Genomic DNA, 576716 nt, shown 5'->3' with positions numbered 1-576716 from the left:
TGTGCCACCAGGGAAGTGTTCGCTTACTTTTAAAAAAAATTAGGTGGGGGGAACTTATGTCTGACAAAATAGAATTATTGTTTATTTTTCAAAAAATATAATTTTTTAAAAATTATAGTGCTCTTCTTATTTTCAGAGAAACAATGGTAAGGGTGGCTGATAGGGCCCACATGGGGTCTCATTGATAAGATGGCTCATTATGTCGACCTCACAAACAAAGAATCAAATCACAGTGATCTGTGAAACTGAACAGATTGCCCAAATGGCATCCTGTTATCTCAGTGGCGTCTATCTTCTCAAAGCTGTAAGACCATCAGATTCCAGACCCCCAGCTACATGACCATCCCTTTAGATAATTTTTCATTGGTGGGGTATAAGGACTCCATCAGAAAGGGAGGACAGTTGTTCTCCTTAAAGGCCAGTCACCCTCTCTTTTCCCTCTAATAAATTTCCCTTTTCTTACCTGACTGCCCAGCTCTCTCTTTTTCTCTGCACTCACCTTTCAGGGGCTAAAATGCTTATTCAAATGATTATAGAAAATTTATTTTGGAGAAATACTCTGAAGTAAATACAAAGGATCATATTAAATTAACTAAGAGATTTCTGATGAAAGTAGTTCATTACTGATAACCACACATTCTTGAAGCCCATGTCTAAAGTTATTTTAATGACTCAGGGTGGGAGCAACTGTTAGTTGTCCTCACATAGTCTTGTTTTGTGTGTATATATATGTGTGTGTGTGTTCATTGGTTGAATTATAGGCCATCCCTAATTTTTATGCAAAATGCATTTTAAACATTCCATACTATTGCTGAAATTTAAGAAAGTCAACTTGACTGTGTATGTGTTGGGGGATGAGGCAGAGGATAAGAATTATTGAAGAGGGGCTAAGGATGTTCTATTTGAAAAATGAAAAAGAAATCCTTTATTTTTTTCTATGTTCTTAGATACAATCATCAAGGATATTTTTCCAATATTATATTCATGCTCTTTTAATTATTTTACTGTTTGAAGTCCAATGTTTCTTCAAATGAAGCTAAAGTTTCATCACTTCTAGTATACCTAAATGATTTTCCCATCCTTCTCCCATGTACAAGTTCATGATTTGTAGAGGTTTAATTTCTAGTATCAAATGTTTTATTTTTCCACTCCTTTTTTATTTTATAAACTTATTTTATTAAAGTATATTTATTTGCAATGCTATATTAGTTTCTGTTTATTGACTATGCCAAAGCCTTTGACTGTGTGGATCACAATAAACTGTGGAAAATTCTGAAAGAGATGGCCAGACCACCTGACCTGCCTCTTGAGAAATCTGTATGCAGGTCAGGAAGAAACAGTTAGAATTGGACATGGAACAACAGACTGGTTCCAAATAGGAAAATGAGTATGTCAAGGCTGTATATTGTCACCCTGCTTATTTAACTTATATGCAGAGTACATCATGAGAAACGTTGGACGGGAAGAAACACAAGCTGGAATCAAGATTGCCGGGAGAAATATCAATCACCTCAGATATGCAGATGACACCACCCTTATGGCAGAAAATGAAGACGAACTAAAAAGTCTCTTGATGAAAGTAAAAGTAGAGAGTGAAAAAGTTGGCTTAAAGCTCAACATTCAGAAAACTAAGATCATGGCATCCGGTCCCATCACTTCATGGGAAATAGATGGGGAAACTGTGGAAACAGTGTCAGACTTTATTTTTCTGGGCTCCAAAATCACTGCAGATGGTGATTGCAGCCATGAAATTAAAAGACGCTTACTCCTTGGAAGGAAAGTTATGACCAACCTAGATAGCATATTCAAAAGCAGAGACATTACTTTGCCAACAAAGGTCTGTCTAGTCAAGGCTATGGTTTTTCCTGTGGTCATGTATGGATGTGAGAGTTGGATTGTGAAGAAGGCTGAGCGCAGAAGAATTGATGCTTTTGAACTGTGGTGTTGGAGAAGACTCTTGAGAGTCCCTTGGACTGCAAGGAGATCCAACCAGTCCATTCTGAAGGAGATCAGCCCTGGGATTTCTTTGGAGGGAATGATGCTGAAGCTGAAACTCTGGTACTTTGGCCACCTCATGCGAAGAGCTGACTCATTGGAAAAGACTCTGATGCTGGGAGGGATTGGGGGCAGGAGGAGAAGGGGACGCTGTTGGGGGCCGGTGTGAGGCACTCCACCCATGGCAAAGGTCATGAGGAAGAAGGCTCGACATAGGCAAAGGCGGGATTGAGCCTCAGGAGTCCCCCTGGAAATCCTCGAGCATCTACCCCCATAACCAGAGCCTGCCTACTTTACTACTTTGTGCTCTTCCCTACGCCTCTGACTTTACGGGGGGCTGTCCCCCACCACCTCTTTCGGAGAAGGAGTTAACCTAGAGCTCCAGTTAATAATAATTCCTGGGTGTGATAGAAATGTTTCAACCTACAAACTCCTCTGAAGGTTCTCTAGCCTGCCTGACAGGCTTGTCCGGCCACATGTGATTGCTCACAGCCTCCCAACCGTGAGAGGCACGAGATGCTTTAAACCTTCTAAAAACAGGTTCCTTAGTAAAGTTAGAAAGCTATTAGTATAAGTATAATGGGCTGATTAGAAATTGTATTGGTGAAGGGTTTTTCATTTGTTGAGCCAATGTTTGTTGCTAAGTCTCCATATCCCCTGCCCTTACACACATTAATGAATACATAAAAGAAATAAGTATTAACCTTTGATATAAATCACGTTAGACCTTAGGCTAAGTAAATTCTTTCCTTAACTAAAACCCACTACACCCTCACCCTATAGGAATGTAACTTTATTTGGGTGGCGTCTGTTTTAAGAATAATCACCCCTGGAGAAATAAGTGTCCTGGTTGACTGACTGCTGTCACAAGGAGAGGGTCGTAAATTGTCAGCAGGCCCCCTGGCCAGAAGATGATGTAACACCCCTAAGACCTCTGTATACATTTGTATGAAGCACCTGACTTTGATAAAAGTCAGGACTGCTGACCCCGCGTGACTTTTGCATGACATCTCAGTGTATAAAAGTAGACCATGGAAAATAAAGAATTGGGATCAGTTCCTCGAAAGACTGGTCTCCCCATGTCTCTCTCTCACTCTGGCTGAGTCTCCATCTGGAGTGCAGAACCCACCATGCTTACTAATTATGCCTGGGCTTCTAAGATCCGACCAGGGAGGCCTCAGTGTCTCCTCTCCTTCGGGAGAATGGAAGGACGCCTGTGGCCTACGTAAGTGGTGCAAACTTCTTGTCTTGAAGTTTTATTGGTCCCCTGCGTAAACCAAGCTACTCAGCCTCTTTTCTCCACTGAATTTTCCTACTGAGCTATCCTCATTCTATTACTCTTTATATCCTTAATTAACGTTTAATTAAGCAGTTGTTCCCTGACCCTCGCCTACGCCGTTTCTCCTTCGAATACCCTGGATCAGCTGGGGCTGGACCCTGGCAGGATGCCAGAGGATGAGATGGCTGGATGGCATCACTGACTCGATGGACTTGAGTCTGAGTGAACTCCGGGAGCTTGTGATGGACAGGGAGGCCTGGTGTGCTGCGATTCATGGGGTTGAAAAGAGTCGGACACGACTGAGTGACTGAACTGAACTGATACATACACACACATACACACACACACACATACATATACATGTGCACACACACACACTTTTTTGTGCATTTTCCCATTATGGCTTATTACAAAATATTGAATATAGCTCCCTTGCTATAACAAGCAAGATCTTGTTATTTTTACATTCTATATGTAATAGTTTGTGTCTGCTAATCCCAAACTCCTAATTCACCTTTTGCCCCTTTTTCCCCTTGGCAACTACAAGTCTGTTCTCTATGTCTGTGAGTCTATTTCTGCTTTGTAAATAAGTTCATTTGTATCATTATTTTAGATTCCACATATAAGTGATATCGAAAATATTTGTTTCTGACTTACTTCATTTTGTATGATAATCTCTAGGTTCATCCATGTTGATGCAAATGGCATTATTTCATTCTTTTTATGGCTGTATAGTATTCTATTTGTATATTATATATACCATTTTTTTATCCATTCATCTGCCTTCTACTCCTTTTTAAATTAATAAGATCAATCAGGATAATCAGCAATTTCACAATCACTGCTGAACAAACAAAATGGTCAAGATTCCAAATCTGAACTATTTGGAGGTAGCCGATGCCATCATGGGAAAGCCCCAAAATATCTGTTTCACCAGGGATGGAAAGAGCAAAGATTTGGCATATGAAAGGCCTTTTACAAATATAAGATGCAAAAACACAGGCTACTCAAAAGTTAATTATTTGAATGTTAAAACATGTGTGAAAATGCTACATCATAATCTAGTTAAAAAAAAAACTATATCTCAACATATGCTTTAATTTGCTTTCTTTAGTATTTACATTTTATTGAAGTATGTTAGCCATGTGCTTTAATCTTTTTCTTCAATATTTCTACACTGGAATCCCTGGTAGATGGCATTAAAGACAGTGACTTTGTGTGGGATCATGGGTTCTGTTTTCCTCTTTATTCCCATAACAGTCAAGTAAGTAATGGATCACCTTAACACTGACCACTTGTGGAATATGGTATTTTGCTGTTCAGAGTTTTGGAACTGGGCCTTGCTGTATTGTTCTTTATAAACTCTGCTGCCAATCCTCTCACTCCTTGCCCTCTTTCTTCACTTTTTGCATCTGCATTTTGGACTCAGAACAGCTTTTGTGGGTCATCTTCATGGACTCAGTAGGACTCTGTTCATGCCTGCTTTGGCTGACCTGATTGAGCATAGCTCCTGCTTGGGCCTCAAAACATGCCTGTTCACTTTTCCCTTTGGCTGTCTTGGATGTGACCTCTGACCTTTGTGGCTGGTATAAGTCCCCTATTGTCTGAGTAAACGTCTATCCTCATTTGTTCTGGCCAAAAACTTTTCCCAAAGTGGCACATTTAAGAGCTTCTTCTTTATAAAATAGACTATATGAATTTAAATAAAATAACATTTATCTTTTACAAAATGGATCCTTCTAATTTTGTATGGCAGCCTACACTCCCTAACTAGATTTAGACAAGTGTAGACTTAACCCAAAGTAAGATAGTTTGTAGCAAGAATATCCATGTAACCAACAGAAATCCAGTTATACAAGTAGTTGTTTTGATAAGAGCATTTTCCATAATGATTACATCTGTAAAAACTAAATTCATTCATATTTTCCAGCTATACTGTTCTTAGAACAGAAATGTACAGGCAGGAAGAAGTGAAGCAGTTAAGAAAGCTTGCACAGTGAGGTAAAAGAGTTAAGAGCATGGACTCTGGATTCAAACTACCTATGTCAATGAATGTCTTTTCTTAGACACCATGCTTTAGTAACTTTAGGAAAGTTGCTTTGTCTATTCTTATTTCTTCATCTAAACCTCTAGTGTCTTTGTATTGAATGAGATTAAAAAATGCAAATTGCTTAAATTTATGACCCGAACAAAATTAAGTGCTCCATTAATGTTAAAAAAAAAAAACAACTAACATTTTCTGAACACTTGTTCTGAGTCAGGTACTCTTCTGTGCACTTCTCATATTTTAATTCAGCTAATTCTCACAATGATCCTATAAAATTGGTGTTGTTATTCCTACATTAGAGATGATAACCCTTAGGCACATGTGTGTGCTCAGTAGTGTCCTACTCTTCACAGTCCCCTGGACTACAACCCACCAGGCTCCTTGGTCCATGGGATTTTCCAGGCAAGAATACCAGAATGGGTTGCCATTCTCTCCTCCAGGGGATGTTGCTGACCCAGAGATCGAACTTGGGTCTCCTTCATTGGCAAGTGGATTCTTTATTACTGAGATACCTGGGAAACCCAACCCTTAGGCACAGAGAAGCTAGTTAATTTTGTACACAATAGAAGTCGATATTTAACTTGTGCCTCTGAGGCTTCCTGAATCCATAGTCTTAACTGTTTCACAATACTGACCTGACTATTGACTAATGTTAATTGTCTTTATTATTCCAATTTCTAGATCTCCATTTTTGGAAAAAAATAAATTTCTAAACTCTCTGCAGTCTGTTTTCATTACAGTTTTGGGTCTCTGCAACTTCATCAGAATAGCATTTTCATCATTGACTTTCACTCTTCTCTTGCCTTTATAATTCATTGACTTCCCTGGCTTTGGTATCTACTTGTACTATAGATAATATGCAAATTCAAGTCTTGTTTGGGGAGGGTCAGTGCTACTTAATCAGTGAAACGGTAAGTCCCTTGACAGTCAAGAACATAGGAATCACAAGTGCTGCCCTGAGAACACATCGTGGGCTCCATAATATTTTCAGAGGGATAATTACATAACTAATGACTTCAGTTTATTTTAAATACAATGTAAGAGGTTTGAAGCCTCTTATGAATACAGAAAAGCTATCCCAATGCATTATTTAGTATATCTTCTGATGAGGTTTATAGAGAATCTAGCTTTTCCTAATTTATGCTCTGGTTAAGTAATAAAGAACAAATTGATCTTTACGTAATGGAATGAATATGAATTCAGTCATGTCTAGAATACAATCCCAACCCTGGCTCTGATTCTGCCCCTTCGGTGCCAAAGGAACCCAGAAAGTATAGATACTCCAGGAATTCTGACAATCTAAATTATTCCAATCATCTAGTATGGTCTACTGACACAATGAGGTCATATAAACTCAGGCTATGCACTCTGATGCTTGCTTACTAGGCTGTCTTTAATTCACAAAAAGGTCATTTATGCATGAGGAAAAATTCAGCTGAACCTGGAGCATTTTCACTGATAATAGCACTTGAGGGTCACAAGTCAGAGAGGTTTGTAGTTTTTTAGCACCAGAACTGGGTGTTACAGAACTTTCTCTTATTTATTGATAGCTTAGCTAGACTTTTCTTATTAGTGATAGAGGAACATATCATCATGTGTATTGAACAACCTGAATGTGATCATCTTTAATCACATTAGATGGTTTCTACTTGTGATACCATCTTGACAGTGTGGATAGGACTCAAATCTCATTTTTTTCTTAATGAGGATTTCTACTTTTAGCTTTTTATCAAACCAAGGGACAGAAGAGCAATGGATTTTCTCTGACAGAGATGAGATATTTGTTCTAGAAGAAATTATAAGTAGATGACTATAGTCAATTTTTTCTTTTTTTTAAACTGAAGTACAGCTGATACATAATGTGTTAATTACTGCTTTACAGCTAAATTACTCAGTTATATAGATATATACATTCTTTGTCATATTCTTTTCCATTATGACAGGATATTGAATATAATACTATGCTATACAGTAGGACCTTGTTGTTTAAATATTCTTTACACACCAGTTTGAATCTGATAGTTCCAAACTTCCAATCTATCCTTCCCTTATCCTCCTCCCCCTTGGCAACCATAAGTCTGTTCTCTATTTCTATGAGTCCATTTCTGTTTTGTAGGTAGATTTACTTGTGCAAAAGTTTAGATGCCACATATAAGTGATATTATATGGTATTTGTCTTTCTCTTTCCAACTTACTTCACCTAGTATGACAATCTCTAGTGGCATCCATATTGCTACAAATGGCATTTCATTCCTTATTAGGGCAGAGTAGTGTTACATTGTATATATGTACCAAATCTTCTTTATCCATTCATTTGTTGATGGACATTTGTTTATGTCTTGGCTATTGTGAGTATGGACATAGGGGTGCATGTATTTTTTTTGAATTACAGTTTTGTCTGAATATATGTTCAGGAGTGGGGTTGCTGAATCATATGGTAATTCTATTTTTAGCTTTCTCCATACTCTTTTCCACAATGGCTGCAAAAACTTACATTCTCACCAACAGTGTAGGAGGGATCCCTTTTATCCACACCTATAGGCAATTTTAATTCAAGGTCACTGAAGAAATTGGAAGTGCTCCCTTCTCTACTAAATATCCTATCTCCTAAATATCACTAGTCCTATTTATATGTGGTAAAAGCAATGTTCTGCAATATTCAAGTTCAAGATATATATGAGTAAAATGATTCATTTTAAACCAAATATAGGACACCACTGCCTATTAGAATGTGAATTATAACAAAAGAAAGAGAGAAAGTGGAGTCGCTCAGTTGTGTCTGATTCTTTGTGACCCCATGGACTGTAGCCTACCACGCTATTCCATCCATGGGATTTTCCAGGCAATAGTACTGGAGTGGGCCGCCATTTCTTTCTCCAGGGATCTTCCTTACCCAGGGATCAAACCCGGGTCTCCTGCATTGTAGACAGACACTTTACCATCTGAGCCACCAGGGAAGTCCTATAAATTGTAAGAGTTACTATTAAATAGCCAGTAATGCTGGAGTTTTTATAAAGTAGAAAAATAATTCTCCTGTACTTTATCCCCAAATCAGTAAACATTATATTATTTACTGATAAATGTGTTGTCAAACTTTGTAAAATACAAAGTCATAATCCTAAATCATAATTCCATAATCTAGTCATAATCCCAAGAAAGGAGACATGGGGAAACAATTTTTCTATTGAGTTATTAAATAACAGAAAATAGCAGGGTCATTGCTAATCCTAGTATAAACTTCTTAGAAGTATTATCCATCTGACTGGATACATAGAAGTGGTCAGAAGACTACAAACTCAGACCTAGACATCTACTGTGTGTGTGCTAAGTCACATGTCTGACTCTTTGCAACCCTGTGGACTACAGCCTTGCAGGCTCCTCTGTTCATGGAATTCTCCAGGCAAGAATACTGGAGTGGGTTGCCATGCCCTCCTCCACAGAATGTTCTCAACCCATGGATCAAACCTGTGTCTCTTACATCTTCTGCATTGGAAAGCGGGTTCTTTACCACTAGCGCCACCTTGCATGTGTACAAATAGGGGCTGGTAGGTTTATTAAGTCATATGAAATTTATATTCTATATGAGTTTGACTAGACTGAGGAAAATACTTCTCATTTGGGAAAGAAAGAATTGTAGAGATCATTTGGTGCTAATTGAAACCAAGTTAAATGCCCTGACTCTTATCAAAGCTGTTCTTTCAAGAGAACACATTAAAAGGATCTAAAACATTAAATATGAAGTCACTATTTCCCAGAGTAAGGTCTCTTATAGAGAAAGAATTTAAGAGCCTGGACTTGACTGGTGGCTCAGAAGGTAAAGAATCTGCCTGCAATGCAGGAGACCCAGGTTCAATCCCTGGGTCAGGAAGATCCCCTGGAGAAGGGAATAGCAGCCCACTCCAGTATTTTTGCATGAAAAATTCCATGGACAGAGGAACCCGGTGGCTTACAGTCCATGGGATCGCAAAGAGTCAGATATGACTGAACGACTAGCATTTAAGAGCCAGGAGAATTATAAAATTACCATATTTCAGTTCAGTTCATTCATTCAGTTATGTCCAACTCTTTGCGACCCCATGGACTACAGCACACCAGGTTCCCCTATCCATCACCAACACCTGGAGCTTGCTCAGACTCATGTCCATCGAGATAGTGATGCCATCCAACTATCTCATCCTCTGTTGTCCCCTTCTTCTCCTGCCTTCAATAATCTTTCCCAGCAATAGGGTCTTTTCAAATGGCTCTGTTCTTTCCATCAGGTGGCCAAAGTATTGGAGTTTCAGCTTCAACATCAGTCCTTCCAATGAATATTCAGGACTGGTTTCCTTTAGGACTGACTGATTTGATCTCCTTGCAGTCCAAGGGACTCTCAAGAGTCTTCAACACCACAGTTCAAAAACATCAATTCTTTGGCTCTCAGCTTTCTGTATACGTGACTTTATACACATCCATACATGACTACTGGAAAAACCATAGCCTTGACTATACAGACCTTTGTTGGCAAAGTAATGTCTCTGCTTTTTAATATGCTGTCTAGGTTGGTTATAGCTTTTCTTCCAAGAAGCAAGTATCTTTTAATTTCATGTCTGCAGTCATCATCTGCAGTGATTTTGGAGCCCCCCAAAATAAAGTCTCTCACTGTTTCCATTGTTTCCCCATCTATTTGCCTTGAAGTTATGGGACCAGATGCCATGATCTTAGTTTTCCGAATGTTGAGTTTTAAGCCAGTTTTTTCCCTCTCCTCTTTCACTTTCATCAAGAGGTTTTTCAGTTCGTCTTTACTTTCTGCCATAAGTAAATGAATACATTGGTGTCATCTGTTTATCTGAGGTTATTATATTTCTCCCAGAAATCTTGATTCCAGCTTGTGCTTCATCCAGCCTGGCATATCCCATGATGTACTCTGCATATAAGTTAAACAAACAGGGTGACAATATACAGCCTTGACGTATTCCTTTCCCGATTTGGAACCAGTCTGTTGTTGCAGGTCCAGTTCTAACTCTTACCTCTTGACCTGTATACTGAATTCTCAGGAGGCAGGTAAGGTGGTCTGGTATTCCCATCTCTTTAACCATTTTCTACAGTTTGTTTTGACCCATAGAGTCAAAGGCTTTGTTGTAGTCGATGAAGCAGAAATAGATGTTTTTTCTGGAACTCTCTAGGTTTTTTGATGATCAAACATATGTTGGCATTTTGATCTCTGGTTCCTCTGCCTTTTTGAAATCCAGCTTGAACATCTGGATGTTTATGGTTCATGTACTGTTGAAGCCTGGCTTGGAGAATTTTGAGCACTACTTTGCTAGCATGTGAAATGAGTACAATTGTCCAGTTGTTTGAACATTCTTTGGCATTGCCTTTCTTTGGGATTGGAATGAAAACTGACCTTTTCCAGTCCTGTGGCCACTGCTGAGTTTTCCAAATTTGCTGGCATATTGAATGCAGCACTTTCACAGTATGATCTTTTAGAATTTGAAATAGCTCAACTGGAATTCCATCACCTCCACTAGCTTTGTTCATAATGATACATCCTAAGGTCCAATTGACTTTGCATTCCAGGATGTCTGACTCTCTAGGTGAGTGATCACACCATCGTGGTTATCTGGGTCATGAAGATCTTTTTTGTATAGTTCTTCTGTGTATTCTTGCCACCTCTTCTTAATATCTTCTGCCTCTATTAGGTCCATACCATTTCTGTCCTTTATTGTGCCTATCTTTGCATGATATGTTCTCTTGGTATCTCTAATTTTCTTGAAGGAATCTCTAGTCTTTCCCATTCTATTGTTTTCCTCTATTTCTTTGCATTGATCACTGAGGAAGGCTTTCTTATATCTTCTTGCTATTCTTTAGAACTCTGCATTCAAATAGGTATATCTTTCCTTTTCTCCATTGCCTTGAGCTTCTCTTATTTTCTCAGCTATTTGTAAGGCCTCCTCAGACAACCATTTTGCCTTTGTGCATTTCTTTTTCTTGGGGATAGTCATGATCATTGCCTCCTGTACAATATAATGAACCTCCATCCATAGTTCTTTAGGCCTTGTATCAGACCTAATCCCTTGAATATATTTGTCACTTCCACTGTAAAATCATAAGGGATTTTATTTAGGTCATACCTGAAGAGTCTAGTGTTTTTTCCTACGGTAAGATATTCTAGAACAGAGAAGTTATTCTTTATAAATAAAATGTGATATGAGCCACCCTTAAAACCAGAGAAGACATATCAATTTGCTTTTGTGTCTTGTGCCAATATCAGTTTCATATCTTACTGAGAGTGATCATATCTCAAGAATATATTAGCTCAGGATCAGTAGTCACAGTGAGTTTGGTTTAGTAAGCTTCTGGAAGTAGTACTGGATGTGAGGGAACAGCACAATGTCAACTTTTCTAAAGCTGTTGTGGAGAATAATAAATTGATACTTTCATTTTTATAGGTGCTACCTTTAACAACAGGTTTTTAATAGAAAAAAGATAATTAAGAGGTTGGATTATATGCTTTATTGCAGCTTGGTTACCCCTACTTCTAGAGAAATACACGTGTATATGCTACACAACACAGTCAGAGGGGCATGTAGATTGAGGGCTACAGGACCAGAAGGAGACCAATAAGACATCAGAGCATAATACAATGACCTACTAAAGGTTTGTACTCAAAGGCAAGTCATGGCTCCAAGAGACAGATAAGCAACAAATGACCCAAGTATCATAAGATACATTTTAGCCAATACAAGCAAAAAAGAGTATGATTATTCAAAGTCTGTTTTGAGACTCTATGTTTTTCCCCCTGGGACATTTTGGAAGCTTGAGATGATGAGGGGCCCACAGGGGTGGAGAAATGATGGATGCACATTGAGAAGGAAAAAAAAAGAATGGCCTGGTATCATGAACCCATGAGCTCACAGAACATTGCCTTTTCTTCTCAGTTCTCTAGGTCCTATTTAAATGCAGCATTTGAGCAGTAACCTCAACAAAGTCTATCATCCATAAGGCTAGAAAATTTATTTTAGTACATAATGTTTTCAACATTGAATAATATTCCACTTTATATTGTTTGAGAGTTAGGCTTCTTTTCCTAACTAAATAATAATCTTATGAGGAAACGGACAGTGTTATATGAGCGTGTGTTTATGTACTCCAGAGCCCCCAGCAGTACATGATTTCCATAAGACTTTCTTAAAGAATGCCCACTGATATACACATGTATACCTGTGGCAGATTCATGTTGATGTGTGGCAAAACCAAAACAATATTGTAAAGTAATTAACCTCCAATTAAAATAAATAAATTTATATTAAAAAAATTTTTTTAAGAATGCCCACTGAATTGAATTACACAAACATTGTTAAAGAATTAATACTACTGGGCAGTTTTAAAGAAGTGATACAGATGGTAAAAATATCATAAATATGAACATGTGAGTGTAAATATATTAGAGACTTCAAAAGGAACCCAAGACATGTACTTTTAAATTATTTCTTTTTGGTGAGACATGTTTGCCTAAGCATCTAGGCTATTTACTACGAGTAAGTATCACAATACTAAACATTGATTAATACTATCAGCGTGATTGATCCTTTTTATACAGATCTACATTATTCCTCTAAGGATCACTTTTAGGGAAATGAAATAAGGAAATGACAAACAACACAAATGTTATATTCATTTAAACATTCAGAAAAAGAATGGAAACCAGAACTCTTATTCTCAATTGTGTAACTATTACAATGTTAAATTTTAATGAATTACTATCAAACCTAATATTGATTTAAAGCTCTCATTTATTATGCCACTATTTCTGTTAGGAAGAACTTAACGTACTCAAACATGTCTTATGTTACAATGAAGAATTATATTTGGTAAGATTCCACCAGAATATAAAAAATTTCCAACATTCTCCTTGCTAAAAAAATAAAATGTGTGTACCTCGAAGTGGGAAAAATAAATGAAAACTGAATCAAGAAAGATGTAAAACATGTGAAAGTATATAGCTTAGAAGTATACTAAGCTTTGAACCTCCCTCCTAAAATATGTGGAAAATTGTAATCAGAATATGGGAATCGAGGATGCTATTTTGTTATAATAATTTTATTGATTTGTTTTGTGGGTTTAGGCTTTTCTGGTGCTCAAAGTAAAAAAAAAAAAACTTGAAAAATAATTCTGATGTGCTGCAGTAGAGTTGCATAATTGTGTTGTGTACTGGTATAGTTTCATGGATTTATGGCATCCACATAATGGAAACCATAGCAACAGCTTTCTTGGTAGCACTGAAATTGCAGTCCGTGATGCCATGGCTCCATTTAAACCAATGTAGGGGAATTTATTTTATTTATTTGTAAAGTAAATATACAAATCATTTATAGAACCCACAGAATGAAGGCTGATAATTTCCCTCTTTAGTTTTCATTCAGTGTTAATCCCTGGTATCGGTGTTTTAAAGATTCATCAGATGCAGGCTGTACTGTCTGCTCATTCTACCTCCCCCCTGGTTCTTCACAGCCCACTGCTTCTGTACCTGGACTCTAGGCAAAGTAGCAAGGGTCGGCCACAGTTCACATATGAGATCTTTCTGTCATCATCACCACCACTACTGGTACCCTCATTGCATGTTGAGTTTACAAATATCTCTTGTTTCTCATATTGGCTGTAATCAAAGGAGAATGGTTGCAAGAGCAATGGGAAGAGAGTATTTAAACAAAGGATTCCACTTGAAAATGTTCCAAAGTGTATATTAATCACAATTCTATGCCAAATGCACAGAATTTCATGAATTGTTAACATGAGTTAATTGTTTGATTATAAATGGAAGCTCTCAAGGTCTCCCCTGGGGAAGATGGTTCACTCCCAGATTTAAGGACCTATAAAAACAACATTAAGAATTTTTAATAATGTGGCTTTTATATACCGATCCCTTTGTCTGGAAAATCCACTTCTTAACAATTTTTCCTGGCCCTCCCTTCTCATTCCCCTTTTTATCACATGTTATCTCTTCCACAATGCCATCCTTGACTCTGCCTTACTTTTCCCTGTGCTATGCTTCCATTTGTCATGACCTTTATAAGTGTATAACTTATCCTATACACTTTTTCTCCCAATTAAACTGAAAGATCCTTTAGGGCAACAGTCTTATTGGCTGCTGCTTTATAGCACCCTAATCTGAACTAATCAGATTTCTTAGTGTAAATCGCAGATTTTCTTATTGATGTGGTTTCCAAATACCTGTTCTCAGTTTAGTGCTGGATTGAGAAATTTTTAGAAAGACAGATTTCTGGGCCCTATCTTTAGATATTCTAACTTAGATGATTGAAAGTATGTATAGAATTACACAATTTTTAAAAGATATCTCAGCTTTTAATCTCTGAAATTATACTGGTAGAACAGATGTCCCAAATATTCCTGTCCTGGGTATGCCACATTCAAACTCAAAATCAAATATATATTTAGCCAAAGTTAAGCTGTGAGGGAAGTTGGGTAATGGGAGCTATTCTGGTAGTCCCAAGTCTCTTAATCTCCTAAACATCCTCCTTTTCCCCAGACATAGTTAAGAACAAGATGATCTAGAGAAGATATGCATGTGGTCACCAGAGACTTAACTCTTCCCCAAAGTATTTTCGTGTATGTAGTTCATGCCATTTATAACTATTAAGAGTTGTATTTTTAAAATCTGTAAATCAACTGAGATATTCAAATATTTCATGTCTAAATATGCATTTTTCAATTTTATTTAATCAAATAAAACTTTTGGTTTATAATTTGTCATGTTTATTTCTAACTTTATTATCAGAATTAAGATTTTTATTTATACAAATAAAATTATTGACTATAACAAAGTTTCTATCTGGGATCATTTTCCTTTTGTTTCATAATCACCTTAAGAATTTTCAGTTTGTAAATAAATGCTGGAGAGGGTGTGGAGAAAAAGGAACCGTCTTACACTGTTGGTGGGAATGCAAACTAGTACAGCCACTATGGAGAACAGTGTGGAGATTCCTTAAAAAACTGGAAATAGAACTGCCATATGACCCAGCAATCCCACTGCTGGACATACACACCAAGGAAACCAGAATTGAAAGAGACACGTGTACCCCAATGTTCATCGCAGCACTGTTTACAATAGCCAGGACATGGAAGCAACCTAGATGTCCATCAGCAGATGAGTGGATAAGAAAGCTGTGGTACATATACACAATGGAGTATTACTCAGCCATTAAAAAGAATACATTTGAATCAGTTCTAATGAGGTGGATGAAACTGGAGCCTATTATACAGAGTGAAGTAAGCCAGAAAGGAAAACACCAATACAGTATACTAATGCATATATATGGAATTTGGAAGGATGGTAACAATAACCCTGTGTGCAAGACAGCAAAAGAGACACAAATATATAGAACAGTCTTTTGGACTCTGTGGGAGAGGGAGAGGGTGGGATGATTTGGGAGGATGGCATTGAAACATGTATATTATCATATGTGAAATGGATCACCAGTTCAGGTTTGATGCATGAGATACGGTGCTGAGGGCTGGTGCACTGGGATGACCCAGAGGGATGGGATGGGGAGGGAGGTGGGAAGGAAGTTCAGGATGGGGAACACATGTACACCCATGGTGGATTCATGTCAATGTATGGCAAAACCACTACAATATTGCAATTAGCCTCCAATTAAAATAAATCAATTTATATTAAAAAAAAAAAACTACAAAGAAGTATCACCTCACACCAATCAGAATGGCCATCATCAAAAAAATCTCCAAACAATAAATGCTGGAGAGGATGTGGAGAAAAGGGAACCCTTCCCTACATTGTTGGTGGGAATGTAAATTGGTACAGTCACTGTGGAGGTTCCTCCACAGTGGAGGATGCTCAATGGAGGTTCCTCAAGAAAACTAAACATAGAACTACCATATGACTCAGCAATCCCACTCCTGGGCATATTATCAGAGAAAACCATTATTCAAATAGATACATGCACCCCAGTGTTCATTGCAGCACTATTTACAATAGCCAGGACATGGAAACAACCTAAATATCCATCAACAGAAGAATGGATAAAGAAGATGTGGTATATGTGTATGTGTATACACACACACACACACACACACACACACACACACACACACACACACTGGAATATTACTCAGCCATAAAAAGTAAAATAAAGTAGTGCCATTTGCAGAAACGTGGATGGACCTAGAGACTGTCATACAGAGTGAAGTATGTCAGAAAGAGAAAGACAAATATCATATAATATTGCATATATGTGGAATCTAGAAAAACAGTACAGATGAACTTATCTGCAAAGCAGAAATTGAGACACAGATGTGGAGAACAAACATGGATACCAAGGATGGCAGTGGGGGTGGGATGAACTGGGAGGCTGGGATTAACATACATACACTACTATAGATAAATAATGAGAACCCACTGTATAGCACAGGGAACTCTACTCAATGCTCTATGGTGACCTAAATGAGAAAGAAATCTTAAAAAGGGAGGAGTATATGTATATGGATAACTGATTCACTTTGCTTTACAGCAAAAACTAACAACATTGTAAAGCTATACATTCCAATAAAAATTTTAAAATGAAAAAAAAAAAGAATTTTCAGTTTCTGTTTGCTGATAAGATATTCTCAGTTTTGTTTGCTGTTTGCTTTTTGATCTGAAAATATCTTTGATTTCATTCTTCCAGGGTATAGTCGCTAGGTAGAGAATTTTAGCTCATTAATTACTTTCTATTAGCCTAGAGGTCTTTTTCTATTGTTCTTGTAACTTCCAAAGGTCATAGAAAGAAATTAGCCATCAATCTATCATGCTTTTGAGTGCAACTTAGCTTTTCTTCTACTCGCTTTTAAGATTTTTGTCTAGTTTTCAAAGTTTCCTCTTAGTATACTTTGCGTATGCATGCCTGAACCCACATGTTATGTATTTTAAATATATTCTCCTCAAATCTTTGAATTTATGTATTTATCAGGTACCAGAAGTTCTTAGCCATTATCTCTTCAAATATTATTTCTGCACTATCTCTCTTCTTATTTACTTGGACTCAAGTATGTCTTAGACCTTCATACTATATCAAGTATAGCTCTTACCATTCTGTATTTTTCATCCTTGCTTTTAGTCCTTAATTGTAGATAATTTATTTAACATCTTCAGTTTATCAATCTGTTGTTAAATTCATTCATTCATTTTTAATTTGTTATTAATGCTTATAATTTCTACTCAGGTCTTTTTCAGTGCTTTAATGTTACTTGTATTAGTTTCCAATTTCTTGCTGATGTTTTTAAAGTATGATTTTAATCTCAGAAACAGAGATGTTGTTTTAAGTCTGTATCTGATTACTTTTATTATCTAAAGTCCCTTGGTATTTTCTCTTGTTTCTAGATCATTTTATCTTGTCACCAGGTATGATTTATAGTATTTTCTGAATATATTATTAGAAAAATATTTTCAGTTCAGTTCAGTTCAGTTGCTCAGTCGTGTCCGACTCTGAGATAACTTCAAATTTAGGATGATGAAGCCTTCTTGAGGGAGGATTTTGCCTATTTTTGCAGGGCATCTGAGGGCAGTAACATTCTCAGAACCAAGGACTGAGAATTTCCTTGTTCAACTAGATGACTATCCAGAACATAGTCAAAAAATAGCTCTCCAGAGTCCCAGTCCAGGTTAGCACTATTAACAATGGAGCTTCTGCTGTTGGTGGGCACAAAACTCCAAACCTCATTTCCTCTACCTCACAAAAACACCAAGAATATTCATCCTTTCAGCAACTTCCCAAAAATCGGAAAATGGTCTCAGTGCAAAAACCCTAGATGGCAGGGAGTGTTATGAATAAAAGTTCTTCCCCTTTTGCTTAATCCCTGTAAGCTCAGACTCAGCCCCCTACACCTCACATCTCTTACCCGGTACCAGAAACTGTCTCTGAGCTGCCTTTTCTATATGGGCATTTGCTCCCAAGGCACAAACAGTTCTGGTTCAACTCTGAGGTGTAGTTCTCTTCCTATTTTCAGTCTCACAATTTTTCAGTCTCTTGTTAGGTCTCTGAACTTTTTAGCAGGTGATTTTTTTGTCAAGCCATTTTAGTTGTCATCTCCAGGATTACTGATCCTACTTACCAGGACTGTTATGACTATATGCTTTAATGATGTATCACTATGTATTTATAGTCACTTTTTATTTGATGTTGGTTCATGTTTTTTCTTTTCCACATTTTTTCAGTTTGATCAAATTGTTATCCATATCCTTTTTCATTTCTTAATTTGAGAGTTTCATTAAGCTTTTCATTACATTAACTACTGTGTTCTTTTCTCAATGCTCACTGTCAAACACATATTTCTTTACTATTTTTTAAATTTTTTAAGTTAAAATATAGTTGATTTACAATTCTCTGCCACTGTAAATGGCACACTTTGCCATACAGCAAAGTGACTCAGTTATATACATATATACATTTTTAATATTATTTTCCATTTCTTTACTCTCATATACAATCAAGATTTCCAAAACATTTTCAACTAATATGTTTCTGCCAATAAATTGCAACTTTTAAATATTTTTACCTGCCCATTTTTCTCCTCCATGACATAGATGAGACTTGGGGATTCTTTTACTAGTTTTCTCTTTTCCAAATACCACTCATCCTCTCTTCCATGTGCTAAGTTTTGCTGATATAGCTGAGTAATATTAACAAGTTTTTATTTACAGTTGGCCCCTTATATTTAAAATATCATTAAGTCACTTCTTCCTAGACAGTTTTCTACATATGCACTGCTTTAATTTGTATGCATTGAAATGTTCTTTACTCCACAGTGTCCTTTCTTGCAATTTTTGCACTGATCCATTTATTGTTCTCCAGTATTTCACTCAGATAGGTTATGCTGCTGATAGATTCTTTCAGTGCTTACATTATCTGTGAATATCTTTCTTTCACACTTACATATTCACTCTATCATTTTGGAGGAGGGAGTAAGAATTTCTTAAATCCTAATTAATAAGTACCCACTATAGGTATAGTGCCTTCCCAAGTGGTGCTAGTGGTAAAGAACCCGCCTGCCAATGGCAGGAGACATAAGAGATACAGGTTCAACGCCTGGGTCAGAGAGATCCCCTGGAGAAGGAAACGGCAACCCACTCCAATATTCTTGCCTGGAGAATCCCATGGGCAGATGAGTGTGGGAGGCTGCAGTCCATAAGGTCACAAAGAGTCTGACATGATTTAAAGCAATTTAGCACACATGCATAAGCATCAGATCAGATCAGATCAGTCACTCAGTCGTGTCCGACTCTGTGACCCCATGAATCACAGCACGCGAGGCCTCCCTGTCCATCACCAACTCCAGGAGTTCACTCAGACTCACGTCCATCGAGTCAGTGATGCCATCCAGCCATCTCATCCTCTGTTGTCCCCTTCTCCTCTTGCCCCCAATCTCTCCCAGCATCAGAGTCTTTTCCAATGAGTCAACTCTTCGCATGAGGTGGCCAAAGTACTGGAGTTTCAGCTTTAGCATCATTCCTTCCAAAGAAATCCCAGGGCTGATCTCCTTCAGAATGGACTGGTTGGATCTCCTGCAGTCCAAGTGACTCTCAAGAGTCTTCTCCAACACCACAGTTCAAAAGCATTAATTCTTCGGCACTCAGCCTTCTTCACAATCCAACTCTCACATCCATACATGACCACTGGAAAAACCATAGCCTTGAATAGATGAACCTTTGTTGGCAAAGTAATGTCTCTGCTTTTGAATATGCTATCTAGGTTGGTCATAACTTTCCTTCCAAGGAGTAAGCGTCTTTTAATTTCATGGCTGCAGTCACCATCTGCAGTGATTTTGGAGCCCAGAAAAATAAAGTCTGACACTGTTTCCACTGTTTCCCCATCTATTTCCCATGAAGTGATGGGACCAAATGCCATGATCTTCGTTTTCTGAATGTTGAGCGTTAAGCCAACTTTTTCACTCTCCTCTTTCACTTTCATCAAGAGGCTTTTGAGTTCCTCTTCACTTTCTGCCATAAGGGTGGTGTCATCTGCATATCTGAGGTTATTGATATTTCTCCTGGCAATCTTGATTCCAGCTTGTGTTTCTTCCAGTCCAGCGTTTCTCATGATGTACTCTGCATAGAAGTTAAATAAACAGGGTGACAATATACAGCCTTGACGTACTCCTTTTCCTATTTGGAACCAGTCTGTTGTTCCATGTCCAGTTCTAACTGTTCCTTCCTGACCTGCATACAAATTTCTCAGGAAGAAGATCAGGTGGTCTGGTACTCCCAACTCTTTCAGAATTTTCCACAGTTTATTGTGATCCACACAGTCAAAGGCTTTGGCATAGTCAATAAAGCAGAAATAGATGTTTTTCTGGAACTCTCTTGCTTTTTCCATGATCCAGTGGATGTTGGCAATTTGATCTCTGGTTCCTCTGCCTTTTCTAAAACCAACTTGAACATCAGGAAGTTCACGGTTTACATATTGCTGAAGCCTGGCTTGGAGAATTTTGAGCATCACTTTACCAGCGTGTGAGATGAGTGCAATTGTGCGGTAGTTTGTGCATTCCCCACGTCCGAGGTCAGGGGCAGAAGCCGAGAGGACCCCATGCCGGAAGGGCGGCGGCCAAGAGGAATTACCCCACGTCCGAGGTCAGGGGCAGCGGCGGAGAGTACCAGACTGCGACGGCGCAGGAACGGCCGAGAGGAGCTACCCCGCGTCCGAGGTCAGCAGGGGCGGCCGAGAGGAGATACCCAGTGTCCGAGGTCAGGGCGGCGACGAGAGGAGTTACCCCACATAAGCATAGCAAAGTCATCAGTGCCAAACTATACTGACACAATCTCATTTCTTGAAAATTACCTTTATAGATTTAAGTTTGTTGCAGTGGGGGTGGGACATAGTTGTATAACACTCAAAGAATATAAGTTAAAGTGAGAAATAACCTAATACTAACCAGAAGTCTGAAGTTCTGTGATTACTTTTCCTTTGTAAATAACTTTTTTAAAAAATCTGGAAGTTTGTCAGATTGTGTTTTGTCCTTAGAATTTATGAATTTTATAGGTATATATTCTTGGTCTTTTATTCTCCGGATGTAGTATTCCCTCAGGAGTGTTGTAATTTTTCTTTGTCCACTAATTGTGTCTGGCAGTGGAAGCTTTCTCTGGAATAGAAAAAAGTTTCAGAGGTCTCTGTCAATCTGGATCAGAGGAAAAACTCGCTGGTTTATATCTTTGCTCTTTCTAAGCCTTAACGGTGAAGTCGTCTCAGCTCACATCATCATTTCAGCTCCTTCTCAGCTCCTAAAGACCAAGGGAAATTCATGAGGAGCCCCTCCCTCAAGGGTAGGGGTGTGTACATGCATCTCCAGGATCCACGATCATCTCTTCTTCCCCAGCCCTTGTACACCGCAGAGAGTAGAGATACCACAGTGGTTCTTTTCCTGCACTCATGCTATCTCATCTTGTTTCATCTTATGCAGGCTTCTCAGGCTTGTTTACTCAGAAATATTGACAGATGAGTGGGATTTGGAATTGGGAGTAGAAAAGATGAAAATGACATAAGAATCAACCTCTGCTAAAACCCACATGATGTATTATTTCCATACACTGTTGAATTCTGGTAACTAACATTAGGGCTTTTGCATCTATACACTTAAGTAAAATGGGTATATATTAGACATTTCTACTTCATTTAGTTTGAGGTCAAATTTTATCAGCCTGTACTAATTTTCTATTGCTGTATAAAAATTTACCACAATCTTGGAGGTGTAAAACAAATGTATCACAGTTTTTGTGGGTTAAGAGCCTGGTGTTTTTTAGCTGAGACTTCTGCAGCAGAATTCCCTGGTGGCTCAGATGGTAAAGCATCTGCCTACATAGATGTGGGGGACCCAGGTTCTATCCCTGGGTTGGGAAGATCCTCTGGAGAAGGAAATGGCAACCCACTTCAGTACTCTTGCCTGGAAAATCCCATGGTTGGAGGAGAGTGGTAGGCTACAGTCCATGGGGTCACAAACAGTCGGACGCAACTGAGCGACTTCACTTTCACTGTTTCACTTTCTGCAGCATTACATACATTATAATGAAGGCTCTATGCACCCTCATCTGCAGGTTTGTCTCAGGAAAGATCTACTTCCCATATCCCTCAAACTGATGACTAAATTCAAACTGTTAGCTGCAAGTCAGTGCCTGTTTGTTTGCTTGATGGTTGTTGGCCTGGCAGCTTACCCCTGCAGGGCTTCTAGAGACCATGCCCTAACCACAATAGTGCAGCTTGCTTCTTCAAAACAACAGGGGGATCTCTTTTTTTGAGTGCTTAACTAATTAGGTCAGGTCTACTGGGAACAATCTCCCTTTGAAATGACTCAAAGTCAACTATGGAGCTGGAGAAGCCTCGAGACTCCCTTGGACTGCAAGGAGATTGAAACAGTCAGTGCTAAAGGAAATCAACTGTAAATATTCATTGAAAGGCCTAGTGCTGAAACTCCAACACTTTGGCCACCTGATGTGAAGAGCCAACTTATTGGAAAAGACCCTGATGCTGGGAAAGATTGAGAGCAGGAGGAGAGGGGACAACAGAGGATGACATGGTTGGATGGCATCACCAGTGCATTGGACATGAATTTGAGCAAATTCCAGAAGATAGTGAAGGACAAAGAAGCCTTCTGTGCTGCAGTCCATGGGATCGCAGAGTCAGACACAGCTGAGTGACTGAACAACAACAACAAAGTCAACTGATGAGGGGCTTTAAATTAAATATGCAAAATTCCTTCACCTTTGCTATATAGTATAATCCAATTAAGAGAATGACTGTCTTGTCATATTCACAATCCTACTTACGCTGAGGGGAGGGAATTTTGAGGAGAGATAGGAATTTAGGAGAACTTCTCAGAATTCTTTTTACCAGGTAGTTTCATATATACCTTGATATCTTTTTGTGTATGTGTCTGTTTCTTCTGTAATTCAGAAACAACCTGAAATCTTATCATTGTTATTCTTTTCAGACAATGTTTTACTCAGAGTTTTGTTTCTTTTTTTAGGCTTCTGGACATAGGCCAAAGAATGCTCAAACTACTGCACAATTGCATTCATCTCACACACTAGTAAAGTAACACTCAAAATTCTCCAAGCCAGGTTTCAGCAATATGTGAACTGTGAACTTCCAGATGTTCAAGCTGGTTTTAGAAAAGGCAGAGGAACCAGAGATCAAATGGCCAACATCTGCTGGATCATGGAAAAAGCAAGAGAGTTCCAGAAAAACCTCTATTACTGCTTAATTGACTATGCCAAAACCTTTGACTGTGTGGATCACAATAAACTGTGGAAAATTCTTAAAGGAATGGGAATACCAGACCACCTGACCTGCCTCTTGAGAAATCTATATTCAGATCAGGAAGCAACAGTTAGAACTAGACATGGAACAACAGACTGGTTCCAAATAGGAAAAGGAGTACGTTAAGGCTGTATATTGTCACCCTGCTTATTTAACTTATATGCAGAGCACATCATGAGAAATGCTGGGCTGGAGGAAGCACAAGCTGGAATCAAGATTGCTGGCAGAACTATCAATAACCTCAGATATGCAGATGACACCACCCTTATGGCAGAAAGTGAAGAGGAACTCAAAAGCCTCTTGATGAAAGTGAAAGAGGAGAGTGAAAAAGTTGGCTTAAAGCTCAACATTCAGAAAATGAAGATCATGGCATCTGATCCCATCACTTCATGGCAAATGGATGGGGAAACAGTGGAAACAGTGAGAGACTTTATTTTTTGGGGTGCGGGGGGGGGCTCCAAAATCACTGCAGATGGTGATTGCAGCCATGAAATTAAAAGACGCTTACTCCTTGGAAGGAAAGTTATGACCAACCTAGATAGCATATTCAAAAGCAGAGAAATTACTTTGTCAACAAAGGTCCATCTAGTCAGGCTATGGTTTTTCCAGTGGTCATGTATGGATGTAAGAGTTGGACTATAAAGAAAGCTGAGCACCGAAGAATTGATGCTTTTGAACTGTGATGTTGGAGAAGACTCTTGAGAGTCACTTGGACTGCAAGGAGATACAACCAGTCCATCCTAAAGGAGATCAGTCCTGGGTGTTCATTGGAAGGACTGATGCTGAAGCTGAAACTCCAGTACTTTGGTCACCTCATGCGAAGAGCTGACTCATTTGAAAAGACCCTGATACTGGGAAAGATTGAGGGCAGGAGAAGGGGACAACAGAGGATGAGATGGTTGGATGGCATCACCGACTCAGTGGGTTTGGGTGGACTCCGGGGGTTGGTGATGGACAGGGAGGCCTGGCATACTGTGGTTCATGGGATCGCAAAGAGTTGGACACAACTGAGTGACTGAACTGGACATATGGAAAATTTTTATTATCACTGTTACACTGATTCTAATTTTACTGCATTATAATTTAACAATTCTATGATGTTTACTTTATGTTATTTATTAGAGATTTCTTTGTGGCCTAATTGGTCATTTTAAAACAATATTCCACATGTTCAAAAAGAACAAAGATTTTCTGCTGTGTGGATATTATGTTATATGCACATATGATGTGAAGATAGACTTCTGTTAGATTAAGCCACTGAGTGACCAGGGTTAATTTACTATCTCAGCAGAGCCTGACCAATACTGTATAACATGAGGAGATTTACTTATTTAGGAAACAGTAAAATTCACCGAGTTATTTGTTCAGCATTCTTTAAATACATCTCAGAGTGTGTTCTTGGGTTTACTTCTCCCTTCCTGGAGAACTGCCATTAATAATGTCCTCAAAGACTCTTGTGAAGTAAACTTTTCAGGCCTTATTTGACTGAGAATATTGTCTCTTACATTCAAATTACGGTTTGCATCTATAGCTATAATCTCAAAATTACTTGATGTTAGCACCATAAAAATGTTACTACATGGTCTTCTTGTCATCAATGTTACTGTTGGGTTGTAAAGAGTAAGTTTCCCTATCTTTTTAAAATTTTAAAACAGTGCAATTTAGTTTTGCTTCTAAATTTTATTTTTCAGTTCTATAGTATAGAATATCTGTGTAAAAATGCCTAGTAGGTAAGTTGAAAAGTTGAATCTTTAATTCAGGCACTATATCCAAGTAATATACGTGAAGTTCTATGAGTCTGAAATTTCATAAGGCAAGAAGATAGCTGGAGAAAAAAATGCCAGCTCATGGGGAACTTGTAGGCAAGGAGAAAAGCAAATGGGGGAAAATCAGGTATGACAGTACAATAAGACATAGGAGAATACAGAGCTATTGAAGTTGAGAAAGAAGAATTATAGTGAGGAAGATCAAGTCCACAATCACATATTCTGCACATAGGATTGAGAAATTGAATTTGGTAATTGAAATCATTGTTTACTTATAAGAGAGTGGTTTTAAGGAATAATTGGAATTAGCTTCTAGATTGTAGGCTATTAGAGGAAAACTAGATATGATCATTTAAAGAATCAGCACATCCCACTGATTTTTGTTCTGACATTTATAAATATGAGCACATTAATTTTGCTAGCAAGAGTTTGTCAAGCACCTACTTATAAGCAAAGGACAGCTCTTTTCTTGAAATTTAAATGTATAGATTGGGGGTGACAGTGGTAGAAGAGCATTTTACAATATTTAGATAATATAAGTAATTTAAAAGTGGCAAACACTTTTAAACACTATTCAGTAAAAAATGGATATAAGTAACCTGAGGTCAATCAGAGTCATTTCCTTTTAAGGCATGAGATGTGAACAAGTCATGTGGTAAAGAAAATGAGACATGGGGAGTGAATTATAAATTGGAGAAATATTTTCAGGAAAAGAGTAAACCATATTAAGAATATATATACATATATAAGGACTGATAAATTCAGGAGCTAGCATTGCTCCTGTTTTATGGCTAGTGGGTTTGAAAGCCAAAAACCATTAAGTGGCCAAGAGAGTTTTTATCTTGCTCATATTATCCTTATCTATTTTATGTATTAAGGTTTAATTTCCTACCGTTTTTCTAATACTCATTTTTTGGTCTAATACATTACAAACCAGTTTTGCAATCCTAATTTATGCCCCCCACGGAAAATACCTCAAGTCAAGCCTCTGCTGTCCAGTATGCTAACCAGCAGTCCTAAATGGTAGAAATTTAGCAACACAGAAGGCTGCAGTCCTCTGGCAGGCAGACAGAAGACAGTGAGAATCCCAGTCAAGGGCAGGAGCACACTAGAAGATCAGAAAAAGTTAATTATCATGTATGCATGAACTAGTAGTAAAAATCACTAATACAAGAGAACTTAGAGAAGCTGACTACCCATCTGGGCTAGCACACACTCTGGTGTTCACATGAGGGTGTGGGGAAAGGTAGAACCAAAGGACTGGTAGATGACAATGTCTTAGACGTAGATCAGAATATCCTGACTGTGAAGTACAAGCATCAGGGTCAATGTTGGGAGACATGTTGACAGGCATAAGGGCGGGGTTCTTTCGCCTACTGAGTGAAGAATCTGTCCTGTTTGGGAACTTGAGAAACTTAGACCTGGATAAAAATAATCTTACATAGGAAAATTAGTTAAAGATAGAATCTGCACTTCTTAAGCCCTAGCATGATAGGCCTAGAGCGGAACAAAACATCCCTTCCCAACTTATCGGTGGGAATTCAGGGCCTCCTGGGTCACAAGGACCTGATTCTTTATGCACTGTATTAGAGATTGAATTAAGCTTCCCCCCAAATATGTTAAAGTTCTAGCCTCAGAATACAACCTTTTAGGGGTAGGATTACTGAAAGTGTAATAAACATGAGATCATACTGGAGTATGGTGGGCCCTTAACCCAATGAAACTGTTGTTCTTATAAGAAAACAGCAATGTGAAGCCTTAAGCAAACAGGGAGAGCACCATGTGATGGCAAAGGCAGAGACTGGAATTGTAAAGTTGCAAGCCAAGGGACACCTAAAATTTCCAGAAAATCATTAGAAGCTAGGAGGAGAAAAGGAAGGAGTCCCTGTAAGTTTGCACAGAAAATATGGCTCTGCCAACACCTTGATTTCAGACTTCTTGGCCTTCAGAAATGTCGAAACAATAAATTTCTGCTTTCAGCTATTAAAAGTTTAATATGTCAATTTGTTATTACACATTGGGAAATTATTATACCCTGGGTCCTGAAAGTAAATGGAGGAGATGACAGGAGTAGGGGTTTCTGGTCAGTGGACTGAGTGAAGGCTGAAGAACAAAAAGAATGCGATTTTTCTTCCAAAGACCACAGTTAATAATCAAGATCTTTTCCTTCATCTTGTTTCCCCTTCCCTGCACTAAAACTATGACAAATATTAAACTGTTCTCTGAATGTTTTTCACAGTTATAAACACTTGAATTAAGTCGGAGCTTAAATTCAGATTATGTTCTACTAGCCTAGATGAACCAGAGTCAAATATTTCTTAATAGTTTAGGCACATGTCTCACCAACATCTTTTCCTTGTAAATCTCTTTTAGATTGATGTCCATTTTGAGTTAATTTTTGTACATAGTGCAAGGTTTTAAGTTCAGTTTTTTGCATAATGATGTCCAAATATTACAGCATCATTTATTCAAAAGTCTATCATTTCTTAATGAACTACCTTTTTGGCAATCCAGTGAAATTTATAAGTGGGACTGTTTCTAGCCTATCCTTTCTATTCCATTGATTTAAGTGTCCATTCTCTAGCAAATAACATACTTTCTTGGTTACTATAGCTTTAGATTAAGTCTTAAAATCATATTGTGTGAGATCTCTAACTTTGTTCTTTATCAAAATATGTTTCAACTATTCTAGATCTTTTTCCTTTTCCATTGTCAATTTATACAAAATAATTTCTTGTATCTGAACTGTGTACAATTATTTATAGATGAATTTGGAGAGAATTGACATCATGACCATATTTTGTCTTTTAATCTAATAAATAGGTCATAGGTCTTCATTTGATCTAAGCCTTCCTGATTTCTCTCACCACTGTTTTATAACATTCAGCATGAATATTTCCTGATTATTTCATGTCTTATATTACTAAATTATACTATTTTTTAAATTCAATTTCTACTTCTTCATTGCTGGTGTGTATAAATAAAATTGAAATTTTATATTAATTTTGTACCTGACAAACTTGTGAAAATATTTATTAGATTTAGTAGCTTTTTCATAGATTATTCTGAATTTTTTGGTAGAAAACTATACGGTCCATGGAATTCTCCAGGCCTGAATACTGGAATGAGTAGCTGTTCCCTTCTCCAAGGGATCTTCCCAACCCAGGGATCAAACCCAGATCTACCACATTGCAGGCAGATTCTTTACCAACTGCCATGAGGGAAGCCCAGAAAATTATGCCATTTATTGCTTAAAAAAATTTTAGTTTATCTTTTCCAACCCTTTTTTTTTCTTTTGCTTGCTTTATTGCACTGAACAGAACCCCTAGTATGATGTTGAGGAGGAAGGATGAGAGCAGACATAATACTTGTTTTCTGATATTAACAGAATAGTATTCAGCCTGTTACCATTATTAGCTGTAGGATTTTTCTGTAGATTCCCTTTATTGGAGTGAGAAAGGTTCCTTATATTCCTTGTATAAAAAGAGTTTTCATCATAAATGCGTGTTGGATTTTGCCAAAAATTTTTTCCACATCTATTGAAATGTCATGTGATTTTGTCTTTTAGTTCATTAATATCTACTATCCCATTAATTGTTTTATAAACCAACCTTGTATTCCTGAGATAAGTCTCATGTGATCACTGTATAATAATTTTTGATGTCGCAGGACTATTTAAATAGGAAGATACAGATGGATAAAAAATAAAAGCATAGAAAATACATACCAAAATACTAATACAAAAGAGTCAGAATGCCTATACTAATATCAGCATATTGATATAGTATATCAATATGATAATAGACTTCAGAGCAAATATCACACAATAAATAGGGAGATTACATAATAATGAAAACAGATCAATTTATTAAAACAACTGTGCTAAATATGTATGCATATAACAAGAAACGTTTCAAATACATGAGGCAAAAACTGATATAGCTGAAATGGAAATTAAAAGTTCTACAATTATAGTTGGACTTCAACACTTCTCTTAGCAACTTATAGAACTAGTAGCCTGAACATGATTTTAAAAAAGAAATAATATTAATCTACGAACTTGTCTAAAAATAGAGGATAATATAGTACTTCACAATTTATTAGAAGGGCAATAGTGGTAAAGAACCCACCTGCCAATACAGGAGACATAAGATATGCGGGTTCAATGCCTGGGTCAGGAAGATCCCCTGGAGGAAGGCATGGCAACCCACTCCAATATTCTTGTCTGGAGAATTCCATGGAGAGAGAAGGCTGGCAGGCTACAGTCCATAGAGTTGCAAAGAGTCAGACATGACTGAAGCAACTTAGCATGCAATCGTTCAGTATTAACCTAACATCAAAGCCAGGCAAACACATTATAAGAAAATAATTAGAAACCAATATTTCTTATGAATCAGTTCAGTTCAGTTGCTCAGTCACGTCTGACTCTTTGCAACCCCATGAACCACAGCACGCCAGGCCTCCCTGTCCATCACCAACTCCCAGAGTTCACCCAAACCCATGTCCATTGAGTAGGTGATGCCATCCAACCATCTCATCCTCTGTCATCCCCTTCTCCTCCTGCCCTCAATCTTTCCCAGCTTCATTTGACTCTTTTCAAATGAGTCAGCTCTTCGCATCAGGTGGCCAAAGTATTGGAGTTTCGGCTTCAACATCAGTCCTTCCAATGAACACCCAGGACTGATCTACTTTAGGTGGACTGGTTGGATCTCCTTGCAGTCCAAGGAGTCTTCTCCAACACCACAGTTCAAAAGCATCAATTCTTCGGTGCTCAGCTTTCTTTATAGTCCAACTCTCACACCCATACATGACCACTGGAAAAACCATAGCCTTGACTAGATGGACCTTTGTTGACAAAGTAATGTCTCTGCTTTTGAATATGCTGTCTAAGTTGGTCATAACTTTCCTTCCAAAGACTAAGCATCTTTTAATTTCATGGCTGCAGTCACCATCTGCAGAGATTTAAGAGCCCCAAAAAATAAAGTCAGGCAGTGTTTCCACTGTTTCCCCATCTATTTCCCATGAAGTGATGGGACCAGATGCCATGATCTTCGTTTTCTGAATGTTGAGCTTTAAGCCAACTTTTTCACTCTCCTCTTTCACTTTCATCAAGAGTTCTTCTTCACTTTCTGCCATAAGGGTGGTGTCATCTGCATATCTGAGGTTATTGATATTTCTCCCAGCAATCTTGATTCCAGCTTGTGCTTCCTCCAGCCCAGCCTTTCTTGTGATGTGCTCTGCATATAAGTTAAATAAGCAGGGTGACAATATACAGCCTTGACGTACTCCTTTTCCTATTTGAAACCAATCTATTGTTCCATGTCCAGTTCTAACTGTTACTTCCTGACCTGCACATAGGTTTATCAAGAGGCAGGTCAGGTGGTCTAGTATTCCCATCTCTTTCATGAATATAGTCATCAAAACTCTAAGAAATACTAGCAAACTGAATTCACCAAAACTCTGCCTTCTATCCACCATTGGTCTTACTTGGGAGTTATTTGTCTTTTCCATTGTATCAGGAGACTTCTGAATGATATTTCTTACCTGATTTTAGACCCATAATGGTTTCTTACCTCTTCCAAGAATAAAGGGCTAATTTTCCCCCCCCATATTCAGTTGCAACATGCCTTTTATTGTGTGTTCTGTATATGACTGGCCTTGCTGCCACTCATCCAGCTGCATAAGGCTTTTTCTTCACAGATATGCAAAACAAGACTTTGGCTCTGCTCACCCTTCTCTGTAGCCAATGATCACTACCGGCAATACTATCTAGAGTATTTTTTATTATCTCCTGACTTGACACTGGGCATCCCAGGTGGCCCAGTAGTAAAGAATCCACCTGCCAGTTCAGGAGACACAAAGGCAGTAGTTTCAAACCCTGGGTTGGGAAGATCCCCTGGAGTACGAAATGGCAACCTGCTCCAGTATTCTTGACACTAGTCATTATTCTGAGCACATGTTTTTCTGAGAAGGAGCTTGCATGTGATAGCAGATATACCTTTTGTGAAGTGCCTCCTCCTCTTGTACTTGGTCACAGATGAGGCAGTTTTCAGGTCCAGTTTTCTTCTTGGAAGGGTTTCTCCACTTCAGGACTTCAGGATTGTTGATTATGATGTCAGCTCCTTGATGAACTTAAAGAAACATGATTTTTTAGTTCTTCCAGATTTTCTTCATTATTAGGTTGCTAGCACATTCTTTGCAAGTTTGTACATCCTGAGTGCACAGCAAAGTTTGGTTTACAATTTTGACATCTGTTCAAAATTTTTCTCAGTCGTAAGATCAACAAAAACACACTGATGTTTCCTAAATGTAGAAACTGAATGTCTTCCTCTATCACTCTGGCTCTACTTGTTCTCATTCTATATTCTGGTCAATTTTCCATCATGTATTTTCTTCCCTCTTTTTTGTGCCTGTCCACTGTTCTTTCATGTCTATCCCCTCCCCATTGTCCTTTTGATCTTTCTGTCTCATCTTATATCCAGCATCATTCTAGTGACTTGAACAACTATCCTTCCAGCTTTCTCTTGGTTTAACCCCAAATTTCATCAAAACTCTCTACTCTCTATGTATCCAGCCTGGGAAGAAGCCTTTTCACCACATACTCATCCTCCATCACACGATACTGTATGTACCTCTTTGACATTGCATAACCTAGTAAGCATGAAAATTACTATTATATAAATACTATTTGATACAAGTTTATTTCATTGTAATTTATCTCCTTTTCACAGTGGGTTGATATTGTCCAAATTTATCATAATTTCATTGTTTGGGGGTTCCGTTACATAGATTTATGTTTCAACAACACCAACCTACTTCTGTTATGCTAGCAGAGTTTGAATGTTTCAATTCTCACTGAGAAAAAAAAATAAGCAATTTCCTTTACTATTTACATTTTAAAGCAACCACCAGATTTAATATGATTAATGTATATTACATAAGAGTGATAATGGTCTCATCATGGGAGTTTTATAATTTAGCAACTTGATTTTCCATAACTTAGTCTTCCCTCTCACCTATGACCCACCAGGGAATGATATCCTTATTTTATATACCAGTTTTTTCATATCTCAGCACTTGAATAATTTCTCCTTTTTCCCAATAGGGTTGCTTCACCTTGATCTATTTTATTCTTTCCTAGTTCTCCTTCTTGCTGTTCTTTATTTCCTCTAAGTCTCAAACCCATTATGTTTTCTCTCTTCAGGCTGCTACTTGATATTGTTTCCTACTTATGTTCAACATTCCATGAATATTCAGAGAAGCCCCTGGCCAAATGTTTCCAAAAATTATTTTAAAAATAAATGAATAAAACAAATAAAATAATACCAAGCTTGCTGCTGCTGCTGCTAAGTTGCTTCACTCTCATAATATCTGAGTAAGATCTATTTAAGGAAATGGTAAAACTCTTATATGGCCCATATGCACAAGAAAATCCTGAAATACTAAAAGAAGCAATAATATGGAAAGTTTGATTTTTATGACTCATTCAGCCCAGTTCCTCACTTATAGACAAGAGATGTAACCTCAAATACATTTAAATATCTTTTGATTATATTTTGAACTTAAGAGAAACTTATAAATTATATCATGACAGAAGATGTGATCTGTTTTACTTATATAGTATTTTACAACTTTTGAACTAGTAGTCAACACTTAAAATTTTGGACATTTTACATAAAATTCTGATTTTTGTTTTTCTTTCTTTTTCTATTGAAGTATATTTGATTTATAATATTAGTTTCAAGTGTGCAACATAGTGATACAATATTTTTATATGTTATACTCCATTTAAAGTACTTACAAAATAATGGCTATATTTCACTGCATTGTAAAATATATATTGTTGTTTATCTATTTTAAAAAATAGTAGTTGCTACCACTTAATCACCTACCCCTAGCTTGCCCTTCTCTGCTTCCCTGTCCCCACTAGTAAGTACCAGTTTGTTTTCTATGTGAGTCTTTCTGTTTTGCTGTATACATTCATTTTATTGGTTAATTTGACATGTAAGTGTTGAGCATTTGTTTTTCTCTGATTTATTTCACTATGTATAATGCATTCTATATTCATCCACATTGTTGCACATGGCAGAATTTCATTATTTATTAAGGTTGAGTAATACTCATTACTTTGCCAGCAAAGGTCTGTCTAGTCAAGGCTTTGGTTTATCCAGTAGTCATGTATGGATGTGTGAGCTGGACTATAAAGAAAGCTGAGTGCCGAAGAATTGATGCTTTTGAACTGTGGTGTTGGAGAAGACTCTTGAGAGTCCCTTGGGCTGCAAGGAGATCCAACCAGTACATCCTAAAGGAAATCAGTCCTGAATATTCATTGGAAGGACTGATGCTGAAGCTGAAACTCCAATACTTTGGCCACCTGATGTGAAGAACTGACTCACTGGGAAAGACCCTGATGCTGGGAATGATTGAAGGTAGGAGGAGAAGGGGACGATAGAGGACAAGATGGTTGGATGGCATCACTGACTCAATGGACATGAGTTTGAATAATCTCCAGGAGTTGGTGATGGACAGGGAAGCCTGGCGTGCGGCAGTTCATGGGGTTGCAAACAGTCAGACACAACTGAGTGACTGAACTGAACTGAACTGAATATTCATACTCATACACACACACATATACATACACCTATGCCACATCTTTACCCATTAATCTGTTGATGGACAATTAGATTGCTTCCATATCTGGCTACTGAAAATAATTCTATGAATGTTGGGATGCATGCATCTTTTCAAATTAGTGTTTTTTGTTTTCTTCAGATATATACCCAGCAGTGGAATTACTGGACCATATATGGTAGTACTGTTTTTAGTTTTGAGGAATCTCCACACTATTATCCATAATCCTATCAGCAATGTACTAGGGTTTCCTTTTCACCACATCCTCAGTAATATTTTCTTACTTGTAGACTTTTTGATAATAGTCATTCTGATAGGTGTGAGGTGATAATGTAGTTTTTATTAGCATGTCCCTGATGATTGATAGTGACATTTTTTTCATGTTCCAATTGGCCATTTATATACCATCTTTGGAAAAATGTCTATTCAGGTCATTTGCCCGTTTATTAATCAGGTTGTATATTTTTTTTTATATTGAGACATAATCGATTTATATATTTTGATATTAATCTCTTACAGTTCTATCATTTGCAAATATTTTCCCCTATTCAGTAGGTTGTCTGTCTTTCTGTTTTGTTGATGGTTTCCTTTACTGTGCAAGAGGTTTTAAATTTAATTAGGTCCCATTTGTTTCTTTTTCCTTAGGAAGCAGATCAAAAAATATATATATGTACAATTTATGTCAGAGTTCACTTCTACGAGTTTTATGGTTTGAGGTCTGACATTTGGGTATTTAATTCATTTTGAGTTTATTTTTGAATATGGTGTTAGAGAATGTTATGATTTCATTCATTTACATGTAGCTATCCAGTTTTCCCAGAACCACTTATTGAAGAGACTGTCTTCCCCCACCATTTTTGCCTTCTTTGTCATAGATTAATTGACCACCGTGTGTGTGTGTGTGTTTCTGGGCTCTCTATTCTATTTCACTGATCTTTCTGTGTCAGTACCATATTGTTTTGATTGCTGTGGTTCTGAAGTATAGTCTGAAGTCAGGAAGCTTGATACCTCCAGCTTTATTTTTTTCTCAAGGTTACTTTGGTTATTCAGGGTCTTTTGTGGTTCCATATAGATTTCATGGTTATTTGTTCGAGTTCTGTGAAAAATGTCATGGGTATTTTAATAGGGATTACATTAAGTCAGTAAATTGTTTTGGGCAGTATGCATATTTTAACATTAATTCTTCCAGTCCAAAAGCACGGGATATCTTTCCATGTCTTTGTATCATCTTCAGTTTCCTTCATTAGCATCTTATATTTTTTAGAGTGTAGGTCTTTCAACTCCTTGGCTAAGTTTATTCCTAGATATTTTATTCTTTTTGAGGCAATACTTTCTTATAGAGTCTTATTTCTTGTTATAGCCCTTTATTTTACACTTAGAGAATACTTTTTAACATTTTTTTAGGGTCCATTTAGTATTGATGAACTCTTTACTTTTTACTTGTCTGAGAAATTCTTTAGTTCTCCTTCAGTTCTAAATTACAATCTTGCTGGGTAGAGTATCCTAAATTGTAGGTTTTTCCCATTTAGCGCTTTGAATATATCACACCACTCCCTTCTGGCCTGAAAAGATTTGGCAGAAAAATCAGCTGCTAGTTTTATTGGGGTTTCCTTGTATATGACTGTTTTTCTTTTTTTTTTTTTTTATTTTATTTTATTTTTAAATTTTACATAATTGTATTAGTTTTGCCAAATATCAAAATGAATCCGCCACAGGTATACATGTGTTCCCCATCCTGAATTCTTTTTAACTTTAGAAGTCTCTCTTTCCCTTTTGCCATTTTAACTATGATATGTTTTGTTGTGTGCCTGTTGTATTTTGCTTTGTTTAGTATCCTCTGTATTTCATGTGGCTGCATATCTGTTTCCTTCAGGTTTGTGACATTTTCAACCATAATTTTACCAAATACATTTTCTATTTAATACATACCTACTTCTCTCTGTGTGTTTCTGCTGGGACCCCTATAATATGAATGCTAGTATGCTTGATGTTGTCCCTTAAGCTGTTCTCATTTTTTCCTATTTTTCTTTCTGTTCTTCTGATTGGGCAGTTTCCATTATTCTGTCTTCCAGATCACTTATGCATTCCTCTGTCTCACCTAGTCTGCTGTTAATTCATTCTAGTATGCTTTTCATGCCACCTATTGTAGCCTTCATTTCTGACTCATTTTTAAAATATATTTTTCATTTCCTTTTAAAAATTCTCACTGTGCTCATCAATTCTTATCCCTAGTTAACATTCTTAGTACTAATGTGTTGAATTCTTTAATTGGTAAATTGTTTCTTTTTCATTAGAATTTTTTCCCCCATGGTTTTTTCTTGCTGTTTCAATTGAGACAATTCATCTGTCTTCTTATTTTCCTTAACTTTCTCTGTTTCTAAGAAGTTAGATGAAACACTTACCTTCTGTGGTCTTGAAGGGGTGTCCTTAAGTAGAAGCATCCACATGGTCTGCATATGCCCAGCGGCTTTGGTAGGAGAGCTGTATTTGACACAGACACAAATCATCTCTTTCTCCAGGGCATGCTGGCAGCTATCATCTTCATAAGAGATGTAGTGGCTAGGCAAGGATCCATGTTTGAGCCAGGCTCACTGGCTCAGTGGCCATCATGCCCTTTTAGGAGTGGAGTAATGTACCAAATAGAAGAAGCAAAAGCCCTGAGGATCAAGTTTGAGGTGGCTCCATTCATTTTAAGTGTAATTTTCTCTCCCCTTCCAACACTGGCACCCTTGCCCCAGAGGGTAACAATGCTTGAGCAAAAGGGGCTGGTGTGGAAATTCTGCATGGTTTGGGGAATGAGATGTAGTGGTTCGGCCAGGGTCAAGGATAGATTGCTCCTGATGTGCTGCCTGTGTAAGTAATAGTAATGGTTACCAGTGTCCTGATTAGATGCTGCTTCAGGTCTTCAGGCCTCTTTTGTCCTACAGCTGAACTCTCCACTAGGACTGTGTTCCCCTGCCCTGGTTTGTTGCCTCTCCAAAGGGCATGGGGCACCTCTGTGAGCTCTTGGTTTAGGTCAAGGCAAAGGCTTTGGCAATCCAGATGTAGACACAGATTTGGTCTGCTTCTGATGTGCTGACTATTTAGGTGTCATTGATGGCTGCCCCCACACTGCTCAGAAGCAGATTAGGTCTGAGCCACCTCTGTGTCTCACAGTGAATTCTCTCCTTGGCCATAGCAGCCCTCACACCAGTGTGGACCCATGTCATGAAATAAGTGAGGCGGGAGCATCTGCTCAGCTCAGGCTGGGGTGCACACTGGGACAGTCTTTCAAAACTGAACAAACAGCTGACATCAACCCTCTCTGCCCTGACTCAGGAACAGACAAGCATGTGTAAGCTCCTCAGGAGTGGAGTGCAGGCTTCCCACAGTTCTCCTGTTAGTCCCACTGGCCCTCCAACCAGTCAAGGGAGCTTATCTTCCCTGGGTCTGACCCAGGTCTGGGATGCCCAGTAAGTGTCTCAAACTGTTCGCTCCCCAGGGAGGATCGCCACCCATGTAATCTCTCTTTTCTTCTGAGTCCCATCTCAGAGACACAGGTCCCAACCTGATTGCTTCTCTTCCTAAATTATTCTGTGTGGATCTTTCTTATATCTTGGTTGTATATGAGTCTTCCAGTCTTCAACTGATTGTCAGTGAGAATGTTCCACATGTTGATATATTTTTGAAGTGTTCATGAGAAGTAGTAAATTCAGCATTTCCTCTTATCTTATTCATATTTTAAATAAGACCTTTGTGTCAGATTTGTCTTTTGCAAATGTTTTCCCCAGTCTGATTTTTGTTTAATTCTCTTGACAGTGTATTTTGCAAAAGAGAATTTTTTTATTTTGGTAAAATGTACCTCATCACAATTCTTTCTCTCATGGTTCATACCTTGATGTTGTGTCTAAAAAATCATCACCATATCAAAGGTCATCCAGGTTTTCTCATATGTTGTTTTCTACGAGTTTTTTCTTTTGTGTTTCATATTTGTCTGTAATCCATTTTGAATTCACATATTTGAAGGGTTTACAGTCTGTTTCTGTATTCCTTTTTTTTTTTTTTTTTTTTTTTGCATAATATTCAGTTGTTCCAGCACCATTTGTTGAAAGGACTGTCTTTCCTCAATTGCCTTGCCCTAGCTCCTTTGTCAAAGATCAATTGACTATATTTATGAGAGTCTACTTCTGGGATCTCTACTCTGTTTCATTGATCTGTTTATCTATTCTTTTTAGCAGTATCACAATGTCTTGATTACTGCAGCTTTATAGTAACTCTTGAGGTTGGGTACTGTCAGTCCTTCAACTTTATTTTTCTCTTTTGACATTCTACTGGGTATTCTGAGTCTTTTACTTTACCATATCAACTTCAGAATCAGTCTGTTGATATCTATAAAATAACTTGCTGGAATTTTGATTGGGATTGAATTGAATCTATAGATCAAGTTGAGAAAAACTGACATTTTCACAATAATCAGACTTTAATAATCAGATTTTAGTCATGAACATGGACTCTCCATGTATTTAGTTCTTCTTTGATTTCTTTCAGTTTTGTAGTTTTCCTTACATAAATCTATAAATATTTTGTTAGACTTATACCTAATTATTTAATTTTTGAGGGAGCTAATGTAAATGGTAGTGTTTTCAATTCAAATTGTACTTGTTCATTGCTGATATATAGAAAAGAAACTGATATTTAAACATTGACCTTCTATCTCACAAACTTGCTATAATTTTCTGTTCCAGAGGATTTTTGTCAGTTCTTCCATATTTTCTACATAGAAAGTCATGCCATCTGTGAACAAAGTTTTATTTCTTCCTTCCCAAACAGTATACCTTATTTCCTTTTTTTGTCTTACTGCATCAGCTAACACTTCCAATAGTGGATGTTGAAAAGGGGTACTGAGATATCATTGCTTTGTTCCTAATCTTAGAGGAAAGCTTCCAGTTTCTCACCTTTAAGTATGTCAGCTATAGAATTTTAAAATCTTCTTTATCAAGCATAAGAAGTCTTCCTCTGTTTCTAGTCTACTGAGTGTTCTAACCATGAAAAGGTGTTAGATTTGGTCAAAAATTTTTCTGCATCGACAGATATAATCATGTGCTTTTACTTTTTTAGCTTGTTGATGTAATGGATTATAATAGTTGATTTTCAAATTTGTAACCAGCTTTGTATATGTGGGATAAATCCCACGTGGTCAAGGTATAAAATTCTCTTTTTATATCATTATACTTGATTTTGTTGAAGATTTTCATATCTATGTTCATAAGAGATACTGGGAGAGCAAATGGCCACCCACTCCAATATTTTTGCCTGGAAAATTCCATAGACAGAGGAGCCTGGCAACCTACAGTCCATGGGGTTGCCAAGAGTTAGACATGACCTAATGACTGAGGACACACAAAATATATTGGTTTGTATTTTTATTGTGTTGTCTTTGTCTGTTTTGGGTGTTACGGTGATACGTGCCTTATAGAATGAGTTTGGAAATAGTTATTTTTTGAAAGAGACTGTAGATAATTCCTTAACTATTTGATAGGATTCACCAGTAAACTCATTTGGACCTGTGCTTTCTGTTTTGGAGGGTGATTAATTATTTTTCCATTTAATACATATGGTCATTCAGATTTATCTATTTGTTTTTCTATGAGTTTAACACATTGTGACTTTCAAAGACTTTGCCTATTTAATCGATTATCAAATTTGTGGGCATAGAATTGTTCAGAGTATTATTTTATTATTTTAATATTCATGAAATCTGAAGAGATAGCCTCTCTTTAATTTCTGATATGAGTAATGTATATCCTCTCCCTTCTTTTTTATTTTTCTGGCTCAGTTCCGTTCAGTCACTCAGTTGTGTCCGACTCTTTGAGACCCCATGAATTGCAGTATGCCAGGCCTCCCTGTCCATCACCAACCCACAGAGTTCACTCAAATTCATGTCCATTGAGTCAGTGATGCCATCCAGAGATCTCATCCTCTGTCATCCCCTTCTCTTCCTGCCCCTCATCCCTCCCAGCATCAGAGTCTTTTCCAATGAATCAACTCCGCATGAGGTGGCCCAAGTACTGGAGTTTCAGCCTCAGCATCAGTCCTTCCAATGAACACCTAGGACTGGTCTCCTTTAGAATGGACTGGTTGGATCTCCTTGCAGTCCAAGGGGCTCACAAGAGTTTTCTCCAACACCACAGTTCAAAAGCATCAATTCTTCAGCGCTCAGCTTTCTTCACAATCCAACTCTCACATCCATATATGACCACTGGAAAAACCATAGCCTTGACTAGACAGACCTTTGTTGGCAAAGTACTGTCTCTGCTTTTTAATATGCTATCTAGCTTGGTCATAACTTTCCTTCCAAGGAGCAAGCGTCTTTTAATTTCATGGCTGCAATCACCATCTGCAGTGATTTTGGAGCCCAAAAAAATAAAGTCTGACACTGTTTCCACTGTTTCCCCATCTATTTGTCATGAAGTGATGGGACCAGATGCCATGATCTTTGTTTTCTGAATGTTGAGGTTTAAGCCAACTTTTTCACTCTCCTCTTGCACTTTCATCAAGAGGCTTTTTAGTTCCTCTTCACTTTCTGCCATAAGGGTGGTGTCATATTGAAAGGTTGTTGTTGAATCACACAAAGACACCGGGGTTCTTGGCCCCCGGAGGAGAAGAATTCAATCCGGGGCCAGAGACGAGGCTTGATCGCTCAGAGCTTTTGTGTAATAAAGTCTTATTAAAGTATAAAGGAGATAGAGAAAGCTTCTGACATAGGCATCAGAAGGGGGTAGAAAGAGTACCCGCTTGCTACTGTTAACAATGAAGTTATATAATCCAAAGAATGTCTGGAGGTTGTAAAGACCTCATCAGACCTACACCCATAATTTACATTTTAAGATAACAGAAGGTCTGATCCAAAGACTGTCCTTAGGCAGGATACATTATTGTTATATAATCCTAAGGAATGTGGAGAAAGAAAAAAGTTTGTCCTTTCTTCCTCCTTGAGAATTCCAGACCCCTCTCTCCTTGGGGACCCCTAGACTCCTTATCAACCTGCCTAGGAAATGACTCTCTCAATATTTCTATTAATCTTTTGAAAGAAATGGTTTCTAGTGTCATTGATTTTCTCTACTGATTTCTTATTTTCAATGACATTGATCTCCTGTCTGCTTTTTATTAATTTCTTTTCTTCTGCTTCCATTGAATTTGCTGATCATTCTCTAGAATCCTAAAGTATAAACATATTATTTTAGATTTTTATTCTTTTCTAAAATATACATTCAATGCTATAAACTTCTGTCAAAGAACTGCTTTCATTGTTTCCAAAATTTTGGTGAGTTGTATTTTATTTAGTTCAACATATTTTCTAATATCTCTTGAGATTTCTAGTTTGATCCATATGTTGTTTAGAAGCGTAATGTTTAATTTTCGTATATTTTTCAGGTTTTTCTAATCATCTTTCCATTGCTAATTTTTAGCTATTCCCATGGTAGTCTGAGAGTAGACATTGTATGTACAAGTTTGTTATGGTGTGTTTATGGCCCAGAATGTGGTCTATCTTGGTGAATGATCCATGAAACCTTGAAAAGAATGTTTCTTCTGCTGTTATCAAAATGAAGCAGTTGATAGATACCCATTACATCCAGTTGAAAGTCTTATTGAGCTCAACTATGTCCTTACTGATTTTCTGCCTGCTAGATCTACTTTTAATAAAAAGGTGTTGGATTCATCTAGCCCTCACTTATTCCTGAGTTTTTGCCTCATATATTTTAGTGTTCTGTTGTTAATGCACATATACTTTATGTATTATTATACCTTTTTGGAGAATTTATCCCTTTTCATTCATGTTCCTCTTTATACCTGAACATTTCTTGCTTTAAACTTTTCTCTTTTGAAATTAGCATCTTTCTCCACCCACTTACAAGAAACCCATTTTAAATATAAAAACACATAGATTAAAAGTAGACAACATATACTTTGGTTTTGTTTCCTGATCCATTCCCACAATCCCTGCCTTTTATGTGGTACATTTAGATCATTAACATTTACAGTGGATGCGCATAGCAGCCCTGATGGCCCAGCAACGGCCACTGCTCCTGCTCAGAACAAGATGTAGAATGAACTGTGGGACATCTCCCAGGGAAGCCCAGTCCATCCTAATGAACTTGAGGAAAGCTGTAACCAGCCAGTAAACATGACAGACGTTGTTAAGCAGCTTCAGAAATGGCTCATGCATGGAATTCCAATGAATGCTTCTGAGGGAAGCCGGCATTGAATTCCATTTTAAATGCATGAGGCTGTCACATTATTGAAGTAATTCTCTGAACTTTCCTGACCCAGAGTGCTGTGCTAATAGCCAAAGAACTTCCACAACCCAGAAGAAGAAAACCTGCTGGAGGCTTACAAACATTTTACTTTCTTAATGAGTCTATGTGGCTTAGAAGAAAAGGAGACATTCTTGCATTTCTGTACATCTACCAGTGTTAATTATGGACACAGTTACACCAGGCTGAGTGGCAGCAAACTGGTGCTAAAGCAGCTTGGAGGAGTTCTTTCCCCAGACTAAGCATGAGGTAGTGTGAAGACAGAGAGAGGTCTGATCAGTCCCCAAAGGAGCATTTCCTCTGGTGGATATTTTCATTGATGAATTGTTTTTGCTTAGCTGGCTAAAATAGGGTGATCATGAAGTCAGAAGTCACAGGGGTCAACACCACTGTGATCATATTAGCATTACTGTTGCATAGTTATCGGTTGTAATCTAGCCCTGGCCAACTATTTTGAAAAGAAGTCCTATGGTCATATATCCAATCTGTAGAAACCTACACCAAAAGAAAAAAAGAAAAAACAGCTCTACTTTACAGTCAATCAAAAATTTATATAGAAAACTATTTATATAACAAAGTGTTATACATTATTTTCCCCAATTATCTTATTTTCTTCAATCCTAGATTGACAGAATTCTTACCTAAACCTTACTCTAAAGGTAGTTTGTTTTTTTGTTTGTTTGGTTGGTTTTCTTTTTTTGGCTACACCATGTGGCATGTGGAATCTTAGTTCCCTGACCAGGATTTGAACCTGTGCCCTCTGCACTGGGTGTGCAGAACCTGGACTACTGGACCATCAAGGAAGGCCCTGCAGTGGAAGGTTTAACAATAATATCATTGTAGTGTTAGAATCTGCTGGGAGGCAACAGCAGTAATCTAGGGAAGAGACCATAAAGACAGGAACTAAGGCAGAGATGAGAGAGAAGGGACACACCAGGGAGATATTTAGAGCAAGAACTGTCAGACACTGGCATCCAGGAGTTGTAGTGGCATCACATATTGCATGGACAAGAACTTGGATTTACTGTACCATAATCATGGATGTCAGTTGTCCACTAGAACACAGACTCTGATAAACAAAAGCCCTGATTTTCAGTGCTTACTGACTTCCCTGATATAACCATTTGCACCAATTTCAAGCTCCAAAGGGCTTAACAATCAGCTGGCAAAATTCCTGATGTTTTGAACATTGTTCATGTAGGCTGGAACAAGAGAGTTCTGGCACACCACTGACCTGAATTCAGTGTCAAGCAATCCTATTTTCAGTTTACTTAAATTTTGTCCCTTTTATCCTTCCTTCATTGAACCTATTGACTTTAAGAGCCATTCATAGGGTTTTATGGACATAGAGAAGACAAGCAGAGACACTAGACTGTGCATTGACTATACACTGGTATAATAGACTATACTGGACTGTACATGGGGCTGTACATTGGCTGTGCACTGATGTACAGTGGACTGAACATTAGATGTACACTGGTATATACTGGACTGTACACTGAACTGTACATGGGATGTACACTGGACCATAGCTTGGGTGTACACTGCATTGTACACTGGGACGTGCCCTTGCACTCTACACTGGACTGTACACCAGATGTGCCCCAGATGTGTCCTGGACTATACTCCAGACATGTGGCAGATGTACACCAGACGTGCTCCAGATGTGCTTCCGATATGTCCTAGAGTGTACTCCAGATGTGGGCCAGATCTGCTCCAGATGTGCACTGGATGTGTGCTGGATATGCACCAGATGTGAACTTGGACTGTACACTAGATGTAAACTACACACTGGAATGCACACCTAAATGTGTACTGGATTGTACACTATACACTGGAAGGTACACTGTTACACTAAACTGTACACTGTACTGTACACTGGATGCACATTGAGTATACTGGAATGCACACTATGCTGCACAATGGACTGTACATTACATGGTACATGGGACTGTACACTATGCTGTACTTTAGATTTGCACTGAATACACTGGATGTACAGTATACACTGGACTGTACACTGATGTACACTGAATGTTCAGTGGATTCACAATAGACTGTAAAGAAACTGAAACAAGTGCCAGCCTGTTTTCCAGTACATCATGGACATACATCCTTTGAACATATATGTGCAAAATGCCAAGCTCTAATGATTTAAGTTTCTTTTGATTTTTCCTTGAGTTATAGGTAGACATCAGTCCATTCTGAACTTCAAGATATCAAAAACATTTAAAGGCCAAGTTGCTTACATTTTATAAAAACCAAAGAGTGATTGACTCTAAATTATATAATGTATACCTCAAAACCAAAAAACCCACAACTGAGCTTGATATAGATGTTTATTTTTCCACCCATAAATAATATGTTCGAAGGAAAAAATTTGGGGATAAACATTTGTAAAGAAGTCCTCATAATCAAGTTCAGGGAACATTACTTCTGAATCTCTTGTGTAAAGTAAATTCCCAAAGTAAAGTTACTGGGTATCAGATGAAGTCAAAACTTCAAGCAGAAATACAGAGATACATTCTGTTCATCTCCATAATAAAAAAAGCATTCACAGTGATTAGTATACCGTATTTGTTGCCCTTTGTTCCTATTTTTGTCTTCCACTCTTCTTTAATTGTTTTATATGATTTAATCTCTCATTTTAATTTTTTTTTCACTTCCTTAGGTGGGACAGGATGCCTAGAATGGGTTGAAGTTGGATATTTATTTCCTCCTACCCAGTTATTTAGGTTCTGGTTAGTTTCCCTTAAGGGCAGGCCTTACTAGAAATAACATGGTGCCCTAGCATAATTCAAAATGACTTTTTTTCCCCCAGAATCACAAGAAAATTGTTCTGATATTACTGTGGAGAAATGGTCAAGCTCCTGGAAGTATATCTCACAATACTGTGGCCCCTATAACTGAGCCCCCAGCAATTAACCCATTACAAATCCAGTTTTCCTATTCCAGCACTGGTTCCCATGGCAATTTCAGCTCATAAGTCTCTACTCTCTTAAGCTATGATGACCTGTCTCTCCAATCTTGGGGGAAGCAATTTGCACTATGTCCACCATCTTCTCTTTTAGATACAATAAGAGTTGTTGATTTTCTAGTTGCTAATAAGGTGGAGTGGCGACTTCCAAGTTTCTTGTATGTGGAGCTAGAAACCAAGTCTAACCTTTAATAGTCTTCACTCTACTTTCTCCCTCTTGAAGACTTATTGTTTCAAGGTAGTGTTCCTTGAACAATTGTGTGCTTAGTCACTCAGTCATGTCCAACTCTTTGTGATCCCATGGACTGTAGCCCACCAGGCTCTGTCCATGGGGATTCTCCAGGCAAGAATGCTGGAATAGGCTGCCATATCCTCCTCCAGGGGATCTTCCCAACCCAGGGGTCGAACCCAGGTCTTCCACATTGCAGGTGGATTCTTTACCATCTGAGCCACAAGGGAAGCTCTCTTGAACAACTATATTTTTATAATAACTTGCATGGATTGGATACAGAAATCTCTAAAGCACAAAAATCCAAAGATATTTCATCACTACTGAAGCAAAGAAAACAAGCTTGTCCAAATAATAGTATTTAAAGAAACTTTCTATTTAAAAGTAAGAAGCACAGATTATTTTTACCCCCTTAGTACAACTTGTTGAAATATATTCATAAATATACAAGAGGAGACAATTTATCTTAATTAAAGAGATTGTAAAAGTTATGTTACTGAGTGCAAGCTCATACTGCTAACCAAACAACAGGTCAATAAGTCAACAGATGAAGTATTGGGGCACGGAGTAGTGACTTCCCAACAGATTTCCCAACCTGGGAATCTGGCAAAGGGACTGAGAAACCCCAGGGAATTTGACTTTAAAGGCCAGTGGGATTTGATTACAGAACTTACACAGGACTGGGAAAACAGACTCTTGGAGGACACAAACAAAACCTTGTGCACACCAGGACCCAGGAGAAAGGAGCAGTGACCCCACAAGAGAGTGACCCAGACTTGCCTGTGAGGTCCAGGAGTCTCAGGTGGAGGCATGGGTTGGCAGTGGCCTGCTGCAGAGTCATGGGCACTGAGTGCAGCAGTGCATGCATGGGGCCTTTTGAAGGAGTTCCATTATCTTCATCACCCCTACCGCAGTTTCTTCTCAGGTCAAACAACAGGGGAGCTTCCCTCATAGCTCAGTAAGTAAAGAATCTGCCTGTAGTGCAGCAGACCTGGGTTCAATCCCTGGGTTGAAAAGATCCCCTGGAGAAGGAAATGGCAACCCACTCCAGTATTCTTGCCTAGAAAATCCCATGGATAGAGGAGCCCTGTAGGCTGCAGTTCAAGAGGTCACAAAGAGTTGAGCATGAGTGAACTAACAATTCACTTCAAACAATAGGGAGGGAACACAACATAAAATTGCCCATCAACAGAAAATTGGATTAGAGATTTACTGAGCATGGCCCCACCCATCAGAACAAAACCCAGTTTCCCCCACAGTCAGTCTCTCCCATCAGGAAGCTTCTATAAGCCTATTCTCCTTATCCATCAGAAGTTAGACAGAATGAAAACCACAATCACAGAAAATTAATCAAACTGATCACATTGACCACAGCCTTGTCTAACTCAATGAAACTATGAGCCATGCTGTGTAGGGCCACCCAAGATGGACAGATCATGGTGGAGAGTTCTGACAAAACGTGGTACCCTGGTGAAGGGAACGGCAAACCACTTCAGTATTCTTGCCTTGAGAGCCCCATGAACAGTAGGAAAAGGCAAAACATGACACTGAAGATGAACTCCCCAGGTCGGTAGATGCCCAATATGCTACTGGAGAAATAACTCCAGAAAGAATGAAGAGACAGAGCCAAAGATAAAACAATGCCCAGTTGTGGATGTCACTGGTGATGGAAGTAAAGTCCAACGCTTTAAAGAACAATATTGCATAGGAACCTGGAAAGTTAGGTCCATGAATCAAGGTAAATTGGGAGTGGTCAAACAGGAGATAGTAAGAGTGAACATCAACATTTTAGGAATCAGTGAACTAAAATAGACTGGAATGGTTCAGTTTAATTCAGATGACCCTTATATCTACTACTATGGGCAAAAATCCCTTAGAAGAAATGGAGTAGCCCTCACAGTCAACCAGAGTCCAAAATGCAGTACTTGGATGCAGTCTCAAAACAGAAAGAATGATCTCTGTTTGTTTCCAAGGCAAGCCATTCAATATCACAATAATCCAAGTCTATGCCCTAATGACTGATGCTGAAGAAGCTGAAGTTTAATGATTCTTTGAAGACCTACAAGACCTTCTAGAACTAACACCCAAAAAAGTTGCCCTTTTCATCATAGAGGACTGGAATGCAAAAGTGGGAAGTCAAGAGATACCTGGAGTAACAGGCAAATTTGGCCTTGGAGTACAAAATGAAGCAGGGCAAAGGCTAACAGAGTTTTTCCAAGAGAATGCACTGGTCACAACAAACACCTTCTTTCAACAACACAAGAGACAACTGCACACATAGGCATCACCAGATGGTCAATACCAAAATCAGATTGATTATATTCTTTGTAGCCAAAGATGCAGAAGCTCTATACAGTCAGCAAAAACAAGACTGGGAGTTGACTGTGGCTCAGATCATGAACTCCTTATTGAAAATGCAGACTTAAATTGAAGAAAGTGGGGAACACCAGTAGACCATTCAGGTATGACCTAAATCAAATCCCTTATGATTATACAGTGGAAGTGACAAACAGATTCAAGGGATTAGATCTGGTAGACAGAGTGCCTGAAGAACTATGGACAGAGGTTCATAACATTGTATAGGAGGTGGCAAAAAAAAAAAAAATATATATATATATATATATACACAGAAGGAAAAAATGCAAGAAAGCAATGTAATTGTCTGAGGATGCTTTACAAATAGCTGATAAAGGAAGAGAATTGAAAGGCAAAGCAGAAAGGGAAAGATATAACCAACTGAATGCAGAGTTGCAGAGAATAGCAAGGAGAGATAAGAAAGACTTCTTATGTGAACAATGCAAAGAAATAGAGGAAAACAATAGCACGGGGAAGACTAGAGATCTCTTTAAGAAAATTGGGGATACCAAGGGAATTTTTCATATAGGGATGGGTACAATAAAGGACAGAAACAGTATGGACCTAACAGAAGCAGAAAATATTAAGAAGAGGGGACAAGAATACACAGAACTATACAAAAAAGTCTTAATGACTCAGATAACCACGATGGTGTGGTCACTCACCTAGAGCCAGACATCCTGGTATGTGATGTCAAGTGGGCCTTAGGAAGTATTGCTACAAAGTTAGTGAAGATGATGGAATTCCAGCTGAGCTGTTGCAAATCCTAAGAAATGGTACTGTTAAAGTGGTATACTCAACATGCTAGCAAATTAGGAAAACTCAGCAGTGGTCACAGGACTGGAAAAGATCACTTTTCATTCCAATCCCAAAGAAGGACAGTATCAAAGAATGTTCAAATTACCATAAAGTTGTGCTCATTTCACGTACTAGCAAGATAATGCTCAAAATCCTTCAAGCTAGGCTCCAGCAGTACACGAACCAAGAACTTTCAGTTGTACAAGCTGGGTTTAGAAAAGCTAGAGGAACCAGAGATCAAATTGCCAACATTTGTTGGCTTGGAGAAGCAACGGAATTCCAGAAAAACATCTACTTATGCTTTATTGGCTAAACCTTTCACTGTAGGGATCATAGCAAACTGTGGGAAACTCTTAAAGAGATGGGAATACCATATCACCTTACCTGCCTCCTGAGAAACCTGTATGCAGGTCAAGAAGCAACAGTTAGAACCAGACGTGGAACAATGGACTTGCTCGAATTTGAGAAAGGAGTTCATAAAGACTGCATATTATCACCCTGCTTATTTAACTTACATGCAGAGTACACCATGCAAAACGCCAGCTTAGATAAATTTCAAGCTGCCTGGAGAAATATCAACAACTTCAGATAAGCAGAAAAGCTGAAACAAACCTAGACAGTGTATTAAAAAGCAGAGACATCACTTTGCTGACAAAGGCCCATATAGGCAAAGCTATGGTTTTTCCAGTAGTCATATACGGATATGAGAATTGGACCATAAAGTAAGCTGAACTCCAAATAACTGATGCTTTCAAATTGTGGTTCTGGAGAAGAATCTTTAGTCCCTTGAACAGCAAAGAGATCAAATCAGTCAATGCTAAAGGAAATAAACCCTGGATATTCATTGGAAAGACTGATGCTCAAGCTGAAGCTCCAATACTTTGGCCACCTGATGCAAAGAGCTCACCTATTGGAAAAGACCTTGATGCTGGGAAAGATTGAGGGCAGGACAACAAAGGTGTGACAAATGATTAAAATGGTTGGATGGCATCATCAACATAATGGACATGAGTTTGAATAATCTCCAGGAGATAGTGAAGGACAGGGAATCTTCACATGCTGCAGGCCATGGGGTTGTAAAGAGTCAAATACAATTTAGCAACTGAACAACTACAACAATGAAACAGATGAGAGAAATTATTAAGAGTCACAAGAATGGTTAAGAAAAAGAAACTATTGCTGTTTACATAAAATATAATCATACACTCAGATAGTCAATGAAAATGTTAACTCAAACAATAGAAAAAATTCAGGAAGTTATCAGGCTATATAATTAATGTGACCCTAATAGTTTTCATAAGCAGAAAAAACAATCAGAGAATATAATGACTATAAAATGCCTGACTTATAACAACAATAAGAAAGATACCTAGAAATAAATTTAACCTGATATATACAAAGTTTACATAAAGGAAACAACATAATATTAGACTTTATGACATAATATTAGACTTTATGACATAATATTAGACTTTAACAAATGGAAAGACGTTCTTAGTTCTTAAATTGCATGATTTGACATCATTAAATGTATCAGTTCTCCTTAAGTTATCAATTTAATGTAAACCCCCCAAAAATATTAGCAAGCTTTTTAATGGATCTAGACAAGTTAACACAAGTTTTATGTGGAATACCTAGGAGAATACTTTAAAAGAAAAGATACCAAGAGACCAGCCCTACAAAACATTAAAAATAATACCTCTATAATTAAAATAAGGTGGTCCTGGTGCATGGCTGACAGATTGATCCATAGGAAAGAGCTAAAAGTCTAGCTATAGACCAAAGTGCATATAAAATGTTAGTATATGATGAAGATAACACTTCAATTCACTGGGGAAAGGATAGGCATTTTAAGCAATGGTTCTGAAATAATTGGTATTTAGTAAAAAATAAAATTATATCTATGCCTTATTTCACACAAGAATAAGCTCCACATTGTTCAGGAATCTAAACACACACACACACACACATGAAATTTCAAAAGTACCAGTAGAAAACAGATGAATTCCTATATGAATTTCTGTAATACCTGGGGGTACAAAAATGTTTTCTAGTAGTAACTCAAAATCTAGAGAAAATTAGAAATTTATATATTTGACCACATAAAAATATGAAACTTTAGCACAGCAAAAGAAAAAGTCATAAACAAAGTCATAAGACAACACAGTAGAAGAAAATATTTGTAATATCACAGGTAATACTTACGTTAGTATTAGTTACTAGCTAATAATAGCTAGTATTAGTTACTATCTAATAACATTAACAGGAATTTCCTGGTGGCTCAGGTGGTAAAGAATCCACATGCAATGTGGGAGACCTGGGTTCAATCCCTGGGTTGGAAAGTTCCCCAGGAGGAGGGCATGAAAACTTAATCCAGTATTCTTGCCTGAAAAATCCCCATGGACAGAGAAGCCTGGCAGGCTACAGTCCATGTGGTCGCAAATAGTCTGACATGACTGAGTAACTGAGCACAACACAATAACATTAATATATGGAATGCTTAAAATTCTGGGGGACAAAAAACCAAAATCCTAAGAGTAAAATGACTGAAAGAGAAGTGGGCTGTCCAAAAGGGTTTAAATGTCTTTAGACATGTGAAAATAAATTCAATCTTATCTATAGTAATATAAATGCTAATTAAGACTATTCTGAGATATCATTTCTCATTAAGCAGATTGGTAAAAGTTCAAAAATCTAGTAACACACTATTTGCAAGACTGTGAGGAAGCAGACTGTCATATATTGCTGATAAAAATACAAAATGGTGCAACCCTTATGGATGAGAATGCAGCAGTATTTGATGAAAAATCAGTTCAGTCAAGTCGCTCAGTCATGTCTGACTCTCTGTGACCCCATGGACTGCAGGCAGCACACCAGGTTTCCCTGTACATCACCAACTCCCGGAGCTTGCTCAAAGTCAGGTCCATTGAGTCTGTGTTGCCATCCAAAAATCTCATCCTCTGTTGTCCCCTTTTCCTCCCATCTTCAATCTTTCCCAGCATCAAGGTCTTTTCAAATGAGTCAGCGCTTCACATCAGGTGGCCAAAGTATTAGAGTTTCAGCTTCACCATCAGTCCTTCCAATGAATATTCAAGAATGATTTCCTTTAGGATTGACTGGTTGGATCTCCTTGCAGTCCAAGGGACTCTCAAGAGTCTTCTCCAACACCACAGTTCAAAAGCATCAATTCTTCAGCACTCAGCTTTCTTTACAGTCCAATTCTCACATACATACATGACTACTGGGAAAACCATAGCTTTGATTAGAAGGACCTTTGTCGGCAAAGTAATGTCTCCTTTTTAACATGCTGTCTAGGTTGGTCATAGCTTCTCTTCCAAGGAGCAAGTGTTTTTTAATTTCATGGCTGCAGTTGCCACCTGTAGTGATTTTGGAGCGCCCCAAAATAAATTCTGTCACTGTTTCCATGGTTTCCCCATCTATTTGCCATGAAATGATAGGACCACAATGCCATGATCTTACTGTTTTGGATGCTTTTTAAGCAAGCTTTTTCACTCTCCTCTTTCACTTTCCTCAAGTAGCTCTTTAGTTCTTCTTCGTTTTCTGCCCAAAGGGTGGTGCCATTTGTGTGTATGAGGTTACTGATGTTTCTCCTGGCAATTTTCATTCCAGTTTGGGCTTCATCCAGCCAAACATTTCACATGATGTACTCTGCATATAAGTTAAATAAGCAGGGTGATAATGTACAGTCTTTATGAACTCCTTTCTGAAATTTGAGCAAGTCCATTGTTTCATGTCTGATTCTAACTGTTGCTTCTTAACTTGTATATAGATTTCTCAGAAAGCAGATCAGATGGTCTGGTATTCCCACCTCTTTAAGAATTTTCCAGTTTGTTGTGATCCACACAGTCAAAATCAAATCCACAGTCATTTGCATAGCCAATAAAGCAGAAGTAAATGTTTTTCTGGAACTCTCTTGCTTTTTCTCTGATGCAACAGATGTTGGCAATTTGATCTCTGGTTCCTCTGCCTTTTTTAATGAAAAATAGTGTTTACAGCTTGGGAGTCCGGATGAAGTGTTTAAAGGAATACTTTGTCCTATTTTTACAGCTTTTCTATGAGTCTGAAATTACATCAAAATTAAAAATTAAAGGCAAATATTGTTCTGTATGCTCTTGAAAGTAGACTATAGGAAATAGACAAGAGAAGGGAGAACTTGCCATATTGCAAGGAATAAATGATATTAGTCCCAACCAGGATAGTCACAGCAGAGGTAATGAGAATGAGATGATTTGATTCTGGACATACCTTGAAGACAAAGCTAATATTTCCTGATAGACTAGTTGTAAAGTGGGAGAGATTGAGATGACCAAAGGTGACTCCAGTGGTTTGGCATGAGCAACTGTACAGATGGACTTGGCATCAACTGAGATGGGAAAGACGATGGATGTTACAAGTTTGGAGGATAGCTCCAGAATGAGACTTGTTAATCATGAAATATTTATTAGATATTTAAATGGGGTGGTAAGCACTACACTTAATACTTGGTATAGCTTGTACCCATGCAATATCTCACATATCCTCATGTTTTGCAGCGTAGAAGGACCAGGAAGAAAAGGAGAGTGAGAGACTTTCCCTTCCCAGCTAAGATAGTGAGCCAGCATAATATCCTCTTGATTATCCTTGGCTCTACACTGACTAGCATGTTTCTGTGCACACTCTTAAAACTTCTAGTGACTCCTCCCCATTTCATGTGAACTGAGAGTAGAGAACTGAGGCCACTGTCCATTACTCCACCCTAGCAAACCAGGTTTGACTAGAATAAAGTGATTATATTTTGAAAGTTGCTGTAGTTCTTTTATTGCTAAAATGCTATTCAGACTTTAAAAGTGCTGATTAGGAAAGCTGACATTTTTTGGTGTGGCTTAAGCTCAGACCTAATTATGTCAGTGTAAGTATGAGTTTCATTAATTTAAGTTTTTTAATCACCTTAAATTTTTCACAGTGTCTATTTTAGTGAAAACATCTTTACTATTCAGTGCATTTTGCAGTGTGGGTTACCTAAATAGTATCTATATATACTGTGAGCATACAGTAGGCATTCATTAAATACACAAAACGTATTCCTTAGTTAACAAAGATAACAATGGGCTTTATTTAAATAGGGAAACAAAACAAATATTTTCAATAAATTACCTAGTATGCCTGATACTTTTGTGACCCAAAAGAATGACTTATGCTAGGAATAATCTGGACCTTGACCTATGAATATGAAACATTGTCATTTACCAATAAAATGTTTCCATTTCTTTTTTCTGCTGTCCTTCTTTTATAGTTTTGGAATCTGAATTAGCATTTATGGGAGAAAATGCTCCCAGGGAATCAATGCAGATAACTATTTTAGTTTTGAAGTGAATAACAAAAATTCTTGGGAGATCGAGATGATGGACTAGGAGGATTACTGAGTTCACCTCCCCCAGTGAACACATATCAACAGTGCATCTGCATGTAGAGCAATTCTCACTGAAGACAAACTATAGCTGGCAGAGACTCTTATGCAACAGAGAATTTACAGAAAGAGTTAAGAGGGAAGGGAAGAAAAGTGATTAGGTCAAGACCTGTGCTCCTAGGATGGAACAGAGAAGAGGAGGGTTACTGGACTCAGAGATCTTCCCATGGGAGTGAGCAGTTTGAACCACTTACTGGGCATCTCAGGCCTGGACTCTAATGCCAGGAAGATGAGTCCTCTTAGATGGCTTCAAAAACAGTGAGGATAACAGGAAGGCTGAAAGAAACCTCAATTCCACCTATGAAAAGAAGACACCTGCTTGTTTACTCCCAGAAACAAAGTGGAGGGAGAAGATTGAAAATGCCTGTTACTCTTGCCTTTTCCAGCACCAACCCTGCACATGCCCCAGCTTACACTGAGCACCCACTTCAGCTCTTCTTGCTCTAACATGATCCCTTCTTGGGTGAAGGTGCCATTGCTGTGAGAGGGAGAATATGCACTTAGAGTGAAGAAGAACTCAGACCCAACCCATGGAACTTCTACTCCGGCACCTTGAGACCTGATCCTGACCTAGACCCTACCTCTGCTAGAGTGGTGACAGCCACTGAGAATAGAAGCCCCAGCTCACATCTGGCTCTGCCTCTAGCCCCTCTATCTCCAGACTTACTCCTTCCAACAAGGTAATAGATGCCAGTACAGCCTGGAGCAAGTGGTGACCTATCCTCACATCAGATTCAGCTTTCTGACCAAAACAACTGGGCACACACAGATTGCATAGGGATGCTCCCACACAAGGACACACATGCAAGAGAGGGATGGATAACTGTTCCATCCAAATTCAAAGAAAAATTTAAGCAAATAAGCAAAATGAGAAGACAGAGAAATTTGTCCAAAATGAAAGAATCAGAAAGAACAAGTGAAAAAACAACTAAAAGATTGAAAGTGACGGATGGTAAAAAAATATCTCAATACTCATAGCAGATGAAGTAGACACTGAAACGAAATCTACAAAAAATACAAAGAAAGGCATTATATAATGATAAAAGGATCAATACAAGAAGAGATATTACAATCCTTATCATATATGCACTAATGCAGGAACACCTAAATATATAAAGAAAATATTAGTAGATATAAAAGGAGAAATTCACAACAATACAATAATAGTAGAGGATGTTAACACCACATTTACTTCAATGGACAGATAATCCAAACACATTATCCAAACACATTATCACTGTGTCCAATAAGGACACAGCAATCTTAAATTTGACCAGTTGGACTTAATAGATAAGTAGAGTACATTTAATCCTGAAACAGCAGAATACATTTTTCAAGTGTACATGGAACATTCCCAAAGACAGATAACGTGATAGGTCATAAAACAAGTCTTGGCAAATTTAAGATGAAAGAAATTATGTCAAGCATTTTTCTGACCACAATAGTGTTATTGTTTTTGTTGTTCAGTCACTAAGTCATGTCCGATTCTTTGCAACCCTATGGACTGCAGCATGCCAGGCTTAGTTGTTCCTTGTCTGGTTCCAACTTATTTCTTGACCTGAATACAGGTTTCTCAGGAGGCAGGTAAGGTGGTCAGTATTCCCATCTCTGTCAAAATCAATTACAGGAAGAAAAACAGGAAAACAAAGACATGCAGAGACTAAATAACATCCCACTAAAAACCAGTGGGTGGATCAAGAAATAAAAGAGAGATTCAGAAAATATCTCAAGGAAAATAAAAACACAACTTTACAGAATCCATGAAATGTACCAAAAGCAGTTCTAAGAGGGAAGTTGATAGTGATACAGGCCTACCTCATGAAACAAGAAAAAATAACCTAACCTACCATCTAAAGGAATTAGAAAAAAATTAAACAAAGCACAAAATCAGCAGAAGATGGGGAATAGTATAGATTAGAGAGCAAGTAAATCATATAGAGACCAAAAGAACAATGGAAAAGATCAATGAAACCAAGAGTAGTTTTTTTGTTTGTTTGTTTGTTTTTTAAGATAGCAAAATTAAGAACCTAAACCAGGCTCATCAAGAAAAAAAGAGAGATGACTCAAATAAAGTCAAAAATGAAAGAGGAGAAATAACAATCTGTATCATAAAGATGAAAATAAGAGAACGCTACAAAGTTATAAGCAAACTGGACAACCTATAAGAAATTAATGTATTTCTAGGAAAATGCGATTCCAAGAGTGAATCAGGAAGAACTAGATAATCTGAACAGATCAATCACTATTACTGAAATTGAATTAGTAATCAAAAAACTCTCAGCACAGTCTAGGATCAGACATTTTCACTGTTCATTTCTACAAAACATATAAAGAAAAGCTATTTTTTCTAGAGCTAGTTTGGAATAGTTCTCAGACTATGTCAAAACATTGAGGAGACAGGAACATTCCCAAGTTCATTTTACAAAGCCACCATTACTCTGATATTGAAACCAGACCAAGAACTCCAAAAAGATATTTCAAGCTAATATCTCTGATGAATGTAGATGCAAAATCCTTGAAGTAATTAGCAAATTACTATAAAAAACTATAAAAAAGGGGTCATTCACCATGATCAAGTAGGATTTATTCCAGGAATACAAGGATGGTTCAATATCTGTAAATCAATCAATATGATACACAACTTTAACTGAAGAATAAAAATTACATGATCACCTCAAAAGATGCAGAAAAAATTGATAAAATTCAAAATCCATTCATGATAAAAACTCATCAATTTGGATATAGAGGCAACATGCTAGATATATCGCAACATAAGAAATGCCATTTATAACAAATCCACAGCTAACATCATGATACTTTTCACAGAACTGGAGAAAAAAATCATAAATTTATGTGGAACCACAACAGAACTTGAATAGCCAAAACAATCTTAAGATAAAAGAACAAGGCTGGAGGCATCGTGCTCCCTGACTTCAGGCTATACTTCAAAGTTATAGTAATCAAAACAATGCCATGCTGGCACAAAAAAAGGCATATAAATCAATGGAACAGAATAGAGAGCCCAGAAATAAACTCATGCACTTATGGTCAATTAATCTATGACAAAGAAAGCAAAAATAATCAGTGAAGAAAGACAGTCTTGTCAATAAGTGGTGCTGGGAAGACTGGACAGCTACATATAAAAGAATGAACTCAGAATATTTTCTCACACTATGGAGAAAATGGATTAAAGACCTAAATGTAAGACAGAAAACCATAAAAATCCTATGGAAATCATAAGCATAAAAGTCTTTGACATAATTTGTAGCAATATTTTTGGATATGTTTCCTAAGGCAAAGGAAATAAAAGCAAAAAATGAGCAAATGGGACTGAATTAAACTAAAAAGCTTTTGCAGAACAAAGGAAACCATTGACAAAACAAAAAGACAACCTATCAAAATTTTTCAGGCAAGAGTACTGGAGTGGGTTGCCATTTCCTTCTCCAGAGGATCTTCCTGACCCAGGGATTGAACTCAGGTCTCCCACATTGCGGGTAGACGCTTCACCATCTGAGCCACCAGGGAAGTTCCCCATCAAAATGGGAGAAATATTCACAGGTGGCATGATTGATAAGTACTTTCCAAATTAAAGAATAGATCAATATCACTAATCATCAGAAAAATGAAAACCAGAACCAAAATAATTACCTCAAATTTGTCAGAGTGACTGTCATCAAAAAGATCAGAAATAACAAATGTTGGCAAGGATGTAAAGGGAGTCCTTATACACTGTTGGTGGGAATAAAAATTGGTTCAGCCACTTTGGAAAATAATTTCATGGAGGTTCCTAAAAATACTAAAAATAGAATTACCATCAGTTCAGTTCAGTTGCTCAGCCATGTCCGACTCTTTGCGACCCCATGGACTGCAGCACACCAGGCTTCCCTGTCCATCACCAACTCCTGGGTCTTACTCAAACTCATGTCCATTGAGTCAGTGATGCCGTCCAACCATCTCATTCTCTGCTGTCCCCTTTTCCTCCCCCTTCAATCATTTCCAGAATCAGGGTCTTTTCAAATGAGTCAGTTCTTTGCATCAGGTGGCCAAAGTATTGTGGTTTCAGCTTGAGCATCAGTCCTTCCAATGAATATTCAGGACTGATTTCCTTTAGGATGGACTGGTTGGATCTCCTTGCAGTCTGAGGGACTCTCAAGAGTCTTCTCCAACACCACAGTTCAAAAGCATCAATTCTTTGGCACTCAGCTTTCTTTATAGTCCAACTCTCACATCCATACAGGACTACTGGAAAAACCATAGCCTAGACTAGATGGATATTTATTGGCAAATTTATGTCTCTGCTTTTCAATATGCTGTCTAGGTTGGTCATAACTTTTCTTCCAAGGAGTGTCTTTTAATTTCATGGCTGCAATCACCATCTGCAGTGATTTTGGAGCTCAAAAAAATTAAGTCAGCCACTGTTTCCCTATCTATTTCCCATGAAGTGATGAAACCAGATGCTATGATCTTAGTTTTCTGAAAACTTTAAGCCAACTTTTTCACTCTCCTCTTTCACTTTCATCAAGAGGCTCTTTAGTTCTTCTCCACTTTCTGCCATAAGGTTGGTGTCATCTGCATATCTGAGGTTATTGATATTTCTCCCGGCAATCTTGGTTCCGGCTTGTGCTTCTTCCAGCCCAGCGTTTCTCATGATGTACTCTGCATAGAAGTTAAATAAGCAGGGTGCACTGGGACAACCCAGAGGAATGGTACGGGGAGGGAGGATGGTTCAGGATGGGGAACACATGTATACCTGTGGAGGATTAATGTTGATATTTGGCAAAACCAATACAATACTGTAAAGTTAAAAAATAAAATAAAATAATTAAAAAAAAATAAGCAGGGTGACAATATATAGCCTTGATGTACTGTACTCCTTTTCCTATTTGTAACCAGTCTGTTGTTCCATGTCGAGTTCGAATTATTGGTTCCTGACCTGCATACAGATTTGTCAAGAGGCAGGTCAGGTGGTCTGGTATTCCCATATCTTTAAGAATTTTCCACAGTTTATTGTGATCCACACAGTCAAAGTCTTTGGCATAGTCAATAAAACAGAAATAGATGTTTTTCTGGAACTCTCTTGCTTTTCCAATAATCCAGTGGATGTTGGCAATTTGATCTCTCTGGTTCCTCTGCCTTTTCTAAAACCAGCCTGAATATATGGAAGTTCACAGTTCACATACTGTTGAAGCCTGGTGGCCTGAAGGCTTCCCTGGTGGCTCAGCAGTAAAGAAACTGCCTAGAATGCCGGAGAAGCAAGAGACCACAGGTTCAATCCCTGGGTGGGAAAGATCTGCTGGAAATGGAAATGGCAACTACTCTAGTATTCCTGCCTGGGAAATCCCATGCACAGAGGAATCTGGTGGGCTACAGTCCATGGGTTTGCAAGAGTCAAACATGACTTAGTGACTAAAACACTACTAAAATATTGAATCACTATGATGTGCAATAAAACAAATATAATATTGTAAATCAACTGTACATTAATAAAATTATAAAGAGAAAATTCTTATTATGGTATTGTCCTAAAATATACATATTATAAAGATGCATTTATTAGCCCACCTCTTGCTGCCCTGGTACACTTTTGTTTAAAATGTGTTTAAATATTTGCTCTTTTCTTAAATCTTAAAACTGTACAACTGAGATAGTCAGACTTCCTAGCCCAATTGGAAATTAAGGTATGATTGGCTGAGTGCTACCAATTCTCTGCTTTGTGATGGCTGAAACCTGTGAGATTTCTGTTCACAGATCTAGTATTTGACAAAGCCCATTAGGTGGGGTGGCAGGTAAATTCTACACAATGAATGTGCAAGAAAAAGCATCTGAGGAAGGAAAGAGGTGAGGAAGGAGGAAAGAGGGGAGGAGGGAAAACAGGAAAGAGAAATAAGAAAAGAGGGAAAGAGGAAGAACAATGAAACTAAAGGATCAAGAAAAGGGATATCATGACTATTTGCATGCAGAGTGTGAGAGCTGTGGTATCATGAAAGTGGACAGTGAGCCAATGTCAAATAGGCTCAAGAGGCCCAACAATATGGATTAAGATAGAGAGCCATCTAGACCATCCGAAGAACAGGATTTGTAATCAAAGGAAGTTTTGTATTTATGTAATGAATTTGTAATTAATTCAAATGCTTCACTTAATCATTTAGTAGATGCAATTGCTTGAATTCTCTATTTTCCATCCTGTTTGTTTCAAGAGCCAATAAATACCGCTATCTAGACACTATACGTATCAAAAATTATTCTACCAATCACTAAGCAGAAGCTTAGCAGGAAAAAGCAACCCTGAACCCACATATTAGGCAAAGTGGCAAGGGCAGGCATTTTATAGCATCTGAGTTCTCCATCACTGCTATATTAACATAATGCATATTATGTTATATGCATATATTAAGTGCAATTTTTTTGAATAAAAAAGTCACCACATTGTTCTCTCTCTGGACCACACATAGGAATAACTGCAGCAGAAGTCTGAAATCACATCTCCCCATAGTACCCTGGTTTCTCTGTTGCCATGACAACTACAGAGAGGATGAAATGAGGTTCTAAGATATGATCAAATTCATTGATTTTTTTTAAAAAAATCAGGTTATGTATTTCATGAATAGAAAATCTCAAATACCAAGTTAAAATTAAATTATATTGCTTGAATTATCTTATTATACATATTCAATAAAGGACTTCACAATCTTGAATTCAAATGGACTATATTTCTGGAGTTACTGAAATAAACCTAGGATCCTCTCCATTATGATCTTAGAATGAACATTGAATCATGTGAATGGAAACAATGAAGGGATTCAGCTGTCCGCAAAGACACTGAGTTGTCACTTTCTACCACCAGTTGCATTCTAGAAAACAGGTGTTCAGTAACCCAATATCACAGCTCAGTGTTTTAACACACTATTGGAATGATAAATGGCATTTGAGTATCTGGTGAAAAATACACATTACAAATTAGAACAAATCACAAATATCTAATTTTGGGAAATATCAGCTAATAGATAACAATTAAATAAGTATATTGAAGCATAAAACTGTATAACCATTACTGCCTGATAGGTAAGACCACTTCTGTTAGACTTAGAAGAAGTCTGTGAAAAACAATTTTACTGAAAATTTTATTTTGGATTTAGAAATACATTTTATGTTCTCCATCACCCTGTAGAAGTTTCCATAGAAATAGTAAAAATGTCAGTTACTACCAAAGTTGCCAATATCTGATGTGTCTAATGACAATAGTTTTTTTTTTTTATTAAGAGTATTAAGAAAGAGAAAGAATGATGTACTTTCATTATTTTTTTAGGTAGAAGTAGGTTAATTTCCTCTAAGTCTAGACTGATTTGTTTTCCAGTCTACTTCATAAGTTAGGCATTGTGGGACTTATGACAAATTAAAGGCTTTTAGCGTCCCCATTTCATAGCTGAGAATTTTATGTGAAGTGTGAAATGAGGTCAGTTTGCAAGAAGCACTTATGAAGATTTAAGTGGGACAGTGTGTAAGAGAAAAATATCCCCTGGTTCTTTATAAAATAATAATGAGATTTTATTTATAGCCTATATATTTATAGTTCAGGGTAAATTAAAAATATGTAAAGATTCTATCTATTCTGAGAAACAGAGCAATAGTAAAGAAGTCTCAGAATCTGGAAAAAGTATGGTTTTGATGGTTTACTTCATTATTCATTGTAAATTATGATGAACAAGGGAAACTGTACATAGCCAACAGTTATAAACTTGTATCTCGTACAAAATTCTTATGAGGAAGACTTATCTCCTATCAATATCTTGGAATGCAACTGTATTTGGAGATGGGTCCTATAAAGAGGTCATTAATGTTAAATAAAATCATAAAGATGGGGCCTTATCTAATGCAACTGGTATCCTTAGAAGAGAAAGAGATAAGCACAAAGAAAAGGCCATATGAGTACTTGGAAAACAAAAAGTGATGGCCTTGTAAGAACAGAGTGAGCAGGTCACCATCTGCAAGACAAGGAGAGAGGCCTCAATAGAAACCAAATCTCTGACACCTTGATCTTAGACTTCCAGGCTCCAGAACTATGGGAAAACAAATTTCTGTTGAAGCCACCCAGTCTCTGGCATTTCATTATAGCAACCCGGCTGCTGCTGCTGCCGCCGAGTCGCTTCAGTCGTGTCCGACTCTGTGCGACCCTATAGGCGGCAGCCCTAGCAAACTTATACACCAAATATGAGAAGTTAGAAATTAGAGATGATGAGAAGCAAACCACTTCTCTGGCAGCTGGCAGTTAAAATCTATCCAGATCACTTTATTTTGGGGGACTTTCAATTCAAGCATCTCAACTTAGAGTACACAGGCTTTCCTCTTCACTACTCCTTACCAAGTTAGAGGGAGGAAATTAAAGACAAATGGGTTTCTTTATCTAAAATGGTAAGGACCAAGATCAAGAGGCTCCCTTATGATTCAGACAATAGAGTCCATCTGTAATGCAGGAGACCCAGGTTCATTCCCTAGATCGGTAACATCCCCTGAAGAAGGAAACAGTAACCCGCTCCAGTAAGAGTCGAACAGGACTAAGCAACTAAAACTTTCACTTTTCTTCCTAGAATCTCTTGACTGGTGCCTAGAAAATTGCCATGGCAGAGGGGCAGCTTAAATAACTTGAACCTTGAGAGTCACTTATAAACAATTAGTTAAATTTGTGAGGTTATTCTAAAGTTGATGAAGTCCCTGCAATTTCCAGAAAAAAATGAGGTGGAGTTTAGAGAAGTTGTTCTGTGCTTTGACCTTAAGTGGGGCTTCCCATGTGGAGCAAGTTGTAAAGAACCCACCTGCCAATGCACGCCAGACGTAAAACATGCCAGTTCCATCGCTGGGTCAGGAAGATCCCCTGGAGAAGGGAATGACAATCCACTCCAGTATTCTTGCCTGGAGAAACCCATGGACCAAAGAGCCTGGTAGGCTACAGTTCATAAGGTTGCCTGACTCTGTCAAACACGACTGAATTGACTTAGCACTGCATTGGGTATGATCTTAAGCAGAGTGTCTAAACAACTTAACAACCAAATTTGTTTGTGTCATTCATTGTTATATATGTATTCTAAGGGAAATGAGTGGATAGGATGACCATCATACTTATATGGAGATTTTGACTGAAAAAGCCATGAGATGTCTTTTTAAAAAGGATAGGAATTCAAAGTGAATGGTAAAGGAGATGAAGCCCACTCCTGCCCTAGGAATCATTGTTGTTTAGTCACTAAATCATGTCTGACTCTTTGTGACCCCATGAACTGTTGCCCCAGGCTTCTCTGTCCATGGGATTTCCCAGCCAAGAATACTGGAGTGGGTTGCCATATCCTTCTCCAGGGGAATCCTCCTGACCCAGGGATTGAACTTGCATTTTTCTGCATTGGCAGGTGGATTCCTTACCACTGGACCACCAGGGAAGCCCACCCTGGGAATGCAGGTATATTATTTCTGTGCTGAAAGTCTAGGTGGAGGTAACTTGTGGAGATAAAAGCTTTAAAAGTCACATGCATCATCTCTAATCTGTGCCATTTAATATAGAGGAACTACTCTTCCCCTACAGCATTTTAGTCTTAGGTTATATCAACCTTCCTGTGGCAACACACATGATTGTGTCTGCCAGACTCCTATCAGCCCAATTCCCACAAATATTATTAATAATTCATACTGTTTTTTCTCAATTCCCACTCTCATGTCTTATCTCAAAATAAAGTCAAACAGATCTTTAGGGAATGGGGCACTCTAAACTCAAACTGCCCTCCAAACATGAGAATAGTCATGATGGTCTTGAGAAGTGACCAGTTCCAGATTCATTCTCTCCCACAGATGTTACACATGGCCTTGGTGGAGGTATTTGCACCTCCCACTTGTGCACTAGCCAACTCCAAGCTCACAGAAGCTGGCATCACAACTGCTGTTATCCTCAACTGTTAGTTCTGAGGGACAGGAGGAGATGCAGGAAGCAGGGTGAAAGGAAAGAAATAATTCATGATGTGTGACAGATGCATTGGAATTAAATAGCTTTTTATTTACTAGCACACTTAGTTATGCATGGATTTCATCCTTTTAGAAATCAGGTACATTCTGTATTTTAGCTTTTAGGCTAAAAGATAGAAAATGCTCACCAGCATCCAATTTCTATGGCAACCTTTTTATCCCTCAGTTAGAAATTGGATTTAGGACTTATTGTGCATTACTCCCAGTGCTTAACATGTGTAGCGGGCCTCCTGAGCAAGAACTTTCAATCTTGCTAACCTAATTCACCTATCTCTGATATTACTTTAGTTCAACCAACATCTAATGTGCCTCTTATACATACCTTGGCTATGTTCTAGGATTCAAAGATGACTATAGCATCCTGACAGTCAGCCCAAACATATATCCCTAGAAATACACTGGAAAAGCATCACTCTGTTCTTTTTCAAGAATGTCATAAGCCACTGTCATAAGCCATCTTTTCCCTCTCCTCTACTTCATTAGGGTATGCATTTAAAATATTTCCAATGATACAGTCTATACTTAGTTGTTATATTTTAAATAATTATTATGAAGTACTGAATCACAAGGCCCTCATTAATACTTAGGAACAAGCCTAGCCATGACACAGATATATGGAACATAGCACAAATAGTAAACTTATGTGTGAATGAATGAAGTAAATAAACGAATTAACAGTCTCCTGAATCACTTTTAGGTAGATCAGTTCCTGGACACATGGCTCCTTCTATCTATAATGGTTCTTAGCTTCAATGTCAGAGAATGGTAAATTGGGACTTGTACTTCAATTGTGCAAGGCTAGTGGACAACTGTATCCTCTTGGAGTCAATGAACCTCTTGCACAGACTTCAGACTAACTCAGAGCTGTTGGCAGAAACCAGTAGCTTTAGCTCTTTCTCTCCAGTCCCATTTGTACTGCCCTGCCAAAGAGCAGAGTAAAGCATGCACTACACTAAAACAATGAAAACCATGTGTTGCGTGTGGTACCACAGTCTGGGAAGTACACTATATTGGCATCTTTTGAAACACAAATGAAAAGCTGGAAAGCTAGCTACTATTTTAAGCTTGCTCTTAACAAGAAAACAAATGCTTTTGTTATAAAACCCTGCAGTCACTCACTTGTTCATAACCATCACTCAGACTATCTGGTACTGGTAGAAAAATAAGATAGCACCCCCTGCTTAGGTGTTCAGGGCCCTCTTCATTCTGGCTGTCAACTAGGCTTCACTTTTTCCCTCCTCACCACCACCTCCTCTCTTAGCTAATGTACTAGCCTTGCTCCACTCTGCTGATGCCATTCACTTTACCCAAAAAGCTTCTGCACTCCTCTGGAGTATGCCTACAATAGCTGTTCTCTGAGGATCACAAGAAGTCTCATCTCCCACTGACACTTCACATTGCTATGTCCTGCTCAGCCCTGAGCTGCAGTAGTCTCTCTACTCTCTGGATGACTCTGTTGACAAATATATCATCCTGCCTTGAGATACTTCTTATCTCAAAGCTGCATAGGTTTATTTTTATTCTGAATGACTTAGCCTCTAAAATGTGTAGGACGTGGTCTCCCAAATTAGCCTGATGCTCTTTGAAATCAAAGACTTTATTATCCTCCATACAAATCAAACACAGCACTTCAGGAAAACATATATATATATAAATTCCTGAGAAACCTGAATGCAGGTCAAGAAGCATCAGTTAGAACTGGACATGGAACAATGGACTGCTTCCAAGCTGGGAAAGGAGTATGTCAAGGCTGAATATTACCCTGCTTATTTAACTTATGTGAACAGCACATCATGAAAAGTGCTGGGATGGATTAGAGCTCAATCTGGAATCAAGATTTCCAGGAGAAATATCAGTAACCTCAGATATGCAGATGACACCACCCTAATGGCAGAAAGTAAAGAGGAACTAAAAAGCCTCTTGATGAAGGTGAAAAAGAGAGTGAAAAAGCTAGCTTAAAACTCAAGATTCAAAAAACTAAGATCATGGAATCTGGTCCTATCACTTCATGGCAAATATATGGGGAAACAATGGAAACAGGGATGGACTTTTTTTTCTTGGGTGCCCAAATCACTGCAAATGGTGACTATAGCAAGCACCAAAAGATGCTTTCTCCTTGGAAGAAAAGCTATGACAAATGTAGACAGCATATTAAAAAGCAGAGACATCACTTTGCCGACAAATGTCCATATAGTAAAAGCTATGGTTTGTCCAATAGTCATGTATGGATGTGAGAGTTGGACCATAACGAAGACTGAACACTGAAGAATTGATGCTTTCAAACTGTGATGCTAGAGAAGACTCTTGAGAGTCCCTTGGACAGCAAGGAAATCAAACCAGTCAATCCAAGAGGAAATCAAGCCTGAATGTTCACTGGAAGGACTTATGCTGAAGATGAAACTCCAATAATTTGGCCACCAGGTGCAAAGAGCTGACTCATTGGAAAAGACCCTGATGCTGGGAAAGATTGAGGGCAGGAGGACAAGGGGCCTACAGAAGATAAGATGGTTGGATAGTACGATTGACTCAATGGACATGAATTTGAGCAAACTCCAGGAGATAGTGAAGGACAGGGAAGCCTGTTGTGGGGCAGTCCATGGAATCTCAAAGAGCTGGACATTACTACCCATCCAGTCCATCCTAAAGGACATCAGTCCTGAGTGTTCATTGGAAGGACTGATGCTGAAGCTGAAACTCCAATACTTTGGCCACCTGATGCGAAGAACTGACTCATTTGAAAAGACCCTGATGTTGGGAAAGATTGAAGGTGGGAGGAGAAGGGGATGACAGAGGATGAGATGGTTGGATGGCATCACCGACTCAATGGACATGAGTTTTAGTAAACTCCAGGAATTGGTGATGAACAGGGAGGCCTGGCATGCTGCAGTCCATGGGGTCACAAAGAGTCAGACACAACTGAGTGACTGAATTGAACTGAACTGAAGGAACTGAAGAACAACAAAATATATATTTGTATATAAGATAAAGGTTTTAAAAATAAGATTAATCATATGTATGATTCTGAGGTATAAAGGGTTACATTTTCATATACTGAACATTTCTTGGAGACACCTTAATAATCACATTATTAAGTGTGTGTGTTTGTTGCTCAGTCGTGTCTGACTCTTTGTCACCCCATGGATGGTAGCCTACCAGGCTCCTCTGTCCATGGAACAGGAAAGAATACTGTTTTTTGCCTCTTCTCCAGGCAAGAATACTGGAGCAGGTCACAATTTTCTTCTCAGGGAATCTACCCGACCCAGGGATTGAATCTGAATCTCCTACATTGCAGACAGATTCTTTACCATCTGAGCCACCAGGGAACCCAAAATATAGTTAAGGGCTGAGTGTAAAAGAAATGTAAACATTTAGGGGAGAGGAATACTGTGAACATTTGGAGTAGAGAATACTGTTATTTGGGATGCTTCATATGGTAAACAGGACTGTTCATTTGCAGGTGGGTAGATGTTCGATAAATTATATAAGGTGATGTATTTCATATTTTATGGAATGGCATTTAATGAGGGAAGTACAAAGAAAATCATGAGTGCAGGAACAAATGAATTTTTTAAATTTATTTTTTAACCTTGAAATAATTAAAAACTATCCCCTGAATCCTGAAATAACAAATTAGATATTTTCATGCTCTGATGAATCATCAAAATGAAGGAGTCAGTAAGTCTTTTATATCATATTGCTTTTGTCATATTGCTTTTGCTGCTCTTATCTACCCAACCCTGGATTTCTTTATGGTTGCATTTATGACAGTTTTATGGATTTCCATTAAGATTATAAATCTTCTTAAGATCAATATCTGAAATCTTTTATTTCTTTAGAATATTATCAACATGACACACAGTAAATGCTCAGTAGCTATTGACCCTGGTCAAGTGATTAAACCACGAAATCTGAGTTTCCCTATTTTAAAAACAAATGATCATGTGTATCTCATAGAAACAGCAAGTATTGTCTGAATGATAGTGTTTCTGGCACATAACTGGTACTCAGAAAGTATCTGTGGAAAGTAAGATGGGAGACAAAGTTGAGGAAAGGAGAGACTGTATGACATGCTCTGTAGTCTATGGTACAGAATATAAATTGTACATTACTGCTATTAAAGGCAATATGTTACTAGATATAGATACAAATGGGGTGCATAACATTTCCAGGTCAAGATTAAAAACCCCTACTCTTTACTTTCAGTTTTTATTCAACTAATATTCATCAAAATATATAGTATCAGCCTCCCCCCACCCACCTATTTAGATATCAGCAAAGCTGTTTTCATTTCACCTCTAATAGCAAAGACATTATTCAAAGTAACCATATTTTACTAGCAAAAAGAACACTTAACAAATAACATTTTGCATTAGGGAAACAATCAACAACAAAAATGCCAAATTGCTGAATAGCTGATGTAAAGTATTAGAAGCCAAAAACATGCTGAAAATTTGTAACTGTGCCCAGAGCTACATTTACGCAAAAGAATCATTACTTCTACTTTGAAGAAAAAGCTTCTAAATCAGCAAAGCAAAGAAAGTCAGCTGAATCTTTCTCTGAATTATTTGGCAAATAGCATATTTAGTAATATTTTGTACACAAATAATGCCCACTTTTCTAAGGTGCTCAAAATATTTTGCAAACAACCAGTCAGCTTCAGAACATCATGATTAACCAAATAGCAATGTGTGTACCTTTCTACAGGAATAAACTCCATGCCCACAGTAATCAACCTGTGTAGCAAGTCAGCCAGAATTTTCCCTCATCCCTAACCTCCCCCTCTGCTCTCCTATATGTCACCCATTTCCAGATCCTGGGCTAAAATAGAAGCAGATTTCCCAACCTGGGACTCCTCATGAAAGATATAAACAAACCTAGACATCTCTGGCTGTAACTCAGGAAGAGACCAATTCCAAAGGTGAGTCTAAGGACATTTTCAGCTGGAGCAAGGTACAGCTGGCTTTTTATACAACAATTCAGTTCAGTTCAGTTCAGTCACTCAGTCGTGTCCAACTCTTTGCGACCCCACGAATAGCAGCACACCAGGCCTCCCTGTCCATCACCAACTCCCAGAGTTCACTCAGACTCATGTCCATCGAGTCAGTGATGCCATCCAGCCATCTCATCCTCTGTTGTCCCCTTCTCCTCCTGCCCCCAGTCCCTCCCAGCATCAGAGTCTTTTCCGATGAGTCAACTCTTTGCATGAGGTGGCCAAAGTACTGGAGTTTCAGCTTTAGCATCATTCCTTCCAAAGAAATCCCAGGGCTGATCTCCTTCAGAATGGACTGGTTGGATCTCCCTGCATTTGCAAATAACTACTGCTTCCAGGGATATCCACAATTCCTCAGACTTTCCAGCTCTCAGAGGAAATGGCTGGCAGTCTCTTTTCCATGATGTGGTAAAACAGAGCTCTTAAAACTCACTCATCACTGAACCTGACAGCAAAGGAGCATATGAAAAGATGTCCTACATTGTATGTCATCAGGGAAATGAAAACTTTTAAAATGAGTTACTACTACACACCTATTAGAATGACCAAAATCCAAAATACTGACGCCTCCAGATACTGGTTAGGATGTGGAGCAACAGGAACCCTCACACAATACTGGTGGGAATACAAAATGGTATGACCACATTGGAAGAAAGTTAGCTGGTTTTATATAAAATTATAAAAACTGTCCACATATGCACACACACAAACTTGCACACAGATGTTTATAGTAGCTTTGTTCAAAACTGTCAAAACTTGAAAGCAACCAAGACATCCTTTAGTAAGTGAATGGAAATAATCTATGGTATATCCAGACAATAGATTATTGTTCAGTTACCCAGTTATGTCCAACTCTTCACAACCCCATGGACAGCAGCACAACAGGCCTCCTTATCCCTCATCAACTCCCAAGTTGATGTCCATCACATTAGTGATGCCATCCAACCATCTCATCCTCTGTTACCCTCTTCACCTTCTGCCCTCAATCTTTCCCAGCATCAGGATCTTTTCCAATGAGTCAGGTGTTCACATCAAGTGACCAAAATACTGGAATTTTGGCTTCAGCATCAGTCCTTCTAATGCACCTTCAGAGTTATTTCCTTTAAGATTGACTGGTTGGATCTCCTTGCTGTCCAAGGGACTCTCAGGAGTCTTCTCCAGCACCACAGTTGGAAGGCATCAATTCTTCGGTGCTCTGCTTTCTTTGTGATCCAGCTCTCACAACCATACATGACCAATGGAAAGACCATAGTCTTGACTATATGGACCTTTGCTGGCAAAGTGATGTCTCTGTTTTTCAGCACACTGTCCAGGTTTGTCATAGCTTTCCTGCCAAGAAGCAGTCATCTTCTGATGTCATGACTGCAGTCACCATCAAGAAATGAGCTATCAAGCCATTAAAAGATATGGAGGAAATTGAAATGCATATTACTGATTTAAATAAGCCAATCTTTAAAAGACACATACCAGCTATATGACTTTCTGGAAAAAGTGGAACTATGGAAACTAAAAACATCAGTGACTGCCAAGAGTTAGTGGGGAGAGAAGAGTGAATCGGTAGAGCACACTGGACTCTTAGGGCAGGGAAACTACTCTATATGACATTATAATGGTAGATACTGTCAGTATAAGTTTGCCCCAACTCATAGAATGTGCAACACCAGGAGTGAACCCAAATATAAACAAGGCATTCTAGGTGATAATGATGTGTCAATAGAGGTTTGTTAATTGTAAATTAACACACTTCATGTCAAATAGAGTGGGAGAAGGTGGAAGTATGACAGATTTCCTCTTCTTGGGCTCTAAAATCACTGCATGGGGACAGCAGCCATGAAATCAGAAGACATTTGCTTTTTGGCAGGAAAGCTATGACAAACCTAAACAGTATGTTGAAAAGCAGAGATATTACTCTGCCAACAAAGGTGCGTATAGCCAAGGCTATGGTCTTCCCAGTGGTCATGTATAATTGTGAGAGATGGACTGTAAAGAAGATGGAGTGCTGAAAAATAGATGCCTTGGAACTACAGTGCTAGAGAAGACTCCTGAGAGTCCTTTGGACAGCAAGGAAATCAAACCAGTCAATCTTAAGGGAAATCAACCCTGAATACTCATTAGAAAGACTGATGCTGAAGCTGAAACTCCAATCTGATGTGAACAGCTGACTCACTGGAACAGTCCCTGATGCTGGGAAAGATTGAGGGCAGAAGGAGAAGAGGATGTCAGAGGATGAGATGGCTGGAGGATATCACCAATGCAATGGACATGAACTTGGGCAAACTTCAGGAGATGGTGAGGGACAGAGAGGTCTGGCGTGCTGCAGTCCCTGGGGTCGCATAGTCAGATATTACTAGGTGGCTGAATGTACGAATTGTAACAAATGTACCATTCTAGTGAGTGATGATGATAATGAAGGAGACTACGTTTATGGAGGCAATAAGAGATAAATGGAAAATCTCTGTATCTTCCTCTTAACTGGACTATGAACTTATTTGCCCAAAAAATAAGGTCCATTAAAAATTCCTTACCCATGCCCATCATCTTCATACTAACCGCTGACAACCGTAGCTATGGAAGACAGTGACCCCTTCTACTGCAAACATCCAAAGGGATGCTTGATCCTGGTTATTCCAGCAGTCTCACCTAGGATCCAATAGAAGCCTACTGGAGCTCACTCTTCTGAGTCTTTCCTAGGGCTGCTCTTTCCTACTGCTCCCTGAAAGAAGACACATGATGCTTACCCACCTGACACCCCTTAACCAGATCCCTTCAGTATCCCACCCACCTAAAGCCAATGAATCAAAACTATGTATGTGACAGCAATTCTACTTCTAAGACTACACCAGGACAAAACTATAATTCAAAAAGATACATACACCCTTATGTCCGTAGCAGCACTGTTCACAATAGCCAAAACATGGGAACGAAATAATGCCATTTGCAGCAACATGGTTGCAACTAGAGATTATCATACTAAGCGAAGTAAGTCAGAAAGAGAAAGACAAATACCATATGACATCACTTATATGTGGAATCTAAAATATGGCACAAATGAAACTATCTACAAAATAGAAACAGACTCATAGAAATAGAAAACAGACGTGTGGCTGCCAAGGAGGAGAGGAGAGGAGAGGGGTGGACTGGGAGTTTGGGGTTGGGAGATGCAAACTATACTTTTAAAATGGATAAACAACTAGGTCCTCCTGTATGGCACAGGTAACTATATTCAATATCCTGTGATAAACCAGAATGGAAAAGAATATTTTAAAAAGAATGTATATGTGTGTATAACTAAGTCACTGGTGTACAGCAGAGATTGGCACAACATTGTAAATCACCTCAGTTCAGTTCAGTCGCTCAGTCGTGTCTGACTCTTTGCAACCCCATGAACTGCAGCACGCCAGGCCTCCCTGTCCATCACCAACTCCCGGAGTTCACCCAAACCCATGTCCATCGAGTTGGTGATGCCTTCCAGCCATCTCATCCTCTGTCGTCACCTTCTCCTCCTGCCCTCAATCTTTCCCAGCCTCAGGGTCTTTTCAAATGAGTCAGCTCTTCGCATAAATCAACTATACTTAAATTTAAAAAATTGTGTGTAAGATTCGGCTAATTAGGCATACAACATTCAATGTTGACTTTACTATCACTGTACTTTTGCCATTCCCTACCTCCTGTTGTCCTTAGCATTATTTTAGTATTTTTATTTAGTATTTTAGGTTTCTTTTTTATTTTATAACTTTAGTATTTGATGAATTGACTCAAGATTATAAGATGCTGCTTCTAAAGTTCTGCAACCTGTAAGTTTGAGATGAATTTATAAGTATTTATAAGATCATGCCATTGTAAATGGAAGGGGTTGGGGTCTGTTAATTTGCTAGACATGAAGATTAGCCCAATTTCCAGATAAGCTAAACTTCAGACTTTTATTCTTACAATAAACAAGCTAGTTCTCAAGGTTAAGTCTATTTTAGAATGTTGGTTAAAAAACAAAAAGTGAGGGCTTCCCAGGTGGCTTGGACATAAAGAATCTGCTCGCAATGCACAAGACGCAGATTCAATCCGTGGGTGGGGAAGATTCCCTGGAGAAGGAAATAGCAACCCACTCCAGTATTCTTCCCTGAGAAATCCCATGGATAGAGGAGCCTGGTGGGCTATAGTCCACAGGGTCACAAAAAGTCAGACATGACTCTGCAACTAACACAAAAAGCAAAAAGAGGCGGATGAACTGTAGTTTCCAAAACCTAACCCTTATCTCTCAGCCTCACTGTGCCTAGGGAATTTTCCAATTGCTTTTCTAATATTAGAAATATTTAATTTGCAGTAATATCTGGTGCTTATCTTCCTCATGCACAACTACACTGTTTCAGAATTAAATATCTATGAGTCTCTCTTTCTTTCTCTGGTTCCTTCCTCTCTCTCTCTCGACTCTGAACTCCCAAAGGCAAACAGTATGTGTTATTCTCTCAACGTCCAGGGCAATGCCTAGTACATGGTAAATGCACAGTTGATATCTGTGAACAGACCTACTCAAGGTGTGAGTGAAAACTTTAAAAAATGAATAGCATGTTCTTTAATGCATTCACTAAGCATGCATCACCTCTGTATTTTACTTTTCTCTCTGTGTGTGCTTTTCAATTACTACCAAAACATTTTGAACACATAAAAAGAAACAATGTAGATAATAGTGAATGATGAGGTTTTCTCAGAGTGGGTTTGGCAGGGATCTTAGCAGAACTTCTTGAAATACTCTGAAATCCAAGCTAAGAGGAAGGCAGGGCATGGCTAAATTATGTCCCCCAGCTCCCCCAAAATTAATTTGCTGTGTTGAAGTCCAAACCCCACACCTCAGGATGTGATGGTATTTGGAGATAGGGCCCTTAAAGAGGTAATTAAGCAAAAATAAGGTGATTAGAGTTTCCCTAATTCCACTTGACTGGTATCCTTACAAGAAGGGAAAATTTGGACACAGATAATGGACAGAGGGAAAACTAAGTGAAGAAACAGGGAGAAGACCGTGACATGCGTGCCAGAGAGAGAAGCTTCAGAAGGAGACAATATTTCTGACACCTTGATCTTGGACTTCTAGTCTTTGAAACTTTGAGTAGATTTCTATGGCTTAAGCCACTTACTCTGAGGTACTTGGGCAATCAGCCCAAGCAAACTTAGATAGAAGTGCATGGTTGCTTTCGAAGGCATTAATGCATCATGCAGCAAAGCATGGTTCATATAAAAAAGATGTGAAAGGAACCATCATGACTGCATACCATATGCTTGAGTACAGTGCTAAGTCTTCACAAGAATCACTCTTAGAGCTCCCCTCAACTTTTATAATGTGGCATTATTAACCTCATCTTTAAACAAGTGAGTTTCAGAGATTAAGAAGTTTTCTAAGAATACTTGGCTGATATATTTCAGGAACAGAGTTTCAATACATGTCTATCTGATTTCAAAGTCAATATTCTTTGGGAATTTCCTGGTGGTCCAGAAGTTAAGATGCTATGTCCTCACTGTTGAGGGCTCTGGTTCAATCCTTGGTCAGAGAACTAAGATCCCACAAGCGCTGCAGCCCAGTCAAAAAACAAAACAAACAGAAAAGTCAATGTTCTTTTACAGTGCTGTGAACCCTACAGGCTAGGAGATCTCTGAAGCTGAGGGTTTGGGGAAAAGATACTACTGTGTACTCAGGCAGAAGAGCATCGCCGTGCATGTTCTAGAGGGGGAAAGCACGTAGCTTCTTATTTTTAATCACATGTTTTAAAGTATAGTATTTGTCAGAATACAAAATGCTTTTTTCCACACATACACAAAAAAGAAAAAAAAAAAAGAGAGTGGGGAAGGGAAGGAGGAAATAATCCAAAATCTACCTTTAGGTAGATTGCTACCTTTTGGTAGTTGCAGCTCTGCAGCAACTGAGCTGTTATTTTAAATGGAGGGCAAGCTCTCAAGGCCAGAGATAGAATCAATTAGAAGTATTAATAAAGCCCAAATATCAACACTGTGAAGTTTATGAAACATGCAGTAATTTTCTTAACAACAGCAACGAAAAAGAACAGTGTTCACCATCTGACCTGAGATAGGATTATGCTATACCTGGAACATATCTAAATTTGTTCCTACCATATTCTGTGAGTCAAAAGTAATGGAGGCCCTGCTATATTTCTATACATGAAACTTTTCCTATTATTTGTTATGTATTGGTTATATGCACACACATACACTTGTTAGTTTTTACTGAAATATTTAATATTTTTGCCAGGAGGATTTTGCACCCCCTCAACTCCTGGGAACATTTGGCAATATCTGGAGACACTCTAGTTGCCACACATGAGAATGGTACCACTAGACTCTGGTCAAGAGAAACCAGCGATGCTGCGAAATGCCCTTCAGTGTACTGAATAGCCCCACCCCTACCTGACAACAAAAAATTATCCAGTCCAAAATGTCAATAGCCCTGATGGTTCCTGCATAAGAATTCAGTCAGATTTATTGTCTGTGCCAGCTTTCTTTGTAATCTATTAGTCTTGGTGATATATTAGTTTTGACTCTATGCAATGTATGTGATACAGAGTTCATTTAATGTGTTTACATAAACTGGCTTGCTCTTTTGAATTAACCATATTATTCCTCCAATGCACCACTGCCGGGAGCCGGCATATTGCATATTGAGTGAGGATCTGTAATAGCTCAACTGGAATTCTATCACTGCCGGGAGCCAGCGTGAGGCACTCCGCCCATGACAAAGGTCATGAGGAAGGAGGCTCGGCATACGCAAAGGCGGGATCGAGCCTCAGGAGTCCCCCTGGAAATTCTCGAGCATCTACCCCCAAAACCAGAGTCTGCCTACTTTCTGCTTTGTGCTTTCACCTACACCTCTGACTTTACGGGGGGCTGTCTCCCACTACCTCTCTCTGAAAAAAGAGTTAGCTTACAGCTCCAGTTAATAATTCTTGGATGTGACAGTGTTTCAACCTACAAACTCTTTTGGAAATCCTCTAGCCTGCCTGAATGGGTTTTTCCGGCCACATGTGATTGTTCAGAGCCTCCCAACTGTGAGAGGCAGGAGATGTTCTAAACTGCCTAAACACAGATTCCTTTGAGTAGTTAAAAGATTGATTAGAAATTGTATTGGTGAAGGATTTTTCACTTGTTGGGCCAATGTTTGCTGCTAAGTCTCCATACTCCTTACCTACTGTGTCCTTGGCAGTGTATTGATTGATATAATGGGTGTATAGAAATGTAAAATGCAGCTTTGTCCAGTGCTTTTTGGGAGGCTGGTGCCTGACTTTGGAATAATCACCTTTAGAGAAAAATAAGTTTCTTAAAATGTTAACAGGCCTCCGGGCCAGAAGATGATGTCAATCACCTGAACTTTTGCATATGATAAGTTTGAAAGCCTGGCTTAGATTAGAACCAGGAACTGCTGTCCTTGCATGACTCCACCCCTTCCCCCATTATCCTCTATGCATAACTTAAGGTATAAGAACTACTTTGGAAAATAAAGTGCGGGCCTTGTTCACCAAAACTTGGTCTCCCCATGTCACTCTCTCTCCCAAATTCTAGCTGAGTCTCCATCTGGAGCGCGGAACCCACCATGCTTGCTAATTATGCCTGGGCTTCTAAGATCCGACCGGGGAGGCCTCAGTGTCTCCTCTCCTTCGGGAGAACGGAAGGACGCCTGCGGCCTACGTAAGTGGTGCAAACTTCTTGTCTTGAAGTTTTATTGGTCTCCCGCGTAAACCAAGCTACTCAGCCTCTTTTCTCCACTGAATTTTCCTACTGAGCTATCCTCATTCCATTACTCTTTGTATCCTTAATTAACGTGTAATTAAGCAGTTGTTTCCTGACCCTCGCCTATGCCATCTCTCCTTCGAATACCCTGGATCAGCTGGGGCTGGACCCCGGCACACCACCAGTATTTGTTTTTATAAAACCACACACACGGTATGAAACTTCATTTGTCAGTTAACCTATTATGTTTTGTTACCTGTCATATCTAATATACAGTGACTACATTTCTTTTTAACTATATGAACTTACACCTTTTTCAGAATTAGTAGACTAGTAATATCCAGAAGATCATACTATCATATCCAGAACATATGATTTTGCACCTGGACTACAGTATAAAGTATAACATATAAACAAATAATATATTTCCCATAAAATATATTTATATGGCTGTATCATGAAATTTAATTTTTCAAATATATCTATGTTTGGAAAATTGAGGTGTATCTTTTACAACTTTGTATCATATATAATATGAAAAGTGACAGTAGGGAATTAAAAATGAAAAGTTTAAATTCCCCATCCATTTCATTTGTGCATATTAGATTTGCATAGATTAGTTTCAATTCAGCAAACAGATACTGAGCACTGGAGAAATAATGATGACTTAGATAGAACGGCTAGCTATGAGAAACTCACTTCTGGCCAAAGAGAACCAGGACAGCAAAACATTTCATGTTTTGGTTGGAAATATAACATACAATATATATATAATAAAGCTTCCTTCTTTATATTTATTTTATTCTCCTTTCATAAACTATCTATCAAACAGCTTCCCTGTTTGCACAGTCTTAATGATTACCAATTTTAATAATTTTAACATTACTTGAATTAAGATCCATAATTTGCTAAAGCAAATTTTGAATCATTTGGTACATTTTGATTCTTTCCATTGCCCTTTATATATAACATTAAAATGGAAATTTCAAGTATATGGATTTTGTTTTTCTTTTAGAATATTTCCTAAAAAGAAGTTTCAGACAAGTAGGATTGTTAAGTTGAAATTGTATAAAACATATTTTCCTCTATATTATTTTTTTACTTATAAAACCATTATGCCAACTTCCATTGCACCTAGAGTATAATGGTGAAAAAAAAAGTCATTGCATACATTCCATCACTAAGTTTTATTTTTTGAAATAAAAATAAATAAAAGAATTGAATGAGATTTTAAATGTACCTTAAATTTCATTTACCTTTTAAATCTCTGATTACTGGCATAGACAAACACGCGGCAATAGCACCATCTATAAAGAATTTGCCTGTAGTGCAGGAGAGACCACGGTTCTATCCCTGGGTTGAGAACATCCCCTGGAGAAGGAAATGGCACTCCAGTATTCTTGGCTGGAAACTTTCATGGACAGAGGAGTCTGGAGGGTTATAGTCCATGGGGTCACCAGTGTGGGACATGACTTAGCGACTAAACCACCCCCATTGGCATGGGATATATTTCCCTATATTCTAATTTGTATTTTTTTCTGAAAATGAATGTGTATGTCCTACACTGATTTGTTTGAGTCCACAGTTAATGCCAGTTCAGTTCAATTCAGTCACTCAGTTGTGTCCGACTCTCTGCGACCCCATGAATTGCAGCACGCCAGGGCTCCCTGTCCATCACCAACTCCCAGAGTTCACTCAGACTCATATCCATCGAGTCAGTGATGCCATCCAGCCATCTCATCCTCTGTTGTCCCCTTCTCCTCCTGCCCCCAATCCCTCCCAGCATCAGAGTCTTTTCCAATGAGTCAACTCTTTGCATGAGGTGGCCAAAGTACTGGAGTTTCAGCTTTAGCACATTCCTTCCAAAGAACACCCAGGATTGATTTCCTTTAGAATGGACTCATTGGATCTGCTTGAAGTCCAAGGGACTCTCAAGAGTCTTCTCCAACACCACAGTTCAAAAGCATCAGTTCTTTGGTGCTCAGCTTTCTTCACAGTCCAACTCTCACATCCATACATGACCACAGGAAAAACCATATCCTTGACTAGATGGACCTTTGTTGGCAAAGTAATGTCTCTGCTTTTGAATATGCTATCTAGGTTGGTCATAACTTTACTTCCAAGGAGTAAGCGTCTTTTAATTTCATGGCTGCAATCACCATCTGCAGTGATTTTGGAGCCCCAAAAAATAAAGTCTGACACTGTTTCCACTATTTCCCCATCTATTTCCCATGAAATGATGGGACCAGATGCCATGATCTTCGTTTTCTGAATGTTGAGCTTTAAGCCAACTTTTTCACTCTCCTCTTTCACCTTCATCAAGAGGCTTTTTAGTTCCTCTTCACTTTCTGCCATAAGGGCGGTGTCATCTGCATATCTGAGGTTATTGATATTTCTCCACTTACAAAAGCAGCATGGTTTGTTTTCAAAGTGATTTTAGTAGCCACGCTTAAATAGGGGGAAAAAAAAAAACAAAAGATAACCATCTGTTGAGAAATTTCTTTTTGTCTTTTCTTCCCTTCTACCTTCTCTGGGTGAGCAGTTTAAGGGGATTAATGCAGTGATCTGAACATGCTGTTTTGCACTAAACTCACTTAGTCTTTCTTCTCAAGTCCTTGACCCAGATAAAGAAAGATATGATTTCCAAATTCAACGAAAGCTTAAATTGGAGGGGGGGGGAAATGCTATCTCAGCTCAAAGTCGGATTTCTCTGCTGTCCCACACTTGTAATTGTAAAATAGAGCTTCACTTAAAAATACCTCTTTTTCACCCAGGCCTCATAGAATCTTTGTGTGGGAAGGCACCTTGAGAAGTCATTTGACATTGCAGACCACATATTCCAAATCAAAACTCAAAACAAATAGCCTAACAAGACTTTTTTTGTTTCATTATTTGCCAATGTATTTAAAATCATCTTATAAGCACTTAAAAGGTCATATGAAAAGTGTCTGTCTCACTCATCTCCTCTTGGTCCACATATCAATAGGATTTATATGCTATTCCTTCCTATTTCTGTACTTTAAGCCCTTCTCTCTCTAATTGATTTGGTTTGTTCAAGAGCCTTCCTTATAAGCTTCTCTTCACACATATCCCACTGCTGCAGCTGCTGCTGCTGCTAAGTCGCCTCAGTCGTGTCAAACTCAACACGGCCAAAATTGAAATCATCTTTTCTTCCAAACCAGTTTCTCCACCTCTCATCTTCTCATAATGAACAGTACTGCATAATTCAAAACCCAAGCCAGAAACCTTGGAGTCCACATAGCCCACCCCCTACTCTCTCACCCAATCACTGAATCCACTCAATTCTATCTGAAAAGAATCACAGTCGCTCTTCAGCATTTCCTTCTCTTCATCCTCAACTCTGCTTCCTTAGTGCACAACTTTATGGACAAATTACTGAAATCATCTCCTTGTTGGTCTTTCTGACACCAGTGTTCATCACGATCCCCCTACCCCGCACACCATCCTCCTTATCTCTGTCGGAGATCTTTAAAAAAATACATATCTCATCATGTAACATAGGACCACCACTCTTCCTTTATGATTTTATTTTAAAGATCAGAGTTTTCTGCTATAAATGAGATAGTCAGGAATAAAACTCACAATGGGGTAAAATGAGAAAGCCTAGATTGTTTTAAAAGAAAGTTGCCAAGCTGATTCTTTTTCCTAACATAGGATTTCTAGAATTGAAAATTGCCAAGCAGCTTTGTGATCCTGCATGTATTGACCCCAGCCTGCTCCCCCACAGACTTCATCCTTCAGTTTCACTTCAGAGAGTTTTGAACTCAGAGAGTTCAAAATATAGATTGTGAACCCAGTGTTGGAACAGACAGAAGCAAGGAAAATACATGCAGACTTCAAACAGCTATGAAGTGTAACTAACTGTTCAGTTAAAGAAACTGACAGACCCTTAAGGACAGCCTTCCTAAACCAGTATCAATAATATTCAATAATTCTTTTTCCTTTGAGGTGCTCTGAGCTTTTTGTAAAAATCAACTCTGGATATACAAGCAGAAATCATAGAAAGAGTGAACACGAGAAATATATATATATATATATATATATATATATTTTGTCCCTTTCTCACAAAGACAATTTCTTAGGTATCAAAACCCAGGAGAAGAGGATTAGTTTACTTATATATGCATAAATTCTTTCAATGACATTTTTTAACTCTAATGGGTCAGAAAGTGTGCTATGGAAACCTACTGGTGCCAAAGACAGTGCTCCATTTTTCTAGTGGTTTCTGAACACAGAGACTACATCCATCAGGAGAACCAGCACCAAGGCAGTATTCAATATACTCATATATTGAAAATTAGAGAAAGATAGTTGCAAAATAAGATAATGCTGAAATCAAGGCATTTAACAAGTGCTTTAGAGGAGGAGACCTGATCACATCTGGCCCAGCGGCATGAGCTGGTATCAGTAAAGGATTTTGGACAGAATGTTTTAGACATGGCTCTTTGATTTACAAGACAGCTTGTGCTATTTCCATTTTAGGAAATCTCCTTTGCAATTTCTCTATGTACCTACTGAAATCTCACTCATCATTCAAGATCCAGATTCAGTCTCAACTACTCAGTGAAGCCACTCCCAACCTCAAAATCTTCTTACTCCAGGTTTCCCGAGTGTTTTATTTATACCCATATTTACGTCCACATTCTCACACTATGTCCTTATCACACATTAACGTCCTCTAGTTTCCTTATTTTGTGGAAGCACTAGTATAGCCCTTACTATGTGCCAGTCAGTGTCCTAGTGGCTTTGCAATATTAATTCTCTTAATCCTCACAACAATCCTACGTGTAGTTTTACTATTTTCCCGACTTAACTGAAGCCCAGTTTTCTAAAATGCTGTCTTTTGCACTGTAGGGCAAGGTCCCTTGGAGAAGAAATGCATCATCTTCATCCTAATAATCTCAGTTTATAGACCATGACTTAGCAAATTTTAGACTTTCAGTTTAATAAACAAATGCATATATAATGTTGAATAAAGAATGTTTGACAGACACCAGTTCAGATCAAAGAGACGCTACTCATTTAGGAGATACTTAGTTGAATTCATTTTTATATAACCTCACCTTAACATCTATAATGTTTAGTGAATTTTGTTCTTAGGAGGAAAAGCATAGAAATGATAGCTAGTAACAGCTATTGTTCTGAAGCCCAAGGAAATCTCATTAAGATCTGGTTAACCCACTTACTTCAGAAAGACAAATTGCACATCACTCCAAAAAAATAAAGAAGAAGAAGAAAAAGATAGGAAAAGAAAGATGTAGTATAGTACTTGCAATTTTTTTGGTAAGAAATCTCAGTTCAAAGTTCAGTTTAAATCTCACTGTTTAATGTGTTCCCCAAGAACAAAGGACATCTGCTGTTAAAGCTGCTGAAGATGAGACCAACTCATATCCTCATTGCCAATCACATCCCCACCAGGATGGGGTAAGACCCAGAGCACAAGAGCAGGGGTGACGTGGGCAAACCCTCCTTACCCACCTGCCTCCCACCATTTGGATGGACAAGATCTGCTCAAATGTGAAAAGGATGATAATGCACAGATGGTGGCAGAGACCTCCAAAATGTGGAGAACTATATGAATGGTGGGCACTGTGTCTCAACCACAGTAAAATGTCATTAGGTACAAACAGTCTGGCCTCTGGGTCTCCTGAAACTTCCACCTCACTGTTTATTTTCAAGCACTGAAAATTAAGTCTGGTCTAGAGAACAGAGGAATTTGATTTTGGAAAATGCCACAAGAACACCACCTCACCTTTAGTGATTACAACTTCATTCATTTGGGGGCAAGTCCCATTGTAAAAGGCCAGCACCCCATAAGGAGGTAAATCTTAAGTCCTTATCAGCTAACATGTGGTTTATCCAATAATTCCCTATAAGAGACTAGTCTGTCCACAGGTAAAGATAAGAGAAGAATCCAGATGGTGCCAGAGAAAAGGAGAGCAGTGCTAGGAGAGGAAAAAACACAACCCTGTTAAGAGTCAGGAAGACCCGAAAGACCTGCACTGTGTTCTTCCCAGTTTTCCCAGGCTGGCTGTGTCACCAGCAAAGGGCACTCAACCTGGAATTTCAGCTTCGATCTCACAACAGAGAGGTCACAGGAAGACCAACGGGAAGCCCAGAGATCTAGTTGATGTCCCATGGGCATGGATGAGTTTATTTAAGTAGCTCCAGGGAATCTAGATGAGGATGGAACAGAAAGTACCCATGCAGTATTCCCCAAGGAGCAAGAAAAGAGAAATCAGGGAGCGGAGATGGTATACATACCTTTGGACACATGCTCAGTTGAGAAGTGGGCCAGGGTGGATTTGGTTGGAAAGAGCTAAGTGATGGCACCACCTTGTAGAAGGTCATGTTCTTTTGTCACATGTAAGGAAATGAAAAGTTGAAGGGAAGTTGGAAGAACCTATGTGTTGAGCAATGGGAGTGGAATAAAGTAGTAAAGAACATTTCTGCCCAGTTCTCGGGTTTCCCCACAGTTGGATGCAATCGTCCTATTTGCTTGTGATCTCCAGGTCCACATCTGAGCTCTTTGTCTCCTATCCTTGGGGGTTCTTGGTGAATTCATAGATTCATCTTCTCATGAGCCTGGGGCTACCCTCACCTGGCAGGAGGTGGCCCCATGTGGTTTCTCCTACAGCTGAATACAGCCCCTAATCTCCCAGCTGGCATGGACATGCAGAGGAGATGAACCCTTTAGAGGGTCCTCTCACCTGGGATGAGTCTCATTCTTTGGTCCTGTGCAGCTGGCTCCACTAGGAAGAAGGAGCAATTATGGCATGACGCAGTTAAGGTTCTGGAACAGAAGAACATCCTTTGCCAGCCTCAGGCATCAGCCAGCTCGCCTGTGAATTTTGCATTTTAAGCACCTCAGATCTCAGCTTAATTAAGAGCATCACTGCTCCCAGAGCGATCTGCTGACACAAAAGCGGGCGAGGAAAAAAAAAAAAAAAAAAACCACACAGCTTGGCTCAGCAAGCTGAGTTCCATTCCTTAAGCAAGCACTTAGGAGAACTGCTCCTGCCCAGGAGGGCACAAGTGCTGCTGAGGGAATGGGAGCAGGGCAAAAGAGTCAGGCAGAAGTCCCAAGGCCACAGCCTAAGGAGAGACCAGAGATACAGCCAGGGAGTTGGAGGGTAGCTTTATGACAACCTAGCACCAAGAAAGCAACGTGCAGCCTCTCCGCAAATGCACAGGGTCACAGGTGAAGAGGGCCCAGCAAGGGAGCTGGTCCTAAAAATAAGTGTGGGGTTACTGAGACAATCAAATGTGAGGGTGTCTGGAAAAGTGCTGAGCGGAGACTTGACATGTTCAGTAATTAGTAGCTACTACTGTTATTACAATGCAGCCCTCAGCCTCACCCCACTCAGCTCCAGGGCTACCAACAAGTCCAAGCTAACCCAGCCAGAACTTGCTTTCTTCAGATGGACTCAGCCCCTCCCCTCCTGGAAAAGCTAAGCCCCCAGAGAACTGATAGAAATGGTTAAGCTGAGCCTCAGTCCATGCCTTCCTCTCTGACAGCTGCCTCTTGGGAGCACTTAGAAATGCAAAGAGCCCAACTGAAATCTACCTGGTTAAGAACCACAATACATGAAAAGATGTTCAACATCACTCATTATCAGAGAAATACAAATCAAAACCACTATGAGGTACTATCTCATGCCAGTCAGAATGACTGCTATCAAAAAGTCTCCAAACAATAAATGCTGGAGAGGGTGTGGAGAAAAGGGAACCCTCTTACACTGTTGGTGGGAATGCAAACTAGTACAGCCACTATGGAGAACAGTGTGGAAATTCCTTAAAAAACTGGAAATAGAACTGCCATATGACCCAGCAATCCCACTGCTGGGCATACACACCAAGGAAACCAGAATTGAAAGAGACACATGTACCCCAATGTTCATTGCAGCACTGTTTATAATAGCCAGGACATGGAAGCAACCTAGATGTCCATCAGCAGACGAATGGATAAGAAAGCTGTGGTACATACATACAATGGAATATTACTCAGCTATTAAAAAGAATGTGTTTGAATCAGTTCTAATGAGGTGGATGAAACTGGAGCCTATTATTCAGAGTGAAGTAAGCCAGAAAGAAAAACACCAATACAGTATACTAATGCATATATATGGAATTTAGAAAGGTGGTAACGATGACCCTATATGCAAGACAGCAAAAGAGACACAGATGTAAAGAACAGACTTTTGGACTCTGTGGGAGAAGGCGAGGGTGGGATGATTTGAGAGAATAGCACTGAAACATGTATATTATCATATGTGAAATAGATCGTCAGTTCAGGTTTGATGCATGAGACACGGCGCTCAGGGCCAGTGCACTGGAACGACCCTGAGGGATGGGATAGGGAGGGAGGTAGGAGGGGGTTCAGGATGGGGGACACATGTACACATGGCTGATTCATGTCAATGTATGGCAAAAACCACTACAATATTGTAAAGTAATTACCCTTCAATTAAAATAATTAATTAAAACAAAAAGAACCACAATACATCTTTCTCTCTCCTGCCATGCCTCTCGGACCCATGCAAGGGGATATGCCTTCAGAATACACTTTTCTCAGTTAAAAAGATGACATTTTGTCTTAAAAGGAACTAAGCTGGACTCACCTGGAACTATGAGCTAGGAGAACAGCGGGAAGAGGAGCTGGTGCTTCATTGGAGAGGCTGGATAGCAAGGGAGGTGATGAAGCTGCACACTGGAGTCAGTCCACCTGAAGCTGAGCCCCAACCTTGTCTCTCCTTAACCATGGCTTCCAGCAATCGTTAACCTCATTTTCCCAGTAAGAACAGCATTATAGACCTGATAGGGTTTTGTGAGTATTAAAAGAGCTAATACATTAAACATGCTTTAAAATAGTAGCATAGTTTCTCTCCTTATGTATTAATATCTATTATCATCGAAAATTATGGATCCATGGGGTCGGACACAACTGAGCGACTTCACTTTCACTTTTCACTTTCATGCATTGGAGAAGGAAATGGCAACCCACTCCAGTGTTCTTGCCTGGAGAATCCCAGGGACGGGGGAGCCTGGTGGGCTGCCATCTATGGGGTCGCACAGAGTCAGACACGACTGAAGCGACTTAGCAGCAGCAACAATACTAGAGTTGGACACGACTGAAGCGACTTACCAGCAGCAGCAGCAATACTTGAGTAGAAGCTATGATAACTCTCACTTTGCAGATGAGGAAACTGAGGCATTGAGCCCAAGTAGCACAGTCAGTAAATGGCAGGCCTGGGGACTGAACCCAGAGTCAGTGATGTCCACTAAGCAACAGGGGCTCCTAAACACTAACCTTTACAAATTGGGTGGAGGGGCTCTTGTTCAATATCATGTTAAATAAATGATTATTCCTCAGGTACCAAGATTTTTATACCGGCTTATTTCCTGGTAATAAAATCTACCCATATAAACCAAGCCCTTTTCACAAGCACTTACCCTCTTGGCCATATGCCTGCTATCTCCTTCTGAATCTACAAATTAAAGTGCAATTTCTAGTTCCCCATCCCAAATATAAAGTCAGTCTTTCTGGAGTGGAGCCCAGGAATCTTCATTTTTAACCAAGACCCTGATGTGTACACATCGTTCTCATGACCACCCTTCCCATTACGGTTCTCCTGCACTCCAAAGTTGGAAGCTATAGCTGTAGGTTGTATCTCCCCAGATTTGTTTAGTTTTTCACACATCTTGAATAGGTCCCTGAAATGTTATCCATAGATTTCAGAACATCAGATTTTTTTAAAAAGGGGGGTGGGGTGGGGGGAACTATAGCACTCCTTGATTTGTCTTTTATAAGCAACACACTTAACTGGTGTACAGATGCAGAATTCGTGGAAGGTGCAGGTTGAAAGAAATCCCACAGCTACCATTTATCCAGGCTGTTTCCATTAGGAAAGAAAACATTAACTTCGTAATTATCCCCACAACTCCAGTTCTGCAATGGTTCTTTTAATCACTTGTTGAGGATGGAAAAGTTAACACTTTCCAGGGAAACAAAAGAACGTATTCTTGTCCTAAGAGGTGCTGTGTGGTGATCTGTGATCTGAAGGTCAAAATTCTGTGAACACACCTGCCAGATACAATACTCTCTTCCTCCCTCATTGGAAAATTACCACAAGGAGCTTTTTTATTTTTTATTCCTAGGGCATGCTGTTCCAAACAAAACATGTTTTCTAAATCACTCAAAAAGCATAAAGACTGGGTGATCCATGAACATCCAGTCTCATAACGTCCCACAAAACTCTCAATCCAGCCACGTAACTGAACTCTGTGATAGTAAATAACCATGTGTCAAGGGAAGGTTTGTTCTAATAATGAAGAAAAAAGTAATAATAATGAGCATTCACTAGCACTTAATTCCTAAGCTCCATGCTCACTGTTTTTCATAAATAACTGATACAGTGTAAAGAACCATGAAGAAGGGGGGAGCTGCTCACCTTTGAAAAATTACAAGGAGTTCACAGCAAACTTGTCCTGGTGAAATGTATAATATGCAATTTACCAGTTGTCACGGTCCTTCTCCTGGGTGTCTAGTAAGCTGGCCCCCAACCCCCTTGATTGTGACACCCCTCCAGCTGCCCTGCCAGATGGTCTTTGCTGGTCAACTGCAAGATACATGAACAGATAATTCCTTCAGTCTGCTGGAAGCTCTCTGTAGGATGTTCTTCCAACACAGCACTTACAGGATTTTAGTTGGGGGTTGGGAGGCAGGGAGAGGGTGGTAGAATTACTCCAAGTTGAAAATGAAGAGAAACAGTACATGCATCTGGCCATCTCCAACTAAACACCAGCTCCTGGTATAGGAGTGGTCTGAGCCTGCAGCATTTGAGTTGTTTTTCCCCTGAGCTATTAGGATATTCATTATTTCAAATAAAAATCTACAAGCAAGCTGCATAATAAAGACAGTGAATCTTGCTTCTCTACCAACCCGATTGTGGAATATGTTTGGCTTATTATCTTATTTAATTGTCTAAGGAAACTAATTGTTTTGGCTCATTTGTTGAAATTTATAATACTTGGATCCTTTTCTCTGTTTGCAGAGCAAGGCAGAACATTTTGGCATTGAAGAATGCATATTTGATCTATGAAGTATATAGTCTTTTGAATATGTATCGTCACTATGGTGGAGAATTTATTTATTCAGAGGTTCATTAGTTGAAAGTAGAATGTCCTTTGGATGGGAATCAATAAAATATTTATTCTATAAGAAGAAGTGTCTTTGTACATAGGGACAGAGGGAGAGGAGCCATCCAACTCATTGGATAAGGAGTCTACTCTTCCCCAGAAGCAGATTCTTCATAGACAGTACTGTGGTGGTGGTAATGATAATGATAATAATGGAGAGTGGGGGGAGCAGCAGAAGGGGGGAGAAAAGGGAGGAAGAAGAGAAAAGAGGATTAAAGAAACAAACAAACTGGACTTTTCAGTGCCTCAGACCTAGGTTCAAATTAAATTCTGCTACTACAGCTCTGTACTTCGTTTTTCTTATCTATACAATAGTTACTACTTTACAAGGTTATTGAAAGAATTAAATAGGCTAGTTGTATATAAGGCTTCTGACCCATAACAGCTTACAAAATTAGTTCTTGCTAGAATTAGGGTTGCTAGGTAAAATACAGGATACCAGGTCTGTCGGTTTCCTATTGCAGGGGTAACAAATTACCGCAAGCTTAATGACTTTAAACAACATAAATACATTATCTTGCAATTCTGGAGGTTAGAAGTCTGAAATGGGACTGCATGGTTGTGGCTTCTTCTGGAAATTATGGAGGGTAATTTTCTTGCCTTTTCTGGCTACTAGAGGCCACCTGCATGCCTTGACTTGTAGCTTCTTCCTCCATCTTTAAAGCCAGCCACAAAGCATTTTCTCTACTCTTTGACCCGATTCCATTCTTCAATCTTCACCCTTACAAGTACCCTTGTGATTATCTAGTCCACTCAGACTATTAAAGAAAATCTCACCTCAAGACTCTTATTCATATCTGCTAAGTTCTTCTGCCATATAAGGTAACATGCAAATATTCTGGGACTTCAGACTTGGAAAACTTTGGAGTCCACTGGTCAGCCTAGTACAATCCACTCTCTGGCTCCCAAAGATTCACATCCATCTCTTATGCAAAATACAGTTACCTAATCCTAACATCTCTAAATGTCTCAATGCATTGCAGCACTAAACCAGGTTCAATGCACGATACTGGATGCTTGGGGCTGGTGCACTGGGACGACCCAGAGGGATGGTATGGGGAGGGAGGAGGGAGGAGGGTTCAGGATGGGGAGCACATGTATACCTCTGGTGGATACATTTCGATATATGGCAAAACCAATACAATATTGTAAAGTTAAAAAATAAAATAAAATTTAAAACAAAACAAAACAAAAAGACAAAAAACAACAACAACAACAACAAAATCTCATTTAAATATCATCAACTCAAAAGTCCTAAATCTCATTCCTTAAATTATATTTAGGTCATAAATCTTAGTATAATTCATTTGAGGCAAAATTTTTCTGTCTGTGGATCTGTGAAAATAAAAACAAGTTGTTCAGTAGCTAAGTCATGTCTGACTCTGTGACCACATGGACTGCAGCACACCAGGCTTCCCTGTCCTTGGCTATCTCCCAGAGTTTGCTCAAATTCATGTCCATTGAGTCAATGATGCCATCCAACCAGCTTATCTTCTGTTGTCCCCTTCTCCTCCTGCCTTCAATCCTTCCCAGCATCAGGGTCTTGTCCAATGAGTCAGCCCTTTGCAACATGTGGCCAAAGAATTGGAGCTTCAGCTTCAGCATCAGTTTTTTCAATGAATATTCAGGGTTGATTTCTTTTAGAATTGACTGGTTTGATCTCCTTGCTGTCCAAGGGACTCTCAAGATGTAATTCTAAAATACAGTTGTGGGACAGATATAGGATAAGATTTATAGTCATTTTTGTTCAAAAATAGAGGTGAGGGATAGAACAAAAACAAAAAAAATCACTGGTTGCAAGAAATACTGAGCTCCAACTAGGAAAAAATCATTAGGTTTCAAACCCTGAGAATAATCCTCTGTGGTTCATAGCTCTGCCCTCTGGACCCTCTGTTCCATCCTCTGGGTATGAGGCTCTGCCCTCAGCTTCACTGCATGGCTCATCCTTCCTCTTTCATGAAGGATAGAACATATTTGCAGCTGAGTAATTTTTAAGCCTATTTCCTGCACATAGAAATGTTCAGAGTCTGACTGCTTACTTTCATTCCCTCTTGTAATCCAAGCAGTCAGTATCTCTGATGCTATAAGAATATTGCGAGTCTCCTATATGTTTCTTAAGGATTCACTTCATTAGACAAAAGGCTCCTTCAGAGAGCCTTCGAAGTCATCTCATCTCTATTTTTGACTTCCCCTGAGATGACTGAAGGGATCCATGAGTCACATGCATAATCTCTTCAAAGAGACCTCATCTGATTGAACTTGGACCTGGTGATCTTTCCAAGGAAGGATTAAAAGGTTGGTGAGCCACTCCTTTGTTTTTTCCTCCAGTGCATGCTTTCCTGTCATTAAATCTATTGTAGCATCTTTGCAGTCTGAATAGCCTGAGAATTTCCCAGATCAAGTCTTGGCTCTCTTTTGCTTAGAGTTCTTCCCTCAATCTAGGTCTTTCCTCTCACATTTTGCTGTATGCAGCAAGAAGAAACCAGGCTACACATTCAACACTTTATGCTTAGAGATCACAGCTAAATATTCAAGTTCATCCCTCACAAGTTCTGCCTTTCATATAGCAGGACACAACTGAGCTGAATTTTCTTTCACTAGATGTATAAAAGAATCCCCTTTACTTCAGTTTGTAATAACACCCAGCTGAACTCAAATTTCATATTAACAATAGTATTTGGTACAAGTATGCCCCAAACACTATACACTTAAACAAAAATAATTTTAAATTTTATCTAAAATTCAAACGTACTGGGCATCCTGAATTTTTATTTGCTAAATCTGATTTCAACTAGGTGATCCAGAGGGTTCTGAGAGAATAGCATACAGAATGGGGAAACTCTGGAAGTAGAAAAGAAAATAGAAGAAATGCACAGCTTAAAGCTGTCTGGAAGGGCATGCCTTATTAAGGAGCTATGGCAGGGGGGCCTTGAACAGACAGGGAGATAACTAAGGCTTCAGAAAAGGTGAGATCTGGAGGGAGGGATGGGGATTAATCTGGAAGAACTGGAGCACTGAGAATGAACACATCTCACCTCATTATTTTGCTAAGGATCACACCTGCCAACAGACCCTCATTTTATCAACACTTATATCCAAAGGAGGAAAGGTATTTTTCATCATTCTCTTGGCCCCCTGTGGCTAGACATAGAGAGAGAGAGAGAGAGAGAGAGAGAGAAAGTGGAAGCATGCAAGCTCATCTACATGCATGGTAGCGCCATAATGATTTCAGTCAAACTTATTAATGAAAACATCTTCCTTGATGGGAAGCCAATTCTATGCACCACAGTAAATAATTTTTTTTCAATTAGCTAACTACCATGAATGTAAGTATGGGTCAGGTTGTCTCACGTGAAAAATATATATTGCTAATACCACCCTGTATAGAACAACGGATTGGTTCAGGATTGAGAAAGGAATGCCACGGGACTGTCTGTGGTCACCTTGTTTGTTTAACTTATAGACTGAGCACATCATGAGAAATGCTGGGCTGGATGAGTTACAAGCTACAATCAAGATAGGTGGGAGAAACATCAACAACCTCGGATATGCAGATGATACCACTCTAATGACAGAAAGCAAAGAAGAATTAAAGAACCTCTTGATGAGGGTGAAGGTGGAGAGTGAAAAAGCAGCTTAAAACTAAATATTAAAAAAACTAAAATCATGGCATCCAGCCCCATTACTTCATGGCAAATATTAGGGGAAAAGTGGAAGCAGTGACAGATTTCCTCTTCTTGGGCTCTAAAATCACTGTGGATGGTGACTGCAGCCATGAAATCAGATGGCGATTGCTTCTTGGCAGGAAAGCAGAGACAGTGTTTTGAAAAGCAGAGACATCACTCTGCTGACAAAGGTCAAGACTATGGTCTTCCCAGTGGTCACATACAATTATGAGAGCTGTACTATAAAGAAGTCAGAGCACCAAGAACTGATGCCTTCAAACTGTGGTGCTAGAGAAGACTCCTGAGACAATCCTTGGACAGCGAGGAGGTCAAACCAGTCGATCTTAAAGGAAATCAACCCTGAATACTCATAAGACGGACTGATGCAGAAGCTGAAACTCCAGTATTTTGGTCACCTGATGCAAACAGCCGACTCATTGCAAAAGTCCCTGATGCTGGGTAAGATTGAGGGCAGAAGGAGAAGAGGATGTCAAAGGATGAGATGGCTGATGGCTGATCACTGATGCAATGGACATGAACGGGCAAACTTCAGGAGACAGTGAGAGACAGGGAGGCCTGGCTTGCTGAAGCCCCTGGGGTCACAGTCAGACATGACTGGGTGACTGAACAACAACAATACCACTTTACATGTGACTTTTCCAAAGCAAAAAGGAGTTTCAAGTTTATCAGTGGTGTCCACTACACTTCATGGTTTGCTTCACTGCTTTCCTCACCCCACCACCAAAAGCAGGAAAGCATTTCAATCTGTAATGTTTTAAACTTCCCAATTCTCTTAAGAGGTTAGCAGTATGGCACTTAGCTTCAAGGAACTGTATCGCTATTTCAGCTACAAACCACTTGGCACGATCATCTTCATACTAGAAACTGAACAGGAGTTGGGATAGGAAGACTTGGCTGGTGCCTCTCCTGATTATTTCTTCCAAATGTAGCTTTCAGAGGAAGTTTCATCTTAATAATAACAGCAGCACTTGTATAGTTCTCTGTGTCAGGCATTTTTCTAAGCACTTTACATCTATCAACTCATTTCTCAACACAACCCTATAAGGAAAAGACAAGTTTCAGCATTATGTTATTAATGAGGACTGAGCACAGATATTTAATAATTTGCCCAGGGTCACAAAGTTATAAATGGCAAGCTGGTTCCAACATCTGTGCTCCTTAGTTCTCTGCTCCCTGCCTCTCGCTCACTGTTTGAGATGAATTTCAAAAATATCAGGCACATCTGTAAGCAAACACTAATGAAAAGACTCATCCAGCAGATGTAAGTGGAAAGAATGCTAGTATATGTAAGAACACCTTGTCTCGAACATACTCGCTGATTTAATGTCATGGAAATAGTCCTCAGTTGGTTAAAAACTTGAGTTTTGAAGTGAGACTCACCTGTGTTTCTGTTCTGGTTATCCCCCTGATCATGCAACTTTGGCTAACACTTAATCACTCTAAGCCTTGACTTTCTCATCAATAAAATGGGAACGATACTAGAAAGTATTTGTAGAATTGATGTTAAAATTATAAATTATTATCATTGACACTATTATTTTTCTAACACTCATACAGTGCATTTGTATGAGAGAAGAATACACTTTTGTATTAAATAATACTGGGGGTAGCAATGAAGAATATGTAAAAGACAAGAATGCTTCAGATTCAATGAAAGCATTTCAAGAATCCAAAGGCAAATATGATGGCACTGAAGGAGACATATAGATTGTTAGAGGAAAAATAAGAAAAGAGCTGCAGTGATTTAATCTTCAGAAGGTTAAAAAAAAGATGAACTAGCAGTGCTAGTCAAAGGCATGAAGGACCCTTATTATACAGCTGCCTCTTATCTTCATTAAGCCCAGAAAATTTAATTTGGATATACATTCTTGCTGGAAAAACTTCAGGTCACTGATAAAGCGTAGGAGTGGGTCATCCTGGGAGACTACTTCCTTTCTTGGTGGAAATCTTCTAAAAAAGGAATTTTACATCTACCTGGAATAATATGAGTACAATCTGGCCTAGAGATGAGGAAATAAATGAGCCAGAGGATTCCATTTATTGAAAGAACATTTATATTACAATGTTAAATAATTATCATTATAGAAAAAAGATTTTTTTATATACAGTTAATTTTTCTGGCACTGTATTGAATGGTTGTGAACTGATTTCTTTTTTCTTATTTTAGTTGATAGAAGTACTTTAAAAAAAACTTCTAATCAAAGTATCCATCCCTATTTCTTCTTCAGTAATGTAGCTGTCTCACGGCTATCAGTTTTATTTAGTTGCATATGTTTAACCTTCTTAATTCTTAATTCTGCTCTTAAGTTTGGAGGTTAGATTCTTTTTAAAATATGTTTTCCTTTTTATTATTGGAAAAATATGTATCTCCAATATAAACATTTTTTTTTAATAAAAGCTAAAGTCAAAAGACTCATAATCCCAATAAAAATATTCTGGCTCTTCAATGAATGTACGAATGCTTTTCTTCTTGAACAGTGAGAATGCTTCATGTTGGAGATAGTATGGTAAACTCGGCAAGTTTATCCACTGCTGGTCAAAGTGCTGGTACAGTGGATTCTATCATTTTGGAAGATGCTTTGCCAGAATCACTCAACAGTATTAAAATTTTCATACCATTTTATTCAGTAATTCTAATTCTGGGACTGTCTTAAAAAAACTATCCTAAAGAAAGAATGAGCTTTTTACTTAAAGATGTTCATCAAAGCATTTTTAAGCACAGTGAATAGACAATAAACTAAGTGTACAATTTTTATCCTCCACATTAATTAAAAGTTATGGGCTCTGATAATAATACTTTTAAAATGTGCCTTTTGCTTAATCATCCCTTGGCTTTCTCAATATCACTGAAGGCCAGGACTCATTCCAATAAGATAGTGGAGAACCAGCATCAGGGACTTTGTGTTAAAGAAATTACTTTGTTGTTCTCTTCTTTTAGAAGAGACACATGACAGGAAAATAAGATCGAGTGAGGAAATTTGTTTCCAAAGGAAACTCTTCCACAAAATATCCTGGAGTTACTGGTTTCACCCCAGTCTCGTACTCTGCCTTCATCTTTGTTTTAATACTAGAAAGACTTCGCAGTCAGAGTGCAAGTCTGCAAGGTTCTCCTTCAACAAAGGAGCCTTCCATTCTACACAACAGGCACTACAAGAGGGAAAGCAGAAGAGTCAGCTTTACAAGGATTTCCAATGTGCACTAACAACTTTTAAAAAGGTGTTTCTGGTCAAATCAGAGTTACAAAAATACTCTTTTTCTGAGCTGTTCATATTTCTACTAACTTGGATAAAGGGAACGTATACATGGGAATATCAAATGCTTAGCAATTTTGGGGGAAGAGAAACAACTGAGTTTAGAAGTCCACATTTCAGTTTATTGAAATCTCTAAATTCACATCAACATCACACCCCTCCTGTCAGTGTACATGGACAAAGTAAATATCCAAAGGGGAAGGAGGGGTCTAATTCTCTGTTGGGGATAATATGGTCGGTACTTCAGGAGAGGATTATAGCTTATGCAAACAGTGGACTGGAAGGGACAGTGGTTTCTCTCAGCCCTTCTCTGAGCATCAGAGCACATATCAGTTGATCCATTAAAGTTACTGATCCTGTGTGTATTACCATATGTGAAATAGATGACCAGTCCAAGTTGGATGCATGAAGCAGGGCACTCAAAGCCGGTGCACTGGAACAACCCAGAGGAATTTGGGATGGGGAGGGAGGTTGGAGGAGGGTTCAGGACAGGGGGACACATGTACACCCATGGCTGATTCATGTCAATGTATGGCAAAAACCACAGCATTGTAAAGTAATTAGCCTCCAATTAAAATAATTAATTTAAAAGAAAAAAAGTTAATGATCCTGGAGAGGGTGTCCATACTCCAGGCTTTATAGCAACCAAAACTTTCCAGCAAATGGGTGATTCTTTCCTGTAAAATGTACCACATGCATTTTTCTAAGCTGTGAATTTATTTATTCTTACACATTCACTCATACATAATATAGGGGTAGTTGTGAAATTAGCTTGGGCTCTTCCTTACCAGGTAACTGGTAAAACCCCTGATCAGCTATGATTCTGAGAACTGTCTCTACCTAGACCCCATCTGAATATTCTTTTGTTCCTCACTGCAGTTTTACTTTCATTATCTCTCCCTTCCGCTTCTGCCACTCCAATCTGATCTCAGTTGAAAAGGACTATTCCTTAGACCAAGACTGATCAAGACTTTTTACACCAGTTTACATGAATTCCTCTTTCCTCTGTCTGCACTTTCATGAGTTCAGAGCTTTCATTGACACACTTTTGCAGCTCTAGGTCCTTCCTTCATTCAAGGTCCCTTCTATCCTGGTATATGTTCTGCAAAAGACTTGCTGCTGCCCATTTCCAAAGATTTCTCACCACCACTACCACCATGTCAGGAACTGGCCACATAACCACTATAAGTCCATTTCTCCTTGACTTATATAGTTGTCCTTAATTTTAGTGAAGCACTGGATTTGTTCTGAGTAAAATTTCATGCAGCCTGAGGGTCCCAGGAGAATACAAATAAGATTGCTTCCAAAGTAGGCCCATAAATATATTGTGAACAACAAGAATTTTCTCTACCATAGGGAATATAAAAGGAAAGAAAAGAAAAAGTTGCTAAGTTCCAAAGTTAGAACACTTCTGGAGGACAATTTTTCCTGTATTTACTCCAATAAAGGAAGGATGACACCCCCCACAGATTATTTGGCATTTTCCATGGTGCAGAAAGCAATTAACTAATTTTAGAATCTCAGTTTAGAAGGTTGTTTAACTAATCAGTGGCAGTTATATCTGTATTAATAATTTTTCATTATTTTTAATAATTACCCTCAAACTACATGAAAACATGCTAAACACAAATGTTTTTAGATAATAAAATAATAATTCTATTAAAAATAAATAACACTTTTAAAAATTTATTTTACTATAGATTTCTTTTTAAACAACCATACAAAAGGATGTCATTTATTCATTCATTTATTCAACAAATATACTGGACTTCAACTGTGTGCCAGGCACTGCGCTAGGACCCAAGTTACAAAGGTAACTATGACACAGACCTTGATGAAGAGAACGGAGTGGACACTAAGAGATGTTCATGTAAGTTTCGATCGCAGCCAGAGGAAGTGCAACTTACGGGGGAGAGCACAGTGCAGGTGGCGGCATCTGAGCTGCCCAAGGCTGCATGACCAGGAGGAGCCTATTGCAGAGTCCAAGCACCAGATGACTAGAAGAGGAATGAAGACATGAGTGGTTTGAACCAGGAGTTCCTGGTAGCTAACTGGATGTAGGAAAAGGAAGAGTAAAGAAGTCTTAGCCTAGGAAGTAGATGGCAATACCAACATCCCAGATAGACTTCGAGCAAAGTTAGGCCATCACTTCATGAGAAATAGATGGGGAAACAGTGGAAACAGCGTCAGACTTTGTTTTTTGGGGCTCCAAAATCACTGCAGATGGCAGCTGCAGCCATGAAATTAAAAAACGCTTGCTTCTTGGAAGGAAAGTTATGACCAACCTAGATAGCATGTTCAAAAGCAGAGATATTACTTTGCCAACAAAGGTCCGTCTAGTTAAGGTTATGGTTTAACTTCCAGTGGTCATGTATGGATGTGAGAGTTGGACTGTGAAGAAAGCTGAGTGCAGAAGAATTGATGCTTTTGAACTGTGGTATTGGAGAAGACTCTTGAGAGTCCCTTGGACTGCAAGGAGATCCAACCAGTCCATCCTAAAGGAGATCAGCCCTGGGTGTTCATTGGAAGGACTGATGCTAAAGCTGAAACTCCAATACTTTGGCCACCTCATGTGAAGAGATGACTCATTGGAAAAGACTCTGCTGCTCGGAGGGATTGAGGGCAGGAGGAGAAGGGGACAACAGAGGCTGAGAGGACTGGATGGCATCACCGACTCAATGGACATGAGTTTGAGTTGGTGATGGACAGGGAGGCCTGGCGTGCTGCAATTCATGGGGTTGCAAAGAGTCGAACACGACTGAGAGACTGAACTGAGGACTGAGGGGTAAGATGATTTCACCCTTATTTTACATACAAGGAAACTGACTCTCAAAATGTCTAAAAACCTACCCAAAAGTCACACTAGTGGTTAGTGGCCAGGCTGGAATTCAAGTACATTTTGGCTGCCTCCAAATTTATGCTCTTTTCATTGATCCAACCTGCTTTTCAGTCCTTTTGTAGGAAAACTAAATGGGTAGCAGCATAATTTTGTTGAAGAGATAGTAACGGGTATTTACCAAATGAAAAGTTAGTTCCTTTCTACTCTTGGGCTCACCAGAAAAGATACCAAATCTCAAGCTATTTTTCTCCTCCTCAGCACTCCTCCCTTTTAATCCTACTTTTCCTATTAGATTCCCTACAGAACATTAAGCCCCGGAAAGGAAAAGTGCTAAAAGACCCTCATACAATTCAGGATAATTATCATTATCTGCAAACTACATAGTTGTCTCCATCGCACAGTTTTAAAGGCCTGATAAAATTGTGTTTTTGTATTGTTGCTCTCATGGTATCTCCAAAAGCACACGCAGCCTGTAACTTCAGCAGGGGAGAGGACACACATTTTGCTGAAGCAGAGCTCATGCATAAATCTCACATACTGAGTGGAAACTAAATTCAGATTTTAAATCAACTGACTTCTCCAGAGGTTGGGATTATTGACCAAATGAGAAAAGATGTATCCCTTTTTTAACTCATTTTTTAAAAAATTGTTACAATCCTTCACACTTTACTGGAAGATGGTAAGGCACAAATTTTTAACCATCACACATTTTTTATGTTGAACTTCAAGTATACATAGAAGATTAGAGAGTAAACTGAATTTTAAAATGTTCCTTATTTACCCCAAATCTATTTGTGTAAATCATGTGTGTATATTTAACTTCTTTGCTAGAATTAGAGATTGTCCAAAGAGTTGTAGAGAATTTCAGAACTTTAATACCTAGAAGTTTTTAGAGAACGTTTGAAGTCACTATGGCAATCTCTTAATAAATAAATGATCCAGTGTTGAAGAAATTATTCCATTGACCCCTATAAATTTCACCACAGTTCATTTATGTGAACATAGTGCAAAGATTGTCACTTTTATTCACCTGATTTATTGATACTGATTAGTTCAAATAGTGCATTGAAAATACACTGTAAAGGAAATGTCCCAAGGAGAATTACAAAACATTTCATTTACCAAGATTACTCTTATCTCTAGAGAGTTCTCAGTAGAAAATAAAGTAAAACTTTCTGATAAAATCCAAAACCTGAGGAACACCATTGTGACTTGCAGTACACCATGTGACTTGTTCTATTTCATCCATGTGAGATAATTTCTTCTTATTGTTTTTATTTTTCCAACAAATATTTACAGAGCTTATACTTACTTAACTAAGTTCGTCTAGTTCTTCATGAGGTGTTCATGAGGTATTTCTCAGCCAGTGTGAGATATTTTGCCTGAACTGTTCATTTCTGATATTCACCTAAGACACTGGACATGAAGTATTTGGACACTGTAGCTGCTTAAGCAAGTTGTTTTGGATGACTAATGATGAACACCCTTGAGGAGTTTATTGTCTAGAGCAGAAAAAAGCTTTCCAGAGGTCATGAAGTCTTCAAGGATGGATACCAGGTCCACATGAATAAGATCTAAGAATGGTACATCAGTGTAAACCCTGGGTTTGCTCCTGAGGGCCAGTGTAACTTTCTATTTTCTGGGATAAGGATGCTAAAATGAATAATGGAAGATTTTTCATAGGAAGCTTATCTTGAAACTAACCTGTCAAACCCTTAAAATTAATATTATAAAATCCTAGTCCCTAGGGACTGGATAACAGAAACTGGAAGTATTTTTGCAGTAACAGATTGTTTTTCCCTCTGTGCATAAACTTACCCCACCAAGCATCACAGTCATTCCAAATCACAAGGTATTATGGGAGAAGTACTGCTCGGTATACAGATTCCCACTAGAATACTCTCAGAGAAAGCGACTTTTAGAGACCATGCTTATTGTACTGTTCATTTAACTGTAATCCAAAGTCCATGCTTACTTCCAGGGAGAGCCAAAACTGAGTTAACCAAATATTATTAAAAGTGAGATAGAAGTTTCTATGAGTAAGAGTTAATAATAGCATGTTTCATTTCTACCTCACTCCTAAAATTCAGCTGGGGATGAAGACATTAGCTGCAGAACCCACCACTTACCTTTTTTAAAGTCTTCAATAAGGGAGTTTTTTTAAAGAATAGGGAAATGCTTTGAGTAATGGCTCACTGTCAACAGCAGAACATCACAAACATTAAAGTTTAGCAATTAAGTGTAATGGACGTCAATATTCATAATGTTTTCTTTCTTTATATAATACGTGGGTAAACATTTTTTTCTATATTATTCATACCCTTTTTTGTATGACTGAAATGTAGTTCTGGAAGGGTGATTCTGGGTGTGATGGAGTATGTTTACTCTATCTCTTCCAGTGAATAGCGCTATAAATCTCTACAACATGTATAAAGAACTATTTAAGGAGTCTGGAAAGTGAATACCTTAATCAAAATCCTGGAAAGTATACAACATTGAAAAGCACACCAAAAAAAAAATCCTAAAAGTTATTTTGTGGATATCAACAAACTGATTTTAAAGTTTATATGGAAAGATGAAAGACCAGATAACCAACACAATACTGAAGGAGAACAAAGTTGGAGGGCTGATGCTACCTGACTTCAAAACTTACTACAAATATACAGTATCCAAGACAGTTTGGTATTGGCAAAAGAATAGATCAGTGAAACAGAATAGAGAGCTCAGAAATAACCCCCTCTAAACATAGACAACTGATTTTTGATAAAGACGCAAAGGCAAAGCAATGAAGAAAAGATAGTCCTTTCAACAAATGGTGCTAAAACAGCAGGATATCCACATTCCAAGACAATGAAATGATACACAGGCCTTATACTTCTCACGAAATTAACTCAAAAATGGATCATAAACTCCATAAAATACAAAGCTATAAAATCCCTGGAAGATAATAAAGGAGAAAATCTAGATGACTTTGGATACAGCAATGGATTTTAGACATAATACCAAAGACACAATTCATAAAGCAAAGTGATCATCTCATTTCATTCAAGTTATAAATTTATCCTATAAATGAAAATGAGAAAAAAAGAGAATGAAAACACAAACCATAGAGTGGGGAAAAAAAAATGTTTGCAAAAGATTCACCTGATAAAGGATGGTTATCTGAAATATACTAAGAACACTAAAAATTCAGCAATAAAAAAAAAGAAAAAACAATCCAATTTTTTTAATGGACCAAATATCTTAATAGATGCCTCATCAGAGAAGATAATCAAGCACATGGAAAGGTGTGCTACATCATATGTCATCATATTCATCATTCAGTCCTCTCTGATGCCTTGCAACCCCATGGACTCTAGTTCGCCAGACTCCTCTGTCCATGGAATTCTCCAGGCAAGAATATTGGCATGGGTTGCCATGCCCTTCTCCAGGGAATCTTCCCAACCCAGGGATCGAACTCAGGTCTCCTGTATTGCAGGCAGATTCTTTACTGTGTGAGCCAACAGGAAGCACCTCATATGTCATCAGGGAAATGCAAATTAAAACAATGAGATACCACTTCACCTCTATCAGAATGGCCAAAATCCAGAGACTAACACCACCAAATTCTGTAAGAATGTGGAAAAACAGCAACTGTCACACATTGATGGTGGTACTACAAAATGATACTGCTACTTTAGAAGATGTTTGACATCTTACAAAACTAAACGTACTCTTATGATACAATCCAGCAATCACTTGACTTAGAACTTACCCAATAGAACTGAAATTTGTGTCCACACAAAAACTTGCACAAGAATGTTTACAGCAGCTTTACTCATAAATTGTCGAAACTTGGAAGCCACCAAAATGTTGTCCACCTACTTTTGATCACCTATTTTTCCATAAGTGAACAGAAAAATTATCTGTGGTGCATCTGTGCTGGAATATCAGGTGATGTGTCCTGTGCTTAGTCGCTCAGTCATGTCTGACTCTTTGCAACCACATGGACTTTAGCCCACCAGCCTCTGTCCATGGGGATTTTCCAGGCAAGAATACTGGAGTGGGTTGCCATGCCCTCCTCCAAGGTGCTGAAATATTACTCAACACTAAAATGAAATGAGCTATCAAGCCATGAAAAGACATGGAAGAATCTCAAATGCATATTACTAAGTGAAAGAAGTCAATCTAAAAAGCCTATACACTGTATGATATTAACTACAGTTGATCCATGAACAACACGGGGGTTGGGGGCATCAGCTTCCAAATTGTCACTGTCAAAAAATCTGCTTGTAGTCAGACTGCTGTGTCCATGTTTCCTTCTTCATAGCCACAGATTCAATCAACAGTAGTTCAGATCATGAACTACTATGGTATTTACTGTTGAGAAAACTCTACATATAACTGGACCCATGTATTTCAAACTTGTGTTGTTCAAGGGTCAAATGACATTACTGAAAAGGCAAATCAATGAAGATAGTAAAAATTACAAAATACTAGTTATTGTCAGGGGTTGCAGTGTGGGAAGGGATGAACAGGTTGAACACGTGTATATTTAGGACAGTGAAAATACTTTGGATGATACCACAGCAATGGATACATGTCATATAAATTTGTTGAAATCTGCAGAATATACACATTAGGAGTGAACACTCAGGGAAACTATGGACTTTGGGAATTATGATTCCCAATTGTGTGTCTATATAGTCTTATCAATTGTAACAATATACCACTGTGGTAAGTAATGTTGATAATACAGGAAGATATGCATTTGTAGACACTGAGGATAAACAAGAAATTTCTGTCCTTTCCTCTCCATTTGGTGGTTAACCTAACCTGCTCTGAAAAAATAAAGTCTTTAAAAGAAAAAAAAATAGTAGCAGGTAGATTGGAACAGAACACCAAAATTTGAAGTACTAATGAACTGATAGTGAGTTTACTAATTTTCCCATGGGGATCCCCTTGCCTGGATTTAAAGCAGCTTACAAATAGCTGAGAAAAGAAGAGAAGCAAAAGGAGACAAAGGAGAAAAGGAAAGATATACCCAACTCCATGCAGAGTTCCAGAAAATAATAAGGAGAGATAAGAAAGTCTTTTTAAGTGAACAATGCAAAGAAATAGAGGAAAACAATAGGATGGGAAAGATGAGAGATCTCTTCAAGAAAATTAGAGATACCAAGGGAACATTTCATGCACAGATAGGCACAATAAAGGACAGAAACGGTATAGACCTAACAGAAGCAGAAGATAATAAGAAGAGGTGGCAAAAATACACATATTTATATATAAATATAAGTTTTATATATATATATAACTTATAAAAAAGATCCTAATGACTCAGATAACCACAATGGTGTGATCAGTCACCTAGAACCAGACATACCGGAGTGTGAAGTCAAGTGGGCCTTAGGAAGCATCAATACGAACATACTAGTGGGGGTAATGGAATTCCAGCTGAGCTATTTCAAATCCTAAAAGATGATGCTTTTAAAATGCTGCAGTCAATATGCTAGCAAATTTGGAAAAGTCAGTAGTGGCCACAGGACTGGAAAAAGTCAGTTTTCCTTCCAATCTCAAAGAAGGGCAATGCCAAAAAATGTTCACACAACTATACAAATGCAATCATTTCACATTCTAGCAAAGTGATGCTCAAAATTCTTTAAGCTAGGCTTCAACCATATGTGAACCAAGAATTTCCAGATGTACAAACTAGATTTAGAAAAGGCGGAGGAACAAGTGGTCAAATTGCCAACATCCATTGGGCCATAGGAAAAAGCTAGAGAACACCAGGAAAACATCTACTTCCGCTTAACTGACTATGCTAAACCCTTTGTGTAGATCACGACAAACTGGAAAATTCTTTAGAGATGGGAATACCAAACCGACTTACCTGCATCTAGAGAAACCTATATGCAGGTCAAGAAGCAACAGTTAGAACTGGGCATGGAACAACAGACTGGTTTGAAATTGGGAAAGGGGTACATCAAGGCTGTATATAGTCACCCTGCTTATTTAACTTATATGCAGAGTACATCATGCAAAATGCCAGGCTGGATGAAGCACAAGCTGGAATCAAGATTGCCAGGAGAAATATCAATAACCTCAGATGTCACCACCCTTATGACAGAAAGCAAAGAGGAATTAAAGAGCCTCTTGATGAAGGTAAAAAGATGTGAAATAGCAGAAGGGATCATCCAGATTGAAAAAAAAAGAAATAAAGCTCTTCCCATTCACAGATGATGTAAGTGTATATAAAACAAGAAAGAAAAGAAACTAAAATAAAAAACAAAGGAGGGAGAGTGGGAGGAAATGAAGAAAAGGAAGAAAGACGAGAGGAAAAGAGCAAAAGAACTACAAATAATAAATGTGATAGTTTACAAAGGTCAAAGACTACAATTTCAACACAAAGTATCAGCCAAATTTCTATATATTAGCTGTGCTAAGCAGAATAGTGGTTTCAAAAGATGCCAACAGCATTATCTTTGGAACATGTGAATATATTATTTTACATAGAAAAATAAATAAATAAAAGACTGCAAATGTGATTAAGGTTACAGATTTTGAGATGGGGAGATTATCTTGGATTATGCAGGTGGACCCCATATAATCACATGAGCACTTAAAGTTGGAGAACACTTTCTAGCTAAGGTCAGAAAGAGATGAAAGGAACTATGCAAGGAGAGATGACTGCCACTGCTGGCTTTGAAGATGGAGGAAGGGGGCCAAACCAAGGAAAGTGGTTGACCTCTAGAGTCTGAAAAAGGTAAAGATGGTTCTGTAGAGCCTTCAGAAAGAAACACAGTCCTCTTGTTACCTTAATTTTAGTCCCATGACACCTGTGTTGTGCTTCTGACCTATAGAATTGTAAGATAATAAACTTTCATCATCAAAAGCCATTAAATGTAAGATAACTTAAAAATCTATTAGCAATGAATAACTGGAAAGAGATTTTAAAAAAATAATATAATCCCACTAACAGTTCCAAAAATATGTCATACTTTGAAGTAAATCTAACAAAACATAGACAGGATCTATGTGATAAAAACTGTAAAAACATTGATGAAAAATTCAAAAGCCTAAGTAGAGAAACACATTTTTTTCAAGGACTAGAAGGCTCAGCATGGTAAAGATCTCAATTTTATCTCCCCATGTTGATCTATAAATTTAATGTAATGTCAATAAAATCAACAGCAGAAATTTTGTAGAATTAACCAAGAGGATTTAAAATTTTACATGGAAAGGAAAAGGAACTAGAATAGCTAGAACAATTTTGAAAAAGAAGAATGAAGTTTGAGGAGTCACACTACCTATTATTGAGAGCATACCATAAATCTCTAGTAATTAAGACAATGTGATATTGGTGAAAGGACAGACATATAGATCAATGGAATCGAGTCCAGAAGTAAACTCCCAGAAAAGTTTCCAATTGACTTTTAATAGGTGCAAAGTAAATTCAGCAGAGAAAGGACAGTCTTTTCAAATAATTGGTTGATAATCTATATGTAAGAAATAAAGTGAATTTTGACCTAAATATTACCCCTTGTACAAAAATTGAGTCAAAGTTATCATAAATGTAAATATAAAACATGCAACTATAAAACTTTTAGAAGAAAATATGAGGAAAATCTTCATGATCTGAGTTAGGAAAAAAGATTACAGATATGACACCAAAAACTACAAGCTAGAGAAGGAAAAAAATGGACATATTAGACTTCAAATTGAAGGGGTTTTTGTTGTTTTTGTGCTTAAAAATGACAGTAAAGAAAATAAAAAGACAAGATACAAACTAGTGGACGTTTTTTGCAAATTACATATATAACAGAGTCTCTGTAACTTGACACATATATTAAAAAAAAAAAAAAAAAAAAAAAAAAACCTCTCAAAGCTCAATGATAAGAAAACAAACAACCCAGCTTAAAAACAGATGAAAGGAACTTCCCTGGTAGTCTAGTAGTTAAGAATCTGCTTTTCAATGAAGAAGACACTGGTTCAATACCTGGTGGGGGAAATAAGATGCTAGATGTTTCAGGGCAACTAAGCCCGTGCACTGAAACTACAGAGCCTGCAAACTTTAGAGCCCACGCCACAACAGAAAGAAGCCCACACACTATAAGAAAGACCCCACGCACCACAACGAAAACCTGACACAGCCAAAAATAACTTTTTTTTAGTTTAAAAAATAAAAAGACAAAGACTTCACACAAGATCATATACAGAAGGCAAATATACCCATAAAAAATGTTTAATGCTACTAACCATTAGCTATCTGGGAAATCAAAATAAAATCATGATCAGATACACTCTATACTAAATAGAATGGGTAAAATGAAAATTACTAACATTATCAGGTGCTGACAAGAACACAAAGCAATTGGAACCCTCATACATTGCCTGAAAAATTGAAGAATATTACAAGCTGGACAACAGTTTGGTAGTTTGCTATAAACACACATGTACATATGACTTAGCAGTTAACTCCTAGGTATTTATCCTAGAGAAATAAAAACCTAATGTTGACACCAAAATCTGTGTATCTGAGTATTTATAACTCCATTCACTGTCACCCAAAAAATAAAAATTAAGAAGTGTCTTTCAACACATGAATGGATAAATACACCACTGTATTATGCCCATCAGTTCAGTTCAGTTCAGTCGCTCAGTCATGTCTGACTCTTTGTGACCCCATGAATCACATAAATCTGAATTTAATTCCTTCTTTCAAAAGCAAGAATGGTTCCAAGGTCTCAAGAATATACTTCCACTATTAATATGTTTTCAGTTTGATTACTAAAGATACTCCTTCCCTTTCTAATAGCAATTTGCTAGAATAATTGAGCTTGCTGAGTTCTTCAGTTTTGTGTACATAAACACAGTGGAATAAAACACAAAACTTTGCTCTGTGGGAAAACAAACCTCTATGACCTTATTTTGAAGTTATGTGCTGGTGAGACCTGGAACATACAGGTTACAAAAAAGAAAATGAATAAGGCAAATATCTGGCCTTAAGGGCTTAGCAAAGGACAAATAAATACTCTAGACAGACTATAATTAAGTGCCTGAGAGAGGAATGAATAGCTACAGGAGAGGTACATCTGGAGGAGGTGGGTGGGTTGAGGTGGGTGGGTTAAGGTCGGATCAGAAAAGCTTTACTGAAGATAATCTCTTTTCGTCTTTCCTTTGTTCTAACAATTGCCACTTGTGGAGTATTCTCCAATCTTTCCCACACATATCAGATGAGGACTTACAGTGTCCATTCAAACTGCACTTTCATCTTCCAGAAGGTAACCCTCTTTATGGCTTGTTCAACTGCCCTTTTTCCAGAGGTAGCAAAATCAACTCCTTTCCTTTTGAAATAATGATACTTCTTAGGAGAAAGATGGATGCTTGGGATTAAAACTGGTGGTAAAGTCATCTCAGGCTTCATAAGACACTGTGTGAATCAGAGAAAAGACAGATGACTACCCACTGTCTGAATTATTGCTAACTCTCTGTTTTCTTCTATCTCCTAAATTCAGTTACATTATTTTCCTTATACAAATGCATAGAGAAGCTATTTTTTATCACAGTCTGAGAAAGGTCATTCTAACTTTAAGTTTTCATTATATAATAACAGCAATTAAAAAGAAAACCACACGCTATGATATATGCTAGTCCCCAACCCCGAGAAGAAATTCTCTAATTTCCACTGTAATAGTCACTGGCAGGGAAAACTTTGGAGACTAGCCTGGAGCTGAATTCCTTTGAGATCTGACACCACTGCTTTTTCTACTTTTCTCTAAATAATATATATTCTTACATATCAATCTGATAACTGTTTATAACTGACTATTCACCCATCACTTCATGGGAAACAGATGGGGAAACAGTGGAAACAGTGTCAGACTTTATTTTTGGGGGCTCCAAAATCACTGCAGATGGTGATTGCAGCCATGAAATTAAAAGATGCTTACTCCTTAGAAGGAAAGTTATGACCAACCTAGATAGCATGTTCAAAAGCAGAGATATTACTTTGCCAACAAAGGTCCATCTAGTAAAGTCTATGGTTTTTCCAGTGGTCATGTATGGATGTGAGAGTTGGACTGTGAAGAAGGCTGAGCGCTGAAGAATTGATGCTTTTGAACTGTGGTGTTGGAGAAGACTCTTGAGAGTCCCTTGGACTGCAAGGAGATCCAACCAGTCCATCCTAAAAGACATCAGTTCTGGTGTTCATTGGAAGGACTAATGCTGAGGCTGAAACTCCAATACTTTGGCCACCTCATGCAAAGAGTTGACTCATTGGAAAAGACTCTGATGCTGGGAAGGATTGGGGGCAGGAGGAGAAGGGGACAACAGAGGATGAGATGGCTGGATGACATCACTGACTCGATGCACATGAGTTTGGGTAAAATCCAGGAGTTGGTGATGGACAGGGAGGCCTGGCATGCTGCGATTCATGGGGTTGCAAAGAGTCAGACACGATTGAGTGACTGAACTGAACTGAACTGATTCACATATCAAAGTTACATAGTCAATTGTTCTTTATCATTTGCACCTTATATTTAATAATTAAATCACAGTTAGCCACATTGAGTTGCATTCCCACCAAGTACCAATCATTATATTAAAATCCCTACAGCAGCCTTTCAAGGTAATTATCATTTTGCCCATTTTACAAAAAAGGAAACAAAGCCCCAGAGAAATGAAGTCATTTTCCCAAGCAAGCTAGAATATGGTAGATCTCAGATAGGAACTCAGATTCATCTGACTCAATGTTACTGTCAATGAAAAATAATCAAAATCAATTTAAGAAAGAGTTGGAAATTTTATTCAAGCCAAATTTGAGGCTACAACCTAGGAAGAGCATCGCAGAAAGCTCTGAGAACTGTTCCTCCCATTAGAAATCAAGACATACTTTGTATAAGTTTTTTGAGATAGAGGGCTGTACATTAAAAGATGTATTATTGATAGGTTACATGATCCATATTTAAGCACCATCATGGTGGGTCATGTGACCCTTTACAAGATCAAGAAGAAATGTTATCATTTAAGGTGATGTCTTGATGCTAGGAGAATGTTGCTGTTTAGGGTTAAGCAGATATTCCTGCTGACACAGGAGGTTGGGTCAATGCATAAGGTGGACACACAATGTGCAGTGGGAGGTAAGGTCAAAGAACAGAGAAGAATTTTTATGTTTAAATTTTTTCTTGTATTGCCATAAATATGAATTTTACTTCATCAGTTCAGTTCAGTCACTCAGTCATGTCCGACTCTTTGCGACCCCATGAATCTCAGCACACCAGGCCTCCCTGTCCATCACCAACTCCCAGAGTTCACTCAGACTCACATCCATCAAGTCAGTAATGCCATCCAGCCATCTCATCCTCTGTCGTCCCCTTCTCCTCCTGCCCCCCATCCCTCCCAGCATCAGAGTCTTTTCCAATGAGTCAACTCTTCACATGAGGTGGCCAAAGTACTGGAGTTTCAGCTTTAGCATCATTCCCTCCAAAGAAATCCCAGGGCTGATCTCCTTCAGAATGGACTGGTTGGATCTCCTTGCAGTCCAAGGGACTCTCAAGAGTCTTCTCCAACACCACAGTTCAAAAGCATCAATTCTTCGGTGCTCAACTTTCTTCACAGTCCAACTCTCACATCCATACATAGTACTTATTAAACTTGATGTGTGGAAGATGGTGGAGGAATAGGATGGGGAGAACACTTTCTCCCCCACAAATTCATCAAAAGAACATTTAAACGTCAAGTAAATTCCACAAAACAACTTCTGAATGCTGGCAGAGGACATCAGGCACCCAGAAAATCAACCCATTGTCTTCGAAAGGAGATTTTTAATTTTTGCTTTTAGGTATTTGTTACCAATTTTGTACCTTTAAGAACCCAATCTTCAGTACCCAGTTTTTACTAGGGAGCAAGATTACTGGCTTGACTGCTCTCTCCCCCTTCAGACTCTCCTTCTTTTCCACCAGGTTGCCTGTGTCTCCTCCCTAACCCTTCTCTACTCTACTCAACTCTGTGAATCTGCGTGTTCCAGACAGTGGAGAACACTTAGGGAACTGATTACTGGCTGGATCTGTCTCTCTCCTTTTCATTCCCTCCTATTATCCTCCTGGCCACCTCTGTCTCCTTCCTCCCTCTTCTCTTCTCTGTATAACTCCGTGAACATCTCTGAGCAGTCCAGTTGTGGAGTGCTTAATAAGGAAGTGATTAATGGTTAGCCCACTCTCTCCTCTATTGATTCCACCTCATCTCATTTGGGTCACCTCTAACTCCCTCCTCCCTCTTCTCTTCTCCATGTAATGCTGTGAACCTCTCTGGGTGACCCTCATGGTGGAGAAACTTTTCATCTTTAACCTAGATGTTTTATCAATGGTGCTGTATAGAAGGAGAAATTTTGAGACTACTGTAAAAATAAGACTGATAACTGGAAGCAGGAGGCTTAAGTCCAAACCCTGACTCCAAGGAACATTAATTGACAGGAGCTCATCAAATGCCTCCATACCTACACTGAAACCAAGCACCACACAAGGGCCAACAAGTTCCAGGGCAAGACATACCAAGCAAATTCTCCAGCAACACAGAAACACAGCCCTGAGCTCCAATATACAGGCTGCCCAAAGTCACCCCAAAACCAAAGACATCTCATAACTCATTACTGGACACTTCATTGCACTCCAGAGAGAAGAAATCCAGCTCCACCCACCAGAACACCGACACAAGCTTCCCTAACCAAGAAACCTTGACAAGCCACCTGTACAAACCCACACACAGTGAGGAAACGCCACAATAAAGAGAACTCCACAAACTGCCTCAGAATACAGAAAGGACACCCCAAACTCAGCAATTTAAACAAGATGAAGAGACAGAGGAATACCCAGCAGGTAAAGGAACAGGATAAATGCCCACCAAACCAAACAAAAGAGGAAGAGACAGGGAATCTACCTGATAAAGAATTCCAAATAATGATAGTGAAATTGATCCAAAATCTTGAAAACAAAATGGAATCACAGATAAATAGCCTGGAGACAAGGATTAAGAAGATGCAAGAAAGGTTTAACAAGGACTTAGAAGAAATAAAAAGAGTCAATATATAATGAATAATGCAATAAATGAGATCAAAAACACTCTGGAGGCAACAAATAGTAGAATAACAGAGGCAGAAGATAGGATTAGTGAATTAGAAGATAGAATGGTAGAAATAAGTGAATCAGAGAGGAAAATAGAAAAACGAATTAAAAGAAATGAGGACAATCTCAGAGACCTCCAGGACAATATTAAATGCTACAACATTTGAATCATAGGGGTTCCAGAAGAAGAAGACAAAAAGAAAGACCATGAGAAAATACTTGAGGAGATAATAGTTGAAAACTTCCCTAAAATGGGGAAGGAAATAATCACTCAAGTCCAAGAAACCCAGAGAGTCCCAAACAGGATAAACCCAAGGCAAAACACCCCAGGACACATATTAATCAAATTAACAAAGATCAAACACAAAGAACAAATATTAAAAGCAGCAAGGGAAAAACAACAAATAACACACAAGGGAATTCCCATAAGGTTAACAGCTGATCTTTCAATAGAAACTCTCCAAGCCAGGAGGGAATGGCAAGACATATTTAAAGTGATTAAAGAAAATAACCTACAGCCCAGATTATTGTACCCAACAAGGATCTCATTCAAACATGAAGGAGAAATCAAAAGCTTTACAGACAAGCAAAAACTGAGCGAATTCAGCACCACCAAATCAGCTCTCCAACAAATACTAAAGGATATTCTCTAGACAGGAAACACAAAAAGGGTGTATAAATTCGAACCCAAAACAATAAAGTAAATGGCAACAGGATCATACTTATCAATAATTACCTTAAATGTAAATGGGTTGAATGCCCCAACCAAAAGACAAAGACTGGCTGAATGGATACAAAAACAAGACCCCTACATATGTTGTCTACAAGAGACCCACCTCAAAACAGGGGACACATACAGACTGAAAATGAAGGGCTGGAAAAAGATTTTCCATGCAAATAGGGACCAAAATAAAGCAGGAGTAGCAATACTCATATCAGATAAAATAGACTTTAAAACAAAGGCTGTGAAAAGAGACAAAGAAGGTCACTACATAATGATCAAAGGATCAATCCAAGAAGAATATATAACAATTATAAATATATGCACCCAACATAGGAGCACCGCAATATGTAAGACAAATACTAACAAGTATGAAAGGAGAAATTAACAATAACACAATAATAGTGGGAGACTTTAATACCCCACTCACACCTATGGATAGATCAACTAAACAGAAAATTAACAAGGAAACACAAACTCTAAACGATACAATAGATCAGTTAAACCTAATTGGTATCTATAGGACATTTCATCCCAAAACGATGAATTTCACCTTTTTCTTAAGCGCACATGGAAACTTCTCCAGGATAGATCACATCCTGGGCCATAAATCTAGCCTTGGTAAATTCAGAAAAATTGAAATCATTCCAAGCATCTTTTCTGACCACAATGCAGTAAGATTAGATCTCAATTACAGGAGAAAAACTATTAAAAATTCAAAAATATGGAGGCTGAACAAAACGCTGCTGAATAACCAACAAATCACAGAAGAAATCAAAATTTGCATAGAAACGAATGAAAATGAAAACACAACAACCCAAAACCTGTGGGACACTGTAAAAGCAGTCCTAAGGGGAAAGTTCATAGCAATACAGGCATACCTCAAGAAACAAGAAAAAAGTCAAATAAATAGCCTAACTCTACACCTAAAACAACTAGAAAAGGAAGAAATGAAGAACCCCAGGGTTAGTAGAAGGAAAGAAATCCTAAAAATTAGGGCAGAAATAAATGCAAAAGAAACAAAAGAGACCATAGCAAAAATCAACAAAGCCAAAGGCTGGTTCTTTGAAAGGATAAATAAAATTGACAAACCATTAGCCAGACTCATCAAGAAACAAAGGGTCCAAATCAATAAAATTAGAAATGAAAATGGAGAGATCACAACAGACAACACAGAAATACAAAGGATCATAAGAGACTACTATCAGCAATTATATGGCAATAAAATGGACAACATGGAAGAAATGGACAAATTCTTAGAAAAGTACAACTTTCCAAAACTGGACCAGGAAGAAATAGAAAATCTTAATAGACCCATCACAAGCATGGAAATTGAAACTGTAATCAGAAATCTTCCAGCAAACAAAAGCCCGGGTCCAGACGGCTTCACAGCTGAATTCTACCAAAAATTTAGAGAAGCGCTAACACCTATCCTACTCAAACTCTTCCAGAAAATTGCAGAGGAAGGTAAACTTCCAAACTCATTCTATGAGGCCACCATCACCCTAATACCAAAACCTGACAAAGATCCCACAAAAAAAGAAAACTACAGGCCAATATCACTGATGAACATAGATGCAAAAATCCTTAACAAAATTCTAGTAATCAGAATCCAACAACACATTAAAAAGATCATACACCATGACCAAGTGGGCTTTATCCCAGGGATGCAAGGATTCTTCAATATCCGCAAATCAATCAATGTAATACCACATTAACAAATTGAAAAATAAAAACCATATGATTATCTCAATAGATGCAGAGAAAGCCTTTGACAAAATTCAACATCCATTTATGATCAAAACTCTCCAGAAAGCAGGAATAGAAGCAACATACCTCAACATAATAAAAGCTATATATGACAAACCCACAGCAAACATTATCCTCAATGGTAAAAAATTGAAAGCATTTCCTCTAAAGTCAGGAACAAGACAAGGGTGCCCACTTTCACCATTACTATTCAACACAGTTTTGGAAGTTTTGGCCACAGCAATCAGAGCAGAAAAAGAAATAAAATGAATCCAAATTGGAAAAGAAGAGGTAAAACTCTCACTGTTTGCAGATGACATGATCCTCTACATAGAAAACCCTAAAGACTCCACCAGAAAATTACTAGAACTAATCAATGAATATAGTAAAGTTGCAGGATATAAAATCAACACCCAGAAATCCCTTGCATTCCTATACACTAATAATGAGAAAACAGAAAGAGAAATTAAGGAAACAATTCCATTCACCACTGTAATGAAAAGAATAAAATACTTAGGAATATATCTACCTAAAGAAACTAAAGACCTATATATAGAACATATACCATGTTCATGGATTGGAACAATCAATATAGTGAAAATGAGTGTACTACCTAAAGCAATTTATAGATTCAATGCAATCCCTATCAAGCTACCAACGATATTCTTCACAGAGCTAGAACAAATAATTTCACAATTTGTATGAAAATACAAAAAACCTCAAATAGCCAAAGCTATCTTGAGAAAGAAGAATGGAATTGGAGGAATCAACCTGCCTGACTTCAGGCTCTACTACAAAGCCACAGTCATCAAGACAGTATGGTACTGGCACAAAGACAGAAATAAACATCAATGGAACAAAATAGAAAGCCCAGAGATAAATCCATGCACATATGGACACCTTATCTTTGACAAAGGAGGCAAGAATATACAATGGATTAAAGACAATCTCTTTAACAAGTGGTGCTGGGAAATCTGGTCAACCACTTGTAAAAGAATGAAACTAGAGCACTTTCTAACACCATACACAAAAATAAACTCAAAATGGATTAAAGATCTCAACGTAAGACCAGAAACTATAAAACTCCTAGAGGAGAACATAGGCAAAACCCTCTCTGACATACATCACAGCAGGATCCTCTATGACCCACCTCCCAGAATATTGGAAATAAAAGCAAAAATAAACAAATGGGACCTAATTAAACTTAAAAGCTTCTGCACAACAAAGGAAACTATAAGCAAGGTGAAAAGACAGCCTTCAGAATGGGAGAAAATAATAGCAAATGAAGCAACAGACAAACAACTAATCTCAAAAATATACAAGCAACTCCTACAGCTCAATTCCAGAAAAATAAATGACCCAATCAAAAAATGGGCCAAAGAACTAAATAGACATTTTTCCAAAGAAGACATACAGATGGCTAACACATGAAAAGATGCTCAACATCACTCATTATCAGAGAAATGCAAATCAAAACCACTATGAGGTATCATTTCACGCCAGTCAGAATGGCTACGATCCAAAAGTCTACAAGCAATAAATGCTGGAGAGGGTGTGGAGAAAAGGGAACCCTCTTACACTGTTGGTGGGAATGCAAACTAGTACAGCCACTATGGAGAACAGTGTGGAGATTCCTTAAAAAACTGTAAATAGAACTGCCTTATGATCCAGCAATCCCACTGCTGGACATACACACCAAGGAAACCAGAATTGAAAGAGACACGTGTACCCCAATGTCCATCGCAGCACTGTTTATAATAGCCAGGACAAGGAAGCAACCTAGATGTCCATCAGCAGAAGAATGGATAAGAAAGCTGTGGTACATATACACAATGGAATATTACTCAGCCATTAAAAAGAATACATTTGAATCAGTTCTAATGAGGTGGATGAAACTGGAGCCTATTATACATAGTGAAGTAAGCCAGAAAGAAAAACACCAATACAGTATACTAACGCATATATATGGAATTTAGAAAGATGGTAACAATAACCCTGTATACGAGACAGCAAAAGAGACACTGATGTATAGAACAGTCTTTTGGACTCTGTGGGAGAGGGAGAGGGTGGGATGATTTGGGAGAATGGCACTGAAATATGTATAATATCATATATGAAACGAGTTGCCAGTCCAGGTTCGATGCACGATACTGGATGCTTGGGGCTGGTGCACTGGGATGACCCAGAGGGATGGTATGGGGAGGGAGGAGGGAGGAGGGTTCAGGATGGGGAACACATGCATACCTGTGGCAGATTCATTTTGATATATGGCAAAACCAATACAATATTGTAAAGTTAAATAAAATAAAATTAAAAAAAATAAAATAAATCCATAAAAAAATAAATAAATAAACTTGATGTGTGAATGAGATTTTATTATTGCCTAATAATTTTGCTAAAGACCCAATAATGAAGATAGTAGTCAGGACATTCTAAAGAATGTCTGCTAAACACATTTCTGCAAAACTAGTAAACATCTGCAGAGACCATCCCCTCACTATACACCTCCAACTGATAGAAGGCTAAATACTAGAAAAGAAAATTACTATGCAGGTACCACCAGAGGCACGGGGCTTTCCTAGGGGCTCAGTGGCAAAGAATCTGCCTGCCAATGCAGGAGACACAGGTTTGATCCTTGGGTCTGGAAGGAGGAGGAAATGGCAACCTACTCCAGTATTCTTGCCTGAAAAATCCCATGGACAGAGGAGCCTGGAGGGCTACAGTCCATCAGTTCACAAAAAGTCAGACACGTTGAGCAAGCAGGCAGACACCACCAGAGGCAGAAGCAGAAACACAGCAAGGTACAGGGATACAGATAATCTCAGCCAGAATATGTATCACCCACATCAGAGAGCTCTAGTGTAGGGACCCCAATTATACAACTCACAAAGAACTAGCATTTGGACTCATTCCATAGAGAGGTCCATTCAGCCAATATTAGTCAAGTGAGAACCTTAATTATAGGACTAGATATGAAAAAAAAAAAAAAGATTTTTCTTCTTTCATCTAATCTCTTCCCTCCAAATACTGAAATGTAGGTAGAGGAAATATAGAGAAATTGAAGGCTATAACTTCCCCTCTATAAGTCCCAGCTGAGTGTGGCCCAAGACTGGAAGGGAGGAAGAAAGCTAGGAATTAGATGTGAGATTCAATTTTTTGTTTAGACTTGGTAAGAATCTTAACCATTGAAACCAGTTCATAGAGGCCAAAAGACCATTTTTACAATGTAAAGGGTTAAAACTACAGGATTTCCCCAAGATACCAGAAAAGAGAGGCTACAGAGCATGTAAAAAGATGTGGGCTGGGGCTTTCCTGGTGGTCCAGTGGTTAAGAATCTGCCTTGCAATGTAAGGGAAACTGGTTTGAACCCTGGTCCTGAAAGATCCCACATGCCATGAAGCAACTAAGCCCATGTACCACAACTACTGAGCCCACACTCTAGAGCCCGGGAACCGCAACTACTGAAGTCCATGTGCCTAAAGCCTGTGCTCTGCAACAAGCCAAGCCACTCCTGTGAGAAGCCCTCACACTGCAATAATAACTAGCACCCACTCCCTCTACTTAGAGAAGGCCTGTGTGCAGCAAGGAAGATCCACCACAGTCCAAAAAGAAGGATAAGGGTTGGATTGGTGGTGGGGAGGAAGAGGGAAGTGGGGGAGGAGAATGTATCCAATGTTCAACCCCCCAACAAGTACACTTAAAATGTGAAGCAATACTTGAGAAAATAATACTGATAAGGGCTAAAGATAGTTATTTAAAGTAATATTAAAAAAAGATCCAATGTAATGTCTTTTTTCTTTTTTCTTTCTTTTTTAAAAGACATGAGAAACAATAGTGCTTATCTGTGAAGTGGCTTGTGATTAAGTGAGGAAGGGAGAATAACTTTTTGATTTATATCCTCCAACACCATTTGGATTTTTGCCATGTGCCTGTGTGTTTGTTAATCACTCCAAAATCCCTGCAGATGGTGATTGCAGCCATGAAATTAAAAGATGCTTACTCCTTGGAAGGAAAGTTATGACCAACCTAGATAGCATATTAAAAATCAGAGATATTACTTTGCCAACATAGGTCCGTCTAGTCAAGACTATGGTTTTTCCTGTGGTCATGTATGGATGTGAGAGTTGGACTGTGAAGAAGGCTGAGCGCCGAAAAATTGATGCTTTTGAACTGTGGTGTTGGAGAAGACTCTTGAGAATCCCTTGGACTGCAAGGAGATCCAACCAGTCCATTCTGAAGGAGATCAGCCCTGGCATTTCTTTGGAAGGAATGATGCTAAAGCTGAAACTCCAGTACTTTGGCCACCTCATGCGAAGAGTTGACTCATTGGAAGAGACTGTGATGCTGGGAGGGATGGGGGGCAGGAGGAGAAGGGGATGACAGAAGATGAGATGGCTGGATGGCATCACCAACTCAATGGATGTGAGTTTGAGGGAACTCCGGGAGATGGTGATGGATAGGGAGGCCTGATGTGCTGTGATTCACAGGGTCGCGAAGAGTCGGACACGACTGAGCAACTGAACTGAATTGAACTGTGTGTGTGTGTTAATGACTCAGTTGTGTCCAACTCTTTGAAACCCTTGGACTGTAACCCATCAGGCTCCTCTGTCCATGGAACTCTCCAGGCAAAAATACTGTAGTGGGTAGCCACTCCCTTCTCCAGGGGATCTTCCCAGCCCAGGGATTGAACCCAGTTCTCCTGCATTGCAGGCAGATTCTTTACTGTCTGAGCCACTAGGGAAGCCTACCATGTGCCTATATTACATTTACAGTTAAAAAGTCAAAAAATTAAAAGCAATGATTCATGGTATTTCTAGATGTAATAGAAATCTATTGTTTAGAAAATTTTTTTTAAAATGTATTTTGGATAAGTCTGCAGTTACTTTACATACTTTTGAAGAATCAGGACAAATATAACTATTTTCACAAAGCAATTGTATATTCTTCCTTTTATCCATCAGTAGTTAAGTAGGAAGAAATCACCCTGGTCTATTCATGAAAATGCTCCTTTGCTCTGGATTGTGTCTGAGATTTTTAACTTTCGTGTACAATTTTGGCAGGGTTCTGAAGCAGCCAGACCTGTGGGCTTTCAACTTTATGCTTGCCGTGCTTGCGATGAGGGCTACAGAAAGCAAACTGATTGGTGTGTGTGCAGAAAGATCCCATCTGCTGACAAGGGAGTTCCAGAGGAATGCCAACACTGTCACTGAAACTTACAACACAGATCCTCAAACTCCAATTATCACTCATTTTCTCCACCTTCTTATCACTTGTGTTTGACAGCTGTTCAGTGACAATGAAAGAAAGGTTTTCCATCTCCAGGTATTATGCTGGTTGGCCAGATTAACCTTTGGAAAGATTTAATTATCTTTGAGAAGGCAGTTCCTCTGACAACATCCCTTTATCTATCTCGTCCAAATTGGTATTTGCTTCGGTGATTCTCATCCTGAGGCTTAACTCCCCTGTCACCTCACACTGTGAGTGGGTGTCGTCAAACACCAGAAGCTGAGCCTCTTTTCAGGAAACATTAATTCTGTGGTTGCCTATTTCCAGCTATATCTTGATACGCAGAAACATGCTTGAGGTTGTCTATCAGGATAAGAATTAAAATTAGGGCATGGGAAAAACAGGTTACAAAATGATCAGTATGGAATGAGCCCTTCAAATGGAGTAAATGTGTGCATAGCAATGTGGTCTAGGAAAATACAAGTGACTACCAGTGACTATCTCTGTATGGTGGGATCACTGATTGTCTTTATTTGCTTTATGTTCATGCGCTTTCTGGTTTTTCAGTCTACATATATTGCCCCTTTAACCCCACAAAATAACAAGGCTATTTTAAGAATTAAATATGATTCAGAGTTAGGGAATTTTAGAAAGATAATTGAGTGTGACCCCTAACTTGAAAAAGAGCTCTAAAACAGTCTTATTTTGGAATTGGTAGACACAATTTCTACTTTTTTCCAATTCCAATTCATTTGATTGTTGAAACTGTTTGTTTGAAATAAAGTCACTTTTTGGCTTCCAGACTTAATTTCTATGCTGAAGGGAATAGGAGATTGTGTGGCATCAATAACTGAATAACACAACACCTCAGCTAGATTTCAGTATCTCTGTAGACAAACTGTTCATGTACTTGTGTCTGTGTGTATGTGGGCATGTGTGTATATGTGCTTGTGTACATACAAGTGTGTGTGCACATGTGTAAAACCTTGTCTAATAGGTCCAGTGGACAAGGGTTACAATCAAAGCAAATCAACTTCCCCAAGAGCCCTCAGCTGAAGACAGTAACAAACTCAAGACAGGGGTTTCTTCAGTCACCTCCTGACTGCCTCTCTGCACATAACAGGATACTCTGGTGGTAGACCATTAGGTGAGCCTAGATCTTTCAACGCAGGAATCTCATCTCAGAATGTTGGTGGCCTATGAATCTGCCCAGAAGCACAGGAATGGGGGGAAAAAGTCATAGCCATCACTGGTCCATCCTCTGATGCTGACATTTGGGGCTTCTGGGGTGTCTTTCTGTAGCCAACATAAAAAGGATTACTGCTCCTCCAAAAGACAACAGTTTATGTTTAGGGCTTATGGAGATAAGCAATAGTAATCCTTTTTCTTGACTGAGTTCAAGATCTACAGTGACTTAGAAGCTGAAAAGATGAAAATTAAAATGTCCACTTTATTTTTGAAAAAACTATTGGAGAACATTCTTTAGGCGTGGCAATATTGAACTTCCTGACACTGAACCCCAAAACTAGACAACTCTATCATAGGCAATCAGACATAGGAACTTCTGAAATTGCAGGCCTGTGTGTGTTGGAGGCACCTCAATAAACCTGGAACATAGAGGAACACATTAGATTGCTTGCCCACTACTGTCAGGACTATCCCTCTTTGAGATCAAAAGAAAGAGAGACAGTAACTTGAAGACACATAGCTCGTTTTCTCAACTTACCCAACTGATAGAAGTGTGTGAGGGCAGGTAGAGAGATCAGGAGTGGAGAGAAAATCCTTCTGGATGGAAGCAGAATACAAAGGAATAAGCCGCTCTCCCATTGTGTTGGGTCTTACCTGTATGCTAGTCTTCATCAACACTATCTCTGTAAATCTGGCAGAGGGAACCTCTTACTGAAAAGAAACTGGACCTCAGTTTCTTCATCTTTACAATGGCCTGTTGGTCTAAATTAGTGATAACCCAATAAGACTGATCTGTTGTAATCATCAGAGAAGGATTTTGTCCACATTCAAGTGGCTTGAGAACCACTGAATTCAATCACCTCTGGTCTCTTTCAGGTCTGAAACTTTACTCTTCTGTGTCTGTCACTTATTCCAAGTTATAACCACCCATTATATATGTTAAACAATTTTGAAGTTAAAACAAAAAGTATGTGAATAGGGTGAAAAATGGGCCAAAACATTTTAGAGCAATTTAGTGTCATTATTAACGCAAGGAAAAAATCTGAAAAGCTAAATGCTAAATCATTTGTAAAAGTTGATTAATTAAACATTCAAATAAGAGCAACATTAAGCTGTGATTTATAATTCTCTTCTCTATGAAAGCACAGTGAACTAGAAGATAGCTTAGCTATTTTATCCATATCATGCAATTTGCTCATATCTATTACTCTAATGGATTATTCGTTTTGAAACTTGAGTCACCTGGGACAGAATATAAATAAAGAAGACCGAGAGTAGCTGCCAAATTTGGAGCCCGAGTTTGGATGTGAGCCAAGCAGAGGTGGTGAAATGCAGATATTACCCTACAATAAAAGCTTGAATCTGCCAAAAGAATGCATTTCTGTTACTATGGTCTGAATGTGTGTATCCCCCTAAAAATTCATATACTGGAATCTTAGCACCGAGTGTGACAATGTTAGGAGATGGGGGCTTGGGGAGGTAATTAGGTTGTAAGGGTGGACCTCTCAGAAATGTGATTAAGAGTGTATAAAAGTGGCTCCAGAAAGATCCCTAGCCCCTTCCACCATGTAAGGATACAATAAGAGGTCTGAAACTCAGAAAAGGGCTCCCACTCAACCATGCTGGCACCTTGATCTCAAACTTTCAGCCTCCAGAACTATGGAAATAAATGTTGTTTATAAGCTCCCTAGTTTGTGGGATTTTGTTATAGTAGTCCAAACTGACTTTGATATCCATTAACACACTTATAGCATGGCCTTCAACCAAAGGGAAAATTAATTCATTTCTTCTTAATCATCTCTGTTTGCCCACATTGAAATGATCCCATTGGATAACCACAGATAAACTGAAGCATTAAGTCACAAACTGGCCAAGCAGGAGTTATTTAAAAAGACAGACAGGCTTAATCTTTCATTCACTCATTTATTCAACAAGAATTATTTGAGTACCTAACTATAGGAAATGGCAACCCACTCCACTATTCTTACATGGGAAATCCCATGGCCAGAGGAGCCTGGCAGGCTACAGTCCATGGGTTTGCAGAGTCAGACACAACTTAGCAACTGAGCAAGAACACTGTATGCCAGGCACTCACTGTGTTAACAATTAAGGGTTATGATAATAAATAAGATGGAGTTCTTATTTTGGATTTTTCTCCTCAAACTGACTTAAACAAAGTGAGCCATTTTAAGCAGGACCATGGTAAAGGAAGCATGATGGAGTAGCATATTCCAGACAGATTAATCTGGTATGCTACTGATTCCTAACAAATTTTCCCAGGCCACAGCAAAATGAAAAAGAATCAGATGTATGTGAATGTGGGGTGGGAGAGGTGGGGTTGCGACAGGGAGTTGGGTAAGGTGGCCGCCTTGGAAAAATTATTCTTTGGTCTAACCACAGTCCCTCCAAATTTGGGGTATTAAAAAAGGTTTTATGAAGTATAGTATTAATAAATGCTTGGGGTTCCTTTCATATCCTCATTTTGCAAACTCAAAAGCTAGAAATCCTGTGTCAGTCCTCAAATTGTTTTGGAAATTTTACTTGCTCTTGATTACTGGAGGCTAGGGAATTCTGTGCTAAAAAGAATGAGGAAGATGTACAGGCTGAGTTGGCAGATGTAATACACCTTGGAAGAAAAAGAGCGCTATTAAATCTCAGATTAATAGATGTTGACATAGTAGGAAAAGCCGGCTGACAGGCAGTAAGTGCAAAATCATTGAGTCAGCTCTCTCTTTACTTTGTTGGTTGACTCTCAAGTCTGGGTTAAGACTTGATTGTATCACAAGCTAGTTGGCATATATATGCCATGTTTTTCTTCAGGAGCTCAGTATGCTCTGATCTGTAGTGGTCATTTCGTACTATCCTGTCTCCACCAATATTTGAGAAAAGGCTAAGGAAGAAAGAAGCCAACAATATTCTCAATAGGAAATACACAACACGTGCTCTGAATTGAAGAAAACCTTACTCCTTCTGAATAGGGTAAGATAAAGTTAAGTATAAGAAACTAGAACAGCAGAAGTCTAGAGAGCCTGTTTGGAAGGTTACCAAGGGTCTGTGTGACTTTGGGGAGATCTTATACAATGCACCTTGCAGAGGTAAGCTCTTTCCTGGACTATGTGCAGTCCTGGCCCTGACAGTGTTCTCTATTCAATCTAAGAGGAGGTCAGGAGAAAGAGAGAAGACCAGCAGTGAGTCTGAGGCAGCCAAGTAAAACAAAAGCAATGCTGAGTAAACCAAAAGCAATACAGAGTGGATGAGTCACAGGGGTCTTACACCAAGGACTTTATATGCCTTCATACCCTTTTGCCCAACCACTCACCTTATGACCCTATGTTCAAGTTCATAATTAATTCCTGTTTTCCAGGAGCAACTCTGCCATTTATTTAGTCCCTTTCCTTTCTCCCCCTGTTCAAAGTACATTAGTTGCCATGGAAACTATGATGCTAATTCTAGAGGTGGAGTCCAGAGAGATCAACAACCAGAAGAAGAGAGATTTAATCTCAGGGTTTGCAATACAGACCCCGAGTTGTAAAATTGCACAAACTGAATAAACACCTTGTGACTTCAACCTCACAAGTACATCCTACTTGGACCAATTCACTCTTGAACCAATTAATAAAATTCTAACAGCAAAATCAAACCTGCGTAGAGGCTTCTGGGCTATTCTTCACCAGAGCTTTCATATAAACTAATCCATCAAGGAAAGTGCTTCCTGTAAAAGCATTTAAGTGAAGGATTTATGTTTCCCTGTCTCTCAGGTGACAGCCAGAGTCAAGCTGTTACAAACCATTGCCCTCTTTTCTTTGGCACCAATGTTATACATTGCCTTCTCCTAAATGTTATCTAATTAAAGCCCTCAAACCTTTCAACTTTCTTGCTTACCAAGAGATTTCTCCAAAGTGAAAGTGAAGTCGCTCAGTCATGTCCGACTCTTTGCAACCCCATGGACTGTAGCCTACCAGGCTCCTCTGTCCATGGGATTTTCCAGGCAAGAGTACTGGAGTGGATTGCCATTTCCTTCTCCAAGATATCTCCAAGGAACCTATCAAAACCAGTGAGGTCTGAAGGACTGAGATCACTGTCCTCTCAGTTGTAGACCACTGTCATCTCTCTCCAACCTTTCTTCTAGCCATGAGCACCAGAATATCACCACTAGTCCAACCCAGACATGTTATTCTTGGCCTTTTCATCCAACAGGCACTGAATGTTTGTATCAATACAACAGAATTAATGTTCAGAAGTTCCTTTATAACCCAGGATATTCTAAGAGTCATAATAAATTTATTTATTCATTTAGTTTTATTTAGAATTTAGCCTCAATTCATTTAGTTCCTCTTTTACATCTTGGGTTTTTACAATGGAAAGAATAGTATTTAACTATCTAGTAAATCAGTGTCCTGGTCTTCAAGCAGTGTTCTCCATATGCTGTGGAGCTCGATTTTGAAAGGGTTGAATCTGAACCTTGATATTATAGGGTCAGGTTAAAATGTTCCAGTTACTTCCAATCAGTAAGTAGGTACAGAAACATCAATCTTATCAATGTGTACCAATTCCCTCAACAGATGGAGCTGAAGGACATTCAGTAAAGGGATGATACCAAGACATGTCAAAGATTAAGGGAACAAGCAGGGGACAGAACCTAGAACTAGCAACAGTGAGAAGTCCTTTAGATCTAGCACAGCTACTGGAAAATAGCAGTAAGCTGTAGGAGAAGAGCCTTTTGGGAGGAGTTGTGGCATTTAGTAGAGGAAGGCAGCCCTTCCTGACAGCAGCCATTTCTGACTGCATTCCAGCTGAAAGGAAAGGGAATGAGATATGAGGAATTTGTAAGGATGAACAAATACTGCAATCTCTCATCCTGCTGTCTCCTTGCCTTCCCTTTGACTGAACCTAAACAGAAGAGAGAAGACATGGAGCTAGGAGATGCATAGAGGTTTTTCTCCTGGGGCAAAAATCAGGTGGAGAAGGATTAAGGGAAATCTTGACAGGAAAACAAAATATTCAGCATGCAATACATTCTGTACGTAGACTAGCAAATAAGCCAGTGCCCACCGAGGAATATTCCTCGCATATAATTATACAAGTCTTGGGAGCCTGAAGCATCTACTTTGTTGTAGAAAGAGGAAATATACACAAACCAACTAGAAAACAGTAATGGGCTCACAATAGATTTACCACCAAGACAGGTGATGCCCACGTACATCTAGGAAATTAGTTGTCAGACCACATCTTGGAGGAGTGACTTTTCCTGTCTTTCCTTTTCACAGATAAGAACTCAGATTCCATGAGAAATCATCACCATCACAGCTCTAATAACTAATATTCAGTTGCATACTATGTGCTGGACTCTGTTCAAAATATATAACCCAAATTAATGCATTTAATTCTAACACCTCAATAATGAGCATTATTATCCCCATTTTCTAAAGAAGGAAAGTTTGATGACTCAAAAGTTACATATTAAGTCAATGGTGATACCAGTATCTGAACCCTGGCAGCCTGACTCCAGAGCCTACACTCTTAAACCATACACTTAACTGGCTCCCAATTTATTTTCAATAGAGTTACACTGCTGCTGCTGCTGCTGCTGCTGCTAAGTCGCTTCAGTCGTGTCTGACTCTGTGGGACCCCATAGAGGGCAGCCCACCAGGCTCCCCCATCCCTGGGATTCTTCAGGCAAGAACACTGGAGTGGGTTGCCATTTCCTTCTCCAATGCGTGAAAGTGAAAAGTGAAAGGGAAGTCGCTCAGTCGTGTCTGACTCTTAGCGACCCCGTGGACTGCAGCCTACCAGGCTCCTCCGTCCATGGGATTTTCCAGGCAAGAGTACTGGAGTGGGGTGCCATTGCCTTCTCCGAGAGTTACACTACTACCCATTATTTTCATGTTACTAGCATCTAAAATCACATCCAAACAGGTGTGAAAGTTCACATAATTACAGAATTTCATGGCAGAAATGGTCAGTAGCAACTCACTTATTAGAAAGGAAATGTAGCAACTCACTTATTAGAAAGGAAATACACACAGGTGGCTACATGGTATAATTTAGCTGAGGTGAGAATGCTTGGTGGTGCCAATGCCAAGATTAGAACTCAACTCTTCCAACTTCATCATGGCTTCCCCTGTTTGCAAAGACATTGTACCAGTCTCTACACAGACCAAAAAAGAAGTCAGACAAGACTGCCTTCCAAAAGCGACCAGAGTCAACTGAGTGGAGAAAAGATGGACATCACCACTAGAATCTAAGTGGTCTTGCTGACAACCGTGGTTCTCTATAAAATGATGGAGTTCAAAGGAACAACTGTTTTCCAGAGGAGCAGCTGGTAGGATCTGGTAGTGGGGATGACCTGCAGCTTAGGATTTTCAGAATAGCTAATAAATAGTGAATAATTACTAGCCCATGGAGTCTGTCCACGGCCATCATACAATCAATTTAGAAGCAAAATTGCTACTCTCTAGAAACCTGAGAAGCACTGAAGTTTGAGTTTGTGGGGAAATGATTTGTCAATACTAACACACCAAGAATGCTTTGCCTTCATCTCACCATTCTAGATTTTTCACCAAATCATGCATATGTGTGGCCATCATTCAGGAGTTCTTTCTTTAAGAATTAGCAGTGGATAGAAATCAGGTTTGAAATAATGGAATGAATTAGGATCATCACTGAAAACAGCAATTGCAGAATGCTGGCGGGTACATTTCTCATTGCTGGAGTCAGACTGTGGGTTTTAGTGTTCAATGGAATAGGGAAATATAACTCTCTAACTTAACAGAGACTTTCAGAGAATACAAAAGTAGCGTCTTCTGAAAGAATGTGCTCCAGCATTTGTGAGTCACACAAAGGCCCCAAGTGGAATGCAAAGCCCGATTTGTTTTTACTCTATAGGACAGGTGAGCCAGGTGAAGGGTGTTCAAGCTACAAGCGTTCCTACTTTCTCTCCTATTGTCTCTCGACAGACTAAACACTCACCACTTCTGTTGCCTTCTCTCACTATCTCTCAGAATTTCTGAAACTCACTTGAGCCACTTGGAACATAAATGAGTCCTCCATGAACCCTTCTTCCTTTTTTTTCTTTTTTTTTTTTTTTTGGTTACCCCACACACCTGGCATGTGGGATCTTAGTTCCACAGACAGGGATGGGACCTGAACCCTGTGCAGTGGATGCATGGGGCCTTAACCACTGGACCACAAGGGAAGTCAGAAATCCTTCTAAGATTCAGTTTCCACATCTAAAAACTCCTGGCCACTGCAGCCTGAATTCTTCCAGACTTCACCGGCCCTTCCCTCTCCTTCCTTCCTCATGCCATCTCCTCCATGGCATTTGGTTGGCTCCATCTCCTTCTCATGGCTCAACCCCCATGAGCCTCATGGGGACAGGTACAGGACATTCTATTTCAATATATCCTATTTTAATATATCCCATAATGCCTCCTCATAACCAGTGCAGAGTAAAGGTCTATTAATTTAATATGACTTAATTACATGCTGGAAGATAGAACAGAAGTCTCATAAAATTCTTGCCAATGTTTTTTCTTTTTTTTCTTTAAAACTCCTGGTTTAGGAATTTCCACTTTATTCTGAAGAAAAAACACTTGGCTGTCTCCAGAGGCATTCTATGTTGAGTGAACCAGTTATCTGCTCAGGTATAACAAATCTCATTGTTTCTGCACTTTTCCTCAAGAACTAGGGCAAATCCTGTTTCTGATTGCTGTGAAGATTCTTTCAGACAGAGGGAGCTATTCCTGGAACTCACTAATACTGATCTCATCAAAATTACTTGGGTGGTCCCTGACAGCCATCCAGCAAACTCCCATGGTGCCCAGTGAGATTTAGTGAGCTGTGCAAGTATCCAACACCAAAATCTGTACCAGGCCCCAGTCTCCTTGGACAACTTCACACTCACAACTCCATTCAGAGTCATGGAAACCGCCAGTTCCCCTGCAGAGCAATGATTTAAGCACAGTTTGGGGTGGCCTCCTGTAGGGGTCAAATGTAAAAGCATTAATGAGAATACCTAATATTAATGGAATATTTCTAGACTGTCACATTTTTATCCAAGTTCTCAGCCTCTGCGTGGACATAGAGGGACATTTTTATCATTAAAACTTGGAAGAATTAGATCCTCCAATAAGAGCATTAAAAAAAAACCAAGAGCATATAGTAAATAACCAATGACAGGAAGAAGCCAGAATGGTACCAGATTCAGAGGAGGGAGGGCTCCCCTGCAGACAGAGGGTGCTTGAAGCTGGTCTTTAGAGGACAGGTAGAATTCTGTGCTAAAAGAGCAAGCAAGAAGCCAGTCAAAGAGAACAGGATGGCCAGGAAAGGAGAGAATGGGGATCAGAGTGTAAAATATGCCTTGTAACTGGAGAAAAGTAGGAGGTGTGACTGAAAAATGCAAGTTAGTCTCAAGATCCTGGAGTATACTGAGAATCAGGCTGCAAAGTTTGAGCTTTAAGACACAGAGCTCTCAAAAAAGTAGCTATAAAGAGTAAAATAGACTGCTCTTAATGTCCTTCCATCATTACTGGTGTGTCACCTAACACTAGAACTCCTAGGGGTTGTCTGCCCTGCGTCATGGAATGAAGGATTGGTTGATCCAGCAGAGACATTGATACAGAGGAACTTAGAATGTGGATGGAGTTAAAGACCTGGACTTGAGAGTCACTCTGCCTCTTACTGCTTTTGTTACCTTGTGATTATCGTCAAGAGCCTCATTTCATCAAGTGTAAAATAAGCATAATAGTATCTACTTCACAGGGTGATTAGACATTCAAAGTGCATGCAGTGTGCGAATCTACTTTGTAAGTGTATAATACATTATAGTTAGTATTAAGGAATGTTACCCAACTCCACTCCAACATTTAATTTCTTGGTTATACTCTGGAAGTGTTATGGTTCAGAAGAATGTGTCATGATGAAAATTACATTGTAAGAATAATGAAATATTTATAAGGCAAGTAGGATTGGAATGTAGAGAAAGGAGAAGTGGGGAGTGACTTCTTCATAGCCTAGGATGCCATCATGGGACGAGGAAAGACTGAACTAAGATGGGAGCAGTGGAGTAGAGAGGGCATGAGATAGTAATTTTAAAATTGGTGATGGAAGAACTTTGTAAGAAGAGTGTTTAGGAATTAAAGGTGATTCTGAATTACAGGAGAAATAGCTTATTTTCTCAACTCCAGATAAGAGAAAAAAAAAATTTTTTTAAGATATACACCCATATTTTATTATAATTGTTTTATAGTTTTAGCTTTTACATTTAGATATTTAGTCCATTATGAGTTAATTTTTGTATGTGGTATGAGAGGTGGTGACTGCAGCCATGAAATTAAAAGATGCTTACTCCTTGGAAGGAAAGTTATGACCAACCTAGATAGCGTATTCAAAAGCAGAGACATTACTTCACCAACAAAGGTTTGTCTAGTCAAGGCTATGGTTTTTCCTGTGGTCATGTATGGATGTGTGAGCTGGACTATAAAGAAAGCTGAGTGCCAAAGAATTGATGCTTTTGAACTGTGGTGTTGGAGAAGACTCTTGAGAGTCCCTTGGACTGCAAGGAGATCCAACCAGTCCATTCTGAAGGAGATCAGCCCTGGGATTTCTTTGGGAAAGCTGAGCACCGAAGAATTGATGCTTTTGAACTGTGGTGTTGGAGAAGACTCTTGAGAGTCCCTTGGACTGCAAGGAGATCCAACCAGTCCATTCTAAAGGAGATCAGCCCTGGCATTTCTTTGGAAGGAATGATGCTAAAGCTGAAACTCCAGTACTTTGGCCACCTCATGTGAAGAGTTGACTCATTGGAAAAGACTCTGATGCCGAGAAGGATTGGAGGCAAGAGGAGAAGGGGATGACAGAGGATGAGATGGCTGGATGGCATCACTGACTCAATGGACGTGAGTCTGGGTGAACTCCGGGAGTTGGGGATGGACAGGGAGGCCTGGTGTGCTGCGATTCATGGGACTGCAAAGAGTCGGACATGACTGAGCGACTGATCTGATCTGATCTGATCTGAGAGAGAGGTCCAACTTCATTCTTTTAAATATGGAGATCTTGTTCGAGGACCATTTGTTGAGAAAACTAAAATTTGTCCAGAATAAGAGAAAAACTGTCTGGAGCTTCCTTATGCAATACAGTAGCCACTGGCCACAGCACGTGAAATGCAGCTCATGCAAACTGAGATACGCTATTAAGTGTAAACCACACATTAGATTTCAAATATCTAATGTGAAAAAAGAATGTCGAGTATCTCAGTAATTTTTATACTGCTTACATGTTAAAATGATATTGTTTGGGATGTGTGTGTGTGTGTGTGTTCAGTTGTTTAGTCACCTCCAACTCTGCAACCCCATGGACTATAGCCCACTAGTCTCCTCTGTCCATGGAATTTTCCAGGCAAGAATACTGGAGTGGGTTGCCATTTCCTTCTCCAGGGGATCTTCCCAACCCAGGAATCAAACCTGTGTCTCCTGCATTGGCAGGCAGGTTCTTTACCTGGGAAGCCCTTGAATTAAATCAAAGTATTTTAAGTTAATTTCACCTGTTTTACTTTACTTTTTAATGTGGCTACTAAAAAAAAATTAAAATAAAGATGTGGCTGGTATTACATTCACTGGTCCCATGTATAATTCTCAGTAGAATCATAATGGAGCTTTTCCCATCTCAACATCTCAGAGTTCTCTCCTGCTGCTGCTGCTGCTAAGTCACTTTAGTCGTGTCCGACTGTGTGCGACCCCATAGACGGCAGCCCACCAGGCTCCCCCATCCCTGGGATTCTCCAGGCAAGAACACTGGAGTGGGTTGCCATTTCCTTCTCCAATGTGTGAAAGTGAAGTCGCTCAGTCATGTCTGACTCTTAGCGACCCCATGGACTGCAGCCCACCAGGCTCCTTCATCCGTGGGATTTTCCAGGCAAGAGTACTGGAGTGGGATGCCATTGCCTTCTCCGGAGTTCTCTCCTAGGCTACTTGAATCAGCAGTACCTATGAGCAACCCTCTGGGGTTTTTAAGAAGCTCCCAATGATTATTCCCTGGTGGCTCAGACGGTAAAGAATCTGCCTGCAATGCCAGAGACCCAGGTTCAATTCCTCGGTCGCAAAGATCCCTTGGAGAAGGGAATGGCAACCCACTCCAGTTTTCTTGCCTGGAGAATTCCACGGACACAGGAGCCTGGCAGGCTATAGTCCATGGGGTCGCAAAGCATCAGACACAGCTAAGCCACTAACACTTAATGATTATGGGGGCCACAGAGCTTCTGCCTTAGAACATTTTAAGTGTTTTTAAGCTTTATTTTAGTTTATATAATCATCACCAGGGGAGCTCTTTAAGAGATTCTAGCCCCAGATATTTTGATGACTTAGACCTAGAATTCTGGCTTGAAGTCCCTTGGCATCTTCATTTCTCATGTGATCTGATACACGTGAGCCAAGTTCTGCAGTTGAAGAAATGCCACTCTTAGGAAGGAAGTGCTATGTCACCAAACAGGTAGGTTAGGAATAGGCACCCAGCAGTACCAGGAGAGCAGGGGCAACAGATGGGAGGCGAGGATGAGGGGAAAATCAAAGACTTATTTTTGACTTTTTTTTTTTAATTTTAATTGGAGGCTAATTACTTTACAATATTGTATTGGAGGTGACTAAGCAACTGAGCACACAAACACACCCCTGTCATGTAATTTGGAATAATGGAGGAAAATTCTAAAGCAGAATGTAAGAAAATTAAGCAAGGTAAACAGGATTTTTCTGCTTTAGAATTTTCCTCCATTATTCCAAATTACATGACAGGGGTGTGTTTGTGTGTTCAGTTGCTTAGTCATCTCCAAGGAATACTATCATCTTTTAAGAGCTTGCAGACTCTAAAAATCTCATTCTGGCCCTAGGTAAGAATAAAACTAGTAATACTCTATCCATGGAGGCTGCTCTGTCTTCTTCTGTAGGCCACTGGGATAAGAAGGTTGTGTACACACACCAACCTTTGTGTTCATTAATCTTGAAGGCAGAAAGCCTCACGTTTTGGTCTTGATGCACGGCTTTTGGGGAAATCAGATTTTCCTTGTTAAAGGGTAAAAATACTACTATATTCAGAGGAAGATGGATCTTTTAGCAGGAAATGGCATCTGGCAAGAGGCCTTCGGCTCATTAAGTACCTTACTTAGGTCTCCCTTGCAGGCCCTCCAGGGCTGGCTGGTCAACAGCGCAGCACAAGAATCAATACCTCCAGCAACCAGCTTCCTGCCTACTGGAAGTAGCTGTTGAAAGACTGATTCTAACGCTAATTAAAAGCCCACCCACTTTGAGCTGCTGGGAGCCCAAGTCCAGTCCATCTGCACCATCTCTGCATTCTCAGAACATGTAAATCACACCATGAGCTGGAACCCCCTTTTATTATATTTCAAAACATTTCCCAAGAGGTCAGAAATCTTATCCCTGATATGTTTTGCTTCCTCCAACTAGCAAATTTCTTGCCCTTAATGAACAAATTACTTTGAGCCAATTTAGAATCCTAAGATTTAATCAAATTCCTATACCACTTAGTTTAGCAAATTGCTAAGAAGCAGACAGGAATCAAGGGGCAATGACCTCCATGATAAGTGGTCCCCTGGAAGATGACACTCTCCTTCTCACACTTGGGCGATTTGATGCGCTAAACCTTCAGCATCAGCTTCTTCTATCTTTCTGTCCTTCTCGAGAAGTCAGGATGGCATGGCTGAAAACCCCATACTTCCAGAAATGCTTGTCAGACATACAACTGAGGTCAGACAATCTTGAAATACAGAATTTCAAAAATTTTCCTTGAGATGGAAAACCCATCCACACAGGAATCAAGCCTATGATCCCAGCCTCTCCAACACCAGACTCTTATAACCTCAACAGTCACCAATCAGGGGGCAGAGCACCCCTGCCACACTCTATGAAGGCATCTCAGGGGAAACGCAGGCTGCTGGTGCCAACAGGGATTGAAGCAATTGTCAGACCCTACACTTCTCAGCTCCCCTGGTGGCTCAGATGGGAAAGCACCTGCCTGCAATGCAGGAGACCCAGGTTTGATCCCTGGATCAGGAAAATCCCCTGGAGAAGGAAAGGGCTATCCCACTCCTGGGAAATTCCATGGACAGAGGTGGGCTACAGTCCATGGGCTCACAAACAGTTGGACAAGACTGAGTGACTAATACTTTCACTTTTCACACTTCTCAGAAGGTAAAGGACTAAAGCCTGGAGAAGTTCAGCAACTTGGAAAAGGTGATGTAATTAGTTAGTGACAGAGCCAGGACCAATTACCCAAGGTAGGGCAATTGCAGCTCCTAGGTATAAACTTGTATTGATTATGAAAGCAATTAAGAATGATATGCCTTCAGCAAAAATTAAAACATTCTAAATACATACAAAAACCCTTTGATATCACACAATGCACAAATAATAAAAATATTCACATCATCAACTTTTCCTATGGAACCAGCTTTATCACAACAAGTACAATTCACTGAATATTTACCACATGTAAAGCACTGTGCTAAGAATATGGACATTGCTAACCCCATTTTAGAAATTAAGGCTGAGGAGTAACTGAGTAACTGCATAACTAAGTAACTGGATATGGATACTAAGTGAAGAGTTCATTAACTAGTAATGGCAGAGTCTGAATCCAGGTCACTTTGTGTTCAGAGTGAACCCTCTTAACCATAATTCTGCATCACCTCCTAGAACCACATCACCCTCCGTGGATGGCTGGATTTCTTTAGAGTCCTGCAGCTAGCTCAAAATCCTTCAAAAGTAGACGCCCCCTGTCCCTGTGATTTGCCTCCAATCCCCACACACACCCACACACTGCTGCCCAACTCCTGTTCTCCAGAATCCACTCTCGATTTACCACTGGAAGAACCTACACACCGTCCAACCAGGGCAAGCAACACTATTTCCTAAAGGTTACCAGATGGCTAGATTGTCCCCATTGGATGACACACTTTCCTGTAGACTTCAGGTATAGATACTTACATCAACTGAAAAACAAAACAAAACTACACAACTTGAGAGTTGTGAGTTAGGCTTTATCTGGGGCAAAATGACTTCCATAGCCCAGAAGACAGCACCTCAGATAGCTCTGGGGTACCAGTTCTGAAGAGGAAAGGGGGAAGATCTGTATTATATATGATTTTACTGAAGGAGGTAAAGTAAGTAAAGTTGTTCAGTCTTGTCTGACTCTTTGCAATCCCATGGACTGTAGCCTGCCAGGTCCCTCCGTCCATGGGATTTTCCAGGCAAGAATACTGGGGTGGGTTGCCATTTCCTTCTCCAGGGGATCTTTCCAACCCAGGGTTCGAACATGGGTCTCCCTCACTGCAGGCAGACTCTTTACCATCTGAGCTACCAGGGAGTACTTGCAGTCAAACACACATTTTGGCAGAGGCTTGCTGCTAGTCATGAGGAGCAGATGTCATGGTTAATGATTTTAGTGCTTTTCTAGGTATGAGAAGATGCAAGAATTGGAGCTCATAAATCTTCTCCTGAAAATATTGACCTATAAGCAGGGCTGTTCTGCTAGTTTGTCCTGGAGCACCCAGTGCCTCATACCTGTTCTCCACCTTGAGCTCATTTTGGGGTGAGCTAAAGGTCAGAGGCTGCAGTGGCTTATGACTTAATCCTTGTCAAGACGCAGATGGCAAGTGCCAGGTGTTAGCTGGTACCTGGGATGTCTTCAGCAGGAAACAGGAAGCAGCATGCCATACTGGAGGACAGGGCAACCTCACCATCTCCCTCACAGCTCTGCCACAAACCAGCCCAACTTTGAAGACAAGAGAAGAAGGACATTGTCCTCAAGCCCAGGTTCTCCTCTCTTAAGGAATCTCACTTTTATACTCTGACATCTCCTCACCCAACCTCTCAAGTCCTAGAGTCTTTCCCACCCCCTTTCTTAGCAGATGACCTAGCTAAAGACCACTCACCATCTCGTTTATCATCTAAACAAGGACACTTTGATAAGTGTGGGGGGATCTTAATAAATATGTTGGGACATTCCAACATAAACTATCCTAGGCCACGTCGATGAACAGTCACCTGTAAAATTTCCCTGTTGCCTTCTCTGCACGACAGATTTTTAATGGGCAGTGGAGGCAAACGGCCCACTTGCAGAAACAGGCTCTTTCCTGGTGGGGGTTCTGTCCAGAGTATCCACTCTCTCTGAATCTCTCCACCATCCCTGGCACAGGGAACTTACAAGGGCAACAATTGGCCAAGCAGATTGGCTAGTCTTAATTCAAATGTAATTCCTTCTTTCAAACTCTAATTTCTTCTGAAGTGGGTGCTGGTCGAGGATAACGGGTATGGAGGTGAATTTCTTAGCAAACTAAGGCATCAAATAGAAAAGTTGGGTCCCTTGTGAGCCTTTGGGCTGGAAACACTTTCACATCGGTATCGAGCAAATGCGAAGGTTTGCTGCCCCCTGCTGGTGAAAGTGAGTCTCTGCCAAGGAGAGAACTGCATGCGGGCTCCCTGCATTTGAGTGCTTGCGGATGCCTTCAGGAATCCGGACTCTTCAACTTAACACCAGTGCTGAACCACAGAGTGACCATTTCAAGCATTCATTCAACAAGCACTTACTGTGAGCCGGCTGCATCCTAAGCCAGGGGAGGAAACAGTAAGATGATTGAGATTCCTGCCCTTTGTAATTTTGAATAGTTGAAATTTATTTCATGGGAGGACAGAGAGCAGAAATAGTGTGCAATTATCTTTGTATCGTACACACACACATACACAAGAGTCTATGCCTTGATATGTTGAAATGTTTAGGAGATGCCCAAGAATGATACATGTTCTAGTAATTTCTCTCAAGTCATTTTGATTGGGAAACAATGAATGCAGCACACAGAAACGAATCCTCGTGGTTATCTTTATTTCTACTTCTTGCTTCTACTTTCCTTATGACCTCTACCTTTTGTTCTATTACCATCAGACACAGGTACCCAATTGTCTCAGATTGAAAGGAAGCTAAACTTACAAAATTATTTCTAAATTATAAACATTAAACCCTTTCCAAGTATGTTTGCAGTAAAGGAATTAGAGGAGGAGGGAGAAGTGGGAAAAGCAGAACAGAGTAAGCATAATACATATTAAAGAGAAAAATGCTATGAGGTCTCAAATAGGTTTTGGTTTTTGCTTCGTTACCTTAACTGCTGCATTGGAGGACTGAATTGAGAGGGCTTCTCAAATTGGATTCTATAGATGATTAGTATAGACTTCAAGGTATGAACTTCATCTTCACTGCCTAGGAATTATGTAACCTTTGACAAATACCTACCTTTCTGTGCCTGTCTCACTGCTTATAAAGTAATGGTAACAATATAGCCTTCCTCAGAGGTGAAGATACTTTGAAAGTGCCAGTGTGGTTGTTTAGTCACTAAGTCCTGTCCAACTCTTTTGCAACCCCATGGGCTGCAGTCTGCCAGGCCCCTCATGTCCATGGGATTCTCCAGACAAGAGTACTGGAGTGGGTTACCATTTCCTTCTTCAGGGGATCTTCCTGACCCAGGGACTGAACTCACATCTACTTTGGCAAGCAGATTCTGTACCACTGAGTCAATCAGGGAAGCCCTTGAAAGTGCAAGGGGCTAGTACTAATTATTATTATTCTGATGGAAATAATCAGAGAATTCGAGGGATTAAAATATGTCAAGTAGTTAAAACAGTGTCTGGAATATAGTAAACACTCAAATTGTTTGTGCTTGTGTATGCCTGTATGTTTGTGTATTTCCCTAATGCCCATTCTTTCAGGCACCTGCAATCAGGGAATGAACCAAAATTTCTACTGAGAGTTCAAAGGCTTCTTCATATTAACCAATGGGTGGAAGTCAGAAATAGATTTAAGGGACTAGATCTGTAGACAGAGTGCCTGATGAACTATGGACAGAGGTTCATGACATTGTACAGGAGACAGGGAGTAAGACCATCCCCAAGAAAAAGAAATGCAAAAAAGCAAAACGGTTGTTTGAGGAAACCTTACAAATAGCTGTGAAAAGAAGAGAAGTGAAAAGCAAACGAGAAAAGGAAAGATATACCCATTTGAATGCAGAGTTCCAAAGAATAGCAAGGAGAGATAAGAAAGCCTTCCTCAGCGATCAATGCAAAGAAATAGAGGAAAACAATAGAATGGGAAAGACTAGAGACCTCTTCAAGAAAATTAGAGATACCAAGGGAACATTTCAAGCAAAGATGGGCTCAAGAAAGGACAGAAATGGTATGGACCTAATAGAAGCAGAAGATATTAAGAAGAGGTGGCAAGAATACACAGAAGAACTGTACAAAAAAGATCTTCACGACCCAGATAATCACAAAGGTGTGATCACTCCCACTCACCTAGAGCCGGACATCCTGGAATGTGAAGTCAGGTGGGCCTCAGGAAGCATCACTACGAACAAAGCTAGTGGAGGTGATGGAATTCCAGTTGAGCTATTTCAAATCCTGAAAGATGATGACGTGAAAGTGCTGCACTATATACGCCAGCAAATTTGGAAAACTCAGCAGTGGCCACAGGACAGGAAAAGGTCAATTTTCATTCCAATCCCAAAGAAAGGTAATGCCAAAGAATGCTCAAACTACCGCACAATTGCACTCATCTCACATGCTAGTAAAGTAATGCTCAAAATTCTCCAAGCCAGGCTTCAGCAATATGTGAACCATGAACTTCCAGATGCTCAAGCTGGTTTTAGAAAAGGCAGAGGAACCAGAGATCAAATTGCCAACATCTGCTGGATCATCGAAAAAGCAAGAGAGTTCCAGAAAAACCTCTATTTCTGCTTTATTGACTATGCCAAAGTCTTTGACTGTGTATATCACAATAAACTGTGGAAAATTCTGAAAGAGATGGGAATACCAGAACACCTGACCTGCCTCTTGAGAAACCTATATGCAGGTTAGGAAGCAACAGTTAGAACAAGACATGGAACAACAGACTGGTTCCAAATAGGAAAAGGAGTATGTCAAGGCTGTATATTGTCACCCTGCTTATTTACCTTATATGCAGAGTACATCATGAGAAACGCTGGGCTGGAAGAAGCACAAGCTGGAACCAAGATTGCTGGGAGAAATATCAATAACCTCAGATATGCAGATGACACTACCCTTATGGCAGAAAGTGAAGAAGAACTAAAGAGCCTCTTGATGAAAGTGAAAGAGGTGAGTGAAAAAGTTGGCTTAAAGCTCAACATTCAGGAAACTAAGATCATGGCATCCAGTCCCATCACTTCATGGCAAATAGATGGGGAAATGGTGGCTGACTTTATTTTTCTGGGCTCCAAAATCACTGAAGATGGTGATTGCAGCCATGAAATTAAAAGATGCTTGCTCCTTGGAAGGAAAGTTACGACCTACCTAGATAGCATATTCAAAAGCAGAGACATTACTTTGCCAACAAAGGTCCGTTTAGTCAAGGCTATGCTTTTTCCAGTGGTCATGTATGGATGTGAGAGTTGGACTGTGAAGAAAGCTGAATGCAGAAGAATTGATGCTTTTGAACTGTGGTGTTGGAGAAGACTCTTGCGAGTCCCTTGGACTGCAAAGAGATCCAATCAGTCCATTCTGATCAGTCCTGGGTGTTCATTGGAAGGACTGATGTTGAAGCTGAAACTTCAATACTTTGGCCACCTGATGAGGAGAGCTGACTCATTTGAAAAGACCCTGATGCTGGGAGGGATTAGGGGCAGGAGGAGAAGGGGATGACAGAGGATGAGATGGCTTGATGGCATCACTGACACAATGGACATGGGTTTGGATGGACTCTGGGAGTTGGTGATGGACAGGAAGGCCTGGCATACTGCAGTTCATGGAGTAGCAAAGAGTCAGACACGACTAAGCGACTGAACTGAACTGAACTGAACAAGCAGATGCTGGAACCTATAGTCAGTATAGCACAGTCTGTAGCCTAGAATAACCTCTGCACATTCTTTACCACTTGCCTCTTAAGAGGTCTCTATCCTGAGAGTTTATGGATTACAAGCAGAGGACACATGAACTGATTAAGAAGCAAAACCCCATGAAGTAGCAAATGGGTCATTTTAAGTGCTGGTGTCAGTTAGGGAAACTGATAGAGCGACACAGAAATAAACTTCACTGTCAGGCTGGGAGAGATCGTTTTAGATGTACTCGGGCTGAAAGTCATTCCCTCCTCCTCCAAAAACAACGGAGGCTTATAAAGCCTGTCCACCTCTGTCGAGTACATGTTTTGTCAGCAGCATCTACAATAAGCATTTTATAGAGTCAGAGAGGAGGTGCCTTGAAATCCCCAGTTTTATGTCCCCAAACAGAGAAACACAGCTGGTAAAAGCTCAATTTAAAGTTTAAGTTTTGAACAATTGCAGATGGAGAAACTAAGAATGATCTGGAATTGGTAAACTGATCCTAGCAGTTGACCTGTTGACTATGAGTAATTTCAGACCACAAGGCAAAGCAGAAGAGAATCGGGGCAGGACCAGAAGGGCCCTGACAAAGGAAGGAGATGCTCAGAGAGCCACAAATGAGACATGTCCTCTGGGTGAAATTCTTTCCTCGGGCTTTAGTGAGGGAGGACCTACATGTAGATGTAGTTATAGCTATGTGTTATTTATAATGTGTTTTCTGGGTGTATTTAAATGTGTTAAGGAAAATGAACATACATTTTTCCAAGGTCTTTTTCCATCCCAGTTCGTCACTTCTTTGGTCTTCATAAAAATCCCAAGTTTAAATTAATTCCATGAAATTTAAAAAGATGCATAAAACAAGTCCATTCCTGCCTGGGTATGTGACACATTATACTTACCCTTCATTGACTATATTTTTATGCCCAAAGTGCAATTTTTAAGTCATCAGACTGATAAACAAATCTCAATGACCTAGTAAGAAGCAGTGGATTTCTGACCCAGTGAGTGTCATAGAAACTGGTCATCAATGTGACATGAAAAGAAATAGAAATTAGTGCCTAGAGAATGTCAACTCCTTAGCGTCAGACTCTATATTAATGGCTTTACAGCTTGTCCCAACATTGCTTTTTTATACTAAATAAAGAAATAAGCCCCTTCTCAGCTCACTTGAAGGATGACAGATTTATTCCCAATTCTACTGAGGTTACTCACATAATAGTTCTCAGAATTGCCTACTACTTTATCACCTTCACCCTGAATCCTAATAGACTTTCACATTAAATTTTATACTAAAATATTTATCGTGGTCCTAGCAACATTTCTAATGAAAGCAGTTACTGGAAATGGAGGGAAATGCCAGACTCCAAGTCATCATTTTCATCATAAAGAAGAGCTGATGTGGCATTGCACGAAGAGGTCACCCTGCTTCATGTTCATTTAAAATAATACAGGAAACGGAAAAATTGCTATCAATTTAGACTGAGCAAGAATTTCCAATTGAGAGTGTGAGATCGAAAGCACCCATTAATGAATTGCTCAGTCAAACTTGGTTGGTGAATACTCTTGACCTGTGACAGGACTGAGGAAGGTTCAGGCTAGCGTTTGTTTCCCAATCCGAATAGAGTCGAGTTCATCATCTGAATAACTGTCCTGCACATCTGAGATGAATCGCCCCCAGCTCGCCCTTCAGCATCTATGCATTAGAGCCCAGATACCACATGTCACAAAGCCCTCGTTAGCGATTCAGACGAAAGGAACCTCAGACTCTCCAATCTAACACTGTCTCTTTCAGAGAACACAGAGGAAACATGCTGAGGGAAAAAAATATTTCAGTGGAAGGAAAAGAAAAGCTCTATTAACTTTTCTCTTCCTCTCATTAATTAGCACAGCCACTAACTCATCATCTCCTAGCAGAATGCCAACTGTAATGCCATGTGGATTGTGAGCGGGATGAGATTCTAGTAGGTCTCTGGAGTTCTCCTCTTTTAAATGCCACTTTTTAAAGATTCTGCCCAAAGATTCTTTCCAGTGTCCTGTTCTTTCTCATCTCCCATTTATTTCCTCTTCTTTATAAAAAAATCTCTAAAGTGGGGGTAAACTAATCACATGAGGAATTAGAGATGGGGGCTAGGACTGATTTCCTTCTAAATTCACATAAATCAAGGGTCTCCTCCTCCTAATGCATATGTGGTTAATGGCAGAAGGAAGAAAAGATGCAGACAAGTACTATAGGCCTGATAGAACCTATTAGTGGGAGCATGTCTTTAGTGAAATATTTAAATATGCACTAGAAAGCAAGAAAAAATGTTCTGTTCTGTCTTTAACAGCTGGCAGTAAATGAAGACTTCTACAATGAATTGGTATTTATAAGTTCACAGTGACACTAATTCAGTCAGCCAGATGAGAAATCATTGATGAGAATTAAACTAGCCATTTGGCATCTTGTACATGATGCATGTGAGCTACTAAAGAAGAGATTCCTGTTCCAATCTAGAGAAGCAAGTATCATAAGCTGCGAGCAGTCCTTCCTGGGATGGAGAGTGAAGTTTTTGATGGCACACGATTTTCTTTTTTGCACGAATAACTAAGCCACATGCCCTACATTTGTATCCCCTGAGATGGCTATTTTTGCCTAAATGTCCCTTCCATCCTAGCATTCTCAAAGCTTTGATCTATTCTTGCATTTACTAATTCAACCAACAACTGGGCAAGATATGGTTCAAAATGCTAGAAGGGATTAAAAGACCCAGAACCCACCCATAAGTGTCTCACAATATAATAGACAGCTCTACAAATAATCCCATTTCAGAAAGAAAATCATTCCTATTATAAATATATACATGTATATAAACATACACACACACATACACACACATATACACACACACACACGGAGGAGGATAGAGAGGGTGAACAAACAAAGAGCACAGACAGGAGTCTCTGTTAGCCTAGGAAATTGGGGGAGGTATCACAGAAATGGGAAGGAAGTACAGGAAGATTTTCTCAGGTCAGCAATGGAGGGGACAAGGCAAGCCACATTCAGCTAAAGGAACACCATCTGTAGAGATCCAAAGGCATAAGATAGCAGAGCTCTTCAGAGAACTGAAATCCTGTGACCACTCTCAACATTTTCTTATTTCCTCTTTGGTTGACTCTAGATGGACAACGAGCAGGCTCATGGAATGATCCCAATGCATTCACCTAAGATAAAAGAGTAAAAGCACTGGGCTCAGAAGGTTCTTTTCATGACTATTATCGGTGATGGCTGTCAATTAATTCAGTGAGCTGATGAAGTGAAGAACAGTGGCCCTCAAGACGAGCCACTGGAAGGGGATGCAGGGCAGAGGATAGGAATGTGGGCTCTGGAACTAAGATGCCTGTGAGCATTATGCAGGATAATGACACGATGAGGTAGTTAGCATAATGTCTGGCACAAAATCACTTAAAGATCAGGTGCTATCACTGTTATTTATATAATTATAGTTGTTATTTAGAGGTATACTCTAAAATGACTTTGTGGTAGCAGTGAATTTTGGTATTCATTAAGACATTTAAATCTGCAGGACAAGAGTATGAGTTAGCATGAGTAAAATGAAATTATCTAGTAATATATCAAAAGAATTTAAATCTACAATTAGATCTACAAATTTATGTAAATTTTCATAATAAATTCATAGACTAAATTATATTCTGTATAATGAATATATACATATATGTGTATTTCTACCTGTAGCAAATATTCATAGTATAAAAGAAACATAGGGGACAGGTGGGTGTGATTTTTGTTAAACAACAGTTGTTTGTGAACAAATTTTTGTAATGCTCCTTCCTAAACATTTTCTGCATTTCTACTTTTACTACATTTCTTTATTAGTTTGACAATACCTACCAGGAAAGCTATTTTATGTCAGTTTGTGTATTTGTCCTCTCTTTATATAAAATGAGTATTATAAGTTGGCTGCCTTACCAAAATAATTTCTAAAGAGGTCAGGTATTTTAAGTCTAACACAAGTTGGACTTTCCACTGTGGCTGCATCGTTAACTCTAAAAAGTGAAAGAAAACTTAGCCACACACATTCAAATGAATTTTAAGTTGCCCAGTAATCTTCAAGCAAAAAAAGCCAGGAATAACACTGACTCAGTCATCTGAATAATGTCTCAGAAAACAATAAAAAAAAAAATCAGAATTTTTTTTCCAATTTAACATCTGTTAGTACATACTAACTCACTAACATCGATATATAATGGTTTGAAATTGATAGCCAGACTATGTATGGCCATGGGAAAATATCTTATTTAGAAGTAGTTCTGCCTGAAAATGTGAGAAAGCACACTACATACTATGTCAGCATCTATGAATCCAAGAGTGACAAGCACTGGTCCATTGAATCTTTCTGAAGACTATGCTATAGGGCAGGCAGTGTTCTTGGTGCTGGGAAGAAAGCAAAAAAGGTACAAAACAAAAATCACCGCCCTCATGTTGCTCACATTTGAAGGTCATCTTTTTCATCCTGGCTTAAACTTGTCCATGCTTAGACAATACAGTGTCCACGTCCACTATATTTGGGTGTGGAGCTTGCTCTAACAAGTCACTCAGATCCACACATGGATAAAGAATTGGACTCTGAGCACAAACTCCCAATTACAAGATGAACAAGTTCTGGAGATCTAATGTATAGCAAGGCAGCAATAGTTGACAATACTGTGCTGTATATTTGAATGTTGGTGAGAGTAGATCTGAAATGTTCTGACCACAAAAAAGAAACTGTAAGCGTGTAACATGATGGAGGTAGTAATGCTACGGTCGTCGTCATGTTAAAATATATAAGTGCGTAAGCTCAACACTTCCTACATCTTAGACTTATACTCTATTGTATGTCAATTATATCTCAATAAACTGGGAACAAAATAATAAAGGATTTATTCCTCAGTTGCTGAGCATGTAGCTGTCCACCTTCTTTAGAGATTTGAACTAGCTGAAGAAAACTGGTTCCCCTAAAATCAGACCTCCTTCTGGGGCAGCCCATAGCCAAAGACCAATTAATTATAAAATTTGGGACATGGGACACATCAGCAGAGACTCTACACTGGGGTTCAACTATCCCTTCTGCTTCATTCCTTAAGAATTGGTCCCAGCAGCATGACCAAATACAATCAGTAATATGCCTCCTATATGCCTTTCTCTGTTTAACATTTGCCTTCCCAGGGAACCCAAATGGCAACACATTTTGTATCAGGAGTGAGAAAACAAATGCCAAGATGAGAATTTCAAACAGGATCACGTGCCCACCTGCTGGCAATGCAGATCCATCTCTGACCATTGGAGCAGCATAGACAATCCCTGGCACAGGGTAACAGTGCCGTTGATGAAACTTGTACACCTAGTGAACAAGAATTGTGGAAGGAAAGGCATTAGCTAAGTTTGAGGGGAAATAGCAACTCTAAGGACAGTGAAGGGCTTCCCTGGTGGTTCAGTGGTAAAGAATCTGCCTGCCAATGCAGGAGATGTGGGATCAATCCCCCAGTCAGGAAGATCCCCTGGAGGAGGAAATGGCAACCCACTCCAGATTTCTTCCTGGAGAATTCTACGGACAGAGGAGCCTGGCGGGCTACAGTCCATGGCGTCACAAAGAGTCAGACACGACTTGGTGACTAAACAACAGCAACAAAGGAGGCTGAAATAGGGTAGCCGTCGCCATCTCTTTATGCTCTGGACGAGGATAACAAAAAGCTGAGATGGACAATTTGGCAGTTAAAAGCTAAGTGTAAAAGGCAGAGTACTTCTTTGGTCTTGAATGAAGTGGTCCTTATCTCCTCAGCAGGAGGGCAGAGAAAGCTATGGACCTCACTTAGGAATAGTCAAGTTTCATAGACTAAACTCTCAACTAGGGTCGATTAAGTGTGCCACAGACAGAGCCCTGATTTTGAAGGAATGAGATGCTGACACAGGGAATGGCAACATCTACCCTGATAGACTCAAAAATCCTGAATCACTGCTACAAATTCTATAAGCCTGCTTAAGTGGTCCAATCCTCCCAGTGAAGAGTAAACCCTCATCTTTTGCTTGAAAGTCACATAGAGATCTCATCCATACAAAAAAAAAAAAAAAAGTGCCAGCTCAGGGTCTGACTCCATTCTCCCCCTCCTGCCCACTTGACCAGTAACTATGGTAAAATCGCAACATAACTCAGTTGGAGACAGGCTAGAAGGAGGGAAACAATACCCCAGAGTAACTGCCTAGTGCGGTTGCAGCTCGAAAAGTATAAATAGGGCTGGGTTCTTAATGTGCTGGACCAACATGGCTAAAACATAAATGGGAATAGAAGTATTGATACTGGAGTCCTCCTTCACGATACAACAATTAACAATCTGGCAAGAACCATTGGAAATGATGCAAACACAGCTAGGATGGCCTCTGTTGTTGTTGCTCAGTCGCCCAGTCATGTCCAGCTCTTGGCGACCCCATGGCACACCAGCCCTCTAAAGGCATGAAAAAGGTGATGGCCCAGATAGATAAGTGAGAAAGAAATCGCAGAGTTACTGTGCCAGACAGTGGAAAAGGGATTTGAAAATGTAGAGAAGTTGTTATGTCCTTGTGGATATACTACATAAGAGAAGAAAATCCACCAGATCACTTTGTTTCTCAGAAGAGCTAGAGGGGATACCATTTACTAAAGCAACAAGGAGTGACTGGTGAGAGGGACAAGGACTTCATGAGAAGTTTGGTGGTAGCTCCCTTATGAAGGCCAGAGAAGGTGGTAGGAGACGCAAACACGGGCTCACATCTGATGACCACTGAGCATGCTAACTTGAAAGCAAGCCAGCCCCCACATCAGCACTTAACCAGTAGAAGCCAGGGGGATGCATGCATCATGATGGGCGGCAAGGTCAATGTGGTGGTGGACTGAGGGCTGACCAACTGGGGGATATGTAGATCCCTAAGAGAAAAGAGTTTCGCTAGGGGTGAACTCGGAGAAGGCAATGGCAACCCACCCCAGTACTCTTGCCTGGAAAATCCCATGGACAGAGGAGCCTGGTAGGCTGCAGTCCGTGGGGTTGCTAAGAGTTGGACACAACTTAGCGTCTTCACTTTCACTTTTCACTTTCATGCATTGGAGAAGGAAATGGCAACCCACTTCAGTGTTCTTGCCTGGAGAATCCCAGGGACAAGGGAGCCTGGTGGGCTGCCGTCTATGGGGTCGCACAGAGTCGGACATGACTAAAGCAACTTAGCAGCAGCAGCAGCAGGGGTGAACTAGATGGGCAGTCAACAAGGGTGCTTTTCAATCTGTATTATTCAAAGAAATCCAAGATGGTTAATCAAGAATCTGAAGGCAGTTACCCCAATCAAAGTCATGATTACTTTATCAGTTTCTAAACCTGAGTCAGGTTTCAGAATCAGAAACCACTGATTGAAGGAGATGCTGGATTTCCAGGAGAAAGCACCCAGTGACATTGTGGCAAGTATCAAGAAATGATTCCCCTCAACTTTTCCCCAGAGACCTAAGCAATTGATTCAGGGAACTAAACTCTCAAGAAACGGAAATCCAAACCTTTTAAGGACCTTTGCAAGGGGTCTGAATTCACAGTGACACTTGGATACTCAGTCTGCATCCAGTGACTGATCAACACAGCTAAAACACGACCAGGGGACCTCCCTGGTGGTCCAGTGGTTAAGAATCTGCCTGCCAATGCAGGGGACACAGGTTCGATCCCTGGTCTGGGAAGAGTCCACATGCTGTGGAACAACTAAGCCCAAGCAACAGAACCCCTGAAACCCATGCACCCAAAGCCTGTGTTCTGCAGCAAGAGAAGCCACCGAATCGAGAACCCCGTGCACCACAACAAAGAGCAGCCCCTGCTCACGGCGACTCGAGAAAACCTGCACAGCCATAAATGAATACAGCGTGTAAGTTAACGGTTGAAAAAAATTACCAGGCCCTTACTCCAAACTCAAGGGGATTCTGGAGGGGCACTGAAGCCCAGAGCTCCCCATGTGTTTGGATGAGGCCTTCCTTGGGATGACTCTGCATCTCATCTTTCTCTGCCCAGTTCTTCCTTCCCTCCCATCCACAGGTATCAATTGCAGAAACACCTCATACTGAATACCCTAGAAGTTCATCTTCTTAGAGTCCACTCTCAGGTTAACCGATCTGCAGCACTGGGCAAGTCAGGGAAACTGGTGGGAAATGAGCAATTCCTTGTATGCAGTCTCCTCCAGGTCTGTTCTCCCTGCTTCTGTTCTCTGGACTGTGTCCTCTAAGCCCCTTTTGCCCACTGGCTTCTCAAGGCAGAATAACAGGAGATCAAAGGGTGGAAAGGAAAACAATGAAAGTATTTGTCCCCAGGTTCTCTCGTGGTTTTGCCACAGATTGAGTCATGAGCCACACTCATCAGGCTGCTTGCCCCACAATTTCCTCATAATGGGTCCAGTTACCATCACCAATGACATTCATGTTGTTAAACAGTGGATTTATTTTGTTCCTAGTTTCATATGACTTCTAGGGAGCAACCCACCCATTTCACCTCTCCTTTGTCTGTCTTCTATGGCTCCATACTTACCCAGTATTTCTGCAACAACTCTTGTCACTTCTTAGATCCTTGGCTTACTCATCCTCCTCTACAAAACTACTCAGTGTTGGAGAGTTAGTCTACTAGTTTTCAAATATTAGCATGAATCAGAATCACCTGGAAGGTTTCTTAAACCATTTCTGGGCTCCACCCCCAGAGTTTCTGATTCACTAGGTCTGGAATGGAGCCCAAGAATTTGCATTTCTAATCCCAAGTGGTGCTGCTGGTCTAGGACTCATACTTCAAGAATCATCATCCTACCTGACTCTTTTCTGGACTACAGATATATGTATTTAACAAAACTATTTGGATACTTCCAGACGCTGCAGATGCTACTTGTCTAAAGCTATTGTCATCATCTAGTACCCACATCTGTTTCTCATCCAGTTATGTATGCCTTCATCAACTCAACTACTTGCTGAAGCCAAACACCGGATGCTATCCTTGATTACTCCCTATCCCTCACTCCCCACAGGGTTTCCCAGGTGGTGCTAATGATAAGCAACCTGCTTGCCAATGCAGGAGATGTAAGAGACATAGGTTCAGGGTTTGATTCCTGGGTAGGGAAGATCCCCTGGAGGAGGGCATGGCAACCCACTCCAGTATTCTTGCCTGGAGAATCCCAGGGACAGAGGAGCCTGGCAGGCAATGGTCCATAGGGTCACAAAGAGTTAGACACGATTGAAGCGACTGAGCACGCATGCACCTCACTCTTCAATCAGTTACCAACTCCTGATTTTTTCACCTCTCACATCCCTCTCAAATCCATCACCTTCCTCCCCACCACTATCAAATCCTTTTCCCTAGAAGATTGCATAGCTTCCCACCTAATCTCCCATTATTCACACACTGAGCTGTTCTCTATATATCTGCCAATGATCTTCTCTAAATCAAATTTGATCCCATTATTATCTTATTATTTTCTTATTTTAAACATCCACACAGTTCTTCAGATGCTCTCAGATAAATTCAAAGTCCACAGTATGGCCAAGAGGTAGGAGATGTCCCCCTACACTCACTGCTCTAGTCTCATGTCATGGCACTCTCCACTGGACTCTCAGTTCCCCCATCCTGGGGTCCTGTGACCTGTTTTTCTCCCTGCCTGGCTCCATCAGCCTGCTTCTTGTGTACACCATATTAACTCCTAGTCTTTCTTGGCCTCCCAAACTAGATTGTTTTAAATTCTATAAGAATTTATTTTTAAACCTTATAAGAAAATTGCCCTTTATGATATTTTAAAAATATTAATAATCAAATAACATTTCATTAACTACCACGCTTTGAAAAGCAGAAACCATGTGTGTCATTCTTTGTGAACCCCCAAAATACTTGCATGCATGCGTGCTGATTCGCTTCAGTCCTGTCCAGCCCTTTGCCACCTTCCCCGCCTGCCAATGCAGGAGACATAAGAGACGCAGGTTCAATCCCTAGGTCAGGAAAATCCCAAGGCAGAGGGCATGGCAACCCACTCCAGTGTTTTTGCCTTGAGAATCCCCTGGACAGAGGAGCTTGGCAGGCTACAGTCCTTAGGGTCTCAAAGAGTTGGACACCAACTGAAGCAACTTAGCGTGCATGTACGCACCCTCTTCCCCAGAGGCATGTCACAAAGAGCTAATGCCAAGATAGAATTCTTGGAGTCCTGGCCTTGAATAAATGCTTTAGAGACAAAGTTTATGTGACCACTTCCCCACTGTTGTCTCTCTTCTAACAGATTTATATACAGTTGCATACAACGGAGAAGGCAATGGCACCCCACTCCAGTACTCTTGCCTGGAAAATCCCATGGACGGAGGAGCCTGGTAGGCTGCAGTTCATGGGGTCGCCAAGAGTCGGACACGACTGAGCGACTTCACTTTCACTTTTCACTTTCATGCATTGGAGAAGGCAATGGCAACCCACTCCAGTGTTCTTGCCTGGAGAATCCCAGGGACGGGGGAGCCTGGTGGGCTGCCATCTATGAGGTCTCACAGAGTCAGACACGACTGAAGCGACTTAGCAGCAGCAGCAGCAGCAGCAGCATCCTCCCTCTGTGTAGTGGCAGAGCAGGCTTTCAACGTGATTAAACATCGCCATCTAGAGTAAACGAGCATGCACTGCAGCATGTCTCCCCAAAGCGGATGTGACCGCAGAATCCTAGAATCACAGTTCATAAACTTGCAAAGTGGCCATACGGAACGACATGAAAATCCTTACCTCCTGCGTCTCTTTTGAGATGGAAATGCCTCCATTCAGGAATATATTCAAAAGGATTTATTCAAAATCTGAGGTCAACAAACCACCAGAAATCATTCGAGACTGTACAGGTGTGTAAATTCTAAAGTTTATGAAATGATCTTAAAAATTAAGCAATGAATGCACACAAAGATTTATACATTTCTCATCAGGGAGATGCTTGTGACACCAGAAGAACCAAAAGAATAGCAATGTCCAACAATAGAGGCTTTTAAAAATTGTGGAGCACTTTGAGACCAATACTGGAGGAAAATGAACAAATTTGCCTAAATGCTTGTTCCCTATTTTTCCTATCATTGGTGCTTGTTGCCCTTTTTGATGGTGCCATTATACGTTTTAATGCCCCATCTGGTGACACTGAATATTCCCTGTAGTATTAGAAAGGTTGCTAGTCTTCTATTTGCTGCCTTTGGAATTATCTAACTTCCTCTTATGCCATTTGACTTTAGGAGTCTTAACACTTGCTTTGTCTATGGATGTTGCATGCTGGGAAGCTCACCCAATGCTCTGAACAGTGTCCCTGCATCTACAGTGCTGAAGGAGGCTGCCAAGTGCTCCTTGGCTGTGATGTAACCAGGCCTAGAGCCCAGAAGAAAATGAAAGGTGATGAAGATGGGCTTCCCAAGTACAAACAGCGCCAAGGAAGGGAAGTTCGCATTTACAGAATCCAACACAGATCAAGTTACCAGTAGAATCATCAGCTTTTACATGGGAGAAAATAAAGAGAGCCTTTTGTAAGACTTTTATAAGTTTTAGTAATTCACGAAGATGATTTGAAAATGTCATAGACTCTACCACTGCCACAATTTCAGACTTAACAAAAATAGCAGGTGGTTGAATTCAGAGATATTAATCCACTAGTCCTATTTAACAAATATCATTGAGTGCTTACCACGCACAAGCTTGTAGCCTAGTGATGAAAAACAAGACAGGCATTGTCCTTGGGATCAGGGGTCTAATAGTCTAATAGTTTACTGGGGAAACTGATGTTTAGAATGCAGATCTCTACGAGTTATAATATCCATGGTTGCCAGGCATGCCACTTTTGTGTCCTGATTTTTGTCTGGCATCTATTCCACCTCACAGTCCATCTGAGGGTAGGACATGTGACCTAAAGGCAACCCAGTTGGCTCATTTCATTCCTCTCTGTTTAGGGACAGGCTCTGGATTGGGTTCAGAGTCCAGGGAAAGCCGGTCAGAACTAACAAGGCACAAATCCCAAACTTTAATTTGAGCTATCAGAGAAGAGGGCACTCTTTTCTGGCTGGACGGTGGCAGCACCTTACCACCACCAGGGGGAGATGGCGAGCAGGCAGCACAGTGGAAGCCTGCCGGGCACCGGCGCCTGTGTTAGAGGTTGTCTGAGCCTTCATCAGTTTCCCCTGCAAACCCAGCTATAATTCCAGCATTTGTGATTCATTTAAGTCAATATTTTCCATATTTGGATTGTGTGAAAATGTTCAAATGGATAGGTGAAGTTCATTCAGCGTGCCATTGCGATTTACAGTCACCAAAGAAGTTTGCCCTGAAGTTCCTAAAAGTTCATCAGAGTAAGTAGGGGAGGGGGGAAATGCTCCCAGAAGAGGGAACAGCATACACGGGCCTAACGGTCAACGGAGCAGGGAGCCTGGACCATCATTTGTCACCGATACACACTGCCTGCAACTGTTTTCATCTATATATGTACTAGGAATTGGGCCTCATGTGCATTCCTCACTTTCAGATGAAAAAAAGCAAGATTTTGAAGCCCCAAAACAACCTCATCGTTCTTAATGAGTGTGGAAGTGTGGGAAGTCCGTGTGGTAAAAAAAGGAAAACAAACAAACAAAAAGATATGAAAGAAATCAGAAGCAAGTCACAAAGAAAATACACATATACCAGACTCCCACTGACAGGCTCTTTTTCCAGAATAAATAAGAGATAGACATACTCTCACCACACTTATGCACACATGTACATATTCCATGGTTGTTTCATGCTTTAACAGTGGTCATTTATTAAGCTTTTTTTCAATGAAAGATATAGAAATACTAAGATGTGCTGATATGAGCACTTTTAGATGCTATAACACAACTATTCTATAAAATAATTTGAGAATACATATTGAGTCTTATAAATATTAACTTGGCTTAGTAATTCCACTCCTAGAAATTGGAAAAGCTTTAGGTATGATATAGACAACATCACCATATTTGTAATATTTTGATATTTATAATATCAAAAATTAAAGTAATTTAAATATCCAACAGAAAGGTAACATTACTGAACTTCTAATTGAATGAATATTTTATACCAAAGGATGTTTATCAAAAGTTAAGAAGCAGTCAGTTCAGTCGCTCAGTTGTGTCCGACTCTTTGCAACCCCATGAACCACAGCATGCCAGGCCTCCCTGTCCATCACCAACTCCCAGAATACACCCAAACCCATGTCCATCGAGTCGGTGATGCCATCCAACCATCTCATCCTCTGTCATCCCCTTCTCCTCCTGCCCTCAATCTTTCCCAGCCTCAGGGCCTTTTCAAATGAGTCAGCTCTTCGCATCAGGTGGCCAAAGTATTGGAGTTTCAGCTTCAACATCAGTCCTCCCAATGACACCCAGAACTGATCTCCTTTAGGATGGACTGGTTGAATCTCCTTGCAGTCCAAGGGACTCTCAAGAGTCTTCTCTAACACCACAGTTCACAAGCATCAATTCTTCTGTTCTCAGCTTTCTTTATAGTCCAACTCTCACATTCATACATGACTACTGGAAAAACCATAGCCTTGACTAGACAGACCTTTGTTGACAAAGTAATGTCTCTGCTTTTTAATATGTTGTCTAGGTTGGTCATAACTTTTCTTCCAAGGAGTAAGTGTCTTTTAATTTCATGGCTGTAATCACCATCTGCAGTGATTTTGGAGTCCAGAAAAATAAAGTCAGCCACTGTTTCCACTATTTCCCCATCTGTTTGCCATGAAGTGATGGGACTGGATGCCATGATCTTTGTTTTCTGAATGTTGAGCTTTAAGCCAGTTTTTTCACTCTCCTCTTTCACTTTCATCAAGAGGTTCTTTAGTTCTTCTTCACTTTCTGCCATAAGGGTGGTGTCATCTGCATATCTGAGGTTATTGATATTTCTCCCAGCAATCTTGGTTCCAGCTTGTGCTTCTTCCAGCCCAGCGTTTCTCATGATGTATTCTGCATATAAGGTAAATAAGCAGGGTGGCAATGTACAGCCTTGATGTACTCCTTTTCCTATTTGAAACCAGTCTGCTGTTGCATGTTCAGTTCTAACTGTTGCTTCCTGACCTGCATATAGGTTTCTCAAGAGGCAGATCAGGTGGTCTGGTATTCCCGTCTCTTTCAGAATTCTCCACAGTTTATTGTGATCCACACGGTCAAAGGCTTTGGCATAGTCAATAAAGCAGAAATAGAGGTTTTTCTGGAACTCTCTTGCTTTTTCGATGATAATAGAATACATTTTGCTACAGTAAGTGAAAAGAACTGAATACAAACTTGCAGGTATGGCATAGTCTTGACTCTGGGAAAACAAGCTATGCTCATTTCAATCTCTTTGTTGATTCAGCTTTTACTTTGTTGGAATAAGATGAGAAATGGATTAAATATATTTCCCAGTGAAACAAATCTTAGCTTTTCAGGTATGATCAAAGTAGTCTGCTCAATTCTCCCCTCAGTTATCTGGATGTTCATTGTGGTCAGCTGCCATGGGTTGTTTTATTTATGGAGGAGCCTTGATTGCCTAAGACTGAGTAGCTGACCAAACAGCAATAGGCGTCCAGGCTGGGCTGGACAGAAATTGTGTCAGTTATCAACAACTGAGTAGCTGCTGATAATTGACATGATTTCTGTTAGCAATGTGATCATATGCACTGCTTAGTGTCTAAGAAGTATCTTGTAGTTCAAATCCTCAGCCCTTCCCTTCTTTTAAGTGTACATTATAGATGTGAGTTGCCAAGAAACTTCATTACTTACATTCAGTTACAATAACCTTACTTTAAAATAGATTTTCTTTTTTCCAGGATGTTAAAAAATAATCCACTTGGCAAACAGTCTAGATATCTGGTCCCTACATTGAAACTAGGCTGCGGGCTGTTAAGAGAAGAAAAAAGAGACAGCCAATTCGGTTCCCTGATGTACTGATACAAGCAGCCATTGGTGAAAGACATGTCCTTAAGTCACCTCAGAAGATGTTCTGTTACACTCTGGAAAGTGGGAAGGGACAATCAAGTTGAGAGTACATTTCACAAACAATAGTTTTCACTTGATGGAGGGAAAAATAGCATAGGCTTATACTATAATTGTTTTTTTTTAATCACACAGAAAATGCCTGAAAATTTTAATCTCCAATAGCTGCCTGAATATAATCACCAACAGCCTAAATCTGAAGACCAGTGAGTTCACACTGATGTTGAGAGGAGCAATTGCAAAGGCACATACATCCTCCCTTGGCGGTGTTGGTTCTTGCATTTCTCACAAACCACGCAGAGGCAGTTACCATAAAACCCAGAGGGTATGGAGTCTATTCATTAAGTTGGTCCCAGCCAACCTAAAGAGCCCCATGGGTGTTGGGACAAGATTCATAGGATTTCAGATCTGGTCTTGTATGCCACAAAATACAGCACCTTTGGAGATGTTTAGAATTTTTCCACTTATCCACAAAGTATTTCTACTTCAGTATCTCCTCTCTCATGTCTAACTTATGGACTCAAGGTATCCTAGGACTGGAAGAAACCCTAACAGGGGTCTCCAACCTCTGGAATCTGATGTCTGATGATCTGAGGTGAAGCTGATGTAATAATAATAGAAATAAAGTGTACAGTAAATGTAAGGTGCTTAAATCATCTGAAACCATATCCCGCCCCCCACCCCCACCATGGAAAAAATCGTCTTCCATGAAACCGTTCCCTGGTGCCAAAAAGGTGGGGGACCACTGCCCTGGAGGATTACCACATTCACCAGGTAGGGAATGGGGAGAGAGCAGGTGTCAGAGATAGGGATACTTACAAAGGCAGGGGTGGGAGTGCTTGGCTGGAGGGAGCATTCATTCCAGGTGGTAACCTGAGATCATTTTAGGATCTATTTGCCTTCAAGGCCACCGAGGCTCTTCCTCAAAAGCCAGGGTCTCTCACCAGGGATGAGTGAGCAGCTAAGCAAACCGAGATTCTTCAGCTGAGCACACAGGCCCAGATGGCCATCATCTAATAGAGACAATGCTTTTCTTTCCTGTGCTGTGTTGTGCTCAGTCACTTCAGTTGTGTCCAACTCTTTGCAACCCAATGGACTATAACCCACCAGTCTCTGACAATGGGATTCTCCAGGCAAGAATACTGGAGTGGGTTGCCATGCCCTCTTTCAGGGGGTCTACCCGACCCAGGGATTGAACCTGGGTCTCCTGCATTGCAGGCAGATTCTTTATCGCTGAGCTACCAGGGAAGCCCGAATTTCTTTCCTATTTATAACTAATTTTGTATTTTCAGTAAGTTCTTCTTTCAATAAATTTCCTATATATGTTCCAACCACAGCAGGAGCTCGTCTTCAAAACTCAGCCTCTTACTTTTGGCTTCCCAGTCTTCCTCCTTCTAGGTAATAGAAACTTCTCTTCATTTTTAAAAACCACATCTCCCCCATTTTCTATCTGTATGATATGGAGAGCCCTCCCAACCCTGAATATTCGTGGGAAGGACTGATGCTGAATCTCCAATACTTTGGCCACCTGATTCAAAGAACTGACTCATTAGAAAAGACCCTGACACTTGGGAAAGATTGGAGGCAGGAGAAGAAGGGGATGACAGAGGATGTGAGGATTGGATGGCATCACTGACTCAATGGACGAGAGTTTGAGCACACTCCAGGAGATGGGGAAGGACAGGGAAGCCTGGCATGCTGCAGTCCATAGGGTTGCAAAGAGTTGGACATGACTGAACAACAACAATGCCTTGGCTCATCTTGCCTTGCCAACCACCTCCAATTCACTTAATAAAAGTCTACCCTTCTTTTGATCTCCTAGCAATTTTGGAGCTATTCTAGATTCTCTTCTCTTCTTTCAATCCGATCAACCTATTACTTATCCAGCAGTTGGTTCCTCTGCAAAGGCTCCCCCCTCATGCCATTTCCTCTGTTCAGCACTTGACTCTGGGATTGATAAGCAATGCCCTGCTGGTTCCCTTACTATCACTTCTTGAGCTTATTGTACACTCTTGTCAAGCTAAACATCCTTACAAAATCATTGTCATCCTGCTCGCCCCTTGCTCAAGAAGCTACAGTGACTCTCTGCCATCTGTCACTTGAAGCATGAATTCCTCTCCTTTGCCTTTGTGCTGTGCTGTGCTTAGTCGCTCAGTCACGTCTGACTCTTTGTGACCCCATGGACTGTAGCCCACCAGGCTCCTCTGTCCATGGGATTTTCCAGGCAAGAATACAGGAGCAGGTTGCCATTTCCTTCTCCAGGAGATCTTCTAGACCCAGGAATCAAACCCACATCTCCTGCATTGCAGGTGGATTCCTAACCACTGGGTCACCAGGTTTCTCACTTGGTGCAAGTGGTAAGGAATCCGCCTGCCAATGCAATCCCTGGAAGCCCATTGAGGGAGATGGCCCACATCAGAGCAGATAAGAGGGTCTGTGACACAATCTCACCAGAAACCCCACTCCTGGTGCAGATGCCCACAGTTGGGAGGGACCTCAAAACCCAGAGGTTCTCTCTAAGAAGTCAAGGGTTTCAATCCTGCATCAGGGACTCCCCAACTTTTAAGACATGTACTGCCAAAACATTGAAAGCTGATGGGGCTCACACCCCTGAGACCGACAGTCTGTAGCCATCTGAGAAATGGCTATTAAAAGGCTTACCTGCTCAGATACACAGGCCCAGCATGGGAGCAACCAATAGAGGAGTGCCCAGACTTTTTAAGAGAGGCTCATTTGCTTGTCTTGGAACCTTAACCTGAGGGGCAGGCATCTCATTTGGTGCATATTTCCAACTGGGGTGATCTACAGTAGTTCTACACACATCCTGTTGTCTGTTTTTATATCTGATGCCCCGGTTTTTGCTGCTGCCAGGGGATGCCTCTACCTCTCCTGGCTATGTTGCCAATGGGACACACTTGAAGGTCCTATAGGACTATAAACAATGGAGAAAAAGTTCTCAGACAGCTACCACCCATGGGGCCAGCCAGCAACAACAGACCCAGGGGTTCAGTCTTCCTGTGAGAGAGGCCTATTAGAGCTGCAGCCTAAGAAGCAGGCTTCTAATTAAATACACATCTAAGGGCTGACTATAATCCCTTCCACAGGTTACAGCAAGTGGACACTCTCCCTCTGGTGCCCTCCAGAGCACCAGTGCCTCCCAGACTGGAGCTTATACACTCATCTGGAGCCCTAGTTTTCTGACAGTCACCCAGAGGATGCCTCTAGATCACTTGACATTGGTGGCCAGCAGGGCTGATGCCTGTAGGACTTATAAGGCTTATGCAGCCTATAAGACTGCATGTATTTGACAACATGTATTTTCATGCTTTAAAAATTGTTGCCTGACAGTCTGGCTTCCAATCAGCCTGAATCTAGATGCTAAATGATACCCTTCCCTTTGGGACACTGACAGGTCTTGGCACACCCTCAATTACTGGAAACCATTAAAAATGCGATAGGCTGCTTAGACAATCACAAAGCTTTGAGAGACGAACAAGAGCTAGAGCAGGGTTAAGCAGTAATTTTCATCTCCTACACAAGTCCACTCCCTCAAAACTGGGAGCGGTGGCTGTTTTATCTAACTCATAGAAACCAATACAGAGATCAAGCAAAAAAAAAAAAAAAAACAAAAAAACAGAGGAATATGTTCCAAATGAAGAAACAAAATCAAAATCTCAGAAGAAAAGACTTTAATGAAACAGAGATAAGTAATCTATCAGATAGAGAGTTCAAAGTAATGGTCATAAAGATATTTAGCAAACCCAGGAGAAAATGGATGAATACAGTGCAAACTTGTACAAAGAGATTTTTTAAATATATGAAATTCCCAAATAGAAGTCATAAAAGAAAATGAAAACACTGATTGCAAAATATATTCACTCCCATGTTCATTGCAATAATTTTTTAATACCATACGATCTATGTGGAATCTATAAAAGAAACAATAGAAGAGCTCTTAGATACAGAGAATTGCCAGTTGCCAGAGGTAGGGTGTGGAGGGTGGATGAAATAAGTGAAGAGGATCAAACATATGAATTCCCAGTGACAAAATAACTAAATCTTGGGAAATAATGTACAGCATGATGACAATAAATTAATAACACTGGATTGCAAATTTGAAAGTTGCTAAGAGAGTAGATCTTAAAAGTTCTCAACACAAGATGAGTGGAGAAATGCACCTTGTATGTATATGGGTTAATATATTCAGTCAGATAATTCAATTAATATATTCAGTAAGATAATTAAGGTAGTATCAATTATGCCTACATTTATCAACACAATCCAATCAAAATTTTGGCAGGTTTTTTTAGCAGCAATAGATATATGAAAATTCAAAAGGTCTAGGATCACTGAACAACTTGAGGAAAGAAAAAAAAAAGTTAAGTGACAGATACTACCTAATTTCAGGACTTTTCATGAAGTTATACAACAGTGTGTCACTTCTGTAAACATAGATAACTATGTAACTAGAATAAAAAAGAGTCCAGAGTTAGACCCATATCTATGCAAGCAATTGAATTTTGAGAAAGATAAGACATTTATTCAGTGAAAAGGATAGTCTTTGCAACCAATGGTGCTAGAAACATTGCGCATCCATATGCAAAAAAGAAAAAGAATCTTTATCCATTCCTTATATCATATAAAAATTAACTAAAATTAATCATAGAAAACGAAGATCATGGCATCTGGTCCCATCACTTCATGGGAAATAGATGGGGAAACAGTGGAAACAGTGTCAGACTTTATTTTTCTGGGCTCCAAAATCACTGCAGATGGTGACTGCAGCCATGAAATTAAAAGATGCGTACTCCTTGGAAGGAAAGTTATGTCCAACCTAGATAGCATATTGAAAAGCAGAGATATTACTTTGCCAACAAAGGTCTGTTTAGTCAAGGCTATGGTTTTTCCAGTGGTCATGTATGGATGTGAGAGTTGGACTGTGAAGAAGGCTGAGTGCCGAAGAATTGATGCTTTTGAACTGCAGTGTTGAAGAAGACGCTTGAGAGTCCCTTGGACTGCAAGGAGATCCAACCAGTCCATTCTGAAGGAGATCAGCCCTGGATGTTCTTTGGAAGGAATGATGCTAAAGCTGAAACTCCAGTACTTTGGCCACCTCATGCGAAGAGTTGACTCATTGGAAAAGACTCTGATGCTGGGAGGGATTGGGGGCAGGAGGAGAAGGGGATGACAGAGGATGAGATGGCTGGATGGCATCACTGACTCGATGGACGTGAGTCTGAGTGAACTCCGGGAATTGGTAATGGACAGGGAGGCCTGGCATGCTGCAATTCATGGGGTCGCAAAGAGTCGGACACGACTGAGCGACTGAACTGAACTGAACTGAATCACAGACATAGATAAATCTCCTAGATGAAAAAATAAAATGAGAATTTGGGGATCAGGCAGATGTTTCCAATAAAAGACACTAAAAGCTTGATTCATAAATCCAAAAGTTAATAAACTAGATTTTATTAAAATCGAAAAAAATGTAGCTATATGTGGTGATGGATGTTAGCTAGTTTAGTCTAGCTAGAAATGTGATCATTTCATAATATATACAAAAGTTGAACCAATACAGCGTACATCTAAAACTGTGCTGTGCTAAGTCGCTTCAGTCATGTCTGACTCTGTGCGACCCATGGAGTGTAGTGCACCAGGCTCCTCTGTCCAAGGGATTCTTCAGGCAAGAATATTGAAGGGGGTTGCCATGCCCTCCTCCAGGGGCTCTTTCCAACCCAGGGATGGAACCCGCGTCTCTTTATGTCTCCTGCATTGACAGGCAGGTTCTTTACCACTAGCGCCACCTGGGAAGCCAACATGTGAAGCTAATAGGATGTTATATGCAAGTATGCCTCAATCTTAGAAGAATTAACTATAATTAAATTAAGTTGGTTTCCTGATGTCCAAACTATTGATTGGATATGGGGACTATTTTGTCTCTATTCATGCTTAAAATACTCTTCTCTTAAAAGTAATAAATAATCTTCAATGTGGAAATAAACAGGAAAAAGAAGAGGTTCTATTGTGTCTCCAGTAGGATGTGCTTACAAAATAGGCATTAGTAACTGTTAAGTTCAGTGTTCTCAGAGCCTCCAATAATCTGGCAAACATGAATGAAAAAAAATTGTTTTCCCATGAGTCTGAATAAATTTTGTGAAAAGATAAAACAGAAGTCATTTTACTAAAATGCTCTTAAACATAAGTTAATTTGGGAAAAACCATATGTTCATAGTTTTCAGGAACTCCCATTCAAATATATGGTTCCCAGCTCTTTCATATATCCTTTTAATACTATGGTAACTCTATTATACAGGATACACTCATTATTACCTTAAATATTTGTTTTTATTGCTATTCTAAATGGTATCTCTATTACATGTTTTTTTTTCCCTAGCTGATATTTACTAATCAAAAAGCTAGTTTTTTAACAGATCCTTATTTAAATGTTTTCTTTACTAATAGTGGCTTTTTAATAGATTATCTTGTATTATGTCTGTAGAAAAATGCCATCTAAAACTAATAATGTCTATCTCTTTCTGAACCCATACCTAAAAGTTCTAAGGCAATATTAAATAAAAGTAGACAATAGTAGACATTCTTGGCTCACTCCTAATTATAATGAAAGTGCTTCTGGGGTTTAATTAAGTATCTAATGTATAGATTTTTGATAGAATGATATTATCATCTTTTAAAAAATTCTTACACATCTAGTTTACTCAGAGATTCATTTTTATCAGAAATTTTAAATATTCCATTTTCTTCCTTTAACTTACCAATGTACTATGCTTTATCACTAGTTTTCTAGTCAAATCATCCATATATCCCCAAAGTAAAATTAATTTGGTCTTGGTAAAATATTCTCCTAATTTACTGCCAAACTTAGTATTTAGAATAAACAAAGTGAGTTTGTTCTTTCTTCTCTGTATTTATTTTATTGTGTTACATATATAACTGAATCACTTTGTTATATACCTGAAACTAATACATTATAAATCAACTATATTTCAATAAAATATTTTTGAAAAGTGAATTGAAGAGATAATTTTTTTCTACATTGCATAACAGTTAATACTGTCTCCAAAGCTTGAAATAATTCATTGGTAAGAACATCTAAACCCACAGCTTTTTTATTGCTATCACTTGTTTGATATTTTTTCAATTTTTTCTTAGATATCTATAACTTCAGCTTATCAACTTCATGTTTTTTTTCATTTTTACAAATTAATATTTAATAAAATTTTGATAAAAAAGACATCTGTATTTTCAGATGATCAATTCATGTTATTCAGTTGTGGTTATTTACAATTTCTCAGAAAGTTATCCATTTTAATTTGATTTTCACATTACAGGCATAAAGAAAGCCATACATACCTCCTATCTTTCCAAGTTGCCCATTTATGGTATTATATTGGAGAAGGAAATGGCAACCCACTCCAGTGTTCTTGCCTGGAGAATCCCAGGGATGGGGGAGCCTGGTGGGCTGCCGTCTATGGGGTCACACAGCATTGGACAGGACTGAAATGACTTAGCAGCAGCACTCTTTGTAAATCTTTTTGTCTGTGTTTTTAATCCAACTGGCAGTGATGACTCTATTTTATGGTTTGGTTTTTCTGAGAGCTATATACTGAATTTACTTACCAAAGCTACAAATTTCTGTTTTATAATACATTAACTTCTGAATTTTATGCTTTTTTCATGTTTGTTTTACTGTAATAGTCTAAATTCTGCAATTGAATGCCTTATTCATCTATTTTTATTTGCCTTTTTTAAAAAAATAAGAATATATATGACTATAATATTTTCTCTGATTGTTATCTTCCACCATAGTATATAATTTTATTTTATATATATATATCTTATATACACACACACAATGTGCTCTTTATTTTAAAATAATCTGTATCTTTTCCTCCAATAGAATCATTTACTTTTATTATGTCAAGTTCCATAATGGTTAATTCAGCCTTAAAATACCATGCTTTCAGATTTTATGTTTTCGTACTTATTTTATAACTTGTATCGCTAAATGAGTCAGGAAGATCCCCTGGAGAAGGGAATGGCAACCCACTCCAGTATTCTTGCCTGGAGAATCCCATGGACAGAGGAGCCTGGCGGGCCACAGTCCATGGGGTCGCAAGGAGTCGGACACAACGGAACAACTAACACTACTACTACTACTGCCTAAATGGAGTACATTTCCTTTGCTTTTACCTTTTTCAGGGTAATAGCTCAAAGTCATTGTAATTTTGATACCAAAACAGAAGAAAAAAGAACCATTTCACTACAAAGAGAGAAAGGAAATTCCTAAACAAGACCTCAGCAACTCAAATTCAAAAGTGAATTAAAAGAATATGACTTTACAACTGAATAGCATTTATCTTACAAATGTTAAGAATTGTTCATCATTAGGAAATCTATTAAATAAAAAAATGAAACTAATCAAAGCATCTTATCAACAGATACCAAAAATAATTTCAATAAAATTTTACATGCTTTCTAATGAAAATCTAACTGAAGAAAACTACAGGAAATTGTATACTTAGTTGTGTAACATTTAAAATATTTCCACAAAGAACAGGACAAAAAGCCCATTAGAACTGTTATTAGTCAACACTACATCTCAAGTCCAAGGAAAATCTATAATTAAAATGACCAGAAAAAAAGCAATGAAACTACCATTTTTGAAGTTACTCTATTATCTAGGTAAATGAGGTAAATCAAGTAGAAAACTATTACAGTCAGTAAAGTGGCCAGATAAGATCAACAACAAAACAATCAACAGATTTCCTATAACCCAACAATGATAGCTGAGCATATTTAATTTTTTAAAATGATCCAATTCTCTATAGCAACAAAGCCCATGAACTAATTAGCAATAAAGCTAAAATGGATGTGCAAAGCCTTAGGGAAATGAACTGTAAAACCCCACTGGATAAAACAACACTGTAAATTAAATATACTTCAATTTCAAAAAAATGCTCACTGGAGGATATAAAAGAAACTTGAAAAAACAGAAAGACTTAGTGTATCTGTTGGTTTACAAATTGATCCCCATACATGGAGGGCTGCTGCTGCTGTTTCGCTTCAGTCGTGTCCTACTCTGTGCGACTCCATGGACTGCAGCCTACCAGGCTTCTCCATCCATGGGATTCTCCAGGCAAGCAAGGAGAGACTAAAGAAAGATGTAGAACCCCCAGATTGGTAGGTGGCAGGTTTAACAAGCTAAGGAATTTATATACATGTATTAATACCTGTGAAGCTTGCCCTGGGCAGCCACAGATGAATAGATCTCCACAGATCCCCACCAGAATCTTGAGTTTATACAGAGGCCTTAACTGGGTTCAGCCACATATTCAGATCACATGGTCTTATTAACACCTTCTTTTCTCAAGGCGATGTCCTTGGAATAGTTCCTAATGTGGGAATGGTGGGCAGAATGTACCTTCCAAGGACAGCAAAGGAGGCGAGGTGCCTATGATTACCCAGGTAGGGCTCACTGGTCACATGGTACTCAAGTCCTCTAGATGACCTCCCCAACAGTGTCCCTGTATGGACAAATTTACTACTGTAAATATATAACTTCTCTCCAATGAGTCTACAATGATCACTGAACCTGACAGCTGATTCCCAACTGTATGAGTAAGAACATACAGACCTCTTTTTTAATGTGAAAAACAATAACATGTGGTGGCTTACTCTACTGCTGCTGCTGCTGCGTCGCTTCAGTCGTGTCCGACTCTGTGTGACCCCATAAACGGAAGCCCTCCAGGCTCCCCTGTCCCTGGGATTCTCCAGGCAAGAACACTGGAGTGGGTTGCCATTGCCTTCTCCAATGCATAAAAGTGAAAAGTGAAAGTGAAGTCGCTCAGTTGTGTCCGACTCCTAGCGACCCCATGGACTGCAGCCTACCAGGCTCCTCCGTCCATGGGATTTTCCAGGCAAGAGTACTGGAGTGGGGTGCCATTGCCTTCTCCGGGCTTACTCTACAGGATATCCAAATTTCCATTAAGGCTATCATAAAGTAGTGGAGCAATGGCAGAAGAATAGGAAAGCATATCAATGAGACAGAGCAGTGAATTCAAGAATGGACTCTCATATACATGGAAATTTAATTCAAGGTAAACATTGTCTTTCAAATGATGGGACAGAAAGCCTGGGGTACTCCTGGTGAAGATTACAAAGTAAGCAGACAAAGGAAAACTCACCACTACTATACACCTGACTCTCAACAATTAGTATCACCAGATTTTTTTTTTTTTAATATAGCTTAGCTTAAAAGCAGAAAAGGAAATCTTCTGGAAATCTTCAGAAATAAACTACTTTTTTTGAGCAGGAGTTGAACCTATATGTCTCAGATAAATAATTGGATTTGACATTAATACAGGCTTAGGGATTTATACTTTAATATCGATACCTGCATTATGTTAAGAACCAGGAAAGGATGGTCTTGTCAGGAAAATATCACCTAGCAATACAAAATTGTAGCCTCAAAGTCTCATTGTTATTGGTGAAAACAGAGTAAACCCAGAAGCCCTTCCATATATAGCTTCTCATCACTGGCAAGGAAGACATGGCAGAAACCAGGCCTGTGAACACTGCCCACGCCCCATGCTAAGTCACTTCATTTGGTCCAACTCTTTGCGACCCTGTGAACTACAGTTTACCAGGCTCCTCTATCCATGGGATTTTACAGGTAAGAATCCTGGAGTGGGTTGCCATGCCCTTCTCCAGGGGAGCTTCTCTACTCAGGTATCAAACCCATGTCTCTTATGTCTCCTGCATTAGCAGGTGGGTTCTTTGCCACTAGCACCACCTCGCTACTGGTAATAAAATCACTGATGCTATTTTTGACTGGTTTAAAAAACTGCTGGCCCACTGGTAAAGAATTCACCTGTCAGTGCAGGAGACGTAGGAGACGTGGGTTCAATCCTTGGGTCGGGAAGATCTCCTGAAGTAGGAAATGGCAACCCACTCCAGTATTCTTGCCTGGAAAATTCCCTGGACAGGGAATATTTTTTTTAAGAATATGGAATTAATTAGATATAGAATATAAAAGTTAACCCATCTAAATAGGGGCCCAGAGAGCTCCTTTTATTCCTCCTCTAGGCTTTCCCACCAGAATCCCCATAAAAACATTTTGCACACACACAATGGCTTGTAAAGACTAAGAATATGTAAAGCTTCCAAAATGACAGATGCTTAAGGGGGCCGATGGTGGGGATAAACGCACTCATGCCTGAAGGAGCCCACTGTTTGGTCACAGCTCCAGGCCAGCGCCCAGCCTTCCAGATCCGAACCTGGCAGGTTACAGTACATAGGGTCACAAAGAATCAGACACGATAGAGCATACAAACTGCTACCAGAATACAGGTCTATGAGCTTCTTGGTTTAGCAGTTTGAAGAATAGGTCTAGTTCTGATATCGGTGATGATACTGAAAATGATAAGACGTCAAAGTTGGAATTCTCTATTCCTTAGCCCATTGTGTTCCCATAGATGTTGCCAAGCTCTATAACTTCTTTATTATCACCACCACTGCCTTGCCACTGCAGTGAATCAGAAGGTTATATATGAGATCAGTTGAAACTTTAGTTGATTGAGTGTCCATATGACACTTTTAGTGCATGAATGGGCTGAAAACCCTGTAGGTATGCCTTAGATTCCTTTCTTTATTCTATTGGTCCTGCCTGCCTTCCTGAGATTATCTATGCCATATGGTCTCTTTATTTCAAAACTCAGATGAAATGACATGCTGCAAAAAAAAAAAAAAAGAAGAAGAAATGACATACTATAGGCAGGGTATCATACCTGCCTGAGTATTCTCTTAGTGAATTTTGGAAGCACTGGTGGCCTTGGCCAATGAGAAACAGGGAATAGGAAGGAGCTGAGCAGATAAATTCTCTCTCCCTTTTCCCCTCCATGGACTATCCAAAATGCAGCTCCTTTCTTCCAACCTTTCAACTTGCGTGCCAAGTAAATGCTCCTGGTACATGACCTATTGAGTCTCCTCTTACTCTCTGTGAAGCTATTAACCTCTGATCCATTTTTCTTGCTTCACTTCACTTTTTCCAGGTCTCACTATCCTTGGCTTGTGTTCCCCAAATAAAGTATTAGTATTTTTGATCCTTAACTCAGCTTCTGCATTTTTAGAAAGCCCAGACTCATTGGCAAGACTGTTCCCTGGTGGCTCAGACGGTAAGGCGTCTGCCTACAATGCAGGAGACCTGGGTTCAATCCCTGGGTAGGGAAGATCTCCTGAAGAAGGAAATGGCAACCCATTCCAATATTCTTGCCTGGAAAATCCCTTGGACGGAGGAACCTGGTAGGCTACAGTCCATGGGGTCACAAAGAGTCAGACACAACTGAGTGACTTCACTTTCTTTCACTTTCTTTCTTTCTTTCTTATTTCCTCAAATTTAATAATACCCTAAATTTATACTGACAGAATTTCAAATCAATCCCCATACCCAATACCCTCTGACCACATGTGCTTTAGTCACAACTAATGGGAATTCTGTTATAAAAGACCACCCATAGCAGAGTATATTCATGGATATGGCACCCATTCAGTTGGTTCAATGTCACCCTTATTAGGCAAACACACTATCTGCTGTCTGTTGTGTTGGGTTATCCAATTCTCAATTATGCCCATGCTGCCGTTGCCTTCAAGACCAAGTGAAGCATGCAGTTTCTAGTTTGGTGCCCCACTAACTTTCAAGTCATTCTCTATTACCAGCTTCCCATTATCATTCCCTAAGGAGATCTGATCAAAATTACTGGGAATCATGCTCAAGTTGAGCAACACCATAGATGTTGCTGAGGACTTCCCTGGACTCCTCTTGACCTGATGTATGCAATACATGCCAGTGGTACAGAGGTGACAGAGGCGAGGATGAAGAGTTTTCTGAGGCACACAAAGACATAGCAGTTTTAAGATGCACCAGTTTTCAGGGCAGGAAGAGAGACACAGACATAGAGAATGGATGCATACAGGAGGGGGAGAAGGAGAAATGGGATGAACTGGGAGACTGAGACTGACATACATACACTGCCATGTATAAAGTAGCTAGTGGGAAAATGCTGTATAGCACTGGGGACTCAGCTCAGTGTTCTGTGGTGACCTAGAGGGGTGGGACTGGCGGGGAGAGAGGTCCAAAAGGAATGGGATATAAGTATACATACAGCTGTTCACTAAATTGTTTAGTAGAAACTAATTATGGATTTCATATTGACAGTTTGCTTTGTTTCCAATATTAATTTTAATCTGCTTTGTATTTTAACTATTATATAATTTCTCTGATTTCACTCAACTGCATCTTCACTTTTAACTGAAGTGAAGTGAAGTGAAGTTGCTCAGTCGTGTCTGACTCTTTGCGACCCCACGGATGGTAGCCTACCAGGCTCCGCCATCCATGGGATTTTCCAGGCAAGAATCCTTCTCCAGCAGACCTTCCCAACCCAGGGATCAAACCTGGGTCTCCTGTATTGCAGACAGACACTTTACCGTCTGAGCCACCAGGGAAGCCCACTTTTAACTGAAGCTCAACTGAAATCTTTTGTTTGCAACGTATTCTCTTTTTATAGCTTTCTCTTCCTTTTTTATAAATGTCACATAGTTACATATGTAACTGTGGACATTACTTTTTTCTAAACACTTTTCTAACTCTGGCGATTATTCATTTAGAAAGATTTCTATTTTTTGAGGTATAAATATTATGTAATATTTCTTTTATTCTGAAATAGTTTTACATGTTGAGCAACACCACAGCTATTGTTGAGATCTATTCTTATTTTTAAGTTTACTCCTCATGGAAAGAGAGGAAAATAGTATAGACTCAAAGTTTACCAACTGAGTTTTAGTACGGAGCCTTTGCAAGTGGAAGGCAGTGATATACAAAGCATCTAACTCTATTTCCAGAGCTTGCAGATATTTCTCTATTATGACTTTGCTGGATTCAGTGAAATCATTAATTATCCCTATTCCTGCCGTTTGACTCTCTGATATTGTGAACCATTGGAGATTTACAGCTATTTTTGGTTTTGCCTGCACTAAAAGCCTTTTTGAACTGTATCTCCGATAAAACAAAATAGAACTCTTTGCCACCTCTCCACCCAAATGCTCATTTCTTGTCCTGTTGTTTTGTGGAAGTTTCCATGCTCAAATTAATGTGTAAAGACAAGTACTAGTGAGGCACAGGGAAATAGAGGAGTGGCTGCTGCTGCTGCTAAGTCACTCCAGTCGTGTCCGACTCTGTGTGACCCCATAGACGGCAGCCACCAGGCTCCCCCATCCCTGGGATTCTCCAGGCAAGAACACTGGAGTGGGTTGCCATTTCCTTCTCCAATGCATGAAAGTGAAAAGTGAAAGTGAAGTCGCTCAGTCGTGTCCAACTCCCATCGACCCCATGGACTGCAGCCCACCAGGCTCCTCCATCTATGGGATTTTCCAGGCAAAGTATAGAGGAGTGGAATGGTACTCAAATAGGAGAATAAAGTTCCCAGTCAGAAAGCAATAATGAGACAAGGATGAGGATGGTAAAATGTCATTAAGTTTCAGGTGGCAAAAAGATGTCAGCAATCATTTCAGTTCTATTTGTCTTATACAATAGAAAATAATCCCAGAAGCCAGAAGCAGATAAACTCAGCTTAGTTTTAAAGATATGTTGAGTTCTTGGTCTGGTGCATGTGGCAGAGTTGGAGTTGGGGAGAGCTGTAGGGAAAGGATGGCTTTAGAGTGGACATTGTATTGGAAACTAGAAACTAAGTCAAGGAATTCTTGACATGTCCATTTCAACCTCGAAGGCTTTTCTCCCCCACGTTATTTCCTCAAAATTCAGTTTTATTATTCATATAGGCTGTATAAATCTGTTAAGAAATTGTTGAGATCATCCATTATCTAAAAAGTCCTGAAGTTGATAATTACTTGATGTACTATAAAAGAAAATACAGATACATTCAACCTCTGCTGGTATCAGGTGGAAGAGAATGAAGAGAGATTTCATATTTAAAACACAAATTAAATACCATTAATTTATGTTGAAGTTACTGAAACTACTCATATTTTATGAATAATATTAATCACTGCTAGTAGAACATCCCTTTTTCATTTGGGCTTATAAACATCAGCAGAAATCCCAGTCTATCACAAATTAGTGTAATAAGATGGCAGTTCTGAAATATTATCTGATGTAGTTTTTACTTTCAGAAATTCTTGCAACACACATTAAAGCTGAAGCATCCAATGTTTCAGAAGAAAGATAGATACAGACAAGAACAACAAAAGAATTGCCCAACATTGACTTTCAAAATAAACTCTCTAAAAGAGTGTAAGTAGAAACAATAATCTTCAGTTCCCAGAACCAGGCACTGGAGCAAGTTCTTTGAATCCAACAGTATCTCTTTAAATATACAGAATTAGCCCTGGCTGATTCTCTGCCCCTCCTCACCCCAACTCTTACCTAAACTATTTGGGTTTCTGTCACGTGAGACAGAAAGAATTGTTATTGATATATCATTTTTTTTAAATATGTTAAACTCTAGCCTCACTCTAGCCCAAGTGTACAATACCAGAGGCTACCTTTAAGGGCAGTGGACTGAGCCCTGGGTTTGAAATTAAGAACCCCAAATTGTATATTTACTTACTACTGACATTCAATATAAAGTTGAACAATCATTCATTTATTGCTTCCATGGAAGCACCTACAACTTTTCATGGATTGCTCCTAAAACCTCTTCCCCCTGCCCCCCCACCCTGAAGCCTTTCTAGGGTCTGGATAAAAGCACAGTCAATCCTAATCTTTCCATCAATTCATATGATCTTTTGCAATGTATTCAAAAACTACTATATAAAACACTTACCTCCTCTACTCATTTAATCTTGGCAAGCTTTTATTTACTTGTTTGAAGATTTTCTCTGACCACACCAGCACCAGTTATTCTCCATGGCGATGCTGACAGAGATTAGGAATTAGGTCTGTTTACCTTGTCCTGAGAACACCTTCCCTAGCCGCACATCCATTTGTCAATGTGTTCTACTTTAGCATCCGCGTTTATTTAGCAGGTCTTTTACTTGGTAGTTTCATTTGTCTGTTAGTTTTTCATTTGAAATATTGATTCTCTTGGATTGTAAACATCTAGTGAATAGGAATTGTGTGTTTTGTTCAAAGGACCTACTTTGACTATCATCCTAATAATTAAGTATGGGCCTACCTGAGTTTCACTGTGTGTGAAATGTTCTATAAAGGGAATTTCATAGCCATGTGTATCTCTCTTCATTTATTTATTCAAGAAACATTTATTTAGTTCTGGAGGATAAAGAGAAAAGCAAAAGACACTCCATCTCTTAGGGACCTCAAGGTATAGTGAAGGAGACGGAAAAAAAATCACGAATTACACTAAGAGTAACACACCTTTAAACATGCTTAATATGAAAACTAAACCCTTAAATTATCTAGCATTTGTTAATAATAATGTTAACTGCATAATAAATAAAGCTAGTGAAGAAACTCTTCTAGTAGTCCAAACTGCAAACTCTCAATAATGTACTTTTAAACAAACAGCTTTGAAATTCCAGCTCTCTGCCAAATTGCCTAGCTGTGTTTATCTTCTCTCAAGGTGAACTGTGGGGATGGGACTTAAAAATTGGCCACATCATTGGTCACCATACTACATTCCTGTGAATCAGACCAATAGCCATCTGGCTCATGGGTGTGTTTGCATATACTGCCAAACTTGGGAGAAGGGCTGTTACTCAGGCTTCTGGCCACAGGTATTGATCAGATTCTCTGTCTAATTAGTACCTTTTTTGGGAGAAGGCTTTGTGCTGGGAAGTCTATGGTTGTGGTTGTGTGATTGTGGATATCACTTAGCTCAAAAGAACTTGGCCTGGAAAATACCCAAGGGGAGAATGTTATAGTCATGCTTTGCTCTTTGTCCTCTGACATCAGTGCCCTCATTTCATTTGTAGTGTGTATGAGTATATATAGCTCAAGTTTCTCTAGCATGTGTTTGGCAGGAAAAAGGGACTCTTCTTTTGAAGCCTCCCATACAGAGATAATGAATGCATACGCACTGGAATAGAACAAAGCATCCTTTACAGAGAAGAAATGCCTCATGTTTTGAGACCTTCCCTGAGAAGCATCGGAATTATTCATTGGGAGGCATTTTCTACCAGGCTTTTTTGGAGGGGATCCCAGGATAAATGGAAAACTAAAGATTTATTATTATTTCTGAATTAGTAGTAGCACTTTAATAGATAACATTCAAAGTTTTTATAAAACATATATTCCCTGCACTGAACAATACATTTTTGTAGCTTATTAATTTTATACGTGGTAGTTTGCACCTCTTAATCTCATACCTCTGTCTAGCTTCATACTTCTTCCCACTCTCTGCTGGTAACCAGTAGTTTGATCTCTATATTCATGAGGCTCTTTCTACTTTGTTATATTCATTTATTCATTTTATTTTTTATATTCCACATATAAATGATAACATAAATATTTGTCTTTCTTGTCTGACATTTCACTAAGCTTAATACACTCTAGGACCTTTTATTTTGTTGCAAATGGCAAAATTTTATTATTTTTATGGCTGAGTAGTATTCCATTGTGTGGGTGTTTGTGTGTATATACCACTTCTTCTTTATCCATTCATCTGTTGATGGACACTAAGGTTGCATCCATATCTTGGCTATTGTAAATAATGCTGCTATAAATATTGTGGTGGGTGTATTTTTTTGAATTAGTGTTTTTGTTTGCTTCAGACATATACCCAGGAGTGGAATTGCTGGATCAAGTGAAAACAGTGACAGGCTTTATTTTCTTGGGCTTCAAAATCACTGTGGATGGTGACCGCACCCATGAAAGTAAAAGATGCTTGCTCCTTAGAAGAAAAGCTATGACAAACCTAGACAGCATATTAAAAAGCAAAGACATCACTGTGCCAACAAAGGTCAGTATAGTCAAAGCTAGGGTTTTCCAGTAGCCATGTATGGATGTGAGAGCTGGACCATAAAGAAGGCTGAGTGCCAAAGAATTGATGCTTTTGAATTGTGGTACTGGAGAAGACTCTTGAGAGTCCCTTGAACAGCAAGAAGATCAAAGCAATCAATCCTAAAGGAAATCAACCCTGAATATTCGTTGGAATGATTGATGCTGAAGCTGAAGCTCCAATACTTTAGCCATCTGATGCGAAGAGCCAACTCATTGAAAAAGACTCTGATGCTGGGAAAGATTGAGGGTGGGAGGAGAAGAGGGTGACAGGGGATGAGATGGTTGGTTGGCATCTCCAACTCAATGGACATGAATTTGAGCAAACTCCAGGAGAGAATGAAGGACAGGGAAGCCTGGAGTGCCGTAGTCCATGGGATCGCAAAGAGTCAGAGATGATTTAGTAACTGAACCACATGGTAGTTCTATATTTAGTTTTCTGAGGAAACTCCATACTGTTTTCCCTAGTGCCTACACTAATTCACATTCCCACAACGATCTACAAGGGTTCCATTTTCTCCACATACTCACCAACACTTGTTATTTGTGGTCTTTTTGATGATAGCCATTCTGATGGGTGTGAGGTGATATCTCATTGTGGTTTTGATTTGCGTTTCTCTATTAATTAAAATGCTGAGCATCTTTTAATGTGTCTGCTGGCTATCTGTACATCTTTCTTAGATAAATGACTATTTGAGTCCTCTACCTATTTTTTTAATCAGGTTGTTTATTTTATGATATCGAGTTGTGTGAGCTTTTATATAGTGTGGACATTAACCAGTCATTTCATTTGCAAATATTTTCCCATTCATTAGGTTGTCTTTACACTGTTTTGTCAATGGTTTCCTTTGCTGTGAAAAAGCCTTATGTTTTATTAGGTCACATTTGTTTAATATTGCTTTTGTTCCCTTTGCCTTAGAAGACAGATCCAAAAAATATTACTACAATTTATGTGTTCTGCCTAAGTTTTCTTCTAGGAATTTTGTAGTTTCCAGTCTTACATTTAACTCTTTAATCCATTTTGAGTTTATTTTTGGATGTGGTGTGAGAAAACATTTTAATTTCATTATTTTACATGTAGCTCTCCAGTTTTCTGTGTGTGCATGCTGCATACATGCTCAGTCGCTTCAGTTGTGTCTGACTCTTTGCAATACTATTGACTGTGACCTGCCAGTCTTTTCTGTCCATGGGATTCTCCAGGCAAGAATGCTCGAGTGGGTTGCTGTGCCTCCTCCAGGGGATCTTCCTGCCTGGGATCAAACCTGCATCTCCTGCATTGCAGGCAGATTCTTTACCCACTGAGCTATCTGGGAAGCTGTTTTCCCAGCGACACTTATTAATGAGACTGTCTTTTCCCTATTGTTTATTCTTGCCTCCTTTATCATAGGATAGATTAATTGACAGTATGTGCATCAGTTTATTTCTGTTTTTTTAAAATTCTGTTTTATTGATCTATGTGCCGGTTTTTGTGTCAGTAACATACAATTTTGATGACTGTAGCCTTTTAGGATAGCCTGAAGTGAAAGACTATGATATCGCAAACTCTGTTCTTCTTTCTCTAGATTGCTTTGGCTATTCAGGGTCTTTTGCCATTCCATATAAATTTTAGGGTTATTTCTTCTGATTCTGTGAAAAATGTCATGGGTATTTTGATAGGAATTACATAAAATTTGTGGATTCCTTTGAGTAGTATGCACATTTTAAAAATATTAGTTCTTCCAGTTCCATGAACATGAACTATTTTTCCATTTATTTATATTATATTCAGTTCCCTTCATGAATGCATTACAGTTTTCAGAGTAAAAGTTTTTCCCCACTTGGTTAAATTTATCCCTAGGTATTTTATTCTATTTGATACAATTGTAAATGGGATTGTTTTCTTTAATTCTCTTTTTGAGAGTTCACTATTAATATATAGAAAAGAAACAGATTTCTGTATGTTATATTCTGCAACTTTACTGAATTATTTGCTAGTTCTAATCACTTTTGGTGGAGACTTTAGGGTTTTTTTATATTTAGTATCATGTCATCTGCAAATAGTGACAGGTTTACTACTTCCCTTCCAATTTGGATGTCCTTTATTTTCCTTGTCTGATTACTGTGGCTAGGACTTCTGGTACTATGTTAAGCAGAAAAGAACATTCTTGTTTGATCCTGATTTTAGAGGAAAGCTCTCAGCTTTCACCATTGAGTATGATGTTAACTACAGGTTTGCCATAAATGGCCATTATTATTTTAAGATATGTTCCCTGTATACCCAGCTTGATGAGAGTTTTTCTCATAAATGGATGTTGAATTTTGTCAAAAGCTTCTCTGCATCTATTGAAATGATCTTGTGATTTTTCTCCTTACTTTCTTTAATGTGGTACATCACATTGATTTGTGGATATTGAAACATTCTTGCATTAATGGAAAAATTCCATCTTGGTCATACAATACACCATGGTGTATTCTTTTTTTTTTTAATATAAATTTATTTATTTTAATTGGAGGTTAATTACTTTACTTCTTTTTAATGTATTGTTGGATTCAGTTTGCTAATACTTTGCTTTGGATTTTTGCAACTATTTTCATCAGAGATAGTGGCTTATAATTTTCTTTTTTGATGAAATCTTTGCCTGGTATGGGAATCAGGGTCATTGTAGCCTCATAGAATGAATTTGATAGTGTTCCCTTCTCTTCAATTTTTGGGGATAGTTTGAGAAGGATAGTTATTCACTCTTCTTTATATGTTTGGTAGAATTCTGTTAAGCCATCTGGTTGTAGACTTTGCTGGAAGTTGGTCTTCTGTTTGTTTTTACAAATTCAATTTCATTACTAGTAATCAGTCTGTTCAGATTTTCTCGTTCTTCCTGGTTAAGTCTTAGAAGATTGTATTGTTCTAGAAATTTATCCATTTATTTTGGGTTGTCCAATTTGTTGGCATAAAACTGTAATACTCTCTTATGATTTTTTAATCTTTCTGATATTGATTGTTAAGTCTCCTCTTTCATTTCTTACTTTGTTCATTGGGTCCTCTCTTTTTTCCTTACTATTGCTACTGCTCAGCTTCTTGTCATTTCCATTTACATGCAATATCTTTTTCCATCTCCTTACTTTCAGTCTGTGTATGTCTTTAGACCTGAGGTTTGTGTCTTATAAATACCATATAGCTAGGTTTGGTTTTTTAATCCAATCAGCTACCCTATGTCTTTTGACTGGAGCATTCCATCCATTGAATGTTTAAAGTGCTTATTGATACCTATGTACTTATTGCCATTTTGTTACTTGTTTTCTAGTTGTTTTTGAAGTGTTTTTCTTTAGTGACATGCTTGTGTTCTTTTTTCTCAGATTTTGTAGGTCTATTGTGAGTTTTTGATTTGTGGTTACCATAGGGTTCATACATGTTGACCTATAACTATATATTCTTATTTTGAACAAGTAGTCATTTAAGTTCAAACACATTCTAAAAGATCTACATTTGTTTTATTTGCCTACCCCATCTTTTGTGTTTTGATGTTACATTTCACACTTCCATGTCTATCGCTTCACTATTTTGAGTTATGGTTTATTTTATAATTTTTTTCATTTTTAATCTTTGTACTAGTGAGAGAGTCAGTTCCTAGGCAGGTTGATAGGGAGTCTAGGGGTCCCCAAGGAGAGAGGGGTCTGGAATTCTCAAGGAGGAAGAAAGGACAAGCTTTTTTTCTTTCTCCACATTCCTTAGGATTATATAACAATAATGTATCCTGCCTAAGGACAGTCTTTGGATTCAACCTTCTGTTATCTTAAAATGTTAATTATGGGAGTAGACCTGGTCTTTACAAGGATGTATCTTGCCTGAGGACAGTGTTATCTTAAAATGTAAATTATGGGAGTAGGTCTGATGTGGTCTTTACAACCTCCAGACATTCTTTGGAATATATAACCTCATTGTTAACACTAGCAAGCGGGTACTCTTTCTGCCCCCCTTCTGATGCCTATGTCAGAAGCTTTCTCTATCTCCTTTATACTTTAATAAAACTTTATTACACAAAAGCTCTGGGCAATCAAGCCTCGTCTCTGGCCCTGGACTGAATTCTTCTCCTCCGGGGGCCAAGAATCCCGGTGTCTTCGCGTGATTCAACAACAAGCTTTCATCTTGGGGGCTCATCCGGGATCCTTCAGGACAAGGTAAGGATGCTTGGAGCTTTAGTTCTTTGTTCTCTTAGCGAACACGTTTTCTGCTGTGCTTTACTAACTCTACCGTGTGCTTGTGTGAATGAATGGCAGGCCCTGCGTGAAGCAAGTAAGGGGCCCTGCTCTGCGGTTCCACGGTGATCTCATACGGCTTATGGCAGAAACCTGTCAGGGCGTTATACCGACCTGCCAATGCCAAGAGGCACCCAATGTCTCCTTTGGGAACTGACCAGAAATGGGCAAAGCATGTGGACCGAACTCTTCTTTCTCTATCAAACTTTTCAGTCTCTTTGACCATTTCATAACTCCTTGGAAATTAGAAGTACTAACCTAATCTATCAGATCATAGACTTTCAAGGGACTTGTGATCTATACTGTTATTGTGTACTGTGGCTTAGGTCCCAAACTTGGATTGGTAGCCAATAAAGTGCCTAGCCTCGCTAGGAATCGAAAGTTCGGAAACTAGATGGAGCTCTAGCTCCCAGAACATCTCTGAGGTTAAAGGTTACTCAGATTGGGACTGCAATGGGTTTTTTTCTTTGATAACGCCGGCTCTTAGTGGATCAGAGGAGGCTATTATACTGGTGTGGTGATGCTTGGAAAGAACATCTCAGTTTTATGTTCTTGTCGGTCTTATTGTAGTCAGGAAATACTCAGGGTCGTGCACAGGCACTCAGGTGATGAATGTTTCCCACAGCGGTCTTAGCTTGGGAGGCATTCCAGAAGGTTACTCTGATTCACCCCGGGTGACATCAGAGGCAAGCAAGGTTAAGGGTGAAGAGCTGGACGTCAAGCAGGGATGCTATCAAGTCTACCCCTGGTACATCCCCACCCCATCTCGGTGGTAGAACCGGGAGTGACGAGTACAGCGCCTGCGTTGGTAAGGGACAGACTAAGTCCGACCAGGAAGGAAAAGCTTTTGGTGTAACGTCTGTCTACACCCCCATCTAGAGCAGGGAGGGACGCCTCCAGTAGAAAAATGGCCTTGGTCGCTTTTTTTCTTTCTTATAGATGGGAGCTAACAATTCCAGCCTCACTCCTTTGAACTGTATCCTGAAAAACTAGGATAGATTTGATCCCCAGGGCTTAAAGAAGACACACTTGGTCTTCCTATGTGATACTGCATGGCCACGGTATCCACTGGAGGACGGCAAATGGTGGCCAGTTGGAGGGTCTCTTAAGTATAATACTGTTCTACAATTAGACCGGTTCTGTAAGGAACAAGGGAAATGGGTAGAAGTAGCATATGTGTTGCCCTTTTTCTCTCTGCGAAATACGCCAGACTTATGTCCTAAGGCTACAGATTTGGGCGTGAAACCTTCAGCTCCCTCCTGTCCTCTTACTTTGCCCCCATACCGGGGACTCCAAACTGGGATTCAAACTGCCCACATGGAGGTCCAAACAACTCCTGTCTCAGTACAACTTCAGACTACTCTGGTTTCAGTAGAAACTCAGACCATCGAAGTAAGAGATGAGATGGAGGACAGGAGACAAAGAGAAGAGGAAAAACAGGTTTCTCCAATCTATCCCTGGGATCATATGTGCAGAGCAGTCAGAGAGACGGAGGAACAGCCACACAAGCTGTTGCCTCTTTATGAAATACCCACTGGGAGAAATAATCAGTCTGTGAGAGTTAATAAGCCTTTCTCTTATCAAGAAATACAAAGAATCAAGGAGGATCTGGGAGACTATTTAGAGGATACAGAAAAATATATTAGAGCTTTTAAAGGTGTTACTCTGCTTTATGACCTCACTTGGAAGGATGTGATGTATATCTTGGGACAAACGCTGACTCCCGAGTCAAAGACTCGAGTTTGGGGGAAAGCAGTTGCTTATAGAGATGAATGGCTTGGTAATGAATCAGTAGGGAAGAGGGAGAACGAGATAGCGGCCCTCCCCACTGGGAATCAGGTGGTCCCAACTATAGGACCAGACTGGGACTACAACACAGCTAAAGGAAGATGGTATCAGAGTCATTTTGTTAGATGTATTCTTGAAGGACTTAGGCAGGCACGTTCTAAGCCTTTAAACTATGGCAAGTTGGCAGACATAGAACAGGAGGAGAAGGAAGCTCCTGGTAAATTCCTAGATAGACTGAGAGAAGGCCTTCGCAGATTCACTGAGATTGATCCTGAAAGTGAAGAGGGAAAAGTGATCTTAAAGGATAGATTTCTCGCTCAGTTGGCTCCAGATATCCGCCATAAGCTATTAAAACAGACGTATGGACAAAATCAGTCTTTAGATACTCTGTTACAACTGGCTCAGACAGTCTATTATGGTAGGGAATATGAGGAAAAGAAAGAAAGGCAAAAAAAGACAAAGGAAAAGGCTGAAGCCTTCACCATGGCTATGAAAAACGTTCTTAAACAGCCTGAGAAAAGTGCCCAGAGGGGCCCAGGTGAAAAGGGATGGGCTTGCTATTACTGTGGAAAGGAAGGGCATCTCAAGCGGGATTGCCCTCAGGCATCTAAGCTGCCCCCAGCTCCATGTCCGGTCTGCAAAGGACCACACTGGAAGAGAGACTGCCCCCAGAGGCGTAGGTCTCCAGGGTCAGACTCTCAAGGCAATCAGGACTGAAGGTGCCCGGGGGTCCCCACACAAGCTCCCGTCCTAATTACACCTGAGGAACCCCGGGTATTAATAATTGTGGGGGGCCAATCTGTCCATTTCCTTTTAGATACTGGGGCAAATTATTCTGTGCTTACTGAAGCCCCTGGCCCACTTTCTTCCCGATCCACTTCCGTAATGGGACTGTCTGGACGAGCCAAAAGGTATTATTTCAGTTATTCTTTATCTTGCAACTGGGATTCTGTGCTGTTTTCACACGAGTTTCTGATCGTGCCAGAATCTCTCTCACCCCTTTTGGGAAGGGATATACTGAGCAAGGTCTATGCCTCTGTTTTCATGAATATGGAGCCCTTCCTTTCTCTCCCTTTAGTTGAACAAAATGTAAATCCTAGAGTATGGGCTGATGGAAAATCTGTGGGTCGAGCACAAAATGCTATTCCTGTAGTTGTTAAGCTCAAAGACCCACACGTATTTCCACATAAGAAGCAGTATCCACTGAAACGTAGTTAAGGAAGGGTTAAAACCCATCATCGAAAATTTAAAGGAGCAGGGACTATTAATTCCCTGTAACAGTCCTTGCAACACTCCTATTTTGGGTATAAAGAAATCGAATGGTAAATGGAGACTAGTTCAACATTTACGAATAATAAATGAGGCTGTAGTTCCTTTACACCCCGTGGTGCCTAATCCTTATACTCTATTGTCTGAAATTCCTGAACGGGCCAAATATTTCTCAGTAATTGATTTAAAGGATGCCTTCTATTCAGTGCCTTTGGAGGAAGAAAGTCAATTTCTATTTGCCTTTGAAGACCCTACGCAGCCAACTTCTCAGTTAACCTGGACAGTTTTGCCCCAGGGATTCTGTGACAGTCCTCACTTATTCGGACAAAGTTTGTCACGGGATCTACAAAACTTTAATGGCTCTGAAGCAGTGGTGTTACAATATGTAGATGATATTTTGCTCTGTGCTGAGACAGAGGAAGCTTGTTTGCGAGCCTCAGAAGATTTCTTAAACTTTCTGGCAGACTGTGGTTACAAGGCATCAAGAGAAAAGGCTCAACTTTGTCAACAATCGTTAGATATCTGGGCCTAATCATATCAGAAGGGACTAGGGCTGTAGGCCCTGAGAGAATTAAACCTATACTAAATCACCCCCTACCTATGACTTTAAGACAATTGAGAGGATTTTGGGGAATCACAGGTTACTGTTGCATTTGGATTCCGGGTTACGGGGAACTTGCCCAGCCTTTATATAAACTTATAGCTGAAACTCAGCAGGCCCAAACCGACAAACTGGTTTGGTCTCCAGAAACTCAAAAGGCTTTAAAGGTTCTTCAGACTGCTCTCCTGCAAGCTCCAGCTCTGAGCTTGCCCACAGGGTCAGAATTTAATTTGCTAGTCACTGAAAGAAAAGGTGTGGCATTGGGAGTTTTGACACAATCCCGAGGGCTTCACCAGCAACCTATTGCTTATCTAAGCAGAGAATTAGATGTAGTTTCACGTGGGTGGCCCCACTGCCTAAGAGTAATTGGGGCAGCGGCTTTATTAGCACCTGAAGCTTTAAAAATAATTAATGGACGAAACCTTACTGTACTGACTTCTCATGATGTGAGTGGAATCTTAAATTCTAAGGTTAATATTTGGATGACAGACAGTAGGCTTCTTAAGTATCAGTCATTGTTGTTAGAAGGACCAGTAACTAAGCTTAAAGTTTGTAGAAATTTAAATCCTGCCACTATCCTTCCTGAGAAGGAAAATGAAACACCTGATCACGATTGTTCCCAATTCCTAACTTTAAACTATGCAGCTTGGGAGGATCTAAAGGATACCCCATTAGACAATCTTGACATGGAAATATTTACAGATGGCAGTTCTTTTGTTCAAGATGGAAAGCGTAAAGCAGGTTACGCCGTGGTGACTGCTGAACAGGTTTTGGAAGCAAAACCTCTCCCCCAGGAAACCAGTGCTCAGTTAGCGGAGCTTGTGGCCCTGACCCGAGCTCTAGAGTTAAGTAAAGGGCAGCGGGTAAATATCTACACAGATTCTAAGTATGCTTATTTGACTTTACATGCTCATGCTGCAATATGGAAAGAGAGACACTTTAAAACAGCAACAGGAGAACCTATTAAGCATTTCAGAGAGATCGAGAGACTTTTAACTGCTATATATTGTCCTAAAGAAGTAGCTGTTATGCACTGCAAACGGCACAGCAGGGATGGGAGTAAAATAGCCGAAGGTAATCATCTGGCTGACTGTCAAGCCAGAAAAGTGGCACTTTACGAAACCCCTTCACTACAGACGCCTTTGATCTGGACAGGTCCTGTGGAACAGGAAAGACCACAATATACTGAGGAAGAATTAGAAAGATATGAGAAACGAGGAGCAAAGATTACTGATAAAGGATGGTTACAGTCTGAGGATGGACGATTAATAATTCCTGAAAATGCTCAGTGGAAAATTCTTGAGGGTTTACATCAGAGTTTTCATTTGGGTGCCGAGAATACTTACCAAATGGTTTCTCGTTTGTTTGAAGGTAAAAATGTAATGAAAACTTTAAAGAATATTATCAAAAGGTGTGAGATTTGTCAAAAAAAAAAAACCCCAAAGACTGAAAAGCTAGCAAAATCTGGATTACAATGAAGTGGAAAGTATCCTGGAGAGGATTGGGAAATTGATTTTACTCATATGCCAAAAGCTAATGGATATTCTTGCTTACAAGTTTGGGTAGATACCTTTACTGGATGGATTGAGGCTTTTCCCTGTCATAGTGAACAGGCTAAGGAGGTTATAAAGATTTTAATCCATGAAATTATGCCCAGGTTTGGGCTGCCACGGAGCCTTCAGAGTGACAATGGCTCCGCCTTTAAAGCCGCTGTAACTCAGGGGGTGTCTAAAGCTCTAGGAATAGAATATCACTTACACTGTTCCTGGAGACCCCAATCCTCCAGAAAAGTTGAAAAAGCTAATGACATTATCAAAAGACATCTGTGCAAATTAACTCAAGAGACACAGGACAAATGGATAAAGTCCTACCCATAGCTTTAATGAAGGCTCAAACTGCCCTCCAAAAAGGAGGGACTGTCCCCCTTTGAATGTATTTATGGAAGGCCTTTCTTACGCACAGACATTATTATAGACCCTGAAGCCTTGGAATTAACTAATTATGTAACTCAGCTCTCAGCTTTTCAACAGGCATTAACAGAACTCTGGGAGACGACTCCTGACCCAGCCTCCAAGACAAGCAAGCCTCTATTTGAGCCAGGAACCGAGGTTCTCATAAAAACATTGGGATCTGGGGGCCCATCCCTCGAGCCTCTCTGGGAAGGTCCTTACCAGGTTATTCTTTCTTCTCCCACAGCTGTCAAAGTGCCAGGAATTGATTCGTGGGTACATCATACTCAAGTTAAGAGGCGGCACCCTGACCAAAATTAAGGGACTTCATTTTATGTCTTTACTTTCTATGCTCTGACTTTGTACCTTTTCGATGGACCTGATAACCTATGTGAGCTTACTTCTGCTGACTCCAAATATCCTGAGTCTGCCGTTGGATCCTCAAGACAATGTCTTCCTGTCCTGGACTCACTCCTATGCTGCATTCCACAATCGGTCTAACTGCTGGGTCTGCAGAGCGCTCCCCTCTTCGTCAGTGGAAGGCTTCCCGTGGTGGACATCCCCACATCAAGGAAAAGACTTTCTCCAAGTCTGTGAATACCTTCGACAACAATCACATGCGATGCCTCTTCTTCATGATGACATCTACCCACCCTAAAATGGACTGGTGCAACACTTTGTACTCTAACTATGGACATAATGTGACTTTTAATTTTGGTTATACATTGTCTCGGTTCAATGACTATTTTGCTACATATAAGGTAAATAGGCCTAGATCTAATGGTTTTTTACCTGACGTTTATCAAATATGGAATGAGGTTATATGGCTAACTCCTGAAAAAGGACGTTTAATATCTACTGCCTCTCTATGCTGGGAACAAACAGAGCCGTCCCCAAAAGTTAGCCAACAATTACAATGATTGGAAACAATTGGGATTTTTGTCTCAGGAAACATGCAATGTAATCATTCCCGTGTTTTCCAATCCCAGTTCAGGTTCTCCCTTTGTCTCGCCAGGCACGAATTGGGACTGGATATCCCAGTCGCGCTGGCTTCCTCTAAACGGGACTTATTGGATATGTGGCTCTTACCTATGGGCATGGCTTCCCCCTGGTTGGATAGGGAGATGCACCCTGGGTCTAGCCTTTACTCACGGCTTTATATTTTCAGAGCTTCCAGAAAAGCCTGCTAATTTACCCCACCTTAAAACTCGGTGGGAAAGGTCTATATTTCATTGGTATGATTATTTGGCTGCAGCATTTGTTCCCTCTTTGGGAACTACAGATGTTATGTTACGAGTGGATGCTTTGACTAATTTTACTCAACAGGCATTACAAGATTCTCAAAAGGCTATTTCAGCTCTTAATGCTGAACAAGCACAAATTAGAAAGGTGGTTTTACAAAACAGATTGGCTCTAGATATTCTGACAGCTGCACAAGGAAGAACTTGTGCCATTGTTCATACCCAATGCTGTACATATATACCTGATATGAGCATGAATGTTACTCATTTTACTAACCACATGAACGAGATGATTAGGGCCATGGATACTCCTGAAGCCTCAATTGCCTCACTTTGGGAGACGTTAACTAGTTCCTCATGGTGGACAACTATCTTAATTACAATAATTCTGGTTGTTTTGTTCTTGCTGTTTGCTCCCTGCATCTGTAATTGTATAACTGGATTTGTTTCTAGCCTCATGAAAGCTTTTAAGTTACAAATGGTTGCTCAAACTCCTGCTACTTCTGTAGCTTCCTCCAACTACTATTTGGGGCCCCTGGATCAGATATCCTCAATATGAGGATTAAGAGAATATGTTGCCTCACCAATTTAGGGACAATGCCCCTTGTCAGCTCGGAAGCAGTTATGGAATGAGAACGACGCCCCCTTTTCCCTAGGCAACATAATTCTCCTAAAAGAAAAAGGGGGAATGAGAGAGTCAGTTCCTAGGCAGGTTGATAGGGAGTCTAGGGGTCCCCAAGGAGAGAGGGGTCTGGAATTCTCAAGGAGGAAGAAAGGACAAACTTTTTTTTCTTTCTTCACATTCCTTAGGATTATATAACAATAATGTATCCTGCCTAAGGACAGTCTTTGGATTCAACCTTCTGTTATCTTAAAATGTTAATTATGGGAGTAGACCTGGTCTTTACAGGGATGTATCTTGCCTGAGGACAGTGTTATCTTAAAATGTAAATTATGGGAGTAGGTCTGATGAGGTCTTTACAACCTCCAGACATTCTTTGGATTATATAACCTCATTGTTAACACTAGCAAGCAGGTACTCTTTCTGCCCCCCTTCTGATGCCTATGTCAGAAGCTTTCTCTATCTCCTTTATACTTTAATAAAACTTTATTACACAAAAGCTCTGGGCAATCAAGCCTCGTCTCTGGCCCTGGCCTGAATTCTTCTCCTCCGGGGGCCAAGAATCCCGGTGTCTTCACGTGATTCGACAACAACCTTCCACTAGCTTATTTAAGTGGTTGAGTCACAGTCTTTACTATTATACATATTTGCGTTTACTGGTGGGATTTTTCCTTTCCTATAGATTCTTAGTTCTTACCTTTTCTTTTCCACTTAGAGAAGACCATTTAACATTTATTTAGGGTAGGCTTAGCATTAATAGACTCTTTCGGGTTTTGTTTGTCTAAGAAGTTCTGTATCTTTTCTTCAATTCTAGATGAAGAGCTTGGCCAAGATACCAGAGTAGGAAGACTCTGAGATTATCTCCTCTCAGAGGCACACCAAAACTACCACTATTTGCAGAGCAACTGTTGGTCAGAAAGCATAAAGTCCTTCTACAATGAAAGATATAAAGAAGGAACCACAATGAGACAGATGAGAGGCAGGGTTGTGGTATAGTCAAGACCATACCACATGGTCTTGACTTCTGGTGCATGATCAAGCAACTGCAGAGACTTTCCACAAGTAGCAATGGGTCTGAGCCTCACTCTGGACCCCCTGCCCCAGGGGTCTACACCAGGAAGATTAGCCCAGAACATTTGGCTTTGAAGGCCAGTGAGGCTTACTTTCAGTAGACCCAGAAGGCTGTGGAAAACGGAGATGCCACTCTTAAAAGGCAGTACAGGGCAGAGGCAATAATTTGAAAGGAGCCTGGGTCAAACCTACCTGCTGATCTTGGAGAGTATCCTGGAGATGCAAGAGAAAACTGGAACTCACCCTGGCGGCATAAGACACTGGCTGCAGCCATTTTGGGGAGCTTGTTCAACCACATAAACACTGGTTCTGGTAAGTTCCATATTGGAATCTTCCTTCTAGCCCATTAGCATAGGGTCCTGGTATCAACAACCAGCTTGTCAGCACCAGTACTGGAATGCCAAAGGCCAAGAAACTAGCCATGCAGAGTTGCAGCCTCACTTCCCAGTGGGCAGGGTGCCTTAAGACCTCCTAATCTCACAGCCACCCCAAGACATGGGCCTGTCTACTAGAGAGCCCAAGATCTAGCCTGACAAACCAGTACACAAGCACTAGCCCTAGGATTCCCATAACCCTGCAGCTAGAGACTCCAGTACACAACGCTGCCCACCAGCGAGGCAGGCACCAGCCTCAGAACCCCCTGAGGTCCTGAGGGAGCCCACCACCCAACCCACACACCAATTGTGGAACCCTCAGGTCCCTATAGCCAGAGGCCCTGGGACCTGGCTCTACCTACCAGTGAGCCAGCAGTATTTCCAGGAAAAAGACTATAACAAGAGACAAAGAAGGATATTACATAAGGGATTAATCCAAGAGGAAGATATGCATGGTCAGGGCATGGACTGTGGCAGACCCAGCCCTGGTCAGAGTTCCAGACCACTCCAAAGATACCAGCATGGAAAGCAACTTTTAAAAAATAGCTTTGCATTTTTCAAGCAACAAGAAATACCCCAAAAGCAAAATATTTAAGGCAATAAGTTTTCCTAGTAAATTTTAACTGGAAAGTCAAGGTTTAAAGTCAATACTTAGCCTACAGACTTTCTTTTAAGGATATGTTTTATAGGTGGAGTTGTCTTGAAAAGAACTGGATATTAGAAAAAGGGCTGGAACCATTATGAACTATTGTCATACTATAATTCAGATATAAAATATAAGCTTCTTCACCATGTCTGAGAGCACTTTCCAGTACTGTAATTTTGATTATGGTTGAGGATGCCACCTGAATTCTCCCAAGTAATGTCAAACTCTACATCTAGGACTCACTGAGTTTTTGTTCCAAAGCAATAGGGCACAAGTTTATAAAGCAGTGGGCTGCTGCTGCTGCTAAGTCACTTCAGTCGTGTCCGACTCTGTGACCCCATAGACGGCAGCCCACCAGGTTCCCCCATCCCTGGGATTCTCCAGGCAAGAACACTGGAGTGAGTTGCCATTTCCTTCTCCAATGCATGAAAGTGAAAAGTGACAGTGAAGTCACTCAGTCGCGTCCTGAGTCTTAGTGACCTCATGGACTGCAGCCTACCAGGCTCCTCCGTCCATGGGATTTTCCAGGCAAGAGTACTGGAGTGGGGTGCCATCACCTTGGGCTGCTGCTAAGTCACTTCAGTCATGTCCTACTCTGTGCAGCCCCATAGACAGCAGCCCACCAGGCTCCCCCATCCCTGAGATTCTCCAGGCAAGAACACTGGAGTGGGTTGCCATTTCCTTCTCCAATGCATGAAAGTGAAAGTGAAGTCACTTAGTCGTGTCTGACTCTTCATGACCCCGTGGACTGCAGCCCACCAGGCTCCTCCATCCATGGGATTTTCCAGGCAAGAGTACTGGAGTGGGGTGCCATCACCTTGGGCTAGTAGTATGCAAAGAAATAAAAAACTTTCTTCAGATGAAACCCAACCAATGAAAAGAAATTAATTGTGAAGTATGTACAGAAGTGAGAGTAGCAATCACTTTAGCCATCTGTCTGAAATACACTCACACCCGTAAAGCAAACTCAAAGAAGGAAAAACAACAATACTAAATTTTGGACCCATGCCCAGGGCCTTTTTCAACTAAATATGGAAATAGATATTTAAGTCCCTGGTGCATTTTGTATCCATTGTCCAGGTGGTTTCTGTGATTCTGCCTCCCATAACATGACTGCTGCTTCTCCTCAGGCAAAAAGCTCTCTCCATCTATGCTCACTGCATCAGTTGAATTCCATTCAATTATGCAGGGATCCAGGAAAGCGGACATAATTCAAACCAGAGACAGTGAACTACTTAGTATTTTAGATTTGTCCCAGTTTCTAATGGCCTATCAACTATGGCAGAGTGAAGAGTTTTTAGAGTTGGTTTATTTTGAAAGCTAAATAAAAACAACAGTTGCTCATTTATTTAGATCTCCTGATTATTTAATATCAACAGTATATGTTTCCTTGGAGAGTCTGACATGAGAAGGAGTTTAACCTACATGTGTTTTTTAAAAAATAGGGCAATCAAGATAAGGAGACATTTCCTTACTCACAGCAACCACATGTAATAAGGCTTCATTAGCCCTGGCTGATATTGGTCTCCATGGTGACACCACAAGATTGACACTTGAATTACTGCCACCTTTGATGGCAAGATGAGCTGATCTAAAGGGTCCCCCTTTCTAGTGTTGGGCTGAAGCTGACCAGAGAAAATGGCTCTGGAACACCTTGGAAAAGAAGAAAGTTTCCAGAAGAAAGACTGGACTTCCTGACAATGAGGTCAAGTGAGGATGAAGTTGTTTTAATTTGATAATTAAAAAATGGTGACCTAGTTTGTATCACAAATTGATTTTAAAAAAGAGAATATGAGACATACCAAAGAAACTTTTGTTTTTGACATCTCATAAACTACATAAATACTGTGACTGTAATCAAAGTGTTGCCATATTCTGCTTGTATGTATGAACCAATAGTTTATTTAATATATTCTCTTTTAATTAGAGAGGAGTAATGATAATTCAACATAACTTGTATTTATACAGTACCATTTACAAACATTTCTAATTGTAAAATTCATGGGGCAACAGTAAAAATGCCTTCCAGGGAAGTGAATGTTTGGGATTGGCCCTCACACTGTGAAAGATATTTAATTCTGCAGACTCATATCAAATGATTTTAAGAAAACTGCCACAGTATGAAGGAATGATTATGATTATTTAACCAGGACTTTATAAAGATAGGTCCTGGTAGAACTTGCCATGACCATTAATTTCAGCGATAGCAATCAAGTCACAACTAGAGGGCCTGGGTCAGGGCTGGGGTGGACGGAGGTGGGAAAGTAATGTCGGGGGAATGGAAAACAAGGGGAAAAGATCATCAAATCCTTTTTTTGTGCTGGGTCTTTGTTTTGAGGTTAAACTTTTGCTGTATATGCTACCATCAACTCAACAATGCTATAATATTTATGCTTCTCAATGTGGCTTATCCAAGCTGTTTCTGTGGTTCTGCCTCCCACAATATGACTGCTTCTTATCCCCAGGCAGTCATCTGGAGATGCTCTCTCCATCTACGCTGACTACATCAATTGAATTGCATTCAATTATGCAGGGATCCAGGAAAGTGGATTCTCATGTAGATTCCAGGCTTCCTAAAAGAAGTACCCTAGAGTATTCACACTTCTTTTACTTTTTAATAATAATACATTTTTAAAAGCCCATCCTTCTGCGACTTGTGATTTCTCAGTGTGTGTATGTGTGTGTTCCTTAAATCTTAAATTAGGAAAGAAAATTATAACAACCTGCTTTTGGACTCAAAATAGAGCACAAATGGAAAAAATAAGAATCACTTAGACAAGATTTATTACCATAAAATACACCACTCATTGGTTCCTTATAGATTTGTTAGGCAAAAGGGCAGGTGATTCACACCAGGAAGATACATTAATAGATTGCTTCTCTTTCTAGTAGGAAATGGTGTTTATTATCAATTTTGCAAGCCAGGCACTGTCCAAGGCACTTACATAACATATAAGGATTTTTTTTTCACTTCCAGAAACGAATTGGCTCTTTATGTCACCCTCTTAGATGTGTTCATCCATATGTGTTCAAGTTTCCATTAACACATACATGAAAGTCTCTGTAATTTATACAGGTTAGTTGTTCCTAGATTGCTCAAGTAACTAAAATTAATCAAGCCTTTGTCTTGCTGGATGCACACAGAAAAATGTTTTTGTTGTTCACTCAGTCATGTCTGACTCTTTGCGACCCCATGGACTGCAGCACACCAGGCTTCCCTGTCCTTCACTATTTCCTGAAGTTTGCTTAGACTCATGTCCATTGAGTCCATGATGCCAATGTTGGTTATTTGGAAATAGCTTATACTTGGGCACTGATTTCCCACATAAGTCAATGGATTATAGGGGACATTATAATAACTGGCTGGCAAAACTGATAACAAACACCATTTCCTACTGGAAAGAGAAGCAATCTATTAATGTATCTTCCTGGTGTGAACCACCTGCCCTTTTGCCTAACAAATCTATAACAAGTCTATAAGGAACCAATGAGTAGGTACATCTGCTGTTCTATGGGTAGAAAAATTATCTTTGACTCTGAGACTTATGATCTCATACTTGAATAAGACCTAAATTGAGTGAGTTCTGTCATGTGTTCTCATGACTCACGCTATCTAAAAAACATTTCAGGGTCAATTCTGGTGAAAAAATTCACTAAGAGACTGGAAACGTCTTCTGAATATTTAGGCAAATTTTGCAATGAAAATAAACTGTTCAAAGAAATATAGCTATATGCATTTAAAATGAGACCTCTGGAATTGAGAGACATAAGGCAAATGCCATAGTTTAAGACCCTCCCTCCCCTACTTAATAAAAGCACCTATATTTCACCAGAAATAAAATTTTATTAGTAACATGTCAAATATGCCTAAAAATACAGTGACCTTTCTTCTTCTTCTAAGTTTAAAAAACAATCCAATAAAAACTAAATCATGACCCAAATATTTTAAATGTGAAAAAGACATATTTTAGATTATGTAACAGATACACATTTTCCCACATAAATGTTGTAGAACACCATCTGTTTGGTTTTTTAGTGCATTCCACAGAACTAAATTTCTGCTTTTATCCTTTCATTTTGTGACAAACTTATGGCACTATATTTCACAATAGCTATACCAAATTTAAGACCAAAAGAGAGCCTGACAAAAATCACTTGGCATGCTCAAATCAGACAATTCAGGTGACTCCCTCATTCACACCAATCCTCCACCCCTCACTCAGACACCAACAGCTTAAGAGAAACAGAATGTCTGTACCAAAGGGAGGACTTTTCATGGCATAAAACTCAAGAAAGAGTTCAAGACAAGAAGATGAATTTCCAGGTACCATTTTCAGGTCAGGTTTACCAAATTCTTCAACCCATGTGGATCCTCAAGAATGGTACATGACTACCTCCATATCCCCTTTCTGCACTTGATGTAGATAAAATTTATAAATCATTTTCTAGGGATTTTACTGTATAGAATATTGTCATATTTGTAGCCAATTTGAAAAATTAGCTTATGATACTTCTTGCCTTTCATTTCTTTGAAGAAAAAATTTCTATGGAAAAGCAGACATGAATGCATGTGCTTTGAAAGTAGTAAGACTGTAGACTTGAGTGTATATTTTCATTCTCGAAGCCGTGTAGAGCATTGCTACTCAAAGTGTACTCCGTGAGCCAGCAGCACCCATATCCTCTAGGAAACTTGAGAAATGCAGACTCTCAGACTCCACACCAGGCCTACTAAAAAGAGTTTGTATTCTAACTTGATGTCTCATGACTTGTATGCACAAGATTTGAAAAGTGTTAATGTACAGGAATGTTCTTTATCCACTCAACTGTAGAATAATCTTTATGGAAAGACAGAAACTTTAATGGAGAAATACAATCCAAAGGGTTCAACCATGAAGGTACGAACTTTTAGACATGGCCCACTTAATAAGGAAATAATAATCATGAGACATGTCACATTGCTGATTTACAGTAATGATGTTTGATGGGAAAAAAGAACATAAATTTAAATTTCAAATATTACATAAATACTCATGAACCAACTGCTTGAATTAATTACACATGATCTTCCATTGTTTCCAACCTAAGGTATTTAGCAAAACATGTAGAAATTATAACTGTTACATTGAACTCCAGAAACATAAAGATTACCTTAGTAGATAGTTATTTAATGACTACGTCGAATAGTATTTAAAATAATTCTATCAAGAAACTATGATGGATTCTAGTTTGATACACTCTGGAAAACTTTCTCAAGGGGGTTCAACCAGTACTGCCAATTGTTGGATTCTTCCAAATAGTTTTGAACAAATCAGTATCAAGAGTATAAAGTAGGTAACTAATAACCTGCTATATACCACAGGGAACTTTACTCAACTTTACTTCATTCTTTATGGGAAAACAATCTTTAAAAACAAAGAGTGGATATATGTATATATATAACTGATTCACTTTGCTGTACACCTGAAACTAACACAGCATTGTAAATCAACTATACACCAATCAAAATTTTAAAAAAAGAGAGGAGAGAGAGTATTAGAACCATAAGCTCCTCTTCCAACAGACTGAAAAGACAGAGGTTGGCTGAGCTGTGATTCAGAAAGGAAGCAACTGGGAGAGGAGCATGCCTCTAGCAGCTGATGTTAAGAAATCCCGAGGCTCATTTTAGCAATTTACCAATACAAGGCAAATTAAAGAAAACTGCCCTTTAATTTGAATACATTATATACAACCCTCAGACTGTGATTTCCTGATTCTGCTATCCCTTCAGGGATATCATTGACAATATTAACCTGATATAAGCCATGTAAAGTACATCAAAGCTAGAGAGGTCAGGGAGGAGGAATTGTTCTGCACTTTCACTGGTCTCCCTTCCTCACCTACAACCTCTTGTGCCCCAGGGATGAGCGACACCTCCCTTCCGCAGCACTGGTTTTCTCTCATTCTTCCAAGTATAAAATACACTGCAAAGCAGAATGTACTCTCCTTCCACTCTAAAATCTAGCTCAGTATACCTTCTCTTCTCCCTGTGCATCTTCTTGGCTACAAACACCTTTGGAGATACATGTTTGATAACCATCCCATAGTTCAGAAAAGAGAAATGCAAGTGCTACTCCCAGTAAAGAATTCTTACATTTTAAAATGAAACCAAATATCTCTGAGTTCCTTTCTCATCAATTAACAGCTTGGACAAAAGAATTGTGCATCATTCACCTATGTATCCTCAACCCTGGCACCATGCCCGACTCGTAACTGTTGATCAATAAATGGTGGGAAATTGGACTTATTTCCAAGTCCTCTAGCACTGACTTTATTACATCTTGGGATGCACAATGAAATCTGTTCATGTGTTTGAAATTAACCACATGTACACCGACTCACTCACCATTTAGTCTTTCTTCCAACTTAATTTCTAATTTTCCTTTTCTCATCCACCCAATGAGTTCCATTTTAGGGATATTTCGTAGTGGTACCACATTTCAAATAATCTATATACTGAATAGAATCTAGTCTTATGCATCATTGGTGAATAAAAGAAAAGATCAATACACTGTGGGTATTCAGATTTGGGGAGTACAGCAGACATAGGAAAGAACAATTGAGTATAGCAAGCAAGCAACAACCCTCACATGAAACAAGTTTCGCTTTCACTTACTAATTCTATTCCTCATATCTCTGCACCTCCCCCTCCTTTTTTCTTCCTCTTTTTTCCTCTCTGTTTCTTTTTCTTCTTCTTTATGAGAACTTAAGGCTGTTTGGGCACCCACAAAATTAGTCTACATTACCAAAGGCATTCATACATTTCCCATCCTATCTTACCTTAAGCATGACTCTTGTCACCAAAGAAAGGGTGTCCAGGTTCAGAAAAGTTGTCACTGTTTTCAAAACTTGCCATTGTTTTCCTACCTTTGCATCTCCCATAACAGATCGTGCAGGATGGAGACAGTAGAGCAGGCCCCTATGTAACAGGTTGCCATGGTAAAATCACAGCAATCTTATTGGTTAACTCAGACAAGTTTAAATAGTTTAAATACAAATTATAATTTTTCAATGAGTCAAGATAACATTAGTCAGCTCCTTATCTACGAATTGTTTATTGGAAAAGAAATTAAATGCTCTAAAAGATAGTTTTTAAATAACCTGGTTTGAAATCAACACATATTTCTTAAAAAAGAGAAGCATATTCACAAATACCAATGAATTCTAAGACAGTTCCTTCTCTGTATATGAATGTAAAATTCAGAGAGCTCAGTTAATGATGTCATCAAATAAAACAGATTTTATGTCTGTTACAGGTTCATTGCCCAAGAGTTCTTGCTTTAAGATTTCGGACAAACAGTAAATTTTACAATATTACACTTTCTTGGTAATTTTTTCTCCCCCTCTCTTTTCAATCCCCAAGTATACACATTTATATCCTCAAACAATTTCAATATGTTGCATTTTTGTAAGTCATATCTATTAGCACTGGTGTGTTTTTTTCTTATAGATACTGTTCTAAACCAAGCCAAATGTCCCTATTGATAAGAAGTTTTAAACTATTAGAGAACTAATTCTATTTTTCAAAGTACATAATTATCCTATCAAATTTAGAGTCTTCAATTAATATTTCCATTATTTAAGAAAACTACATTTTAATAAACACATTCTGGGAAGTAAGGTATGGTATAAGTAGTGAAATAAATTTTTTGAAATCTGGTAACAAATTTTGCCCTTAAACTAATTTTTAAATATATTTGTATGTCAAAGGTATCTCACCATTCATACTAAATTGCTTTAAAAATTAGCCCCAACTATAATATTTTAATTTGTTCCAAATCATTTTTCTCTAATTCTGACTAAGCAATTAAATAGAAACCTGATAATTTTATCAGTTATACATCTATGTGGTCTTTAACAATGCATGCTAATTAGGGAACTCATATTCTTTATACCAAAAGCATCCATGTTAATCACCCTGGTAATTCATTAGAGGGAGCAAGTAGTGAATCAAAACTAAAAACAAAATTCTCTTGAAGAGATAAAGACCTTCTTGATTACAAGATGGCATTCACCAAGGGAAGATACAATGTTGAAAAGTCACAATGTTTAGAAAAGTCACATATGTTTGTGAAAACATATGACCACTGAAGGCCCAAGCAGTACCCTTGACTATTACTATCATGTATGCAGAAAGTGCTCTGAAAGCACATTAGTAAGCAAATCATTCCAAATCCCTTTAATAATGTTCTTCCATGTCCTGTATAATCCTTACTTTAGGTTCTTATCTTCATTATCATAGTCTATCTAACACTCATCTTTGGGTCTTTGGTATTTTCTTAAATGTACCTTTGGCACCTAGTTTTCCAATCTGTTTTATCAGTTAATGACAATTCTTTAAATGATGTGCGCCATGGAGCATAAGTCCAGACATTGAAATCAGACATTTCACTCAAACCTCAAAGAACATCATGAACCATTTCAAACAGTTTCAGGAATCTATGTAGCTTGTTAACTAATTATCTTTCAAATTGCAAAATATAGGAACTTATCTCAACTTCACCACTAAAGGCATTCTGAAACGTTTTGTCAAATAGTGAACGGTCGACTATTATACAAAAATCAGTGCAAAGGTTCATCTAGACAGCCTTAAACGAACTCTCAGATGAAGAAATAACATCATGTAGGATTTCTTGTTCTCACCATTTTTTTGCAGATAATATTCTTTAAAGTTATCTGCCTATTAAAATCAAAGATGACCTGCCTACCCATTTCCTGAGCTTCATGGCCTGTAAATGTGACATCATAAATAAATTTAAATGCAACTAAAGGCCAACCACAAATTTTAATTGACCCCTAGAACTTAGAGATAAGCCTATCTGCAAGGCGATTTTATAAATTCCACTTCTAAAGAGAAAATTCTATGAAGCAAAAAAAAAAGAGAAAGAAATGTAAAATGGATCAGTGTGGAGTGTTCTGGTTGTTAACATTCAGCAGTTAAATTGTAGAAGGTTGGTCACATCTTGAATTGCCACTAATGGTAAAAGGAGAATGGTGTCAATTATTTGGCACAATGCTTGACAAACCAAAGCATTTCAGAAAGGACTGACCCTTCCTTTCATCATTTACAGAAAATTCAGTTTGGTCCACCCTTAATTCTCAGGGACAAGACATTATCTGTTTAATATGAATCTGTTACTTTCCACGAGAAGTGGTAGAATTTGGAAATAGGTGGTTTGAAATGTTTAAATCTGCAAAGGAACTTATTTAGGTCCCTTCCTACATACACTATCTTAAAAAAAAAAAAGGCAAGAAAACTTAGCTTCTAAAGCACTTATTCTCTGCTTTATAATACGTGGACATATTTTCATTTTGGCTGGATGATACTAAGGACTGCTGAATAATAACCAGGGTTCTCTCCAATCAGTTCAGCATGCATCTCATCTCTGATCTCAAGGGCACTGATAATTAGTGCCTTATGTTAACATCTTCACTATGAACAGTTCAGGCATTTAGAAACAAGGTATCAATGGACTTTAACAGTTAATTTAATTCATTTTATAAATAAGCAACTGAGAATTTTGCTCCAAGTGGCTGCTAGTGTAGCCCATTCCATAAATGGCATTCTCCGAAGCATAAGGCACAATATGATACGAATGCAGCTCTTCGTAATAGAGAGACTGAGAACAGCATTCCTGTACCATAAACTTCAGCCGTTTTCTTGTATCAGAATAAGCAGTCTTATAACAGGGAGCTTCTTTAAAGTATTCATAGCTCTCTTTCTCCGTCTCTAGATGGATCTTCCTCAGCAAATTGTTAATTAACACAGACCTTCTTAAGTAGGTTTCTGGGTCTTCAAGAAATCTGAGCTTCTCCAGCGAAAGTTTAAGAATGCAAGTCCTGTCCTCAGGCAATATCAGGTGCTAAAAAGCAAATACAACCATCATTCAATCGACATTTTAGAAAAATGAAAACAAGAGCCTTTGCTTTTGACAAGACTCAAACAAAATTTAAAAGTATACCCTTACTTTTGGAAAATACCCATGGTAATCTTGATGTAAATCTTCTTCTTCTGCATATTTTCTCTTAAAGTAGGCTACTTTCGACGTTGTTAATGTATATGTTAATACTTTTGTTGGATAAGCTAAACAAAATAAAATAATTGGAGAAAAGTCAGATTTTAACTATAGCAAAAGAGTGTTTGAAAGAGCGTTTAAAAACAAAAGTTTTTTGTTTTACTATAGCAAAAGGGTGTTTAAAAGAGTATTTAAAAACAAAAGTTCTACTTGTCAAAGTAAACTAGTGACCCCAGAAACTAACATTCTCTCTTTACTTACTAAGCAACTTACTTACCAAGCAGTGAAGAAGTCCGTGGCAATTGTCCTGTGGCTAAGAAGCCTGTTTGCAGGCAAATGACACTATTCAGACCCAAAATATAGGTTCAAGGTTGGAGAATTATATTTATTTCCTTATGCAGCCCCTCAGAAACAAAGTGTTAGAATTATAATACATTCTTGAAGTGTTAGTAACTATGTCTGTCCAACTCTTTGCAATCCCATGGACTGTAGCCTGCCATGCTCCTCTGTCCATGGAATTCTCCAGGCAAGAATACTGGAATGGGTAGCCTTTCCCATCTCCAGGGGATCTTCCTGACCCAGGGATCTCTCACACTGCAAGCATATTCTTTATTGTGTGAGCCACCAGGAAAGCCCCTAATCCTCTACTTAATGTCATGCCATTTAATGTCAAAACATATCCACATTTGAAATTGATGCACAAAATGAATGGAAAGAGATGTTATTTTTCATCATGCTTTTCATTATACTGCTTCCCTAACAGAAGGCATTTAATGTTTCTCGGTTAACCAAATCTATGCAAAACGGTTGGTGACCCAATTATATACTTTAAAGAAATAATTGCATGTCTACAGACAAACCCTATTATATGGTCATGGTATAACCATCCTCATAACACCTGGCTTAGCATAGGTGAATCATAAGCAAACAGTTCAAATATCATACTGATTAGAAAACTTGACCTTGGCATAATTTTTAAAGTAAAAATGTTGTTTTCTCCTTTAATACACTATTGTTGAAAATCCTAACTTGTTTAGGGAAGGATGGTGTTCTGAAGGCCGATTTTCAGGTTTGGTTTAAAGAGAATTTTTAGTGTGTACACTAGGTGGTGCTCTTACCACGGAAAAGAGGCAAGTATAGCCTTGAAACCTAAAGATACACAGAAGGCGCTTCCCAGTGAAAGCACTGAATGAATTTAGAACAGAAATTGAATCCAGTTCAGTACTCATTGAACCTCAGTAGACCAGATCAGAAAAAAAATTTCTACTTAAGCATTATCAATTTTACCCTTAAACACACCTTTGAATATTTCTGGGTGTTGAGACCATTTGATTCACAAAATGAGTAGTTTATTAATGCGTTGGCCAAATAAATTCATGGTTAAGACATTTGATGTTTTTTCCCTGACATCTTGAATTTTTTAAATCTTAACTATTAAAAACATACTCTTTAAAAACATGACTCTTCTCAGTTTTTCCTCCTTTGGGGGGCATCTGTATAACATTTCCTGTGGCTTTTTGTAGCTGGGTGGTTTTCCTTAACCAGTAGAAAAATCTACCAAAAAAAAAAATCACACCTAAAACTTTCCAAATTTTCACTGGCACCGCTGTGGATTATAAACCCAAGAGAGTCTTAAAATAGAGTTGGCATGTTCTGTAAGGGAAATAAGAATTTTAAACCACTGGTGTGTCTGACCTAAAAAGAGATGAATGTGTAATGATCATTCACAACTGAAAAAGTCAGTACACAATTCCTGAGTTCAGTTAGCACATCTCAGTTTATATGAAATTTTCACAGATTTCAAGGTTAGAAAAAAAGGAAAACAATTATTTGTAATGAAAACATCAATGAACCTAGTTTTCTCAGGGGCTGTTTTTTTTAAGTTAACATTTTCTTAGGTGTATTTTTGAGCTTCCCCAGTGACTCAGATGGTAAAGAATCTGCCTGCAATGAGGGAGATCTAGGTTCAATCCCTGGAGAAGGAAATAGCTACCCACTCCAGTATTCTTGCCTGGAGAATCCCATGGGCAGAGGTGCCTGGCGGGCTACAGTCCGTGGGGATGCAAAGAGTCAGATACGACTGAGCTGCTAACACGCTAACACTAGGTGTATTTTTAAAGGACTGAATCCATAAGTAGGCGAAACTTTGGGTTATTCTGTGATAACAATTAATTATTACTTATTGCTTTTTTAAAATTTTTAAACTTTTTACTTTATATTAGAGTATAGCCTGTTAACAATATTGTGATAGTTTCAGGTGGACAGCAAAGGGACTTAGCCATGCATATACATCCATTCTTCCCCAAACTCCCCTTCCACCCAGGCTGTCACATAACGTTTAGTAGAGCTCCCTGTGCTATACAGTAGGACTTTGTTGGTTAACCATTTTAAATATAGCAGTGGGTACATGTTGGTTCCCAATTCCCTATCTCTTCCCCTCATTCTTCCCCTGGGCAACCACAAGAATTACTGATTTCTTTTAAGCCACTTAACCCGTTGATGCCATTATGGTTCTCAAAAGTTAGGAGGCATCAGAATTGTCTCTCTTAAAAACACAAATTGCTGGGTCCCACCCCCAGAACTTCTAATTCATTGTGTCTGGGCTAGGAGCAGAGAATTTCTATTTCTCACAAATTCCCAGGTAATGCTGAAGTTGCAGACTTGGGGACCGAATTTTGAAAGCCTCTATGTCATAGCATTAGGCAAGTGTAGTAGCACTACAACAGCAAGTTGAAAACAGAACCTTCAGCCCATCGACTGATTGCCTAATCGTGAGACTGCCAAGCAATTGACATGATTGATTTTTGTTGTTGTTATTGTGCCATTGGCTACATTGACTTAGAGGTTTTAGCTTTATGAGCAAAGCCAGACTCCATTTAAACTAGTAGTGAAAAATGAATGAGATCACTTTTCAACATAAATTCCTCGGTTCACATTAAGAAATATCAATGATTGACACTTATTAGCATTATAAACGACTGGACAGGTCACTAATTTTTTTTTTTTAACAAGGCTCGATGAATTACTATAGTGCAAGAAAGGGTGAGGAAAGATTTGGAAATATATATGTATATATATTCACATATATATTTGGAAGTAAACACATATTTATTTATTTTACAAAGTAATGTAATGTCTACAGCATTAACAGCCAAGTAAAGACCTTTTAGTGAATGACACAAGGCAGGGCAGGTGGCAGCTTAGAGAAACAAGTGTCAAATAAACCAAGTGATGATCTGGTAAAATACTTTTTATTTAACAACAAGACCAAAAAATATGTATGGTCCCAAGCAAGGTTCGTAAAGATTCTGTCTGCTGTATTCAGGCAGTTATCCTAAGACAGAGAACGTATTGGACCCTGGAAACACAGTGAATTCTCAGGGGTTTAGATTTGCGTCTCAGCTCTGTGGGCGACACACTTAGCCACTTAGTTTATTGCTCTTAAAAAATACCCCCATGGGTTGTTGAAATGCTGAAAAGCTTTCACAGCTGGTATCCATTCGACAATTACTTCCTTGCATGCTGTTTAGCTATTCGCAATGTTTTCGGCATCAAATTTTGGAGGATGCTTTTAGCCACTTTGAGGCTAAAATATATAGCAAACATAAGTTCCTACATCTGTTTTCTTGGCTGGATGAGAATTCAAAAAATTCGGAGCTGGGAACTATTTATTGACCACATGGTTCAGCCTCCATGATCTGCAGATGGGGAAACTGAGACCCAGAAAGGTTCAGTGGTTTTCAATTTGGTGTGTGTGGCTGAGTCTGGGTTTTGAAGCAGATGGAAGTGGTCCAGATCCACCACTTCTTAGCTGTGTGACCTTGAGAAACTTACATGAACGCTCCACAAATTTCATTTGTAAAGTGGGGATAGAAATAATACTGGCTCACCGGATCACTGAAATAATTCGTGGAAAGTGACTGGCATTATGCCCAGAATATAGTAAGCACTCAATCAATCCTAGTTCTTATTATGGCCAATAGGCACAGATCTATCCCAGAAGCAAATCCTAGCCTGGCCTCCTAGCTTTGACCCTAAGATTCTTTCTACCGCCCAGCCTCCTAGAGATACTAGATTATAATGAGAGACTTAAATCTGTGTTTGTGTGTGTGCATGCATGCTCAGCTGTGTCCAACTCTTTGCAACCCCATGGACTGTAGCTCACCAGGCTCCTCTGTCCATGGCATTCTCCAGGCAACAATACTGGAGTGGGTTGCCGTTTCCTCCTCCAGGGCATCTTCCTGACCCAGGGATAAAACTCAGGTCTACTGCATCTCCTGCATTGGCAGGTGGATTGTTTTCCACTGAACCAACTGGGAAGCCCCAGCTAGAGAGTTAAATGACTGCAAAAGTGTATTTCAAATGATCAAGATGAAAATAGCACAGATACTATAACAGCTCCAAGAAAATGTTTCTAGATATATTGTCACTGGTTATACATTTCAGGTGAAGGAAATATAACTGTTTTTTAAAATATCCAAATAGTCATTTGGAGAACTAAAGTTACTCTGAATTTCCAAATAAGTTTGGCTGTTATGACCCAGTAAACATATGTAAATCTATTTTTATAATTCTCCCATAACTAAAAAGCCCAACTCAATCCAGCCTGTTATTCAAATAAAGCGGATGAAATAGACAAGAAAAAGTAAAATGGCCTTATGTCTTCATCGTCCATGACCTGAACTCTGAGAACAGCATATAAATTATAAAACTGAATGAGGCTGAGCCTAAATTTATCTCTGAAAGTAAAATGGCTAAACTGACTTGAATATTCAAATTGTTTTTAATACTCTAACTTCTGGGTACATAAAATACCTGTGCCAACCTCAGTGTCTTTCCTAGTCTAAAACATCAACAAACAAATGAAAAGTCACAGAACAAAATGACCATCCTTGTCATTCGAGTTCTGACAGAACAATTTATACATATTTCTTTAAATAAATGTTTAAAATGTAATTACAAATGGTTGCTTAAATGCTCTTTCTTACTCTTCTGCTTCTGCCTCCAGACAACTGAAATCCCATTAGCGCACAAGTGATTTCATTTGGGGCACAGCCCACGGGCAGTACATTAAGGAAAAATCATCAGCAAATTAATTTACAAACACTTCAAGAGTACAGACGATCATAAAAGGACAACTCCTGTGATAGTAAAACCGTTCTTTGTCCAAGACTGTAAAATACCCAAGAAACAGTAAAGAAGTGATGAATTTAACATATCTTAATTTTGGTAAGGTTTTCATTTTCTACCCCACAATACTTTAATCAAAACAGAAATACCACAAAAACAGAGTTTAGACCATCCTATTGACTGTATGCATCTGTGTCCAAAGTCAAAGGAAGAGTTTGATCAATGGGGAAAATAAAGAGCTTCTAGTCAGATCAACAACCAATCCGTGATGTGGACAAACCACGTGACTCAGCTTCCAGTCTCTCAATGATTTCTCTTTGCCTAGCATTAGCCTGGCACTTGCTTTAAAAAAGTATGTATCCCTACATACCTACATAATGCTTTGCCAATGGCAAAGCTATTGAAATCCTTAAGTGCCATGGGCACACCTGTTTACAAAGAGCTACTCTACCTCTCAATGTTAGTTACATTCTGCAATCTTGCTCCATTGGCTACAGACACTTCAGCATGATCTTCTGGGGGCACTGGTTCTGATCCCAGTTCTACAATTTATTTTCTTAGTGACTTAGGATAAAGCATTTAATCTCAAAGAACCCTGAGTTTCCTCATTGATTCAGTTCAGTCACTCAGTCGTGTCTGACTCTTTGCAACCCCATGGACTTCAGCACACCAAGCTTCCCTGTCCATCATCAACTCCTGGAGCTTGCACAAACTCATGTCATCAAGTTGATGATGCCATCCAACCATCTCATCTTCTGTCATCCCCTTCTCCTCCTGCCTTCAATCTTTCCCAGGATCAGGGTCTTTTCCAATGAGTCAGTTCTCACTGATTAAGTGAGGCCAAATATCAAAATCATTCAGTTGTGTGTGGATTAAATGAGATGTTTGAAAAGCACTGATAGCCTGTCATACATCCACATATTTTCTGCTCAATATTACATATTACTATTGCAGTGGCATCATTTTTGAAGCCATATATGTGAGTGTACACATGCCACTCAGCAGCACTGTGTTGTATGGAGGACATCTGTCCTCTCTTTAGTGTTAAGCAGAGGATGCATGAAACATCCGTGAGTGGATACAGGAAGACAGACAGGTGCCATATGCAAGGCTGTAATGCTACATCTTCTGTAGACCTTTAGCTTTGCTGATGCTTAGCAATATCCCATCAATTTTCTCCCTCATAACCTCTTGCCTGTCACCTTTCTGGATAATATGTTCTAGAGGAGCAGAAATCATTGCCAGTTTTTAGCTGTGAATCAATGGAGCAACCTGTTCCTTCAGAAGTATCTTCCACCCCAGGCACATGATTGACCCTACTGGCAGTTTAAAATTACCAACAAGTTGCAGCTTCTGGAAAACTTTCCTAGGAACTTCCAAGGGATACTGACAGCCAGGGAGTTACAGATTTTTTTCAAGAAACTAGCAGCATAAAAGAGAGCCCCACGCACAGATATGTAATATTAAATAAAAGACCATTTGATGTTCCACACGCCTACCTTGTTTCACTGGTGATGGTCTTGGAACCAAAGAGAACATCTTTAAATGGATAGGATCATCCAGGTAACCATATTTACCTTTGATACTGCACTGAAGCCTACATAAGGAGATCTGGCCCTACTAATGAGAGAGACCTAGTGCAGCAGGTTCCTGGGGCAAGTTTTGTGACTTATCACCCCTCGGAAGTGCATTCCTTATTTTGAAGGATGAGGCTCCCTTACACTCTACCTTTTACCTTAGAACGTGGGAATGAATCAGAAAGAAACCTGGCAAAGCAGCCACATCGACAGGTGGAGGTGACAAGAAATATCAGCAATGTCTAGGGAAATGCTCTACTTCCTTAGGTACCCCAGTCTGTTGCTCAAAGAGAAGGGTTTTAAATCCCTGCTATGTGTATGGAAGTAGCCTTTTTTTTTTTTTTTTTTTGAAGTATAGTTGATTTATAATGTTAGTTTCAAAGCAAATCTACTATACATAAATATATATCCAGTCTTTCTTTTAGATTATTTTTCCATGCAGATCACTAGAGTATTGAGTAGATTTTCCAGTGCTACACAGGAGGTCCATGTTAGTTATCTATTTTATATGTAGTAGTGTGTCTATGTTAATCCCAATCTTTCGATTTATCCCCCCTTATATCCTGATAACCAAAAGTTTATGTTCTACATCTGTAACTCTGTTTCCATTTTATAGGTAAGTTAACTGGTACCACTTTTTATACTCCATATATAATATGATATTTGTTTTTCTCTGTCTGACTTACTTCACTCAGTTTGACAATCTCTAGGTCCATCCGTGTTGCCACAAATGGCATCATTTCATTCTTTTCTAAGGCTGAGTAATATTCCATTGTATATATGCACCTGCTGCTGCTGCTGTTATTCAGACACTAAGTCATGCCCAACTTTTTGTACCCCATGGACTATAGCCCACCAGGCTCCATGGGGTTCTCCAGGCAAGAAGACTGGAGTGGGTTGTCATTTCCTTCTTCAGGGGATCTTCCTAACCCAGGGATTGAACCCAGGGATCAAACCCATTTCTCCTGCATTGCAGGTAGGCTCTTTTACTACTGAGACACCCAGGAAGAATATATGTACCACATCTTTGCTTCCATGTCCTCTTGGCTATTATAAATAGTGCTAAGGTATCACCTTACACTAGTAAGAATGGCCATAATACAAAAAGAAAAAAAAATCTACGAACAATAAATGCTGGAGAGGGTGTGGAGAAAAGGGAACCCTCTCACACTGTTGATGGGAATGTAAACTGAACAGTCATATAGAAAATAGTACGAAGATTCCTTAAAAAACTAAAAATGCAGCTACCATATGATCCAGTTATCCCACTCCTGGGCATATATCCAAATTTGAAAAGATTTACTTAATTTTACAAATTTACTTAATTTGAAAAGATCCATGCACCCCAATGTTCAAAGCAGTAGTCTTTTCAAAAGTACCTCTTTTATAACACCGTCATTTTCTTCCACTTTGATACTACCATCAAGTTTGGGTATATCACCAAAAACATTAAGCCAGATATCCAGAAGTGTTGTAGAAAAACATAAATTAGAAATAATCATTAACTTTACTCACTAAAATAGAGTCATTCCTCAATATCAGGGCACTGGTTCCAGGGCCCCCACAGATACCCAAATCTATAGATGCTCAGGTCCCTCATATAAACTTGTACAGTTGGCCCTCATATTTGTGGGTTCCATGCCCTTGAACATCTTGCTCTGAAGTTGGCTAATTCTCTGCCCTCACTCATAACTGCCTCACTTATGTCACCACCTGGAGATGTTGTGGTGATAAAATGTTCTTTATTCACAGGGCACCTTTATTCTAAAGAGTAATAGATACTTCTTTAAATTATGTTGTGTTCAACTCATGCATACCACTTAGTAGATGTCTTATCCCCCACATAAGATATTGAGCCATAAAGTGGTAAAATAAGGCTCCAGGTTTCTTAGTCCTGATTCTCTTTGCAACGTCCCCAACTTTTCTTCATATCTTAACCCATGCCCCCTTTTAATAAACATTTTTAAAGTATTCTGATACACCACATGGAGGGGATTTTCCAGGTTCCCTACCCCACCTCCCCTCTTGATTATCACTAATATTTAGAAGATTCATATATTTCTACCTACCAGGAAGATTTATTTTTTTTTTTTTTGCATTTTACTTTCTATAATTTATAGCATGAGAAAAGGTTTAATTTTTTCTAAGAATAGTTACATTACAATACTGAACATAACACTAGCAGATCCTTTGTTAATATCCTACCATTCCTATTGAGAATTATGGCAGCAAACTAGATAACTGCTTTTAGCCTGTTAAATTTAATTATGAAAAATTAAAAAATAGTTGTGTTAGACTAAAAAGTGGAAACATTAATGCAATGTATTGAGACTATCTAGATAGACAGCTTATTAAAAATAAGATGGAAAGCAGTGAGTGCTGACAAAACTGAGCTCCTCCCAATATCTAAAGGTGTACTTCTTCAGTTTTCATACTGCACAGTTATGGTAAATTTGCCCCTGCTTCTGAAATCATTATATAGGCTTTTCCTGGGGTTCTGAAGCATATTGCTTTGACAGATACAACAATCTGAACCAGTCGTGCCTTGGCTCTAGAGCCATTGTTGGTATGGGATGTTGGTATTTTGACAGTGAAAGCCAGCTGGCATGAGTCCTCAGTGGAAAGCCCAGATGTAGAGGCAGTGGCCTCGGCATCTTAAACCTTTCAACATTTCTCCATGTTTCAAAGCATCTTCTAAATCCCACGAAAGTAACATGACATAAAACTGAATGCAGAATGATGTTCATGAACACCTAAAAACTTCCAAATAGAGTACTGGATGAAAAATTGAAACTAGAACTTGATTTCAGTTATAACTTGCTTGATCTCAGCCTTAAGTCTTAGTATACTCCTAAGCCTTAAGTATACTCCTCTCTATAAGACATGATATGTTCAAGTACAGCTGGTCTTCCCATTGACAAGAGTGACTAGTTACACTGGCTAATTACAAACTTGTGAAATATTTTTTCATGCTCTTAGAATCTACTAATGTCTCTAGGATTAAATACTTAGGTTATAATGATTTGTTTTCATTTATTTAAAACACCATGATAATATTTTATGGTGAATGACTTTAAATAGATATGGTCATCAAGATTGCACAGTAAATATTCTGCACATTATACATTCATGATAGAATCAAAATTAAAATTTAAGAACTCCTTTCACTTGACCTTTTGATTATAACAGTGGTTTCAATGAAAGAGCAGACTCATTCACATAAATTGAAGGGCCCTGAATGATTTTAAACTTCTATGCATATTAAATAGGGATAGGATGTATATAAATTACTAATGCAAAGGCTAATAATGCATATACATGAGCCAATACTTATAGTTGCTTTACTCAAACTTTCCTCAGATTGATAGCATGACTAGAACTCTATATGCATCTCATGTCAGCTGACAGTAAATCTTATTGGTCTCTGGATTTGTTTCTCACCATAAAATGTAGTAATTATGGTGGAGGAAGGAAAACAGGTGGATGGTGCTAAAGACTAATGAAACAAGCATTTCGGGACTCAAGCAGTCATCTTTAGTGCTTAAAATTATTAAGCTACAGATATTTCAATAAGTGATCAAAGAGACCAGTACTTGTAAAGTCTTATGACATCCACAAAAACTAAACAACCAGATTAGAATAAATTTTAAAATAGGTTTCTGAATAAAATTGTTCAATTATTTATTTTTGCAAAAGGAGGTAACGAAAGAGAAGAAATGTGCCATGGTATATTTTTATGTATTTAATTATAATCTGCTAGACTGGTTACCTACAGGAACCGCACATGGATAGCTCAGTACATGTGAAAGTTACACAACACTGGAGGGCTGAACACTCAGTAAAAGACTATGTTATATTCTGAAAATTGAGTTAAAATGCTTGACACTCATGGGTTTCTATCACAATGACTTTAATGCAAATTAAATTTTAAAAATCACCACATTTTCTTTTTGCAGAGAGCTCTCTTTATTGCCTTCATTTCGGACACGTACCAATGTGCTCATAGGGTTTCCGCTTGACATGTTCGCCAAGCCAGGCTACCTAATTTGGCCCCACCCTACTCATATGAGTCTTCAAGAGGAAAATCTGCCATCCCACAAATGTCCTTTCTACAGAAAACCTCTATTGACTTCTACCCAGCAACCATCTATATAAACAACCCCTTATATTGATCTTGTAAGTTATGGTAATGCTGCATTAGCATTTATTTCTCTGGATACATATTTAAACAGTAATTTCTTTTAAACTAGTGATTACCTGGTAATGCTGAATCAATCTGAAAAGTGTATTTCTAGGACAGCTTCAGAAAATCTGGTGAAAGTTCCCCTTTTCACAGCGAGCATTTCTCAAAGCCTCAGACTCATGAATGGCTACCTGAGATTTTGAAACAAGGAGAGAAACACAAATAACATTGGAAGAGTCAGAACTGCACTGACTTGAACTGGTTATCAAGTCAGGAGAAGGCATGCAATAGGAAGACACTAAGATGTTTGAGGTGGAGTTGATCTGGACCAAAGAAGTAAGTAAACCTTCAAAAATACACAGTTACTATAATGTTCTCCATTTAATTTAATTGTAAACATGAGGACTCGTAACTAGTCTAAGAAATGTGGAAAGAAATGAATAACATCTCATCAAATATTTACTGGGCAATTATTTGGGGGATGTTATTAGTAGGTTGATTAAAAAAAACAGGTATAATTAGTTCTTTAAATGCCAGATTTTTGTATGATTTCAAGAAATATTCTCTCTAAAGTAACAATTCAGCAGTTAACTCAAAACAGACTTACTCAATGGTTCACCAGAATACACACAAGATTTGAAATTGTCAAAGGGTACTTTATCTTTGAAGACAGACAGTTTTTCTTTAAAGGGCCATGTTTAACTGCACCTTTATTTTTACATGGATGTATGCTTACAGATCTCATCATCTTCTATATTTAGAGAGATGAGCTTTCCAAAGGAAGATAGGCAGCCAATGAGGAGGATCCCGTTAAAAGAGAGGTGAGTTACTATGGTTACTTTTCAGGAGATTGAGTAACAGTGAACTGGCTGCTCCCAGCCAAATGGACCCTTTCCAGAGCAGGACCTAAAAAGAATGTTGCTCTCCATACGTGTTGATTCAATTAGCCGATGCTACACTATCCTTTTCGCCTTAACCACAGGTTTTCTTTGGGAGCTCACTGCTTCCAGCGCTCCTAGCTGCACACAGGCAGTAAAGTCAAAGGAAAAACAGGACTGAAAACTTCCGAGCACAAACCTAACAGCGATGGGCAGGGGCATCTGCAAGAACAATCCCAAGATTTAAAGAAGAAAAATTATATTGTTCGGGACCACCAGCTAGCTACTTTTCAATGGCTGGGGCGGGGTGGGATCCCAAAACACGTCCCGATCCACGCCCTCAAGGAAAGAGTCTTTTCTGAGCCTGAGGCGGGCACCTGGCTGGATAAGTTCAGACATACCTTGCAAGCTGGGTCCACTCACCAGGAGACCGGAGCATGCACCTGTTTCATAAAGGCGCGGGGTTAGGTGCTCCCTCCCGCTTTTACGGCGCTGTCACTCTTCAGAAGGGCACTGACGGCGACAGCGACGGCGGTGGCTGCGGCGCGACAGTGGCAGCGGCGGCAACTGCAGCTCGGCGGGCAGCCCTGGCTCCTGCAGGTCCGTCCCTCCAGTCTCTGAAGCGCCTCTCGCTCGGGGTTCGCAACGCGAGGCAGGCGCGCAGCTGTTCTCAGCTCGCATTGGACCAGAGGGAGCAGATGTTATCCGGTTGCTAGGAGCGTTGCTAGGAGGCGATGACGCCCCTCCACAGCTCGGGAGCAACTTTTCTGCAGGTCGGTGCGCTGGTGGGGGCTGCTGGGAGGAAGGTTTAAGAGCAGGAATCAGGAAGGTGGCGAACAAAGAGCCCCAAATGGAGGGTCCTGTGCTCGCCTGAACTGAGGCCTGAAGAGCCGATTGGGTTGCTGCGGTCGGGTGAACGCCGTGGCTCTGCGTGCCGGGCTTCAGGCCCTGGTCCGCTGGCCTGGGCAGGTGATGATGGCCGCGCCTCTTATGCGAGGGTCACTCGCTGTAGGCCCTGGCTGAGTGTCCTGTAGAAGGATCGGGTTTGGGCATGCGAGAGGGTTGGCGCTTCCAGTGGCTGAAGAAGCAGCAGGACTCTGTTAGTGCCTCTAGACCCGCTGGGATTCTATTCACCTTGGGGCAGGTCCCTGGCAAGGTGAGAGATGAAGGGGTGTGCGTGTGTGAGGAGGTGAGGCGCATGGGACAATGAGTAGAGGATCTTCCGCCCTCTGGGACTCTTCCCAGTGTGTTCCTGTTTGTGTGTGCAGGTTTGAACATTTGACAGATTTTGAAGAGGGGAAAAACAACTAATACATGGAAATCAGTCCAGAGTCTAAATCCTTTTGGCACTGTCTGTCGCTGCCTACTGATATAGTGCCAAAGGTTTCAGAAAAAATGACCCTGTGGTCTGAAGTACTTTATGCAGTTAGAAAGGCTTCATTTTGATCCAGTGGCTAATTAAAACCTCAGGCTAATAGGCAAACTTCTTTAAAATGAAAATATACAAAAGAAAACATACTTTTCACAAAGGAGACTGGAGAAGGTATGCATGTTTCAGTCATTCACACTTTAGTATAAAGTCGCCCAAAAGCTTGTGCTGGCTCTGTACTGTATCACTCAGGCTATGTTTTTATATTTTATCATCGCTTGTTGTTGTTGTTGTTCAATGGGGTTGTTGTTCTTGGGTGGAGGGGGATGTTGAGAATGCCAATGTGGGCAAATTTGGGTAGCCAGTGAGCCAAATGAAAAAAAGGAAGATGACAAACATCGCAGGGAAATTTTGCCCAGTGCCATTCTCAGAAAGGAATGTCATTGAAGAAGTAGATGCACAACTTCCTATAGGGTCAGGTCAGGGTCTGGAAGGAAGAGGACACCTCTGGGAATCAATTAAAAAGAGAAGTTGCTTTCTTTGAAGCCAGAGCAGAGCTGCTATACAGTGTCAAGTTGACTCCTGCAATGCCAGATTTTCTTCACAGTTGAAGGGGCTACAGAAAGTGGCCCTACAAATCTCAGGGACCTCTGCCCCCTCAGGTACCCAGTACCAACTTAATACCTATAATAGAATGTAGAGTTAAGAGTTTGTTGGCCCTAAGATTGAAATACTGTAAACTTGTACTAATAATAAACTCAATTTTAGACACCCACTCACAATATATATGTATATCAAATCATTATGTTGTATGCTTTAAATATTTTAGAGTTTTGTCCGTTACACCTCTGCAAAATAGGGTGGGGAAAGTTGGTAACTTAAAATCCATCTCGAAAAAAAAATAAATAAGTAGGTCGAAGATCTGATGATTTCATGTCAGCTATAAGGCAATGGCAACCCACTCCAGTACTCTTGCCTGGAAAATCCCATGGATGGAGGAGCCTAGTGGGCTGCAGTCCTTGGGGTCGCTAAGAGTCAGACACGACTGAGCGACTTCATTTTACTTTTCACTTCCATGCATTGGAGAAGGAAATGGCAACCCACTCCAGTGTTCTTGCCTGGAGAATCCCAGGGACGGGGGAGCCTGGTGGGCTGCCGTCTGTGGGGTAGCACAGAGTCGGACACGACTGAAGCGACTTAGCAGCATAAGGTAAGAAAGGTGGCTTTGAGACTGGCACACCTCAAATCTGGGCAATGGCCACAGCCAGAATTATACCACTGCTACCTGTTCTTTACGGCGAGTGAAGAAAGGAGCTGATATCTCAGTCAGCCTTGCCTTCTTGGCTAGCTTATTTCAGAAGGTGCTCTCAGTTGCTGTTCATGGTCCACTTTTTTCAGTCTCCTTGAATGGGGAAGGTTCTCATTGGTCTCAGGTATTTTGTACATGCTGTTTCTCCTTTCTTAATGTGCCTCTCTTTCACCTGGCTTACTCCAACTCAGCCTTCAAGTCTCAGCTTAACTACCACTTCCTTATAACTACTTACTTCTTTAACTACTCACTTCCTGAGTGACTTCCCCTCACAGACTCCCACCAACTAGATTAACGCCCTAATTACGTTCCTGATCTTCCTACTGATCCCACTTCACAACAGTCATCACACCAGGTTTTCAGCTAGTTCCACCTTGTTAACACAGTGTCCCCAGCACCTAGCACACAGTACTGGCTGCCTTGTGTTAGTTGCTCAGTCGTGTCCGACTCTGTGACCCCATGGACTATAGCCCACCAGGATCTTCCATCCACGGAATTCTGTAGGCAAGATCACTGGAGTGGATTGCCATTCCCTTCTCTAGCAGTACCTGGTACATCAAAGCTAATTATGATGACATGTGTGCATGATATCACCCAGCCTGGCTTGGGGCTTCTGTTTTCACCTTAGCTGTGTAGCTATCAGTTAGTGAACTTACATACAGGTGGCCACTACTTGTTGTCCTTTTTGTTAAGTAAAGGAGAGGAAAAAACCCTATTACACAGAAAACTGTTTTCTGCCCTTAATGAACATTGTATTGGTACAGCAACTTCTCTTCCTTCTTAAACCATTTTATAAAGGTCACTCACTCTCTGTACACCTAGAACTAACATAATATTGTAAATCAACTATGTGAAGCGAAATGAAAGTCGCTCAGTTGTGTCTGACTCTTTGCGACCCTGTGGACTATACAGTCCATGGGTAGCCTTTCCCTTTTCTAGGGGATCTTCCCAACCCAGGAATCAAACCCAGGTCTCCCACATTGCAGGCGGATTCTTTACCAACTGAGCTATAAGCCAATATAAAATAAAAATTTTTAAAAAGAACACTGCCTATGGCTGAATGTGATTGGAAAAAGCAAAACTTTAACTGATTTCCACTAAAAAAAGTCACTGTCTGGATTTTAATGGCATTGGAAAATAACCTAAAAGTCCTTTATACTCCTAATTCTCTTCCTCAAAAGTAGGTATGAGTCCTCTGAGCTGAACTGTTTCATCTTTCCTTAAATTCTTTTCCAACCTCAGGTAAAACATAGCCTCCATCATCACATGCTGCATCTCTATGGAGCAAAAGAAAAAAAAATCTATTTAGAAGCAGCTAGCTAACTTGACCAACATGGACAGCACTTCCAGTATACGTTATTAGAAAAGACCAGGAAACTGCCTTTTTTGCTGTAAATATAACTCATCAAATAATTACCAAATTCCTCTTCATCTTGAGGCACCACCTCAAGAAAAATAACAGATGTTTGAAGACACAAAGGAAAGGTCAAGGTAATCTCAAGATCACAGAGTTACTTGGTGGTAAAGTCAGAAATAGAAACAGGTATAAGAGTTTAATCTGTACTAAAACACACAGTGGTATGTCCGCAGATATAATTTTTAAATTCTTTAATTCTTCTGGTAAGTGATAAAAGCAAATCTTTCACTGAACAATTTTGGGTTTAAAAATTATATCTTAAAATACCATACCACTCACTTGAGAATTCATCTAAATTCTAGTCTTTTCACCATCGAATCTTGTCCCTCCTTGAGACAACCACAGAAATAACACTAATCCTGTCTCCTACTCCTTATCTATTTGGTGAAAAGAATTAGATGTTTTATTATGTAGTAGAATGCACATTAAAATTCACCAGAGCTCTAAATTGTCACCCAAGGCCTCTTGAGCCATGTCTCTGAATCTCCCTGGCGAGACCCTAGAGAAATTATAAAGAGACTATGAGGTTTACAAGACATATAATGTGATTTGATTCATCCATAAAATGTTACTCGAGATAATTAAGATTTTTTTAAATTGCTGCAAAAGACTTTAAGAATCACAGTCATGGATGTTGTCGCAATTATTTTAACACTTAAGGATGTTTAAGTCTCTGTTGAAGGAATGTCAGGAGACAGCAATCATTTGTCAAGTTTGGTTCTGCAGATGATTGGCTTTAAAAATATCTTTCCTTGGCAATATTCTGCTTTTGCTCATAATTTTATATATTTTCTTTGGTGTTTTAAAATATCACATAGGTGTGCACTGCACAGACACACATAGAAATGCTCACCTGCACTCAGTGTGACTGCTCAAACTCCGCCCTGTGCCGTTAGAAATGGGACCTCAAATGATCTTCATTTGCAGCCCCCACCTACCACCCTAAAGAGTGTTGAAAATGCTCTAAGATGACTAGGGGAACAAGTAGAATTCTTAATTAGCATGTAATGTTCTAGTGCCACCGTAGGTTAGGAAGAACTTCAGCCACCTAAGAAATGAGCTTGTAGTTAGGAAGCTTTCCTTAAATAATTATGGCTGACTCGATGGACGTGAGTCTGGGTGAACTCTGGGAGTTGGTGATGGACAGGGAGGCCTGGCATGCTGCGATTCATGGGGTCGCAAAGAGTTGGACACGACTGAGCGACTGAACTGAACTGAACCACAACATTTGAGATAATTTTTCTAAAGAAAAGATAAAAAACCAAGTGTGCTAAATGCTATCTAGAAGATTCTCACTAAATTGATTCATTTTCCTGTATGCACAAATAAATGACAATTCCAAGCCTTTTTAAATGTAAGTGGAGCCAAGTGACTAGTCCTGGTCAGTGGACAGAAGTAGAGATTGCCACCACTTAGCCTGACTCCTTAAAGAGATTTGATTCCCATGCTTTTTCTTCCCCCTCTCTTTGCATGACTGAATAAATAAATAGTCCTCTAGAGGCTCTAAGGATTCTGAGATGGGCCTCAATCCCTAAAATGCTAAGATACCAAGCTGTATAGGCAAGAACGTCTTAATGAGAAATAAATCTTTATACTACTAACTCATTCAAAGTTTGGTTTATTATAACACATAGCATTAATCCCCTCAACTAACACAGTATGCAAAATGGTAAAAATAAAATTTCCCTGAAACATCTATAGATTTTTTTCCATTTTCTTTTTTGGTTTGGGGGATGTCAGTGGTGTTTTTACTGCTGTGGAGGTGTCTGTTCATAACAGTTCTGTTCCCTCTACTTCTGGCTTGCTGCATCTGAGCCTTGTAAACTTATCAGAACTGTCTATACATAGAAGGGAGAGGACTCTGGAAGAGGGCCTTTCAGATGAGTAATTCCCCACACATTCCATTTGTACAGGAATGCCTACATTTTTCTCAGAATCCTCCTCAGATGAAATTAAGTTATTTCAGGTGATCTTTATATTTATAGAGCTCCTTGTGCTGTGTGCTAAGTCACTTCAGTCGTGTCCAACACTTTGCAACACTATGGACTGTAGCCCAACAGGGTCCTCCGTCCATGGGATTCTCCAGGCAGGAATTCTGGAGTGGGTTGCCATGGCCTCCTCTAGAGGACCTTCCGAACCCAGGGATCAAACTCACATCTCTTCTGTCATTGGCAGGCAGGTTCTTTACCCCAAGTGCCACCTGGAAAGTCCACAGAGTTCCTTGAATGTGTGCTAAGTTGCTTTAGTTGTGTCTGACTGCCCACCAGGCTTCTCTCACTTACCTAACATTCTTAATTTAAACTCAGCACTTTAGCATTTGAGTCGATATATACTGATATGTATCTGTGTTCCACATAAAAGCCTACCTCACCCTAAAACCAAAATAAATTATATGGGTCATAAATGTAATACTTATAGTTCTAGTATATCTGTCTGAAGTTGGTATGATTTTAGAGTTAATGTTTTTTGTATATGCTAAAATAAGCAATATCATTCAGGCCCATAAAATTTGCATGTTGATGCTGCAAAACTGTATCTTTTTTAAAGATGCAAAAATTTCACACGTATGCATAGAAGCCATCTGCTTAAACTTTATTGATAAGACCAGTAGCAGCAGTTTTACAAAATTGGAATGATTTTCAGTTTTGAACTAATGTGAGTTCAGTTGCAGCAGACATTTTGTACAAACTGGGGCTAATGCTTAGTCTATGTTTTTGTTTTAAACAAAAAGCAATTAGAATTTATCCTCATGCATTTAAATATCTAATACAGAAATAGTTTTTAGCCTGCATAAAATATGCTTCCAACATCACTGTGAGACTGAACATCTGCCTTAAGGATTATTTGTACATGAAAAACAGTATAATTCTTCCAATCACAAACTTATTCTTTATCACAGGTAAACCATTTTATATTTTCCAACATAGTTTCAAAGGGTATTTCTAATATAAGAGTATTAATCTTGAATTGAGTATCAACATTGAATATTTCACTAGCTTGCCCAGTTAAAACGTAAGATATAACAGTGTAAGAATAGTACATTAAAACATTGTTATGAACTTTTGAACATTACAAAAGGTAGAAAGGTAATCTAGTTAAGCTGAACAGTTAAAAAATTTCCAAACCTTTACCTAAACACTATTCACTGATATAATTTAGTAGTTTTAGAAATGGGGTAGGTCATTACATTCTATAGCTGTTTGTTCTGGTAACAGCTAGAAATACATTCATGCTTCTTAAATAGGAGACACCATAAGTCAATAAGTCATATTGTGAGAAATACAAGGACACCTATATGGAATGTTCTTAAGATTTTCAGAAGTTTCTAAAACAAAAGTTCAACCTTTTAGGAGAAAAAAATAATTTGTTTTTCTCTTAAACCTCTGTACCACCCAGAGATTGATTCTCTGCTGGAAAATTGAGAAAATATGACAGCAGCTGGATCTTAAAAGGCCCATGAAGCAATGGGAAAGGTGGGGGACAGCTCCTACCTTACAACCAGCAAGTTGTAAGGCCTTGCACAACAATTTACCCAGGTACACCTGCTAGTGACTTAGAAATCTAAAGGAGGGCTGGCTTCTGTATTACACCATATCATAAACTTTCCCACAAGTGAAATCCATGAAACTAATAACCAGAATTCACAACCACCAAAAACTCAGGACAGTCTGGTACATATAAATAACTCATTGAAGTAAACACAGGAAATAAAAGGTACAGGTTTACAATATTAATACATCTCCAGCAACCAGCTGTGAACAGAACAGAAATACAAGACACACTCCCTACTAAGAATAGTGTGTTCCATGTAGGGTAGCACAATCTCCCCAAAACAGTTACATATGTTAAAAATGAATGAATCATTCACATTTTTTCATGCAAGTTCCTCAAGAACACCCATCAAAAGTTGAGATATAAAGGAAAACCAATAAAATATTTTAAAACAACAGAGTTGCACACAGTATGCATATGGTAAAACATAAATGTGTGAATGTGAACAACTGTTTCGGATGCCATATGAAGACCAAAAAAAAATTAAGAGTCAAATTTATCTTGTACTGTGAATACAAAATATTGCTATGAAATCTTGGCTGTACCTTGAAAATATTTCTTTTAATCTTTACTTCCTTCTGAGAGATAATAAATGCTATTTAGGAAGAAAATGATTTTGTGGATGAGGACAGTCATTTGAGAGGAGAGAGATGGAGAAGACTGCTTCAAAAGAAAAAATAATATAGACTGAGGGACCTTTTTTGATGGGGGAAGAATCTTTCCAAATACTGTATTCAAATCCCATTTTGTGGAAAAAAATGCTATTTAATACTTTCCTTGTTCTTGACCTAAATCCAACCCCTTATGATTATACAGTGGAAGTGCCAAATAGATTCTGATAGAATGGCTGAAGAACTATGGACAGAGGTTCGTGACATTGTACAGCAGGCAGTGATCAAACATCTCCAAGAAAAAGAAATGCAAAAAGGCAAAATGATTGTCTGAAGAGGCCTTACAAATAGCTGAGAAAATAAGAGAAGCTAAAGGCAAAGGAGATATATATGCGTTAGTATACTGTATTGGTGTTTTTCTTTCTGGCTTACTTCACTCTGTATAATAGGCTCCAGTTTCATCCACCTCATTAGAACTGATTCAAATGTATTCTTTTTAATGGCTGAATAATACTCCATTGTGTATATGTACCACAGCTTTCTTATCCATTCATCTGCTGATGGACATCTAGGTTGCTTCCATGTCCTGGCTATTATAAACAGTGCTGCGATGAACACTGGGGGTACTCGTGTCTCTTTCTCTTCTGGTTTCCTCAGTGTGTATGCCCAGCAGTGGGATTATGTAAAGTTTAAAAATAAAATAAAATTTAAAAAAAATAAATAAATAAAGGCAAAGGAGAAAAGGCAAGATATACCCATCTGAATGCAGAGTTCCAAAGAATATCAAGGAGAGATAAGAAAGCCTTCCTCAGTAATCAACGCAAAGAAATAGAGGAAAATAATAGAATGGGAAAGACTAGAAATCTCTTCAAGAAAATTAGAGATACCAAGGGAACATTTCATGCAAAGATGGGCACAATAAAGGACAGAAATGGTATGGACCTAATAGAAGCAGAAGATATTAAGAAGAGGTGGCAAGAATAAACAGAACTATACAAAAAAAAAACCTTAATGACCCAGATAACCATGATGGTGTGGTCACTCACCTAGAGCCAGATATCCTGGAGTCTAAGTTAAGTGGGCCTTAGGAAGAATCACCAAGAAGACAGCGTATTAAAAAGTAGAGACATTACTTTGCCAACAAAGGTCTGTCTAGTCAAAGTTATAGTTTTCCCAGTAGTCATGTATGGATGTGAGAGTTGGACCATAAAGAAAGCTGAGCACCAAAGAACTGATGTTTTGAACTGTGGCATCAGAGAAGACTCATAAGAGTCTCTTGGACTGCAAGGAGATCCAACCAGTCCATCCTAAAGGAAATTAATCTTGAATATTCATTGGAAGGACTGATGCTGAAACTCCAATACTTTGGCCACCTGATGCAAAGAACTGACCCATTGGAAAAGACCCTGATGCTGGGAAAGATTGAAGGCAGGAGGAGAAGGGACAATAGAGAATGAGATAGTTGGATGGCATCACCAACTCAATGGACATGAGTTTGAGCAAGCTTCAGGAGTAGGTGATGGACAGGGAAGCCTGGCCTGCTGCAGTCCATGGGGTCACAAGTTAGGACATGACTGAATGACTGAACTGAACTTGTTCTTGAGGTTAAAATGTTCTTAAAATAAACATAAAGGTCTGTGTTCAATTCAAAGCTTGGTAAGCCTACTGAGAAGATATGTTTGTGATTTGTTCTGTGGTCAGGTGTCTGAGCAAAAGAATTAAAACCTAATACCTTATTTTTAACTTCTCAGAGGCAAAATGGCTAAATACCATTCCAACTTTAACTTTTAGTAAAATTACTAACATTCTATGAATATAGCTCAATGATCTGAAAGCATCAATTACTTCAATGTAAGTAAGAATTGATTTACTTTAAAAAATAATGAAACATCTCACAGTCTTCACAAACTCTTAATTCTGCAAAGTATTTTTTCATCTGTTACTTTGTCAGACCTATGGCCCTGCATGCAGTAGGGACTCAGAGTGTTTGTCATATTAATGAAGGAATGAATGAAATGTATTCTTACAACAACCTGGCAAAAATAAGTAAAATGAGCATTATCCTTCCCATCTGACAGCTGCAAAACTGAAGGCTTACAGAAATTGTGACCTGATAGTCATTTTATAGCTCATTAAAGGAAGACATGATACCAGAACAGAGGCTTCATTAATTTTAACCTAATCCAATATTCTTTATACAACCATACCATCTCTGCAATAATGCCTAGTTCCACAGGTTGCTGCAGCTACAAAAGGGCAGTTACTACACGTATAAATGACATCAAAATATTCCCCAGATCTTGATCATCAGTCAGGCTTCTCCCTTCACCCAGTGTGATTATCAGTGTTATCACTCCACCAGCCCTACTTGCTTGGTCAGCCTATGCGTTATCAGAGCAGGCCCTTCCATTCAGCATTCAGAGCTCCTGTATGGTCCAGATGCTTACACACCACTTTCGGCTAATTTGTACAATTGACTATAGCAGGGCATGATCACAAAGCTTCCTTTCTCTTGGCAGCAGTAGAGATGTAAAGACATATAAACTAGTAACAGAAGGTAGTTTTCTGTCATGAATCAGTAATAATGTAATTAGCACTTTTATCAATGTATATTTAAATCATTGTTCAACAACAAAAATACCACAGTGTGGTATTAGGAATGTAATTAGGGATGTAATTAGGGATTACATTCTCAGAGCCTTTGGAATTTTCTCTGATTAGCCTTTGGAACTCCTCTCTCCATTATACTCTAATGGAGTGAGGAAAGGCTTACATATGTTAACATGGATGATAAAACTATGTGCTTTTTTATGAATTGTCTCCCCAAATGTAAAATAAACTCAGTTTCACATAGGTGAAATTGATCCCAGATTGTAAGCTGCTATATTTTATTTGATGAATCATATGAATTAATTCATCTATTATTGGATTCAGATCAGACACATTAACAAAATGTAACATAGCAATTAGAACTGTAAATAAAATTAAATAGATAATAAACAAACTGGCACATGCAGACAATGGTATATTATTACTCAGCACTAAAAACAAAATGAGCTATCAAGACATGAAAAGACATAGAGGAAACTTAAATCCATGTTACTAAATGAAAGAAGCCAATCTGAAAACACCACACACTGCATAATTCCAACCATATGACATTCTGGGAAAAGCAGAACTATGAAGACAGTAAAAAGATCACTGATTGTCAAAGATTATCAGGGAGGGGTGAATAAGCAAAACACAAAAGATTTTTAGGTTTGAGAAACATCCAGGAGTGAACCCTAACGTAAACTATGGACTTTGGGTGGTAAGGATATGCGATGTCGTTTCATCAGTAGTGAGAGATGTATCCAATCCTGGTATGGAGGGTTGATAGTGGAGGTGGGTGTGCAAGTGTGGGGAGAAGTGAGTGTATAGGAACTCTGCACTTTTGCTCAATTCTGCTGTGAATTTAAAACTGCTTAAAAAAATTAAGTTTATTAGTTTTTAAAAAAAGTAAATGGATCACAAAGACCATCATGTTTTTTACCCAAAATAGAGGTCAAATCTTATTTCAACAGATATTTTTATAGAAATTCCTGTCACAATAAAGTATGCAGATACTAACTTCTTACAAACTTATTAATAGAATCTTCAATAAAATAAAATGTAAAATTCTGGAAAAGACTCTGTTTCATAATATTAATACTAAAGTTTAATTTACAGCTGCATTATTATGGTGGTATAATAAAAGATTGCATTATATTTGGGGGTAGTTGTAAATTGATAAACATTATCATGTCCACAAGGAAATGTGGCAAAATTAGTAAGCTTTGCTGGAAGGTACCAGCTGTAAAGAACTTGACAAACTCTTGAGAGACATGTATTCCTAGAAAGTGAACATATTATGTAGAATAAATTACATGAAAATATTCTTTTAGTGCATATTTTCTTCACCGATCAGAGTTTTTATTGGCAGCTATCTGATATATTTTCCCAAACATATAGGTCTTAGTAAATAAGAGATATGAACTTTTCTATTATGGACCATCAACTAAGCAACACTAAAAAACTGTCTTCAGTAAGAATTTCTAGGCCACCAAACATTCTGACGTAACTTACATGAATTGAGACATGTTTAGTATTTATCTGAGATAAATTTTTATGATAAGAATTATAAGCAACAAATCCACTGGAAAAATTCCTATTTTGTCTTCTGTTATAAAATTTTAGGCATTAAAAGTTAGATTCACACTGATTTTACATTATTTGAGACTAGAAAACAATTATTGGTTCCTCTGCCAACACCCCCAATGTTGATCTTTATCCATTTCATAGGATGCCCCACATATGTTTAATGTGTATAATATCTAAGACAAATTTTCATCAAAAGAAACAGAGGAACATAGGCATCTTTGCTTACACTGTCACCCCTTTATCTGGCAGCCAGTATCTCTAGTTTACTTTTTCAAAAAGTAAAAGGTAGCAATGCCTTTCAACTATTAAATCACTGGGCTTATAAAAACTGTGTCATATTTGTTTGCACAGACCTAGCATTCCAGGGTCTAACTTAATGCCTTGCAAAGGGCATTCAATATTCCATTCTAAAAATAAAATATATTAAATAACCAACTTCTATCTCATGTTATAACTCACTTCATTAGTGGAATGGAAGCTGTATTTCCTTCTTCTGAGGCTAAAACATATCTATCTATTTCAAAGAGAAGCATAGACTAACAACCAATGTATTTATTCCTCAAGTAGAGGCAGAGTAATAATTTCCACTTTCCTTAAATCCTCTCCTTTTCAGTGGAAAAATGGAGGTGTGGGAGAAGAGACCATCACAGAAATACAGTAACTCAAAATTAAAGGATAATTGAAGATCTTAGTGTATACCTAGAGTTCTTATCAGAATCTAATAAAATAAATATTTATAAATGAAAATGATTGAGCTCAAAGCTGTTTTACTCACCTGCTATTTTTCAGCCCCTAGCCCAGTGTCTGGGATATAACATACCTACTATCTTTTGAATGAATAAATTATATATAAACTAAAACAATAAAATAGAGCAAGTAGATACTTTAAGGGGAAAATGAAACAAAAGTACTCCAGAAGCATGGTGATTGGAAGACAGCCTTCTCACAGTCTTTAAAGTGGAACTGGGAACTCTGTCACCTGAAGGCATGATGTAAAAACTCCCATGGAGACATCTGAAGGCAGCATTAGTGAGCTATGGAGAGCCGGAAGCATGGTTTTATTCTAGTGTCCTAGGCGTCCATGCCCGCCTCTGAGTTTGTTCTCTAAACCTCAAGCTGTTTTATCAGGCCCACAGTGGCTATAAATATAGCTGATTATTGTCTCTGTGTCTAGGATACTGCTTCATAACCCAAGGGAAACAAAACCAGTCAAAGCACCCCAGGAGAGGAAACTCACCTGGAGCCTGCAAGCATCCTCAAAGTAACCTAAACAAAGCCTGAGCAGGAAGTCCCTGGAGAAAGCCTTCTATGATGCAGAGAAAAATCAATGTGGAAAAATGTCCAAAGGGGAAGAGGGCAGATCTGGAGTGTTGTTATTGTTGATCCCGTTTGCAGGTTATGTGTACAATATCAGGCTCAGGAGGAACTTCAGAAAGACTGTCTTTCTGGGTGCCCTGCTGTTCTCCTTTAGTCAGAACCCACCACTAATGCAGATGTTTCTATTTCAAAAGACTTCCAAAAGTGATGATTCTGTGATCTCTCCAATGTGACCAAGGCCTGCTCCAAGTCTGAGACTTCCCACATGTTTAGTCCAATAAATTGTATAGATACATGTCACCTCTTTCCAATAACTCAAAGCAAGGAACCTGACTTCTGTGGTACATAAAGAGACTAACTGAACAACTGCATGCTGCTAAGCACTGTTATTTATATTGTGACTAATTGCGTCAAAGTGTAGTCACGGCACTCATAAAAGATTTTAAGTCTTGTGTTATCCCAAAGAGCGTGGTGCCATAGACAAGGAAATCCAAAGAATACGTTATGAATTAGCACAAAACCCCCTTCATGCCATTCTCCTTACAGCTCAGTTAAACTCTCTTGACTTAAAGCTCTGACTCTGTCCACATGTCAAGAAGAGAGGGGATGACTGGTCCTCTTGGTAAGCATTCTTTACATCCTGGATAACTGTTCCTAGAAATCACGCCTCAGCCTTCTCAATACTCAGCCAACCCCTTTACCTTCCCTACATGCTGAATTACTCCCGACTAAAACCCCTAAGCTAAGGAATTCTCCAATCTCTTTGTGTTTCTCCTTAATTGAGAATAGTAGGACGTGAGTCAACACTTTAGCAACTTCGGAAATGTGGTCTCACACATCCTCATCTCAGAAGGCTGTTCAGTTTAAACACCACCCCCCCCCACTAGTATGCACGACTGGCTTGTGGCACCTGGTTGCGCTCAATATGCAGATTGAATGTCCACAAAGGCTCTTCTAAGTTCTTTGGAAGCTCTTTACTGGAGGACAGCAGAACACATTTTCTATTATATCAACAAGGCACTCTTGAAAACCACTTAAAAAGGACTTAATTTCAACCCTGATAAAATTCCTTTCTTTATGGTCTCTGAAGGGAAACAGAGATAAATCATTGGTCCTGACTATTACCTCCCAAACAGCTAAATGTAAACAGCTGCATCATTAGATCACACACACACACACAAAATTACCTATAAGAATATAAAAAAAGCTGAGTGCCGAGTAATTGATGCTTTTGAACTGTGGTGTTAGAAAAGACTCTTGAGAGTCCCTTGGACTGAAAGGAGATCCAACCAGTCCATCCTAAAGGAGATCAGTCCTGGGTGTTCTTTGGAAGGACTGATGTTGAAACTGAAACTCCAATACTTTGGCCACATGATGCAAAGAGCTGACTCATTTGAAAAGACCCTGATGCTGGGAAAGATTGAGGGCTGGAGGAGAGGGGACAACAGAGGATGAGATGGTTGGATGGCATCACCAACTCAACAGACGTAAGTTTAGGTAAACTCTGGGAGTTGGTGATGGACAGGGAGGCCTAGCATGCTGCAGTTCATGGGGTCGCAAAGAGTCAGACACGACTGAGCGACTGAACTGAACTGAACTGAAGGATATAATATGGATATAAGAGCTCCCAAAAAGAATGTTTTCCATTTTGAAAAGGGTGTCAGTAGTGTTAGCTGCTCAGTCGTGTCCAACTCTTTGTGACCCCATGGACTATAGCTGCCAGGCTCTTCTGTCCATGGAATTCTCCAGACAAGAATACTGGAGTGAGTTGCCGTTCCCTTCTCCAGGGGATCTTCCCCACCCAGGGAATGAACCCAGGTATCCTACATTGCAGGCAGATACTTTACCATCTGAGCCACCAGGGAAGCCAAAGCATGTCAGTATGTGTGTTAGTTGCTCAGTCACGTCTGACTCTTTGCAATCCCGTGGACTGTAGCCTGCCAGGCTCCTCTATAGTGCCACACTATATATTTTACTTTTCAGATCAAAGCTGAAATAGGTACTCAAGTTGCCACCTTTACCAACTCCTTTGATAGGAACAAGGTGCTCTGTCCACATATGAGCAGTGGATAAGAGCTGGGTGTGAGGAGAGGTCTTGAGTGTAATTTATCAAGATGTACATACAAGCACCAGAGTGGATAAACTGCTCATCATACAATTATAAATTGGATTTGGTCATTATACATCATTTAGGGATTTATTAAGACTTAATTTCTTCCACACAGTAGGCTTATCATGGTTGAGGTTGTCCCAAATGCAGACTAGCTTCATGCAGTGTTACTAGTATAGCGGTGAACATAGCTGCCTTCCAGACTAGCTTCACCTCCCTACCCTTTTTAAAGTATCTGCAAATTGTTCTCACCACTTCTCTAGCATTACTATTACTTTCACTAGAAAGAGAAACAAACCTTAAATGCATTTTTAAACATGATCATGAGAAGGGAACATTGAATGGTTAGTATATGCCCATCTCTATATTGTTATTTCATTATCAAAAAAAAAAGACCTTTTGAGGTAGGTATTATTTCCAACTTCCAGTTGAATAAGCAGGGTCACAGTCTGGCTAAGCAATTTTCTTAGGGCCACACAGTAGGCAGAGTTTATTTAAAACCAGACTAGGGCCACAGCCTGTGCCAACTTCTCTGAATTGTTTAGACTAATTTCATTCACCCCATCTCTCTTTTCTAGAATTCCACAAGTTGTGAAAAATGATAGTTAATCTAAAATGGCTTTTCATTTATATTAGTTTATTTTTCTTGCATATATGCAATAGATGCTGATGGTATCTAGCATATTTATCCTTTAATTCTTCCATACTCATGCTATATCATTTGTTTCTTTTATAACTTTTTCTAGCTTTTCTTTTTGGAATGAACAATTTCTAATACAATAAAAATACTTTGGCCATTTCAGGATTATCTATCATTTGTTTTCCCTGTGGATCAAATAGAATGGAATGGTCTTTAGCCACAGTTTATGCAAAGGTTAGAGGAGAGGTCACATGTAAGTTCTACTCCTGTTTCTTCATCATTAAAGGACCTGATGCTTGCTTTTGGTTTTATGTCATCTACAAATAATCCTTTCATATTCACTTTTCTGATCTTCATGTCTTGAATACTAGCCCTCTGCTGCAAATGGATAACCAGGCTTTTGAGAAACCCTTAGTTCCACGGTCCTTGCTAAACCATCAATTAAATCAATTCAATGGCTATCAGAGAAGCATTTTCACTTAACCTGATGGGAGTTCCAACTTAAATAATGCATTACTTGAAAGGAAAGAGTTTTGGTTGTCAGATAAGACCATGTGGTACAACCAGGATGCAAAACATAGTGACTGAGAAGTGTTAACAATCTGTCAAATATTGTGAGTGCTACATGTTACAAAGGCAGAGGCTGTGTTTCAGGCTGTAGCACCATTGAGAATACCAACATTTGAGGTCAATCTGTTACTGTCATGAAAGTTGATGCAGAGTGAACAGTGCCTATAGTGAGCAGCAACATAGTACCATGCTTTCTTTTTCTCTTCTCATCTCCCATGATGGCAAGGATTCTTTCTCCAACTTTGTACAGGTGGAATATCAAGTCTATTACATCCAAAGATGGTACAAGCTCTTTTTCTATTAAGAGATATAAGACTTCCCCCTTCACAGTTATGCAACAGCAGCAAAAAGAGGGTCTAAAACAACTGTGTATCACACTGGGAGCCAGAGAAGGAGAGAAGAGAGAGCAGGTGCTCGGCTGCCTGGTAAATGGCCCATTTAAAAATTCAACAATAGTCAAAGGGGTGCAGGGAACACAAGAGCCACCTCCGTGATTGGGGAAACGGGCACTTCCCAATTCAGTGTTAACTCGTGCCCTGAAAGAGGGCACGCTGTAAATCACATTTCCATAAACCTCCTGCATCATTTACCTTCCAAAATAATATTTTATAAGCATTCTCATAGAAAGAACTACTCAAACAACAAATTCTAGTGCTTCTTCAGTTTCATATGTCACTATGAGATATTAATTATTAGCTAGATAAATAGGCAAAGCAGCTTTAACATGGCAGAACCAACAAATTATCTTTCATAACTCTTTTGAAAAGCAAATGTAGATATAAAAGCTCGAGTGAAAAACACGTTAAGTGCATTGTGTCTAGACTCTGCCAAGAAAACAAGGAAATTTAAGTGCACAAAATGAAGATTTTACTAAACCAGAATTTAAATCAATGTAAAAAAATTCAGCCTCATATTTTAATGTGTCTTGTCATTAGCATTTTATATTTATACAAGCTTTAGGGTGAATGTGGCTGGATATTCAAGATGTACATGCATCCTACATGGTGAATAGCACCAACATAGTAAAATTATACAAGTGAAAAATGCTTTTCAGGCAGCCCTCCCTTAAAATTTCCGTAAACTCTACCATAAGCAGACTATGAGAAAAAAGATCAAGTACACAAGGATATTTTCACTATATCAGAAGAAAACCTTAGAAATGGTGGGTCAAGGCAGCAGAAAATGAAGTATAGGTGATTATTGGGTACCATAAGACTAAGGATGCGGCAAATATAGAGCAGGAAAATATGAGGAGGAAAAATCCAGGCCCATCTGTACAATACATGCAGATTTTTTTCAAATGTAAATTTTAAAGTGAATGCTGCTTTTATGTCACTGGATAAAGGAAAGCATAACAAGGCTGCTCTGCTTCCCCTTAAGCACAAGCGCATAAAGAGAGTAAGGGATGTGAAAAGCCAATTCTTTGCGCCGCTACTTAATCAATTGCACTCAGTTCTACTCAATGACACAGCCACACTGCAAAGACCACTCAGCAGTTAATGGATATGATGTTGGAAAAGCACTTTGAGGTCTTCCAAAGCAAGGTAGGGGGAAAACCCAGTGGAACATGGTTTTACTACTTATTCACAGTAACTGAGCAGCATTATGTACAGAACTCCCGTGACCTGAAAAGAAAGTAAGATATTCATTTATTCTTCTAATTCTGATTCTTCCATAGGAAATCACTTCTTTCATAAGCTTGAAATTGGAGTCGAGTTATCCTGTGTCCTAGTCTGGGCTTGTCAGGATAACCGTTACAGGCTGTAAGGAATAAATATGTGCTTCAAGTGCTACAGCCTACGTTTACAATCTGTCAAATGCGGAGCTGAGGAGGAGTTATGTGTTTTTAACTGTATACATCCATCACTAGCTATCATCCTTCCCACAGACAGTGAAAAGTCAACAATGAAACATAAAAGCTAAAAATAAGTGACAGCAATTGCTCAGAAGAGCTGCACATGGGGCTCAGTGTTACACATACACACGTGCCTTCCTTTTTCATGACTGCCAATTTAAAGGAATTGAAATTAAGGGCTCAGACCTAAGAAAATAAACATGCAGTGCGCAATAATGTAAAAGTCAGTCGGAAGTAAAATTTCATGCTCATAAACACATGATCAGTGTTCCAAATGGTGTGTGACCAGAATGCAAGTAGTGACTAATACGTGTTGCTGCAAATACCATGAAAAATGACAATTATAGGCACTTCAAATGCTCAAAGAAGAATCAGTGTCATTCCTCACAAACTGAAAATATTCTTCATTCATGTTATAACATATTCGTTTCTAAGTATCAATCAAATCAACATTTATTAAAGACCTATTGTATGCAATGCACTATGCTTTGATGGTCAAAAATATTGCATTAGAAATATGGTTTACATGCAAGTACACAATCAAAATATATGTATGAGTGAGTATATTGTATTGAATATAGAAAAAGTGTTATCTAGGAGACCACTAGATTCAGAAAAACCAATACACCCATGACTTAAATAGGTTTTTTTGGTTTTCTTCTCATTCTATAAGAATTTCTCAGGTAAGAAAAACAGCATAAAAACCTTGAAAGTTTTAACTTTGAAATCTTACATGCTCAAAAGGAGACAAGTTATCTTGTAACAGTAGTTTTCTAATTCTTTTTCAGATTCAAAATGGTTCACCTAACCAAATCTCATAGGAAACCACAATATATAAGATAAAAAGAGCTATTTAATTCATACAAATTTGCTTTATAAGTGCAAGTTTATAACATTTATTTGTTAGTCAAATAAATGAAGGGTTTTTTTTTTTAATAAAGAGAAAAATGTGAAATGGGGAATTATGGATGAGAGCTACATTCTTTTATGAGACTTGGGGTCAGATTTATTTCTGTATTTTGGAGTGTTTTGCACCATATTAAGGAAATTCTGATTCTTACACACAAGTGGTTTACAAATCGTAACTTTTAACAGCACTCTTACTGTTAAATCTCAGGGAACAGAGGCAGCCAGAGAAGCTTCATTCCAGAGCCTGACCCAAAACTCAATAACCTACTAACACAAATTAATTTATCATCATTCATCTTAACCATGATGACATTTCCCATAAAGTATACTCGACAGCACACATCTCGGCTTTTTTTAAGTTATAGTATTTAAATCTAAATCAAACCTTTAAGAAACTCAAAGATCCTCCCACCCTCACAAGGTCTTAGTGGTTAGTAAAATTCAATCCCTTCTTACAGCCTGTCTGTAAAAAGCCTGCCAGCAAGCACTGAGTTGGTATCAGTAATCGAAACACGTATCACCAGGGTGGGTACAGCCCACAAACACCTCTTGACCAACCTAAGATTCGAGCAATGTGTGCCACCTGCAGACCTGCTGCCCTTTGGTCTCCTTCATTTCCTCCCAGTGGTCTCGCTCCTCCTCTCCACTGCTGTTTTGACCCAAAGCAATCCAACCAATCATCTCTTTACGTTTCATGGTACGCCTGTTATACACGGAAATCATCAGTGTGACATCAGACAGCTGAAAGAGAGCCACCTGGAAAACGAAGGTCTCCTTATAGACGGGATTGGGCTGACCACGTCGGATCGACGTCTTGCAGCGAGACATCTCTTGACCCACAGAATTGAAGAGAAAGAGCTTTCCGTATGTATCTAGGAAAGAAACAATGGAAATGAGAAGACATCAGTGCCTTCTGTTTTGCTAGTTTAATTGCAATATCTACACGGGCAGTACATTTTTCCTTTTTAACATACTGAGCAGCATCTTTAGGCCTGGAACTTGCTGTTGGACTAACACATGGGCTTCTCTGGTGATTCAGTCAGTAAAGAATATACCTGCAATGCAGGAGACCTGGGTTTGATCCCGGAGTTGGGAAGATCCCCTGAAGAAGGGAATGGCAACCCACTCAAGTATCTTGCCTGGAGAATTCCATGGACGGAGGAACCTGGTGGGCTACAGTCTATGGGGTCGCAAAGAGACATGACTGAGCAACTATCACACACACAACACACACCTTACATGAACTCTTCAGGAAAGGGATGATTACCTTTAATGCTTAATGTTTCGTGTGGCCCACCATGGGATACCATGCTGATGCTCATTGGAAGGTATACATGTGCAGGGGTGTGTACGTGTAAAGGCATGTGTGCAGTGGTACTTGTGGACATGCACATTCTTCTTCCATATTTTATTTATGTAACAATATATATACATTTTGCTTTACGTGTTTTTCTTTTCATTGTCCAAGTACTATTTATGCCTGAAGAGTCTCTTCTTTTCTCATTCTCTACATATTCTTTGGACCATCTCATATACCTACCTGATCTGTATCTGTGACCTAGACTTCCCTTCCAAGCTCAAAATCCAATGGAATACCACATTGTTTTTTGTAAAATCCCATCTCACAAATATCATGTCTCCCTTTTAAAAACAAGCTGCTTTAGTGTCCCCCAACTCTGTGAATGTAGCATCATCTGCTCAAGTCCCAAATCAGAACTCAGGACCGCATTTTTTTTTTTTAAGTTTTAATTTAATTTTATTTTTTTCAAATTTTATTTTATTTTTTAACTTTACGCATTTTTGACAAGACTGGCTTCCTTACCCCTAGTCCAGCTGGTCAATCACCAAGTTCTGTTGATTCTGCCTCCACAATAGCTCCCAAATCCACCCACTCTCTTCCCTCCCAATGATGCTGAACTCTTGATGTATACTGTCAGCTCGGGTCACCAACCTCTCCCACTTGCATTACTGCATGTTTCTTTGCTGATGTCCAGTCACTGGATTGACAAATCCCATAGTCAAAGGTCTGTATAGTCAAAGCTATGGATTTTCAAGTAGTCATGTATGAATGTGAGAGTTGGACCATAAAGTCCTGAATATTCATTGGAAGGACTGATGCTGAAGCTGAAGCTCCAGTACTTTGGCCACCTGATGCAAAGAGCTGACTCATTAGAAAAGACCCTGATGCTGGGAAAGACTGAAGGCAGAAGGAAAAGGGGACAACAGAGGACGAATGTTGGATTTGGCATCACAGACTCAGTGGATATGAGTCTGAGTAAGCTCCAGAAGATGGCAAAGGACAGGGAAGCCTGGCGTGCTGCAGTCCATGGGGTCGCAGAGTTGGACACAACTGAGCAACTGGACAACAACAATAATCAGAGGGGTCTTTATAAAGTACAGATCTGGTTGTATCACTCTCACTAATAAACAAAGACTAAACCTTCAATACATCCCTCTAGTCTCAGGATAAAAAACTAAATTTCTCAGAATAGACTACACACCCTGATCCTTTGATCTTCCAGTTTCATTGTGCATCTCCATTGTCTTTATACGCTACATCCCCACTCCACTGAACTACCTTCATCCCCCCAACCCATCCTGCTTCTCTTTCACCTCTGCATAAGTTATACATGCCTCCACATCCCAAATGATACCCACCTTTCAGTTCAGTTCAGTTGCTCAGTCATGTCCGACTGTTTGCGACCCCATGGACTGTAGCACGTCAGGCCTCCCTGTCCATCACCAACTCCAGGAGTTTATTCAAACTCATGTCCATTGAGTCGGTGATGCCATCCAACCACCTCATCCACTGTCGTTCATTAGTTTGATTTAGATGTCACTTTATCCAAGAATCTTGGATGACCACTTTCCCCCATGCTGACCATCTGCTGGCTCCATCAAAATATAATTTTACCTCTCTCAGCACTCATTACCCAGTATTTCCATCGCCTGTTTACTTGCTGCAAAACTATCAGTTCCCAGATGGGAGAAAGAGAGATTTCCCTGTTAACCATTGTACCCCATGCCTGGTCTAATGCCTAACATGTGGTAGACACTCAATAAATATTAAATATTTTATAATGAATGTTTGTGACCATCAAGGAGGCTCAACTTTCTGTTTTCTTTTGGACTTAAGTTTTCAAATTTGCAAAATGGAGCTAAACCCCTCATTTTATAACCCCTGCACTAGAATGCCATCAGATGGTCACCAGCATCATAGGTTTAGTCATTTATAGAAAGTAAGTACTAACATAATCTACTACTTTTGCTAAAATTCCTGAATGGATAATTATAAAAAATTATATCTTAAGACAACTCTATTTTTACTAAAATCACGTAATGTATCAATATCTTGACTTTCTCTTAACTACAACTTTTGCCACTAATTTATATGTGTTTTATCCTTTAAAAAAAAATCTACATTTTGGTGTTTCCCAAATTTTATCATTTTGTACATTGTGTTCAATGTGGGCTAAAGGCCGATTAGTGTTTACTGCTCACTTCCCCACCTAACAACCAGTCAAACTTTTTAAAGTGTAAACCCAGATCCCTGTAATTTATCATTCTCTACAAAGGCACTGTAAGATAGGAAACAAATTACAACCTGCAGTTTTCTTTCTATGTTGATCTTTTTCTATTCCGGTTTGATGTGTTATTTTATGCACTTATCTGCTGAGAAACACAAGGTGTGAAATTGCACTTCAGGTGTGAAAACACTTTTCTCAGAAAAATGGCTCTCCACTCTTCAAACTGCTCTATGGAAAAAGCTGTCAGCAAACTGACAATAAGGGAGTGAACTTGTGTTTCTGCAGCTGTACAGCTACACAATTCCTGGAGGAAAAGTTCAATCCAGTCACCAAACTGATCTGGCAATTCTGCTGCCAGTTATGGCAGTGGGAATTGAATTAATCTTGCAAACAAAGACTTGCTCATTTCACAAAGAGAGCAATTTCCAGCTTTCTCCTGGTCAGAGGATTATTTTCTAATTATGAGAAAGGCTATTTAAAGTAAGCCAGAAAGAAAAATACCAATACAGTATACTAACGCATATATATGGAATTTAGAAAGATGGTAACGATAACCCTGTATGCAAGACAGCAAAAGAGACACAGATGTACAGAACAGTCTTTTGGACTCTGTGGGAGAGAGAGAGGGTGGAATGATTTGGGAGAATGGCATTGAAACATGTATAATATCATATATGAAACGAATCGCCAGTCCAGGTTCGATGCATTATACAGGATGCTTGGGGCTGGTGCACTGGGATGACCCAGAGGGATGGTACGGGGAGGGAGGTGGGAGGGGGGTTCAGGATGGGGAACACGTGTACACCTGTGGCGGATTCATGTTGATGTATGGCAAAACCAATACAATATTGTAAAGTAATTAACCTCCAATTAAAATAAATAAATGTATATTTTTTTAAAAAAAGGCTATTTACAACCAAACCACCATCACTGAAGCTGAATTGTACATATATGACAAAAGGGGGAAATAATAAAAGTATAAACGATCCAGTCTGAGGACATCTGACCAGAAGAGAAATGCCATGCCGACTGTTCCAGCTCAAAATTATTGACAATAATCATATGCTTACTTTTAGCTATCCAGGGCTATGACCAGAAAATTCTGCTTGTGAGGAATAGTGAGGAGTAAGGTTGGAGTCTTTGAGGGTTCAATGAGCATCAGTCAGAATGGAAGAGAAAAGGTCAAGTAAATACACAATTTTACTGAGCTGTTTTAATTCTTTGGGATTGATAGTGTAATACTTGCTGTAGAGCACCACCAAGCAGTATTTTATCTTCTGTTGATGATTCAGATGCCTCTCAGCGTCTCTAGCAACATAAAGCCATCATCAACAGGCTGAATGGGTCACAATCCCCTGGTAGTTCTGGATGCTGTCCTTCTGACTCAGCCCGTCAACTGTGTTATGGGTCACTCACTTTCTCCACAAAGAAGACACCACATGAACCAAAAAAAATTGTAACAGCAAAATATTTCCAACTTATCATGGCACAAACCTATGTCATTTGGGATTCAGGAGTCATCTTTTCAAAGAAATAATGCAATACCACAAAAGTTAGTTACATAGGTCATACAAAACAGCTGCCCCATGGCAGCATGATGGTCTGTCATTTGTAACAGACTTAGCCTTGGGGTGGGGGTGGGGCACTATGATTCTCTGGGCAAAGGAAAGGAATTTGGTCATTTAACTTCTCCTTAGCTTCTAATGTATTCCTAATTATTAAACATCTTCAATATACATAAGAGAGAATAATATTAATACTACCCATACTTAAGTACCAATCATGGATGCATGCTTAGTTGTTTTAGTAGTGTCCAACTCTTTGCGACCCTATGGACTGTGGCCTGCCAGGCTCCTTGGTCCATGGGATTCTCCAGGCAAGAATACTGGAGTGGGTTGCCATGCCCTCCTCTAGGGGATCTTCCTGACCCAGGAATTGAATCTGCATCTCTTACTTCTCCTGCATTGGCAGGTGGGGTCTTTACCACTAGCACCACCTGGGAAGCCCCATTTGATATTTAGCATTTTTCATATTTACTATTGACCTTTCTGGAGAAGGCAATGGCACCCCACTCCAGTACTCTTGCCTGGAAAATCCATGGACGGAGGAGCCTGGTAGGCTGCAGTCCATGGGGTCGCTAAGAGTGGGACACGACTGAGCGACTTCACTTTCACTTTTTACTTTCATGCGCATTGGAGAAGGAAATGGCAACCCATTCCAGTGTTCTTGCCTGAAGAATCCCAGGGACGGGGAAGCCTGGTGGGCTGCCGTCTATGGGGTCGCACAGAGTCGGACACGACTGAAGCGACTTAGCAGCAGCATTGACCTTTCTGCTTGATATTTAGGAAATAAAATACAACTGAAGATCCTTGAGTATCCCTCCTACATCCTGTTTGGTTTCCTCTCTCACTACAGGTAATTTCTCTCCTGGATTTGGAATTCATCAACTTTATGTATATTTCTAACCTTTCACTATAAAAGTAGCTGTAAATAAAGCTATCCAGAATATACTTAAATTATTTCACACATTTAAAAGTATTTAGCATTTTACTATATATCCTCCCAAAGCTTGTCTTCTTTTGAATTCAGCATTAAATTTTTTATATTACTTTTATTGTTGTATACACCAGTGATTCATTTAAGTGCACATAGTATTCTAGTCAGAGAAGGCAATGGCACCGCATTCCAGTACTCTTGCCTGGAAAATCCCATGGACGGAGGAGCCTGGTAGGCTGCAGTCCATGGGGTCGCTGGGAGTCGACACGGCTGAGCAACTTCACTTTCACTTTTCACTTTCATGCATTGGAGAAGGAAATGGCAACCCACTCCAGTGTTCTTGCCTGGAGAATCCAAGGGACGGGGGAGCCTGATGGGCTGCCATCTATGGGGTCGCACAGAGTCGGACACGACTGAAGCAAACTTAGCAGCAGCAGCAGCGGTGTTCTAGTATATTAATAAACCACAAGTAGCTTATTCATTATTTTAATTAATGGACATCTGTTTTTAATAAGAAAGAATTGAAAAGATTTCAGTGAACACTTTGGTATTTTATATCATACCAACATTTGAGAATTTCTCTAATACATCCCTAAGAGTGGATTATTGATTCTTTATAAATTCCAGAGACAAAAATCTTGTTATTTTTATTGTTAATACCTTCTCCATGCCTGTGATTTATCCTTTTGCTTTGTGTATAGTAACTTTTGCAGTTTAAACGCTTTACATTCTGTGGAGTCAGATTTATCAATGTTTTTCTTTTCAGTCGACACATTAAAAAATTGTTTAAGAAATCCTATCCAAACTCAATGGTCTTCCACATTCCTTCTATGAATTTATTTTTCAATCTGATCTTTAATCCACCTAAGATTGATTTTTGTATGTGGCGTGAGGTAAGGATCTAATTATTTTCCCAAATCAGAAGCATTATACATTAAATAGCCCATTATCTCCCAGTTGACTTGTAATATAATGTTGATCAGATATCAAGCATCTAGCTTTAGTGTCCTTTCCTTAACTTGATATTTATTATCATCCTTTTAGAATATGTCTTGATATCTGTTAGGAAGAATCCTTATATCATCTTTTTAAAAATTTAGTTATTCCAATCTCTTTCTTTAACTGGCTCTTGCATATGAATTTGAGAATCAGTTAGTCAAGTCCTTTTTTAAAAAAAAAATCTGTGGGGATTTTGACTGGGATTGCACCGGATATATAAATTCAAGGAAAGATATTATTTTCACAATATAGATTATTCTAACCAATGGAAAAGACTCTAATGCTGGGAGGGATTGGGGGCAGGAGGAGAAGGAGACGACAGAGGATGAGATGGTTGGATGGCATCACTGACTCGATGGACATGAGTCTGAGTGAACTCTGGGAGTTGGTGATGGACAGGGAGGCCTGGCGTGCTGTGATTCATGGGGTCGCAAAGAGTCGGACACGACTGAGCAACTGAACTGAACTGAACTGAACCAATAAACACGTTCATCTATCTATTTAGTTTTATTTTGTGTATTTCAAAAAGTGTTGTGATTTTTAAATAATTTTCTTGCTCATCTTTTATTAATGCTATCTTTTGATACCATAGCTACTGTTACTTTTATATATATTAATGTGTTAAAACTCTACTTTCTATCTGTCCTTGATGTATTAGAAAACAAGGATGTATTCAAAAATGTTATTAGTTTAAATTTATAGGTTTTCTTGCATTTTTAATGCAAACAATCATGTTTTCTATAAAGAATGGCAGTTTTGTTTCCTCTTCTCTAGCTTTAAATTTTTATTTCTTTTTCTTATTCTACTAAATTGCCTTGAATTTCCAGTGTAATGCTGAGTGAGAGTGATTCTAATGGGAATCCTTATTTCTTTCTTGATGGATTTCAAGATTAAGAATGACAGCTAGTGTCTATTTTCTTAAAATGCTCACCATCAGGGTTAAGTATGTTCCCTTCCCTATTCCCTGATGTTTCAGATGGTAAAGAATTTGCCTGCAATGCAAGAGACCTGGGTTTGATCCCTGGGTTGGGAAGATCCCCTGGAGAAGGGAATGGCTACCCACTCCAGTATTCTTGCCTGGAGAATTACATGGACATACAGTCCATGGGGTTGCAAAGAGTTGGACATGACTGAGCGACTAACACTTCTCCACCACATGCTAGTTGTTGACATTTAATACCATTTCTGCCTTTCTAAGCTCTTTTCTTTACCAAACTTAAAATTACATTCCCCTGAATCTCTTGCCAGTAAGATCCCAGTTAGATTTCACTAATGAAAGTGAACTGTATGAGACTGGAAAGCAAAAGGAAAGGGGAGCCCCAAATCCTTTCAGGCCACACATCAGTTGCAGGCATGTGGACAGGAATTAGCAAGCAGATGGCAAAGCAGGGTGTTCACCCATGGCATTCGAAGATCCTTATGAGAACCACTCCCTTCACGTGCACAGCTCAGACTGTACCGGTACCTTTCCTGTGATGCCTGTACTTCTGGATTTCCTGGAGAGAGCTTTCCTTACCTTTACTGACCAGACTTCCCATGCTTAAAGCCTATAAGAAACAACTTCTGATTCAAAATATAGCTGAGTTGGTGATGAACAGGGAGGCCTGGCGTGCTGCAATTCATGGGGTCGCAAAGAGTCAGACACGACTGAGCGACTGAACTGAACTGAACTATTTTGTATTTTCCTGACAAAATTGTGACAAAGTATTCAGAAACCTGAAATGGAATGCAACTAAAATAAAAATACAAGAAGACCACTGGCCTAGAAGTTGGGTGCCAGGTGATGGAGAAACTCCTATCAGAGGCTAGGATAGTGGAGATCCATCATCCACATTAAGTGATGGTAAACTGTCATCTGCTATCACTTGGAAGGAAGCAAATATGCTTAATATTTGTAGTTATAAGGGAAAATTGAAAAACAGAATGTTAGAAGTGTGTATTCACTACTACTGGTTTCATCTAGAGGCTGGGGAGAGGTGAAAAGTACCCTTGGGAAAGATAAATGTGCAAGGAAAGAGAAAGAGAATCCTGAAATTCAGACGTTTCTGTGATTGGAAAAGTTCCTTGCTTCCAGATTTCCAAACAGTAAGAGATAAATTTTTAAAGGCTTCAAACAACAAAGGCTCAATAAACCTTCTTGGCTGATTAATGTGATAGTGACTTGGGTTAAGTATCAAATTAAGGATGAAGACTTCACACCAGATTTGAGGTGACTGAGCCATGTGACTGGCTTCTGAATATAGAATATTAGAAGTAATACATTACCCTCAATCACAGCTGAAGTCAGTCATTCCCCCAGTCTCTTCCCCTTCCATGACAACAAGGCTGGTCACATTTTGAATATATTATCACCTCATTAAATAGAAAGAATCTGTATCCCTTACTTCTAGCTTAGAGGAGCATTGCCTGCCTTTGGATTGTGATGAAAGGGAGAAATAAACCTTTGCTGTATTAAGCCATGAACTCTGCAGCATTTGTTATTGCACCATAACTTTGCCTATACTGATACATCTTCTATTATTCATCTGCTATGAATTATTTTTGCCAATAAAGCATAGTGTATTTCATCAAGAGCTTCTTTTGCAACTATTGACATGATCAAGTTTTCCCATAAATCAGTTGGTATAGTGAGCTATTAAATACATTAGATTTCTCTAATGTTAAGTCATTCTTGCATTCCAGAACTAAGCCCAATTTGTTGGTAATTAGTGTTTCTTTTTCTTAAACATTATGAGGCTAGGTGGACACCCAATATAAAATGTAGTAGAAGTGAGAGGATGTGAGGAGAGAGAGAGAGGGAGAGATTGGGAGGAAGAGAAATATTAACCTAATGCTATATCTATCATTAACAAAGCAGTTTTAGTCCCTTGACATTTATTATTATCACCAATATATTTTGATTTATTTTTATTGATTTTGTTTATGCCATCTATTCTGCATTTTCTAGGCTTTTAAATATCTCAGCTTTCTATGGGATTAACTGAATTTTCTTTATTCTAATTTAGTCTCTCTACTGGATTAAAAGTTGGATTGAAATTTTAACATGCACCCTTGATTTAATGTCCAAAATGAATCAATACCTCTACCTTTTTTCTGTGGCTCAGCTGGTAAAGAATCCGCCTGCAATGCGGGAGACCTGGGTTCGATCCCTGGGCTGGGAAGATCCCCTGGAGAAGGGAATGGCTACCCACTCCAGTATTCTTGCCTGGAGAATTACATGGACATACAGTCCATGGGGTTGCAAAGAGTTGGACATGACTGAGCGACTAACACTTCTCCACCACATGCTAGTTGTTGACATTTAATACCATTTCTGCCTTTCTAAGCTCTTTTCTTTACCAAACTTAAAATTACATTCCCCTGAATCTCTTGCCAGTAAGATCCCAGTTAGATTTCACTAATGAAAGTGAACTGTATGAGACTGGAAAGCAAAAGGAAAGGGGAGCCCCAAATCCTTTCAGGCCACACATCAGTTGCAGGCATGTGGACAGGAATTAGCAAGCAGATGGCAAAGCAGGGTGTTCACCCATGGCATTCGAAGATCCTTATGAGAACCACTCCCTTCACGTGCACAGCTCAGACTGTACCGGTACCTTTCCTGTGATGCCTGTACTTCTGGATTTCCTGGAGAGAGCTTTCCTTACCTTTACTGACCAGACTTCCCATGCTTAAAGCCTATAAGAAACAACTTCTGATTCAAAATATAGCTGAGTTGGTGATGAACAGGGAGGCCTGGCGTGCTGCAATTCATGGGGTCGCAAAGAGTCAGACACGACTGAGCGACTGAACTGAACTGAACTATTTTGTATTTTCCTGACAAAATTGTGACAAAGTATTCAGAAACCTGAAATGGAATGCAACTAAAATAAAAATACAAGAAGACCACTGGCCTAGAAGTTGGGTGCCAGGTGATGGAGAAACTCCTATCAGAGGCTAGGATAGTGGAGATCCATCATCCACATTAAGTGATGGTAAACTGTCATCTGCTATCACTTGGAAGGAAGCAAATATGCTTAATATTTGTAGTTATAAGGGAAAATTGAAAAACAGAATGTTAGAAGTGTGTATTCACTACTACTGGTTTCATCTAGAGGCTGGGGAGAGGTGAAAAGTACCCTTGGGAAAGATAAATGTGCAAGGAAAGAGAAAGAGAATCCTGAAATTCAGACGTTTCTGTGATTGGAAAAGTTCCTTGCTTCCAGATTTCCAAACAGTAAGAGATAAATTTTTAAAGGCTTCAAACAACAAAGGCTCAATAAACCTTCTTGGCTGATTAATGTGATAGTGACTTGGGTTAAGTATCAAATTAAGGATGAAGACTTCACACCAGATTTGAGGTGACTGAGCCATGTGACTGGCTTCTGAATATAGAATATTAGAAGTAATACATTACCCTCAATCACAGCTGAAGTCAGTCATTCCCCCAGTCTCTTCCCCTTCCATGACAACAAGGCTGGTCACATTTTGAATATATTATCACCTCATTAAATAGAAAGAATCTGTATCCCTTACTTCTAGCTTAGAGGAGCATTGCCTGCCTTTGGATTGTGATGAAAGGGAGAAATAAACCTTTGCTGTATTAAGCCATGAACTCTGCAGCATTTGTTATTGCACCATAACTTTGCCTATACTGATACATCTTCTATTATTCATCTGCTATGAATTATTTTTGCCAATAAAGCATAGTGTATTTCATCAAGAGCTTCTTTTGCAACTATTGACATGATCAAGTTTTCCCATAAATCAGTTGGTATAGTGAGCTATTAAATACATTAGATTTCTCTAATGTTAAGTCATTCTTGCATTCCAGAACTAAGCCCAATTTGTTGGTAATTAGTGTTTCTTTTTCTTAAACATTATGAGGCTAGGTGGACACCCAATATAAAATGTAGTAGAAGTGAGAGGATGTGAGGAGAGAGAGAGAGGGAGAGATTGGGAGGAAGAGAAATATTAACCTAATGCTATATCTATCATTAACAAAGCAGTTTTAGTCCCTTGACATTTATTATTATCACCAATATATTTTGATTTATTTTTATTGATTTTGTTTATGCCATCTATTCTGCATTTTCTAGGCTTTTAAATATCTCAGCTTTCTATGGGATTAACTGAATTTTCTTTATTCTAATTTAGTCTCTCTACTGGATTAAAAGTTGGATTGAAATTTTAACATGCACCCTTGATTTAATGTCCAAAATGAATCAATACCTCTACCTTTTTTCTGTGGCTCAGCTGGTAAAGAATCCGCCTGCAATGCGGGAGACCTGGGTTCGATCCCTGGGCTGGGAAGATCCCCTGGAGAAGGGAATGGCTACCCACTCCAGTATCCTGGCCTGGAGAATGCCATGGACTTTATAGTCCATGGGGTTACAAAGCGTCAGACATGACTGAGTGACTTTCACTTTCACCCACTTTCTAAGTAGCATAAGTACCTTAGAAGTCTTTGATTTCGGTCTCCCCTTCACATCTTTCATACTATTCCTGCTAGGAATTTCAGTTCCACATTATTGCTGTAGTCCCAATATCAGGCACATTTCCCACTTTTGCTGTTTCTGCTTTATGCAGTCTGCACATGCTCACATGTTGATCTTTTTGTTCCTGTTGTTCATTCCCTTTCTTGCACTTTACTCCTTTCAGGTTCAATTTCTTTCTCCCTGAAATCATACCAGTTAGTAGTTCTTCCAGTGATAAACCCTTTCAAGCTTTGTAAAAGAAAGAAAGATCTTTATTCTTCTGTCACTTGAAAAGCATAATAAGTTGAGAGTGTTTTTCTCGCCAGCCTGTGACGATACTCTGCCCTTGTCTTCAGGCTTCTGTGGTTGCTGTTAACAAGGCTGTCTTCAGTCTGTCATTCTTCGGAAGAAAGCCGAGTGGTTTTTTTTTAATCAGTTTTATTGAGATATAACTCACATACTGTGCTAACTGTATTTTCTCTCCTGTTGCTTTTCAGATTTTCTAACTTTGACATTGTTGTGAGAATTAAATGAGGTGATATAAGTAAAGGAATATCACATACGCAGCCAATAAGTTATGGCTGCACATAAATCTTCATATGTATTGGCCTTAATTTTGAACACGTAATGGCTATTAATAAGTATTTACTATACCTAACTGAAAACTGGACCAAGATTTTAAAAGAAGGTGGTATATCCTATATTCATTTCTGTGCAGTCCTTTTCCCCCTGTGTTTCATCCATAGAGGTTACCCCCCACTTCGCATTTGTTCCTCACACTAAACACAAGCCTGCTTGATTTGCTTTTTTGTTTTTCCTTCCTCTAGTCTCTGCTATTGTGAATGCCTAACAAGGTTAATATGCTGCTGCTGTAAGTATTACCATTGGGGATGTAATTATCACATATGGCTAATCATGCGCACACTGAGAGGCTGGGGAACGCATTGTTTTTAACTAGAGGGGACATCTTAATGGTAATTTTTGACTGGGACCATTATATGTGTGTATATATACACAACGCAGTAACGCACTGGAGAAGGATGGAGAAACAGAACCTGCCAACAGAAGAGCTAACTTTTTAAAATGCAGACTTGTATACGTAGGAAAAGAAACAGGAAAAGAACAGAACAGAGTTGCTAGTTAGTTGTTAGTGAATTGTTTTCCCACAAAGCCAAATTCAAAAGATAATCAAATGCTTCTAATTCTCAATGGTGACTTCTTCAAAAGCTTCTGTATAAGGATTTCAGATGTCTAGCAGACACTGAAAGAGGGATTTTCACCTAGATCATCTGCCGTGTGGAGACTATTCCTTGTCATCATGTTTGTAGACTAGCCTGTGCTATCTTAATGGCAAATATGACAACAATAATGATCTCTTGTACTAAGATTTCACCTTGAAAGTGCCTGGAATGGTTCTTGACACATTGTTACCTGCCTTGAGCTAAGATTAGTTCATTTTGTTAACTTGTTTACGGATTGTTTCTGAATAGGTTCTATGGAATAGTTTCAGTAATTTTCAAATAGCCTATGTTACCTTCCCTGGTCCACCTATGCTTTGAAAAATATATGTAAACATATTTAAATTTTTATAATATGGGCATTTTCACCAAAATGGAAGGAAGGAAAGAAAGAAGGGAGGGAGGAAGGAAAGAGAAAAGAAGGGAGGGAGGGAAGGAAGATGGCAGGAAGAGGGATGTAGATATAAAAATCTATCTATCTGATGAATAGAGAAAAGGTTAAAGTTAGAAAGAAAGAAATGCCCGATCATATACTTTGTCTTGGGATGGATGTGGTTTATAAAGGATGCTATAGAAGATGCCGTTAGGTTATTTGATTGATACCCTGTCTATTTTGTCCAAGATTGAGTCAAGGGTGGACCTTGAGATGTCAACATAATTTAAAAAACAATGTAATGCCCATCACAGTATTCCCTATCAATTGCTACATTCATGTTTTATTTTTATCTACCTAGCCCAACTGAACTATTCCAGACCAGACCAGATTTTTATGCTTACTATTTTATAACAAATTTTCAAGTATGCTGAAAATTTGAAATAATTATACAGTGGATACCCATATATTCATCACTTAGATTCTTCAATTGTCATATTTTGTTCCACCTATGCTATGGCCTGATGTGTCCTACCAAAATTCGTATGTCGAAGCCCTCATCCCCAATATGACAGGATTTGAATGTGGGATCTTTGGGAGGTAACCAGGTCATGAGGGTGGAGCCCTCATGAATGGGATCAGTGCCCTTCGAAGGAGAGCCATGAGATAGAGGTACTCTCTCTCCATCATGTGAAGATACAGGAAGAAATCTGCCTGAAAACCAAGAAGAGAGTTCTTATCAGGAACCAAATTAGTTGATCAAATCCAAATTGATCTTGGATTTCCCAGCCTCCAGAACTGCAAGAAAAAAATTTTCTGTTGTTTAACCCAGCAGTCCCCAACTATTTTGGCATCAGGGACCAGTTTTGTGGAAGACAATTTTTCCATGCATTGGTGGGGGGATGGTTTCAGGATGATTCAAGCATATTATATTTATTGTGCACCTTATTTCTAGTAATGTTACATCAGCTCCACCTCAGATATCAGGCATTAGATCCCAGAGGTTGGGTACACTTGGCCTAAGCCACCCAACCTATGGTATTTTTGCTATTGTAGCCTGAGATAACAGACTTTGCTTTCTCATATATCTATACATCTATCAATCTGTCATACCTGTAGCCATCATTGTTCTTTACCCCTAAACATTTCAGCATGTTTCATTAACTAGAGTTCAATAATTTATGGTTCTTTCATATTATAAGGTGAAATTTACATGCAGTGAAGTGCACAAAGCCTAACACCATTCAGTAAGTTTTAACAAATGCAAACATCCATTTAACCCACATCCCTATCAAAATACAGAATATGTCCATCACCCCAGAATACTCCCTCATGTCCATGCCCAGTCATCTTGATAGCAATACCAATCCTGAAGCAACCACTCCTCTGCTTTTTTTTCACCATATGTTTAAACAAATTTTGCCTGTTTTAGAACTTCATATAAATGGAATCATCCAGTAGGTACTTGGTATGTTCTTGAGATTCCTCCATGTTGTTGAATGCCTCTGTTAATTTCATTCCTTTTTATTGCTGAATAGTATTCTACTATAGAAACATATCTTAATCTATTTATTCAATTATGAGGACATAAGGGCTCTTTGCCATTTTTGTACACTATAATAAAGCTGCTATAAACCTTCTAATGAAAGTCTCTTTTTTTAACTTATGGACAAATGCCCAAGAATAGAACTGCTGGATTTTCAGTGCATGTTCAGCTGTATGAGACACCACCAGGCCTTCTCCCAAGGCTGTTATTCCATTTTACACTCCCACCAAGAATGTATTTGCCACATCCTCACCAACATTTGAGGGAATCAGTCTTTTTAGTTTTAACCATTCTGGGGTGGGGAGGTGTGGTAGACACTCATCTTTAGGGATGCTCCCACCAGCTCCTTCCCACTAGAGCTAAACCTGCCTCTCACTGAGCTTTCTCCCCCAGGGATCTGGGGAGAGGAGCATACATCTGGTGGCTCATTTCTTCTAAGGTCCGAAAAGAGAAGGGTAACTGCATCTATTATTAGTCCACCTCTCCTCTATCTTGCTTAGAAAGAAAAGTTTAAAATATCAGAACAGTCATCTAGCTGGATCAAGTTGGCAAATTCAGTTATCTTTTGGCTGACAAAATACTTTGATACAAAAGATCCTCACTTCAAAATCCTAGCCTTTGTCTCTTTCCATCAAGATTTAGCACCTTCAGCATTCTATAGAAGTTCCTAGTCATCAGGCTCAACTTCTTTTTCTTTGGACTTCCTTAAGAACCATTCTTTACATTATCAATGCCACCCTGCAAGGCAGGATTGATGACCCCTTTCTACAGAGGAGGTCACTAACACTGAGCTGAGGGTCTCAAGCACAGGATTTGTGACCTTCACACACATGTTTCTACCCACGCCTCCCTCCTGGCAGGCAGCTCCCTCAGGGTGGACTCTGACGCAGGGTCCTGGGACACCCCCTGCCCTCTGTCCACTTTCACCATGGACATGAGTGCAATCGGCAGTGTCCCCATTCCCCACTCCAGGCCCATTCATTTCCCAGTTTGCATCCTGTCCTCTTCTCCCTCTCTTTCTTCCAGTGCTGCTCAGTTACCTCATAAAACTCTTGTTCCCTCATCCTTTCTCTCTCTTATTCTCTTCCATATGGGAACTCAAACTGTACCCTAAGCTTGTCTGATGACTGCCAAAGTCCTGCTAGTGGCATAAAGAAGTGAGACATAATGAAAGACCAATATCATCAACATCTCAAGCTCTTGAAAGTACCAAAAGGTCCCTTTTAGAATCTCCACAAAAGAACCTTCTACTTTCTCAGTCCCTCCTAATTAAACTGGCTTTTCCTTAAGTACCAGCATTTCATGTAAACAAAAAACTTTTGTCTTCACTATTGGGTTTCTGTTTTAATTAATAGCATCACAGCAACATTGTCTTCTATTACTTTGGTCGCAAAGATACAGTACGTCAGTTACATTTTCAGTTACACTGCATCACTATTCTATGTAAAACCATGTAGTAAATGCCAATATGACTTAAACTTCTGGAAGGAAATCAATTTCAAAATGAGGACTTGCCTTGTTTTCCTACTCAGTTTTAAATATTTGTTATAACAGTTTCCTTTTTGGTATATTTTCTTTTATAAAGAAATGTGGAAACATACCTCAGCACCATTCTCAAAGCACAGTTTTACATGTAATATCCCTACCTGGAAAGTATATATTATTATGATCCCATTTTACAAATAAGAAAACAGAGTCAAAAAAATTCAGTAACTCACAGCTAGCAAGTGGCAAAAACCTTAGTTTGGCATCCTCCAGTTGATACTTTCTTAGCCACAATACTGTCCTTCTCCCCTGTATTGCCTGGAACCTCTCAGCATGCAAATTAAAGCCTCCCAACGATTGTGTGGTCCATCTCCCCCATCATTCTCTGCAGCTGCACCATCTTCTTCCCCCAAAATTGTTCAGATCTCACCAAATCTCAGAAGACAGGAAAAGAGACCAGCAAAAGTTCTACAGGGAAAGCAGTAAATCCAGATCTTTAGTAAATCCAGAGCTATTTTTTAAAAGCTATATCTAGAAAGGAGAGTCTATCCATGCAATTAATAATCAATATGTACTATGGATTTTAAATAGCTCTTATGTGGTTCTGAGCCTTGATACAGAATATGGTTTATGCCCCTGGTCTCTTCTGTTATCCAGACTGTTGCGCTTTTCTTACTGACTTTCTCTAATGGCTTTAATACAGACTGACTAATAAGATACTACTGAACAGGGACATTGTGGGTGGTGGCACAGGTAGAGACTAAAAGGAATGAGAGTCCAGATTTGATTGTAGGAGCTGACCTTTTTCCACCAGCTTGGCTGGCTCTTCACCTAGTGCTGACAGGTGAGGTCAGAGTCCATTGGCTCATGCAGTCTGTGGAGAACAGGCTCACTCACACTCTACCCTACCCCCATCTATTTTACCTTCTTGGACTCCAAAGGCTGGAATTTCAACATTTCTCTGACTCAGCATTTCCCAGACTCTCTTGCAGCTAGAATTCTAGATATAAATTAGATTCCTCTAATTAGATGTGATTGCATGAGATCCAGCAGACAGAAGTGAGGCAGAAACCATCTTCCCAACCTTTCTTAAGCTGTTTCTGCTAACGAGCAAGATCATTAAATGTGAGCTGATTTTTCAGCAGCATTATTCCAAGGTTCAGTCGCTAGTTTCTTGGGTACTGAGAGGCAGTTTGGGCAGTTGGCAGCAGCAACACTTTTATTCTGGCTTCCTCAGCCCTGGACAGCCACTATGGGGTATGTTTTGAGTTGCTTTTTTCAGGGGTAATCTCAGAAGGTTCCCTGGTGAGTCAGGCCTGGATTGCCCACATCTTCTTACTCCATCTCCTCTGCCATCAACAATATAACCACTCACATTTCTTGCATGCTCACTATGTGTCAGGCACTATGCTAAATGTTCTACATAAATCATTTTATTTAAGCCCCAAAATAACACACGAGGAAGGTACTCTTACTATTCCTTTGTTCCAGATGAGTTTGCTGAGGTTCAGAAAGAGAGGTAAAATCTATAGGATCAGAGCAAAGCTACCAGTTAAATGAGCAGAGCTGGAGTTAGATCCCAAGTCTGCCTGCCTCCAAAGACTGAACTCTGCCTCTTTAAAGTATTTGAGGGCCTGGGCCTATTAGCAGATTTTAATTGTTCATACATGTTATGCTGCTGAAAATACATCATTCTTTTCCCTTTAATACACTCACAGAGGCCAGCCTGTTTTGTATCAAGATTCATCCAGGTATCAGAGAAGCCTTCAATCTAACAGAAAAGTATTTGAAAAATCCAGAGGTATCATTTGGTAAAAATTGTCTAAATCACACCAAGATCATTTTTATTTTACAAGTTACAGAATTGAGATGAAAGCAGACACAACCTTTTGCCTGCCTCTGGGAGGACCAGAGCTGGGGGTGTAGGCATGAACTTACCAGGTGCTCTGTTCATAGCGAGGTTTCGGAAATGGCTGCCTTTGATCATCTCCACGGATAATCGCCCCGTTGTGGCATTGTATGACAGCCCCACCAACAGTTCTGGCGCCCCTCCATGCGACAGCGACTGCGTGGATGAAGCACTATCACTGTGAGACACTGCAGATGGGCTGAGCGGAGACTCTCCACTCTGGAGGGGAAGAACAACAAAGGATCCATTGGCCCCGGCTGTGCGCCTCTCCCATACAGAAAGCCGATATGTTTGGCGAAATTGTGGCCCCAACCTCCACTGCTGCCAAAGATTACTAAGGGCGCACTCGGTGTGAATGATAATCGGGCCTGGGGAGCGCAGTCCTGGATGGGATTCCCTGCGTTATTAGCTGACATATCTGTTTCAAGCGCTGTCTCCATTCACCCTTTCCTCTCTAAAGACAAAACGGACAAAGATGTTATTACTAGTGTAAATCAAACCCAGAAAGATACATGGAGAGCTAAGAAGACATTTACTGCAGACCCAAATTCCCTCCTGTGCAATTTGTGCTTAAATGCTTCACGTCCACCCCAGGCATGAGTTCAGCTTCTGTTTTCTGTAGCTTCTTGAGGAATGCAGCAATATAGGAGGCATTTTGCCTTCACCAGAAAAGAAATGACCCAGTGGTCATTTCTGCCACCACCCCATAGAACATTTGGCCCCCAGTTCTGCTTTTTAAGGTTGTCAGGAATACAGCAGATGCTACATTTTTTTTTTCTTCTTATGGAAATGAATTCTATTGAACATGAGCACTTTTACAACTGCTTAGTAAGGAAGTTGACACAAGGACTGTGTGTCTTAGGAACCTTAGGCACCAGCGGAGCCCACACTTTCTGTCATATATTCGTGTATTGCTTCTCCAAAGCATCTGCCCCTGTGCACCAGACACGCCGGGAGGAGGAGAGCAAAGATCAGGAGACTGACTCTCACCCAAGAAGCAGCAGTGGGAATGGGCTCTGTGGGCCAGCGAGCCAGCCTCCTAGAGCCACCACCTCCTCCATCAGAAACATGTGCATCAGTCTGTGACAAGCTAGAGGGGCAGAATAGGGTGGGTGATGGGAGGGAGGTCCAAGAGGAAGGGATTCATGTTGATGTATGATGGAAGCCAACAGGACATTGTAAAGCAACTATCCTCCAATTAAAAATAAATTTTAGAAAAAGAAACATGTGCATTGGACTCTGCTCAAATCTTTCTTCTCAAAATCTGCAATTGTTTCCTAAAATTTCTCATCAGGAACCTCAATAAATAAATGCATTGAAAGAAATCAAATATTTCTTAACATCTTAGGAAACTACCCTATTTACAAAGCCACGGGATCCCTATAGAGCCCACAGAGGTTTTCATAGAACATAATTTATAAACTTGGAGAAGGAAATAACAACCCACTCCAGTATTCTTGCCACGACAGGGGAGCCTGTTGGGCTACGATCCAAAGGGTTGCAGAGTCGGACACTACTGAAGCAATTTAGCACACGCAATTTATAAACTACAGGGCAAGGCAGTTTTAAGAGATGCGTTATAGTCCCTGCTGTCTGGATGATGATAATCCCACAAGGAGATACTTGCTTAGTTTGGGGTGAGGGCCACCCCGTCCCCTGGGCTTGTGCAGAAGTGTGCACTGTGATACCTGTCACTGCACAGCTTGCCTCTCCCCTCAAATCCTCAGCCTTATATTATAAACCCCTCAGTCTGTCACAGTGCATTGTCCGGTGCTTAGCTGATAATCACGCTCAACAAATAACAGGTAAATGGGAGGATTTTGACTTCAAGGTTCTTTCACACAGCTCATTTCCCCTACTCAGCTCTGTGCCTCCAGCACAAAGCACAGGGTCCGACACAGAGTTACAGGGGTGGGAGCATCCCTGTCTCCATGCTTTATGATGCAGGACTCCTCTGAAGTCCCATGACTTCTGTTCCCCAGGATTTAAGACACACTGTACTCTGAGTTTAGGGAAAAAAGAGGGATTTGAACAGAGACAAGAGAGGGAAGCCTGATGTGCTGCAGTTCATGAGGTCTCAGAGAGTCAGCCATGACTTAGTGACTGAACCACAACAATAAAGATGTGATCTAGTTTATGTCTTAAAGGCTCCTTCTGGTCCCCAAGCTAGAAATAGTTTACAGGGGACAAAGGTGGAATCTGGGAGATAGGAGGAGGCCATTTCAATAATCCAGCAGAGAGTCAGGCTCTGGTTGGATTTTTAATAAAAAGCCAGTAGGATTTCAGATGGAGAGAAGTCACAAATGACTTCTAAGATTTTGGACCTGAATGCAAAGCATGAGATTGTCTTTAGCCAAGATGGGAAGACTGCAGGTAAATAGATTTATTGCTGTTTAGTCGCTAAGACTTGTCTGACTCTTGCTACCCTATGGACTGCAGCCCACCAGGATCCTCTGTCCCTGGGATTTCCCAGGCAAGAATACTGGGGTGGGTTGCCATTTCCCTCTCCAGGGGATCTTCCCAACACAGAGTCCAAACCCACATCTCCTGCATTGACAGGCGGATTCTTTGCCACTGAGCAACCAGGGAAGCCCAAAATAGATTTTGTGAGGCAAAAATCAGGATTTTGAGTCTAAAGATATGAATTTTGAGACATCTATTAAAAATGTAAGTGGCTGGATCTCCCATCAGCACAGTCTGAACTCTCTGGCTCTTTTCTTCTTCCTCAGACAAGTCAAGCCCCTTCCCACCTGCTGGTGTCTACATATACCAGCCCCTCTGTCTGGAGACCCTTTCCACACGGCACCTAGGTTGGCTTCTTCGGTTCCTTGTTTTCTATGTCATACCACCACCTGAAAGATAATTTTTTGACCCTTCAAAAGAAAATACAGCCTCTGTCACTCTCTACCCTGGCTGTCTATTGTCGCCCTCCTCCACCAGATTGTAAAGCATCACCTGTTTTGTTCACCTTGCAAGGGCATTCCCTATTTTGTTCCTTCCTCTGCCTATGTGGCACCTGACATGTAGTAGGTACTCATAAACATTTTGGAATGAATGACTGATTGGCCCAACAGCCCATGATAACTACCTGATCTTTTATGTGATTTTTAGAAGGAGAGCCTCACACTGGATGATATATATATAACCCACAGGAAGAGGGAGTTACTTGTTTGTAGATATAAAAGCTGTCCTGTCTTATTTTGAAACCCAGGGACATAGAAGATGGGCATGTGGAAGAAGCCCAGTCTTATAAATGGAAGGTCTTAGAAGTGGCTGGAGTTCAGGGCTACTCTACAGCCTACTCAGGCACACTTGTTAAGAACCTCACTTTGAAAACCCCATCTCTGAGATGCATCATGAGATGTATCTCTTACATCTCTGAGATGTACACTGGGGTCAGGGCAGGGGGATGGGTGGTAGAACCACTTATCAGCTAGTGAGAAGGCCAAGAAATCTCTCGCAGTTTCCCTGTGTCCTCCTTTACTCTGCTGCTGTCATGTCCAAAAACAGATAGGGATACATCCATCAGGTTATAGGGGCTATGGGCACACACACACACAAATAAAAACCCCACTGGACCATGAAGTGCAAAGCATGGCTCACAAGAATGAGAAGGGCAAAATGGAAATTAAATTAAGGGTGTCTGAATTCACAGGCTGAATATACTACACTAAGGGCTGACAATTCCAGATCCTCCAACATAGCACGTCATTAGCAGCACCATTTAACATACTCACACTGATATTACTTCTTGGCTCCAGAACAAGAGTCACTTTCATTTCCCCATCTTGGTGCAGGTGGCTGAGATAGAAGAGCCTCTCACCCATCATTCTCTCCCGGGTCATCTTGCGGGCAGCGTACAGGCGGAAGCGGACTGCACAGGCAGCCACATCTCTGGGCTCCAGCTTGGCGAAGGTGACTTTCTCCTTGAAGATGGGGTTGGACCCTCTCTGTATGCTTGTCCTGCCCCTCTGTTTCTTACTGGGCAGCAGCACCACATGCACTTGCCAGGAGTTGACGCCACTTCGGTCCTTATCCGGGAGGCCCTGTGCTCTGACAATGGTCACTGTGAGCTTCTGGCTGGCAGCTCTATATTCAAAGATGACATCCAGGTCACCACATTTTGAGATGGGCTCTGGGACCCCAGGTGGCACCTGAAAATTGGTCCCGTCCTGTTCCTGTTGTAGACAGAGGGAAAGATTAGAAATGGAACAATGCCTAATGCATCTTGGAAAGATGGTGCCCCTCTGTGCTTCTTCAGAACCTCACACTTTTGGACTGGTAGCTTATAACCTCATACATTAGAAAGGTCTGTTTCCTGGTCTCTCCATCGGACTGGGAGTTCCTTGAGGGTACAGCACCAGACATATGGTGAGCCTTCAAAGCATATGAATACTTTTGGAATGAATGAACAAAGCTTTTACAATTTGCAAAGTGCTATCATTGAAACCAGTTGAAATACTAAGTCTAAAATTAGTTAATTATGCAACTGCCATAAGCTAACTTTTCCTTAAGTTCCCAGGAGAAATGATTCTGCCTGGGCCTTGCTCTCTGAACCAGGAGCCCCTGCAGAGAAGGATCCTAGCAGGGGTCATGGACAGGTGAGCCTTTAATAGACTGTCTATCTACATGGTGGAAAAGGTTTAAGATAGAGTTTCTCAAACATTCTAGTGGACTTGAATCATCTGGGAATTCTGATTCAGTAGGACCAGGAGTCAGGTCTGGGATTCTGCATTTCTCAGGTCGCAAGGAAGTCTCAGCTAGCCTCCAGTCACTCTTGGAGTAGGAAGGGTTTAGGAGGGCATCCCCTGCAGCCATTTAGCAAATACAACGCTGGGCTTGGGGACAGAACACCTGGGTTGAAATTAAAATTCAACATTGAATAGCTTTTTGGCCCTGACCAAAATGGTCATGCTCTCTGGACCTCAGCTGAAAAATGAGCATTAAGGTGCCCGCTTGATAGAGTGTCATTGTGAGGTTTTAATGTGCCAAATCGCTTCAGTCGTGTTTGACTCTGTATGACCCTATGGACTGTAGCCTGCCAGGCTCTTCTGTCCATGGGATTTTTCAGGCAATAATGGAGTGGGTTGCCATGTCCTCCTCCAGGGGATCTTTCTAACCCAGGAATTGAACCCACATCTCTTATGTCTCCTACACTGGCAGGCAGGTCTTTGCCACTAGCATCACCTGGGAAGCTGTGGGAAAATGCTCGGCTCAGACAAGCCTCTGTAGATATCTATTCTCATCACTGAACTGATGCTTATTTCCAATCATGGCCCCTTGGTATGAAACATCACTTTTAGACAGCAGTTCACCTCGGCCAGTCAGATTCAATGCCGTCACTGAGAAAACGGAGCTGAATCACATTTGCTATGATGAACCACCCTCGAACACACTATTACTAATGTCAACATAATTTGATTTTTTCCTCTGAAGGCATGCCTCTTACTCATGACTAAATTTTGGTCTGATTCTCACTGTAAATAAGAGTCAGTTCTTCTTTATGTAATAGAGTATCAGCTGTGCTAAGATAAAGAACTCTTTTATTTTTAGATCAATATGTACACACTGATGTTTAAAATGGGTAACAATCAGGGTCCTGCTGTAGAGCACAGGGAACTCTGCTCATGTTATACAGCAGCCTGAAAGGGAGGGAGGTTTGGGGGAGAAGAGATACATGTATATGTATGGCTGGGTCACTTTGCTGTATACCTAAAACTATTACAACATTTTTAATTGGCTATACTCCAAACTAATACAGTGTTTCAGGTTTAAAAATAAAATAAAATTTAAAAAAATAAAAATTAAATTAAGATTCTAAGAAAAAAAAAATATAATAACAGACCTCAAAAATGCATGTTCATCAACAAAACTTACCCACAGAAGTCAGGTGAAAGTGCATGATTCTCTGGAATGAGATATTGTTAGGAATCCCAAGTCTACCACATACTACCTCTAGGACACTGGGCAGTTATTTAATCCTTCCCACTTCCTGGTTTAATCAACAGTAAAATGGAGATGATACCTACTTTACAGGGTTGCTGTGAAAATTAAAGGACTTGACACCTAGTAGATGTCTAATAATTGCCCTCTCTTTTAAAACTCACATTAGTGTACCAAGAAAACTTGGGCTCCTTGTTTAAGGGAAAATTTAGGCTTCTTACATTTTTTCCTCTGAGCATGCATTCATGTGTGAGTGTTTCTATTCAGAGGTACTTAGTTTCAAGTGATAAAAGTGGTTGCTATAGAGACTTTTGAATACAACTGACTAGTGTAGATATAATATTAGAAGCGAGTCTCCAAGGAGTTATGCCAACTCAAAAATCAAGTCACAGTCTTCTGTTAAAACTCCCATCTATTTTAGCTTACCCTTGATCATCTCTACATTGCTTGCTGGACCTTAAGGAATAACAGTTAACACTCATTAAAGCCCTTCCTTACACCAGGTAGCACACTAAACCCTTTATGGACGCAAAGCCCATTCTTACACACTTCAGACCTTCTTGGCCTCTTGTTCCTTCTTCCCCTACAGGCTGGGCTCTAAGGAGCTTCTGTCTGGCACAAACCAACAAAGTCTTTCCTCCGTCCCACACAAGGTAACTCTCAACTCTCACCAAAGGCCTATTCGCTGATGTCAAGGCTTGGAAATTTACAGAATACTTCTTGGCACCCATGAATATAAACTCCAGAGTATGTGGGGGGTTCATGCCCCATGCAGTAAATTTTTCTCCCCTTGGACAGATGTCCTAGGACTAATTTCTACAGTTTCTTATAGTATAGTTGCACAAGATCAAGTCAGGAGTCACACTTAGTGGTAGACAACTGGATTATACACTCTCATACTGGCTCTCCCTTCCCTGTATCACTTCCCTTGCCCCTCACTCTTGATTCCTGGGACTGCATGTCCTAACAAAGTAAGCTGTACTTTTGGGAAATCCAGCTAAGAAGCATTATCTTTTTAGATATGCATATTAACTTTTCATTAACCTAATAAGATAGGTTTTCAATACCCTCATTTTGGGGGCGAGTGGAATAAAGCCTTAGAATGCCTAAATAACTCATTCTTTGCCCCCAAAATCATATGCCCAGCCAGAACTACCCAAGATTTGCCAGTATTAATGCTCAAAATCCAAAATCTCATATGAAACGATGGTGTCTACCTTCCTCCCCCACAAACCTGTCACCCTAACTACTTATATGCATAGTAAGTGTGTGAGATGAAGAGGAAATAAGATAGGAGATGGGAGGTGGAAACACACACTACTTTGAATTTCACATCCTTTTAAGCCTCTGCTTTTGATATTAGTTAACAGTTCCTAGCTTTGTCATCAATGTCAATGCCAAGGTAAAAATATCTAGTTAATGAGCATTTCCCCACTTATCTACCAGGCTCTGCATTCAGATAAACGTTCACTCCATCTGCAGCTTTGTGCTGAGGTCCTGGGGAAGGGTCTGAAATAATTGTCCTGAGAATCTTGAATCAGACACAGCTCCAGGCAATAGCCAGACTCTGGACGGGGACAATCCAAGCTATGGCTCATGAAAAATGGGCTTTGTGGTCCCTTCCTGGGTTGATCTGAGACCAAGATTTGTGAAGGCTGATATTTTCATAGCAAGTAATTATTTCAACACACTCTACCTATCACCAGGCAACTAAAGGCACTCCTCAGGTGGGTACTGTTAATACAGCTAATCCATCTGACCTTCCTGCAAGGTAAAAATCTCTTCATTTTTATCCCCATTTGGCAGATTTTAATTAACTTCTCAAGGCCAATCAGTTAATCAGTGGAAAGCAGAGATGAAAAGTAGGACAGCCGCCTCCCTGTGTGCTCAAAATCACCAACCACCCTCCCATCGTCGTCCCTGCCAAGCCTTGGGTCTGCAGGAAAAAGTCAATGGCCTTTTCCAGCAGAGAAGAGCAATGCTTGCAAAAACCATCAGCCTAACAGGTAGGCACACTGCATGATCGGTTTCCTTCTGAGGCAAAATAAATGATCCCTTTGGCTCTCATATCCTGGGTTTTCCTTTAAGACAGGAACACTTGGGCCACACTGGCAAAACCCATGAAGATTTAAAGATGTTTCTATCAAACTGAAAGCTTTTCTGTTTTAACAAGATACTGTTGATGTCATCTGTGTGGCCCAAAGTAAACAACCCCACAGTGTGTTCCTGATGCCAGATACAAAGGGGAAGAGAGGCTTCTTAATACAGCCAAGAGGCAAATAAATCAATTCTTAAAAGGCGAGCTAAGCCTGCAAAGTAGGCATTTACAGGAACTGCCTCCACACTGCATCTGAGGTTCTACTGTAGGAGCACCAAATTACAGTTTTTGTCTCAAAATAGATAGGAGGTTGAATGGAGCACACAGAGATGTCTGGGTATTTTTGGAGTCTGAGAACATTTAGTGCCCTCAACACCCAGTCTTCTATTGAAGCTCCATGAGGCAGGCAAACGGGAGGTTGCCTGGAGAAAGTGATTCCAAGCCCAGTGGTACGGTTATCAAGGGTACTGTCAATAGGCAGGTAAACAGTTCTGTTTTGTTTATGTGGTGAGAGAGCCAAAAAGAATCATATTTTTAAATGTTGAATGTTAGTGTGTGGGATTTGATCTGATTCTTGGCAGTAAACCAGTAGGAAGCAGACTTTTTTTAAAACAAAATGTATACGATAGAGCTTTGAGGGTCTCTATATGAAGGCTTTCTTTTAACCAGCCACAAACCACGTATCTGAGTTGCCATCCCTGGACTTCAGCAATACTCTATACAGAGTACACATATCCCTGTGTCATCTCCTTATGCTTTCTATATGTGCTCCAGTACCTTAGCAGTCAGGCTTTGAAACATAATTTTCTGTGATTTTTTTTTTCTCCTCCTTGACGAGCATTTGGTGTGTATGACAGTCCAGGTTCTAATAAGAGATTCATCCTGTTTATTTTCTCAGGCAGACTGATGCTAACAAAATCCATCTACCCTTCTCCTTCCTCTATTCACACAAATTTTTATATAACTACATGAGTTATCTCATCAACATTAATTTCAAAGTAGGTATTAGACATATTAAATATTAGAATATTTAATATCTCTTAAAGTCATGCAAGGAGATCAAACCAGTCAATCCTAAAGGAAATCAACCCTGAATATTAAATGGAAGGACTGATGCTGAAGCTCCAATACTTTGGTCCTGATGCCAAGAGCCGACTCATGGAAAAGACCCTGATGCTGGCAAAGACTGAAGGCAAAAGGAGAAGAGGGCGGCAGAGGATGAGATGAGATGGTTAGATAGTATCAGTGACTCAATGAACATGAATCTGAGCAATCCTCCAGTCATACTTCTGGATGCTCAGGCATATTTGGGAGTAAGTTTCAACTGAAAAAGAAATTAGGCAATGTATGTTTTATCAGAGATTTATCCAAAAAGCAAAGTCAATGGACAGAGAGACATGACAGACTAATGCCATCTCTTAGAACTTCAGCTCAATTTGGACCTAATAAATATGTTCATACTGTAAGATCTTCATCATAACACCTTGTATAATTTCATTTGAAGGGCCTTTGTATTTTTCATTTCCTTCCCAAATAATTCTCATTTTCAAAAATTTATAATTTAAGATTTGGTACAAAAAAATATGTAGACACCATTTAATTGAAACTATGAAGGAAATAATCCAGCCTCCCTAAAGAACTAAAAACTCCTTTATATAAAAAAAGAAGCCTGATTGTTGCTGGGTTCAATCTGCCACCAATGCTTCATTTTCCATTTTGATAGATTTCACTTATATATGAATTTTTAATGGCACACATAGGAACTGGGACTTGGTCATCTGAATAAAAAATACATTTCCATTAAAGGCTGTTTAGGTATTTGTTTTTCAAAGCAATGCTTCCTTTTTGGAAAAATTTTCTTCTTGAAGGGTGGGGAGAAAGGGAGGAGAAGCATAGGGAGGGGAAGGGGAACAACGAACCAGGGAGCTGACAATATTCAAGCAAGGAAAAACAAACAACTTGCCTCTGGACTCCACACAGAGGAGCTGTCAGTAGCATAGGAATCTTCGAATCCCCGGTTATTAAAAGCTGTCTCCATCTCCAGGCTGCCCTCTGTGGACTGCCGGCTGAGGCTGTGGACCACGCTGGTCTCTCCAGGAGATACACCATGGTGCCTGGTGTCCCCCAGCTCACAAGTGGACTGTGAGTGGGCAGAGATGGGATCATCTTCACCATAAGACAGATTCTCAGAATAAATCAGTTGGCTGGCTCCATCCAAGCCTAAATTTGCAAAAAGGAAATTCTTTCAAATGTACTATCATGTTTCATCTTTTTGTCTAGAGAAAATGGGCAATAGCAACTACCCCAATCAAGTTTGCTAAAACAAAACTCATTAAATAACATCTGCTGAAACACACTCTCATCTATAAGGTGGATAAACTTGGCCCATAAAATCAAAAGCCATTAGTTCATTATATAGGATACAAGAAGACTGAATGCTTTATGCTAATATGAGCATATTTAGGATGTACATTATGTTAGAAGGATAAAATAAGTCCAACTCTTCACAACTCCATGAACTATAACCCACTAGCCTCCTCTGTCCATGGAATTTTCCAGGCAAGAATCCTGGAGTGGGTTGTCATTTCCTCCTCCAGGGGATCTTCTGAACCCAGTGATCAAATCCACATCTCTTGTATCTCTTGCATTGGCAGGCAGATTCTTTACCACTAATGCCGCTAGTGCCACCTGGGAAGCCCCTGGATTCAGAGGATCTGGGTTTAAAATCCAAGTTCTGCATTAAGAACTTGAACAATTGTTGAACTGTCTTAACCTTTGTTTCCTTGTCTATGTGTGTTTGCTTACTCAATCATGTTCGACTGTTTGTAACCCCATGGACCATAGCCCACCAGGCTCCTCTGTCCATGGAATTCTCCAGGCAAGAATACTGGAATGGGTTGCCATTTCCTCCTCCAGGGGATCTTCCCACCCAGGGATTGAACCCAAGTCTCCTGAATCTCCTGCATTGCAAGCAGGTTCTTTAACCACTGAGTCATTGGGAAAACCCGTCAGAAATTCACTGTGGACGTGTGAAATAATATCTGCCTAGCAACCACCAGCCTTTCCATAAATATTAGCTTTGCTTACCTGTCTGGTCTCATCCAGCCCAGCAAAGCCCACTCAGTACTACCACCAAACTTGTAGACATCTGTGGTCTCATCGGCCATGAAAACACCAGCTGTATGTTTTTATTCACAGCAGTCTTCAAGCCCTCGCTCCTCTCCTTTCCTTCTTGTCCATCCGAAGTCCTGACAACTCCCAAATCTTCCCTGACTCATTTAGACTCAGAGTCTTTCTCAGCCCTTAGTGTCATTCTCTTCTCTCTTAGTGCTCCCTTACCCTGTTCATCCCCTTCCTCTTCCTTGACAACCAGGTTACCCTCAGATAATAAGGAAAAACTGCCAGGGTCTTCCTGTTCTTCCTAAGCAATAACACTAAATTGCCTCCCACATCCAGAAAGTAGCCAAGGATGTCTTTTCTCTTTGGCCTCTACTCTTCCACAGTGTCCCCCACTCCCAGGATGATGGAAAATTAGCGATATAGACAGGATTCGTGAGGATGACAAACTCAGCTCTTATTTACACGCTGTATAATAGCAGTTGTTCCCACCATTGGTCTAAAAATCTGAGCTAGAACATAAGGTCCTCGAAGCTGCTAAGCAACATCCATATACTGCAGACTTGTCCATGAAAACAACAGTTGCGTATTTTTGTTCACAGCGGTCTTCAAGCCCTTCCTCCTCTCCTTTCCTTCCTGTCCATCCAAAGTCCCGACAACTCCTGAATCTTCTCTGCCTCCTTCAGACTCTAAGTGGGTTTTATTAAATCTCAAGTAGCTTTCAAGACTACGCAGATAACAGATACTTGAAACAGCCAGATGTGTAGCAATATGGAGCAATGTGGACAGTGGTTTAGCAGACAATATTTGATCCACCTACAATAAACACACAAACTTAAAAACACATCATCACCCTCTGCAGACCAGATATACAAATCTTTGGGAAGACGTGGTTTTCAGGGCACAAAATCCAACCCCTCATTTGGGATTTTGCCAAATCATGGCAAGCCATTGAGAAGTTCTCCATCTGCCTTGTTTTTCTTAATAATTCACTTCAGGCTTCTTGGAAACACTCTCAAAGGATACCTAAAATCTTGACATTCATACTTTCAGTTATTTGGCAAACACACACACACACACACACACACACAAAAGACCCAGAAAATGACAGAACAAGGGTATTCCATTTGCAAAACCCTATAACAGAAAGTGGAATTTTCTTCTCAGGCTCTAATTAGCCCATCCATTCCTCACATACACGAACACTAAAATGTCCTATTAAACAGTGGGTCATCCATCAACGTGTGTAGCGCCCAGCAGGATCTCAGCACAAAATCTAACTCTGCCAAGAAATTACCCCCATAAAATTGTCTCATGACTTCAACTCCTACAGTGATAATACTTAGATCAGTAATAAGGGAATTTTCAAAAGCTACATTAAAGCATTAAAAAGCTATTCGTAACTGAAAAACGTAAGAACTATATTAATGTAACAAACCATTTTCCTTGACAGACAAGCAAGGAATGAATTAGAAAGGCAAATCTGGGGGACAAGTCAAGTTGCAAGGAGGGGGAAGGGTTATTCACTGTTACATAAAGCATCTTCACACGCTTTAAATTAAAGAAGCTCATGTCACCTTAAACACATACAGAAAAGTCATCGCCTGTTGTCGAGAAATGTATCCTGGCTTCTTAGAAATTACAGAGCATAATTGTGTCACATCAACCATATTTATTTTATGAGAGGAAATTTTTTAGTCCATATCCCACTTTGATGGAGTATAAATCTATTATCCTTTTATGCTTTCTTTTCTACTACAAGACCCTTCCCTCCATCACCCATACTTTGGCCTACCATTCGTGATGGTCAATTTTACGTGTCAGCTTGGCTAGAGGCCTCAATTATTCAATCAAATGCTAATTTAGGAGTTGCTGTGAAGGCATTTTGTAAATATAATTAAAGTTGACTTTCAGTAGAGGGGATTATCCTACATAATCAGTCCCTTGAAAGGCCTTAAGAGGAGAACTGAGGCATTCCCGGAGGAGAAGCAATTTCATCTAGAGACTGAAGCTTCAGTTCCTTCCTGAGTTTCAGCCTCTCCTTCTGAACAGTGGATTTCAGAGCTCCCACAATCACATAAGCCAATTCTTTGCAATAAATCTCTTAAAACACACACACACACACACACGGGATAACTGACTTGTTTTAAGTGACACCAAGAAGGTAATGATTAGCTACTATGAAACATTTTAAGAACTAAATATTTCACAAACAAAAATAAGGCTTTGCTCAAAACAAACAAAAAGTCCAATAAGTGGGCTATTATTCTGTAGCCCATCTTACATTCATAGAGACCTCATGCACAGCTCCTGATTCAGATCACTTAGGACAAGCCCTCTTTGACATTAGCAGGAATACAGTGACAACTAATTCACAATAACACTAAATCAGATATGTGAGACAAGAGAGAACTTAGCTGGAATATGATGAAGGTTTTAAGTGGGTTTAGACCTTGAATTTCACTGGTTCTACATTCTCAATGCACCCTTTAAGTGAAAGAATTGTCTACAATTAAATTTGATCTTGGGGCTTCCCAGGTGGTACTAGTAGTAAAGAACCCATCTGCCAATGCAGGAGACATAAGAGATGAGGGTTCTATTCCTGGGTGGGGAAGATCCCCTGGAGGAGGGCATGGCAATCCATTCCAGTATTCTTGCCTGGAGAATCCTAAGGACTGAGGAGCCTGGTGGCCTACAGTCCATAGGATTGCAAAGAGTCAGACACAACTGAAGCAACTTAGCATGCATGCATGCAAATTTGATCTTAGAAAAACATGTTTAAGGTAGAGAGGAAAATAGCTAAATAGAGAATACGAGTTAAAAAAATTCTCTCTGGGGTGCATGCTTAATCTTTTCATTATTCTTTACTGCTGACACAAATTCAATGATCTAAAAATGAACAAAAAGAAATGACACAGAAAAAAATCATGCAATAAAAATTACATTAACATTTCCATGGCATTTGATAACCTAAAATTTAGCATGCAGTTAATCATTCTTATGAAAACTCCTGCTGATTTTCTTCAAAATGTACAGGTAATTCATTCAGTGTAGTAGACTCATTCCACCCTCCGGTAAAGAAAAATGTAGCCTTTCTATCACCATCTGTCAAAAAACTCAGAATCACACCAGTTACGACAAAAGTTGCTGCTAATTCCAGGAAGGTTGAGGGCTAGAGTGTTTGTCAGAATTCTCAGAACAGTGTGTTTGTATAAATCAAAATCTAGACACTTAGGCCTCTGGGAAATGGGGCCATTAGCTTTAGAATTAAACAAGCTACTCATAGGGGATCAACTGCGATTAACTTTCATTAGCTAACATTTGCCCTCTCAGTGGAGAGAGAAGAGTGCTGTGATGTAACAGCAGAGAAAAACCAAACAGGAGAGAGGGTGAGGAGATTACAGAGGGCCTCTGGCAACTGTTACTATTCTTTGGTTACATTGAGTGTTTATCTCTTGGCTTACGTGGGCTAAAAAGACGAGCAATAAAATGCTATGTGGCCCAGTAAATAAATAAAATTACATTAGGTCCACAAATTATTATATTCCTGCTAAAAAATAGGGCTCATTTGTTAATTTTCCTTTCTGCCTCCTTTGTTCTTTTTTTGCCCACTTCATCCATATCATCAAATCAGAAATTTCTTCTCTGTTACCGTCTCTCAGTTCTACACTCTCCTTTTTGTCTTCCTACTACTAAGTGCTGAAAAACAAGGAAGACCAACTATGACCCCATTGGTTGGATGAACCACAACCCCAGAGGAAAGAAGAAAAAGATTAGAGAACCCAGGTCATTTTAGACCTGGTCACTATGGTAGACAGTATGACATTTTCTCTGGCTTATTATTATTATTATTATTATTTTTTACCAGATACACTTCACAGAGTGTTCCCTGTTTCAACGTCCTACGCCATTCAGGGTTCTGGGCATAAAGGAGTCAGAGAGATAGAGATGCCTGACCTTTGCTATGGAAAGCACTAAGAAATATCGTACTGTTCTTTCCCCAGGTTCTTTTGTGTGCCTGGTGGGCAGGGAGAAGGACCCTTGACAAGCCTTACTCACAGTCACAGGCTGTGCTCACCCTGCCCTGAGTGTCCCCCTCTCCCTTTGTGAAAAGTACACTTAATATGAAGATGGAGGGTGGCAAGAAACCTGCTCATACCCAGGATTCTAATACAGGCTGGGCTCCAGAAACTACAGAGCATGAGGGAGAGTGTGCAGGGTACATGTTGTTTAAAAAAGATTATTCAATATTATGAAAACACATTATTTTATTTGGAAGGTAAAACATACCTATTGTTTTAATAATACAACCTATCTCCTGGGGTTACATAGATATATGGAAAATGGATCTTACATTTTCAAATGGGAGGAAAGGCACAGAAGTGCAACATCAGCAGACATGTATATAACATTTTTGTACTTGTCAGAATGGAATGAAATTTTATAAACCTTGAAAAATACCATTCTAGTCATTAGCTGTCAAAATGTACAAAGCAGTAAACTGTGAGGAAGGAAGGGGTTTCCACAATTCAGGATCAAGACTTTGGTACTGCTGATCCATTCTCTCTGCATGAGGCTCCTTGGAAGATCTGAAGCAGTCCTTTTGCCTTGTCCCACCTTCTGGACATCACCCTTCTTTTTGCTCTCCTCTCTGGACTCGCAAATACCAGTGCAGTGACTCAAAATCATTCTTACCATTAGACATACCTGGTCTAGATAAAGGAAAGGTTTGATGCAAAGAATACCTTTGCAGGTGGACACTTCTGTGCTGTCTTCTTTGTGGGTGGAGAGACAGTGACTGGGTTTTGGTTTATGCTCCAATCCTGTCTGCTTTCCTTTCTCAGATCCTCCCGAGCGGAAACTCTGGGACTGGGACACAGAAATCTCAAATTGTTTGATCACCTCCTCATCACTGTCAGAAGATGTGGACAGCTCCTCATCATCTCCGAAGCTGTTAACTGGAAGCAAACAAGAGCCATGAGTCTATGGGGCCCACAAGAAAACAGAGACAGGTAATCCAGAGAAACAGTGGCCAATTAATCTGGATCAAAGCAGACTGAAGGTGGGTAGAAAGAATTTAAAGCACTTTTGAAACACAAGTTTTGAGTCCAAAGGAATGAAACAGGAAAAGAAAGCTCAGAAGCTCAGAGAAAACACTGGTACCCTCTTCCCCACGGCACCCCCTGCCAGCGCCCTATAACAACATACTGAGCCCTCTTGTTGAGCTGGGCAGCCTGCTGGGTCGTTATGCTGCTCACATGTGCTCACAACTGGGAATAGGACCAGCATCTGGACACACGTGTATCTTATGTGTATTTCTAGCTGGTGGTGATGAAAAATATGCTCTTTGCCTCATCTCAGCTATTAACACAGAGTGAAGACCCACTTCAGAAAAGAGATATTAGCTACAGAGATCTTCCAAAAGCTTCCTATATTTGAAAAGTGACACCACATTGTATGTGTCTTAAAAAATAATGCATAAATAATTTATACTAGAAATGCCTTTCTCCATCACCAGCAACCCAACCCAGACACTCTGAATCATTCTCACCACTTTACCCACCCCAGCACACTGGTCAGTCCTCTTCATTTCTCCAACAGTATCCGATCATTCCTGCCCTTGCCCATGTTGTTCCTTCTGCCAGAAACCCTCCCTCCCCAGGTGTTTACCTGGCTGACTCCTCTCAACTTTGTGGTCTCAGCTTGACTTCATCCTAAACACTTCCCTGATTGTTCTACCTTAAGGAGCTCTGTGGGCTTACCTAGACAGCGTATTAAAAAGCAGAGACATTACTTTACCCACAAAAGTCCACCTAGTCAAACTATGGTTTATCCAGTAGTCATGTATGGATGTGAGAGTTGCACTATAAAGAAAGCTGAGTGCTGAAGAATTGATGCTTTTAACTGTGCTGTTGGAGAAGACTCTTGAGAGTCCCTTGGACTGCAAGGAGATCCAATCAGTCCATCCTAAAGGAAATAAATCTTGAATATTCATTGGAAGGACTGATGCTGAAACTGAAACTCCAATACTTTGGCCACCTGATGCAAAGAACCGACTAACTTGAAAAGACCCTGATGCTGGTAAAGATTGAAGGCTAGAAGAGAAGGGGACGACAGAGGATGAGATGGTTGGATGGCATCACCGACACGATGGACATGAATTTGAGTAGGCTCCAGGAGTCGGTGATGGACAAGGAGGCCTGGCATGCCGCAGTCCACGGGGTCGCAAAGAGTCAGACATGACTGAGTGACTGACCTGAAGGAGTTCTGTTCCCTGTACTTAATATTTTTTTTTTCTTCTCCCCAATAAATTCTGTGAAAATAAAGATATCGCCTGTTTTGTTATCTGATGTCTCTATAGTACGTAAAACAATGCCTGCTGAGGAGTAAGTACTTAACTAAACACTTGTTGAATGTTGACTGGATTGATGAATACCCAATGTTTTCTCTCAAGCCTGAGCCCTTCTCTCACCCCCAACACTCACACATGATACCCTGTGTTGGGAATACTCTTCTCCAGTCCCCATCTAAACTAGTCAAGAATCCAGCTCACCACTAAGGTCTCAGCAGAGGTATCACTTCTTCCAGAGAGTCCTTCCTTGATCCCTTAAGTCAACTTTAGGGATTTAAGGCTCCTTCCATGTGCTGTAAAATCACTCTCTAGCCTGTCCTGCCCGTGCCTCCTCCAGCTTTGTGGCAGAAATTACCTATTTAACTGCCAACCGTTCCATCTAACTTGTACACACCCTGAGGATAAGAAGCATATAAGACCACCCCCCCCTGTGTCCCTGCAGCACTCTTTCTGTGTCGGGCACAGGGCAGATGACTGTAAATATCTGCTTAATATGGACTGGAAATATAAATAATAGGGAATTATTTTTTAAAGATTTCCTCTTTTCATCTAAAACTCACAGTGGTTCCAGGGAAGGATATGGTTGTTAACAGGACAGTGGGTCCTGAAGATCAGTTAAGAATTAGAGGCTAGGAAGAAATTTAAAGGCCATATTTTAAGCAAGAGAAAATACTTGAAAACACTCACCTGGCCAAAATATTTACTCTCTGGCTTAAGAACTGATTTTCCTGAGGCTCTTTGGAAGCAATTATAACAAACACTTATTGAATGTCTTTCATGTGCCAGGAAGTGTCCTAAGTGTCTTATACATATCTCATTTCATCCACACAAAACCTCTATTACTGTTACCATCTTTCACATATGAAAATTGAGGCAGAGAAAAGTCTACAACTGTCTGAAGATCACACTGCCAGGAGGGGGTAGAACCAAAATTTGAATCAAGGCAGTATGTCTCTAGAGGCCACACTTCTAATCACTCTGCTAGAGAATTGGAGAGAAGTGGTAGAAAGATCTCTTATTCTTTGTGCTCACTCATATTAGCTAGCTGAGTCTATGTGGCTGAGACTCAAACTCTCTGACCCTGTTTCTTCATTTGTGGATCATTTCTAATGTATGGATCATTTTCCAGGTCTTTTCTGGATCTAAATTCTCTGACTCCAAACTTTCTACCTGACAGGTGTCAACATTCAATCTATTTCTCTCTTTTATGGAGTAGCGGATCCAATGACTTAAGAGCATATTGTTTTCAGCTCACTCAATTTTATTGTTATCTGGGACCAGACCCATGGCAAGACATTGAAACCGAAGTGTTAGAAGAGATTTCATTACCATCCCAACAGAACACCATTACAATAAACAGTCTCCTCAAGTCTCAGTGTGCTAGGCAGAGTTCTCTAGCATGGGATGGACCATCACATATGGAAGAGATCCATAGACTAACAGGACCAAAAAACCAAAACTAAACTTTCCCCACCTTTAGAGTACAGGACCATCTACACACCTGGGAGGTAGTCAGGGGGATATATGTACTGGAGAAGTGGTTGTATTAGACATCCACTGGCACTTTTTCCAACTCTAAGATTCCATTCCATGTGTACTACTAGGCCATTTGTATTCCATTAGTATTACTATACCAGGCCACATGGCCTGCCTCCTGAGAAATCTGTATGCAGGCCAAGAAGCAACGGTTAGAACTGGACAGGGAACAACTGACTGGTTCCAAATCAGGAAGGAGTACGTCAAGGCTGTATTTTGTCACCCTACTTATTTAACTTCTATGCAGAGTACATCATGCGATATGCTGGGCTGGATGAAACACAAGCTGGAATCAAGATTGCCAGGAGAAATATCAATAACCTCAGATATGCAGATGACACCACACTTACAGCAGAAAGCGAAGAAAAACTAAAGAGCCTCTTGATGAAAGTGAAAGAGGAGAGTGAAAAAGTTGGCTTAAAACTCAACATTTAGGAAACTAAGATCATGGCATCTAACCTATCACTTCATGGGAAACAGATGGGGAAACAATGGAAACAGTGACAGACTTTATTTTTTGGGCTCCAAAATCATTGCAGATGGTGACTTTAGCCATGAAATTAAAAGACACTTACTCCTTGGAAGAAAAGTTATGACCAACCTAGATAGCATATTAAAAAGCAGAGACATTACTTTGCCAGCAAAGGTCCATCTAGTCAAAGCTATGATTTTTCCAGTAGTCATGTATGGATGTGAGAGTTGGACTATAAAGAAAGCTGAGCACAGAAGAATTGATGCTTTTGAACTGTGGTGTTGGAGAAGACTCTTGAGAGTCCCTTGGACTGCAAGGAGATCCAACTGGCCCTCCTAAAGGAGATTAGTCCTGGGTGTTCATTGGAAGGACTGATGTTGAAGCTGAAACTCCAATACTTTGGCCACCTGATGCGAAGAACTGACATTGGAAAAGACCCTGATGCTGGGAAAGATTGAAGGCGGGAGGAGAAGGGGACGACAGGAGATGAGATGGTTGGATGGCATCACCGACTCAATGAACATGAGTTTGAGTAGGCTCTGGGAGTTGGTGATGGACAGGGTAGCCTGGCATGCAGCAGTCCATGGGGTCACAAAGAGTCGGACACAACTGAGCAACTGAACTGAACTGTATTACTATTAAATTACATACTATTAATATACTTAATTACATTAATTACATTAACATATATTAATTGTATTAATAGTGACTAATATCATTAATAGTATACTATTGTTTTACTATTAAAACTTTTCAGAGTCAAAAGTCATCAATTTCAAATTAAGTGAGTTAGTCCACAAGTATCTCCTCATATATAAAATTAAGAATTAGAATTCATTAATTTAACAGTATGGGGTCCCTGATTTTTTTCCCAGTGAGTCACTGATCATCCACAGAGCACAGATTCTCCTCACTCAATATAATAACCATTACTGAGTCCAAGCTTGCTCTGCTTGCTGCATGACAGGTCAATGAATCTGATTCTCAAAGGGTTGCGGCAAGGAAGAGACTTTAATCGGAGAGTCAGCTGACCAAGAAGTTGGCAGGCTATCATGTCAGGGCCTGGTTGCCAGGTTCTTTATAGATCAGAGGTTGGGGGGCGGGGGGCGGAGCGGGGTGAGGAAACAAAGTAAAAAGACTATTCAGTCCTCGCAAATGTCCCCTAGAATGCAGGGGAATGTGTTAGTTTCACTTCCTTAAAATCCTTCACAGTTGGGCTGCTCAGGTTATCTCCCTGAGGCAGACCATTATGTATTCTTATCATACCAAAAAAGGGTTAAAGTCACAGAAACAGATCCAGCATAAATTTAAAATTACTCTTCCCTGTTGCATAATCATAACAGTAATTATAATGTTTCCCATTAACTAAACATAGACTATATGCCAGGTATCTTCTGGGGACTTCACATATATTGTTCCATTTAATCACCACAGCAACACCATGAAGTAGGGATAATTATTATTACTCTCATTTTAAAGATAGGAAACAGAGGTATAAAGAGATTAAGTAACTTATCTTAGGCAAAAAAGTTAGCAAAGTAACAAAGCTGGGACTTGAACATAGAACCTCTGTTCTTGGTCAGTGCACAAATTATCAGACATTATTGCCTCAGGACACTAGAGCCATATCTAGATTACTTTCCAGAGTGCGCAAGAGGGGGGTTTGCCATTTCGACCCTGAAATCTGCCAGGACATTGCTTCCTTTGTGAGGAGAGAGCAGTGGGAAGAAGAGTCACCCTATATGAGAGTGAACGCACCCAGGCTGCAGTATAACTGGTCCATTCTCCTCATGGGATTCTAAATGCAACTGCACATGCTATTCTAAGCCTCAGTCCTCAAGGATCTCAGGAAATTCCCTGTCTAAAAATGAAACCTGTCATCTCTCCTAAAAACCCACTGGTAGCAACAGAAGTCAATAGTGGTGCTATTATAACAATAAAAGCAATCCCATATACAGCGCTTATCATGAGCCAGGCACTATTCTAGAAAGTTACATCTGATAACTTATTTACTCCTCACAATAACCCAATGAAGTCAGTACTTTATTATCCCCATTCTGTGAATGGGGAAACTGAGGCATCATGAGGTCAGTAATTTGCCACAGTGATAACAGGCAAACATTAATAAACATTATAACCAGGATTCAAACCCAGGTGGTCTGGCTCCAACATCAATATTATTATGACCACATTATGCTCCTTCTGTCATCTCTTGCTTGAAGGAAAAAAATCCTGGTCAAAATCTATACAACTGTGTTTGGTCATTAAGAATATAAAATCACATAGGTTGGGTTAGAAAGGATTTTCATGAGCATCCATCTATTCTCTCATTTTCACAAAGAGAAGCCAAAACCCGAAGAGGCAAAGTGTATACCAAGCCAGGACCAAATGGAGGTCTCCAGGTTTCCAGGTCAATGGTTTTGCCACACTATTTTCCATGTTCTCTCACCAATCAGTTATTTTCTCAAATTCAAAATTTGATTCTTACCTTTTTGAAAGATCCCAGCTGCTACTTTCCTTGTAATGAGTCTGCATCAACAACTAAAGAGTGGATCTGGATTTCATTCAACTTAAATCTTTGAAAATCACTAAGTTTTTGCCAACAAAGGTCCATCTAGTCAAGGCTATGGTTTTTCCAGTGGTCATGTATGGATGTGAGAGTTGGACTGTGAAGAAAGCTGAGCACCAAAGAACTGATGCTTTTGAACTGTGGTGTTGGAGAAGACTCTTGAGAGTCCCTTGGACTGCAAGGAGATCCAACCGGTCCATTCTGAAGGAGATCAGCCCTGGGATTTCTTTGGAAGGAATGATGCTAAAGCTGAAACTCCAGTACTTTGGCCACCTCATGCGAAGAGTTGACTCATTGGAAAAGACTCTGATGCTGGGAGGGATTGGGGGCAGGAGGAGAAGGGGATGACAGAGGATGAGATGGCTGGATGGCATCACCGACTCGATGGACGTGAGTTTGAGTGAACTCCGGGAGTTGATGATGGACAGGGAGGCCTGGCGTGCGGCAATTCATGGGGTCACAAAGAGTCGTATACGATTGAGCGACTGAACTGACTGAAGTCTTGTCTAAGTTGTGGCACTTAATTTTCAGACATAAGATAGTACTTTCTGAAACACAGTTCAAACCTCTTTCAAGCTAAGCACTTGGGAAATAATATTTAATACAAATGGAAATTTGTATTAAAATCTTCACCTCTTCATCCAATTAGCTTGCTAAAATAACACAGAAAATGTTGCACAAATGCCAAGGATGTGGACACATCTTGAAGTTGAGATTGTTCACTTCACTCAATCACAGAATTTGGAGAGATCTTAGACACCACCTCAGTATCCACCACCAAAGAAAAGTCAGACTCTTCTGCAATCTTCCTGATGCATGGCCACCCAGCTCCTTCCCTCTGTTCACACACTATTGAGTTGCTACTGTGGGCTTCTTGCACTGACAGGAAGTTCATGACTGAATGAAAAGAGAGAGTTATCTATAGATCCATCAATACCAAGTCTCTATAGCAGTGCAATCAGAATATTCCTCCCTTTGATTTTTACTGAATCTTTTTTTTTTCTTGTGAACAGAGGCAGAGGAAATGCCATCCTCGTCTTTCACAACAAAAAGACAGGAAAGTGGGGCCTCAGTGCCCAGAAACTGCCTGTCCAGGTCTAACATCAGTGAAGGCAGAATCTGGAGTCAAGCTGCCTCTGTACGAATCTGGGACCTTCCATTTGCTGGTCTGAGATCTAAGCAAGTTCCTTAATGTTTCTGAACTACGGTGTCCTTATCTTGATATTCCTTACATCTTAAAGTTGTTGATAGGGCTAAGTGGGATAAATCATGAAAGGGGGGAAAAATGCTTGGCATATGATATGCTAAAAAATGTTAATGATTATTATTATTACTCCGCATCACAGCAGTGCCCTATATGGAAACCCATCTAGGAAGCCCTGCCATTTATAAACAAAGGGAAGAATGCCTATTCTTGCAGGGTCTGACTTGAAAACTCCTCAGAACTGTTTCAGGGAAAGGATGAAAGAAACGAGGGCTGGAATAAGAGAAAATTAAGCTGACAATGTGGGTTGTATCAGCTTCCTTCCCTCACTATGCATTTTTCCAAGTTTAGAGGTGGAGCACTCTGTAAGAGTTGGCAGTGCTGTCTGGATGTAGGCAGTGCTCAACACCTGCTCATTTTGTTGTTTCTTTTAAGGCAACAAAACCACCAACTGGTGGTGAAAAGAGAGGCTTTCTTAAGCCTGTCTGCTGCTATTTTACAGATGGAGAAAGACTTTATAAATGATCAGTGCAGATCCAAACTTATTAATTCCTTCCCACCCACATAGGAGCAATTAGGTGGAGGGAAGCACTGCTCATATATTGTAGATGGGACATGGAGACAGGCGGAGGTGGGTTGTGCTCGGTGGTGCGGTACCTGAGTGCTCATTTTAGCTACAATTGCAAGAATCCCTAATATACCAGATTTCTCAATACCTACAGCAAGTGTCTGCCCAGGGTGGTTGGATAAGGATAGAAATAAGAACAAGAAGTTGGTTAAAGTGAAAAAAAGCACAAAGGGAAGGTCAAAGGTGATAACTGCCCCTCTCAGATCCTTAAAAAAATGACCACATTTTTAGATGCATAATCCAGTCATTTTTAAACTCAAACAGGATAGGAAAAAATTTATATAAATCATCAACCTTGATTTTTTTTTCAGACTATGCTCTGTGGAGGTCTGGGATTCCACAAAGGAGCTTCAATGCCACCCACGGTAAAAGTAAAGATGGGGGTGGTTGCTCTGAGCAGGCTGAGCTATACACTCTGTACAATCAGGGCTGTTTTGCTTTAATTCAGTTTATATTTTTATAAGGTTCTGTTGGGAAAAAATAAAAGTCCTGACATTTTTTTAAAGGTTGAAAAACATTGGTATAACCTAACTCGTTCATTCTACAGAATAGAAACTAAGGCTGAGACTACTTAAGGCACATACCTATAAGTCAGGCAGCTAGTTAGTGGCAGAGGAAGGATTACAAACTGGTTCTCCTGTGCACACTTGTTTTGTCACCCTACACCTTGTATGAGATGTTTTGACAACTCCTTTTCATATATGAACAAAGAGATGGCACTTGTAACAGCTAAATATTAATTAGTCAAATGGAAAAACTTTTATGTGTAACATAAAGATCACTGCAGTAGGGAAAAGTTACAGTATTGAGGATTCTAGTTATGACAGCAGCAGAGTACATGACTTGAGCTAACCTAATAATAACTATAAATTCATGAAAAAAAAATTAAACAAACTATCTGAAGGCATAGAGAGTGAACAGAAGGTAGAAACTAGAGGAGATCTAATTTGTTAAAGAAGAAAACATTACTGGATGACTACATGGTTATACTATTTATCTGCTAAAAGTATTCCTAAGTCTATGAGGCACAGGGCATCAAGGACTCAGGCAGAAATCACAAGCCTTATTGATGTGAGGTGTCAGAGGGCAGAATTCAAGGCAACCAGAGCAACTGGAAATGGAAAAGGAAATTCTAGAAAAGAGGGACCCAGAGAGAGAAAGAGCTCCAAAATCTGCATATGAATTTAGCTCAAGCATTTGGCTCAAATCTGTAGTATGTATACATATGGAAAATTTCAAGTAAATTAGAAAAAGTAATAGCTAGAAGACGAAAAATTTGATTAGACATTTTGTCTGAAGCCTGTCTCTGCAGAGTCTGAGTTAGGAGTTTGAGTTTGGCCAAGGCAGAGTAGCTTGGTAGACACTCCAGATATTCTGTTCAAACTTTAGAAGGGCTAACACTAGAAATAAGACTGAGTAAAACTGAAATAAATCCAACATAACAAACAATAAACCGTTATACTCAAAAGAATCAACTAGTAATTTCACTGTTGAAACTGGGCTAAAATGAAAAGCAATACTCTTTACAGGAAGATTAAAGAATCCAATATCTTTACAACATTTGATCCACAATGTCCAGTATACAATCAAAAGTCACTAGACATACAAAGAAACATGAAAAATGTGAATCACCAAGGAAAAACAGCATTCAACTGAAACTAGCCTCAAGATGACTCAGATTTTGGATGCAGAAGTCAACATCTTTAAAGTATCTATTGTATAACTTCAAAGAATCAAAGGAAAGGGTGATCATAATGAACATAAATAAGGATAATTTCAGTGGAGAAATGAAAACAATATTCAAAAAACTAAATAAACTTAAAATTGAAAATTAAATCTTCAAAGTTAAAAAATTCAGTCAGTTTGCTTTTTAGCAGGTTGGAGATGGCAATGAATTTTGAAGGAGCTCAATAAAAAGTAATCAATCTGAAGAACATAAAAAATTTGGAAAGAAAATAAACAAAACCTCAGTGAACAAGGATAGCATATCTAGTTGTCTGAAATATGTATAATTGGACTTCAAGGAGGGAAAAACAAAACAAAAAAATGTGGAAGAAAAATATTTGAAAAAATAAGAACTGGGAGTCACCCAAATGTGCTGAAAAAACATACAGAAAAAAATCAACATACAGAATCAAACATTTTAATAATCTAGCTCAAAAGTTCTGCAGTGAGGCACATCATTGTCAAGTAACTGAAAATCAAAGATAAAACAAAATATTTAAAAGTAAGAAGAGAAAGAGAAATGCATTGCATACTAGAAAATAATAAAACAAAACTGTCATCTCTCAGAGACATTGGAAGCCAGAACACAACAAAATGATACGTTTAAGAGCTGAAAGCAAAAATAAAACATTAACACTAAATCCTATATCCAGAGAAATCATCCTTCAAAAAAGTATGTGAAATAACACATTTTTATATAAATAAAAAGAGTATTCATCAGACCTTCATTTCAAGAAATGTTAGAGGAAGTTCGTCAAAAGAAAGGGAACTGGCAACAAACTAAATCTCAGATCTAAGGGAAGGATCGAAAAGCAATGGTAAATATGTGAGTAAATTAAAAAAAAATACTGGATGTTTTCTCCTTTTACTTTTTCTAAAAGACAAGTGAAGAAAATACATACTCTTGTATGGGAGTGGAGAGTTGACACTGTGGAAAAGTAAAACATGAGATAACAAGAGCACAAAGGAGAGGGGAAGGAAGTGATTTATTCTGTCACAAAGTTGTATAATGTGACATACAACAAAGAGCAAATATAAAGCAGTACAATACTAACTCAAAGTGGACTGTGATAAACTAAGGATGCATGTGTAATTCTTAGAAAATCCATGAAAAAAGAAAATACGAATGTGTATAGCCAAAATTTTAGAGGAATTTAAATGGAAAACTAAGCACATAGGTGATTAACACAAAAAGAAACTAGAGCAACAGAAGATGAAAATCAGAAGCACCATTTAGAAAGCAAATAGCAAAATGATATACTTAAACCCAATAATTTCCACACATTAGATGCAAATGAAATAAAGACCACATTTGAAAGTAAAGATTGTCAAACTGAATAAAAAAGCAAGACCCAATTATTTAATGACCATAAGTATAAATACAAGTTATCAAGACAAGTTAAAGCAAAAGGATTTAAAACATAAGTTATTCAAACTATAAGTATAAAGAAGTTGATGCAGCTATTAACATCAAGACAATAGTTTTACCAGAGAGGAATTATATTTTAAAACAATAAAATGATCAACTCATGAAGACATAAAAATTGTAAGTGTGTATGAAACTATTAACAGGGTTTCAAAACATGTGATGGAAAAACTAATCGAGCTCAAAGGAGAAACAGACAAACTCAAAATAAAACTAAAGATTTTGACACCCTTTTCTCAGTAGTTAGTTGATAGAGTAACTAAGAAAAAAATCAGTAAGTGTATAGATTTGTATGACCAGTAAGTGTATAGATTTGTGTGATTCAACATACAGTCCACTGTGATAATGTGGACTTAAAAAGAAAGAACATTCTGCAGTTTTGAGGTACAGAGTTCTATGAATGTCAAATAACACCAATATCTATACAACTCTTACAGAAAGCAGAGGAAAAGAGAGCATTTCTCAATCCACTTTATGAGGGCAGCATAATACTAATGAAAAAAACTGACAAAGATGTCACAAATATAGAAAATTATATACCTATATCCTAAAGTTTAACAGGAGGCATTCCAATCTACTATACCAAAAGCAATAAAATATTCCTGAGGAAAAAAATAGAAAAGACTAAGTATTGTTAAGATATTAATTTTCCCAAATTATTCTGATTTAATGCAATCTAAACCAATATTCAAGCAGACACTGTAAAATTTGACAAGCATACTCTAAGGTGTATAAGGAAACATAAGGACTTAGAATATTCAAAATAATTTTTAAAAAGAACAAAGTGGGAGTACCAACCTACCTGCTTTTAAGACTTATTATAAGGCTACACTGATCAACAATTTGATAATGGCAAAAAGGTAAACTAATTAATCAACAGAATTTAGTCCAGAAATAGGACTACAGAAATATGGTCCACTGTTTTTTTGTTTGTTTTTGTTTTTTAACAAAGATTCCAAAGCAATTTAATGGGGGAAACTGAAGTCTTTCAAATAAGTATGCTTGAGCAAAACAAATTTTGTTAATAAAGTAGAACATCAACCCATAGTTCACACTATGTGTGTGGGTATAAAAATTAATCATAGATTGAATTGCAAAACTTTACAAAACTCCTAGGAAAAAACATAGAAGAAATTTTTGCAGTCCTAAGATATATAAGTCCATATAGTCAAAGCTATGGTGTGAGTGAAAGTGTTAGTCACTCCATTGTGTCTGACTCTATGAAACCCCATTGACAGTACCCACCAGGCTTCTGTGTCCAAGGAATTCTCCAGGCAAGAATATTGGAGTGCATTGCCATTCCATTCTCCTGAGGATCTTCCCAACATAGGAATAGAACCCAGGTCTACTGCATTGCAGGCAGATTCTTTATCAACTGAGCCACTAGGCAATCCCAAAGAAAGGCAATGGAAAGATTGTTCAAACTATTGCACAATTGCACTCATCTCACATGCTAGCAAAGTAAGGCTCAAACTTCTCCAAGCTAGGCTTCAACACGTGAACCGAGAACTTCCAGATGTTCACTCTGGGTTTAGAAAAGGCAGAGGAAACACAGAGATCAAATTGCCAACATCCATTGGATCATAGAAAAAGCAAGAGAATTCCAGAAAAAAACATCTACTTCTGCATTATTGACTATGCTAAAGCCTTTGACTGTGTGGAGCACAACAAACTGTGAAAAATTCTTCAAAAGATGGAATTAGCAGACCACCTTTCCTGCCTCCCGACAAACCTGTATGCAGGTCAAGAGGCAACAGTTAGAACCAGACATGGAACAACAATCTGGTTCCAAATTGGGAAATGAGTACATCATAGCTGTATATTGTCACCCTGCTTATTTAACTTATATGCAGAGTATGTAAAATGCCAGGCTGGATGAAGCACAAGCTGGAATCAATATTTCCAGGAGAAATATCAAGAACCTCAGATTTGTAAATGACACCACCCTTATGCCAGAAAGTGAAGAGGAACTAAAGAGCCTCTTGATGAAAGTGAAATAGGACAGTGAAAAAGCTGGCTTAAAACTCAACATTCAGAAAACTAAGATCATGGCATCTGGTACCATCACTTCATGGCAACTAGATGGGGAAACAATGGAAACAGTGACAGACTTTATTTTTTGGGCTCCAAAATCACTGCAGATGGTGACTGCAGCCATAAAATTAAAAGACACTTGCTCCTTGGAAGAAAAGCTCTGACAAACCTAGATAGCATATTCAAAAGCAGAGATATTACTTTACCAACAAAGGTACGCCTAGTCAAAGCTATGGTTTTTCCAATAGTCATGGATGGATTTGAGAGTTAGACCATTAAGAAGGCTGAGCACCAAAGAATTGATAGTTTTGAACTGTGATGTTGGAGAAGACTCTTGAGAGTCCCTTGGACTATAGGGAGATCCAACCAGTCAATCCTAAAGGAAATCATAGCAAAAATCAACAAAGCCAAAAGCTGGTTCTTTGAAAGGATAAATAAAATTGACAAACCATTAGCCAGACTCATCAAGAAACAAAGGGAGAAAAATCAAATCAATAAAATTAGAAATGAAAATGGAGAGATCACAACAGACAACACAGAAATACAAAGGATCATAAGAGACTACTATCAACAATTATATGCCAATAAAATGGACAACGTGGAAGAAATGGACAAATTCTTAGAAAAGTACAACTTTCCAAAACTGGACCAGGAAGAAATAGAAAATCTTAACAGACAAATCACAAGCATGGAAATTGAAACTGTAATCAAAAATCTTCCAGCAAACAAAAGCCCAGGTCCAGACGGCTTCACAGCTGAATTCTACCAAAAATTTAGAGAGGAGCTAACACCTATCCTGCTCAAACTCTTCCAGAAAATTGCAGAGGAAGGTAAACTTCCAAACTCATTCTATGAGGCCGCCATCACCCTAGTACCAAAACCTGACAAAGATGCCACAAAAAAAGAAAACTACAGGCCAATATCACTGATGAAAATAGATGCAAAAATCCTTAACAAAATTCTAGCAATCAGAATCCAACAACACATTAAAAAGATCATACACCATGACCAAGTGGGCTTTATCCCAGGGATGCAAGGATTCTTCAATATCCACAAATCAATCAATGTAATACACCACATTAACAAATTGAAAAATAAAAACCATATGATTATCTCAATAGATGCAGAGAAAGCCTTTGACAAAATTCAACATCCATTTATGATCAAAACTCTCCAGAAAGCAGGAATAGAAGGAACATACCTCAACATAATAAAAGCTATATATGACAAACCCACAGCAAACATTATCCTCAATGGTGAAAAATTGAAAGCATTTCCTCTAAAGTCAGGAACAAGACAAGGGTGCCCACTTTCACCATTACTATTCAACATAGTTTTGGAAGTTTTGGCCACAGAAATCAGAGCACAAAAAGAAATAAGAGGAATCCAAATTGGAAAAGAAGAAGTAAAACTCTCACTATTTGCAGATGACATGATCCTCTACATAGAAAACCCTAAAGACTCCACCAGAAAATTCCTAGAACTAATCAATGACTATAGTAAAGTTTCAGGATATAAAATCAACACCCAGAAATCCCTTGCATTCCTATACACTAATAATGAGAAAACAGAAAGAGAAATAAAGGAAACAATTCCATTCACCATTGCAACAGAAAGAATAAAATACTTAGGAATATATCTACCTAAAGAAACTAAAGAGCTATATATAGAAAACTATAAAACACTGGTGAAAGAAATCAAAGAGGACACTAACAGATGGAGAAATATACCATGTTCATGGATTGGAAGAATCAATATAGTGAAAATGAGTATACTACCCAAAGCAATTTATAGATTCAATGCAATCCCTATCAAGCTACCAACAGTATTCTTCACAGAGCTAGAACAAATAATTTCCCAATTTGTATGGAAGTACAAAAAACCTGGAATAGCCAAAGCGATCTTGAGAAAGAAGAATGGAACTGGAGGAATCAACCTACCTGACTTCAGGCTCTACTACAAAGCCACAGTTATCAAGACAGTATGGTACTGGCACAAAGACAGAAATATAGATCAATGGAACAAAATAGAAAGCCCAGAGATAAATCCACACACATATGGACACCTTATCTTTGACAAAGGAGGCAAGAATATACAATGGATTAAAGACAATCTCTTTAACAAGTGGTGCTGGGAAATCTGGTCAACCACTTGTAAAAGAATGAAACTAGAGCACTTTCTAACACCATACACAAAAATAAACTCAAAATGGATTAAAGATCTCAACGTAAGACCAGAAACTATAAAACTCCTAGAGGAGAACATAGGCAAAACACTCTCCAACATACATCACAGCAGGATCCTCTATGACCCACCTCCCAGAATATTGGAAATAAAAGCAAAAAGAAACAAATGGGACCTAATTAAACTTAAAAGCTTCTGCACATCAAAGGAAACATTTAGCAAGGTGAAAAGGCAGCCTTCAGAATGGGAGAAAATAATAGCAAATGAAGCAACAGACAAACAACTAATCTCAAAAACATACAAGCAACTCCTACAGCTCAACTCCAGAAAAATAAATGACCCAATCAAAAAATGGGCCAAAGAACTAAATAGACATTTCTCCAAAGAAGACATAAAGATGGCTAACAAATACATGAAAAGATGCTCAACATCACTCATTATCAGAGAAATGCAAATCAAAACCCCTATGAGGTACCATTTCACACCAGTCAGAATGGCTGCGATCCAAAAGTCTACAAGCAATAAATGCTGGAGAGGGTGTGGAGAAAAAGGAACCCTCTTACACTGTTGGTGGGAATGCAAACTAGTACAGCCACTATGGAGAACAGTGTGGAGATTCCTTAAAAAACTGGAAATAGAACTGCCTTATGATCCAGCAATCCCACTGCTGGGCATACATACTGAGGAAACCAGAAGGGAAAGAGACATGTGTACCCCAATGTTCATCGCAGCACTGTTTATAATAGCCAGGACAAGGAAGCAACCTAGATGTCCATCAGCAGATGAATGGATAAGAAAGCTGTGGTACATATACACAATGGAGTATTACTCAGCCATTAAAAAGAACACATTTGAATCAGTTCTAATGAGGTGGATGAAACTGGAGCCTATTATACAGAGTGAAGTAAGCCAGAAAGAAAAACACCAATACAGTATACTAACGCATATATATGGAATTTAGAAAGATGGTAACAATAACCCTGTGTACGAGACAGCAAAAGAGACACTGATGTATAGAATAGTCTTATGGACTCTGTTGGAGAGAGAGAGGGTGGGAAGATTTGGGAGAATGGCATTGAAACATGTGTAATATCATGTATGAAACGAGTTGCCAGTCCAGGTTCAATGCACGATACTGGATGCTTGGGGCTGGTGCACTGGGACGACCCAGAGGGATGGTGTGGGGAGGGAGGAGGGAGAAGGGTTCAGGATGGGGAGCACATGTATACCTGTGGCAGATTCCTTTTGATGTTTGGCAAAACTAATACAGTGTTTCAGGTTTAAAAATAAAATAAAATAAAAAAAGAAAAGGAACAAAGTTGGAGGACTCACACTTCCTGATTTAAAAACAGGTGTCTGATTAAAGAACAAGATGTGATAATGTGATAATGACACGAGGACCGACTTACAGATCAATGGAATCGATTTGAGAGACCAGAAATAAGCTATTACTTTTATATCAATTTATGTTTGACAAGGGTGTCAAAACAATTCAATGGAGAAAGAATTGCTTTTTCAGTCAATGGTACTGTGACAGCTGAATATCCATATGTGAAAGAATGTAGTTGGACTCCTTCACACCATACACAAAAATAACTCAGAATAGATCAAAGATGTCACATAAGAACTGTAACTTAGAAGAAAACATGGGGGCAAATCTTCATGACCTTAGACTAGGCAGTGGTTTCTTAGCTATGTCACCAAAAGCACAAACAAGAAAGAAAAAATAGATTAACTTGATTTCATAAAAATTAAAAATTGTTATGCTTCAAAGAGTACCATCAAGAAAGTGCAAAGATAGCCTATCAATTAAGAAAAAATCTTTTCAAGTCATATATCTAATACAAGATTTGTGTCTAGAATACTTAAAGAACTCCAACCACAAAGATATAAAGACAAATTACTCAATTAAAAATGGCCAAAGGATTTGGCTATGTAAATAGCCAATGCTGCTGCTGCTGCTGCTGCTAAGTCGCTTCAGTCGTGTCCGACTCTGTGCGACCCCAGAGACAGCAGCCCACCAGGCTTTCCCGTCCCTGGGATTCTCCAGGCAAGAACACTGGAGTGGGTTGCCATTTTCTTCTCCAATGCATGAAAGTGAAAAGTGAAAGTGAAGTCGCTCAGTCATGTCCGATTCTAGCGACCCCATGGACTGCAGCCCACCAGGCTCCTCCATCCATGGGATTTTCCAGGCAAAAGTACTGGAGTAGGGTGCCATTGCCTTCTCTGAAATAGCCAATAAACACATGAAAAGATGCTCAATTAGCCTTTGGGTTACTACAGATCAAAACCACAGTGAGATAGCATTTCACACCCATTAGAATGGCTATAATAAAAAAAATAATAAAATAACAAATGTTGACCAAAAAAAATAAATAAATAAAGGAAATCAGTCCTGAATATTCATTGGATGGACTGATGCTGAAGCTGAAACTCCAGTACTTTGACCACCTGATGTGAAGAACTGACTCTTTAGAAAAGACCATGATGTTGGAAAAGATTGAAGACAGGAGGAGAAGGGAATGACAGGATGAGATGGTTGGATGGCATCACCGACTCGATGGACATGAGTTTGAGCAAGCTTCAGGAGTTGGTGACGGACAGGGAAGCCTGTCGTGCTATAGTCCATGGGATCACAAAGAGTCGGACACAACTGAGGGACTGAACTGAACTGGACCAACTGAGCCAAAATCTAGAAGCAACCCATATGTTCAGCAACAGGAAAATGGATAAACAAGTTATGGCAAACCAATGCAATGGAATACTAGTAAGCAAGAGGGCTGAACTATTTATACCTCCAACAATATGGATGAATCTCAAAAACATTAAGCTGAGAGTAGTGGGAAAAAAGTCAAAAGAGTACAAATAACATAATTCCATTTATATACTATCCTAGAAAATTTAAACTAGGATACTATGTCGGAAAATAGATCAGTGGTTGCCTAGAGGGCGGCAAGGGGGAGGTTACAGAGAACAATGGATTACAAAGGAGAATGAGGATAAAAATGTTCATTTTCTTTCTTCTTGTGATGGTTTCACAGGATGTCAAAACTGACAAATTGGACACTGTATACGTGTGTGGTTTATCAACTGCACCTTGGTAAAGCTTTTAAAATGTGAATCAAAGTAAAGCTGGTTCCCATGGCAGCCTTCTCTCTCTCCCCCACTGCAAGGTACTGAAGTTCTGTCCTCCCCTTACCAACTCAAATATTCCCAGCCATTTCTGGGCAATTGAGAAAACTCAAAACCAATGAAATCTAGCACTTGTCCTTCTGCTCTAGCCCAAGGAGAGAAGTTTGAGGACCACACCAAATGGAATGTCTCTCTGATCCCTTCTGTGTCCTCCTGGGAAACTCTCCTGGCTTTCTGATTTATATTCGAGTTACTAGATAAACCTTGATATGTAGGCCACAATTTAGTTCTTGTCTGACTCCTCTGTGTCCCCAGTTACTGGACCCTATTTGCAACAGTCAGGAGCCACTAACTCAAGTCAAACCTAAAGAGCCCTTAAGACAGATAATGCTGACACAGCCTGGATTCCCCTGCTGCCACATTCAGCTCACTCTGTTTATTCCCATGAGCCAAGTGTTTGCCAAATAAGCCCCCAGTTTTCCTGGCATCTCTGGACAGATATGTGTAAAGCTAGTTAATGTGTAAAGCTAGCTATGTGAATGGTCCTCTATCCAGGGCTACTATAGCCTCATTGAAGCTTATTTCTCTTCCCTTCCAGGCTACTAACCCAGGATAAGAAATGAAGCAACATGAAAGCATTGAGAGGGAGAAGGAAATGGCAACCCACTCCAGTAGTGTTGCCTGGAGAATCCCATGGATAAAGGAGCCCAGCGGGCTACAGTCCATGGGGTCGCAAAGAGTCAGACACGACTGAGTGACTAACACACACACACACATTGAAAGTAAAAGTCACTCAGTCGGGTCTGACTCTTTTATACATTCCATGGAATTTTCCAGACCAGAATACTGGAGTCGGTAGCTGTTCCCTTCTCCAGAGTATCTTCCCAACCCAGGGATCAAACCCAGATCTCCTGCATTGCAGGCAGATTCTTTACCAGCTGAGCCACTAGGGAAGACCAGGTCTGACTAGGAAGATCACAAAAAGCCTTCTCTCCAGGTAGTATTCTGAGCAAGATCTATGTTTGTACTCATTGGGTCCTCATTTCTCACTATTTTGGAGTCTCTCAAATAAAAATGTTTTCTGAACACTTGGCTTTGACAATTACTCTAAGCTGTTTGATTGTTGTAACAGGGCTAACCTGAACTAGCTGCTGCTGCTGCTGCTAAGTCGCTTCAGTCGTGTCCGACTGTGCGACCCCATAGACGGCAGCCCACCAGGCTCCGCCATCCCTGGGACTCTCCAGGCAAGAACACTGGAGTGGGTTGCCATTTTCTTCTCCAAACCTGAACTAAAGTAAGCGCTAAATCATTTACTTGCCTGACTCTTTTAAGCTCTGATAATTTGTATGCCTCCTATAAGGGCATCTCTTGATAGGACTCAAGCATTGTGTTGTCTTCCTACAATGGTGGCATTTACATACAAATTAATGACCAGGACTGTAATTTACTCTGCTGAGAATGAAGTGACCTGATAATTAAATTTCTGCACATGCAGAGAAAACATGAAACCAGAATGCTTGTTCTTGCTTTCTTTTACCCAACCCCCAATAGTTCTCTATCACGCGAATGAATCCTTATAAGCAAATGTGAATCAACATTTTAACTTACAAACGTTCTGATTAAGAAGACAAAAAAAATCTCATTGCCATGGATACTAAAATGAAGGGCTTGGGATATATTAGCAAGGCTGAGAAAGATACTGAACAGATCGCGTACTTTGCAGGTGCTGAGTTTCTAGATTTCTATAATAATTGTTCAATTTATTCACTCATCTTCCCATTCCATGCAGCAAATCATCCTTAAGGCAATTTCCAAAGTTGTTTTATTTTGAGATAAAACTCAACTGTAGCCCAGTCAAGCTACAGTGATAATTTCTATAAAGTAATTTCCGTGTCTTTAGCACCAAATTCACAGTAAATATACCCAAACATATCATGATAACTGAAAAAAATATAGACTGAACATACTCACTTAGCTAAGTAACAGCTTTTTAAGGAAAAATAAAAGCAGAAAAGCTCTATTCCAAAAGTCACACAATTTGCACATCAGATATTCAGTGGTGGTATGCACATATCATAATAATAGCCCCCCTAATAATCTCCCTGAAAATTAGATAATAAATAATGTTTCTCCATTTTCAGAAAAATTAATGGAATATTTTCTAAATGTTCCATTTTTTCCCATACAGCTTTGGATGCCCATATGTTTTGGGTGCCTGTTATCACACATATGCTGACAAGCACAAGTAGGTAATAACAGAAATGAATATGAACAAAGAAATATGGACATCATTTATCACGCCTCTATGAAGTGACTTAGCAGCAGCGGCAGGGCTTCCCTGGTGGCTTAGTGGTAAAGAATCTGCCTGCCAATGCAGGAGACATGGGTTCGGTCCCTGGGTCTGGATTCCCTGCAGAAGGAAATGACAACCCACTCTAATATTCTTGCCTGGGAAATCGCAGAGGAGCCTGGCAGGCTACAGTCCATGAGATCTCAAGAGTCAGACATGACTTAATGACTAAATAACAACAACATATCAAAAACAACAACAACAACATATCTTGCCTCTTTCTTTAACATGCTTTGTCATGCACATGCATACTCATGGCTATGACTATTACATGGCTTACACAGTCCAGCTAGTTTCTACTGATAAAATGATGAAAATAAATGCATTAAAATTTCATAGGGTACCACAAAAAAACACCTTAATTTTCAGACACTGAACCAATTGAACAAGCCTAGCACCACTGAATGAGAAATACTGCCCTGGGTACTATAATGTTCCTTGTTCTCTCTATATTCTTAACTGCCATGAACAGTTCACCTTCTATGACTTTTCTTACTTACATTTTCTAAATGGGTTTTTCTGTAGCTGTGACTTCTCTAACATGTTCAAAGAATTTGCAGTCTTAACTCATTGTTCTCTAGTCTGTCCTCCTAGTGTCTAACATACAATTAGAAATAAAACAAATGCTTCAGTAATTAATAAACACATAAACTTAAAATCAGTATAATACCATATTAGTTGGAGTTCTCTAGAGTAACAGAACCAATAGTAGAAAAAAAAATACATACACATACACACACAACTGGCTCCCATGTAATTATGGAAGCAGAAAAGTCCAAAAAACTGCAGTTGGCAAGCTGGAGACCCAGGAGAGCCAGTGAGTCATTCCATCCTGACTGAGAGAACCTGGAGAGCCAGTGGTATAAGTTCCAGTCTGAGGGCAGGAGAAGATCAATGTTCCAGCTCAAGGAGTCAAGCAGGCAGAGCTCCCCCTTGCTCAGGTCTTCAGTTGATTAGGTAAGGCACAACCACCTTAGGGAGGGCAATCTGCTTTATTCTGTTGACCAGTTCAAATGTTAGTTCAGTTCAGTCGCTCAGTTGTGTCTGACTCTTTGTGATCCCATGGACTACAGCACAACAGGCTTCCCTGTCTGTCACCAACTCCTAAAGCTTGCTCAAACTCATGTCCATTGAGTCGGTGACACCATCCAACTGTCTCATCCTCTGTCGTCCCCTTCTCCTCCTGCCTTCAATCTTTCCCAGCATCAGAGTCTTTTCTAAAGAGTCAGTTCTTCACATCAGAGGTGAAAGTATTAGAGCTTCAGTTTCAGCACCCATCCATCCAATGAATATTCAGGACTGATTTCCTTTAGGATGGACTGGTTTGATATTATTGCAGTTCAAGGAACTCTCAAGAGTCTTCTCCAACACCACAGTTCAAAAGCATCAATTCTTTGGTGCTCAGCTTTCTTTAGAATCCAACTCTCACATCCATACATGATTACTGGAAAAACCACAGCCTTGACTAGATGGACATTTGCTGGTAAAGTAATGTCTCTGCTTTTTAAAATGCTGTCTAGACTTTTCAAGGTAATGGCATCCCACTCCAGCACTCTTGCCTGGAAAATCCCATGGATGGAGGAGCCTGGTAGGCTTCAGTCCATGGGGTCGCTAGGAGTCGGACACAACTGAGCGACTTCACTTTCACTTTTCACTTTCATGCATTGGAGAAGGAAATGGCAACCCACTCCAGTGTTCTTGCCTGGAGAATCCCAGGGACGAGGGAGCCTGGTGGGCTGCCGTCTATGGGGTCACACAGAGTTGGACATGACTGAAGCGACTTAGCAGCAGCAGCAGGCTTTTCACAGCTTTTCTTCCAAGGAGCAAGCATCTTTTAATTTCATGGCTGCAGTTACCATCTGTAGTGATTTTGGAGCCCAAGAAAATAAAGTCTGTCACTGTTTCCATTGTTTCCCCATCTATTTCCCATGAAGTGATGGGACCACTACCGTGATCTTAGTTGTTTTCAATGTTGAGTTTTAAGCCAGCTTTTTCACTCTTTTATTTCACTTTCATCAACAGGCTCTTTAGCTCCTCTTCACTTTCTGCCATAAGTGTAGTGTCTTCTGCATATCTGAAGTTATTGATATTTCTCCTGGCAATCTTGATTCCAGCTTGTACTTCATCTAGCCCAGCATTTCACATGATGTACTCAGCATATAAGTTAAATAATCAAGGTGACAATATGTCAAAAATCAAAGGAGCCTTGATGTGCTCCTTTCCCAATTTGGAACCAGTCCGTTGTTCCATGTCCACTGTTCCATGTCCGTTGTTCCATGTCCATGTCTAACTGTTGCTTCTTATCTCACATACAGGTTTGTCAGAAGGCAGGTAAGGTGGTCTGGTATTTCCATCTCTTGAAGAATTTTCCACAGTTTGTTGTGTTCCACATAGTCAAAGTTTTAGGCATAGTAAATAAAGCAGAAGTAGATATTTTTCTGGAACTCTCTTGCTTTTTCTATGATCCAACAGATGTTGGCAATTTGATCTCTGTGTTTCCTCTGCCTTTTCTAAACCCAGAGTGAACATATGGAAGTTCTTGGTTCATGTACTGTTGAAGCCTGGCTTGGAGAATTTTGAGCCTTACTTTGCTAGCATGTGAGATGATTGCAATTGTGAAGTAGTTTGAACATTCTTTGGTATTGCCTTTCTTTGGGACTGGGATGAAAACTGACATTTTCTAGTACTGTGGCCACTGCTGAGTTTTCCAAATTTGCTGACATATTGAGTGCTGCACTTTCACAGCATCATCTTTTAGGATTTGAAATAGCTCAGCTGGAATTCAATCACCTCCACTAGCTTTGTTCCTAGTAATTCAAATGTTAACCTCATCACAAACATCCGCCCAGACACATTCAGAATATTTGACTAACAATCTTGTTACCTCATGGCCCAGTCAAGTTGATATATAAAATTAACTATCACAAATACCATATAAAAGCCAAAGGGAGGAAGAATGCCAACAAGAAGCAGATCATGCACAGGTTTTAATCCTAGCTCTGACAATTTCCAGTTGAATAATCTTGGGTCATCAATAAACCTCAGTTTACTCCTCCTTAAAAATTAGACCAGCTTTTTGTTCTTGCTATTCAGAAGCCTGAGGCCATACAGAACCTCTTGTACTACAAACTCACAGAAATGACGATAAAATTAGAAAGACACCTGGTATTAGCCCAGAGGGGTAGCCAACTTGTTTGCAGGTCATAGACTGATATCTCAGATATGAATAGCCTTGGGATCATGCAAGGCTGGATTCAGCACCTCAGCATAAGACTTCTATTCTTCATGTACACCCATGGCTGATTCATGTCAATGTATGGCAAAACCACTATAATACTGTAAAGTAATTAGCTTCCAGTTAAAATAAATACATTAAAAAAATAAAAGTGACTAAGGAAGCAAAAAAAAAAAAAAAAAAAGACTATTACTCTTTAAATAATGCTGCCTCTTTCTTTTAAAAGAGGACTAGTAAAATTTCATCTAACAGTTTGTACTTAGAGAAGTGGGAAGAAAGCTTGCTATTTGTTTGGAGCTGTGAATGGAAAAGAAATTATCCTGTGAGAAATAAAAACATCATGTCTTTACCTCTTACAGAAGTATAATATCAATGCAGGGCAGAAATCTGAAAGCAAGAAATTACTAAGCAAATCCAAGAGAGTTTGTACTAACAGAGGCAAGTACAAAATTGTTCACTTCCATAAGCAAAAGTACAGGGGATTATATCCATCACCACTTTCAAAAGCAAATGCCTTCTGAAGATGAGCTCACCCACAAACACACAGAAGATAATACATAAGAGGCATTAAACTAGCATGAGGTGAAATGCAAAACAATCTAAGAATATACAGTAATCGCAAGCATATGTGGAAGAGTTGTAAAAATCAGCCATGTATCAGGGCACAAAAGAAGCTTCAAAAATACAGTTAGAACACATTTTAATTTCAATGCAGTTAGAAATAAAACAAGAGTTTTTTAAATTATAAAAATGCTTCTGGAAACCAGAAACCACAATTTTAAATAATTGATGGGTCAAAAAAAGAAACCCTAATTGGAATGATAAAATATTAATAACTAAAAAATAATGAACACATCACATATCATACACTTGTGGGATATAGTTAAAGTGGTACTTAAAGAAAATTTATGGATTAATTTAGAGTATATATTATGAGTCAAGAAAAAGATGAAAAAATTAATATGATAGAAATGTCAACTCAAGGTATTATTGATCAACAGATTAAACCAAACTACACAGAAGAAATAGAAAAGAAGAAAGCAAATATTAAAAAAATATAACTACAAAGAAAACACTAAAAAATACAGAAGATATTATAAAAACTATCTTTTAAAGATAAACCATTGACAAGGTTGATTCAGAAAAATATAACTATAGACACTGTGGGCATTTAAAAATCACAAGAGAAAAAAGATTTAATTTTTTTTTGAAAAGAAAAAATAGAAAACACGTAGACCAATAACCACAAAAAAAAAATAAAATGTAGAAAAACAATTCAAAAGGGACATATCACATCCAGATGGATTTATATGATTTTTTCTAGCCTTCAAAGGAAGGTAACTTGCTCTTTTATATAAGCTATTCTAGAAGGGAAAACCCATATCATTTATGAAATTAAAGAAGGTAATTTATATAGTAACTCAATCTCTGATGATCCTAGTTATAAACATCCTAAAGAGCAGCAAACAAAATTTAAATGTATTTTTTTAAATGCACTGAAAATAAAAATTCAGAGATGTTTAAATACTTGGAAATTTTCTAAAGTATAAATAATCATGCTAATATAATCATCTCAATAGATGTATAAAATCATTAAATAAATTTCAACACTTTCAAGAGTTTTTGAGATTAAAAAAAAAAAAAAACTCTTCAGAAACTAGGAATAAAAAGAAACATTGTCAACCTGAAATAGATAATCTACCATTCATCACACTCAAAGATAAACTTTAACATTCCTTAGAGACTATACCAGGTTGCTCAGATGGTGAAGAATTCTCCTGCAATGCAGGAGATCCAGGTTCCATCCCTGGGTCAGAAATATCTCCAGGAGAAGGGAATGGCAACCCACTTCAGTATTCTTGCCTAGAAAATTCCATGGACAGAGGAGCCTGGTAGGCTATAGTCCATGGGGTCGCAAAGAGTTGGACTCAACTAATACTTTAACTTTCAGAGACTATGAAAAACTTGGAAAACAAGAAATAAAATTCCAAAAGATCAAACTAAGTTAAAAAAAAAAATTGAGGTCAATTTTAAATTAAGAGTTCATTAAGGAGATCTCTGCCTCTGATCAAGACAGAAAAACAAATACTAAGTCTCCTCTCTCACATGAAACAACTAAAAACCTGGACATAACCCATGGCTTGAAAGATACTAAACAAAGGCAACAAAAAATAGCAATTCCTAAGAGATGAGATATAAGCAAGTTAGTCCTATGATAGTCCAAGCTGATTACCCGGAGAACGTTTTGAAGCCATTGTCTAGGGAAGGGGAACCCAGGCAAGGTTGGTGGTCTCCCTGATTTGAGGTGATAAAGCTAAGAGGCCAAGGGGACCACACTATGAAAGCTCAGGAAACAGTATTAAAGAGGAGAGCTAAAAAGAGAGAGAACTCTAGAGATCTGCCATACTTGAGTTTTCAGCTGAAAACTGGTAAGTGAGCAAACTATGGAAAGAACCACTCAAACTGGTCAGGAAACAGTCCCTTGAACTCACACAGAGTCAAGAATAGTGCTCTGGACAACTAGTTTAGAGTAGAAAATCTTATAATTGATGTGGCATTGAGAAAACCACTGAGAAGGGTTTTGGCTCAGTGGGGAAGAACAATTAAATCTAGATAAAACATTACTTAGGTCCTTCCTAAAAAGGCTTAAAACAAAGACCTAAAAGGATCAAGCAGTTTTCAAGTTGTTTAACCACAACTCAGAGCAATGCTTATGAATATTTCTATATCCAACATGCAACAAGATAAAATTCATGATGTATGACATTCAATCAAAATTTTCTAGGCACACCAAGAAGCAGAAAGATATTGTGTGTAATGAGGGGGAAAGTCAATCAATTGAAATGGAATAAGAAATGACACAGATAATAGAAAACATAGGCAATTCTTAGCCAAGGACATTAAAACAGTGACTATCACTGTATTCCATGTATTCAAGAAGTTAGAAGAAATTACGAACACAATAAGTAGAGAGTCAAATGCAAATTTTGAAGCTGAGAACTACACTAAAATGAAAAAACTAACACTGATTGGGGTTAATCACAGAATTGGACAATAAAGAAGAAAAGAGTAGTGAGCTTGAAAACGGTAAAAACAATTCAAAATGAAACACTGAGAAATATAATCATTGGGCAAAGACGAATAGAGCTTCAGTAGCAGTGGCACAATTTGAGGTAGCATAAAATATATATCAGAGAAGGCAATGGCACCCCACTCCAGTACTCTTGCCTGGAAAATCCCATGGACGCAGGAGCCTGGTGGGCTGCAGTCCATGGGGTCGCTAAGAGTTGGACACGACTGAGCGACTTCATTTTCACTTTTCACCTTCATGCATTGGAGAAGGAAATGGCAACCCACTCCAGTGTTCTTGCCTGGAGAATCCCAGGGACGGGGGAGCCTGGTGGGCTGCAGTCTATGGGGTCGCACAGAGTCGGACACGACTGAAGTGACTTAGCAAAATATATATAATTGATGACCCTGAAGGAGAGAGGGGAGCAGGAAAAATATGTGAAGAAATCACAGCCAAACTTTTCCATATTTGATGCAAATTATAAACCCACCAATTCAAGAAGTAGAAAACATCCTAAGTCCAAGAAATATGGGAAAACTACACTAAGGCAAATCATAACCAAATTGCTAAAAACCAGTTGGTCTGCTAAGTCGCTTCAGTTGTGCCCGACTCTGTTCGATCCCATAGACAGCAGCCCACTAGGCTCCTCTGTCCCTGGAATTCTCCAGGCAAGAATACTGGAGTGGGTTGCCATTTCCTTCTCCAATGCATGAAAGTGAAAAGTGAAAGTGAAGTCGCTCAGTCCTGCCTGACTCTTCGCGACCCCATGGACTGCAGCCTACCAGGCTCCTCTGTCCATGGGATTTTCCAGGCAAGAGTACTGGAGTGGGTTGCCATTGCCTTCTCCAAAAAACCAGTCGGAGATGGTCAGAAACCAAACAACACAATGAACCCTAATATAGACTCTGAACTAGTCAACAATAATGTATCAATACTGCTTCATCAATTATAACGAAAGTACCACAACAATCTAAGATAAATAACAGGAGAAACAAGGCTGGAGGAGAGTATTTGGGAACTTTTCATACTTTTTACTCAATTTTTCTGTAAACCTAAAACTGCTCTGGGAAAGTAGTCTACTGATTTTTTTTTAAATAGAGGGGGAAAAAAGACACTATGAACAGAGAAATGTAGACAAGAATGTTAGGAGACTTCTCATTGTGAAATCTCACAGTGAAAAAATATTTTTAAAGTGCTAGAAGAAAAAGCTGACAGTATTCTAGACCAAGAGAAAATATCTTTCAAAATACAAGGCAAAATAAAGACTTCAGAAAGAATCTGAGTGGCAAAAAAAAAAAGTTAAAAAGTCCTTCAAACAGAAGAAAAATGATACTAAACATAAATCTGCATCTACACAAAGAAATGAAGAGCACCTGAAATTACTATGTGGGTAAATACACAAAGACTTAGGTACTTTTAAATTTTTTTAAGTGTCCCAAGTTTTACAACAGACTGGTTCCAAATAGGAAAAGTACGTCAAGGCTGTATATTGTCACCCTGCTTATTTAATTTATATGCAGAGTACATCATGAGAAATGCTGGGCTGGAAGAAATACAAGCTGGAATCAAGCTTTCCGGGAGAAATATTAATAACCTCAGATATGCAGATGACACCACCCTTATGGCAGAAAGTGAAGAGGAACTCAAAAGCCTCTTGATGAAAGTGAAAGTGGAGAGTGAAAAAGTTGGCTTAAAGCTCAACATTCAGAAAACGAAGATCATGGCATCCGGTCCCATCACTTCATGGGAAATAGATGGGGAAACAGTGGAACCAGTGTCAGACTTTATTTTTCTGGGCTCCAAAATCACTGCAGATGGTGACTGCAGCCATGAAATTAAAAGACACTTACTCCTTGGAAGGAAAGTTGTGACCAACCTAGATAGCATATTGAAAAGCAGAGACATTACTTTGCCAACAAAGATCCGTCTAGTCAAGGCTATGGTTTTTCCAGTGGTCACATATGGATGTGAGAGTTGGACTGTGAGAAAGCTGAGCACCAAAGAACTGATGCTTTTGAACTGTGGTGTTGGAGAAGACTCTTGAGAGTCCCTTGGACTGCAAGGAGATCCAAGCAGTCCATTCTGAAGGAGATCAGTCCTGGGTGTTCTTTAGAAGGGCTGATGCTAAAGCTGAAACTCCAGTACTTTGGCCACCTGATGCGAAGAGTTGACTCATTGGAAAAGACCCTGATGCTGGGAGGGATTGGGGGCAGGAGGAGAAGGGGACGACAGAGGATGAGATGGCTGGATGGCATCACCAACTCAACGGGCATGAGTTTGAGTGAACTCCAGGAGTTGGTGATAGACAGGGAGGCCTGGCGTGCTATGATTCTTGGGGTCACAGAGTCAGACACGACTGAGTGACTGAACTGAAGTTTTACATATGTGTTACAATATACAGATGTTAATTTTGACCTTTCAGAATCTTTCTCTCTCAAGAAAGACATCTGGTTTTCTTTTATGAAAACATGCCTCCATGAGGTTTGAGTAGGCAAATAATTCAGACACTGGCAATGAGAGCCAACCTCAGAACTTTGCTGTGTGTATGCATTAGTCACTCAATCATGTCCAATTTTTTATGACCCCATGCATTGTAGCCTGCCCAGTTCCTCTATCCATGGAATTATCTAGGCAAGAATACTAGAGTGGGTAGCCATTCCCTTCTCCAAGGAATCTTCCCAACCCAGGGATTGAATCTAGGTCTCCTGCATTGCATGCAGATTCTTTACCATCTGAGCCACCAGAGAAGCCCTAGAACTCTACTGGAAATATTTAAAAAGCTTCCCAGGTGGCACAGTGGTAGGTTCGACCCCTGGGTCGGGAAGATTCCCTGGAGTAGGAAATGGCAACCCACTCCATTCTTGTCTGAAAAATTCCAAGGACAGAGGAGCCTGGTGGGCTGCAGTCTGTGGGGTCACAAAGAGTTGGACACAACTGAGCCACTAAACACACACACACACTCCTGCAGCTGAGGTTAAGGTAGTAGGATATAGGCCTGTATCTGCCATCACCTAGGAGACAGTCTGCCTGAGAAAAAAACCAGCACAAAAAACAGTAGAATCAAGAATTTTGGATTCTTAATACTAAGACCCCCTGTGAAGTGGAGCCAATCGTTTCCATATGGAAGCACAATTCACTGGGCTTTTCATTTCTGTGAACTAAAAAACTCTAGTGTGTGTGTATGTGTGTGTGTGTGTGCGTGTGTGTGTGTGTGTGCATGCATGTGAGCATGCACATTTAAGGCCCTTTTGATTAAATTTCTGTCACTTGCACCCAAAAGGATTCTGACTGGTGTAGTCAAGTGCAAAGAGTATTACAGGTGAGAGTGAAGAGATCTCTATTCTAGATTTTCCCCTGACAATACAGAATTATAAAATCTTGGCCAAGGAACTTTATATCGCTCTCTTCTCTGAATTTCTACAAGAAATGCTGTCTACATAATTCATTAAGCAAATAAGTATGTACTGCTTTGTGACATGTCTTCTAGCTTAACTAGCTATTTTTAAATCTTTATTAACATTTTATTCACTTATGCCTTATTTCCCCAACTGAATTATATCCTTGATTCCTCCCACATAGCTGATGTATCCGCTGAACCCAAACACATTTACAGCACAGCTAATGTGAGTAAGCTAACCTTTAAGGGTTCTCTCAGTTTAAAAGAAATTTGTGATACTTTAAGAGTCAGAAACCACTGAGCATCTGAGCACAAACACAGTTTAAAACAACCAAATACCACAAATACCACAACTAGGGCCCCAAATATCACAACTGCTCTCTGATTCCACAGCATTTATTTCATACTGACAAAGCTACCTCATGCTTTGTACCTTAAATACCATGATTCTCTGGAAGCAGAGTCCGCTATAGACCTTTACAGCCCCAAGATGGAGCTCGGTGCCCTTGACTCTGTCAGCATCCTGAAAGCACTGGCTGAACTGAATTCAGCTCCATCCAAAATTCCCTTTATGTTCAGAAATATTTTCCTTCACTTATGAAGATAGAAAGTGAAAAGCCAAAGAATTTAGAATCAAAAGACACAGGTTTTAGCCTTGATCCTGCCACATGTTAGCTGTGTGACTTGTCCTTTGTTACTTGACTTTTCTGAGGCTTCAGTTCTTCATATGAAAATACTGATCCCTGCCTTCCCCTTTTTTAAGGTTTTGGTGAGGAACAAGAGAAATCATTTGTAGGCAAAAGACTCTAAAAGCAAAATTTACTAAACCACAAAAACAAAGGACAAAAGGAAAGATATACGCATTTGAATGCAGAGTTCCAAAGAATAGCAAGGAAAGATAAGAAAGCCTTCCTCACTGATCAATGCAAAGAAATAGCAGAAAACAACAGAACAGGGAAGACTAGAGATCTCCCCAAGAAAATTAGAGATACCAAGGGAATATTTCATGCAAAGATAGGCTCAATAAAGGACAGAAATGGTATGGACCTAACATAAGCAGAAGATATTAAGAAGAGGTGGCAAGAATACACAGAAGAACTGTACAAAAAAGATCTTCACAACCCAGATAATCACAATGGTGTGATCACTCACCTAGAGCCAGACATCCTGGAATGTGAAGTCAAGTGGGCCTTAGGAAGCATCACTATGAACAAAGCTAGTGGAGGTGATGGAATTCCAGTTGAGCTGTTTCAAATCCTAAAAGATGATGCTGTGAAAGTGCTGCACTCAATATGCCAGCAAATCTGGAAAACTCAGCACAGGACTGGAAACGGTCCATTTTCATTCCAATCCCAAAGAAAGGCAATGCCAAAGAATGCTTAAACTACCACACAATTGCACTCATCTCACACAGTAGCAAAGTAATGCTCAAAATTCTCCAAGCCAGGCTTCAACAATACATGAACCGTGAATTTCCAGATGTTCAAGCTGGTTTTAGAAAAGGCAAAGGAACCAGAGATCAAATTGCCAACATTCGCTGGATCATCAAAAAAGCAAGAGAGTTCCAGAAAAGCATCTATTTCTGTTTTATTGACTATGCCAAAGCTTTTGACTGTGTGGATCACAATAACTGTGGGAAATTCTGACAGAGATGGGAATATCAGACCACCTGATCTGCCTCTTGAGAAATCTGTATGCAGGTCAGGAAGCAATAGTTAGAACTGGACATGGAACAACAGACTGGCTCCAAATAGGAAAAGGAGTACATCAAGGCTGTATATTGTCACCATGCCTATTTAACTTATATGCAGGGTACATCATGAGAAACGCTGGGCTGGATGAAGCACAAGCTGGAATCAAGATTGCTGGGAGAAATATCAATAACCTCAGATATGCAGATGACACCACCCTTATGGCAGAAAATGAAGAAGAATTAAAGAGCCTCTTGATGAAAGTGAAAGAGGAGAGTGAAAAAGTTGGCTTAAAGCTCAACATTCAGAAAACTAGGATCATGGCATCCAGTCCCATCACTTCATGGCAAATAAATGGAAAAGCAGTGGAAACAGTGGGAGCCTTTATTTTGGGGGGCTCCAAAATCACTACAGATTGTCACTGCAGCCATGAAATAAAAAGATGCTTACTCCTTGGAAGAAAAGCTATGACCAACCTAGACAGCACATTAAAAAGCAGAGACATTACTTTGCCAACAAAGGTCTGTCTAGTCAAGGCTATGGTTTTTCCAATAGTCATGTGTGGATGTGAGAGTTGAACTAGAAAGAAAGCTGAGTGCCAAAGAATTGGTGCTTTTTAGCTGTGGTGTTGGAGAAGACTCTTGAGAGTCCCTTGGACTGCAAGGAGATCCAACCAGTCCATCTAAAGGAAATCAGTCCTGAATGTTCATTGGAAGGACTGATATCGAAGCTGAAACTCCAATACTTTGGCCACCTGATAAGAAGAACTGACTCATTTGAAAAGACCCTGATGCTGGGAAAGATTGAAGGCGAGAGGAGAAGGGTATGACAGAAGTTGAAATGGTGGATGGCATCACCAACTCAATGGACATGAGTTTGAGTAAACTCCGGGAGTTGGTGATGGACAGGGAAGCCTGGCATACTGCCATCCATGGGGTCTCAAAGAGTCAGAGACAACTGAGTGAATGAACTGAACAATGTACTCATTATATAATATATAATATCCCATTTAAAACTGTGTAATATCCTCAGAGGTAGCCATTGTATGCTTACTCAACAGAAGAAGTTCCTGGGATCCACAGAAATCAAGTAATGTGTAGGCTTTGTCTGACTCCAAAGTTCATATTCCTTCCATTACATTATTCTACTTGGTAAACACAAAGCAATATGCAAATAACAGGTGTTTCCCCAGGTGCCAGGGAACCACGAAAAAAGAAAGGCTGGGCCTCAAATGATAAAGGACAAACACAATCAAAGTGGGACCCAAAGAGTTTCTGCTTATCCACAGTAGCTGGGATTGTCAAAATTCAGGTACGTGTCCCAAGACAACTTTTCCCTCCTATATCCGAAGCCAAGGATACTAACTGTTTATGTCCCTCTTTCCTGATGAGGGTCAGAATCTGTAAATGCACTTCAAACAGCAAAATCCACTGATCAGAACTGCCTACAGAATGAAGCTACTATTCAAACTTGTGCCCTGTAAAGACAGCTTTCATTCTGTTTAGAGACTGTAGAGCAGAGGTACAGGCAAGCCTGGAATCAGGAGAGGAAAAGGAAAGATAATGGAAAGGAATTCACTTATTTAAAAGTCCATCTGCTAGGACTTCCCTGGTGGTCCAGTAGTTAAAGAATCCACCTGCCAATTCAGGGAACATGGGTTTGATCTCTGGTCTGCGAAGATCCTGCATGCCACAGGGCATCTAAGCCCACGCACCGCAACTACTGAAGCCTGAACACTCTAGAGTCTATGCTCTATAACAAGAGAAGTCATCACAATGAGAAGCTCATGCACTGAAACTAGAGATTAGCCCCCACTTGCTGCAACTAGAGAAATCCTGGGCACAGCAACAAAGACCCAGTGCAGTCACAAATAAATAAATAATTTTAGAATATGCTTTAGAAAAAAAGTCCATCTGCTTAATAAACAGCATGAGATACCAGTCCCAGGGCATGATGTCAGACACAGTTGACAAACAAAAATAGACCCAGCCCTCACCTGGCAATTATAATCCCATTAACTCTCTTCTATGATATCAAAAGCCTTCAGAGGGCCAGAAAGCAGGCAGAAAAAGTGGGCTCATCTCAGAAAGCAGAAATAGCCTAGATGGGTCAGTAACTTCAAAGACTGCCAAGCATGCAGCTGGAACACTTGGCACTTAGATTTCAGAATTCAGGTTCTCTTGGATTTTTAAAAAGGAAAAAACAGTGCACATATCATAGTCTATTTAACACCCCAGTAGGGTCTGGGGCAACATCTTATAATAAGATGCATTAATAATTAAAACATGCAAATATTCACTCTAAGAGAAATAAGTGAAAGTTCTAAATAACCTCGTCTCAGTTCAAGTCATCCCTGATATTTGGAAAAAATTCCTGTTTTCAAGGTCTTGGATTTGGAGATTCCAAATAAGGGTTTGTACACTTGTATCAAGGATAAATACTGCATATATCAATCTAAGATAAAAGTTAATTTTATGTGTCTGATCTCTAGAAGAGACATCCCAAATTATATGTGGGTGTTTAAAAAGCTATGCAAAATTTTTCCCCACAAGATTTATTGAGAAATATTTTTTTTAGATATAAGAATCAAATATTCTAAAATATTTTAAGATATTAAAGAAATCCATTTTTAGAATAAAACATAACTCTAGGGGTTGGAGATAGCACAGAGTAACTGAAGAAACTATAAACATACAAGGTAAACATGAGAAGTGCTTATCTACCGAAACCCAGGAATGAACCAGAACTGTGGTGTTGGAGAAGACTCTCGAGAGTCCCTTGGACTGCAAGAAGATCAAACCAGTTCATCTTAAAGGATATTAGTCCTGAATATCCATTGGAAGGACTGATGCTGAAGCTGAAACTCCAATACTTTGGCCACCTGATGCAAAGAACTGACTCTTTGGAAAAGACCTGATGCTGGGAAAGATTGAAGGCATGAGGAGAAGGTGATGACAGAGGATGAGATGGTTGTATGGCATCACTGACGCTATGGACATGAGTTTGAACAAGCTCCTGGAGTTGGTGATGAACAAGGAAGCCTGGCGTGCTGCAGTCCATGGGGTCACAAAGAGTCGGACACAATTGAGCAACTGAACTGAACTGAAACATGAGAAAAGTAGAAGGACCTTGTGAACAGGGTTCCTGCCACAATTAAGCTGAAGGGGTCAGAAGCCCATGCTGCTGAAAATCACTTAATGTGGAAACCAGGGTTTTCAGGGCACCTGAGACCTGCTCTTGCAGCTCAAAGGCAAAGATGTTGAAGAAATGCAGTGACTTGTCCGCTGATGATGCACTCCGAGGTTGCTGCTTTTGAGTCCTACCTATTGATCCACACATGAAATGTGATACCACGGAGGAGGCTATTCCCCTGATCTTCCACAGCAAGGCAGCCTCATGCTTCCCTGCAGCCTTCCTGCTCATCTCTTGGCGCCAGTGCTCTGAAGGGTTCTGCTTTGAGCACTTGGCTCAGTCCACATGCTGGACCTGCTAATCTCAGACCACCCACAGCTTCAACTGCCACGTCCAGAATGGCAACCGGCAAAAGCAGCTCCTCCATTCCCTCCCGAGCTCTTCACTCATGCATTCAACACCAGCCTCTGGCCAGGGTCTTTCTACAACTCCCACCATGGCCATCCTGCACCCACCTACTCCCAACCTTTCTCCTTTATTCACATCCTCGTGTTTCTGTGCACAGAATGACCTCTGCTCCCTCTACTCCCATTCACAATATTTTATTGGAGTAAAGATGATTTACAATGTTGTGTTAGCTTCATGTGTACAGCAAAATGATCCAGTCATACATATATATGACAATATATATATGTGTATATATATGAAAGTGTTAGTCATTCAGTCGTGTCCAACTTTTTGTGGCCCCATGAACTGTAGCCCATCAGGCTCCTCTGTCCATGGCATTCTCCAGGCAAGAATACTGGAATGGGATGCCATGTCCTTCTCCAGGGGATCTTCCTGACCTGGGGATCAAAGCCTGGTCTCCTGCATTGCAGGCAGATTCCTTACCATCTGAGCCACCTGGGGAGCCCATATATCTATACATATTCCTTTTCAGATTCTTTTCCCTTATAGATTATTACAAAATACTGAGTATAGTTTCCTGTGCTATACAGTAGGTCCTTGTTGGTTATCTAGTTCATATATTGTTGTTCTTGTTTAGTTTCTCAGTCCTGTCTGACTCTTTTGCTACCCCATGGACTATAGCCTGACAGTCTCTTCTGTCCACAGGATTTTTCAGGCAAGATTACTGGAGTGGGTTGCCATTTCCTCCTGTAGATCAAGGGATCCTCCTGATCCAAGGATTGCACCCATGTCTCCACGTCTCTTGCATTACAAGTGGATTCTCTACACTGAGCTGCCAGGGAAGCTCATTTCATATATAGCAGTGGGTATGTCAATCCCAAACTCCTAATTTTAACATCATTCTTCAAAATGCTTAAACTTCTTCAGGATCTGTTCTCCCCTCCCCTTTCCAAAACACAAACCTGAGCTTGGGTTTCTTTCCCTTATTCTTGCTCCTCCTCCTGTCAGCACTTATCCCAGTCGAAACATTTTACCAAAACAATTTAATATTCTCCATGTACTTGTACACATCACCTCTAGAGAGGGAGCTCTTTAAAAGCGGGAGCAGAGTCCCTCTCTTTGCATCCTCACAGCCAAGCTAGTGTAGTATCAGGCCCACAGCAGCTGCTCGATAAATATTTATTAAATGAAAGCAGTAATTAATTAGCCACATCCAACCACAGTGGGAAGAATTGGAACCCCCAAAGCATCAAGCACAGAAAAGTACCTGTCACCATAATCAGGCACAGAGTGGGTGTTTAACACAGATGTGTCCAACGGTTGTTATATATTTCACTAGCATTTATTCAACTCTTTATCTTGTATTTCTGATATACATATATTAAATGGGCTTATGTGGTCTGGAGGACAGCCCCAACTCTTAACAGGAAACAGCCTTTCACATTCCAAGTAGCTTATGAAGACGCCCTTGGAACAGAACCCATTGGTAAGCAGGGGTGGAAAGTAACCACTGTTCATCAAAATTAGCTTCCATGAATCTATTTCAATTTCTTTTTGCTAAACTTGTAAGTGAATATCTACTTGTCTCTTTAATAAAATTTAACACATTTTCCCTCATTAATTTATTCCTGTATTCTACATTCTACTCTTCTTTTTTTTTTTTTAAACTGTTGCAGAATGTCTTCCAATCACCAGCTACTAAGCAAACTGGGAATAGATTGGGTACCTCAGTCAGGCTTGCTTTCCCTCCTGACTCTAAGGGAGTCATTATACTAGCCATTCTCCAGACGTGATCCTGGGAGGTTCAGTTCAGCTCAGTCAGTTCAGTCGCTCAGTCATGTCCAACTCCCTGTGACCCCATGAATCACAGCACTCCAGGCCTCCCTGTCCATCACCAACTCCTGGAGTCTACCCAAACTCATGTCCATCGAGTTGGTGATGCCATCCAGCCATGTCATCCTCTGTCGTCCCCTTCTCCTCCTGCCCCCAATCCCTCCCAGCATCAGGGTCTTTTCCAATGAGTCAACTCTTCACATGAGGTGGCCAAAGTACTGGAGTTTCAGCTTCAGCATCAGTCCTTCTAATGAACCCCTGGACTGATCTCCTTTAGGATGGACTGCTTGGATCTTCTTGCAGTCTAAGGGACTCAAGAGCCTTCTCCAACACCACAGTTCAAAAGCATCAATTTTTCAGGGCTCAGCTTTCTTCACAGTCCAACTCTCACATCCATACGTGACCACTGGAAAAACCATAGTTTTGACTAGACGGACCTTTGTTGGCAAAGTAATATCTCTGCTTTTTAATATGCTATCTAGGTTGGTCATAACTTTCCTTCCAAGGAGTAGGCGTCTTTTAATTTCATGGCTGCAGTCACCATCTGTAGTGATTTTAGAGCCCAAAAAAATAAAGTCTGACACTGTTTCCCATCTATTTCCCATGAAGTGATGAGACCAGATTCCATGATCTTAGTTTTCTGAATGTTAAGCTTTAAGCCAACTTTTTCACTCTCCTCTTTCACTTTCATCAAGAGGCTCTTTAGTTCTTCTTCACTTTCTGCCATAAGGGTAGCATCATCTGCATATCTGAGGTTATTGATATTTCTCCCGGCAATCTTGATTCCAGCTTGTGCTTCATCCAGCCCAGCATTTCTCATGATGTACTCTGCATATAAGTTAAATAAGCAGGGTGACAATACACAGCTTTGACATACTCCTTTTCTTATTTGGAACCAGTCTGTTGTTCCATGTCCAGTCCTAACTGTTGCTTCCTGACCTGCATATAGGTTTCTCAAGAGGCAGGTCAGGTGGTCTGGTATTCCCATCTCTTTCAGAATTTTCCACAGTTTATTTTGATTCACACAGTCAAAGGCTTTGGCATAGTCAATGAAACAGAAATAGATGTTTTTCTGGAACTCTCTTGCTTTTTCCATGATCCAGCGGATGTTGGCAATTTGATCTCTGGTTCCTCTGCCTTTTCTAAAACCAGCTTGAACATCTGGAAGCTCATGGTTCATGTATTACTGAAGCCTGGCTTGGAGAATTTTGAGCATTACTTTACTAGCGTGTGAGATGAGTGCAATTGTGCAGTAGTTTGAGCATTCTTTGGCATTGCCTTTCTTTGGGATTGGAATGAAAACGGACCTTTTCCAGTCCTGTGGCCCCTGCTAAGTTTTCCAAATTTGCTGGCATATTGAGTGCAGCACTTTCACAGCATCATCTTTCAGGATTTGAAATAGCTCAACCTACCCTGCTTTTTTATCTTCATTTTTTACCCCCTTAATTCAATGGATTCAGTGTTGTTAAGAGCTATTGTAATACAATAAAGAGATGAACAGAATCATATAATTCTGACCAAATAATTCAAAGTACAAATCAAAGCAATATACAAGCACAAATAGAAACAAGGTGTATTGTCAAAAATAAGATGTTAAACAATTGAGCTATGTGTCCTTGGAACTACTTCACCCTGAGTTCTAGAACAAACACTAAAAGTGATCATGATGCAGGTTGAAGTTAAGGGGGCAACCATTTCCATCAACGTGTCAAATAACCTGAAGGTTGGAATCTGACCCTAACAACACCCTAGGGGCAAGATTTGACCCTCCACAGGGCTTCCCTTGTGGCTCAACTGGTAAAGTATCTGCTTGCAATGCAGGAGACCTGGGTTCAATACCTGGATTGGGAAGATCCCCTGGAGAAGGGAAAGGCAATCCACTCCAGTGTTCTGGCCTAGAGAATTCCATGGACTGTATAGTCCATGGGATCACAAAGAGTCAGACATGACTGAGCGACTTTCACTTTTCACTTTCAGGGCTTCCCAGGTGGTGCTAGAGGTAAAGAACCTGCCTGCCAATGCAGGAGACATAAGAGATATAGGTTAGATCCCTGGGTCGGGAAGATTCTCTGGAGAGTGGAATGACAACCCATTCCAGTATTCTTGCCTGAAGAATTGCATGGACAGAGGAACCTGGCAGGCTATAGTCCATAGGGTCACAAAGAGTCAGACACAACTGAAGCAATTTAGCACAGCACTCAAAAATTACCCATCTCGTCCAGGACAATAGATAGGCATATGGAAACGTGAGGTCACTTTAAAAAAAAGACACTGCGCCTGTCATAGCCACAAAAGATACAAGACATTCTAAGAAAACTATGGTCTGCAGGTACAATGTTCAGTCAAGTTCACCCTTGACAGTAAAGCTTTTGTCATTTTCTGGAAGATGACTGTGTTGACAGACAAAAAATTGACAGTTTTTATTTCAGAGTGAGGGGTAAGGGTTTTGAGGCTTATTTAAAACAGCTTTGAATTGTGGTGCTGGAGAAGATGCTTGAGAGTCCCTTGGACAGCAAGGAGATCGATCCAGTCTATCCTAAAGGAAATCAAGCCTGAATATTCACTGGAAGGACTGATGCTGAAGCTGAAGCTCCAATACTTTGGCCACTTAATGTGAAGAGTCCATTCATTGGAAAAGACCCTAATGCTGGGAAAGATTGAAGACAAGAGGAGAAGGGGGTGACAGAGAATGAGATAGTTGGATGGCATCACTGACTCAGTGAACATGAGTTTGAGCAAACTCCGGGAGATAGTGAAGGACAGGAAAGCCTGCCGTGCTGCAGTTCATGCAGTTGCCAAGAGTCGGACACGACTGAGTAATTGAACAACAACAATATTGTAAATAATCTTGTGATAGTTTCAGGCAAACAGTGAAAGGATTCAGCCATACATATAAATGCATCCATTCTCCCCTAAATCCCCCTTCCACCCAAGCTGCCATGTAACACTGAGCAGAGTTCCATGTGTCACGCAGCAGGTCCTTGTTGCTTGTCCATTTGGAGTATGACCTACCTGTGCATTTACAGCTGATGTATTTCTAAAACTACAGAATTAAAAAATAAACAAAATCTGATGAGGGTACCCAAAATAATGAGGGGTAAAAATTTATTTCATACATGGTAATGACATTTTCACTAGACAAATGGGCTGGGAAAAAATCTGTTTACCAAAATACTCTATTCCTGGGGAAAAGAAAACATTAACCACTCCTACTTTAACGCTTCCTTAATTAGTGTTCTAAAATTTTGTTAAATGTACCTTAATGAGTTTTTTCTTAACTAAATTTGGAACCTCCCCAATCTACCAATATTATGTTTAATCAGATTTTCAAAACTTGTTAATGATACTTTTGTCTGCAAAATTTACCAGGCATTTAGAGGTAATAGACATTGTCATTATTCAGTATCATTACCCTAAAATAGTATTAGGAGAGTATGCTATTTTAATTCTGATCACACAAGGAAAGAAATTAAAACCAAAAATACTAAGTGGCTTTTCCATAGTGAAGAAAATTATAAAAAAGTTATCTTCAAATAATCCTACGTTTCTGACATTTCAAATTTTATTAAGATATTCAGTTGCTGACAATAATTCCAACATTCACCTACCTTCTTTATTTTTAGGATTCTACCATCTTTCTTTTATAATCTGACTTTCCTTCCACTTCCCATGTTTCTCTTTCTTTCAACTTATTGGGTCATTTATCTCAGGATTCCTGTTTCATTCATCTCTGCTACTGAATTCCCTCCTAACCTCTCTAGCCATTGTCAAAGTAATTCACCTGCTATTCTGAACTCCATAAAATTCCCTTACAAATTTATAGTCTGAAAATTGTGCTGCTGCAATTTTTTAGAATTTTAGTATCTGCAGCCTCTTGCAGATGAAGTCCATCTTTCCTGAATAGGCCCTTTCTCATGTCCAGATTTCCTAATTTACCCAGGGAGGTGAGCCTTCCAATACCAGATAAATCTAAAGCCTTCTTCTTTGGCCAAACTCACACACACAGACACCATCCACTCTTACCTTCAGTACAAGGCCTAGATCCTTGGTATCAAGCATTACTGAGTTAGAGTCACCACTTGATCCCGATTTCCTAATTTACCCAGGGAGGTGAGTTTGCTATCAAGTCACTGCCTGAGTCACGATGCAGGTTCCCCATCATCACCTACTTGTGTGATGAGCAAGTTCACTGTATCCTCCAGGTCCCAGCTTCCCGGACCGTAACATGCAGGGACTCTGATTTCTAAATTATTTTCAGTCCTAAAACACTATCACTTACAGGCTTACATTTGCCTTTCTTGTTTTCACGATCGGTAGAATTTAAAAGATGTCCCAAAGTTCAGCTACCCTTCGCGTAGATTAGTAACTATTTGCCTTTCAAATGAGGTTGAACTATTTTTTTCCACCTTTGAAATATACTGTGAACATCATCTCCATTTCTGAATAGCTTCACGGTGTTTTTCTAACTATAGTGTTTGTGCTAAATGTGAATAGACCTGCAAATTAATGCAGTTTAGCTCATTTGAAACCCAGATTGTAAGTCTTTCTCTGAACTCAACCAAATAGGAGTTAGTTTTGAGGACATCATCATGTTTAATATCAAGAGGCTACAGTTATTTGTGCATTGTGACCTTTTATCCTTTAATGTGCTGCAAATATTTTCAAAGAAACTTTACAGCCAACATTCAAAATAATAAACAAAGTAGATTTTAATAGTTCAAGAAAATCTCTTCTATGTAGCTTGTGTGCTTTTCAATATCTCATGTAATCTTCACAACAATTCTATGAGACAGGTATTATTGTTTCTCCCCATTTTATAGATAAGGAAACTGAGGCACGGAGAATGTAACATAACATGCCCAAAGTCACCTACGCTTTAATCACAGGCAGTTTGTTTCCAAAGTTCATGTTCTTCAACTTGAATTAAATGATATGACATCTCTGATGTTTACTAATAATCAAATGCAACAGATACATTACGACCTCAATTTTCTTCCTTTGCAGCTTTTCACTTGATGAATACAAAAGGCCACTGTCTGGAAATCCATTTTATTGCATTTATGCTTGTCTTCAATCAATGATAACACACTCTATTCACTAACAGACAGAAAGGTTAAAACCACCTTTGAATTTGAATAACATATAGCAAATGAAAATCTCTACAACGATGCTGCAGACTGATGAAAGCTACATTCTGCTCCTGGCAAGGAAGTGAAACAGGTAATTCAATGCTAACTATGTGAGAGAGAAAGTGAGAGCAATAAGCAAAATTTACAGCACAAAACTAGATGCGATTTGGGCTGGTGTGGGGCTGGCCTCCATGGATCTTTTACTCAGTATTTTCCAACCAATTAAAGTCAATCAAGGCCACACTTGTCTCAGTACAATTTGTCATTCAAAGACATTTCAAAATGATTTCTACTCAACGGATTCATCTCTTTTGGGTTGAATTTTCAATATCCCATTCAACAAGCTCTATTATAGCACTTTCAAAAGTAACTTCTTCCCCTCACAGCACAATAAATATGGCAAAGGTACCATTCTACTGAAAAGGAACTGATGGGAAAAAAGGAGTCAGAGAAAGATATGTAAGAACGGCTTTCATCTAAGCAGAAAGACACGTTTCAATTTGGTTTTGTATTGATTCTTTCCAATAATGGTCAAACCTCCCTCACAGAGCTAAGCCTCCCCAAGCTTTCCGGCACTGTCTGTTGATGCCCAGCCGAGGAAGAGAGTGGGAGGAACGGGTGGTGGAGGGTGGTCACCTACCAGCTGTTGTTAAAATCTGTCAACTGGCAAATGAAGCCTTCTGATTTGTGAGCAATTTCCAAAACAAAAAAAAAAAATCAGAACTACCATCTGGGAAGTGGGAAGAAGATACCGCTTGGCAAAAATGTTTCATAAAACATGAGCAAACACAGAAACACACACAAATACACCGATGTGTACACACACATACACACACAGAAAGGCAATGCCCTCAGACTGATAAAACCGGCAATCTCTCCCTACTACTGAGACTTTTTTCCCCAATTGCCTAACATGAAGAGGGAGCTGGGAGATCTCCAGAGAGTCAGCAGGTGACAGAAAAACTGGATTCTGTTGGAAGTCCCACTGCCGACTCACTACCTGACTTCAAGCAAACCACCTGTTATGAATGTAGGGCATAGTTTATCAATTTGCAAAGCAGGTGTGAGCATTCTCACCTTCTGCAAACCATGCAGGGAATGTAAATGAGGATTTCAAAGAACTGTACTATTCTGGGAATAGAATTCCCGAAAGGAAGTGTAACATATCATTTTTAGAGTTCCACATGATCTCCACAGATGCAGCAAGAAGCTTCACAATCAAGATCAAACCACTGGTGGGCATTGCTATTTGTTCACACAGGTGCAGTAGAAAAGCCTGACGTCTGTTCCCAGTGGGAAATGTGGCACAGCCAGTCTAGGGGAAGGTGATGGATGCTCTTTGTATCTCCTTTCACCTCACATTCACCCAAGACATTGCTCCAAAAGGACCACTTCATTCCTGATGGTGATGCTTAGGCTGGACCTATGGGGACCACTCAGATGAAAGGTAATTGTGCAAAACATCACACACTGCATTGAATACTGGTCCCTGAATGATTTTTTCTCTGTGGAATAGACAGATATTTTTGCTTTAAAGAAATAGCTCCCAGAATACTGCTGCTGCTGTTCCTAAGTCGCTTCAGTCGTGTCCGACTCGTAGCAACCCCATAGACTGCTGCCTATCAGGGTCCTCCATCCATGGGATTTTCCAGGCAAGAGTAGTGGAGTGGGTTTCCATGTTCTATATTTGCTTTTCATTATACTTAATAAATTCCACTAAGTTTCTCCTACTTCTTTTTCCTGATTACACTTCATGGTACTGTCTATAGGTTTAGCACTTTTAAGTTTCCATTTAGAAATTAATTTTCAATTTTCATCTTTATATCCTCTTTTAAACCCAATATAAAACTGTTGTGTACATACTTTACTAAAATCTATATCAATACGGGTTATAATAATAATATAAGACTTCAGCCTTTCAGATGTTTATACTTTGGTGACTTTACGCATTCAACTATAAACCTGTTCTTCTTAATCAGTCCTTTTAAATAATTCTTCTATTTTGACAACTATAATTCACATGAAAATTCATATAAAATACTCTACAACTCACCTAAAAGTTTAAGCAAACAGAAGGATGCTATAGGTTAATTATTATAAAGACAATACATCATTTTGGTCAAGAGCCCAGACTTTCTGTGTTCAAATCCTGCTCTCTCATAAACCAGTATGTCCTCTGTGCCTCAGTTTCCTCTTTTGTAAAATGGACTCAACAATAGGACTTAAGACTTACATATAAAGCACTTAGAATTGTGCATGTAAAGCAGTTAGAACAGCCTGGCACCTAATTAGCTTTCAAGAAATGATATGAGTTATAATACCATCACTACCACCACCACTACACTGTTCAGTACAACCCAGTAAGTACACAACCCACTTATGTCAAACTCTGGTTGAACAATTCCAAGACAACCCATTGAAGGCAGAGGCCAAACATAACTCAGTATCCAGGGCACTGAACAGCAGCACAACACGACCGAGCAAATTCTGTCAGCCAAAGCCCAGCCAGGCCTGCGGCAGCACAGTCACCGTCCCTGAATACAGACTTGCTCAGGAGGCAGCAGCAAAGTCCTCAGGAATCCAGAGGGTAAGGATAACAACCTTTTGGTGTATAAAACTCAGAGGTTTCTCCTTCCTAAGAAATCATATCCCACGTTTGACCTTACCCCTAGTAATGAAAAGCTCTGCAGTAAAATTGAACAACTTTTAGAGACGCACTGACCACACACAAAATTCCCTCCGAAATAAAAAAGGCTCTTTTCAAGCAATTTGGGGGAATACAACAGAAGGGAAAGAAGATTCATATTGAACATGACTGTTTTGAGACTTCTGAGTTGTGTCACCCATCTGGTAATCACACCTGATGAAGTGGAAAGATCAAGAAGAGTAAGACCTCCGACATCACATCAAACATGCAAGGTCATGACCCTGGAGGAACTAAAGGATAGTGATCAGTGAAATGTCATCTGTGAGTATTAATGCAACGCAGGTAATGTTGGGTTGAAATACACTGGGCAGCAAACTCACGCTTCAATCTAAAAAACAGAATACCGTAATGATAGCAGGATAATATTAAACATTTTTAACAGCCAAAGAGCATCAGCACCAAACAATCAGAATAGCCTCTGGCTGTAAAAGCTCTTATACCTATTCCTAACATACCCTTAGAGAAACCCAGATCTAGAGCCACCAACCAAAAAACAAGGTATGTCTTTAGTTCAGACCACAATCCCTCTTTCTTGGGCTCTGTCTTTGAGGTACTAGAGTCATTACTCTTTCCTGGCTCCATATGCTATATTCATTCTGGAAAGCACAGCTATCAGAGATGCAATATGGCCAAGGCTGCAACTGGGTATGAATCCAGATACTGAAACTTATGGATGAAGTCAAAGAAGCTAGGGGAGGAAACAGAAAAAGACCTTCAACAAGCTCTCGGGGAACTTCCCCCATTTTTCCCAAAGATTTTTTTGATGAAATAACTTACAGATTAATTTCAGAAAAAGATGAATCTAAGGCAAAGAGCACTGAGTAGTCAGAGAAGTTAGTTTTGTAAATGATGAAAGAGAAACTCCACAATGAAGACACCACTATCACAAACAGTTCTGTGGAGAAGATACAGCACCTAAATGTGCAAAGGGAAAGACTAGAGATCTCTTCAAGAAAACTAGAGATGCCAAGGGAACATTTCATGCAAACATGGGCTCAATAAAGGACAGAAACAGTACGGACCTAACAGAAGCAGAAGAGGTTAAGAAGAGGTAGCACAAAAGAACTATACAAAAAAGATCTTAATGACCAGGATAACAACAATGATGTAATCAATCACCTAGAGCCAGACATCTTGTAGTCTGAAGTCAAGAGGGCCTTAGGAAGTATCACTACGAACAAAGCTAGTGGAGGTGATGGAATTCCAGCTGAGCTATTTCAAATCCTAAAAGATGATGTTTCTAAGGTGCTGCACTCAATATTGCAGCAAATTTGGAGAACTCAGCAATCACTGCAGGACTAGAAAAGGTTAGTTTTTGTTCCAATCCCAAAGAAAGGCAATGCCAAAAAATTTTCAAACTATCACACAATTGCACTCATTTCACACAGGTTAGCAAAGTAATTCTCAAAATCCTTCAAGCTAGGCTTCAACAGTATGTGAACCGAGAATGTCCAGATGTTCAATCTGGATTTAGAAAAGGCAGAGGAACCCAAGATCAAATTACTAACATCCATTAGATCATAGAAAAAGCAAGAGAATTTCAGAAAAATATATACTTCTGCATCATTGACTACACTAAAGCCTTTGACTGTGTGGATTATGACAAATTGTTGAAAATTCTTCAAGAGATGGGAATACCAGACCACCTTACCTGACTCCTGAGAAACCCATATGCAAGTCAAGAAGCAACAATCAGAAGTGGATATGGAACAATGAACTGGTTTGAAATTGGGAAAGGAGTATGTCAAGGCTTCATATTGTCACCCTGCTTATTTAACTTATATGCAGTGAAGAACAAGCTGGAATCAAGATTGCCGGGAGAAATATCAATAACTTCAGATATGCAGATGACACCACTCTTATGGCATAAAGCAAAGAGGAACTAAATAGCTTCTTGATGACAGTAAAAGAGGAAACTGAAAAAGCTGGCTTAAAACTCAACATTCAAAAATCTAAGATCATTCCATCCAGTCCTATCACTTCATGGCAAATAGTTGGGGAAACAATGGAAATAGGGACAGACTTTTTTGAGGGGCTCCAAAATCACTACAATGGCACCCCACTCCAGTACTCTTGCCTGGAAAATCCCATGGATGGAGGAGTCTGGTAGGCTGCAGTACATGGGGTTGCTAACAGTCGGACACGACTGAGCGACTTTACTTTCACTTTTCACTTTCATGCATTGGAGAAGGAAATGGCAACCCACTCCAGTGTTCTTGCCTGGAGAATCCCAGGGGCGGGGGAGCCTGGCGGGCTGCCGTCTGTGGGGTCGCACAGAGTCGGACATGACTGAAGCGACTTAGCAGCCAGCAGCAGTAGCAGCAGCAAAATCACTACAGATGGTGACTGCAGCCATGAAATTAACAGATGCTTGCTCCTTGGAAGAAACACTATGATAAACCTAGACAGTATATTCAAAAGCAGAGACATTACTTTGCTGACACAGCTCCATATGGTCAAAGCTATGGTTTTTTCAGTAGTCATACATGGATGTGAAAGCTGGACCATAAAGAAGGCTGAGTGCCAAAGAATTGGTGTTTTTGAACTGTTGTGGTGTTGGAGAAGACTCTTCAGAGTCCCTTGGACTGCAAGGAGATCCAACCAGTCATTCCTAAAGGAAATCAGTTCTGAATATTCATTGGAAGGACTGATACTTAAGTTCCAATACTTTGGCCACCTGATTCAAAGAGTCCACTCATTGGAAAAGACTCTAATGCTGGGGAGGATTGAGAGCAGGAGGAGAAGGGGATGTCAGAGGATGAGATGGTTGGATGGCATGAATAACTCAATGGTCATGAGTCTGATCAAACTCAGGGAGATAGTGAAGGACATGGAAGCCTGGTGTGCTGCAGTCCACGGAGTTGCAGAGTCAGACACAACATAGTGACTGAACAACAACAATACCTATAGTATGCTTCCCATAATAAATTATCCCCTATCCCTAAAAAAAAAAAAAAGTGCAAAATCATAACTTTTCTTGAATCCTTTAGAAACAGCTTATCTTTCAGTGAAACCAACTAACTCAAAATCTAGGAGAGACAGAAGCCTCCAAGAAGATACAAGACACTAAAACCTGCCTACCTAAGATAGACCCTGGACCCAAGTTAAGGCATTATGAATAATGTAGGTAAAATTTTTAACAAATTGCTAAAATCTAAGTATGAGGTAGTATGAGAGCATGAAACCTCTAGGAGCTACAGATATAGCAGAAATCTATACCCACTCACAGACTCTTCTCTGCCATCCTCACTGGGTACTAGTAAGAAAAAGTAGAGGGAAAGATGATGTCTCCCTCTAGGTTCTGTCCTGTTGGAAGAAAACCGCAGCCACTGTGGAAAATGGACAAAGTCCACACAGATTCTTCTCCCTTCTCTCCACTAGAGGATAGGAGATGCAACCCCCACTAGAGGAAAGACAGAAAATTCTGTTGGCTTTAGGGACAGGTGAAGACTTCTGCAGCTAAAGAAAAGGAATGGAAAAAACTCTCTAGCTCTACCAGCAAAGAGTGACAGAAACTCATCGGAGATCCAGATCATTAACTCTCCTATACCTCTGGGGAAGAGACAGGATTACCAAGAATGCCACATCCACAAGAGTCAGGCAGATGCCACTCCCCTAAGAACAAATCTATACCAGGCAAGAGAGAACACTATCCCACTCTACCCACTAGGCTAGCAAGTATCATGACTAGAAACAGCAATCTCCAGCTAGGGGATGTGTCAAGAACATGGAGACAGACCTTCTGTGATGTGGGTATCAAAGGGAACACTTAAACCAAAGAGTGGAGAAAACATTAAGGAAAAACTCTCTGGTAAACCTGCCTCTATCGTAAATACCATGATAACACTAGAAGAATTTGAAGTCTACGATTCATAGAAGGTAACAATAACAATAACTAAACCTAAACCAAGCTCAATCTTGGTTAGTTTGACTCAACTCCTTATATTAAAGATAGAGTAAAAGATAAGGTATGCATATATCCAATCATAAGTGCTATTCACCTCATTCATCTCAGTTTTCAACCAATACACATTATACAAGATGTCTAGATTTCAGAAACAAATGATGAGACACAAAAAAAGAGAGGGAAAATGAGACACCATTGAAACAAAGCAAACCAGAGAACCAGACACAGATGCTAGAACTATGACAGAGGAAAATTAAACAACAATGATGAATATGTTCAAGACTAAGAGTAAAGGTAGACAGCATGCACTATTAGATGAAGTATTTCAGAGATGGAAACTATTAAAAAAAAAAAAAAGAAAAAGAAAAAGATCCAGATGGAATGTTAGAAAAGAAGAGCACTGTAAGAAATGGAGAATCCTTTTAATGGCCTCACAATAGACTTAATATATTAAAGGAAACACTATAAACTTAAAAAGAAGTCAACAGGGATATCCCTGGTAGTTTAGTCATTAAGAATCCGCCTTGCAATGCAAGGGACAGGATTCAATCCCTGGTTGGGGATTGAATATGCCTCGGATCAATGAAACTCGCATGCTCCAGAGGCTATGTGCCTAGAGAACCTGTTTGCCACAACAAAAGATTCAAAGATCCTGCATGCCTGAACTAAGACCCAACTCAGCCAAATAAATATATATTTAAATGGCTGTTGCTTAAAGCCATTAAGTTAAAAAAATAAGTCAATGGTAATTATTCAAATTAAAACACAGATGTTAAAAAAAAAAAAAAAAAAGAACAGAACATCCAAGAGCGGTGGTCAATATTTAAAGGTATAACATATGTGTGAGACATCAGAATCCCACTAGGAGAAGAGGAAAAGAAAGTGTAGAGATGACAGCCAAGAATTACCCCAAATTAATAAACATTAAATCACTGATTTAAGAAGACTAAAAGACACAAATCCAGATAAGTTAAACAAACACACCATATTTGAACTGCTGAAAAACAGTGTTTAAAAAAAAATCTTGAAGCAGTAATAGGGAAAAAAGGACACATTATATGTGGGGGAACAGAGGTAATAATTATGGCAGATTCTTTGTCATTTGCAACATACCTGTAATACAAGATCTACTTCTTTGAAGTAAAGAACCATAATTTGTTGCTAAGTCACTTCAGTTGTGTCCGACTCTGTGCGACCCCACAGACGGCAGCCCACCAGGCTCCCCCGCCCCTGGGATTCTCCAGGCAAGAACACTGGGAGTGGGTTGCCATTTCCTTCTCCAATGCATGAAAGTGAAAAGTGAAAGTGAAGTCGCTCAGTCGTGTCTGACTCTTAGCGACCCCATGGACTGCAGCCCACCAGGCTCCTCCATCCATGGGATTTTCCAGGCAAGAGTACTGGAGTGGGGTGCCATCGCCTTCTCTGAAAGAACCATAATACAGACAGAAAGTTGAAACTACATAAAAATAAATAGTGATAAAAATGACATCGTTGTTGTTCAGTTGCTGAGTCATGTCTGACTCTTGCGACCCCATGGACTGTAGCCCACCAGGCTTCTCTGTCCATGTGATTACCCAGGCAAGAATACTGGAATGGGTTGCCATTTCCTTTTAAGGGGGATTCTCCTGACCCAGGGATCAAACCTGCAACTTCTGCATTGGCAGGCAGATTCTTTACCATTGAGCTACCCGAGTAGCCCAAAGTGAAGTTGCTCAGTCGTGTCCGACTCTTTGCGACCCCGTGGACTGCAGCCCACCAGGCCCCTCCATCCATGGGAGTCTCCAGGCAAGAATACTGGAGTGGGTTGCCATTTCCTTCTCCAGGGGATCTTCCTGACCCAGGGATCGAACCCAGGTCTCCCGCATTCCAGGCAGACGCTTTAACCTCTGAGCCACCAGGAGAAGCCCAGAAACCATGTAAATAAAGGTAAATTTAAATTTTTCTTATTTCTAATTTTTATAAAAGAATTGTCTAAAGCAAAATTAATAGCAACATATTGGGCATTAAAGCATAAGTTAAAGTATATGTATGACAGCAAAGGACCTTAGATAGGAATTAGGAATATACTGTTGTAAGGACTTTACACTACACAGGAAGTGGTAAAATATTTAAATTATTCCTCAATAGAAACATAAATTAATTACAACTCCCTGGGATATTTGTATAAATAAAAGATATGACCATAGAAACACAAAAATATAGAAGAGGGTATATGAGATCAGAATGTTATAAAATTTTTACACTGTTCAGAAAGTATCTGATAAATGTACCTAATTTAGAGTAGACTTTAAAAAGTCAATAATGAATATTATAATCTCTAGAGTAACCACCTAAGGAATAAAAGAATACATAAATAAAAAGTTAAGAAAAAATAGAATAATACACATATTTGATTAATCCAAAAGGCAAGAAAGAAAATAACGGAGCAAAGAGCAGACAGAATGAGTACAGAAGGTAAACAATAAGATGCCTTAAACCCAATTATGTCAGTAAATGTACATTGATGGACTAATCCACTTAAAATATAAATATGGTTATACTAGATAAAAATGAAAAAAATCCAACTACAGTTGACCCTTGAACAATCCGGGTTTGAACTCATGGGTCCACTTATTTTTCAACAGTAAATATTACATAATCCAAGACTGATTGGATCTGCCAGATGCAGAACTGCAAATGTGGAGGAAACTACAAGGAGGGCTGACTGCAAAATACACACAGATATTCGACTACCTGGGAGAGTCGGTGCCCTTAACAAGCTGTTGTCCAGGGGTCAAATGTATATCTGTTTACAAAAGACCCACTTTAAATCTGATATAATTGGAAAGGAAAAAGATCTAACATGTAAACAGTAACCTCAAGTAGTATGGTACAGTTATATTAATATCAAAATAAACTTTAATACAAAAAGTATTATTCAAAATGAGAATGTTTCATAATGATAAAATGGTGAATTTAATAGGAAGACATAACAACCCTAAATGATATAACTTCAAGTTATATTCAAGAAAAAAAGAGAAAAAAGAACAATTTTTCTTCAAAAAAAAAGAGAACAACTTCTTATATTTCAAGTTTTTTGGGTTTTTTTTCCCACTACAACATCTTGAACTTCCAGCTGCTCCCACCAATAATACATCAACTCTTATGTTTATGCCAAGGTCTAGGAACACTTCAGCAGTCATCCAATAGGAAAACAGAGACTATAGCTACAAAAATAACACATAAATGAGGTGGATAAATTAAAGCTTTCACATCCAGGATTTGCCTGTTCCAACTTGGTAGCCTTCATGCAATACTCAAAAAAAAATTCTTCATAATTACTTGGCATAAGTCACAATCAAGGAAATGTTGGTACAAATTAGTATAAGAAGTTATTAGTATATAATAAGAAAACACGCCTTTCCATGAGTTTGTTTCTTCAAGAATGGACACCTAACTCTTCAACAGAGCAGGCACTGGTGAACTAAATTACATCACCTGAGATGTTTTTAACATTTTTTAACATACCCCTCACCAAAACTGATGTAAAAAAAAGAAAACAGATCACATTATATAAAAATTGAACATGATTAGCAAATTACCTTAATATAGAGAATATACATAACACATCTTCTTGCTACTCCTTATGGTTATCGAAAATGAACTTTCAGTTCAGTTTAGTCACTCAGTTGTGTCTAACTCTTTATGACCCCATGGACTACAACATGCCAGGCTTTCCTGTCCATCACCAACTCCCAGAGCTTGCTCAGACTCATGTCCATTGAGTTGGTGATACCATCAAACCATCTCATCCTCTCTCGTCCCCTTCTCCTCCCGCCTTCAATCTTTCCCAGCATCAGGGTCTTTTCAAATGAGTCAGTTCTTCACATCAAGTGGTGAAAATATTGGAGTTTCAGCTTTAGCATCAGTCCTTCCAATGAATATTCAGGACTGATTCCTTTAGGATGGACTGGCTGGATCTCCTTGCAGTCCAAAGGACTCTCAAGAGTCTTCTCCAACACCACAGTTCAAAAGCATCAATTCTTTGGTGCTCAGCTTTCTTTCTCAAGTCCAACTCTCACATCCATACATGACTACTGGAAAAAACTAGCCATAGCTTTGACTAGACGGACCTTTCTTGGTAAAGCAGTGTCTCTGCTTTTTAACATGCTATCTAGGTTGGTCATAGCTTTTCTTCCAAGGAGCAAGTGTCTTTTAATTTCATGGCTCCAGTCACCATCTGCAGTGATTTTTGGAGCCCCCAAAAATAAAATCTCCTGGTGTTTCCATTGTTTCCCCATCTATTTGCCATGAAGTGATGAGACCGGATGCCATGATCTCAGTTTTCTGAATGTTGAGTTTTAAGCCAACTTTTTCACCCTCGTCTTTCACTTTTACCAAGAGGCTCTTTAATTCTTCTTCATTTTTTGCCATAACTGAAAGTGAAGTCGCTCAGTCGTGTCCGACTCTTTGCAACCCCATGGACCGTAGCCTATCAGGCTCCTCTGTCCATGGGATTTTCCAGGCAAGAGTGCTGGAGTGGATTGCCATTTCCTTCTCCATGGGATCTTCCTGACCCAGGAATCGAACCCGGGTCTCCCACATTGCGGGCAGACGCTTTGCTGTCTGAGCCACCAAGGAAGCCTAACTGAAGTTACTGATATTTCTCCCAGCTATCTTGATTCCAGCTTGTGCCTCATCCAGCCCAGCATTTCACATGATGTACTCTGCATATAAGTTAAATAAGCAGGGTGACAATATACAGGCTTGACATACTCCTTTTCCTATTTGGAAACAGTCTGTTGTTCCATGTCCAGTTCTAACTGTTGCTTCTGACCTGCATACAGTTTTCTCAGGAGAGTCATAATGAAAGCATCACAAATTTCAAAGTTCAAAGAAGTTAAATCACGAGTATATTCTCTGACTACAAAGAAGTAAACTACAAATGAATAAAAAGAATGATATCCAGAAAAAACAATTGGAAAATCAGAAACTATGTTGAAACTTACTTACAACAAAAATATAACATATTCAACTTGTGAATGGCAGCTAAAGTAGTATTTTTAAGGAATAATTTTACATGCATACTTTGGGGAAAAACGTTATGCAATTGGGCTTCCGCAGTGGCTCAGATGGTAAAGAATCTGCCTGCAATGTAGGAGAGCCGGGTTCAATCCCTGGGTCAGGAATATCCTCTGGAGAAAGGAATGACTACCCACTCTAGTATACTTGACTAGAGAATTCCATGGACAGAGGAGTCTGGCAGGTTAGGGCTACAGTCCATGGAGTCACAAAGAGTCAGACACAACTGCACGATTAAAAGAAAATAATAGAAAAGATTCAACAAAAGAAGAAAATCTGAAAGATACACTATGTATTACGGAGAAGGCAATGGCAACCCACTCCAGTACTCTTGCCTGGAAAATCCCATGGACAGAGGAGCCTGGTAGGCTGCAGTTCATGGGGTCGCTAGGAGTCGGACATGACTGAGCGACTTCACTTTCACTTTTCACTTTCATGCATTGGAGAAGGAAATGGCAACCCACTCCAGTGTTCTTGCCTGGAGAATCCCAGGGACAGGGGAGCCTGGTAGGCTGCCATCTATGGGGTCACACAGAGTCAGACACGACCGAAGCGACTTAGCAGCAGCAGCAGCACTATGTATTAAATAAATTTAATCAATTATTTCTTTTCATCAACAAAACTCCAGCCTCACATGGCTTTACTAGTGAAATCTGCCAACTTTAAAAGAAGAAATAATATCAACCTTACATAGTAGGAGAATAGAAAAAGAAGTAAACACTATCTCACGTGATGGGGCAAGCATAACCTTGGTACAAAAACCTGAAAAGGACATTCAAGAAAATGACAGGCCAGTATCATTCATGAAAAAGATATAAGAAATCATAACCAAGATATTTAAAATTCAAATCCCTTTATAGGAAAAATAAAATACATTGCAACCAGGTGGAACTTACTCTGAAAATGCAAAGCTGGTTTAACATTTGAAAATCCAGTATAATGTACCCAGTAGAATAAAGAAGGGGAAAAAATCCTATGGTTACTTCAAAAGATGCAGAATAAGTGTATCATAAAATGTATCTCCTATTATATTCCTAAACAAACTCAGAATAGAAAGAAATGTCCGTAATTTATGGTGGTAGAAGTGAGAAGAGTGGTTATATTACAGAGCAGGTAGGAGGAAGAGGCTTGAGGTTTCCAACTGGATGTGGGTGGTAATGACAAGAGTAGAAAGACAAACATTCTTCAAGCTGTACAGTTAAGACTCGTCACTTCACTGGCTATAAGTAATACTTCAATAAAAGAGTAAAAAATAAAAGAACAAGAATTGAGCAACAACTAAGAAACTAGCTAGGGCATCTCTGGAACAAATAACAGAATGCGATAAATGATAAAGGAAGCTCCACAGCTTCCCAAAAATCAATGGGGAAGGAAGAAATTGCTCAACAGATGGTACTTTGAAAAATATGGCCCATCAGAGAAGACTCCAATTTGGAGTTTCACCTTACACCATATCCAAAATGAACCCCTAAGGGATTAAAAAGCTCATTAAAAAACCATCCCCATCTCACCCTTACCAACCTCATGGGCAAAAAAGCTACACAACAACGTAGGTGAAGGTTCAGTTGACGAAACTTCATACGGTTAATGTTCATGAGGACTTGCCTACAGGCCAGGTACTACTATAAACCCTGCATTCAGCACACAGGAACATTCACAATCGGATTACATAGACAGGAAAACTGAGGCCCTGGGACCCCAAGTAACTTGCCCAGGAAATAACCTCTTAGATCAGAACTCAAAATCAGATTTCTCTTACTTATTGCATGGCATCTTACTGCTTCAGAGTGGTGCCTTAGAAAATGAGACATTCTGTAAAATTTTGGGGGGATTTTATTCTTGTCTCCTGGAGTGATTCAGAACCAAACAACAATAACAATTAAACAATCAGCTCCCCGCAAATGACCAACTGACACTAGATCAAAGCCTATTTGGGAAAATGACAAAAGTTTACTAGTTACACAAGAAGAGCTCTTAGGTAGAGATGGATTGCCGCTGCTAAGTCGCTTCAGTCGTGTCCAACTCTATGCGACCCCATAGACGGCAGCCCACCAGGCTTCCCCGTCCCTGAGATGGATTAGGAAGAGAATAACCAGCAATGAATAAACCCATGAGGTCACCTATACTGTCAGCAGACACGTTTTTATAAATCACAAACAGTTCACACTCCAACAAAGAATAAAATGTCGCCTCTCACGAGTGTGAACCACACGACTTTTCTTTTTCTCAAACCACCCGCACCCCGAGAACTCAAGGACTCGTTTCCAGCGAAGACCCACATAGATCGCATGCGTATGAATGTCGGTGCTGGCGGTTACCGCCAAGGGGCGCAAGCGGCGCGCACCAGCGCTGGGGACCCCGGCTTCCCAGAGGAGCGCGCCGGCCATGCTCACCGCTGAGGCTGCCAGGATCAAATTCCCAGCTCATTCAGTGACGCCCGGTGTGTGCCCACTGGGAATTTCAACTACATCTCACAGAGACGCCACATGCTTGAACAAAGACGTGTCGGAGGTGGACAGAGCCCACCGAAGGTGAGGGCCGGGTCTGCATTTCTGCTGAGAATCAGGAATGCTGGTTGGTGAAAACAGTTGTGGAGAAGGAAGCTTTTGGGGAGATGAAGGGAAATCTTCATTAGCTATTGCCTGCCCCTTCCCTAGGAAAATATGGAAAATGTAAAACTGAACCCTTCAAATTCAGTTCCACACTTGAATTCAACACGGGCAGATTTATAGATAAATTTAGGAACTCTTCAAAGCTCTGTAAAAATAAATAAATAAAAGTTTTCTTTTGTTTGTTTAAGAGAGAGGTGCTAGGGTTTGTAAGCCACTCTTTTCAAAGAGAAATAAGGTGATAGGGAGATAAAGAAAAAAAATTATATAAGCTTTGACAAAATTAAGTTTGCACATATATTAATTTACTTTTACCTATTTACTATAGAGGGAAGAAAAAAACTTCTTTAATAAAATGAAATTAGTGAGAGTCTCAAAGGTCTTAAAATCTCTAAAGTTCTTTACAACTCACTAAAATAAGGAATAACAAAGAAATTTTCGAAATTCAACATAATTCTGAGATTGTCAGGTCAATTTCTTTATAAAGCATTAAATATGATTTATGGAATAACCCAGATAAAATCAAATGCCTTTGCTAATCTAATGCCTTTGCTATCTCTAAGAAGTTAGGAGGAGAAAGTGAAAGGATTTGTTTTTAGAAAAAAGAATTCCCTTCACTAATTCCCACTGCTGCCCATCTCCAAAGTTTCAAACACTGCAATAATACCGTGGGATGGGATTATGACATGTCACCATTTAGAATTCAATGTTGGATCAGAAGTATTAAAGGATGCAGTTCAGTTCAGTCGCTCAGTCGTGTCCAACTTTTTGCAACACCATGAACCGCAGTACGCCAGGCCTCCGGGCAGCTCATCTTTCTCAGGGGGTCCTGGGAAAGAAGGAGGGTTTCCTGTCTGCTGGGCACTCTCCTCCCAGAGGATGACTGGAGTCTTTTTCCACAACTTCAGCTCTACTCCAGCTACTGCCTGATCACATAGCAAAAGACAGTTCCGTGTGTTGGCAAATGTATCACATGAAGAAACACCTGGAAGCCTGGAGCACCTCCTCTGTATCTAGGCCAACCCACAATTTGCAAAAGACAAAAAATAAAGAGTAGGAATATTTGAGAAAAAAACAATACACCTGTTACATGCCTAACTTGTCTTATATAGGTTTTCACATTTAACTAGATATTGCTATTTACATGTTATAAATGAGGAATGAGAAGCCTCTTTAAGTGATGCCCATGCACAGCACACAAGAAAATAGGGGCTTCCTAGGTGGCGCTGGTGGTAAAGAATCAGCTTGTCAGTACAGGAGAAGCAGGAGAGCTGTGTTCGATCTCTGGGTCGGGAAGATGCCCTGGAAGAGGGCATGGCAACCCACTCCAGTATTCTTGCCTGGAGAATCCCATGGACAGAGGAGAATGGTGAGCTACAGTCACTGAAGCACTTAGCATGCAGTACGCAAGCACACAAGAAAATAGCAGTGCTGACATATGAATCCAAGTGGCTCTAAAGACCAGAGTCTTCACACCAATGGTTCATGATAATTCAGAAAATAGAACTAATTTGTTCCACAAGAGAAAAAGACATAACTTCATTGGTAGGTTTTCTCCAGGTTCACTTAAGAAATAAACGCATTCTAATTCTGTTTGATCATCTGTTGAAATCTAAGCCTTAAAAGAAAGTCTTTTGGGCTTCCCTGGTAGCTCAGCTGGTAAAGAATTCACCTGCAATGCAGGAGACCCCAGTTTGATTCCTCAGTCAGGAAGTTCTCCTGCAGAAGGGATAGGCTACCCACTCCAGTATTCTTGGGCTTCCCTGTTGGCTCAGACGGTAAAGAATCCGCCTGCAGTGCACAATCCATGAGTTGGGAGGATCCCCTGGAAGAGGGTATGGCAATCCACTCCAGTATTCTTGCCTGAAGAATCCCATGGACAGAGGAGCCTGACAGGCTACAGTCCGTGGGGTAGCAGAGTCAGACATAACTAAGCACACACGAGTTTTGTATTACTACAGTGTTACTTCTTCCATTAAAGTTTTAGCTTCATTGTTTACAATATACTGTGAAAAGTGAAGAAAAGCTATAGTTCATACATTTCAATAGCTTATCATTCCTCTTATTACAAATCTAAAAGCATCTCACAGCAAATTCAACCACTTAATTTGTTAATGCCATTGGAATAAACTATTTGAAAATAGGATATACCAATTATCAAAAAAGTATTCACTAATTTATTCAACAAATATTTCTTTCTTATTACCATCAGGTAAGCACTTCTAGATGCAGGGGGTATGAAATGGTTGGAAGAAATGAAAAGAAATGGTGAAATGAAAGAAATGGTAGGAAACGCCTCCTGCCTTCACTGAGACAGACAAATAAGTAAAACAGGTCAAATAGTAAAAAGTTCCATAGAGGAAAAAAACTGGTATAGAAGTGGATGGAATCAGTTTAAACTTGTGTGATCAGGGAGGCCTCTGATAAGGGCCATTTGAGTATAGGGAACAACCTTCAAGATGTGAAGGTACAACCCTGCAGCTATTGGAGATTGGGTATTCCAGGCAGAGGAAACAGATGATGGCAGAACTGGAGAGCCGCACACTGCAAGTACGGGGCCCTTGTGCTCTAGAGCTGCATCACACAACTAGAGAGAAGCCCACATGCCTACAACAAAGACCAGATGCAATCAAATAAATTAAAAAAAAAAAACAACCCTGAAGCAGTAGCACAGCTGGTATTTTAGGAGAAGAGGTAAGGGGGCCAGAGTTGTTGAAGCAGAGCAAACAGAGGGAAAGAGTGTAATGAAGTCAGAGCAACCGTATGGAGCTAGATTATTAAAGACCTTAGAGCCACTGAAAGGACTGTGGCTTTTACTCTAAATGTGATGGAAGTTACTGACTGCAAAGGAATGATAACACACTACCTTTAGTTTCAAAGAAACACTGAGTACCATGCTGAAAACAGATTACATGGGAGGACAAGTGGATTCATATAAATCAGGAAGTAAGTTCAACTACACAGGGGCAAGATGATGGTTGTTTAAAGCACCATCGTAGCAGTGATGGTAGGAAGAAAGAGCCTGATTCTAGATATATTTTTATGGCAGAGCCAACAGGGTTTGCTGATGGGTTATATGCAGAAAAAAAGGGGAGAAGTGTGAATGATGACTCCAAGAATTTTGGCTGAGAAATTGGAAGGATGAAGTTGCTATTTAGAGATAGGCAAGACTGTGGGAAGTGTAACATTTTGAGTGGAGATCAGAAATTCAGATTTGGACAGATTGGATGTGAGGTGCCCAGTAGACTGGGCTTCTCTAGTGGCTCAGCAGTGAAGAATCCACCTGCAAGGCAGGAGACGCAAAAGATGCGAGTTCAATCCTTGGATGGGGAAGAACCCCTGGAGAAGGAAATGGCAACCTACTCCAGTATTCTTGCCTGGGAAATCCCATGGACAGAGGATCCTGGTGGGCTACAGCCCATTGGGTCTTAAGAGTCAGACCCGACTTTAGCAAATAAGCCACCACTACCCAGTAGACATCCAAGTAGAGTGGCAAGCAAGCACTTAGACACAAGAGTAGACCCTAGACTCATTAACGTTGTGGTTCAGTTGCTCAGTCATGTCATGGATTGCAGCACGCCAGGCCTCCCTGCCCCTCACCATCTCCCGAAGTTTTCCCTAGTTCATGTCCATTGCATCAGTGATGCCATCCAGGCATCTCATCCTCTGACACTCTCTTCTCCTTTTGCCCTCAATCTTTCCCAGATCAGAGACTTTTCCAATGAGTCAGTTGTTCACATCAAATGACCAAAGGACTGGAGTTTCAGCTTCAACATCAGTATTTCCAACCAGTATTCAGGGTTGATTTCCCTTAAAATTGATTGGTTTGATCTCCTTGCTGTCAAAGGGACTCTCAAGAGTCTTCTCCAGCTCCACACTTTGAAGGCCTCAATTCTTCCAGGCTCTGCCTTCTTTACAGTCCAGCTCTCAAAACCATGCATGACCACTGGGAAGACCATAGCCTTGACTATATGGACCTTTGTCGGCAGAGTGATGTCTCTGCCTTTCAACACACTGTCTAGGTTTGTCATAGCTTTTCTGCCAAGAAGCAAACATCTTCTGATTTCATGGCTGCAGTCACCATCCACAGTGATTTTTAGAGCCCAAGAAGAGGAAATCTGTCACTACTTCCACTTTTCCCCCCCTCTACTTGTCATGAAGTAATGGGGCCAGATGCCATGATCTTAGTTTTTTAATATTTAGTTTAGGCTGGCTCTTTCACTCTCCTGCTTTGCCCTGATCAAGAGGCTTTTTAATTCCTCTTCACTTTCTGTCATTAGAGTGGCATCATCCACATATCTGAGGTTGTTGATGTTTCTCCCACTTATCTTGATTCCAGCTTGTAACTCATCTAGCCTGTCATTTCTCATAATGTGCTCAGCGTATAGGTTAAACCAACAGGGTGACAGCAGACAGGCCTGTCATACTCTTTTCTCAATCTTGAACCAATCAGTTTTTCCATATTAACTGTTGCTTCTTGACCTGCATACAGATTTTTCAGGAGACAGGTAAGATGGCCTGGTATTCCTATATCTTTAAAAGCTTCCATAGTTTGTTATAATCCATATATTCAAAGGCTTAGGTGTAGTCAATGAAACAGAGGTAGACGTTTTTCTGGAATTCCCTAGCTTTCTCTATGATCCAGTGAATGCTTGCAATTTGATTCATTAACGTGTGAGTGAGTGAGGGAGGGAGTGAGTTGCTCAGTCATGTCCAACTCTTTGCGACCCCATGGTCTGTCCATGGAATTCTCCAAGCAAGAATACTGGAGTGGATTGCCACTGCCTTCTCCAGGGGATCTTCCCAACCCAGGGATCAAACCTAGGTCTCCTGCATTGCAGGCAGATTCTTTACCATCTGAGCTACCAGGGAAGCCCCCATTAACATATGAATAGTATCTAAAACCTTGAGCTGTGATGAGATTAGGAAGAGAGGCAAGTTCAAATGCTAAACCCTGTATCCTGACATTTGGAGGTCAGGGAGATGTGAAGATCAGCAAAGAAAACCAAGAGGAACTGGTCAGTCATCAGTCAAGTAGAAAGAAGCATTTATATTCCCATGCCAACAATTGGATCTTTTAAAAATTATTAATAAAACAGGCATTTGATAAGTATCAGTTTTCCACAAATTTTCTTCTTAAATTCCCCATATTTCAAAAATTGCTGAATAACAAGGCAGGCTGAAAGAGTAAGCCACCATGAATTCTTTTGACTTGTCCCCCAAGTCACACTTGACTTGTCTTTGATTTTGCCCAAACCTGACCCTGAACTAAACCTAAGTCTAAACCTGAACTATGCCAGAACCTGAGCCAAGTTTAACATTCCCACTAACTTAACTGACAAAATATTTATTATGAATCTAGCATATGCAAGTCACAATGCTATAGATAGTGGTGACAGGAGATAGGGTTGATTAATACGTGATCCTTGTTCTAAGGGGTTGATTGTCTAGCAGAGAAGATAAAACACGTACATTAGAAGTAATGATACAAAGTTAACATAGATAAAATTACAACAGTTTCAGAAACATATTTGGGGGCCAAATTCTTAGAGTTTAACAAGGATTCCATTATAATCAGGGCTTCCCAGGTGGTTCAGTGGTAAAGAATCCTCTTGTCAGTGCAGGAGACACAGGAGATGTGGGTCTGATCCTGAGGTCAGGAAGATCCCCTGGAAGAGGAAATGACAACCCACTCCAGTATTCTTGCCTAAAGAATTCCAAGGACAGAAGAGCTTGGTGGGCTACATTCCATGGGGTCACAAAGAGTCAGACACAACAGAGCATGAACACATGCCATTATAATCAAGGCCATATCTCCAAACCAAAAATGCAATCGAAATATTTCAAAGATTCCACTGATCATCAGCAAAATAAATATTCTTCTGCACTAACATTGAATGGTAGTACCTCTCTGATACATAGAACATCTTGCCCATCTTAGCCAAACATCTTCTGACAAGGAGACACCTCTTAGGAAAATGACTTGGGGCTGTGCTGCTGAGAACTGAGATATCATGACTTCACTGCTATAGCTGGAGTGCCAAAGAAGAGTTATTGCTCCCTTGATCTTTTGTCTCCAATGCATACTCAGGAGATGTTGCCAGAACACATCAATTGGATCTACACTTTAATGGTTTTACCCCTGCCAACTTGTCTGGGACTGCCCCATTCACAGGTGCTCCACGTGGTATGTCATAGCCATCTCTCCCATGCACTGGAGCGCCCCACTTCAATCACAGAAGCAGAACCCCTGTGTCTTGCTGTATAGCTCAGAGAAAGAATGAACAACTACAAGTAAAGGCTGACACACTAACATTCACAGCTCATTTTCACTTGTCTTTTAAGTCCCCATTAATGCTGGGTGGAGAAGGTCAAAGCAAGCCTTAAGGTACTTTTGCCTATGTCTTCCAACACAGTGTCAAATGTGTTAGGAAACCTGGAGAGTGGCATTGACTAGATTCTTCCAATAGTCTGAAATGTACAATTATTTATAGATTATTTCCAGGCTGCTCATTTTCTTGAAGGTAATGAGATATGATGGGGCCAGCTAAGATAAGGTGTATGTTCATTCATTAAGTCTTTTTTCTTTTCCCATTCATGAAACTGATGCTGTGCTAAATTCTCCTACTCTAAAGATAATGAAAGCACAAACCCCTGCCATCAAGAAACCTACAGACTTGAGTGGGTGCAATTATTTTTTTTAAGTTATATACAACACGAAACCTATATTACTGAGAAATGAGAAATGTAACAAACTATTGGAACAGATAAGGAAGCAGCTAACCGCCAGAAAAAGGCCAGGGGCATGGGGTGGGGGTGGGGAGGGGCAGTGTGGGGAATATGCCAAAATATTAGGAACTGTTATGAACTGAATCCTTGTATCCTCCCAGAATTCCTATGGTGAAATCCTACTCCTTCAATGCGATGGTATTAGGAGGCACAGCTTTTGGAAGGTGATTAGCTCATGGGGGTAGAGTAGTCAGAATGGGACTCTTGCCCTTATAAAAGAGACCCCAGAGAGCTTTCTTACCCTTTTCTACTATGTGAGGACACAGCCAGAAGACCACTGTCTATGAACCATAAAGTGAGCTCACAGAGACAAAGAATCTGCTGGTACTGGAAAACTTGAGTATCTAGAGCTCTGAGAAGTGTTAGGTCACTCAGTCTATACTATTTTTGTATAGCCACCTGAATGAACCAAGCTTGCTAGAGATAATGGTACTTGAGAGGACTCTCGAAAAATGAGCAGTTTTCACTAAGCAGGAGCAGGAAAAGGAAACCAAATATTTAGATGTGAGTTATCTTGGTATTTCTGGAAGCTGGAAGACAATGGACCAAATGCTTGAAGGCTATACATCTTTCAAAGGAAAGAAGTCATCTTGGAAAGCTTTTTATATGAGAAGATATGAAATATGGGGCAGAGTTTGAAATGAACATTCTGAGAAGAACTTAGAAAATGGATAAGAGGTGGAAAGAACATAGAGAAACCAGTTAGGACATTATTGAAATAGATCAGCAGAAGAGTATATAGATAGATAAATTAGGTAGATAGATACAGATATAGATATAGACAAGTTAAGGCCAAGGGGACAGAGAGAAGCTGGACTGATCCAAGAGAAATTGTAGAGACAGAATCAACATAATTTGGTACATACTAAACGTAGGGGAAGGTTAGGAGAGCCACGAGGGATAAGAAACTGAGTGTGTAAGAAGGAAACCAGTGTTTAAGGGATGAGCAGAGGAAGGTGAATGAAAATGACGTGGCAAGGGGAAATCCAGGAACAAGTGGTATCCAGAACCCAGGTGAGGGATAAGTTTCAAAGGAGGAATATTCAACTCTGTCATTCCCAAATAAGTTAAGTAAAATGAAGGTGGGGAAACTAGTCAAATAATTCAGTGTATGGTCATTAGACTTGGACTAGAGGCCAAACAGTAGTGAAGAAAGAAGCAAGCAGGGGCCAGGGAAATGGAGACTGCAAAGGCAGCCTATTTCTCCATTAATCACTTAAACCAGACTTAGGAGGATTTAAGTCCACTGTCAGAAGCTATTGCTAAGTTGCTTCAGTCGTGTCTGACTCTGTGCGACCCCATAGACGGCAGCCCACTAGGCTCCGCCATCCCTGGGATTCTCCAGGCAAGAACACTGGAGTGGGTTGCCATTTCCTTCTCCAATGCATGAAAGTGCATATATGAAAGCTATAATGCCCAGTAATTTGTTGCTAGTAACTGCTGTTGAGCCGGACTTCTTGTAACAGAGGACAGAGGTGCAGGATGGCATGGGAGCGCTTCAGTCTGCTTTGGGATGCTGGCTACATGGGGAAGGCACCTTGAGGTTTTGAGTCAGGCACATGTGGTTTGGAATCTCAGCTACTTGACCAGGTAGAGACATTACTGAACCTCCCTGGAACTCTTGTCTTTTCTTTAAAAACAGAAATAATAATCCACCCACTTACTCATGGACACACCTCACAAAATTATGATGATTAAATAACATAATGCAATTAGATAGACTATTTAGCACAAAGGCAAGTTTTCCCTTTGTTGAATACCTATTGCTGTTATATTTATTATGTCTAATATTAACAGTAAAGAAGTTCTTCACTTGGAATGATCTACAAAATCAATAAGGACTCTTGGCAAGGTCTCTTGGGCATTTACAATGAGAAAGCGCATGCCAGTGGTGAGTTTTCCTGTGAAGTCTGCATTCCCTTTACACTCTACCATCTGAAAGTCGATTCAGGTCTATAGATCTAGGTTCTAACCAAAATCATTTTACGAACAATTCCTGGATGAATCATTTGTAGAGCAGCCAAGAGAAAGGAACAGTTGATTTTCAGAACAGAAATACAATTTTCTCATTAAAAAAAAAAATCTTTAAGAGTAAACAACTCACATGAAGTCATTTAAGTATCTTCTATCTTTCATATAGTTTCTCTGCTTATATAGCAAATCTAAGATCCTTACCCCCCCCACCCCACCTCCTAGTATCCATAACTTTGTATGATCTCCTCCCCTTCAGTGTGGGCAGGACTTGCAATGTGCTTGTAACCAACAGAGTATGTAACCACCAACTTGCGAAGTGTTTGTAACCAAGAGAATGTCATGCCCATGATTTCATTACATAATATAAGATGTCTTTTCCCAGTGGCCCCTCCTTGCTCGCTTCATGTAGTAAGCAACCATGTGCTCATGTGGCAAGGAACTGTGAGCATCCTCTAGGAACTACATGTAGCCTCCATGAGTGAAGGACAGCCTGCAATCAACAGCCAGCATGAAGCTGGCACCCTTAATCCTACTTCTACAAGGAAATCAATTGTGCCCATGACCTGAGAGAGTTTGGAAATGGAATTTTTCCCAGTCCAGTGTCCAGATGAGAACACAACCCAGTTGATCCTTTGTGAGACCCCGCGCAGAGGACCAAGCTAACTCATTTCTGGATTTCTAACCCACAGATACAGAAATAAATACATATCATATAAGCTACTAAGTTTGTGGTGATTTAACATGAAGTTGAGTGTGCAGTTAAACCAATCTAAAAAGATGAGCTAGGGAGATTTTCTAATATTCAAGGGAGGGCTTCCCTGCTGATTCAGACGGTAAAGAATTTGCCTGCAGTGCTGGAGACCCAGGTTTGATCCCAAGGTCAGGAAGATCCCCAGGAGAAGAGAATGATAACCCACTCTAGTATTGTTGCCGAGAGAATTCCATGAACAGAGGAGCCTGGTGGGCTACAGTCCATCAAAGAGTCAGACACAACTGAATAACTAACACTAACTAAGCCATGATCAAAATCCAAATTATCAAATAAAAAATTACTTTTCCTGACTCATAAGAGATGTGCATTCCTAAACACTGAGAAACAGGTGTTCATGGCACCTGTGATGACAGTAAGCCATATGCGATGATACAAGGAGTCCAGATTCACCCCTGAAACAGGCTTCTGATCATGTATAGTGTAAAGGCAATGGAGACATCCATGAGAGGCACTGACTCCTCCAATAGAGGTTCATTTTCTTTGCCACCCGATATCTACTCTTTCAACTTTTGAAACCCTGATTTTCTTCTAGGTAAACCACCTTTTCTCTATGCTTAGACCTTGCTTCTGATAAAGCTCTCTCTCTCTACACCAGCTATAGAAATGACAAATGACTTAGGCCTGGCCAATCAGAGTTCCATATTTCCCTGATTTCAAAGATTACTAAGGTTTGCCACATAATTCAAGCCAAGCGGGGAGAATCAAGCCAATGAGTGCTAACCTCAGGATTTTATTCAGTTGCCAAGAGGCAGCATTTCTTTCTGCACTGGATTATAACCTAAGAGGATATAAATCTGGAGCTTTGGCAACCATCTCACTACACATGGAGCCATAGAAGGAAACCAGCCCAGATGGATGCAGAAATAAGAGACATAGGGAGGGAGAGAGACCAAGTTCCAAAGACAACATTTGAACTCCTGGATATAACTTTTCAATGAACCAGATTTATCCCCACACTTATCAGTCACTTGAGCTCAACCACTCTTCTTTGCTTATAAGAAATTGAGAAATCCTCTGTATAGTTTGAGTTTAGTTCAGTTTTATAAATAGCATCTCTTCTGGTACATAAACAATATTTGCTCAATGCCATCTTTATGGCTAAGAAGTCCAACCTTGCAAAGCAAAGTAGCAAGAGTAAAGCTCATCTATCACAGACTCAAATGAAAGTAACTGCTTGTCATTATGGATCTAAATGCAGGAAAGCAATTTTCAAACGTTCCATATAAGCAGTGACTGCTTTTTGTAGGATCAAAACAGAATAAAATCTAGACAGTCTCAGAAAAACTTGAAGTTCTAATTTTGATTTTGAAATAGACTTTGATATCATAGCTTAAGAAGGTAATGCTTTAAGTTTCAACTTCATAATGGTTTCTTTTTCCCTAAAGGAACTGATTTTTGAAATGGTATAAAAATCCTTCCATGTCATGAACAAGAATGTCTCCTGTGATAATCCTGTACCTGACATCCTTAAGAAAAAGATTCGTAAAACATCAGGAAATCTCAAGAACAACAGAAACTCCGGAGTAATAACTAGACAGTATTACTGATGACCAGCTACTGAAAAGTTTTGGCAAAGCCACATTTTATAATCAATCCACCAAACACAATTCTCATCCTACACCATGGCTTGTCCTTTTACTGTTCTCTCTAGTAGGATCACTCTTTCCTTCAGACCTCAGTGAAACCGCTGTCTTCCCAGACAGTTCATTGTGTATAAAATTCAGAAAACACCACCCTATATAAAACAGCACTCACTCAATTAATTTTTAACCCCTTATCTTGTTTTATTTTTCTACGTGGCATCTCTCACCTGACATGTTATATTTATTTGTTCACCTGGTGAATATCAGAATGGGTAAGACTTAGATGTCCATCATGTCAGTTACCTATCATCTCAAGAAAGTCCTAGTTCACCTGCAGATTGTAGCTCTTGCACATAGACTACTTCAAAACCTACACAGCTGCTTGGACAAGACTTTAATTACTACACTGGTCAAGGTCCAGCCAGGAAACAAAACCCACAATAGGTATTTCAACAGAGGGAGTTTAGTATAGAGAATTGGTTCCATGGGTAGTGGGTATTGGATGAATAGCAAGAGGAACAGAGAAACAGCCAGAGACTGGAACTGCAGGAGGCAGCTACCACCCTCTGGCTGGGGAAGCAAAGGCAAGAGGTCAAGGTTATTATAAACTAGAAGCTCAGAGGTGAGGCCCCATGGATATGCAGCTCAGACATCTGTGGAGGGAAAATGACCTGATAAGTGCTCCCACCTCTGAGTGGAGTGCAAAAAGGCTGGCTCTGGAATGCTCAAAGAACACTGGAGACCAGAACCCATGCTGCTGACAGCACTATGAAGGGCAGTGCTAAGATGCCAACAACAGAAACAGTGAGCCAGAAACTGGGAAAAGGAAGCTCTTTCTCCCTACTCCCATCTCCCAATAGTCCTTTTGTCACAAGATCAGAGAATGCCCCCAAGCAAAGGCCAACTGTAGTTTGCAGAATTCCAGCCTTAACATTCAAAGCAGGATATGAAAGAATGGATTTGAACGGAGAGAAAATAGTTTAAAAACCAGCACAGATCCTAATGCATATCTCCAATTTACTTTTCATAAAAGAAACACCAAACTTCAAATGAAATGGTACAGTGGTTTTCTCCTGACTATATTGTCACTAGTTCTCTCTTATAAACTGTGTTGATTTTAATCTAGAGTTGTTGTTGTTCAGTTCACAAGTCATGTCCAACTCTTTGGAACCCCATGAACTACAGCACACCAGTTCTGCTGGAGTTTGCTCCCCTGTCCTCCACTATCTCCTGGAGTTTGCTCAAATTCATGTACATTGAGTCAGTGAGGCTATCCAGAGTACCAAAGATGAACACTGGGTGGTGCGGGAACACATGAATTGTGTTCCTACTCAGGACCCCATCAATAGTGGGGCTAGAATACGGGGATCTATTCAAGGGACCTCAATCAAAGAAGAAATTACCATGTTTAAAAAGGGGGCTCAAAATAGGACTGTCTCTTTCATATATTCCATCTAAATAAGCTTTAGTATAGGTGCTCAGAGATATACTTACATTACAGAATTATCTGTTATGGTAGTGAAAATTTGGAAATAAATTAGTTGTTCACATGAATAGATAAATTAGATCAATAGAAGAACAGATCAATTAAATGGAATGTTAATTAATACAGTGGATTGCTATATAGCTGTTAACATAAACCATATAGACATGTATCTGAACAATTTAGAAGTATAACATTGAGTGGAAGCAACAACAAGCTGCAGAATAAAATATGTTCAATATTCTATCATTTGTATAAAACTTTAAAACATGCCAAATTATGTTGTGTGTAATTTACAAATACTTGCAGCAAAAGGATAAAATCACAAAGAGAATCGTAATGCCCAAATTTAGATTTGTTTTACTCCTACTAGGGAGAAAAGAGAAACATAGAGGCATCCTCAGGGGACTCCAATGATCTCCAACCTGGATGACTTCTTTAAATCTGAATTAAATATAGCAAAATGTTAAGACTTGGCAAAGTTACACGGTGGGTGTTTGTTGTACGATGCTATATTTTTCTATGTTTTTGAAATGTTTCATAAATTTAAAAACTGGGAAATATGAAGGGCACTGAAAGCTCCATTAACAATGGCCTAGACCACCCCTTAGCATAATTAACAAGAGCTCGAAGAAAAGAGGAATTTATAACCACATCTTAGCAACTCCATTTCGAGGTTCCTTTTCAGAAACTCTCTCTCCACAAAAGTGGACACTGGAAAAGAGTACCAGGGAGGGAGAAAGAGGACTTAACAAACAAAGGGAAAGATAAGAGGGGAAGAAGAGAAGAGGATAAATTCTCCATGGTATTTTAAAAGATAAATACACAACACAGAGAACAACACAGGTAAGAATCTTCCTCAGCAAGAAGAATCAAGGTACCTAAGTGAAAAAAGTTCTTTTTAAATTGTAGTTACTACTTGACTCCAGCTTCTTCCCTGTTGGGCTAGATAATTGCAAAAAAGATACACCTGCATCAATTACAGTGTGTGTCTCAGGGCAAGGAAGCCTCCTGAGCTTTTAATTATCAGGTAATTTCATTATTAAGGAAAGTTTTCTGGTTCCCCGGGAATTGTGAAAATGGAATTAAAGCTTATTTGTAACATAATTTACCTTTAATTCCTCTAATCCGTTCCTAATGGTAGTAAGAAGAGGAAAATAGAAAATGGGCTCTCCTACTTCAAACTTGTCCTTAAAAATATCCTACCACCTATTATAATAATATTCAGAAATCAAGGCAAAAATTGGATCTCTATTTGGCCACTCATATAAGTTATATGTTCTAACTTCTGTCCATATAAAATTGTGTTACACATCTGAAATTTCCTTTTAAAATGACACAAAGTTGAAAAACAAGTAACACTGACAATAACAACCTCTGAAAACTAGAGGTTTTGTCAAGGTTCTGAAAACTAGAGGTTCTGAAATGTCAAGGTTCTAGAGATCAGGTACTGGCATGTTCATTAATAAATACCCAGCTTTTCTAAAACATTCAAGTCAACATAGTAAGAAAATTAACTTCGTAAAGCTTTTAGAAAACAAATTCTGAAGCTTTTGCAGAATACTCAAACTTTTTCATGGACAGTTCTGGATAACCCGTGACATGGTGGCAAATGCAGTCAAACGAAGTATAATGTTGTACTAACAAATGAAGATAAATTTAACCAGGGATGGGTTTGCTTTCAAGAAATCACTTGGGAAATAAAAAAGCAAAGTTCCAGTACTGCAGTTAAAGGAAAGCAGGAAGTAGCATTCTGTGTTCAGAAAGGCATCCTCTAGAAAAGAAATGAAAGCTGTATAATTTACAAATCGACTGCATTCTCCTGCCTGAAACCATTTAGTCTCAATTGCCACAAGTAATCCTCAAACATCAACAGAACAAAATACCTTCAATCCATGAAAGCTTGAGATCAACGAATAACTAAGAACGCAGTGTGGTTTTCCCTTCCATGTTACATTAGCCTTGTAGAATAATCTGATTGAAAAGTCAAATTATATCACCATGATTTCAAAGCCTGCTGTTCTATTTTTTAAATACATTCTATCTAGCCAAAGAGTATTTCTAAAGTTCTATATGCCAATGTACTTGGAACACATTAATTCCATTAGCGAGCTATTTCAGGAAACAGTGAGCATATTTCTTGGAAACAAATACATGTGGTTAAAAAACAGTCTCAAAAAAAAAAAAAAGTACGAGGTGAAAAACTGTAAACAAAGATGATTTTTAAATGCAATTAGAACTCCTTCCCATCACATATCAAAGGTGTCATAACTGCTTCTAGACTGAGAAGTTGCTGTTTGGGATTTGGGTCTTTTAACCAAAAAGCCTATCTTGAGATGGCACTATAAGGCCTCTATCTGTCTCTTAATCATAGGCAACTGCTAAATGAAGTGTATCTATTTTCTCTGTTGCATTACTATTGGCAACCAGGTCCTCAGTAAGTGCCCAGAAATGTTTCCATGGTTACAAAAAGCATTCAGCAGCCCTCTTGTTTTGGGCCAATTTAGCTTCAAATCTATTGTGGAGAAAAAATATGGCACATTAAAAAGACTGAAATCAAGATACAACGTTATGAAAAGAATTCAAGGTTAAATGGCAAAGCAGGCTTGACAAGGCTTTTTTAAAAGTGCATATAAATCACTGATTAAAATGCTGCCTTCTCCTACAGTATCTCCAAATACATCTCTCTAGTAGACTGCAAAGAAGCCCATATGCTGAAGCTGATGTGATTCTCTGGTATAAAGGAAAAATTGAGCACATGACAATAATTTAAGACTATTAACGGCAGGTAAAATCCCTCCCCAAAATAGGCTTTTAACATTCATGAAGCTGAGAGTCCAGTCCCTTATCCCAGTTTAAGACAGTCCTGAGGGCATTTAAATAATTTGATGAAAGAGAGGAATAAGAGCTTTTGTTCATTGGCTATAAGGCATCTGAAGTAAATTAGTGGACTCCATCTCATCAGGGAGAGGGAGAAAGATGGAAGTTCTCTAGAGATAACTCAGTAATGCTCCTCCATCTATAAAGTAATGAGCGATTTGGGATAACAGAACTATCTCATTCTCGTTTTCTGCTGCATTCTCAACTCCCACTGCCACCAAAGAGTCAGGGCATTGAAAACATTTTTGAATCTTCTGTAACGTATTAAACAAATGGTATAAACATTTCAATAATCTGAAGGAGCGGTCCACAGCTTATGCTTGTGTAGGTGGGTCCATTCCCACAGTGCGTTGTACATGGTAGGCATTCAATAAATATTTGGTTTACTGAGGAAGGCCATCATATAAGATGTCTCTTTATAGAGGAATATTTCTCCCTATACTATCTACACAAACATTTGCCCCTTTATCATTTTTTCTATTCCTCTTATTTTCACTGTGAAATGGAGAGAATTGGGTGGAAATTAAAGTCACAGTGTTATAAAGGGCTAATTTGAAGATTTTACTTCCAAGAAGATAGAATAGATATACTTTTCCCTATTCTTCCCTCCAAGTACAACTCAAAACTCTGGGCATTGTATATAAAACAAAGATTAGAAGATTTAAAGGTCCCAAGAAGAAGGCAAACCAGCAGGGACCACGAGACTCAAGGAACAACACAGTGGTGAGTTTCCTGGGTTCTTCTGCCTCACGTATCACAGACTTGAAGCTGAAGAAGCTGGCAACCCAGAAACACCAATAAGCAAAGACACAAAACTCAAGAAATGCCTGCTCTCTCTGTGCAAAGGGCCAGAAAAGGGACAGAATACCAAAACAGAAAAGTTTTAAACAATAAATATTATACTCTAGTCAAATAGCACAGGAAAACTGTGTCCCCCATGCTCAATCATGCCAGCAAAGGCCAAGTAGGCAACCTAGACTTCCAATCTCACTAAGCTTTAATGAGGGTCGTTTTGGCTTGTCTCAGGTCATATTTGGAGAAGGAAATGGCAACCCACTCCAGTATTCTTGCCTGGAGAATCCCATGGACAGAGGAGCCTGGCAGGCCATGGTCCATGGGGTCTCGGGGAGTCCTACATGACTGAAGTGACTAAGCATGCACGCACACCAATATCCCCACTAGGGGGTCCAGAGAAGGCTGAGGAGGAATCCGGAACGTTCATCCTTGATGGCTAGTAATAAGTATCTTGTGCCCCCACAGTATCAGTGGAGGGCTCATAGGAAGTCTGTACCCCACCTGGAGTAATGAGGCACCCCTGCCCCTCTCCACTTGAGTGGTGTCAGAGGAAGATCTAGTGGAGACAGGATTCTCACCATCATCAAGGCTACCTTCAACTCTATGTCAGCAGAGACCACATGGAGAGATGAATCTCTCATGTAACCCAGCATTAGTGAGGAGCACCCCTTCAAGGGTTAAGGAGGCCAATAGAAAAACTGGACGTTTTTCTGGATGTAACTGGAACTGGATGTTACTGCCTCTGCCTAGCAGTAATAAGGTGGTACCCCAATACCCTGCTACAAGCTTGGCAATGACTCTCTTTAGTTGAGAGGCCTTTCAGGGGGAGTAATGTCAAAATAAGGACAATCATTTCCTTTTATGCATTCACATTGGCTTACACATTGTTTCTTCTTACCAGCTACTATGAAAACTGGATTTAATTCAGACGACCATTATATCTACTATTGTGGGCAAGAATCCCTTAGAAGAAGTGGATTAGAACTCATAGTCAACAAAGAGTCCAAAATGCAGTACTTGAGTGCAATATCAAAAATGACAAAATGATCTCTGTTCTTTTCCAAGGCAAATTATTCAATATCACAGTAGTCCGAGTCTATACCCCAACCTCTAATGTCGAAGTAGCTGAAGTTGAATGGTATTATGAAGACCTTCAAGACCTTCTAGAAATACACCAAAAAAGATGTATTTTTCAATATAGCAGACTGGAATGCAAAAGTAGGAAATCATGAGATTCCTGGAGTAACAGACAAGTTTGGCCTTGGAGTACAAAATGAAGCAAAGCAAAGACTAACAGAGTTTTGCCAAGAGAACATGCTGGTCATAGCAAACACCCTCTTCCAACAACACAAGAGACGACTCTAAACGGGGACATCACCAGATGGTCAATACCAAAATACAGATTGATTATATTATTTGAAGCTGAAGATGGAGAAGCTCTATACAGTCAGCAGAAACAAGACTGGGAGCTGACTGTGGCTCAGATCATAAACTCCTTAATTTCCACATTCAGACTTAAACTGAAGAAAGTAGAGAAAACCACTAGGCCATTCAGATACGACCTAAATCAAACCCCTAATGATTATACAGTAGAAATGATAAATAGATTCAAGGGATTAGATCTGATAGAGTGCCCGAAGAACTATGGATGGAGGTTTATAACATTATACAGGAGGTGGTGATCAAAATCATCCACAATAAAAAGAAATGAAAAAAGGCAAAATGGTTGTCTGAGGAGGTCTTACAAATAGCTGAGAAAAGAACAGAAGCAAAAGGCAAAGGAGAAAAGGAAAGATATACTCATCTGAAAGTGGAGTTCCAAAGAATAGCAAGGAGAGATAAGAAAGACTTTCTAACAGAACAACGAAAAGAAATTGAGGAAAACAATAGAATTGAAAAGACTAGAGATTTCTTCAAGAAAATTAGAGATACTAAGGGAACATTTCATGCAAAGATGGGCACAATAAAGGACAGAAACAGTATGGACCTAACAGAAGCAGAAGATATTAAGAAGAGGTGGCAAGAATACACAGAAGAACCATACAAAAAAGATCTTAATGACCCAAATAACCACGAAACTGTGATCACTCACCTAGAGCCAGATATCTTGAAGTGCAAAGTCAAATGGGCCTTAGGAAAAATCACTAGGAACAAAGCTAGTGGAGATGATGGAATTTCAGCTGAGCTATTTCATATCCTAAAAGATGATGCTGTTAATGTGCTGCATGCAACATGCCAACAAATTTGGAAAACTCAGCAGTGGCCACAGGACTGGAAAAGGACTGTTTTCATTTCAATCCCAAAGAAAGGCAATGCCAAAGAATGTTCAAACTACCGCACAATTGCACTCAGTTCATATGCTAGCAACAGACTGATTCCAAATAGGAAAAGGAGTATGTCAAGGCTGTATATTGTCACCCTGCTTATTTAACTTCTAGGCAGAGTACATCATGAGGAATGCTGGGCTGGAAGAAGCACAAGCTGGAATCAAGATTTCAGGGGAAAATATCAATAACTTCAGATATGGAGATGACACCACCCTTATGGCAGAAACTGAAGAAGAACTAAAGAGGCTCTTGATGAAAGTGAAAGTGGAGAGTGAAAAAGTTGGCTTAAAGCTCAACATTCAGAAAACTAAAATCATGGCATCTGGTTCCATCACTTCATGGCAAACAGATGGGGAAATAGTGGCTGACTTTATTCTGGGGGACTCCAAAATCACTGCAGATGGTGACTGCGGTCATGAAATTAAAAGACGCTTACTCCTTGGAAGGAAAGTTATGACCAACATAGACAACATATTAAAAAGCAGAGACATTACTTGGTCAACAAAGGTCCATCCAGTCAAGGCTATGGTTTTTCCAGTAGTCATGCATGAATGTGAGAGTTGGACTCTAAAGAAAGCTGAGTGCCAAAGAATTGATGCTTTTGAACTTTGGTTTTGGAGAAGACTCTTGAGAGTCCCTTGGACTGCAATGAGATCCAACCAGTCCACCCTAAGGGACATCAGTCCTCGGTGTTCATTGGAAGGACTGAGGTTGAAGCTGAAACTCCAATACTCTGGCCACCTGATGCAAAGGGCTGACTCATTTGAAAAGAGCCTGGTGCTGGGAAAGATTGAAGGCAGGAGGAGAAGGGGACGACAGAGGATGAGATAGTCGGATGGCATCACTGACTCAATGGACATGAGTTTGGGTAAATTCTGGGAGTTGGTGATGGACAGGGAGGCCTGGCGTACTGTGGTTCATGGGGTTGCAAAGAGTCAGACACGACTGATCGACTGAACTGAACACATCCTAGCAAAGTAATGCTCAAAATTTTCCACATGAGACTTCAATAGTACATGAACCGAGAACTTCCAGATGTTCAAGCTGGATTTAGAAAAGGCAGAGGAACCAGAGATCAAATTGCCAACATCCGTTGGATCATAGAAAAAGTAAGAGAATTCCATAAAAACATCTACTTCTGCTTCATTGACTACTTAAATCCTTTGACTGTGTGGATCACAACAAACTGTAGAAAATTCTTAAAGAGAGAGGAACACCAGACCACCTTACCTGTCTCGTGCAAAACCTGTATGCAGGTCAAGAAGCAACAGTTAGAACCATACATGGAACAATAGACTGGTTCAAAAGTGGAAAAGGAGTACATCAAGACTCTATATTGTCACTTTGCTTATTTAACTTAGATGCAGAGTTCAGTTCAGTCGCTCAGTCATGTCCAACTCTTTGCAACCCCATGAATCGCAGCACGCCAGGCCTCCCTGTCCATCACCAACTCCCGGAGTTCACTCAGACTCACGTCCTTCAAGTCAGTGATGCCATCCAGCCATCTCATCCTCTGTCGTCCCCTTCTCCTCTGCCAGGCTGGATGAAGCAGAAGCTGGAATCAAGATTTCAGGAGAAATATCAATCATCTCAGATATGCAGATAACACCACCCTTATGGCAGAAAGAGAAGAGGAACTAAAGAGCCTCTTGATGAAGGTGAAACAGGAGAGTGAAAAAGCTAGCTTAAAATTCAACATTCAACTAAGTAATATAATGGCACCTGGTCCCATCACTTCATGGCAAATAGATGGGGAAACAATGGAAACAAGGACAGGCTTTTTTTCTTGGTCTCTAAAATCACTGCAGATGGTGATTATAGCCATTAAATAAAAAGACACTTGCCCCTTGGAAGAAAAGCTATGATAAACTTAGCATATTAAAAAGCAGAGATATTACTTTGTCAACAAAGGTCTGTCTTCTCAAAGCTATGGTTTTTCCAGTGGTCATATATGGATGTGAGAGTTGGACCATAAAGGAGGCTGATCACCAAACAACTGATGCTTTGAACTGTGGTGTTGGAGAAGACTCTTGAGAGTCCTTGGAATGCAAGGAGATCAAACCAGTCCATCTTAAAGGAAATCAGTACTAAAATGGAGTTCTGTTGGTATCACGCTTCATTAAGAGCTCTTTGAGAGTCCCAGCTACTTACAAGATAAAAGGTAAATCCTTAACACACACAAACAGGCTTTCCCAATTGCAGCCTATGCTTCTAGCCTAGCCTTATGATCCATCCCTGAAAATGTCACACTTGTCCACGCATCTGTGTTCATGTCATTCCTTCAAACGGAAAGCTTTTCTCTCTCCATTCATTTGTTAAATTATAACTCATTCCTCGAGTTTGTAGTCCTATATCATCGGCTCTGTGGAACCTCCCCTGATCCCTACTGGCAAAACCATCTCAAAAGTTACCATGTTAACAATTACCATGTTAATTGTTCTAATTTTCCACAATTTTTTTAAAATGGAACCTCTTACATGTAACTATCTCTTAGACATTAGGAAACTCCTTAAAGGAAGATCAATATTTTATTTGTACATGTATCTCCCAGCCCAAACATGTGACCCAAATTAATGAGAATGTCCAACTTAATTTTAAAGTAGAGTGTTGTGTTCCAGCTTCCACTTAGAATGTAAAACAAATGGAAATAGTGCTATTACTCTTTAAATAAAAATAGAATCTACATAATATGTAAAAGTACACATTTTAAAACTTATGAGAGAGCTGAGGTCATAAGGCAACCAACTAATCCAAAAGTTACAAAAAGAAAACTTCTTTCAGTGGGAGAAAGAGCACAAGCATTTGCTTGCCAGGGGTAAATGCTGGATTCATACTAGCTGGCAAGAAAAATTAAGATAATATTTTCAAAGAATTTCTAAAGATCAAGTGTGTACTGGCACAAGAGTAGAGACCCACAGGAGCCACAAACCCCAGGGAAATTGAAACCCACTGAGAGGCTTGGCTCCACAGAAGTCACCTGGTACTTACAAGAATGAGAAGAGCAGGGCAGGCAGGGCAGGGGTGGAGAAAGCTTCCCGAATGGTGTGGTTCTGGAGGAGGGGAAGAGCAGCTGCTATAGGAAAAATCAGATGCCTTACCAGGATTCCTCTCTCATCTCATCTTTCCACTATAGAATAAAAGCCACAAGCCACTTGGGAAAGGGCAGCAAATCCCATCACCCTCAGACCATAGGTAGAGACACATGAAGGTAATGAATAGAACAGAATAAAAATGAACACCTCTGGGGAAGAGGTAGAAAGAAGTCCTGGGGTCAGACGTGTGAAAATCCCCTAACTCTGAGGGAGGGGCAGGATAACTGAGAAGGCCCTAACCCAAGACACAGGCACGTATCACCTGCCTAAGACAGAGGCTGCTCCAGAACAGCAGGAGACAGAAACTTCCAACATAACCACACCATAGGAGCAAACACCAAGTATTGAATAACATCAGGCTCCTTCTGGGAAAGGGCCGACATCCTGCAAAGAGAGACCCTCTCTGAGGTGCAGGCAATGAGAAGAGACTCGATGCTAAAGATGGAGCAGACAATGACCAACTCTGTAGCAAACATATCTGAGCCCTAAATACAATGTAATAATAGAGGGTTTTGAAGGTTATGCTTCCCTTGAGGCTCAGCTGGTAAAGAATCTGCCCGCAATGCAGTAAGACCTGGGTTCAATCCCTGGGTTGGGAAGATCCCCTGGAAAAGGAAAAAGCTACCCATTCCAGTATTCTGGCCTAAAGAATTCCATGGACTGTATAGTCCGTGGGGTCACAAAAAGCTGGATACGACTGAGTGACTTTCACTTTCACTTCATTTTGAAGGCTATACTACAAGGAGATTAACAATAAAAACAAAAAAATCCAAGCCCAGCTCAAATTCTGACTAAATCACTCAACACCTTCACACTAAAGGCCCAGCATTAGAAAAGGCTAATCTACTTCTAGGCAGAAACACCATTTACGTCCCCTACATATGATGTTCAACTCTCAGTCAAAAATACAAGACAAGCAATAAAGCAGAAGGGAAAAATTACACTGTCAAGACACAAAGCAATCAAGAAAATGAAACTCAGATACAACTCAAAGGTTAGAGGTATCACAAGGAATTTAAAAGTACTATGACTAATATGCTAAAAACATAGTAATAGTTGAAAAAGGGAGAAATATGCATGAATTGTTGAGGAATTTCATCAGAGAGACTGATATAATTTTTAATCAAATCAAAATTTTAGAAATGAAGAACAAGGCAACAGACATCAAAACATATTTTTGATTGGCTCATCACCAGACTTCATACAGCCAAAGAAAATAGTCTTTCTCTAAAATGTCATTAAATAGTAGTATTTAATGACATAGTCTTTATGTCATTAAATACTACTACCCAAACTGAAATACAAAGGAAAAAAAGAATGAAGGAAAGAAAAAGAACATTCAAAAGCTATGGGATGATATCAACTAGGCTAATAATTATATAACTGGAATACCAATAAGAGCAAGAGAGAATGGATTAGAAAAAATGTTTGAGGAGGTGATGGTCAAGAATTTTCCAAAACTAATGAAACTCACTAAACCACTGACACAAGAAGGACAGAGAACACCAGTAAAAATGAATGCCAGAAAAATATACACATATACAGTATTAATAGAAACGCATACACACATGCCCAGATATATGCTTCTGAAAACCAAAGATTAAGTCTCTAAGGCACCCAATTGTGGGGGGGGGGGGGGCAGGGGGACGGGGGGAGACACATTATATTATATGCAGAGAAACAAAAGTAAGAATTATAGCATATTTCTCATATGAAAGCTATGCAAACTACAAGACAGTGAAATGGCAACATTAAAGTGCTAAAAGAAAAATAACTGTCAACTCAGAATTCTTTACCTATCTGAAATGTATTTCAAAACTAAATATTTTTCAGACAAACAACAACTAAGATAATTTATTAGCTACATATATGCACAAGAAAAGTTAAAGAGTTCTTCAAACAACATAAATGAGGTAAATATAGAATTCTTATTATTCTAGGAGATAGCCAACTAAAACAAAACTGTATCAGCATACTGAATATTACTGAATATGTAAAAGTAAAATATGTAGGAGCAAAAAGTGAAGGATGAGAAAGAAAGAAGTTGGAGCTTACTGTTGTAATATCACCTAACTATAACTGAAGTAGTACAGTATTATTTCAGGATAGGCTGCAATTAACTAAAACTATATGTAGTAAAATCTTATGATGATCCTTAAACTTTCTTTTAATAGATAAAAATAATGAGCCCATAGTGGAGTTAAAATGGAATAACAAAAATATTCAATCCAAAAGAATGCAGAAGAAAACTAGATAGAAGAAACAAAGAATTCTGCTGCTGCTACCGCTGCTGCTGCTAAGTCACTTCAGTCGTGTCCGACTCTGTGCGACCCCATAGATGGCAGCCCACCAGGCTCCCCTGTCCCTGGGATTCTCCAGGCAAGAACACTGGAGTGGGTTGCCATTTCCTTCTCCAATGCATGAAAGTGAAAAGTGAAAGTGAAGTCACTCAGTCGTGTCTGACTCCTAGCGACCCCATGGACTGCAGCCTACCAGGCTCCTCCGTCCCTGGGATTCTCCAGGCAAGAGTACTGGAGTGGGGTGCCATTGCCTTCTCCAGAATAGATTAAACAAATAGGAAAAAATCTAACAAAATGACAGATCTTAGTTCATTATCGATAATTACAATAAATGCAAATAGTCTAAACACACCAAATAAAACTAAAAGATTGTCAAATTGGATAAAAAAGCAGGGCCCAATTATATGCCACATACAAGAATCCCACTATAAAGATAAGGATAGGTTTAAAGTTAAAGAATAAAAAAAAATATCATGCCAACACTAATCAAAAGAAAGCTGGAGTAGCCACATTAACATCAAAGTAGACTTTAGGTCAAGAAATACTGCCAGGGATACAAAAAGGTGTAATATATAATGACCAATAGGTCAATTCACCAAGGAGACATATATTTCTAAAGTGTGTACGTATTTAACAATAGAGCTTCAAACTACATGAAGCAAAAATTGAAGAACAGAAAAGAGAAAAATAGCCAATTCCACAAGTAGAGTTGAAGGCTTTAATACTACTGTCTCAGTAACCAACAGAAGAAAATAAGTAGACAAAATCAGTATAAAAATAAGTATATAGAAAATCTGAAATAGCATCAAACAGTTTGAAGTAATTTATAAGTAATTTATAGAACACTGCACCCAACAACAGCAAAATACATAGTCTTTTCAAGTACACATGAAACATTCAACAAGTTAGAACAGGTCAAGATGACAAAACACAAACTTTAATATTTTAAAACTAAAAATGCTCAAGCCACAACTGAATTAAGCTAGAAACTGGTAACAGAAAGTTATCTAGAATATTCCCAACGTTTGTAAACTAAACTATACACTTTTAAGTAAACAATGCATCAAGACAGGAATCAAAGGTAAATTAAGAAATATTTTAATACAATGAAAATAAATATATACAATATTTTTAGGTGTAGACCAAGTAGTGCCTAGAAAAATGTATCCATTAAATGATTATACTAGAAAAAAAGACAAATAATACTCAAAGCAAGCAGAAGGAAGAAATAATAAATAATAGAAACAAATCAATACAACTAAGAACAGAAAAACAATAGGGAAAAATTAATGAAACCCAAAACTAGTTCTTTGAAAAATATATAGACATACAGAAAGTCCTCTACTCAGACAGACCATTGCAAAAAAACGAAGATAAAAATTACCAATATCAGGAAAAAATGGAGAACTAGCATAAATACTACACACACTAAAAAGATGAAAAAACTATGCCCATAAATTTAACCCAAATGAAATGAAAAAAAAATTCTTGAGAAGCCAAATTCCCAAAAGTCACTCAAGAAAGAGATAGACATTTTGAATAATTCTATATACCCTAAAGAAATGGAATTTGTATTTCAAAATCATCTAACAACAAAAAATCCCAAATTCAGTGATGTCTATAGAAAATTCTAGCAAACATTTAAGAAAAAAAATACTGATTTAACACAAATTTGTCCAGACTGTGAAAAAGGAGAAACATTTCACAACTCATTTTATGAGGCCAGCATTATCCAGATACCAAAACCAAAGATATTGTGAGAAAACTATATATTAATATCCCTTATGTAAATTGATGAAAAAAAATTCCTCAACAAAATATTAGCAAATAAAATCCAGCAATAAATGAGAAGGATAGTATATCATGACCGAGTAGATTTTATCCAGGTATGCAAGATGGGTTCAATATTCAAAAATTAAACACTCATATGATCAATTCAATAGATGCAAAATTGCATTTGACAGAATTAAATATCAGTTTTGATTAAAAATTCTTAACAAATTGGAATAGAAACAAATTTGTTCAATATAATAAAGAGCATCTACAGAAAGTTACACCTAACTAATACTAAATAACAGTGAAAGACTAAGCTTATCCACCAAGCCCAGGATCGAGACAAAGATACCCACTTTCACCATTAGTTAGTCAAGAAAAAGAAATTATAGACATGGATATTGAAAAGGAATAAATGAAACTGTTATGTCTCTGATATTATCTACAAGGAAAAGTCCAAAATAGCTATTTTAAAAAGTTATCAGAACTCATCATTGAGTTCAAGGAGGTTGCAAAATTCAAGATCATATGCAAAAATCAATGACATTTTTATATATTAGCAAGTAGCAATTGGAAAATGAAAGTTATAGATATACTATTTCCAATTATATCTAAGAAAAGGGAAATTCTTAGGTATAAATCTAACAAAATATATATAAAACCTGTATTCTGGAAACTACAAAACAGATGGAAAAAATTAAGAACTAAATAAATGATGTGGTATACCATATTAATAGATTTTAAAATACAGTATTATTAGCATATTATTGTCTCCAAACTGATCTATGGATTCAACACAATTCTAATGAAATTCTCAACAAAGTTTTTTGTAATAATCAATAAGCCTAATTTAAAACTATATGGAAACAAACTAGATTAGTCAAAGCAATTTTTGAAAATATAAGTCAAATACTCACCTGATTTCAAGACCATAATGCTATAGCAATCAAGACAGTGTGTTATTAGAGAAAGAATACAAATACAGATTAAGGGGGAAAATGGAGTCCAGAAATAGACCCACACATATATAAACAATAGATTTCTGACAATGTTATCAAAACAAGCAATGGAGAAAGAATAGTCATTTTAACAAATGGTGTAGGAATTATCAGATACCCATATGGGGAGAGGTCTTCATTCATACCTTACATCATGTAAAAAATTAACTCAAAATAGAGCATAGCTCTAAATGCAAAGTTTGAGCAAACTCGGGGAGATAGAGATAGTGAAGGACGAGGAAGCCTGGTGTGCTGCAGTTTATGAGGTTGCAACGAGTCAGATGTGACTGAGCAACTGAATAACAGCAACTAAATGCAAAATTCATAACTTTAAAATTTCTAGAATAAAACACAGTAGAAAGGTTTAGATATGATACCAAAAGCACAATTCATAAAAGCAATACTTGATAAGGCAGATTTCATTTAATTAAGAATCTGTTCTTCGAGGGATATTGTGAAGAGAATAAAAATGCAAGCCACAAAACTAGGAAAAAATATTTTTTAAAGTACATACCTAAAAGTAACTCATATTCAGAATATCAACATAACTTTCAAATCTCAAGAATAAGAAAACAAACAATTCAATGAAAGTAGGCAAAAAATTTTACAACCCTGTAAAGATGTCTTACAGAATACAACTACATGAAAATATGCTCAGTGTCATTAGTTGTCAAGGAAATGCAAATGAAAGCCAAATGGGATGTTAAAACCTATGAAGGATCTATGCTTTTTACCCTATTTGCACAATAACAAGTTTGTCTGCTACTGTTTTATAGACTTTGGCAAAGATGCAAGACTTCTGGGTCAGAGACAAAGGACAATTTATTACTCACAGTACCTCCAAGTATCAAAGGGGCAGCACAGAGGCAGGCCCAGAGAGATTCCACGCATGCGTTGGGTTTATGTCACAGCCAGGGAACACCAAGTTTGGAAAACCTCTATCATTTGCAAGCAAATTTGCCTAAGATTTGCCCTGAAGAGAGACATTACTTTACTAGACTGGATAGCAAACAAATATCCTCTGTGCTCTGGAGGGAGACACTAACTTCCAAGGCTGTCATACAAACACCTTTGAAATCCAAAACAAAAGGCTGTTTGTGGCTCTGCCCTGCTCATAGCATATGCAAGACACCAATGGAAACTTATCTCCCAACATGAGCTATCACTACACACCTATGAGAATGGCTAATAATAATAATATCACAACCATAAGGATATGAGTGACTGGAAATCTCATACAGAACATTTGAGAATGTAAAATTATACTCTGGAAAACAATGGAATATTTTTTTATAAAGTTAAACATATACTTTCCACATGACCCAGAAATACCACTCATAGGCATTCGCCTAGTTGAAAACAAAAAACCTGTTCTGCAAATATTTATAGCACCTTTACTCCTATTGCTAAAAGCTGGAAACAACACAAATATCCCTCAAGGGATGAATGGATCAACAAACTGGGGCCATCGTGCAATGGAATATTATTCAGCAACAAAAAACCAAACTACTGGAACACAGGACAACATGAATAGATCTCCAGTGCACTACAGTAAGTACATTATGCGAAGAATCAGACTCAAAAGGCTACAAACTGCATGATTCCATTTATATGACATCCTGGAAAAGGTAAACAATAGAAAGATAAAATATATCAGCAATTTCCAGGAACTGGAAGTAGGGAAAAGGATTGACTCCAAATGGGGGAATTTTTTGAGGTGATGGAACTGTCTTACAATCTGAGTGGTGGTGAGGATACCATGTGTTTGTCAAGGCTCACAAAACTGTACACTAAGAAGAAATTTTACTATATGTAAATGGTAACTTTTAAAAGATTAGGGGCAAGGAAAGTTGCATGTATCCGCTCTAACATTGGACTACCTAAGCTCTGTGTGTATGTTAATCACTCAGTCGTGTCCGACTCTTTGCAACCCTATGGACTGTAGTCCATCAGGCTCCTCTGTCCATGAATTCTCCAAGTAAGAACACTGGAGTGAGTTGCCATTTCCTCCTCTGACCCAGGGATCGAACCCAGGTCTCCTGCATTGCAAGCAGATTCTTTACTGTCTGAGCCACCAGGGAAGCCCCCTAAGCTCTGCCTCTTCCTAAATGTCAATCTTGGATATATTCTTGAATTCTAAGCAACAATTTTCTTAACTGTAAAGTGAGATTAATAATAGTATTTAGAATTGTTAGCTTTCTTTGTTGTTCCATTGGTAATTATTATTTGATGTCCTATTATACATTCAACATTGTGTTTGATATTGCTGCTGCTGCTGCTAAGTCGCTTCAGTCGTGTCCAACTCTGTGCGACCCCATAGATGGCAGCCCACCAGGCTCCTCCGTCCCTGGGATTCTCCAGGCAAGAACACTGGAGTGGGTTGCCATTTCCTTCTCCAATGCATGAAAGTGAAAAGTGAAAGTGAAGTCACTCAGTCAAGTCCAACTCTTAGTGACCCCATGGACTGCAGCCTACCAGGCTCCTCCGTCCATGGGATTTTCCAGGCAAGAGTACTGGAGTGGGGTGCCATACAGAAATGAATCTTGTTACATGGCTCCAGGCTTCCATAAGGCTACAAACATTTCCTGAATGAACAAATTAACCACAATTGTTTAACTGCCATTAGATTATTACAAAAATTAACAGAAGCCAGTGTTAAACACTTATTGAGCCAAGTTCATGTTAATTATTTTAAATATAGTTCAACTTAAGCAAGAATTTTCTAAAATAGGAATAGAAATTTCAAGGCAAGTCTAAGAAATCCTATTAGTAGACCAGACATTTCTAGGATTATCTCTATAGATAATTTTTAAAGACTTGAAATTGCATCTATTTATAGTTTATCAGATACAGAAAACATATTAGTCTAAATTGTTTTCACCAATTGATTCTAGCATATAATATTACTTTAATTTGAGTAAAAGGATCAAAAAATCATTATAAAAAGAATATGAAATTATATTTCTTCATTTACCAAGACTTCATGTATCTGGATAAAACATTTCTCTAAAAAATAAAGCTACAAGGAATCACTGAAAATGGATGAAGAAACTATGAAAGTATTCCATAAAAATCTATTCCTGCCAATGAGAAGAGAATTAATGATTTCACTTTTATATAACATAGGAGATCCAACCATCTGCATGAGCTTGTATACAAACCCACATCCTATAAACACACCCAATACCTTTCTCTGTCTATCATGTACCTTCTGTCTGTCAATAATATGGAATGTCCTTACTTCGGGCTTAGTATAACAGAAATGTGAGGTATTTATGCCAGAACATACTACAGCTACTTTTATAGAGTTAATTACATTTTTACCATATTCATTATGCACTTATTGAAGGCCCATTATATGCTCAGTTCTGACAGGATGATGCTCTATAGGCAGTTTGTTTTAAATGTGTCCTTTCCATTCAAGGCTAGAAAAAAGTGAGCTATTCTTATTCCAAAGATTTCCTATCTACTGTCATCTCACATCACGTCTCAGTACAACACTGTGAGAAGTGTTCTTGGAGTGTTATCAACTAAAAATTCTGCAACAAGTATGGCTTTTTGCACAGGATTTCACACTGAATAATATAGTAACATCTAGAGATTCCTAACCTAGTTAAAAAAAAAGAGAGAACATTTTAAAAGATATTTTAAACAGCATGACATATGCACAAGGGGCTTCTCAAACAGAACCCACAGACTCGTTTTCACCATTTCACTTGCTCAGAACTATTATTTTGGAATATGGAGTCCACCAATATGGATCTCCCAAAGTTTCATACGTTGAAAATATTCTTAAGGATTATATCATTCATTAAGAAGCCAGTGTGTGAAAAGATATGAGAGAAAAATAAAATTCAAATGATAACTGAAACAAATAAAAATAAAATGAATACAAATTTCCCTTGGACAAACCCAGAGAAAATGATTACTAGCTAGCTTACCTTGCTTTTTCCCATTAACATTTTCTAAAATACCAGAGAGGTGGCTGTCAAAGCCATGTTGAAGGCTACTCCTTTGCTTTTCAAGGTGATGTTCTTCCTCAACAATAGAAGAAAGCACATGTGGTAGCTTCTGGTCATCAAGGGTCTGACTGGGCCACAGGGTCATTATGGAACAGGAATTCTTTACATGTTGGCTAAGTCTGGGGCTTGAACTTTGGCCAGAGTCCTGAAAATCACTATTACAATCGGAGAAATGATCCACTTCAAGAAACAAGGAATCAGTGTTCTCTTGGCGCTGATCAGTGCCTTGTTCTTCATCTTCAAAGCCAGTTTCTGGAATCTGAATATCATTTAAGTCCTGGTCTAGCGTATCACTCAATTTAGAGTCTTGTTTGCTGAAGTTAGCCAGCGAAGCAGATAACGTATCTCCTGCTTGCTGGAGAGCTTCATAAACCCTAGATATCCAGGAAGAGAGAGGCTGGAAGAAGTTCTGAGCATCCTGAGATGCCATGGCCAACAGCATGGCCAGCTATCTGAAGTCTACAAGTCCACTTGCTCCATTCCTTCAATACTTTGGACTTAATGTGAACTATAGAACATGCATGATGAGAAATTAAACTGGACGTCTCTTAATGGCTGTGAATATTTCTCTCCCAAAACTTCTCAGCTGAAACAGAGGAAAGAAATACTTACACCTGTTAAAGTTATAACCTCAGGCCACCACCAGATTCCTACAGTCTATGTCAAACAGCATTTGGGGACTAAAAGGGGTCATCATTGGAATCCTTAAGGCAGCTAAATAAAACTGACTGTGAAAGTCTGAATGTAGATTATTTCAATGCCTGTTCACCTCTGCAAACATGTGCAAAACTTCCATTAGCAGTAATGGGCTCTATTCATGTGGACTGAAAGAAGTCTGTCCTCATAGGCCATGTTTAACAGCGTGAAAAGGATAAATGAATCTTCATTAAGAGGCAGTTGAATGTGACATCTCAAAATAGAAGAAAGGCTGGATGCTTCATCTGCAGATCCCAAAGAGCAGGCTAATAAGCATCTCTGCCTTGTGATACAAAGAGTTATCCTTTCAAAGGAAAAGTGTACCTAGAATTAAAAAGCTTTTAACAAATCTTAGATCAGGGTTATATATTTTTATGCAATTTTCAAAAATTACACATATTTTTGGGGAACAACCAACCTCTGAAAGATTGAGGGTGGCAAGTGGATTACGCAGCTTACTGGAAACAGGCCCTTAGCATTCTGTTACCCTTGTCTGTGTTCCAAATGCCCAAAGATAGCCCTCCACAACCTGTGAGATTCCTGGGAGATACTTCTTCCCACAAGATTCACAGCCTGAAGTAGGCAGCTACAGGACATCGACAGAGTAACAAGGTACAATGAAGATTCTAGGGCTAAATAGTTATACTTTCACAGATATACATGCATACAAACAGGCACATATATACCTGTGACACATAATCATATGGATGTGCGTTATGCATGTACACACTTATTGCCTTCTCACGGCTCATCAGTATCTCACGATGAAAGTTATAAATGACAGCAGAGCATTCAGTGCTTGTACTTAATCACCCCATCTCTTTTATAGTAATAGCTTCTTTCTGACCAAATCTATCAACCATCCTTTCAATTTCAGCCCTCTTGACCTCAGGCTACTACACGTGACATGACTGCCTACCTAAGAATTTCTCTTTAGACTTTATGATAGCCATACATTGATTCTTTCAATAAACAAATATTGATTAAGTGACTATGAAGGGCTGGGCACAATGCCAGGTATAAGGTATCTGTCCCTGTGGAGCCCACCTTCCAGTTAAAGGGAAACGGAGCTCTCTGCACTTTCTTGAGGCTGAATAATTCATGTGCCTGTCTTTCAGGCTCTTCCTTGTCTGCCCACCAACTACTCAATCACTCATTATCCTCCAGTTTCTCCCCTCCTCCACTTTATACTCATCAGCCGGGAGAGTTGACCTATCCAGAAGTCTCAATTAACACTCTTTTGTAAAACTCCAAAATATACATCTCCAGGCCTAGCTAAATCCCTTTTACCAGACTTGCACATCTGGTTATCTAAGCCAGTGGTTCTCAAACTCTGCTGTGTGAGCTAATAAAGAAAACAGAGGCCAGGCTAATCGAAGGCCCTGGACCTCTGCATTTTTGTCAGGCGCTTCAGGTGATTCTGACACCCACCTCTCAACGTGTGACAAATGCTGTTCTAAGGAAAGAGCTACACTTGGACACCTCACCCAAATCTCAGCTTCAGCTCATCAAAACACAGCACACCACTCTTGCTACAAGCGTCTAACTCTCTAGACTTACATTTAGAAGTGAAGTGTTCATCACTCAGTGATGTCTGACTCTGCAACCCCATGGACTGTAGCCTGACAGGCTCCTCTGTCCATAGCATTCCCCAGGCAAGAATACTGGAGTGGGTAGCCATTCCCTTCTCCAGGGGATCTTTGGTTGTGAATTTCTCTTCAAATCTCCCCCTTTCCATTCCTTCCATCCCAAGTTCTGCTAATTTGGGGTCTATAAAGACTCACTTCCATTATATAGTTATCACCTTTCCCCACACTCTAATATCCTCAGATATTACATACCCACTCGCATTCAGTTTCTAGTCTTCCCCAGCTTCAATCTATCCTCTAGGTTTGCTCACCATACTTGACCTTGCATCGGGTGTATGAAGACCTTGCATCTTCTCCCTTAGAATGGAAATTCCATGGAAGGCAGGGACTGTCCATTTTGTTCTCTGGTTTATCCCATTGCCTTCAAGTATGCTGAGCACATAATAAATCCTCAATAAATGAATTAACAAATCCTATTTAAAATTGTGCAAAGAACAGTGTCTAGCATATAGCGTGTACTCAAATGTGTTAAACTAATTAATAAAGCTTTCTCAGAACTGTTGAAAACATCTTAATATTCCCATACAATCCCCTGCTTGCAACACTGATGAGTTCTTCCAGCATTTGTTCCACCCCATTTCACCATCCACAATTTTGGGTTTTGTTTGGTTTTTTTTGGTATGTTTGTTTGCTTTTCCTCTATAAATATTTTGCTTAATTTAATATGCTTTGGGGCATGACAAGCCTTGAAAGTTTCCTAAAAAAGCACTAGGCTTAGCTTCTACCACTGTGCCTTACATGAAACTTTTTAAGATAGAAATGGCATATCTTCCTTAGTAATCCAATAATCTTTTTATTTTTCTGTTATACAGAGAAAACTTTATTTTCCTATACAACCCAAAATCTTTGAATTTATACCAGAATTTTCTTATCCAACCTTGGATCTAGTAACAGCCTATGCTTTTGGTCTCATGTCTTCATGTCTCCTGAAATCTCGGTCCATCAAACCCTCACGGCAACATTTTTAAAAACAAATCTTGCATCATTCTCCTAGTTTAAAAACAAACAAACCACAAAAAAATAAATAACAGTATAGCTCCCTATTTCTTCTTCTTCAAAATTGGAGCAATGGCAAAGGTTAATTCATGTTTGTTAACACAGAATTTTTTAAAAATTAATTTGAATGCCTCCAGCTCACTGAAGTCGTCACCTCTCTCTGTTTATACCCACTGGCTTCACTCCTTTCTGTGTAGTCTGTCTGACTCCTGGAGGCATGTGGTTTTCAAGTTCTACCCTGTAGGATAAAGTTTACATTCTTTACCATGGCAACCAAGAGGAGAGAAGCTCAAAAAATTGATACCAGCACTGCCTTACTGCCCTTAAGGCCAGAGGGGGTTCCCTAAGGGCCTCCTGCTGGGTGTCAACTCTTCAACTGCTGAATCACTAGATCTGAGGAGGTCTAGGGGTGAAACAGGACAGTTGCAGGGGCCTCAGATCAATGGCTCTTATTCAACCAACTTGGAACCATTTCAATACCCTACCTTTTGCCCTAACTGAAGGTCCAGCTGAGTGTGAGCATTCCCACTGACACTACCCACAGTGGGAACTCAGCCAGTCCTCACCACTCCTCATTCTGACGTCCTACTGACTCATCACACTAACACACTGAGCGTTTTCCAAAGTGACTGTGCTCCTTCCTGAGTTCTGTTTGCTCTGCCCAGGATGCCCTCTCTTCCTACCCTGCCTGGCAAATACATATCTTCTAGAATGAGTCAACTCTTCATCTACAAAGGTGTGGCCTCAGAGTGCTTTGAGTGTGCCATTATGATAGAAGGTTTTACTTGTTGTGGTAATTATTGGCCAGGCTTCCTCTTCCAATGGACTGTGAGACCTTCAGTGCTGGGACTGTGTTCATACTTTCTAGTTCCAGGACACACACATGGTAGAGACACTATCAAAGTTTGTTGAATGAGTGAAGGAAAAGTACTAGTGAAAAAATGTAAAGCTAAGTAGCCCTAATTCCTTCATTTTTCTTCAGCAGTAAAGTAGGTGACCTCTAACAGTGCCCTTTCACTTTAACACCCAAGGATTTATCAGGGTGGGGCAAAAAGCATTTTAACACTGAGGCTGGATGTGTTCTACAGTAAGTCACCTTTTCAGGGATTTGTTCTTTACTTTTCTCAATAACTATCATTAGATGATCTCAAAGTGATTGAAAAGAGAACACGTCTCAGTCTATATGTGAAAGGATGTTCAGTTGTTATATACCAAAATAGTTCAAGGAAAAGACATCTAGAACCAGAATCTGAAAACTTACCAAGTTAGCAACACTGGAGAGCTTTCATTGTATATTAAAGCAGTCTGAAGCCAAAGGGTTATGAACTGGCAGAGTAATCATGGAGATATCTTAACTGCTTAGGTAAATTTCAACTTAATTGGTGAAGCATGTCAAGGGTAATACCAGTTATATACCTGGTATACTAGCTGGGGCGAGAGGAGGTGGCTTTTTTACTGCTTAGAAGACAAAGTTGATTCTGGTGCTCTATTAAAATTTTTTAATAAAATAAAAAATGAAACTACGTGAGAAAAGAAAAGATGGTCCAGGTTCCTAGATAAGAAGGAAAATACAGGTAAAGTCTGTGGTAGTTGAGAGGCTGAGATGGCTCATTATTTAAATTAAAATAGTTCATGAGCTTCTGTGATTTTAAGTATAATATATACTTAAAGGCCTCTCGAAGTATTCAGAATAAACTAGCAAGCTAATAAAGAAATAGTAGCAACTGATAAAGATGAAGACTCTTGAGAGTCCCTTGGACAGCAAGGAGATCATACCAGTCAATCCTAAAGGAAATCAGTCCTGAGTATTCATTGGAAGGACTGATGCTGAAGCTGAAGCTCCAATACTTTGGCCACTTGATGCAAAGAACTGACTCATTGGAAAAGACCCTGATGCTGGGAAAGATTGAAGGCAGGAGGAGAAGGAGATGACAGAGAATGAGATGGTTGGATGGCATCACCAATTTGATGGACATCAGTTTGAGCAAGCTCCAGGAATTGGTGATGGACAACGAAGCCTGGCATGCTGCAGTCCATGTGGTTGCAAAAAGTCAGACATGACTGAATGACTGAATTGACTGGCTAACTGATAAAGATGAAAGTAAAACCAATGATGAATTCCTAGTGGCTACATTTCTTTAAATTTTGTTTTAATTAGAATTACACTTTAACTATAAAAGTGTTCAACTAAGGTCATTTAAAACATAAGAAATGACCACACAGTCAACACTAAAGAGTTGTGCTTATGTAGGGAGAAAATGATCAAATTCCTGAGCCATATGCTTTCTCACACATTTTGACCATCCTGTGAAGGGTAATTGTGAACAAGCGTGTGCCATCCCCAGAATAAAAATGCTCAGGGTCTTTTAAAGGCTATTAGGTAAATCTTTCTGACCCCACTTCCTATCTGATGACAGATGGTTGGATGGAAGAGGAGAGTGATGACCTAAGAAGAAAACCAGCTTCTAGGAGCTATGCCTTAAAAAATCCATGTTATTTTGATGAAATCTCAAGTGGAAGCCCATAAGCATGTATGGTTTTTAAAGGATCATCAGCTCCTGGAGAGAGTCAGATACATTCTGAGAGAGAAGAATATGTTTCAAATGATATGGTCCCCAGGAAACCAAACCCCAGATCAAAATCTTATACAAGTTCATCTACTGAAGTGTGTTGATGTTTAACATTTTTTAAAGGAGAAATCACTTTGAAAAATATACTCTTCCTATTCTCTACCAAAATCTGTAGGGCAATCATAAGTAAACATCAAGAATACTGGGTTTATTTAAAGTCCCTTCTGGCAGCCATTAGTTGACTTCCTTGTGTCATCTGTTAAATGTGGGTTATTTATTACTGGTTTCCTGGAGTGGTCATGAGGCTAATTAAGTCTATAATTGTTATGACAATTTTCATACCTTTAGGAGAAAGGCATTTTGCATTACCTAGCATGAACAAGAAGGCTTAGAAAGATGAATAATGCATGAAGTCAAAATAAGAACTATAATATAGGCTGCAAGCCATCTTTAGCATGAGTCCAAAGAGTCTACAGGTGTTTTCTGTTAAGAGCAAATTTGGTATGTGAGTATGAAAATGTGAAATTGAGATGAAATATCTTCTGTAGCATTTGTCCAAAATGTGTTCTAAATGTTGGGTTTTAACAAACATAAAAATTGACTACTGAAGACTCTTGATGTCAACAATATAAATATAATATAGCCATATAGTCATTGCTGAGGAATGGGCAATCCAATAGACCCTTCACTGCTGGGCTTCGGGGGAGGGGGGGGGCAATTAGCATAAAGCAAAACATGAAACTTCATTCTAACCAAAACATACTTTCATCAGTAGACACTGAGAAAAAGTAGTCAGTGTGAAAAGAATTAGCAATGGCTTTGGAATCACACAAAATCAGTGTTGGATCTTCCCTCAATTATGGCAGAGCATGGGGCCAGTCAGGTTACCTGGGTGCACCTACATGTCTTTATCTGTAATGTGGGGAACACTATCCCCTACCCCTTGTCTTGCTATTCACTATGGGAATTGGATTATATAATGTTTTTAAAGCACCTGGAAGAGTCCAGTACATAACAGGCAGAACTCAATATCAGCTTTTCATTACTAAACTAAAATTTTTGACGTTTTAAAAGGTAAAAATACATTAGCCTTACATATACAATGGATAAACAACAAGATTTTACTGTATAGCACTGGGAACTATATTCAGTATCCTTTAATAAACCATAATGGAAAATAATATGAAAAAGAATGTGTACATACATATTACTGAATCACTCTGCTATATACCAGACACTAATACAACACTGTAAATCAACTATACTTCAATAAAATGATTTTTTTTAATTGTAAGGTTTTTTCCTAATAAGTAGTTGAAGTGGGATTCAAATCCAGGTTTAAGAATTCCATGGTCTATTTTCATACCGTTTCCATCCCACCTTGGTTGCCTATTTTACTAATGAAACCCTTCTAAAAATAAAAAATGTTGCAATTTTCCAATATAAGTTTGATAAAGCTTAAAAAAACTACCCTTTTCCAAAGTAAGTGTAATAAAGTAAAAAAAATTCTAAACTATGACCTAAGTCAAGGCAGACTTATTTTAAAATCTATTATCAGACTCTATGCAACAGAAAGCTTTGTACATGAGCATAATAATCTCAAAAATACTTGGGTTGATGCAACAAGAATTTTTAATTGCTCAAGGTTTCTACCACTGTAACAACATCTTTTAAATATTCTCCAAATTTCATAAGCCCATTGGGTATTTTGAAGCACCCATTATCTCCAAGGCAGAGATGTAAATATGCTTCACAAATATTCATTGGTTACATAAACACATAAGGTCTTCAGCATTTCCAGAGGGACTATTTAACGTGACTTTAACAATACAATTTTACTAATACAATTAATAATACAATTTACTAATACAATTAATAATAATGACTTTAATAATATAATTTTAATAATACAATTTTCCTAAGACTTGTCACAGCTTTTGCATAGAAATACATTTTCAGACACATATTTTCATTGAGAATTTAGAATGAATTATATTTGATTAATATTTACCTTTTTAGGGACCCAACCAAAATGAGGAAGAATTGCACTTTGCATCACACTAGCTACAGTGATCACAGTCGACTTCCCACAAGAGTGCACCTGTGTGCCAAGGCCACTGGCATATATCGGGGCTTCCCTGGTGGCTCAAATGGTAAAGAATCTGCTTGCAATGCAGGAGACCCAGGTTCAATCCCGGGGTCAGGAAGATCCCCTGGTGAAGGAAATGTCAACCCACTCCAGTATTCTTGTCTGGGAAATCCCATGGACAGAGGAGCCTGATGGGCCACAGTCCATGGGGTTGTAAAGAGTCAGGCATAACTGAGTGAGTGGCACATATTCAGATCAGATCAGATCAGTCACTCAGTCGTGTCCGACTCTTTGCGACCCCATGAATCGCAGCACACCAGGCCACCCTGTCCATCACCATCTCCCGGAGTTCACTCAGACTCACATCCATCGAGTCCGTGATGCCATCCAGCCATCTCATCCTCTTTCGTCCCCTTCTCCTCTTGCCCCCAATCCCTCCCAACATCAGAGTCTTTTCCAATGAGTCAACTCTTCGCATCAGGTGGCCAAAGTACTGGAGTTTCAGCTTTAGCATCATTCCTTCCAAAGAAATCCCAGGGCTGATCTTCTTCAGAATGGACTGGTTGGATCTCCTTGCAGTCCAAGGGACTCTCAGGAGTCTTCTCCAACACCACAGTTCAAAAGCATCAATTCTTCGGCGCTCAGCCTTCTTCACAGTCCAACTCTCACATCCATACATGACCACAGGAAAAACCATAGCCTTGACTAGACGAACTTTGCTGGCAAAGTAACGTCTCTGCTTTTGAATATGCTATCTAGGTTGGTCATAACTTTCCTTCCAAGGAGTAAGCATCTTTTAATTTCATGGCTGCAGTCACCATCTGCAGTGATTTTGGAGCCCAGAAAAGTAAAGTCTGACACTGTTTCCCCAACTATTTGCCATGAAGTGATGGGACTGGATGCCATGATCTTGGTTTTCTGAATGTTGAGCTTTAAGCCAACTTTTTCACTCTCCTCTTTCACTTTCATCAAGAGGCTTTTGAGTTCCTCTTCACTTTCTGCCATAAGGGTGGTGTCATCGGCATATCTGAGGTTATTGATATTTCTTCCGGCAATCTTGACTCCAGCTTGTGTTTCTTCCAGTCCAGCGTTTCTCATGATGTACTCTGCATATAAGTTAAATAAACAGGGTGACAATATACAGCCTTGACGAACTCCTTTTCCTATTTGGAACCAGTCTGTTGTTCCATGTCCAGAACCCCATGAAAAGGCAAAATGATAGGATACTGAAAGAGAAACTCCCCAGGTCAGTAGGTGCCCAATATGCTACTGGAGATCAGTGGAGAAATAACTCCAGAAAGAATGAAGGGATGGAGCCAAAGCAAAAACAATACCCAGCTGTGGATGTGACTGGTGATAGAAGCAAGGTCTGATGCTGTAAAGAGCAATATTGCATAGAAACCTGGAATGTCAGGTGCATGAATCAAGGCAAATTGGAAGTGGTCAAACAAGAGATGGCAAGAGTGAATGTCGACATTCTAGGGATCAGCGAACTGAAATGGACTGGAATGGGTGAATTTAACTCAGATGACCATTATATCTACTACTGCGGGCAGGAATCCCTCAGAAGAAATGCAGTGGCCATCATGGTCAACAAAAGAGTCCGAAATGCAGTACTTGGATGCAATCTCAAAAACGGCAGAATGATCTCTGTTCGTTTCCAAGGCAAACCATTCAATATCACAGTAATCCAAGACTATGACCCAACCAGTAACGCTGAAGAAGCTGAAGTTGAACAGTTCTATGAAGACCTACAAGACCTTTTAGAACTAACACCCAAAAAAGATGTCCTTTTCATTATAGGGGACTGGAATGCAAAAGTAGGAAGTCAAGAAACACCTGGAGTAACAGGCAAATCTGGCCTTGGAATATGGAATGAAGCAGGGCAAAGACTAATAGAGTTCTGCCAAGAACATGCACTGGTCATAGCAAACACCCTCTTCCAACAACACAAGAGAAGACTCTACACATGGACATCACCAGATGGTCAACACCAAAATCAGACTCATTATATTCTTTGCAGCCAAAGATGGAGAAGCTCTATACAGTCAGCAAAAACAAGACCAGGAGCTGACTGTGGCTCAGACCATGAACTCCTTATTGTCAAATTCAGACTTAAATTGAAGAAAGTAGGGAAAACCACTAGACCATTCAGGTATGACCTAAATCAAATCCCTTATGATTATACAGTAGAAGTGAGAAATAGATTTAAGGGCCTAGATCTGATAGAGTGCCTGATGAACTATGGAATGAGGTTCATGACATGGTACAGGAGACAGGGATCAAGACCATTCCCATGGAAAAGAAATGCAAAAAAGCAAAATGGCTGTCTGGGGAGGCCTTACAAATAGCTGTGAAAAGAAGAGAAGCGAAAAGCAAAGGAGAAAAGGAAAGATATAAACATCTGAATGCAGAGTGGCACATATTAACTGGCCCCAAATAAAGGAGATTCTAAAATCTCAATTAACATCCATAGCACAAAAGAATGTAATTAGAAGGTAATGTAATGAAATTGAGGAAAGCAAAATGCAGGCACAATTAACAGGAATTACTCTCAGACCACTCAGGTAAATCTCAGGAGATTTACCAGGTTGTTGATTTTTGTTCCAGTAGAGGAGATAGAAACATCATTCATATCACTTGAAAATGCACTAGGCTCGAAGATAGGAAAAAACTATGGAACTAAGATAATTGCAGCCCTCTAGAGGTAAATTAAGCAGTACTGTAATTATCAGCAATCATTTAGTGTTTGTTAAATTTTTTTCATTAATTATAGAAATAAATCAGCTTGATGAAAATTTGTTTTAAATAAGAGGGAAATAATGTATAAGTCCCCCACCTAAACCCACCTCTTGTTATTTTTGTGTATTTCTTCTATAATTTTTCTTTGCAATTTGCATAGAATGGTAATCACAATACCTAGAAACCTAATAGTTCACTTATCTCCTTATCTTTTATCTAGACTTCACCAACAAGGCCTACTCATTCTTTCATCTCTTGAATCTATCTACCTGCCTTCACCCCCCTGCACAAGTAATACCCAAATCCAAGTCACCATTATTTCCCACCTAAACCACTTCAACAGCCTCTGAAATGAATCTCTACATTCTCTCCTACCGACCCCTCAAAAAAATATCCTCCTCAAGATTTAGAAGGCTATGGATGGTTTGACTTCTTTTCTTTAATCACTCTCTATTTGCTCTCTATGTTTTAGCATCTCACCACCTCCTTTCAGCATCTTACTTCACCAGGCTCTTCCCCACTGGCTGAGAAAGCTCTCTTCTCTCTAGGTCTCTCCTGTCCCCCAAAACCCATTCATCTCCTTTCAGGGCTTAACTTATACTTTGCTCTTCAGAATGCTTTGCTTGACAACCAAACCTCATAATCCAGACCCAAATGTGTCCCCCCGAAATACTCTCTTCTAGTATCTCTTTCTTCTTCTTCTTAACACATTATAATTGTAGCTTATTGATGACTTATGTAATTATTTCTTTTAACAGTGTCTTCCTCACTAAACTAGAAGCTCCATGAAATCAGGTACTGTTAATTTTTCTTTGCCCTTTTGTCAGCATCCAGTTGAGTCACTACCATAGAATAGGCGATCTATAGTTTTGGATATCTGAATACACACACAGACAGTATTATATCATATTTCATTCATTTAAGATTTTAAGGCCTTCTGTATATTTTCATAGTGTTTTGTGGTTACCATTTTTAATGATTTAACATTTAAAAATTAAATTTTCCATTAAAACCTGAATAACTTTTCCCAAATTCGAATCTATGAAAACACTTATTTTAAAAACAATATGCAATCCTTTACATCTCATAAAAAATATATCCAGTATAGTCCATCAGAATATAGTTAAATTATATTAATCCAGACATCATAAATTTTACATTTATAAAAACTTTGACCAAAGTGAAGGTAAAGCTTACTTCTGCATTTTCTATTGAAGTAAAATTGAAAACAAAACTAGCTAAATAAGATTATCATCATCAGCACCCTCATCATCAAAATATTTCAGGGGACTATTTACCTTACAGTTCTTTTTTTTTTCATTAAGAGGTTAGGAGAAGGGTCTAAAAGGTTTTCTTTTCCAATCAGGTCCCAGTAATGCTCATGCTGCTGGTCTTTTACACCTCAAACAGCAAAGTTTTACTGAGGGATGACTTACACGTCATAAAATTCACCTTTATAAACACACCCATTCTAATTATAAACAGATCAATTCTTTTTAGTAAATTTATTGAATTGTGCAACCATCATAACCCAATGCTAGAATGTCTTCATTACCCCAGTAAGATTTCTAATGACCGTTTTCAGTTACTCCCCATTCCCACCTCCAGTCCCAGGCAACGACTAATCCACTTTCCATCTTTATAATTTGCCTTTCCTGGGCATTCCATATAAATGGAATCACACAATAAAGAAAAAGATTATGAGAGACAATTGAAATAACACTAAAATAGATATGTGGCACCATCAGCCAGTTCCACTTCTACAACTACTTACAATCTTGGGAAAGATGTTTAATTCCCTAGACACCCATTTCCTTATCTGCAAAATGATAGAGTTGCACTTGAAAAGTTGTCACTATTCCTTGCAGAGAATATTCTAAATCAGGAGTTTGGGGAGCTCTCCTTAGCCACCCTCTGTTGGACTTTGTACTCCAACACACATGAAATTCATTTTGCTTCAAACATAGCTATGATACAGACATCACAAATTCAAGAATTTAGCAACCATATCAAGCATATAGAAGGCATTCATTTTCTGAATTAAACTGAACTGAATTTGTTTGCCTCCACAAGCTAGGTTTCCTTAATCCTGTAAGATCTGGGAATTTTTTTTTTATAAACTCTAATCTATTTGTAAAATATTGAATAAATAAACTTTTTCCTAAAGATTATTTTCTCATTTTTTCAGAATCTCAAAAGGACTCTTTTTAATTTTAATTTTTTTAATTGAAGGATAATTTCTTTACAGAATTGTGTTGGTTTCTGCCAAACATCAACATGAATTAGCCACAGGTATACATATGTCCCCTCTCTCTTGAACCTCTCTCCCACCTTCCTCCCCATCCCGCCCCTCTAGGTTATTACAGAGCCCCAGTTGGAGTTCTCAAATGGGCTCTTCTACCCACTGTCATTTCTATAAATAGTACAGGCTTGTGAGGTTAGTCTGTCTCTGAAAGATACTCAGCAATCAAAATTACACAAGTTTTAATCTGGTTCACACAATGTCTGTGAGGAGGGAAATAGGAATCTTTCATCTAATGAGATTTTCATGTATAGCCAGAAAACCATTCCAACACAAATTATTAATCCATTGCACATGTTCCTGCTAGGTCCTGGAACACGGCCTCACATTCTTGTTTATACTTGCCCCCTTCTGTCTATGAATGAACACAGCAATACTCTTAGGTTGGAACTCTCAACCTAAATCAATGCTAACAAATGCTCAATATTTTCCTTATGTTTCCCTTTCCTTTGTTTACAAAAGCTACAAACTAAACAGGTAGTAAAATTGCTTATTTTAAAATGATGATTGCTACACATTTTATCTCCTTCATTAGTGGTTACCAAAACAAGGTCTCCAGGGGTCCTTGATGACTTGGCTCTTAGAATAGTAATGCTAATAACACGACAATGTCAATACTTCTGTGTCTGGCAAACATTAATAATCAGATCCCTCTGGGATCCTATCAAAAGCAGCAGCCTTAATGGGATCTTTGTGGCTTCAAACATAAGTAGGTTGGGTGGGTGGTACATGATGTCTCTCAGGTCTGCCCAGCCACAGTGGCCCCAATCAAAGAACATTTGAAAACATCCTTTTTACATTTCCCGTTGCACTGGCAGGGAATTTCACATAAGAAATGGGAGCATATTTTCCAAGCATGATAGTGAATTCAAACATTCTTAACTAATTATACATACAAATGTGACCTATTTTATAACATTATATATAGCTATACAAATACAAATTGTATCTATTCAGTTAGACCTAAATAATAGTTATTTTTCTAATTTAAGCCAACAATGCCTGTATTTTACTTTTTACTTCTCTTTCTTGTTTAATACTTCCAATTTCTCACTAAAAGATGTGAAAGTTTACTTACTGAAAAATAACAAATACCCCTTCAGACTTCTGTTAACACAGCTCAGTTCAACTAGCATTTACTACCATAATGAATGGGATCCTACTTTCTAGTAGTAAAATACTACCTTTTATTCCAAAAATCATCCTAGTATGAGTCCTTCAATAGAGCAGTTAATGGAAAGGAAAATCCTCCAACTGATACGGAAAATGACATTTCACACTGGCGTCCCATTTCTAAACAGAGTCCCACATAAAATACACATTTGGGGTTAGTTTCAGATTTGGTTGGGGGGATGGGAATTCAAAATGGAACTCACGCTAAAATGTTCTTAAAATTAATACCTGTTGGGTCTTTGACTATAAAGCCTACACGTGGGTAAAACAAACATTTAAAAGGACTCTGACATCCTTCCAACACAGAATAGTGAGCTACAAAGTACATCTTTAATAAGCATTACTTGTTTAGGGGCAGAAGAGTGATGGAAAGATTTGGGAAGATCAAAGACCAACTTAAAAAACAACAAAAAAAGGTTTTCTGCTCAAGAGACCCAGTAAGACACAGAGCTTCATCATACTTTCCATAATGTGCCTTATAATGCATGATTTGTATTTTGCTTCAAGATAATTTTAAAAGAAACATTGAAAGAGTTAATGCCCTAATGGTAAGGTTTTCTCCATCACCCTCTTTCTCATCAAGTGGCCCACACTATTGTGGAATGACGATTATAAATTACCATTCTGTGGTTAATATTCACTAGGGGAAATAAAAGAGAAAATCAGTTTTTAAGCAGATAGCAGTTTCATTCTATAAAACTGACATTAATTGTTCCTAAATAATAAGAACTGCTTTGAGGATCCAAAGAATAGAAAGTAAGACAATAAGATTCAAAATGTTTTTGGAATCCCTAAATTCATACATTTCAAATAGTACCCATCAACTTGTCATTAAACCTCAACATTAAAGCCTGAATAATATAAGCTCATAATTATGTGAGATTTTGTGAATAAGGCATTTGCTCCTGTAAGTGGGTTTTAGAGGAATGTGGATATTTTGATGGAACTGTATAACCATAGACATGCCCTTCCTTTTACCTTAATCTGTCAGACTGAGAAAAATCATGAGATTTTTAAAGCTGGTACTCCAATAACTAGTTTAGAACTGACAACTCAAGCAGCTAGCTAAACATATGCTCATAGACACCCACCTCAATGCAGAAACAGTGACCTGTGCTACTGACTATTCTACACAAATAATCATCCTTTTTCTTGCCGCCTACTCATCAACTGATTTTTTTTAAGGCATGTGTCTCTTTAAAGTATAATGACCCTTGCTGACAAGAGAAGCATACAACCCAGAATCCTCTGATAAATCTAACTCATAGCATGATGGACCTCTAAAGGATATCACAGTGAAATCATTTGTTGGTGATGATAACATTCTTTAGCACATGCAGACCAACATACAAGTGTTAAACTTACAGGTAATTTCCTCATCTATAAGTGAAAATGACATGTGCATCTTCAATACATCAAAACCCCTCAAAACTACCCACAAAGTTGGTGAGATAGTTTCACTAGCTCCAGCAAAAGATGTGTGTTTAAGGCCTTCTCAGATTATCCAGGGAGCCCATGCTGGAGGAGTAAAGAAAGACTTTCAACTCACCAAACAATCAGCAACTGCTTCTATCTAAACTATCAAGGTTCAGTGAGGTCTACCCAGAAGTCAGTCATAAGATTTCATAGTATGGCTATTCCAAATACAAAAAGGCTCAGAGTTTCTGCCAAAAATTGATTCAGGACTGTATACAGTATAGACACACACAAACACACACACACACACACACACACACACCACACACACACACACACACACCACACACACACACTATAGTCATTGGGAAGGTGAAAAATCATGAAGGGAATTATCTTCAGCTTTTGAAATAGTGATGTGTGTTTTGGGAGTTCTCAAACTTAGGTGTTAAACATTTCCACAGCAGCTTGTACCTACAGAGAGCTTCAGATTTATTTTTATTAATATCCGAGCATCACAGAAGCAGCCCAAATGCCACAAGAAGAATCTGTTTCTAAGGTAACTCACTAGGCACCCTCACATAAATAGCTTGGAAAATAGAGCTGCTCATTCTCCGACTGTAAAGTGCCCAGATCTGTTGAAGGACTTTTAGTATCTTCCCAACCTTCAACCTAATGTCTCCCATCACCAGCAATCAGCTAGCTGTGTAACATGGTCATTTGCTGGGTTAAATTCTTGAGCAAGGGACAATAACCCATCATCTAAATTGCAAGAAAATAAACAGCAAAGGATGGAAAACTTAAAGAAACAGATATATTCCCTCTTGGGCAAGGAAAACAAGGAAATGGAGACAATAGGGTGTAATTTAGAAACCAAATGTCTTTGTTAATAAATGTTGAAACTGGGTGATGGCTACCTGGGCTTCATTATACAATTCTCTATTTTCCTATAAGTTAGAAAGTTTCCATAACAAAAAGATATTTTTTAAATGAATATCTCTTCCCAGCCTCCCTACCATAATACACTTTAGGAAACAGGGATTCAAAGATATTAAGTAAGCTCCTCTGATGGTTAATTTTATATGCCAACTTGGCTGGGCCACAGTGCCCAGATCTTTGATCAAGTATTACTCTGGATATTTCTGTGAGGGTGTTTTTTGTGGATGAGATTAACAATTAAAATGGTGAACTTGTGTAAAGCAGATTTCCTTTCATAAAATGCATGGGCCAGACCTGATCAGCTGAAGACCTTAACAGAGAGTGACCTCCCCTGAGCAAGAAGGAAAGTCGCCAGTAGATGACCTTCAGACATCAATTGCAACATTTGCTTTTTCCTGGGTCTCTAGCGTATCAACCTGCCCTGCAGATTTGGACATGCCAGCCTCTGTAAGATAATAAGCTAATTCCTAAAAAACATAAAAGAAAAACAAAAACAGAACCAATATAATGTATTTGTGTGTTTATCTCTCTCCACCCAACAATGAGCAAGATGTGTTCTACCACATCTAAGGTCAATCTCTCCATCCTGTCAATTAGTCTTTATTTTAGGCCCTTATAGCATTTATAATAATCTATAATTATTTTATTTGCTTCTTCACTTTCAGTTTTGTCTTTCTGTCATTATCCAAAAATGGAATTTCCAAGAGTGGGGACTATATCTCTTTTTATCATTTTTTTTCCAGGATTTAGAAACTGAGTAACATAACATTGATTCTTAATAAATAATGAGTGAATAGATGAATGAATATTCTCAAACCAGTAACTTTTCAACTGCATTCTTCGGAATTTTAACCCATCAAACAAGGTTCAATCAGTCCTACTTTGATGGGTTTGTTAACAACATTCTCACTCATTTGTGTCTTAAGTCGCCAAAACAAGTAACTAGACACCACAATGAATATTAACAAGGCTTATTCTGGTGTTTTGTTTTTTTTTTTGTTTGTTTGTTTTTTGTTTTTTTTTTTTATTCTGGTGTTTAAACTCTTAAGCTCCTTACAGCTTTTCATCTCAGGTATAAGTTGAAACATATGAAACTTCCAACCTACAAAAACAGTAATTTCAAAAGGTTCAACCTAATATAACACATACTTAGAAAACTATGAAATAGCATAGCACAAATGAAAGCATTAAAATAGGAAGAAAAGATACTTTTCAATTTAGACCGTTAACAAGTGGACTTCCCCCTCTAGGCATTATTCTCCAGGTTGGGTCTTTTTTTGCATAAGCCTAACTGGGGAACGGTGACAAGAAGAAAAGAGGGGCTATTCCATTTATTCCACTATTTAAGGACAAAAAAGTACAATGAGGGAAGATGATGGGAGGGGTTGAAGATTTCAACTTAAAAATAGCTAATTCATAATTTTAAAACAAACTGTTGTACAATCCAAAAGTTTATAAACTGTATCAAAAGCATTTCAGTAGTATTGACAGGTTTTAATCATCCTATTGGAAAAAGGAGGGAGGGGCATATTAAGCCTTTTCTTGATGCCAACAAAGGTCCATCTAGTCAAGGCTATGGTTTTTCCAGTGGTCACATATGGATGTGAGAGTTGGACTATAAAGAAAGCTCAGCACCAATGAATTGATGCTTTTGAACTGTGGTGTTAAAGAAGACTCTTGAGAGTCCCTTGGACTACAAGGGGATCCAACAAATCCATCCTAAAGGAGATCAGTCCTGGGTGTTCATTGGAAGGACTGATCTTGAAGCTGAAACTCCAATACTTTGTCCACCTGATGTGAAGAGCTGACTCATTTGAAAAGACACTGATGCTGGGAAAGATTGAGGGCAGGAGGCAAAAGGGACGATAGAGGATGAGATGGTTGGATGGCATCATTGACTCAATGGACATGGGTTTGGGTGGACTCTGGGTATTGGTGATGGACAGGGAAGTCTGGCATGCTGCGGTTCATGGCGTCACAAAGAGTTGGACGCAACTGAGCCACTGAACTGACTGACTGATTCTAAAATACTTGATTCATTTAAAATTCATCTGATCAGTCCAAACCCAAAACCACCCCCACAGACCTGCAGGCAAAGAAAATACAACTTTAAAGACAGCAAACAAAACCTCCCAGAAAAGAGAATGAATTGTATTGCTTTTATATTATCCTTTAAGACACCTTTTTCAATGTATACTTTATTCATCAATCATACTAAACATGAAGTACAAAGAAACCAACACTGTTTATTTACAACTGCAGGATGGGTACTTGGGTAAATGTCCTTCTCTATCTTAAGAAGCTAATAATGATAATGATGATGATGATGAAACTATCCATATCCAATATCAATACCCTTTATATATATATATATTTATATCTGTTTCAGATCCTGATTCATACCATCTGTGAAAATTGTCATTGCTCTTTCTTATTTGGGCATAAAAGGAAAATGGAATATAGGCACAATCATTCAGAAAACAATGGGAAGTTACAAAGATGGACAGCCAAATTCTTCTGTTTGGGTCCAATTTACTAAAATTTTGTAAACTCAGAATCTTGAGTATAAATTACAGATGGCTATAATTTGACAACTTTGAATAATCTTATAGACACTTTTTCTAAACACTTTTTTAAAATCCCTGTGCAGAAGTCGTCTGCTAAGAGTGCCATGGTATACATGGGGTGATAGAGAGGGGAAGCATCGTAAAGGAAAAGCTTGCCTGCTGACCAAGGTAGAACTGAAATAAACCACTCAGGGAGAGAAATAGGTGGGGAACCACCAGATGGATATTTTGTGGGCAGAAGTAAATGTGAATTGGGCCAGCATTAACATTGCTCAAACTCTATCCTTTCCAACTTGAAAGGGGATGTTAGCAATGAACACACCCCTTCCATCCATGGCACTCCGCTGCAGCCACACCTTTAAATTACCTGGTATTCTTTTTAAACCTGTAAAGTTTGCCTCATCACTGTCACTCCCTATTCTGATATAATTAGTTTTCAGTGGGATTTGATCACTGGTTGTTTTTAAAAGCCTCCCAGGATTGAGACTCAGTGTAGTTCAACTGGGCTTACAGCTGGGAAGCACTCTGTCTGCTGATTATAGTCTATACCAAAAATATCTGACCAGCTTTTGTTATCTCTCTTTGTAAGAATCATTCTAACCCAGATGGAGAATGTGAAATACCACTGTTCAAGGAAAATGGAGAAAGAAAAAATTTCTATTCAATTCTTCATCAACTCTCCTAATGCTAAGTGGTGGTCCCTATAAAGATATGTCCATGTTCTAGTCCCTGAAACCTTGAATGGTGGAAGGATATTTGCAGGTGTGACTATGTTAAGGATCTTGAGATCTTCCTAGATTATCAGGGTGAGACCTAAATCCAGTGACAAGTGTCAGAGAGAAGACACACTTGGAGGAGGTAATGTGAAGATGGAAGCAGAGACGAGCATGATGCAGGCACAAGCCCAAGAATGCCAAGGACGATTGGCAGCCACTTGAAGCTGGGAGACAGTGTGGACACCTTGATTTCAAACCTCTGGTCCCCAGAACTGTGTGGAAAATCAATTTATGTTCTTTTGAGACACCAAGTTTGTGATAATTTGTGTGGCAGCCACAGGAAACCAAACCATCCTCCAAATCCTCCCTTTCCCCTACTTTCTCCCATCCCAGAAGTTCAAAAGCATGAAAGAGTGGCTCGCATTGAGAACAGGTGGGCAAAAGAGCAGTGCAATTAAGACCTTAGCCTCTGACATTAGTCAGTTTTTGGATATGAGTCTTCACTTTGCCACTTAATACCTTGGAAAACAATTCATCTCTCAAAGCCTCTGTTGCCTCATCTATAACATGGAGATTTTAATAGTATCTACTTACTGAATTATGCTGTAGGAAGGTTGTACATGAACATACTCTGACTTAAATGCAGAACTGAAACCAAAAGTATCTGACAACCACAGCCATCATGACCCAAGCAGAAAAAGGTGGGGCTGATCGGAGCTCCTGCTAGACCAGAAGTTAATCATCCCATTGCAGTTGAAAGGATGGGAGTAGTCTTGAGGAGGAACTGGCCAGTTGGGCTTTCCAACCAACTGGTAGGTAGGGAGACACTGTCACATGTGAACCACCTCACTCCCGAGCTCCAGCTGGCACAGCTGACTGCTGAGCCCTGGTTGAGCACCAGCTTTGCTTAAATGTACAAAAGCTGTCAACACCCTGTCTGGGTTTCCCAGGTGGCACTAGTGGGAAAAAAAAAAAAAACCATCTGCCAGTGCAGGAGACATAAGAGGTGCAGGTTCAACCCCTGGGTTGGGAAGATCCCCTGGAGGAGGTCATGGCAACCCACTCCAGTATTCTTGCCTGGAAAATCCCATGGACAGAGGAGCCTGGTGGGCTACAGTCCATAGTGTCATAAAGAGTTGGACCCAGCTGAAGCAACTGAGCATGCAGATACATGCTGTCTCATGGGGCTCTTATCTCTGTCACCCCCACACCTTCCCATGCTCTGTGGTGAGACACTAAACTTCAACTTGCTTCCTCAAAGTCAGTCAGTCAGTTTCGTTTGGGATCAATACTCAGTTTGGGGGATTTGCACTCCCACTCCATGCTCTTGTTCATCAGAGAGCAATGGGCAATGTGTGCTCATTTACTATGATGTGCTATTCTTCCCTGCTGGCTCCCCTGACCTGCAGAGGAGTGTCAGCCTCTGCCTCTACAGCCTTCCCAGGGAAGGCTGTGTACCTGCAGTACCTCCTAGGATCCTTCCAGGCAAGACAGGTACATAATTTGAAGACCCAGTGCAAAAATGGAAGGACCTTTGGTTCAAAAACCATTAAGAATTTCAAGAGGGCAACAGCAGAGCACTAACCCAAGAGAAGCGTCCCTTTCCGGCATGGGGCCCTGTGCAACTGCACAGTTTATGTGCCCTTGAATCCAGTCCTGGCTCCAGGAGGCCTCAGGTGCTGTGCTCCCCAGCCTCTGATACAGGCCACCCCACCACAAGGTGCAATTACTCCCTAGCAGGAAGACAGTGACTCTTAGACCTCTACTGTCTTCTCCCCAGAGGGTCATGCAGAAACTCCTAAACTCTATGTGACATGAGCTACTCAGTGAGGAACTGTGCTAGAAATCTTCTCCAGGTCTCTTTCCTCGCATCCCCACCAGTGTGTTCCACCTCTGCAGCAGCCATGCTGGGCCCACACGGGACCCATGTGAGGCAGTCTCCAGCCACCCTCCACAAGGGGATGCACATGGCACTCTGCTTTTTGTCGCTTTCTTGGGCCATGTTGGACTCCGATCTCACTACGACCATGGCAGGTGGCCCCACACCCGCCACCCTTTTCAGGATCCAGGCAACTTTCAAGCCCTCCAAATCTCTTTTCCTGTATCCCTCCAAGCCATGGGCTGCCCTTCCCAGTGGTGGAAAGCCTTTCTTCTTCTCCTCCCTGCCTGGGAGGAACCACCCTCCTATACATCCTCCATCCTTTTTTATACTGTGCTTCTGGAAATTAAGCTCTCTGCTCCAACTTCTAAATGTTGCCTTTGATACATAAAGAAAGCTTCTGAGGGGAAAAACAAACAAAACAAAATCTTATCTCTCTTTCAAAGCTAAGATTCTTTAAAAACTATTATTTCACCATGGGATTTTTATTTTTAAGCAACTTTTATCTCAACACTGAACATTTCCACCAATTAAAAATGAATAAAATTTTTAAAAAACACTGAACAATGGCTTCTTTGTGACAACCCATATCTACCCCTCCCCCAAAGCAATCACTACCAATAAATAACACAAGTACTTTGCATTAAGAAGTCAAATAATCCTTGTAACAGACTTAGCAAGTGTATGAATAGTAAATGCTAAATAAATGATAGCCATCAATTATCATTATCTAATTATTATTATTACTTATGTTATTAGGAAGAAACTGTTTCAGTTCTTTATCCCTTACCTATATTTAAGATAAATGATATGCGAAAATCTGTTGAATTTTGAAAAAAATATATAGTCTAAAAGGCATTTTTGTGGAGTAAATTATTTTGTACAATGGGTTCAGAAAATAAACTGTCATGTCTGCTTCTCTAATATCACAGAAACAAAAAACAATTATTTTATCACAGAAACAAAAAAAATTATTTTATTCTTCAGAACCTCACACATATCAGATTATAATGATTAGGTTGCTAATATCCAGCCCTTTTTTGATCTATAAAAATGGAAATTTCATATGGTTCAACCTCAAAGTAAGATGGTCTTGTTGGTTTTTAATCATTTTCATTAGGTCTCCTCCATTCATAGACTGAGACCTAGAGAAGAAATTGCTATGGTAACCCCAAGGATCAAATAGGACTGCATTGTAGCGATGGGAAGAAACCTAGCCCACACTCATAAATTTGCAAGTGAGGACTTAAGCCCCAGAGAAGTGAAGTGAACCTCCCAAAATACCACAGCCAATTAGTGGCAAAACTAAGCTCTGGCTGTCTTCACTGTGTTCCTTTCTACCATACCAGGCTGCCTTCCTCCCTTCCTAACATTTGTCAAAATATGTTAAGAACATCCCCTCGTCACTGAGAAGTCAGGGCTCTGCGGATGATAATTAAGGCAGACATCAAAAGTTAGATAAAATCTGGGCTAGAGGCACATTTTTCAAAGACTCTTGATCAATAATAATTAAACTTTCAAAGGAGAAATGTCAAAATGAAGGTGTTTGTTTCTTCGTTGTAATTTGTAGATTCTCCTGATTAAACTATTTTTAAAGCTCCCTTCAGTTGATCCCACTCTCAGTGTTGCTTGAGCTCTAACAGCTTCTGGTTCATGCTTTATTGTTATTGTTTCAATATTATCTTTGACTTATTTGCAAGTATAATTCATAATTGTCTCTAAATTACTCAGATAACATGTCAAACAAGATAAAAAGAAAATAATCTTAAATAGCTCTAACCTTAGTTCTTTGTACTAATTAAAGTCTGAAAAGGAGAAAACATCACCAACTTTAATCTCCCAATTTAAGTAATGAATACAATGTGTTCATGTGTGATGTCACTCCTAGAAGCCACTACTGCGGCTGGAATTGTGTTACTACTACACAACTATGGTTAAACTTCTATTAGGTCTTTACCATAGGCATCATGCTGGTATCTTTACAAAATTAATTCACATAATCGAGATCAACCCTGTAAGGGGTGTGTTGATGACCCCGATATACAGATAAGGAAAACATTTAGAATGGTTCCATAATTTGCCTCGGTCATACAACTAGTGAGAGTGAGTTGCTGAAAGAGGAAAGAATCACTATGAACCGTAACTCCATATCACCTCATGACCAAGCAGAAGTCTCACCTATGTCCCAGCTGAAACAATAGTGCTAAAGCATTTGTAAGTCCCAGATTTCACATGAAAAATTTTAGTTTAAATATTCCACTCTATTTTCAGAAGACAAGCCAGATGTCCCAAGTGGAGTTCAAAAACTAAGGCTACTGAAACAGTAGGAATGCCAAATCAACTGTCAGAACTACACTTTACACCCCTTCCATTATTCTCCCCTATGGTAATTTTAAGAGACATCGCACACTCTTTGATACTGTTTCCTTAAAAAGTGGAACTTAATCCCCCTTCCCCTGAAGATAGACTATACTTAGTAAACAACCAGAATGTGGTGAAGGAGATATTGAAAGACCTTCCTAGACTAGGTCATTAAAAAACTGACTTCCTCTTGCTCTCCTTTCTTGGATCATTCACTCTGGGGGAAGCCAGCTGCCATGTGAAAAATACATTCAAGCAGCTCTGCGGAGGGTTCACATAGCAACTAAAGCCTTCTGCCTGGAAGTGAGGTCATCAGCCCCAATCAAGCCTTTAGATGACTGCAGCTGACATTCTAATTGCAGCATCATGAAAAACCCTGATCTGTAATAACCACTCAACTAAGCTAACCCCATATTCATCAACTTTGAAAACTGTGAGATAATAAATATTTGTTGTGGGGTAAAGACTCTGATGCTGGGAGGGATTGGGGGCAGGAGGAAAAGGGGACGACAGAGGATGAGATGGCTGGATGGCATCATGGACTCGATGGACGAGTTTGAATGAACTCTGGGAGTTGGTGATAGACAGGGAGGCCTGGCGTGCTGCGGTTCATGGGGTTGCAAAGAGTCAGACACGACTGAGCAACTGAACTGAACTGAACTGAATTTGTTAAAGCAATAAGTAATTAATACATGACAGCGAAGTGAAAGTGTTAGCTGTTCAGTCATGTCCAACTCTTTGCGACTCCAGGGACTGTATCCCACCAGGATCCTCTGTCTATGAAATTCTCTAGGCAAGAAAACCACAGTGGGCTGCCATTTCCTCCTCCAGAGGATCTTCCTGATCCAGAGATCAAACCCAGTCTCTCACATTGCAGGTGTATTCTTTACCATATGAGACACCAGGAAAGCCCCATATTCATCAATTTGAAAACTGTGCGATAATATTTTTGTGGGGGGTAATTTGTTAAAGTAATAGATAATTAATACATATTTATTCCTAAATTATGCCTTTTATTATAGCAAAGTGAACAAGTTAAACCATATCTACATAAGGTACCATATCAAGAAATCAAATATTGTCCAGGCTGTGGGATAGCTAAGGGGTGTTTTCCTCAAGGCCTTGCCCCAGCTCAAAAACATAATGTAAGACTGTCCCTCCACCAGTTCTGTCATGCCCCACCCGCGGGCCATGGAGGGCAAGAGTGAGAATCACACTAACAATTTTTTTTTTTAAAGTCAAGTGGTTACCTATAAAATAAGAGCACTGTCTTTAAACGTCCAGCTTTTGTGTGATTATAATCACTTTGTGATAACATCCTGTATCACAAAGTTCTATCCTTCAGTAATTGAAAATAGAATATGTTCTTTAAGAACCGGAAGCCAATTATTTCTTTTAGTGTGTTATTTTCCCCGTTAAATTGAAGGAAGGAAGTTAGTAAATGGTGTAGTAGATTCAATGAACTTAAAACCTCCCTTTAGAAAAATGACTGTTGCCATACGGTGGGGAATGGCCCTAAGCACTGAAAATCTCAGAAACATCAAACCAAAGTGAAGTGTCAATATCATTCCAAAATAATGAAACCAAAACACATCAAGGCTCTTGTCAATCAAAATCCTTTTTTTTTTTTTTCCCCTTTTCCTTCAAGCATTAATCAGAGGGAAACTCAACACAGACATCTAAAAAGCTAAGAAGACGGGAAGCGGTGGTCAGCCTTTTCCCATCTGCTCCTTGGACCCTAAAGAGAGCATTACTTTCCTAAAGCTAATGTATTCTTTGGTAATGTCCATTCATCATGCCACCACAGCAGCTGCTAAACTGCTCATGTGTGATTTCTTAATGGGGTCCATCCAGGAACAGTGACATTCCTTCCCTGACCAAAACCACAGCCAATGCCAAGCTCAGGAGACTGTGAAGCATAATGCTTACCTGGCCCTTCGCAGATTCCAGTCTTGTCTTTAGAGTGCTTTCTCTTCCCGAGTTGCTCCAGGCATGGAAGACCTCCTGTGGTCTCGAAACTCAGCTTCTTGTTGATGAAGAGGAAGAGGACAACCAGAAGAACAAGAAAGACCCCAGCTGCAGACAAGAAGCCGATGGCCTCGGGAGGGACTAGCAAGAGAACACAAAGGGAAAAATATCATCAAGTGAACCGCCTTTTAGTTCTAACAACTGATCAAAGTTATCTTGAATCTTCACAATTATTAGAATGCCAGATACTCTGCAAGTCCTGACCTGCTGGCATCCCAGAACTGTGTACAGGGGAAAGAAAAAGGACTATTGCCAGGTACATCAAGCTAGGCTGGTTCCTAGATGACAGACCTCCATTCCTTTACACGTGTGGCTTCTTCTGCCTATAATATAACTCCTCTGGCCCCTATCCTTCGCTTAATATTCACATCAAGCATGCAAGCTATTAGATATCAGTCAAATGGGTTGAGCTTGAAATGGCTGACCAGCGTTATAAAAGCAAGTCTTTTAAAAATACAACTGCCTAAAACTTAGAAAAACTAATTACACAAGACAAAGTTGCAGACATACATCTGTCAAACTGGCAATTGCAGGAAAGTCATTTCCTGGATATGGTTTTTCTAATTCAACTAAGCAACACATGATGGTGATGATTACCAACGGTGACAAGAAAATTCCTAATCTGTGCATCCATATTATAAATTAGAATTATATTTTGAAAGCTAATATTTTAGAATATTGGAAGATGAATTTCCATCTTCCCCTGTCCCTTCCTCATCAAAAAATTCCCGAGCTTTAAATGACTCTGTGCTGCCCAGGTCCATAGTCCCAGCTATTGAGTTCAGCTGTGAGGTACATAGACCAGAAAGGTCAGAGCTAGTTCCAGGTTGAGAAAAGAGTCCTTCAAAGAAATGTCATTTGAGTAAAGACAACATTTCATAAAGAAATCCAAAAATCAAGTTGTATAAAGGAATCAATCACAAAGCAGGTGTCAGGAAGAGTTATTCAAGGCAGTTGGGTATATGTGAAAGCTTATGAAAATGACTCTCCTGAGAGTAGTTTTAATCCTTGAGCAGGTTTAATATGTGGATTAATAATATGAAGAGATAATATTCAGCTCATGCTACCTTCCAGATAGAGAGACAGGATGAATCAAACCAGTCCCAACCCCTATGAAAAGAAAATAAATGGCACTGCCTCACTAAATCAATCTAGTGGCAAGCCAGAGAAAGAACAAACAAGACAAAAATAGTGTTGTAATCTGCAAAATGATAATAGTGCCTGCTTATCAAAACCAACATATATTGTGAATTTAAAAAGTATGCATGCATTGATTCTTCCCTCTGCCTCTAGAGGTAACACAGGTAGCAACGTTTACTGGCATAGGTTCAGCAGTCACACCACCCGGGAAGAAATCACAATCTGCCACTTATTATCTGTGTGGCCTTGAGCAAATTATTTAACCTCTCTGTGCTTCCGTTTTCTAAGTAATAAAAGAAGACAATAAATATAACTACATTAAAGATTAAATGAGCTAACACATGGAAAATAACCTGTATGGCACCTAGCACATAGAGAGTTCTCAAAAAGGAACTAACATCTTCCTTGGTAGCATCATTATCAGCTTTGCAGACCTTTTAAAATACCTAGGAGCAGTCAAATATGAGATGGATATGTTGCTTTGTACACAGGCTGTGCTCCACACCCCTTTCCCTCTCTTGCATTAAGTATCCCAGAGGGATGGGGAAGGGATAAAGTAGGAGCCTGAGAATAGCAGCTACAAACTACTACATATAAAATAGATTAAAAAACGAGGTCCTATTGTATAGCACCAGGAACTATATTCAATAACCTATAATAAACCATAATGGAAAATGATATGAAAAAGAATATGTCTGTATATTTTTGCTTAATCATTTTGCTGTACACCTGAAACTAACAGTATAAATCAACTACACTTAAAATCATCTCTATCTCCCCCCTCCCACCAATTCTTGTATTTTCAACTACTTCTTAGTAGATACCACATTGTTTTCACCTGCATTAAAAATTCACTAAGTGTCTCCCATCCTTAAGAGCCCCTCCTCACCACCATATGCTCTTTTCAACCATAGCCCTGCTTTTTCCCAGTCACAACTGACCATCTTCAGAGTACCCTACATTCACCTCCACTTTCTTACCTCCAAAGCCTCTAGGATCCTTTACCCAGATTCCCACTCATCTCCAGGTACCCAGCCTTACCCACCACAAATCCCTTCTCCACATAGCAGCCAGAGTGATCCTTCTGAAATAAGTCTGATTTGTTCAATTGCCCCACTAAAGCCCTCTGCAGTGGGTTTAATTGTGACCCCCAAAAGAGACATCCACCCTGAATCTCAGAATGTGACATTATTTAAAATAAAAGGGCTTTGCAATGTAATTAGGGTAGGATCTTCAGATGAAATTATCCAGGATCAGGGTGGGCCCTAAATACAGAAATGAGTATCCCTAAAAGACACTGAAAAGGAGAAAACACAGAGAGAAGATGACCATGTGAAGATGGGAGAAAAGACTGAAGTTATGAAGCCAACTGAGGAATGCCAAGGCTTGCCAGCAGCCACCAAGAACTAGGAGAGAGCCCTGGAAGAGGTACCCTCTCAGGGATTCCTGAGGAATCAATTTTGCTGATATCCTAATTTTGGACTTCTGGCCTCCAAAATTGTGAGAGAACAAATTTGTTGTCTTAAGCTGTCAAGCATTTGGTAATATGTCATGTTAACCCTCAGAAACTAATTTACCCTCCAACAGCTTCCCATCACCCCATAGGACAAAACTTGAACTCCTCATCTTGGTTTGCGAGACTTTTCATGACCTAGCTGCTGATTCTAGCCTTTATCACTCATCACTCCCCAGCATCAACCTCTTTGTTGCCATCATATTCATCTATTTCTGGTTGCCCAAACATAGCTCACCTCCAGACCTTTGGAGAGACTATTTCAAATCCATGGAATGACTGTGCACTCTCTACTGTCTAACACTGATACTAGACTTCCTCTGAAAGCCTTTTTTGTTCCTCTTGACCAGGCTGGATGCTTCTACTATGAGTTTCCACCCACTGAGACTTCAACAGATTTTTCAAGTGTTTTCAAATGTTAAATTTTCAACTTCATAAGAACAAGGACTTTGCCTCAGTTACCCGATGTGCTCTCAGCAGCTAGCCTAGGAGATGCATGATACATATTTGATGCTTAAATAAATATTGAATTCTTCTGTGCTATGACATGTTGATACATGGAAAGAAAATATATGCCTCAAGTAGGTCAGTAACACTAACAACATGAGATATGATTTATATCAGATCCAGGCTTAGGGAAAAAAAGATTCATCTATTGTCTATAATGCCATTCATTAGTGAAACTAAATCTTGATTTTTTAATACACTGTATTTTTCCATTATAAAACAACATGATGCATATTACATAAAATCTACAAAATATAGAAAAAGATGATGACAACCACAGTTAAGATTTTGTGTACTTCCTTCCAGTCATTTTGATATTTGGGCAAATACTAATTGTATTGATTTTACCTTTACTGTCTTGTAAAAAAATTTTCTAGATAAAAACTTCTATTTATTTTTTAGAGACTTAAAGAAAAAATGATTCATGCATTTAGTAAAATATTTTTAAAATATTGGAAAATGTTTTTTTAAAGATCATGTTGAAACTCACCACCTATCATTGTTTTCTCTTATATTTTCTTAACTATTTTTTACCAACATTGAGATACTATCTTATATCAATGCATTTAATATAAAAATATTCACAAATTCCAGATTGAAGACAATATATAATATATAAGGAGTTTCGATATAAATCTCCAAAGATGAAAGAAAGAATTGGGAGAAAGCTCTTGTATTAGTCAAAATAACTCTTTTTGTAGATGAAAGTATTTTTGTTAGGAATCATTCTTGTAGCAGTGACTAAACTATGGGTAGGTACAAAATTCCTAGGTAGCTACCAAAATGTTTCTCTCCTCAAAACTATCTAGACATCAGTGCATTAACTTTTCATGTTTAATGTTTCATAAATGAATGTGACACTGCAGCTACTTTTTGTTACTGTATGGGCAACAGAATTTTTTGGTCTAGAATCTTTTCAATATAAAATTTTAATTTAATTTTCCTTTTAATACCAAAAATTATAAGAATGTGACTTTTTATGGAATCTTTTGTTGATTTTCCCCAGAACCTAGTCTTTTCACCAGCATATCCATGACTTTTTTAAAGCTTACTCTGTGAGAGAGGGAGAGGATGGAAAGATTTGGGAGAATGGCATTGAAACATGTAAAATATCATGTATGAAACAAGTTGCCAGTCCAGGTTCGATGCACGATACTGGATGCTTGGGGCTGGTGCACTGGGACGACCCAGAGGGATGGTATGGGGAGGGAGGAGGGAGGAGGGTTCAGGATGGGGAACACATGTATACCTGTGGCGGATTCATTTTGATATTTGGCAAAACTAATACAATTATGTAAAGTTTAAAAATAAAATTAAATTAAAAAAATAAAGCTTGGAAGAATTTTCTTCAATGATGTCTGATAATTTGTGCCAATTGTTCATGTTTCTGTCTTAAACTAGGGTACTATTTCTTTAGTTACCAATTTCTAGGGTTTTTTTTCTTCTGCATCCTAGCGGATCTCAAATATGGCCTACACTTTTCATTTAACTAAATAGGTGAAAGCGTGCTGTAACCTACTTCACTACTATAAACTCTGTATATCTGAGTCAGTGGCAGACAGTGGGAGAAGATAAAGTCTTTTGAGTTGGATGGTGAAGAACACCAGGAATAAGCACAAATGTAGCTAAAGCAGAGGAAAACTTAGTTCAAGGAGCGTGGTTATTTCATGAGACTTCATATTCCTCTCAGAATGTATCAATTTTAATTTCATCCTTTTCTGTGTATTTATGGGTACTTAATTGGAAGTCTGAAGAGGTGCATGAAAGACTGGGAGCCACATGTTACATTAAACTATAGTTTAGTGTATGTTTCTGGTTGGCCAAAAAGTTTGTTCAGGTTTTTTGTTATATTTATGAAAAACTTGATCAAAATTTTTGGCCAGCCCAATACTTTCTACATGAGTAGAGTATCAAGGAAATGACTGAGAAGTTAGCAGTGACCTCAGACTTGTAAGAACTGCTTAACCAGGATTGCAGACAAATTAACCTCTCTAAAAATTGTTTAAAATTAAAAATATAACCTAGCAATTCCACTTCTAGGTATATATCCAATGGAATTGAAAATACACACATTCACAAAAAAAAACCTGTGAATGAGAGTGCATAGCATTATTCATAATAGCCAAAAAAGTGGAAATAGACCAAGAGTCCAGGCACTGATTAATAAAATGTGGCATATCCATACAATGGAATATTGTTCCACCAAAAAATGAAGTACTGATACATGCTACAGTATGGATGAAACTTAAAAAAACTACACTAAGTGAAAAACATCTGACAAAAGGCCATGGAATTGTGTAATTGATCCCACTTATATTAAATGTCTAATGGACAAATCCAAGGTGACAGAAGGTATATGAATTGTTTCCAGAAGCTAGCAGGATAGTGGGAGGAATAGGGAGAAATGAGGAGTAACTGCAAATGGGTATGGGTTTTGTTTTGTTTTTTGAGGTAATGAAATTATTCTGAAATGAGATGGTTCTGATGCTTGTGCAATTTTGTGAATATACTAAAACCAGCGAATAGTACACTTTAAGAGGTGTGAATTTTATGGAATATGAATTTCATCTCAAAAAGATGTTTCAATTCCAGTCTTTTAGTAAAGACTGGGAAGAAACATGAGAAAAATGAGTTTTCTGAGATTTGGCTTGGAAGTGATTTTCTTCATGTTTAAACATTGTATAATTTTATTATTCAGAATTTAGAATTAAAAATAAAGTCTGAATATTGTACAGTATGGGAATTGTATCAGCAGAGCTCTAGCATCAGTGTGTAACACCGAACACAGCAAGCCAACAGTTCTATTGGTCAAAGCCAGAGAGTTTGATGCCGCTGAGTTTGAATCTAAACAAAATAAGGGATTTTGGCAGGAAAGTCTAAAGTCATCTTGCATTCCATATATACAAATGCTATGATGAAGAAGCATTACATGTATCATTTGCTGTAGATGACAAGGGCACATATGTCAAGAAACTTCACTGCCATCTGCAGAGTAACTCATCTAATTATTCCAGTAATTACTAAATTGGAAATCAGATGGCTGTGAAGTTCGGTCACATAGTTCATATTGAAAACTTCCTCAAAGTTAAATATACCTCTCACGTTCCACTGGAGAGCCCCACCTGTTGGTTCACAAGCAGTGGCTCAAGGGGAAGACAGAGCATGCAAAGACATGAACAAATAGGCCTCTGCATGTCACATGGTCTATAGATGTTTGTACATTTCATTCCACAGTTGTTAAAAAGGTTAAAAAAAAAAAGAAAAAAAAGGCTAGACAATTTCAGCCATCTGACTCACAAGTACTAGATATAAGAAGAAACTGAAATTTTACTTAACAAAATGCTAAGGCAGGGACATCAGAAATAACTGAGCAATGATAATAGAAATAATTAAAGAGTAAAGTTATAATTTCTCAGGGATAAACTTTCTTGGCACTGCTCTGAAGATTGTGAGGAATCTCATTTTTAAAAAAAGAGGAAAGCCTGAAGTAAATCTAAAACTCTACTCACTTAAACACCTCTACCATCCTTGAGTAGCCATCAACCTGACAGTCCTATTTTCCATCACACCATTTTGATTTCATTTATCCCTTTAAAAAGCAGCATTGGAAGAGAACAAGATGGCAGAGGAGTAGGTGGACGTGGACTCTCCACAGATACCTCAGGAATACACCTTCAGACCTGACCAGTGGAAAAGAATATACAGAACCATGCAAAACTCGGTAGGAGGAAGGGACTAGGGAGAAAAACAAGAGTGTTAGAAGGACTGGACCTGCCCTCAGCAGGTGGGGGAACTGAAGCAGGGGTCCGATCTCCACATCGGGGCAACTGGAGAAGACTCTGATAGGGCCATAACTCCTGGGACAAAGCAGTCTGTGACCCTGCACACTTTGCACTGAGCCATCTTCACGCTCAACTCTCACGAAGGCAGAGCTGCCACAGGAAAAAGAAATCTTGTGTCTATGTGCACAGGGTCATTTCAGTCATGTCCAACTCTTTGCGACCCTGTAGAAGTCTGAGTCAGAGGAGAAACATTTAAGGCTGAGAGTCAAACAGCTGATCTGTGGCAGCCTAAATAGAATGAGAATCAGACAGTCCTTGCCACAGCCATACTTACCCCGGACAGGGATGTAGATCCCCTGGAAGGTGCAGCAGCTGGAGCTGGAGTTTAGGGATCGTGGAGCAATCCCAGGGTAAGGGCTGCTGTTGACTGTGGAGAGACTGATAGAGGGGATGTGAGGGAGGAGACTGTGGTGGGAAATGCCTGTGGAAGAAAGCCAGGCAGCCACGGAAGCAAGGCGATACTACTGAGCCACGTGTAGGGGGGTGGAGCCATGACCATAGCCTCTCTCTCCCCACAGGCCAGCATCTGCAGCTGAACTGAGGCAGGCCCATCAAATGCCTGACATACTGAACTACAGAGTAGAACCCCAACCAGGGGGGCCCTCTATGTGCCTGACGCACCAAACAACAGAGAAGGACCCCATACAAGGGAGCCCTCTAAGTGCCTGAACCGCGAAGCTATGGAGAAAGACTGGCCAAAGAGGAATTCTGACCGCCAGCTACAAGACGCTTGAAAAAACTGGGACAAAGCAGTCTGTGACCCTGCACACTTTGCACTGCGCCATCTTCACGCTCAACTCTCACGAAGGCAGAGCTGCCACAGGAAAAAGAAATCTTGTCTCTATGTGCTCAGGGTCACTTCAGTCATGTCCAACTCTTTGCGACCCTGTAGACTGTGGCCTGCCAGGCTTCTCAGTCAGGGGGCTTCTCCAGGCAAGAATACTGGAGTGTATCGGCCAATACTGGTTGCCATACTCTTCTTCTTCTTCTACTACTACTACTACTACTAAGTCGCTTCAGTCGTGTCTAACTCTGTGCCACCCCACAGACAGCAGCACACCAGGCTCCACCGTCCCTGGGATTCTCCAGGCAAGAACACTGGAGTGGGTTGCCATTTCCTTCTCCAGTGCATGAAAGTGAAAAGTGAAAGTGAAGTCGCTCAGTCGTATCTGACTCTTCACCATCCCATGGACTGCAGCTGACCAGGCTCCTCTGTCCATGGGATTTTCCAGGCAAGAGTACTGGAGTGGGTTAGAGCACTATATTTCCTGCTGCCCTAGCTGCCAACTCCCCTGAGTGCCTACTGCTGCCAGAACCCCTGCGACTGAAGCAGCTGCACCACTTCCACACCTGGCCCTCACAGGGGCAAACCCAAGTCCTCCAGGGCAGCCTCAGAAGCAATCCCTGGTGGACCACCCAAATGCAGAGGTGGAAATAAAATCATACCTGAAACCCAGGGGCAGTGTGGCTAAGGAAGAAGACTCAAAAACTTCCCACCAGCTGTACAAGCTGCAGATTAAACCCACACGATCAACAAGGCAGACCCTGTGTCTATAGAATACATAAAAGCACATCCTCCTACAAAAGAAAATGCACTAGTTTAGATAGCTGTGGACATTGGAGGCAAGAAACACAGGATTAGGACCAAATTAGAATCTGAGCTGCCCCCACAACAGGTTCAGAGATGAGCACAGTGTTGGAGGGCATCCTAGGGAGGTGAGGTAGACTGTGACTCCCAGCAAGGGAAGGACTCTAACAGCAGTGACTTAAGAAAAACATTATGCTTATGTTTTGACTTGTTCTGTAGATGCTTTTGCATTTATTTTTCCTTTTTTTTTTCCACCTCTGTTGTAGTTGACGATTTTATTGACACTATGAAATTTAATTAAGCTTTTGAGCTTTTTTTTTTCCCTCAGTCACATTTTTTTATTGCTGTTATAAACCTCTGCCTCTATGTTGGGCTTTTGCACTTCTATGGAGTTTTCCTTTCTTTCTTTCTTTTCTCTTTTTTTAATTTTAATCTTTAAACCTATTATTTTTTCTACATTTATTCCTTTTTTTTTGCTTTTCCTACTGTTCTTTTCCCCTTGTAGTTAATCTTTAATATATATAAATCTTCTATATCTATCGCTATTTAACTTTGCATATCTATTCTTTCTTTCTTTTCTTTCCTGTCAACATATTTGTTAGTTTTATTTTCATTGCTTTATTCCCCAATTGGACCTTGCTTTAGTTTTGTTTTCCAGTTTATGCTTTAGGTAGTTTTGTTCATACTGGTAGATATAATTTTTGGTTTCCTTTGTTCGTCAGGTCAATCTATTGTACTTTATTTTTATTGGACTGTTTTGATTTTGCTTATGGGTATATATGTATATGTGTATATTCAGTTACACTTTTTATTGTTATAAACCTTTGCCTGTATGTTGAGCTTTACCAGTTTTGTGGAGTTTTCCTTTTTTTTTCTTTCTTCTTCCTTTTTTTGCTTTTCTCTTTTTTATAATTGTAATTTTTAATTTTTTAAAAAATATTATCTTTTTCTACATTTATTCCTTTGTTTGCCTTTCCTATTGTTCTTTTCCCCTTGCTGCTGCTGCTAAGCTGCTTCAGTCGTGTCCAACTCTGTGCAACCCCATAGACAGCAGCTCACCAGCCTCCCCCATCCCTGGGATTCTCCAGGCAAGAACACTGGAGTGGGTTGCCAAATCTTTAATGTATATGAATGTTCTTCATCTACCTCTATTTAACCTTGTATATCTATTATTTTCTTTCTTTCCTTTCCTCTAAACATATTTGTTAGTTTTGTTTTCATTGCTTTATTCCCCACTTGGCACCTTGCTTTAGTTTTGTTTTCTGGTTTGTGCTTTAGTTAACTGTGTTCAACTGGTAAATATAATTTTTTATTTACTTTGTTCACCAGGTCAATCTACTGTACTTTTAGTTGGAATGTTTTGATTTTGCTGATAGGTGTATATGTATTTGTGTATATTCCATTATTTTAATTAGTATTTGCTTGATTTTGTAATTGCCATTTGTCTGGGGTTCATCTTTGGTTTCTCCTTTTTGGGGATTTGTTTTCATCTCACTTAATGCCATAAAAAACCACTTTTGGAATCTTCATTCCTGACCAGAGATTAAGCCCTGATCCTTTGGAGTGGGAGCACTGACTCTAAGACCCTAGACTACCAGAGAACTAACCCTAGGGAGTATCAAATATTGAGAACTCACACTAAGGAAACTACGTGAATGCAAGACCTGGTATCACACAACCACCAGTAGCACACCATGAAGGACATCTCATCTAAACAACAAACAAAACAAAAATACAAACCCAATCATCAGCAGACAGATTTACCAACTCACTCAGCCTTACCCATCAGAGGAAAAACAAACAAACAACAACAACAACAAAAAAAAAAAACCTCAGCACAAATCTCACCCTATATGAAGCTTACATAAACCACTGGACCAAACTTAGGAGGGCAGAAACCAAGAGGAAGAAAGAATTCAACCTTGAAGCCTGGGGAAAGGAGACCTCAAACACAATAAGTTAAAATATATATATAATGAAAAGGCAGAGAAATACTACACAAATGAAGGAACAAATTAGAAATACAGAAGTCCAAATAAATGAAGAGGAAATAGGCAAACTACCTGGAAAAGAATTCAGAATAATGATAGTAAAGATGATCAAAAACCTTGAAAACAAAATGGAGGAAATGCAGGAATCAATTAACAAAGACCTAGAATAATTAAAGGATAAAAATACAAACAACACCATTACTGAAATTAAAAATACTCTGGAAGGAATCAATAGCAGAATATCTGAAGCAGAAGAATGAATCAGTGAGCTGGAAGATAAAAGGTGTAAATAAGTTTTAAAGAGCAGAACAAAGTAAAAAGAATGAAAAGAACTAAGGATAGTCTCAGAGACCTCTGAACAATATCAAACACACCAACATTCGAATTATAGGGGTCCCAGAAGAAGAAGAGAAAAAGAAAGGGTATGAGAAAATTTTCGAAGAGATTGTAGTTGAAAATTTCCTCAACATGGAAAAGGAAATAATCAAGTCTAAGAGGCGCAAAGAGTCCCATATAGGATAAACCCAAAGAGAAACATGCCAAGACACAGATTAAACACAAAGAAAGAATATTAAAAGCAGCAAGGGAGAAGCAACAAGTAACATATAAGGGAAACCCCATACGTTTGACAGTTGATCTTTCAGCAGAAACTCTGTAGGCCAGAAGGGAATGGCAGGATATATTTAAAGTACTGAAAGGGAAAAATCTACAACAAGATTACTGTATCCAGCAAGGATCTCATTTAAAATTGATGGAGAAATCAAAAGCCTTTCAGACAAGCAAAAGTTAAGAGAATTCAGTACCACCAAACCAGCTTTACAACAAATGTTAAAGGGACTTATATAGTCAAGAAATACAAGAGAAGGAAAAAGATCTACAAAATCAACCCCAATTAAGAAAATGGCAATAGGAACATATATATCAATAATTGCTTTAAATGTAAATGCATTAAATGCTCCAACCAAAAGACACAGACTGGCTGAATGGATACAAAAACAAGACCCCTATATATGCTGTCTACAAGAAACCCACTTAAGACCTAAAGACACATATAGACTGAAAGTGAGAGGATAGAAAAATATATTCCATGCATACGGGAAGCAAAAGAAAGCTGGAGTAGCGATCCTCATATTAGACAAAATAGACCTTAAAATAAAGAAGATTACAAGAGATAAGGAAGGACACTACATAATGATCAAGGAATCAATCCAAGAGGAAGATGTAACAATTGTAAATATCTATGCACCCAACATAAGAGCACCTCAGTAGATAAGACAAACACTAACAGACATAAAAGGAGAAACTGACAGTAACACAATAATAGTAGGAGACTTTAACATCCCATCCACACCAATGGACAGATCATCAAAACAGAAAATTAATAAGGAAACACAAGTGTTAAATGATACATTAGATGAAATGGATCTCATTGATATCTTCAGGACATTCCATTCAAATGCAGAAGAATATACCTTCTTCTCAAGTCCACATGGAACATTCTCCAGGATAGACCACATCTTGAGTCACAAATCAAACCTTAGTAAATTTAAGAAAGTTGAAATCAAGCATAATCTCTGACCACAACGCTATGAGACTAGATATCAATTACAAGAAAAAAACTATAAGAAACACAAACGCATGGAGATTAAGCAATCAGATCAGATCAGATCAGTCGCTCAGTCGTGTCCAACTCTTTATAACCCCATGAATCGCAGCACACCAGGCCTCCCTGTCCATCACCAACTCCTGGACTTCACTCAGACTCAGGTCCATCGAGTCAGTGATGCCATCCAGCCATCTCATCCTCTGTCCTCCCCTTCTCCTCCTGCCCCCAATCCCTCCCAGCATCAGAGTCTTTTCCAATGAGTCAACTCTTCACATGAGGTGGCCAAAGTACTGGAGTTTCAGCTTTAGCATCATTCCTTCCAAAGAAATCCCAGGGCTGATCTCCTTCAGAATGGACTGGTTGGATCTCCTTGCAGTCCAAGGGACTCTCAAGAGTCTTCTCCAACACCACAGTTCAAAAGCATCAGTTCTTCAGTGCTCAGCCTTCTTCACAGTCCAACTCTCACATCCATACATGACCACTGGAAAAACCATAGCCTTGACTAGATGAACCTTTGTTGGCAAAGTAATGTCTTTGCTTTTGAATATGCTATCTAGGTTGGTCATAACTTTCCTTCCAAGGAGTAAGCGTCTTTTAATTTCATGGCTGCAGTCACCATCTGTAGTGATTTTGGAGCCCAGAAAAATAAAGTCTGACACTGTTTCCACTGTTTCCCCATCTATTTGCCATGAAGTGGTGGGACCAGATGCCATGATCTTCGTTTTCTGAATGTTGAGCTTTAAGCCAACTTTTTCACTCTCCACTTTCACTTTTATCAAGAGGCTTTTTAGTTCCTCTTCACTTTCTGCCATAAGGGTGGTGTCATCTGCATATCTGAGGTTATTGATATTTCTCCCGGCAATCTTGATTCCAGCTTGTGTTTCTTCCAGTCCAGCGTTTCTCATGATGTACTCTGCATATAAGTTAAATAAACAGGGTGACAATATACAGCCTTGACGAACTCCTTTTCCTCTTTGGAACCAGTCTGTTGTTCCATGTCCAGTTCAGCAATACATTTCTAAATAACCAACAGGTCACTGAAGAAGTCAAAGGGGAAATCAAAAAATTTCTAGAAACAAATGACAATGAAAACATGACAACTCAAAACCTATGGATGCAGGAAAAGCAGTTCTAAGAGGGAACTTTATAGTGATACAATCCTACCTCAAGAAACAAGAAAAACATCAAATAGACAACCTAACTTAATACCTAAAACAACTGGAAAAACAACAAAAAATAACCAAAACTAGCAGAAGGAAAGAAATCATAAAGATCCAAGCAGAAAGAAATGAAAGATGAAATAGCTTAATAAAACTAAAAGCTGGTTCTTTGAGAACATAAACAAAATTGACAAACCTTTGGCCAGACTCTTACAGAAAAAAAGAGAGAAGAATCAAATCAACAAAACTAGAAATGAAAAAGGAGAGGTTACAACAGGCAATGCAGAATTACAAAGGATTATAACCGACTATTATGGGCAACTACATGGAAATAAAATGGATAACCTGGAAGAAATGGACAGATTCTTAGAAAAGTTCAAACCTCCAAGACTGAACCAGGAAGAAATAGAAATTATGAACAACCCAATTACAAGCACTGAAATTGAAGCTGTGATCAAAATTCTCCCAAAAAACAAAAGCCCAGGACCAGATGGCTTCACAGGAAAATTCTACCAAACATTTTGAGAAGAGCTGATGCCTATACTTCTAAAACTCTCAAAAAATTGCAGAGGAAAGACCACTTCCAAACTCATTCTACAAGGTCACCACCACCCTGATACCAAAACCAGACAAAGACAACACAAAAAAAGAAAACTACAAGCCACTATCACTGATGAACACAGATACAAAACTCCTCTACAAAATTTTAGCAAACAGAATTCAGCAATACATCAAAAAGCTCATACACCATGATCAAGTTGGGTTTATTCCAGGAATGCAAGGATTCTTCAATATACACAAATCAATCAATGTGATACACCATATTAACAAATTGAAAAATAGAAACCATATGATCATTTCAATAGATGCAGAAAAAGCTTTGACAAAATTCAGCACCCATTTATGATTAAAATTCTTCAAAAAATGGGCATAGACAGAACCTACCTCAACATAGCAAAGGCCATATATGATAAGCCAACAGCAAACATTATTCTCAATGGTGAAAAACTGAAAGCATTCCTCCTAAGATCAGAAACAAGGCAAGGGTGAACACTTTCCCCACTATTATTCAACATAGTTCTGAAAGTCCTAGCTACAGCAATCAAAGAAGAAAAAGAAATAAAAGGAATCCAGATTGGAAAAGAAGCTCTAATTGTTTGCAGATGACATGATACTGTACATAGAAAACCCTAAAGATAGTATCAGGAAATTACTAGAGCTTATCAATAAATATAGCAAAGTTGCAGGATACAAAATAAATACACAGAAATCACTTACATTTCTATATACTAACAATGAAAAACCAGAAAGAGAAATTAAGGAATCAATCCTATTCACTATTGCAACAAAAAAAGTTAAATATCTAGTAATAAACTTACCTAAGGAGACAAAAGAACTGTACACAGAAAATTATAAGACACTAATGAAAGAAATCAAAGATGACATAAACAGATGGTGAGATGTTCCCTGTTCCTGGGTAGGAAGAATCAATATACTGAAAATGATTATACTACCAAATGCAATCTACAAATTCAATGAGATCCTTATCAAATTACCAATGACATTTTACACAGAACTAGAAAAAAAAAAATTCACAATACAAATGGAAACACCAAAGATCCCAAATAGCTAAAGCAGTCTTGAAAGAAGAATGGAGCTGGAGGAATCAATTTTTCTGACTTCAGATTATACTACAAAGCTACAGTCATCAAGACAGTATGGTACTGGCACAAAAACAGAAATATAGACCAATGGAATAAGATAGAAAGCCCAGAAATAAACCCATGCACCTATGAGTACCTTATATTTGACAAAGGAGGCAAGAATATACAATGGGGCAAAGACAGCCTCTTTAATAAATGGTGCTGGGAAACTGGACAATTACATGTAAAAGAATGAAATTAGAACACTTCCTAACATCATACACAAAGATAAACTCAAGATGGATTAAAGACCTACAGGTAAGACCAGAAACTATAAAACTCTTAGAGGAAAACATAGACAGAACACTCAATGATAAATCAAAGCAAGATCCTCTATGACCTACCTCCTAGAATAATGGAAATAAAAACAAAAGTAAACAACCTGGACCTGATTAAACTTAAAAGCTTTTGCACAGCAAAGGAAACTATAAGCTAGGTGAAAAGATAACCCTCAGAATGGGACAAAATAATAGCAAATGAAACAACTGACAAAGGATTAATTTCCAAAATATACAAGCAGCTCATACAACTCAATGCTGCTGCTGCTGCTAAGTTGCTTCAGTCGTGTCCAACTCTGTGCGACCCCATAAATGGCAGCCCACCAGGCTCCCTAGTCCCTGGGATTCTCCAGGCAAGAATACTGGAATGGGTTGCCGTTTCCTTCTCCAACACATGAAAGTGAAAAGTGAAAGTGAAGTCACTCAGTCGTGTCCGATTCTTTGCAACCCCATGGACTGCAGCCTACCAGGCTCCTCCATCCATGGGATTTTCCAGACAAGAGTACTGGAGTGGGGTGCCATTGCCTTCTCCAACAACTCAATGCTAGGGAAAAAAAAAAAAATCAAAAAGTGGTGAAAAGACCTAAACAGACATTTCTCCAAAGACGTACAGATGGCAAACAAACACATGAAAAGATTTTCAACATCGCTCATTATTAGAGAAATGCAAATCAAAACTACAATGAGATATCACCTCACACAGGTCAGAATGGCCATCATCAAAAAGTCTACAAGCAATAGTGCTGGAGAGGGTGTGGAGAAAAGGGAATGCTCTTGCACTGTTGTGGGAATGTAAATTGAAACAGCCACTATGGAAGACACTATGGAGATTCCTTAGAATCTAGGAATAAAACCACCATATAACCCAGCAACCCCACTCCTAGGCATATACCCTGAGGGGATCAAACTTGAAAAAGACAAACGTATCCTATTGTTCATTGCAGCACTATTTACAATAGCTAGAACATGGAAGCAACCTAGATGCCCATCAACAGATGAAGGGATAAAGAAGTTTTGGTACATATACACAATGGAATATTCAGTTCAGTTCAGTCACTCAGTCGTGTGTGACTCTTTGCAACCCCATGAATCATAGCACACCAGACCTCCCTGTCCATCACCAACACCCGGAGTTTACCCAAACTCATGTCCATCGAGTCGGTGATGCCATTCAGTCATCTCATCCTCTGTTGTCCCCTTCTCTTCTTGCCCCCAATCCCTCCCAGCATCAGTCTTTTCAAATGAGTCAACTCGTCGCATGAGGTGGCCAAAAGTATTGGACTTTCACCCTCAGCATCAGTCCTTCCAATGAACACTCAGGACTGATCTCCTTTAGGCTGGACTGGTTGGATCTCCTTGCAGTCCAAGGGACTCTCAAGAGTCTTTTCCAACACCACAGTTCAAAAGCATCAATTCTTCGGTGCTCAGCTTTCTTCACAGTCCAACTCTCACATCCATACATGACCACTGGAAAAACCATAGCCTTGACTAGATGGACCTTTGTTGGCAAAGTAATGTCTCTGCTTTTGAATATGCTATCTAGGTTGGTCATAACTTTTCTTCCAAGGAGTAAGCGTCTTTTAATTTCATGGCTGCAGTCACCATCTGCAGTGATTTTGGAGCCCAGAAAAATAAAGTCTGACACTTTTCCACTGTTTCCCCATCTATTTCCCATGAAGTGATGGGACCAGATGCCATGATCTTCATTTTCTGAATGTTGAGCTTTAAGCCAACTTTTTCACTTTCCCCTTTCACTTTCATCAAGAGGCTTTTGAGTTACTCTTCACTTTCTTCCATAAGGGTGGTGTCATCTGCATATCTGGTTATCGATATTTCTCCCAGCAATCTTGATTCCAGCTTGTGCTTCTTCCAGCCCAGTGTTTCTCATGATGTACTCTGCATATAAGTTAAATAAGCAGGGTGACAATATACAGCCTTGACGTACTCTTTTTCCTATTTGGAACCAGTCTGTCATTCCATGTCCAGTTCTAGCTGTAGCTTCCTGACCTGCATACAAGTTTCTCAGCATGTCAGGTGGTCCAGTATTCCCATCTCTTTTAGAATTTTCCACAGTTTATTGTGATCCACACAGTCAAAGGCTTGAGCATAGTCAATACAGCAGAAATAGATGTTTTTCTGGAACACTTTTGCTTTTTCGAAGATCCAGTGGATGTTGGCAATTTGATCTCTGGTTCCTCTGCCTTTTCTAAAACCAGCTTGAACATCTGGAAGTTCATGGTTCATGTATTGCCGAAGCCTGGCTTGGAGAATTTTGAGCATTACTTTACTAGCATGTGAGATGAGTGCAATTGTGTGGTAGTTTGAGCATTCTTTGGCATTGCCTTTCTTTAGGATTGGAATGAAAACAGACCCTTTCCAGTCCTGTGGCCACTGCTGAGTTTTCCAAATTTGCTGGCATGTTGAGTGCAGCACTTTCACAGCATCATCTTTCAGGATTTGAAATAGCTCAACTGGAATTCTATCACCTCCACTAGCTTTGTTCGTAGTGATGCTTTCTAAGGCCCACTTGACCTCACATTCCAGGATGTCTGGCTCTAGGTGAGTGATCACACCATCGTGATTATCTTAGTCATGAAGATCTTTTTTGTACAGTTCTTCTGTGTATTCTTGCCACCTCTTCTTAATATCTTCTGCTTCTGTTGGATCCATACCATTTCTGTCCTTTATCGAGCCCATCTTTGCATGAAATTCTCCCTGGGTATCTCTAATTTTCTTGAAGAGATCTTTAGTCTTTCCCATTCTGTTGTTTTCCTCTATTTCTTTGCACTGATCGCTGAGGAAGGCTTTCTTATCTCTCCTTGATATTCTTTGGAACTCTGCATTCAGATGCTTATATCTTTCCTTTTCTCCTTTGCTTTTCACTTCTCTTCTTTTCACAGCTATTTGTAAGGCCTCCCCAGACAGCCATTTTGCTTTTTTTTTTTTTTTCGCATTTCTTTTCCATGGGGATGGTCTTGATCCCTGCCTCCTGTACAATGTCTTGAACCTCTGTCCATAGTTCACTAGGCACTCTATCAGATCTAGTCCATTTAATCTATTTCTCACTTCCACTGTATAATCATAAGGGATTTGATTTAGGTTATACCTGAATGGTCTAGTGGTTTTCCCTACGTTCTTCAATTTAAGTCTGAATTTTGCAATAAGGAGCTCATGATCTGAGCCACAGTCAGCTCCCAGTTTTGTTTTTGCTGACTGTATAGAGCTTCTCCATCTTTGGCTGCAAAGAATGTAATCAATCTGATTTTGGTGTTGACCATCTGGTGATGTCCATGTGTAGAGTCTTCTCTTGTGTTGTTGGAAGAGGGTGTCTCTATGACCAGTGCATTCTCTTGGAATATTACTCGGCCATAAAAAGGGCCTTTGAGTCAGTTCTAATGAGGTGGATGAATCTAGAACCTGTTATACAGAGTGAAGTAAGTCAGAAAGAGAAAGATAAATATCATATTCTAATCTAGAAAAATGGTACTGAAGAATTTATTTCAGTTCAGTTCAGTTCAGTCACTCAGTCGTGTCCGACTCTTTGTGACCCCATGAATCACAGCACGCCAGGCCTCCCTGTCCATCACCAACTCCCGGAGTTCACCCAGACTCATGTCCATTGAGTTACAGGGCAGCAATGGAGAAACAGACATAAAGAATAGACTTGTTAATATGGGGAGAGAGGAAGAGAGGGTGAGATGTATGGAAAGAGTAACATGGAAACTTACACTACCATATGTAAAATAGATAGCCAATCGGAACTTGCTATATAGCTAAGAAACTCAAACAGGGGCTCTCTATCAACCTAGAGAGGTAGGATGGGGAGGGAGATGGGAGGGAAGTTCAAAAGTGAGGGGATATATGTATACCTATGGCTGATTCATGTTGAGGTTTGACAGAAAACAACAAATTCTGTAAAGCAATTATCCTTCTACAAAAAATAAAATAAGTACATAAAAAGCAGCATGACTTTGTTTCTGTGAGGTTCTCAAGTGTGGTCATACAGCATAAGTCCCTGACTTGAGCATAGGCTTGTTCACCTTAAAAATTCCAGCTCCATCTAAGGCTCAACACAATGGCTGCAGACAGCAGTACTCAAAGCTGCTAAGAGACTAGATCTTAACTGTTCCCACCACACAAAACCAAATGCATGACGTGAATTATGTGACCAAAAAAAATCCATTATGTGACAAGATGGAGGTGTTAGCTAATGCTATGATGGTAATCATATGACAATATATGATTTATCAAGTCAATACACTGTACACCTTAAACTAACACAACATATATCAATTGTGTCTTAATACATTTTCAAAAAGAATTTAGGATTGCCTGGACATGTCGACAGTCTTCCCTGGTAGCTCAGCTGGTAAAGAATCTGCCTGCAATAAGGGATACCTGGGTTCGATCCCCTGGAGAAGGGAATCCTCCTCCAGGGATCCATCCACCTCAGGACCCAAGGATCCTCCCAGGAAGGACAGTGAACAAGGTCAGAAAAGAGGTGACCTGAGTGCAGCACGGGTGTCCACCACTAAGGTTAGCCCAAGCCCAGACTCCTTTGGTCCCAGGACAAGATGACAATAAAAACTATAGCATTAGATATCAGCAGCTTTTGCAAAACAAGGAGCTGTTTTCAAAAGTAATGGCGGCATAATAAGAGTTGAGGTCCTTGAGCTATAGTTTATGCTCAGAACTTCTCTGCAAAAAGAAAAGAAGTTAAGAAATGAGAAACTTTTAAGAGCTGAACACCAATGTGACAACTCCATATACAGCTAATGCAGTGCACAAATTCAAAATATCTGTACAATTAGACTCATTTATACTATTAGCTTAAAGCTCAACATTCAGAAAACAAAGACCATGGCATCTGGTCCCATCACTTCATGGCAAATAGATGGGGAATCAGTGGAAACAGTGGCAGACTTTATTTTCTTGGGCTCCAAAATCACTGCATGGTGATTTTGCATGGTGACTGCAGCCATGAAATAAAAAGACGCTTACTCCTTGGAAGGAAAGTTATGACCAACCTAGACAGCATATTCAAAAGCAGAGACATTACTTTGCCAACAAAGGTCTGTCTAATCGAGGCCATGATTTTTCCAGTAGTCATGTATGGATGTGAGAGTTGGACTATAAAGAAAGCTGAGCGCCAAAGAATTGATGCTTTTGAATTGTGGTGTTGGAGAAGACTCTTGAGAGTCCCTTGGACTGCAAGGAGATCCAACCAGTCCATCCTAAAGGAGATCAGTCCTGGGTGTTCATTGGAAGGACTGATGTTGAAACTCCAGTACTTTGTCCACCTGATGCGAAGAGCTGACTCATATGAAAAGACCCTGATGCTGGGAAAGATTAAAGGCAGAAGGAGAAGGGGACAACAGAGGATGAGATGGTTGGATGGCATCACCGACTCAATGGACATGAGTTTGAGTAAACTCCAGGAGTTGGTGATGGACAGAGAGGCCTGGCGTGCTATAGTCCATGGGGTCGCAGAGTCGGACACGACTGAGCGACTGAACTGAACTATCAGTCATGCTTTTACAACCAAATACAAAATTAAATGTCACTAAAAAAATTAAGAACAAGTTAAACTGAGAGTTTTAATGTTCCTTTTTCCTACAGTGATGCTTCTGGAACCAAAAAAATAAAAGAACAAAGCCTTAAATACTTAGAAGCATATCATTTTGCCAGTATACTAAATTTAGGGCTAGTTAGGCACTATAACCTCAAACAACCATCATGTATAGTCAACCACTTCTCTAAATATTTCTAGAACTACAAAATATAAAATATTACATATATATGTGTGTGTATGTGTGTGTGTGTATATATATATATATATATGAAAATGGGTAGTACTACTTAAATTTTCTTCCTAGTAGTAGCTAACAAGGATATGCTAACTACATATTCAAATGAATTTTTTGGAAGGGAAAAATAGGCCTTTCAAAAAATAGGGAAAAAAATTGGCTTAATGAAACCCAAGTGAGATTTTAACATGTTCCAAAATAAAACATAGCAACATATGGAGTCACTAGCAACCAATCATTTCTCAAACACTTGAGAACACAGCATTTGGGGGTATACATGGGGTGCTATCTTTAATACAGTAATATATATGTGTTGAAATGTGTCCATCTTCTCCTGAAAATTAAGTAATCTAACTTGTCTGCTTTACATGTTTAAAATGTAAATCCCCCTTTAGCATGAACATGAACACGCATACACATGCACACACTCACACGTCTCTAGAAGCCAAGAATTATCAGCTAGCTTGCTTTCCTTTTCTTTAATACTCAGATGGTGAGCTCAGAAGCAGCATTTAAGGATGAAAAAGGTTGAAATGCACCAACAGGTCCACAAAAGGATCTCTGAGACTTTGTTCATTTATCTGAGTTTCCCGAACTCTTTAGATCCTCTCCACCATCCCTCAATCTCTCCATTTCCCTACATCTTCCCAGTGGGGAGGACAACAGAAAAAGAAGCAAAGGAATGAGATGATGTTGATGGTTTATAAGGCTATAATCAACATTTTTGGATTTTAATGGCATGTTTATATTGCTGAAATTAAATAAATGATATATAGGCCTTGTACAACTTATGTGTCATTCACCAAAAAAATTTATCAGTTAGCATGGATATAATTCAATATAACTTGAACACCACTGAACTTAACTATATAATCAAATTAGGAACATACGCCCAATAAAAGCATGTCATGTAGAAACATCAGGGAACATACACAAGATTTTGGTGGAATGGTTGCTAAATCAACATGGTAATTTATCTTTCAAGTAAAAATAGGATATTTTTATAAATGAGAAATTGAGAGACAGGTCTACTTAAGACAGGAAAAATGTCTCAGTAGAAAGATACCCAAATTCCTTCAACTCTCCAAAACAAATCCATTTGGAGAGCATTTGGAGTGAAATATAATTTTGATTTGTTTATAACATTTTTTCAACTCACAGAACTGCCCACACAGTGAGACTGAATTTTAACAGAACTGTTTTTCACTAATCCAATATCCTCAAAACAAATTTTTTTCTTGCAGTCTCAAGCAATTAAATATTTTTAAAGGATTATTCTAAAGAATCTTCAAATTTACATTTTGACCCTAAAAAGTAGTATGTAGATCTTTGTGCTCAAGGGCCAAGCAGCACATGGGACATCTCAAAATAGGAAGATTTAAATCCCCAGTTTCTCAGATGATATAAGTATTGCCTTGTGTTCAGAAAATTATGCATCCACAGAGATATAAGTTCACCCTGTTACTAAGAATTTGTTGGGAACACTCAAAGTCTACTGGCATTTTAGCTAAGAGCATAATGGATAACAGTAAAATTGGTGCTTCTCTAGAAGTTCAGCAGAGAGGCATCTGCCTGCCAATGCAGCAGACACAGGTTCAATCCCTGGGTTGGTAAGATTCCCTGGAGAAGGAAACAGCAACCCACTCCAGTAATTCGTGCCTAGGAAATCCCATGGATAGAGGAGACTACAGTCCATGGGATCACAGGTGAGCTGGACAAGACTTAGCAAATAAAACAAAATCTACTATCTACTCTTTGTGTCCTTTTTTAAAGTTCAGACCACACTTGACAACCATTTAAGTAACAACACTTGAACAAAATTATCATTGTATTCAAATAAACTAGGCACATTTAACCTATTCTTGTTCCTTAGTGGATGTTAAGAAGCCTCCTTGGAATTAATTTCTGAATAAAACAGATGGGATTCTAATCGATTCTCAGATTTCTCTACTAGAAGTATTTACTGGTTCTTTTTCATTACAAAGAGAAAAAAAAAAAAAGCACGATAAATGGTCTGTTTTACTGTCTGTGCTAATTTCATTTCATTATATCCTTGGAGTAAGCTATTATTTTCCCACTGGTTCCCATGGCATTCTTCATTATCAGCTGCTAATTGTCTAGCATTCACATAGGACTGTGAACCAAGTAGGCTGCTGCGTGGGCTGAAGTTCTAGGGGAAACTGAACAGCAGTGGATTCTGCTTTGTTATTATTGTGACACATTAAGAAAGTTTCCACCCACTTACATGCCCACATCACTCCACTGCACAGAATCCATACCCAGAGGGGCTGCGTGCTGAAGCTGGGAGGCCACCTGCACTAGGCTTCCCCATGGTGATTAGCATCACACATCAGGGCAACATTACACAGGGCCAAACTGTTGCACCATGACAGCCAGAGATCTGGCTCCCTATGGCGGACCTGAATACTAATCTTAAAACACAGCTATGAAAGTTTCATCTAAAAGCTTTGTTGATTTTTTGTTTTTTTTTAATCTCCTCGCCCTCAGCATAAGTCACCGACCCAGCCCAACTACTTCCTCAAACTTCTCCCCGTTTATCCATCCAGAATCAAGGTCAATTTAGAAATCTAAACATTTATGAAGGCTGCAAAGAGGCTGGAGACCTGTAAGTACATTTTGAGATGCACTGTTTTTGGTGGTTTAGTTGCTAAGTCGTGTCCAACTCTTGCAAGCCCATGGACTGCCGCCTGCCAGGCTCCTCTGTCTGAAATTTTTCCTAATGGAGACTTCGGTATCTGGAGATAATTACATTTGACCTTATAAATTCAAAACGTGCCAAACAAAAGCTATTTAGAAGAGCCAAAACAACATGCAATATTTTACACATTTAGGTCAAGAGGGAGTTGTGAAAGTCTCTTCATTAGCAAAGCAAACAAGGACTATGAGAGCAGGGTTTTGAGGCACAGAACGTGATGTTTCTATTCACGTGCTTTGTGGGCACCCTGTTGCAAAGTCTGGTGAAACAAAGCCCTGATGTCAGAGCAGGCTGTGTGCTGATCACTTTCACCAGAGAACTGTGCCTCTTGAGACACCTGTGCCTACTTCAGGCAGGCCCTTTCAGGGTACAGAGCTACTCTCATCAGATAAGAGTCACAGGGAGGTGGATTTCCTTCCTGGGTTAACCAGGATCATTTGAACGCTCTAAAATATGAAAGAGGATGACAGCTTCAAGTGGAATTTTACTTACTGGTGCATCCTGGTGTAGCCACCAAAATCCAAAAACTATTTCAGGTCTTTGAAGTTTAAGAATATGATATTCAAAGTCTACTTTAGACATGCTCTAATTCTTGAGGACTAGTTCACTCTAATTAAGCCAGAGGCTGAAAGGCAGAGAGGCATAGAAAATACAAAAGAGTACTTGGCCCTGAGTTAGAAAGTTCAGGTCCAGCACCTTACTACCAAACTCTACAACCCAGTGTGATATGAAATCTTGGGTACAGGGCTGTGTCTTGACTGCATGACATCTATGTGCTTTTCCAACAATAATATACATGATAAATCAAAATCCTTCAAGCTAGGCTTCAACAGTAGGTGAACAAAAATGTCCAGATGTACAAGCTGGATTTAGAAAAGGCAGAGGAGCCAGAGATCAAATTGCCAACATCCTCTAGATCATAGAAAAAGCTAGAGAATTTTAGAAAAACATCTACTTCTGCTTTATTGATTATGCTAGATTATGCTAAAGCCTTTGACTGTGTAGATGACAACAAACTGGAAAATTCTTAAAGAGATGGGACTACCAGACCACCTTACCTGCCTCCTGAGAAACCTGTATGCATGACAAGAAGCAACAGTTAGAACTGGACATGGAACAATGGACTGGTTCCAAATTAGAAAAGGAGTACGTCAAGGCTGTATATTGTCTCCCTGTTTATTTAATTTCTATGCATAGTACATCATGTGAAATGCCAGGTTGGATGAAGCACAAACTGGAACCAAGACTGCCAGGAGAAATATCAATAATCTCAGATATGCAGATGACACCACCCTTATGGCAGAAAGTGAAGAGGAACTAAAGAGGAGAATGAAAAAGCTGGCTTAAAACTCAACATTCAAAAAACTAAGATCATGGCATCTTGTCCCATCACTTCATGGTAAATAGATGGGGAAACAATAGAAATAGTGACAGACTTTATTTTCTTGGGTTCCAAAATCACTGCAGATGGTGACCACAGCCATAGAATTAAAAGACACTTGCTCCTTGGCAGAAAAGCTATGACAAACCTAAACAGAGTATTAAAAAGCAGAGACATTACTTTGCCAACAAAGGTCTGTATGGTCAAAGCTACGGTTTTTCCAGTAGTCATGTAGAGATGTGAGAAGTGACCATAAAGAAGGCTAATTGTTGAAGAATTGATGCTTTTGAACTGTAATATTGGAGAAGACTCTAAAGAATCCTATGGACTGGAAGGAGATCAAACCAGTCAGTCATAAAGGAAATCAGTCCTGAGCATTCATTGGAAAGACTGATGTTGAAGCTGAAGCTTAAATATTTTGGCTATCTGATAAAAAGAGAGGACTCATTGGAAAAGACCCTGATGGTAGGAAAGACTGAAGGTGGGAGGAGACGGGGATGACAGAGGACGAGATGGTTGAATGGCATCACTAACTCAGTGGACATGAGTTTGAGTAAACTCCAAGAGTGGCGAAGGTCAGGGAGGCCTGGTGTGCTGCAGTCCATGGGATCACAAAGAGTCAGACATGACTGAGTGACTGAACAACAAAAATCAGGACACCAACTTTTATTTTATAATGGTTATGCCTGGTCCAAAAACTAGAACAAATCTTGTATCCACAGAACCACAATGAACCTCCTGCCTCAGTTCAGCTCAGTTCAGTTCAGTCGCTCAGTCATGTCCGACTCTTTGCAACCTACCTCAGATGGCTCCATTTAAGATGAAATCACAGTTCCAAGGGTTGCCACGTAAGCAATGAATAAAAGCAAGAAAAGTTGGATCTTCTTGAGGCCTCTTTCCACCCATGTACAGGATAGATGTTTCAACAGTCTTCTTTCAAGGACTCTCTCAGTCACATCTCAGAAGAATCCTTTAAAATCAAAACACCTAACCCTCTGAATAGAGCAAGAGCCCATATCACACACCTTTAATCTTCAAGTTTTCTTTCTGTATGCCTAAAACATCACCAGAATCTTTTTATTTAGGGTTCTCTTCCGATCACACTCCCCTGGTGGCTCAGACAGTAAAGGATCTGCCTGAAATGCAGGAGACCTGGGTTTGATCCCTGAGTTGGGAAGAACCCCTGGAGAAGGGAATGGAAACCCACTCCAGTATTCTTGCCTACAGAATTCTGGACAGGAGTCTGATGGGATACAGTCCATGGGGTCGCAAAGATTAGAACACAACTGAGTGACTAACACTTTCACTTTTTTCTACCACTCTAACTCTGTCAAAGCCCCACTTCTCACAGTTTTTATATTCTTAAGGACTCCGTGTTTTGTCCATTTCCACTTTAACGAGAATTTCTTTTATTTTTTTATGTATTCACATGGCTTCAGCCATCATTGAGGTCTACAAGTGGAAATGCTCGTCAGAAGCATATATATCTACCAGGATGTCCTACAGGCATTCCCTAGATTATCAAGCCTAAGACTCATTATCCTCTTCAAATGTCCTCTGAAACTGCTGAATATCCACCATTCCATCCCCAGGGCAGTGCTTTAGACAGACCTTTACCATTCTGGGGCCAGGTTGCTACAAAAGCCTCCAAATTGATATTGTCTTGCATCTCCTTTTCCTTTTACTCCATTTTTTAAGATTTTTTTTAAAAAGTCTAGGTCAAGTTTTCAACTGTTCAATTTCTTTAAAATTATGAATTTAATTTAAAACAATTGATTAAAGGAGAAGAGGAAAACAGAAGATGAAACGGTTAAATAGCATCACCAACTCAATGGACATGAATTTTAGCAAACTCCAGGAGATAGTGGAGGACAGAGGAATCTGGCATGCTGCAGTCCATGGGGTCACAAAGAGTTGGACACAACTCAGCAACTGAATAAACAATAATAATATAGTGCAGACTCAAAGTCATGCATAAAAGTGCCGGAGTCCAACACCAGCAACCAGGGATTCAACCTGAAGAGATGGACAGTGTCGGTGATAAGACAGCCTCTCATTTTTCTATGGACTGCCTGTTTATTCCAAGTTTAAGATTCTCTTTTATACTTTTACAAAAACATTAGGGCAGAGGTTTGACATTTTCAGTTCCCCTTCTCCCAGATTTATTATCTCCATAAATCATTATTGCTCTTCAAACAGAGTTCCTGCTTCAGGGATTCTCTGGGAATCAGCCTTATCATCTATTATCTACCTCTTCTAATGTGTCCTATAGTTAACTTGTGATTACATTGTAACTCATACTACATTCCTCAGTTTACTACTTATCTTCCTAAATCCTGTTTGCCCCTAACATCCTGAGCTCACTATCTCTTAAAAAGGTTTCCAGCTATAGTGTCTCTAAAAATTCCTAACTTCTATCAGATCAGATCAGATCAGATCAGATCAGTCGCTCAGTCGTGTCCGACTCTTTGCGACCCCATGAATCGCAGCACGCCAGGCCTCCCTGTCCATCACCAACTCCCGGAGTTCACTCAGACTCACGTCCATCAAGTCAGTGATGCCATCCAGCCATCTCATCCTCTGTCGTCCCCTTCTCCTCTAACTTCTATAAGCTATAGTAAAATATGCTAACTTTACAACATTCCTTAAATCTTTAACTTCTAACTGTTTTAATTACTTCTAAGCCCTAAACTCAGTAAACTCCTTTGCCATAAACTTTCTCCTCACAAATAGACTTCAGATATCAATCCCTCCCATAGCCTCAAGCTACGGCCTATGTGCTCATCCTGGAACACTCTTTTGTAAAAGTCCTTGAACAAATGTCAATGATTAACTTTATGAATTATTTTCTGAGCAATGCTGCAGAAGGCTTTGTGCCTTCTCATGCTCCTCTCAAGACCAATAAGCACCTTAATATTCCTTTTCAGTCAACTCAGCCGAGGAGAGTAAAAAGACAAGTTAGAATTACAAGGCCTAACTCCTTCATCCCAGGATCCATGCCTGCGGAATGAGGAGAGGGGGCTGGGGACCGTGCCTCCATTTTGTCAGTAATGCCTAACACGGCTCCCGACATAAAAGCTTCTAAGATTCCCCCTGGCCTAAAGATTAAAGCTCAAACTAGTACCTTAACATCTGAGACCCTTTACAAACTAGTCCCAAACCACCTTTCCAGTCTGGTCACTAACCACACATCCCAGGCCCTGTGTTTAGCTTTACCAGATACCTATTATTTCCTAAGCATGCCATGGCCTTTCAAACCTCTGTGTATATCCTCATAAGAATCCCTATCCCTGGAATGACCTTTTCAAACAGGCAAAGTCCTCCGCAACTTCTAAGAACCCAGTGGAATGCCAACTCCTCTGCAAGTCTTTCCCTATCCCACCAATCAGTGTATACAATCATACTGTATCTTTACACTGAACTTGGACATTGCATTACTGTTCATTTAATCCAGCTGTAATCCCCACAAGACTAAATTTATTGAAACTAGAGACGGGGTGTTCTTACTCATCTTTATAGTCCTGATGCTTTGCTGATAACAGATCCATACTGCAGGTGAGTTTAATTAAATTAAAAATCATAACCCCCAAGATTATATTAAATGGGCTGACTGATGGGTTATTGCATACAAACCATTACTATATTAGAATATGGAACAAGAGAAGTCTCAGGAAGGTTTCTTTCAAATACAAGTCCCATATACAGTACGTCTTTGTCTTCAATAAGCATACGGTTCTGTTGTTCCTGCCTTATGGTTTTGGTCCATTAATATTTTAGGGCCTATAGTCAACTATCAAAAGTTCTGGCTGGGAAAACTATTACCCTAAACTGTTGATCCAGAAAGAACCCTGGATGACACTGACTCAAATCTCTTTGTTAAAATAAATGCTAAAGAACAAAGAGGCCAAGAGACCTGCACCAAATACCTGCCATTACAGTGTCAGCATCTAGGCTTGCCCATGTATTCTAACAGTGTTGATTTCACCACTCTCTGATGTTTCTCCCCTTATAGAAGCACAGCACCTTTGGAACAGGGTGCTTCTCTCCACCAAGAACTGCCAGCATCTCACTAAATGAAAAAATCTAGTATATGATACCCTGATTGACAGCTATTAGCATCCACCTGAACATTTCTAGAGCCTGGGGAGCTCACCACTCTGCCAAGCAACCCATTCCTTCTTGGTCCCTATCTTCTGAGTATACTTTCTTCTTCACAGAGAAAGCCAGTCCCAACCCTGCCAATAGCTGAAGACAACAATTCAGTTCAGTTCAGTTCAGTCACTCAGTCGTGTCCAACTCTTTGTGACCCCCATGAATTGCAGCACGCCAGGCCTCCCTGTCCATCACCAACTCCCGGAGTTTACCCAAAGTCATGTCCATCGAGCCGGTGATGCCATCCAGCCATCTCATCCTCTGTCATCCCCTTCTCCTCCTGCCCCCAATCCCTCCCAGCATCAGAGTCTTTTCCAATGAGTCAACTCTTCACATCAGGTGGACAAAGTATTGGAGTTTCAGCCTCAGCATCAGTCCTTCCAATGAATACCCAGGACTGATCTTCTTTAGGATGGATTGGTTGGATCTCCTTGCAGTCCAAGGGACTCTCAAGAGTCTTCTTCAACACCACAGTTCAAAAGCATCAATTCTTCAGCACTCAGCTTTCTTCACAGTCCAACTCTGACATCCATACATGACCACTGGAAAAACCATAGCCTTGACTAGATGGACCTTTGTTGGCAAAGTAATGTCTCTGCTTTTTAATATGCTGTCTAGGTTGGTCATAACTTTCCTTCCAAGGAGTAAGCGTCTTTTAATTTCATGGCTGCAGTCACCATCTGCAGTGATTTTGGAGCCCAAAAAAATAAAGTCTGACACTGCTTCCACTGTTTCCCCATCTACTTCCCATAAAGTGATGGGACCAGATGCCATGATCTTCGTTTTCTGAATGTTGAGCTTTAAGCCAACTTTTTCGCTCTCCTCTTTCACTTTCATCAAGAGGCTCTTTAGCTCCTCCTCACTTTCTGGCATAAGGGTGGTGTCATCTGCATATCTGAGGTTATTGATATTTCTCCCAGCAATATTGATTCCAGCTTGTGCTTCTTCCAGCTCAGTTTCTCATGATGTACCCTGCATATAAGTTAAATAAGCAGGGTGACAATATACAGCCTTGATGTACTCCTTTTCCTATTTGGAACCAGTCTGTTGTTCCATGTCCAGTTCTAACTGTTGCTTCCTGACCTGCATACCCAAGCCTATGCCCCAACCAGTAACGCTGAAGAAGCTGAAATTGAACGGTTCTATGAAGACTTACTGGAGAAGGCAATGGCACCCCACTCCAGTACTCTTGCCTGGAAAATCCCATGGACCAAGGAGCCTGGTGGGCTGTAGTCCATGGGGTCGCTAAGAGTCAGACACGACTGAGTGACTTCACTTTCATGCGTTGGAGAAGGAAATGGCAACCCACTCCAGTGTGCTTGCCTGGAGAATCCCAGGGATGGAGGAGACTGGTGGGCTGCCGTCGATGAAGTCGCACAGAGTCAGACACGACTGAAGTGACTTAGCAGCAGCAGCAGCAGCATGAGACTTACAAGACCTTTTAGAACTAACACCCAAAAAAGATGTCCTTTTCAATATAGGGGACTGGAATGCAAAAGTTGGAAGTCAAGAAACACCTGAAGTAACAGGAAAATTTGGCCTTGGAGTACAGAATGAAGCAGGGCAAAGGCTAACAGAGTTTTGCCAAGAGAACACACTGGTCATAGAGACATCCTCTTCCAACAACACAAGAGAAGACTCTGCACGTAGACATCACCAGATGGTCAACACCAAAATCAGACTCATTATATTCTTTGCAGCCAAAGATGGAGAAGCTCTATACAGTCAGCAAAAACAAGACCAGGAGCTGACTGTGGCTCAGACCATGAACTCCTTATTACCAAATTCAGACTTAAATTGAAGAAAGTAGGGAAAACCACTAGACCATTCAGGTATGACCTAAATCAAATCCCTTATTATTATACAGTGGAAGTGAGAAATATATTTAAGGGACTAGATCTGATAGACAGAGTGCCTGATGAACTATGGACGAAGGTTCGTGACATTGTACAGGAGGCAGGGATCAAGACCATCCCCATGGAAAAGAAATGCAAAAAAGCAAAATGGCTGTCTGAGGAGGCCTTACAAATAGCTGTGAAAAGAAGAGAAGTGAAAAGCAAAGGAGAAAAGGAAAGATATAAGCATCTGAATGCAGAGTTCCAAAGAATAGCAAGGAGCGATAAGAAAGCCTTCCTCAGCAATCAATGCAAAGAAATAGAGGAAAACAACAGAATGGGAAAGACTAGATATCTCTTCAAGACAATCAGTGACACCAAGGGAACATTTCATGCAAAGATGGGCTCGATAAAGGACAGAAATGGTATGGACCTAACAGAAGCAGAAGATATTAAGAAGAGGTGGCAAGAATATACAGAAGAACTGTACAAAAAAGATCTTCACGACCAAGGTAATCACAATGGTGTGATCACTTACCTAGAGCCAGACATCCTGGAAGGTGAAATCAAGTGGGCCTTAGGAAGCATCACTACAAACAAAGCTAGTGGAGGTAATGGAATTCCAGTTGAGCTATTTCAAATCCTGGAAGATGATGCTGTGAAAATGCTGCACTCAATATGCCAGCAAATTGGGAAAACTCAGCAGTGGCCACAGGACTGGAAAAGGTCAGTTTTCATTCCAATCCCAAAGAAAGGCATTGCCAAAGAATGCTCAAACTACCACACAGTTGCACTCATCTCACACGCTAGTACAGAGAAGGCAATGGCACCCCACTCCAGTACTCTTGCCTGGAAAATCCCATGGATGGAGGAGCCTGGAAGGCTGCAGTCCATGAGGTCGCTGAGGGTCAGACATAACTGAGCGACTTCACTTTCACTTTTCACTTTCATGCATTGGAGAAGGAAATGGCAACCCACTTCAGTGTTATTGCCTGGAGAATCCTAGGGACGGGAGAGCCTGATGGGCTGCTGTCTATGGGGTCGCACAGAGTCGGACATGACTGAAGCGACTTAGCAGCAGCAGCAGCAGCACACGCTAGTAAAGTAATGCTCAAAATTCTCCAAGTCAGGTTTCAGCAATACATGAACCGTGAACTTACAGATGTTCAAGCTGGTTTTAAAAAAGGCAGAGGAACCAGAGATCAAATTGCCAACATCTGCTGGATCATGGAAAAAGCAAGAGACTTCCAGAAGACCATCTATTTCTGCTTTATTGACCATGCCAAAGCCTCTGACTGTGTGGACACAATAAACTGTGGAAGACAACAATTAGGCCTCCCAAATTTATCCTCTCACATAAAGAACTGCAAGTTTCTTCACCTGTTCCTCATGACACGGTTGTGATCCATGATTTTACTGGTTTCCCTTTTCTGCCCCATAGAATATGACCAAGCCCTGCTGAAAATGGAATAGAAATAAAGCCTTTGAAAGAAATGTCCTTCAGGGCCTCTTTAATTGTTCAATGCAAAATTGCCATCTCTATCAGCTCTATATAGGATATCCAAACAGTACTATGAAGGACCCACTGACAGAAAACATTACTGGAAAATGTTGTTTCAAACCAGTTTATATTTGGTACAGATCTCCAAGGTGGTTCAATGGTAAAGAATCTGTCTGCCAGGGACATGGGTTCAATCCCTGGATCAGGAATTGAACTACTATCCCTTGAATTGAATTTCCTACTATCCCTCATAGTAGGAAATGGCAACCCACCCCAGTATTCCTGTATTCCTGCCTGGTAAATTCCATGAACAGAGGAGCCTGGCAGGCTACCATCCATGGGGTTGCAAAGAGTCAGACATGACCAAGCACAGCACAGTTCAGTTCACAAGGAGGAGAAACTACATGCATTATGCAAATACAAAAAAAAAAAAAAAAAACTTTTTAGGGCCACAACATCCCAGAACATGAACAAATCCAATTAAAATTTTCAGAATGAATTAAAACATCCCAAAACAGTCTCTCCTATTTTTTCTCCTTTCAGTCCCCATCCCAATTTTTGAAAGCACTCACTAAAATATCAATTCAAAACCAAAAATATTCTATACATAATCTTTGATAAGATCACAACCATCTAAACTCCTGCAGTGATTGTTTCAGAATCCCACTGTGAGTAGAAAAACAGAAGAAGAAATTTCTCCCTTGGCTTATCTAACATCTCTTCCAGCTAAATTTTCATATTTAAACCTGGTGAAGTCCCATTTTGATATCATCACTGGTATCTCCACTGAAGAGCAAAAAGATTGAACAGAGCCTGTTCTCCCACATGGAAAATCAACCTGAGGTTATTCCTTCAACAATTCAATTGGTTATTGAGCACCCACTCATGACTGGACTTAATACCTAACTCCACAAAGTTTAAAAAAGATTTTCAAGGAAGCCTTCATAGGTAGAAAAGTTATTCTACACAAAATAAGAATTGAGAAAGGGAATTTAAGAATTAGTTGTTGTAAAATAACAAAAATGTTAAAGGCGGCTGAGTGACTTAGCAAGAAGTGCTCCAACAATTAAAACATCCCATAATTCATGTCTATAAGCAATGTCTTATCTTATTAATAAAAACACAACCAATATCTGAAACTTGTAATTTATATAATATACCTTGTCAAATTGCAGTAAGATAGTCCAGTCTGCCAAACTTTTGAACATTTTTAATACTGATAAACAAATGAGTGTGACTGATGAGTAATATTTTGGTATATATGGCCAAAGAAGCCTTAACTCGCAAAAACAAAGAATCTCTTCTGCCTTTGGATGAATTTAATCTGGCTCCAGATATTTTCCTGAAATGCTTGTTGACTTGTCTTTAGATACCATCTTTAAGATAAATCATTTAAATTATCCACAGACTGGAAATTAAGGACCTGCCCCCACACTTCATTCACTTCACTGAAGCAGAAAGACGAGAGTTTGCTGTTGCTATGAAGCGATAGGCGTGTTTGCAGCCTGGGTAATGGGATCCATCCATCTAGAGGAACTATGGAGACTGGAGAAGAAAGACAGGAGCTTCTAGCTGATGAGGTAAGGAGGAAGCTGCAGGCTGGAGAGAGAGGTTAGAGTGAGAGGTGATAAGAAGGAGGCTCTCTCTTATGGACAGGAGCATCCTGGAGAAAGAGGAAAGGATCAAGAACTCATAAAATCACCAATAATTGCAAGAAGAATCCAAAATTGCAGGGAAGAAATGGAGAAATAAGAATGCAAATTTCAAAGATTAAAAAAAAAACCATCACTCTTTGCCCAAGGCAAAGACTAACCTGAAGAGTGAGGGTACTGGTGTAGATCTGAATTACTATGCGTTGATACCTTAATGGCAAAGCTGTGAATCTCAGAGCCCTTGGGGTCCCGTTGCAATTGAGTGTTTCACTAGGGGTCTCTAGGGGCTTCCCTGGTAGCTCAGATGGTGAAAAAAAATCTGCCTACAACACAGGAGACCTGTGTTCAATCCCTGGGTCGGGAAGATCCCCTGGAGGAGGAAATGGCCACACACTCTAGTATCCTTGCCTGGAGAATCCCATGGACAGAGGAGCCTGGCGGGCTTGAATCCACGGGGTCACAAAGAATTGGACACGATTGAGAGACTAACACACACAGGAGACCAGTTAGTGGTTTATAAAGTTCCCAGCAGTTGCCAGCCCAAGACAGAGACAGAGAAATTTACCTTCAAGTCCAACAGTGATGCCTTTGTCCTGCAGATCCTAAGAAGAAGGATAATAAGAAGGTAACAAGAATACGTACCACTCCTTCCCAGTGGGGACCGTGCAAAATCTCCCTCAGATCATAACAGGTTTTTGGCTCCAAAATGGTGGCACTTCTTGCCAAGGAAAGGAACAAATGTCTCCTTTCTGTGGAGCCTTTGAGGGCCCGTGGTGGCTGAGTAGGGGCCTGTTCTCCAGGCACCAGCCTGAGGGCAAGGGAAGACCCCAGAAGAACGTTTTGTAACTGTGCCAGCATATAACAGCATCCAAGGCCAGAATAACTTACAGACCTTGTCAGCTACTTCCAGTTACTGGTCAGATATATAGACAGCTGATCAGAGGAGGATTGTAGGGAAGGCTGCCCACCCCTACATGAGTACAAAAGGGAAGTCTGGAAGGGGAAAACAGAGAAGGAACCGACAAGATCTGACTCTCCAGGGAAGTCACTCAGAACAAAAGCAAGCATAATAATAATTACTATATTTTACACTTACATGGCATTTTCTCTGTGCTAGGCACTATTTCGGAGAAGGCAGCAGCAACCCACTCCAGTACTCTTGCCTGGAAAATCCCATGGATGAAGGAGCCTGGTAGGCTGCAGTCCACGGGGTTACTAAGAGCCAGACACGACTGAGCGACTTCACTTTCATTTTTCACTTTCATGCATTGGAGAAGGAAATGGCAACCCACTCCAGTGTTCTTGCCTGGAGAATCCCAGGGACGGGGGAACCTGGTGAGCTGCCGTCTATGGGGTCTCACAGAGTTGGACATGACTGAAGTGACTTAGCAACAGGCACTATTTAATTTCATTTACAGTGCTCATTACAGGCACTAATTTAAATTTCACAGTAAACCTCTGATGTTAGAACTATTATCATCACCATTTAACACATGAGGAAAAAACGAGGTTTGGAGAGTAACTTATACAAAGTTATAGGGTAGGAAGTGGCAGAGCCAGGATTTGACCCCCACAGGATGGTTGGAGTCCCCAGTTGTTTGGGTGTTTTTTCAAGTTGATTGATTGATTGATTGATTGTATTTGGCTATGCTGGGTCTTCACTGCAGTGCTTGGGCTCTGTTGTCCCACAGCATGTGGGGCCTTAATTTCCTGACCAGGAATTGAATGCACATACCCTGCATTGGAAGGTGGATTCTTAACCCCTGGATCACCAGGGAAGTCCCTGAAGTCTCCAGTTTTAATTACTCTGGTATCCTGCCTTTTTTCAGGGCTTTTTTGAGGTTGGGCTGCAACAGACATTGTCAGTAGGGGTTCATACAACTGTGAGGAAAGCAATTCTAGCTTGAAGTCCAGAGTGGAATAAGAATTTAGAAGTGAGGACATGAGGATCTGGGGCCTCAGCCTGAGCCAGCTGATGGAAACAGAGAACACGAGAAGTAAAGAGAATGCCCCTCAGAGACTGAGGTCAGAGAGGTTAAAAAAAAAATCAGTGCCGATCCTGTAAGGAGGACAATAATGAGCACTATGTAGCTGTAACTTCATGCATCTGTTTATTGTACATATTCTGTTCATTTTCAAAGATCCCCTCCCATTGTGATAAATTTATCATGCATATAAACAGACGACTGCAAAAAATTTGGTAAGAGACTAGCACTGCCAGAGAAGTTAAAAGAAAATAAAAGGGAGAAAGACTGCTCCTCCTAAAACTGGGAATTGAAAAGCCCCCAAAGATGACATCAGCCTAAATTGTCCGAGAAAAGAATGACAGAAGGCTAGCTCAGGGAACTTTCTGTCTGGGGATGGCCTGTTTTTCCACCAGGAGAGAGAGCAGGGGGCCAGAGACAAGTGAAATGCTTGACCGACGTCCTCCTGCAGCTTCTTTTCCTCTTCCCCTTTGGGTGCTGTTAGGGACACAGCTGTGTCCCCTACAAATTCAGATGTTGATGTCCTGACTCCCAGTACCTGAGAATGTGACCATATTTGGTCTTTAAAGACATGGTTACATTACAGTGAAGTCTTTTGAGTGGCCCCTAATTGAATAGGACTGGTGCCTTTATAAGCAGAGGACACGTAGACACAGGGACAGGTGGGCACAAAGAAAAGACCATGTGAAGGCCAGCTTGGAACACAGTTGACCAGAAGCCAAGAAAAGAGGTCTCCAAATAAAAGCAACCCTACCCACACCTTGATCTGGGACTTCCAGTCTCCAGAACTGTGAGAGAATACATTTCTGTTGTTTAAGTGTGCGGTGTTTGTTATGAAGCCCAAATGAATTAATATAGGTGTCTTCCCTTGATCTACAAGTGTACATCATTGAATGAGTAGCTGTCTCACTGAATAAACATGAATGTCTCCTGCCCTGAAAGAGACTGACAATCAGTTCTTAGAGGGGATTACATACCTAGTGGGGATGGAGAAGAAAATTATTAGGGTCCCTCCAGACTTCTCAGCTGACTTTCCAAGCATCACCACCCTTCAGTTCATATTCTTTTTGTACCCATGATGAATGACCACCAATTCTCTGTAGAATTCTGTTTCTGTGCTGTTTCCTAAATTCATCCTCCTTAGCACTCTACCAAATTCATCTTCCCCCCGAGTACTATTTTTTATCATGTCACTCCCCCTCAGCTGGTGGTAGTGGTTTCTCACTAGTTATAAGATACGGTTCAAATTCCTTTACTTGTCTCATAAGACGATAAAGGGTCCAACCCCTAGCAATCACTCCAAGGAGGGTAATAAAACCAATCTAGCAAGGTTGTTTGGGAAGAACTAAGCATAGAATTGGCACATGCTAAAAGTATGATGAATGCTAGTTCCTCCTCCACATCACATTTCACTGGAAAAGTGCTTGGCTTGTGAATTTAGAACCTTCTTCTGGATGAGTCACCTATTGAGTCTAAGTCAGACTTAGCAGGATGTTTCTGATCATAATTGCATCTTGTTTGTTCTTGACCTTTCTTTGCATTGTGGAATGCACAAAGGAGGTGCTTTCTAAATACAAATTCTTTTGAATGACTTTTAAAAACCACTCAACAAGGGCTTAAGAAAATCAATGTCATCTGGATTTTTAGTACTACACTTTTCATGATCATCAGGGCTTTAATAAACTGAGCGAAGGACACAAATACTCTAACCCTTTGACCAGGGCTTGGAAATATTCTCGCTGAGAGAGCTTTCACTTAAACTATATTGCTTTAATGGAATTTGAGTTGTAAAGGAACATTTTAATTATCAGAATCTTCTTTAGAAAAGGCCTCTGAGATCTGAGATAAGTTTACATATTATTATATGAATCACAATTTGCTTTAAGAGCTTATCTAAATCCCATCTGTTTGATTGGAAAAGGGAACTCGGAATGAATCCATCTAATTTTCAGTTTTCTTCCTTGGAGAGAATCGTGATTGAAAGTTAGAGTAGGGTTATGTGCTGCCTTTTTTTTTTTTTTTTTTTTTGATGATTTCTAGAGGAAGTTTTAGGGTTTCCATAGTAATGCATAAGGAGTCACTATTTTCTGCTACAATTTCCCAGCACAGAGAAGAGCACTGGGAGCCATGGTTTAGTAAAAATGAAAAAGTCAAGAGTAGATCGTTCTAAATTTGTTCTGGCTGTTGGGGGATGGGTGGGATACAGCATTATACTATTAGCTGAAGGGGACTGACTCCCAGCTACTCAAGATGTGAAAGCTGCATTTACTGGTCTTGCAGTGGCAATGTCAAAGATCCCCTAGGCATTTTGACCAGGCGTGAGAAAGGTACAAATCCCCTCCATAGTGACCCTAAAATTCTTGAGAGAGCTTGCATTTCAGGAAATACTGATGTGGCTACACCTCCTCCATCTACTCCCTTTCCTTTCTCTCTCTCCCCCTCATTTTTCTCTTTTCCTTTCCCACACTCCCTTGTCCTTCCCCCTCTGCTCCTTGCCCCACCTCTCTCCTCCGTTCCTGTCTGCTCTTACAGCTGTGGTCTCTGCTGTTCTGGAAGCAGAGGACAGTGGTATAGGATGTTGATGAGGCAGGTCCCTCACCTCCCCAACCCCTGCCCTGGGAGGGGTCACGTTCCCAGGCACTGTCCCTGGTGTCTTTTCATCACCCTGGGGCTGCTGGGCCTGGCATAGTCCCTTCCTTGTAACAATTCAGCCTGTTTTCAGGTTTTTTGTTTTTTGTTTTTTTTTAAAAAATAGCATGTCTTTACCTCATGTCACAAGGTGTACCTGCACATCCTTGTTTTGTTAAATCTGAACAAACTGTTCTCGTTGGTGAATTTAGAGGGACTAAAAAAGCCTCCCAGCAGCTGTCCACTGTAACTGAGGACTCATCTTACAGACAACAAGGCCACAGAAAGCATTGTTCCAACAATGCTGTTACCATGCACCTCAGTGGTGGTCGGGAAGGGACTTCTTGGCAGGTGGCAACGTCTCTGTGATTCCATTTGCAAGAGTTTCAAAGCCTGCATTTGCTTTAAACTGATTTTACTTTGAAATGGTATTTCATCATGATTTTCAAAGTTGCTTATTATTCATAATCGCTAGAGCAAGCACACTGCTAATAGCAACCATACCTAGCCATTTAAAATGCTTTCTTTGCTTATTCAACAAAGCTAAGTGATTTAGCGAACTTTAGAAAACTCAAGATGATCCCTGGCTTTAGCAGAAGGCTAACTTCCTAACCTTGCCCATCATGAAGGCAAGTCCCTTGAAAGTAAGACACTGTACATAAGAGATCAAGGTTTAACTTAGCTTTTAACTTTTATTTAACAGTTATCAATTCCTACCTACGTGCCACCTCTCTCTGCTCTTTTGGTTAAAATCACTGACGTATATGATAACAAAGTCTCTGATGACCTTGAGACCAGTCAAGGTAATTGTCTTGGCATGTGGCAACTTCAGATTGGCAGGAATCCCTCCCCCCCCTTTCCATGTAGAGGTGGAGAATATTGAGACAGTTTCCAATAAGAGCAGAACTGCTGACACTGTTGTTTCTATGGCAGAAATGAGGATCCATCTGAGATCCCAGACCTCCCAGATATGATATAGTTAGGGGATTTGGTGGGTCAGAGAATTGGAGGAAAGAAGAAGAATAGGAACATCTCCCTGCTGTGACAGTGTGAAGCCCCAGAGAGTAACATGATTACTTAGAATCTATTCATTCACCCAGGCATCCATCCATCATATATTGAAAGAATTCCCACTTGCACAGGAAATAGGGAGTTAAGCATGGCACACAAGTGTCCTGACTTCATAGAGCTGGTGGTCCAGTGAGGAATACTCACTCTAAATTTCACCTGATGCCTCTTCTGAACTCTCCCTGCACATGCGTGCATACACAGACACAGACACACACACACACACACACACACACACACATAGTTTCAGAGAGGAAACTTTAAGGGAAGAGTTCACACACATCTAGGCTATAAGTTTTAATTCTCTAAGGATGAAGAAACTTTTATGAAATGAGATGCTAAAACAGGGCAGAGACTCTCAGGCTGTCTCTTCACCTGTTTTCCCCCTTCACTCCTTCCCTGGCATTTAGTAAATGTTTCTGTTGCCAAACTCCATGACAGATGCTGTTTGAGACTGAGGGTGAGGCAGGGTACAGAAATATTAGACATTTACCTTTAAGGATTTCACAACACTGGAAAACTAGCTATAAAAATCTGCTGAGCTTGCCCTCGGATGTGTACCAGGTAAGTGGTGTGGAAATGCCATAGAGTTCACCTTCAGAGTGGGCTGGAGAGGAATCATGTAAGAGGGGACTTGAATGGAGTAGCATCTGACAAGGGAGGCATCCTGGGGGAAGGGGTTGGAGTACAGGACCAGAGGGCTAGAAATGGTCATGGACCACTCCGTCTTGGGACAATGAATTGAGGATGCTAATTTTGAACCAGAAGTTTCCCTCAGATGGGATGAGCTCATTAATACAGATCAGGACACACAGGCTTAGAGAAATAGAGTGACCTGCCTGTTGGTTCCAAAGCCCTGGATAGCTGGAGAACCAGCACCAGCAATGAGAGTTAGGGTTTTTCTGTAGCAGACAGCAAAATCCAACTCTGGCTAAAAAACAAAACCATAATTTGATGAAAAGATATGCAGCATTCAAAGATTAGAGAGAAAAAAGAACAAGTAAGACTAGAAAAGAGTCAGAATGAGGGCCGTTTGGGAACCTGGATGTGGCGAATGAATGGTAGTCACTATCAACATGATTCAGTTTTGATAATTGCAGGGCTGTGAATCTTGCTGAAGAGACATGCAGATCTCCCGGCTGGAAGAGTGGAGCCACTTGATTGACAGTACACCCCCAAATGCCCACCATCAGGACTGGTGGCTGTCCCAGGCAAAATTAGCAAGGAAGAAAAAACGGACACTGGGCAAGCAAAAATATTCTTGCTCTAAATAGTATTGAGCCCATTACAACAAAATTGCAGTAATTTGCTCAGGCCATAAGGTTTAAAACTCTTAGAGGTATGTGAAAATTGCATGCTGTTTTCTCCATAGATTACTACACATGAATTAAATAAAGCAGAATCAGCTTCAAACCACTGAGCTTTAGAGCTAAAAGGAACCTCAGAGCTCAAATAGAACAATTCTATCACATTGTAAGTAAGGAACCAAGGACTTGTACAAGGTTCTACAAGCTAGTTAGTGGCAGAACCAGGAGAAGGCTGGCTAGCTGAGCCTGCCTAGCTCCAGGCCAGGCTCCACTATGCTGTACCACATGTCATCACAATAAAGTCTCCACACAGTATAAAAATTTGGTTATCAACTTGGCATTGGATGTGATGCAATTTAATGTCTCCTACTGGTAAATAAGCCTAGAAAACAAGGCAATGGCACCCCACTCCAGTACTGTTACCTGGAAAATCCCATGGACGGAGGAGCCTGGTGCGCTGCAGTCCATGGGGTCGCTAGGAGTCGGACACAACTGAGCGACTTCACTTTCACTTTTCACTTTCATGCATTGGAGAAGGAAATGGCAACCCACTCCAGTGTTCTTGCCTGGAGAATCCCAGGGACGGGGGAAGCCTGGTGGACTGCCGTCTACGGGATTGCACAGAGTCGGACACGACTGATGCGACTTAGCAGCAGCAGCAACACAGCACATTTTACTCACTAGTGTAGTCCCAAATCATACTATGTCTTCCTGAAGTTTCCTTTACATAGGCATGCCTCAATTTTAGAGCTAATATGGTAGCTTTAGAATATCAAATGTTTATAAAGCCACTTTATGTTTTTAGTCATTAGAGTTTTTCTAGGCTTACTTACCAGTTTAGAAAAAAAAAAGAGAAAACTTAGATGACTAACGTTTAATAGGCTCTTGCTGCTGATTTGCTGGGTACATTCTTTAAGACATTTACATACAAGTACTGCTGCTGCTAAGTCACATCAGTTGTGTCCAACTCTGTGCAACCCCATAGATGGCAGCCCACCAGGCTTCCATCCCTGGGATTCTCCAGGCAAAAATAATGGAGTGGGTTGCCATTTCCTTCTCCAGTGCATGAAAGTGAAAAGTGAAAGTGAAGTCGCTCAGTCATGTCCAACTCTTCGCGACCCCATGGACTGTAGCCCACCAGGCTGCTCCATCCATGGGATTTCCCAAGCAAGAGTACTGCAGTGGGTTGCCATTGCCTTCTCCGACATACAAGTACAAAAGAATAATTCCAGAATTGTTAAAAGAAAAAAAAAAACTCAAAAATAACCTAAATGTCAAAGGGTGGAATGGTTGAATCAAACCATACTATAGCTGTATGATTAAGAAAGATTACATGATTGTTAAAGTTACAGGCATGGAAATATGACATTAATACATAGTTGAATGAAAAATTTCAGCAACAAAATTCCATATTTCTATGAAAACAATAGCAATGCACATATATGAATATCTGTATAGTTACACATGTGTATATGTCTTTGTAGTTGTTGTTGTTCAGTCACCAAGTTGTGTCCAACCCTTTGACCCCATGGACTGCAGCACACCAGGCTTCCCTGTCCTTCACTCTGTCCTGGAGTTTGCTCAAACTCATGTCTTTGAGTCGGTGATGCCATCCAATCATCTCTGCCTCTGCTCCCCTCTTCTTCTCCTATCCTCAATCTTTCCCAGCATCAGGGTCTTTTCCAATGAGTTGGCTCTTCACATCAGGTGGCCATAGTATTGGAGCTTCAGCTTTAGCATCAGTTCAGTTCAGTCACTCAGTCATGTCCAACAGACCTTCCAATGAATATTCAGGGTTGATTTCCTTTAGGATTGACTGATTTGATCTCCTTGCTGTCCAAGGGTCTCTCAAGAGTCTTCTCCAGTACCATGAACACATACATAAAAACCTACATATATGTATGCATGTGTGTGCGTGTGTGTATGTACACATGTACACATATAAAATTTGTACCAAAATGTTGATTGGAGGTGTATGCAGTGAAATACCAGTGACCTTTCTATTTTTCTCCTTATTTTGTATTTCATATCAAAATTTATTTTTTCCTTAAATAGAAAATAAATTTATTTTCTACATTTTACTTTTTTAGGATTGCTTTAGGCAATCCTAGACATGTCAGAAAACCTAAGCCTCACTATCCACACAATCGCACTGTACTGAGGAGGAACAAGGCCCCCAGGGTTGGAGAAACCATGCTGGCTGCTGCTCACAACCAGCTGTGTTAGCCGGGGAAGGACCACACGTCCTGGACACGTTCTCCTCAGAGCACAGCAAGAAGGGTAATGGTGGGATCGCCTGCTCTGAAAGGGCCAATTTTGTTTTTCCCAGAACTTCTGTTTCAGAGTCGACAGATGGCCCAGCACTACTCTTGTACCCTTGGACTTTCAAGAGGAAGTATATAACTGCACTCTGTGTTCCTGGAGTAATGGCAGTGGAGGGCTGGGAAAACAGGATGAAAAATACAGGTATGGTGGTTCCAACTCTCAATGGTTTTCTTTTATCATTTTAGAGATACTGAGAGATAGTTCTTGCTCCAGATTCAGGTACCTCCTCTCCAAAGCCAGACTCTTTTGAAAGCAGACAATGAGAAAAGAGCTTCATGGCTGTCCCTTCGCCTTCCCCCAGCTCTCCTCTCTGACAGGCAAGAGGGTGATTTAACTGTCAAACACTAGGCAGCACATCTTCTTTCAAGAGGCTCCACAGACCACTCCATAAACCAACAAAGGAATAGAACAAACAAACAAGTGCCTGAAAGCTTTTGTGTTGCTATGGCAACTAGCCTGGCTTTCCCAAACTCACAGGGAAAAACTCTGCCACCAAAAAGAGAATGTAACTAGTAAGCCTGACATTTTATGAATGCTTCTGCACATACTAGATCAATGATTCTAACACAGCCACAACCAAGTCTAACTACCAACCATCCCAAAGCTGACCTGGGCTTGCAGGTCCAGCATTAAGCTTTTGCGGTTAACGTTGAGTGAGCAGAGGTATCAGGCTGGTCCACTCAGTAGATGTTTATGGGACTCTAAGCATCCATACAAAAATACACTCTATTTTTTATAGAGTATAAACTAAGTTTTATTCTATAATGCAAACAGGTACCTATCTGTTTCTAAATAAAACTGCTTACATTCAAAAAAAAAAAAAAAAAAAACCCTCTCACCTAAGGACATGTCTATATTACATAATATGCAGCACCTGCATACATGAGTCATGAGTAGCTCAATTTCATGAATAAATAAGTTCTGGAGTAAAGGTGGTGGGGGACGGGTCTCAGAGAGGTAGGAGGGCCTGTGTGCCCCCATACCAAGTTTTCTTTACAGACTCCTGCCAGAGACTGGAAGCCTATAAAGACTGGAGGGGGCTGTGAGTCTATGCTTGGTTCCTGGTATTTGGTGAGGTGGGAAGGGGAGGCCAGTTCACAGACTTTTCTGAGTACTTGTGGTACCAACCCTTTGGAGGGATGACAGGAGGCTGTCTCAGTTATGCTGGAGCTGTACGTGCTGGTTCTGACCATGGAGCTGTCTGTGTTCAACCGGTGAAAGCAGTGCCCACTTTCATTGTAAAATAACCTTCTCCTCACTTCGATGTCATGCTCTCTAGTCCTCCCACGTGTTCAGAAGATGGAAAGAGCAAGAAGGTCAGCTGGATGAAAGGACTGGTGGGAGTGCAAATTGGCACAGTTTTCCTGGAGGGCAGTTTTGTGATACGTACCAGACACTATAGAAATTCCAGAGTCTGTGACCCAGTTAGTACACTTAAAGAATTCATTCTAAGGAAATAATCAGAGACATGCACAAATATATTGCAAATATATTAACTGCAGTGTTCACAACAGAGAAAAATTGGTAATAGTATGAAAGCTTAATAACATGAGAAAGATGTTCACAATAAATTTTAGTACAGCCCACCCAGAGGAATGCTGAATGCCTATAAAAGTGCTATAGAAAAACATTCATACTATACTATGTAAAACTTTATATATGTATTTTTAAAGTATCATTTCTCACATACCATTTTGCTAAGTAATATTTTATAATAAGTTACTAGAAAGCTACACATCAAAACAATGGCAATGGTCATCCCTGAGTGACTTCACTGAGTTGTTTTTTTTTTTTAACTTATCAAATTGGCTACAAAAACTGCTATTTTATAATTTTAAAACAACAGAAGCTAAAAAAGGGGGAAAATAAGAAAGAATAGAATATATTTCGGCTCTATCCTGTTCTCAGAAAGAGATATATAAAATGCAACCAACTGATTTTTAATTTATCTCCTCAAATTAAAAATCATGAATTGGACCATGGAAAATGGGCTATTTTCTTTATTCATCCAATAGTTGTTAATTGACCCCTATGTATAAAGTGTTGAGGTGTTGAGTTAGAAAAAGACAATGTGAGTGTGGGGGGCCCACCAAAGGCTTCAAAGAGCAAGGAAGTAGCATGAGGTCTGCATATGGACTGGGCGGGCAGCACACCAGAGGTAGAAAGGCCAGTGCGTTACTTTTTTATTGCTGCTGCAACAAATTGTCATGAACTTAGAGACGTAAAACCACACAAATGTATTACCCTATAGTTCTGTAGGTTCAAAGTCCAAAAGGAGTCTGTTGAGACTAAGATCAAGTTGTCAGCAGAGCTGACAAAGAATCTGTTCTCTTGTCTTTTCCTGCTTCTAGTAGCAGCTCAAATTTCTGGTTCCATGACCCTTTCCTCCATTTGCAAAGCTGCATTAGCAATATTCAGAAGAGTCCTAAGAGATAATCTGCTTCCCTGCTCAGTGGCAAAGAATCCACCTGCCAATGCAGGAGACACGACTTCAATCCCTGATTTGGGAAGATTCCCTGGAGAAGTAAATGGGAATCCACTCCAGTATTCTTGCCTGGAGAAGCCCATGGATCAAGGAGTCTGGTGGGCTATAGTCCATGGGACCACAAAGAGCCAGACATGACAGCCACTAAACAACAACAAGAACAAGAGATCATCTAGTGAATTTTACTTCCTCTTCCATCTGAGGCTGCTAAGGAACAGGCAGTTAGTGGCATGCCCAAGGCTGCTTTACCAATGGCAGCATCAATCCAGCATCCTGAGCCCAGCTCCCAGGCTACTCTTCCTCACAAGACCCTTTCCAAAATATCTTCCTCACCTGTCCAGGACACATTCTCCCCTACATACACCTTACAGCTTTTGTCTGTTCCTGTCCTCTCTGTGTTAAGTTATACATGTCTAGAATTCTCCTTCTTCACTTCATGCCCACCACCCAAACCTCTAGAAACTCCAGCAGCATTTTTCCATCTGCCGAACCAGAGAGGTTGGAGAGGAGGCTTGACGAGCAAACTTCACAGAATCTGCTCCATCAGTTCCTACAGAGATGCACGGAGCAGAGCTGGAAGAACTGACTACATAAATAATAACTAGAAGTTTCTTTCCATAAGTCCCTTTATCACTGTCCCTTCGGGCCTCAGAATGGATAGAAAAGCAGAGCTAAGCCAACATTGAAGAGGCAAAGAAGCAAAATTTGTTGAGCATGAAAAATTTTCATAGACATTTAGCAATGTTCTTGCTCCACAGGACAGAGTCAATTTCCCCTCACCCTCACAGGTTGTCACTAATGACTATGTACGCAGGAAGTGTCAGGCTTACGTGTATTAAATCACCTTTTTTCCTTCAAGAGCCGGGGCTCTGGGATGTGCTTTCACGCTTATTTATGTACTTATCCTCATTATCATGTTCCGGATAACAAGCTGTGTACTAGGCTCCAGCCCCTGAAGGAAGCAATGCTCAGTTCTTAACCCAGGTTACTTAAAAAAAGAAATAACCAGATGCCTCCATGTGCCTTTGCAGAGAGAAATAGCCAATATCTACAGACATAAGCCAACCTAACAGCAAAGGAACAAGCTCTGTGAATGAGAACAGAATGTCATTGCCACCACCTGCTCCTGACAATTCCCAGGAGACCGGGCTTCTCACCTAGACTCAAAGGAATCAGGGGTCCACTAATGTCAGACCATGTTGCCATGGGATTTCTGATGACTCCAGAACTCATATACTACCTCTCCTAGCTAGGTATTTAGACAAACAGATGGGGAAGCTATATACAGGCTCATTAGGCTCAAAGCTCTGTGTCAAGGTCAAAACTAATTTTAAAATGGACACAAGCACAGGGGAGCAAACTTTGGTTATGTCCTTTCTTCCTGCTGATGGCTACTCAGAGAACAGCTATCACTTACTTCCCTTAGGGCCCTAAATGTCCACTCCTATCTCTGGTGATGGGATTCGAAAACAAAGCAGTTCCATCACAGCACTGGTGAACATCCCTCCCCTCCTTTCCAGGCATTTGCGCCACCTCCAACCTCTGTCCACCTCCAACTTTCAACTCCCTTCATTTCTAGACATGGTCAGATGAACTCATAAGACACAGATCCATAAGGAGTTTAAAAATCCATAGCACAAAAGATGCTCAAATTAATTTCAAATAAAACAAAGCTTTAATAGGTTAAATATCAAATTTACATCTATTGTGGTTCTTCCTCTATTTTCAAAAACCATGCCACCAAGTGAGCCCAAGAAATGTTCAAAACCAAACATACCTGGCTTTGTGATATTCAGGACTGCAAAGCAAATTAAATCATGGTATTTCCTTGATAAAGTTGATTCAGTGACTGCTTCAGTTCAGTTCAGTCGCTCAGTCATGTCCGACTCTTTGCAACCCCATGGACTACAGCACACCAGGCCTCCCTGTCCATCACCAAGACTGCTTCATGGCTACTTAAATACTTCCTGAAAAAGCACCTCCACTTCCCCTTCCTCTCTGAATTCTTATTATTAATTTTTCTCTAGTTCTAAGTCATAATGACTTTTTGCCCTTCTTGGAGTTAATAATATGCTCTCCAACTATGGAAGATCACAGTTCCCATCTAAAAAGAGTAAAGGAAAGCATACTCAAGTGTGAGAACCACCCAAAGGAATGTTTGCTAAAGAGGAGGTAGAGAAACTGGTCTGATTCACCACATAGCTATTAGAAACTTCTGCCTTAATAACCCAATTTTTTTACAAATATATAACCATCTGTTCAATGGTACTATTAGTTTTCTATGGGCAGAATTATCTTCCTGATAAGTTTGCTACAAATTATTATTCATTTGCTATCAAACTGTAAGTAATTATTCCCTTTGGGGGACAAATGTAATTCGCTGCCCTGACTAAACTCAGACTCCGATTATAAATATTTTGGTTCATCATAAAAGTGCTTTGTTTCTCTTATTTGTAGCTACAGCTCCTACAATAAAAAGTAAGTACAAGATCACAGCTGGGATTCTGATGAAGACAAAGTGCCTTGTCTCCTGTGAATACTGTAACCTGGAATAAACATACAGTATTTTCCAAGCATTAATCATTTACTTTTTCACTGCATAGCTTTATAGAGCTTCAGTCTGAGATGAAATGGACAAAATTCACTTCTTAGATTTTAAACCTGGGGGGTCACAGAGGTCATAGGTAAAACTGTAAAGATAGAGGCAATTGCTAAGCTTATACTTTTTGAAAACTAAAAATGTGAAGTTATATGGCATGAAGGACCATTGCTGATGAGTTGTAACAGGCTTTAAAATACTACTTTTTCATATAAGAGGAGTCACATAGCCACAGCAGAGAAATTGTTATAGAATGTCTAATTAGTCTATTTCCCCTATGCATAAAAGAAAGAGAACTGGTATTTTATTTTCATGCATACTTATTTTTCATAAGCATAGAAACTCAGAGTTATAGAAGACCTTCATATCTTTGGAACTAAGAACTCCCATTTAAACTGATAAAACCTTTGAATCCTCTCCCAGGGGGCAGGGAAAAAGGAAAAACAATGTCCTATAAATACATTCATAGAATGCATTGCTGCTAAGTCGCTTCAGTTTTGTCCGACTCTGTGTGACCCCATAGACGGCAGCCCACCAGGCTCCTCTGTCCCTGGGATTCTCCAGGCAAGAACACTGGAGTGGGTTGCCATTGCCTTCTCCAAGAATGCATTGATGCTCCCTTAAAATCTACCCCCAAAGCCCTTTGGGTCCTCAGACACCAGGTCAAGAATTTCTGCTTCAGAGGTGATATCTGGCCCATTCTGAAGTCCAATTCTCCCATCAAGCCAACACAAAAAACAGTTCCTCTCTTCAAAATAATAGAAGGTGCTCTCCTCCCAACTGAGCCTGATTAGACATTATATTTGCACTCATTTTTTCTCTTGGTCACACTCTTCTTTTCCCAAATCATAGAAGCAGAATGTTCTGGTAAATGGAAGGGTATGTCTCTAACTAAATTGAGTCACTCATCACTCATTAAGTGAGACTGGGCCCTCACTTGTTAGCAGTGTTGCTGAAAAGATCCAAGAATCAGGAAAGAAACTGTAATACACAGCCTCTCCAGTCCACTCCAATATGAGACTCATATACTCAGATGCCTATGTGTCTATGCCCTTCCTTCACAGGGGTGATGCTTTGTGCTGTGCTCATTTGAATCTGACTCTGTGGCCCCATGGACTGTAGCTCACCAGGCACCTCTGTCCATGGGATTTCCCAGGCAAGACTACTGGAGTGGATTCCTATTTCCTACTCCAGGGGATCTTCCCAACCCACACATCAAACCCTTGTCTCTTGTGTCTCCTGTATTGGCAGGCAGATTCTTTACCACAGCACCTCCTGGGAAGCACAGGGGTGGTATGAAGAACTAAATACTGCACTTCCCACCATGAGATTCAACCAGGTTGAGTACATACCCTACTTTGGTTCTATGCATTAATTTGGGCATGCTGCTGCTGCTGCTGCTGAATTGTGGCAGTCGTGTCTGACTTTGTGTGACCCCCAAGGACAGCAGCCCACCAGGCTCCTCTGTCCCTGGGATTCTCCAGGCAAGAATACTGGAATGGGTTGCCATTTCCTGCTCCAATGCATAATCAACCTCAAACTCATGTTACCTCCAAAATAAATTCCTCCTATATCTACTGCCTCATTAATTGTTTGGAAGTCACAACTTGACTTCTGTTAAGTTCTAAGTAGATCAAACCCCCTGTATCTTTTGCATAAGCACTGTTAAGTCACATCATCCACCATTGTTGGCAATGCATGCATTCAACTGGTTCATTTAGACAATATATTTTTATTAAAAGCGGACCATGTACCTAGCACGTCCTAGAGCCACAGTCAGGACTGAGGCAGAAAGTTCCTGCTCTCATGGAGTATCCACAGCACCTTTCACAATCTGAACTGATTCTGGCTGTTGAATGTCCAAGTTTTCACCTGATTTTTCATTCTTGTGAAATATCCACAATAATAGAGGCTAAAACACCTCCTTTTCATTAAAGATAAAACACAAGTTCATGTGTAGGCCTTTCAGATGATTCTTCTGGGACTTCACCTTCAAGATGACAGATTCTGACTCATTCACTTTAAGTGAAGGGAGGAATACAACAATTACATCACAGAATATTAGAAGAAAATAAAGTAAAACCATGAAAGCCATCCACATTAAAGCCTAACCTTGAAATTTTTCTAAGAAGAGAATACATAATATAAGTGCATAGGAAAACTGTAGTTACACATTCTTTAAAAATCCTGGAGAAGAATCCCTTCTTTTTATTAATTACAATGGGTCTATGCAGTGCTAAAGAGCTCTGAACTAATTTTGGGAAGTGTTTGTTTTCCACATTTTTAAATGCTGAGAATATAATTAGGTACTTAAACACAAATGCTAATACATCAGTTTGTGTCCACAGAGAACACTCTTTGCACAACACATGATTTGATACTAATCTACGCCAAGATTTTCTTCCACAATCACAAATTAGCTGAAACTGGCCACAGGAATTCCTTCCTTACTGCCAAAAATCTCTCTTCTCAGGCTTAACACTTTCCAATCTAAACATGAAGACTCATCCCAGGTGTGAAAAACTGAGAAAAAGTGAAAAGGGGGAAGGAGGGGCAGGGAACAAGCAATTGGAAAACATGTTAGGCCAGAAACTCTCCTAGGCTGCCAGGCCAGAGACTGCTAGCTGCCCCCAATTAGTCTCTTCTTCTTCCTTCGGAATAGAACCCATCAATTATTGGCCAAACAGTTGGCCATCCCAGAACAAAGATGGCACGCCTCAGCATCCCCCTAAAATGGATGAGGTCATATGATTAAGGGGGAAGGCAATGGCAAACCACTCCAGTGTTCTTGACTGGAGACTCCTCCAGGGACGGGGGAGCCTGGTGGGCTGCCGTCTATGGGGTCACACAGAGTCGGACACGACTGAAGCGACTTAGCAGCAGCAGCAGCATATGATTAAGGGCAGCCTGTCCAAGGAGACACACATACAAGCATTACGAGAAACTTTGAGATTGCATTAAGGACGGTGACACAACAAGACAGAAGGAGCCTGAATCCCTGATGATGGAGAAGCCAGAACAATGACCCCTGAACTAAAAGACCCTGATGCTGGGAAAGATTGAGGGTAGGAGGAGAAGGGTGTGACACAGGATGAGATGGTTGGGTAGCATCACCCACTCAACAGACATGAGTTTGAACAAACTGGGAGATGGTGAAGGACAGGGAAGCCTGCAGCCCATGGGGTCACAAAGAGCCGGATACAATAGCAACTGAACAACAAAACTACCTGTGGACTTTGCTCAGAGGAAGGAGAAATAAACTTCTGACTTGTTTAAGGCATTGTAATGTGGGGTTTTCTGACACTTGTAGCTGAATTTAGGAGACAGTAAACTTATTTAATCCATACACTACTTCTATCAGGTCAGTATTATCATCACCATTTTACACAATAAGGAACTGAAGAATGTATCTGCTTAGCCCCTCATAAACAAGAGAATCACACACATGAAAAAGAAAGCGTGACGGCATGAGAAGCAAGCAGCTTGGTGCAAGACGTAGACAAGGGCATGAACTAGATCACTGAAGTTTTTATATAGAATTTTGAGAATTTATATAGAATTATAAAGAATTTTATATAGAATTATATATAGAATTTTATATATTTTATATAGAATTTTGAAGCCAAACCAAGGCTTTCCTGGTGGCTCAGTTGGTAAAGAATCTGCCTGCAATGCAGAAGACCTGGGTTCAATACCTGGGTGGGGAAGATCCCCTGGAGAAGACCCACTCCAGTATTGTCTGGGAAATCCCATTGACAGAGAAGCCTGTCGGGCTACAGTCTATGGGGTCACAAGAAATCAGTCACTATTGAGTGACTAACACTTTCAATATCCAAGCTAAGAGTTAATTCAAGTACATGATTTTATACTAAAAAGGAAATACACCTCTGAATGTATAACATACTAGTCGTTGACACACCAAATTGCTGCTCCTGCTCTTCTTAGGTTAAACTGCAACATAGTTTTCAGGTCTTGCTCCACAATTTCATCCAAATGACACTCTAAGCCTTATATATCATAGTCAAATATTCCATAAATGATGAGATCTGGGCATTACCTTGGCTTAAATGTCTCAAATTATTTTGAATATTCTCAAAAACCTACAAATTATTATGAGTCCTGTGGTGCTTGAAATTTCATCATCTCAATAAATAAGCTTCACCCAAATAACCCTTACTCTTTGCCCCCTCTCTTCCCTATATTCCTCTTCTATGTCTCTCCACAGCCCTAGCAAAGTGACAGGTATATATAAGGTCATAAAAAAAGGCTATTCGAAGCAGCTGTCTAATATGTAAGAAGTACCACCTCAACTTTTATGTCAAAATAACTTCAGTGTCTTCATACCCCTTTCCCATCCATCCTGATCCAGCAAGGACCATGGCATTTCAAAGACAGCACTAAGTATTAAGCTTGCTTGAGTGAAGCTTAACTTTTAAGAGAGACTATTCATTTCTCCAAACAAAAAGACTGACAGCTCTTCTGCAATTTATTAATTATGGTCTTAATAAAGGATGTAGTCTTAAAATCATTTTCATCAACATGGTTTTGAAGAAAGGTCAAATTTCTATTAGTAAGGTGTTAATTTTGAATCATTATAAAGAAGTGACAGCATGCTTTTCAAGAACTTTAGAAAACATCCCAAATGCCAGGTAATTAAATTCTGAGTATTATAATAAATACTTGAGCTGAAATTTCTTTTCCATTTGTTTGGCACAGGCATTTAACTGTACTGCATCCCAATAATCGCATTAGGGTGCTCAGAGGTTATAAATAATGTTTTGCTCCTGATTCTTACCCGGTCATCTAGAAAGATACAACTGCACAACAATTAACTCAAAGTGTTACCCTCACTCATTAGCCAAAACACACAAAAAAAGATTGTCATCTAGTGGTGAGGTCAGGAAGTAAGAGATTTGAGGAAGAGAGATTTTGGGGTCCCTGGAATGGTTGCTTGACTCTGCACAATCAACCAAAGCAGTAGAAATCTGTACAACTTGGCATATAGAATTTTAAAAAAGAAAAAGGTAAAGACATAACTGTTTGATTCTATCAATATACTGGCTTGAATGAGTTTGGTACCATAGTTGCCATAATTTGTAGATCAACTTCTTGGAACAGTCCCTTGTTATCCTAATAACTTTCTACATAATTAAAAATTCTCAAGGCCCATTCTCTTCCAGTATGCCAGAATGAACAGAAAGAATGGTACACAAATAATCAGTCTGCTTTTTTCTAACAGTAGATTCATCACCACCAATAAGAATTTGTAAAGCATTTCTTTACTGAAAGGCCATAAGTGAGCTCTTTCTTTTGAAACTGTGCTTTGACTACTCAAGGCATGTATGTTTAGTCACTCAGTTGTGTTCAACTCTCTGCAACCCCGTGACTGCAGCCTGCCAGGCTCCTCTGTCCATGGGATTTTCCAGGCAAGAATACTGGAGTGGGCTTCTATTTCCTACTCCAGGGGATCTTCCCGACCCAGGAATCAAACCTGCATCTCTTGCATCTCCTGCATTGGCAGGTGGATTCTTTACCACTGGGCCACCTGGGAAGTCCTGACTATTCAGTATGTACTAGATAGTCTCATTTTACACATAAGAACCCTAGGCCAGCTGTAAAAGCCAAGGAGAAGAACTCCTAGAAGAACTTGTCTTGAGTCAAGCAGCTAGTATTTTATTGAAGCTGAGACTTGAGACCAGGCCTGCCTCTTCCAAAGTCCTTTCTCATGACCACTCTACTAACTCTTTCATCCCACTTCCAATGGGACTTGTACTTTGAGGTTGTCACCCCACAGGTGACATACTGTTATTTCTCTCCTGCTGAGTCCCCATGTAACTAATAGCTTGCAGAGGAGCTGGTTTGGGTCAGACAATGTTAAAACAGAAGAAGTGAAGTTGCTCAGTCATGTACAATTCTCTGCGATCCCATTGACTGTAGCCCACCAGGCTCCTCCATCCATGGCATTTTCCAGGCAAGAGTACTGAAGTGGGGTGCCATTTCCTTTTCCAGGGGATCTTCCCAACCTGGGGATCAAACCCAGGTCTCCCACATTGCAGGCAGTCGTTCTACCCTGTGAGCCACCAGGAAAGCCCTAAAACAGAAGAGGCCAAGCAAAATGCTCCTTCTGTGGCTTTAAGACCCTTATTCTAATCAACAAAGCTGCCAGGACTCAGAGAAGCAGCTCACAACCTAAGGTGACACTGCTCAATATGCAACACAGACAGCTAAGGAGAAAACCGAGAAAGAATACACAAACCGGGCAGACGCGAAATTCAATATTGACACTGCCTACAGAGCAAAGGTTATGAATACAGCAGAAACCCAGAAGTTTCCTGTTAGTGATATGAAACTAGGCAAATGGTCCCCTCACTTTCTATGATTAATTACAGACGGCTTCTCAGAGGAAAATTTCAGGTGCTGTCAGAATGAGGATGTTGCTAGTGACCTCTGCAATAAAGAGCAATGGTGTTGGGCCTGATCAAAGGGAAAAGTGACACCTTGTGAGGGACAAGATTCTAAGAGAGCCCACTGTTACAGGAACCTGGGTTATGAAAAGAATGAAGCAAAATAGGAGCACTTGTTTGGTTCAACAACAAATTTTCTGGTGCTTACTGTACCCAGGTCTGTGCTGGATGCTGAGGGAACAAAGATGAGGAAGTCCGTGTGCATTCTCCAGATATGGAGATAAAAGACACAGATTTAGCTATCATGTGTTAACTATCAAGCTGGAAGTGAGCACAGAGGACTGAGGGAACCCAGAGGAGGTGCTCCTAAGTCAGCCTGGAGGTTTGAGGAGAGGTTACTGGAAACCAGTCTGAGACTGGTTAGCTGTCTAACCTAGTTATTGACAGCAGGAAATCCGCAGACTGTCAAGGTTCAAATCCTACCACTCCCTCCTCTATAAATGAGGCAGATGACTAAGCCTTTGGGGGCTTCAACTTCACCTGTAAAAATGGAAATAAGAATAATTTATAAGAATATAAATAAGAATAATAATGAAGATGAATACTTTTCTAAGTTTTTCTGGCACCTGCAGTAGTCAGTCCATAAAAGTTCCTGGTTGTACTGCAAAACAGAACAATAAACATGTATTCAACAAATAAGTGAATGAATTCAACAATTTGGAGGTAGCAGGAAATCACGAGGGAAGCCTGTCTTGAATGTCAAATGTCTACCACGTCTATGGGACACACAAGTGAAGTTTTCCAGTCAGCAATTATACATGCAAGTCAAGGACAGATCTAATGTTAGAGGTATAAATTTGAGAATCAGGTGTTTGAAGTCATGAGAAGGATGAGATCATCTAAGAAGGGAGAGAGAGGACAGAGATGAAGGTTATGAACAAGTTCTGAAAGCTCAAACATTTAGAAATTATGAGGGGAAGGGGAACCAGCAAAGGAAAGTAGGAAGATAAGAGGAAATATCTAATGCATAGGAACCAGATGAATAAAGAGGAAAAGGATCAGTATCAGCAAAGGCAAAGGGGTGTGAAACAGCTCTGTGTGTGTGCAAGGTGGGGGGAGAAATTACTGTAAGGTTAGTACTATCTGTGCACAAACTGAGAGGCAAGGGGGAGACAAAGACTGAGATAAAAGTAAAGCCAGAGGATGACAAACCTTGAATGCCTTTGGATGATTAAGAGGCTCGAAGGGATTTTAATCAGGCTAGAGTTCTACCCAGGTGTGCATACTAGAAGACTTATTCTGGGAGCTATGTGAATGACGTCTATGGGAAGCAGAATAATACCCCCAAAGATGTCCATGTTCAATCCCTAGGACCCGTGAATATGTTAGGTTGATGGCAAATAGGCATCAAGGTTGCAGGTGGAATTATGGTTGCTGATCATTGCATCCGGTCCCATCACTTCATGGGAAATAGATGGGGAAACAGTGGAAACAGTGTCAGACTTTATTTTGGGGGGCTCCAAAATCACTGCAGATGGTGACCACAGCCATGAAATTAAAAGACGCTTACTCCTTGGAAGGAAAGTTATGTCCAACCTAGATAGCGTATTCAAAAGCAGAGACATTACTTTGCCAACAAAGGTTCGTCTAGTCAAGGCTATGGTTTTTCCTGTGGTCATGTATGGATGTGAGAGTTGGACTGTGAAGAAGGCTGAGCGCCGAAGAATTGATGCTTTTGAACTGTGGTGTTGGAGAAGACTCTTGAGAGTCCCTTGGACTGCAAGGAGATCCAACCAGTCCATTCTGAAGGAGATCAGCCCTGGGATTTCTTTGGAAGGAATGATGCTAAAGCTGAAACTCCAGTACTTTGGCCACCTCATTCGAAGAGTTGACTCATTGGAAAAGACTCTGATGCTGGGAGGGATTGGGGGCAAGAGGAGAAGGGGACGACAGAGGATGAGATGGCTGGATGGCATCATTGACTCGATGGACGTGAGTCTGAGTGAACTCTGGGAGTTGGTGACGGACAGGGAGGCCTGGCGTGCTGCGATTCATGGGGTCGCAAAGAGTCGGACACGACTGAGTGACTAAACTGAGCTGAACTGAACTGAATCATATAACCATAAAACAAAGATTATCCTAGGTTTTCTAGATGGATCTAATGTAATCACACAGGTCCTTAAAAGTGGAAAGGGGAATCAAAAGAGAGAACCACAGAAAAGGTAGCATGAGATGAACATAACTATCTATTTTTGGCTTGATGATGGAGGAAGAGGACCATGAGCCAAGGAATGTGGGCTGTCTCTAAAGACTGCAAAAGGCAAGAAAATTCTCCTCTAAAGCCTCCAAAAAGAAGGGAGACATGTTTCAGACTTTTGAACCACAATAAAGTGAGTGAAGTGAAGTCGCTCAGTCATGTCCAACTCTTTGTGGTCCCATGGACTATAGATTACCAGGTTCCTCCATCCATGGGATTTTCCAGGCAAGAGTACTGGAGTGGGTTGCCATTTCCTGCTCCAGGGGATCTTCCCAACCCAGGGATTGAACCCCAGTCTGCCGCATGGTAGGCAGACGCTTTACCGTCTGAGCCACCAGGGAATTCCCAAACCACAATACTGAATGATATTAATAATAAAAATCTGTGTATGTTTAAACCACCAAGTTTTGTGGTAATTTTTCACAAAAGTGAGAGGAAACTAATACAATGTCTTTCAGAAGTAAAAAGACTGGAATCAGATCAGACAAGAAAAAGAAATAAAAGGAATCCAAATTGGAATATAAGTAAAATAGTCACTGTTTGCAGATTACCTGAAACCATACATAGAAAATCCTAAAAGATACCATTAGAAAACTACTAAAGTTCATCAATGAATTATTTAAAGCTGCAGAATACAATATTAACACACAGAAATCTGTTGCATTTCTCTACACCAGTACGCCAACAAATTTGGAAAACTCAGCAGTGGCCACAGGACTGGAAAAGGTCAGTTTTCATTCCAATCCCAAAGAAAGGCAATTCCAAAGAATGCTCAAACTACTGCACAATTGCACTTATCTCACATGCTAGTAAAGTAATGCTCAAAATTCTCCAAGCCAGGCTTCAGCAATACATGAACCACGAACTTCCAGATGTTCAAACTGGTTTTAGAAAAGGCAGAGGAACCAGAGATCAAATTGCCAACATCTGCTGGATCATCGAAAAAGCAAGAGAGTTCCAGAAAACCATCTATTTCTGCTTTATTGACTATGCCAAAGCCTTTGACTGTGTGGATCACAACAAACTGTGGAAAATTCTGAAAGAGATGGGAATACCAGACCACCTGACCTGCCTCTTGAGAAACCTGTATGCAGATCAGGAAGCAACAGTTAGAACTGGACATGGAACAACAGACTGGTTCCAAATAGGAAAAGGAGTACGTCAAGGCTGTATATTGTCACCCTGCTTATTTAACTCATATGCAGGGTACATCATGAGAAACGCTGGGCTGGATGAAGCACAAGTTGGAATCAAGATTGCTGGGAGAAATATCAATAACCTCAGATATGCAGATGACACCACCTTTATGGCAGAAAGTGAAGAAGAACTAAAGAGCCTCTTGATAAAAGTGAAAGAGGAGAGTGAAAAAGTTGGCTTAACACTCAACATTCAGAAAACGAAGATCATGGCATCCGGTCCCATCACTTCATGGCAAATAGATGGGGAAACAGTGGAAACAGTGTCAGATTTTATTTTTTGGGGCTCCAAAATCACTGCAGATGGTGATTGCAGCCATGAAATTAAAAGATGCTTACTCCTTGGAAGGAAAGTTATGACCAACCTAGACAGCATATTAAAAAGCAGAGACATTACTTTGTCAACAAAGGTCCGTCTAGTCAAGGCTATGGTTTTTCCAGTAGTCATGTATGGATGTGAGAGTTAGGCTATAAGGAAAGCTGAGCACAGAAGAATTGATGCTTTTGAACTGTGGTGCTGGAGGAGACTCTTGAGAGTCCCTTGGACTGCAAGGAGATCCAACAAGTCCATCCTAAAGGAGATCAGTCCTGGGTATTCATTGGGAGGACTGATATTGATGCTCAAATTCCAATACTTTGGCCACCTGATGTGAAGAGCTAACTCATTGGAAAAGACCCTGATGCTGGGAAAGATTGAGGGCAGGAGGAGAAGGGGACGACAGACGATAAGATGGTTGGATGGCATCACCGACTCAATGGACATGGGTTTGGGTTGACTCCGGGAGTTGGTGATGGACAGGGAAGCCTAGTGTGCTGTAGTCCATGGGGTCTCAAAGAGTCGGACATGACTGAGTGACTGAACTGAACTGAACTGCAGACTATTCTACAAAACTACAGTGATCAAAACAGCCTGATACTGACACAAAAACAGACACATAGGTCAATGAAACAAAATAGAGAGCACAGAAATAAACCCACACACTTATGGTCAATTAATCTATGCCAAAGGAGGAAGAATATACAATGGAAAGAAGACAATCTCTTCAATAAGTGGTGCTAGGAAAACTGGGCAGCTTTTTTTTTTTTTTAACATGTACAAGCATTAAATCATTAATAGAATATCTTCTATTCTAGGATTAAAACCTAATTATAAAACCAGAAATCATAAACCTTCTTTCCTAGAATTAAACACAGACAGAGCATTCTTTGACATAAATCATAGCAATATTTTCTGGATCTCTTTCCTAAAGCAAAGGGACTAAAAGCAAAAATAAATAAATGGGGCCTAATTAAACTTAAAAACTTCTGCACATCAAAGGAAACCATCAACAAAACAAAAAGACAACTTGCTGAATGGGAGAAAATATTTGCAAATGATATGACTGACAAGGGGTTAATAGCCAAAATACATAAATAACTCAAACAGCTCAACATCAAAAAAAAATTTTTTTAATGGGAAGACCTGAAAAATGGGAAGGCATTTTTCCAAAGAAATGACACATGTACACCCATGTGTAATTCATGTTGATGTATGGCAAAAACCACCACAATGTTGTAAAGAAATTATCCTCCAATTAAAATAAATTAATTATAAAAAAAGAAATGTGCCATACAGATGGCCAACAGGCACATGAAAAGATGTTCAACATTGTAATAATCAGAGAAATGCAAATTGAAACCATAAAGAGATATCACTTCACACTTGTCAGAATGGTTATCATCAAAAAGAACAAATGCAGGTAAGGAGAGAAGAGAACCCTCGTACACTGTTGGCAGGCATGTAAATTGGTACAGCCACTGTGGAAAACAGTATGGAGGTTTCTCAGAAAACTGAAAACAGAATAAACGTATGACCTAACAATTCTGCTCCTGTGTATGTATTTGAAATAAACAAAATCACTAAAATGATACACACACCCCAATGTTCATAGCAGCTTTAGTTACAGTTGCCAAGATATGAAAGCAACCTAAGTGTCCATTAATGGATGAATGGAAAAGAAGATGTGTTTTTTATATATATATACAATGAAATATTACTCATACATAAAAAAAGAATGAAATTTTGTCATTTGCAACAACATGGGTTGACTTAGAAGGCATTACGCTAAGTGAAATAAGTCAAACAGAGAAAGACAAATACCGTGGACTCTAAAAAATACAATAAACAAGTGAATATAACAACAACAACAAGAAACAGACTCACAGATACAGAGAACAAACTAGTGGTTACCAGTGGGGAAAGGGAAGTGGGGAGGGGCAAGACAGGGGTAGGAGATTCAGAGATACAAACTACTATGTATAAAATAAGCCACAAGGATATACTGCACAGCACTGGAAATAGAGCCAATATTTTATAATAACTTTACATGGAGTATAACCTTTAAGAATTATGAATCACTGCTTTGTACACCTGTAACTTATCTTTAAAAGACTGGGATGAGAGAAAGCAACTAGGAGACTGCTGCGTTAGTGCAAACGAGAGATGATGGAGGTCTGTCTTAGGGAAACGAGAACAGGATAGGAAAGAAAGCGGTGCCTCTCTGAACAGACAATATTTCCCTGTTTTGTGATCATTAGCAATATATATTTCTATCAGATGGACAGGGAGGGCTCTTCATTAAACAATGAAACAAGTATTTCAATGACGTTCAGATACCTCCCCTTTGAAGAAAAACCTAAGTAATGGGCTGACTTGGAAACCACCACCAAGGAAAGGTTAAAATAGTGGCCACTCTCTGTCATGCTGAATCTTTAAGACTGCACACCAAGATCTGCCTTTCTTCTATGCCTCCTCCCCAAATGTTGAGTTTGCTTTTTCATCATGTCCAAAAGTTAGGGAACGGTTTTTATAATTCTTGATTCTCTACTCTGTATTTCTCTGACCCCTAGAAACGCCACCTGCACGCTTGCAATACTACTAGTCATTTTCTCTCTCAGAAGCTAACTTCTGCTTCTGTTTTTTGACACAAGTAATTCATATTTACTATCGAAAAATTAGAACACAAGCAAAACTTTTTAAAGGTAAATCATTCTAATCCCACTACAAGATAATCATTTTTGCATGTTCAGAGGCATCCTTGAGAATGTTTTATTATTATTTATATATATTAATGTGTTGAGGAGAAAAAACAGAACCATACTCTTCTAAAATGCCATGCTTTTCTTCTCAGGCACTATATTATGCCTCTTTCCATGAAAATAAATAAACATTTAAAACACAATTCTAAAAGGCTACTGGATATTTCAGTGTTAGAATATATCATAATTTATTTACCCATCTCATCACTGGACAGTTGGCTTGTTACTTCCTTTACCCCCAAATTCTATGTTCCTCTCTCTTTATCCTCTTTTCATTTGGATATTCTTGGATATAGCCACTGGTTGCCTTTAGGTTAGCCTTGCTGCAGTATCTGGTTCCCCCTCCCATGATTGTTCTGGGTACTTGCAAGTATCTTCCCAATCTGACTGACTACCCAAATCTCCCAAACCTGTCTTACTAGCATGACACTGGCTAATACAGAGAAAAAATATGCTTAAGGTAGAACAACAAACTCGATCTTTGTCAATAATACTAAATAATGACTTGTGATATATATCAACCAGAAAATCCCTCAGTCCCAAAACTCTGGTTACTAAGACTAAAAATTTTTCTAGTTTATTATTGCTTATGATGTATAGTTTTATGTTTATTTATAATTGGGGGGGGGGGGAACCTACCTGCAATGCAGGAGACCCAGGTTCAATCCCTGGGTTAGGAAGATCCCCTGGAGAAGGGAATGGCTACCCATTCCAGTATTCTCATCTGGAGAATTCCATGGACAGAGGAACCTGGCATGCTACAGTCCATGGGGCCACAAACAGTTGCTATATAGTAGTCCTGACTCTTCTGTGCAAGTGATAGAAAAGCCAACCAAAGTAGCTTTAAGCAAGAGAACAGGTGGTTTCACATAACTTAGAATCCAGCATGATCAGACAGTATCAGGAGGCAGTTCTTCCTGACCTCCGGGCTCTTCTATCAGTGGTGCAGGCTTCACTTTCAGCTTGGGGAGAGTCCCCCCTACGGTGGCAGCAGCACTTCCAGGGTTCTATCACTGAAGCTCCAAGTCCAGGAGAAGGTTGCTTCCTTCTTTAATATCTCAAAAAGCATCTTGGAACTGGCTCTTATTGGACCATTAGGGCTATGCCCTTGTCCCTGTGGCCCAGAGGATGGATACGGTCATTGACTTAATTAGAGCCAGGTCACAGGGCTCCCATACTGTCTATGTACTGTTAGTCGCCCAGTCGTATCCAACTCTTTGCGACCCCATGGACCGTAGCCCACCAGGCTCCTCTGTCCATGGAATTCTCCAGGCAAGAAAACTGGAGTGGGCAGCCATCCCCTTCTCCAGGGGATCCTCCTGACCCAGGAATTGAACCCAGGTCTCCTGCAATGTAAGCAGATTCTTTACCATCTGAGCCACAGGGAAGCCCTATGCTATGTCCTAAACACAGTTAAAGACATTGGGCACAATTCCCAGAAGAGGGAAATGAATGCTGTATAAGCAATACAGCAGACATCCATGCAAGGATGGAATACTCTAGGACAGTAATCTTAACTTTTAGGATCACAAACCCCTATGAGAATCTAATACAAGCGCTGCATGGATGAAAATGAGCAAAAACACACACAAACATACAAGGCAGTTGTGGACTAAAAATTTATTTCCTTCACACAAGCAGCCTTGTAAAGAGTTACATTTCTTGCTCATTTTTCTTATTTTTATAAGACATTAATAAGTTTTATAAGAAAATTATAAAATTAATAAGTTTTCTAAGAAATTAATGAGTATTTCCTGAAAATGATAGAAATAAATCCAAATTTCCCCTTCCCCAAAAAATCTGCTCAAAGGTAAATTTCAACAAAAGCTTGAAGGTTTTTACTTAAATACAAAGTTGAAAGTATGAGATGGTTCTGAAATAGAATGCAAGTCATCTTTAATATTTAACCAGTTTTTCATTTTGATACCAACTGGTCCCGAGGAAAATGACTCAAAAAGACACAGCAGCCAAGAATCAAAGCCCCCATCTTTCACCTTGACAGACACACAGGCTTGTATCAAGAAGCACAAGAATGCTCCAAGATTTGGGTTGAATTCAAAGTTGTACCATTTCCTTTGTCCTCAGATTCATGAGATCATCTTTGGCAAAGACTGTATCATTGATGCACTGATGTCAGCAGGGAGAGGATTAATAATCCATGCTTTAACACAAAGGTCTTCCAGTAGAAGCGACCTTCAAATGAATTCTGCAATGTTTCCAGAGGCCTGCAGATTTATTCCCGTAGAAAGAACAACTGACAAGGTATAGTCACACTAGATTCCAGCACACAGGAGAAGTTTTTCCACCCATAGAATTAATATAGATATCTGCTTTATAATGGCAATCTCATCAAAACTATCATCTACCCTGGAGAGTTAGGAAATAAAAACATATGCTTAATTCACATATATGTGTGTGTGTGTGTGTGTGTGTGTGTATGCACACATATTTGAAAAGGAAGCCAAAAAATAACTAATTCCTCTCTGCCAAATGGCTCCAAGTGGGTTTTTTATTTCTCTCAAGATAAATTAGTTTAAATGTATGCCTATCGCTCAATCAAGTGCTTCAAAAATTTGATGTTTAGAAATTCAAAGAATTTCTGGCAAGAGCAAATTTCATAGTACGATCCCATTCTTCAGCTATGTATCCTATAGGGATACTCCATATACATATAATATACTCCATGTACGTATACATATACTATGTACGTACATGTATACATACATATTCATATATATATTTAAAAATCTATCATTTTAGAATATGAGTTCCATGAGAAAAGTATCTCTGTTCTCTTCATTGCTGCATCCCTCTTGGCTAAACATCTAAAGCCATGTCCATCCATCAAGTTTATCATGAAAATGGCTAACATCATGTTCACCACCTGTCTTTAACATCCTATTTATAAAATTAAGAACATGACAGGAAAAGGGGGTGTTGTTTAATGTCTCCCCAAAACCACAAACTTATGAAGAAAACTAAGCAGTGAAGGCACAGAAAGTGACAGAAGTGAAGAGGCTATTTTTCCAGAGTAAGTGATGAGGCATTCCTAAGGAGAAAAGCAGGAATAAATGAAGTTGGGTCAGATCATGTATGACTCTGTGGGCCATGGTGACAACTTGGATCTGACTCTAGATATGATGGGAGCCAATGGAAGGCTTTGAGTGCAACAAGGCCTGATTTATAGTTTAAAAGGCTCATTTTGCTGCAGTCTGGAAAATAATATAGAATAGTAGTTCCCAAGCTTTTTGGCATTAGGGACCAGTTTCCACAGACTGGGGTGGAGGGGGCAGACAGCTTGGGGGATGCTTCAAGCACATTACATTTATTTTGAACTTTAATTCTACTCTGTGGCAATCTCATGGAATTCCACTTTGACTTCAGGGTTAAGGTTTGCACCCCTATGAGAATCTAATGCTGCTGCTGACCTGACAAGAAGCAGTGCTCAGGCAGTGATGCAAGCAATGGGGAGCGGCTGTAAATACAGAAGAAGCTTTGCTCACTCACTCGCCACTCACCTCCTGCTGTGTGGTCCAGTTCCTAACAGGGCCAGTACTGGTCTGTGGCCCAGGGGTTGGGGACTTTGGGGCTAGAAGGAGCAGGGAGAAAGAAGGGATATTAATTGAGAGCCTCCCACAGTAGTTCAAGATGGATAGTGGTGGCCTATACCTAGGTGATAGTGATAAAGTTTGATATATTTTTGAAGGCAGAATCAAGCCAATAGGTGTGGCTGATAGAATGGACACACAGTGTCAAGAGAATTTTGAAGGCAGAATCAAGCCAATAGGTGTGGCTGATAGAATGGACACACAGTGTCAAGAGAATGAAATAGTCAAGGACAACTGCAAGGTTTCGGCCCCAGCAAACAGATGGCACCACTTCACACAACCCAGGGATGTTTTAGGAGGAATATGGGTGGTGAGGAGGAATCAAAAGTCTATCTTAGAAATGTTCAACCAGAGATGCCTACTAGACACCCAAGTGAAGATGTCACTTGGATAAATGAGTCTGGATTTCAAGTAAAGACTGAAAATTAAAAAAGAGGAGTCCTAAAAGTACTGAATGGGATCCCTTCACATAGACAGCATGATTCAACAACAATATAACATGTGGAGCTCTTGCTTCACCAAAACAGCAAGAGTAGATGTGTTTCATTTGTACTTCATCTGGGTACAGAGGCCAAACCTTTCCTCTCAGTTGGAGTGTTGCCTGGTTAAGAAACTTCCCTTGAACCTGAGCTTCAGAAGTCATGAGGCTTCTCCAATCCTGAAGTGATATAAAAACTTACTACAGAGAGATTAATGCTCTTTCAGACTGAACAAATTAGAACTCCCTATCGGAGGAGCCTGGTGGGCTGCCGTCTATGGGGTCGCATAGAGTCGGACACAACTGAAGCGACTTAGCAGCAGTAGCAGCAGCATATCATTTCAAAGATGTCAACAACTTTTAAAATTTCCATAAAGGACTCTCCAAATAAGAAATACAGGTGAGGCAATCATGACACAGCCAGTAATGTCATCCATTTGCATGCTAAAGATGTGACATAACTGATTTCTCCAAAACCTGCTTCAAAATATTAGATTTGCCAATCAGTCTGGAGCTTCTCCAATTCTGTGTGGCTCCTTTTCCTTGACACTGCAATGAAATAGTTTGTAGACAAGGCCGCTGTGTTGGGCAAAGCTAAGTTTTGGCCTCGTCCCATGAAGGAGAGCCATTTTGCCTGGTGTATTTTCAACATGCACAGATGTAAGGTCTTTCCTTTAGCTTTATTGTCTCCAAGTTTTCTTCAGCCAAAAAGAATAAAAAATGCCATGCCACACAAAGATCTTATTTTCTTCTCTATCATTTTCAGTTGAAGCCAAACCAAGTGTAAATGAAGTCCAGTGTCCTAAATCATAACAGAGGGTATATTTTCTTTAACTTCCATCAACTGGAATAATTGTCTATCACCTAACAGAATATAACAGCACTCCATGCCACCCCTCTTAATGTATTTTATTATGATAGTGGTTTAGTCACTAGGTTGTGTCTGACTCTTTGCAACCCTGTGGGCTGTAGACCGCCAGGCTCCTCTGCCCATAGGATTCTCCAGACAAGAATACTGGAGTGGGTTGCCATTTCCTTTTCAAGGGGATCTTCCTGACCCAGGGATTGAACCTGGGTCTCCTGCATTAAAGGCAGATTCTTTACCAACAGAGCCACAAGAGAAGCCCATATTGTATTATATTACATCATTTTTTTTGTCTTAAGGGCAATATTTACAGGTTCAAGAAGAAAAAAAAAATTTTTTTTTAATTTGGCCAGCTCACCAAACTCTTTAGGGTCTTTACAAGACTTAGTCTTTGTAATCTAACATGTAAAGTAAGTCCTCAGGCTTCCATGGTGGCAAACTGTATTCCCAGAACCCATCGGTCATTCATTCTCTCATTCTTTCAACAAATATGGGTTGAGCTTGTCCCATAAACTGGGCACCGGGGCTCTGGGAATACAGCAGCAAGCCAGGAAAAAGCCCTATACTTATGAGTTCACTGTCAAGTGGGAGAAACAGACAAACTAGTAAACAAATAAATATTTGATACATTTCAGTTAGTGACAAGTGTAAGAAGAAAAATGTAGTGAGGTAAGGAGACAAAGATATTAATAGATTTGAGCTGTTTACATGGTATGGGGTAGGGAGTGAGAGAAGCTTTTAAAAGGATGTCACGTCTGAACTAAGATCTGGGTGAAATGAGGGAGGAGCAAGACTCCAGATTCCCCAACAGAATTCATCACTCCCTACTTCATGCTTCCATTGCACTTTGCGTCTCTATTCATTCATTTGACAAATATGTCTTGAGTGCCTACCGCATCCCAGGCACTACTTCAGAGCTCTATTGTAGCTTTACTTTATCCTATTTCTATCTGTTTCTCCCTACTAAGAAATTACAGTGATGAGGACTAGGGCTCTGTAACTCCTTTTGTGCTTTGTATTTGGGGGGACAAAGATTGACAGAGAGCTGAAGAGATGGATAAGCAGATAGATACACTGAAACTCAAGTACTTCTAGAGTTAACACTGTTCTTTCCCTTGCTGCTCCCCCAAGTCAATGTTCATCTTTCCTCAGAAGAAAGCCAAGGTTACACAGACTCCTCCTAGAGAACTCAGCATAATAAATCAGGTTAGGCCTACTGGGAAATAAAGGATTCGAGTAAAAGGAAATCTTTGATTAAAAATGTAGTTCATTATTCAACACTCTTTGCAAGACAGCAAATAGAAAGGCCGTAAACCTTGTCTTAATTCAATAATTCAAAGAGCTCCCAAACACAAAGTAATATAAGCTGACTCTTTTGAAATCGTACCCAACAAGTGACTCACTGCTCATAAGTGCACAAATGTCACACCTGTGTGTGGTGCTGTCAGCGTGACAACGGTGTTCACATGTCAAAAGCAAAATGAGTTTAGTAATCTTATTCAATCCTCCAATTTTAAAGAAGCCCACACATTTCTCTTTTTATGCTTAATTCTATGTTTCTCAGTGCTTAGAGAAATCCATTCAAATTAGAGGTAAGTTTGATAAATCCTTAGTTTCCCAGGATGTACCCAGAGAAGCAGTACCAAGTATTAACTGCTTGCTCAAAATTAGCTATAAAATGCCATTAAAGCCTAAAAACTGCCACTCCCATCACTATACTGAAAATATACACGACATTAACAATTTTGCACTTGAATTTTTGCCAGCATCCCTTGTTAGGTGAGTACCAAATGCCTTCCCAACAATTTCCTGCCTCTATAATCATTTGGTAAATTGCAGCAATAATACACGTTTCCCACTAACTGCACTTTTTGGGCAATGCAGATAATATTCCTCATGTAAACCCCTGTTTCTGTTGTTTTAAAGATCAAACATCCTTTCACCTGAGAAGCACAGAGGTGCTGGTTTCCCTGGCAACATAATTTGCTTCCAGTTCAATGGAACATCGAGTTCTTTTTCACGGGTTCACTGCACTGAGTGGCCAATCCCAGCTTAGAGAGGCTCACTTCCTTTGCAATGCATGTAAAAAAAGAGTCTGTTGCTAAGGTGTTTTGTTATGGTTAAATGAACCTCTTAAATATTGATTTTAATGCTTTCAATTTTTAAGCTACTCTGCTTTCACCTTTTTTCTTAAAAACATAGGAAGCAGCGCCTCTGAGTCTTACTCATCTGCTGTGGCTCTTTTCATTTCAAGGATGCAAATCCTCCAGCATCTCCTTTTATATATTTTTCAAGTGAAAACAACAATCATTTGACTGAGTGAAGATGGGTTGGGAGAGCACCTGATTTTCCAACCCTGGTATGAACAATCCAGAACTATAACAATGTGAATGCCCCTACTAAATTGTCCAAACCTTGACTTCTAGACCTAACATACTTAAAGGTATGTTTATGCAGGTTGAGTCGGTATTAAAGGCAATAGTCTTAAACCATTCTGGCAAATGTCTGGTTCTGAGAGCAGTTCTTCAGTGCTGGTTAGGCTCTAGTGTGTAGCCATTCCTTCAAAAAAAATCTAACCTCTGCATCCATTTCAAAGGCATCTAGTTAGCCAGCTGATGTTCCTGTGAAACGTCTATCCAACAGGATAAAAGAAAACTGTCTAAGGGAATACCTTACACATTTTATTCAGAAAAGTTCAGGTGGGTCCATTAAAATCACTACCCACATAGTAAATAGGCAAGAAGCCGATTGACTATAAAACTCCAGTGAAACAGCAAGTTGTTGCCAAAGGACAAGCAGCAGCTCAGGGTAACATATGACAACTAAATACAGAAAACAAACACAGGAAAACAGCTTCTGAAAAGCGGTGGAAGATATCCAGTATTCCACATGCGGGGTTATTACATCTCACCAAAGCGAGATTCAAGTGTCAGGACACACTGAAAGACAGCGGACATTTCATAGAAAGCATTAAGATAATATTATATCATACTGGAAAAGATATATAGAATTGTAGTGCCTGTATTTATAGGGATGTATAGGACAACGGTGAGCGGGAGGGGGCTTCCCAGGTGGAGTTAGTGGTAAAGAACCCACCTGCCAATGCAGGAGACTTAAGAGATGTGGGTTCGATCCCTGGGTCAGGATGATCCTCTGGAGGAGGAAATGGCAATCCCCTCCAGTATTCTTCCTTGGAGAATTCCACAGACAGAGGAGCCTAGGAGGCTACAGTCCATAGAGTCACAAAGAGTCAGACACAACTGAAGTGATTTTGCATGCACACACAGGGTAATAAGAGAAACAGAAATACTTATCATAATGGAAACAGAGTTGCCAAATTTGGGGCAGAAACCTTTTGTTGTTTAAGACTGAACTTTAAATGAAAACAGATACTGAAGACTCTAATTGCATAAAATCACAATATCAAAAAAAAAGAAAGAAAGAAAATAGCATGGAGTGTGGAAATGGACATAAAGAATGATGCAGAAGCAGTATAGAAGGAAAATACAGCTAAGTATGAACAAAACCAAAGGCATGGTTAAATTCTGCCTTAGCTACTTTTAAAGACTCCAAAAATATTCAGTCAAAAGAAAAATAATTTATAGTTAACCTCAGACATTACAACTTATTTGGTTTGCTTTCATTTTTACAGTAGAGTGGTATAGTGGCTTGAATGGTGATTCCTCAAAAGATATGTCCATAACCCCCAGAATCTTTGACTACTATGACCTGACTTTTAAAAAGAGGTCTTTGCAGATATAATTAAAGTGAGATCTCAAATAAGATCATCTTGGATTCTCTCAGTTCAGTTCAGTCACTCAGTCGTGTCTGACTCTTTGCAATCCCATGAACTGTAGCACACCAGGCCTCCCTGTCCATCACCAACTCCCGGAATACACTCAAACTCATGTCCATTGAGTCAGTGATGCCATCCAACCATCTCATCCTCTGTCGTCCCCTTGTCCTCCTGCCCTCAATCCTTCCCAACATCAGGGTCTTTCCAAATGAGTCAGCTCTTCACATCAGGTGGCCAAAGTATTGGAGTTTGAGCATCAGTATCAGTCCTTCCAATGAACACCCAGGACTGATCTCCTTTACGATTATGATGGACTGGTTGGATCTCCTTGCAGTCCAAGGGGCTCTCAAGAGTCTTCTCCAACACCACAGTTCAAAAGCATCAATTCTTCGGCGCTCAGCTTTCTTCACAATCCAACTCTCACATCCATACATGACCACTGGAAAAACCATAGCCTTGACTAGACAGACCTTTGTTGGCAAAGTAATGTCTCTGCTTTTTAATATGCTGTCTAGGTTGGTCATAACTTTCCTTCCAAGGAGTAAGCGTCTTTTAATTTCATGGCTGCAGTCACCATCTGCAGTGATTTTGGAGCCCAAAAAAATAAAGTCTGACACTGTTTCCACTGTTTCCCCATCTATTTGCCATGAAGTGATGGGACCAGATGCCATGATCTTCGTTTTCTGAATGTTGAGCTTTAAACCAACTTTTTCACTCTCCTCTTTCACTTTCATCATGAGGCTCTTTAGTTCCTCTTCACTTTCTGCCATAAGGGTGGTGTCATCTGCATATCTGAGGTTATTGATATTTCTCCCAGCAATCTTGATTCCAGCTTGTGCTTCATCCAGCCCAGCATTTCTCATGATGTACTCTGCATAGAAGTTAAATAAGCAGGGTGACAATATACGGCCTTGAAGTACTCCTTTTCCTATTTGGAACCAGTCTGTTGTTCCATGTCCAGTTCTAACCGTGGCTTCCTGACCTGCATACAGGTTTCTCAGAGGCAGGTCAGGTGGTCTGGTATTCCCATCTCTTTCAGAATTTTCCACAGTTTATTGTGATCCACACAGTCAAAGGCTTTGGCATAGTCAATAAAGCAGAAATAGATGTTTTTCTGGAACTCTCTTGCTTTTTCGATGATCCAGCGGATGTTGGCAATTTGATCTCTGGTTCCTCTTCCTTTTCTAAATCCAGCTTGAACATCTAGTGATGTTCTCCATGTGAGCTCTAAATCTAATGACAAGTTTCCTTCCAAGAGACACAGGGGCAGGAAAGAAATCCACGTAAAAACAGATTGCAGTCATATAGCCACAAGTTGAGGACACTGGGCACCATCAAAAGCTGGAAGAGGCTAGTAAAGATTCTCCCTAGAACCTTCATAGGAAGCAGAGCCCTGCCAATACCTCAGCTTTGGACTTCTGGCCTCCATAACTGGGAGAGGATAAATTTCTGTTGTTCTAAGCACCCGCCAGGTTTGCGGTATTATAGTGGCCACAGGAAACTAAACAAATAGTACATATATGCCATGAAAAAATGCAGTATTATCACTTGTAGGGTTTTAAAGTTCACAATATGAAGTAATAATTGACTACCTTGAAATAGACTACCTTGAAAACTCCTTGTATTACTCTGAAAGTACTCTCAAAACAAAATAATATGGCTCATTTTGATTTTAATGTTTAAAATGGTTTGCTGTGTTTTGGTTGAACATCAAGCTGACTTGAGTTTCAAGAACACTTACATTTAAAAACTCCTGTGTCTCTAAGCATTAGATTTTCAATCAGGGAGTGATGCTCACAGCCCAGAAGGCACCATGAAGCCCAGACTACCAAAGGAGCATCAACCAGTCCTGCTCAATTTGGAACAAATGTTCATTGAGAGAAATCTGGAAGCCAAACTATCTGCCTATTAAAATTGTTCTCTTTATTTTAATTCAAATTGCAACTTATATTTGAGCTCCAAGAAGTCTGATATACATTTGACTGGGCCCATTTTGATCTAACACAGTGTTTCTTTCATCTTACAGGACTTAAAAATTACCTGAAGTGCTTTTGTTTAAAACCACAGATCTCTCCTCAGAAGAACCTCATTCAATAGGTCTGCACCATGCTGAGAATCTACAGCTCTAACAAGTGGCAGGCAATTTCTCAGATCAGGCAAGTTCACTGATTTAATCCATGTCATATGCTTGACTCTCCTCAGCTTGGTTTTGTTGTCTTTGAAAAGTTTCAAATAAAAGGAACACTTTATGATATCACTAAGCAGCAAAACTTAGGACATCCAAGTCAAATCTGCATTCAGCTTGTGGGGGGAAGAACAGGAAAGGAAGGAAAGGCACGTAAGGAGTAGCCATTCAAGACCAAAGGCTGGTCTTGTCCTACATGGGCATCCCATCACCTTTCTCACATGAGGATTGTGAAACAAGGGGACCCACAGTTAAATGGTCACCAAGGTTTTAAAGTCACATGGTGTTAAGTCACTTCAGTCGCGTCTGACTCTTTGCAACCCTGTGGACTGTAGCCCTCCAGAGCCCTCTGTTCATGGGATTCTCCAGGCAAGAATACTGGACTGGGTTGCCATTTCCTCCTCCAGGGGATCTTTCCGACCCAGGAATTGAACCCACGTCTTTTATGTCTCCTGGACTGGCAGGCAGGTTCTTTACCACTAGCGCCACCTGGGAAGACCTTTCAAGTTGCAATGTATTTGAAAAAAGAAGCTACAAAATCAAAAGTGTATGACTGCACACACAGTCCCCCACCTAAAACAGAAGCAGTCTCTCATAACCTCAGGCTTTGTATGTGATCCTAGAAGCCCTAACATGTCCTGGATCTCTTTGTAGGAACATGGTCATATGCACATATGACTGAAGTGGCATTTCTAAGAGTGAAAAAATAGTTATGTTAAAAGGATATTATGGTAGCCATTCGGCCATCAAGGTGGCCCCCGACGACCTCTGCCTCCTAGAATCCATGCTATTCTGTAGTCTTGCCCCATGTTGCACAGGGTCATATGTGTGGCTGATAGAATATGTCACTTCTGAGGCTAGGCCCTAAAGGATACTGTGACATGCTCTCTCTTTTGGATAGCATGCTGTGGGGGAAGGGAGAAGCCACGTCATGACCAGTCCTACAGAGAGGTGAGGAGCTGTGAGTGAGCCTTCATGGAAGTGGATCTCCCAGCCCCTGTCAAGCCTTCAGATGACTGCAGCCCTTGCTGACATTCTAACTGCAGCCTCAGGAGACAGCCTGAGCCAGAGCCACACAGCTAAGTGACTCCCAGGTTCAACATCACCAACTATGAAATCATGTTTGCTGTTTTAAGTTGTCAACTGGTGGGGTAATTTGTTCCATGCCAAAAGATAACTAATGCAGATGTCATTTATAAATGAAGCAAATTTTCATTTGTAATAATCACTCATAAGAACATCATCTACAGTCAATGTACAGATCTCAGTCAGGAAACATAAACAGGTGTTTTACTGAAAATACTCAAAGCAGCTATAACCAAGAATAAAATGGTCAGTATTTAAAAGTCATTCGTATGAAGCTTTTGGATTCAAGTTCCCATGAACCAAGTGGCTACTGAGAGAACTGAGCCACTTGCTCAACTCTTCTCACCCTTAATGCATGCAGCACCCTTAGTTTTAAGAGCAAAGGGGTGGAAGGCCCATCTTTGCTTCAAACAGACTTTTAAAGCGGAAATTCTGTGTACTAATATCTACTGGGACTTCTTGCACAGGGTAGAGATGATAGGCATTTAAAATACTAATTCACCTCTAAAACGCTTTCTAATTTAATCCAATCCATAAGATGAGGTGCAATGTATCTCAATTATCACTGTGTCCTCAGAGCCTCACAGAGTTCCTGGTACAAAATAGGTGGTGAGAACAAGCAATGGATGGATGCAAGGACAGATGGATGGATAGGTGGATAGATTTAAGAAAGGACAGACAAACAATACATCCTCAGCTGCTTAGTGTAAGTGCTTATTTGTATACGTTTGAAATTTTGACATGGGAGCCAGGAATGAGGGGAAATTAAAACAAGTATGCTCTATTGCTTATGGAGATAGGAGAGGATTTACAAATGAAAATAGGAGAAGGAAAACTTTATGCTACGAAAGCTGAAAAGTGGAAAAAGAAATCTTAAATGTCAAGTCAGCAAGAAATTCCTTCTAACCAATATGCTACAAGAAGTACACAGTCCTCACAAGAATGATTAGGTAAGGAAATTTATTTGGGGGCCCACTCCTTGCTGTTCTAGATCCTTTCTACCTTCACCCTTCGCCAAAATCCCTCCCTCCTCTCTCCTCAGGAACTGGCTGTCTCAAACTATCTCTCAAAACATATTTTTAATGAAGTGTTTTCCACTTTATTTGTTAAGGTAGCACTAGAAAGGTCACAGGTAAACTCCAATTCTCAGTGGCTTAACACAGGAGAATTTCAGTTGCATCGTGAGGTCTGAGTGGAGGGGAGATGTTCCACATAGTTATTCGAATAATAATTTCATTCAGACTGATGAAGACCCTGCTGTCATCAACTCTTGACCTCCAAGGAGCCCTGGGTGTGGATGGTCAGCCAGCAGGCATAACAGAAGGACAAGTGCATGACTACACAGAAGGTTGTCACAGGCAAGCGGCTAATGTCACCTCCATCCACACTCCACCAGCCAGAGCTCAGTCACATGGCCCCAGACAGATGCAAAGCGGGTGGGAAATGTAGTTCCTGCCTGGAAGGCCACTTTCCAGCAGCCACACTACACTACAAAGTGAAAGCCTGAATCTTCGCAAGATGGTTAACATCCATACCCACAAAACTCATTCACACAAAGGTGTTAATACTTGATAGCAAACTGAAAGCTTTCCAAGGAAGATTTGCTAGCAGAAATCCAGACGGATGATTTGGATGAAATGTCAGGCATCTGAGAACAGCAGTGGGTTTCTCTCATCAGTAATGGTCCTAGGGTATAGACTGGTGCAGGCAGGTTGTTGAAGAAACAAGGAAGAAATGTTTAAGGCAGAGGTTTTCAAAGTGGGTGATAAGTAAATGCATGTCTACATTGACCCCAAGCATAACAGAAGCAATTAGATAGCCTTACAAGTCTTAGGCTACCAAAGAAAATGTGTTCATGATTATTCTTTCATCTTCTCTAAGTGAGTTTTAATGATCTCCCTCTTTCAATAATTGCTATGTTTCTAACCTCCCAGCGGTCCCACACATTCAAGTGAATTATGATTAGGAGCTGCTAATTATAGTAATGAGATATAGGAAATGAAAGACAAAGGGAAAAATTTATAAATATAATTCATGTGACAAAAGTGGGCCAAGCTCCAGTGGAGGGGCCTTCAGAGGCCCAGGGAGAAGAGTACAGTGTGTCAGTGAGCACTCCACCTGTTTACACCCCAGCGCTTCATGGTACATGGATTTCCTTTCTCTGGTAGCTTCTGTTTATCTCACATCATTACACTGCAGTTCATGCTGCCCAGCTGGTCACTTAAATGACCACACAGCAAATAGAAAGCATATGTTTCAGTGACAGAGACATACTCCAACTGTGTACTTCTAGAAGGATGCAAGGTGGCTATTTATATTCTTTGTCCAGAGTTTAAAAGTAGCTCCACATACTAAACTTTCAAGACTCAAACCAGAAAAAAAACCATTACTCAAGGCTCTTCTCAATAGTTTGACCTAAACAGGAAGTGATTATTAAGAAACAGAAATCTCAGAACACCATGCAAACTCAAAGACTGACTCTCCATTGTCTCTGGGGTACAGGGACTCCCAGATTTGCCTTTAACCTTCATACTGAACTGCTGCCAAGTGACCCCAAGAAAGAAGCTGCACCCTCCCTTTGTGACTTGCTGTGCAGTGGGGCAGCTGAGCCCACACCCATGGAAAGGAGTCCAGGGGGAAAGCAAAGGAGTGAAGGAAACAGGCAAATCTTGCCCTCCTTTAGGATGACAGCCCTAAATCAGGACCCAAATGAGGCATAACTGGGAGCATCCATGGTCCCAAACTCCCTGGGAGACTCTGGGAGAAGCCAGGGATGGGCAGTTTCAGTGCAACCAGGCAATTATCAGTTAATGCCAGTTAGTAAAGAGCAATTGAGCTAAACATCCAATTCGGGCAGCACATAGGAGCAAAACTAGGTTCCAGTCTCCTATGATTTGGGAGTTTTCAGGAGTAGACTGAAAATCAAAATCAACTTTTATCAGGGGTTATTGGCAAAATTTCCCTCCTTGTGGCACCCTTGAAGGACAGGAAGGACCCACCAAGACTTCAATTCAGTTCAGTCACTCAGTCGTGTCCAACTCTTTGCGACCCCATGAACTGAAGCACACCAGGCCTCTCTATCCATCACCAACTGCCAGCATCTATCCAAACGCATGTCCATTGAGTCGGTGATGCCATCCAACCATCTCATCCTCTGTCATCCCCTTCTCCTCCTGCCCTCAATCTTTCCCAGCATCATGGTCTTTTCAAATGAGTCAGCTCTTCGCATCAGGTGGCCAAAATATTAGAGCTTTAGCTTCAACATCAGTCCTTCCAATGAACACCCAGGACTGATCTCCTTTAGGATGGACTGCTTGGATCTCCTTGCAGTCCAAGGGACTCTCAAGAGTCTTCTCCAACACCACAGTTCAAAAGCATCAATTCTTCGGCGCTCAGCTTTCTTTATAGTCCAACTCTCACATCCATACATGACCACTGGAAAAACCATAGCCTTGACTAGATAGACCAAGACTTCAGGAGGATGCCAATTTATGGACAAACAAACAAACACAAGCTCTAATGCCATTAGCACCCCAGCAGTGGTTACCTTTATACCAGCCTCCTACCCTCTGGTGAAGGACAGGGAAGCCTGGCATGCTGCAATCCATGGGGTTGCAAAAGAGTCAGACATGACTGAGTGACTGAACAACAACAAAACCCTCGGGCTAGCAGCTTGGAAGGCTCAGCTTTACTTGCAAAAGCTTGTGAATGCAACAAAACAACTTTGGCAAAGACCTGGCCAGGGTAAAGACCAGAAAAATGTTTCTAAAATTATCTGTAATTTATTTCCTTTCAGTTTAATCCACTCATTCAATAGTTTCCATCCAACTAAAAATGTATGATGGTTTAGTAAATATTTACTTAGCACCTACTGTAAGTCAGGCATGTTCTGAGCATTAAGGATATGTTAGTCACCAAACAGGCACAGTCACTGTGCTCATAGGATTTCTGTGATAGCAAGAAGAAATTTGAATTCACCTCCGCTTCATTCATAACCTAATGAAGGATGCACGACTCCTCTCCTTCCTTCTCACAATCATCTCATGAACGAGGATAAACACATACTGAACATTTCATGGGAGCCTGCTATGGGACAGAGTAGGCGGGGAAGGCCACATATTCACAAAAAGTTAAGAAAAGACAGATGCTAAGGATTTAATTGTGTCCCCACTCCAAAAAAAGACATGCTGGTGTCCCAACCTCCATTCCTTCAAAATGTGATTTTATTTGGAATCATGGTTATTGTAAACATAAATAGTAAAGATGTGGCCATACTGGAGTAGAGTGGACTCTTTTTTAAAAATTCTTATTGGAGTACAGTTGCCTAATAATGTTGTGTTAGTTTCTACTGCACAGCAAAATGAATCAGCTATTCATACACATATATCCTCCACTTTGGGGATTTCCTTCCCATTTAGGTCACCACAGAGCACTGAGTAGAGTTCCCTGAGCTACACAGTAGGCTTTCATTAATTATCTGTTTCATGCATAGTAGTGTATATATGTCAATCTCAATCTCCCCGTTCATACCCCTTCCCCCTCTTGTTTGTTCTCTACATCTGTGTCTCTATTTCTGTCTTGCAAATATAATCATCTATACCATTTTTCAGATGGTGCTAGTGGTAAAGAACCCACCTGCCAATGCAGGAGACATAAGACACATAGGTTCAACTCCTGGGTCAGGGAAGATCCCCTAGAGGAAGGAATGGCAACCCACTCCAGTATTTTTGCCTGGAGAATCCCATGAAAAAAGGAGCCTGGCAGGCTACAGTCCATAGGATCACAAAAAGGAGGACACAACTGAAGCAACTTAGCACACAGCACGCATACCATTTTTCTAGATTCCACATACATGCGTTAATATACAATGTTTGTTTTTCTCTTTCTGACTTACTTCACTCTGACTGTTTCTAGGTCCATTGGAGTAGAATGGACTCTTAATTCAACATGATTGGTGTTCTTATAGGAGAACAGCCATGTGAGGAAGAGCTGGGGAAAATGCCCTATGACTACAAAGGCAGAGATTAGAGTTAAACAACCACAAGCCAAGGCATACAAGAAATTGCCAGCAAATCACCAGAAGCTAGGTTTCAGAGAGAGGGCATGGCCCTGTGACACCTTCTTTCAGACTTCTAGCCTCCAGATCTGTGACACGGTAAACTTCTGTTGTCCTAATCCATCCAGTTTGTGATTATTTGCCACCGAAGAAAATAAGTCCACCAGGTAAGAGAGCTAAGAAAAAACTATGATGGAAACAGAGAAGGAAATAACTTCACTGTACCTGTGATGTGACTGGGAAGGCTTCCCACAGGAGATGCTATTTGCTCAGTGTCTTAGAATAGAAACATTTCTTTGACCAGAGATGTGGGGGAAGTCAAGACACAATGGTCCTTCAAGGCTGTGCCAGGGATGAAAACATATGGCCTGTTGAGCACTGCCAAATTATAAAGCACATAACATGCCCCCAGTCCTCTCCTAAGCCATATGCAGGGATGCATGGAGCTAAAGATTACAGGCAAGAGTGTAAATGATAGATGATGCCACTGGAAAGTAAGTGTAGTCGCTCAGTTGTGTCTGACTCTTTGCAACTCCATAGACTGCAGCCCTCCAGGTTCCTCTGTCCATAGAATTCTCCAGGCAAGAATACTGGAATGGGTTGCCATTTTCTTCTCCAGGGGATCTTCCTGACCCAGGGATTGAACCCAGTCTCCTGTATTGCAGGCACATTCTTTACCATCTAAGCTACCAGGGTTTGGGTAAAGTTAGACCCAAATTATGTTGGCACAATAGGTAACAGGAAATTTTTAATTATAAGCAGATGAACAATATAATCAAGTATAATTTTTGGTAAGGTATCTTTGGCAATGGGGTACTGAATATACTTGAGAAATGAGGACCAGTTAACACACTACTCAAGCAGATCATGAAGGAGTCAAGGAAAGCAGGTGTGATATTGTGATTTAATAAGAAATACACATTTGGTCCTTGTTCCAGTTCCTGGCAAAGAGCTTCTAAAGCACTTGGAAATTTCCTGAGTGACTGGGGTGAGGAGAATGTCTTTTGTTATTCATAATTAGTCCCTTTCAACCACACCTGAGTTTATGTTAATGTGGGGCATTTGGGAGAATAAGGGCTGATATCAAAGCAGTGGGAATAGAGGGGAAAATGCAGAATTATGAAGAGGTAGAACAGATGTCTGATGGGTGTGGAGGGTGTAGGAGGCAGGAGAAAAAAAAAAGCAGGACTAGTTAAGGGCACAAACTCTGCTGCTACAATGCAGTGTTCCAATTCTGTCCCAGCTGTTTGACCTTGGACAAGTTAACCTAACTTCCCTCACAGTGTCATCACCTGTAACACAGAGACACTAGCCGCATAAGGTCCTTGGAGGATCTAATGGCTTTTCATGTAGACAGTGCTTAGGAAAAAGCTGAGGACACATTCAGTACTCTGTCCGAATTCTCTATAGCAGCAGCAACATGTACTCAGGGAATTCCTGGGCCAGGAAAATGAGGATTATAAGAACACCTCCAAAAACAAATAGTTTGGGACTTCCCCAGTGGTCCAGTAGTTAAGAGTCTGCCTTCCAGCAGGAATCATGGGTTCGATCCCTAGTCAGGGAACTAAGATCCCACATGTCACAGAACAACTAAGCCCACACGCCACAACCACAGAGCCCATGCACTCTGGAGTCCCAGCACAACAGCTACAGAGAAGCCCGCATGCCACAACTAGGACCCAGCGCAGTCATAAACAACTAAGTCGATATATAAAACAAAAGGCTTTATGAGAGCATACAGGAGGAAGACATTAGTTCCTGGTGAAGAGAAGTTGATATTAGAATAGATGAGGCAAAGACACCCAGGTCAGAAAGGGAAAGTTAGATGGGAGTAAACTGAGGGTATGGGAAGGTGTTAGGGTCCCGGGGAACTGCTACCACAGGCATGTCCAGAAACAAGACAGCAAGATTATAAAAGGCTTTTAAGACCTATACCAAGGTATCACAACCTATACCAAGGTCAACGAGAGTTTCAGGAAGTTGAGCCTTCCAGCCAAGGTGCTCAGGGGTTGCCTAGCACCCACTCCGCCTTCTGATGGTAAAGTAAAAAGTTCAGCCACTCAGTCGTGTCTGACTCTTTGCAACCCATGGACTGCAGCATGCCAGGCTTCCCTGTCCTTCACTATCTCCTGGAGTTTGCTCAAACTCATTTCCATTGAGCTGATGATGTCATCCAACCATCTCATCTGGTAACTTACCACCTGTTTCCTTGAGGAATTACTGCTTCTCCTTTAGATTAGTCTTTAGGCTTAAATCAAGATGCTTTGCCTTCAGCGGGGCAGGAGGTGGGTACCAAGTCCAGGCCAGACAGATGCCCCTCTTCTGGGATGGAACTGGGAGGGGAGTGATGAAAAGACTAAGTACGGCTGGAGTTCACCAGTGGTGGTGCTGGGAGCAGTTCCTGCTTCAACTCCTGCCTTCTTCAGTGCTACCTGCTTCCTGCCCTTTCTGAGCCCCTCCTTCTATCCTGTGAGCTCTCTACATTGTTCCAATTAATTCTCTTTTATTAACCAGAGCCAGCGTCTGTGACTAACCACTAATATTTCCTACAACTTCAACAAATGGGCCTCCCTGACCATTTGTTTTCAGAACAGAGGTGCCAACAAGAAAACAGCAAAAAGGTGCAGGACCCCTCCCATTGCCTGGCAACCAGAAGTCACTACATGCGTCTGCCAAAGGTAGGAAGCTGTAACTGACTTTCTTCTTTCCTTAGAGAAACCTGGGCCTTGTTGTCTATCCTGTATTCAACAGTGTGTGTGAGATGTGACATCAGAAGTTATAATATGACCTAGATTCCCTACCTACATCAACCATTTCATTAATCCTTTTTTTAGTTTGTGGACAACAAGAAATGGGTGCAGTTTCCACAAACAAGTCCTTCTGAACACAGTTCTACCCTCAGAGAGCCACTGACTGATTTCCTTCATCAGCACCTCACTGATGTTAAAAATAAAGGAACACTCTCAGATCAGATGAGCCCATCTCTTTCCACTGAGCCCAATTGTTCAGTGAGAATCAGGTTCCTAACCAACAGCCCTCCGGCACTGCCTAAGGCAGAGACCATTCTAAAATCAAATCCCTATTTTCACCAGAATCAGTGTTCTGATTCTTTCAGGTTCCCTCTCTATGGGCATGGTTGCAATATTCTTGTTGCTACATCTGAGATTAGACATTCTTTCCCTTACCAGTCCATACCGAGTCCTTTCCATGTGTTAGAACCAGAGGCAGATTGCCCCATCCCTGGAGGGAAGTGAATGTTACTCATCTTGTATCCCATGCTTAGCTGAGCAGCTGCCACGTGACAAGAGGCCCAGAAAGGGTTCCTTGTCAAAAGAAAAGTTTGCTTCACTAACAGCTACATGCAAAGTAGATTTCAGTGGCCTGCCATAAGGTCCCATCTGACCCTCAGCTATTAGGACATGTGGAGCATGTGGGACTCCAGAGTCATTACTGGCTGACCCAAATCCTAGCTCCTTCCCTTCTGACTACGTGACCTCAAGCTAACAAATGTACTCTTTTTTTTAAGATTTTTTTTTAATGTGGACCATTTTTAAAGTCTTTTATTAAATTTGTTACAATATTGCTCCTGTTTTATGTTTGGCTCCAAGGTATGTGGAATCTCAGCTCCCTGACCAGGGATGGAATCCACACCCTCTGCATTGCAAGGCAAAGTCTTAATTACTGGAAGTCCCACAAATGTACTCTTGAAAACCTTAGTCACCCCTAGAATGAGATTAGTAATACATGCCTCAAAAAAACTCATTAAAGGAATTAAATGAGAAAAGGCATAAAAACCATTTCATAGAATACCTGGCACATCATATTTAATAAATGTGACTATATCTGGTACAAATTTTATAATCACAAATTCTGGTATGTAATAAATATAACTTCATTTCCTATAACTCACTTTAATTTCTCATTTGGGGCTCCAGTTCTGTCCTTTATGAAAAATAAGCTCAGTTAAACAGAAAAATGTTCTCTTGGTCCCTCTCCGCTCTGCAGTCATACCTTCGATCCAGCCAGGGCCAGCTTTGCATTGGGGGGAAATGGGGCATAAGCCCTCCTTCTCAGGATGTAACTCATCTCATCCAGTCCTTAACACAGGCAATGAGTGGCGGTAGTTTCTTGAATAGCTCTCTGGAGCTCGGGACCCACTGAGATGCTGGCACACCATGGGCAGAGAATACCCACGTCCTGTCTTACCAATACACACACCCTTGTGCTGTCCGCAGGACCGTCTCAGGTCTTGGACATACACGAGCACTTGGTGTCTGTACCATAGGGACTTTCAGATGCCCTGCAGTCCTGCTGAGCATCTGCGGAGATCTCCAAGCCTAGATGCACCCAGCAACCAGTTCCATGATACGACAGTACCATGAGGACAACTAGAATTCCTCCATGAGATCAGCCACCTCCCTGAATCAACTCAGCTTGAGGAGGGGGGCAAAAGAACAGGCACAGAGAGTGGTAAAGAGAGGATGAGAGAGAGGAGAGGGTGGCAGGTAGTGAGGGAGAGGAGGGAAGAAGAAGGTTGAGAGGACTGAAAGAAGGGGAGAGGGAGAGGGGAGACAGGAAAGGGTGGAGAACAGACAGGGTGCAAGGGAGAGGACATAAAAAGAGAAGAGAAAAGCACAGAGAGCAGATAAAGAGGTCTTTCTCACTTCTTCTCTCCCTCTCCTCTCTCTTTCTGGCCAAAAAAAGTCTTTCTACTCAAGGAGAAACACTGGGAGGGAGTGAGAGAGGGAGAATGTCAGGGAGGAACTCAATTAGGATTGTTCTGACTCATCACACTGACTTCCCTAATCCTTGTTTCATGCTTCTGTTTTGCATTCAGAAGCTAAGAGTTGCTCCATTTTCTGCAATTTGCTTCTGACAACTCCTCTGGGGGTAAACAGTGGTTGGGAATAGTTAGGGCAAGAAAGAAAAGAAAAAAAGAGCTTCAACCAGTCATTAACCTCTGACATCATTAAGATGAATGCACCGTAAAAATCGGACTTGAGTGGAGACGTAGAAACGCTCTCTGATTTGAATGTCTCCAGAAAGAGCCCCCAGGGTGGTAGGTGCAGTCCCACAAGAGGCCGAGTCCCATGACTGTTAAGCCTGCTAGGTTCTAGGAGGAGAGAAGATCCCAGAGCTCCAGGGCACAGGGGTTCAGGATGAGAAGATTAGCTCTGGCCCAGTCTCTTATCCAAGTGTGCCCACGGGTTTCAAATGGCTTTTATTTTCCCTTTCTCTTCCAGAGGGCTCCCGACTGCCTCCTTTATCTAGTCAACACTGGCACCTCTTTAGTAACTCCTTGACTTGGGAGCCAATCAGCTGCTTGACTCTTGTGCTGTGTGCGAGATCCCTCAATCACATATTCTGGGACTGCTTGCTGCTCTTTATTTTTCATCTACAGATGGCTTCATAAAAGCCATTCTCCTTATTCTGAAAAAAGTCCAAGTGGTAGCTGGATATTCATTTAAGATGCAAATCAGGTTATGCAGGTGGCATAAAATAACAGCAGGCTCTAAGAAGCATGGATGAGGGGTGGAACTGACACAAACACCATGATGAAAGCACAGCTTCTCCCACCTGCTTTCCTTAAGATCAGCACCTCTGCAGGGGCTGACTGCTCTTACCTGTAGTCTGTATACAGAGGATGCTGAACAGAAGGCTATCCCTAAATCTCTCTGCATGTTCATCCACATCTTAGACCAGAGGTCAGCAAACTTTTCCCATAAAGGGTCAAATACTAGGTATTTTTGGTTTTGCAGGTCTTCTAGTCTCTGCTGAAACTACTTGATCCTGCCAACAGAGTGCGAAAGCAGCCCCAGACAATACGCAATCGAATGAGTATGGCTGTGTGCCAATAAAACTTTATTTATAGACATTGAAATTTGAATTTCCATAATGCTCACATATCACATATTTTTCTTTTGATTTTTTTTCTATTTGAAACTGTAAAAACTATTCTTATGCTCTCAAGGCATATAAAGCAGGCACTGGCCCGTGTTCAGCCCATAGGGCGTACTTTGTTACCCTCAGACTTAGATCATCATGATCTATAGGGTAAATCTTAATTCTGACCAACAACTAACTCTAGTCCCAAGTAATATAAGAAAACTTATTAATTCATCTCTTTTTGAGTATATGATACAGGAGAAGGGGCTAGAGTTTATATACTTCTTTAGAAATAATGCAAAATTATAAGATGCCCCCAAACTTCATAAAACAAACTATTTTCAAGTACAAAGTCTATACTAGAAACTCGTTTATTCATTGAAAGTGTGGCAGAGTTCCTTATTGGCAGTATTTTATTGGCCTATGTTGAATGGACTTGTATTCAGTCAAAGAAATTGTATTTCTTTGTGTTTAGTCTATAGTCCAGAAATTTCATGTGTCCATTCTAGCCTTAGCACTACCACCTATTTTCAGTTTGAACTGGTGAGTTGTCCATACCCAGAAATTTTGTTACACAACAACGGTTAAGACACACGTTGCTCACAGTTAACAATGTACTTGACCCCTCACTGGACACGTCCATGCTATGATTTCAGAAGTACTGCTCAGGTACCTCCCAATAGCCTTTCCACTAACACAATAATTTTTTAAAAAAAAGCTTTTCCCTGCTCCACACTTGAATTTCTTTCATGAATGATGAATTTTGATTTGAAGAATTGGGAAAAAAATAAATAAATAAAATTTTAGAGGTGCTATACTTATTTGGGGGGCAAGGGTAGGAATACAGAGATGAAGTAGAAAATTAGAGAACCTCCCTTAAGTTTGGGGAGCCCAGGACAAGGAGGTTTGGTCTTCATTTCCTAAAGTACAGCCCAGGGAGCCTATTGGCTTTGCAGGAAGTCCTCTGGTCCAGTTTGGTCCCCAAAAGTGCGGAGACAAGAATCATGAGCTCAGCTTCATGAGACATGAGACCAGAGAACATCTGACAATTTCTCCCTGGTGTCTGTCCATCCCATCTCCCACCCCCATCAGGCCCAAAAATGGTTCAGAAGAGATCAGCCCAGTCCTCAGAGATGTGTAAGGACAGAGGCCAAAGAGCAAACTGCAACAAAGGCAAGGTAGCCCCATGCAGATAGAAGACAATTATGGACCACATGGCCCGACCCTCAGTGATGGTTAGCTTGCTCTCTGAGAAAAAGTGGAATTTTTCAAATAACTATTTACCTAAAATCCAATAGAGGATAAATTTACCTTAACAAGATTAGATTTTTATTTTATCTAAGTTAAATTAGATTAGAAATTTAGATTAGAAATTCACCTTGACAAGATTAGATATTTTCTGCAATTAAGAGAAATACAGGCTGAAAATGTAAATTAAGAGTAGAAATAAATAGTAGTAAGTAACTAGTACAGTGGTAATAATGGTAGTGATAACAGTAATATAGAGTAGCAGCAGTCATAGAGAAATGGCAGCAGCAACACACCAGAAGTAGCAGTAATATCCCAGTAGTGGGCAGCAGTGGAGCCAGTAAACAGCAGCTAACATTTGAGTACTTTCCATTTGCCAGGACTTGTTTTCAGTATTTTACAAAGAAGTGCTCATTTAATCCTTATAACAATCCTACAAGATAGGTATTTATCTTCATTTTAAAGAAGAAAAGACTGAGACACAAGAAAATAGCTAGTGGGAAGCTGCTATATAATATACGGAGCCCAGCCTGGCACTCTCTGATGACCTAGAGGGGTGAGACAGGAGAGGGGAGGGAGGTTCAAGAGTGAAGGGAGATAAATATATATATACACATATATATATATAATTATGGCTGATACACATAGTTGTACAGCAGAAACCAACACAACATTGTAAAGCAATTATCTTCCAATTAAAAAATCAAGAAAAGATAAAAGCTTGAACAAAGAAAGATTCAACGAACATTTGTTCAGTGGGTGAATGAACAAATTAATTCACTAATGAACTCAAATATGAACAGAAAGTGGCTCTCACATAAAGTCAGAAAGAAGTGGCCATCCCAAAGTCACTGCTGAAGCTTTTTAGTGCTCTAGATTGAGAAACCGAAGTTAGCAGAGGAACCTTTCAAAAAAAAAAAAGCAATCAGTAAGATGACAGAGATAATGCTGGGTAACCAATACAGGGTAACATGTTATCAGCTCACCTTTCCTCTCTTATAATTTCCTCCACCCTGTCACACCAGTTCACAATAGATTTATTTTTCCTCTGCAAGCGAGGGTGCTCTGTCACTAAGTCCTGTCAGGACTCTTGCAACCCCTTGGACTACAGCCTGCCAGGCTCCTCTGTCCATGGTATTTTCCAGGCAAGAATACTGGAGTGGGTTGCCATTTCCTTCCCCATGGGATCTTCACAACCCAGGGATCAAACTCACGCCTCCAGCATTGCTGGCAGATTCTTTACCACTGAGCCACCTGGGAGTCCTGTTTTTCCTCTAAAATAAGGTTATTAGCTGTATAAACTTTCAAAATGAAGTTTCTAGAGCCAGTTTTTCCTGCTATTCTGCCAGCAGTGGGCGAGCCTGAAGAGGAGGGAGGTGGTGAAAAGAAAGTATTATTAAGACCAGAGGAGCCAATGATTGAAAGATTATTGGAGTCCAGAGCTACTCCTGGTCCAGACACTGACCCCACTCAGCCACAGCCCCATCTCTTTAGTGATTTAGTACCCCAATATGTGGCTGGTTTCTCTCATGCAGAAGTCCTCAGTGATATATATGTACTTTAAACTTAATGTGATTTTAAGTCTTTTAAAATCGGTAGTTTCCTATTCAGCCACAGGACTGGTCTGCAGTCCCAGTTAAGGAAGGAACTAAGGGATTCTTGGGAGTGCATAGAAGCTGGTCTCCCTCTCTCCGAGAGCAGACAACACGGGCCCTGGCTGATCACGCCACCTAGCGGCAGGCACATTCTCCCGTGAGCCTCTCTCAGTCTGAAATGAGGGTGCCCAGCCATCAGTTAAATTATCCCATCTCACAGCCTATGCATTTCAATAATCTACCATCTGTTCACCTTCTGTGTGGGAGTTCAATCATCTTCTTGGCAGCGGGATTATTCTACAGCAATTACCTATGTCTTTATCACCTCTCATTGAGCTGCAGCAGCGTCTCTAAAACCGACAGGTTTTCAACCACTGTTTGCAGGTAGGACAGTCTCTCGCTTTAGAGCCCAGAAGAATATCTGTGCTTAACTGGGAAGGGGATCCACAACCTGATGAAGTGAGTGGGCTTCCCTCTGAGCAAAGGAACGGAACTATAGAGCCTTCATTTCATGCATGTTCAGGTGTCAGGAAAAGGCTACGCTGGAGAGAGGAGCCTCGTGCTGAGAGACGCAATCAGAAGACCTAGGCATCACCTCCAGCTCTGCCACCAGCCCCCTGTGAGACTGTGTGCAGTCAGCTCTCTCTGGGCCTCAGTTTCCTCTTCTTTAAAATGAGGAGGAATGGGTGACCCCTGCACTGTCCTTTAGTGACCCTAGAGCTCTGAAACTGTAGGATCCTCATGGATGGAGACTTGGAGTGTACACTGCAGCCCACGCCCACAGGCACCAAGGACTTGCTGAGTTGCTAAGTAAAACCACAGCTAGAAAAAGAAGACGTCACAACCAACAAGGGTCATCTGAATGGTTTGTTTTTTTTTTAATTTAGATATATCAGACACGCACTTCATATTAGTATCAGGTGAATGCTTTTTAAATTTGGATTATCATTAATGATATATTCTTACACAAAACAGGCATATATATTTCACTGTGCTTCACTTTACTGCACCTCACAGACACTGCAGTTTTTACAAACTGAAGGTTTGCAGAAACTCTGTCAGGCAAGTCTGTCAGCACAATTTTTCCAACAACGTTTGCTCCCTTGGTGTTTCTGTGCCACACGGTGGTAATTCTCGCAATATTTCAAACTTTTTCATTATGATTATATTGGTTATGGTGACTGGTGATCAGTGATCTTTGATGTTATCAATACTGTTATAAAAATATTAGGACTCAAATGAGGCTTAGCTTTTCTAGCAATAAAATTTTTTATAATTTTATTAATTTTTGGCTGTGCTTTGTCTTCATTGCCGTACAGGCTTTTCTCTAGTTGCAGCGAGTAGGGGCCACTCTCTAGTTGCGGCACACAGATCTCTCACTGCTGGCTTCTCTAGTTGCGGAGTACAGCCTCTAGGGCAACGCAGGCTTCAGCGGTTGTGGCTCCCAGGCTTAGAGTATGGGCTCAATAGTCATGGCACATGGGCTCAGTTGCTCCGCTGCATGTGGAATCTTCCCAGACCAGGGATGGAACTCAGGCCCCCTGCAATGGTAGGAGGATTCTTTATCACTGGACCACCAGGGAAGTCCTAGTAACAAATTCTTCATGAAGGTATCTACATAGTGTTTTTATAAATAATGCTGTTGTACACTTAATAGACATCCTTGTTCCTCTTAATCCAAGATAGAGCAGAGCCCCGCCTCTTCCTGATCTGTCTCCACTTGTCAAAGGGTATGGTCATTCCCCAGTGGCTGGCCTGAGTTGTGTGATTTCAGGGGCTGCAAACCCCTGCTTCACTGCAGTGACTGCCAGAACCTCTCCCTGGACCTCCTAGTGTGAATATGATTCTATGCCTTCTATGCCACCAGCAAAAACCAAATGCGAAAGTGGATTACAAGATGTGACGTTACAGAGACAGCTATCAGATTTATCCCCATTGTTGTAGCTTTTCAGGGAAAAAAAAAAGGTAGAAATAAGATCTTTCTCTCCCTCTCTATTAAGACACCATGAAACATTGATTCCATTTTTTTTAATTTCCAAATACCTGCTTGCTTTGCCAGGTGTTGGGTGACCATTTATAAAGATTGACCTGGCTATATGCGCAAGGATTCATCCACCCACAGACATGAATGCCAGGCTGAATTTACCTTCAGTGTCCCCGGAAAGACCAAAAAAGAATTTTTGGCCGTTCGCCCGAACTTCAATCGTAATAGTGACACTAGTAACGGCCATCACTACCTGCCACACATTTTATGTAAATAAATTTGATTATTACAGAAACACTTTGTGGGAGGTACTCTTATCTTCCTCCATTTTATAGATACAGAAACTGAGGCAAAGATTAAGTTAGTCACCCAAAGTAGCATGACCCACCGAGTTAAGATCTGAATTCAGATCTCTGGTTCAAGAGTCCATGGTCTTAAGCATTTCACTCTACTACTTTCCCGTGCCCATTTAAAATAAGGTATTTTGTTACACAATATTAGACAGCTATGCATTGCTAGTGACACTGTCTCAAACAACAGGACCTAAGAAGAAAAGAAAGCTGGGTGTGACTTAACCAAAGAAATCAGTAGAGATTATTTTTTGCTCAAATCTTTCATGGGAGAAATCATTCCACTATGTTTATGGCCCTGTGTCAAAAGAGGACAGTTTGACTTTATTTCCTGGAGTCCTCTGGTTTTTAGTAAGTCCCAAGTGAGAAATCTGCTGGAGACTTTTCAATGTTGCACAAAGCTGCCAATCACATTTATTGACTTTCTGCCCTACCAACAGTGGGAAGAATGATGTCATCCCCCATCTGCATAACAGATCTTGACAATGAGTGAGCAAAGCTTCCTGCACTCCAGAAAAGCAATTATTTTCTGGGGGAAAAAAACCCAGTCAACTTCTTAGGCATAATGAACCCACCTATTAATCTTGTCTGGCTACTCTTGCTAATTCTGGAAACAGAAGCATAGTCATGCTGTATTGCTCTCAAATTTTAAAACCATGCACATCATCAAAAACAAAGGACTTTTCAACTTTGCCCCTTGATTGATTATGCTTTTCTGCAAGCAACTACTTAGACACCAACTGATGGAGAAGAGAAGCTGTTTAATATCACTTATGTTCTGGCTTTTGTTGCAGGTAACTGGTTATCACTGATATAACAGGGTCCTTTAGTAATTACAAAATGCACTTCATTAACTAGTTGAAAATCTACATCTAACCAAGTAAAGAAAGCAATAATAAATTGACTTTGGATCACTAAGAATTCTTAATATTAACATAGGGAGCCAGGGTAGGTCTCTTTTACTATTTTTACAACAGTTGTTGACAAATGAATAGCCACGTGGTGCTTCAACCCCAGATAACTAGTTTTGCTTATACATTTCTTTCTAATGAGGAATGAAATCTGCCCTCTGTTACTGAGAGTCTGCAGAACTCAATTTGAAGAAAAGGTAGGTGCAGAAAAAGAAAAGAATCTGAAAGATCAACAGTTGTATAAGACATAGAAGTTGTACAAAAATTCAAGGGGGTTTTCAAGATTTGGAAAAATACTGAAATTGGAATAAAATATAAATGACTTGGTAAGTACAGTCCTGAATTGCTTTGCTTACCCCATGTTAATTCTATTTCTGTATTTCGGAGGACAGAACAAGACACAATGTCTGCCATATGAGGATGATGTAACTAGTCATATTCTTTAAAGGGCCATGTAGAACCAACTGGAGGGGAGAAATACCAGAGTTTAGAACAGTTTAGAACAGAAACAGTTCAGAAATTGTTGCACTAATTCAACAAAGTGGCATCTGGCAGGATGAAATGGAAATAAAAGGCAGTAGGTGGATTTGGAAAAGGTATTTAGGCAGCAGGATGGTCAGGTACTAGTGATGGATTAGACGTGGGGATGAGAAGAGGAATGAGTTGCAGTTTCTGATTCAGTGGATGGTAGTGACGTGTCCCAAAAGAGGGAAACTAGTAGAGTGAAGAACTTGTGGACTATTATGATAAACACATTTTAGACCTGTTGAATTTGAGGTACCTGCAAGACATCCAAGTAAGCAAGAGACAAGAGTGATTGAATGTGAACTGAAATCAGTACAGTCCAGGCAACAATCTACTATCTATCAGAGGCTGGACTAGATGCTGGTAATGAAGCAGTGAAAAAGTTGGGCATCACCCCTGACCTGTGAAACTTGGAATCTTGGTGGAGAAAAGGGCAGTAAACAAATATTCACTTAAATGAATAAATGGGAGCCAAGAAAAGGAAGTATTTTAAGAAAGGGCCAATCACATCAAATCATGCTAAGAGATAGAAAAGGATACTGACAGAGCTCTCAGTTGGATTTGGTAACGTGAAAGTCACAAGAGCTATTTCAGTAGAATCCCTGAGACAGAAGCCAGAATCAAGTGAATTGAAAATAAAACTGCAAAGTAAGGAAACAGAGACAGTAACTACGGAACATTTGTTCAGGAAGTTTCTCTGAGAAAAGGATTAGCAAAAAGGAGTGGTGACTAGAAATGGACATGGGTCAAGGAAGAGTTATTAAGACAGATGATTGTAAAGCATGTTTGTGCTAGGTAGGGAATATTCCAGCAGAAAAGCAGGAAGTGATACATTGGAGAGAGGGGACTCTACATGAAACAAGTCAATAAAGCCAGAAAAAAATATTAAAAGCACAAGAGTTATTCTTTGGGGAGGTTGCAATGGAAGGGAATGGTAGGAAGGACTTCTGAGGTACAAATAATGTTCTGTTTCCTGATCCAGGTACTATTTAAATAAGTATGTTCATTCTGTGAAAATGTTTCAAGAGTTAAGCTTATATGTGCTCCTTCCTGTGTGTATACTGTATGTCAATAAAAAAGTTTTTTCCAGCCGAAGTATTAGAAAGGAAAAAACAAAAACCATCAGTTTTTGCAAGTGATGATTACCTAGAAAACCCTGACAAATTTATAAACTATTGGCACCCCACTCCAGTACTCTTGCCTGGAAAATCCCATGGACGGAGGAGCCTGGTGGGCTGCAGACCATGGGGTCGCGAAGAGTCGGACATGACTGAGCGACTTCACTTTCACTTTTCCCTTTCATGCATTGGAGAAGGCATTGGCAACCCACCCCAGTGTTCTTGCCTGGAGAATCCCAGGGACGGGGGAGCCTGGTGGGCCGCCGTCTATGGGGTCGCACAGAGTCGGACACGACTGAAGCGACTTAGCAGCAGCAGCAGCGTAAATAAAAAGTAAGTTCAGCAAACTAGCTACATATGAGAATATAGGCCAAAGGTACCATAACAACAACAACAACAAAATATATATATACATATATATTTTTTTAAAGTTTAAATACAACACATACAATAGAAACAAAAACTATAAAATACCTAGTAAGAAACTGACAACATACACATTGAGCCTGAATACAGAAAATTGTGACATTTTACTGAAAGACATTTGAAAAAAAGAAAATCGTGCACTACACATGTTGATAAACAGGAAGATTTGACTTTGAAATGATGTCAGAACTCCCCCAACCTGATCTAGACACTCGATGAAAGCCCAGGCAGAACCCCAACAGGATTTTGTGGAACTTTACAAACTGGTTTTAAAATACAGATGAAACAGTAAAGGTCTAGAAGAACCAATACACTTCCAGCAGAGAAAGGAAGGGAGGACCTACCCGCCATGTGTTGTGACTTACTGTAAATCTAGGTAACGACTTGTAAAGTAACCAGGACAATGTGAGAGCGACGTAAAAGCTGATCTGAAGAGATCATCTGCTGTATGAAATTCTGTCATATAACTAAGGGGCCCATATAATTTATCATCCCAACTGGAACACTATACAGGGAGCTTTTGTTGTCATTGTTCAGTTACCAAGTTATGTCTGACCCTTGCAACCCCATGGACTGTAGCTTACCAGGCTCCTCTGTTCATGGGATTTCCCAGGCAAGAATACTGGAGTGGGTTGCCATTTCCTTCTCCAGGGGATCTTCCCAACCCAGGGATCAAACCCACAAGAGCCACTAGGGAAGCCCCATACAGGGAACTACTGATTCACAATTATGTCAGGCCAACAAATGTAAACTATTACTGAAATGAGCTAGTGAGGGTGCAGACTCAGTCTATATGTGATGCAGTTGGAAGAGAACAAGTAGAAATAGCCTTTCAAGGGAACAAAGACACTTCATCTGCAGATACAAGTGGGAAATGGAATATGGATCAAGATATAAGAGGGTTGTGAGACTTGTGGCCCACCTTTTACTTTTATTTCCTCAATAAATTCTGAGGCAAAGTCATCAGCTGAAGGTAAATGGGAAAGGAGCCTTGGGAGCTGGGGGTGAGAAAAGAAAATCTAAGTTCTGGAGAGTAGAATGAATATACTAAGCAAGTGAAACAAGATTGCCAGGGTTAATTCCAGAGTTATGTCATGAATTTATAAATAAATGAGCACAACTATGCATTTTCCTCTTGCAACATGTGGCTGCTTAACTAATAAAAATGACAGATTGTATAATCTAAACTAGGTTTTTTTAAAAAAAACAATATAAAAAGGAGGATGGCTGACAATGAAAATGTGATTAGCCAATGGATTACAAATCTGCCAGGTAATAGGATAAGAGAAGGTGAGCTGGGAGGATAGGATGGGTGTCAAAGAGCAGGTTCCTTAAAACCAAGATGTTAGTGATATTGCTGTTCCTTGGTGATATTAATAGTAAAGGTCAAGGGGCCATGGGAATGCAGGATCTGGAAATAACTATTATTTAAGTCACAAAATCATGGATCATAAAATGTCAGTACTGAGGTCCAGAGAGGCGAAGTGACCTGCCAAAAGTGGTAAGGGAGAACACGTGCTAAACTCTCATTATTTGCCACGAGCCCAGAGGCGAAGGTGTGACAAGCATCTCTGGTACACTAATCAAAGGGAATCTTGACTTCTTGGCAGTTGCAATCTCTCTGTCACTTATTTGATTAACTTGGAGGTCAAGTAGGAGAGGCAAGAAAAGACACACTTCTATTTTTATTTTTACATCATTATGGGAGCCAACTAGGAAACTATTAAAAAACAAAGTTACTAAGTGTCTGCTCCATTGGTAGCTATTATGGTGGGGTTCTGGCAGGGAGGGGGTTATGGCTGACCTCTTCATTATAGGTCTATTGGGAGAAATGGACTCACACAAAGAAACCAAAGTACTAGCAGGAGGCCTGGGGAGAGGGCCCAGCTCTGCAGCAGCAGCACTGACGGGTGGTCTGGGGCTTGTAAGCCAACACTCTCATCCTCCTGCATGCGTGCATGCTAAGTCACTTCAGTCACGTCCAACTCTTTGCAACTTCAGCCCGCCAGGCTCCTCTGTCCATGGGATTCTCCAGGCAAGAATACTGGAGTGGGTTGCCATGCCCTCCTCTAAGGGATCTTCCTGACCCAGGGATCGAACCCACATCTCTTAAGTCTCCTGCATTGGCAAGTGGGTTCTTTACCACTAGTGCCACCTGGGAAGCCCCTCATCCTAAGTAAGCATTACAAAGTATGACTGCTAGATACACAGCTTCTAGAAAAATCCTCTACAACTCCTCGACTTCACGCCAAGCCCTGCCCATTCAGGAGCTCTGTGCCTCGCATGACAGGGTGGCTAAAACCTCTGAAATGTCCTCTTGGTCTCTTCTTAGCCCACATCCCAGGTTCATGCTGGATTCTGCACTCATACGAAGGGAGTCAGCAGAGGGCCAAAGAAAAGAATAGGAAATTCAAATTACTTCAACAGGTTTCACTGTGAATTGGGTTGAAATTTCTTTTCTTCTTTCTCAAATTCACATCCTTAGGATTTGGCAATCAGTGGGGGAGATGCAAGTCTGTTTTCAGTGTGACCATGAAGCCGTTGAGACTGACTTCATGGCCAGGAGGACAGCCCCATCCTGTTTTTAGCCCCATGCCAGCACTCTGGGATCATGCAGATCAGAACTGCCCACGGAGCTCCCTCTCCTGTACGTGATAGCTCTTTAAAACGAGATTTCTGGATCAACTCTGGTGTTCCCACAAAGGGCCATTTACATAACTGAGCAAAAATGTGCCAAGAAATAACTGCCTTTGGCTTGCAGCTTTCTAGGAGAAATGGTCGACACTTCTTTTATTATCAGACTGAAGATGTTTTAAGATTATATAATTTCTAATATACGTTCATTTTCAAAGTAACAATAATCACAGACTTCTTCTGAGGATTAAAAAAAAAAGAGGCAAATGGGAATTACATCTCATTCGCCTTTAAAATTATTTGCTGCTACAACTAAAATACTCTTAGTTAAGCTATTTGATTTTCCTTGAATCCCTAGAGAAGGGTGAGTAGAATTAAGAGGTGTTCACACCCTCCAGGGCCTTTCTCAGGCATGATGTGTTTATGATGTATGCCTACATGCCCAGAAGGTTCTGTTCTTACCATTCTTCCAGGTCAGAAACACTTGGGGATCAGAGCTCTTCTAACCCGTTTCCTATAGGCTTGTTGTTGTTGGTTCAGTCACTAAGTTGTGTCTGACTCCTGCGTGAATCCATTGGAAAACTGTAGCTGGCCAGGCTCCTCTGTCCAGGGAATTTCCCAGGCAAAAATACTGGAGAGGATTGCCATTTCCTCTTCCAAGGGATCTTCCCAACCCAGAGATGGAACCCGCATCTCCTAAATTGGCAGGTGGATTCTTTGCTGCTGTGTCATCTGGGAAGCCTTTCCTATAGCCTAGTCACTGCCTAAATATTTCCACTGTTTTTCTACCCAACCACAAGTCTCAAGTCTCCTTCTGAGTAGTCCTATGAGAGTAACTGTTTCCATTTAAACTATGGAAAAACAAGGAACTCACCCTTGCAGGAGCCATGTAAGTGTCCACAGAGCTTCCTAGAAAGAAGGACTTGGGGCAAGCATACAGCTCTGGTCAAGAACGAGGAAGCCCAAGAACTTCATACCCAGGGCTTCCTGTCACCGGCCTGTTCTAGGCACCCAACACTCTTCAGCAGGAGCTGAGTAGGGAGAAAATGGGACTGACTTTTAAGCTCTGATTACCTGGGAAACTTTTTACCTACAGGGGCCTGAGCTGTACCAAAGACCCAGTGAATCAAAATTTGGGGAGTAGGTCTCAGGTAAATTTATGTTATAAAATCTCCAAAAGAGATTCATATACACGGGTAAGGTTGTAAATCTTTGTCTGACCTTCTTAGTACGAGGACGTGGGCCCTCAGACTTCACAGAAGATCAATGTTCCTGCCTCCCTCCTTGACTTCAGACCAAAATGTGAGGGTGCCTATGTGACAATCTTCCCTCCTTGAGGTAAGAGTGAGGACACCAATAAGATATCAAACATTGCATGCCACTCGGGTGAAAGATAATTCTCTACTCCACTCATGTGGGGCTCCATTTGCTTTCTGGTTGAGAAAAATACCCAAGGGCCAGCTCCTGAAGAAAATCTGTTTTACCCCCAATTAACAGACTTTTGATTGGCATAGTTTTGAGACAATGCATTAGAAACAGCAGAGAAGTTTGCTGAATGGAAGAAAGCTAGGGGTCTAATGACCACCCTCCCTCTACTCTGCAAAGCCAAGATAAAAAGAGGGCTCATGTCAGTTCTGTTTGAACAGGAGATGGGTAAGCTCTGAAAGCAAATTACCTGGTTCCTCCAGCTGTAGCAAAGGCACAAGATACTTCTGCTCCTAAGCAACAGACCGATGCCTTTATTTCCTGTCATTGCTCAGGCTAGAAAAATTCAGTTCCCTGTTTCCCTTACATCACACTCCCTGCTTCCTACCTATCTGCAGAACAGAAACTTGAAATGGTGTCCTGGCCCTTCCCTGATGCTATCTCGCACACAGACAAAAATTCTCTGCGAGACCCAGCCCTGTTCTTTTGGGGTATGAGGAAAGGAACACGATCTAGAACGCCATCTGTCATCCTGAAATAACCAATAGTGGCACTACTTTTATCCAGCAATTATCAAACAAATGGAGTCATTTGAAAAAGTCACAGCTGTTCCTCTGTGTTATCTCAGTACAAATATGACACAGTGCAAGTTGATTTTGTTTTCTGCTTCGTGTCTCATGTACACCAAGCAAAGTGTTAATTTCTCAACATCCCAGCAGAACACAAGTCAAAGTGTGTACTCCACAACTGAGTCATTCGGGCAAATTAAAAATCCCTTGTTATCTTGATTATATGGGTCAGGATTTCACTAAACGAGAACGTCATTCCAAAAATGAAGGCAGTGAACTCCCTATTTCAGAGTTAGCGTCAGGAAATTTTTTAATCTCACAGAAACATCAAGTTTTCCCCTGGCTAAATATGACCTAAAAGAAGGACTGGTACTTTTGAAATGTGTGTGTCGGCCCTTTCAACAAAAAAGCAAACTTTGTAAAAATCAATCCTACTTTCCTGATTGACCTTCATCATAAAGTCAAAGAGACATCCTATTGAAATAAATGTCTCTAGGATACTGAACACAAACATTCATACACACATGTGTGTACACATACACACTCAAACACCCAGGCAACTTTCTCCAACATTTATTGTTCTTTTTGTCCACCTGCATCCCAACCCCCTTCCTATGGATGGAGAATTCCAGCCTAAGGAGGCAGTGCTCTCCCACAATGACAGTGAACATGCCGAAGACTTGCTTTCCCAGCTTCCTTGCATTGGTCACCACCAATCAGACAAGCCCAAAAGTACAGAGCTCACCAGAGATCCCCTGCAGCAGCAGGGCTGATGTGAGCATGCAGTGTTCAGTACCAAGGGCATCTGGGGTGCAAGCTGAAGCCGCTAACACTGTGCAATAAGAGGAGTGTCCACCAGACTAGCTCTGCAGGCTGACTCCCCAGCCCACCCAGAGACCCTGTGAGCCAGGCAGCACCCTTTCAAACCAGCATTCTGGTTAATTGCTACAAGCAAGGACCTTAAGTTGAAGAGGTTTTTTTTTTTTTTCCAATGGTTTAACCATTATTATTAACCAATAATCTGCTTGGAATTGTTATCCTTCAAAATTTTCCAGTTCTTACCCAGTTCCTAAGTTTATTTTACGCATACTCAATTCATTGACATTTCTCTAACCCCTTAAAACTTCCCGATTTTCTCATTTTCAACTAGGAAAGTAATCAAAAGTAGGAAGATATAAGTCATAGGAAGAAGGTGCAGGTTGCTTCTTAAAAGTATTCCCCAAGGAATCAAGAAGGATAATTCAGACATCGTGATACACTGGCTGACCTCATCGGTTTCGAGAACTGCCTCTTAAACTTTACTGTGCTTATGGACCTCGTGGGGATTGTTTTAAAATGAACACTGATTCAATAGCTCAGAGACTCCACAGGCCTCCTAAGCTCCCAGTGAAGCCCATGCTGTGGGTCCACAACCCTACTTGGCATAGTAAGGCTGACAGGGACCTAGGCACTCCTCCTAAGTCACCAAATAAAACTATCCCAGGCCAAAAAAAAAAAAAATCAATGCATTCTCCCTTCGTTTTCTACAGCTCAATTCCTTTACCTCTCCTTTTAATTTTATATTTAGAGAAAAAGACTTAAAGTGACAATACATCTCATCATTTGGTTCATGACCCACACCAAATGAAAAAATTTCCATGTGCCAAGTGTTAGAACATATGAAATACATTAGATCTTGCTTCAGTGGTTCTGAAAATATTCATTCTATAAAACTAGTCCATTTAATACAAAGGCCACTCAGGCTTTCAGTTTGGAACCTACATATTAAATGGTATTAGAAACCTCTACTGTTTTACCATTTCCAAGATTCTCACTTAAGTGGCCTTTAATTTTTTTCAAATGTATATTAAAATATAAAGACACATCCTTGAAGCATGGTAAATCCCATAGTAACAAAGTTATAGGGATACAAAGAAGAAATATTCTCTGTATGTATCTCACTCGGATGTAAAAATATATACGTATTATCTCACTTTTCCCTGATGTACTTGATAGAGTTTTAAATAGCAAGGTCTTTAAAAATGGAAGGCTTGTTTCTTTCCAATATCAACAAAACTGTCTTGCAACATGTAATGCAAGTCGAGTTCATATCCACCATACTCCTTAGAGCTCATATACCACTTCAGCAGCTTTTATCCCCAAAACTGTCCACCATATTTTTCTGATCATTCGTCAATGTCATTTCTGAAGGCAGAATGTATTCTACTTTACTTGTAACACTGATAACTCATCATTAAACACATCTAAAATTTCACAACACATAAGAAAATCAAAAGGGGGCCACAATCTTCCCCTACCCCCAGCCCCTGCACATCTAGATAAAATGTAGTCAGCCTATAACTTCCTGGAAAACCACAAAGTAGCTAGGAACATCTTACTTTTAATTCTCCTAATATGAAATTCTATCTTTTTATATTATGATGGACAGCTTGGATTAAGGTTCAAAAATAGGAAATAGTTCATAAATTAGGAACATTTTATCACTTCTGTTATGAATATTAATCCTTCCTGTGTTACAAGGGATTACCTGCCCAGTTTGCGCTCTTGAGAAATCTGTATGAAGGTCAGGAAGCAACAGTTAGAACTGGACATGGAACAACAGACTGGTTCCAAATAGAAAAAGGAGTACGTCAAGGCTGTATATTGTCACCCTGCTTATTTAACTTCTATGCAGAGTACATCATGAGAAATGCTGGGCTGGAAGAAGCACAAGCGGAAATCAAGATTGCCGGGAGAAATATAAAAAACCTCAGATATGCAGATAACACCACCCTTATGGCAGAAAGTGAAGAAGAACTAAAGAACCTCCTGATGAAAGTGAAAGAGAGAGTGAAAAAATTGGCTTAAAGCTCAACATTCAGAAAACTAAGATCATGGCATCCAGTCCCATCACTTCATGGCAAATAGATGGGGAAACAGTGGAAACAGTGACAGACTATTTTGAGAGGCTCCAAAATCACTGCAGATGGTGACTGCAGCCATGAAATTAAAAGACACTTACTCCTTGGAAAGAAAGTTAAGACCAAACTACACAGCATATTAAAAAGCAGAGACATTACTTTGTCAACAAAGATCCATCTAGTCAAGGCTATGGTTTTTCCAGTGGTCATGTATGGATGTGAGAGTTGGACTATAAAGAAAGCTAAGCCCCAAGGAATTGATGCTTTTGAACTGTGGTGTTGGAGAAGACTCTTGAGAATCCCTTAGACTGCAAGGAGATCCAACCAGTCCATCCTAAAGGAGACCAGTCCTGGGTGTTCATTGGAAGGACTGATGTTGAAGCTGAAACTCCAATACTTTGGCCACCTGATGCAAAGAGTTGACTCATTTGAAAAGACCCTGATGCTGGGAAAGATTGAAGGCAGGAGGAGAAGGGGATGACAGAGGATGAGATGGTTGGATGGCATCACTGACTCAATGGACATAAGTTTGGGTAGACTCTTGGAGTTGATGATGGACTGGGAGGCCTGGCGTGCTGCAGTTAACGGGGTCACAAAGAGTCGGACACGACTGAGTGACTGAACTGAACTTTGCCCTCTTTGTACTGCCCTTATTCAGGTGAAGAAAGACTTTTTATGCATCAAAGTTATACTGTAAGATCAGATCAGATCAGATCAGTAGCTCAGTCATGTCCAACTCTTTGTGACCCCATGAATCGCAGCACACCAGGCCTCCCTGTCCATCACCAACTCCCAGAATTCACTCAGACTCATGTCCATCGAGTCAGTGATGCCATCCAGCCATCTCATCCTCTGTCGTCCCCTTCTCTTCTTGCCCCCAATCCCTCCCAGCATCAGAGTCTTTTCCAATGAGTCAACTCTTCTCATGAAGTGGCCAAAGTACTGGAGTTTCAGCTTTAGCATAATTCCTTCCAAAGAAATCCCAGGGCTGATCTCCTTCAGAAGATCTCCTCCAGAAAGGACTGGTTGGATCTCCTCGCAGTCCAAGGGACTCTCAAGAGTCTTCTCCAACACCACAGTTCAAAAGCATCAATTCTTCAGCGCTCAGCCTTCTTCACAGTCCAACTCTCACATCCATACATGACCACAGGAAAAACCATAGCCTTGACTAGACGAACCTTTGTTGGCAAAGTAATGTCTCTGCTTTTCAATATGCTATCTAGGTTGGTCATAACTTTTCTTCCAAGGAGTAAGCGTCTTTTAATTTCATGGCTGCAGTCACCATCTGCAGTGATTTTGGAGCACAGAAAAATAAAGTCTGACACTGTTTCCACTGTTTCCCCATCTATTTCCCATGAAGTGATGGGACCAGATGCCATGATCTTCATTTTCTGAATGTTGAGCTTTAAGCCAACTTTTTCACTCTCCTCTTTCACCTTCATCAAGAGGCTTTTTAGTTCCTCTTCACTTTCTGCCATAAGGGTGGTGTCATCTGCATATCTGAGGTGATTGATATTTCTCCCGGAAATCTTGATTCCAGCTTGTGCTTCATCCAGCCCAGCATTTCTCATGATGTACTCTGCATATAAGTTAAATAAACAGGGTGACAATATACAGCCTTGATGTACTCCTTTTCCTATTTGGAACCAGTCTGTTGTTCCATGGCCAGTTCGAACTGTTGCTTCCTGACCTGCATACAGATTTCTCAAGAGGCAGGTCAGGTGGTCTGGTATTCCCATCTCTTTCAGAATTTTCCACAGTTTATTGTGATCCACACAGTCAAAGGCTTTGGCATAGTCAATAAAGCAGAAATAGATGTTTTTCTGGAACTCTCTTGCTTTTTCCATGATCCAGCGGATGTTGGCAATTTGATCTCTGGTTCCTCTGCCTTTTCTAAAACCAGCTTGAACATCAGGAAGTTCATGGTTCACATATTGCTGAAGCCTGGCTTGGAGAATTTTGAGCATTACTTTACTAGCATGTGAGATGAGTGCAATTGTGCGGTCGTTTGAGCATTCTTTGGCATTGCCTTTCTTTGGGATTGGAATGAAAACTGACCTTTTCCAGTCCTGTGGCCACTGCTGAGTTTTCCAAATTTGCTGGCATATTGAGTGCAGCACTTTCACAGCATCATCTTTCAGGATTTGGAATAGCTCAACTGGAATTCCATCACCTCCACTAGCTTTGTTCGTAGTGATGCTTTCTAAGGCCCACTTGACTTCACATTCCAGGATGTCTGGCTCTAGGTCAGTCATCACACCATCGTGATTATCTGGGTCGTGAAGCTCTTTTTTGTACAGTTCGTCTGTGTATTCTTGCCATCTCTTCTTAATATCTTCTGCTTCTGTTAGATCCATACCATTTCTGTCCTTTATCGAGCCCATCTTTGCATGAAATGTTCCTTTGGTATCTCTGATTTTCTTGAAGAGATCTCTAGTCTTTCCCATTCTGTTGTTTTCCTCTATTTCTTTGCATTGATGGCTGAGGAAGGCTTTCTTATCTCTTCTTGCTATTCTTTGAAACTCTGCATTCAGATGTTTATGTCTTTCCTTTTCTCCTTTGCTTTTTGCTTCTCTTCTTTTCACAGCTATTTGTAAGGCCTCCCCAGACAGCCATTTTGCTTTTTTGCATTTCTTTTCCATGGGGATGGTCTTGATCCCTGTCTCCTGTACAATGTCACAAACCTCATTCCATAGCTCATCAGGCACTCTATCTATCAGATCTAGGCCCTTAAATCTATTTCTCACTTTCACTGTATAATCATAAGGGATTTGATTTAGCTCATACCTGAATGGTCTAGTGGTTTTCCCTACTTTCTTCAATTTAAGTCTGAATTTGACAATAAGGAGTTCATGGTCTGAGCCACAGTCAGCTCCTGGTCTTGTTTTTGCTGACTGTATAGAGCTATGCTCTATGCTGTAAACATACCCACAAAAGTAATTTGTTTTCCTGATGGATATTCTAAAATTGTCAAAAGCCATGACCATTGAAACCGGACAGGAATTATAAGGAGGTGAGGCAAGTGTCAGGCAGGGCCCAGGTGGAAACAGGGCAGAGAAGGAAGAGGGAGGTTGGTAAGGAGACGCCAGGAAAACCTACCAACTAAGAGGAGCTGGAGAGGAACCAGGAAAAAATGGCTCTCCATTCTTCAGACTCCAAATTCATTGCTGGTGAGGGTGAGCAGGGCAGGGTCCCTTCAGATAACAGGATAAACCTGTGAGTCTTTCCCCTCTCTGGAGTAAAATATCACAGTCGCAGTCTTCCAATCAAGGGCTCTGTGAAGTTTGCAATAGCAAACATTAGAGCACATTTGAGATAATACTCAAACTTTACAGGTTTTTATAATTCACACGTTCTCTTTTTCCCAGGAAAGCTCTATCTACAGTCAATATTTTAGTCAGCCTGTTCTCAGTAAAACATTGAGCCCTCCTTAACAAATAATTACCTTTCATGAGAAAACCAAACAGATAAGGCTAATTAATTTGCCATTATAACTCCTTAACTTTAAATATCATGTTGCAGTATAATTCTTCACGATAGTCTACTCAAAATCAGATTCTGCTAATATAATTGTGTAATGGAAACAATGAAGCATTATTACCAAGATGGAAGCAAAATTGTGCAAAACTAAAGTCAGTTTTTAGAGACTGACTTACACATCCAAACAGACAAAGAGCCAACTTCTCTCCCTGCAGGAGAAAAAAACAAGAGGAACCATGAACGGTAATGAAAGCAGTCAAACCAAAGTCAGTAGTATTTCCCAAATCTCAGGACAAAGAGTAGAAAGAGTTCAGAGTGGGAAGTGTCCCTTGCAGCCCAACCCTCACAGCTCAGTCCCTCTTCTTAGCTACCACAGGAAACAGAGCAAGAACACTCTCTTAAGACTAAGAAGGGTCAGGGAAGACAGAGTGAAGGGTTAAGATCCAGTTAATTTCACATGAACTAATGCAGGGACATCTGTTTTAGAGGCCAAAACTATCTTCAAATTAGCTACATTAAGAATTTTTAAATTTACATAAGATAGCAATAAAGATGTATTGTATTCACAGGAAAAATTATAAATAAACCAGACACAATTTATGTCTATAAACTAGGGAATAGTTTATGCATTTGATAATTAATTATGCATCAATGAATGCTATAAAACAATGCATCAAATGATTATAATTGGATTTTAAATCAGGATGTGGAGCCCTATACAAAGTGTGATTACAACTATCAATAACAACTACTGTTCCTGTAGCTCAAACAGTAAAGAATCTGCCTGCAACGCAGGAGACCCACATTCGATCCCTGGGCCAGGAAGATCCTCTGAAGAAGGGAATGGCAATCCACGCCAGTATTCTTGCCTGGAGAATCCCATGGACAGAAGAGCCTGGTGGGATACAGTCTATGGGATCGCAAAGATTCAGACATGACTGAGTTACTGATACTACGCTACTGTTTAGTAAGGACTTCCCAGGTGGCACTAGTGGTAAAGAGCATGCCCTGCCAATGCAGGAGACATTAGAGATGTGGGTTTGATCCCTGGGCTGGGAGGATCCCTTGGAGGAAGGCATGACAACTCACTCCAAGATTCTTGTCTAGAGAATCCCATGGACAGAGGAGCCTGGCAGGTCCATGGGGGTTGCAGAGTCAGACATGACTGAAGTGAAAGAATGAAATTAGAACATTTCCTAACACCATACACAAAGATAAATTAAAAATGGATTAAAGGCCTAAATCTAAGACCAGAAACTATAAAACTCTTAAGAGGAAAACACAGGAGACTATTTGGCATAAATCGCAGAAAGTCCCTCTATGATCCATTTCCTAGAGTAATGGAAATAAAAACAAAAATAAACAAATGGGACCTAATTAAGCTTTTGTACAGCAAAAGAAGCCATAAACAAGATAAAAAGACAACCCTCAGAATGGGAGTAAATAATTGCAAATGAAGCAACTGACAAAGGATTAATCTCCAAAATAGACAAGCAACTCATGCAGCTCAATATCAGAAAAACAAACAACCCAATCAAAAAATGGGCAGAAGACCTAAACAGATATTACTCTGAAGAAGACAAATAGATGGCTAATAAACCATTAAAAAGTGCACAACATCACTTATTATTGTGAAAGTGAAGTGGCTCAGTTATGTCCGACTCTTTGCGACCCCATGGACTGTAGCCCGCCAGGCTCCTCTGTCCTTGGGATTTTCCAGGCAGGAGTACTGGAGTGGGGTGCCATTTCCTAGAGAAGTACAAATCAAACCTACAATGAGGTGTTACCTCACACCAGTCAAAATGGCCAGCATCAAAAAATCTACAAATGAAAAAAGCTGGAGAGAATGTGGAGAAAAGGGAACCCTTCTGCACAGTTGGTGGGAATGTAAATTGACATAGCCACTATGAAGAACAGTAAGAAGATTTCTTAAAAAAAAAAAAAAAAAAGACTAGGAACAAAACTACTATATGACTGAGCAATCCCACTACTGGGCATATACCCTGAGAAAATCACAATTATAAAAGACACATGTACCCCAATGATCATTAAAGCACTATTTATAATAGCCAGGACAAGGCAGCAACCTAGATGTCCATCAACAGATGAATGGATAAAGAAGTTGTGGTACATACATACAATGGAATATTACTCGGCCATAAAAAAAAAAATAAGACACAGTGGGGGAAGATGAGGGGGGACAAATTGAAACATATACATTACCATATGTAAAATAGATAGCTAGTGGGAAATTTGCTGTGTGACACATGGAGCTCAACCCAGTACTCTCTGATAATCTAGAGGGATGGGATGGAGTGGAAGGTGGAAGGGAGGTTCAAGAGGGAGGGGACATACGTATACCTATGGCTGATTCATGTTGATGTATGACAGACACCAACACAAAATTGTAAAGCAATTATCTTCCAATTAAAAAGAAATAATTATTTTAAGAAAATAAAAAAGACTTTTAATAAAGGCGATCCTGTGGTTTTGGATAATCACACAGCCTAACATGTAACAAGAGTGCCAAAGGAGAACAGTATAGAAAAAAATATTTGAATTAAAAAATGGCCACAAGATCTTCCATACTGTACGAAAATTATAAAATCACTTACGTAAGAAGCTGCTGCTACTGCTGCTGCTAAGTCGCTTCAGTCGTGTCCAACTCTGTGCAACCCCATAGACAGAAGCCCACCAGGCTCCCCCGTCCCTGAGATTCTCCAAGCAAGAACACTGGAGTGGGTTGGGTTGCCATGTCCTTCTCCAATACGTAATAAGCTAAACAAACCCAAATGATAAAAATGGCAACGGGCTTCTCATTAGAAACAATGCAAGTCAAGGATATTGTGAGAACCTCTTCAAAGTTCATTAAGAAAAAAGTGGACCAGCTAGAATTTTACACCTAGAAAAAACTTCCCTTAAAAATGAAAGTGCAATAAAGATATTTACAGACACACAAAGTCTGAAAGACAATATCACAAGAATCCCTTCATGTGTTAAAGGATGTCCTTCAGTGGAAGGAAAATAATGCCAAGTGAAAATCTGGATCTACAGAAAAGAATGAGGAGCATTGGAAATGGTGAAAATGTAGATAAATTTAATTTTCAAATTTCTACTCTATCTATGCTGCTACTGCTGCTAAGTCGCTTCAGTCATGTCCGACTCTGTGCGACCCCATAGACGGCAGCCCACGAGGCTCCCCTGTCCCTGGGATTCTCCAGGCAAGAACACTGGAGTGGGTTGCCATTGCCTTCTCTAATGCATGAAAGTGAAAAGTGAAAGTGAAGTCACTCAGTCATGTCCAACTCTTAGCGACCCCATGGACTGCAGCCCACCAGGCTCCTCCATCCATGGGATTTTCCAGGCAAGAGTACTGGAGTGGGGTGCCATTGCCTATCTATAAGATCATTTAAAAGCAAAGATAATAACAATGTATTGTTGGGTGTACAACATATCTAGTGGTAAAACAATGGCAAAAGAGAAGGAGAGAAAGTATACAGTTCTCTTGTACAGTTGGTGGGAATGTCTATGGGAAGGACTATAATATTATTTGAATGTGGACTGTGATAAATTTTTAAAATATACTGTAAACTCTAGTGCAAATACTAAACAAAAAGGTGTAGCTAATAAGAAATAAAAAACTAAAACAGAAACATAATATGCATCCAATCTAAAAGAAGGTAAAAAGCAAAGAAGAACAAAGAGTAGATAAGACAAATAGAGAACAAAGAGTAAGATACATTTAAATCCAACAATAAAAATAATTACCTTAAACAGAAATGGCCTAAACTCACCAACTGACAAACAGACCAAGATTAGATAAAAGAAAGCAAGATTCAACTATGTATGCCATCTACAAGTATCTCACTTCAAGTAAAAATTATATATATAGAAAGAGAGAGAGATTACAAATTTTAAAAAAGGATGAAAAAGATAAATTACACTAATAATAATCAAAAGAAAGCCCAGTGGCTAGACTAAGATCTATGTAGATTTCAGAATAAGAAATATTCCCAGAAAAAAAAAATCATTACATAACAATAAAGAGATTGATTCATCAGGAGTGCACAACAATCCTGAATGTTTATTCAGATAATTAAAAAGTTTCAAAATGTATGAAATAAAAAATAATGGAATTAGAAGGATAAGTAGACAAACTCATAATTAGAGATTTCAATATCCAATTTCAATGATTAGTAAAAAAACAGAAATACAATAAGGATGTAAAACACTACAAAAACACTACCTAACAAATTAATCTAAAGGCATTTATAGAACATTGTCCATCAGCAGCAACAAAAACATGCATTCTTATCAACTGCACATTTACCAAGACCATAATCTGGGCAATAAAATAAGTCTCAATAAATTCAAAACAATTCACCTCTCCAAAGTATATTATGTAATTACACAGAATTAAGTATGAAATCAGTAACAAAAAGAATTCCAACTATTTAGAAACTAAAGAGCACTTCTGAGTATATATCCAAAGGAACTGAACTCTAGCCCTCAAAGAAATATCTGTATTCCCATGTTAATTGCAGCATTATTCACAAGAAACAAGATACGGCAATAGATAAGATATGATGGAATAGTGTCCATCAGTGGATGAATGAAGAAAATGTGGTACATACATACATTTAATTGCTGTTGAGACTTTAAAAAGGAAGAAATCCTGCCATTTGCAACAAGATGGACGGACCTGCAGAACGTTACACAGGTGAAATAAGCCAGTCACAAAAAGACAGACACTACATGATCTCAAATATGGAATCTAAATAATTAACACAGAGAGTAGAGGGTGGTTTCCGGGGACAAGGGAGAAAGAAGAAGGTGGCCATTAGCAGACAAGGGAGAGGCAAACTGGGGAGCTATTGGTGAAAAGGTACAATGTTTCAGTGACACAAAATAAATAAGTTCTGAAGATTTATGGTGCAATGTATGGCATGTGGTTAATAATACTGTACTGTATACTTAAAATTTTGCTAAGACAGTAAAACTTATGTAAGTGCTCCTACCACATAAGGAAAAGTATCTACAGCTTTTTGTATGCAAAAAAGAAAAGAAAAAGAGAAACAACCCAAAATGCCCTTATATCTATTAAAGAAATTGAATTTGTAGTAAAAAAGAAAAGCCCTCCAGGACCTAATAGCTTCACTAAGGAATTGTACTAAACATTTAAAGAAGAAATAATATTAGTTTTGCACAAATACTTCAAGAAAATGGAAGATAAAGAAACAACTCCCAACTCATTTTATGAGATCAGAATTATCTTGGTAAAAATCCTGGGCAAAAACATAAAGAAAACCAACATTTTTCATTAATAAGAACAAAGACATAAAAATTCTTAAAATTTTATCCAAAGAAATCCAACAATCATTAACAAAGAATAGTACATAAGACCAAGTGGTGTTTATTCCAGGAATGCAGGAATGGGTCAACATTCAAAATCAATCAACACAATTCAACATACTAACAGATTAAGGAAGAAAAATGATATCATCTCACTAGATGCAGAAAAAGCAGCTGACAAACTTCTACATTCATTCTTGATCAAAGTGCTCAGCAAACTAGGAACAGAAGGCAACTGCCTCAACCTGATAAAGGAAAACTACAAAACATCTACGGGTAACATCAGACTTAATGATGAAAGACTAGATGTTTTCACCCTAAGACTGGAGCAATGCCTTTCTATTCAACACTATCATCTTTAGTTACATTGTTGCCCAAGTATTTCACATTTTTATGCTAGTATACATAGTATTCAGAGAAGGCAATGGCACCCCACTCTAGTTCTCTTGCCTGGAAAATCCCATGGAGGAGGAGTCTGGAAGGCTGCAGTCCATGGGGTCGCTAAGAGTCAGACACAACTGAGCGACTTCACTTTCACTTTTCACTTTCATGCATTGGAGAAGGAAATAGCAACCCACTCCAGTGTTCTTGCCTGGAGAATCCCAGGGACGGGGGAGCCTGGTGGGCTGCCGTCTCTGGGGTCGCACCGAGTCGGACACGACTGAAGCGACGCAGCAGCAGTAGCAGCAGCATACATTGTATTGTTTTTAATTGTAAATATCATTGTGTTTTAAGTTAATTGCTGCTGCTACTGCTAAGTCGCTTCAGTCGTGTCGGACTCTGTGCGACCCCAGAGAAGGCAGCCCACCAGGCTCCCCCGCCCCTGGGATTCTCCAGGCAAGAACACTGGAGTGGGTTGCCATTTAAAAAAAGATTGCGTTTTTTGTATATTTTACCTTGCAACCTTTGAAACTCTAGCCTTACTCAATACTTCTAGTAACTTTAATTATAATCAGTAACTTTAATACAGATTATAATTGACAGCTCAGGGACTATAGGTCTTCTATGTATTAAATACAGGGGAAACTCATGGCTGATGATGAACTAGCAAAATTCTCACCAACCATATAAAGAAATGAATCACCATGAGAATAAAACTGCAAATAAAGAGAGTTTTACTTCTTCCTTTTAAATCTGTACATCTTTTATTTCTTTTTCTCTCCATACAGCAATATATTACAATATAACAAGAAAATCTGGGAGAATTTATTCATAGAAATTGACACACTGATTCTAAAATTTATTGGAAATACAAATGACTTCAATTATCCAAAAGCGTTTCAAAAAAAAAAAAGAACAACAACAAAGGGGGAAGAATTACACAACCTGATCACAACACTTATTTTACTTTTTTTGTATAATAGGTAGTATACAGCAGACTGTATATAATATATAATAAATATCTGGTGTAAAGACAGACATACACATCAATGAAAGAGAACAGACACTCTGGAAATAATCTCACACGAATACGGTCAGTTAATTTTCAATAAAAGTGTCAAAGCAATTCAATGGGGAAAGGATAATCTTTTTCAATAAGTGGTGCTAAAACAATTAGATATCTGTGTGCAGAAAAAAAAATGAACTTTGACCCTTAGTTAACAACATGAACAAAAACATAAAATTGATCATTAGAACTAAATGTAATATCTGAAACTATAAAACTTCTAGAAAAAAAATGGAAAAATTACTTGTGGTTTCAGGCAAAGATTTCCTAAGTAGAACAGAGTAAGCACAAAGTAAAAAAAATTGTTTCAAAAAAAACTAATTTTATGAAATTTAAAACTTGCTCTTCAGAACACATTGTTAGGAAAATGAAAAGGCAAGCAACAGACTACAAGAAAATATAGGTAAAAAATATCTGACAGAGAACTTGCATTAATCCCATCTACCTAAAATTTTAGAAAAGGAAAACTGTAGTGAGAGAAAACAAACCACTAGTTGCCAGAGTCTGCATAGGAGTACAAGCGAAATCTGGGAGTGAGGAAAGTGTTTTGTATCATGAGCGTGGTGGATACTGAATTGTGTACATTTTTCAAAACTTATACAATAGTACTTCCCCAGTGACTCAGGGGTAGAGAATCTGCCTGCAATGCAAAAGATGCGGGTTATATCCCTGGGTCAGTCAGGAAGATCCCCTGGAGAAGGAAATGGCAACCCACTCAAGTACTCTTGCTTGGGAAATTCCATGGACAGAGGAGCCTGGCAGGCTACAGTCCATGAGGTTGCAAAAGAGTCAGACACAACTGAGCAACTAAACAACAACAACAACAAATACAATGGTGCACTTAAAATAGGTGAATTTTATTTTATGTAAATTGTGTTAATAAAATTATAAGAATAACAATAACATATAATCAAATATTATTAAACAGAAAATAAAAAGCACCTGTAATTAAGATATCCAGACACTTCTGTGGTTAAGGCATCTGTGCATTAAAATGTTTACTTTTTCACCTTAAAAACAATCATCGTAAATTATACAACTTAAATCTGTAAATTGTTTTGCTGTTTTGTTCAGTCGCTCAGCCACATCTGACTCTTTGCGACCCTATGGACTGCAGTACGCCAGACTTCCTTGTCCTTCACTATTTCCCAGAGTTTGCTCAAACTCATGTCCATTGAGTCAGTGATGCTATGCAACCATCTCATCCTCTGTCATCCCCTTCTCCTCCTGCCTTCAGTCTTTCTCAGCATCAGGGTCTTTTCTAATGAACTGGTTCTTCACATCAGGTGGCCAAAGTATTGGAACTTCAGCTTCAGCATCAGTCCTTCCAATGAATATCCAGGGTTGATTTCCATTAGGATTGACTGGTTTGATCTCCTTGCAGTCCAAGGGACTCTCAAGAGTCTTCTCCAGCATGACAGTTTGGAAGCATCAATTTTTTGGCTGTACATGATCACTGGGAAAACCATAGTTTTGACTAGACAGACCTTTGTTGGCAAAGTGATATCCCTGCTTTTTAATATGCTGCTAGGTTGATCATAGCTTTTCTTCCAAGGAGCAAGGGTCTTTTAATTTCATGGCTGCAGTCCCCATCTGCAATGATTTTGGAGCCCCCCAAAATAAAGTCTCTCACTGTTTCCATTGTTTCCCCATCTAGTTGCCATGAAGTGATGGGACCGGATGCCGTGATCTTAGTTTTCTGAATGCTGAGTTTTAAGCCAACTTTTTCACTCTCCACTTTCACTTTTTTCAAGAGGCTATTTAGTTCCTCTTCTCTTTCTGCCATCAGAGTGGTGTCATTTGCATATCTGAGGTTGTTGATATTTCTCCAGGCCATGTTGATTCCAGCCTGTGGAATTCTTTTGTAACCCACCTTTTTTTCACTTATATGTCCTGAACATTTCTGTGTCCATAAAGAAACAGGACAACCACAGGACTTCCAATGGCTTCAAAATTGTCCATTGTACTCATGCAAAGTAATGCATTCAGTTTCCCAGTGTTCATTGTTGTGAGCAGTGTTGTCAAGAATCCTGCTCTCTCCCTCAATTCTAGGTCTCTCCTCTTAGAACCCCAGTCTCACCACCTGATTCTTCCAGGTCTGACACTCCCTCAACCCCACTACCTCCTCAGAACCCTCATCCGCCCCACAATTTGCTGCCTTTTCTCCCCAGTTCCCAACGCCATGGTGGGGCATCACACATCTCACTGGAAATTCCACAAAGTCATTACATCTTTCCACTGCATCAGATTGAAAGAGGGCATGGCAACCCACTCTAGTATTCTTGCCTGGAGAATCCCCATGAACAGAGGAGCCTGGAGGGCTACAGTCCATGGGGTCACAGAGTTTGACATGACTGAAGGGACTTAGCATGTACGCACTGCATCAGACCCACTTAGCAAAACCACACTCCATAAAATTCAAATCTTGTTGAATCCAACCCCAGCTGGACAAGATTGGAGGAAACCACTGGGGGAGCTGAGTGGCCTCCCACAGTACTAAGGACCACAAGCCTCAGGAGCCCCTCCGGGCTGTGTGGCCGTCAGACTCTATCCCTGGTCCATCCTCTTCCAGTCCAGTGCCTCTCAGACTATCTGTTGTGAAGGGCCACGTATTCTTATTTCCAATCCAGTATAGACCAATATTTTTGTAAAATACGATAAAAGCATTACAGTAGTGCCAACTTTCATAGATGTTTCTAAATCCTGACTCTCACTTTCCATGCCCGCTGCACTCAGGCTTTGCAATCCCAGATGACCCTCCCACACCTTCTCCTCACCTCAAACCACCAGCAACCCCACCCCACTCCTCTCTCAGTGATAATCGTGTTTCTTCCTTCTCAGGGAAGGAACAAAGACCATCAGAAGGGGCCAGGCTTTCCATACACTCTCTCCCTTCACTACAGATGAACTAGCCATGTTCCCACTGAAGCCCAAATGCTCCATTTATGCACTGGGTCTCACTCTTCTCCACTTAAGAACACTCTTCTTTCTCTAACATCAAAGATTTTTCCCTCCACTGAATCCATCTGTCTAAATGCTGTTGTTTCTCCCATCTTAAAAGTAAATAAATAAATAAGCCTCTCTTGATCCCACTTCCCTGCTGCCTCCTGACTCCTCTCTCTTTGATGCTCCTTTCTCCAGTCCTTCTCCTTAACCTACGCCAACCAGGCCTGTCCCACCACTCAACTGCTTTCTCAAGGTCAAAGACAACCACTTGGTAAAAACCTATAGTCAACTGTCAGTCTTTGAAGCAGACACGTGTGAGGGCCCCACTCTTGTTCTCTGGGCCCACCTCTGATTTCAGCCACAGCTGTGAAAGTTCCATGCTCATTAACAGCGTTCCTCGCCAAGTACCCACCTCACCTCTCTGCTCTTCTGTCTCAAGGCTTTCTCCCACCAGAGCCTGCGAAGCACAGAAGCACAGGGGGAGTTAACATTCCCAGGAAAACTCTCAACCAGTGGGGGACCAGATGAATGTCCCAGCTTCCTTCCCATCATTTGTACAGATGAATCTGGGGGCACTCAGGCCCCTTCTCAGTGGAGCTGACCCCATAATCCAGAGCAGTGGCCTCAGTCACATACCCTTTAATAGCTTCTTTCTCACTTCTAATATCCTCTCATTCCTCTCTTTTGGATCACCTCCAAATAAATCAGATCAGATCAGATCAGATCAGTCACTCATTCGTGTCCAACTCTTTGCAACCCCATGAATCGCAGCACGCCAGGCCTCCCTGTCCATCACCAACTCCCGGAGTTCACTCAGACTCACGTCCATCGAGTCAGTGATGCCATCCAGCCATCTCATCCTCTGTCATACCCTTCTCCTCTTGCCCCCAATCCCTCCCAACATCAGAGTCTTTTCCAATGAGTCAACTCTTCACATGAGGTGGCCAAAGTACTGGAGTTTCAGCTTTAGCATCATTCCTTCCAAAGAAATCCCAGGGCTGATCTCCTTTAGAATGGACTGGTTGGATCTCCTTGCAGTCCAAGGGACTCTCAAGAGTCTTCTCCAACACCACAGTTCAAAAGCATCAATTCTTCAGTGCTCAGCCTTCTTCACAGTCCAACTCTCATATCCAAATAAATACCTGTATTGAATATCTTGTTCACAGGTTCTGCTTTTAAAGGAACCCACACTAAGGTGATCCTTATCTAATTTACCAACCACATTTGACACGGCTGATCATTCTCTCCACTTGAAACAGATTCTCACTTGGCTTCTAGGACATGAACTCTCCTGTTTTTCCTCCCACCTCCCTGCTTGCTCCTTTTAAGTCTCTGCTGGTCCTCCTTCCTGACCCCTGGGTTCTTGGCCACTTCTTTTCCACACCTGTGCTTACTCCCTGAGGGGTATGTAAGCCAGTATCATGGTTTTAAATATCACCCAAGGGCTTCCTTGATGGCTCAGTAGTAAAGCCGATGCAGGAGGCGCAGGTTTGATCCCTGATCTGGGAAAAGCCCACATGTCGTGGAGCAGCTGAGCCCAAGCACAAGTGTTCAGCCTGTGCTCTAGAGCCTGGGAGCCGCAACTATTGAGCCCATATGCTGCAACTATTGAAGCCCACGTACCCTAGAGCCTGTGCTCTACAACAGGAGAAGACACCACAATGAGAAGCCCACCCATGGAAACTAGATAGTAGCCCCCATTCATCACAACTAGAGAAAAGCCTGCACAGCAATGAAGACCCAGCCAGCATAGGCAAAAATGAATAAAATAATAAATAAACATCACCCAAACGTTTATGACTTTCAAAATTCTATATCAAGACCAAATCTTTCCTTTAAACTCCAAACTCAGCCATTTAACTTACTACCCACTCGACATCCCTACAAGGATGTTTAAAAGACATCTCAGACTTGATGCTACAAAACTCGATTTCTGGTCCCCTTCCCGTGCCAACCCTCACCTGCCCAAACCTAGTCCTTCCAGTGTCTTCTCTCACTGTTCATGGAAACTCCTTCCTTCTGGCACTCAGGCCAAAATCCTTCCAATGACCCCTGACAGCTCTCTTTCTCTCATACTCCATTCAGCTAGTGAATTCTGTCAGTTCTAGCTGATGTATGTCATATAAAGATGAGTGAGTGTGTGTGTGGGTATGTGTCTCCAAATGCTGACTAGTTCTCCCCACTGCCACTGCTCCTCTCCTGAATCAAGCTGTGATCATTGGTAGCCAATACTCTACCCAACTGGGCTCACCCTTCATCCACCTTTCACCAATTCTCAAAAAAGCAGCCGAGTAAATGTATATTAGATCCTGCAATGCAGGAGACCCGGGTTTGATTCACGGGTTGGGAAGATCCCCTGGAGAAGGAAATGGTAACCCACTCCAGTATTCTTGCCTGGAGAATCCCATGGACAGAGAAGCCTGGCAGGCTACAGTCCATGGGGTCACAAGAGTTGGACACGACTTAGTGACTAAACCACCACCACCAGTACTGTCAAAATGTATATTAGATCATTATCTAATTAGACATTGCACCAATCGTCAAAACTCTTCACTGCTTCAAATCCCACTGAGAGCAAAATGGAGTCTTCACGCCAGCTCCCAGGACCACCCCACCTGGCCCTACAGCGTCTCCCTCACCTCACTCACCTCCTGCTCCCCTTCTCTCACCCTGTTCCAGGCACACTGGCCTTCTCCTTGCCATTCTCACTTACACCAGGCACATTCCTGGATCTTCCTTTTCATACAATTTGAGGACTTCAGGGGTAAGACTTGAGTGGAAAATTCATGGTTTAATTTGGCATGTTAGTTGCAAGAGGTGTTTTTTTTTTAATCAACTGTGTCAGTTTTAGACTTATTCAAACTACTCAAGTTGACCACAAAAGGACTGAATGCCCATTCATGGGATCTGTTGGAATCTGTTCCAAAAACACTAAGAATGATTTTTAAAAACTTGCCTGGATATTATAACTGATAAACTAACAATGCAATTACCACTCTACTGCTATGGTAAACTACTAATATTATGCAGAATAATTTTTAATTGCTTAATAACCATCCTACGATATACATCTGTAGCTCCATTCAAAATTATAGTTTAAATAATCCACCAATGGCCATAAGATAAGCTTGTTTCTTTAACCCTACTTAGGAAATGAACTTGGATTCAGATAGCACTGAACAGGGGCTGTTAGCGCACACGTGCCCTCTACCTGTGGCACCTCTAGGCTTCAGGGACTTTGTTTGTGATCTGTAATTAATGAATTATTTAAAAAAAAAAAAAAAAAGCTTTCTAGACACCAAGCCAACAATCAGTGAATTTATCCAGGTCCTTTCAGAAGGAGAAGAATATTTATTCAATCAAGCACTCACAGTTCATCTAACCAAGCCTCCCCCGTTTCCTATAAAAGCAAATGTGATGAGAGAAAAAGCCAAGTCTTTCATTTAAGAGGTGCTAGAATTTTCAGTACTTTGAGACAAACGGAAGATCTCTAAGTCCTTTCTGTATACAAGGGAGGTGTTTGCTGCATATGCCATATGCAAGGGGAAGAAAAGAAAAAGCAACAGTTTTGATAAACTTTAGGTAAATTCCGAAATAACTCATTTGTTCTCTACGCTTGGATTTCCTCATGTGCAAAATGTAGGCTTTTCATTGTGGATTGAAACCTGAGACTCATAAATATCCCAACAGGGACAGCCTGAAAGGGCCCAGTACCCTGAGGGTCTGAAATGATTTCTGAGCTCCTGCCTTTAAAACTGTGTTTGCTTGGGACAAATAAAGAACAATGAAAAGTCAAACTCTACACTTTATAATTGTCAGTAATTCAAAAGGTGATAAAACTCTGTGTTTACAATGTCAACATGACTCAAAAAAATTCTAAATAACATTCTTTCAAGTAAAAAAGATGTCCTGCATTTTCACATAATCCTTTGGAGCAACAGTCATTTTCACAACAGCCAGTTGAGCTCCTTAACTCAGTCACAGCCTCAAAAAGAAAACATAATGTTGGCCGCAAGAGTAATCAAAAGAACACTGTTTCACTAGTTATCACCAACACATACAGAGGTGAACGGAAGAAGGAGAGCCATTTCTCATTCCAACCAAAACAATCAATTTTTGTCAAATGCATCTGACGGAGAGAAGGTGAAAGGGATAAACAGAAGAGAATCCCTTTCTTCATAATTAGAACCTAGTTACTGGGTAGATAAAATAACATTATTAGAAAAAAATTTTTTTCTTGTTAAAGATAATCAGTTAAAATTAAAGAATTTCAAGTTAATCAGACTCAGATGTTTCGAAAGACTTCTAAATACACACTGCTAATCTGGTAACGCCCCACTGCTTCTAATGACATGTTATTGAATATGCAGGCGGTGACACAAGATGAAGTCAGTCCTTTTCGCTATAATCAAACCGGGTCAGCCGGGGAGCTGCCAAGCATATTCTGTGGAAAACAAAAGCCTGGAACAGAGTTTAAGTGTCTCCCAACACAGTGACTGAGAACTTGCAAGTTGTTTCAAGAGATCTTAAATGCTCTAACCAAGAAAAAGAGATAGCCCTGATGTGATATGATGCGGGTGTACGGTACGGTGGTAATCATTTGTTAGTGTACCAAATCAATCTTTGTACATCTCAAACTCACACATGTTATATGTCAATTATATCTCACTGAGGCTGGAAAATGAAAATACAAAAAGAGTGGATGCTGTATGATTTTTTTAAACCTGAATTACATGCAGGTCCAACCAGAATGTTCCCGGATAGTTCTAAGAAGCCACATCACCATCTCCAAATAAGCCACGGAGAACTTTGGTTATTTCCTACACCAACTATTATCTAGCCCAGGGAGACCCCAGGGGATTTCTACCCCATTTCCATAGATTCTCAAGCCAGATTGGTCCCTGGACCCCAAAACTGGCTCCAAATGACAGACAACCACAGGGCTAACTAGTCCCACTGCCTCCCTCTCGCCTGGGTGACAGCCCGTTAATTAGCCCTTGCTTGTCACATCTCCAATCTCTCCCCCTCCCTCAGCTTCCCCCTGGAGCCTTTCAATAAACTCAAATCTCCTCTTAACTCTTGTACTGGAATGCTAAGCTGCCGTCTCATCTCCTTGCATCTCCCACATACTCCTTGACAGAACAGCCCGTATTCCCTAGCTCTGCCTCTTCACCGCTCTTTACAGCATAATCCCTCTGGTCCAGCTGGCTCAGCCACCGCGACACTACCTGGCTAACCTATATGGCAAGTCACCAGCCACCGTGTCATGGCCACTGGAAGGCTTTTGCTCACTCCTCTTCCTGTCTGATCTCTTGGCTTTAGGACATGGAAAGTGTTGCCTTTGCCTCTGTGACCACGCCCTCCCTGGGCTCTGCTCCCGTCTCCCTGCTTTCTCTCAGGATGTTCTAGTTATCCACCCTCATCAACAGCGGTACCCCTAATGCTTTGGTTGTCCTGTTTTCTTACTCCACTCAGTCTCCTTGAGTGACTACTCACTTGGATGGCTCCTCTAAAGCATACTCACCAGTGAAAAGTGAAAGTGAAGTCGCTCAGTCGTGTCCGACTCTTTGCAACCCCATGGACTGTAGCCTACCAGGCTCCTCAGTCCATGGAATTTTCCAGGCAAGAGTACTGGAGTGGGTTGCCATTTCCTTCTCCAGGGGCTCTCCCAAATCTAAAACCACCCACTCCCTGGAGAGCTCTCGACTCCTATTTCCGACAGCCGATCTCCTTTCTCTTTCCAGAAGTCCCACATGCATCTTAAATGTGTCCCCAAAACAACTCAGCATCTTGGCCTCCAAATGTGCTTTTTCTCTCACCTTCTGTTTGAAACAATGAGAGCTTCATGGAACCAGCTGCCTAATCTTGAGAACTCTAAAAATCTTTTATTTCTCCTTTATCCTCTATATCTAAGACCTCTAAGCCATGGATTCTATCTGCAAATTATCTCTTATATCTGTATGTTCCCCAGCATACAGATATAAGCCTGAGCTCAACCCCTGAATGTTCAGGGCTTGGCTTGGCCCAATAACTGCTAACTCATCTTTCCCTCCCCCATCCCTCTCTCCCCTCACCTACATTCCATAGGGCTACCTCCCAGGTTAATTACAGTTTCTTGAGCAGAAGAGAAAAAAGCAGCAGTACAGTGAGCCCTGAGGGACTGGCTCATTTGCCTAAGTAAGCCCATAGGAATCCAATGCATCAGCCAGGGAACTGTGACTTGTTGGCCTAAAAGATAAATTAAATCCTTCCTCATACAGTAAATGAGGTGCTCTGGGGATGAGGCTCCAATCCAGCTCACTCCCTCAAATAATGTCCACATGTGCATCACCCCTGTACCCCGCTGGCCCCGAGGCACCCTGCCTCTCTTCCTTCCCACCATGCAGATGCTTCCTCTTATTTCTAGGCCCAGCTCAAATGTAATCTGCTGTCTCACCAGGTGGAGTCCTTATCACTGTCCCCCAGTCTCTCCACACAACTCTGTGCGCCCCTGTCCTGGCATTTGGTACCTATTTCCATTATGTAATGACCATAAGGTCATCTCCGAACTGTGAGAACCAAGTAAGTGCTTGGCCTACAGCAGAGACTCAGTAAGCAAACACCTCTTCAGTGGTGAGTGCTGACTCAAGTGAAGAGGTGATTCTGGCCTGCCTTGGGCCTGCTGCCTATGGCAAACACGGGGTGATTTCATGAGGTGTTCATTTGTGCTTTCTTCTGGCTTGCTGTTGCTGTCAGCACTTTTCCTTCCCCTCCCAAGAAGGCCGACAACTGCATGTGTGGCCTTCTGGGCTCTTTGGCCAGAGTTACAGGAGATGTCATGGTTCTGTATATTGCTGGATTGTAAATAGAAGTTTTAAGGTATCCACAAAAGCCCCCACCCAGTGGTTTGTGGAAGAAAGCCAATGCCCAAGGGGAAAGATAGGCCTCCAGCCCAGGCGAATTTGCACGACTGGACTCTGCCAGAAACACTGTGTCTGGATGGGTGGGTGCGCGGGAAAGCTGCCCCAGAAGGCCTGCAGGGGAGGCATAGTGTGCACTGTCTCCCAGAGTGGTCAGTACCATAAAGGCTGGCAGAGTCGGCTGACTCCACCTTGCTGCCCTTTCAGTCTTCAGCTGCAGCTCGTCAAACTATGCAACTGTCTTTACGGAGCCAACTGTGCACAACAGACTGGGCCTCATCCAAAATGCGTGGCCTTAAGTTAACCTGGGATTCTTATGTGATCCCTTGGATCGGGCAAAGTTACTTCAGTAATGATTTAGACTGAATTTTCGCTTCAACGGGTCACCGATTCTCAGTGTAAATAAAGCAATATGACCTAAAGTAACATTGTGATCTAAAATCAATGCCTAGTATACAATGATCATTTAAATCCCCAGGAAAATTACAGGATCCTTCATGGCATCATTGAATGAGTGTTGGGACATAGAATTGGCCCATTGTTACTTTGAACACACATTATCTAATATACCAAGATGCTATCATACAGAAATGAAATTTCTTCCACATATATATATCTGTTTAAAGCTATTAGGAAGTCATCTTTTGGTATGTGCTGTGACAGATCTCTTCAAATCATATTGGTTTGCAAAACCAAAGGCAGAAACAATCCAGGATGACCAATTCCAGTTTTTAAATTTTTTTTAATTTATTTTTAATTAGAGGATAATTGCTTTACACTATCATGTTGGCTTCTGCCATACATCAATATGAATCAGCCATAGGGGTACATATGACCCCTCCCTCTTGAACCTCCCTCCCACCTCCCCACCCCATCCCACCCCTCTGGGGTGTCACTGGGTTTCAACTCCCTGCTTCATACACCAAATTCCCACCAGCTATCTAGGTGGCGCTAGTGGTAAAGGACCCGTCTGCCAATGCTGGAGACTTAAGAAATGTGGGATCGTTCCCTGGGTCAGGAAGATCGCCTGGAGGAGGGCATGGCAACCCACTCCAGTATTCTTGCCTGAAGAATCCCATGGACTGAGGAGCTTGGCAGGCTACAGTCCGTAGAGTTGCAAAGAGTCGGACATGACTGAAGTGACTTAGCACGCAGGCATCTTTTTTACCATGTACATATGGTAATGTATATGTTTCAGCACTACTCTCTATTCGTCCTACTCTCTCCTTCCCCCACTGTGTCTACGAGTCTGCAGCCATCGCGGCCTTGCAAATAGGTTCATCAGTACCATTTTTCTACATTCCATATATATGTGTTAAAATACAGTATTTGTTTTTCTCTTTCTGACTTACTTCATTCTGTATAATAGGCTCTAGGTTCATCCCTGGAGAAACCATAATCGAAAAAGACATATGTACCCCAATTCCAGTTTTGCAAGATAGCAGAATCTAGGAAGAAAGCGGACATCTGGGGAAATGCAATTCTCGATAATGGCCACAAGGTGGCAGAGTAGTTCTGTACACCAGAAACCTAACGCTAGCAACCCATAGTTCTGTAGTCTAGGATTTGTTAGATAATCCCGAAGATAGTTAATATAGGACAATGGGAAAACCTGTTTCTAGGGGACTTTTCTGCTGAGGAGTTTATCCTCATATTATTAACATCCTTCTGATGTTGAAGCTGAAACTCCAATACTTTGGCCACCTGATGCAAAGAGCTGACTCATTCGAAAAGACCCTGATGCTGGGAAAGATTGAGGGCGCGAGAAGGGGACAACAGAGGATGAGATGGCTGGATGGCATCACTGACTCAATGGACATGGGTTTGGGTAAACTCCAGGAGTTGGTGATGGACAGGGAGGCCTGGCATGCTGCGGTTCATGGGGTCGCAAAGACTGAACTGACTGACTTTTTTAAAGGCAGGCTCTCCATGAACCTTCCTGAAGCCTGAACAGCTTTCAGATATTGAGGACCGGCCTCCCATGCCAGTGGAGGACCAATTCCTGTGACCAGTCCTGGCCCTGCTCACCAGCACAAAGTCACCACTGAGCAGAGGGCTAATCTGAAGCTCCCTAATCTCAAGACGCTGATCAAACCTCTCAAGAGGAAGAAAGGAATGCCAAGCTCAATGTTAATGCTAAACATTTCTCAATGCTCAGTGTTAAACATTTCCGCAAAGGTAGGCTCAGTGACCTCCTGACCTGAGTCTAGCCTTTCAGTGACATGAGCCCACCGTCTTCAAACCACTTCCCTCAATGTGCATCAACACACCTTCTGCAGGGAGAAGGGAAAACCCACAGATGGCCCTGGAAAATTGCTCTGAAGTCATAAACACCTAACTGGGTATTAATTACAGGCAACAAAAAAATTCAAAGTTTAGAAGATCTTAGAGGAAGAAATAAGGACAGACATAAATAACTGGAGGTACGTGTTACCTGTGACTAAGCAGCTAATAAGCTTGCCTCCCTGGCACCCTCACATAATCCTGTGAGCTGCCATATACTCTAGAGTTACATCCCTCTTTTCTTAGAGTAGCTGAGTGGGTTCTATTGTCTTCAGTAAAAACCCTGGTTATTACAGAAGACAAGGGAACAAATGGAATTCCTATATCACTGTATAGAAAAAAGATAATCAGAGAGAGAAAGGCAGAAAAATGAGAGGCCAGCAGAGAATGCCTGAAGGACTGTGGAGTGGGTCTACCCAGCTTTCAATGTTGTCAGGCTGTTGTGTTACTAAGCTATAACTCTCCACTGCTCTGAAGCATCCACCCATTTTCAACACATTCAAATGTCTTTCAAGTGAATGATTGCAGGTGCTTGTGTACACGAAGAAAAATGGATTCGGTCCCTCATCTGCGTCAGTGCAGCGTAGACATGAGAGCAGCCATCAGCAATAAAACTGCAGTGATCGAGAGACACTTCGAAGCAGGAAGAAGAGCCAGAAGAGACTGATAAATCGCCTCTAGGAATTCGATTTCTATTATTTGTATGAAGGAGTGAAATGGAGCAGGACCCTATGGTCCTTGTCCCCCATGTCCTCTGTTTGCCTTTTGTCTGTGGAAAAACCTTCGTCAAAGAGTAAGTTTAATCAGAGAGGTGAGAAAATGCAGAGACAACGGAAAACAGTGAAAGAAGAACAAGTACGAGGAAGTTTAGTCATTACACATTGTCAAGGACCTTTAGTTCCTTCTCAAGGGCTATAAATAATATTCTGAGCCATAACCTGTGAGCTGTCTTACAGATACTGAAACCCCCACCAGGTGGAAGAAGTCAATTACATGACGACCAGGCTGTAGCTACGACATAAGCTGCCACAATTCTAAGAACAAGCTTCAAGGAAATGGGAACCAACCAACCATGGAACTGAAGACTAACTGTAAAGCAATCAAGAAGATGCCTATCAGACCACTGATGACCAATTTCAAGATGACTGTCAGAGCTGACTGTGCTGTTTCCATATGTTGCCCCTCCCTTAGCCTATGAAAGCTCTTGCCCCTGAATGTCAGTGGGGAGGAGGTGGCCTTTGAACAGAAGTCTGCTCCCCTCCTTAGTTGCCAGCATCCAAAATAAAGCAAACTTTCCTTTCCCCAACGTTGCCTCTAATTAGCTTTTGAGTAGTGAGCTGCTGGACCCCACTTTGAGTTGCAGGAGAATGTGGGAGTAAAGAGCTTGAGCTGACCTCTAAGTTCCAAGGGAACAACTGCTTCTAGCCCAGTGGTTCTCAGACATGGCTGCATCAGAATCACCTGGAGGGCTGATTAAAGCAATGCTGAGCTGTGCAGCTTTATCAGTCAGTAGGTCTGACACAAGGACTCATAACTGACCTTTCTCACAGGTTCGATGTAACATCAATGCTGCTGGTTCAGTGACCACACTTTGTCAACCACTGTTCTAGACCCCTGAAAGTAGGTCTCATTAAGCTGGGGCATATGATAAGCTGGGACAGGTAGGACACAAGCCTGTGAGCCAGAGAGAGATTATTTTTGTCCAGTTATCTACTATCTGCAATTTATTTTTATAGAAAAGTTTTCCTAGATTTTGTCATCAATGCACTGCAGGTGAGTACAAATTGGTATAATCTCCTCAAAGGGAAACTTGGTAACATTAAAATATCAATATCAAATGAGTATATCCCTTTTAAGCTCCTTCAGCTCAGAGACCTTTTTCCATTTTAATCCCTGATATAGCCTAAGGAGGGTTTCCCTGGTGGCTCAGTGGTAAAGAATCTGCCTGCAATGTCGGAGATGCAGGTTCAATCCCTGGGTCAGGAAGATTCCCTGGAGAAGGAAATGGCAACCCACTCCAGTATTCTTTCCTGGGAAATCCCATGGACAGAGGAACCCAGCAGGCTGTAGCCCATGGGGTCACAAGAGTAGGACACTACTTAGCAAATAAACCACCATCACATATCCAAAAAGCAACTAGAATGATATCTGGCACATAGTAAGTGCTGAATAAATGTTATCTGAATGAAAACAAACAAACAAAGAAAAAAAGAATAGATCCTTTGACTCAGAAGATTCACATCTAGAAGTAAATAAGCAGTATGAAAAGATAAATCCAACCATATTCATGGCAGCATTTTTCTAATCTTTCACTTCTCCATGAAAAGATGATTGACAAAGTATGTCATAAAATAATCACCATCCATGAGACAACCTTCCCAATGTACTACTTAGTGAGAAGGCAGGTTAGTACTAGTACATGTTACTGTGCTCTATTTTGTTCTACTCAACGTGCCAGTCTAGTAACTGATTTTTAGCATCTATGAATATAAACACACTGCCTCCTTTATTGACAATCTTTTGTCATAGCAAATAATACAATAATTTATCTTAATCTCAGTATCTTCATATGCTTAATGGGGATAAAAATCAAGCATGATACTGGATGCTTGGGGCTGGTGCACTGGGACGACCCAGAGGGATGGTATGGGGAGGGAGGAGGGAGAGGGGTTCAGGATAGGGAACACATGTATACCTGTGGCGGATTCATGTTGATGTATGGCACAACCAATACAATATTGTAAAGTAATTAACCTCCAATTAAAAAAAATAAATTTATATTAAAAACATTTTTTTAATCAAGATTTACAAAATATATTTCTTTAAGGCCTTAATGAAACTAGTTCTTGGAAACAAAGATATTACCAAGCACATGTCCAGTTTTGTGGGGATGCTAGGCTATGTGCCATCATATGCCAATACAACAAACACCATACACCTTTTCAAATAATTGGTAATTGGAATACGGCAATGTGTTTAATAAATACTTTCAAAAGAGAAAAAAACCAGAGCACCAAGTAGTGTTTATATACCAATATACTGAATATATGGGTATACAGATGGTAGTCTATTAATACATCAAATGTGAACTCAGGCCATGTGGAGTACAGAGCTGATACGCACATGCCCTTTGCACAACAGACAAATGGAAGCTCCAGATTAAATATCACCAACAAACTAATTTAATTACATATGTCAGCTCCAAAAGACAAACATTCCCTAGATTCCAAAATCAAAGAAAGCCAAAGCCTCAGCAACCCAATGGGGTTTTAGTCTCAGTTTTAGGGATGATGGGACTACACGAAGATGAATAAAAGGCACTGAAGCTCCATCCAGAACTCCTGGCCAAAATGAAGCACAGATCACTTTAAAGAACACTCTTGCAAGCATAAAATAAGACTGACAAGGCCTGCTCACTAGCCCACAGAAACAGCAAAGACATTGCTGAGTGCCCCAGACATTGCTGAGTTAAAACATCCATGAAAAATGGAAATCCTAAGCTCACGCAGGTGAGGGGTCTAAGTTTTTTCTCCATGCATAGCTTAAAAAGGCAGATGAATAGTTAATATAAAAAGTGATCCAAGACCACTAAATCGCTAGGGATCTAATAAACACATCATGAAAATCTTTATCCTGAGCAAGTCTTCCACAGCTCAGGGCTTACAGGAAACTCTCACTAAAGATAAACTACCAAAATTAAATATCACAGACCACAGAGGAAATGAAAAATCATCATAAGTGAATCAGCAGACACCAAAATTGACATGCCAGGAAGGAAAAACAATAGACTAGAAAGGAATCATGCCTTTAAATAATTTAGAAGCCATGGTAAAGAAATAAGATACCATAAGAACAAATTTTTTTTAAGTAACCAAATGAGAATTTTTTAAGGAAAATTATCACTGAAATGAAAAATGTTCGATAGGTTAAATACCAGACTAAATTTAAGAAGAATTGCTTAAGTAGAAGACATCTGAAGAAATAATGAGATGGAGAAGGGTGGGAAGAAAAGAGAAAAAATAATTATGACTGGATGAGTGGTTAATAGACATGAAACACAGAAAGAGAAGCTTCAATATGTCAGCCTAATAATGTTTAAGAAGTAAAGAAGTTGGGGGAATTTATATAGAGAGAGGTAATGTCCAACGTAGATAGTATATTGAAAAGCAGAGATATTACTTTGTCAACAAAGGTCTGTCTACTCAAGGTATGGTTTTTCCACTGGTCATGTATGGATGTAAGATTTGGACCGTGAAGAAAGCTGAGCATCAAAGAATTGATGGTTTTGAACTGTGGTGTTGGAGAAGACTCTTGCGAGTCCCTTGGACTGCAAGGAGATCCAACCAATTCATTCTAAAGGAGATCAGTCCTGGGTGTTCTTTGGAAGGACTGATGCTAAAGCTGAAACTCCAATTCTCTGGCCACCTCATGGGAAGAGTTGACTCATTGGAAAAGACCCTGATGCTGGGAGGGATTGGGGGCAGGAGGAAAAGGGGACGACAGAGGATGAGATGGCTGGATGGCATCACCAACTCGATGGACATGAGTTTGAGTGAACTCCAGGAGTTGGTGATGGACAGGGAGGCCTGGCGTGCTGCGATTCATGGGGTCACAAAGAGTCGGACACGACTGAGCCACTGAACTGAACTGAACTGAACTGAATGTCAGGGAATGTTTAACAGTAGGATTCCTGTGTGCTGTTTCCTATCTCTCTTGAACCCTCTGTTCCTTATCAGTTCCTGATAGGAGCAAAGAGGAGTGGCAAGCCACTCCCAGGACTGAGGTTACACAGATGGGATTCTTGCATAGGATTTCCTTCATTAGTTTTTCCATTTGCTGAAAGGGATTATCTAGGACCTGCTTTTGATATGGATTGCCTTTTGGCCTTATGGCCTCTATTGCTCCTTGTTGCCTTGGTAACTTGTAAAGCCTGTTTTTTTTTATCTTTATCTGAAGAAGCTACCTGGTAATATGGTATATATACTCACACAGAATTCAATAAAGCACCCATATTCCATCAGACTTGGGTCTCCATGTCCTTCCTTCTCTCTCTCTCTCTCTCTGTCTCTCTCTCGCTCTCTATTTCTGGCTGATTCCCTGAAGCACGAAGGCCAGCTGAGTAACCCAGGGAATATTAGCCTCTTTCCTTCTTTCACTTTCTTATCTTCACCTCCAGACCACCAGGTTCCAGTCCATTAAAGGACCCCAACAAGGTAATACACAAAGAGATAATGACTAAGAACTTTCCAGAATTAGAAAGCTGAGAATTAAGATTGAAATGTCTTCAAGATAAATAAAAATAAACCTCACAAAAATACTTAGTTATAAATCTAACAAAGTATTACAAGATCTCTATGGAGTAAACTATAAGTCTCTGATGAAGGAAAGCATAAAAGAACTAAATAAATGGAAGATAACACTCTGTTCATATATAGGAAGACTCAATATTTTCAAGATGTCGGGTCTTGATCTATATATTCAAAGCAATCTCAATAAAAATCCCATCAAGTTATATTTGCTTCTTTTCTTTTCACAGCTATTTGTAAAGCCTGTGAAAAGAAGAGAAGCGAAAAGCAAAGAAGAAAAAGAAAGATATAAACATCTGAATGCAGAGTTACAAAGAATAGCAAGGAGAGGTAAGAAAGCCTTCCTCAGCAATCAATGCAAAGAAATAGAGGAAAACAACAGAATGGGAAAGACTAGAGATCTCTTCAAGAAAAGTAGAGATACCAAGGGAACATTTCATGCAAAGATGGGCTCGATAAAGGACAGAAATGGTATGGACCTAACAGAAGCAGAAGATATTAAGAAGAGGTGGCAAGAATACACAGAAGAACTGTACAAAAAAGATCTTCACAACCAAGATAATCACAATGGTATGATCACTCACCTAGAGCCAGACATACTGGAATGTGAAGTCAAGTGGGCCTTAGAAAGCATCACTACGAACAAAGCTAGTGGAGGTGATGGAATTCCAGTTGAGCTATTCCAAATCCTGAAAGATGATGCTGTGAAAGTGCTGCACTCAACATGCCAGCAAATTTGGAAAACTCAGCAGTGGCCACAGGACTGGAAAGGGTCTGTTTTCATTCCAATCCCAAAGAAAGGCAATGCCAAAGAATGCTCAAACTACTGCACAATTGCACTCATCTCACATGCTAGTAAAGTAATGCTCAAAATTCTCCAAGCCAGGCTTCAGCAATACATGAACCGTGAACTTCCAGATGTTCAAGCTGGTTTTAGAAAAGGAAGAGGAACCAGAGATCAAATTGCCAACATCCACTGGATCATCGAAAAAGCAAGAGAGTTCCAGAAAAACATCTATTTCTGTTTTATTGACTATGCTAAAGCCTTTGACTGTGTGGATCACAATAAACTGTGGAAAATTCTGAAAGAGATGGGAATACCAGACCACCTGATTTGCCTCTTGAGAAACCTATATGCAGGTCAGGAGGCAACAGTTAGAACTGGACATGGAGCAGGTCAGGAGGCAACAGTTAGAACTGGACATGGAACAACAGCCTGGTTCCAAATAGGAAAAGGAGAACATCAAGGCTGTATATTGTCACCCTGCTTATTTAACTTCTATGCAGAGTACATCATGAGAAACGCTGGGCTGGAAGAAGCACAAGCTGGAATCAAGATTGCTGGGAGAAATATCAATAACCTCAGATATGCAGATGACACCACCCTTATGGCAGAAAGTGAAGAAGAACTAAAGAGCCTCTTGATGAAAGTGAAAGAGGAGAGTGAAAAAGTTGGCTTAAAGCTCAACATTCAGAAAACTAAGATCATGGCATCCGGTCCCATCACTTCATGGGAAATAGATGGAGAAACAGTGGAAACGGTGGCTGACTTTATTTTTCTGGGCTCCAAAATCACTGCAGATGGTGACTGTAGCCATGAAATTAAAAGACACTTACTCCTTGGAACAGAAGTTATGACCAACCTAGACAGCATATTGAAAAGCAGAGACATTACTGTGCCAACAAAGGTCCGTCTAGTCAAGGCTATGGTTTTTCCAGTGGTCATGTATGGATGTGAGAGTTGGACTGTGAAGAAAGCTGAGTGCTAAAGAATTGATGCTTTTGAACTGTGGTGTTGGAGAAGACTCTTGAGAGTCCCTTGGACTGCAAGGAGATCCAACCAGTCCATTCTGAAGGAGATCAGCCCTGGGATTTCTTTGGAAGGAATTATGCTAAAGCTGAAACTCCAGTACTTTGGCCACCTCATGGGAAGAGTTGACTCATTGGAAAAGACTGTGATGCTGGGAGGGATTGCGGGCAGGAGGAGAAGGGGACGACAGAGGATGAGATGGCTGGATGGCATCACTGACTCGATGGACCTGAGTCTAAGTGAACTCCGGGAGTTGGTGACGGACAGGGAGGCCTGGCATGCTGGGATTCATGGGGTCGCAAAGAGTCGGACATGACTGATCGACTGAACTGAACTGAACAAGTTCTATTATGGTATCAACAAACTGATTCTAAAGTTTCTGTGGTGTGGCAAAAAGACCCAATATGGACAACACAATACTGAAGGAGAACAAAGTTGGAAGATTTAAGTTACCTGAATATTAGATTAACTAGTAGTTACAGTAATCAAAACAGTGTAGTATTGGGGGAAGAATAAACAGACTAGTGCAACAGAAAAGAGAGCCCAGAAATAGACTCCACATAGGCAACTGATCTTTGACAATGGCAAAGGCATTATAATGGAGCAAAGATAGTCTCTTCAACAAATGGTACAGGAACAACTGGACATCACATACAAAAAAAATTAATCTAGACACAGACCTTACATTCTTCACAAAAAAATAATTTGAAAAAGATTATAAACCTAAATGTAAAACACATAAGTATCCAGCTCCTAGAAGATAACATAGGAGAAAACCTAACTGGCCTTGGATATGGTGATGCCTTTTTAGATACTACACAAAAGGCAGGACCCATGAAAGAACAGATAAACTGGACTTCAATAAAAACTTCTGATCTGTGAAAGACAACGTCAAGAGAAGTAGAAAACAAGCCATGGACTAGAAGAAAATATTTGTAAAAGATACATCTGATAAAGGAGAGCTGTCCAAAATATACAAGGAATTGTATAACTCAACAAGAAGAAAACAAACCACTCAAATTTTTAAAAATGGACCAGGAAGGTTCAAGAGGGAGGGGATGTATGTATACTTATGGCTGATTTATGTTATTATACAGCAGAAACCAACACAATGCTGTAAAGCAATTCATTTCCAATTACAAATTAAATTTTTATAAATAGACCAAATTTTTGTGAGCACCTCATGAAAAAAATATATTCAGATGTAAAACAAGCATATGAAAATATCTCATCAGGAAAATGTGAATTAAAACAATGAGATACCACTTCCAAAGAGGAAGTATACTTTGCATGACAATAATAATGGGTATATGTCATTATACATTGTCCAAATTCCTGGTGCAACTGGATTTGGACACTCACCAAAGGTTCAGCCTTGATGACCAGTCATGCTGACAATGGCACAGGCTCTGCATGTGTGGGGGCAGCAGAATCCAGGAAATCTCTGTACTTCCTCTCAATTTGTGTGTGTGTGTGTGAACCTTACATTGCTCTAAAAAAAATTGTCTTTAAAAAAAATCCACACCTATACACATAAAGGTTAAACTTAAAATAAAAGAAAAAGGGGAATTATTAAAATCAATCAGAGATAAGACATTTTACCTTAAATTATAAATTATGTTCAGTTCAGTCACTCAGTCGTGTCCAACTCTTTGTGACCCCATGAATCACAGCACGCCAGGCCTCCCTGTCCATCACCAACTCCCGGAGTTCACTCAGACTCACGTCCATCGAGTCAGTGATGCCATCCAGCCATCTCATTCTCTGTCGTCCCCTTCTCCTCCTGCCCGCAATCCCTCCCAGCATCACAGTCTTTTCCAATGAGTCAACTCTTCCCATGAGGTGGCCAAAGTACTGGAGTTTCAGCTTTAGCATCAGTCCTTCCAAAGAACACCCAGGACTGATCTCCTTTAGAATGGACTGGTTGGATCTCCTTGCAGTCCAAGGGACTCTCAAGAGTCTTCTCCAACACCACAGTTCAAAAGCATCAATTCTTTGGTGCTCAGCTTTCTTCACAGTCCAACTCTCACATCCACACATGACTACTGGAAAAACCATAGCCTTGACTAGACGGACCTTTGTTGGCAAAGTAATGTCTCTGCTTTTCAATATGCTATCTAGGTTGGTCATAACTTTCCTTCCAAGGAGTAAGTATCTTTTAATTTCATGGCTGCAATCACCATCTGCAGTGATTTTGGAGCCCAAAAAGATGAATTATGTTACTCATCAATGATAGATGCCAAAGGACTAAAAAATAAATAATACATTAAAATATTGAGGGGACTTCCATTTCTGGAGAAGTTGAAATAAATATTTTTTTTTTTAAAGCTGCAAGAAAAACCTACTCTCTGTGGTTCAGGGTTTCTCAACCTTGACACTTTTGACATTTGGGGCCAGAAATCCCTCTGTTGTTGGGGCCCTGATATGTATTTAGCAGCATCCCTGGCCTCTGGCCACTAGATGCCAATAACAACATGTCAGTTGTGACAACAAAAAATGTCTCCAGACACTGTCAAGTATCACCTGAAGGGCACATCATCCCTAATTGAGAGCTGCTCTCTCTAGCCACAGGACTTAAAAAGGATAGCCCTAGAGGAATGAACCCTCTCGAATAAGCCTAGCCTACTCTAGAAAACATCACAACACAGCCACATCGCTCGGCCTCCTCCCAGGCACTGCTGAAGGCCAAAGGAGGAACTGCTGACCTTCCTTGCCCCATGCTAATTGAGCAGAGACAGCATTCATCTCCCTTCCCACCAGGTGTTGCAGAGATGGTGGGTGTAGCCCCATTGACCATGCCTGCTTGGCACTAAGATAAAAGGAATAAGACAGTGCCCCTTCCTGTCTTCCTAGGCATAGTCCCCACAGAGGCCACACAGCACATAGAGAAACACTGTTGACCACCACATGCACTGTACCAGGTAAAGGAGAGCAAACAGGCCAGCAGCCACCTCCTCTCAACTAGAGAGAATCAAAGATACAGAGAAGAGGAAACTGGATAAAGGAATCTCATAAATCTGTACATGAAATGGTCATATATGAAAATTTGTATAACCTAAACGGTCCATGAAAAGAAAGTGTTAGTCACTCAGTCATGTCCGACTCTTTGTGACCCCATGGACTATAACCCATCAGGCTCCTCTGTCCGTGGGATTTCCCAGGCAAAATTACTGGAATGGGTTGCTATTTCCTCCTCCAGGGGATCTTCCCAACCCAGGGACTGAACCCACATCTCCTGCATTGCAGGTAGATTCCAGGGACTGAACCCACATCTCCTGCATTGCAGGTAGATTCTTCACTGTCTGAGCAACCAGGGAAGCCAAATGGTCTATGCATGGAATCAATCTAAATCAATACAGAAAAAGTTTGAGAACTGAGCTATAATGAGAAATACCACCCAGGTTTCAAATTAGCCTGTGGGTAATCAATCAGAGCAGACCAGAATAGCATAACACAGGCTATGAAAACTCAACTGACAGTCAAACCACAGCCCATAAAAGGCTGAGAACATGAGTTTTGAACCTAAGCTGGCTGATTGGTTCCTACTTAAACATGATACTTTTGGAGGCAGTCTCATGTAATACTCAAAATGTCTAAGATACAACCCAAACGTATTTATCATACCAAAAATAGGAAATCTCAAACAAGAACAAGACAATCAACAACAGTAACACCAAGAGGACACAAATGTTGGAATCACATGGCAAAGATTTTAAAGCAGTTATTTCTAAAATGCTCTAAACAAAAATGATAAAACCTCTTCAAACAAATGGAAGATCAAGTCTCAGAAACATACTGAAGATATAAAGAACCACGAAGTAGAACTATTGGAACTGAAAAATACAGTAACCAAAAATCTTTTTAAAAATCATTGTCTGGGTTCACTGGCCAAATGGAAATGACAGAAGAATCCCAGGTCTTCAAGGGACCTTAAAGATTTATCAACAGAAATTGTTCAATCCAAACAATAGAGAGAAAAGGGTAGCTGTGGGACAATAACAAAGGGTCCAGCATTTGTGCCATCAGAACCCCAGAAGGTGGGGAGGAAGAACACAGGACTGAAAAACCATTTGAAAAAGAACGACTAATGGACTTCCCTGGTAATTCAGTGGTTAAGAATCTGCCTGTCAGTGCAGGGGACTCGGGTTTGATGCCTGGTCTGGGAAGATTCCACAAGCCACGAGGCAACGATCTAAGTTGTGCGCCACGACCACTGAGCCCGAATGCCCCAGAGCCTATGCCTCACGACAAGAGACGCCACTGCAGTGAGAAGCCTGTGCACCACAGCTAGACAGTGACCCATCTCTCTGTAACTAGCGCCTGCGTGCAGCAACAAAGACCCAGCACAGCCAAAAGTAGATAAATAAATTTTAAAGAAAAGAAATAACAACAAAATTTCCCATACTTGGAGAAAGACATAAATCTAAAAAATCAAGAAGCTGAATAAATCCCAAATAGGAGAAGCCCAAGAAATCCACACCCAGACTTAAATTTCTAAAAACTAAAGACAACAAAACATCCTGAAAGCAGTCAGAGAGAAACGATGCATCGCTACCTATAGTGGAATAACGACTCAGATGACAGTGTGTTTCTCATCTGAAATAATGGAGGCCAGAAAGAAGTGACACTTTTTTTTTTTTAAGTGATAAAATTAAAGAACCAGGAAATATTTGGATTATCAGAAATGAAGAATAGTAACAAAGATGATAAATATTTGGGTGAATGTAATAAACAATTCTCCTCTTGAGTTCTTTAAAATATGTTTGACTTTTGAAAGCAAAACTTATAACTCTGTCTTATGGGATTTTCAATGTACGTGTAGTAGTTTGTTAGGGCTGCCAAAACAAACTTCCACAGACTGGGTGGTTAAACAATATGAATTTATTTTCTCACAATTCTGGAGTCTAAAAATCTGAGCTCAAAGTGTTGCGGATTTGATTTCCTCTGAAGCCTCTCTCATGACGGGTGGATGGCTGTCTTCTCCTTGTGTCTTCACATTCTCTTCCCTCTATGTCCAGATTTCCTCTTCTTATAAGGACACCAGTCATACTGGATTAGGGCCCACCCTACTACTACTACTAAGTCACTTCAGTCGTGTCCGACTCTATACGACCCCATAGACAGCAGCCCACCAGGCTCCCCCATCCCTGGGATTCTCCAGGCAAGAACACTGGAGTGGGTTGCCATTTCCTTCTCCAATGCATGAAAGTGAAAAGTGAAAGTGAAGTCGCTCAGTCATGTCCAACCCTCAGCGACCCCATGGACTGCAGCTTTCCAGGCTCCTCCGTCCATGGGATTTGCCAGGCAAGAGTACTGGAGTGGGGTGCCACTGCCTTCTCCAGGGCCCACCCTAATGATTTCATTTTAACTTAACTTTTAATTTTACCTCTTTAAAGATCCTATTGCCAAATACAGTCACATTCTAAAGTTCTGGGGGTTAAGATTTCCACCCATGAATTTTTGAGGGACACAATTCAGTCCATAATAGATGTGAATAAAACATATAACTAGAAAATATAAGGGGTGGGGGAGGGAGTCACTAGGGATTTAAATGGTGGTAAGATTTCTACATTCCATTGAAATAACGCAATATTGATTAGAAGTAGACTGAGAAAATTTAAGTATGTCCATTATAATTCCTGTGCAACTATGTTAGGCAACAAGATAATCAACAGTTTGTTCTCTGTATCTATGAGTCTGCTTCTTTTTAAATTCATTTGTGTGTTGTATGTTTTAGATTCTACATATAAGTGCACTTGCATTTATCTCCAATTCTGCATCTCTCTGAAACTAGAGAAAAGGTAAAAACCAGACTAAAAGCTAAACTAAAACTAAACTAAAAGAGCAAGGGAGAAACAACAGTAGGTGAAAAGATCAACACATCATTGGAAGATTGGAAGGAGATAGCAAAAAACCAAATCTTGCTCATCTTTCTCCAAACTATTACAGGGGATACAGCACAGTAAGCAAGCCAGTACATGCTGTAGATCCCAGAATGACTCTGTAATTGTAAGTGGCAAAGAGGGACCAAGACTGAAACAGAAGAATGGGCTGAAGGACTTGTAAAGCACTCAGAATCCAGAAGACCCCAACTTCTGCTAATGAAGCCAGAGGACTATTTCTTTCCTAACACTAGCAACTGAACTGTGCTCCCCTAAAATGCATAATTCACTAACCCCTAATGTGATTGTATTCAGAGACAGGGCCTGTAAAGATGTAATTAAGGTAAAATGAGGTCATATGAATGGGGCCCTAATTCAAAAGGCCGATGTCTTATCAAGAGGAGGAGACACAAGAGGACACGGTGAGAAGGCAGCCATCTGCAAGTCAGGAAGAGGCTCCTCGCCAGAAACCAGCCCTGTGGGCACCTTGATCTTAGACTTCCAGCCTCCAAAATCAGGAGAAACTGTTGCTTAAGCACTCAGTCTGTGTTATTCTATTATGGTGGCCTGCACTGACAGAAACACTACAGCAGAAAGGCTCTGGGTTTGGAAACCAGTCATCTGGTGTTAAAGATGAAGTTCTGTACTGAAATCAGGGTCTTCAGGAAGAGCCCAGACAATGAAGGGAAAGACCACTGGATATGTGTGCAGAGTGAGAAACAGAAAACTTTGTTCAAGGGTCAACAACAGCATAAAAGTAGTTTTGACCTTGCAGACCCTCTATAATTCTTAGGCACTTTGACCACCCTGGGTTCCCAGGTCCACACTGTGAGAAGTGAGTAAAGGATGGGATCCAGGAAAAAGAGGAGGCTCACAGTACAGAAATAGACTGAATTTAGCAAACATGTGCATGGTTAGTCTATGCAGGCCACCATGCTTTTTCAGTAGAATGACAAAGTTGAGGAAATATACATAAAAGTAGATCATTTCCTCAAGGGGCATATAGAACAGACAGGGGTTAAAATAGAAAAATATAACTTAAGTAGTTTATATAAAATAAATGATGGATTCTGTTTGGGAGAGTGATAAAGACTTGAGAGAGAAAACAGCATGTGGTTTGGACCACAATGTAGGAGAGAGACCTTTTTAATAAAATGATTTCAGACTCTCCCTTTCGTTTTATTCCTTTTAATATTTATTTGGCTGTACTGGGTCTTTGCTGTGGCGTGCAGGACCTAGTTCCCTGACTAGGGATTGAACCTGGGTCCTCTGCATTGCGAGTGTAGAGTCTTAGCCAGGAAAGTCCACCACAAGGGGAGTCCCTCCCTTTCACTTTACATAGGCTGATTTTACTGGATAAAAACAGAAATGTTTGTCTCAAGGATCTAACTCAATTTCTAAAGACTAGGATAGTCTTACCTCAATTACAAGGAGCTAATGACTCTGTTACAGCTCTTTCACTATAGAATAGCTTTCAGGTGATAAGTAGCAACCAAAAATGAAAGTGTTCCAAGTTTCAAGAAAGAGACATGCAATCAAAATCAATACTTTCCATCAGGCAAAACTTTTTATGATAGCTTCATTTTCTAAGCTCTAACTTAGAGTCAATAATTGTAAAGCAAGAATTCAAACAGTAGTTTGTCATTGCACAAAACTATCAGCCAGTCAGGAACTATCCAGTTTTCAGGTATCTGTCACCCTGTTACTAACTCAAAAACAATGATTTAAAATGAATAAAATCACTGGAAAGAGAATACAGTACAAGCATATAGAGGCTTAAACTGTAAATAATCTCTTATTATTTACATGTAATCTCCCATGTAATGCCTCACACACAAGCAAGGAGGCTTAATGAAATTAAAATCCTTTTGCCCGTAAGAGAGGATTGATACAATTCTCATCCCCTTATTTTTCTCAGTCTGTGTCCTTCACCAGCTTTCAACCCAAATTTTAGTTTGTCCTGTTTTCCTTTACTTTTTAACTCCCAAAAATAAGACTTTGGGTGTTCTAATTTTTATAAATTTCTAACAGCTTTCATGAAATGAATTCACTCAGCATACAGGCTACAGCTTATTTCAAGCTCCCTAAAGCAGCATATCATTCAGATATGACTTTCCTAATAATAGCTAAAGGTCAAACATTACCTTCCCTGCCCCTCTTCCACCACCATCCTTCCTACAGCACATCAGCTCTCTGTAGGTGGGAGGGCCATTAGTTTCTAAGAAAGGCAATTATTATCAGGACCTTAACAACGTAATGTTGTCTAAAGTTTTAAAGAGGAATGTGATACTCCAAAAAAAAGTCCAACTGAAGATACAGATTAAAAAGTTTCATGGGAGTATGGCAGACAGAATTCAAGACGGTCTTCAATCGTCCCCATCTCCTAGTTGTCCACTTTTGTTCAATCCCTTCAAGTTTAGGCAGAATCTATAACTTGCTTCCAACCAACAGAATATGACAAGGATTGTTAATGCCTGTTTTCTAGGAGATTCCGTTCCTTCCTAACTTTGATAAAGTGGCCATATTGTTGAGGCTAGTATCTAAGGATGACCTCTAGTCAAGAGCCAGCAAGAAACTGACGTTCTCAGTCCATCAGCCCACCAGCCTGAGTATTTACAGGGCCTGAGTCTTGGTGATACTATGTTAGTTTAGAAGGGGATCCTTCCCCAGTCAAGCCTCAGTTCTTCAGATGAGAATCCAACCCTGGCTGACACCTTAATTGCAACCTTGCAAGACTCCTGACTTTCAGAAGCCTGCCCAGACTCTTGGCCTAGAGGGATAACAAATGTGTATTGTTTTAATCCACTGAGTTTGTTGCAATTTGTTATTCAGCAATAGACAAAACATAAAGGGAGAGCACAAAGAAATATAACACATATAGCTATAATTATGATGGTAATTATCATGCCTAAACTCTAACAGCTGACTCTGTGCAAACAGACCCATTAGGGAAAACATAGCAATGAACCTCTAAATAGCCTGAGGAAAGGGTGGTAGGGGCTGAGGGTTGTCCTCTACCTCCATGGAGAAGCAGGAGAGGGCTGGTTGAAGACAACCTAACTTCTGGGGACTCTACAAACCTGAGACGGACAGAGCAGTGTATCTCAGGCAAAACTCAAAGGAATAGTGAAACCAAAGGAAAATCATGATTGGCAGGTACAGAGATTAAAGCATGAGCTGGGAAGCAAGGGAAACCATGGAACTATCAAAATGTGCAGAGACCACCCCCTCAACAGCACAAGTGAGACAAAGGCAGGCTACTCTCAGAACCTGGATGGCCAAAGTCAGGACCGATAGAGCAGGCAGATGAGGTCATTACATAAGGGCATTACTAGAAGATTAAGCCTTTTTAGACCACCAGCGATATGCTCAGGTTTATCACCATCATTGGACAAGCTTTTTTGAGACTTCAGAGCCAGGAGGGCATCAAACACTGAGGATACACCCTGAAGCAACCTCCACCCGGTGCTACAGCTACCCATCAGTCATGGCCACATACGAGGGGCACACCACAAAGCCCAGAGAGGCCCCCAAGCAGAGAGGATCCCAGAATCCTCCTGGATCTTCAATAAAAATGGTAGTTGTTGGACCCCTCTAAATGCCCAGCACTGAAACCTCACAAGTTGTTAAAAGCTGTACATGTGCACGTGCACCTCAAGCCCATGTGCCGCATCACATTTGTGCAAAATGCTAAGCATCAGGGAAGAACACATCACAATTAATGTCGTTGTTGTTTAGTTGCTCAGTCGTGTCCCCACGACTTCTGCGACCCCACAGACTGTGGCCCACCAAGCTCCTCTGTACATGGGGTTTCTCAGGCAAGAATACTGGAATGGGTTGTCATTTCCTTCTCCCGGGGATCTTCCCAACCCAGAGACTGAACTTACATCTCCTGCACTGCAGGCAGATTCTTTACCACTGAGCCACTTGGGAAGCCCATCAATACTTCTATTTAAAATCTGAGTTCTGTACCTTCAGGTGATTTTTCCTCGAGTCTCTTCCTTGGAGTCTTCATTTCCAAACAGGTCATTTGGTCTTCATTTTATATTCTTCAGCAGTCCCTGGTGGCTCAGACGGTAAAGAGTCTGCCTGCAGTGTGGGAGACCCAGGTTCGATCCCTGGCTAGGGAAGATCCCCTGGAGAAGGGAATGGCAACCCACTTCAGTATACTTGTCTGGAAAATTCCATGGACGGAGGAATCTGGCAGGCTACAGTCCACGGGGGCGCAAAGAGTCGGACACAACTGAGCGACTTTCCTTTCCTTTCCTTACATTCTTCACAAGGAAAAAAGGAATCAATGACTGGGGACCCCATTTCTGAAGGTCAGATTGTTCTTGTAACATAAGGTACACACTACAGGAAGAATGTTGTAGGGAACGAGAAGAGAAATATTTAATGGCTACTGTGTGCACAAGCTCAGTTAATTCTTGCAACTCTTCAAGTGGTATAAGACAAAACCTCTGGGAAGTTAAAACAACTTCCTAAGGTTATGCAGCCAGAATGGCAGGGCCAGAGTTTGGAATGTGGGTGGCTCTGAAACTGGGTCTGTGCTGTCTTCCACCATCCCACACGGAGTTCCTCAATCTCGAAATTTCTATTGAGCTAAGTCAATTGAAAATCTAACTTTGACTGGTAATAAGATTATAATTAAGGTAGTGTATAAATATATTAGTATATAAGCCAGGGACATTTTTTCAAAGAGGGTGGATAAAATCATTATATGTCTCTTAACCTTTGCTCCATTGTAAGTTAAAGTATAAAATGTGATTTAGTGCATTCCTAAAATCAGAACTCTCAAAAATAATATACTCTGGCAATAAGAAAATCTAATGAAGGGGGTTCCCTGGCAGTCCAGTAGTTAAGACTCTACACTCCCAATGCAAGGGGCACGGATTTGATCCTGGGTTGCAGAACTAAGATCCCGCATGCTGCACAGTTCAGCAAAAAAAAAAAAAAAAAAGTAAAGGAATGGTATCTGTGCTTAAATTTAAAGTGCCTAAAATCAGTTGTGTATAGTCCCTTAATGGAAGGTTGATAAGAACTTTATTTGCAATATATATGAGCTTCAGAAACTGCCCTAATTTATTACAAAGAGCTATCAATCAATTTTATGATCATTTTAACATACAGATAACCATTGTCAAATGGCATAATGGACATGTTTTAACCAACCCATAAGGCTAAACAATAGTAGTTAATTACTAAATGATACCCTAGGGACCTAAAAGAGCAACTGCCATCCACATCTACCCACACTTAGGAGGTTTACTCCTCCCAAGAGATCTGGCCCATTTCTATTTCAAAACATTAGAAAGTCAGCTCAGTCAAGAAAAAACTTCACTGAGCTTTCTAAATCAAAGATGCCATGCTGAAATTTAAACTTATGGAATTCTAAATAGTATGAAATTAATCATTCTAACTTTCAGAACATTTCATCAGGGTAGCATCAAATGAGTAAATCAGTTCAGAACACTGTCTCCATACCCATATTTATGTTTTTTTCCTGGAATTTAATTCTTGGTTTAAAAACAGGAGGAGGTGTTTGCAAAACAAAACAAGAATAAGCAGCTTCTCATACCCTTTCTTCTACACCATTTGTAATTACCCAGGCTCTCTCAACTTTTCAAACTTAGAACAAATCCACAACCCATACATGTCAAATCAGAGCATTTCTCAGAACTCTGGTTACTATCTTGCATCGCTAACAAGTTCTAAACATTATCATCACTAATTGCAGAATCATTACTTCTCTTAAGTGCAAGAGCAGCATGGGGGTCATGGGAAGAAAAAAGTGTACACAGAGGCATACTAAACATCAGTGGTTGAAATAACATGATATCTTGGAATTGCTTTCAAAAACAGCCAGCACCTAAAAAGGGGGTGTGAAGATAGGCAGATGCAAAATGCTGATAATTTTTAAAGCTGGGTTACCTGAGTACATTGGGTTCATTATACTATTCTCGGTTCTTTCATATGTATATGAAATTTTCCACAATAAAAAGTTTTGTGAACATTATCATCTCAAACCAGATTTAGGAGTCCAGAATTAAGTCTTTCAGTATTATTTTGCTCAATAAGTAAACTCCAAAATATCAGACAAAAATGCCTAGAGTTAAAAATCAACATCCCAGACTGTTGTTTGTTTTTTATTTTTTTTAATAGAAGTATAGTTGATTCACAATATTGTGTTCATTTCTGTCATATACCAAAGTGATTCAGTTACACATATATGTCAGAAAGGGGATGTTTAAAAAAAGCAATTCCTTTTAGAAATCACACTAAAAAAAGAAAAATACTTAGGAACAGACCTGATTGAGGAGGTAAAAGAATTGTATGCTAAGAACTATAAAACATTAATAAGGGAAATTGAAGATGATTCAAGGAAATGACAAGATATCCAATGATCTTAGATTGGAAGAATTAATACTGTTTCAAGAAGGGGATGACAGAGGATGAGATGGTTGGATCGCATCACTGACACGATGGACATGAGTTTGAGTAAGTTAAGCTCCAGGAGTTGGTGATGAACAGGGAAGCCTGGTATGCTGCAGCTCATGGGGTCACAAAGAGTCAGACACAACTGAGCGACTGAACTGAACTGAATATTATTAAAATGGCCATACTACCCAAAGCAATCCACAGATTTAATACAATCCCTACCAGGTGACTTAAGGGTAAAAAATCCTCCTGCCAATGCAGGAGACATTGGTTCGATCCCTGGGTCAGGAAGATGCCCCAGAGGAGGAAATGGCAACCCACTCCAGTATTCTAGCCTGAAAAATCCCATGAACAGAGGAGTCTGGCAGGCTACAGTTCATGCAGCTGCAAAGAGTCAGATATGACTGAGCTATCAAATTCAGTTCATTTCAGTTGCTCAGTCATGTCCGACTCTTTGTGACTCCATGGACTGCAGCACCCCAGGCCTCCCTGTCCAGCACCAACTCCTGGAGTCCACCCAAACTCATATCCATTGAGTCAATGATACCATCCAACCATCTCATCCTCTGTCGTCTCCTTCTCTTCACCCTCAATCTTTTCCAGCATCAGGGTCTTTTCAAATGAGTCAGCTCTTCGCATCAGGTGGCCAAAGTATTGGAGTTTCAGCTTCAACATCAGTCCTTCCAATGAACACTCAGGAAATTACCCATGACATTTTTCACAGAACTAGAACAAATAATCCTAAAATTTACTTGGAACCATATGTTTGATTTGCAAATGTACAGAAGACTTGGAAGAATAGTACAAAGAACTCCTAGATTCACCAAATGCTAAGATCTGGCACATTTTCTCTCTTTTCTTGTATAACACACATACACATACAAGTACACACATACACATGAACATTTTTCTCCTAAACCATTTGAGATTTTGTTGCAGACATCATGTCCCTTTACCCCTAAAGACTCCAGTTTCTCCTAAGAAAGATGGTCCCTTCCAAACTGCAGTTAAAACATCCTATTTAGGGAATTTAACATTGATACAAGGCTATTTTAATGGCAGAAAGTGAAAAGGAACTAAAGAGCCTCTTGATAAAGGCAAAAGAGGAGAGGGGAAAAAGCTGACTTAAAGCTCAACATTCAAAAACTGAAGATCATGGCATCCAGTCCCATCACTTCATGGAAAATAGATGGGGAAACAGTGGCAGATTTCATTTTCTTGGACTCCAAAATCACTACAGACTGTGACTGCAGCCATGAAATTAAAAGATGCTTGCTCCTTGGAAGAAAAGCTATGACAAATCTAGACAGTGTATTAAAAAGCAGAGACATCACTTTGCTGACAAAGGTCCATTTAGTCAAAGCTATGGTTTTCCAGTAGTCATGTATGGATGTGAGTGTTGGACCATAAAGAAAGCTGAGTGCCAAAGAATTGATGCTTTTGAACTGTGGTGCTAGAAAAGACTCTTGAGAGTTCCCTGGATAGGAAGGAGATCAAACCAGTCAATCCTAAAGAAAATCAACCCTGAATATTCATTGGAAGGACTGGTGCTGAAGCTGAAGCTACGATACTTTGCCACCTGATCCAAAGAGCCAACTCTGAAAAAGACCCTGATACTGGGAAAGACTGAGGGCAAGAGGAGAAGGGGGTGACAGAGGATGACATGGTTGGATGGCATCACTGATTCAATGGACATGAGTTTCAGCACACTCCAGGAGATAGTGAAGGACAGGGAAGCCTGGTGTGCTACACTCCATGGGGTCACAGAGTCGGACATGACTTAGTGACTGTACAACAACCTGGCTATTATCCAACATACAATCCATACTCAGATTTCCCAATTATCACAATACTGTTCTTGGTAGCATTTTTTCCTGATTTGGGTCTTATCCAAACCATCTATTGCATTTACTTATCTCTTTAGTCTCCTTCATTCTAGAACAGTGCCTCAGCCATCTTTCATGACACTGACTTTGGTGAAATGTCTCCAAATGTGGGTTTGTCTGATATTTCCCCCTGATGAGAACCAGGGTATCCATTTTTGGCATAAGTAACCCTCTATCCTTCTCAAGGTTTCAGATCAGGCAGCACAGGTTACCAGCTTGCCCTATTACTAACTAGTGATGCTACCTTTGATGGTTTGGTTAAGGTAGTGAACCCCATGTTTCTGCACTATAACATTACCATTTCCCCCTGTGCAATTAATAAGAAATCTGTGAAGAAATTACCCCAAAATGTAAATATTCTGGTGTTCAGGTTTTCACACAATAGTTTAGCATCCACGGATGATTCCTGTATGAATCAGTAATCTATGATGGTTGCAAGGGCTTCCCTTGTAGCTTGGTTGCAGTGCAGGAGACCTGGGTTCAATCCCTGGGTTGGGAAGATCCCCTGGAGAAGGAAATGGCAACCCATTCCAGTATCCTTGCCTGGAAAATCTCATGGACAGAGGAGCCTTGTGGGCTGCAGTCCACGGGGTTGCAGAGAGTCAGTCACGACTGAGCGACTAACACTAACTTACTTACTTACTTATGACGGTGGCAAAGTAGTCGTTTTCTAACTCTTTTTGTCTCTGTTTTTTAGCTGGCATTATTTGTAAGCTGTTTAATAATAATTATGACTGGAAATAATTTTACTTAAGAATTTGAGTTCCTTTCCACTAAAATCAAGCAATTTTCTTTTAAACACTCAACATCCTAAGTCCTAAACATCTTGAGTAGCTATTTGGCAGAGCTTGCTAACCTTCACCTCTGTAGGGTCTAAATTTGATTTTCCTTCCCCTGCTGTCTCTTCCTTCTATCCTCCAGGACTAGGCACAGAGTAGAAATCACTGCTGGGATAAGTAGGGTGGGGAAGAAGTAAAGTGCAGGTTGTTGACCAGTAGCAGGAGGAGGAATGGCCTGTGAGGTAGTAGCCTGGATGTACCCAGCCAAAGTGATACACAACCAACCAGTAAAACAGGAGCAAGCAGATGGGGACTAGAAGTTTTCCTGATAAAACCAAATATTCATCCACAGCAAGAAGGGCCCGAGATTGCCAGGGCATAATACGATTATATATTTCCAACATTGCCCAAATATGCCTGGCTGTTCCTAAGAAATTACACTTCTAAACAGATTACAGTGACTTTAACAATAAAGACTCATAAGGGCAAGTACTAATAATGGAACAAGTGACACAAATGGAAGAAAAAGAGAAAAATACTTCACTATGATCTGGAAACACAAAACTATCTGGAATACTTGTTACTGAGAAAATCAAGAAACATAGGCCAAATACTTAAGTACCACCACTTTATATAATAACCAAGCTGCTCATACTAACAGAGTTTGGGTTTGTTTTTTCTCCCCTACTAGTCTCCTTTTTTTCCCACTATAGTTCCTCCCAATTGTTTCAACATTTTAAGATCTCATAAACCTGAATTATACAAATAAAAATATGAATTGCCCAAGGGGAGTTTAGTTTGATGGTCTCAAAGATCCTTCCCATTTCACCACACCTCTCTGAAAACCAAGGTGAGGCCCTCAGAGCCTCCATTCTTCCTCTAGAATCTGCCTTCAGAGGGCATGTTGTCTGGGCATTCTTCTTGTGAACATTATAAGTTGCCAGGCAAATATTTTTAAAATATCTGTGTATTTTATATACATTTACATACCATACTTGTAACAACAACAACAAAAAAAAAATGTCCTTCTGGATTACTTCCAGGAATGACTGGAGAGGATTCTGGTTTTGCTTAACTTTAGAACCAATTTTTCTCTCAAGAGTAAATTTCTTTGGGGACAAAAATAGAGAAAGCAGTCCACTGTAGCCCAAAGGCAACACTGCCCAGGTGTGATATATGTTCACGATGCCATGTACCTGCCACACATTTACAGGACTGAAGAGGTGACCGTCTCTCTGTGCTCCTACCTGCCTTTTACCTGTCATTCCCACATCTACAGAGAGAAGACAGGGAGCATAGTAGCTTCAGCAACACCTGAAACTTAATTAAAAAAACATCAATTCTCAGGCTACAACACAGACTTACTGAATTGCAGATTTTGGAAGTGGGGGCCAGCAACCTGTGATAACAAGCCCTCCAGGAGATTCTGATTCAGATTAAAATCTGAGATGTATTACTTTAAAAAAATAAAAATACTGATGCTCAAGAATTTTTGAAAGCTCTGGGAGTAATTATAAAATGCAGGCAAGCTGAGAACTGACTAAAGAACTCTGCATCTAGGAGAAGCCCTTTCCAGGATCACCTTTACACTAACAGTAAAAGAACTGTGGATCTTTAAGCTGCAGACATAGTCAACATCTGGAGAGAATTTTTCAAGACACTGGCTGAGAATACTTTCTTTTCATTTCCCCAGTAGGGACACACAGTAAGTGTCTTACCCTACTTCTGAATAAGAACAAAGACAAACTAATTATCCTCTATATTCTGGAAACCTTCATAGTTTCTGCTCCATGCCAACTGAAAACAAGCATAATTAAGGTCGTACTTAAAAATCAGCTCAAAAGCTAAGCTGGTAGAATATCATTACCATTTTTCCATAAACAAAACCAATGGGCTAAAGTTTTATTCTTCAATCAGTAGAGTTGAACATGGGGCTTCCCAGGTGTCGCAGTGATAAGGCATCTGCCTGCCAATGCAGAAGACGCAACAGACGCCAGTTCTATCCCTAGGTCGGAAAGATCCCCTGGAGTAGGAGCTGGCAACACACTCTAGTATTCTTGTCTGGAAAATTCCTTGGACAGAGGAACCTGGCGGGCTACAGTCCATGGGGTCGCAGAGTCGGGCATGACTGAGCACACACACGCACGCACACACACTCCCTTTGAGGCTCCGCTAATGCGCACCCAGCTTCCGACACATCTAACTTAACCAGCTTTCGTAGACGTGATTCCATTTCCAAAAGCACTGAGCCAATAAAACAGTGGTGCCAAGATGCCAAAAGCAGGCCAACCCAGCCTCTTCCAACACTTCCATTCAGTAGTTTTAACCTGACATCCACGCGCTCACCTGGTTCGCTGTCCATGGTGACCAGATAAGGTCTCTGGCCCCTGGGAACATGGCCCGGGTGGGCACATGGGGCAGCCCAGCAGTCAAGCCACCCTCATCCCCAGAAGGCGAACACGCAAAACCAGCCCCAGCACTCGGGGCGAACCTTAAATTCAACGCTAAATAAGCTCCCGGCGCCTGGATGGCAAGGTTCCCAAAAGGCCGGCTCTGGGCCCAGGGGCATCCCCAGAAGGGCTGCGTTGGCTTCGAGCGTCCCCTCCACCTCGGCGTCCGCCGCTCGCCCTTCCACCGCATCCCTCCGGACCGGGCGGCCAGGGCCGCCTGTGCCTCTCCGATCCTGCTGGCTGGAGAGGGTGATGGGCAGAGGGGCGCGGGGGCACCCGGCCGCGGCCCCCGCGAGCCCGGCACAAAGGCGGGCATCGCAAAGAGGAAAACTTCCCGCCCCCGGCCCCGCAGCCCCCCACCCGGGGTCTCCGCCGCCCGAGCGCACTTACTGTCGGTCGCCATGGTCCAGCCCGGGGCCGCGGGGCGACCGCCCGTGCCTGGGGTACCGGCGCCGAGCCGGGCCGGCGCGCTCGTCGCCAGGCCCCGCGCGCTAGGGGGCCGCGCCGCGCACAGCCCCTCCCGCCGCGCGCCCCCGCCGCGCCGCCCCGCGCCCCGCCAGCGCCCCGAGAACCCCAGGCTAGCTGGCAGAGCCGCCCGCACCCCTGGGCCCGGTGGCTGGCCCACCCTTCTCTGCCTCGAAGCATCTGTCCTCCCTGCCGGACCCTCTCCCTAAGACAATGAAGGTAGAAACTTGGATAAATGCTCCTGGCCACGCTCCTTTCCCACTACATTCCCCCTATGTTCTTGTTTTTGTCTCTCCTTTTCCCAGTGGCCACTTCATCCTTGTCTCGACCTTCCTACCTGTGGCTTGGGAGCTCCAGCCACCGAAAGGAGCAAAGCAGGAAGAGATGAAGAGTGGAAAGTGACGTTCAGCCAGGTGCTGGACATTGATCTCCAGGCCCCAGAACTCCTGAGAATCCGCCCAACACCAGCCTGGTAGGTTTCAAGGGTCCAGTGCTCCTTGTGTTATCATCCGTTTTGTCTCCTGTGTGAAGACAGTGTCTGGCACTTAGTAGGCTCTCAGTAAATATCTGTTGGGTGACTGGTTCTGTGACAGAGGCCTGCAGGAATAAATGAAGGATTGAATAAAATGCCCAACTAACTGGATGCCACCTGGGTGAGCTGATTAACGGAAGACCACTGGGAACCTAGCCCTACCAGCTGACTGCATGGATCCTTGAGTCTTGAATCAGTCTGAATGAGGGAGCCAGTGAATGAGTTTTGTGCCTCAAGGACCCTTCCTAGTTCAGGAGGGCTCCCAGCTGAAGCCACCTGTAAGAGCTGTATACACGTCCCTGAAGTGCAGAAACCAGTTTCTGATGGACTCTTGATTTGTCAGACGGAGTGGTACACGAGACCCCAGATCCCTGATGTAAAGAATCAAAATGGCTCAAACCTGTGTTCTGAAGCATTATGGCGGCTCTTGACGTCTTACAGGTATTACAGGTACACCTGTTTGTTGGATTTGGGAAGCATCCTCCACCCAATCAGTAGGGAACCCAGTAGGCTTCATTCCAGCCCTGGGCTGAATACCAGGAAGACCCTGGAGTAAGGCAGGGCAGAGCAGCTCCTGTTTGGCTGGGCAGACACAGGAAGCAACTGGAGAACAAGGCAGGAGTCCCTTCTGATCTGTCCACAGAGCACAGATGAGGGAGACTATGATATTGATTGGGCCCCACATTCAGAGTAAGCCCATCTGAGGTGGGACTGGGGGCATCATTTTTAGGCTGTTTGTTTTTGATATTTCTGTGTTTAACACAGATGATTCTGAAGCACACTTCTAGTTAATAACCGCAGAGATCTGACTTATTGGGCTTTCACATCAACCCTCTGTGGTAGCCCTCAAAGTAGAGACTTGAAATGAGTTAGATGGAGAACAGGAGGTGGGAGGGGATTCAAGATGACCCGGAAGTTTTCATCTTGTTGGAGGCTCACAGACCAGGAGGGTTAAGCTGATTGGCAGGGAGGGGTGGGGAGGGGGAGATAGTGATTTGGGTTTGGATTCATTTGAAGGGTCAGTAGAACATTGGTGAGGTTCTTTAATCATCAATTGAACCTACTTATGTAAGTCAGAAAGAGGAAAAGTCAGAACTCAAGGTATAAGTTCAATAATTGTTTTCTCAATGACTGACCAGTTTGACAGCAAGTTTGACAGCCTGGAGCCAGATGTCAGATGAGGAGGGGTTAAGCAATAGCTAGATCTCAAAGAACAGAGACCCAGTATCGACCATTTTCTCCAAAAGTTTGGCAGTACAGGGAAAAAGGGATGGAGAGCTTCAGAGAGTAGGATTGAGGTGAGACTGGTTTTTTGTTTTGTATTTTGAGATAGAGGATTGTTCAGGAGGAGAGGTACATCTGTCCATATATTCAAATATGTAAAAAAAAAATAATAATGTGCTTTTCTATAAGTTAGCTTTCTGGGCCACCTCCCAATTCCATGTATTGTTGAGTCAGTTCACGGTAAACTCCCTCAGTTCAGAGCAGTTCTGAGATTACCCTCCCCACTTTCTCTTGCGGTCATGTCCATGTTTAAAGCAAACGATTGGATTGCTTTGGGGATGTGAAGAGGTGTTGAGCACATCTCCTCCCTGTGAGGGACTGCTTGTCTGGATTTCAGAGCTCATCAGATCTCCTCAGTGAGGACTGGCCCCTAGTTATTTGTCCACAAGCGCGGCATCCACTGCTCTGTCCTGTCACCCACACCCAAAGCCTCTCCGGGTCTGACTTTTTGTCTTTGAGGGGAGGGATGGCTACGTGCCCATGCCATTCTGAAATCCAAAGGTGGGTGGTCCCATGGTTAGTATAGCATCTCCAAATGTCAGGGGAAACTCAGACTCCTTCCATCTGCCACCTGGAGTCCCTGGGCAGCAGGCCCCCCTCATGATCACAATAAGATAAAATCTCATATCCTCAAATGATAACTTTCCAAAAGTGGGGAGGGGGGGCTATTCCTTCTCATCTCTCTCTCTGCAGACAGGGAGAACACTCTTTGTAAAAGCTCCCTCCATCAACTCTTTCAGGATAGGGAGAAGACTGGACCAAGTGTTCATTCATAAAATGCTTTAGTTAGATTTCTAAAGGATGAGGGCTTTTCTGACTTTGACGTAATTGTGACTCAACCATCCCCATCCATGTTGCTTGAGTTCATTTCCAGGATAAGAAAAGACAAATACCTCTTATACACACACTGCATGGAAATCACCATATAGTCCCTCTGACCCTTGACCTGTGACCACATCCTGTTGACTCTATCACCACCCTGGCTATAAACAATCCTGAGAGCAGGGAGTGGGGAGGGGCTGCAGCCACTTGCTGTGGGTCTGCATCACGACAGAGGTTATTTTTGGTTGAAATAGTTATTGCTTTGTCTCTTTGTTAGAGTAGATAAAAATAGAAAAATTATTTTAACTATGACTTGTGCATGTAGCCTGTGAGCGTCTAAGGAATTTATCTGATAAGAGCAGAGAGGAGCTTTATTTTCTATAAAACTTGCCTTGATTTTCATTTGGACTCTGTATCTGTTCTAAGCATCTGAACTCAAATACCTCAGAACATTCAGATATAATATGGATAATGCTAACAAACAGGGAAAGCTTTTTCAAAATAGCTATTAGGTAATAAACATCATGCTCTCATTTAACCCTTGCAGGTCACATAGGGAAGGGCAGAAGAGAGACAGGGCTAATAGGTACAAGTCTGGTCCAGAAAGTAGAGGGCAAGGGCCTGGGGCTTGGCCCCACTGTTTGGTGATTAAGTTTCCAGTAGTCACTGGAGAGAATCAGCGGCTTAAAATTAGAAAATTAGGTAAGGGAGAAAAAGTAAGGAAGAGTCTGGGAACCAGAAAAACAAATAGGTCAAAATGATGGCTTTGCTCTTCAAAACTCTTATGAACTCAACATTAATTTCTTTTTCTCAATAAGGATAAAAGTCATATTTGTTAAAGAACATTCTAGCAGTTATTTTTCTTTAAAGTCAAAAATACACAATTATAGAAATAATACTAAAAATCTCAAGCCATATATGCTTACCCTACAATCAAGTAATATTGGAGGAGGAGGAGGCAGGGGCCAGAGAATGCATCCTTGCTGTTATTCAGTTGCTAAGTCCAGTCCGACTCTTCACGACCCCATGAACTGCAGCACACCATCCTTTCCTGTCCTTTACTATCTCCCTGAGTTTGCTCAAATTCATGTCCATTGAGTCAGTATGCCATCCAACCATCTCATCCTCTGACACCCCCTTCTCCTCCTGCCCTCAATCTTTCCTGGCATCAAGGTCTTTTCCAGTGAGTCGTCTTTTCACATGAGATGGCCAAAGAATTGGAGCTTCAGCTTCAGCACCAGTCCTTACAATGAATATTCAGGGTTGATTTCCTTTAGGATTGACTGGTTGGATCTCTTTGCTGTCCAAGGAACTCTATAAAGAGTCTTCTCCAGCATAATTGGAAGGCATCAATTCTTCGGCGCTCAGCCTTTTTTATGGTCCAGCTCTCACACCTGTACATGACTAATGGAAAAATTATGGCTTTGACTATACGGACCTTTGTTGGCAAAGTGATGTCTCTGCTTTTTAATAAGCTGTCTAGGTTTGTCAAGGCTTTCCTTCCAAGGAGCACGTGTCTTTTAATTTCATGGTTGCAGTCACTGTTCACAGTGATTTTGGAGCCCAGGAAAATAAACTCTGCCACTGTTTCCACTTTTTCCCCATCTATTTGTCATGAAGTGATAGGCCGAGATGGCACGATCTTAGTTTTTTGAATGTAGAGTTTTGAGCCAGTTTTTTCACTCTCTTTCTCCATCATTCAAGAGGCTCTTTAGTTCCTCTTCATTTTCTGCCATTAGAGTGGTATCATCTGCATATCTGAAGTTGTTATTTCCCCCAGCAATCTTGATTCCAGCTTGTGTTTCATCCAGCCTGACATTTTGCATGATGCACTCTGCATATAAGTTAAATAAGCTGTGTGACAATATACAGCCTTGAGGTACTCCTTTCCCAATTCTGAACCAGTCTGTTGTTCTATGTCCAGTTCTGTTGCTTCTTGTGTTGCATACAAGTTTCTCAGAAAACATCCTAACAGCTCTCAATTTTTGCCAAAGGTAAGCATATACCATCATTCACCAAGTCTGGGCCTCAGGGCACCTGGTCTAGAATCACCTCGAGAACTTGCTAAAAATGCATATCCTCTGACTCTTATCAACAGTTGCTGGATCAGAAGCTGTAACAATGGGACCCTAGAATCTGCCTGTTAAATGAGGTACCCTGATGGTGTTTCCAACACAGTCTAAAACTGGAGAACCTCTAACCCAAGAAAGAGTAGGTGCTCACAGGGTAATAAAACTGTCTGAAGATCTAGAACTTCAGACCCAGGAATTTCTGCTTTGTTCTTCTCTGACAGTGAAGAGTGGAGACATTGGTAAGCTACTAAATGCTGAGAGATGAGCCACTAAGAAACAAAGGCCGTGCTAATAAACTTGCTCAGTAGATGGCTCTTACTTGGATCTAATTAAAGACCTCCATTTAAAAATGAAAATCCATTCCTTTTTATCCTTCATAAGGACAAGAACTGGTCACAATTATCTATAATTCCTTGTATCATAGTAAAAAGCTCTAAGTTATAGGGCCACATAGCTAAATATGTGGCCACAAGCTAAGTAACTTGGAGGAATACTTGTTTGTTTTAGCTAAAAAAACAAGATATAATTTTTCAAAGCTGTATTTACTTAAGCAATAAGTCTTGGACAAAGAGGGAATTATGGCTGGTAGGAACTAAAATACCCACTTGACTTTACCTCTGAGTATTTAATTTTCCCATTTGATATAAGAAAACAGAGCTGGATAACTATAAGGGGGAATGTTACTGAGTTTTAAACTGCTGATCTGCAATAATAATTTATTTCAAGGTAGAGTAAAATTTATGATTTAAGTAACTCATTTTTATGTCATTCTCTTTAGTTCTACTTTCTAAACCTTTAATCATCTTGCTCTCTTGATCTTGTGTTTACCTCTCACTAGGCCACCCAGTTTCTCTCCTTCTCATGCAAATTTCAGAAAAGAATGATCCAACCACAGAGCATCACTTCCAACTTAATCCTTAAAAAAGCTAATCAAAGAATGAGAAAATGTCAAAAGTATCTATAGGGATATAAATAAAACTCTCAGAAATGAAAAAAGCAAACTGGAAATTTAAAACTCAGTGGATACAGCCATGGCCTGGCTTGGTACTTAGCTCCCCTTTGGTTCCATGAATTCCAGCCTAAAGAGGCTTGCCTGGAAGGCCATGCCTGCCTGCTTTTATTTCATGTAGTCACCTAGACTGTACAAATCGCTAGAGATACTCTCCTCATTCAAAACTTGTTATCAGAAAGTGTGTAAATCCACCAAAGAGCAAAGAGATATCTGACTGTACAGCCCTATCATTTTCTTCCCTGAATCATTAAGTCCCAGTTATATAAGAGTGCAGTTTTGTGAATGAATTATATTTGTAAATATAAGGGATTTTTTAGAAAGAAGTCTAAGAGTTATTTACTGGTACAATATCTTTATGGGTAATTTTGCTGGTAATTCAATATTTTGTTGGGCATCGATGGTAACACTAAAGAAAACTAGTAACACTAGAGCTATATCTTTTGATTGGTTGATTAATCTTTAATTATACACAGAATGACTTTTTAGACATATAATCTCTAAATAAAGGACAAGGTATTTGGCTCTTCAATTCAACACCATCAGTTTCTGCCAAGCAATTTTATAGGCAACTAGTTGAAGTTTACAAAGACAATACCTTCAGTTAACCACATAACAACATAGACAATGGACTGGGTTGGCCAACAAGTTCATTCAGGTTTCTCCATAAGATGTTATGGAAAAACGTGAACTTTTTAGCCAACCCAGTATCAATTATGCTGCAAGAAACTAAGAAACTATGAGCTAATCAACCATTTAAAACATTTAACAAAAAGCAGAAGAGTTAACAAATTTGAGACTTTAACAAAATTCATTTCATTTAAATCATGTACACTATATGAAGTTCTGATTCAACAAATTATGTGGATTAACTAAAATAGTTAACTGAAGCTAATATAGCCCAATTCGTTAAGTACTATGGTGACAAGGTATATGAAATCAACCTGTAGATAATGTATTTATATGAAAGCTTTTTTGCTGTTATCTACCTTAAGAATTTTTAAAATTTCATATTAAAGTGCTTGTAAGAAAATACTGGTGCATGTAAAAAAAATCCCCTCATGACATAACCTGTAATTGGCCTGATGGTTAGGCTTTGTAACTTGCAACCAAAAGCAAATTAATACACAATTTGATTATTCTCTACTGCTGAGTTAAAATTTGGAGAAGATTAACCTTCTTGAAGTATCAGGGATTTTGAACATATTTTCAGAAGTGCCCCAGCTTCTTTCAAGCCATTCAGTTCAGTTCAGTCGCTCAGTCGTGTCTGACTCTTTGTGACCCCATGAATCGCAGCACGCCAGTCCTCCCTGTCCATCACCAACTCCCGGAGTTCACTCAGACTCACATCCATCGAGTCAGTGATGCCATCCAGCCATCTCATTCTCTGTCGTCCCCTTCTCTGCCGGCCCCCAATCCCTCCCAGCATCAGAGTCTTTTCCAATGAGTCAACTCTTCACAAGAGGTGGCCAAAGTACTGGAGTTTCAGCTTCAGCATCATTTCTTCCAAAGAAATCCCAGGGCTGATCTCCTTCAGAATGGACTGGTTGGATCTCCTTGCAGCCTAAGGGACTCTCAAGAGTCTTCTGCAACACCACAGTTCAAAAGCATCAATTCTTCGGCGCTCAGCTTTCTTCACAGTCCAACACTCACATCCATACATGACCACTGGAAAAACCATAGCCTTGAATAGATGGACCTTTGTTGGCAAAGTATTGTCTCTGCTTTTCAATATGCTATCTAGGTTGGTCATAACTTTCCTTCCAAGGAGTAAACGTCTTTTAATTTCATGGCTGCAATCACCATCTGCAGTGATTTTGGAGCCCAAAAAAATAAAGTCTGACACTGTTTCCACTGTTGCCCCATCTATTTCCCATGAAGTGATGGGACCAGATGCCATGATCTTCGTTTTTTAAATGTTGAGCTGTAAGCCAACTTTTTCACTCTCCACTTTCACTTTCATCAAGAGGCTTTTGAGTTCCTCTTCACTTTCTGCCAGAAGGGTGGTGTCATCTGCATATCTGAGGTTATTGATATTTATCCCGGCATTCTTGATCCCAGCTTGTGTTTCTTCCAGTCCAGTGTTTCTCATGATGTACTCTGCATATAAGTTAAATAAGCAGGGTGATGATATACAGCCTTGACGTACTCCTTTTCCTATTTGGAACCAGTCTGTTGTTCCATGGCCAGTTCTAACTGTTGCTTCCTGACCTGCATACAGGTTTCTCAAGAGGCAGGTCAGGTGGTCTGGTATTCCCATCTCTTTCAGAATTTTCCACAGTTTATTGTGATCCACACAGTCAAAGGCTTTGGCATAGTCAATAAAGCAGAAATAGATGTTTTTCTGGAACTCTCTTGCTTTTTCCATGATCCAGCGGATGTTGGCAATTTGATCTCTGGTTCCTCTGCCTTTTCTAAAAGCAGCTTGAACATCTGGAAGTTCACAGTTCATGTATTGCTGAAGCCTGGCTTGGAGAATTTTGAGCATTACTTTACTAGCATGTGAGATGAGTGCAAATGTGCGGTAGTTTGAGCATTCTTTGGCATTGCCTTTCTTTGGGACTGGAATGAAAACTGACCTTTTCCAGTCCTGTGGCCAGTGCTGAGTTTTCCAAATTTGCTGGCATATTGAGTGCAGCACTTTCGCAGCATCATCTTTTAGGATTTGAAATAGCTCAACTGGAATTCTATCACCTCCACTAGCTTTGTTCGTAGTGATGCTTTCTAAGGCCCACTTGACCTCACATTCCAGGATGTCTGGCTCTAGGTCAGTGATCACACCATCGTGATTATCTGGGTCATGAAGATCTTTTTTGTACAGTTCTTCTGTGTATTCTTGCCATCTCTTCTTAATACCTTCTGCTTCTGTTAGGTCCATACCATTTCTGTCCTTTATCGAGCCCATCTTTGTATGAAATGTTCCCTGGGTATCTCTAATTTTCTTGAAGAGATCTCTAGTCTTTCGCATTCTGTTGTTTTCCTCTATTTCTTTGCATTGATCGCTGAGGAAGGCTTTCTTATCTCTTCTTGCTTTTCTTTGGAACTCTGCCTTCAGATGCTTATATGTTTCCTTTTCTCCTTTGCTTTTCGCTTCTCTTCTTTTCACAGCTATTTGTGAGGCCTCCCCAGACAGCCATTTTGCTTTTTTGCATTTCTTTTCCATGGGAATGGTCTTGATCCCTGTCTCCTGTACAATGTCATGAACCTCATTCCATAGTTCATCAGGCACTCTATCTATCAGATCTAGGCCCTTAAATCTATTTCTCACTTCCACTGTATAATCATAAGGGATTTGATTTAAATCATACCTGAATGGTCTAGTGGTTTTCCCTACTTTCTTCAATTTAAGTCTGAATTTGGTAATAAGGAGTTCATGATCTGAACCACAGTCAGCTCCTGGTCTTGTTTTTGTTGACTGTATAGAGCTTCTCCATCTTTGGCTGCAAAGAATATAATCAATCTGATTTCAGTGTTGACCATCTGGTGATGTCCATGTGTAGAGTCTTCTCTTGTGTTGTTGGAAGAGGGTGTTTGCTATGACCAGTGCATGTTCTTAGTCTTTGCCCTGCTTCATTCCGTATTCCAAGGCCAAATTTGCCTGTTACTCCAGGTGTTTCTTGACTTCCTACTTTTGCATTCCAGTCCCCTATAATGAAAAGGACATCTTTTTTGGGTGTTAGTTCTAAAAGGTCTTGTAGGTCTTCATAGAACCATTCAACTTCAGCTTCTTCAGTGTTACTGGTTGGGGCATAGCCTTGGATTACTGTGATATTGAATGGTCTGCCTTGGAAACGAACAGAGATCATTCTGTCGTTTTTGAGATTGCATCCAAGTACTGCATTTCGGACTCTTTTGTTGACCATGATGGCTACTTCAAGCCATTAGGTTAGTCTATCATTAAATTATGATCAAACAGCACTTTGGGGACCTAAATGAGTTAATAAACTCCCAAAGAATGCTAAGTGGAATCTTGATAACCTAGGAGACACTTGGCACAAATCCAGTGAACAAAGTTCAATAAGTTTCAGGTACATAGGAAGCTATCATCTGGTTCTTTTCTATGATTAAAAACTGTAGGGCTTGCCGTCCTTGAAAGGAGAGATCCATGTTTCTGTAACGTCACACCTGAGTGCACACCCTTGTCCATGGGACAAGACAGGTGTGCCGTGTGTGCTTAGTCCTCAGTCGTGTCCAAATCTTTGCAACCCCATGGACTGTAGCCCACCGGTCTCCTTTGCCATGAGGATTCTCCAGGCAAGAATACTGGAGTGAGTTGCCATGCCCTCCTCTAGGGGATCTTCCCAACCCAGGGATCGAACCCAGGTCTCCTGCATTGCAGGCAGATTCTTTACCATCTGAGCCACCAGGAGACTAAGTCTTACCTGGGGAGTCAGAGAATGGAGTTGGGGCTGTCAAGTTAGAAGTCAGAATGGAAAGTCCCTGAAAGTAGCCATTGCAGGGAGGGCAGCCCCAAAATGTGAGTGTAAAATTATCTCCGATCTTAGCCTGCAAGCAGGACAAGAACTCCACTGATTCCAGGGCGAATAAACTGCCGGAGAACTGAAAGTGCCAAGCAGATATTTCAGCATCTACTGGCTCAAGCTGCCCCTGAGTTCAAAGTTCCAGCCCTGACAGGATAGAGTAATGTGGCAAATACTCTCAGCTTTCCACTAAATAGAAGGAGGGGCACACCTAAGAAATAAGGGGCACATACCAGGACTAAGTTATCTGCCCTAAAACTAAGGACAAAACCAAAATAGATCCAGCCTAACAAGCCTACACACAAACCTCTCCAAGTTGTAATGCTCTGGAGGTAACTGAACTGCCTTTTAGAACAAAATTCAACACTCTGGAGGGAGATAATAGAATCCAGAGTCTCTAACATGCATCTTCATACAATAAAAATAATTACTAGACAAAAAGAAATAGGAAAATGTGACCCACAGTCAACAGGGAAAAAAACAGCCAATACTAACACATACATTGATGACCCCAATATTGGACCTAGCAAAGGTGTCAAAATATTAATAACTAGCTAAGTATAATGGAGAAGGAAATGGCAACCCACTCCAGTGTTCTTGCCTGGAGAATCCCAGGGACAGGGGAGCCTGGTGGGCTGCCATCTCTGGGGTTGCACAGAGTTGGACATGACTGAAGCGACTTAGCAGCAGCAGCTAAGTATAAACTGAAGTAAAAGATGGATATAATGGGCAAAGAAATAGAAAACTCCAGTGGAGATATAAAAACCATAAAAAAGAACAAAGGAGACTCCTAAAATTAGTCAGACTCCTACTGGATGAGATTAACAGCATACTGAATAATGAAAGAAGGGATTTGTGAACCTGGAGTCAAAAGGAATCATTCAGTTTGAAGCACAGAGAGAAAAATTAGTAGGGGCAAAAAGCCACGATGACCTGTGGGACACTACAAGCAGTCAATACACATATACCCGGAGTCCTGGAAATAGAAGAGACCGCTGCAGAAAAACACAGATGATACACTGAGAAAACAAGCCATGATAGGCACATCATATCAAACTTGAAAACCAAAAATAAAGAGAAATGTCAAAAGCAGCCAGAGAAAAAGGGCACGTCATACACAAGGGAACAAGATGAAAACTAGCTTCTCATCAGAGACAATGAAGGCTAAAGATAACGAGTAGAATAGTCTTTAAAGTTCTGAAAGGATAAAAAGAAAAAGAAAAACATTTCCTATCTAGGATTCTAAACCCAGTAAAAATATCTTTCAAAATAAAAGGTGAAATAAAGACATTTTCAGACAAACAGAAGCTGAAAGAAATTGTCTCCAACAGAGCTGAGATACAAGAAATGACTATTAAAAGAAGTTCTTCAGGCTGAAGGAAAATCATTCCACAGGAAAGCAAAGACTTGCATGACAGAAAAGAACACTGCAAAAAGTTCCTATCTGGGTAATTGGAATACACTTTTTATGTTTTCTTTGTTTAAATCGAGAAAAAATGTATAATGAGATTTATAATATATAGAACTAAAATATGTAACAGTATGACAAAGGATGAAAGGGGGCTTTAAATGGAATTATACTGAGTCAAAGATCCACATCCCTAACTTATTACAGGTAGGTTCTACTAATTCACAGATGCATACTGTAATCCCAGAGCAAACCCACGTTGTCTGGCCCCAGAGCAACTTCTCTTAAGTGCTGTGCAATGCTGCTATTTGTCAAGTGTACATTTTGCCACTACTTTGATTTCTTCCTGAAATTGCAATATTGACAATGATGTAGATCATCATTATCGTTTTAAACCCATCATGATTGTACTGAGAAACCCATGATTTTCTGAAGGCCTGTCTGTCCTGCTCACAGCCTGTTTAAGGAAGGCTGTCCGAGTTGGGTCCTTCCACATAATTGGCTGTGCCCTCTGGCTTGTGGGGCTTCCCTGATAGCTCAGTTGGTAAAGAATCTGCCTGCAATGTAGGAGACCTTGGTTCGATCCCTAGGTTGGGAAGATCCCCTGGAGAAGGGAAAGGCTATCCACTCCAGTATTCTGGCCTGGAGAATTCCATGGACTGTATAGTCCATGGGGTCCCAAAGAGTTGGACACAACTGAGCAACTTTCACTTTTCTGGCTTTGACCTATTACATTGGCCACAGTCAATTATACCGGGTGTCTCTGCCCTAGTTAAGGGCAGCCATCCTTTGGCTGGACATGATTTAGAAGGCCAGAATGATTTAGAAGAAAAGAGAGTCAGGGGGCTCTCTTTTGGATTATAATAGAATCAATCAGAACCTCTTTCAGGAACAACAGAAGCTGCAGAGGGAGAAATGTGCAGGGAGAAGTTGGGAAACCAAGTAAGAGTAGGTACATGATGACTACTGAGCAGTGGATATCGACATCAAAGTTGAGGGCGCTACCCAGCTATGAGAGCTGCTGTGCCCACCACAAGACAGTCATTTTCCCAGCCATGCCTTCGATGAGGCGGTCACCTTCCTGTCCTCTGTAGTCTTAAAATAAGCCTCCAGCATTTAAGATAATGTGAGTGTGCCTTGAAACCTAAAGGAGCATGTCTAAACTGTTCTTTAAAAACTCCAGACCTGCAGTATATAGCATATTAAACCAAATAATCCAAGCGTAAAAAATACCACATAAAAGGAGGTTATACATCCTAAGACTTTGTATTACTTTAATACAGGGAATTTTTTTTAATGTGCAATAAAAATTACTACACAGTTGTTCAAAAGATAAATGAAAATGTGACTAGTTAAGCACCCACAGTCTTCTCAATGCCATTTAAAAAGCAGGCATTCTTCAAACCGTAATTTAATTCAAGAATCAAGGGTGGGTTGGGAAGCCATTAACAACTCTACTTATTTTCCTAGGCTCTTTATGTCAAAGCAAGAGTAATTTTCAGCCCATAGAGTTCATTTTTAAAGACACCTCAATATATTTTCTCTATATATATTAAAATATAGGCTTGTATATCAAGCCTTTATGTTATCCCTGAAATAGGTTATTAGAAGAGCCTATATAAAGAAAGCTGAGCACCGAAGAATTGATGCTTTTGAACTGTGCTGTTGGAGAAGATTCTTGAGAGTCCCTTGGACTGCAAGGAGATCCAACCAGTCCATCCTAAAGGAAATAAGTCCTGAATGTTCATTGGAAGGACTGATGCTGAAGCTGAAACTCCAATACTTTGGCCACCTGATGCGAAGAGCTGACTCATCTGAAAAGACCCTGATGCTGGGAAAGATTGAAGGCAGGAGGAGAAGGGGACGACGGAGTATGAGATGGTTGGATGGCATCACCGATTCAATGGACATGAGTTTGAGTAAACTCCGGGAGTTGGTGATGGACAGGGAGGCCTGGCGTGCTGCAGTCCATGGGGTCGCAGAGAGTTGGACATGACTGAACGACTGAACTGACCGACTGATACAGCGTACCTAATTCAACTTGAAAAAACCAACTCTTCCTGGTGAACTGAGTCATGAGAGCTTTGTTTCACATCAATCTGAAGATCTGTGTAAACACATAAGCTGTCAATTATTACTTCTCAAGAAAATCACCTCAAAAATCACCACATTCACTAATAATCACTTTCATTTCCTTGACATCCAAATACTTTCTAAAATCTTACAATTTCCAGCTGTAATTATTTTTAAGTTCAATATTCATATCTTTGCATTTTTAAAGCAATATGCAGCTCTTAATATTCTGAAGTTAGTAAATGGTTCTCGATTATCTTGAATTTACAGCTAAGAAAAGGATTTAAACATAATGAATTTATTAAGGACACACAATGAATCAGTGGCAGAACTAGGATAGAAATGTTTTACTTTCTAGCTTTTAGATTAAAAAATTACAAGTTTTCAAACCAGTTGGATAAAGTTGTTAATGCATTTCCTTATATGTTCAAACTATCGTACAATTATGCTTATTTCACATACTAGCAAGGTGATGCTCAAAGTCCTTCAAGCTAGGTTTCAACAGTACGTGAACCAAGAACTTCCACATTTACAAGCTGGATTTAGAAAAGGCAGAAAAACCAGAGATCAAATTGCTAAAATCCATGAGATCATAGAAAAAGCAAGGAAATTCCAAAAAAACATGTACTACTGCTTCATTGACTATACTGAAGCCTTTGACTATGCAAATCACAACTGTGGAAAATTCTAAAAGACATGGGAATACAAGCCACCTTACCTATATCCTGAGAAACCTGTATGCGAGATAAGGAGCAACAGTTAGAACTGGACGTGGAAAAACAGACTGGTTCAAAAGTGGCAAATGAGTATGTCAAGGCTGTATATTATTGTCCTGCATATTGAACTTATGTGCAGAGTACATCATGTGAAATGCCAGGCTGGATAAACACAAGCTGGAGTCAAGACTGCCAGGAGAAATATCAACTACCTGATATGTAGATGACACCATCCCAATGGCAGAAAGTGAAGAACTAAAGAGCCTCTTGATGAGGGTGAAAGAGGAGAATGAAAAAGCTGGCTTACGACTTAACATTCAAAAAACGAAGACCATGGCAGCCGGTCCCATCACTTCCTGGCAAATAGATGGGGGAAAAGTGGAAACAGTGACAGATTTTATTTTCCTGGGCTCTAAAATCATGGTGGACAGTGACTGCAGCCATGAAATGAAAAGACACTTACTCCTTGGAAGAAAAGCTATGGCCAACCTGGACAGGGTATTCAAAAGCAGAAACATCACTTTGTTGACAAAGGTCCATTATAGTCAAAGCTATGGTTTTTCCAGTAGTCATGTATGGATGTGAGAGTTGGACCATAAAGAAAGCTGAGTGCCAAAGAATTGATGCTTTTGAACTGTGGTGTTGGAGAAGACTCTTGCGAGTCCCTTGGACAGCAAGATCAAACCAGTCAATCTTAAAGAAAATCAACCCTGAATATTCACTGGAAGGACTGATGCTGAAGCTCCAATATTTTGGTCACCTGATACAAAGAGCCAACTCATTGATAAAGACCCTGATGCTGAGAAAGACTGAGGGCAGGAGAGGGCAACAGAGAATGAGATGGTTGGATGGCATCACTGATTCAATGGACAGGAGTTTGAGCAAACTCAGGGAGATAGTGAAGGGCAGGGAAGCCTGGCATGCTATAGTTCAGGGATCTCAAAAATTCGGACATGACTTAGAAGCTGAACAACAATCATATCACTATTCTGGAAATCCCTATAGAAGACAAAATCTTTGCCTAAAAGCTGGTTCTGTATCTCTCCCTTGGCAGTATAAAATAACCTGCAGATGGTACAACTGTGTCTGTCTCAGGAAACAAGCACTTTAACTGGGTGTTAAGGAGATTGGGAATGTTTCCTCATTTTTAAATACATCCACTCACAGTTAGGACATTTGAGGCATTAAGAGAAAAGGGTTATAAATGGGATCTTAGAAGGGCTTGTTGTTGCTGTTCAGTCGCTCATTCATGTCTGACTCTTTGTGACCCCATGGACTGCAGCACACCAGGCTTCCCTGTTGTTTACTATCTCCCAGAGTTTGCTCAAACTCATGTCCATTGAGTTGGTGATGCCATCCAACCACCTCATCCTCTGATGCCCACTTCTCCTCCTGCCCTCAATCTTTCCCAGCATCAGGGTCTTTCCAATGAGTTGGCTCTTTGCATCTGGTGGCCAAAGAATTGGAGCTTCAGCATCAGTCCTTTCGATGAGTATTCTGACAGGGTTGATTTCCTTTAGGATTGACTAGTTTGATCTCCTTGCTGTCCAGGGGACTCTCAAGAGTCTTCTCTGCCCCACAGTTGGAAAGAATGAATTATTTGGCGCTCAGCGTTCTTTATGGTCCAACTCTCATATCCGTATATGACTACTGGAAAAACCATAGCTTTGACTATATGGACTTTGGTCGACAAAGTGATGTCTCTGCTTTTGAATACACTGTCTAGGTTTGTCATAGCCTTTCTTCCAGGGAGCAAGCAGCTTTTAATTTCATGGTGACAGTCACCATCCACAATGATTTTGGAGCCTAAGAAAATGAAGTCTGTCACTACTTCCATTGTTTCCCCCTCTATTTGCCATTAAGTCATGGAACTGGATGTCATGGTCTTCGTTTTTTGAACGTTGAGTTTGAAGCCAACTTTTTCACTCTCCTCTCTCATTTTCATCAAGAGGCTTTTTAGTTCCTCTTCCCTTTCTACCATAAGGGTGGTGTCATCTGCATGTCTGAGGTTATTGGTATTTCTTCCGGCAATCTTGATTCTAGCTTGTGCTTTATTCAGCCCAGCATTTAGCATGATGTACTCTGTACTCCAATTTTGTTACTTTTTATCCTTCTACATTTTCTGCTCTTAAGATTCTGCTGTATTCAACTGACAAAGACTGATAACGTAATGGAGAAAGTGTTAGTCATTCAGTCATGTCTGACTCTTTGCATATTCATGGACTAGTTTGCCAGGCTCCTCTATCCATGGAATTCTCCAGGCAAGAATACTGGCGTGGATAGCCACTCCCTTCTCCAGGGTAATCTTCGCAACCCAGTGACTGAACCCAGGTCTCCTGTACTGCAGGCAGATTTTTTACCATCTGAGCCACCAGGGAAGTCCAAGGGTCCTTTGTAAATACTGTTAGTAGGAATGTAAATTGGCAGGCTTTTTACAGTTCAATTTGGCATAATTACCAAAATTTTATATATACACAGAGTTCAACAAATTCATGTGTAGATCAGATTGATCCAGCAGAAACACCAATGTAAGTGAGTCAAGATACACACACAAAGATCAATGCAGCATTGTTTGAAATAGTGAAAATGAAATGAACTATGCATTAGAGGTAACAGAGCAGGCCTGAGACCACTGTCCTAAAAGGCTTGCTTTGCAAGGCTGCCCCTCAGCTGGAGTCTGGGAATCCAGCAGGTAAACAGTTCTCTACGCTGATATAAAGCTTTCCCTAAAGATCCACACCTGGGTAAATGAAGCCATCATGGCAATGAGACCCTATATAACCCAGAGCCGCCCGACACTGAAGCTCAACTGGTTTCAAATAAACTTTCCTTACTGTTTAAGCCATCTGAAGTGGGATTTTACTGCTTTCAGTCCATCTGGATTTCCACTTGTGTTGGCTTATATAAAACTGACTCTGAAATTATAAGCCAGAGCCCTGTATATATATCCTAGATGCATCACTAACTTTGTGAATGTGGGCAAGGCGTTTATCATCCACAGATAACAGTTTTTTAATCATACAAATGAAATGATACCTTTTAAAAGTACTGTAGTGAAAAAATAACAGGGAAACTCACTGTTTTGGTTATACAATGTTTGTAAAGTTTAATGATCAGAAAGAACTTAGCAAATAACCTGGTATATAAGTCGCCAGGTAATGGATCCACATCTCTGCATGCCCCAATGCTAGAATATTTAAACCCTAGAAGCTCTGTCCAATAAATACATCATAGAAACTGTCCATCAATTATCAGAAAAATCTGAAATCAGCCAAGGGAAACAATTCTGTTTCACAGCTAACATTAGAGCACAGATTCTAGTAAATGAAATTTTTATCTGGGCTAGCATTAGTTATTTTCACTCACAGGGCATTTGCAGAATTTCTGAACATACCACATGGGAAAACAACCTGGAGTATAATCAACTTTAAGACAGGCTGAGCCAGCCACATGATGTGGAGGTGGTCTGCTACTGGCAGCAATTCAAACAGTATGGCTGAAGCAATCTCCATCTAAATCTCTCAAATGAGAAATTAACAGAGAGGCACATTCACGAAGCTACAGAATTTTTTTGTGAGTACCAACTTTCTGTACCACAGACATGTTCTGAAATATATATTACCACTCTTAAAGGTTTTACTAGAAATAATCAGTATTTAAATGTACCCAGTGTGTTGACTAATCATATTATATGCATAAATGCACACATACATAGATATATCTATACATACACAAACATGCATGTATACATACTGACATGTTAGGCCAAAGGGAGCTTTAAAACAAGCACCAAAGGATACTTAATTGATTATAGAAGTAGAAACTGAGCTTCCTAAATTATCAATCATATAAGCTACTGACTATGTAAGTCTCAAATATTCAAAAATAAAGCAAATAAGGCAAAAACTTTAGCGCACTTTACAACATAATATATAAAATAGTTAATATACATCATAAACAAATCTGTTATCAAACTGTAGATATAAAGTAACTAATCATTTACATGTGAGTAAGTGAGTAGGTCAAAGTCACTCAGTCGTGTCTGATTCTTTGCGACCCCATGACTATACAGTCCATGGAATTCTCCAGGCCAGAATACTAGAGTAGGCAGCCTTTCCCTTCTCCGGGGCATCTTCCCAACCCAGGGATCGACCCCAGATCTCCCGCTTTGCAGGTGGATTCTTTACCAGCTGAGCCACCAGGAAAGTCCAAGGATACTAGAATGGGAAGCCTAGCTTTTTGTTCTCTGTTTTCTTCTCCTCTTGGGTGCAGTGAACTCTAAAGACAAAAAATTAAGGCATCTGTCAGATCTAAAAAAGAATACTTAATTGATAACACACATTAAACTAAATAGGTTGGTATAACAGTAAGAACATCTTCACAACAATGATACAAGACATCTTAAACCTGACATATACATGAGTTTTTCCCTTCAAAAGGACATTGCAGTTGTAGACTTACTAATGTAGATCCCAATCATCCTAAATGCTACTTGATAATAAGCTACTTGGAGGTCGTTTCCTATGGGTATGCCCTCCCTATAGTTAGTATAGGCCCAGCATGCCAGATCGGAACAGTATCTGGGCCAGTGCTAACAGAAAGTGACTGAGATGTCAACTGCTTTCCAACTGACATAGTCACTTTCTGTTAGCACTGGCCCAAAACACTAGCACCATACCAAAAAGGCAGCATCTTTTTGGCTACCATGGCACATTCCATGACCAATACCCAAGTTAAGTCTCCATCTAGAAACAGTCGAGAGCCTAAAGTCACTGATTATTAAAATCAAAGCAAATAACAGAAGATACAAAACATGAAAATTATGGAAGACATAGAAGAAAGAAATATTCCCCATCAATGAAAACTAAAAGAAGATGACAGAAAAAGGAATGAGAAAAGACAAAGACAAAATTAAGAAGAAAAAGAAATCAGATTCCTGGAAGGCAGCAGCATCAGGCCAAGAGTATATAAAGCAAGTCTGAGACCTGGTGGAGACCTCCTTAAAAAGATGACAATGATAAAATGCCTAATGTGCTCAAGTGTTTCAAGGGGAAGGCTTATACATTGAGCAATAGTCTGAGGATAAATTAGTGATAAGTACATAAAGAAACAAATTAATAAGGCAAAAAAATTATTAACTCTCTAAGGCCAACAATAAATGCTCAGATTAAGGGAGAATCACAGATTATGTTAGATGGCCGTACTGCTAATAATGTTTCATAAATGCTGAATACTCACGTAACTAACATAATGACTATACTTGGAGGGTGGGGGATAGGAAGTATCATGTGTTTGGGTTGGGAGGTGAAGAATATATAAAATTATTATACTGTACCATCTTTGTATGGTGACAGAGCTAACCCGTCACATATATCTCTCTCTCTCATGGTGACCGCTTTGTAGTGTACAGAAATATCCATTATGTTGTGCACCTGTTACATTAACGAAAACTAAATCCTCACCCTCCTCAGTGTGGAAAGTCAACAGATAATTCATAGAACTGAAATATGAATAAGTGACAATATAAACATGCTATTTAGAAACATGGAGGTCAATGCCAAAATAATTATGAAAGAGTTAAAAGTGGTTGTCTCAGGGAATAAGAAATGGGAGTCAGCGTCAGAAGTCCATGGTTTCTTATAATCAGTATGATAAAATTGTTAAGTATTAAATTATATGCTTATGTATTTAATAAAAACCAAATTTTAAAAACTCACACTCTGATAGATTTTAGAATGTGACTTGCCAGGTAGCCATAAAAGTGTACATGTGTTTGTTTACTTGCAATAAAAGTCACTAGACAAAACTAGAAAGCAACTATAGTCTGAAACTATACAGGACTATTTAGGATTATAGAGAACTGTTTTATGCTGACACAAGCAAATCACAGAAGCACTCAGACTTCTGAAGGAACAAATATTCTCTTGTCTTTGTCTTCTGTATGGTTCCATAGCACCCTGTCTCTTTATCATAATGTTGTGGGTCGTTTTTTTTTCACACTAAGCCATAAGGTTCTTTGGAGCTTGGACTGATCTGATTCATTAGTACCTTAGGCCCACTATGACCCACTCACTCTCCTCAGATCTATTCACTGTGATCAAAATAAAACAGTTCTTAAAACTCTTGTACTATATATCTTTATATTCCCATACCTAGCTAACTACTTCAAACATAATAGGCACTCAATAAATGTTTGCTGAATGAATACAGCACCAAAATGGAAAAGTCATTAGGCAGATTCTTGATATGTATTATATTCATTATCATTGATGGATTACCAAATATCAAGCCTAGCCAGCTAAATATGACTTATTCTCTATGTTACTGTAATTATTATTAGAGATAGTTATTTAAACTATTGTTTAATAAATATTATAAATTATGAAAACCACAGCAGCACAAAAAGGGATAGCCATTTTAACTCACATTGTGCGATTTACCACTTAGTTACAATCATCATCTCATAGGTGAAAATTTTACATTTACTAGAATTTGAAATGAGAAATTTTTAGCAATAAAGTATTTTTTAAAAAGTTATATCCAGTAACTCACTTTGTGAACTTTGCCCTTTGTTAGAAATACAGTTCAGAAACCCTCATGATTACAGATATTCACTTACTAATAATGATGTATTCCCTCTCCTTCACTGACCACTGACTGCTGCTGCTCCATATCCATCCATTTACTGTATTATCACTTACTTTTAAGTGTCAGGATTAATGGTATGATTAATGGTAAAATTCTCCAGTGTACCAAAGATAAAAACATCACAGGAACACACAGTTGTCATGCTCTTCTGGGTTCTAAACCTTGATGCTCTACAAGGAGTTTGACAAAATTTCATCTGTACCTGTTTCACTAAAACTTTCATTCTCTTCATCCTCTTCTGTAACCACAGGCATACTCAGATTTAAAGATTTATCTTCCATACGTATATTCTGCATGTCACCTGGAAATAGTTAAACAAGTAATTTTATATGAAAACAAAGAATGTTAACCTTTGAGAAAAATTTTACACAAATTATGACAAGACTATAATAGCACGTATTAGGTGTTTAAAAGCCAAAATTGTAATGGTGAATAGAAATATGCATTTTAAAATACACACCATTTTTTTAAAGTATTAATATATTTATACCTATGTTTTGAAAATAGCCTCTAATTCTTCCATTAAAGAAAACAGAGGAAAAGGGAAGAAACAAAATTAGCCAAACACTGATACAGGATTCAATCCTTATCACACACAGCATGAGTTATATCTGCAGACACCACAGAATAATCATGTGTTACTTCCAGTTAATCACAAATGTAATTCTAAAGTTAACAGTCTTTTGTTTTTAAGACTGATATGGACTTAATGACAAATATTCTATATCGGTTGCCAAACACCAGAATGCTGTCCAAGAACCATTATTAAATAAAACAACCTGAAAATAAGGCAATTCTCACATACACAAGCACACACACAAAATCTGTTCCTTTAGTATTCACTAATTTAACAAACAATTGTAAGATCACATTACACTGAAGGAAAATGTGCACAAACTTCAGAAACACAGTTAAGATTGGAGGTTTTCTATAGCAACCTTCTGTTGCCGGAAGAAATATCCTCATCAAATTATCAAATACCATTGTCGTATCAGGTCTCATTCAGCATATCATTTTCTGTTCATGGCAATCCCTTGACACAGTCACTCTTTATTTCTTATGCTTCCTGATTCTTCTCCACAACACTTATTCCACCTGTTATCTGTAGTAATTTGTCTCTTTATAGCCTGCCTCTTCCCACTAGAATGTAAACTTCACAAGGACAGATTCTGGTTTGTTTAGGTTGATGTATCCCCAGCACTTAGAAAAGTGCCTGGCATAGAGGAGGGCCTCAATAAACCACGAATAATCAAATATGGATTCAAGTATTTTATAACACAGTATTTCACAGAGTATATATGTTACTAAGTACCTGCCAGTACAGAAGGCAACAAATTCAATGAAAATGAGTTTAAGCTTTCTGCTCTGAACACACATATGCTGGCATCTTAATGCAATGCAGATTTTATGGAATGAAGTGATTGCTCTCAGTTCAGTTCAGTCACTCAGTCGTATCCGACTCTTTGTGACCCCATGAATCGCAGCACGCCAGGCCTCCCTGTCCATCACCAACTCCCAGAGTTCACTCAAACTCATGTCCACTGAGTCGGTGATGCCATCCAGCCATTTCATCCTCTGTTGTCCCCTTCTCCTCCTGCCCCCAATCCCTCCCAGCATCACAGTCTTTTCCAATGAGTCAACTCTTCACATGAGGTGGCCAAAGTATTGGAGTTTCAGCTTTAGCATCAGTCCTTCCAAAGAACACCCAGGACTGATCTCTTTTAGGATGGACTGGTTGGATCTCCTTGCAATCCAAGGGACTCTCAAGAGTCTTCTCCAACACCACAGTTCAAAACCATCAATTCTTCGGCACTCAGCTTTCTTCACGGTCCAACTCTCGCATCCATACATGACCACAGGAAAAACCATAGCCTTGACTAGACGGACCTTTGCTGGCAAAGTAATGTCTCTGCTTTTAAATATGCTATCTAGGTTGGTCATAACTTTCCTTCCAAGGAGTAAGCATCTTTTAATTTCATGGCCGCAATCACCATCTGCAGTGATTTTGGAGCCCCCAAAAATAAAGTCTGACACTGTTTCCACTGTTTCCCCCATCTATTTCCCATGAAGTGATGGGACCAGATGCCATGATCTTAGTTTTCTGGATGTTGAGCTTTAAGCCAACTTTTTCACTCTCCTCTTTCACTTTCTTTTTTTTTTTTTTTTTTTTTGAGAAATGTCTGTTTAGTTCTTTGACCCACTTTTTGGGTTGTTTGTTTGTTTGTTTTTTAATTTTATTTTATTTTTAAACTTTACATAATTGTATTAGTTTTGCCAAATATCAAAATGAATCCGCCACAGGTATACATGTGTTCCCCATCCTGAACCCTCATCCCTCCTCCCTCCCCATACCATCCCTCTGGGTCATCCCAGTGCACTAGCCCCAAGCACCAAGTATCATGCATCGAACCTGGACTGGCAACTCGTTTCATACATGATATTTTACATGTTTCAATGCCATTCTCCCAAATCTTCCCACCCTCTCCCTCTCCCACAGAGTCCATAAGACTCTATACATCTATACATCAGTGCCTCTTTTGCTGTCTCGTACACAGGGTTATTGTTACCATCTTTCTAAATTCCATATATATATGCGTTAGTATACTGTATTGGTGTTTTTCCTTCTGGCTTACTTCACTCTGTATAATAGGCTCCAGTTTCATCCACCTCATTAGAACTGATTCAAATGTATTATTTTTAATGGCTGCGTAATACTCCATTGTGTATATGTACCACTGCTTTCTTATCCATTCATCTGCTGATGGACATCTAGGTTGCTTCCATGTCCTGGCTATTATAAACAGTGCTGCGATGAACATTGGGGTAACGTGTCTCTTTCCCTTCTGGTTTCCTCAGTGTGTATGCCCAGCAGTGGGATTGCTGGATCATAAGGCGGTTCTATTTCCAGTTTTTTAAGGAATCTCCACACTGTTCTCCATAGTGGCTGTACTAGTTTGCATTCCCACCAACAGTGCAAGAGGGTTCCCTTTTCTCCACACCCTCTCCAGCATTTATTACTTGTAGACTTTTGGATCGCAGCCATTCTGACTGGTGTGAAATGGTATCTCATAGTGGTTTTGATTTGCATTTCTCTGATAATGAGTGATGTTGAGCATCTTTCATGTGTTTGTTAGCCATCTGTATGTCTTCTTTGGAGAGATGTCTATTTAGTTCTTTGGCCCATTTTTTGATTGGGTCATTTCTTTTTCTGGAGTTGAGCTGTAGAAGTTGCTTGTATATTTTTGAGATTAGTTGTTTATGGGCTTTTGAGTTCCTCTTCCCCTTCTGCCATAAGGGTGGTGTCATCTGCATATCTGAGGTTATTGATATTTCTCCCGGCAATCTTGATTCCAACTTGTGCTTCTTCCAGCCCAGCGTTTAGATGAAGTTAACTAGCAAAAAGCTTCCATTTTAAACACAATTCAAACCAAGATTATAATCAGTACAATCTATCCCAAATTACTAATACTCCTCTTAACAATCTTGAGCCATGTCCATCCATATCAACTATTAATGATTTTTTCAAACCCACATTTATAACCTAAGAGAATCTATGCAACAATGTCAAGGGAAGGATTTCTGAGTTTAAAACTGTCAGCTGTACAAAAAAGCCTTCATCTAGTCACATGATGATTAACTACATTTTAGATATCATTTCTACATTAAATGAATAGGTTTAAAAAAGAAAGGCAATGTTCTCCAAAAGCTCTTAAAAACAAAATAAAATGCTTCATCCAGTTATGCAGCTAGGAACCAATAAGTGAACACACAAAACTTCAGGATGTTTATCTCAGAGTCAACATATTAAATAAAAGCTATAAAAGCTCACGATATGTTCCTCAGGCCTTTATCCAAAACATAATTATTTTACATAAAACTTAAACGAACGGCCAACCTGCTTCTTAAAACCCTCTAGTTAAAGAAGCAGCAAAAGGGCAAAAAACTGCTATGTTTGCACACTGAGAACATAAAGACACCTACCACAACAAATGTGCCAGAAAAATAAGGACAGTCCTACATCCCGAAGCTGTAGTATAATGATCAACTCGAGGTATCTGATAGGATTACTATATTACAAAATCCAGTAAAAAGAATATGCTCATGATGAAAACCCTGAATCATAAAGCGAAAACTAAATTATGTTCAGGATACACTGTTCAAGAAAATAGGACAGCATAAAATACATGTAAAAATGATAAATGCACATTGTAGAAAACAAGAACCATACACATGTAGTATGCTTTAGAAAGGTATCAACCAGAATAATTAACTGTTTAAAAAGTAAATTTTGACATTTAAATCATTAACCTCAGTCATCCACAAAGCTAACTTCCTAGGGGATGTTAGGTTGATAGTTTTCCTCTGCTCCAAGCTCATCACGTGGGATGCAATTATAAGTCACAGATTATTACTCCATCTCAACACATATGATTACAGGACATGCAGCTAGAATATGACAATTACTTAAGTGCATGTCTAATCTGAGCTCCAGAGCCATATTTCCAATTACGTGAGAGATAACAAGTATGGAGTTAAGGACTCAGGCTTCGATTCAAGCAGACTGCCACTCAAGTCTCAGCTTTAAATATTAGTTAGGTGACCTTGGACGTGGGAAAAAAGTTCAGCAGAAAATAAGTGTTACATTGCTATATTTAAAATGATAACCAACAAAAACCTATTGTATAGCACATGGAACTCTGCTCAATTTTATGTGCCAGGCTGGATGGGAGGTGGAGTTCAGGGGAGAATGGATACATGTACATGTACGGCTAAGTCCCTTCATGGTTCACCTGAAACTATTACAACACTGTTAATTGGCTATACCCCAATACAAAATGTTTTTGGTGTTAAAAAATATTAATTAAAATTTTTAAAAAATTAAAAAGGAAGTGTTACATAAGCAACAGTTGTTATCATCTTCACCATCATGTATCACCATTACTATTAACTGATGTTCTTCCAGAAGCCTGCATGTTATGTTCTAGGAATGGTGAACAGGTATAGCTTAAGTAATACAAAGTGGGTAAATCCAATCAATATACGTGAGCACTTATTTATGCACTAGACACCCTTTACAAGAATTGAGCCTGGAAAGGCAGATTGCGGCAAATTCTTCCCCCAAATGAAATCTTCATCCTGTGACCCTTACTCTGTTAAAGTCACCAACATTCCTCTAGTTGCTGAGGCTGTAAGCGTCCCTGTCTCATCTCTCTCCACCAGCCTCTGTATGTGGTTACCTGTAGATAGCCACTGGCTCTCCTAATTGTCAGCTTGTCTAATTCCTACAACCTGGCCAGATCCTTACTACTCCTCAACAGCCTTTTACTTAGAGCTCCTATTTTCAGTTTGTTCCCACCTAACTACCATACTACTGCCAGATTGATCTTCAAAGAAAACTGGTCATACCACTTGCTTGCTCAGCAGTCTCACAAGACTCCCTTCTGCCTACTAAATGAAGTCCAAATTTCTTGGTTCCACACTTCAGGCCTGGTCACAATCCAATTCTCATCATATCTTTCTATATTAACAGTAACTCAATACAGCAGTCACAATCCACATAAAATGGAACCTTCGTATCCTGTACTTCCACCCACCTTGCCTTTTTTCATGTCAATCTTGTCATAGTCTAAGGAATTATTTTATATTTGTTTGCTTTTTAATCTTTGGATTTTTCCTGATTACTAAACATGGTTATCATCTAAAAGTCAAACATTATGGAAATTTATGGACTTAGAAATTTCCATGATCCCATCCCTGAGAATTAACCTCTGCCTCTTGATGAAAGTGAAAGTGGAGAGTGAAAAAGTTGGCTTAAAGCTCAACATTCAGAAAACAAAGATCATGGCATCCGGTCCCACCACTTCATGGGAAATAGATGGGGAAACAGTGGAAACAGTGTCAGACTTTATTTTTGGGGGCTCCAAAATCACTGCAGGTGGTGACTGCAGCCGTGAAATTAAAAGACGCTTACTCCTTGGAAGGAAAGTTATGACCAACCTAGATAGCATATTCAAAAGCAGAGACATTACTTTGCCAACAAAGGTCCGTCTAGTCAAGGCTATGGTTTTTCCAGTGGTCATGTATGGATGTGAGAGTTGGACTGTGAAGAAGGCTGAATGCCGAAGAATTGATGCTTTTGAACTGTGGTGTTGGAGAAGACTCTTGAGAGTCCCTTGGACTGCAAGGAGATCCAACCAGTTCATTCTGAAGGAGATCAGCCCTGGGATTTCTTTGGAAGGACTGATGCTAAAGCTGAAACTCCAGTACTTTGGCCACCTCATGTGAAGAGTTGACTCATTGGAAAAGACTCTGATGCTGGAAGGGATTGGGGGCAGGAGGAGAAGGGGACGCCAGAGGATGAGATGGCTGGATGGCATCACTGACTCGATGGACGTGAGTCTCAGTGAACTCTGGGAGTTGGTGATGGACAGGGAGGCCTGGCGTGCTGCGATTCATGGAGTCGCAAAGAGTCGGACACAACTGAGCGACTGATCTCATCTGATATGCATCTAGTTTCTTCAAAGATATATATATATATAAAACTTCTGTCTACATATTTTTTTATTATAGTTCACTTACAATGTAGTTTCTAGTGTACAAAAAAGTGATTTAGTTTATACATATATATATGTGTGTGTGTGTGTGTGTATAGTGTTGTCGCTCAGTCATGTCCAACTCTTTGCGACCCCATGGACTACACAGCCTGCTAGGCTCCTCTGTCCATGGAATTCTCTAGACAAGAATACTGGAGGTAGCCATTCCCTTTTCTAGGGGTTCTTCCTGACCCAGGGATCAAACCCGAGTCTCCTACATTGCAGACAGATTCTTTACCATCTGAGACATCAGGGAAGCCTTGATTACTTGATTATACATATTACTCTTTTTCAGGTTCTTTTCTATTATAGTTTATTATAAGATATTGAATATGCTTTCCTGTGCTATACAGCAGGACCTTGTTGTTTATCTATTTTATATTATAGTAGCTTTGTGTCTACATATGTATTAATTAACAAATGAATCATACTCTTCTTTAAAAAAACATTTTCACTAAGCAATGTATCAATATATTTTGGACATATTTTGAGGTCAGTATACAGAAAACTTTCTCCAGCTTTTTAGGAACAGCAAAATATTCCTTTATATGGACAAAAATTTCATGTACACAATTTTTCAATGTTATACATTTGAGTTGTTAACAGTCTTTGCCATTTCAAATAATCCTGTAATGAATGTCCTGTTTTTGTCACTTGGACAAATCCCTAGAAATCAAAAATACTTTTCTACCTTAATGAACTTTTTGATTAAAGAGAATCTTTTTAGTAAGCACTTGAATATTTATTAAGGTGAAGAATAACAAATTACCTCTGCTTCAAAGTATTTACAATACCTTCTGAGCTACAATAGTAGCTGGAATAGTTGAGTTATAATTAAAGATCTTAATTCAGATCACATTTTACTGTACTTTCTTTCTGATGGGTTAAATCCTCCCTAATACACCTAGGTAAATTCAATAACAAATCTCAGCCATCTTTAAAAGTTAATTTCAGAGTTTATGAAAATGTTTTAGGTAACTACATTAAGTAAAACAAAATATGACTAGTGAAGGAAGTGATCTTTCACAAATTACATGTGTCAAACGTATCAGATGAAAAGGAACTTTCATTTAATTTCTTTCCTAGCTTGCATTTGCAGAGAAGGCAATGGCACCCCACTCCAGTACTCTTGCTTGGAAAATCCCATGGACCGAGGAGCCTGGTAGGCTGCAGTCCATGGGGTCACTAAGAGTCGGATACGACTGAGCGACTTCACTTTCACTTTTCACTTTCATGCATTGGAGAAGGAAATGGCAACCCACTCCAGTGTTCTTGCCTGGAGAATCCCAGGGACAGGGGAGCCTGGTGGGCTGCCATCTATGGGATCCAACACAGTCAGGTGTGACTGAAGCAACTTAGCAGCAGCAGCAGCTTGCATTTGGCTCCTTCTTTGCTCTTCAACTGCATAAAAAAAACTGTTTTCCTGAAAGGAAAGAATATTATGTTTTACCACTGATCTAACTATCTCTTCCCACTTTTCTGGGTCTGAAGCTGCTGTCTCTAATAAAAGTGCCATCTCACTGTGCTTTCCAGCAGCTAGTACTGGAGAAATCTTGAATAGCTTATGTACAAAACTGTTTTTAACTTTTATTTTGGTGAGGTTTCAGTGAGATCTACTAGGTATGCATCCTAAAGCTTAATTTGCTTAAAATGGACTTTCCTTTGGTGTGGTCTCTTTGAAGGCTGATTGAGAGAAAGAAAAACCAGAAACTAATTGTTTTGATCTGAAAATTGATGTGTCTTTCTGAAATAAAGAAGCATTCTCTAAAAAAAAAAAAAAAAATTGTTTTCCCCATGTTTAAGAAAGTAGCTTGACCTCTCTGCTGCACTTAAATGAAATAAGATCAACTATTAATAAAAACTGCCTGTGCAGGCTTCTAAAACTAAGTATCTTTGCTGATACCTTACAAAAAGCAATCAAATCTACCAAAAGTTAATTTTTTAAGTATAATCAAACGAATTCATCTTTACCTCATGTCCTCTGCTTTGATTTGAATTGATACATAATAAAATTCACCATTTTTAACGTAGTACAGATCTAGGAATTTAGATAAATGCAGTCATGCAAGCACCACTGCAATCAAACTACAGAACAGATCATCACACCAAAAATTTCCTTCGTGCCCTTTTGCAGTCATCATTTCTCTCCACCCCCAGTTCCGAGGAATCAACAATTGTTTTTATGTCCCTGTAGATTCACCTTTTCCAGAATATCTTATAAATGGAGCCATATTGTATATAGCTTTTCTTGTCTCACTTCTTTCACTTAGTACGTACACTGAGATTTATCTGTGTTATTAGATGTGTCAATAGTTCTTTTATTCCTGAATAGTATTCAACTGTATGGTATATCATGATTGTTTACATAATATCCAGCTGAAAACATTTATGTTGGTTGCAATCTTTTGTAATTTGAATGAAACTGCTATAAACTTCGGAGAAGGCCTGGAAAATCCCATGGATGGAGGAGTCTGGTAGGCTGCAGTCCATGGGGTCGCTAGGAGTCGGACACGACTGAGTGACTTCACTTTCACTTTTCACTTTCATGCGTTGGAGAAGGAAATGGCAACCCACTCCAGTGTTCTTGCCTGGAGAATCCCAGGGACGGCGGAGCCTGATGGGCTGCCGTCTATGGAGTCGCACAGAGTTGGACATGACTGAAGCGACTTAGCAGCAGCAGCAATAAATTTACATATACAAATTTTTGTGTGAATGTAAGTTTTTATTTCTCTTGCATAAATATCAAGGAGTGGGACTGCTGTTATATGGTCAGTAAATGTTTAACTTTATGAGAAACTGACAGTTTTTCATGGTCAGTATATGTTTAACTTTATGAGAAACTGACAGTCTTCCAGAGTATAGATCTAGGAGTTACCATTCTGAATTCCCACAAAAAATGTATGAAAGTTCCACTTAGCTCTAAAATATTTACTATCTGGCCCCTTACAGAAAGTCTGTTGACTCCCAACAGCTAGAGACTATTTTTTAAAATCAAGAATGGATGCTAGACTTAATCAAATGTTTTCTTGGGTAACTATTAAAATGAATTCACATTTTCCCCTTTAACCTATTTACACAGCAAATCATATTGATAGATTCCTAACTGCACCATCCCTGCATCATAGAATGAATGTACACAGTCAAGCTGTTCTGTATCTGAGATTCTTTTGATACATGTAACTTAGAATTTTTCTATTAATACTTATGAGACTGGCCTAACAGTTTTCTTCACAATACATGCTAGTCCTGTAAAGAAAACTAAAAAAAAATTCTCCTTCGGAAGTATTTCTTAATTATCCTTAACAAATGTAGTATCTCTGCCTCTGAATTCTCAAAGCACTTCATGCATTAATTGATGGAACTTATCATATCTGGACTATATTAAAGGTACTAAACTTTAATTCTCCCTCTACTATCTCAATATAGGAAAAAAAACATGCTAAATGGCTATTATGCTAAGTCGCTTCAGTCGTGTCCGACTCTGTGCGACCCCAGAGACGGCAGCCCACCAGGCTCCCTCGTCCCTGGGATTCTCCAGGCAAGAACACTGGAGTGGGTTGCCATTTCCTTCTCCAATGCATGAAAGTGAAAAGTGGAAGTGAAGTCACTCAGTCGTGTCTGACTCTTAGCGACCCGATGGACTGCAGCCCACCAGGCCCCTCCGTCCATGGGATTTTCCAGGCAAGAGTACTGGTGTGGGGTGCCATCGCCTTCTCCGAAAAGGCTATTAACATGTCTTCATATACTGCTGCAGTGGCTTTCTGTGTGCTTCTTATATCAGGCACTAAATATTTAGTATGTTTCTAATACTTTTTTTCCCTTGAGCCTGCTAATCAGATTCCAACTTTATGTATGGTGAATATATTTGTGCAGTGCTCAAAAATTAAACTACTTGAGTACATGAATTCATGTTTTTAGAAAACAAACAGCAAAGTTAACTTTATAGATAAGCTATTTCAAAAGAAAAGCAGGTACAGCTTAGTTAGTACAGCTAGTGGAAAACATGGTTTATAGAATGTGCTATTTATCATAACTTATTCTACATGTGAGTTTGATTCACACACAAAAATTACTAATGAAGTATAATATGGATAATTCTAAACTGATTCTATAACTAACCATATCACTTGCACAAGTTATTTAATCTGTATGGGCCTAAATTTTATCATCTATGAAACGACCAATTTTATGACTTCTAGGGTTCCTTTCAGTAGTAAGATTCCAAGAATCTAAGACAATTTATTTCTAATACTAATCTCACAAGGTTCTTAAACAAGTATCTAATGCTTTTTAATCAAGAAAACATGGTGAGGGAAGACAGTACATAAGACCCATTCTCCCTTTTTAAGGTTCTCAAAAGGTACCTCTGTCTCTGGAAGACACTTTCTTTCCTGCTGGTTTCAACGTTTCTTTGTTTTTTCTTTTCCTAGTTGTTTTGGTTTGTATTTGGCCGGATTCAGAATCAGAAAAGTCAACTTTGACCTGACGGTGCCTTCTTGACTTCGATGCCTAAACAGTTAGAAATCTAATTAATCACAATGAATCACAAAATGAATCCAACAATACATCATTTAGGGAATGGCAAAACATTACTGCATGGCAAACAGAAGGGGAAAAAGTGGAAGGAGTGACAGACTCCCTCTTCTTGGGTTCCAAAATCATTGCGGACCGTGACTGCAGCCACGAAATCAGAAGACGATTGCTTCTTGGCAGGAAAGTGATGGCAGACCTAGACAGTGTGTTGAAAAGCAGAGACATTACTCTGCCAACAAAAGTCCATACAGTCAAGGCTGTGGTCTTCCCAGTGGTCATGTATGGTTGTGAGAGCTGGACCATAAAGAAGGCAGAACACCAAAGAATTGATGTCTTTGAACTGTGGTGCTAGAGAAGACTCCTGAGAATCCCCTGGACAGCAAGGAGATCAAACCAGTCAATCTTAAGGGAGATCAACCCTGAATATTCACCGGAAGGACTGAAGATGAAGCTTAAGCTCCAGTCCTTTGGTCATCTGATGTGAACAGAAGACTCACTGGAAAAGTCCCTGATGCTGGGAAATATTGAGGGCAGAAGGAGAAGAGGGCATCAGAGGATAAGATGGCTGGAGGGCATCACCGATGCAATGAACATGAACTTGGGCAAACTCTAGGAGATGGTGAGGGACAGGGAAGCTTGAGGTGCTACAGTACACGAGGTTGCAAAGAGTTCGACATGACTGGCCAAATTTAGGGAATGACAAAACAGACAGACAAAGATGAGGAAAGATTTACAGAAATACTTGTCATAAAGTACTTTACCAGGATACTTGCTTGCTTAGTGTCTTTCACAGGTGTATATACCCTTTTATCTTCATAACAGGAAGAGGTCCCTGCAGCTGTCATCATCATCTATTCAAACTGGGTTAAAATTTCCTTATTGGGTTAAACTGTTGTAGATGCATGGTTGGAAGTGGAGGTAAAAAGGACAAGTATATTTTTCCCAGATAACAATCTATTCTCCTTTTCTTCTAAAAACATTTTATTTTCCTTTGTTAGCACCACGTATTTCAAGTGAAACTACTTTATGCCTGGCTCTCCATATGGTCATGTGGTCCCAATCTAGTCAAAATAAGCCTCACATCCCCAAGGCCACCAGGGGATGGGCATGTGATCTGCCATAGCTGATGTAACTCAATTTTTGAACTGAAAGCTGGGAAGGCTGGAGTTGTCACGAATAGCACTTGAAGACAGTGAAAGCAATATAAGAGATGAGAAACAGAGGTAGAGTCCTAGGACTTTTTAGTTATATCAGTCAATAAATTCCCTTACTTGTTTAAGCAGAGCTGTAACTAACAGAGTTTTCAGTCAATGTCATCTATGTGGTACATGTATTGTCAACAGTTTAAAAGCTACCTTGCATTACATGTTAATTGTACCTCAATAATTAAAAAAAAAAAATCACAACCATGCAATGACACATTCTTATAAAAATTTATGGGGATTGTAATTTAATTATTTAATAATTTTAAAAGTATTTCATAATATCTTAAGAAATTAAACAACAACTAGCCTATGCAATATGGAAATAGTTCTGGTTTAAAAGAATTTGGAATAATTCATTTATTGTCCTGATGCTTTCATTCAAAACTGCAGTAAAGCAAATTGATAACACTTAACTAATCTATAGTCACTTCCAGTTTTTTCATTTATTCCTTTTTATTTCAACAACCAGAGAATTATAGTAGTCTCCCACAAAGTAAAGACACTTTCAGATTCATGAAAAAATCCCAGGAAAAAATATGAGATGAAGCACATAAGTTTATCGGTGCTCCTTCCTGAAACCCCACTAAAATTAGAGGAGAGGAATAAAAATGAATTCACAAAGCGGAGATAATAGGAAACAACATAGCTGTAAACAAAACAACACATTCTGGAGGCGGAAAAGTAATGGCTGACTTAGAATGAAGAAAGGTGAACAGGAAAGCTGGTCCAAGTGGATCAGGAACTGGGGTCATTAAAAAATGTGTAGATATGTGAAAAATCTACAGAAGGAATAGTATCCCATTTTCCAGCCTCAAAGCTGAACAACTGATCTCTTCCTGTACAAAATAGGTGAGCTCTCTGGAGAGGCTAAACCAGAGCAGCTGAAGGCTTTTGACAGCACTAGAAAAGCTAAGGAAGCCTCTTACTGGAAGCAGGGGTGTTGAATGAAGTCTCTGGAAGGAATGAATGGTGAGCTTGTCAGTGGATTCTCTGTAGGCACCCAAAACACTGCCAGCTGGGCTTATTTAACTACTTTCCTCCCCCAGCTTGCTCTCTGATAAAAATGGCTAGATCTAAGAAAAACATGGAGGCTAAAAGGCTGTATCTCTATACGGTGGTTTAGTCACTAAGTTGTGTCCAACTCATGCAACCCCATGGACTGTAACCCACCAGGCTCCTCTGGCCATGGGGCTTTCCAGGCAAGAATACTGGAGTGGGTTGCCATTTCCTTCTCCAGGGGATCTTCCTGACCCAGGCATTGAACCCAGGTCTCCTGCACCTGCAGGCAGTTTCTTTACTGACTGAGCTACCAGGGTATCTCAGACATGACTGAGTGACTTCCCTTTCACTTTTCACTTTCATGCATTGGAGAAGGAAATGGCAACCCACTCCAGTGCTCTTGCCTGGAGAATCCCAGGGACGGGAGAGCCTGGTGGGCTGCCATCTACAGGGTCACACAGAGTCAGACACAACTCAAGCGACTTAGCAGCAGCAGCAGCAGCAGCAGCAGCAAATATGATCTCAAGATCTTCAAACGTTTGCAAAAAGTCACCAAAATGAAAGATAGAGAACAGAATAAACAAAAATAAGAACTCTGGGGGAAAAGGAAGAAACATCAAAAAACTGTAATTAACATCCTCAAATAGATAAACATATTGCACCCAGGGGGGTAAAAAAAAGAAGAAATCCATTTTTTAATTAATAACAGATTCAGAGAAAAGAAAAAAATTCTTAGTAATGAAAAAATGTCAGCAGAAATTTTAAAAATCCATTGTAATAGTTCAGAAGATAAAGCTCTCTGAAAATAGATAAAAACAAAGAAGAATAAAATAAAAGTTCCAGAAAATAAAAAAAGCAAAACTGCAGCAAAGAATTGGATCAGAGAAGCATTTATAGAAAAATCCCTCAGAACTGAAGGCTATCAGATCAAAAGGACGTCAATCATAAGAGCCCAGGGCACTGGTGGAAAAAAAGACCTATACCAAGGTACATTATCATGAAAATCCAGAGCTCTGGAGATAAAGATAAAATTCTAAAACCTTTCATAATTAGGAATACTAGAAGCTGGAAGACTATTAATAAAGAACAATGGTTCTAGTAATTTTCTGGTGGAGTCTTTAGGGTTTTCTATGTAGAGAATCATGTCATCTGCAAATAGAATTTTACTTCTTCTTTTCCAATTTGGATTCCTTTTATTTCTTTTTCTGCTCTGATTGTTGTGGCCAAAACTTCCAAAACTATGCACCAGAAAATTACTAGAACTAATCAATTACTATAGTAAAGTTGCAGGATATAAAATCAACACCCAGAAATCCCTTGCATTCCTATACACTAATAATGAGAAAACAGAAAAAGAAATTAAGGAAACAATTCCATTCACCATTGCAATGGAAAGAATAAAATACTTAGGAATATATCTACCTAAAGAAACTAAAGACCTATATATAGAAAACTATAAAACACTGGTGAAAGAAATCAAAGAGAACACTAATAGATGGAGAAATATACCATGTTCATGGATTGGAAGAATCAATATAGTGAAAATGAGTATACTACCCAAAGCAATTTATAGATTTAATGCAATCCCTATCAAGCTACCAACGGTATTCTTCACAGAGCTAGAACAAATAATTTCACAATTTGTAAGGAAATACAAAAAAACCTCAAATAGCCAAAGCGATCTTGAGAAAGAAGAATGGAACTGGAGGAATCAACCTACCTGACTTCAGGCTCTACTACAAAGCCACAGTTATCAAGACAGTATGGTACTGGCACAAAGACAGAAATATAGATCAATGGAACAAAATAGAAAGCCCAGAGATAAACCCACGCACATATGGACACCTTATCTTTGACAAAGGAGGCAAGAATATACAATGGATTAAAGACAATCTCTTTAACAAGTGGTGCTGGGAAATCTAGTCAACCACTTGTAAAAGAATGAAACTAGAACACTTTCTAACACCATACACAAAAATAAACTCAAAATGGATTAAAGATCTAAACGTAAGACCAGAAACTATAAAACTCCTAGAGGAGAACATAGGCAAAACACTCTTTGACATACATCACAGCAGGATCCTCTATGACCCACCTCCCAGAATATTGGAAATAAAAGCAAAAATAAACAAATGGGACCTAATTAACCTTAAAAGCTTCTGCACATCAAAGGAAACTATTAGCAAGGTGAAAAGACAGCCTTCAGAATGGGAGAAAATAATAGCAAATGAAGCAACTGACAAACAACTAATCTCAAAAATATACAAGCAACTCCTACAGCTCAACTCCAGAAAAAGAAATGACCCAATCAAAAAATGGGCCAAAGAACTAAATAGACATCTCTCCAAAGAAGACATACAGATGGCTAACAAACACATGAAAAGATGCTCAACATCACTCATTATCAGAGAAATGCAAATCAAAACCACTATGAGGTACCATTTCACACCAGTCAGAATGGCTGCGATCCAAAAGTCTACAAGTAATAAATGCTGGAGAGGGTGTGGAGAAAAGGGAACCCTCTTGCACTGTTGGTGGGAATGCAAACTAGTACAGCCACTATGGAGAACAGTGTGGAGATTCCTTAAAAAACTGGAAATAGAACCGCCTTATGATCCAGCAATCCCACTGCTGGGCATACACACTGAGGAAACCAGAAGGGAAAGAGACACGTGTACCCCAATGTTCATCGCAGCACTGTTTATAATAGCCAGGACATGGAAGCAACCTAGATGTCCATCAGCAGATGAATGGATAAGAAAGCTATGGTACATATACACAATGGAGTATTATGCAGCCATTAAAAATAATACATTTGAATCAGTTCTAATGAGGTGGATGAAACTGGAGCCTATTATACAGAGTGAAGTAAGCCAGAAAGAAAAACACCAATACAGTATACTAACGCATATATATGGAATTTAGAAAGATGGTAACAATAACCCTGTGTACGAGACAGCAAAAGAGACACTGATGTATAGAACAGTCTTATGGACTCTGTGGGAGAGGGAGAGGGTGGGAAGATTTGGGAGAACGGCATTGAAACATGTAAAATATCATGTATGAAACGAGTTGCCAGTCCAGGTTCGATGCACAATACTGGGTGCTTGGGGCTGGTGCACTGGGACGACCCAGAGGGATGGTATGGGGAGGGAGGAGGGAGGAGGGTTCAGGGTGGGGAACACATGTATACCTGTGGCGGATTCATTTTGATATTTGGCAAAACTAATACAATTATGTAAAGTTTAAAAATAAAATAAAATTAAAAAAATAAATAAATAAAGAACAATGGGATCAAAATTCCAGGTAAATACCAGGAAAAAATAACTAAAAGAGAAAAAGGGGAAGATAGCTGCTTTTTGAGATCAAAAGTCCAGGGGCAGGAAGTGGTAGAGCAGGACTGCTGAATTGTATAAGCTACATAGTATTATTAGATTTTTTAAATTATGCAGAGGTGTTACTCTGATGAAAAAATTAAAATGTGATTAAAAGAGCATCAAGTAAATTTCTAAATTACCTTATTAAATAAATAACGTACCTGAGCAACAACTGAAAAGGCCTTTGATTTTATTTTCGCTAATGACTCTGCCCTTTCACATCTCTGGAAGTAAAAACAAACCGGAAGGGGAAAAAGTTAAAACACACAAATATTAAGTAAAATTACGAATAATTAAGTATTTTTTTTTACCAGAAATAAGATTCAAGACAGAAGGTAGGGTAAAAGAAACTAACATTTATTGGACACATATTAAGTAAAGACACATAGACATGGCATCACTTTCTAACAGGGACCATGATAACAACCCCATGGCTACTGACTGTTTTCATTCAAGATTTAAAAAGGATAAGAATGAAAGCCATGAGCCCTGGTGACTATGCCACTCCCTCTTCATCTGCCTATGCCCAAAGATGGCTCTTTGCCTCATCCACTAAGATGGATGAAAACCTTGAAGGCAGAAAGCAGTGAATAGTAGCTTAAGCTGCAGACTAGGTGAAAGACTGACAAGCAGGGAGAAAAGACCTAGCATTACAGCAGTCTTCCTCTGCCCCTGTAAGGACCGAAGGCACCTTCCACCACCATCTGTCCCCTTTCCCGCTGAAAACGGTGAACATTCTCATGCCCAGTCTCTACCTGATGTGGTCTTTCACAAGGTTTCCAGGAAAGAACAGACTAGCTCTTCACAGAACCCATGTTACAGAATTTTCTAATGTATGTATTAATATTATAATATTGACTACAGGATGTTATGGTCAATACACAGAATCACAGCCACACATAAAATGAAAAGAAGCTAACCAAACCTCTGCCCCGTAAGCAATCATATAATGAATTTTTCTGACCTCTGATTGTTGTGAATTTCTCTCACTCTTTTCTTCTCCTCCTTTAACTTTCAGTTTTAAGGGTGGTTTCTAAAAGATAAAGTAAGTTATATTTACACATTTACAATTCAAACCAACTAAAAATTCACTGAAAATTATTTTCAGAACAATGGAAATCATTTACTTAATTACTGAAAAACTAAAAGAATATTTCACAAGTATTGAAGCATGGCTCACCACCAGACATTAAGATCATGGTTAGGTTTCATTAGAATTACAAAATCAATAAAAATTAATCCTAACTAATGAAAGATAATATGCAGATTTATGTGGTAGTGAGAAAATTGGTTTATTCTCCTTTCCTTCAGGTTTTCAAAGGTCTTAGTCATGATCATTAAAATGAGTTATTAAGAGAGTGCTACAAAAGATGTTTACGTAAGTGCCTAGGTCATCTGTGCAACCCCTTTGTAGCACTTAAAGTAGTCAAATATTAAAATAAATGTCCACAGAGGAAGCAAATTATTTCCTTCTTCCCAAGGCTGTCATCTCATCACTTTCCTTGTTCATCTTTTATAAAATTGAGTTTTGAGCCATTATCCTTTATATAAGCCAAAAGTACCAACAAATCTCTCTAATATATAACACATAATGATGAAAGATAACACATAAAAATGCCTTTCTAGCATTTGTGAATACATTAAAACATTATCAAACACATAGTAAATAATAAGAAATTACTTGTGTTTTTCTTTTATCTTTTTCCTAGAAGTATTTAGTAAAATCAGATGGAGTAGTGGTTTCAAAGGGAAATTTAGCAAGGCTGGCCTTCAGGTTTCCAGAGGTAAAGTTTCTCTAGCTGAAAAGACTAACATGGAATATGGGCAGCTCTAGCATCAGCATTTGGGTCAGAAAACTGAATGAAAGATATGCATTGATGAGATTTGTAAACAGTTAAACCAAGGCAGGTAAACAGAGAGCATGCGCTCTGTCACAATGGGAGAAGCCACCATGAAGTCTAGCTGTCCGCTGCCATGCAGCAAAGCAGGACCGGTATAACCAAACCTCTCACCTTTAAGAGAAGTCAGATGTCTGGAATCTTAAGACCACAAATATTTAAATGTTGGTAATTAATTCAAGTTTGTAAAACATTAGGAACAATGCTATGTAAAGAAAAAAAAAAGTTATGTGTAGGATTTGGATTAAAGACAGCCTGTGTGCAACCTCTAGAGAATGCTAAATTATAAAGATTGTACTAAATCCATGGTACACCACAATTATTTATTTCCCTATAATTATGTATATTACATGGTGTGTACATATATATTAAACGGATATTAAACTATATATTATATAGTTGCAATTATAATTATATAATAATATATTATTACACATAAAACCCATTTGTAAGGTTAAATAACATCACCTAGCTAATAACTGGTAAAGCTAAAACTAAAGAAATTGAGCCCTCCAGATCTTCGTCTCACAGGAGGTAGCCACTACACAAGGCTGCCTCTCAACACCCTCACCCGTGTCCAGCCAGTCATGTACGATGCAAATGCAAAGGTGAAGTATCAGACAGCTACAAACCTTTCTGTCTTTGTGCCACTGCTGATGCTCCAAAACTATGTTCTTGATATTGTCAAAAAAATCATCTTTTATCAAGTCGAGGGATTTTTCCGGATTGGATTTGTCAGCTGAAATTACATGTTTCATTCTCTGATAATGGTCATGAACATTCATCATTTCCTATAAGTGAAAAGATGAGTCCTTTAATTCAGTTTTTGAGGAGAAATGCACCAAAACAAATAAAATAAAATCACCTTCCAAAGTGACAGAGTTGAGAAGGAATAACTTACTACTGTATATTAAAAATAATATAACTATGCAAACCACTACATTATTAATGAAAAGTCTGCTTTCCAGAAATATGGAATCACTGAATTCAACTCAATAAACATTAATTAATATACAATATATGGAGAGATGATGGGGAAAGTCTAATTAATATAGGATTGCATTCCTGGATGTAACAAAACTTATTTGTAGTATAGCATATCTTTAAATATTGCCCCTAATAATTAAGATCACATTTTTATTTCCTATTGTCACATAAAGGATATTTACACAATTCTTTATATTCAGCTGGGAATTTGTATCTCATGACTCTCACCCAATCCTCCACAGAGATGTGATTTCAGAAATGTCAAAGCTCTTGTGTCTATCTCCATAAGCTTCTTCATTACTTCAGTGATAAGATTCAAGATTAAATGAAATAGTGACTTATGACACCATTTGAAGCATAATTATTGGTTAGACCTTCCTACTCAAGAAACCTCCAGACAAATGGGCAGGTCTACAGGGTAAACAGAAAGACAGCCTAAGACAGGCAGACTTAAGAATCATATAAAACCAGCACTGACACTCAGCTCCAAGACCAGCAGAGAACTATTCCTCACCGATTGTTCACGTCCTCTGCGTCACCCCCAAGATAGGCTAGTCAATGCATTTCTAGATTTTTCTGGACTTGATCAACATCTGTTCAAGGAATCCAAAAATGCTGAGGAGTGCTGAGTGCTTACATATGCGGGACCTTCAATGAGGAACAGTGTCCTGACATGGGCAGCCCCTGACATTTTACATGGGACACTGCGCTGTATTCCCATTATTTTGCATGCACTGCAATACAGGACAAAGACAACTAGCTTGGGGCCTGAGACCTGTCACTTGCTAGATTGTGACCTTGAACAAATCCCTCAGTCGCAATCATGTTCCACGTTTGGACAAACACAATGCAGATATATTAAGTGAGCTTATACAAGTGGAAGTAGTCTGTAAATGTAAAACACTATACAAAATCAAAGGATGAAGAAATAAAAGATAGTGTAGGGATTTGGAGCTTTACACACTTGGACATTCAAATCCAGTGTCTGTACCTTACGCTATGCAAATTACTTAATTTCTCTAAGCCTCAGTTTCCTTGCTTTTAAAACTGGGAAAACACTAACTCCTCTGCAGGACTATTATGATAATTAGTGAAAAAACATACAAAAAACCTTCAGCATAGTTCCTGGCACACAGTGAATACTCAACATGTAATGCCATTATTATAATTTTATAAATGAAGAAAATAGATTCAAAAGTGAAATGACTTGCTAAAGGGCATATTTAAGTAACAGAGTTGGAATTAATCAGATGCTTTAAAAAACTGTAATTATGTATGGTGATGGCTGTTAACTAAACTTACTGTGGTGATTATTTGACAATATATATAAATATTGAATCATTATGTTATATACCTGAAACTAAGACAATATTATATATCAATTATACCTGAATTTCTTAAAAAATCAGCTATTTTAATTCAATACTCTATTCTCTTGTTTTATTAAACCTCCTTAATCACAAAAGATAACTGAGTGGCAGAATCATAATCAGAATTCAAATACGCTGACATGAAGACTTAAGAGCATTTGCAGGAGGAGAAAGAAAATAGAAAAGTATTCAATTTAGGGATTATCAGTGAAAATGGGTAATAGACTATGCAGAACAGGAAAAATAGAGCCAACACAAGTACAGAAGGAAAAGGCCTTAGAAGCAGATCTGTGGCAAGCCAAAAATGCTCAAGTCAGGATGGCTTCACAGTCTTCTCCATTCCTAGAGGCTTCCATCAAAAGGCATTTCATAGCCTGGCCCTTCTGACCCTCCTCTCCAAGCACAAAAGAACATGGCTTTATGCATCACCCCAGCTCTGTTCTCTAAAACTTCCCATTATCTGCTTGCTCACATATACAATTATATAACAGAGGAACCTTTAATTAAAGAGCTTCAAATGAATAAAAAAAAAGTTTAAGAAGGCATATTGAAAAAAATTAAGGCTCTACCACCAAATTAGTCAACAATCAAAAATTACAACCAACTGGGGTCAAATCATCTTTTTTTCATTAAGAGAATACTAGTAAGAACAATATCTTGCTGTTCAAAAACAACCTCTGCCTCTCTCTTTATAATTCACACCAGTACTTCTTGGCAGATCCTTTCTGGTATCCCCAAATCTTTCATTCTTCATGCTACTCCAAACTTTCTCAATTCTCGGTTCCAGCAGGAAGCCCTCTCTTAAAGTTAAGGCTATTGGGTCTGTTTGCTTTCTGCTTCTCTTCTTCACAATATGAGTCCACTTCCACTTCCTTCCCTCAGGTTTCCAAGGAAGAAGTACCTTCTCCAGCCCAAAGGAATCTCTCCACCAGGCTCTTGGTCACTGACCCACCACCTCCTCCACAGAAGGGACCTCATAGCTTCTTTTCTACACAAAATCTCTTTCTAATGGCTCCTTACCCCAAACCTAAATATATACTCTAATTTTCTCCAATCTCTAAAACTTTTAAATGATTCCCCTCTCCCCAAAAGATAAAACACAAATTCCCTCTATTATGCAAAGTTTTTTTCCTATCTTTATTTTTAAACACGACCTCCCACTTCTTTCCTGCTCAGCTGCTAGAGGGCAAAGATCTTAATTCTTGTCATACTTCACTGCTGCTGCTGCAGAGATCTTAATTCTTGTCATACTTCACTAGACATCTGCAAATGATACCTTTCCAACCCCAGTCCCAGCTCAGACAAGGTCTCTGCTGTTCAACAGGCAATGCTACAGAACCTTAGCTCCACTGCTTCCTAACTTAATGTCTCCATGCCTCAGTTTCATCAGCTTTTAATCAGGGATAAAACATCTTCTGTAAAAAAAAAAAAAAAATTTAACTAAAATTTGTTTAAAGCACCTGTTTTGTAGGGATGTTGTTGAGGAGTAAAATATTTATAATACACAGAAAACATCTTGTATAGCTCCTGCACTACACCATAGTCCAGTCTTTAGATACTTAGTAAATAATTTCCTTCTGTGTAATTCTTAACATTCTGGGTAGATGAACACCTTTGTCAATCTGAGGCTAGACTACCTCATTCTTACCAAGTGTCCATACATATGAAAAATTTACCTACAATTTAGAGGGGGAAAAGGATCTATGGACCTTCTCAAGACTATTCATGGACCCCTGATTAACAATTCTTGCTCAAAACTGAAGTCGGTATACACAGCAGACCCAGAGTGCTTTGAAAAATCAATCAACCTGACAGCTGAAGCTATGAGCACATGGTGGCATCTAGGACACAGAGAAACAGTTGAGCAAATCACAGATCTGATCCCCTTTCCACTCCTTATGTAGGAAAAGACTGAACAGGGATGAGGGGGGAAGCAGTAACATTTACTAAGCGTATACTATATGCCATAGGCCACACTCAGCACTCTTCAGGAATAATCTAGTCTCAACTCTTACAAGTGGATGAAATAAGGGTTGCAACCATATTAAAGAGGAGGAAACTAAGGCTCAAAGAAATGAAAAAACACAACGAGGCCCCCACCTGCTCACACTCATTCTACACACTTTCTATGTACATAGGAATCTATTCTTTAGAAATAAGGAACGGATCACTAATTAGAAGGCTGCAACCCTTTAGTGGGGTTTTGTTTTAACCTTGGGGCAACTTTCCCACTCAGGTAAAACTCTCTGTAACTATTTATCAATGCAAAAGATTTTCCTGAATACTGCACATCTCAAAATACTGAAATACATTAGATTGAAAAGCTGTTTTAAGACTCTAACTCTTATCCATTATTCTTGACTTCAAATTTTTGTTTTATCAAAATAAACTATTTTCAATAGTGGGTTTTTACTCAAGCATTGCTAAAAAGGAACTTAGGAAATGAAGATATATATTCATGTTAAAACATATATATATTCATGTTAAAACATATATATTGTTTTAAAAAAATAAAGTCACTAAATTCTTGTTTTATAATAGTGGGCTTTTACTCAAGCATTGTAAAAAGGAACTTAGGAAATGAACATATATTGTTAAAAAAAAATAAAGTCACTAAATTCTTGTTTCATAATATATCTAAAGTCAAATACAAATGGTAGTTTCAGTATTTGAATCCCAATATCCCTAGTCCAAGTCCAGTCTTTTACATCTATTTCTCACTCTTTCAAAATTTATTCCATAAATTTTGATATATTTAGGGTATAGTATTCCTGACACTTGAGAGAAGGTAACAGCATTCTATGATTAGAAAAATTTTCAGTATCCAGTAGATGAAGGTATAAACTCAATATATAGTTAACAACAAAACAGTTTTTAAAAAATTTTAAGAACATAAAAGCAAATTTACCTCTAATACATCAGAAGTGATAAGTTTCAATACACGATCATTTGGGTCCTTAAATTCTTCAGTAATTTCAGCTCGTTGCATTTTTTTCTTCATTCTATATGACAGCTAAATAATAATGTCTTTTAAAATAGATGTTTTAAAAGATATATTTTAAGTACTGAAATAAGTAAGCCAACAATAAAAATAATCTATAATATGGACCAAAAAAAAAAAAACCCAGCTCTATATATTTTCCAGAGTAAGTATGTACATACTTACTCTGGAAAATATATTTTTCAAAGACTGTTAAACAACTTTTGAAATAACCCTTAAGATGCCAGGCCACATGCTTACAAATTCAGAGAAGTTACATGATTTGTCAACTGACAGAACTAGAATCTTTTGATTAAAATGCTCTTTCAATCTAGCATCTGAAAGTGTCACAAGACTGAAGAAATATATATTAGTGGAAGTTTCAACTTTTCTCTAACTAAATCTAAAATCCCTTAGTTCTCTTTCAGTAGCCTCTTTGATGTCTGAATAAAGGCATAAGCAAAGCAGATACCCAGCTAACTTCTTCTTCTAACCATCTACTTAATGGACAACATTCAGAAACACTGCATTATTAGGAGAGACTGAATTTTGCTTTCAAAAAAAAGTAAGCAGAAAGCATTTTTTCCTCTTTTCTTTTTTTGGCCATGATACACAGCTTGTAGGATCTTAGTTTCCTGACCAGGGAATGAACCCAGGCCCTCAGCAGTGATAGGAGTCCTAACCACCGGATCACCAGGGAATTCCCAATATTTTTTTCCTACTTTAAGAAATCTTTTTTCTTTTCTTTTTTTTGGCCATACCACATAGCATGTCGAGATCTTAGTTCCCTGACCAAGACCTGGGATTGAACACATGGCCCCTGAATTGGAAGCACAGAGTCTTAACCACTGGACCACCACGGAAGTCCAAGAAGCCTTTTCTCAAGTATTGGAAATTATATAATACTCTTTCCACTTTCTGGAGACTGAGGAACTTTACAGACAATGAAACAGAATTTCTCATTTTGAAAAACAATCTCCTTCAGATAACATACCAATTTAGGCATTGCTGTAAAGTGAAATGCTCTGTCTAGTCGTAGTTTCCTAAAAATATAAGCTGCGTCAAAATGTTGTGCATTTATCAAATCTTGCTGAAATTTTAAAATTTCATCCCAATCCTTCAGGGCAACTCTAATCTACAAACAAGAGGAATAAAAAAATTGTTAATAAATGCAAATCTTTTTTCACAAATGTATTATAATTTTGAAACACTGGTATTTCTCTTTAAAATCAGTTGGCTATGAAAATATTGCACCTGTTTCATATTTCAGCTGGAGGAAAACAATTCACAAATATTACCTTTTGTTTTGGTTGACACAGTTGCATGTTATATAATCCATATAGCAGATACAAAGCACCAACTCTGATCTGGAAGGTATATGGAGGTAAAAAATATCGCCAAGCCAAAGTCAAAGCTTCTTTTGTAAACGTGTTCTTTTCTAAATTTCTCATTCTACCACTAGAAAACAGAGAGAACCTATATTATGACTGTGAAAAAAAATAACAGAAGAGATTTATACTTGTTTAAATAGCAGCTGCTAGAAAGTGGACAGGCATTCCACACCTGATCCTTTCATGATTCAAGGATAAAGACCTAATTTTCTGCTGTGCTTCTTACAGTGAGGCCCTAGATACTCTTGATGCATCTTCCAAAAGCATCAACTTTACTTCTGAATTGGGAGCAAAAGGAGCAGGGTTACAACTAACTACTGGTTTAAGAATTTTAAATATGTAATATATTAAAATAACCATGGTAATGTTACAGAATAAAATAAAAAGATCAGGTGCATTTTGACAAAATGAATTGAACTAGAGGATATTATGCTAAGTGAAATAAGTCAGACAAAGATAAGTTCTGCATAATCTCACTTATGTGTGGAATCTAAAAAACCAAGAAACAAAACAGAAACATATAAACAGAGAGAAGGGTGATGGATGTCAGAGGGGAAGAGGATAGATGGATGGGCAAAATAGGTGAAGGGGATTAAAAGATACAAACTTCCAGTTATAAAACAAGTAAGTCACTGGATATAATATACAGCATAAGGAATAAAGCCAATAAAAATAATACTTCAAAATTTTGTATGGTGCCAGATGGTCACTGAACTTGTGGTTGATCACTTGTAATGCATTTGACTGTGGAATCACTACACTGCAAATCTGAAACTAACATGCTGTAACTCAACTATCAGTCAGTCAGTTCAGTCACTCAGTCATGTCCGATTCTTGTGACCCCATGGACTGCAGCACGTCAGGCTTCCCTGTCCATCACCAACTCCCAAAGCTTGCTCAAGCTCATGTCCATCGAGTTGGTGATGCCACTCAACCATCTGATCCTCTGTTCTTCCCTTTTCTTCCTGCCTTCAATCCCTCCCAGCATCAGGGTCTTTCCCAATTAGTCAGTTCTTTGCATCAGGTGGCCAAAGTATTGGCGTTTCAGCTTCAGCATCAGTCCTTCCAATGAACATTCAGGACTGATTTCCTTTAGGATGGACTGGTTGGATTGCCTTGCAGTCCAAGGGACTCTCAAGTCTTCTCCAACACCACAGTTCAAAGGCATCAATTCAACTCAACTATACTTCAATTAAAAAATATATGTGCATAGTAATATATAATAGAGTTTTTCCCCAGTAGCCTCAGGGGGTCCTAATCTGTTCTGGAGACATTTGGGTGAAAAAGTTGGAGAACCACAGCAAAATGTAACCCTCCTCCTCCTCCCAATTCTGCAGGGAAAAAGTTCACCAATGTAAACAAAGGAGACCCCACTATATTCCAAAGCCTGGGCTCTCTAAGTAATGAATATACTACAAAAAAGATGTTCACCACCCAGATAATCATGATGGTGTGATCACTGACCTAGAGCCAGACATCCTGGAATGTGAAGTCAAGTGGGCCTTAGAAAGCATCACTACGAACAAAGCTAGTGGAGGTGATGGAATTCCAGTGGAGCTATTTCAAATCCTAAAAGATGATGCTGTGAAACTGCTGCACTCAATATGCCAGCAAATTTGGAAAACTTAGCAGTGGCCACAGGACTGGAAAAGGTCAGTTTTCATTCCAATCCCAAAGAAAGGCAATGCCAAAGAATGCTCAAACTACCGCACAATTGCACTCATTTCACATGCTAGTAAAGTAATGCTCAAAATTCTCCAAGCCAGGCTTCAGCAATACGTGAACCGTGAACTTCCTGATATTCAAGCTGGTTTGAGAAAAGGCAGAGGAACAAGAGATCAAATTGCCAACATCCGCTGGATCATCGAAAAAGCAAGAGAGTTCCAGAAAAACATCTATTTCTGCTTTATTGACTATGCCAAAGCCTTTGACTGTGTGGATCACAATAAACTGTGGAAAATTCTGAAAGAGATGGGAATACCAGACCACCTGACCTGCCTCTTGAGAAATCTGTATGCAGGTCAGGAAGCAACAGTTAGAACTGGACATGAAACAACAGACTGGTTCCAAATAGGGAAAGGAGTACGTCAAGGCTGTATATTATCACCTTGCTTATTTAACTTATATGCAGAGTACATCAAGAGAAACGCTGGATTGGAAGAAGCACAAGCTGGAATCAAGATTGCCGGGAGAAATATCAATAACCTCAGATATGCAGATGACACCACCCTTATGGCAGAAAGTGAAGAGGAACTCAAAAGCCTCTTGATGAAAGTGAAAGTGGAGAGTGAAAAACTTGGCTTAAAGCTCAACACTCAGAAAACGAAGATCATGGCATCTGGTCCCATCACTTCATGCGAAATAGATGGGGAAACAGTGGAAACAGTGTCAGACTTTATTTTTTGGGGCTCCAAAATCACTGCAGATGGTGACTGCAGCCATGAAATTAAAAGACGCTTACTCCTTGGAAGGAAAGTTATGACCAACCTAGATAGCATATTCAAAAGCAGAGACATTACTTTGCCAACAAAGGTTCGTCTAGTCAAGGCTATGGTTTTTCCTGTGGTCATGTATGGATGTGAGAGTTGGACTGTGAAGAAGGCTGAATGCTGAAGAATTGATGGTTTTGAACTGTGGTGTTAGAGAAGACTCTTGAGAGTCCCTTGGACTGCAAGGAGATCCAACCAGTCCATTCTGAAGGAGATCAGCCCTGGGATTTCTTTGGAGGGAATGATGCTTAAGCTGAAACTCCAGTACTTTGGCCACCTCATGCAAAGAGTTGACTCATTGGAAAAGACTCTGATGCTGGGAGGGATTGGGGGCAGGAGGAGAAGGAGACGACAGAGGATGAGATGGCTGGATGGCATCACTGACTCGATGGACGTGAGTCTCAGTGACCTCCGGGAGTTGGTGATGGACAGGGAGGCCTGGCGTGCTGCGATTCATGGGGTCGCAAAGAGTCGGACACGACTGAGCGACTGAACTGAACTGAACTGAACAAGAATGAAAACTACCTATTACAGTACTGACAACCAAAGCAATTTCTAAAGAAAATCCACCCCTCCTTAAATAATCTCTACTTGTTTTCTCATTTTAGTTTCTTCTTCATTAAATTAGAAGTTGGGGCAACCATAGCAAAATTTTTCTAAACCACCACTTTTCCCAAGAGGGCTACAGTGAAAAAGATCATGGGTTTCAGAAACAGTAAGACAAACTGGTTTCAATACCTGCTGTACCACCTACTAGTTAGTTGTGTGATCCTGGAAAAATTACTTAACCTTTTAAAATCTCAGTTTCCTCATCTATAAAACAAGGATAATTACTGATCTCAGAGTTGTTCTTTGGATTACATACAGCTATAAATGCATTACATTTAGTACCAGTAAAAAAAAAAAAAAAAAAACCAGTTCCTCTCCTTTCATTAATTGTACAACAAATGGTTCTCCATTCTCCATCCCCTGCAATGGACAAACTACACAGGTCGTTATTTTACAGCAACAAGGAGAAAAAAAGAGAATGTTCACATTTTATTCAGCAGAACATAAGAGTTATAGTCACAAGGACTCATTCATTTTATTAATTTAGCCTTTTAAATATTTTAAGTATTCTAATGGGATACTAGATCCATCCAGTCATTGTCCTCACAGAGCTAAGTCTAGTGGAAAGAAAATTTAAAATAATAATAAGGAATATTTCTTGAGCACTTAGAGTGCACTTATTAGCACAGTCAGTAGAGGACACATTCCGGGAGTGGGGCTCCATAATCCACGCTTCTCACCACTACACTATACTGCCTTCTGAACTACACAGTTAAAATGTGATTAAGTCAAGAGATAAAATGAGCACAAAGTGCTACAAGAAAAAGAGCATGAACACTTTATTTAGTCCAGAAGGGCTAAGGAATGTTTCCCTGAGGAACTGTCACAAGAGCTTAACCCTGAATGAAGAATAAGGTAGCCAGGCAAAGGCAGTTGGGGTAAAGGTCCAGACTGAGGAAACCCATGTAGAGAGCCATGGAGTGGGCTGGTAGATGAAGCTGCAACGCTGGGCAAAGGCCAGCCACGAAGGGTCTTGCCAACCTTGTTAGGGAATTTAAGCCGTACTCAGAGGCAACGGAAACCATTAAGGGTGGCATGATAGGCCATGACATGATCAAATCTGCACTTTACAAGTTCAGCGGTTGTATGAAAAATGAATTCAATCATGAAGGGTTTTGTCTTTGCTTGTGTGTTTGTTTTCAAACATGGAGTTCTAAGAAAACAAGACTAGAGGGAGGGCACGCGACGGTGATCTCGATCAGGGTAGTGGAGGTAGAAGAGTTCAGAAGGGCGGCCAGGTAGAGCTATACGTTATCTGGGAGGAGGCCCCAAAATGGATGGATGAAACCCAAGCCAACGAAATCGTCCAGGGAAAACGCGTAACCAAGCATAGATGACGGCCCAGGAGAGACGAAGGCAGTGTTCAGACTGCCACTTTCCTCAGCCCTTCCCAGGTGCCGCAAAGAGAAAGCGATGGAAGAAACTTGTTACACCGCCCCTGAGCACAGAGATAGGCGAGACAAGAAACACCCACCAGAAGATGGTTCCGAACTTCATACTTCTCCAGAGCTCAGCGAAGTCCTCGAAGCGCACGCTATCCATCTCCTGGAAGCGGCTGAGCAGTGCCTCGCAGTCGTCCTTCAAACCTGAAGGAGTCCCCATCTCTGCAAAGCAAGCACGCCACGCGCAGGGTAGCTGCCGGCGGTAGCCGAGGAAACGAGGCTCTGAGCCCCACCTACTACGACCTGACGCACAAGCCCTCCGTGACGCGTTTCCGGCCGTTTCAACTCCACCTCCAGCCGGATCTACCCAAGCTTTCGCGATGTGTTTTGCGCCTGCGTAACCGTTTGCCTCAGGAGCTCAGATCTCTGGGAGAAGTAAGGTGGGCGTGATTAATTTCAGTAAATAAGTTTACTTCTCAGGGGACCTGTGAGCCAAAGAAGGAATTTAGGTCTGTATTATACCTTCTCAGATCAGTTGCTCAGTCGTGTCCGACTCTTTGCGACCCCATGAATCGCAGCACGCCAGGCCTCCCTGTCCATCACCAACTCCCGGAGTTCACTGAGACTCACGTCCATCGAGTCAGTGATGCCATCCAGCCATCTCATCCTCTGTCATCCCCTTCTCCTCCTGCCCCCAATCCCTCCCAGCATCAGAGTCTTTTCCAATGAGTCAACTCTTCGCATGAGGTGGCCAAAGTACTGGAGTTTCAGCTTTAGCATCATTCCTTTCCAAGAAATCCCAGGGCTGATCTCCTTCAGAATGGACTGGTTGGATCTCCTTGCAGTCCAAGGGACTCTCAAGAGTCTTCTCCAACACCACAGTTCAAAACCATCAATTCTTCGGCGCTCAGCCTTCTTCACAGTCCAACGCTCACATCCATACATGACCACAGGAAAAACCATAGCCTTGACTAGACGAACCTTTGTTGGCAAAGTAATGTCTCTGCTTTTGAATATGCTATCTAGGTTGGTCATAACTTTCCTTCCAAGGAGTAAGCGTCTTTTAATTTCATGGCTGCAGTCACCATCTGCAGTGATTTTGGAGCCCAGAAAAATAAATCATTATTACACTTACCATCTCTCCCCTTTAAAGTGATCCTAGGGGAGAAGGAAATGGCAACCCATTCCAGTATTCTTGCCTGAAGAATCCCATGGACAGAAGATCCTGGCAGGCTGCAGTCTATGGGGTCGCAAGAGTCGGACACGACTGAGCGACTAAGCGCAGTGCAGACTCTTGCATAAAATAAATAAATAAATAAAAGTGATCCTAGGGTGACAAGTCAACTTTTACACCTAAAAAGGAACATCTCCCAACCTCAACCACTGCCACGTGGAAATAGGATCTAAAGAGGGTTTATTGAGAAGTAGACTGGACTTCAGAGGGGGACATGCCAACCCACTGCAGTATTCTTGCCTGGAGAAGCCCATGGACTGAGGAGCCTGGCGGGCTATAATCCATAGGGTCGCAGAGTCAGACATGACTGAAGTGACTGAGCACAAACCCACGCAGACTGGACTTACTCTCTTGTAGGCTATAATACCCATGCTTAATGTGTGGCTCTCTGGTTGTAGCCTTAACACCCTTCACTCTTGAGAAGCTCTTGTAAATATACCCACTACCACCACCACCACCATAGTCTAGCACATTACTTAGCAAAAAGTACTGTATCTGATTTTGTTGTGTTCCATCGCTAAGTCGTGTCTTTTTTTTTTTTTGACCCCGTGGACTGCATTACTGCCAGGCTTCCCTGTCCTTTATTATCTCCCAGAGTTTGCTGAAACTCATGTCCATTGAGTTGGTGATGCCATCCAACCATCTCATCCTCTGTTGACCCGCCCCCCACTTCCCCGCTTCTCCTCCCTCTTTCCCAGCATCAGGATCTTTTCCAATGAGTCAGCTGTTGGAGTCTGGTGGCCAAAGTATTGGAGCTTCAGCTTCAGCATCAGGCCTTCCAATGAGTATTCAAGAGTTGATTTCTTTTAGGATTAACTGGTTTG

At 39.8% G+C, this 576716-nt stretch overlaps 3 protein-coding genes and 1 non-coding gene across 8 annotated transcripts; 1 reads left to right on the top strand and 3 right to left on the bottom strand.

Annotated features, from left to right (window-relative positions):
- Positions 1–179845: 179845 nt before the first annotated feature.
- Positions 179846–182141, top strand: LOC129621638 (uncharacterized). The gene is made up of 2 exons (XM_055538276.1): positions 179846–181689; positions 181778–182141. Exon 1 carries the CDS (start codon positions 180064–180066, stop codon positions 181057–181059), a length of 996 nt encoding a protein of 331 aa, XP_055394251.1. The 5' UTR covers positions 179846–180063; the 3' UTR covers positions 181060–181689; positions 181778–182141.
- Positions 182142–194563: 12422 nt separating this feature from the next.
- On the bottom strand, positions 194564–525186 carry SYT16 (synaptotagmin 16). 3 transcript variants are annotated; one of them, XM_055538272.1, is made up of 10 exons: positions 524733–525186; positions 524138–524397; positions 375930–376109; positions 349825–350491; positions 262072–262284; positions 256173–256429; positions 249906–250346; positions 246198–246387; positions 195489–195604; positions 194564–195383 (listed from the first exon to the last, which is right to left on the bottom strand). In XM_055538272.1, exons 4-10 carry the CDS (start codon positions 350345–350347, stop codon positions 195009–195011), a joined length of 2115 nt encoding a protein of 704 aa, XP_055394247.1. In that variant the 5' UTR covers positions 350348–350491; positions 375930–376109; positions 524138–524397; positions 524733–525186; the 3' UTR covers positions 194564–195008. The 3 variants fall into 3 exon arrangements, with proteins under 3 accessions (XP_055394247.1, XP_055394249.1, XP_055394250.1); XM_055538274.1 differs by lacking the exons at positions 194564–195383; positions 195489–195604; positions 524733–525186 and adding an exon at positions 213971–228014 and having other exon boundaries at positions 524138–524724; XM_055538275.1 differs by lacking the exons at positions 194564–195383; positions 195489–195604; positions 524733–525186 and adding an exon at positions 244146–244727 and having other exon boundaries at positions 524138–524724.
- Positions 299537–299676, bottom strand: LOC129622179 (small nucleolar RNA SNORA7). Its single transcript, XR_008699856.1, has one exon. It is a non-coding gene; the product is annotated as a small nucleolar RNA SNORA7 (small nucleolar RNA).
- A 16091-nt stretch (positions 525187–541277) lies between the features above and the next one.
- On the bottom strand, positions 541278–575050 carry SNAPC1 (small nuclear RNA activating complex polypeptide 1). Of its 3 annotated transcripts, XM_055538269.1 has the most exons (10): positions 574751–575043; positions 570086–570245; positions 569782–569922; positions 568716–568820; positions 564083–564241; positions 562517–562585; positions 561714–561776; positions 555803–555947; positions 545048–545146; positions 541278–542475 (listed from the first exon to the last, which is right to left on the bottom strand). In XM_055538269.1, exons 1-10 carry the CDS (start codon positions 574876–574878, stop codon positions 542429–542431), a joined length of 1116 nt encoding a protein of 371 aa, XP_055394244.1. In that variant the 5' UTR covers positions 574879–575043; the 3' UTR covers positions 541278–542428. The 3 variants fall into 3 exon arrangements, with proteins under 3 accessions (XP_055394244.1, XP_055394246.1, XP_055394245.1); XM_055538271.1 differs by lacking the exon at positions 569782–569922 and having other exon boundaries at positions 574751–575050; XM_055538270.1 differs by lacking the exons at positions 541278–542475; positions 545048–545146 and adding an exon at positions 552749–552861.
- Positions 575051–576716: the final 1666 nt, after the last annotated feature.

Source organism: Bubalus kerabau, chromosome 10 (genome assembly GCF_029407905.1).
Source record: "Bubalus kerabau isolate K-KA32 ecotype Philippines breed swamp buffalo chromosome 10, PCC_UOA_SB_1v2, whole genome shotgun sequence".
Classification (NCBI taxonomy): domain Eukaryota; kingdom Metazoa; phylum Chordata; class Mammalia; order Artiodactyla; family Bovidae; genus Bubalus; species Bubalus kerabau.
The sequence above is the reverse complement of the archived record's forward strand: the minus strand, read 5'-3'. Positions and strand labels throughout refer to the sequence as shown.

Bases quoted from the DNA above. Each gene is read 5' to 3' on its own strand.
- LOC129621638 (XM_055538276.1), top strand. From the start codon at position 180,064: ATGACAGACAGTAGGCTTCTTAAGTATCAGTCATTGTTGTTAGAAGGA.
- SYT16 (XM_055538272.1), bottom strand. From the start codon at position 350,347: ATGCTGTTGGCCATGGCATCTCAGGATGCTCAGAACTTCTTCCAGCCT. The intron at 250,347-256,172 runs GCAAGTTGTTTG...TGTCTACAACAG, and splicing joins CCTCTGTGTGGAGTCCAGAG to GAACAGGACGGGACCAATTT. The intron at 246,388-249,905 runs GTGAGTATGTTA...CTTCCCCTCCAG, and splicing joins AGCCAAGAAGTAATATCAGT to AGTGGAGAGTCTCCGCTCAG.
- SNAPC1 (XM_055538269.1), bottom strand. From the start codon at position 574,878: ATGGGGACTCCTTCAGGTTTGAAGGACGACTGCGAGGCACTGCTCAGC. The intron at 570,246-574,750 runs GTGGGTGTTTCT...TCTGTTTTCTAG, and splicing joins AAGTTCGGAACCATCTTCTG to TGGTAGAATGAGAAATTTAG. The intron at 562,586-564,082 runs GTTTGTAGCTGT...TTTATCTTTTAG, and splicing joins AGTGGCACAAAGACAGAAAG to AAACCACCCTTAAAACTGAA.